This window comes from Leucopleurus acutus (assembly GCF_964270905.1).
Source record: "Leucopleurus acutus genome assembly, chromosome: 8".
Lineage (NCBI taxonomy): Eukaryota > Metazoa > Chordata > Mammalia > Artiodactyla > Delphinidae > Leucopleurus > Leucopleurus acutus.
The window spans coordinates 68,510,657-69,087,372 of record NC_139151.1 but is presented as its reverse complement, the minus strand read 5'-3'; the positions used below and the strand labels follow the sequence as shown (position 1 = coordinate 69,087,372).

Genomic DNA, 576,716 nt, shown 5'->3' with positions numbered 1-576,716 from the left:
GGCAGCCAGACAGAAAACCCAGCCACTGAAAGGAAAAGGACTTGGGTTTCTAAGAATATTCCCTATGAAGGGTGTTTGCACCCCTGGTTCGCGAGGCCCAACAGCTTCCCTGTCCTGGAGGTTTCACAAGACACCCCTACACTCTAACAACATTTTTCTTATTTCTCTTAAACTGGCTTGAGTTTTTTTTTTTGCTTTTGCTTACAATTCTAAAAGTCCTAATGTATCCCCCCTCCCCATGTCTCCTTGGTGAAGGCAGCACCGAGAGAAGCCCAGCCGTTAGTGGGAAGAGCACAGCACGGGGGATAAGAATCAGAGGCTTCTCTCTTACCTCTGTGACCCTAAGGAAGTGTCTTTCCTTTTCTGAGTCACAGAGAGTCACCTGAGACCTAGTGCAAGAGTCCTCTCAGGTGTATCTGACAAGGACTCCGAGCCCATAAAGTAAAGAAAGGAACCATCTTCCAGGCAGAAGGCATATTCTGTATATTTTTGTTTCCCAGTCAGGTCCCAGCAGGAAAAGAAGTCCACTTAGGTGGGACTTGGAGACCTGAAAGGCTATTTATGGTCAAGGATAAGAGAATAACAACTGGTTTGAGGCGCCCAGGTACTGACAACTGTGGGAAGATGCTACCACCTCTAAGTCTAGTGGCAAGGGGGGAAATGGCTTACGGGTGCTCTGCTGGAACCATGGAAGAGGTCGTCTCAGAACCATGGCACCAAAGTGGGAAAGAACTTCTCTAACCTCTCTCTGCTCTTCCATTTGACCTCCAGCCAGTACCTCCACTGGCAAAACCCAACCAGATAACCCAGGGGATGTGATCTGAGGACCAGCTCCTCTGGACACTGAGCAGAGCAGAGAAGGATGGAGAAGCTATGGGGGAGGGTGTACAGTACAAATGGATAGTAACTGGAACCCAGAGAAAAGCCAAGACCTACAAACTCTTTCAATCCCCACAGCCTCCCACACATTTAAATCTCTATAGAAGTGCTACAACTCTCAAGAACGTCAGTGAATTGTTACAATGGTCTCGATGGGCTCAGATTTACAGCCCTGGCCTAAGGGCCTGCCAAAGACAAAGGCAAGAGCTTTAGCTTTGGGGCCTCCCTGGTGGTGCAGTGGTTGAGAGTCCGCCTGCTGATGCAGGGGACACGGGTTCGTGCCCCGGTCTGGGAACATTCCACATGCCGCGGAGCGGCTAGGCCCGTGAGGCATGGCCGCTGAGCCTGCGCATCTGGAGCCTGTGCTCCGCAACGGGAGAGGCCACAACAGTGAGAGGCCCCCGTACCAAAAAAAAAAAAAAAAAAAAGAGCTTTAGCTTTGCCCCTGAGCACATGCAACAGCTGCCATGAGAGCTTCCAGAAGTTTCACCAGGAGATAAAAATTCTGACAATCTGAATAACTGAAAAGTCTTAATGCCAACTCCCAGATACATTACTGAGGATGGATGGGTAATTGTCCAGAAAGGATTCTTCTAATAGAAACCATGCCCAGCCAGGACTGTAGGAAAGAAAAAAATGATCTATTTTAAATTCCTTGCAATTAATACCCACCTATGGTTTAAAAGATCTGGTCTCAGACACACCCATTCCTGGAGGGAAATCCTCGAAAACCCATACATGCCTAAACCATATTAGGAAAGCTGGGAGAGTGGAGAGGACAGGTTTTAATCCAGAAGACTGAGATCCTTCTAAGAGTGAGAGCACTGGGAATGCTCTCACAGAAAGAATGTGCTACTTCAGAAGATAGTAACCTCACCAATGCTGAAGGAAGTTTAGTCCAGTAAAAAAATGAATAAAGGCCAGTTCTGTGCACATCGCTCAGAATATAAATGATCAAGGCAATCTGTGACCTTGGGATGCTCACAGTCTACTAAAGAGATATAAATAGACTATCTCATGCTAGGAGATAATTAATAAGAGAGGTGTGTTAAAATGTCCCACCAGAATTGTGGATTTAGGCTTTATATTACTTTGAGGCTGTTATTAGGTGCATATACATTTAGAATTATTACATCCTGTTGGAAATTTTTAAATTTTGCTACTATAAGGTGGTCTTCCTTATCTCAGTGATGCTTTTTGCCTTAAAGTCAGTTTTATTCAAAATTAATATAGCTACACTACCATTATTTTGGCTGCTGTTTGCATGGAAAATTGTTCATTCTTTTACTTTGGCCCTTTATGTATTCTTACGTTTTAGATACCTCTTGTAAAGAGCCTGTAGTTAGACTGGTCTTTTAATTCAGTCCATGTAAATAGAGGTAAAGTAGTTATGTGTTATGCAGACGGTTATCTGTGAGAAGAGCTTTCCAAAGAAAGGAAACAGTCAAAGCAAAGGCTCTAAGGCAAGAGTGTGCCTGGTGTTTTGAAGCAAAAGTAAGGAGACTAGTGACATGGAGGGGTGCGAAGAAGGGAGGGGAAGTAGGAGGAGATGAGGGTGGGGATAGTAGAGAAGAGTTGGAGCAATGCCCTGAGTAGTGAAAAGGGGATGGGGCCCAGTGCATACGTGGAAGAAATGGCTCTAGCTTGGAGCACGGAAAGTTCACCTATGGAGTCTAGCGGGAGACGAGGACCTGGGAGCAGAGACCAGTGGTGTACAGGTGTTCTGGTGGAGTCTGGGGAGGCTCTCTTCTGATCAATGTCATTTGATCAGGAAAGTAAGACAGTCAGGGGCTGAGAATAAGGACAGTGGAGGAAGTGTCAAGGTTTTGAGGAGAAGGTGTGAATAATGATCTAGAAGTAAATGGGAGAGTGAATAGACTAAGGACATACAATTTCCTGGCAGCAATAAAGGCTTAATTAAAGCTCATGGATTTAAATTGAGGCAATCAATCAATATAGTTGTGTGATTTTTCTCCAGGCGTTAAAGGTCCTTGATCCAGACGCCAAGTTGCTGAAGCCTCCTGTACCACATTCTGCTGAATGGCCATCTGGTCTCTCCTTAAACACTTGCAGTGACAGGGAGCCCATCACTTCCCAAGAAGCCCCTGCTATCATTAGACAGCTCCCACTGTCAGAAAGTGTCTCCCCATATTAAGCTGGCATTTCTCTTCCCATTTGTTCCTCCTATGTGTGAGCCTCTGGGTCTGTTTCTGTTTTCTGTTGTTTATGTTGCTCTGTGTCCCCCTGTGTCTAGTCATCCAGAAATTTGATAACATAGCCAGCTGGTAAGGCTGGGAGAAACAAGAACTCTTACACATGGCTGGGGGGGATGAAAAATGGTAGATTACTTATACTTAGCAAAATTACATATGCATTTACTCTCTGACTCTACAATCCCACTGCCAGAAAGAATAAAAAATGGTATCCCATTAGATTAAAATTAGATTAACATGATCCTAGATTGTGCTCATGCACATTCCCCCTAAGGAAATAAATATGAATATTTTATGAAATTTAGCTCCAAAGTTGATTGTTACAGCATTTTTACAAAAATCAAAATCTGGAAATAATTTACAGGCATATAAGGGATTGATTAAATAAACTCTGGCACATTTATTCAATGGAATGTGAAATGGACATGAAGAATGATACAGTAGAAGAACATGGAGTGGCATGGAAAGATGGACCCTGCAAAAGGCAGGTTTCAAAGAAGTTTGGTGGGATACAATTTTATAAATATGCACATAAGATATAAAAAAAATAACACATACCAACCTACTAACGGTGGATTTCTCTGGATGATGAGATATCTAAGAAACATACTATTCTCCCCACCTTTTGTTGTTGTTGTTGTCTTTCCTGTAGTTGCTAAATTTTCCATATTATTTTAATTTTATAATTAGGAAAAAGTTATTTAATTTTTAATTAAAAAACAAACCCTACCAGCCTTTTGTCATTGAGACCAAGACGCAGCCTTCCATAAAAACCTCCCTTATTTTGTCTTCACTCAACCCCCACAGGAGCAGTCCTGTGTCAAAATACAGAGATCTCTGTTCATTCCCTTAATGCCCCTCCCACTCCCGCCACTCCTCCATCTCTGCCCCAGCCTTTGTCCTTTGAGGGAAGTCAAGAAGGCAACAAAATGGGTCTCACTACGGCTGCTCTTTTCGCAAGGTCCCTCAGACAAGAGGAAGCTTCCAGCCTCCCTCCTCCCTAAGGACTACCATCTGCCCCTGGAATCCTTAGTACCTTTGGTAGGACGTTGCCTCCTGCGTGGGAGGCGTCATTATTCCAAATATAGGGGCCAGAAAACCAAGGCTATGAGAGCAGGGAGAGGTGAATCTGGGAGACCAGCTTGGGACCAAACTGGGAAGAGGGGATCCTGGCAGAGCTAGCTTAAGTGCCTGCTTGGTGCGCCCTCTGGTGTAGAAGGGGCTGCTTTGCACCCAGAGGGAGGGACTGGTGGGAGACTGGGTATTTTAAGATGCTGCCCGCCCCTCTGCTTTTATTTTTGACATCCTCACCCCACATCATGTTAAGAAGCACCTGCATCCCACATTAAACACTATTTCTATACAACTACATAAGAGTTGAGTGGGAGTGGACCAATGGACATGTAGATACTTAAATAAACATACAAATAAACAATTTTGTAAGACCCACACGACCTGATTACCATGCTTACTTTAACACCACAGTGTGTCTAAGTATATCAAGACAATGTAGTATTCAAGGGGGAAAGGGGGAGAGGGATAAATTGGGAGATTGGGATTAACATATACGCACGAATATATATAAAATAGATAACTAATAAGAACCTACTGTAGGGCTTCCCTGGTGGCGCAGTGGTTGAGAGTCCGCCTGCCGATGCAGGGGACACGGGTTCATACCCCGGTCCGGGAAGATCCCACATGCCGCAGAAAGGCTGGGCCCGTGAGCCATGGCCGCTGAGCCTGCGCATCCGGAGCCTGTGCTCTGCAACAGGAGAGGCCGCAACAGGAGAGGCCACAACAGTGAGAGGCCTGCGTACAGCAAAAAAAAAAAAAAAAAAAAAAAAAAAGAACCTACTGTATAGCACAGGGAACTCTACTCGATACCTGTAACGACCTATCTGGGAATAGAATCTAAGAAAGAGTGGATATATGTATATGTATAACCGATTCACTTTGCTGTACAGCATATTCACTTTGCTGTACAGCAGAAGCTAACACAATATTGTAAATCAACTATACTCCAATAAAAATTAATTTAAAAAAAAGACAGTGCGGTATTGGCAAAAGAATAACTACATTGATCAATGAGACAGAAATGGGAGTCCAGAAATCACATGCACAAATATGATCAATTGATTTTCAACTAAGGTGCAAAGGCAATTAAATGGTTAAATAATAGTCTTTTCAACAACTGGAACAATTGGGCATCTATAGGCAAAGAAATTAGTCTCGACCTATACCTCTCACCTTATACAGAAATTAACTCAAAATGGATCCTAGGGCTTCCCTGGTGGCGCAGTGGTTGGGAGTCCGCCTGCCAATGCAGGGGACACGGGTTCGTGCCCCGGTCTGGGAAGATCCCACATGCCGCCGAGCGGCTGTGCCCGTGAGCTATGGCCGCTGAGCCTACGCGTCCGGAGCCTGTGCTCCGCAATGGGAGAGGCCACAATGGTGAGAGGCCTGCATACCGCAAAAAAAAAAAAAAAAAAAAAAAAAAAAAAAATGGATCCTAGACCTAAATGTAAAACATAAAACTAAAAATCTTTTAGGAAAAAGTATAGGACAAAGCCACTGTGACCTTGGGATCTGGGGTTGGGCAAAGAGTTCTTAGACAAGACACGACACCAAAGCACAACCCATTTAAAAAATGATAAATTAGACTTCAGCAAAATTTAAAACTTTTGCTAAGAAAATGAAAATGCAATCCACAGATTGGGGAAAACATTATCAGATATTACATATCTGATAATAATTTTGCATCCACAATATATAAAAAACTCTCAAAATTCAACAATAATAAAACAAGCAATCCACTACAAAATGAGGAAAAGATTTGGACAAACACTTCAACAAAAGGGAAAAACGATAGAAAATAAGCACAGGAAAAGATGCTCAATGTCATAGTCATTAGGGAAATTTAAGTTAAAACCACAATTATTTACTACTATGTACACATTAGTGGAGTTACTAGAACACTCATACATGCCTGGTGGAAATGCGAAATGGTACAGCCACTTCAGGAAATATTTTGGCAGTTTCTTATAAAGTTAAATATATACTAGCCATAGTGAATATGGTAGATATTAATCCAGCTATATTAATAATCACTTTGATGTCAAGTCTAAAAGTACCAGTTTAAAAACATGGATTGTCAGAGTGGAACAAGAACAAATCCTAACTATATGTTGTCTATAAGCAACCCACTTTAAATATAAAGATGCATACAAATTAAAAGTAAACAAATGGTTGTAATGTATAGCATGGCAACTATCATTAATAGTACTGTACTGCATATTTGAAAGTTGTGACGATCGGGAAGATGGTGGAAGAGTAAGACGTGGAGATCACCTTCCTCCCCACAGATACACCAGAAATACATCTACACCTGGAACAACTCCTACAGAACACCTACTGAATGCTGGCAGAAGACCTCAGACCTCCTAAAAGGCAAGAAAGTCCCCACGTACCTGGGTAGGGCAAAAGAAAAGAAAATAAACAGAGACAAAAGGATAGGGATGGGACCTGCACCAGTGGGAGGGAGCTGTGAAGGAGGAAAGGTTTCCACACACTAGAAGCCCCTTCGCAGGCGGAGACTGCGGGTGGTGGAGGGGGAAACCTTCGGAGCCGCGGAGGAGAGCGCAGCCACAGGGGTGCGGAGGGCAAAGCGGAGAGATTCCCGCACAGAGGATCGGTGACAACCGGCACTTACCAGCCCGAGAGGCTTGTCTGCTCACCAGCCGGGGCGGGCGGGGCCTGGAGTTGAGGCTCAGGCTTCGGTCAGAGAGCATGAGAGGACTGGGGTTGGCGGCGTGAACACAGCCTGCAGGGGGTTAGTGCGCCACAACTAGCCGGGAGGGAGTCCGGGGAAAAGTCTGGACCTGCCGAAGAGGCAAGAGACTTTTTCTTCCCTCTTTGTTTCCTGGTGCGCGAGGAGAGGGGATTAAGAGCGCTGCTTAAAGGAGCTCCAGAGACAGGCACGAGCCGCGGCTAAAAGCGCGGACCCCAGAGACGGGCATGAGACGCTAAGGCCGCTGCTGCCGCCACCAAGAAGCCTGTGTGCGAGCACAGGTCACTATCCACAGCCCCCTTCTGGGGAGCCTGTGCAGCCCGCCACTGCCAGGGTCCCGTGATCCAGGGACAACTTCCGCAGGAAAATGCACGGCGTGCCTCAGGCTGGTGCAACGTCCCGCTGGCCTCTGCCGCCACAGGCTCACCCCGCATCTGCACCCCTCCCTACCCCCGGCCTGAGTGAGCCAGAGTCCCCGAAGCAGCTGCTCCTTTAACCCCGTCCTGTCTGAGGAAGAACAGACGCCCTCCAGCGACCTACACGCAGAGGCGGGGCCAAATCCAAAGCTGAGCCCCTGGGAGCTGTGAGAACAAAGAACAGAAAGGGAAATCTCTCCCAGCAGCATCAGAAGCAGCGGATTAAAGCTCCACAATCAACTTGATGTACCCTGCATCTGTGGAATACATGAATAGACAACGAATCATCCCAAATTGAGGAGGTGGACTTGAAAGCAAGATTTATTATTTTTTTCCCTTTTCCTCTTTTTGTGAGTGTGTATATGTATGCTTCTGTGTGAGATTTTGTCTGTATAGCTTTGCTTCCACCATTTGTCCTAGGGTTCTATCCGTCCGTTTTGGTTTTTTTTTTCCTTAAAAAATTTTTTTTTCTTAATAATTATTTTTTATTTTAATAACTATATTTTATTTTATCTTACTTTATTTTATTTTATCTTCTTTCTTTCTTTCCTTCCTTCCCTCCTTCCTTTCTTCCTTCCTCCTTCCTTCCTTCCTTTCTTTCTTTCTTTCTTTCTTTCTTTCTTTCTTTCTTTCTTTCTTTCTTTCTTTCTTTCTTTCTTTCTTTCTTTCTTTCTTTCTTTCTTTCTTTCTTTCTTTCTTTCTTTCTACTTTTTCTCCCTTTTATTCTGAGCCGTGTGGATGAAAGGCTCTTCGTGCTGCAGCCAGGAGTCAGTGCTGTGCCTCTGAGGTGGGAGAGCCAACTACAGGACACTGGTCCACAAGAGGACTCCCAGCTCCACATAATATCAAATGGCAAAATTCTCCCAGAGATCTCCATCTCAACACCAGCACCCAGCTTCACTCAACGACAAGCAAGCTACAGTGCTGAACACCCTATGCCAAACAACTAGCAAGACAGGAACACAACCCCAACCATTAGCAGAGAGACTGCCTAAAATCATAATAAGTCCACAGACACCCCGAAACACACCACCAGATGTGGACCTGCCCACCAGAAAGACAAGATCCAGCCTCATGCACCAGAACACAGGCACTAGTCCCCTCCACCAGGAAGCCTACACAACCCACTGAACCAAATTTAGCCACTGGGGACAGACACCAAAAACAACGGGAACTACGAACCTGCAGCCTGCAAAATGGAGACCACAAACAGAGTAAGATAAGCAAAATGAGAAGACAGAAAAACACACAGCAGATGAAGGACCAAGATAAAAACCCACTAGACCTAACAAATGAAGAGGAAATAGGCAGTGTACCTTAAAAAGAATTCAGAATAATGATAGTAAAGATGATCCAAATTCTTGGAAATAGAATAGAGAAAATGAAAGAAACATTTAACAAGGACCTAGAAGAACTAAAGATGAAACAAGCAATGATGAACAACACAATAAATGAAATTAAAAATACTCTAGATGGGATCAATAGCAGAATAACTGAGGCAGAAGAATGGATAAGTGACCTGGAAGAAAAAATAGTGGAAATAACTACTGCAGAGCAGAATAAAGAAAAAAGAATGAAAAGACTTGAAGACAGTCTCAGAGACCTCTGGGACAACATTAAACACACCAACATTCAAATTATAGGGGTCCAGAAGAAGAAGAGAAAAAGAAAGGGACTGAGAAAATATTTGAAGAGATTATAGTTGAAAACTTCCCTAATATGGGAAAGGAAATAGTTAATCAAGTCCAGGAAGCACAGGGAGTCCCATAGAGGATAAATCCAAGGAGAAATACGCCAAGACACATATTAATCAAACTGTCAAAAATTAAATACAAAGAAAACATATTAAAAGCAGCAAGGGAAAAACAACAAATAACACACAAGGGAATCCCCATAAGGTTAACAGCTGATCTTTCAGCAGAAACTCTGCAAGCCAGAAAGGACTGGCAGGACATATTTAAAGTGATGAAGGAGAAAAACCTACAACCAAGATTACTCTACCCAGCAAGGATCTCATTCAGATTTGACGGAGAAATTAAAACCTTTACAGACAAGCAAAAGCTGAGAGAGTGCAGCACCACCAAACCAGCTTTACAACAAATGCTAAAGGAACTTCTCTAGGCAAGAAACACAAGAGAAGGAAAAGACCTACAATAACAAACCCAAAACAATTAAGAAAATGGGAATAGGAACATACATATCGATTATTACCTTAAATGTAAATGGACTAAATGTTCCCACCAAAAGACACAGACTGACTGAATGGATGCAAAAACAAGACCCATATATATGCTGCCTACAAGAGACCCACTTCAGACCTAGAGACACATACAGACTGAAAGTAAGGGGATGGAAAAAGATATTCCATGAAAATGGAAATCAAAAGAAAGCTGGAGTAGCAATATTCATATCAGACAAAATAGACTTTAAAATAAAGACTATTAGAAGGGACAAAGGACATTACATGATGATCAAGGGATCGATCCAAGAAGAAGATATAACAATTGTAAATATTTACGCACCCAACATAGGAGCACCTCAATACATAAGGCAAATACTAACAGCCATAAAAGGGGAAATCAACAGTAACACATTCATAGTAGGGGACTTTAACACCCCAATTTCACCCATGGACAGATCATCCAAAATGAAAATAAATAAGGAAACACAAGCTTTACGTGATAAATTAAACAAGATGGACTTAATTGATATTTATAGGACATTCCATCCAAAAACAACAGAATACACATTTTTCTCTAGTGCTCATGGAACATTCTCCAGGATAAATCATATCTTGGGTCACAAATCAAGCCTTGGTAAATTTACAAAAATTGAAATTGTATCAAATATCTTTTCCGACCACAACGCTATGAGACTAGATATCAATTACAGGAAAAGATCTGTAAAAAATATAAACACATGGAGGCTAAACAATACACTACTTAATAACGAAGTGATCACTGAAGAAATCAAAGAGGAAATCAAAAAATACCTAGAAACAAATTACAATGGAGACACAACAACCCAAAACCTATGGGATGCAGCAAAAGCAGTTCTAAGAGGGAAGTTTATAGCAATACAATCCTACCTTAAGAAACAGGAAACATCTCGAATAAACAACCTAAACTTGCACCTAAAGCAATTAGAGAAAGAAGAACAAAAAACCCCTAAAGTTAGCAGAAGGAAAGAAATCATAAAGATCAGATCAGAAATAAATGAAAAAGAAATGAAGGAAACGATAGCAAAGATCAATAAAACTAAAAGCTGATTCTTTGAGAAGATAAACAAAATTGATAAACCATTAGCCAGACTCATCAAGAAAAAGAGAGAGAGGATGCAAATCAATAAAATTAGAAATGAAAAAGGAGAAGTTACAACAGACACCAAAGAAATACAAAACATCCTAAGAGACTACTACAAGCAACTCTATGCCAACAAAATGGACAACCTGAAAGAAATGGACAAATTCTTACAAAGGTATAACCTTCCAAGACTGAATCAGGAAGAAATAGAAAATATGAACAGACCAATCACAAGCACTGAAATTGAAACAGTGATGAAAAATCTTCCAACAAACAAAAGCGCAGGACCAGATGGCTTCACAGGTACATTTTAGCAAACATTTAGAGAAGAGCTAACACCTATCCTTCTCAAACTCTTCCAAAATACAGCAGAGGGAGGAACACTCCCAAACTCATTCTACGAGGCCACCATCACCCTGAGACCAAAACCAGACAAGGATGTCACAAAGAAAGAAAACTACAGGCCAATATCACTGATGAACATAGATGCAAAAATCCTCAACAAAATACTAGCAAAAAGAATCCAACGGCACATTAAAAGGATCATACACCATGATCAAGTGGGGTTTATTCCAGGAATGCAAGGATTCTTCAATATACGCAAATCAATCAATGTGATACACCATATTAACAAATTGAAGGAGAAAAACCTTATGATCACCTCAGTAGACGCAGAGAAAGCTTTCGACAAAATTCAACACCCACTTATGATAAAAACTGTGCAGAAAGTAGGCATAGAGGGAACTTTCCTCAACATAATAAAGGCCATATATGACAAACCCACAGCCAACATCGTCCTCAATGGTGAAAAACTGAAAGCATTTCCACTAAGCTCAGGAACAAGACAAGGTTGCCCACTCTCACCACTCCTATTCAACATAGTTTTGGAAGTTTTAGCCACAGCAATCAGAGAAGAAAAGGAAATAAAAGGAATCTAAATTGGAAAAGAAGAAGTAAAGCTGTCACTCTTTGCAGATGACATGATACTATACGTAGAGAATCCTAAACATGCTACCAGAAAACTACTAGAGCTAATCAATGAATTTGGTAAAGTAGCAGGATACAAAATTAATGCACAGAAATCTCTGGCATTCCTATACACTAATGATGAAAAATCTGAAAGTGAAATCAAGAAAACCCTCCCATTTACCATTGCAACAAAAAGAATAAAATATCTAGGAATAAACCTACCTAAGGAGACAAAAGACGTGTATGCAGAAAATTATAAGACACTGATGAAAGAAAGTAAAGATGATACAAATAGATGGAGAGATATACCATGTTCTTGGATTGGAAGAATCGACATTGTGAAAATGACTCTACTACCCAAAGCAATCTACAGATTCAATGCAATCCCATCAAACTACCACTGGCATTTTTCACAGAACTACAACAAAAAATTTCACAATTTGTATGGAAATACAAAAGACTCCGAATAGCCAAAGCAATCTTGAGTACGAAAAACAGAGCTGGAGGAATCAGGCTCTCAGACTTCAGACTATACTACAAAGCTACAGTAATCAAGACAGTATGGTACTGGCACAAAAACAGAAATATAGATCAATGGAACAGGATAGAAAGCCCAGAGATAAACCCACGCACATATGGTCACCTTATCTTTGATAAGGGAGGCAGGAATGCACAGTGGAGAAAGGACAGCCTCTTCAATAAGTGGTGCTGGGAAAACTGGACAGGTACATGTAAAAGTATGAGATTAGATCACTCCCTAACACCATACACAAAAATAAGCTCAAAATGGATTAAAGACCTAAATGTAAGGCCAGAAACTATCAAACTCTTAGAAGAAAACATCAGCAGAACACTCTATCACATAAATCACAGCATGACCCACCTTGTAGACAAATAGAAATAAAAACAAAAATAAACAAATGGGACCTAATGAAACTTCAAAGCTTTTGCACAGCAATGGAAACCATAAACAAGATGAAAAGACAACCCTCAGAACGGGAGAAAATATTTGCAAATGAAGCAACTGACAAAGGATTAATCTCCAAAATTTACAAGCAGCTCATGCAGCTCAATAACAAAAAAAAAAAAGACCCAATCCAAAAATGGGCAGAAGACCTAAATAGACATTTCTCCAAAGAAGATATACAGACTGCCAACAAACACATGAAAGAATGCTCAACACCATTAATCATTAGAGAAATGCAAATCAAAACTACAATGAGATATCATCTCACACCAGTCAGAATGGCCATCACCAAAAAATCTAGAAACAATAAATACTGGAGAGGGTGTGGAGAAAAGGGAACACTCTTGCACTGCTGGTGGGAATGTGAATTGGTACAGCCACTATGGAAAACAGTATGGAGGTTCCTTAAAAATCTACAAATAGAACTACCGTATGACCCAGCAATCCCACTACTGGGCATATACCCTGAGAAGACCATAATTCAAAAAGAGTCATGTACCAAAATGTTCATTGCAGCTCTATTTACAATAGCCAGGACATGGAAACAACCTAAGTGTCCATCATCAGATGAATGGATAAAGAAGATGTGGCACATATATACAATGGCATATTACTCAGCCATAAAAAGAAACGAAATTGAGCTATTTGTAATGAGGTGGATGGACCTAGAGTCTGTCATACAGAGTGAAGTAAGTCAGAAAGAGAAAGACAAATACCGTATGCTAACACATATATATGGAATTTAAGAAAAAAATGTCATGAAGAACCTAGGGGTAAAACAGGAATAAAGACACAGACCTACTAGAGAATGGACTTGAGGATATGGGGAGGGGGAAGGGTAAGCTGTGACAAAGTGAGAGAGTGGCATAGACATATATACACTACCAAACATAAAATGGATAGCTAGTGGGAAGCAGCTGCATAGCACAGGGAGATCAGCTCGGTGCTCTGTGACCACCTAAAGGGATGGGATAGGGAGGGTGCGAGGGAGGGAGACGCAAGAGGGAAGAGATATGGGAACATATGTATATGTATAACTGATTCACTTTGTTATAAAGCAGAAACTAACACACCAATATAAAGCAATTATACTCCAATAAAGATGTAAAAAAAAAACTTGTTAAGAGAGTAAATCTTTAAATTTCTCATTACAAGAAAATATTCTGTGACTATGTATAGTTACAGATGTTAACTAGAAGTAAGTAATCATTTTCTAATATATACAAATATCAAATCATTATGTTGTACACCTGAAGCTAATAATTTTGTATATCAGTTATACCACAATTTTAAAAGTAAATGCTAACACTCATCAAAAGCAGGGCTAGATATATTAATTTCAGACAGAGCAGACTTCAAAGATAGGAAAATTATCAGAGATAAAGAAGAGCTAAATAAATGGAGAGATGTTCCATATTCGTGACTCAGTATTAATACGCCAGTTCTTCCCAGTTTTATCTATAGATTCAATGCAATCCCAATAAAAATCCTAGCAAGATATTTTATGGATGTTGACAAACTGATTCTAAAGTTCATATGGAGAGGCAAAAGACTCAAAACAGCCACCAATCTTGAAGGAGAAGAAATTGGAGGACTGACACTACTCAATTTCAAGACTTACTATAAATCTACAGTAATCAAGATAGTGAGGAATTGTTGAAAGAATAGACAAATAGATCAATGGAACAGAACAGAGAGCCCAGAAATAGACCCTCACAAAAACAGTCAACTGATCTTTGACAAAAGGCAGTACAATGGAGTAAAGATAGTTTCTTCAACAAATGGTGTTGGAACAACTGGATATCCACATGCTAAAAAATTATTCTAGACACAGACCTTTCACAAAAATTAGCTCAAAATGGATCATAGGCCAAAATGTAACATGCAAAACTATAAAACTCCTAGAAGATTATATAAGAGAAAACCTACATGACCTTGGGTAAGGTGATGTTGTTTTAGGTACAACACCAAAGACATGATCCATGAAAGAAGTAATTGATTAAGTTGGACTTCATTAAATTGAAGTCTTTGCCCTGCAAAAAACAGTGTCAAGAGAATTAGAAGACAAGTCACAGACTGGGAGATGATATTTGGAAAAGGCACATCTGATAAAGGCCTATTCTCCAAAATATACAAAGAACTCTTAAAACTTTGAAAATGGGCCAAAGACCCTAACAGAAACCTCACCAAAGAAGATATACAGATGACAAGTAAGCATATGAAAGGATGATCCAAGTCATATGTCATCAGGAAAATGTATATTAAAACAGCAGTGAGACACCACTACACATCTATTAGAATGGACAAAATCCAGAACACTGACAACACCAAATACTTGGCGAGAATGTGAAGTAGCAGAACACTCATCATTGCTGATAGGAATGCAAATGCTACCAGCCACTTTGGAAGGCTCTCTAGTAGTTTCTTACAAAACTAAACATACATTTAGCATATGATCCAGCAGTCGTGGTCCTTGGTATTTACCCAAACTAGTTGAAAACATATGTCCACATAAAAACCTGCACACAGATATTTATAGAAGCTTGATTTATAATTGCCAAAACTTGGAAGCAAACAACATGTCCTTCAGTAGATGAATGGATAAACTGTGGTACATTCAGACAATGGAATACTATTCAGTGCTAAAAAGAAATGCGCTACCAAGCCATGAAAAGACATGGTGGAAACGTAAGTGCATGTTATGAGGGGAAGGAAGCCAATCTCAAAAGGCCGCATGTTGTATGATTCCAACTATGTGACACTCTGGAAAAGGCAAAACCAGTGTTTGCCAGGGGAGTCAAGGGGAATATTGAACAGGCAGAGCACAAAAGATTTTTAGAGCAGTGAAATACTCTACATGCTCTTATAATGATGGATATATATCATTATACTTTTGTCCAAATCCATAGTATGTACAATACCAAGAGTGAACTCTAAGGTATACTATGGACTTTGGGTGACTATCATGTGTCAGTGTAGGTTCATCCTTGGTAAAAAAAAAAAAAAAAATATATATATATATATATATATATATATATATATATATATATAGTTCTGGTGAATGATGTTGATAATGCGGGAAGCTGTGCATGTGTGAGGGCAGAGGGTATAGGAAAATCTCTGTCCCTTCCTCTCAATTTTTTGCAAACCTAAAACTCTCTTATAAAAAGTTTTTATTTAAAAATATAACATAATATATAGTTTAGAACTATGTAAAATATGCATATAAAAGGAAAACAATAAAAACAAATCATAGTGGTTGAATTAAGCTTATTGAAATCTTCTTTCATATATTGATTTTTCAAAGTTTCTGAAATTAGTTTTTCTTACTTAAGCAATACAATTATGTTTATCACACTGAATGCAGTAACAAGCAAAATACACAATACCACGTGTAAACTATTTGGTAGTAATTATCAAGAATGTAAATGTATATGGACAAAGATTAGAAGGTAATTGTAAAAATAAAAGACTTCTTAAGGAAAAAAATATAGACACTTGCCAAATGACTCACCAATCCCACTCCAAGGTATTTACCCAAAAGAAATGGAATGTATTGTATTAGTTTCCTAGGGATGCCATAACAAATTACCACAAACTCAGTGGCTTCAAACAACAGAAATTTATTCTCTCATTCCAAAATCTAGGTGACAGAGAGCTGCACTCCCTCCAGAGACCCTGGGGGAGAATCCACTCCATGCCTCTTCTAGCTTCTGAGAGCTGCTGGCTGATTTGGCTTCCTCGGTTTATGACTCTCCCGACCTCTGTCTTCACATCATCTTCTCTTCTGTGTATCTTCTTCTTTGTGTATCTCCTATAAGAACACATCATTGGATTTAAGACCGACTTGGATAATCCAGGATGAGCTCATTTTAAGATCCTAATTTAATTACATCAGCAAAGATCCTTTTTCCAGATAAGGTAACATTCACAGTTTCCAGGGACGAAGACATGGGCATATCTTCTTGGGGGCCCCAGTTTGGCCCACTACACTTATCTTCACACAAATATCTACACACGAAAGTTTATAACAGCTCTATTCATAAATGCCCAAAACTGGAAGCAACCCAGGTGTCCTTCAGTGGATAAATGGATTAACAAACTATAGTACATCCCTGTAATGTAACAGTGCCCAACAATAAAAAGAAACAAACTATATACATGCAACAAGATGGATAAATCTCAAATGCATTAGGTTAAGTAAAAGAAAATTCAGACAAAGTTACATATTGATTACATGTATATGACATTCTGGAAAAGGCAGAAGAATCTGATTATATGTTTTCCAAAGAAGACATACAAATGGCCAACAGGTACGTGAAAAGGTGTTCAACATCACTAATCATCAGGGAAATGTAAATCAAAACCACGATGACATATCACCTGACACCAGTTAGAATGGCTATTATGAAAAAGACAAGAAATAACAAACGTCAGCAAGGATGTGGAAAAAACGCAACACTTGTGCACTGTTGGTGGGAATGTAAATTGGTGCAGCCACTATGGAAAATAGTGTAGAGTTTCCTCAAAAAATTAAAAATCAAACTACTATATGATCTAGCAATTCCATTCCTGGGTATTTATCTGAAGGAAAGGAAATCGTTGTCTTGGAAAGATATCTGTACCCTCATGTTCATAGCAGCACATGGAAACAACCTAAGTGTGCATTGACGGATGACTAGATAAAGAAAATGTGATATATGGGTAGATATAGATATGGATATATAGACATTGGTGTATATAGAGAGTTTTATATATAATGGAATGTTATTCACTGTTAAAAAATGGAAATCCTGCCATTTGTTACAACATGGATGGACCTTGAGGGCATTCTGTTAAGTGAAATAAGTCAGATAGAGAAAGACAAATACTGTATGATAACACTTATATATGAAAAAAACCCAAAAACCGAACTCATAGAAACAGAGAACAGATTTGTGGTTGCCAGAGGTGAGAGTAGGGAGCTGCAAATGGGTGAAGGCAGTCAAGAAGTACAAACTTCCAGTTATAAGATAAAGAAGTCCTGGAGATGTAATGCACAGCATGGTGACTATAGTTAACACTACTCTATTATCTATCTGAAAGTTGCCAAGAGAATAAATCTTAAAGTTCTCATCGCAAGAAAAAACATTGTAACTGTGTGTAGTGATGGACGAACTTACTGTGGTGATCATTTCACAATATACGCATATATCAAATCATTACACTGGACACCTAAAACTGATACCATGTCATATGTTAATTATATATCAATTTTAAAAGATAAATATTTTTAAAAACTATAGAGAGAGAACATAACAGTTGTTATCAGGGTTTAAAGACTGAGGGGGCAACTGACTGCAAAGGAGAAATGGGGGACTTCTGAGGAGTGATGAAACTGTTTTGTGCCTTTATTGTGATGGTGATTACATGACTCAAATGCACTGTCAAAACCCATTGAACTGTATGCCAAAAAAATGGCTTTTCTCTATAAAAATGTAAATATATATGCTTATAAAGAGATACTGGGGCTGGAACTCTGCAAACCACATTTTTCTTTGTCAGGTGGATCCCTGCCAATTGGAGGTCCTCAAAGGAAACAAGAAGGCATGAAGAAGAAACTTGCTTCTTCTTATTTTGATTTCTGTCTCTGTCAGCATCACCCCCAGTTTCTCTACTCTGCCAGGGAAGTTGGTTCCTGTTTGCAATTTTGTGTTCTTTCCTACACTCCTAAAACAGTCTTGTTGCACCCCTTCAATGGGTGCTGCTGTTGCTTCAATACCAGCATCAGATGACCTTCCTTCTCAATGGTCTGAGAATTCTTCTTTAAGTTCCTAGATTCTAATTCCCTCACCACTTCCCCTCATTTTCCCAGCCCTGTGGATGGTAGCTGCTTCCTTTGGTTTTTATCTCTGCACTATTTCTTGTTTTCTTTTGCCTTTTCAGTACTCTATTGCCTACTTAGTCAATGTCTTAGAGTATACTTTCTGTTAAAATCACTGACGTGGTTTCTGTTCTATGGACTAGAAATTGACTGATAGAAAGCCCGGGTATTTCCTGTGCCCTATGAAGTCCTACATGATCTGTCTTCCTCATTACATCTCTGACCTCATCTTCCACTTTTCTTTCCCCTTCCCCACTCTCACTCACAAGAAATACGATTGATAAAGGAGCATGTTAAACCTCACCACAAGGGTGTAGCCATCAAAATTCAGAATATGGGAAACTCCATTAGACAAATAACTTAGTCTCTCCAACAAATAAATTGCAGGAGGGAAAAAAAAGATAGAGGTGAAACCTGTAGACGGGAAGTGCCTTAAAACGTATCAACCAGCAGCAAAGTGAAGACCTCATTTAAGCCCTGATTTATATTTATATATTTATATACATAATATATATAATTTATATAAGATTAATATATATGATATCATATATCTAATATATAAGGTAATTGAGGGATTTGAACTATTTAATTGTTAAATGGAATTTTGGTTATATTTAAAAGTCCTTCCCATTTGGAGATACAAGGGGAAATATTTATGGATATATTGGGTGGTAGGGGAGGTCTGGGGGAAGAAGATGGCTCATAGATGTAATAACATTGGCCGCAAATTGATCCTTGTTGAAGCCAAATGTCTTAGTCCATTCAGGCTACTGTAACAAAATACCGCAAACTGGGTGGCTTATAAACAACAAATATTTAGTTCTTACAGTTCTGGAGGCTGGGAAGTTCAAGACCAGGGTACCTACAGATTCAATATCTGGTGGGGTACCACTTCCTCATTCACAGCAAATTTCTCACTGTACATTTAGATGCAGAAGGAGCAAGGGAGTTCTCTCAGGCCTCCTTTATAAGGGCACTAATCCCATTCATGAGGGGACTAACCTTGTGACCTAATCACCTCCCCAAGGCCCCACCTCCTAACTTTGGGGGTTAGGTTTCAACATATAAATTTGGGGAGGGACACAAACATGCAGCCTATAGCACCAAGTAATGGGTAGAAGGGATTCATTTTATTATATAAAGACTAGGTTGTTTGTATGTTTTAAATTTTCCATTTGTCTTCAAAAATCTGAGGGTCTACCATGTGAGGCAGCTAGGTCAAAGAATGGCTCACAGGTCTCCGGAAAACAACAGGAGCCATTGTTGAAAAGCATACACTGCAGTGGTTTCAACTGTAAGCACTGGAAATCAGCACCTGTGTTTGCCACTGTCTATTTGTGTGACCTTGGACTTCACTTCTCCATGCCTCTGTTTCCCTACATGTAAAGTGGAAATGATAATGGGGTCTAGCCCTGTGGGGTTGTCCTGAAGAGTAACTGAATTAATAGGTATAAAGCACTACCTTGGAACATCATCTGGCCCATAGTCATCCCTCAAAATATGTCTATTATTATTATTATTGCTATCAAATAGGAAGACAATTTGAAATGAACCAACCGGGTCTTGAAACAAGTGTATCCAAAATATGTCTTTAATCTTAATGAAGTTCACAAATGGCACAATATTGACATTTCTTCAAACAAATTATACAACCATGTTCTTAGACAATAAAGCATAGCATCACCATTACCATGTGTCCCCAGAGGCCATAGAGGCAGTGATTTAATGTCCCCCTAAGATTTGGCGGAGCTGCCATGGTCAACAGGACAGCTTTCAAAGAACCAATTTGCTACCAGATAAGCTAATGAGAGATGCCATCACATTTACTGCACAAAGAATCAAATATAAAAAAGATGCACAAGAAATATGGAATTAGCTTATTTTGCATTCAGTTTCATTCCTTTCAAGTGACAAAGGTGCTTTTTTTTGATATCTATTAGGATGCAAACATGTATATCTTCCTTGGGGCCTCCTCACCAAGTTGTTGTCAACAGAAGTTAATAGAAGTGGTGCGTACAGCTTCCTGGTAACCTGAGATGAAAAAGAAATAAAATAAAAAAGAAGAAGAGGAGGAGGAAAAGGAAAAGAAGAAGAAAGAGAATTAGGAGAATCAGAAGGACAAGAAGAAAATAATCACAATTCTTACTGAAAGAACACAAATTTATAGAAGTGCTTCTTCAACTGAACATTATTTATAAATTATGGATATGAGATGTAAGCAAGCTTTGAAGGCAAATGATAAGCAAACAATTCAATGGTAACTATTAATATTAGCAGTACTATTATGATTATAGCCCTCTGGTCTGAATCTGTGAATACTGATCAAGAGTTGAGTGCTTTCTGAAACTGGGTTCATTAATGACAAGTGGCCCAGGCTAAGATTTGCAAGGCCCTACCTTTCTAAATACAGCAAGTTTTCTTTTTTCTTTCTTCTCAGAAAGATGACACTGCATCTCTGCAGCCTGTCCTAGTGCTCTGATTTCAAGCTGAGTTGTAGAAGGAACTCACTAACTCAAGAAGAATAATGTAAGTGGAGAGAAGGGATCTGCAGCTAGGTCCAGTGGGTTTCAAAATGTGGGTCCTAACCTCCAAATCCCTTCCCCTCCCATCTGACAGTACAAGGCAATCACCTTCTTCCCAGAGTCATTGCACTGCTCAGGCCTGAAGGTCCCTGCGGCGCCTGCCAAAGGCTTCAGACCCCACATCGGTGGGCACGAAGTTGCTCTTCACCACACCCCCAGATCTGCTCAGCAAGCCTGCCAGCCGATGGGTCACACAGGTGGCGGTGTTGCAGGACCTCTTCTGGGCAGTGATGCTGCTTTGCAGGATGGAGAAAAAGAGAAGGCCTGTCAGTGAGAGGCTAGGGCAGGAGCCTACCCCATAAGGCCTTCATAAAGAGAATTGTAGCTCTTTGACACACCACTTAAGAATAGGTGTTTCTCCTAAATGCAGTTATCAAAGCTGTTAGGGCAAATGGCCTGGCGGCCTTTGCTAGAAGCCCTGCCCAAAGATTTTCACAAAAAAATCCAGTTCTAAGCCATGTGGCAAGTGCTAAAACCCTATACTTATCACTCCTTACATATGCCCACCCCAACATGTAAGGAGCATATAGACGCCATACCCTAGCCACGAGCACCAACAAAACCACTTTCCATAGAAAAATGAAAATTCCCTGAAGTCTTACCTGGAAGAGGCTCAGAGCACAGGGTTTGCAGCATCGTCTCCCAGAAATGCTTACCTGCTCCTCAGCACACCTGTTCTTATTGCTGGAGCTGGTTCACAGGGACCCTCACCAAGCCCTGCATCCTACTACCCTAAGGCTAAGGCTACTTTCAAGCATAGGCCCTGGGCACTCTCAGGCCTGGGACAGGGACCAGAATAATGACCACCAAAGTGCAAATCCTTTTAGAAAATAGGTTTATTCATCAATGATGAGGCATGAGGGATGAAGCAGGAATTGGACGGCTCTGCCCATGACATTCTCTGGTATCTCAGAAGCTTCCCTCACTCTCTTATCTCTAACCTTGCCTGTGAGTCCTGCTCTCTTTCTTTCCATCCTGTGGTCCCCAGCATTCTCTGTCATAAGCAAAGCTACCAATACCAGCTTGAAGAGCAATCCAGGCAAAATCTGCATGCACTAACTTCATCCATGGGAGCAAGAAAGGAAATCAGGAAGGAGTGAGTGGAAGGAGTTCACTTGGCATCCTGGGGCACCCCAAAATGGGAGAAGCGGTCCCTCTCCAAGCTGCTGGCTATGTCACTTTTCTTGCCAGGTGTTTCAGGCCCGAAGCCCATGCCAGAGAATCTATGAAAGTTGTTCAGGTCCTTCCAGTACGCGCTCAGCACACAGGTACTCAGATTACTGCACCGCTTAGCTCTGGAGCCATCCAGGCTGCAGGGAAAAGACATGCCAGACAAAACCATGCACCAGGGCTGCCCCTGAGGGCAGTCATGCAGAAGGTTAGACCCAGGAGGGGGTGCCTGGAGCAGAGAGACGAGAGGGGCAGGCAGGAGGGTGGCTCACGCATCCTCCATTAGGAGAACTCAGAGGTTCGCTGAGCCAGGGCAGTGCGGGGAAGGGCTGTGGGGGGAAGGGGTGACCTTTTCTGGCATTCCACATGCTGCTCAGTCCTTCATGCTCTGCAGAGAGGTTCTCAGGGTGAATGCAGGTGCAACATGTGACTCTGCTGGTGTGAGCTCCAAGCTCAGGGTGCACAGGGAGGTGCGACTGGGGAGGGGTGTCTGGCCCCATGAGAACATGCACATCTCCACAGATTCTACACATCTAAAGGCCCCGGACCTACCTCAGACACTGCTCTACCTGACCCCACCCTCTGCAAGGCCTTTGGCTTCACCTTTCAAATGTGCAATGAAGGTGCCTTGCAGGTGTGAAAGAACAACATACACAGGTTAAATTTCTAAGACATCCAGAGCTATAACAGCCCATCCCCTGGCTTCACACTTACCAGTCCTAACTCATCCAGTGCTGGGTGTTCTCCTCAGTCGGGCAAGACCAATTCCCAGAGTAAGTGATTCCACACCTCCCCAATTCATTTCCTAACAGCTTTCAGGAATGGATCTTTTTAATGTGTCTAACCACAGTCCCTCCAGTTGCATGTGGACCTCTGTCTTCCACGTAGGCTGAGAATGACTGAGTCCCAGGTCCTGGCGAACAGGAACAATCTGCTGAACTCTTGGCCCGATGCGGTCTCTCCTACCTCTCTGGGATATGTCCTCGTGAATATGCCAGGGCTGGGTGCTGAGCCTTACCTGGAGTCCTCCGTCTCCTGCTCCAGCTCATTGGTCTTGCTCTGCACATAGGCCTTCACCAGTGCAGCCAGCAGGAGGCGCCCTTCCTTCTCACTGAGTGCCCCGGGATCTGGGAGGGTCTCCAAAGCAGACCTGGAGAGAGGAAGCAAACCCAACACAGACTCTAAGTCCCTGCCTGCCTCCTTCCCAGGATAAGCAGCCAGGCTTCCTGGTCTCCGTGGCTTATCCCTGAGGATGTGGCTCTCCTGACTCCCAGCCCACAGGGCTCAAGCCCAGTGTACACCTGAGGGTGTTGATTCACTGTGAGCCTCCCACTGCTGTGACTTCAGAGGCACAGAACTGCCTGATCCCAGGGGCAGTGGAAGGGGAATGCTCTCGTGGCTTCAGGCTGTCTCACCTGAGTGGTGTTGCCTCGAGACTGCCTGCCTGGCACAGGACCAAGATGCTGAAAGCCAGGAAGGGGGAGGACTTCCCGAAGCCCATGATGCCTCTCTGTAAAGGGAGAATGACGTTACCACTGCACCAAGACCAAGCACCGCCTGGAGCCCACAGACCCAAGTTCCAGTCCGGCCCGGCCTCTGCCACAACTGCCTTGAGAATTCGGGCAGGTTACCCCGCCTCCCCACGGCTCAGTTCGGTTCATTTGCCGGACGGGCTGCTTTGAATCTCAAAATATACATTACACTGAATCGCATGGTACAGCAGAAACAGGTGTCCTGGGGTGAGGGTGGGGGATTCCGGTTTCGTCCCGTGGAAAGCCAGGAAGAAGCCATGCACATGCACATAAATCCACACCTTCTGCCCTATGCAGAAACCAAGCGAGAACCCACCCTTGCTGTAGACTGTGCCTGTCTTCATAGGGACTGAGAAATCTAGGACCACCTTCACCTCCTCTGGACTTTGCCACCAACAGTTGGGAAAGGAAGGCAGTAAGGGTAAACTGGAAAGGAGCGCTAATCTCTCAGTCTGTGGGTTTGGGTTGGGGATCATTTAACGTGCCGGTTACTGGCGTCTCTCGGCTCTGCCCGAACAGCCAGCCTCTGCTGAAGTGCAGTTTAGCAGCAGGTGCTGGGCGCCAGCTCAATGTTCTGGCCGGCTGACTGCAGTGCCCCAAGCCCGCGCCAATGCCCCAGGGACGCTTGCAGGCTGGAGGCGCCTCAGAGGAAGTTTCAGGGCTCAACCGTCCTGAGAACCAAACGTGATCCCTCGGGACACAGACTGCTCAGGGCACTCCCAGACCAAACTCGGGAAGAATCCTGCACGCAAAGGACCGGCACAAATGCAGGGGCTGCAGACCCAGGAAGGCTAGGAAGCTAGGGCTGGGCTCACGGAACTTCCAGCGCCCAGGCGAAGCCCTGGGGATGCTTGCGGTTCCACTGGAGCTAGTTAGAAGAAAACGAGCTGACAGCCCCAGTCTCCTGTCTTCTTCCACGGGGAGAGACGGCTAGCAGCACCTGGCTATAGGTGGGCCGGGATGGCCGTGAGAAGCAAAGAGAGGCAGGCAGGCAGATGGGGCAAATTAGATGAACTATGCAGAGGCTGGTAATTAAGAGTGAGCAGAGTGGGAAGTTCTCACCTGGCGATTCGAGTTTCAGGAGAGCGCGAGATGGTCCACCCGGATGGACAAAACGCCTGCTGTGGGCGTCTTCCCCGCGGAGCTCTCTGCTCTTATGCCAGCGATGGGGGGCGGGGAGGTCCCCACGAGCCCGCGCGGCCAATCCAAAGTGGCCAGGAGCGACCCAGCTCCGATTGCGTCATTGCTCGCGCTCCGCACACCAGTCCACTAGGGAGGGGAACCATCCGCTCTGGCTGTCACTCGCAATGAGGTCATTGCTTGGGCAGCCGGAGGGCTCGGAGAGAGCGGAGAGACTTCGACGTCCAGAAAGTGGGAGCAAATTGTGTAGAGTTTGGTGTCACCGACAGTGAGGGGCCAGAGTTTCTCTCACTTTCTTTGTGCCTGAACTCCGGCCTTGCACTCCCTCCAGCCACGCCAGTAGGGACTCCGGCCTGGTCCCTTAGATTCTGAAGGGATCTCAGATGAAATAGACCACGGTGGAAGAAGGGGATGGTGGGGGGAAAGGGCCCTTAAAAAATTGATCCCTCTGGACCAACTGGGGTGATTTGGGATATCCTCTACTCCGTCCTCTCCTTCAACAGAGCCCTGGCGCCCAGGGCCCCTTAAAGTTGGTTTGCTGCCAGTCTGGCAACCTAGCCTCTTTCTTCTCGCTTCTCTGGGACGGGTAGGAGTGAAAGAGAGGACTCGCACTGTCTGCGCGGAGGGCTAGGCATTCCTCTCGTGCTCCCGAATTCTCGACTGCGGGTTCTGCATCCCCCACTCTAACCGGGGATCCTGCGCTGCGGCGCTGGAGTTGGTTTACACAGCTGTCCGGCGCCTCTGCCTTCTGTTTTCCAAGCTGCTGGGCCAGGACGCCTGTGTCCGGGTTTCTACTTGTCTTGCCCTACACCCCAGCCCCACTTCCCTGAAGCCCTTGATTGCAGAGCTGTCCGGGGTCAGCGCCTACCAACGGGGCAACCTTTGCACTTTCACACACGCGCCACTCGCAGCCACAGGCCGGCGGGTGCGCGCGCTCACGCCTCCCGCAGGGTGCACGTCCAGCGCTCACCTACCTGGACCCCAGCCACACGCTCTCCTTTCGCACTCACACACAGACACTCCGCAGATCGCCAGCACTCGCTGCAGCAGATGCGCCCTCACCAGCTGTTCGCAAAGGAGGGAGCTGGCATCCACCCATACCGACCTCGCCCAGATCCGAAAGCAGCCCCCCGAGTTTCTGCTTTCGGAAACAGGCAAGTTTTATATGCACAGGGGTACACACTGTCCCCCAAGCACGGACATAGACACAAGCACAGGCACACGCACGGACTCTGCCTTTCCCTTTTTCCTTACGGAAAGCCGGGTCTGGAGTCCGCGCGGCGGGCGCCCGCGACACCAGGAAGCTGGGAGAAGATCCCAGCTCTGGCCGAAGGGGCGTAGAGTGTCATGGGGGTAGAGGCAGTGCGGAAGAAGTGAAGGAGCGCAACCACCTTCAGGCCCTCAGGCTAACCCTGCTGAACGTGGTAGCTGCGACCCCAAGTGCTCCCGCCGGGCCCTCCTGAGCTCGCGAAGCCTCTCCGGAAGCCTCGCCCAGGGGTGCGGGGCAGGGAGCGAAGCCAGAGGCTGGCGGAATGTCCGCAGCTGGTGACGACCGTTTCTGCAGGTCAGAAGGGAGCTCAGGGGACGTCTGTCTAGGTCCTCCGGGTCTTATTTTCTGTGGCAGAACCCCTCTTGCGGGCCGAAGACGGGTCGCCCTCCAGCACCTGGGCAACCGAAACTCCAGGTCACAGCCCCAAAGAATCCGGGCCGCCAAACCGGGCGACTCTTGCCGGGCCTGCTACCCCGGCGGGCAGAAGGCACAGAGGCTGCTTGACCCGGAGTCTCCCCTACCCCCGGGAACGCTGCGCCGCGCCGAGAAGGTGGCTGCGGGCTCTGGCGGCAGGAAGCAGGGCAGGAGGACTCCCAGGACCCCTGTAATCCCACACCAGAAAGCGCTGCTCTCGAAGCGGTTCCGCTGTAACAGTGGGACTGTCTCTCTGCGCCCCAATGGTAGGGCTCGCTTCCGGATGCAACCGGTGACACCGAAGCGGCCTTTACTTGAGGCCCCTTCTCCCAGAGCCCTGCAAATGTGAGGGGACACTCCTGCGTCCCTTTCCCGGACTCTGGACGGGGAAAGGGGCTGCCAGGTGGAAAGGCGCAGCTGGGAGATGACTAACGCCTCCGCCCTTTTCGCCGCCTCTTCCCGGACCACTGCCACCGTCTCTGAGGTCTGGCAGAGAGTAGAGCCCGTCCCAGCAGCTCCGGGCAGCACCGCTCCCCAGAGAGGACCAGCGCAGGGGACGGGGTAGGAGAGAAGGTCCGGAAGGCCCCAGAGCTTGGGCCCCACGCTCCCTAGCCTCCTCCAAGTTATCTGTGGCGAGCTGAGCGGGGAAGTCCGCAGAGAGCGCAGGAGTCGCGTTTGGGGTTTGGCCTCCCACGAGGCCCCAAAATATGAATTTAGGAGTAACTTTGAACTCTTGGGGCTAAGGACTGAAAAGCTGACAGCCTCTCCAGAGACTCTCTCTGTGTCACTAGAACTTTTCTGAAGTGTTAGGACCGACAGCCTTGCTGCCACCTCTAGCGGGGCACAGTCCCCGGTGGCGCCTTCCACTCCAAAGGCACGCGATGCGTAGCCCACAATCCGAGCAGAGCTCCTGCCTGGGGTAAAGTTGGTGAAAGTTTCTATAAAAGCTGCAGAGACTCGGATCCTTGAGCTCTGACAAGAAAGAGGAGTGCGCACCAGGACCAGGAAGCCCATCTTCACACAAATTGTCCTGGTACTGCGCTTTCAATGTCTTCTTGGATACCCCGAAGGGACCGGCTATTTTAGCACTGCGTACCCAGAATTATTTAACCTAATCTTCCTCCACTAGTGTCTTTGCACAGTGTTTGGAGCATAGTAGGTGCACAGCAAATGTTCGGTGACAGGGGAGTGAGGGAGGGGACGATGAATGAACAGTTCCAAGAGTTCATTCCCTTAAGAGTCAGCAGTAAATTCACAGCCAAGGTGAATTGCATCCAGTTTAGATCCATTAGATGGAAAAGCAGATTGCTGATCCAAAGACGCACCTCTTTTTATTTCATAAAAGGAATCAGTGTCATGGTGAAAACTTTCTGGAATCTAACGTGAGAGGAAGGGCTTCTCTTCTGAACTCCAGCTTGAAAAGCAAAACAAGGCATTTTTCCTCAACCCATCCTTTATTATATTTGTGACATAATGGAAGAAAAAGTCAATAAAATGTGTTTTCTAAATCGAGAAAATTACATTTTGATTTTCCTGGAACTGTTCTGAGCTTCAAGGCATCCCCAGTCTAACTAGCATGAGGATTTACAGCGAATGGTTTCCCAGGAATATCTTTTGCTTTTAAATTGTCTCAAATGTTTCGATGCTTGGTTTAACTATTTTATGTACTTAACCTTTAAATTTTGAAAATGATTGTCATTAAATTGTAGAGAGAAACAGATTCCATGTACTGTAGCTTCTGAAGTTTATTTTTATTTGCTTTAACTTACTCTCTGCTTTCTTTACAAATTTCTTTGGAGAAACATTCCTTAGGGGAAAGTTTTATTCACTCAATGAATATTTATTGAGGACCTACTATGTGCCAGGCGTTGTTCTAGGCACTAGCAACTCACAGTGAATGAAACAAAAACCCCTGCCCTCCTGATGCTTATATTACAGTGGTGTATTTAACAAGAGTCCTTGTATATCACCCTCCACCCAAATAAAACACATACCTATCCTTGCACCCTTTCATTATAGTAATATCATCTATTTGTCAAATAGATATTCAGTGTTTATATTATGAAGACCATGTACAGACTAGCTGAGCCACATATTGTACTTTGATTACATTTCTTTGTATGTTTTGTTTTTAGTTAGTAATTCCCTCTCTTTTCATTTGTTTAATTTTCTTTCTGCCCATCACCTGTTTATTCTTTTTCCTAGGTCCTACTTGTCCCTCATTCTTGGTTTACTACCTCACTTTGGTGGAGCAAACTCATCATTATATGATAGATTTTTCCGGAAATAGAATTCTAAGTTGGAAATCATTTGCGTTCAGAATTGTGAAAGTATTCTCTATTTGTCTTCTATTTCCAGTGTGACTGTTGAGAAATCCATTTCTATTTTTTATAAGGTCTCTTCCTCTCTCTCTTTCTCTCTCTCTTTCTCTCTCTCTCACTCTCCCTCTCCCTCTCCCTCCCTCTGTTCCAGTCTTCTAAAATACCACGATGTTTTGCCTTGGTGTGGACTATTTTTATTTATTGTTCTAAGTACTGGGAGAACACTTGCAATAAGAAAATTCGTGTTCTTCAATTCAAGGAAATTTTCTTGCTTTATTTCTTTGATAATTCTCTCTCTCTCTCGGTTCAACTTTCTGGGAGATTTTTTTTTCAAATTTATATTGTTTTTAAATTCTTTTGATCATATTTTTAACTTCCAATAGCTTTTTAAAAATTCTGTGTTACTTTTTACATCCTCCTGCTTTTATTTCATGGCTGCAACATCGTCTTCTAGCTCTCTGAAGCTGTTAAACATAGGTTGTTTGTTTTGTTCTTCTCACTTTAGAGACTACCCGCACATTTCTAGTTCTCCCTAGCTGCTGATTTATATTTCAGAGGGAAGTAATAACATGCTCATCAGAAGATGAGGATGGCAGAGTTGTCCATCGATGGACCTGAATATAGAATGATTAGATGAGAAGCAACCTTGTCATTTTATTGGGGGAGGGGGGGCTAAACTATGAAATGAATAACTGTTAAGTCTTTTCCCTTGGCTTTTCATTTGTCCTAAGAGGACTCCTGCAAGGGTCAGCGGGATGGGGGTTGTGGGGTGGAGTATAAGCCAATAAGTAATAAAGGAGGCTGGGAGTTTTACCATTCATTACGGTAATCCTGCAGTCTTTTCTGACACCTAGTCATCTAACTACATAGGATATAGAAGGAAATCTTGGGTCTAACTACTCCTTTTAAAGGCTTGCAAACACTCCAATTTTCAGCCCATCTTATAACACCACCAATAGAAGCAACCAATTCCTCAGAGCCCTGAGCTTGTCTGGGGTCCTTGCTTCTTGATGGCCTTCCCTGCCCTACTAGAGTTTGCACTAGAAATGTATGTCTCTACACAGCTTTCTCTTCTGCTAAGCCAGTTAAGAAGACTGGCTGAAGGGTAGGAGATACAGACAGTCATTGCAGAACCCTCAAATTACATTCAATCCACTGGACACTCGACTCAACTGAGTCCCACTCTCCATCACAGGCCACCAGCCGGGAGGCTTCTTCCTCCAAACCCCAGAGAAATAGAGATGCCAACATCTAACTCACAGAAGTCCCTTCTTAGAGAATATTTTTAGAGTTGTCTGTGCCTTCCAGAGAATGAGCAAAGCATGGTGGCCCAGACCCAAGCTGGTCACTCTGAGAGATGGACAGTGAATGACGTCAAGGAATTACTCAGGTTGGGTTCCTCTGAGATGATTAAAATTCTCTCTTGGCTCAGACTCACAGGACCCAAATTGACTCTCTCCTCCCTGTCTGAGAGCATTGTTCCACACTGCAAAGAAAGTAGAAATACAGGTCCTTAAAACTTTCTTGTAAAGCTAATTAGAGTAAAATCTCCTGCAGTCAACACTCTCAGAATAATGAGAGTTTTAGCTAAAGTAAATTCCCAGGTAACTGAAACATACTCTAAATGGAAAACACACATTTTTAAAAGCCATTTTGGATGGAAACCCTTTTAAAATGCATGACATGCTCCTCTTAACCTTCTCTGGATGACTCACAGCCGTCATCAAGAGAACATCAGTCACAGTGTTGCATCCTATGTAAGGGCCTGAATTAGTTGGACTGTTTACCTCCGCACCTGCTGACTCCAACTTCTGTGCTTTTGAGCTCTTGGTCCATTGTTTTCAGTTAGCATATTAGTTATTCATATTCAGTTGACTATGAGATCCTCTTAGTCAGAATCTCAGGATCACATTTTTGGGTTGTGATGGTTTCTTCTGGTCACCGTTAATGTATCTGCCTCTAGCCCCAGGCCCAGTATACCTGAATTTTCACCTGCTAATTCAACATCATCAGGAAAACGATAGACACATGTTCAGTAGAACTGGCTGGAGCAAATCAGAAGGAGGAGGGTTAAGGGAAGGATCTGAGTGTCTCTCTTATGAGTAATGGTAAAGAGCGCTAATGCATTTTCCTGGCCCTTTTTCTGGCCCTCAACTATGTCTTCTATAGAGGGTGTTTCTGGATAAGTGAGTGTTTCTATAATGTTAAGGAAGTTTGAGACAGACCATAAGTTTAAAAGAGGGTCTTGTATAACAGTGCTGTCCAATAGTACTTTCGGCAACAATGGGAATATTCCAAATCTATGCTGCCCAAGACAATAGCCACAAGCCACATGTGGCTCTTGAGCACATGAAATATAACCAGTGCAACCAGAGAGCTGAATTTTAATTTGTTTTAATTAATTTAAATGTAAAGAGCCACATTTAGCCAGTGGCTACAGTACTGGATGACAATCTATAGTACAGAGTAGTAGATAAATGCATAGATTCTGGAGCCAGACTGCCTGTTGTTCAAATCCTGGCTCTCACACTTATTAGCTGTTTCACCATAGACAAATAGTTCAAAGTTTCTGCGCCTCAGGATCCTCCTTTGTAAAATGAATATAATCATATTGCTTATTTAATGGGGCTTTGTGAGGATTAAACAGATAATAAACATAAAGTGCTTAGAACCGTGTATGGCAACTAGTAAGTGCTATAACACGTTAACCAATGTCTTACATTGGGTTTCTTCAGAGGCAGAACCCAAGACAAGAATTTGGGTATAAACCATTTATTTGGGAGTTGTACCAGTAAGGGAACAGGGAAATGAGACAGGGAAGGGAAGATAACCATTATAGAGTATGATAATAAGCAGGTTACTGCTGCAGGTAATTGAGGCTTTATCCTGCTGGAGATCCTCTGGAACACTTTAGAGAGAAAGCCTCAGAATTATTCCACCCCGAAAAATGATAAGTTATTTATCCACCAACTCCAGTCCATCACCAGTTTAGGGGTGCTCCCACAGGTGCTAACTCCCCAGCACATCTTGGCCAGTCCTGCATGGCCGGGCTTCTGTGGCCTGAGAAAATTCCCAGATAGAGAGTCATAGGTGCTTGCAGTAGAAAGCTATAGGTACAAATGGGAATAGTAAAGACTGATGAGGCACTAAGACCGTCTGCTATAGCCCATTTTATTATTATAAAGAGTCTGCCACTGCTTAATGACCCTCCCTAGAAATAGGCAAGAATAAGTTTCCCATCCATACTGTGTTGTGATAGATTAGCAAACAGGCTGTGATATGCTGATGTCACTTTGTCAACTATTCCCACCCATCTGACTCATAAGGTCTTTGCTCAGAGTATTTAGAAAGCCTTTCATGGTGCCTGAGTCTTAGGGTCCATTAACTTCAGTGCCTATTTCATCAGTAAGCAAACACCAGAAAAACCAGTACCCTCTAGTCTCTTGCAGCAATAACTCAAACACACACAGAAGCCCTTCCACTCAAAAGAAAACATAAAGGACACGCTGCCAAAGACTCATTAATGCTGGATGAACTTGGGGCAGTGGGGGGAGGGGAGATTCCAATCCTGATTTATTAGTTTTCATGACTTGGTTTGTTATTTCTTGTTGAACAGACCCTATTTTCTCATACCTAGCATCTTAGAAATTTCCTTGGCCAAGAAATTACTGGGGCATATCTTCTGTTTATCGTTGAAGATAATTATATCAGGCTTTTTTCGTGTATGGGTGTTCTCAGCTCGCTATCTTGATAGGTTAAAATTAAATTTTCATACTCACTCCTGAAAGGCTGGAGGACTGGGAGATGGCAGAATGTCTCTTAGCAATAATGCTAGTTGTTAACATCTGACTCTGTATTCATCAGGGTGCTTAGTTGTGTATAACAGAATTCTCCAAGCTAATTTAAACAGGACAGTACTTGTTACAAGGTATTGAGTAGCTTACAGAATTTTTTAAAGGGCCAGAGAATCAGGTCCAGATGCCACACACCCAAGAATAATACATCCAGGAGAAACTAATCATCCCACGGAAATGTAGTGGGAAGTCCATTGCTGCTCACCTATATCAGTTTTGACTCCAGGGAATTCCATGGTTGCCCCAGAATATCCAGTTTCCTCTCATACAGCCAACATCTTAAAATGTTCACTTCTGCCCTCCAAATGAATTATGAATGCCTCTGATTGCCAGTGCCTCTGATTGCCTAAATTTCGTGTGGAATTCTCGCTCCAAGAGGACCTGAGAAGAAATGTTTTTAATGTTCTAACCTCTGTAAAAAGGCTTGCAAGAAGGGGTTCAATGGGAATTGAGTAAATCACATATACCTTCATTTGGATGTCTAATAAGCCTCTCTATCTAACCATGTCCAAAAAGAATTTTGGTTTTTTTTTTTTCTGTCCAAATCTCTTCTTCCCTCACTTTTACCCATCATAGTAAACGGCAGCACAAATAACTCAGTGGATTCAGCTCAAAATGTAGGTATCATTCTTAATTCCTCCTTTTCCTTCATTTGTATCTAATCCAGCGATTAGATATATTAACTATTACCCTACTCCTATTTACTCTCCCACCCTAAAAACATCCCAAATCCAACCATTTATCTGTCTCCACCAATATCTTAGTCTATTCAGGCAGCTGTAACAAAATAGTAACAGACTAGGTAGCTTATAAACAACAGAAATTTATTTCTCACAGTTCTGGAGGCTGAAATCTGAGATCACAGTACCAACATGGTCAGGGGATGACCCTCTTCCAGGCTGCAGACTTCTCATTGTATCCTCACATGGAAGAAGGGGGCAAGGGAACTCTCTGAGGTCTCTTTAATGGGCACATTGATTTCATTCATGAAGGCTCTGCTCTCATGAGCTAATCACCTTCCCAAGTCCCCAACTCCTAATACTATCTCATTGAGCATTAGAAGTTCAACATATGAATTGAGGGGTGGGGAGAGATAAACAAACATTCAGACCATGGCAACAAGGGACCATAGTCCAAGCCACCATCATCTCTTGCCTGAACAATTCCAGTAGTCTCCTAACTAGTCTCCTGGATTTGACTGTTGGCTCTGTAATTCCTTCTCCACATAACTCTCAGAGTGATCTTTTAAAAGCATAGATCAGGGCTTCCCTGGTGGCGCAGTGGTTGAGAGTCCGCCTGCCGATGCAGGGGATACGGGTTCGTGCCCCGGTCCGGAAAGATCCCACATGCCGCGCAGCGGCTGGGCCTCTGAGCCATGGCTGTTGAGCCTGCGCGCGTCTGGAGCCTGTGCTCCGCAACGGGAGAGGCCACAACAGTGAGAGGCCCGCGTACCGCAAAAAAAAAAAAAAGTAAAAGGCATAGATAATACTGGGTCACTCCTCTTCCTACAACTCTCCAGTATAGTTAGGATAAAAAATTTAAATGCTTTTCCCTAGCTTTAAGTGGAAGCTTTAAGTGATGGTCTAGCTCCCATCAATCCTGCCAGCACCCTCTGGTACCAGTCTCCCCTCACCTGTACACTCACACTGGACTTTTTGGAAGTCTTAGAACTAACACACCAAGACCTTTTCCACTCCAGAGCTTTTGCACTTGCTGGTTTCTCTGTCTAGAAAAGTCTTCCTTATCTGTCAATCCTCCCCTTCTATGACACCACACAATACACACACACACACACACACACACACACATGCACGTGTGCACACACACACACACATCACCATCACTACTACCACCACTACTTTTGATGGCTGGCTCCTTATCACTCTTCAGTTTTCAACTTAAAATCAAATGTCACCTACTTAAAAAAGACCTTCCACAACCAACCTATCTAAAGAAGTCCCTCCAGTCTCTTTATGACATCAACCTGTATAACTTCCTTTACAGAACTTACCACTCTCTGAAATTATCTCTGTAATCTACTTATTTGTATATTATTGTCTTCTTTCGCTAGAAAGTAAGGTTTTTGAGAGCAGTCTCCTTGAATATCTTGTTCACCACTGTATCTCCAGTACCTGGAACAGTGCCCAGCACAAAGGCTGGATGTGATAAACATCTGAAGAATCATGGACGTATGTGAATGCTTACTCTGCAACACTTAGCAGTATGCTAAGAGCTCTACTTAGATCATTTTACATAATCCTTATGTATTAATCTGGCTTCTCCAGAGAAATAGAATCAATAGGAAATTACATAGATAACATATTTACTATAAGAAATTGACCCACATGATTAGGGAGTCTGAGAAGTCCAAGATCTACAGTCGGGAAGCTGGAGACCCAGGAGAACAGATAATAGAGTTCCAGTCTGAGTCTGAGTCTGAAGACTAATGTCCCAGCTCACAGACAGCCAGACAGAAAGAAAGAATTTTTTCTTATTCAGCCTTTTATTCTTTCCGGGCTTCAATGGATCGGGTGAAGCCCACTCACACTGGGGAGGGCAATATATTTTACTCAGTCTGTGAATTCAAATGTTGATCTCATCCTCACAGACACACCCATAAATAATGTATAACAAATATCTGGAAATCCTGTAGCCCAGTCAAGTTGATACATAAAATTAACCATCACACCTAATAACAACCCTGTGAAGTAGATACTGTTATCCTTGCTACCCATTTGAAAAAAACAAGGATGGAAAAATTAAGTACTAGCCTAATGTCACATCTAGTAAGCTTAAGGGCAGGATTTAAGCATAGACAGTCTGACTCCAGAGCCCACATTTTAAATATTTATGTTTATTTGCCTCTCTCATAGCAATTATACATATTTAAGGAAGCAGGAAGCTCTTGAGATCACCCATGTCAAACAGGCCTGGAGAGTAGAGTGAACTGTAGGCAGCCCCAAACATCTCCCCCAGGCACCCAGCCATAATTGTTACAGAAGGCTCTTGGGGGACCGTATTAACTCCCTTATAGACCATCACATTCCTTTGATCATTTCTTTTCATCCCTTCAGTATATCTGAAGACCATAACAGCACCCTACAACTTTTCAGAGAGTGTGCCTCCAGTCCCAAAACCAGAGCCCAGTCTCTCCTTAGTTGACTACTTCTCCACAGTGAGTAAATTGCATAGGTCAGAGGTGATGTCTGTCTTCCAGAATTGAATGAATGACTGAACTATCAGGTACATGAATCAGAGTTGACCAAAACCCTTGACCTAAGGGCAGCAGATGTGATATTCCAACTGAAACCAGGTACCAATCCTGAGAAGGCAGAGATGACATGCTGTACAAATTTCTGTTTAGAAATGGACAGTGCTTAGAACAGTGCCTGGCATCTAGCATATATTTGTAAAATGAACAATAGTGGTATAACTACTCTTTTTGCTTTTTTGTTAGTTTGTTCTGTATATTCATTATCACCACTGTCTTGTTAGATCATCGATGTTTTTGGACATCCAAGTTTGTGATCTGGAGTTAGGGAAAATTGCATTGTTTTATATAATAGAGGGATAAATAAATTAAAGTTCCCTTAGGGCAGTCTGGAAGCAATGGGTGAAAGGAGAAAGAGGAAACAGCTGAAGCCCCAGAACTCACAGGGGGTGAAGAGCAAGGGAGAAACTCTTCTTGGTAGTTAAGGGATAAGGTGAGGGACAAAAGAATTGAAGACAACAAAAATGCCTAATATGAAAATTTAGCTTATTTACCTATCAAGCTGTGATGTGACTTATCCTTTTACCCCCATATCTTTAATAAAGTTGATTATAATCTTTTCTGTTTTGTTGGTCTGGATTTTTTTGAGGAAATCAAGGAAGGTATTGAGTTTTTATCTCAGAGTCCACATGAGGCAGAATCAAAGACAGCACACACAGAAGCTGGAACCGAGAGATAATAAGGCATGAAATAAGGGTTTGAGCTGACTATCTTGTAAGCGGTTGGTAGACCTCAGCTCAGATCTGGGCTATACCAGCACTGGGACAGCCACTCAGTGAATGGATTTCTCTAGATTATGGCCTTCCATCAGTAGAAATGGGAGTCTTCCTCTACCCTTCTGCCTCATGAGATCCCATTGGAAGTTGTTCACTGAAAAATCTTCATGCCATTGCATCAACCCCCTTGAACTCACTGTGCCTGGCCCCAGCTCAGCTGTGACTCACCAGTAGCTCATAGCAAAAGAAATCCAGTAGAGGGCAAAGCTCTTCCCTTCCTTATTAAGAGCCTCTATGTTCTCATGCGTCATTTGGTAATTGAGATTGTCAATTAGTCACCACATCTCTGGTTCTCATTTTCCTTTCTTCCAACTAAACTCAACCGTCAGCCCACACAATGGAAGTCAACAAAATGAGGTAACAGCTTTCTACGTGAGTCACTGTGGGTGACTCTGAGAGCACTGTGGGGCAAGTAGCCAGAGTCCAGGCAAGCGTTTCAGCCATCCAAGAACTGGCATGTGGCCCAAGAAACACTCTCACCTGATGACGGACTGGTGGGATGAGTCTTGGAGGAAACAGTTCCCAACAGCAGGAGAAAGAGTCTCTTGGCTCATGCACAGCAATGCTCTTCTCGATTAAAAATGTTGTCATCATTCACAATGCAATGTGAAATCCTTTTTACAATGTGCTCACATTTCTACAAGTTTCCATCTACTCTGCATATTAAAGACAGGACCCTTCCATGAAAAGGTGGCATATCTAAGTTACTGCTCGGCCCAAACAGCTCTATATAATGGACAGAAAATGGCTTGCTGTCCCTCAAAGGGTAAATGCAAGGAGGGAGATTTCCATGAGCTATTTCTCTTTGCTGAGCACTCAGAGGAAAATTATAAGTGGTTGGAAGAAGGCTTTGTTCTCTAAAAGACTTTTAGTTATTCCTGAGAAATCCCTCTGCTTATTCCCGGAGAGAGGGCATCTCTTACATGCTGTAAGGCAGACAGGGATCAGCAGCCAAGGAGAGGTGCTCAGAGAGATTTCCAACTAATGCAGCCAGAGGAAAACTGCCAAAGCAGCAGAGCTCCTTAGGATAAAGAAATTGAAGGATATCTGGGGGGTAAAAATAAATCCTTTTTGAAAATGAAGGGATGCTATATATACAAATTGCCCTGTACCTCAAATTCTGAACAATGGTGTCACCAGGGCTGGCCGTGCAGACCAATGACACAAAGATCTTCTCAGATATGCTTGCTGGCCCTCTCCTCCAAAGGTATCTATCCTGTTTCCATCTCATTCTCATAGGATTTTCCTTAGGGGGCTCATAAAGATTTCACTTTAGTCATAATCCTGGTGGAACTGGGTTGGACCTTTGGGATAGAAGACCTCTGTACAGGGATTGGAGTAATACAACCTTTAGTTTGTAGTCAGAGACTGGCAGGAGAAAACTAGGTTGTCCAGCCTGGTAGTGTCTAAGAGGGCAGATTTTTAATTCCAGAAGCAATCAGCACTGAGTGTCAGATCTCACTGGTGAAACACAGTGATCAGGACTCCACAAGGGGAGGGATCACTCAAGAGTCTGAGTCATACTTCAAGTCATAGGGTCTGGATCTCACCCCAACACCCAACCAGAAAATTGGGGGAACTGGAAACCAAAAGCCCCCCTTCCACTCTGAAGGTGCTGAAATGAGGTCGAGAGCTAGGCAGCTGACTTGTGGGGACCAACACATTTCAGGACTAAGTGTTGCGTCATAAGAGAAGTAGGGAGAGCACTAATTGGTACTAGATGAAACAGGGGTTCCTAGTTACAACTATTAGCAAAAAAAAAATTATGGTCTGCAGGGAGAGGATCTAAGAGGACCCTAATTGGAGTTGAGCAGCTGGCAAGTGGTCTGAGGAGCATGACAATTCCAGGCCCTCTAAGACGGTAGGACAGCCACTATTAAGATAAACTCTGTTTCTGACTTACTTCACTCTGTATGACAGGCTCTAGGTCCATCACATCTCTACAAATGACTCAATTTCAATCCTTTTTATGGCTGAGTAATATTCCATTGTATATATGTACCACATCTTCTTTATCCATTCCTCTGCTGATGGACAGTAGAAACTAACACAACATTGGAAAGCAACCATACTTCAATAAAAATTAATTTTAAGAAAAGATAAATTCTGCCATAGTGAGACTGTCTTACTATGGAAGATTCGCAATTAAAATAGACAGCCAGGGACTTCCCTGGGGGTCCAATGCTTAAGAATCTGCGCTCCCAATGCAGGGGATATGGGTTCAATTCCTGGTCAGGGAACTAAGATCCCACATGCTGCACGGTGGGGCCAAAAAAATAGGCAGCTGGCAAATACAAGACAGGGGTTTGGCAATGGTTTTGTTGCAATTCTTAAAGAACTCTAGAACAAAACCCAAGAGACCCAAAAGACTAGAGTTCATGGTTGAATTTTAAATAGTTAAACAGGCAGTCAGGAGTTTTTGTTTTGTAAGTCTTGTCTACCCTTTCCTGTTCCATCCCCAATCTCATCCATTCTGTCTACCAATAATGCACTTTAGTCCCTGCACTTGGCATAGTTATATGTGTGTATTCACTTCAGAATGGGTAGTTCAATAGCAAAGCCAGAAGACAGCCTCACTCAGCTATTTCCATGGGCAGGAAGTTCCTTTTGAGGTAGGGGCACTTATTATACCAATAACAATAGTAACAATAATATTGATAGCAACAATAGAAGATAACATTATTTCATGATTTCATACATCTAGGCTAAGTGCTAGCATTTGTTATCTATTGTATTAATCTTCACAGCATGTGTTATCTATTTTATAAATCTTCACAACAACCCTATGAGATATGGTCCGTTACCAGTTCCATTTTACAATTGTAAAAATTGAGACTCAGAAAGATTAGGCAATTTCCCCAAGTTTCGATGGCTAGTAATTGGGATGTGACATATAAAGAAAACTGGCTCATTCAACACTCACTCCAGTTCTTCTCTGGTATAACATGCATCACAGAGCCTGGAAAATTAGAAACAGCACTACCCAGGCACCCTCGGAACTGGACTCCAGGTGCAGCCTAGGGTCTCACGAGCAACACCTGGAGGCAGAAATGACTAGGGGGAGCCTCTCTGTGGTTTCTTCATGTGTTTCTTCTGGAGCAGCTGTGTAGGAATTCAGTTTCTGGTCCCCAAGGTCACAGGTGCAGCAGCAGTAGAGGCAGCGGCATCCCCTGGAACAGACTTGTGGTGTGTTTGAGTGTTTCCCCAAGTTGTGTTCTTAGCTGGGCAGTAACCAGGCGTGTGGTTCCTTGGCCTCCCCAGTGTCTTCAACCTACCTAATCTCCCATAACAAACACGTTTCTGCTTAGAGTTAGAGTGAATTTTGTTGTCTACAACCAAAAACCCTGAAAATTCACTGTGAGAGCAAGGATTCAAACCCCGGCCTGTCTGACTTGGAGCCCAGCACTTAACGTGGGTTTTTTTGGGGAGACAGGGACAATCTTAAATAAAGGGGACTCTTCCAGGCAACACTTAAGCCAACGTTGTTTAATCACTTGAGTCTCTGAGAACGCTAAAACGTTCCACATCTAGCTAACCTCTTTACATTCTTCCCTCACATATCACACACGGGTCCTCCTGCACAGAAGCGCACCAATATGCCCCCCCAACCTGTTATTTAACCCCAAGGCACCCTATAGTTCCCTAAGCCCAGTATTCAGGACTGTAACAGCTTATTAAATCGTCCCAAATGCCTATTAAAGTGTGGGGTCTGGGAGGCCAGGGTCCAGACCCGTCTTCACTCCCCTCTGTATTCCCAGCACCTGTCACGACCCCTGGCACAAAGTGAGCACTCAGCGAATATGTGTTGAATTCTCAAGCTTTGCCCCAAATTAATAAATATATAAATATGTGAGGTAATGGGTGTGTGAATTAACCAGATGAAGGAAATCCTTTCACAATGTATATGTATATCAAATCACCAAGATATACCCTTTAACTATCTCACAATTTTGTCAGTTATAACTCAATAAAGCTGAAAAATATATAAATAAGTAAATAAGTGTTAAAAAGATGAACTGTGGAAACACTTCCCTCAGTGGTAGCACATAGCAAAGGGCATTTCTCAGGCATTTGAAGGGAAGTATATCCAAAGTCCCATCTCCTGTATCGCAGAAGTTTGTTGCTGATAAACTCTGCATCAGGACTGGAACTTGAGGCAACTGCAGGCAGACAGGCTGAGAGTCCTCCGTAATAAGCGGGTTATCAATAGTGCCAAGAAGTATACAGTTTAGGAAGATCAGTCTAGGTGATAGAGCATGGGATGGAGATTCTTAGTTGGTTAAAAAAAAAAAAAAGTTAGAAAAGATCTACAATTCTTACAATTCTGGTTAAGGGCTTCTTCAATTCTCTGATGGGAAAGTATTGGTGGTTACCCTCGATACACACTGTAGGAGTGTCTAAATAGTCTGTACAATAAGACAATATTGGAAATATACACAGTATATGTTATCTATAATATAAACTACATATACCATATATTATAAAGCATATATTGGCACTGTTTAAACTATCTCAATGATTGATGGTTTTTATTTATTATATTGAGATATGAATTCTTGAAGGATATAACTTACTGGCATGGGGTGAATTTCACATAATTATAGTTCAAGCAGCTGAAATATTGATTGAGAAAACTAATTTACCAATGCTGATAAGAAATCTTAGTATCTTAACTGGTTGTAATATAGGATTCCCTGATTGGAAAAAAGAAAGAACAAGCAAAAAGCCTTCTCTCATTTCCAAATACCAATCAATGTATCTCTAGACTTCCTTGGATTTCCTCTTACCTTCTACCACCCACCCATCCCCTTTCTTCCCCACAAACTAAACATAAAATGTACCACTAAACGTGTAATCTAAGCTAATGGGTATTCTTTCTTGTTTTAAGTTCAGAATTAAACAGCTTTGAATTATAAAAAGGCATGAGAATTCAAGTGTCTTGTCCTAGCTAAGAAAAATAGTTTAAATGCCTGTGTGTTCAAAGAGAAAAAAAACATAGTAAAGTTGTTCAAGAAAGGATAAAAATCATTTCTAGTAGGTTGAGATTTAAGTTATAGAAATGAACCAGGTACTTAAATTAAATGTCAGGAATAGGGTTTTTTTTTTTTCATATTCTTGCTAATATGTACACTTTGTGAGAAGCTAATTACATAGACGAGTGTGGTAATTTGTCTTTTGGGTCCAACAGACACTGGAGATGGCTTTGTAAGAACGGTAGGGCTTCTAAAGCCGAATCGCCCAGAGCCTTTTCTGTGGCAGGCATTTTGCTAGGTGCCCTAGGGAAAGCAAGAAGTATAAATTTTTTATAGGAATTCATGCTGGAAATGTATTCTTGATTACTCCTGTGGAATTTTCCAGGCAGAGAAACGTCCATTAAGGTATCGGTCTGGGGAAAATCACTATTTTCTGAACACACCCATATCAGACCCAGTTCATGCAATATCTCCGATTCTTATGGCCACACCTACTTTTCATTACTTGTGCCACAACCAAGCAGCCTTAACACAATTCCCATGGTCACAGAGCAGGTCAATGAAGCTGCCCCTTTCCCCCACCACACACACTGATCAAGTGGCCCCAGACATAGGGCTGATAGAGAAGGAGGGACCTGCAGAAGCTCTGCTTCTCTCAACAGCTTCCTGGTGCAGGAGGTAGTAATGCCACCTAGGATGGGCTTAAACCCATGGGAGAAGATGAGAGGAAGCAAACGAATTGATCCCCGTCTCCCCTTTCCTCCTCCACCCCCTTCAAGTCTGCACAGGACTGTTTCAAAGGTGCAGCAAGAGCTTACTTGGCCCCTCTGTGAGGCCAAGCAATCCATCGGATTTGTTATCCAGGAGGTAGTGGCCAACTCAGTTGCACATCCCTGTGTGTTTGTCTTCCCCCCTTCCCTTGCCTCACTTCTTGTTTTCCTTCACTTTTACTATCCTGGGATTAAACTCTCCTCTAAAATGTTAGGATGCTAAGTTTTTGCCACAGATCTTGTTTTCTAGGAAACCCTTGCTAAGACAGTCCCAGCAGTGACCCTGGGAAAGCAAACCTCATAGTGGGATTTGGAGTTGGATTATTCACTGATCCAAAGGCAACAGGAACTCTACTGTGGTAGTAAACAGAGTGGTGATGACCCTTGGCAGGTAGGCCATCAAAATTACTGAGGCTGTCTTCCACCTGTGATTAACTAAGATGCAGAACAGCAGGAAATTGGATATTGAGATGATCAAGTGTCTACTTCAATTTACTGGTTTAATCTTATAGGTTTAGCCTGTTTTAGGGTCCAGAGAACACTCCATACACCCTACAGGGGGTAGTTATTTGTCCTTATCACAATTGATACATACTATGGATATGAGTTTGCTCTCCCTGCTCAGCACCACCTCTCATGGACTTAAGAATGCCTGATCTATTGATATTGTGTCCCACACAATATTGGCTGGGACAAAGATAGCCATGTTATCTCAAAGAAAGTGCAACGATTGGCTTTCCACATGCCCATCCCCAGAAGTAGCGTTTACAAAATGGTGGAATGACCTGATGAAGACTCAGATAAGGCACCATCAAAGGGACATTCTGCCACGTTGGGTGCTGTCCTCCAGAATGCAGCGTATGTATTAAACCAACAACTTAAACATTGTGCTGCATCCTCATGAGCTAGAAAATGCAGCTAAGCAGTAGAAATAAGATTGGACCTCTTGCCAGTACTCCCAGTGACCTACCTGTAAAATTTTTGCTTCATGTTTCTGTTGTGGATCTCATGAAATGCTGAAGAATAAAAACTAGATATTTGAACTGTCAGAAGGACAACTGGTTAAATGGCAAAATCTGAAGATTACTGATTGATTGACATCAAGCTGGAGAGAAATTTGTGGTGACATGCCATAAAGGTGTCATGAGCATTTGAATCTATGACCTTGGTATATCTATTGAACAACTTATTCAGCAGAAATACTTAAGCATTCAGAGGACTCTAGTTCTCAAAGGGATGGACATTTATCACCAGATAACAGATGATGTTGGAACCAGAATGAACTTTAGCTTGACATTTTGGAGACAGTATGGTGAACAACCTGAGATCCAGTGCTTCAGTCAACATGCTTATATTTAAGGATATTTTGGGCACCCCAATTTTTGGCTGTTTGGAATATGCATTCTTAAATCCTGTCTTTTTGTGCTTTAAACATTTCACCATTTCATTATTTGAGGAATTATTATTTTTGTAGAGTTATTTTATGTCAATAATACATAGAGGGGATACCACTGACATCTCTACTTAGAGAAAATTTATGGATGTTATACCTATAAATTCCTAGGATATCTGAAAGATGGTCTCTGGCAAGAGTTATAAGGGAAAAAAACATAAACCTAGTAACAACAAAGAACAGGGAAGTTGTTTAAAATAAAAGGAGAGTTTGAAAAGTGTTACTAGCAAACATTCACTAATGAAATATTCATAAAGTCAGCTGTTCTAAGGACAAAGGTCTGTTTAAAGTTAGAGGATTATATTAATTCTTGCCATTCAGTGGAACTTGTACCATGAAGAATTATACCAACTAAACCTACAATAAGATTCTGTTAAAAGAAAGGAAAATTTTTAAAAGACCCAGCAAAAAAATGAATCAAGAATGTCTGTATTAAATGAGTTAGTAGCCAAAAAACTACCAGGATGTCTAATCTGCAATATGAATGAATGAATGAAATACTTTCTGCTTAAGCTGCCTCAAAGTTTTCAGCCAGAATCTTCTCCCAGAACACAGTTCTTAAGTTCAAATATTAACTGGGCTTGGAGAGACTTGGAGGTCCTGTTAGGCTCAGTGTTGTAACTGTATTGTGTATAACCTTGGAGAGGCTTGGAGGTTCTGTTAGGCTCAGTGTTGTAACTGTATTGTGTATAACCTTCCGCTCAGAGGAGGAATATATAACTATTCAAACTTTTTTAGAAGCTTTCTTAAAGCTTCTAAAAACTTTCACTGATTCTTGGTATAAAATGTGTCCCATTAAAACTGGGCTTTTGTGCAGTCTCTTTGGAGAGGTGAGATGCAGCAGATGAAGAAATTAACTGGAGATCCTGAGAATACAATTCTATTTTGTGCTCTGTAGCATTCTGGCAGAGTTACTGTGTCTGCTGCCAAATATTCTATTCGTGGGGGCAGAGCTGTTCTGTGAGCTTGGCAGCGGGAGATAGCTCTGTGTATATGAAGATGACACAATAGCTGGCTGGTGGCAACTGACATGCCCATTCAGACTTGCCAAGTGGGAAGGTATAGGAGATATGGATACACTGGCTGGAAATTCAAGCAAGGTTTCACTGTGGTCAGTATACCTGTATAGTGTACAGATGTACAGGTGTAGTCTCTATATACACACTCTAATTCTAAGCTTTGAAGTTTAGAAACTCAAATTTTTTTCAGTTTACTCAGAATTGACCAGGCTTGGGGAACTGACCCTGAAGCCCCATGAATTAAATTCATCAAGGCTGATGCATGTAATTTACAATGAAATATACGCCTTCCTCTTTCCAAGGATCAGAATTTTATGTCACTCTCTGGAGCTCACTCTTCCTCATTAAGACACCTGAGGAAATAAATTAGTTATCAGAATCTTTCTTAGTCAGCAGAAAAAAACTGAGGTGCAAAAATTTGATACCCAACAGGGATATTTCATCTCATCACTGGCAAAGCCTGGTAAGATCCTGCTCTACAAAAAAGGTTACTCCGTTGGTCAGGATCCTCTGCCACATACAGTCTTTGCACCCCTTGGGTAATGCCAAACTGATACTGACAAATTCATATCTTCCTGTTTTCCTTTTTACAGACTTCATGTGGAATAATCCTACAAAACACAACTTCAAACAGACTGCAAAATTTATGTTTATTCATGCAAATATTTATTTATTGCAAATATTATGTTTTCTTCCCCCAAAAATCTGCGTAGTACTGTTAGTCAAAATCACAATACTTGGTGATAAATAAGTGGTGATTGTCTAATAGGGTAAATTCTAAAATAATCCTCCAGGTGCAAGGTAGAACAGGTTTTTAAATTACTTATGTGGGTTGGGGAGAGGGCAAAGATGACTTAATGAGATAGTCAATTACTTTTGCTGTGAAGCGTCAAATTCAAGAGGTCATGTGTCTTTTGGACTTCTGGTCATATTTTCCCACACGTTTTGACACTCAAATTGCTGTTAATACTGAATGTTTGTATCCTCCCAAAATTCACATGTTGAAGCTCTAACCCCCAGTGTGTTGGTATTGGAGGTGGGGCCTTTGGGAGGGAATTAGGTTTAGGTGAGGTCATGAGGATGTGGCCCCCATGATAGGATTAGTGTCCTTATAAGAAGAGAGAACAGTGCTTTCTCTCTCCACACACTAAGAGGCCATGTGAGCACACAGCAAGATGGTGGCTGCCTAAAAGCCAAGAGAAAAGGCATCAGAATGAAATCTATGTTACCAGCACCTTGATCTTGGACTTCCCATCCCCCAGGATGTGAGAAATAAATTTTTATTGTTTAAGCCACCCAGTCTATGTTATTTTGTTATGGTAGCCCAAAGGGACTAAGACAAATGCCATCTGCAATAAGATCACACACACTGTTATATCCACATTTCCTGAGCAGTTTTTGCAGAATTTTTTGCTGGCCCCTCTGGAACAAGCAGATCAATTCTTAACCACTATTCCTTGGCATGGTGAGTTGGGGGAGGGTAATGCTTAAATCCACCAATAAGTAACTGCAAATCTCTTTAATGGCATCTTGGAAATCTTCCAAGAAGAAGCATAAATGCCCTGGGTTCATTTATAGGTCATAATTTGTAATTTGTCTCCAGGGTTTTTAAAAAGAAGTATGTATTTATATGCAGACTGATGGTTCAGCATCTTTAACCCTGACTAAATAGGTTTGGGACAATGTGTAGGCTACTAAAATCCCTTTGGTGGACATATTTCCTGAAAGCCTCTTCAAGCTCACTACTCTTAGGGGCTTCACAGAGTAAATCATTGGCTCTATGGAAATTTCATCAAAAAGATCAGGTCACAGATAGATCTGTGGGCACCTGTGTTATAGCTGAAATAGGAGATATTGTTTCTATGATCCCATGACAGGTGTTTGTTTCCTAAAACATGCCAGGTGTTTTGCAGGACTCTTCACCTCCTTTAATGTCCAAAGCAAACCTTTGCAGTAGGTAGTATTATATCTATTTTATAGCTTGAAATATCCAAGCTGAAAGACAGTAATTAACTTTCCAAAGATATATGTCTAGTACAGACTAAAGCCAAGATAGGAACTCTTAATCTTTACATTCCATTTTCACTCCCTTTTCACCAAATCCAGCTGCTTCTTAAATGAACCAAAGGTTTAAAACATTATAGAAGTAGCCAACTGATTATGTACTAAAAAGTATTCATTAAATCTAAGAGTTACCCCAGCACTACTAATTAACAGAAAAGGTTCCCAAAAGATAAGCTTCTTCCTCACCCACTTACCTGGATCTGCTTGAAAACACCCCTATAAAAAAGGGTGGAGGACATTTTGGTAGGGAAATGGGTCTATTTCAGTGCCCAAGAAAACCCAACACATAGTGCTAGAAAGAGCTGGTTTATCTTTTTCTAAAACCTGAATTTGTAATTGATCCTAGAAAGAGACTGCAATAGCTCTCTATATCTCTCTCAGAAGACCACTCTTTCCATTTTAAAAAATCCCTACTGTTTGCTCAGTTATTCCAAGTCTACAGCATGGAATAGCATCTGGTACGGTGCATGCTGTTAATGTTCTTTTCAGAGATCAAATTGTGGTTGCTGGCTTTCTGCGTGCACCTCAATGGTTCAGATCTCCAAGGTTCCCTTCATTTCATGCTTACGTCAACAGCAGGAGCACATGATGTTTGTTTGGGGCCCTTTTTTAAATGTCTGGAAATTTCTTGGCCTATGGACGGTTTGTGGGGAAACTGTTATCCTCAAAGAAAAAGAGTACTACTTTCCCAGTGGCTCCAGGCAAACTCCCAGGCACAGCTCTCATTGTACTGGCTTAAGTCACCTGTCTATCTTGAGCAATCGCTGTTTTAAAAGGGACAGGCACTCCTATTTGTCAGGCCTAAGTTCACGCCTCCTCCATAACTGAGATGTGAGGTCAGTTTAAAAGACTAATATTTTAAAACTTTTATTGTTGTGTAACGTTCATTTCTAAAAATTCATGAATCTGACGTTAAACTAGATCTGAATACACACCACTTCTTTGCTCCTCTTCTCTTCAGCCTCCATACGCCCTCCTTCCTTCCCTTCCTCCCCAACTTGCCCCTATGCATCATGAGAAATCAGCTTCCAACTTCCCAAACAGGAAGTTCCTAAAAGGAACTTCATAAGATCAGCAAACATTAAAAATAAAGCTTTTCAACACAAATCAATTCCCTTGCAAGCCCTGCTATACAATGTCTGAACTTGAATTCTCACTTTGATTTCCATTTAGGATTTCACACATGTAACTTATGCTTCACAGACTCTTTATCTGCTAATGGACAGCCTCTTCTGCCTCAACAATGTCTGCCCTGCTAATGGACAGCCTCTTCTGCCTCAACAATGTCTGCCCTGAGCATGGTACTGCTAGGACTCTGGGGTGGAGTGTTTCTCATGAATGCTCACAAATAAGGCATTGGTAACAACAGGGCATCCACCATCACTCCCCTATGTCACCCACCTGGTGATGCATAAAACTGCTGCCAATGCCCATGGACGAGCCTCATCCAATGGGAACCACCACCTTCTATCTGACCAGCAGCTCTTTGGGGAACCACCTCTGCTCCATTTTCTGTCCACATGTAGTTTGGAGGACTGACCTCACATCTTGGTTGTGGAGGAGGGATACAACTCAGGCCTAACTAATAGGAGTCCCCATCCCTCTTCAAACAGTGATTGCTTCAGAGATGGACATGTGACAAGCCAGTACAATGAGAGCCATGCCTGGGAGTTTGCCTGGAGCCACTGGGAAAGTAGTGCTCTTTTTCTTTGGGATCATTAGCTAAAAGGAAAATGTACACCTAGGGCTGCTGGCATACATTTTTGCCACCACACTGGGAAAAAATCTGCTGAGAAATGAGCTAAAATAGAGAGAAGCAGAATCAAGTAGAGAAATGGAGTCAATCCAATGACATTGCCTCAATCCAGCCATACCTGAAGGCAGGAATGCCTTCAATTCCCAGTGAGTCAATAAATCTTTGCCTTTAAACTACCCTGTCACTTATAAACAAAAAGACTCCTCACTAATGCACTTAAATGGTTGTACCACTTCTGGCTTGTGAAGTCTGAAATCTAATACAAAACATGAACCTTCCTAATTAATACCTACAACTCTATTAGAAATGAAATTCATTCTTTTTTGAGACCAAAATAACTTCCTGAAGTATCTCTCTCATCCTCAAACTTCCCTCTATTTGAGAATCTGCCCTAGATCAAAAACGATTCCTCCTTTCCGGACCTGACTACACTTTGATTTGTTAAATTTTTTTGAGATGGAAATCTCAGGCCACTACAAAAAAAAAAACAAGGCAGAGGGTTTCACGTGCCTTTTTATTCCATATTAAATGTAATGTTCAATAACCCTTTGTATCACCTTCTTAGCATTCAGCACACTGCCTGGAGGCAGAAAATGTCAATTATTCAGGAAGCCTAACCCCCAAGCTGGTTTGCTCATTTATGCTGGGGACAAATAACATTGGGTGGAGTGTCTGAAGCCTACAGCTGAGCCTCTACAGGAAATTTCTGAGTCATTTCTACAGCACTGTAAAAGTGGTGCTCTGACCTTTTATTACATTCCCTGAGATTGAAAACAGAAGATAAATTCTTCCCATAAACTCTCCTAAATTTAATCCCATCAAAACCTTGTTTGGTTGAAATTCTCATTAGGGGAATCCAATTTGACCTTACACAAAGGGACTCACTTCCCCTAAATATATTAAGGCAACCATTCCCAATCCTCCTCAGAATTACCTAGGGTATGTTGTTGTTGTTTTCAATACTTTCAAAAATGAATTTGTCCAATTGATAACTCTTTTTTGGGGAAGGGGTGGATTCTTTTGGTTCTTTGTTCATTTGGATTTTTTCTTTTTCTTTTTTAATAATTTTAGACTTACAAGAAGTTGCAAAAACAGTACAGAGAATTCCCTTGTACTCTTCACCAGCTTCCCCCAATGATCAAACCAGGACATTCATATAGGTGTAATACTATTAACTAAACTACAGACCTTATTCAATTTCACCAGTTGTTACATGTACTCATTTCACCCAGGGTATTTTCTAAAAAACACAGACATCTGCTACCACCTTATATTTTGATTCAATTGGTCTGAGGTGGAGCTTGGGCATGAATATTTTATAAAAATTTTCCCAGGTGACTCCGCAGCCAGGGTTGGGAACCACTGTGTTAGACAGAGATACACATTCAATTAGGTAAGCTAGCAAAATTCCTAAACAAAAGAATGGAATTAGGATATGTTATTTATTTTCTCTCAGAGCAATCAGACAGATATTTTACCGTGACATTTGTCCTATGATTTTAGGCCCTCCATAATCTAAGAATAATGATAATATATTAACAGTCTACCTCCCCTTGAGAAGAAAAAAGTCATTATGTGGCAGTGCAATATGATATTCAAACCCCCAAAGTGAAGATTGCTCAGAGATACCCATGTGACATCATTATGTGATTATATTGCCAAGGTCAGAATGAATTGGACCGGAAGTCAACAGTAAACTGGATTTTCTTCCGAGGATCTGAAGTAGTGCAAAAAGTGACTACTTAAAAAAACAAAAGGAAAGCTTAGGAGTTATGGTGTAGTCATTTTAGCCATATGGACTGGACACCAGGAGCAAGCACATGGAGAGAAGTTGCCTGGGTTTCAATCTGTTTTCCAGTTTCTGGTCCAGGCCTTCCTGGGGCCCAGCTGCACTTTTGCCCTTGGTTTCCTTTTGTCAGTCTATATCCTTTTAAGAAAATCATTTTTGTTTAAGCCTGATCAACTTAGTTCCTAATGCTTCAGTCAAAGAATACTGACTAATATACAGGATTTCCCAAATGCTGAATTAATCACCATTTCTCAACAACACTGTTCACTTCACTCTTCTGCACCTTTTGCCCAAGCTCTTTCTTTGGGCCTGCAAGTCAGCTTTTCAAGGGGGAGGGGCCACGTTCATTCACCTCTGATTTCCTAGAGCCTAGAGTAGTGTCAGAAACAAAGCAGGTGCCCACATGCTGTGGTAAACTGAATAATGGCTTCCCAAAGACATCCCCAGAACCTGTGAATATGTTACCTTACATGGCAAAAGGGACTTTGCAGACGTGATTAAATTAAGGATCTTGAGGTGGGGCAATTATCCTGGGTTATCTAGGTGAGCCCAATGTAATCACAAGGGTCCTTATAAGAAGGAGGCAAGATATTGAGAGAAAAAGAGATGTGACCACAGAACCAGATGTTGGAGTGATGTGCTCTGATGACAGAGGGAGAGGCACAAGCCAAGGAATGCAGTTTACCTGTAGAAAGAAGTCAGAAAAGGCAAGAAAACAGATTCTTCCCTAAAGCCTCCGGAAGAAACGCAGCCCTTCCAACACCTTGATTTTAGACTTCTTACCAACAAAATTGTGAAAGAATAAATTTGTGTTGTTCTAAACCATTACTTTTGTGGTCATCTGTTATAGCAGAAATAGGGAACTAGTATGCTTACTATTCACTGACTGGTTGATTGAATGGTTGAATGAATGAATGCATATCCAATGCTTTCTAGAGACAATTTTCCTGCTTTTATCACTGATATAAACTGAGCTACCTATTGGCTTCCTGCCTGAGCCTCAGTGGCTGAAGTCTGATAGAGTTCAACTGACCCTTCAACACCTGCAAAGAGCCAATGGGCTCCCACTTTGGGGTAGGAAATTGGGCCACCTGCCACTTCCACCTTGGAAAGAGCTCTTTAGCTGCATCCAGACCATCATCAGGTGGTCTTTGGCAGCCTGAAAAATAAATATCAGCTCTTTCTTTTAAGACATAGGATAAACTGAGCTCAAACTGTGGTTATCTCTGAGAGGTGGGATTTTAGGTGGGATTTTTACTTTCACATTATGCTTCTCTGTGTTTTTATAATTTTTTACACTAAACACATATTTTTGTAATGAGAAACACAAGTAACATAATTTTAATTCTGGGAAAGAATCCTCTCTTACCTAAGCTTTCAAAATACAATTCCACATTCAATGACAGTCTTGTTTCTGGAAAACAAGTTGACAATTTACAAGAACCATCTTCTTTCCAAAGGAAATGCATATTAAGATAAGAATGGAGTGTTATATGGGATTAGGCTAAATGTCTGTCTCCTCTGATTGCAGTCAGCATCCACTGTCATATGACGGCCCTGCACCATTGTGAGATGGGCAGACAGGTACTGACCAAGTGATGCGGGACCCTGGCCTTAGCAAGGATGCCTGCAGCGTTATTTTTGTATTAGTTTATTTAAGGAGTCAGCAGACATTTTTCTGCAAAGGGCAGAGAGTAAATAGTTTAGGCTTTGCAGGCTGTACAATCTCTGTCATAGCTACTCAACTCTGTCATTATAGTGTGAAGGTAGCCATTCCCAACATGTAACAGTGTGGCTGTGTTCCAATAAAATTTTATTTATAGACACATCAATTTGCATTACACCTAATTTTCATGTGTCACAAAATATCATTCATCTTTTGCCAATCTCTAGTTTATGCCATTTTACAGAGTTCAAAGAGTAGATTTTTATTCTCAGTTAACTATGTAACATGGAGTTTTCCTTATAAAAAATATAGCTCCATTGTTTTTAGAAACACATATGAAAGCCAGTGCTTAGGTTGTTATTGTACATATATCAATACTATGATTATGCCCAAATATTTAAAATCTTTACGTGATTGAAAGTCACTGATTGCCCCTTCCAATTTCTGGTTCAGCATAAAAGGAGCTTGGAAGTTGCCACTCCATCCTAACAAGTAAAAATCTGAACAGACTGAAAAATCAACAACTTTTCTAAGATCCATAAGGTAGTTGAGGACAAGGGCAAACTGCTGCCTCCAAATTGGAGAGACAGACAGGCAGGCAGGGAGTCATGGCTTACCGAAAAAGAGACTAAGAAGTGGAAACCTCTTTGGGAACCAGTGCTGGGGCAGGAAAACCTAAACTACAATTGACCAGTTGCCGGAGGCTCCACATAGACAACTCTAAAAAATCCAGGGGGACTCAGGCATGGGGGAGGAGGCAGGGAACTCAGTTTTGTGAGATTTACCTCCAGGAGTCTGACCAGGCTCTCACAGTAAATATTGGAGAAAAATATTCCCTTGTGCTTTCAGCAGGGGAAGGAGAAAAGAAAATGTTTTTTTTCCTTTTCTTGCTAATAATTTTTTTAACATTTTATTGGGGTATAATTGTTTTACAATGGCATGTTAGTTTCTGCTTTATAACAAAGTGAATCAGCTATACGTATACATATATCCCCATATTCCCTCCCTCTTGTGTCTCCCTCCCACCCTCCCTATTCCACCCCTCTAGGTGGTCACAAAGCACCGAGCTGATCTCCCTGTGCTACGCGGCTGCTTCCCACTAGCTATCTATTTTACATTTGGTAGTGTATATATGTCCATGCCACTCTCTCACTTTGTCACAGCTTACCCTTCCCCCTCCCCATGTCCTCAAGTCCATTCTCTACGTCTGCATCTTTATTCCTGTCCTGCCCCTAGGTTCTTCTAAACCTTGTTTTTTTTTTTTAGATTCCATATATATGTGTTAGCATATGGTATTTGTTTTTCTCTTTCTGACTTACTTCACTCTGTATGACAGACTCTAGGTCCATCCACCTCACTACAAATAACTCAATTTCGTTTCTTTTTATGGCTGAGTAATATTCCATTGTATGTATGTGCCACATCTTCTTTATCCATTCATCTGTTGATGGACACTTAGGATGCTTCCATGTCCTGGCTATTGTAATGGAATCATTTTTAAATACAATAGCTCATTCTGTTTTCCTTAACAAGGCCACCCTCAGGAGAAACTGGTTAACCAAAGCCTAGTCTGATGAGGTATTATCATGACCTAAATGTCCTGGGAGAAGGGGAATATCCAACTACAGTCAACTCTAGCCCTCAACTCTAGCCATTCTCTACCATCTGAGAGGGGAGAAAAAAACTGAGAAGCACTTGTGAAGTTCACAACCCAGAGGCATAGGCTCACTAAAAGACTGAGACCTAATTATAGGACTATGGAATGCTTCCCCTAGCCCCACACCTCACCGCCACATTACTAAAGGCCTATTTATAGCAGGTCCTTTTCCCTGTTACAACATGTTCTGCTATCAAGAAAAAATTAAAAGGCATTCTAAAAGACAAAAACCACAATATGAATATACAGAGCAAGCATCAGAAGCAGACATGGCAGGGATGTTAGAATTTAAACAACTATAGTTAATATGCTAAGGGCTCTAATGGATAAAGTAGATAGCATGCAAGCATACATGAGAAATTTAAGTAGACAGATGAAAATCCTAAGAAAGAACCAAAAAGAAATGCTAGAGATCAAAAACACTGTAATAAAATGAAGAATGCCTTTAATGAACTTAGCAAACTGGATATGGCTGAGAAAAGAATCTTAGAACTTGAGCATATGTCAACAGAAACCTCCAAAACAGAAAGGCAAAGAAAATAAAGACTTGCAAAAACAAAAGTGAATATCCAAGGACTATGGGACAGCTACAAAAGGTGTAACATATGTGTAATAAAAATACTAGAAGAAGAGAAAGAGAAAGGAACAAAAGATATATTTGAAACAATACTGACTGAAAATTTCTCCAAATTAATGTCAGACACCAAACCACAGATCCATGAAACTAATAGAACATCAAGCAGGATAAATGCAAAAAACAAAAACCAACCAAAGAAACAAAAAACACCCCTATACATAGACATATAATTTTCAAAGTACAGAAAATCTAAGATAAAGAAAGAAGCCAGAGTTTAAAAAGCACCTTACCTATAGACGAACAAAGATAAAAATTACATCTGACTTTTCCTCAGAACCCATGCAAGCAAGAAGAGAGGGAAACAAAATATTTAGTGTTAAGAAAAAAAAAAATCCCATCAACCTAGAATTCTGTACCCTTTGAAATTATTCTCCAAAAGTGAAGGAGATATAAAATCTTTCTCAGACAAATTAAAATTGAGGAAATTTGTTGCCAATAGACCTGCTTTATAAGAAATGTTAAAAGAAGTTCTTTAGAGAGAAGGAAAATAATACAGATAAGCAACTCAGATCTACATAAAGGAAAAAAGCATCAAGGAATGAATAAGTGAAGATAAAGTAAAAGTTACAGATTGCCAAAAAAGATTTTCTTAATTATTAAAATATCATATTTTACCTAATAAGGTCCTATATAGAGAGCTTATAAATATCTATTAGGAATAATATTTGCTACAAATCAATTTTCACTGCAAAGTAAAGGAGCTGTTGTTACAGTGGAGGATTACTGGACTGAATGTCAATATTATGACATAGTATGAGTGTGTTTCATGTTTGGTAATTGCAATCATTGTTGCTTTTGTTGTGGTCATCCACTTACAATGCTTGGTGTCAGTTTATTTATGTCTTGTAAAAAAAAAAGAATATTTGCTATATATGATGTGTTTGATGTGACATAAGTGAATCCAAATGTTCAGCTTGCCATTTAGCTATGCAACTATCGTCCACATATGAATGAACGTGAAATGGTAAAACAAGAATGCCCCCACGTGGCAGCAGTCATGGGAGATCGAATAGCAACCAAGAATCGACTCTTCCCACGAAAGCATGCAGAACTGAATCCCTGTGTTGTCACAAGGGCATAATGCTGATCACCCAGATACAAAAGACAGAGTGCTCAAATTAGAGAAGGGCAGGAAGCAACAGAACTTGGCAAGTGGAGAGATAGGTCATTCCTAGGGCAACTAGAAATTATACCTTGCAAAGTATATTGAAGGTAACAATACTCGTTAGAAGTACAGTTGATAAATACCAGACTCTAAGTGAACTTTGAGCAGGTTCATAAGCAGCTTAAGAATGGATGCCCTGATACAAGGAAGGAAAAACCCAGGGAAATAATAACCATAGTTAACATGTTCTAAGAGTCCAAAATGCATGGACTCTGGAGCCAGATTGCCTGGAATTAAACCTCAACTCTGCTACCTGCTAACTGTGTAACTTAAACTTTCATGCCATCATAAGGTAATAGTATCTGCCTTTTGTGAGTGATAAAATGAATTATACATATATAAATAGAATAAAATAGTATATAGTACCTGGCATAAAGTGAAGGTTATATAAAAGTTAGCTACTGATATTATTACTTAAATTTTTTTCTTTTGAATACTTATTTCATGCCAGGCTCACTGCCAAGATAGTGAGAGATATGAACTCATTTCATTCTCACAACAATCCTATGAGTTACACAAGTATCTCCCATTTACTGATGACAAAATTAAGCCACAGAGAGGTTAAATAATTGCCCAAGAGCACAGAGCTAGTGAGTCTTAGAGCCAGATTTGAGGCCAGGTAATCAAACTATAGACCCAACCCTTCTCACTGCCTCCCAGTGAGAAAATATCATTCAAGATAAGCACGACCTGAAAAGGAAAAATTCATGTCAAGCTTTCTATCTTAACACCAGACTTCCTCTTCGGCATTTCTACAGACATCTAATAGGCCTTGCAGACGTAACAGGTTCAAAGCAAGCGCCCATAGTTTCCCCAAAACCTGATCCTCCCATGGTCTTCCCTCTTAGTTAATGACAACTCCATCCTTCCAGTTGCTCAGCCAGAAAACCCTGGAGTCAGCCTGGAATTCGCTCTCTCACATACCATATATCCAATCCATCAACAAGTGTTCTGGTTGACTCTGCCTCCTAGATATGTCCTGAATCTGCCATGTCCCTCCCCCTCCATTGCTACCACTCGCTCTCACCACCTCCTGCCGTGATTACTGCAGTAACCTCTAACTTCTCTCCCTGAATCTGCCCTCACACCCTCTGCAGGGCCCCCCAACAGCCTATTTTCAACGCTGCAGCTGGAATGTCCTCTTTCCCTGCCTCATCCTCTCTTAGTAGCACTTATCATCTTCCATTCTCTAGATTTTACTTATTTATTTTGTTATTGTCTGCCTCCTCTACTAGAATAAAAGTTTCATGAGGGTAGGAATTTTGTCCGTTCTGTGCATTGTCAAAATGTAGAGGATATCACATCACTCCTCTGCTCAAAACCCTCCAAAGGTTCCCTTTGCACTCAAAGTGCCAAAGTTCTTACCAGCTACATTGGCCATCTCCACAAGCTCCCACTTCCACCCTGTGCACATCGTGGCCATTCCACCTGGTACTCTTCCCACAGGCAGCCTCAGGCCTTGCTCTTTCTTTTCCTTCAGTCCTTTACCATTTCAGTGACGTCTTATCTGACCAGACAATGCAAAATTCAACCCCATCCCACTCACAATACTTCTTAGCTTTTTTCTCTCTTCATTTTTTTTCTTAGGAGCATTTATCACCACCTATATTTTATATTTTACACACTTTGATGTTTTATTTGTTTATATTTTTTATGGTCTGACTTCCCTACTAGGATATAAGTCTTTATGGAGGCCAGGATTTTAGTCTTTTTTGTGTACTCTGTAGCTACAGTGCCTAAGAGAGTTCCCAGCACATAATAAATATGGAGTAATAAATGTCCAGAATGAATGAATGGGAGAAGAATTACTTAGTGATCAATCAAAGGCTAAAGAAATGAAAATAATCTGAAACTAACACATTGTTGATCAACTATGTTTAAATAAAAAATAAAAATGAAAAAAAGAAATGAAAATGAATATTGGAATCTCATTTTATAGTAGCCATTGTTATAGATTAATGTTAGAGCTAAATCAAGATATCAATCAACTTTTTTAAAAGATTGAAGAAAGTGGTTTAGACCAGAGGGCAAATTGGACTTTCTTCATGAATTGGAGATGAAGGATTAACCTGACTCAACTGTCCAGGCACAGATGAAGAAACCAAAACCCAGAGAGCAGAAGTCCTTCCCCAGACAGGGCTCAGCACTCTTTCCACATGCTGACTCTGTATCAGCAAGGAGCCCAAGAGAGGGAGAGAGACAAACCTGCTTTTTATTGCAATGATCCTGCCCCTATTAACGTAGTCTGACTACTATTATATTCCCCTAGATTACATCCATCAGACAATTCACTACCCCTGTTGTGGGAAGGAGTAAGTAAAAAGGAGGAGAGAGAGGGCAAGGCTCCATCCTTCCTGAGAAGATGCATGGGTAATAATAAATTAAATTTAAAATAATAATAATAAAAATAAATCATACTGAAGTCATTCATATAATTAAAATCACTCTAGTTTCCCATCTCATAATGTGGACTCAGACATTCTCAGTTTAGCCTGTTTTATTATTTTATAATCCTGAGTTAAAGAATGCTTCCAGACATTATTATAAATAGATTTATGGACTGGCTGGACCCAAACAACAATTGCAGTCAAGATTCTGGTCCTTAAAATGAGTAATAATATCATGCACATTAGTTAAACATTTACTATATGCCTGGCACCATTCTAAGATCGTCATAAATTGAATCATTTAAACCTTACTTGGACTTAGAAGGTTAAGGAACTTATTCAAAGATGCACAGCTAGTAAGTAATGCAACATGAACTGACGCCAATTCTATCTCATGCCAAAGTCTATATCAGATCATGAGACCTTAAAAACTTCCCCAATGTGGCAGGCGCCTTAATGTTTATAAAGTTTTATCTCCCACACCTGGAGCACATATGTCTTAACATAGGCATTGGAGTATTTACTATTTCCTGCCCATCAGGGTCAAATAACATGATGTCACCAATATATCAAACCAATGTGATCTTCTACAGAATGTCCAGATGATCAAACTCTCTTCAGACTCCTGTATTGTGACAGAGGGCAGTCACAGACCGTAGAGTAAATTCATAAATGTGAACTGTTTGCTCATCCCAAATGAATGAAAACTTCTTCTGATACTCCTTACTTATGGAGTAAGTTGAAACACTGCATTTGCTAAATCAAAAACTACCTAACAAGTATCAGAACTGCATTTCCTTGTAGTTTTGATTTGCATTACTCTAATAATTAGTGATGTTGAGCATCTTTTCATGTGCTTTTTGGCCATCTGTATGTCTTCTTTGGAGAAATGTCTATTTAGATCTTCTGCCCATCAAAAAAATCTACAAACAATAAATGCTGGAGAGGGTGTGGAGAAAAGGGAACCCTCCTACCCTGTTGGTGGGAATGTAAATTGGTATAGCCACTATGGAGAACAGTATGGAGGTTCCTTAAAAAGCTAAAAATACAGTTACCATATGATCCAGCAATCCCACTCCTGGGGGTATATCCAGAGAAAACCTTAATTCAAAAAGATACATGCACCCCAATGTTCATTGCAGCACTATTTACAATAGCCAGGACATGGAAGCAACCTAAATGTCCATTACCAGAGGAATGGATGAAGATGATGTGGTACATATATACAATGGATATTACTCAACCATAAAAAAGAATGAAATAATGCCATTTGCGGCAACATGGATGGACGTAGAGATTGTCATACTGAGTGAAGTAAGTCAGACAGAGAAAGGCAGATATCATGTGATATCACTTATATGTGGAATCTAAAAAAAGGGTACAACTGAACCCATCTACAAAACAAAAATAGAGTTACAGATGTAGTAAACAAACTTCTGGTTACCAGGGGGTAAGGGGGAAGGATAAATTGGAAGATTGGGATTGAAATATACACACTATATACAAAATAGATAACTAATAAGGACGTACTGTATAGCACAGGGAGCTCTACTCAATACTCTTCAATGACCTATATGGGAAAAGAATCTAAAAAAGAGTGGATATATGTATATGTATAACTGATTCTGTTTGCTATGCACCTGAAACTAACACAATGTTGTAAATCAACTATACTCCAATAAAAATTTTTTAAATTAATTAATTTTTTAAAAAAGGAACTGTATCTCTTCATCCTTGAGAGTCTATATAAGATATATTTTGAAGAAAAAATTCCATAGCCTTAAAAATGTTTAAAATCAGTATATTAGATTAAGCTTGTTAATTATATGATTAAGATCTTCTATGGATTTTTCTTAATTACAAAATCTGTCAAGGACTAAGATGTGTTGAAGTCTCTTATTACTATTGTGTTATCAGCTTCTGTCACTTTCTCAGAGATTCTAATTAAATAGATATGAGGTGGAACCTAGATTTATGTTATTTTTAAATAGCTTCCTGTATAATTCTAATGATCAGTCTTTACTACTATGGCACACCATCATGGATGAAATTGATTATCCATTCAACAAATATTTATTGAGTACCTACTATTCCCAGTGTCCTAGACACATTATCAGTAATACATGTGTTAACAATTTACATAAACATAGCACAATTATTATACCAGTTAACAATGGTATAATATTATTTGTCTAGAAGGTGATCTTTATCTTCCTTTTCTTCTTATCTTAGTTTTTCTAGTAGCTCTTTCATTTCACTCTACTGTACAATTTCCTGCTTGAATCCATAAGCACAAAACGGTTATAGCTTAAATTTTCTGTTTCCTAGAGTAAATGTCCCAAATTGTTATTTTCATCCTTTTGCAATAAAATGTCCCCTTAATCCTTTTTGCTATAAAATGCTTATTTGCATGCTGGTGTTTTCCTGCACATCTATCTCATAATGTAAGTCTAATATTTGTTCCAGATTAGTGTGAATAGAAGCTACTTGACTCTCCTTTCTGTTGACTCAATCATTATACTAATCTTTCCATTAGCATTAGAGCTAAAGGGATGGATTTTACAGTAAATATTCCCTCTTCTACTACCTAGCTACCTATGGCAGGTGGGGTGGGTGTGGGTAGGGAGCTGTGTCCATGTAAAATTATAGTCTGGGACATTTGACTCTGTATTTTCTTTCTGAATTTATTAAAAATCTTTCATTATCATCCATTTTGTTCTAACCCCTATTCTATGGAGGGCACCACTAAAACGTGGGTTTACTTTACTGCTTCTGATATAGAATCTATTTTCAACATTGAGACTTCTCTTTAAAGGATTACTGCACACTTAAATTTGTGGGTCAATACTATTCTTCTGGTCCAGAGCTTCAATGATAGTTCATCTGCAGATCTCTAGTGCTTAGGAAGTTAGGCCAGAGAAACAGAATGGTACTATTTAGCCATACACTTTCTCTTCCAGCATCCCCTTCACTTCAAAAAAGTGTTTACTGTCCTTCCTGCAGCCCACTCATACCACAGATATCTGCTCTTCTAGTGAGAAGTACCACTGGGGATCTTCTGCATCATCTCCACCCACTTCCCAGAGCTCAGCCCACCATGCTCATAAGCAGGAAAATCATGTTCCTTCCTTGGCATCCTTTACCTAGACATTGTATTATGAATATGAAGCCTGCTCTAGTTTCAGCATTAATGAAGTTTTCTTTTTCTTAACTGGTTATTTTGCTTCCTTTCAGTAAACATTAGGCATGGATAAATGTGCACTTAGACCACCATCTTTCCCATTAATCCCATTACTTTTATAATCAGAAACAAACAAAGAGCTTTTTTCATTTTTGAAAATAAAATCCATTAAAAAAGATAATTCCAATTCCAAGAAATGGGTTTTTCCACTGAACAATATGGTTTTCTTCTGAATGTGTAATTAATGGGCTATTATTTTTATCACATCTAGATATAATGAGATACCCAAAGCTTCTTGCTGATATGAAGCTTTTTCTGCCATTAACCTTCCCTTACATCATATGCCAGGCATTCAATAAAAAGAGCACCCCAAAGCTTCCTGATTGATGCAACTCACTCTGTACTGGATTCTCATCCTGTTTATTAACTGTTTAAAATTAAAAGCTATTTACAGGTGTATCATTAGCTCCAACATAGTTTTTCATAGCCAGAGTTCAGTTTATGGATAATCTGTTACGATAATACAGCTTAAGCCAGATTTGCAATTGAGTTAAGCCTGAGAACAATCTTCAAAACATTTTTACTCATTGATCCTAATTCCCCTAATCTAACCACTTAGAGTATTAACAACAGCAATAAAGTTTCTAAAGTTCATTCAAGATAAATGTTTGAAATCTGAGAATTTTAAACTGGAATTTATAAAGCAGAAATACAATTCTCCTCCATGAAATGCATACCATATTGAATCATCTATGCATATATAAATATCAGTTTAGGAATTAAATTTTCATGGATGGGGTGGAGATAAAACCGTACATCTGGACATAGGGATCTTTTTCTAGTTTTTGTTTTGTTTTTAGCAAGGAGCTAACAATAAAGACTACTCTTCACTCTTCCAAGAATCTGATTTATCTGTAGGTCAAAGGACCACTTTGAAGGTGGGTGTAAGTGAATTCACCTGGGGTTAAGAACTAGTTGCTTAGGCAGTCTCATGCAATAGCATCATTGTCCAAGGTTGTGGTCTCCTTTCCTGGTTTAATTTTATCCATGAATCCAAGCTGGTGGACCTCAAATTCTATTTTTTTTTTGATGTGGACCATTTTTAAAGTCTTTTATTGAATTTGTTACAATATTGCTTCTGTTTTTCTGCTTTTTTATGTTTTGGTTTTTTGGCTCTGAGGCATGTGGCATCTTAGCTCCCCAACCAGGGACTGAACCCAAACACCCTGCATTGGAAAGCGAAGTCTTAACCACTGGACCACCAGAGAAGTCCCTCAAATTCTTAATAAATGATACATAAACCAGAAGGTCAAATTTACTAATTTAGAGTCGAAAACCATGGCTATGAAGCACAATCAGATCTTCTAACTCCGTGAAAATATATTAATGTACAATAGATGGTACACCTCCACCATGAAGAGTTTACTTGTGTCTACTTCTTGGCAGCTGATTGATCAAGAGGCAAAGTTAGAAATTAAAAATGATGTGGCAAGCACAGAAACTGTATAAACAGGAGAGAGATTTCATTCAAGTCATGGTAAAACCTAATTTACAAGATGAAACTAGATCACTATCACACAAAAATTAACTCCAAATGGATTAAAGACTTGAATGTAAGACCTGAAGCCATAAACTCCTTGAAGAAAACATATACAGTACACTCTTTGGCATGGGTCTTAGCAATATGCTTCTAGATATGTCTCCTCAGGCAAGAGAAACAAAAGCAAAAATAAACAAACGGGACTATGTCATATTAAAAAGCTTCCGCACAGCAAAGGAAACCAACAAAACAAAAAGACAACCTCCCCAATGGGAGAAGATATTGCAAATGATATATTTGATAAGGGGTTTATTTCCAAACTATGTAAAGAATTAATACAACTCAGCAACAAAAAAACAACAGTTGATTCAAAAATGGGCAGAGGAGCTGAACAGATATTTTTCCAAAGAAGACATACAGATGATCAACAGGCACATGAAAAGATGTTCAGTTATTAGGGAAATGTAAATCAAAACCACAATTAGATATCACCTCACACCTGTTAGAATGGTTATTATCAAAAAGGCAAGAAATAACAAGTGTTGGTGAGTGTGTGGAGAAAAGATAGTCCTCATACACTGTTGATCGACATGTAAATTGGTGCAGCCACTATAGAAAACAGTATGGAGATTCCTCAAAAAATTAAGACTAGAACTACTATATGATTCAGCTATCCCACTTCTGGATATTTATCCAAAGAATACAACAACACTAATTCAAAAAGATACATGTGCCCCCATGTTCATCATGGCATTATTTACAATAGCCAAGATATGAAAACAACCTAAGTGCCCATCAACAGATGAATGGATAAAGAAGATGTGGTGTGTGTGTATATATATATATATATATATATATATATATATATATATATATATATATGTACAATGGAATACTACTCAGCCATAAAAAAGATGAAATCTTGCCATTTGTGCCAGCATGGATGGACCTTGAGAGTATTATGCTAAATGAAATAAGTCAAATGGAGAAAGACAAACTCCATATGATTTAACTCATATGTGGGATATAAAAAACAAACAAAAACCAAAATAAATGAACAAAACAAACATGTAGATACACAGAACAGAGTAGTGGTTACCAGAGGGGAAGGAGGTGGGGGGTGGGCAAAGTGGGTAAGGAGGATCAACTCGTATGGTGATGGATGGAAATGAAATTTTTGGTGGTAAGCACACTGTAAGGTATACAGAATTGGACATTTAATGTTGTACACATGACCATGTATAATGTTTTAATCCAATGTTACCTCAATAATCTTATGACCACTATATAGCACCAAGATAGCCAGCACCATTCATTAGTTTTAACTACGTCTTTTTAGGACACAACTTGGCTAATGGGTCACTGTGGGTCTTGCCCTCACATATTAGCACTGTGTAAAGGAAGTGGCAAAGAATGGAGCTTGATCTTTTCTTTTCCCACTGCTGATTCTATATGTTCTAGGATTCCAGGGTCTCCTGAGATTATTAAGCAATCACAGATTTCTGAGGACAGGTTATAGGAGCTTTTGAAACCTTCCTCTTTGTCGGCTGTTCTTGTACTACTACCATGGAAACAGACATCTCATTATTTTTGAACTCGTCAGTTTCACTTTAAACTAACTGCCATAAAAAAGAAATTCTTTTTTATGTGAATACAGCAAAATAATGTGACTTTCAGTCAAATTAAATTTTATTCACAACCAAAGGTCATGATAAAATTCTTAAAATTTTCAAATTGTCCTGGATCATACAGCTTGCAGAATATCATTTATATCCTAATAACTAATATATATCAAAATAGTATGTGAAGCCCAGATACCACACCCCCCTTGCAAAAAAAAAAAAAGCCAACAGAATCTTGGATTTGCCATCTGTTCTTCTGATGAAAGCACACAGTAAATAAAGCTGAATATTGTAAATAGCTCTAAGCAGTGATTCCCAATCTTTCCAAATATTTTTTGTTCTGTTTTTTTCCCCCAGCTTTTAAAACAGTCCCTGGGACCTGGTAGGTCATCAATATATACTGAATGGATGAATGCATAAATGAATGGACATTTCAATGGATACTTACATGATAGCAGTGGCAATATTACTGATTTCATCTTAAACAATTAATGAAGCACATATGGATTCCTGAACCCTCTGCAATAATTCCTTGGATCCCTTGTGGTCTGCATCCCAAAGAGTGGAAACCACTGGTATCAAGGGTGTCCTTATTCTCATATATCAGGACTGGAAAGTTATGTAAATGTATCTAAATATCTATTCTCACTCAGATCTCACCATTTTCAAACAACTCAAATAAATCATGTATTTCCACAATTTCTTTCCACTGGGCCCAGAAAGAATTTTCTGAGGATGGAATGTTTCAAGTGGTAGTTAAATTCTCAATGGGACTCTAGTTGCTCTGAGGGCAGAGACATCTCTCTTTATTGCTAAAACACTGGTTCCTAGTATAGTGGTCGGCACATAGTAGGTACACAATGACTATCTGTTGAATAACTGTTGAATTCCTGGATGTGTCAAGAATATGCCAGATATCTACTAGGCAGGTACCCTGGAGATATTTAGGCATTGAAAGCATGTTAAACTTCAGATAATTTTTAAGGGCCTTTGAAATAGTATAACACAAACCTAATAGACATATATCAGGCTATCACTGTCCCAGTGGAGCCTCCTCTTCTCTAAATTAAATTTCCAGTTCCTTCAACCTTCTTTTATATGATGTGACTTGGAATCTCTTCACCCTCCAGAATCAATATAATGCTACAGTTCAGAATAAAATGTGAGTATCATTTATCTTATCCTAAATACTTATAGTCCTAAATATTGTAGACTAAGGTTGCATTAGTTCCTTTGAAACAGCATTTAGTCTCAACTTCGGTTGCAAGTGATGGAAAGGCAAGTGAAGTGAGCTTGAGCAAAAAGAAATTTATTGCAAAGATAAGGAATTTTGAAGGAAGTCTGTATAGAGGACAATAACTGGGATTAAATATCTTATTTAACCACACTGAGAGGTCAAAAAGTCCCAAGAGACAACTAAAACAAAGACTAGCTCCTTATAGGACTGAATCCTTCCAAAACTCTTGTGCCAGGAAATACAGGGACTGTCAGGTGCTATATCTCATATTTCAATAACAGAAACCACTGTCTCTTCTCATAGTACCAGGTGACAAATCCTGGAAACAGGCTTTGGCTGGTCAGTCTTTGTCAGGTGCCACCAGGGCCAATTGATTGTGGGTAATTCATTTCAACATGATCAACCTAGGTTTAACCCTATGTATTACTGCTGCTCTCAGAGAATAGAGGGGACATTCAGACAGTCACCCTAGCTGATATCTACTACACAGTCACATTGCCAGCATATCTTAAAATCAAGAGTAATTAAAACTACTAAACATTTTTCACAAACACAACTATGGAGCCAAGTCACTCTCAGCCTTTCTACATAGGCTGCAGTAGCTTTTGGAGACCAAACTACAAAGTGTTACATTTATTTGTCTTATGTTTGATTTATTAGAGATAATTTGTCTCTCAAGGCTCTATTCATGTTCATTTTGCCCGAGGCCTGATCAAGAAATGCCAGTTCTCAAAGTGTTGCTTGAGAGGGAATATATTATCAATACATGAATATGGAGAGAAAAGGCATTTTGTAAAAGATTCAATATGCAAAATATATAATTATATGATTGAACACCTTCAAGATGGTGGAGGAGTAAGACATGGAGATCACCTTCCTCCCCACAAATACATCAAAAATATATCTACATGTGGAACAACTCCTACAGAACACCTACTGAATGCTGGCAGAAGACCTTAGACTTCCCAAAAGGCAAGAAACTCACCACATACCTGAGTAGGGCAAAAGAAAAAAGAAAAAATAGACACAAAAGAATAGGGATGGGGCCTGTGCCTCTGGGAAGGAGCTGTGAAGGAGGAAAAGTTTCTACGCACTAGGAAGGCCCTCTGCCCTGGCAGAGATGGAGGGGTGGGAAGCTTCGGAGCCACAGAGGAGAGTGCAGCAACAGGGGTGCAGAGGGCAGAGCAGAGAGATTCCTACACAGAGGATCAGTGCCGACCGGCACTCACCAGCCCGAGAGGCTTGTCTGCTCACCTGCCGGGGCAGGTGGGGTCTGGGAGCTGAGGCTCCAGCTCCGGAGGTCAGACCCCGGGGAGAGGACTGCATGTTGGCTGCATGAAGACAGCCTGAAGGGGGCTAGTGCACCACAGCTAACTGGGAGGGAGTCTGGGGAAATGTCTGGAACTGCCTTAGAGGCAAGAGACCATCGTTTTGGGGTGCACGAGGAGAGGGGCTTCCTGCTCTGTGTGCCCACAGATGGCAGAGCACCACCTAAGCAATCTCCAGAGATGGGCGCAAGCTGCAACTATCATCTTGGACCCCAGAGACGGGCACGGACTGCTACGACTGCCTCTGCTGCCACCAAGAATCCTGTGTGAAAGCACAGGTCACTACTCACGCCCCCCTGGGAGCCTGTGCAGCACGTCACTGCCAGGGTCCCATGAATCAGGGCCAACTTCCCCGGGAGAACACACGGCTTGCCTGAGGCTGTTGCAATGTCACGCCAGCCTCTGTCACTGCAGGCTCGCCTTGCATTTCAATTATGACTACTGTACCCCTCCCTCTCCCCGGCCTAAGTGAACAAGAGAGCCCTAATCAGCCGCTGCTTTAACCCCTCCTGCCTGGGCAGGGAACAGACAACTGAGGGCAGCCTACACACAGAGGGAGGGCCAAAACAAAAGCTGAACCCCAGGAGCTATGCAAACAAAGAAGAGAAAGGGAAATACCTCCTTGCAGCCTCAGGCGCAGTATATTAAACAGCCACAATCGGCTTGATAAACCCTGCATCTGTGGAATAACTGAATAGACAACGAATATTCCCAAAACTAAGGTGGTAGACTTTGAGAACAAATGTAGACTTGGGGTTTGCTTTCTGTGTTTCATTTGTTTTAGATTTTATGTTTATCTTAGTTTAGTTTTTAGTGCTTGTTTTCATTGGTGGGTCTATTTATTGGTTTGGTTGCTCTCTTCCTTTTTTTTTCCTCTTCTCTTTTTGTGAGTGTGTGTGTGCATGTTTCTTTGTGTGATTTTGTCTGTTTAGTTTTGCTTTTACCATTTGTTTTTGGGTTCTGTCTGTTCAGTTTTTGTTGGTTTGTTTGTTTGTTTTTTCTTCTTTCTCTTCCATGCTGTGTGGCTGGCAGGGTCTTGGTGCTCCGTCTGAGTGTTGGGCCTGAGCCTCAGAGGTGGGAGAGCTGAGTCCAGGACATTGCACTACCAGAGACCTCCCGGCCCCACATAATATTAATCGTCTACAGCTCTCCCAGAGATCTCCATCTCAATACTAAGACCCAGCTTCACCCAACGGCCAGCAAGCTCCAGTGCTGGACACCCCATACCAAACAACTAGCAAGACAGGAACACAACCCCACCCATTAGCAGAGAGACTGCATAAAGTCATACTAAGCTCACAGACACCCCAAAACACACCACCTGATGCAGCCCTGCCCACCAGAGGGACAAGATACAGCCACACACACCAGAACACAGGTACCAGTCCCCCCACCAGGAAGCCTGAACAAGCTGCTGACCCAACCTCAACCACTGGGGGCAGACACCAGAAATAAGAGGAATTAAGAATCTGCAGCCTGAGAAAAGGAGACCCCAAACACAGTAAGTTAAAAAAAAATGAGAAGACAGAGAAATATGCAGCAGATGAAGGAGTAAGGTAAAAACCCATCAGACCAAACAAATGAAGAGGAAATAGGCAGTCTACTTGAAAAAGAATCCAGAGTAATGATGGTGAAGATGATCCAAAATCATGGAAATAGAATGAAGAAAATTCAAGAAACGTTTAACAAGGACCTAGAAGAACTAAAGAGCAAACAAACAATGATGAACAATAAATGAAATTAAAAACACTCTAGAAGGAATCAATAGCAGAATAATGGAGGCAGAAGAACAGATAAGTGTCCTGGAGGATAGAATAGTGGAAATAACTGCTGCAGAGCAGAATAAAGAAAAAGGAATGAAAAGAATTGAGGGCAGTCTCAGAGACCTTTGGGACAACATTAAAATCAACAAACTTTGAATTATAGGGATCCCAGAAGAAGAGAAAAAGAAAGGGTTTCAGAAAATATTTGAAGAGATTATAGTCAAAAACTTCCCTAACATGGGAAAGGAAGTCATAAATCAAGTCCAGGAAGTGCAGAGAGTCCCATACAGGATAAATCCAAGGAGAAACATGCCAAGACACATATTAATCAAACTATCAAAAATTAAATTCAAAGAAAAAATACTAAAAGCAGCAAGGGAAAAGCAACAAATAACATACAAGGGAATCCCCATAAGGTTAACAGCTGATCTTTCAGCAGAAACTCTGCAAGCCAGAAGGGAGTGGCAGGACATATTTAAAGTGATGAAAGGGAAAAACCCACAACCAAGATTACCCTACCCAGCAAGGATCTCATTCAGATTGAGAGGAGAAATTAAAACCTTTACAGACAAGGAAAAGTTAAGAGAATTCAGCACCACCAAACCAGCTTTACAACAAATGCTAAAGGAACTTATCTAAGGACAAAACACAAAAGAAGGAAAAGACCTACAAAAACAAACACAAAACAATTAAGAAAATGGTAATAGGATCATACATATAGATAACTACCTTAAATGTAAATGGATTAAATGCTCCAACCAAAAGACACAGACTGATGAATGGATACAAAAACAAGACCCATATATATACTGTCTACAAGAGACCCACTTCAGACCCAGGGACACATACAGACTGAAAGTGAGGGGATGGAAAAAGATATTCCATGCAAATGGAAATTGAAAGAAAGCTGGAGTAGCAATACTCATATCAGACAAAAATAGACATTAAAATAAAGATTATGACAAGAGACAAAGAAGGACACGACATAATGATCAAGGGATCAATCCAAAAGAAGATATAAAATTGTAAATATTTATGCACCCAACATAGGAGCACCTCAATACATAAGACAAATGCTAACAGCCATAAAAGGGGAACTCAACAATAACACTATAATAGTAGGGGACTTTAACACCCACTTTCACCAATGGACAGATCATCCAAAAGGAAAATCAATAAGGAAACACAAGCTTTAAATGACACATTAAACCAGATGGACTTAATTGATATTTATAGGACATTCCATCCAAAAAAACCAGAATACACTTTCTTCTCAAGTGTGCATGGAACATTCTCCAGGAGAGATCATATCATGGGTCACAAATCAAGCCTTGGTAAATTTAAGAAAATTGAAATCGTATCAAGTATCTTTTCTGACTACAGCACTATAAGACTAGATATCAATAAGAGGAAAAAAACTGTAAAAAATACAAACACATGAACGTTAAACAATATGCTACTAAATAACCAAGAGATCACTGAAGAGATCAAAGAGGAAATCAAAAAATAACTAGAAACAAATGACAATTAAAACACGATGACCCAAAACCTTTGATATGCAGCAAAAGCAGTTCTAAGAGGGAAATTTACAGCAATACAATCCTACCTCAAGAAACAAGAAAAATGTCAAATAGCAGCCTAACCTTACACCTAAAGCAATCAGAGAAAGAACAACAACAAAAAAAAACCCCCAAAGTTAGCAGAAGGAAAGAAACCATAAAGATCAGAACAGAAATAAATGAAAAAAAAAGAAGGAAACAATATCAAAGAACAATAAAACTAAAAGCTGGCTCTTTGAGAAGATAAACAAAATTGATAAACCATTAGCCAGACTCATCAAGAACAAAAGGGAAAAGACTCAAATCAACAGAATTAGAAATGAAGAAGGAGAAGTAACAACTGACACTGCAGAAATACAAAGGATCATGAGAGACTAGTACAAGCAACTATATGACAATAAAATGGACAACCTGGAAGAAATGAACAAATTCCTAGAAAAGTACAACCTTCCAAGACTGAACCAGGAAGAAAGAGAAAATATGAACAGACCAATCACAAGCACTGAAATTGAAACTGTGATTAAAAATCTTCAAGCTATCCCCTCTGGTAACCGTAAGTTTGTTATCTATATCTGTGAGTTTATTTCTGTTTTGTAAATAAGTTCATGTGTATCATTTTTTAAGATTTCACTTATAAATGATGTTATATGATAAAAGAAAAACCTCCCAACAAACAAAAGCCCAGGACAAGATGGCTTCACATGTGAATTCTAGCAAACATTTAGAAAAGAGCTAATACCTATCCTTCTCAAACTCTTCCAAAATAAAGCAGAGGGAGGAACATCCCAAACTCATTCTATGAGGCCACCGTCCCCCTGATACCAAAACCAGACAAAGATGTCACCAAAAAAGAAAACTACAGACCAATATCACTGATGAACATAGATGCAAAAATCCTCAACGAAGTACATGCAAACAGAATCCAAGAGCACATTAAAAGGATCATACACCATGATCAAGTATGGTTTATCCAGGTAATGCAATGATTCTTCAATATACGCAAATCAATCAATGTGATACACCATATTAACAAACTGAATAACAACCATATGATCATCTCAATAGATGCAGAAAATGCTTTCAACAAAATTCAACACCCATTTATGATAAAATCTCTCCAGAAAATGGGCATAGAGAGAACCTACCTCCACATAATTAAGGCCATATATGACAAACCCATAGCCAACATCATTCTCAATGGTGAAAAACTGCAACCATTTCCTCTAAGATCAGAAACAAGACAAGGTTGCCCACTCTCACTGTTATTATTCAACATAGTTTTGGAAGTTTTAGCCATAGCAATCAGAGAAGAAAAAGAAATAAAAGGAATACAAATTGGAAAAGAAGTAGTAAAACTGTCACTGTTTGCAGATGACATGATTCTATACATAGAGAATCCTAAAGACGTTACTAGAAAACTACTAGAGTTAATCAATGAATCTGGTAAAGTTGCAGGATACAAAATTAATGCACAGAAATCTCTTGCATTCCTATACACTAACAATGAAAAATCTGAAAGAGAAATTAAGGAAATACTCCCATTTATCACTGCAACAGAAAGAATAAAATACCTAGGAATAAACCTACCTAAGGAGACAAAAGACCTGTATGCAGAAAACTATAAGAAACTGATGAAAGAAATCAAAGATGATACAAAGAGATGGAGAGATATACCATGTCCTTGGATTGGAAGAATCAACATTGTGAAGATGACTATACTATCCAAAGCAATCTACAGATTCAATGCAATCCCTATCAAACTACCAAGGGCATTTTTCACAGAACTAGAACAAAAAATTTTACAATTTTTTTGTATGGAAACAAAAAAGACCCCAAAATAGCCAAAGCAATATTGAGAAAGAAAAATGGAGCTGGAGGAATCAGGCTCCCTGACTTCCGACTATACTATAAAGCTATTGTAATCAAGACAGTGTGGTACTGGCAGAAAAACAGAAATATAGATCAATGGAACAAGATAGAAAGCCCAGACATAAACCTACGCACATAGGGTTGCCTTATCTCTGACCAAGGAGGCAAGAATATACAATGGAGAAAAGACAGCCTCTTCAATAAGTGGTGCTGGGAAAACCAGACAGCTACATGTAAAAGAATGAAACTAGAACACTCCCTAACACCAGACACAAAAATAAACTCAAAATGGATTAAAGACCTAAATTTAAGCCCATGACTTTTTTTAAAGACCTAAAAGCCCAAGACTTTTTACTATAAAAGTCTTAGAGGAAAACATAGGCAGAACACTCTATGACATAAATCACAGCAAGATCCTTTTTGACCCACCTTCTAGACAAATGGAAATAAAAACAAAAATAAACAAATGGGACCTAATGAAACTTTAAAGCTTTTGCACAGCAAAGGAAACCATAAACAAGATGAAAAGACAACCCTCGGAATGGGAGAAAATATTTGCAAATGAAGCAACTGACAAAGGATTAATCTCCAAAATATACAAGCAGCTCATACAGTTTAATATCAAAAAAACAAACAACCGAATCCAAAAATGGGTGGAAGACCTAAATAGACATTTCTACAAAGAAGATATACAGATTGCCAACAAACACATGAAAGGATGCTCAACATCACTAATCATTAGGGAAATGCAAATCAAAACCAAAATGAGGTATCAACTCACACCGGTGAAAATGGCCATTACCAAAAAATCTACAAACAATAACTGGAGAGGGTGTGGAGAAAAGGGAACCCTCTTGCACTGTTGGTGGGAATGTACATTGATACAGCCACTATGGAGAACAGTATGGAGGTTCCTTAAAAAACTAAAAATAGGGCTTCCCTGGCGGTGCAGTGGTTGAGTGTCCGCCTGCCGATGCAGGGGACATGGGTTCGTGCCCCGGTCCGGCAAGATCCCACATGCCGCGGAGCAGCTAGGTCCGTGAGCCATGGTTGCTGAGCCTGCACGTCTGAAGTCTGTGCTCTGCAACGGGAGAGGCCACAGCAGTGAGAGGCCCGTGTATCGCAAAAAAAAAAAAACTAAAAATAGGCCTACCATATGACACAGCAATTCCATTATAGGGCATATGCCCTGAGAAAACCATAATTCAAAAAGAGTCATGTACCACAATATTCACTGCAGCATTATTTACAATAGCCAGGACATGGAAGCATCCTAGGTGTTCATCGACAGATGAATGAATAAAGAATATGTGGCACATATATACAAGGGAATAATACTCGGCCATAAAAAGAAACAAACTTGAGTTATTTGTAGTGAGGTGGATGGACCTAGAGCCTGTCATGCAGAGTGAAGTAAGTCAGAAAGAGAAAAACAAATACTGTATGCTAACACATATACATGGAATCTAAAAAAAAAAAAAAAGGTTCTGATGAACCTGGTGCAGGACAGGAATAAAGACACAGACGTAGAGAATGGACTTGAGGACAGGGGGAGGGGGAAGGTTAAGCTGGGACAAAGAGAGAGAAGCTTTGACATATATATACTACCAAATGTAAAATAGATAGCTAGTGGGAAGCAGCCGCATAGCACAGGGAGATCAGCTCTGTGCTCTGTAACCACCTAGAGGGGTGGGATAGGGAGGGTGGGAGGGAGACGCAAGAGGGAGGGGATATGGGGATATATGTATACGTATAGCTGATTCACTTTGTTATACAGCAGAAACTAACACAACACTGTAAAGCAATTATATTCCAATAAAGCTGTTTAAAAAAACATTAAAAAAACAATAAAAAGTGTTGCTATGAAAAAAACCAAACCTCCCCACCCCCAAAAAATAAAAACTAAAAATAGAACTGACATATGACTCAGCAATCCCACTACTGGACATTAACCCTGAGAAGAGCATAATTCAAAAAGAGACATGTACCACAATGTCCATTGCAGCACTATTTGCAATAGCCAGGACATGGAAGCAACCTAAGTGTCCATCGTCAGATAAATGGATAAAGAAGATGTGGTATGTACATACAATGGTATATTACTCAGCCATAAAAAGAAAAGAAATTGAGTTATTTATAGTGAGGTGGATAGACCTAGAGTCTGTCATACACAGTGAAGTAAGTCAGAAAGAGAAAAAGAAATACTGTATGCTAACACATATATATGGAATCTGAAAAAAAATGTTTCGGTTGAACCTAGGGGCAGGACAGGAATAAAGACGCAGACGTAGAGAATGGACTGGAGGACACGGGGTAGGGGAGGGGAAGCTGGGACAAAGTGAGAGAGTAGCCCTGACATATATACACTACCAAATGTAAAATAGACAGCTAGTGGGAAGCAGCTGCATAGCACAGGGAGATCAGATCGGTGCTTTGTGACCACATAGAGGGGTGGGACAGGGAGGATAGGAGGGAGGCACAAGAGGAAGGGGATATGGGGCTATATATTTATACATATAGCTGATTCATTTTGTTATACAGCAGAAACTAACACAACATTGTAAAGCAATTATACTCCAATAAAGATGTAAAAGAAATATATTTATATAATTTTATGATTGTACAGTATTGGGTATATTTTACATGCTGTGTTGATGGTACAAATAGAATAAACTGATGCAGTAGATAGAGGTGATTTAACTTAATAAGCATGAAAAATATATCTCAGTCAGCAAGACACTTGAAAGCAAAGCATGAGAAAAAGAGACCAGACTTTTAATATTTGTCTATTATGAGAGAGTAGAGATTTGATATGTTTTGAAAGAAGTGTGTGCAAAGGACAGTGACTGGGATTTTTTTGTGTGTGTGTGGTACGCGGGCCTCTCACTGTTGTGGCCTCTCCCATTGTGGAAGACAGGCTCCGGACGCGCAGGCTCAGCGGCCATGGCTCACGGGCCCAGCCGCTCCGTGGCATGTGAGATCTTCCCAGACCTGGGCACGAACCCGTGTCCCCTGCATCGGCAGGCGGACTCTCAACCACTGCACCACCAGGGAAGCCCAAAGGACAGTGACTGGGATTTTTAAAAGAATGGATACTTATTTGATGAGAATTTCTGGGGCATTATGTGTACCTGTTGTTTCTTCTACTGGCATGGTCATCACCAGTATGAATAAGAAAAATATTTGTGAATCCTCATTGGTTTTCTTGTGCCACTACTCAGCTTTTGTGCAGGGGAAATGCCATGGATTGTATATGACAAAACATGCTTTCCAAATAGCTTTAGTGAATAACTTGGATTCTCAGAAATAATAAAAGCCTGAAGTCTCATTAACTCATCCCACTCCTTGCTGTCATTGAGTAAGATAGAGCCTAACTGGAAAGGGGCAGAATGGAGAAAACACAGAAGCTAAAAATATAACACTACTTCAAGATGAAATTCTTTTTAAAATTGTTCAATATTATTTTGCTGTGGGTGGAATTTTTATTCTAGGAATAAAAATAGTACATCTATTTACACTAAAAACAATATTTAACATGACACTTTTGCTTATTTAAAGTTAAAATGTTTGTGATTTTCTGTAACTGACTACTTCTTGAGAGGTATTTTAAAAAGACAAAAAATTAGACAACAAAGAAATGACTTATTCCTGGTAAAAGCACAATGCCATGTATTTTAGTGGTTAGGAATTTTAGTTGACTGTGATAACAGATTTAAGGTATGTTGGCTGTCCAGTGATGGAAATGATCTATACCTGTGCTATCCAGTACAATAGCTATTAGCCACATGTGGCTATTGAGCACTTCAAAGGTGGCTGGTGAAATGGAGACATAGAATTTTTAATTTTATTTAATTTATAGGAAATTAAACTTAAAAGCCACAAGTGGAGAAGGCAGTTATAGTAGGTTGACAAGGAGGGTATTTTTGCTTAAATTTCCACCAGAGGGCACTACCCACTTCAGCAGAAGAGGGAACAATGTACATTTCAGCATTTTCCATCAGGTGGTGGAAAAGAAGATGAACAGGTACGTATTTCCGCTTGTCTAGAGATTTTTTAGCCTCCTTATAGATTGGTACTTGCAGCAACCAGCCAGCTGGTCTACCCCTTCACTTATGATTCTCTCCAGCCTCATTTCATATACTACTAATGTGATTAGCAGTGCTTTTCCTTTTTTCCAGCTTTATTAAGGTAAAATTGATGAATAAAATTATAATGAACTTAAAGTGTACAAGATGATTTGATATATGTATAACTCATTGTAAAATGATTATCACAATCAAGTTAATTAACACATTTATCACTTCACATAGTTACTTTTTTATGAGAATGGTTAAGATCTACTCTTGGCAAATTTCAAGCGTACAATACAGTATTATTAACTATAGTCACCATGCTGTACACTAGAGCCTTAGAATTTATTCATATTAGAACTGAAATTTTGTACCATTTGACCAACATCAACACATTTCACCCACCCCTCCAGTCCCTGGAAACCACAATTCTATTCTAAATATGTTTCCATCAGTTTGACTTTTTTTTTTTAAGGTTCCACATAAGAGTGATACCATTAGCCAATATTTGTCTGGCTAATTTCACTTAGCATAATAACTTTCAGGTTTACTGGTGGTGTCAAAAATTCCAGGATTTCCTTCTTAATATCCCACTGTATATATATTTATTCACATCTTCTTTATCCATTCATCCGTGGATAGACACTTAGGTTGTTTCCATGTCTTGGCTACTATGAATAATGCTGCAATGAACATGGGAGTGCAAATATCTCTTTAAGATAGTGATTTCACTTCCTTTGGATACCAAAAAGTGGGATTGCTGGATCATATGGTATTTCTATTTTTAAATTTTTGGGGAACCTCCATACTGTTTTCTATAATGACTGTACCAATTTACATTCCCTCCAACAGTGCACAAGGGTTCCCTTTTCTCCACATCCTCACCAGCATTTATCTCATCTTTTTGATAATAGATGTCCTAAAAAGCATGAGTTGATATCTCATTCTGGTTTTGATTTGAATTTCCCTGATGATTAGTAATGTTGAGTATTTTTTCACATACCTGTTAAGCATTTGTATGTCTTTTTGGAAAAATGTCTACTCAGGTTCTTTGCCCATTTTATAATCAGAATATTTATGTTTTTTTGCTATTGAGTTGTAAGAGTTCCTTATATAGTTTCGATATTAACCCCTTCTTGAATGTATGTTTTGCAAATGTTTTCTCCTATCCATAATTGGCCTTTTCATTTTGTTGATTGCTTCCTTTGCTATACAGAAAATTTTTGGTTTGATGTAGTCTCACTTGTTTATTTTTGTTTTTGTTGCTTGTGCTTTTGGTGTCAGATCCAAAAAATTATTGCCAAGATCAATGTCAGGGAGTTTTCCCCTATGTATCCTTGTAGGAGTTTTATGATTTGGGGTCTGACATTTAATCCATTTTGAGTTAATTTTTGTGTGTGGTGTAAGATAAGGATCTAGATTCATTCTTTTCATGTGGATATCCTATTTTCCTAACATCATTTACTGAAAAGATTATCTTTTCCTCATTCTATATTCTTGGCACCTTTGTCAAAAATTAGTTGGCAATGTATGTGTGGGTTTATTTATGGACTTTCTATTATGTTTCATTGATCTATATGTCTATGTTTATGCCAATAACATACTGTTTTGATTACTATAGCTTTGCAATTTAGTTTGAAACCAGCAAGTATAATGCTTCTAGCTTCGATCTTCTTGCTCAAGATTGCATTAGTTAATCAGAGTCTTTTCTGGTTCCATGTGAATTTTATATATATTTTTCTATTTCTGTGAAAAATGTCATTGGAATTTTGATAAATATTGCACTGAATATGTAGAGCATCATGGACATTTTAGCAATATTAATTTTTCTGATCCATGAACAAAGGATATCTTTCATTTTACTTGTGATTGTTTCAAATTCTTTCATCAATATTTTACTGTTTTCAATGTACAGATTTTTCACCTCCTTTGTTAAATGTATTCCTAAGTATTCTATTCTTTTTGATGCCACTTCAAATAGGATTTTTTTCCCAATAGTTCATTTTTAGTGTAGAGAAACACATTTTTTTTAGTTTTTTTTTAATTTTTGAACTTTAATTAATTTATAGTTTTATACAGCAGGTTCTTATTAGTCATCAATTTTATACACATCAGTGTATACATGTCAATCCCAATCAGCCAATTCAGCACACCACCATCCCCACACCCCTGCAACTTTCCCCCCTTGGTGTCCATACGTTTGTTCTCTACATCTCTCAACTTCTGCCCTGCAAACCGGTTCATCCATACCATTTTTCTAGGTTCCACATACATGCGTTAATATACAATATTTGTTTTTCTCTTTCTGACTTACTTCACTCTGTATGACAGTCTCAGGATCCATCTACATCTCAACAAATGACTCAATTTCATTCCCTTTTCTGGCAGAGTAATATTCAATTGTATATATGTACCACAACGTCCTTATCCATTTGTCTGTCGATGGGCATTTAGGTTGCTTCCATGACCTGGCTATTGTAAATAGTGCTGCAATGAACATTGGGGTGCATGTGTCTTTTTGAATTATGGTTTTCTCTGGGTATATGCCCAGGAGTGGGATTGCTGGGTCATATGGTAGTTCTATTTTTAGTTTTTTAAGGAACCTCCATACTGTTCTTCATAGTGGCTGTATCAATATACTTTCCCACCAACAGTGCAAGAGGGTTCCCTTTTCTGCACACCCTCTCCAGCATTTGTTGTTTATAGATTTTCTGATGATGCCCATTCTAACGGGTGTGAGATCATACCTCATTGTAGTTTTGATTTGCATTTCTCTAATAATTAGTGATGTTGAGCAGCTTCTCATATGCTTCTTGGCCATCTGTATTTCTTCTTTAGAGAAATGTCTGTTTAGGTCTTCTGCCCATTTTTGGATTGGGTTTTTTGTTTCCTTAATATTGAGTTGCATGAGCTGTTTATATATTTTGGAGATTAATCCTTTGTCTGTTGATTCGTTTGCAAATCTTTTCGCCCATTCTGAGGGTTGTCTTTTCATATTCTTTATGGTTTCCTTTGCTGTGCAGAAGCTTTGAAGTTTCATTAGGTCCCATTTGTTTATTTTTGTTTTTATTTCCATTACTCTAAGAGGTGGATCAAAAAAGATCGTGCTGTGATTTATGTCAAAGAGTGTTCTTGCTAAGTTTTCCACTAAGAGTTTTATAGTGTCCAGTCTTACATTTAGGTCTCTAATCCATTTTGAGTTTATTTTTGTATATGGTGTTAGGGAGTGCACTAATTTCATTCTTTTACATGTAGCTGTCCAGTTTTCCCAGCACCACTTATTGAAGAGACTGTTTTTTCTGCATTGTATATCCTTGCCTCTTTTGTCATAGATTAGTGGAACACAGGTGTGTGGGCTTATCTCTGGGCTTTCTATCTTGTTCCATTGATCTATGTTTCTCTTTTTGTGCCTGTACCATATTGTCTTGATTACTGTAGCTTTATAGTATACTCTGAAGTCAGGGAGTCTTGATTTCTACAGCTCCATTTTTTTCCCTCAAGACTGCTTTGGCTATTCGGGGTCTTTGCTGTCTCCATACAAATTTTAAGATTTTTTGTTCTAGTTCAGTAAAAAATGCCATTGGTAATTTGATAGGGATTGCACTGAATCTGTAGAGTGCTTCAGGTAGTATAGCCATTTTCACAATATTGATTCTTCCAATCCAAGCACATGGTATATCTTTCCATCTGTTGGTATCATCTTTAATTGCTTTCATCAGTGTCTTATACTTTTCTGCATACAGGTGTTTCGTCTCCCTAGGGAGGTTTATTCCTAGGCATTTTATTCTTTCTGTTGCAATGGTAAATGGGAGTGTTCCCTTAATTTCTCTTTCAGATTTTTCATCATTAGTGTATAGGAATGCCACAGATTTCTGTGCATTAATTTTGTATCCTGCAACTTTACCAAATTCATTGATTAGCTCTAGTAGTTTTCTGGTAGCATTTTTAAGATTCTCTATGTATAGTATCATGTCATCTGCAAACAGTGACAGTTTTACTTCTTTTCCAATTTGTACTCCTTTTATTTCTTTTTCTTCTCTGATTGCTGAGGCTAGGACTTCCAAAACTATGTTGAATAATAGTGGTGAGAGTGGATATCCTGGTCTTGTTCCTAATCTTAGAGGAAATGCTTTCAGTTTTTCACCATTGAGAATGATGTTTGCTGTGGGTTTGTCGTATATGGCCTTTATTATGTTGAGGTAGGTTCCCTCTATGCCCACTTTCTGGAGAGTTTTTACCATAAATGAGTGAGTACTGTCAAAAGATTTTTCTGCATCTATTGAGATGATCATATGGTTTTTATTCTTCAATTTTTTAATATGGTGTATCACATTGATTGATTTGCATATATTGAAGAATCCTTGCATCCCTGGGATAAATCCCACTTCACCATGGTGTATGATCCTTTTAATGTGTTGTTGGATTCTGTTTGCTAGTATTTTGTTGAGGATTTTTGCATCTATATTCATCAGTGATATTGGTTTGTAATTTTCTTTTTTTGTAGTATCTTTGTCTGGTTTTGGTATCAGAGTGATAGTGGCCTCATAGAATGAGTTTGGTAGTATTCCTTCCTCTGCAATTTTTTGGAAGAGTTTGAGAAGCATGGGTGTTAGCTATTCTCTAAATATTGATAGAATTCACCTGTGAAGCCATCTTTTCCTGGACTTTAGTTTGTTGGAAGATTTTTAATCCCAGTTTCAATTTCAATCCTTGTGATTGGTCTGTTCATATTTTCTATTTCTTCCTGGTTCAGTCTTGGGAGGTTATACCTTTCTAAAAATCTGTCCATGTCTTCCAGGTTGTCCATTTTATTGGCATAGAGTTGCTTGTAGTCGTCTCTTAGGATGCTTTGTATTTCTGCGGTGTCTGTTGTAACTTCTCCTTTTTCATTTCTAATTTTATTGATTTGAGTCCTCTCCCTCTTTTTCTTGATGAGTCTGGCTAATGGTTTATCAATTTTGTTTATCTTCTCAAAGAACCAACTTTTAGTTTTATTGATGTTTGCTATTGTTTTCTTTGTTTCTATTTATTTCTGCTCTGATCTTTGTGATTTCTTTCCTTCTCCTAACTTTGGGTTTTGTTTGTTCTTCTTCCTCTAGTTCCTTTAGGTGTAAGGTTAGATTGTTTGAGATTTTTCTTGTTTCCTGAGGTAGTCTTGTATAGCTACAAACTTCCCTCTTAGAACTGCTTTTGCTGCATACCATAGGTTTTGGATTGCCGTGTTTTCATTGTCATTTGTCTCTAGGTATTTTTTGATTTCCTCTTTGATTTCTTCAGTGATCTCTTGGTTATTTAGTAACGTATTGTTTAGCCTCCATGTGTTTGTGTTTTTTACGGTTTTTTCCCTGTATTTCATTTCTAATCTCACAGCGTTGTGTTCAGAAAAGATGCTTCATATGATTTCAATTTTCTTAAATTTACTGAGGCTTGATTTGTGAACAAAGATGTGATCTATCCTGGAGAATGCTCCATGCACACTTGAGAAGAAAGTGTAATCTGCTGTTTTTCGATGGAATGTCCTATAAATATCAATTAAATCTATCTGGTCTATTGTGTCATTTAAAGCTTCTGTTTCCTTATTTATTTTCATTTTGGATGATCCATCCATTGGTGTAAGTGAGGTGTTAAAGTCCCCCACTATTATTGTGTTACTGTCACTTTCCTCTTTTAGAGCTGTTAGCAGTTGCCTTATGTATTGAGATGCTCCTATGTTGGGTGCATATATATTTATAATTGTTATATCTTCTTCTTGGATTGATCCCTTGATCATCATGTAGTGTCCTTCCTTGTCTCTTGTAGCATTCTTTATTTTAAAGTCTATTTTATCTGATATTAGTATTGCTACTCCAGCTTTCTTTCGATTTCCATTTGCATGGAATATCTTTTTCCATCCCCTCACTTTCAGTCTGTATGTGTCCCTAGGTCTGAAGTGGGTCTCTTGTAGATAGCATATATATGGGTCTTGTTTTTGTATCCATTCAGCAAGGCTGTGTCTTTTGGTTGGAGCATTTAATCCATTCATGTTTAAGGTAATTATCGATCTGTATGTTCCTATGACCATTTTCTTAATTGTTTTCTGTTTGTTTTTGTAACAAAGAAACCCTTTTCTTCTCTTGTGTTTCCCACTTAGAGAGGTTCCTTTAGCATTTGTTGTAGAGCTGGTTTGGCAGTGCTGAATTCTCTTAGCTCTTGGTGGTCTGTAAAGCTTTTGATTTCCCCATGGAATCTGAATGAGATCCTTGCTGGGTAGAGTAATCTTGGTTGAAGATTCTTCCCTTTCATCACTTTAAGTATATCATGCCACTCCCTTCTGGCTTGTAGAGTTTCTGCTGAGAAATCAGCTGTTAACCTTATGGGAGTTCCCTTGTATGTTATTTGTCATTTTTCCCTTGCTGCTTTCAATAATTTTTCTTTGTCTTTAATTTTTGCCAATTTGATTACTATGTGTCTTGGCATGTTTCTCCTTGGGTTTATCCTGTATGGGACTCACTGCGCTTCCTGGACTTGGGTGGCTATTTTCTTTCCCATGTTAGGGAAATTTTCAACTATAATCTCTTCAAATATTTTCTCAGGTCCTTTCTCTCTCTCTTCTCCTTCTGGGACCCCTATAATGTGAATGTTGTTGTGTTTAATGTTGTCCCAGAGGTCTCTTAGGCTGTCTTCTTTTCATTCTTTTTTCTTTATTCTGTTCTGCTGCAGTGAATTCCAGCATTCTGTCTTCCAGGTCACTTATCCGTTCTTCTGCCTCAGTTATTCTGCTATTGATTCCTTCTAGTGTAGTTTTCATTTCAGTTATTGTATTGTTCATCTCTGTTTGTTTGTTCTTTAATTCTTCTAGGTCTCTGTTAAACATTTCTCTCATCTTCTCGATCTTTGCCTCCACTGTTTTTCTGAGGTCCTGTATCATCTTCACTATCATTATTCTGGATTCTTTTTCTGGAAGGTTGCCTATCTCCACTTCATTTAGTTGTTTTTCTGGGGTTTTATCTTGTTCCTTCATCTGTTACATAGCCCTCTGCCTTTTCATCTTGTCTATATTTCTGTGAATGTGGTTTCTGTTGCACAGGCTGCAGGATGGTAGTTCTTCTTGCTTCTGCTGTCTGCCCTCTCCACAATTGATTTTTATATGTTAATTTTGTATCCTGCAACAAATTTGTTTATAAGCTCTAACAGTTTTTTGGTAAATTCTTTAGGGTTTTTATATATAACATCATGTCATCTGAAAAAGAAGACAATTTTACTTCTGCCTTTGCAATTTTGATGCCTTCTTTTTCCTTTTTCTTCCCTGTTTTCTCTGGCTAGGAGTTCCAGTACTCTATTGAATAGGAATGACAAAAGTACATTTTAAAAGTGTTCAGCTTTGTCCAATGAATATGATGTTAACTGTGGGCTTGTCATGTTGGCCTTTATTATGTTGAGGTACATACCTGCTATACTTAGTTTGTTGAAAGTTCTAAGTATGAAAGGATGTTGCACTTTGTCAAATGTTTTTTCTGTAGCTATTAAGATGATCATATGATTTTTATCTTTCATTTTGTTAATGTTGTGCATTACTTTTACTGATTGGCAAATTTTGAGCCATCCTTGCATCCAGGGATAAATTCTACTTGATCGTGGTGTATGATCCTTTTAATGTGTTGAGTATGGTTTGCTGGTATTTTGTTGAAGATTTTGCATCTATGTTTAACAGGGATATTGGCCTGAAATTTTCTTTTCTTGTAGTGTACTTCTCTGGCCTTGGTTTTAGGGTAATGCTAGCCTCATAAAATAAGTTTGGAAGCGTTCCCTCTTCTTTAATGTTTTTTGGAAGAATTTGAGACTGGTATTAATTCTTCTTTAGATATTTTGTAGAAATTATCAGTGAAGCCATCTGGTCCTGGACTTTTCTTTATATGAAGGTTTTTTTTTTTCTTTTTTTTTTTTGCGGTATGCGGGCCTCTCACTGTTGTGGCCTCTCCCGTTGCGGAGCACAGGCTCCGGACGCGCAGCCTCAGCCACCATGGCTCATGGGCCCAGCCACTCCGTGGCATGTGGGATCTTCCCGGACTGGGGCACGAACCCGTGTCCCCTGCATCGGCAGGCGGACTCTCAACCACTGTGCCACCAGGGAAAGCCTATATGAAGGTTGTTGATTACCGTTTCACTCTCCTTACTCATTACTGGTTTGTTTAAATTTTTCACTTCTTCATGATTCATTCTCAGTAAGTTGTATGTTTCTACGAATTTATCCACTTTTTCCAGGTGATCAATTTGTTGGCATATTACTGTTCATAGTAGTCTCTTATAATAGTTTTTTACTTAAAAACGTAAAGAATTTAGTAGATTTACATTTAAAATGATTATTGATAGGTAAGGGTTTACTATTCCCATTTTGTTAATTATCTTCTGGCTGTTTTGTTGATCCTTTGTTCTTTTTTTCCTCTCTGTCTTCCTTTATGATATAATTTTCTGCTTTGATTCCTTTCTCTCTATCTTTTGTGTATCTACTATAAGTTTTTGAATTATATAATAGTTTCCAAGATATAAATATCTTATAATAGTGTATTTTAAGCTGATAACAACTTAATTTGATCTCATACAAAAGCTATACACTTTTATTCCCCTTTCACATTTTTTATTTTTGATGTCACAATTTACATATTTTTCTACTGCATATCAATTAACAAATTATTGTAGCTATATTTATTTTTAATACTTTTGTCTTTTAACTTTTATCCTAGAGTTACAAGTAATTTATATACCACCATTAGAGTAATAAAGTATTCTGAATTTAACCATATATTTACCTTTACTGGTGGGTTTTATACTTCATTTGTCTTCACTTTACAAATTAGTGTCCTTTCATTTTAGCTGGAAGAACTCCATTTAGCATTGTTTGTAAGGCCAATCTAGTGGTGATGAATTTCTAGTTTTGTTCTTCTGGGAATACCTTTATTTCTCTTTTAATTCTAAATGACAACTTTACCAGGTAAAGTATTCTTAGTTGGCAGGTTTTTTCTTTCAGCACTTTAAATATATCATCCCACTCCCTTCTGGCCTACAATGTTTCTGCCAAGAAATCTACTGATAGTCTTTTGGGTGTTCCCTTATATGTAACACATCACTCTTCTCTTGCTACTTTCTTAACTTTTGGCAATTTGATTATAAGGTGTCTCAGGGAGGCTGGGAAAGTGCCCACAAGCTCTTTCAGGCTCCAGTGAGGATCCCAGTCAGCTCACACATGCAGGTTGATTAGAAGCCCAACTTTCAGGCAGCACTTGGGAAAGTATGCAGTCTAATCCCTTCCAGGGAAAAACTGAGAGCTTTGCGTTTTTGCCTGCTCCCTCTGATGAACCTAGTTCAGATAGCCTTGGGAATTGCTCACACACCCATGTAAAAATCACCTCTTTGTTAAATGTAGTCCTGAGAAACTGGCAAATTCTGAGCCTCACTGGCTCTCAGATATAAAAGTCGGGGCAGTAGATGTGTGGTCCAAAACCTTCACTGTTTAGACAGAAACAGGGATTTGGCGGTTCCCTCCCAATTGTAAAGTGCTGTACCAGGTACTTGAACTTGTAGGTTCCTAGGCCCTATCCATCAAAGATTCATCCTCTGGTTGGTCTAGAAATCTGCATTATTTTTCAGATGCACCTCCTTCAGGTTATTATACCTTCAGGTTATTCTGAAGCAGGACAACACTTGGAAAACCTTTTTCTCCTTTCCAATCCCATTACCACTACTTAAAATGGAGTCCTTATAAATTTTTGCCTGACTTATATCCAAGTCTCTAAATTTAGATGCTTCACCCCTTTCTAATCTATTTCCAGTCCCTGATCACACACAGTGGGAGGTGTTCACTGTGTAGCCTAAAACACTCCATTGCTCCCCATCACACTGGATAAAGTCCAAACTCTTAACCATGGCATTAAGGCCCTCTGCCACCTAACCCCTGTTTTCTTTCACCCAAAGACCTTTTCACTACCCCCTCCCACTTCTTTTATCACCTTTTCCCCACTTCTCACTGCTACCTTAGCCTGTATTGTGCTTCTTATCCTTCAAGGGTGGCCTTTCTGGGATGAGTTGAGAGACCCTCCCCTCCATCATCTCACTCCTCCTGTACTTATCTTTTTCAGAGAATCTACTACAGTGTACTATGATGGTTTCCTAATTCATCAAGTCTTTCCACAAGAATGGCACTTTGAGTCAAAGACCCTGTCTTAAGAGAAATGTTTCTTCTCACAGCAGGCTGCCCATAGAGCCCAGGCTGGGTTTCCTAGGGTATATGGAAACCAGTCAGTAGCTATGTCAGCCTGACCCAAGATAGGGACTGCCATTCGTGCCTGGAAATGACAAGAAGTGGAGGTGGGCTCAGTGGCAGTTCTCTAAGCCTGGAGTCCAGCTCTAGAATCCAGCTCTGAGTCTGACTTAAACTTCAATCTGAAGCATGGGTCTTGGTGAGTCGTGCTGTGCCCTGGCCATAGGGGTTTTGAAGCCTCTATCCCTGAAGGCCCACTCCTAGAATTTAGACACCAAACTCATGGTGTTCCCTGGGTATGGCCTTCTTAGGAAGGAGCTTGTAGAATAGAAACTAAGCACACAGTTTTCAATGCAGGCAGGATTGTGTTTGGGGACAAACATACCTAAGGTGGGATTTGATTCCCACCTCAGAAATGTACTAGCTGCCTCACCTCAGACAAATTACTTAACATCCCATAGACTCTATTTCCTTATCTGCTATATGGAGATAAATTTTTAAAAATAAAGTTCACATAGATTTGTTCATAGGGCTAAATTACATAATGATTGAAATGGGTTTAACACACAGTGCCAGACATACAGAAAGTGCTCAGTATACAGAGGAGAGGGAAAATTGCTTGGTTTCCTGTTCTGTTCCTGTCCCTAACTTTAGCACCTAGATAAGTCCCTTTGTCTGTGATTCCTTACCTGTACCCTATTCCCCCTACCCAGGGATACAAGGTGTTGCCTCCACACCCTTCTCACTGGAGCTTTAGCTGGCTTCACACCATCTTTCGTAGGCAGGTTTCAACTTGGTTTCTTCACTTGAAAAATGAGAAGGACCAGAATTAACATTCTGAGAGCTTATTTCATGCTAAGACCTTTGCATTTATTATTTTATTTAACAGAAGTACCCTGTGAATTTGGTATAATTACGTTTGTTTTTCAGACTAGAAAATTTAAACTAAGTGAGATTATTACAAGTCCACTGCAGCTGGGCTTCCCTGGTGGCGCAGTGGTTGAGAGTCCGCCTGCCGATGCAGGGGACACGGGTTCGTGCCCTGGTCCGGGAAGATCCCACATGCCGCAGAGCGGCTGGGCCCATGAGCCATGGCCGCTGAGGCTACGCGTCTGGAGCCTGTGCTCCGCAACGGGAGAGGCCACAACAGTGAGAGGCCCACGTACCGCAAAAACAAAAACAAGTCCACTGTAGCTTAGTACAGTAATTTTAAACAATTTTGCTCACTACCCTCTTTTAGGCAATATCTAAAATGTTTCTCATAAGTTTAAAGAGTTGTAAAATACGTACTACCCAGTATATTGCAAATATCGACATTTTAAGCTATTATACTGTTCTTTTAATATAACCATTGGACTCTAAATGCCATAGCAATATATAATGACATGATCAATTTAAAAAATAAAAGGACAGGCTCTTCTTTAACTTTCAGAAAATTTACATTATTCTTCTTCCCTTGAATTTTATCACAATGCATTATATTTTATGCCCTAGAGTCTTTTATTTGTCCCATTATATTCTCTATAAAAAGATGAATATATTTTTTATTTCCTGTATCTATAATACTCCAAGTATAAAATTTTCTTCTGAAATAAATTACCATTATAAATATTAATAGAATTGATTAAACACTAAAAATTTGTTATATATTTGGTTAAATAATTATTAAATATATAAAGTAAATTTTTACTAGAAATGCATCTCTTAACAAGATGGTTAGGATTTTTTTTTAATCAGTTCCAGTATCTATGGACAAACCTACTTATTACTAAAATGAAAAAAGTACTCAGATGCAATTCTATTCCTATTTTTAAATTATTTAATAGATGTAAGAACTATGATACCTCATTCATATAAAAAGTGAGAATGGGAGTGGAAGAAATTTTGTCATAGTAGTATCTCTGAACTACTTCTGAGTTAAATGCCAGAAAGCACCTAATGATATAAGCTTCAAAAATAATTTTTAGTGATCTATAAGAAAATATCTTGATTAGATCCTTTGTCAATTTTGTTGAATACAAATAATTGGAAACCACTTGACTTGCCAAAGATTTTTTAATCCAATCTTCAGAAATTTACTTTCTCAATCCAAGCACCAAAAATTCCAAATAATCCTTTTGTCATACCACAAGTTTTTACACTCCAAGAAAATGAAGCATAGTAAATAAAAGATAATTCTTTGCTTCCAAAATGATTCTATTTTTCTTCAGATATGCTGGGCTCTTTTATATGAGTCAATTTGAGTAGATGGTATTTTGAAACTCTTTATCCAGATTTGGAGTCAACTAATCACTTTTCTGTCTGATTGAATCTTGTATTTATTTTTCAAATTCTTTTCAGTTGGCTCTAGATATATCTCTAAAGATACTTTAATATCTTTTCCTCAAGCATGTAAATTCCACTCATTCTTTATCTCACCACAACTTTTAAGTTGTGGTAATGATAGTGAGTACAAAATAAAAAGTAGTTCTATAGCTACATATAAATGTGCGTATGTTTGTGTGTGTGTGAAAAAAATGAAGTCAGCAATTTGCAGAATTTGTGTGGAGTTTGCTTTTACACTCTTTAGTTAAGTGGCATTGAGGTGATCATTTAGTGCTTGGTAGAAGCTTTAATAAAAAGGGTCAAAGTAGTCATGAAAATCAGTATCTTTCTAATGACATTTAGACATTTAATGATGCCCCAAGCAAGCTATATCATCTGTGTGGTTTGTAAAGCAGTTACTTTTTCTTTAAGATTATTTGAAAGTTTTACTGTAATTATTTTTTATTCACTAGGTAATGAAATATTTACAAGGTTGAACCTCCTAATGCTTTAAACAAACAAACAAACAAAAAACCTTCATGGCACTAATAGACATTTAAGGGGAGGGGGGAAATTACTTCAAAGCTGTAAGGAGCTTTCTTTTTCAAATTGTGGTCAAAATCACACATTTTAATAAATCCTATAAGGGAAAAGACCAGAGTTCTGGGAGAAAAATAACAGTGGAATCCTAATTCAGATTGGGGAATAAGAGAAGGCCTCTCTAAGAACCCAGTGATAAACAAGCTTCAGAAAATGATGGAAAGAAATATCTAAACCTCAAATGGGGGGAAATAAATTCTCAGATAGAGTGAGAGAAATACCAAGGACAATTCACTCAAAGAAAACAAACAATCCAGAAAATAAGCAAGAACTGTCAAAGGATGCAGTCTGAAAAATAACACAGCATGAGATACAGAAACAAATTACCTACAAGTGCTGAGCTTTATAGAACTGCTTAGTAAACATGAATTCAGTAAAATGAGAGCTTAAAGACTAAATGGAAAATGAAGTATCAGAATGGAAAGAAAAACAGAAATTTTAAAGCTAAAGAAATAAAAGGAGATCCAAACAACATTATCTATAAACTAGAAATTGCATGGACAGGACAGATACAGCTAAAACTCAGATGAAGGCAGAAGAAAAACTAAATATAATAATGAGGAATGAATAGAAAGAAAAACAGAGAATAAAACAAATGATGTTAAAAAATAGAAGTCAAAGAAAGACTATCTCATATTAAGATATTTAGATGTCCCTTAAATGGTGAACCCAACAAAGAGAAAAAAAAAATATATATATATATATATATATATTCCTTGCAATAAAAAATTCTGCAAATCAAAATCTGTAGATTAAAACAGTATACCACATACACCCCCCAAAAAAATTATACAGGGCATCAACGACAGATCCTGATTATTATTGAACTTTAAGGATAAAAACAGAAGTCTTCAGATACGTGAGCAAAAAATAAAAATAAAATAATTTAAAAGTGAGCTCGAGGGACTTCCCTAGTGGCACAGACAATAAGATTCTGCACTCCCAGTTCAGGGGGCCTGGGTTCGATTCCTGGTCAGGGAACTAGCTCTCACATGCATGTTGCAACTAAGAGTTCACAATGCCACAATTAATGAGCCCATGAGCCGCAACTAAGGAGCCTACTTGCTGCAACTAAGACCTGGTGCAACCAAATAAATTAATTTTTTTTTTAAAAGTGAGCTGGATATCAGACTGACTTCTCACAGTAACATTCAATGGCAGAAGACAATGGAGAAATGTCTATAAATTAAAAGTGGAAAATGGATGTGACTCACAAAATTAAACCCACATAAGTTGTCTTTCAAGTAAAAAGGTTAAGAGATATTTTCAAATATGAAACTCTCTGGACACAGCACCCATGAGCCCCTCAACAAAAAGCACTTCAGACTGATAAAATGAGCTAAGCAAAAGCTGATTCAAAGTTAAGAACCCAAAGAGGTAAAATGACAAGTGATAACCACCATATGAACATAGAACTAAAACTAAGCCACTAGGAAAAAATTATTTCAGAAGACAACAAAAATACCATGGTTTGTGCTTACAACCATGAGAGAGTAAATGGTTTGGGACTTACTCTTCAATCATAAACAATTAAAAACCTGGCCAAATACATATAAAATAAATGATTTTGGACATTGGACAACAACCAGTGAAGGGTTATGATCCCTGAAAGAAAAGAAATAAATGATATGTGTCATGCAATAGCTCCAGCTTTCAGAAAGTAGACAATTTCTGGCCCATAAGTGCAGGAAGCGGGAACTCAAAGTCTGAATAGTCTTCTCTGAGTTGAGGAGACAGATATTAGAGTTTACGGTGGTTAAGGCAATTAGAACTTGCAGAGTAGAATATTACAGAGAAGGTGGTAGTAGAATATTCAGAAGAAGTCTCAGATATCTGAATATGGATATCTGTCAGCCTTTGACTTAATACTAATCTGTCCATGCACAACATAAAATTCAACAAGACTGCATGAAGGACGATGTGTGGAGAAAAAACAATTACCACAGAGTGAAAGCCAAAAGCCCATAGTTTATACAGGGCCAGGACTATTGAAGTTCCTTCCCACCAGAGCAGAAAGACTTCGTTAAATACACATGGCATTTACTTGTGACCCTAGAAGAGTCACATATGGGGCTAAACTGGTAATACAGGAATATCTACTCTAGTCACATCCTTAAAAAGCTTTAAAATAAGCATAGAAAATATCAAACTAAATCATGAGTAATTTAATTGCTTACTAGAATAAAATCCACACCTTTAAAGAAACACAGCAAATCCAGCAATTAACAATGAAATATTTACAATGTCCAGCATCCAACTAAAATGGCTAGACGTGCAAAGACAGAGAAAAATGTGACCAAGGAAAAAATTAATTTTATAGAAACAGATGCATAAATGATAAAATTGATGGAGTTAGTAACAGTAATGATAAAATAACTTTTATAAATATGTTCAATATGCTTGAGAACTTAAATAAAAATGTGAACATAATGAGGGAAGAAATGGAAGAATTTAAAAAATAAAACCAAATAGAACTGCTAGGGAAGAAAAATAAAATACATGAAGTGAAAATTACACTGAATTAAATAAACATAAATTAGACATAAAAGATAAAGAAGGTTAGTGAACTGGGAGACAAAGCAATAGAAAATATCCAAAATGAAGTACTCAGGGGAAAAAAATAAAAATAAATAGGAGAGTGTAAGTAATCTGTGAAACAGTATTGAGCAGTCTAGCACACATGTAATTGGGGTCTTAGAAAGAGATGAAAAGGAGAAGAGAAAAAAATTCTTGAAGGGATAATAGTAAAGTTTTAAAATACACAAAACTAAACCATGATAATATTGAAACAAAAATAAATCTAAAATTATAGCTGTAGATTCCAAAACTCTTCTCTCAGTAATTAATATTAAAAGTACAGAAATCAATAGGAATATAGAAGAATTGAATGACACTATCAAAGAACTTGAACTAGTGGACATTTCTAGAAAACTACCCATCAGTAGCAGACTATATCTCCTTTTTAAGTACTCATGGAGCATTTATCAATATAGAACAGATGCTAGGCCATTAGCTAAGTCTCAATACATTTTAAAAGACTGAAATCAAAAGGGAATTAAATTAGAAATTACTAACTAAAAAGAAATCTCAAAATACCCAAATATTGGGGGATTAAATTTTATAATTCATGTGAACCCATAGCTCAAAGAATAAATCATAGGGAAAACAAGAAAATATTCTGAACTAAATCATAATTAAAATGCAGCACATAAAAGTTAGAGGATTCATGTAAAGCACTCAGAGAGGTAAACAATTTGTTTCCATAGTCAAATAATTAACAACTGGGAATTGAAATTTACAATAACATCAACAAATGTAAAACACTTACAGACAAACTTTTAGTGAAAACTACAAAACACTCCTGAGAAGGTCTAAAGAAGTCCCAAATAAATGAAGAGATGTATCGAGTTCATGGATTGGAATAGACAATATCACTAAGATTTTAATTCTTCCCAAGTTGATCTATAAATTCAGTGCTATGCCAATCAAACTACCAATAGAATTTTTTTCAAAACTGACAATTTAAATGGAACTGTAAAGGAGCTAGACTAGCCAAAGCCATTTTGAAGAAGATTCAGTTGGGAAGACTTACACTACCTGATTTCAAGACTTAATATAAAACTACAGTAATCATAACAGTGTGGTGATGTAGTGAAGATAATCATATAGAACAAAACAACCAAACAGATAATCCAGAAATAGACACACATATGTGGTCAACTGATTTTTGACAAAAGTTCCGGGCAATTCAATGGGAAAGTGATAATCTTTTCAACAAATGGTGCTGGAACAACTGGCCAACCATATGGTAAAAAAAGAAATCTGGATCTCAAAGATACTTAAATATTAACTTCAAGTAGAACATAGACCTAAACATAAAAACTAAGGCGATAAAATTTAACGAAAACATAGGAGAAAATCTTGCAAGCTTGGAGTAGTTGAAGATTTCTTTAAATAAGGTACAAAAAACATGAAACATTGGACTTTATAAAAACTAAAATCTACTTTTTGAAAGGCAGCATTAAAATAAAGCCATAGGCTGGCAGAAAATATTCATGATACATATATCTGACAAAGGACTAGTATCTAACATATATAGACATATAAAGAACCCTTACAATTCAATGTTAGAAGACAAAATCTCAATTAAAAAACGGCAAAAGATTTGAAAAAACACTTTACAAAAGAAGCTATGCAAATGGCCAATAAGCACATCAGAAGTAGCTAATGTCATTAGTCATAAGGAAAATGCAAATTAAAACCATAATCAGATACAAAATCAGGAGAATGGCTAAAATTTTTAAAAATGAACAATGCCAAGTGTTTGTGAGGATGCGGAGAAAGTAAAATCCTTGTACATAGTTGGTGGGAATGTAAAATGTTATAATAATGAAATAATGGAAAATGGTTTAGCACCTTCTTGTAAAACTAAACATATACTTCCCATATGACCTAGCAACTACACTCTAAGTATTTATCCAAGAAAAATTAAAACATATTTTTACACCCAAAAAAATATATACAAGAATGTTTACAGGAGTTTTTTTTTTTAATGACAGACAAAAAATGCAAACAGTTAAATGACTATCAGTAAGTGAATGGATAAACAACATATGGCATATTCATACAATGAACTACACTCAGCAGTAAAAAGAAACAAACTACTGATACACATAACATGGATAAGTTCCCAAAAGAAGTCAGATAAAGGAGTAGATACTGTATGGTTCCATTTATTGGAGACTCTAGAAAACGAATCTAATCTATGACAGATAGCAAATCACTGGTTGTAGGGTGTAGGAAAGAGGGATTGGCTGGGAAAGGGAAGAAAGAACTTTGGGGGTGATGGAAATGTTTTATATCTTGAATATGTTGGTGATGATACGGGTGTATACATTTGTCAAAACTCATCAAACTATATTTTTAAAATGAGTGCATTTGATTATATGTGAGTTAGACCTTAATAAAATTGAGGGGAAAATGGCAAAGGGATATATAACATCTTATTCTCAATAAAATTTCCCCTAAAATTATGTGGCACATTTTATGCAAAGCTTTGCTTTAAATATGCGTATTTCAAACTTTCTTTTAATTAAATTTTGTTTTCCTACTGGAAAGGAACATGCAGTAAAAAAAAAATGGAAAATATAGTTTCATACTTTTAGGACAGTGAAAATACTCTGTATGATATAGTGGCAAATATGTGTCGTTGTATTTTTGTCCAAACCCACAGAATGTATTAACACCAAGAGTGAACCCTAAGGTAAACTATGGACTTTGGGTGATTATGATATATCAATGTAGGTTCATCCTTGGTTAAAAAAAAAAAAGTACCTTTCTGGTGAGTGATGTTAACAATGGGGGAGGCTAGTGTGTGTGGGGGCAGACGGCTGATGAGAAATCTTTGTACCTTCCTCTCAACTTTTTTGTAAACCTAAAACTGCTCTAAAAATTAAATGTTCTAAAAAAATTAATAAAACTCTTTACCTAAGAAAAGGTACATTTTACATTTTACTCTATGTAAATTATAACTCAGTAAAAGAAATTAATGGGGAAAAAAGTATAGCTTCAATTCATAATAATTTATGATCACTTTGTTAAATAAATATCTGTAATTCAGCTATTTCTTCAGCTTATTTTTTCTATTCAATTCAAGTATGATAAATATAATACATTTAAAAGGCATGTACAGTATGATTCTAGTTTATAAAACTCTTTTTATGTATCTACTTAACCTACCACCTACGTATCCATAGTTTTGTCTGATTATGGGTATAAAGTTGTGTTTGGAATTATTCTTACCAAATGCTAAACCTTGTTATTTCTGGCCATTTTGAATAAACTGTTGCTTTCTTTGTATTCTATGTTACTTAAAATTTTTTCTTAATATACAAACAGCTCATACAGCTCAATATCAAAAAAACTAACAACCCAATCAAAAAATGGGCAGAAGACCTAAACAGACATTTCTCCAAAAGAAGGCATACAGATGGCCAAGAGGCACATGAAAAGATGCTCAACATCCCTAATTATTAGACAAATGCAAATCAAAACTACAATGAGGTGTCACTTCACATCGGTCGGAATGGGCATCATCAAAAATTCTATGAATAATAAATACTGGAGACGGTGTGGAGAAAAGGAAACCCTCCAATACTGTTGATGGGAATGTAAATTGGCACAGCCACTATGGAAAACACTATGGAGGTTCCTTAAAAAATTAAAAATAGAGTTACCATATGAGCCAGCAATTTCACTCCTGGGCATATATCCGGAAAAGACAAAAACTCTAACTTGAAAAGATACATGCACCCCAGTGTTGATAGAAGCACTATTTACAATAGCCAAGACATGGAAGCAACCTAAGCGCCCATCGACAAATGAATGGATAAAGAAGATGTGGCATATATATATATACAATGGAATATTTCTCAGCCATAAAAAATAGTGAACTAATGCCAGTTGCAGCAACATGGACGGACCTAGAGATTATCATACTAAGTGAAGTCAGGAAGAGAAAGACAAACATCATAGAATAACACATATACGTGGATTCTTAAAAATGATACAAATGAACTTATTTCCAAAACAGAAAGACTCACAGACATAGAAAACAAATTTATGGTTACCAAAGGGGAAAGGTGGAGAGGAGGGATCAATTAGGAATTTGGGATTAACATATACATGCTACTATATATAAAATAGATAAATGACAAGAACCTATTGCATAGCACAGGGAACTATATTCAATATCTTGTAATAACCTATAATGGAAAGAATCTGAAAAAGAATATATATATGTATATGAATATAAAAAGAAAAATATATATGTATGTGAATATATATACATATATGTAAGAATATATATATTATATATATCTGAATCACTTTGCTGTACACCTGAAACTCAGACAACATTGTAAATCAACTATACATCATTTTAAAAAAAAGAATAACGTAAAAAAACAATATAGAGGTTAGCCACCTCAGGTCCTGGCTCCTAAAACGGATTAGGATGATTTTATCTGCCCCTCCCCCCCACCCCCAAATACAAGGGATTACTGGCTTAGTGTGGAAAAACTACAGGTGGGTCTTTAGGCTCTCTTTCAACAAAGATTCCCCAGGGGCCTGGATCTTACAGTACTACTCAGGCTTCATGAAAACAGTTCATCAGTACTGGATTCACCCTGTTCTCAGTTAAGTGACAATCCTGAATTCTAGCCAGCTGCCCTACGAAGATACAGTATCCTCTGGGGAAGACGAAAATTAGGGCTTAATGTAATGATGGGCTCAGTTGCTCGGGGCCTCTTAACAATACTTCCAAAAACCCCTTCCTCCCTTTTCCAATCCTTTTAAGGAACATAAGCATGGATTTAAAAAAAAAAAAAAGAAAGAAAGAAAGTTAAACTTAAAGGAAAGATATGTTAAAACTAGAACTTGCTATTATGTAGAATGGGAGCTTAAGCCATTTTTATTTGAATATTAAATAAAAGAATGACCCCAAGAGGCCTGGGGACTTTGGGACACTTGGGTTACATTTTAAAAAACAAAAAACAAAAACTCTTTATTAAAAAAAAAATAACCAGAACTTGTGATTGACCAGAAAGGTAAAGATATATGACCATATTTAAATAATTCTACTTAATCACATCTACAATGTTTGATGGCTCCGGAGGGCAAAATGACGTGCCAGGAATATCATTACATCTTCCTCCAACGTACAGATATTAGAAAAGAAAACAGATGAAGTCTCTATCATTTTCTTGATTTCTTTTTTTACTTAGTTTTATAAATAATACTTCACCAGTAAGTTAATCTTCATAAGAAATGCCTCTAAATCTCTCCTGCCTGGGCTTCTCAATATTTTTCTTTAATGGACAGGAAATTAAATACCTTATTCTCAGTCACATCAGGACATGGAAGTCCCCTTTTCACAGTACAGAGATATTGCCTGACCTCTGTTTACTTTAAGGCTTAAGCAGCCAGAAACTTCTGATACATCTGATTTGGTGTCTGGGAAAGGAAAAAGAGTAGAAAAAATATTCTAAGATGGGCACTAAATGATTCCCATTACCAGCACTGATGAATTATTTATCCTGAAGCCCTATAATCCCCTGGGGGCAAGTCCATGTACATCATATCTCATCATTGTGCCCAGCACACAGTTGTGCTCAATAAATCTAATTTGACTGAGTGAATAAATACATTTCTCTCATTAAATATGGAGATTGTAGAATTGTCATTCCTGTGATTTACCCACTTTCATTTAGGACATATGTCATACCCCTACAGTGCTAAAACATCCAAGTAAAAAGAGCAAAAAACTTGACTATTTTAACTGAGAATCAAAAAAGGTCTAGAATCTGTACTGTCCAAAACAGTACCCACTAGCTATGTGGCAATTTATATTTAAATTCAATAACATTTAAAAATCAGTTGCCCAGTTGCCCTAGCCAATATCAAGTGTTCAATAACTACACGTGGCTAGTGGCTATGGCATCAGACAGCACAAGTACAGAATATTTACATCATTACAGAAAATTCAGAGTTTTGCTGGATAGAAAATTCTAGATGATTGCCTAAAATTTTTTGATTTCATTTTTATGTTCTATGCTTTTATAAATAGATCAGGAGTTCAAGACCTTTTCTAAGTATGTGGTAGAGTTCCTTGAGGGAAGTGATTTGGGAAGTAAAGATTTTCTGTAACTTGGGCTTATGAAAATGACTCCAAGATTGAAGAGAGCTTGTTAATACACACTGAAGTAGATCTAGTATTCCCTGAGGGCAGAATCCTTTTCTTGTTCATTTTTCTATTTCCAGCAGCTAAAAAATTGCACTTAGTAAAGGATGAATAATGATAAATATGTATCCTAATAAATTACATTCTCATTCAAATACTTCACATACCTCTCATATTTGACATATTTATTTCAGATATCAGAGGTGTAGTAGATTCTGTTGCCTAGAGGATAAAGGGCTTGCCTATCAGCAGCTTTATCTTTTTATGGGATCTGTCTTCCTTCTTTTCACCTCCAGTGCAGTCTATTTCTCCTGTCTTCTATAGTACTAGGTCTCTTCTAATGATGATACCATCACAGAGTTTACACTGACTGACCACATACCCTAGACTAATGACGTATATATTAGGCAACAATAAGATTTATTGTTGCCTATGGTCTGAAATGTTTGTGTCCATACACAATACCCAATGTGATGATATTAGTATGTGGAGCCTTTGGGAGATACTTAAGCCATGAGATTGGAGCCCTCATAAATGGAATTAGTGCCTTATAAAGAGGCTCCAGAGAGATCCCTATCCTCTTCCACCATGTGAGGATACAGCAACAAGACAACCATATATTTAACCAGGAAGCGAACCCCCACTTGACCATGCTGGCACCTTGATCTTGGACTTCCAGAATACAGGAATGTGAGCAATAAATTTCTGTTGATTACTAGCTAACCAGTCTGTGGTAATTTGTTACAGAAGCCCAAATGGACTAAGACACTGTCCATATTGGTATCCTTCTGAGAGTGAAAGGGCGTGGTAGTAATAACCCCACTGGGACACTAAGCATGAGCCAAGGTCACCCAGCTGGTTTTGCGGTAGAACCTTTGGAAGGTGATTAGCTCTTGAGGGTGGAGCTCTCATGAATGGGATTAGTGCCCTTATAAAAGAGACCTTAGAGAGCTCCTTTGCCCCTCTGCCATGCGAGAAGGCAGCCATCTAAGTATGAACCAGCAAGTGGGCTCTCACCAGACACCAAATCTGCCAGTACCTTAATCTTGGACTTCCCAGTCTCCAAAATGGTAAGAAATAAATTTTTGTTGTTTAAAAGCCACCCAGTCCATGGTAGTCTGTTACAGCAGCCTGAACAGACAAAGGCGTAAGTGTATCTTTGTCTTTAACTTTTTGACCTCTAGATGTCAATTTTTCCTGGAATTCTAGACCACGGTTTTAATAAGATTCATTGATTAACATAAGCCATGTTTTACAATTGTTTTGGCAACAATTACGAAGGTTTATATAACAAAGGTCTATATAATAGTCCCAAATAAGGATTTCTTCACTGCCCCTCAAGCTGCCTGATGTTCCAAGATAAGGCCTTTGGCCAGGATGTTGTCAAAATAAGTAACAGCCTAGGGTCAGGCCATTAGAAAGTTCCTATGAGAACACCATTCAGATTGGACCTTACATGAAGAAGGAGGCAGCAGCAGGAGGGAGAAGATCCAAAAAGGATGATACTGAGGTCATCCTTGCCTGAAATCCACATCAGTAAACTCTAATCTAACCATAATATCGATCAGGAGAGGATCCTTGTTCAGATCATTTTTTAAATTTCAAAACAGATTGATTTCCATTCTGTAAATACCTCCAGTTCACTTAAATTAAGGAGCATTCCTTCTTTGGCATTCTTCCCTTGGCTACATTAGCAAAGGGGAACTTGATCCATGGCTCAAGCAGTCTAACAGCACTGATGAGATGCCTCCTCCCCCATCCTCACCTCCCCTTGGGGGATAGTAAGGAGGAGTGGTCTCAAGAATCACTAAAAGTCTCTCAGAACATAAAGCTTTCCTTGTAATCATATATTATGTTCTCTCAGTGCTCAGAAAATAGAAACAGCTTCCTACATTTGCTCTTAGAGTGACAGAAAACAGTTGATAATGTTTGTCTATGGATTTGATCACAACGAGGGTGTTTTGTGAAAGATGAAGTGAAAGACTTCACTGTTTCATGGCAAGGATCCCATCTTCAGGATGCAGGGTGGGATGGGTGTCTGGAGAAATGTGAATACCCTGTCTAGGGCTCTGACATTTCTGTGTGCAGAATGGTAACACTTACAGTAGAGAAGAGTGCAGCAGTGAGAGCCTCTTTCTTGCCCTTTGAAAACCGTCCCTCCAAGACTCATCCTGAGGAGCAGCATCAGGTGAGAGTGTCTCCTGGGCTCCTTGCCAGTTCTTGGATGGCTGTGGCTCTGGCCTGGGACTTGGTGCTTGCCCCCACAGAGCTCCTGCAGTGCAGAGTGTACAACCAGCACAGATGTGCCTCCTTTGCACATTCCATTATGTGCACTCAGAGTTGTGTTTCACCACAATGGAGGATAGTAAGAGCCTGAGGTGGGACAACCTAGTTGATCATCTCAATTACAAAATTACATATGAGAACATAACACATTCCTGAGTAGTGATAAATAGAAAAGTGAGGGTTTTGTTCTCTACTGGATAGTCATAACCGTAAGGTACCAGAAGGCCAAAGGTAAAGTTGGTAAAGGATCATTTATGTGTTAAGATCTGAAAAGCCCTTCCAGCACTAAGAGAAAAAATACTTTCTCTCACTGATAGATGAAGTTCCATTATTAGAGATCCACTCCTTTGGTTTAAGCCTTAGCTGTGACAGGCTGAGAATATTCACAGCACTTGGCTATTATAATGAAAATGGTTTCTTCCAACTCTCCCAGTCAACTGGAAAACAAAACCACCACCCATACTTCTTTTGCATTGCCTTTGTTCCTCTATCAAAGATCAGATGATTATATTATGGGGGGGTCTATTTCCAGGCTCTCTATTCTGTTCCATTGATCTATTTGTCTATTCTTTCACCAATACCACACTGTCTTGATTACTGTAGCTTTATAGTAAGTTTTAAAGTCAAGCAGCATCAATCCTCCAACTTTGTACTTCTCCTTCAAGATTGCGTTGACTATTCTGGTTCTTTTGCTTCTCCTAATAAACTGTAGAATCAGAGACTTCCCTACTGTTCCAGTGGTTAAGACTGTACTTCCACTGCTGGGGGCATGGGTTTGACCCCTGGTCGGAGAACTAAGATCCCACATGCCGCATGGCACAGCCAAAAATAAATAAACTGTAGAATCAATTTGTCAACTTTCATAAAATTATTTGCTGGGATTTAATTGGGACTGCATTGAATCTGTAGATCAACTAAGTTGGGAAGAGCTGACATCTTGACAATATTGAGTCTTCCTCTCAATGAACATGGAATATTTCTCCATTTATTAGCTATTATTTGATTTCTTTCATTAGTTTTGTAGTTCTCCTTATACAGATCTTGTACATATTCTGTTAGCTTTATACCTATTTCATTTTGGGTGGTGCTAATGTAACCAGTATTATGTTTTTAATTTCAAATCCCACTTGTCCATTGTTGGTATATAGGAAAAAAATTGACTTCTGTATGTTAACTTTGTATTTTGCAACCTTGCTATAATCATTTATTAGCTCCAGGAGGAGATTTTTTTTGTTTCTTTTGGGTGTTTTTTTGTTTTGTCTTTCATTCCAACCTGTATACCTTTTATCTCCTTTTCTTACCTTATTACACTAGCAAGGACTTCCAGTATGACTCTGAAAAGGAGTAGTAAAACAGGGCATTGTTGTACCTGATCTTAGTGGGAAAGCTTCGAGTCTGTCACCATTAAGTATAAAGCTACTGCAGGGTTTTTGTAGTCTTTATCAAGTTGAGGAAGTTCCCCTCTATTGCTAGTTTTCTGAGTTTTTATCATAAATGGGTGTTGGATTTTGTCAAATGCCTTTTCTGCATCTATTAATACTATCATGTGATTTTTCTTTTTTAGTCTGTTAGTGTGATGGATTACATTGATTTTTCCCACACTTCCTTAAAGGCAGTGTCTGAATGCAATTTTTTTCCAATTAGATATCTCATGTGAGAATTGGAAGGCAGAGTCAGAGAGTTCTATCTTCCTGCTCTTCTGTTTTCTGCTGGCAAGCAGTCAAGAAGCCAGGAGTTCGACAGCAGCATCCCTGGGTCCAGGATGTCACTGGTGTTGAAAGGTAGTTGTGGCAGCACAGGGCAGCGTCCTGATCCCTGAATCACAGGCTCCATGGGGCTTTTTTCATGTCTACAGTTCAAGTGTGTGGACTTCTCAGTCTCCACCTTTTGGTTATGGTAAATGTAGCATCTTCCGGAACTATACACATTATTTTTTAACATCTAGTTCCTGTATGAAATGCCTTTCTGCTTAAAATATCTAAAGTAGCTTCTGTGTACTTCTAAAACTGACCAGGGACCATCACAGATGTGGATAAGCATGCTTACTGAAGAGAATGGATGAAGCAGTGTGAGGGAATAAAATTCCTCATGAGGGCATGAGCTGTAAAACATAGGGAGAAAACAAGGCACCAGCCCCATTTTATATTTGACTGAAAGGTGGTTTCCTTGAAGACTGCTTCTTCTAGAAGCACTTACCAGCAGCTCAGGCTGGCGTTCCTCTCAAAATTAAAATACAATAAGCATTATCAATGTCTCCCAAATAACCTCCAAGTAAATCTCATTGCCATCACACAATGTCCTTCAGTTGTTCTTTTTTCTTCTATACCCACCTCCTTCACCCCTCCCACCCCCATTTTAATAAAATAAAAGAATAAGGCTGGAAGGTGCCTCACTGCTATTTTAGTTTACTTACTACTTTCTAGACTTATAAAGAGGCCAAATCAGTAGAATGACTTTCCTAATATAAGCTATACATGATCTAATGACCACCTATGTTCCAACATTACCCCACACCTAGTAGGACTGTAGAGAAGTAAAATAAATGCCAGAGGGTTACTCTAGACATTTCATGATTCAGGGTCTCTGTCCACTTCTGTCTAGGTCTTTTCATCACACAATTTGTGTTACTCCGCGATTCATCCCAGGATCCTTCCACAGGTAACACCGCATGGTTTCAGTCCAGGGACTCTCTGCTCCACTCTCCCCTCACTGAGGTGGGCTCCAGTCTCTCTGTCTCCTGCGGCACACGTGCTTAGGTCAATTTCGGGATGCTGGAGCTCCCCAGGCACCACCCACAGAGCAGGACTCAGGAATGGCTTTGTGCGGACAGTGCGCTCATGGATCACATCCCTCGCCTAATGGTCCCTGGGAAATGGGTTTGGAACCTGGGCCAGCACAAACGGATGGCAAACAGATGCAGTGACTGAGGGGCAGGTAACCGTTAAACGCAAGCCCCAGTGGCAGGTTCTGGGAGCTTTTTTCCCCCATTTAAGTCCTGGGTTCCAAATTAAGACTCTGCCAGCTTGCTTCTCACAGGGTACTCTTTGCCAAAGGCACTCTTTGAAGCAGCTGAGCAGTAGAATTTGGTTCTTCAGTTTCTCAGGGATTCCAACCACAGAGATATGTCCTCCCTACCCACCTCCCCCAACCAGGTATGAGCAAAAGCCCCACACCAGGAGGACAGCTCTGGGCTGCACAGTGGGAAAAGCTGTGGTGACAGGTACTCGGACTCTGTCCTCCAGGAGTCCTGGCCAACAGGTTGTATGTGAAAATGTGTGCGGTGACAGGGAGGGGGCTACGGACTGAGACCTCCTCACCCAGTTGTCCCACTAGGTTTCTTTGCTAAGCCAAGCATGCTACAGGCTTACTGGATCTTACAGCAGTCCACTCGGCTGAGCAGGAAATGATGGTGAAGGGAAGTGACAGGATGCCAGGGAGTTAGAGTCAGAGACAGAATCAGAGCCTGGGTCTGTGAGCTCACAGAACTTGAACTGCTGCAGGTGGTGATGTCATTTTTCCCTTGCAGAAAGGTGCCATGGGCTTCTGGAAGTTCCCCCTGTTCCTGGTCCTCAGCATTCTGGTCCTGAACCAGGCAGGTATGCTCCAGGCAGCACCATTCAGGTGAGACAGCCCTGCCAGGAGCACTCTCACCTCCTATGGCCCCTGGAATCATACAGTTCTGTGTTCTCAGTTGTGCTTGTGCTGAATCTTTAGCAACTGGCTCCTGGTGGGTGGAGGTGGGGGGATGGGTGGTGGTAATGTACAAATGTACACTTATATATAAGTTTATCATAAAAAGATGTGTAGCACACAGTTTACAAATAGACATAACATATACAGTACTAGTTATTATAAATTTCATATAACTCATTGAACCTCACAACATACTTTTGTTGTTTTTTATCAAACACTTTTATCTTTAGCAAAGCTATTTACTAACTTAACCATAATTTGAGAAATGGATTTCATCCTAGTCTGCTAACTACTTGGCCAATAAATGTGTTATTAAATCTGATATGTGATCTATTCATCTAATTTCTCATCCTCATTCAAATTATATTTATTAAACTGAAACCATTTGCAGATTCAAATTATCATTATCATTTAATTTTTAATAATGGCTGCATTTAAAACACTAAGCTCAAAAAATTCCTGAAAATCTAACCATCAGTTGCCAGCAAACCATTTCTTTGAGGTCACACCAGAGCCTAACTCCTGGTGAAGCAGTATTTTGGGATAGACAATGGCCTCATTTCTTCCGTTGGCAGTTGGGGCAGCCACATCCTCAGGGGAAGATACAGAAACCAGGAAACCTGGCTGCTAATCCTGGGGGTGGGGGTAGGCAGGGACTCAGAGCCAGGATTGTGCTTGCTCCCCTTCCCTAGGTGGGCCTCGGAGAATGGCTTTGATCCCGCTACACTCACCAATAAGGAAATGCGCCTCCTACTGGCTGCAATGATGAACGATTATGTGCAGATGAAGGCCTGTGAGCTGAAGCAAGAGACAGGAGGGCTTCAGGTTAAGGCTCTGCCCTCTGCTCAGCACTTACCCTCTCCCCTGGCTTACCAGGAAGATGTATCCTGACAGGTAGGAGAGAACATAGCTGGATAGGCAGCCAGCAAGCAGTCACTGTTCACCTTGGCCTGGGGCCCACCTCTTCTACAGGCTCCACTGAAGACAGAGGTCATGTGAAGGAACTATGGTTGTACCACATGTACAAAGATCCCTTTCTAAAAGCAGTGGGGGAAGCTGTGGAACTCCTCACTCCGGAAATTGTCTGGCAGTACTGAGGATACCTCCCAGCACTGGAGGAGTTTAGCCTCATAAAGCCAGGGAATGAATCCCATGTATCTCAGGGGATTTTATAAATCTAGCCCCTCCTTGTTAACCTGCACATGATATTCTTTCACACCTGCAAGGCATCTTCATTGCACATTTGCAAGGTGAAGCCAGAGCCCTTACAAAGGATGTTGTCAGGTAGCACAGTGTCTGAGGTAGGTCCTGGGCCTTCAGATGTGTACAATCTGTGGAGATGTGCATGTTCTCACTGGACCAGACACCCTTCCCCAGCCTCACCTCCCTGTGCACCCTGAGCTTGGAGCTCACACCAGCTCCTGACCTGGCCGTACCTGGGCAGAAGTATGTGCTGCACCTGTATCTGCCCTAAGAACCTCTCTGCAGAGCAAGAAGGACTGAGCAGCATGTGGAATGCCAGAAAAGGTCACCCCTTCCCCCCACAGCCCTTCCCCACACTGCCCTGGCTCAGTGAACCTCTGTGTTCTCCTAATGGAGGATGCGTGAGCCGCCCCCATTCCTGCCCCTCTGCTTTTGCTCCAGGTGCCCTCTCCCTATTCTAACCTTCTGCATGACTGCCTGCAGGGGCAGCCCTGGTGCATGGTATTGTCTAGCCTGACTTTTCCCTGTAGCCTGGACAGGTCCAGAACTAAGCAGTGCAACAATCTGAGCACCTGTGTCCTGGGCACATACACATAGGACCTCAACAAGTTTTACACATTCCCCTTAACTAAAACTGGGGTCAGAATGCCTGGCAAGAAATGGGTCATGGCCAGAGTATTGGAGAAAGACCATGACCCCTCATGTTGACATGCCTCAAGGTGCCTACTCAACCTCTTCCTCTCCTTTCTAATTCCTTTGTTCCTGTAACTTGATGCATGTGGTCTTCTCTGGTTGCTCTTTGGGCTAGTATCAGTGGCATTCTTTGTGGCAGTGGATGTCTGGAACATCAGATGGCAGGAGGGAGAGCAGGCCAGAGAGAATCATTCAGGAAGAGATGACGAGAGAGAGGGCAGCCCTGTAAGTACCTGCGGATTTCATAGCAGAGCTTCTCAGTCCTGCTTCTGAACATGCCTTTCACTGGGGGAATAATAGTATATTTCTAAAAACCCCTGAGCTGTGGTGGTTATTGCTCTGGCCACATCCCACACTTCATGGATACAGGGACCTGTCTGGCAAGTAGCTTTAGCCCCGGGTAGCTGGAGTCAGGGCATAGTGGGTGGTCCCTGTGAACAACCTCAGGTAGTGAAAACAGGAGCACTAAGCACCTCTGAGACTTGATGCTGCAAACTCGCTTCCTCTTCCAGGAGGACAGGGGAATTTTCCTTTTCCTAAGGAGTACTCAGTACCTTGTGAATGGGATGCATCTTCTAGACAATCTTTAAGAATGAGGTTGGATATGGCACCATAATCTCTCTAGTCACCTAAGCCTTGGTTAAGCTTTCGTTTACTTGTACAGAAAAGACTGGCTGCTATAGTTCTGTGTTCCATGGCTTGTTGCCCAGAGCACGTTTGGGTTTTCTGACACCCTTGGAAACGTCTATGGGGAGTGATTGTGGCACTTTCCCTAATGCCCTATGATTGTCTGTGGTGATTTCGTGTTTAGGAAAAATATTTAAAGTTCATTGGTGCCTCTCAGAGCAGTAATTTTACCATGTTGGTCCCATGGGGTAGCACCTGCCCTCAGCCTCTCACTGACAGGCCTTTTCTTTTTCTCTATCCTGCAAATCAGCATCACTGCCCAGAAGAGATCCTGTAACACTGCGACCTGTGTGACCCATAAGATGGCGGGCTGGCTGAGCAGGTCTGAGAGTGTGGTTAAGAACAGCTTCACGCCCACCAACGTGGGCTCCAAAGCCTTTGGCTGGCACCGCAGCGACCTTCAGGCCTGAGCAGTGAAATGACTCCAGGAAGAAGACAACTGCCCTAGTACCTCAGACGGCAGGGCAGATGGCTGGGTATTGCAGGAGTGCAGGCCACAGTCTGACCCTCCCTGGTCCTGTATTGTAAAAAAATCCACAGTGAAGGTGCCAACCACAGTGTCTGGAGAAAGAACAGAGTCCCAATAGCTAGAACACCTAGAATTTGGGTTCATTTCTGCTTTTATTCAGTGCCTCCAAGTGACTCTGAGATCATCTGCCAGGAAATATAGATCCTATTCATTTAAAACACAGTTCCCTACAGTTATAATTGTGATTATTCTAGTTTTTTAGTTTGAAAGGCAAAGACCCTACCCTTTGGGAGTATTCCCTACAATGTCATGTACATCTGGATTCAGAGCATAGACTTGGGTTCAAATACTGTGTTTGTCCTCTACTAACTATATGACCATGGACCTGACCCTCTCTGAGCCTGTTTCCCCATATAACTTGAAAGCAACAATAAGTACCTACCTGTATCATTAATATAAAAAGTAATTGAGATAATACATGACAAGAGCCTCGCTGTTAATAAGTAATAATATTCTAGTTCTTACTTTTTTTTTCTCCTGGGTCACCAAGGAGCTGAACTCCATTTCTTTTAATTTGCAATGAAAGCACCTTATTGAAAAGAAATATCATGGAAGACACACATATATGCATGCCTCTTGATATTAAAAACACTCCTTTTTGCTTGAAATAAACTAAAGATAAATGCAGAATAAAATCATTGTAATTACCCAATGTGCAACTTTTTTATAGTTGATTCTGTATTCTATAAATATGATGCATGTCTCACTGGCTTATCTGGTAGCAAATCTGGGCCCTGTCAGCCAACCTGTTGGCTGCTCTGCTAAACCTCAGGGGCACATGAAATCGCTGCCTTGTGGGTGTCTGGAGATGCCTAGTAATGCTGAGCCTCAATGGAACTCTCTCTTTAAAGAAATGTTCTCATTTGTGCACTTCATCAAGATAAAAAATATATTTTCGATACAGTTAAAAGGAGTTCCTGCTGTTATTTATGTTGTTTTTCCCATGAGAACCTCAGGGACCTGTGACACTTTGTTGACCAGGCTGGCTCAAACGAGGCAATGATACCATGTTTGGGGTGGGTCCTCAGTATCCTATATCCTCAGTGTCTAGTGAAACACCTTTACTGGAATTAGAACCCTGTGCATCTCAAAGACATTCACATTTATTTTCAGAGAGTGCCCTGGTCCCCAGCCCCAGAAGTTATCTGTTCTCTTCTCCTTGACTCAGGTTTGCCCTTACCCATCCCTGCCTTTCCACCCAACAGCACCCTTTCATACACCCCATAGCCTGCAAAGCCCTTTAGAACAATGGCTCACAGTTTGAAAGGGGATCACACACTGGCAGACCTAGAAAGATCATCAAATGCCATCTAATCCAACTTTTTACTCTCTGATGTGCAGAGAAGAAAAGTGCGTTGCTCAGGTCCTGCAATAAGTTTAACAGAGACATTCCTATATTTAACAAATAATCATTGAGTGTCTGCTATATGCTTGACCTTATTTGAGCTCCAGGACTAGAGCAATGAACAGAACAGACAAAACCCCCTGCATTCATGGAGTTTATATTCTAACTGGGGGAGACTGAGGTGATACATGCTGTAGAATTGGAGATGGTCGGTATTGGAAGGAATCTGGGATGTCATAGGGTCTAAAGGCTTATTAGATACAGAAATTTCCCAGCGTCAACATCCCTGGCATTTGCTGGAAATGCCGGTGAGAAACTGCTGACTGTAACTTCCAAGATGACTCAGCAGCAAGTTTCACTGGTGGGCAGTCAGTTAAGAGGGTTTTTTAAATTAGAAAAGTCATCTACTACCTACTGATTCTAGTTATTTCCTCAGAAACGCATAGAATTATGACCCTTGCTCCCATTCATTCTTTACTCATCACAGTAGTACATAAAGTAGATCAGACCATGTCTCCCTTAAGTACAGAATACTCCATTGAGTCCCCATCTCACAGAGTAAACACTTGGGGCATTGCAGTGGCTTCTTAATAAACTCCACTTGGTCAGAGGATATGTATTAAAATTTATTTCCAAATTCAATTTGCTTGTGATTTATTTAGGATTTTGTACTACCTTTGTTAAGTCTAGAATTGGGGCTATGCCAATGGTATCAAATGAGTTGGCAAACTTGAAATTTTTCTGTTTTAAATCAGTGCAAATAGTGTGAAAACTATCTCTGCCTTAAGCTGGATGTAATTCACCTGTAAAAGTTTCTCACAGAGTTCTTTTTATAACATAGTTCCTTGCAAGGTTTTCAATTTTTTCAAGATTATTCAACTCTACTTTTTTATTTTATTCTGTATATTCTTGATTTATATACATTTCTGTGAAACTTTAATTTTAAAATTTTTACATGCATTAGCAAATCGCACTTTTTCATTATAATTTAAATTTTTCATATTTGAGGTTATATCTTCTTTTTCATTCTGGATGTAGTGTACCTGTACCTGGTAGTCTAACAGGTACCACATGACCTGACCCTATATATTTCTCAGATCTCCTGACAACTGACCCATTGCTTGCTCCACTCCCATCTTCCTCTGGGTCTTTGCAGTTACTATTTTCTCTGCCTAGCATGCTATTCCCTCAATGTTTGCGTGACTGACTCGCTCCCTTTCTTTCAGAACTCTGCTGAAACATCACCTTCTCAGAAAAGGCTTTCCTGTGTGTTTATATATGAAATTGCTCTGATCACTGTCTACCCACCTTATTCGGCTTTATTTTATCCATATAGAACTTACCATTATTTTATCCACATGGAACATATTACCATCTAAAATGTTACATATTTAGTGGGTTTTTTTGGTCTATGTACTTCCACTAGCATGTAACTCTATGAAGGAAGTTATATGGATATTTACCTATATCCCTGGAGCACAGAAAAATTTCTAGAACATGGTAGCCCTTCAATAAATATGTTGAGTTAATAAATAAATTATAAAACTCTATGAACTTCTGACTTATTTTCCTCTGAGTTCATCTTTAACATGAACTCAGAGGAAAATAAGCATCATGTTTTGAGAAGTAAAGTTGTCATTTTTAAAATCATCTTTAATTTTTCTTTTGCTATCTACTCTTAACTCAAAAGTTATTTAGTAGAGAAATTTCAAATTTAAAATAGATTTTAAAATTACATTTCAGTTATTTAGTTCCAGGTTTTTTGCACTGAGGTTTGATAAAGTGATCTCTACAATTTTTTGCTTGGGAAATTTAGTTAAATTTTCTTTGAGGCATATTATATGGTCCGTTCTCACAAATGTTATAAAAATAACAGAAAATAAAGTACTTTCCCTGAGCTAAAAACTTTTATATCAGTATCTATCTATGTATATATCTATGCATATATAATTAAAAGATTAATAACATTATTCTTACATATTATTTTTGCCTGGGTAGTTGATCTTGCAAAGACTAAGAGAGGGCAGTAAAGTTTCCAAGTGTTATTTTTGTCTCTGTGAATTAGACCCTTGTATTTTTAAAAACATTTAATTTTACATATTATAAAGGGTTATTTTTTACTTTTAAAATCTACTTTCATAAGGTATAAATTATATAATATAAAATTATATAGATGAATTATATTTCCATGAGTTTTGCTGAAAGTATACCATAAAATCTATGTAACCATCACAGCAATAGAAGGTATGGAATATTTCCATCATCTCAGAATGTTCCTCATGCCACTTTGAAGTCAATATCCTTCAAACCCCTGCCTCTCATAATCACTGATGTAATTTATATCACTGTGAATTCATTTTTCGATAGATATATGCTATGTACTCTTTTTTATCTAGCTCCTTTCACTCAGCATCTTGTTTGGGAGATTTATTTATATTGTTGCATATATCATTATATAGTTATCTGGGAAACTAATTGGATATTAATTGAGTATTAATTCTCAAGGATTGTAGAGGAGGGGTTAAGTAGTATTCCATTGCATACTAAAATCTGTTGGACAGACAGATGCATTACTTTCAGTTTTGGTTATTATGCATGACACTCTTATGAACATTCATGTATAAATATTTCTGGGAACAGCTGAAGCCATTTCTCTTGGATAAATAGCTAAAAGTTGTATGGTAAATGTCTGTTATGACTAAACTGACTCTGCCAGTTTACAAATCGCTCTGCCATTTTACACTCCCAGCATAAACGTCAGATCATTTAACTTGCTGCACACAACCTTGACAATGTTTGGTATTTTCAGCCTTTATAATTTTGGCCATTCTTATGATACTGTAGCAGATTCTAATTGTGAGTTTTAATTTTTATCTCCTTAATAACTACTGATAATTGAATATCCTCTCATATGCTTATTGGCCATTTGTTTATATTCTTTCATGAAGTTCCTGTTCCACTATTTTTTCCATTTTTAATTGGACACCTTATCTTCTTACTATGTAGGTGTAAAAGATCTTAATATATTCTAGATACAAGTCCTGCTTCCTTTGGGGGCACTATTTCACTTACCTGCTCACGTTTCTCTCCCTCTTGAATCACTTCTTCTGTGGGAAGTCAGATGCCATGAAATGAGGCTGTTCAAGCAGGCTATGGAGGAGTCTGTGTGTCAAGGAATGCAGGTCTCTGACCAATAGCCATGAAGAATGGAGGCCTGTCAACAACCAAATGAGTGAGTTTAGAAGTGGATTCTCTAGCTCCCTTTGAGCCTGGATATGACTGTAGGCATAGCTGAGAGCTGGACAACAACCTCAAGAGAGACCCCGAGCTAGAACCACTCAGCTGAGCCTGTCCCAGAGAACCTACTCTCAGAAACTGTATGTGATATTAAGTTTTTGTTCTTCAGAGCTGCTAAGTTTTGAGATAATTTGCTACACAGCAACAGATAACTAATATCCATCCAAACCATGATAACTTTAGTGCTTTCCCCGGAAAACACATTCAAGGGAAGTTGGCTAGATGAGCAGACCTGAATTCAAGTTGGAAGTCACAGTTCCCAGAAAGGATGCAGTCAGATTTCTTTCCCCTGGTTCCCAAGCCCAGATCATATTAGGTGCAATGGCATAAGTGGCTTCCACTCCAAACAAAATTAAGTCCTGTTCCTCCTCATGATTGAGTGCTTTTTACCAGAGCCTCTCTCTCTGAGCTCTCAATGCTCTCCATCCTGTAGCTACTCTTTCACATCATTCTTTCTGCCTCTAAGATTCTCATGGTGGGAAGAAACCATTAAGATCGTGTAGCACAACCCTCATGCTTGAATTACTCTGTAACACCCCGAAGTGGTCTACTAGCTTACTTTTGAAATTTTGATGTCACCATCTCCTGATATAGCTCATTCTATCTTTGGATCATTCTGACTCTTAGAAAATTCCTCCAATAGTGAGCAGAATTCACTTTCTTTCCTTTCCTCCTTCACTGGGTTCTCAAGAAATTCATTCTTGGGCAAAATATCCAGGGAGAATTAGCTATGAGTGAGACCACACTTTTGAAGGTATTAATCGTTGGGGATTTAAAGTAAATCATATTTTCTTAACTATGAAGTCCCTAGTTGGATTTAGCCATCTCATTAGCTAGATTCATTCTAGACAATTACCTATTCATTCTCAAGAATGTATCTGGGGTAGGGGAGAAGGCTCTGCAATTATTTGGGTCCTCAGATGTTTCTACTCTTGGTGAAACTTTTCTGGATACACCTGTAGCAGCTGCTGCACATAAACGATTGGTAGAGCTAAGAAACGTTTTGCCCTTGTCTCTTGTAGGGCCCTGACCCAAGAGCTATAAATCTGGGCCTCATCTCTCCTACTCAGGCTTGCCAGGACCATGATGAGATTAATTGTTTCCATAAAGAGGGGTACTCTAGAGGCTTCCTGGAGAGCCTGGCTAAACTGTGGATCTAGGAAGGTTGTAGGAGTGGTTTCTTGCCATCGTAAAGAGAGTCAACAATCTGCCAGGTCCTGTATAAAACCCTTAAGATAGTCCACAAAGCTACAGATGATGTGAAACCTGACTATTGTCCCAGCCTCATTTCTTACCATGCTCTCCTTCCCACTTTAGTTCCAATTACACTGGTATTCTTTCAGTTTGTCAGAACCTGCATGTTCTTCCTACACGGGGCCTTTCCACATTCTGTTTCTTTGTTCTATAGTCCTTATATCTTCTCTATTCCCAGGTAACTCTATCTTTCAGATTTCAGCTAAGGCTTCCTCATGGAAGCCTTCCCAGATGACCACTCCCAGAGTCTAGGTTACATTCCTTTCCTATCTGATTTCAAAGATTGGATATACCTTTCTTTCAGCTCACTATTTCAGGTTTAGTTTATACATTCAGATTTATTATTTTATTAATATCTATTTCCTCTTAGACTGAAAGTCCCATCCACACAGGAACCACATCTGTTTTGCTCTTTGTTGTAGCACTTAACGTGGTGTCAGGTATAGTAAGTCTTTGCAGCATTTAGGAAAGAAGCAATTAGAACCCATTGTGTTAAATGCTATCTTTGGAGTAGGCACAGGGGGACTATATAGTCTAACCTGGTCTAGATTTTTAAAAACTTCCCTGGGGATGTGATATCATATCACATCTCTAAAAATGAACAGGATTCTGTCAAGTGAACAAAGAAACTAGAGAAGTAAGAGGTAAGAAGAGCCTGAATAAGTTGGTCAATCATTGGATCCAAGTCAAGTCAATTACTTCCCCTCTGCCAATGAGAACTATCAGTCTTCTATCCAGGCACAGAAAGTTATTGAAAGTCTCATGGAGGATGGCAGATTTAAAACTGGAAGAAAAATGAGCTTGTAAGGTGGCAGTTGTATGGCACATACCATCACAGAGCCTCACCAAGGAAGACCAGCTTTGCTAGAGAGCTGTACCCTTGATCACTGATGACTCGGTTTCTGGAGATGGCAGAACGTCCAGGAGCCACAGCTGAGGATTCCAGAGCTGAGAATAGGTGATGCCAGATCAGGCAGGATCACTAAGGCTATTCTTCTTTTAGTCTTGTGAAGGTTGGGCCTAGGGCATGACCTGGGAATGCAAAGGCAATTCCACAAAACCCTAGCAAAACCAGAAAGCAGTATCACATACACCTGACTTGGGAAGCTCCAAAGGAATGCTGGGCCTGTCTATAGGTCACGTGGAATCAGCTGAAGTGGTTGCATTTCTATACATTAACAGCAAACTTCTCTATCCACTTCTCTATCCTTGGCTCCTGCCAAAATAGCTGAGGGACAATGCTCTTAAGTCTCCTAGAGACTTTCTGACTTGATTGTGTCAACTGAAAAAAAAAAAAGCACAACCTAAAAGTTGAGAATTATGTTTTATTTGGCGGAATTGCTAAGGACTTACGTCTAGAAGGCAGCCTTTCAGATATCTCTGAGGGACTGCTCCAAAGAGGTAAAGGAGGAGCTGACATATAATAGTTTTTTCTTAGCAGAAAACATAGGCAGAACACCCTCTGATATAAATCGCAGCAAGGAGGTTCCTTAAAAAACTAAAAATAGGGCTTCCCTGGTGGCACACTGGTTAAGAATCCACCTGCCAATGCAGGGGACAAGGGTTCGAGCCCTGGTCCGGGAAGATCCCACATGTCATGGAGCAACTAAGCCCGCATGCCACAACTACTGAAGCCCGCACGCCTAGAGTCGGTGCTCCGCAACAAGAGAAGCCACCGCAATAGAAGCCCGTTCACCACAACAAAGAGTAGCCCCCGCTCACCACAACTAGAGAAAGCCCATGAGCAGCAATGAAGACCCAACACAGCCAAAAATAAAATAATTTATTTTTAAAAATAGGAGCTTTTGCAACAAAACCAGGTAGTCAGAACATCAAAAGAACATCAAAAGAACATCAAAAAATAGGAGTTTTTGCAACAAAACCAGGTAGTCAGAACATCAAACAGTCAGCTCACTGAAATCATTCATTTGATATGCATCTTAGTTACCTAGGGCCAGCATCCTGCTTTTCTCCATCCTGAAGCTCCTCAGGATGCACAGGTGCAACTGCAGTGGCTGATGGCTTGTTGGCCCCAACATCCTTTGCTTACTGATATGATGGGTGACATTCTTCATCCACAATTGAAAAGATCTGTAAGGTGCACTCTGAATCTCTTGAAAGAATCCTGAGTGTGGCTGAATACTCTGACTTTTGATCTTTATGACATTTTAGCAAAAGGTATAGTAATAGCTTCAGCCTTTTCTCCAGAGCATGATTTCTCAACAGTGAATCGCTTAACTTCTTTTGCCATCTGGAGAGGCTGATTTTTCAAAATCATTACGTCCTGTTTTGTTCTTCCCTCAAGTTATCGCTCTCCTCTCCCATGTTTTATAAATGACAGGAAGAAGTCAGGTGGCACCTTTTACACTTTCCCTGGAAATCTTAGCTGTAAAATCTGAAGTTCATCACTTACAATTTCTTCTTTGCACATAACTGCTGGAGATAATTTTGGTAAGTTTCTGTCATTATGTAACAAGGATTTTCCTTCCCCAGGTTCCAATAACATGTTCCTCACTTCCTTTTGAATCCCCACCATCAGCATCCTGAAAGTCCAGATTTCTACTAAAGTCTGTTTAAGGAAATTTGCACTTTCTCATACATGCTTTTCAAAACTCTTCCAGCCACTGCCTATTCTCTGGTTTCATTACTGCTCTCACATTCTTATATATTTCTGGATCCCAGTTTCAGGTAGTAAAATGTGAGCTAGTTAGCTACTGCTGCGTAACAAATTAATACAAACTTATTAGTTCAAAGTATCTGCAATTCCCACAACCACTGTCTTAGTTCCAGCTCTTATTTATTTCATGCCTGAATTATTGCAGTAACCTCCTCCTGGCTTCTTGCTGTGGTCTGGCTTTCTCCCATTCAATCTACCCTCTTCACTTCAATGAGACAGATATGACCTTGTTGCTCCTCCACTCAAAGAACTTCTAGAATCCCTGTTTTCTACTGTTTTCTTCATAGCATAAAAGATTTCTCAAAATACAGTCCCAGCCTATATTTTCAACTTCGTCTTCATCCATTTTTCCAATAGTTACTACTTACCATTCTCCAAATATACTCTTCATGTCCCTATGTCTTTATTTGTGTTATCTCCTCTGCCTGACTGCCCATCCACCTGTCCTCTCTCCCAATCTGCTAAGCAAAGTTTTCTCTGTCCTTCCTTGCCCAATGCATATGATACCCCTTCTGTGATGCTTTCAGTGACACCCTTATCCCTTCACTCAGCTAGGCAGAATTATCCTTTTCTTTGTACTCTACAACCTCACGCCTCAAAGCGTGATCCATGCACCAGCAGCATTGGCATCCCCAGGTGACTCATGTGCACATTATATTAAAATATAGATTCTAATTCAGTAGGTCTGGGCTGGGGCAAGAGATTCTATAATTCTTACAAACTCCCCAGTGACGCTAATACTGTTCAACTGAAGGCCACACTTCCAACAGCAAGGTTTACAACACTTTGATTATAGCTTTGAATACATGATAGTATAGTTGGTTAACATCTCTGTCTCCTCTCTTAAACTCTAAGTATCTTAAAAGCAGGGACTATTAATCTATTTTTTCCTTTGCAGTCTTCAGAGTGCCTCATATAGCACTCAGTACTTGGAGGATGCTAATAACTTAATACCTGTGTTTTACATAAAAGAATGATGAACAGATCCCTTATACAAGCTGTTATAGTTAAGTGTACCTGTTTGAGACTGCATAGTGAGGAGAACTTAAGGAATTGTGCACTGAACTTGGAAGAAGAGGAGGTCAGAGATTGAAAAGGGTCAGGGACAGGAAAAGGGGTCTAAGTCCAGCACCTACATTAAGTGTCAGTTAAGAGCCAAGATCAAGCAGCATTTTAGAGGGTGAAACCAGGAGGCAGGTATATGTCTCTAGAGAAGGAACAAGAGATTCCATAATCCCCAAAGTCACCTTTGGAGCCAGAATGAGAAGCTCCTTTTGGGAGAGATGCTGCATGCTTGCCAGAGCAAATTCCTGAGGATCACTTTAGTTGGGATCTGGGCATCACATTCCCCACCCCACAACCCAAGTCAGCTGGCACTTTGATCTTGAACTTCCCAGCAACTACAACTGTGAGAAAATAAATTCCTGTCCTTTAAACCACCCAGTGTGTGGTATCCCAAGCTAATAAAAATTTTAACATCATTTTTTAATTTATTTAACAATATTGGACAAATTTGTTTTGAAACCAAAAATTCCTGCATCTGCATTATTTGTGGGTCTGATTTTTCAGTTTATTACTTCTGATGACTCTTATTTCTGATGACTTCTTCCATGGGTATTTTTGTGATTTTTCAATTTTTAGTTTGTGTTCGTTGGTACTTAATCAATGGAGATTTTTATTGGTCTGGGTTTAAATCTCCAAGAGATAATTAACATTTGTTTCTATTTGCCATCTGGGACTGTGACCAGTTCATGATAAGTTTAAACTGAATTTCCTATTTCATTAAGGAAAATTTTCTCTGTTTATTCAGCTTGGCCACTCTTTTTGAATTTGCTGAGGTCCTCCATATATTGGATGGGTTTTTTTGTTGTTGATATATATACATGAAATGACTAACATTAATCAGTGTTAGAAACTAATGTGTCATCCCTCAGTAAGTATGTAGATGATTATTTGATTTACCTGGAGGGGGAAGGCATCTCTGAGTACAAACATAACTGTATACTATCGAGTGTAAAGAGTGGGCAGGAATGGACCCACAAGTAGATTTTCCAACAAGGTGCTCCAATATCCCTCATAACATTAAAATTGAAGTAAAATATTGACCTTGAAATTTTGAAAGTTTGAAGTTTCAGATCATTTATCTTTCACCTTTTTTTGGAGCCACAGAAATCTTCCTAATCTAGGTCCTTTAGGGGAATAGCTTGCCAAGTGTATCCTCTGCATGTGATTTATAAAACATGATATACATCCAAATTCTCTCTACATTAAAGTTACTCGATTTACTCTAATGGCCCTTATATTAAAGTTACATCTATTCATAGCAGACAACACCTGTAAGTTTAGCTTGTAAGTCATTAGCTTGATGTACAGTGCTTGTTAATTTTCATCACTACAGACTTGGACTTGGGGAGGAAGGCCTCTGAATTTTTCAACTCTATCCTAAAATGACTGTTCCTCATACTAGAAAATTATAAGGATACATAAAATATTTCTGTTATAAGAAAAATTGCAAAGGAGTGAGCTGATCATGAGTGATGATCCAAAATGGCTCCATACTGGTCAGCCTCTACCCTGTGATCTCTTTTCCCTATTTCTATCATTATGTATTTATTGTGTCAAGGATACCTGCATGAAAAACAAAATTTCTCCTTTAAACTCACTCATAAGTAATATGATACTCAGGGCTACCAAGCTATAGCCACTTTAGAACACCAGATTAGAAGAAGGTGGGTTTGGCTAAAACATGGTCTCCAGTTTCTTCCCAAAGGTACTCCCTTTCCCTAAACTGAAGAATAAACTAGCAGGTATCCTACAGTGTTGGCTTATGACCCACTTCTGGCACTATGTTGACTCACGGCAGCTTGTGTTCCAGCTTCACTGAGCACCCCTAGTTGCGAGATCACCCTACCAGAGTGCAGGTCCTTCTGTACCGTTTCCTGCCTCTGTCTCCACTCCTCTTGAACTCTCTTTGCAGCACGGTCATGGTATCCTGGTGCTGGAATGGAATATCAAACTGTGTATCTTTATAAAGATGTTATGTCTCTTTGAGACAACTTACCAACAAAATGCAACTTCAATGTTTTTTTTTTTAATTATAGTAAACAGAAGGATTCTAAGATTCACTTTGAAAATAAGTGGTCAAGAGATTTGAAAAGAACTCTGTGGTACAGATCACCTCTAACAATATTAGAACATTATTTCATATTTTAAAAAACGACAACTGATCTACTGTATAGCACAGGGAACTACATTCAATATCCTGTGATAAATCATAATGGAAAAGAAATATGAAAAAGAATGTGCATACATATATATATTTATATATAACTGAATCACTTTGCTGTACAGTAGACATTAACACAACATTGTAAATCAACTATACTTTAATAAAATAAATTTTTAAAAATAAAAAACAATTATTGTTGAAATACTGTGATTCTGATATAGACAGAAATGTGTATCTGAGAAACTGAATGAAAAGGCAAGAAGTAGACCCAATTATTTAGACAGATGGGTAGAAAGAGATAGATGATAGATCTAGATAGATGACAGATGCATGGATAGATAGATAGATAGGTAGATAGATGGATAGACAGATATGATAGATGATAGATCTAGATAGATGATGGATAGATAGATTAGATAGCTAGATATGCTAGATAGATGATTGATAGAGTTAATCAGTGCTAAGGGGTGGCTTTGGGACAGGGTTGACTCATTTATTAGATGCAATAGGCACAGTTTAGGGGCCCACAAAAATGTTTTAATTTTAACATTTAAAATAAGAAAAAAGGAAAATTAATAATAATAATCGTATAATAATGAATCTAGCCTGTTATATTCATCTTTACAACAGAAGTTATAAAATACTGTTTTTAATATTTTTCCTATGGAGCCTATGAAGGCATAAATGCCTAAATCCCCCCAAAATCAAAAAGCAGTCCTGACCTGGAGAGCTTTAGCCTTTCTCATCCATAATCTCCATCATGGTCACCACCATCATAAAGCTACCTCACAACATGCACCAACAGTGAAAACAATGTGCTTGTTGTAGAAGTGCAGCTTCAAGACAAGGAACCCACCCTCCCTTTTAACAAGATTGCTCCCTATTGCTCTCTCTTATAGACTCCAAGCTGCCACTGGATTACCAGTTTGGGGAAACATCAAGTTATAGCCAAATCTTATATTTAAATATTACAAATCTATTAAATAACTTAATTTTCATAAATTGCACAAAGCAGAATTGAGAGTTTTTATGTGTTCATTTAGGTGACAGCAACTGATCTTTGAAAGAATTCATAAAGGAAAAGATCAATATATAACTTCAGTATAAGAACCAACAAATCACAGTGAAAATGAAAACAGCAGGAAAAGTATTTGTCTCAAATGTTAGAGTAATGGATTATTATGTATAATACATAAAAAGTTTACCCTAGTATATAAAAATATTATAAATGCCCCCTTTATGGCAAATGAAATAAACAACAAAATGTAGATAGTAAGCAAACAAGGGAAAATGTTCAGGCTACAGCAAACTTCAAATTGAACAACAAAGTATGTTTTTTTTTCCCGTACGCGGGCCTCTCACTGTTGTGGCCTCTGCCGTTGCGGAGCACAGGCTCCGGACGCGCAGGCTCATTGGCCATGGCTCATGGGCCCAGCTGCTCCGCGGCATGTGGGATCTTCCTGGACTGGGGCATGAACCCGTGTCCCCTGCATTGGCAGGCGGACTCTCAACCACTGCGCCACCAGGGAAGCCCCAACAGGTAAATTTATTCATTAATTATAGAGCCTTTATTTTGTGTTCAGCACTGGGATACAACTGTGATTAAGACCTCTCCCCTTTGTTCACTGAACTCACAGTTTACATACAGATGGATAAGGAGATAATTGTAATATAGTATAGAAGTTCACAAAGTGATAGGGAAAAAAGGAAGCAAGGTGGGAACCAGAATCCTTAGGAGCCACATATCTTATCTCTTTAAAGGGATTTTATCTTTAAAAGGGGCTCAGGGAATTTGCTTCTTTGGTTATTCCACTTCCTTCCATGTCACATATTTCTCTCTTTCTGGCTCCTCCCTCAGAGACATAAAAATAAAAATGCTCAAGTCTCTCTTCCATGGCAAAAATTAAATTTTGACTCCACAATCCCCTCTTATCATGTGTTCTATAACTCTCCTTCCTTTTTACTCATAATTCCATAATTCTTGTTTCTAATTCCATTCCAGTCACTGCTTAGCCCACTATTCAAGTTGGTTGTGACAATTAAAACCACAAGAAAAGAAAGATTACACAGGAAGATGTAGGGTTTGTTCAATCCAGTTGGAGGACATAGAAATTACAAGCCAGAGAGCAAGCAGGGTGTCTAGAGCATGGTGAACAACAGTGGGGAATGGCAGGAGTTGAACTTGGAAACATAGGTAGGGGCCCCACCATGTGGGGTCTGTAGATCTCAGTAGAGTTTACAGTTTATCTATATGCAATGGAAAGCCATGGAGTGTGGGCCAGGGGAGTGGGGCTTCAGCAAGAAAGGAACATAATGTAATTGATGTTTTTAAAAGATCACTCTGGTTGCAGTGTGGAGAATGGGTTGATGGGTCCAAGAATGGAAGCAGGCTATTGCTATAAACCATATGAGAGACGCTGATTGTTTGATTTAAGGTAATAGTAGAGCTGGCAAGAAATAAATGGATACGGGATATATTTTAGAAGTAGAGCTAGCAATTTGCTGATGACTTGCAAAGCTTGGGACTAAGAGAATAGTCAAAAAAGATGGAATCAAATTCCTAGACGTTTGGCTTGAGCGTCTGAATGAATGCTTGTGTCATTTACTGAAATGTGCAATACTGGGTTAGAAATAGGTATGACATGAGGTCTTCTTAGGATCTCCTAAAAATTGAAACTCACAAGACTACCATCAGTCACACTTGCCACAGGTCTTCTTAGAAGGATACAGGAGAGAAATCCCAGTTGTTCAGCAGGGCACATCACAAGGTTACCTTCCTTAAAGCAGTCCAACAGCAGCCCATTCAATTGTCCAGAAACTACCTTCTTGCCAGGTGACAGCCCAGATGCAAGGATTCCAGATCTATATCAGTCAGGTGCCCGGGCTTACTTAGCTTAATAGCTTCTTTGCCTAAAGGAGCTAGTATCTATGTAATTACTCTAAGGACATAGCTTCCAGTTTCCCAGGAAGGCTAATGGCAATTACAAGAATCACCACATGTGGGGGAAGCCCTAGAGCACGCTTTCCCACCAGGTATTTACAGTTCATTTATGCTTCCTCCCACTCCATGTTTAGATTACCAAATAGGGGTCATTTTTACTATAAGAGATGTTGCTTAGTAACATAGTTGACATTCTTACCCTCTTCAGGTCATTAGGAGAACAGAGCTACACTTTGAAGGTCAGGTTCTCACGCAGAATGGAAAAGAGTTATGCTATTTACCCACAGAACTAGAAATCAAAATTTCTGGTTTTGTCATGTGAAGTATTAAGTGGAGGTATGAGATGAGCAATTTAATATATGTCTGGAGCTCAACTGGGTAACTACATTTACGAGTAATCAGCATATTTAAAGCCCTGACAGCAGAGAGGCTTACCTAGAGAAAGAGGGCAGTGAGGAACAGGCGGGGCCTGGGGTAGAGCCCTGGGACTCTTTACAGTTTAGAGGTCTAGAAAAGAAAGAGGAGCCAGGAGAGGAAATTAACAAAAAGTGGCCAGTGAGATGGGAGGAAAATGCGATGAAAATGGAGTCATTAAAAGACAAGATAAGAAGTTCAAATAAAAGGGGAATGGTCAGCTAGGTCAAAAAAAATGCTGGAGATACCATGTAAGAAGAGACCAGAAATGTAACCTCCAGATTTGGCAACAAGGAGACCATTAGTGACATTTTCAGGGGTTGTTTGCCTGACCTGATTGGAGTGGACTGAGAATGGAAAGAGAGGAAGTGGAAAAAGTGACTGTGGACAAGTTTTCTATGAAGCAGCAGAAGTAGGTGAGACATCAAGGAGGGCTTACAAATAGTGGGTACCAGACATGTCTGTGTGCTGACTGGAATGATCCCATGTAATGGGGAAAATAATGCAAGAATGAAAAACGAGAGGGTGAAACAGGATGGACCCAGAGCCGAGAGCAGTTGGCTTTGGAAAGAAGTTGAAGCACATCCTTGTAACAAATGTGAAAGCGGCTAGTGTATTTCAGAGCATACACCCAGTTCCTGAGTCAGAATCCTGGTAACATTTATAGATTTTAATTATTTAACCCCACAGCCAATCAGTCCTATGGAATTCCAAAACAAGCCAGAAGTTCCATGAAGTTAAGGAGCTATGTTTTATTTCAATTTGTACTTTCAGCACTAGGATAGTGCCTGGCATAGATGAGATCTCTAACAAGAAATGCAAAGGAACAAGGCTCTAATAGTAGGTAGCTTCAGGGCAAGATGAGAGATACTGGGGAACAGTTCACCATGCTTTCCCTCGGTGACCTGAGGAAAATATGTCCTCAGGTTACTCCTGCTCCCAGGAGAATTCCACCCCACCCCACCCCTTTTTCCTTATTGAGATCATGTTCAGGGGCCTTGCCTCAAAGCCAACTGCTCCTCTCCAACTCCAAAGAGCAGTGCCTTGAACCAGTTGCCAACCCTCTAGGGACTTTTCCCCAATAGGCCTTCTCCATCCTTGATTGATAAATTGTAGGAACTTTGTTCCTCATTCACTCTGGTCTCCCTGAAAGCTCTTGGCTGTAGAGATGGACTGTGGCCAGTAACCCCTTCAGAGACTCCTAGAAAAGAATGATTCAAGGCATCACAGGCCTCGAGCTGGGTCAGTCAGTCTGGACATTTCCCCTGTGAGTGACTGAGGGAGGGTCACATCAATGCAGTCTGGTTTCTGTGTTGGTACAGCCCCCAAGCCAGCAAGACATAAATTGGTTTATAGCTTTAATACTGAAGGAACAGATTTAATAAATTCCCATGGAGGGAAAAAGGGGTGTAATTTCTAAATATCTCTATGGAAGCAAGTTTTCATTTGAAACTAGTTCAGCTCAAATAAACATCAGGATAAGAAGGAGGAAGACTTGCTCTAGAAAAGATAGCCCAAAGTTCAGTGACCCACGGGACTGAAGCTCTTTGGGGTTTCTGCAGGCCAAGTTTTTTTGTGAGGATTAATGAGAGAAGCTCTGTGAAGGGGGTCTACAAATTATAAACAGCTGCACAAATCAAAATGAACACTTTGGCTAATAACTAAGTGCAGATAGTTAATGGACAGACAGAGGGCAAGAGACTGAGATCCAGGAAAGATGAGCTACGTCTGTGTGGCAGTAAGAAAAGAAACAAAGGGAAGCCAGGCTCAAGAACGTGAAGTATACATTTTAATTATAAAAGGAAGGAACAGGAATACCTGGGGACACAGGGGGGCCAGAAGCAGGGCACGGACTGGGCAGGGAGCAGAGAGAGGTGCTCTCAGAGTATTAGGGCCACAAGAACTCTTGAGCTGGTCTACTTCCAATGCCCCCTTTAATAGGTGAGAAGACAGAGGTCCAGAGAGCAAGAGTGACCTGCACAGGGTGACATAGTCTATTAGTGGCAAAAAAACAAGCCACAGAAGGACATTTTCCTGAGATCAGCCTGTACTTGGGTAAGTGGACAGACACCCAAAGCTTGTCTCGGCTGTATTCAGCTGTATTCTTTTGCTGGGACAAGTGCTGCCCTGCAGGGTGGAACAGAATCTGTAGCCTGGGCTGGTGTGCAAGGAATGTACCATGAGCCTCCATAAGCTGTGACTTCTGACCTTCATAGCTGGGGCCACTGGGTTCCTGTGCAGGCTTAACCTCATGGCTGCCTTGGGAACCAGTCCTGGCCTAATTGCTAGTCTTGGCCTAGAAGCAGCTTGCTTTTGCAATGTCTTTTTTCCTTATTTTCCCTTCCATTTCTCATTAGTCCTATCTGGCCTGAGGAGTCCATGCCCATGATCGCTCCTGATCCCAAACCTGTCTGCTGCCAGCTGCATATTGACCAGGTCTCTGTGGCTGTTGACTGGATATTCTCCAGTGGGCTGCCTGGCTCCTACCTCTAACAATCTCCAATTTGCTTTTTCTCCTCACGTCTGAGTCTCCTTCTTACAGGGACAAAGAGATCAGAAGACGCAGTTGGGCTCAAAGCAACACCACATGTTCCTGTCCTGGTTAAGTGAGCTCATACATGGACCCATTAGTATCTTCTCTGAGACTGTCTTCAAGGTGGTCTGGGCATGGAAGCTAAGGAGGCAAAGCAACGTAGGACTTCACAGAGTGACTTCCAAGCGATGTTGCAAAGATTCCTGTCTTTTAATTCATCACAGAGCATATCATTTACAGATAAGCCCTTCTCAGTGCAGGGCTCCAGACTGTAACAAACGCATTTCTAAAGTCTGTTCCAATATAGATGGAAGGAAGGAAGGAAGGAAGGAAGGAAGGAAGGGAGGGAGGGAGGGAGGGAAGGAAGGAAGGAAGGGGAAGGGAAGGAGGGAGGGAGGGAGAGGGAAAGGAAGAAACTAATACAGGCTCTACAAGGGAATGCCTTAGTCACTTGGGTTGAGTTGGATTTCCCTTTGGAATTATTAAGGCTGAAAGGAAAGTGTGACAGTGGAACATGTTTGTACAAGAGTGCCTGATGGTTGGCACTGTAGCTTTCCAGGGGTCTGGTCATCATTTTAGAAGTCTGAGGAAGGTTCTTTCTGGAAAAGAGAACAAGAGAGCTGGGAACTTCTGTCTAATATGACTAAGACTATAAGAAGCCAAGACTCCATGCACGCATTCATCCAACAACATTACTGACAATGAAATAGAGATGTACCAGCTCTGGTCTAGGTGGCCACTAGGGACAGAGGCAAGAGTAGCAGAAGATTCATTGGCCATTAACTCCCTAGAGGACAAGGAGACTAGATTTAGCCCCACCTAGGGAGAGATGGAATCTGACCAGATTTTATTATAGCCTCTTGGAGAGAAGGGTAGAGTGTAGAAGGCATTGAAAATCTATTTTTCATGCAATTCTACCCCACCACCATCATTTAGACAATATCCTCTAAAGTCCCACACCTAAAGACATATCTCTGCTATTTCTTCTCTCCCCCGTACATGGTTTGCCCAGCATCTTCATGAACTCCAGCCCTCATGGCAATAATAGGAAAAAAGTAGATTAGGTGATGATATCTATTTTACAGGCGAGGAAACTGAGACTTGACCAAGACCACGTGACTAGTAAATGAAAGCAAAGTAGTAAATGGGAAATTAATTGGCCTGGGAACTCAAGAGATCAAAGTTATCCCCCTCTCTTTGTCAATAAATCAGATAGGCGACCTTTCCTTCTTTACCTGTTGCTTCACCTGACAAGTTCTGCTCCGTAGGGATCCTTCCAGTTCCCCACTATGAAATGATAAAACCATTACCTCCAGTGTAAGGGAGAATCTGAGATCAAGATACCTGATACCACCTGGCACTAGTGCCTGCCTGGGAACCAGGACTCTGAGAATACAAGAAAAGTCATCCACTGGGGACATTTTCCTTGTTCCTAACTTTTCCATCAAGAGGGATGCTACAGGGCTTCCCTGGTGGCGCAGTGGTTGAGAGTCCGCCTCCCGATGCAGGGGACACGGGTTTGTGCCCTGGTCGGGGAAGATCCCACATGCCGCGGAGTGGCTGGGCCCGTGAGCCATGGCCGCTGAGCCTGTGCGTCCAGAGCCTGTGCTCCACAACGGGAGAGGCCACCAACTGTGAGAGGCCCGAGTAACACCAAAAAAAAAAAAAAAAAAAAAGAGGGATGCTACTCAGGGTTATCTTGTTTATTTATCCTTTATTTATTTTATTAATTCCCTCATTCAAAAAATATTTATTTTCAACACAAACAATTTGAATCCCATGTTTCTTCTACAAGTTGTGTACAGCCCAGCAGCAGAGATAAATATGTGCACATGGCAGGACACTCACTGGAGCTGCAGCTCATATGCCACAGGGATGGCACTGACAAGATCCCCTTGTCAATATGCTCACGTTCATGTTCATTTGGCCATTGGAGACCAAATCAGTTGTAAGAAGGCAATTTCTGGGAGGGAAGAGAATTGGGCAGTAGCCATTTCCCTGACTGATGTCCAATCACATTGGATGCACTAGGGCTGTCCTGGTTGAGGCCAGAAAGCAGAAAAAAAAAAAAAAGCCATGGCAATGAGAATGATGTGTGAGCACCCAGGAGTAGACTGGGCCCCAAGCACTTGACCAGCAGGAAGAAAAGGCTGCTTCTGGGAATCATGTGCTGCTGGAAAGAGGAAAATCCCAAACTAGCGGCATACGTGCACACTGGGGGAAATGAAGAAAGGTGTGTGAGTATAACTCAGAGCTGTTACAGGAGCAGCTTAAGACTGTCTCAGAGCAGAAATCTCCCTTGCACTTAGGAACAAGACATCAGTGGCTCCCCAGTGCCTGGAACAGTGAGTTACAACCAAGGCAGCCCTACTCCCCAAGAGAAAGAAGCATGCAGCGCCCCCTAAAAAAACATTATTCATGCCCAATCTTCAGGCTGAGAAAAACAGCCATGGTGACTCACTTTTAAATCATGTTTCCTAATGAAAATGCATCAGAATCATTTTGTTGTCACAGAAACAGGGTGAGAACCATAAGCCTAGATGATAAAGTCCACTTAGCAAGGCATACAGAACCCCTCACAATTGATTTCAATATACCTTTTAGCCTCTTCTCCAGCCTCCGGCCAGTTTTCCCCCTCATGTCCATTCTGTTCAGGAGCTCTGTGGTTTGGTGAAATTGGTTCCCCCTTCCCCAGCTCTAAGGGTGGGTGTGATGTTTTTAAACCATCACAAATTCTTACAGATCTTCCCACCAAGAGGTGGGGACTTGCTTTGACCAATATAATGTGACAGAAATTATGTTGCACAGGTCTCAAGTTTGGACGTCAAGGGTCCTTGAGCCTCTGTTCTCACCCTCATGAGGTGCTGTGTGCATGAGAACGTACCCCAGCTGGCTGGGTGGAGAGGACACACAGAAGAGAACAGAGGCAGCCCGGACAATCAGCAGACGTAGAACCAACACCATCCAGGACCAGCTGGCCCCAAGCTGACTTGCCAAGTGACATTAAATGCATGAGTGAGCCCAGCCAACACGACATGGAAGAGAATGAGCCATCCCAGCTGAGCCCTGCCCAAATTCCTGACCCACAGACTCATGAACTAATAAATGGTTGTGGTTTTGAGACACTAAATTTTGGAATATTATTTTATGTAGCAAAAGCTAATGGAAACAGTGAGCTAAGCCAATCAGAGTGAATTCTTTCCTCCTGTCACAGTTGATCCAGAATATAGGCCAAGTGATCAGTGCAGGCTCACGGGTGGTTCAATCAGTGAGAACCTCAAGGCCTTGGCTGGGGATACCTGGTCAACGTTGTTCCTCCCTACTCTGTGTAGTGTGCTGTGAGGTGAAGTTGGAACTATGCAGCCATTTTGCCACCATTACACGATCAGCCCGAGGACGAAACCCTTACATGACAACTCTCCAGGAAACTGCAGAGAAATGGAGTCAGAGCCTTGGTCAATCTCTCTTTCAAACTGCACCAGAACCTCACATTTTCTCTAGGCTTTTATAATTATAGGAGCCATAAATCCCTTGGTTAATTAGGACATTTGATCTCTGCTTTGGTTATCTGCAACTGAAAGTGTCCAACTGATATACTCTCAAAGCTCTGTATCTGTGGTTTTCAAGTTCATTTCATCAATGAAACCCTGCTTTCTAAACAAAACCTTAAGGAGAAGCATAAAACAAAAGAGAATGTGTTTAAAGTAGGAGTGGGCAGCCCAGAATCCTGAGAGCAACTTCTTTGCTCCTATATTTGATCCCTAGGTCTGCCGTATGCAAGTACCACCAACTAGGTGACTTACAACAACGACATTTATTATCTCCCAGTTCTGGAGGCTCGAACTCAGACATCAATGTGTCAGCAGCACCCTGCTCCCTCTGAAACCTGTAGGGGAATCCTTCCTTGCCTCTTTCCAGCTTCTGCTGGTTTGCTGGCATCTTTGGTGTTCCTTGGCTTATAGATGCATCACTCCAATCCTCCATTTCACATGGCTTTACAGTTCTCTCTGGGTCTCTTTCCACTGTGTGCCCTCTGTGCCTCTCTGTGTCCAAATTTCTGCATTTTATAAGGACACCAGTCATACTGGACTACTGTCCACCCTAATGACCTCAGCATGGTAAAGACCCTATTTCCAAAAAAGTCACATTCTGATATGGTGGAGGTTCAGACTCCAATATTTATTTTTGGAGGGACACAATTCAACCTATAACTCTCCATCCCACAATAGTACCTGAGGCAACCTTGCAGGAATTAGAGCTCTGAGGGAGATGGAAAGTGGTTTTATTTCTTTGTCCTGTTTCATATTCTGAAATTCTTCCCCAAAGGTTCTTCTTCCTCCTCTCAGATTATAAGACTCAGATCGGATGGGACCTACTCTTTCTGCTCCTCCCTCCAGAAGAAACAATTCCCCTCTCTTCTGTGTCTCAGACTGGTTGATATGTCAAATAAAGCATAGGCATCACCTCATTATGGTTAAATCTATATATATTTGCTATTTTCACACTGGATTATGTGTGACCTTGATGGCAAGACTGTCACTTGCACCTGGCTTAGTGGCTAGCAAACAGAAGATATTCAGTAAGTTCTGGATGAAATAAAAGTATGTGGCCTGATATTTTTTATTAATTGTTAGAAGGCGTTATTTATTAAATAATATAAATTTAAAGGATAATGACTTGACAAAGACTCAGGATTTGACTCCAGACTATGACATCAAAATGGTCTTGGGAATGAGTAGGAGGAGAAGCAATTTGAACATTGACTGGACATCATCCTTGGCCCAGGTTTTCTCCCCACTCAAGTTTTCCTTGATGCTAGGAATCCCATTATAAGAATGCCTAGGGCTTCCCTGGTGGCGCAGTGGTTGAGTCCGCCTGCCGATGCAGGGGACGCGGGTTCGTGCCCCGGTCCAGGAAGATCCCACGTGCTGCGGAGCGGCTGGGCCCGTGAGCCATGGCCGCTGAGCCTGCACGTCTGGAGCCTGTGCTCCGCAACGGGAGAGGCCACAACAGTGGGAGGCCCGCGTACCGCAATGTACTCACCCAATGGGTCTGGTAAGAGATTGGGTCAGGGCATCAGATACATATGGGTTTGAATTCCAGCTCTCCTACTTACGTTGTAACCAAGTGAGTAGCTTAATCTCTCTGTAGGTGTTTGATTCCCAAGAGTAACCTGGGGGCAATAATGCCTACTTCAGTGTTTTGAGAAAATTTAAAAACATCAAAATTATCTAGCACAGCGCTAACTACACAGGTAATCAATTTTCTTTCTTTGTGCTTTAATTACTTGTTAAGAGAGAAAAGTATCAGAACAAGGAGCTACAATAGCCTGAGTTGATCTTTTTCCCAAAGAGAAGATCCTATTATCTGAGTTTCTGAGACACAGCTTGCACCTACATCTCCCTGGTCCCTGCTGCAAACATACTGACAAATTCAGAGTTTGGTTATCCTATTTCTGCACTTGGTTGCCTACCATCTCTGTGTGGTTTTTTTCACCAGTGTGTTAATTACTGATGTCACAGTCTTCTTTCAGATCAGTTCCTTTTAGAGTCCACACTTTGCTCTCTACAGATGCCTAATCTCAAACGTTATATATGAGATTACTCATTTTGTCCTAAAGTTCTGGAAGATTCTCACTTTAGTCCCCTATGAACATAAGCACCTTCCTTGCCTATCCTTCCTCTTAGTGGAGAGAGTTAAATGAGCTTAGGATGTGAAATCCTTCCACAAAATCAAACTCACTATGCAGATAAGGGTAGCATTATATGTACTGCTAGAGGGCCAAGATTTTATGGACCCCAAATCAGGCAATCTTCCCTGCCCTCCTCACTACACTCCCTGTAATGGACACTGCAGCCTTGTGTGGAATCTTTTTCAGCTTTCTATTTTGAAATAATTTAGATTTTTCAGATGAGGTGCAAAGATAGTACGGAGTTCCCATATACCCTTCACCCAGCTTCTCATGGTGTTAACATCTTACATAACCATGGCCCATGTATCAACATCAAGAAATTAACACTGGAACAGTGAAATGAACTAAACTATAGAATTTATTCAGACTTCACCAATTTTTCCACTAATATCCTTCTTCTGTTCCAGGATACCACATTGCATTTAGTTGTCATGTCTCATTCTCCTTTGATTCTTTAACAGTTTCACAGTCTTCCCTAGTTTTTTCATGACCTTGACACTTTTAAATGCACTGGTCAGATATTTCCTTCACTGTCCCCCAATTTAGGTTATCTGGTATTTTCTCATGATTAGATGGAGTTTATGGATCTTGTAAAACAATATCCCTGAAGAGAGGTACGTTTCTCATTGCATCATATCAGGGAGTCCATGATGTCAGCCTGTATTACTGATGGTATTAATCTTGATCACTTGGTTAAGGGAGTGTCTGCCAGGTTTCTCCTGTTACTACAGTTATTATTTTTTCCTTTCCATATTCTGTCTGTTAGATGAGAGTCACTAAGTTCAGTCCACACTTATGGCCACTTAAGCACTTCATTATTTTCTGGCAGTACATGATATGCCAAACTCATCTTGTATTTTCCCTGCCCCTGCCCTAGAATCAGCTATTTCTCCAAGAATTCCTTTTCAGTTTACTGGAGAATGTTATGTAGAAACCAAGATCTGGGTGCTAAGTGTGCTTCATGTTATGGTCAGCTTAAATGTTAAAGAACACAACTATTATCAGAGCTTTGTGATTTATTTCCTCATCTCTTTATTCCTGATCTTGTTCCATTGAACAAGATCCTACCTTGAATAGCTTTGTGATTTATTTCCTCATCTCTTTATTCCTCATCTCGTTCCATTGAACAAGATCCTACCTTGAATCTTTCCAACACATCTTCATTTATGCATTTATTCACTCACTCATTCATTATTCAATATTGAGCTCCTACCATGTGTCAGGTACTCTTGTATTTGACACTGGGAATGCAGTTGTCCTCTTGATAGTGTATGTACACATTCTCTGAAGTAATACTTGATGAGATGAAAAAGATAGATAGGAATTAGTCAGGAAAAGGGAAAAGGGTGGAGGGTGAGGTTAAAAAAAAAAAAAAGAAAAGAAACGCATGTGCTCTCCAGAGCATACACCCAGGACACTTAAAGAACTGGGAGAGCTATGTTTTAATTCTATTATTAAGTAGATAATATTTTATATTTGAGAGTAGCCCCAATCTCTCACCAGTTGTACTCAATTTTTAAAAAATATTTATTTATTTATTAGGCTGTGCCGGGTGTTAGTTGCAGCACACGGGATCTTTGTTGCGGCATGCGGATCTAGTTCCCTGACCAAGGATCGAATCCAGGCTCCCTGCATTGGGAACATGGAGTCTTAACCACTAGACCACCAGGGAAGTCCCTGTACTCAATCTGAGAGTGGGTAGGGAATATATAAAATCTCCAACTACACGATAATTCTATATAAAATAAACTAATGACCAAAAGAATAAAACACCAAAACCAATGAGAAACGCTAACCAACTATGTGTCCTAGAGTAATTCTGTGTTGATTCAAATCAATTAATATAGAGAGAGTAACCACTATGTGGTGTTTACAACACACCACAGCTGTGTGCACACCAGCTGTGTGCTGAGAATAGAGAAGCAAACAAGGAAGTCACAGCCCTGCTTGTAAGCAGCTTCAGTCTGGTGTGATAAGCACCATAGAAGGGAAGTGTATGGAGCTATAGGGCATATAGGGAGGGATTTAACCACCTTGGTGGTCACAGAAGCATCCTAGAGAGTGTGGCACTAACACGGAGGCTTGAAGGAAGAGCAGGAACTAGTGAAGAGAAGAAACCAAGATCTGGGTGCTAGATGTACTACATCTTTTGATCAGCTTAAACCTCAAAGAACTCATCTATTATCATAGTTTTGTGATTAATTCCATAATCCCTTTATCTACTCTTAATCTTTCCACTGAACAGGATTCTATGTTCTCTTCAATATCCCTTCATTCATTAATTCGTTCACTCATTCGATATTTATTGAGGAGAGAGGAAGGAAAAGCATTTTGCATTTGAGAACAGCCTGTGGGAAGGCCAGGATGAAAAAGGGCATGGTGTGTGCTTAAGGAACAGAAGGAAATGCATTTTACCAAGAGAGAAAAGAGCAGGAGAAGGAAAGGCAAGAAATGAGGCTGGAGACTTGGGAAAACACCAGGTCCCATAGCTCCTTCCAAATCAGTTGAGGGTTTGGGGCATTTTTCCGAGTGCAGTGAAGAGCCATGGAAGGCTGGTAAGTCAATGAGTGACCAGACAGGGTCACCTGGCTGCAGTGGGAAGTATAGGTAGGAAGGGAGTGAAGCATTAACCTCTGTAAGGCTTAGTAAGGTTAGTTTTCTTCCTGCCCCACAAAACTGGGGTGAGGAATAAACAAGGGTACACATACAAATTCCCTGGAATGATGTTTGCTACATGATAGGCAATCAGAAATTTTTAATACCTTCTTTAGTCTAACAATATTAACTGTTTTTCATCTACTCTCCTTTTTCTCTTTATTCCCGTAACTATATTTTGGTGGTGGTGGGGGGGAAATTAACCATTTAAACTTTTTGCAGCAATTAAACTTGATTACTGAGCTAAACACAGTGAACAAACATGAATAGGACATGAGCTCTTCCTTAAGGCATAATTACAACGAGCCATAACATACTGTGATATGACCTACACTGATGACATGAGCCAAAGTTCATAGGGAAGAATGACATCCTTCACCACTGTCCTTAAGGTTAGGCAATATGTGTGGCACAGAGGACTTCAACACAGATTTCTCGACCAAATGAATGCATTCTCTGGGAGCTCAGAGGATGAAGCAGGAGGCTTGGGTGCACTGTAAATTCAGTCTCTTAGGATTTAAAACAAGTTCATTGAGGACTATGGCTTTCTTTCTATATATTTTATTGACTTATGTTTAGAATTATTGTTAATATGCTTTGTTTTATTTTTTATGAAAGTTTTTCTGAGTGATTGTCACATTTTCAAATCAAAACTTTCCTATCAAGAAACACTGTGTGATAACATGAAAACATCAAATCTATACTGAGATGCTGGTTTGATAACATTAAGTTTCTAATTATCTTTGTTATTTTCATCTGAGTCACAGAAAATACGAGGCAAATTTTATTCTCTATTGTTGACTTTTCTTACCACCTACCTGCATGCTGGCCACCTAACCTAACCCCTAGCTGACGTGTGTTTAGATAATCAAATTATTTTTATTCTTAGTCTGAGCAATACACCAGTGAACTTGTATGAGAACTGTATAATGTCAGTAAAGTAAATGACTATGGGGTTATAACTAACATGGCTCCCTCTAATTAATACATGTAGTTCTCCCAGTTTCTATGCTAATGTATTTTATTTTTGAAGCAAGTTGAAAAATGAGGAGAGTAATCATAATGGTTTTGGGAACACTTAACATTATTGTGGGAAAATTAAAAGCTAAAGCTGTTTCATTCCTGTGTTTACAGTTCTTTGGAGTCTTCTGGTGGAATTGACCTTGGTCAAATTGCTTACTTTTTCTTAAAGAGTTTTAACTATTTCAGATGAAAGCCATGACTGGCTATTCTCAATGCGTTAAAGTCTAAGTCAGTGGCTCCATGAGTGACAGCTGTCGTGCACTGGTATGATCACTGAGGGAGGACAAATGCGCTTTGAACACCTACACATGTCCCTCAGGGAAGAAATCATTTTAAAGAAAACTTGAAAACTAATTCTGATACTGTTAGCAATTCTATTGTTTTTATGCATTTGAAAGTACTTTATAAAACCCAAACTCAAACTAAGAGATTTAAAAGTACAGAGAATGTGGAAGAGGAAACAAAAGTTCCTATTTCCCAATTCAGTTTCACAATCCCATACCCCAGTTGTCATTGTTAACAGTTTCTTGTTAATTTCTCCTTCCAGAAATGTTTCTCCTCATACAACTATGTGAAGCATCTAGTATATATTTTAACACAAATAGGATCATCCTATACACAATTTTGTAATTTTCATTTTTCACTTAAAATTAGGTCAATACATTTAGATCTTTATCTTCCTTTTAGTGCCTGTATAGCTAGGGTCCCCAACCCCCGGGCAGTGGACCGGTACCAGTCCGCAGCCTGTTAGGAACCAGGCCCCACAGCAGGAGGTGAGAAATAGTTCAAAATATTATGTTTATTTTTGGAACAAGGAGATCTAAGTTTTATTGTTTTCCCTTTTCCTGTGATTCTGAAAAACTGTTTTACTGGAACCATCAGTTTGTTTCCTTACTGGATATGTAATATTCATACTAGTCCCAACTATGACTAAAAACTCTGGTAGTTGCATGATCACCAATTTTTTTTAATTGATGAGAAACTATTTTGTTTTTCCACTTCCCTCTATTTAGCATAATGATGATAATAATCATTATTATTAAGATATTGTCTCTTCACTTGACTGATAAGGAAATCTATATGTGAAAAGGTGAAGCACCTTTTCTAAAATCATATTAGTGGTGCAGCTGGGAATGAACCTAGGTCATTGTAAAGCCTAGGTTCTTATGGTTAATTAATTAATTCTAAAGCATTGGGTCAAAAGTTTTGTTACATCGGGCTTATCGGTAGGAAAATCTTTAGTCATGGTTGTCTGTTGTTCCATCTGAGAGACTGAACTAATAGAACAAAACAGGATATAAAGAGACAATGTGAGGAGAACTAAAATACTGTGTTGCTTCTCCATTCTTTTCCAGCTCAATTTCATGGTTCTATAATGTAATATGATTAAATGCCATATTAAGATAAGAAGTTAGTGGATAGAAGGAACCACAGAAATCTTGCTAGTGGGTAAAAGAGACCACAGAAAGGTTCTTGCAGGAAGTTGAACTTGACCTGTAAGATGAAGGAAAGGAAAGACCTTTTGTGAAGACTCTGATAGTTTAGAATTAGTTCACAAGACTGGCTGTGCATCAGAATCACCTGGGGAGCTTAGTAACTACTCAATACTCAGACCTGACCCAAGGAGACTCAGATTCAGTTGGCAGAAAGTGGGGCCTGGGAATGCGATGTATCATATCAGATGTAGCTGATGTAGTAAGCCTTCAGACCTCTTTTGGAAAACAGGCTTAGGGCACTATTCATGTTTTGGTTTTTTTTGTTTTAACCTTTAATCGTTGGCATTTTTAAAAAAGTTTTGATGTCGTTCTCTCTTGTCATCACAGTTTTTTTCTGGCTTTTTTTTTTAAATACATACAAGGTAATGTCTGTTCTTTAATAGAAGCCAAGATTCTGATTCATTCTTTAGCAATTATCATATTAGGTTATTGTAATATCTTTTATGCCAAATAAGATGAAATTCTATTTTTGATGTTTTTGTTGGAAATGAAAATGGGTAAGTCTCCTAGAGTATACGATTTAGGGTTACTTGATATATTAATATTTACATTTTCTTTAAATATTAAAGTTCTTTGCCACTAAACTACACCAGTAGTATTTGGTTGAATCCTCCTTTTTAGTACAGAAATGACTGCCTCATGGAATCAATGTTTGGTACAGCTTTGAAAACTGGATGGATACTCCAGGGACTTACCAAAAGAATGATTTCTCCAAGGAGAAATGTTTGGCATTTATCAGAACTTCCTACAAGCATCTAGAAGGCTTTTAGATCTTTCTTTCTCCATTTCTCCAATCCTACAGTGCACTAAGCAGGGTTCCCCACAGCGGTATTAGGATTTGCACACTGGGCCTCTTATATGCTTCAATCTCAATAGGAAATTCATTTGTTCATTTAACAGCCTTTTTGAACATATACTATATCCTAGGCACTAGAAATACAAAGGTTAACATGACAGACACCATACCTGCTTTAACGGTGTTTATGGTCTGATGTAAAAGAAAACAGATAATTATATAATCTGGTATAGTAATTTTTTTTTTTTTTTTAGGAAGGAAATGCTCACCTCCTTTCTTTTTTAAAAAATATTTATTTATTTATTTATTTATTTATTTGGTTGTGTCGGGTCTTAGTTGCAGCAGGTGGGCTCCTTAGTTGCGGCTTGCCAGCTTCTTAGTTGCGGCACGTGGGTGCCTTAGTTGCAGCACGTGGGTGCCTTATTTGCGGCAGGCAGCCTCCTTAGTTGTGGCTCACAGGCTCCTTAGTTGTGGCATGTGAACTCTTAGTTGTAGCATGCATGTGGGATCTAGTTCCTGGACCAGGGATTGAACCCGGGCACCCCTGCATTGGGAGCATAGAGTCTTAACCACTGCACCACCAAGGGAAGTCCCTGGTAGAGTAATTTTATCAGGCAGAGTTCTACCAGGGAAAGAGCACAAATATCATATATATATATATATATATATATATATATATAGAGAGAGAGAGAGAGAGAGAGAGAGAGAGATTTATTGCAAGGAATTGACTTACACGGTTGCAGGGGCTAGCTAGGAAAGTCCAAAATCCACTGGACAGGCCATAAGGAAGGGAAGTCTGGAAATTCTCAGCAGGAGGTGATGCTGCAGCTCACAGGTAGAATTTCTTATTTCTCAGGGAAACTTCAGTACTGCCCTCAAAGATTTTAAACTATTTGAATCAAACCCATTCAAATTATGGAGAATAATTTCCTTTACATAAAGTCAACTGATTATAGATGTTGTTCACATCTATAAAACACCTTCACAGCAACACCTAGATTAGTGTCTGATTGATTAATGGGATACTATAGCCTAGCCACGGTGATACATAAAACTGATCATCACAGTAATGTTTAGAAAATGCTATTGTGGAGAAAGAATAAAATGAGAAGGACCCACAAAGTAGGGCATCTATCTTAGTCTAAGGGGAGTCAGGTATTTCCCAAAAGAGATGACAATTAACATGAGAATGAGCAAGATAAAGAGGTGGATAGAGAATATATTCTGAAATGTGGAAACAGTGTAAGCAAAGGCCAGAAAGAGAGCACTAAAATCTCTTCTAATCAGATTTTTTTTCTGGTTTCCTTTTTCAGAACAATTACAAGGTGATGGCTGTTCAACAAAAACCAATATTTTACTCTTTTTTTTGGTAACCATTGTATTAATTTATTGTAATGTCTTTAGTGCTGAATCAGATAAAACTCTATTTTCATATTTTAATTAGTATTTCCAATTGTCAGTGAGATGAAGCACCTTTTCATATATTTATTTGACATTCAGGTTTCCTCCTCTATAGATTGCCTGTTTTTAACCTCTGCACATTAGGGGTAGTTTTCTTTTCCTTATTGATTACATATGATTTGGATATTACCAAAAATCCTTTGTCTTTATATGCATTGCAGATATATCTCCCAGAGAACATCATTCCAACCTAGGAGGTACTTTGTAGGCTACAGTTGCAGGTGAGTGCAAGGCAACCTCGTTAAATCAGAGAGTGCTGAGGTGACCTGGATGCCAGGCTCAAGTCTCACTTCTAGGACACAGCCCCATACTGAGCAGGAACAATAGGGGCACAGGAAAGGAAAAGGGAACGGAGACAGCCCCTTTCACAAAGCACTGTATTTTTTAACAATTCAAATAAATGACAGAAGAGGAAGCTCTAAAATCCTTAAGCTAGGAAATCTACACTGACCATTCTCCCTTCTAGCGCAGGCAAACTCACCTCGTTGAAATATAATATAAGCAAGAGAAAAGAAAAGTAGTCAAACCCACTCAAAATTATTATCAGAAAAAAAGGAAAATTAGGATCAGAATAACGTTCTTTCAAGCAGTGAAAACAAGCCAGAACAACATGCCCACAAAATAAAGAAAAACTGTATGCTACTATTTTAAACAAACAAGCTAAAAGAAATTAAGAAAATACTAGAAGTGTAAAAGAACAACTTAAAATAGAATCAAAATAACCCAGAAATAATATTATCAGAGAAAAGAAAAGATTTGAAAATGGAACTTACAAAAACAAGGAATGTGTTAGTAATTAAAAAATATATATCTTTAGAAATGAAGACTAAAGTAGAAGTAATACATTGGTGAATAAATGGAAAGGAGGGATATTTTTAATTACAAAGGATTTAAGGGAATGCTCTGGCACTCCAGTGGTTAGGACTCCATGCTTTCACTGCCAAGGGGCTGGGTTCAATTCCCTGGTAGGGAACTAAGCCGCATGGCACAGCCAAAAAAAAAAACAAAACGGATTTAACAGAAAGTGACATGGAACATTAGCAAACCGTTAGTGTGTATGTGTGTGTGTGTAAATCTCCAAAGAAGAAAACCAAAGCAACTGAACACACCAGAATACTAAAAAACAATCATTGAAGAAAACCATTCCAAAATAAAAGATAACTCAAAATTACATATTGAAAAGATACACTGTATACTCTGGAGAATCAACCCACAATGATTGCCATCAAGGCATACTGTAGTAAAATAATTAGAATTCAAAGAAAAAGAGAAATGCATTAAAAAATAGATATTCAATAACAAAAAGTTTTAAAGCCTCTTTCAGCTAAAAAGTTTTAAATTATGCTATCAAACAACCCTTGGATTAAAGCACAAATACAGATACAATTAGAGAATTTTTTTTAAAAAGAACATTAGTGAAAACAACATTTCAGAATCCATGGGATACAGCTATTGAAGTTACCAGAGTCAAATTATAGCATGAAGTATCTATATTAATTCAAATAAAAGTGTAAATTTAACACAACATATTAGAAGTTATGACCAATTCAACTATACAAAATGAAGCAATTAGAGGATTAAGAATTGTAAAGAAAGAGATAAACCTATCTCTATTTGCAGATAATAAAATTAAGTGTCTGGAAATCCAAAAGAACAAGAGGATTATGCTTTAATAAAATAACAAATTAATTGTAAAGTCAGTGTGCAAAATCAATAATCCCTATAGTAGTTTAAACAAAAGGTAGTTAAGAGATATAATGGATGAGAAAAATCCATCTAAAATAGGAAGAAAAACAAAAGAAATATTGAGAAAAGAAAGAGAAAAGAGAAACAAAGAGAGAAAGAAGAAAGAAAACTAAAATACTTAGAACAAGAAATAGCCACAGCCTAATAAGTCACAACATAGGTTTGAACAAATGGAAATTTTCCTCCTTTCTTGAGTTGAAAGACTTAACATTAAATCCATGTCAGTTTTCCCTAAATTAATTTATAAATTTCCAATTAAAATATCAGCATATATTTTTTACAAGCTAGACAAGTTCATTATAAAGCTAATTTAGTAGAACCAAGAAATAACAAAAACCAGAAAAACCCTAAAAAAGAACAAAGTGGGGGCTGGCCCTATCAAATATAAAAACATATTTAAGAGCTTCTAAAATAGTAAGTATAGTATTGGTGCACAGATAGTCAGACAGTCTAATGATATAAAATAGAAAATACAAAAATAGACCCAACAGCATATGGTAATTTGTGTGACAAAAGCAATAATTCAAATAAGTAGAGAAAAGATAGGTTTTTTAAATGTGGTATTGAGATAAGTGGATAGCTTAATAGAAAAAGATAAAGTTGGATCCATTTCTCACACCATAAACTCCAAATGAATCAAATGTCTAAACAGAAGTGACAACACCATAGAACTACTAGAGGAAAGCTGAGGAGAATTCCTCTACAACTGCAAGTAGAAAAAACTTTCCTTACTATGACTAAAAATTCAGAAACAATGAGAAAAGACTGAGCTATCTAATCTCATATAAATAAAACTTTTGCATAAAGAAAAAAAACATGAAAGCAAGGTTTAAAAAAAACAGAAAACTAGGGAAAAGTTTATAACTTACACCACAGATAAAGGGTTGATATCCTTAATAAAGAGTGTCTAAAAATAAAGAATTTTGATCCATCTCCTCGAGTAATGAAAATAAAAGCAAAAGTAAAGAAATGGGACCTAATTTAACTTAAAAGCTTTTGCACAGCAAAGGAAACCATACACAAAACAAAAAGACAACCCTCAGAATGGGAGAAAATATTTGCAAACAAAGCAACATGACAAGGGATTAATCTCCAAAATATACACACAGTTCATGCAGCTCAATATCAAAAAAAACAAATAACCCAATCAAAAAATGGGCAGAAGATCTAAATAGACATTTCTCCAAAGAAGACATACAGATGGCCAAAAAGCACATGAAAAGATGCTCAACATCACTAATTATTAGAGAAATGCAAATCAAAACTACAATGAGGTATCACCTCACACCAGTCAGAATGGCCATCATCAAAAAAATCTACAAACAATAAATGCTGGAGAGGGTGTGGAGAAAAGGGAACCCTCCTACACTGTTGGTGGGAATGTAAATTGGTACAGCCACTATGGAGAACAGTATGGAGGTTCCTTAAGAAACTAAAAATAGAACTACTATATGACCCAGCAATCCCACTCCTGGGCATATAACTGGAAAAAAACATAATTTGAAAAGACACATGCACCCCAGTGTTCACTGCAGCACTATTTACAATAGCTAAGACATGGAAGCAACCTAAACATCCATCAATGGAGGAATGGGTAAAGAAGATGTGGCACATATACAATGGAATATTACTCAGCCATAAAAGACAAAATAATGCCATTTGCAGCTACATGGATGGACCTAGAGATTGTCATACTGAGTGAAGTAAGTCAGACACAGAAAGACAAATATCGTATGATATCATTTATATGTGGAATCTAAAAAAAGGGTACAGATGAACTTATTTACAAAACAGAAGTAGAGTCACGGATGTAGAAAACAAACTTATGGTCATCAGGGGAGGGAGAGGGATAAATTGGGAGACTGGGATTGACACATACACACTACTATATATAAAATAGATAACTAATAAGAACCTACTGTATAGCACAGGGAACTCTACTCAATAGTCTGTAATGGCCTATATGGAAAAAGAATCTAAAAAAAAAAAAGAATGGTTATATGTATAACTGATTCACCTTGCTGTACACCTGAAACTAACACAACACTGTAAATCAACTATACTACAATAAAAAAATTTTTCAAAAATAAATAAAAATAAAGAAGAAAACCAACAATGTTGGAGAAGAATGGGCTGAAATAGACAATTCTTAGAGAAAGAAATGCAAATGGACCTTAACAGATGAAAGGTTCCTAGCATGACTCATAACAAGGGAAAAAGGTACAAATTCAAATCTATTGAGAGAACATTATTCACCTATCAGATGAGCAAAATTTCAAAGTTTGACAGCATGCTCTGTTGTCTAGGCTGAGCAGAACAGGCACTCTCATTCATTGCTAGGAAAGATTCCTAGCCTTCAAAGAATGAACTGTAATATACACAACAAACTTGATGAGTCTAAAAATAATTATGCTTTGTAAAAGAAACAAGACACAAAAGAGTACATCTTGTATGATTCCATTTATGTAAAATACTAAAACTGGCAAAACAAAACTATACAGAAAGAAAGTAGATCAATGATTGACAGTTCTGGGGATTAACTGCAAGAGAATACATTTAAGACTAAGAAAGTAATCTATATCTTGATTGTAGTGGTGGCTATATTTGTCAAAACTTGTCAAATTATAAAATGACTGCATTTACTTTTATATAAATTATACATCAATAAAGTTGATTTTTTAGAAAAATACTATTAGAAGAGTTAAATAGAATAAAGAAAGGAAGAAAAGGGGAAGGGAAGGGGGGGAGGAAGAAACAAACTTGGTTCATACCAAACAAAACAAGAAAAAAGGAAAAGAAACAAAGATCAGATGAGACAAAAGCAAAATAAAGAGAAGACAGAAGACAAACTACATCAGAAATTATACTATGTAAATGGACTAAATATTCCAATTAAAGACAAAGATTATAGGACTGTCTAAAAAAACAAGATCTAACTATATGCTATTTATAAATGTGAAAGTAAAAGAATGGGAAAAGATATGCCATGAAAACACTAACCACAATGCATTTATGTGGCAATATTAATATAAGCAAACTTTAAGGTAAGAAGTACTACTAGTGATAAAGGACATTTCAAGATCTTAAAATAGGTAAATTCAACACTAAGAAAAACAATCCTAAATCTTAAATCTACTAATAGTGTAATTCAAAAAGGTACATGCACCCCTATGTTCATAGCAGCACTAATCACAATAGCCAAGACATGGAAACAACCTAAATGCCCATTAACAGATGAATGGATAAAGAAGATGTGGTACATATACACATGGAATACTACTCAGCCATAAAAAAGAATGAAATAATGCCATTTACAGCAACATGGATGGACCTAGAGATTATCATAATAAGTAAGTCAGAAAGAGAAAGATACCATATGATAACACTTACATGTGAAATCTAAAATATGGCACAAATGAACCTACCTACAGAACAGAAACAGACTCACAGATATACAGAACAGACATGTGGTTTTCAAGGGGGAGGGGGTTGGGGGAAGGATAGTGTGGGAGGCTGTGGTTAGCAGATGTAAATTATTACATATAGAATGGATAAACAACAGGTCCTACTGTATAGTACAGGGAACTATATTCAATATCCCATGATAAACCCTAATGGAAAAGAATATAAAAAAGAATGTATATATATTTATGTATAACTGAATCACTTTGCTATACAGCAGAAATTAACACAACATTGTAAATCAACTATACTTTGATTTTTTTAATTATTTATTTATGTATTTATTTATTTTTGCGGTACGCGGGCCTCTCACTGTTTTGGCCTCTCCCGTTGCAGAGCACAGGCTCCGGACGCGCAGGCTCAGCAGCCATGGATCACGGGCCTAGCCACTCCGCGGCATGTGGGATCTTCCTGGACCGGGGCACAAACCCATGTCCCCTGCACCGGCAGGCAGACTCTCAACCACTGAGCCACCAGGGAAGCCCTATACTTTGATTTTTAAGAAAGTAAAAAATAAATTAAAAGCCTTCCAAATATTAAAAAAGAAAAATAATTAGAAAACACCTAACTATTTGGAAATTAAGCAATGCATTTGTAAATAACCCATGCATCAAAAAAGAAATCATAATGAAAAACTGAAAATATTTTGAATGGAAAATAAAAATATGGCATAGCAAAATTTGTGGACTAGAGCTGAAAATGATTATGGAAAAAAATTAAAACACTGTCTCTGTTTCTGTCTCTCTCTGTCTCTGTCTCTCTCTGTCTCTCTCTGTCTCTGTCTCTCTGTCTCTCTGTCTCTCTGTCTCTCCCTCTCTCTATATATATATACCTTTTTTTTTTTTTTTTTGGCCATGCCGTGCAGCATGTTAGTTCCTTGACCAGGGATCAAGCCTGCGCCCCTTGCAGTGGAAGCATGGAGTCTTAACCACTGGACCACCAGGGAAGTCGTAGACATATATATTTTAAAAAATGAAAGATTGAGAATGTTTCCTTAGCTTCCATCTCAAGAAGCTAGGAAAAAGAGAACATAAATTAAAAACAAAGAAAGAAGAAGGAACAAAATAAAAAAGATAAGAATAGAAAGTAATGAAATAGAAAGCAGATAGAAAATAGAGAAAATCAAAAAGCCGAAAGTTGATTCTTTGAGATTAATATAATTACAAGCCCCTAGCAACATTGAGCAAGATATCTAATACCAGGGATAAAAAGGGGAATATCACTAGAGATCCTACATATATTAAAAGATAATAAGAGGATATTATGAATAATTTTATGTGAGTAATTTTGATAATTTAGATAAAATAAATTCCTTGAAAAAGACAAGTTACCAAAATTTACATGAGAAAATGAAAAATCTGAATAGTGCTATATCTGGTAAAAAACTTGAATATATAATTTAAACCCCTCCTACTCCAAGAAGGAAGAAATATCACCAATCAAAGAAAAATTATATCGGAGGAAAAAAATGAACATTTCCCAACTCGTTTAATGAACCTGGTATAATTCCACCAAAACACATAAGGACACAAGGAAAGCAAAATACAGGCAAATATATCTCATGAATGTAGATGCAGGAATCCTAAACAAACAAAAAATCAAAATAAAAACAATCAATATGGAAATAATAATAATAATCATGACCAGATGGTATTTATTCCAGGAACACAAGGTTGGTTTTACATTCAAAATTCAATGTAGGGACTTCTCTGGTGGCACGGTGGTTAAGAATCTGCCTGCCAATGCAGGGGACACAGGTTCGATCCCTGGTCTGGGAAGATCCCACATGCCACGGAGCAACTAAGCCCTGCACCACTACTGAGCCTGCGCTTTAGAGCCCGTGGGACACAGCTACTGAGCCCGTGCACCACAACTACTGAAGCCCACGTACCGAGAGCCCATGCTCAGCAACAAGAGAAGCCACCGTAATGAGAAGCCCAAGCACCACAATAAAGATTAGCCCCCGCTCGTCACAACTAGAGAAAGCCCACAAGCAGCAAGGAAGATCCAGAGCAGCCAGAAATAAATAAATAAATTAATTAATTAATTAAAATTCAATGTAATTCCCTACATTAGCAAAATAAAAAAAACACCATATGATGAGTATATACCATTATTCAATAATAGAAGCCAAGGCTCCTTCCAGAAAGGACTGAATCTAGGGCTGGGACAGGGAAAATAAGTAACATAAACCTGGAGTATATTGTAATGTCAGACAGTAAGGAAATACTCGAAAGATGGAGGCTTGCCAAAAGGACACAGAAGCCCAACTGAAAGAGCTCACAATGGCCAAAGCTGGAACAATTTGAGCAACAATATAAGGGATATAATATTGTATTATAACCTAAATTATAAAGTAAATGAGTTCATACTGATATAAATAATAAATGATTTAATAAATAAAGAGAGAGGAGAAACAAATACTTCTTAAAGAAGAATTCCAAACAATATATCTAAATACTACTGTTGGGAAAGGAAGTCTCATGCATGCAATCCATCCACCCCCACTGGGCCACTAAGAGTGGGCCTGGGACCTGGAACACCTCCTTAACAAGAGATAAAGAGCCCTCACAGCCGTGCCAGGCTTATTGCCTGTGTGAGGATATTCTCCCAATCTCAGACTCAATGAGTGTTTCTTTGTTCTGCTTAAGCATGTATATCAATAGCCAACACCTCCAGTTTTCAGCATTTCAGACTCCATAGGGGAGGTGGGGAGGAGTCCTTCTTCTGTGGCAGGAGAGGGGTACATGTAGGCCAGTTGCCCTGAGTCAGATGGGGGCACCAACCAGCCGTGAGGTACCAACGCACAGTATTGGAGCTGATCTTGTTTGGTCTCTTCTCTGTGAGTAAAGCGTTGTTCTGTCCAGTGCTTGACTGCGTTGTGTTTTCCTTGGTGACTCTGATACGCAGCTGCAGTGGGCAGAAGTGTCTGGACTTTTATTCCTGGTGGCTGGCATTGTGATGATCTTTGCTATTCTTTTTAGTTGGAGTCCTGCCCTGGGATTGGTCACTGGTACACAGTGTTCTGCTCAATAACTACCCCCTCTAGGAGATGGAGCATAATATCCCTCCTTTTGTGTGAGCTGGACTTCCGAAGAACACAATATGGAAAGCGAAAAACACTAACTTTACCGTGGAGAGACCTGGGAGACACTACTGGGACGAAGTAATCAAGGTTAACGTACTAGTGATAGCTCATGTTGATAGTACATACCCTGATTTGATGAGAACAGCACTTCACTTCTGTGATATTCTTCCCCAAATCCTAAAGCTCCAATATAAACATGAGGAAAGCATTAGACAAATCCAAATTTAGAGGCATTCTATAAAATATCGACTAGAACTCTTCAAAATTCTCAAGGTCACTTAAAAAAGACAAAATGAAAACAAATGCCTAAAAAAAAAAAGAAAAAGAAAAAACTGTCCACAACACTGTAAACCAACTATACTCCAATAAAAAGTGATTAAAAAAAATAACATATGGACTTAAAAGCCAATCAAAACTGAAGCAAATGATTGGCAATTTAATAAAAAGAAAGAAAAGAAAGAAAGGAAGGAAGGAAGGAAGGAAGGAAGGAAGGAAGAAAGGAAGGAAAGAAAGAAAGAGAAAGAAAGAAAGAAAAGAAAGGAAAAGAAAGAAAGAAGGGAGGGAGGGAGGGAGGGAGGGAGGAAAGAAAGAGGGAAGGAGAGAGGAAGAAAGAAACTCACAGACCAGAGGAGACTAAGGAAACAAGATGACAAAATGTAATGTGGTATCCTGGATTGCATCTTGGGACAGAAAAAGGACATTAGTGAAAAAACTGGTGAAATTTGAAAAATGTGTACAGTTTAATAGTAACATACCAACCTTAATATCTTAGTTTTGACTAATGTAACTTGGTTATGTAAGATGCAAAACTAGGCAAAAGGGGGTGAAAAGTACATAGGAACTCTCTGTACTACCTTTGTAACTTCGCTGTGAATCTAAAATTATTCCAAAATAAAAAGTTTATTTTAAAAATGGGTAGATGCATGGAAAGAACTGGAATGAGCTTATTTTGCATACTGCTTTAGAGCAAAAAGATACTTTTCAATATCAAAAAGAGTATAATGTGCATATTTTCCACAAAAGTTTTCTAATTTACAATACTTTCCTTGTAAATCAAAAGAAGTGGCAAGTTCAGTTTCACCATGACCTAGAAGAAAAGGATGAATGTGTAATCAAAGATCATGTTGCACAGCCTGAATGACTGCAATTATTTTTTAAATGATCTATGTTTTAAATTAGCTTCACTGAAATGTCTTAGATGGATGAACTCAGAATCATAGAGGAAAGTCAGACTTGCCCATCTCCTCTCCCTACAACACACATCTAGTGGGCTCAGAATATGGGCCTCTACCCTGATTTAACTTGTCTCTTCTCCATGACCATTAGACAAGTCACTTCTTCCTGAGGTGTCTAACCACTCAAGTCTGAAGGCCCCTGCAGTGCCAGCTGAAGACCTTGGCGCCCATATTGGTGGGCACAAAGTTGCTCTTCACCCTCCCCACCCCAACTGCTCAGTGACTGGCCAACAGATGGCCAGGGCCATGCAAGTGGCAGTGTTGCAGGCTCTCTTCCGGGCAGTGACATTGATTTACAGGATGAAAGAGAAAGGACTGTGAGTTTCTGATGTTAAAGAGAGTCTGGGGGAGAAGACCCCATCCCAAGGGACTTTCATAAAAAGAACTAATGTTCTGGGTTGCATCAGTTAACCAATTAAGTTTCTCTCCTAAACATAATCATCATGACAGAAGATCATAAGAGCCATTAGAGGAAATTATCATACCAATCTTTGCTAGGAGCCCTCCCCAAAGAATGTCACAGAAAACGCAGAACCCAGTGAGATTCCTGGTTCCTGACTGTGGGGCACACGCTCCACACACTTTTCCCTGCTCTTCCATCCCTTACAGTCAGTCCCTTTGGTGCCAGCAAGGGGAGACTGACAAAGGCCAGAAGAACCTCAGTGAATGTCCGGGTTACTCCCAGTCCCACTCTGAGGCACACAAGGAGTCTCTAGAGGTCACACCCCAAGGACAAGCATCAAATACACCTCCACAGGAGAATAAAAAATCCCCGTCTTACTTGGAAAGGGCCCAGAAAACAGGCTTTGCAACATCCTCTTTCGAAATGTTTACCGGCACCTCAGCACAGCTGTTCTTGGTGCTGTTCTTGGTCATAGGAACCACCTGCCAAATCCTGAGTCATGTCATCCTGGGTTACCCCTACTTCTCAGCATTCCCTCAAGGCCTGGGACCTGGGCCAGAGCAATGACGACCACAGCTCAGGCCTCTTAGACCTGTCCCCCCTCAGCAAATGGACCCCCTTCTCCAGGCCTCTTTCCTCTGCACTTTGGAGTTCAAAGCTGCCTGTGAACATGGATGGTATGGAAGCTCAAAATCAAAAGTGCAGGAAGAGCTACCCAGGTCTGGGGATTTCAGGGTTTGCTCAGGTTTGGAAAGCCTCAGCCCCATCCCATGAGTCTAGTCCACCCAGAGGGCTTTCTGCTGGATACGGCTGAAGCAGGAGGGCTCATCATCTGCATCCTCAAGTACTGAGAAATCTGGGACGATCTTTCCAAGTGCTCAGTTGTTCGTTTACTTCAATACCCTGTAGCCTACAACCACTGATGTATGTGCGCCCCCTCACCCCACCACCACACACACACACGGAGTTCTTCCCATACATCCATCAGGGTAGAGGCTGCCCCTCCACAGGCCATTTGCACAGCTACCATGCGCCGGACCTCTGCGTGGGTAGGCCAGTCCACGCTAGTTCACCTACTGCCCCCTACCTGGACTAAAGAGCCTGACGCAGTTCAGCCCATCTTCCAGCACCCTCCAGCAGAAGGCATGATGCACTGCAGGCCTGAAGATTACCAAGCATCTGTATTCAGCTGAGGACAACCACTCTCACTGATTGCTCCCAGCCTCACCTGGGCCATTGTATTCTAAATTCACGCCCCAGAAGGGGCTGGCTACCTCCCAGCCACCTCTCCATAACTCATTCATTATGATTCCCAGAATCATTCTGGCAGAGGACCCGAGCACAGATGCCAACATATGCAGTCCTTACACACAGACCATCAAACTGTACACTTGCTCTCAGCTGTGAACAAAGAACGTTGCCTGCCATGTCAGTAAACGAAGGATGTTGTGGCCATCAAGCCATCAGCCTCTGCGGCCACCCCCAGCGGTGCACCCTGCGGAGGATTCAGGATGGAGTAAAACAGGATACTGGCTCTAGATAGTTAAGATGCATATCAAAAGAATGATTTCATTAAGCCCAGACTCTTGCATCTTCCCTTATAGAGAAAAGCATTAAATTCATAAACTTGAGATGTCTGTTTTTTCTTTAATTAGCAGTAATCTTTTGATGTTTGGCTACCTAGGTGGGGCGGCAGAGGGTTTGTGTTTGTTTGTTTGTTTGTTTTGCAAAACTCCTGTATATCCTGGCTCCTCCCTTACCTCTTCAGAATAGTTCCTCAGAGCTATCTGAGAGCCTGTCTCCCAGGCTTAGGTCCTCAGTAAGTCCACCAAACAAAACTTAATTCTCAACTTTTATGTTGTGCGTTTTTTTTCGGTAGACACTGCAAATAAAACTTCTTTCTCGAGTGGACACTTTGCATGACTTGACCTGGCACTGAGCAAATGTACGATGATATAGCACACGCTGCAGTCTCCTGGTGTGGGTTTCCTCACACTGGCTCTTGGTCTGGAAGCAAAAGTAAGAATCCATGGTGGGGTCAAGACTGAGGACTCAGTGGGCTCTGGGTAAGCAGGGGGATCTGACACCCCCAGCTCCTGGGGATAGTGCACCTAGGCATTGGGTTCTCACTGGGGTCTGCCAGTGTGCTGCCCATTGTTCCTTTGACGACTGCAGAGTGGTGCTGTTTTCATGCCTTTTTGCCCCTCCCAGGATATGACCCAGAAAGGCAGGTCCTTTCCAGAGGCTGGTGCTCAGCGAATCCTCCCAGAAAAAGCTCTATGAAAACTTATTTAATTCTTAGAAGACTCCTCAGTCTGAAATCTGCCTGCGCTGATGGTCCAGTGCTTCCTCAGATCCCCAAAATAAAAGCCACCCAGCCAGACCAGTGGGCTGCCAGACACCTAGGAGTAGTGAGTGCTAGAGCAACCTGTATGGATACATTAGGTTTGGGTCTAACAAGTTCAAACCATTTTGCTAGAGGACTTTCATTAGATGGAGGAGTAGGAACTGCTGGGAATTCATCTCCCCAGCTAGAGAGAGACAGTTGCCCTGGCAGAATCTGACTGAGGTAACCATTTTGGAATTTCGTTGACTCCATTAACATTATATAATGATATTTTTGTTACAGCTTTTAACTTAAAGTCTATTTTGTCTGACATAAATGTAGCTACCCTTGCTCTCTTGGTTGCCATTTTCATGGAATATCTTTTTCTATCCCTTCATGTTGAGCCTCTGTGTGTCCTTAGAGCTGGACTGAGGAGTCTTGTAGGCAACGTATAGTTCGCTCTTATTTTCTTATCCATTAAGCCACTCTATGTCTTTTAATGGGAGAATTTAATCCAGTGCACTTAAAGTAAATATTGATAGGTAAGGATTTACAAATGCCATCTTACTGTTTTCTGGCTGTTTGTCGTTCCCTTGTTCCTTTCTTCCTCTCTTGCTGTCTTTGTGAATTGATGATTTTCTGTAGTGGTATATTTTGATTCCCTTCTCTTCATCCTTTGTGTATCTACTGTAGGTTTTTCCTTTGTGGTTACCATGAGGCTTACACAAAACATCTTATAGATATTACACTCTATGTTAAGCTGATAACTGAATTTGTATGTGATGTGATTTGTAATAAAAACTGTCTTCGGTATTTGTTTTTCTCTTTCTGACTTACTTCACTCTGTATGACAGACTCTAGGTCCATCCACCTCACTACAAATAACTCAATTTCATTTCTTTTTATGGCTGAGTAATATTCCATGCTAACACATATATATGGAATCTAAAAAAAAAAATGTTATGAAGAACCTAGGGGCAAGACAGGAATAAAGACACAGACCTACTAGAGATTCGACTTGAGGATACAGGGAGGGGGAAGGGTAAGCTAGGACAAAGTGATAGAGTGGCATGGACATATATACACTACCAAATGTAAAACAGATAGCTAGTGGGAAGCAGCTGCCTAGCACAGGGAGATCAGCTCAGTGCTTTGTGACCACCTAGAGGGGTGGGATAGGGAGGGTGGAAGGGAGGGAGACGCAAGAGGGAAGAGATATAGAGATATATGTATATGTATAACTGATTCACTTTGTTAAAAAGCAGAAACTAACACACCATTGTAAAGCAATTACACTCCAATAAAGATGTTAAAAAAAAAAAAACTGTCTTCCTCCCCTTTTCTGTCAGAGCTCCTAAAACCCTGGGACTCGCCTGTGATGAAAGGTGTCTCTTGTTATGTTAATGAGCTGACTTTTGAGATGCATCTAAGGATGGGGGCTTGTTGCCTGAAGAAACAAACAGGTGATTAGAGGGTTGGTACTTTCCAGTCCCATTCCTCTGACCTCAAGGGAGAGGGAGGAGCTGGAGGTTGACTCAACCACCAATTGCCAATGATTTAATCAACTATGCCTATACAATAAAGCTGCCAAAAAATCCGAAAGGGTAGCTTCAGAGAGGTTCTGGGTTGGTGAACACATGGAGATCTGGGGACAGTGGTGCTCAGAGGGGGCATGGAAGCTCCATGCCCTTTCCCCATATCTTTTTGTCCTTTGTGTGTGTCTCTCTCTTTTTTTTTTTTTTTTTGTCTTAGCTGCGCGGCTTGCAGGATCTTAGTTCCCTGACCAGGGATTGAACCCAGGCCCTCAGCAGTGAAAGCATGGAGTCCTAACCACTGGACCGCCAGGAATTCCCTCCTGTGCATCTCTTTTATCTGGATGTTCCTGAGTTATATCCTTTTACAATAAACCAGTAATCTGCTAAGAAAAATGTTTCTCTGAGTTCTGTGAGCTGCTCTAGCAAATTAATCAAAGCCAAGGAGGAGGCTGTTGGAACCTCCAATCTATAGCCAGTCAGTCAGAAGCACAGGTGACAACCTGGTCTTGCAACTGACGTCTGAAGGCATGGGGGGAGTCTTGTAGGACTGAGCCCTTAATCTGTGAGATCTGATGCTATCACCTGGGAGATATGAAACAGCAGCAGAACCCTGTGGGGCCCTCCCTGGTACAAATCCTCTTTCTGTGTCCCTCCATTTCTTGTTTGTGAGAGATAGACTTCATTCAGCCTCCTTGACCTTCCCTGAGTTCCAAAAGGCAGATTCAAACAGTTGCTAATCAGGGAAAGGAGGGGGATGCAGAAACAAAGGAGAAGCAGTCAAGAAACAATAATGCAGCCTTGGGGCAGGGTTCTGGCTCCTCCTCAAGGAACGTACATAACATCTTTTGAGTTCTTCTGCAGGAACTAAGGCCCCCACCCAGGTGGAGGATGGTAACTTCAGGCTGAGCACAAGATTCCTGGAGCACCACCCTGTTACCTCACCACCAACCAATCAGAAGAAAGACACACACCTTGCAGCAGTCACCCCAAGTTTTGCCAAATTTAATAAAAACTTCTCCCTCAAAACCACCAGAGAGTTTGGGGTTTTTGAGCATGAGCCACTCATTCTCCTTGCTTGGCCCTGCAAAAAAAACCTTTCTCTGCTCCAACCTCCAATGTTTCAGTTTGTTTGGCCTCACTGTGTGTCTGACACACGAACTTGAGTTTGGTAACAGTGTGTCAGAATTGAGTTGAATTCTGAACCCAGCTGGTGTTGGAGAATTGCTTGGTGGAGTGAACCCCCAATTGGAAGTGTGATCAGAATTGTAGCACACAAAGACTCAACCCTTTGTCAAATGACAAAACTAAAACAATTTAACAATGAGTTTAATGCCTTTTATTCAAGGGAAAGCAATTCATGGATTGAAAGTGTACAATCTTCACAAGCAGTGGAACACTCTTCCTAAGGGATTTTGGGTAAGAATGAGTTTTATAGAGTATTGAAAGAGGCAACTCAGAAATGCATGGTTGGCTAGGAGGTCCTATTTTCTAGGGTAAGGTAAGCTAGCTAAAGCTCAGTTGGAGGATTGTGTTTGGGGTTGGGTATCCTTGACAGGTGTTTCCTGTTAAGTGCAGGCTGACTTAAGTTTAGATGTGTGATGTGGCTGGGCCACTGGGCAGCCTCCAGTTTGTGGGTGCTGATATATACATTATTACTTTTTACTCCCCTGTCCTATTTTTTGTTCTTGATGTCACAGTTTACCCCTTTTTATATTGTGTATCCATTAATAAATTATTGTAGCTATTGTTATTTTTAATACTTTTGTCCTTTAATTTTTTTTTTTTTTTTTATTTTGCGATATGCGGGCCTCTCACTGCTGTGGCCTCTCCCGTTGCCGAGCACAGGCTCCGGACGCGCAGGCTCAGCAGCCATGGCTCACGGGCTCAGCCGTTCCGCGGCATGTGGGATCTTCCCAGACCGGGGCACGAACCTGTGTCCCCTGCATCGGCAGGCGGACTCTCAACCACTGCACCACCAGGGAAGCCCTGTCCTTTAATATTTATACTAGAGTTAACTGGTTAATACATCACCATATTATGGTATTAGAGTATTCTGAATTTAACTAAATACCTTTATCAGTGTGATATATATTTTCATATGCATTCATGTTACTAATTAGCCCTATCAGCTGCTCTCCCAGCCGCCTCCACCCCCCAGTTGCATGGCATGCTTCAGTATTCTGGATGGGGTGAGAAAGAAGTGGATCTCTTTGGCAGCATCCCACACAGCTGGGGAAGCCAAGCACACAATCACACACTCTCACTTTCCCCTGAGGGAGAAATCATAGGCCAGGAAGTTCTCTTTGTGCTGAACTGTGCCTCTGGAGAAGAGTGATGTGAGTAAAGTGAAACTGTTCCACTATCTTCTTCAGTGCATCCAATCTCAGATTTTTTTCCCCCTCTCCATTGGTATGCACAAACCTATCCACTGGCCTCTTGGACGTCCACAAAAGCCTTCTCACCCATGGGTGATTGTCTAAATCAGTGTTCTTTGGAAGACAGATGGTAGAAAACTCTTATTCTGCCATGATGATGACATCATTCTCCTTAACACACTTTAAAAGATAGACATCACACAAAGTATCTTCTCTGACCACATTGAGATGAAGTTAGAAATCAGTAACAGAAAAAAGCTGGAAAATTCACAAAATTTGTGAAAATTAAACAACACATTCTGAAACCACTATTGGATGAAAGAAGAAATCACAAGGGAAATTAGAAAAGATTTAGAGACAAATGAAAATACAACATATGAAAACTTACGGGATGCAGCAAAAACAGTGCTAAGGGGAAAATGTACAGCTATAAATGCTTATATTAAAAAACAAAAATGTTGGGACTTCCCTAGTGGTCCAGCAGTTAAGACTCTGTGCTCCCAATGCAGGGGGCCTGGGTTCAATCCCTGGTCAGGGAACTAAATCCCGCATGCCGCAACTAAGAGATTCCGCATGCCACAACTAAAAGATCCTGCATGCCACAACTGAGACCTGGCGCAGCCAAATAAATAAATTTTTTTTTAAAAGAAAGATGTTAAATCAACTAACATCACAACTTAAAGATCTAGAAAAAGAACAAATTAAACCCAAATATAAGAAGGAATGAATAAAGACTAGAGAGGGAATTAATTCCTTGGCAGTCCAGTGGTTAGGACTCAATTATTTCACTGCCAAGGGTGATGCTGAAATCTCAGCCTCTGTACACCAGTGCAGAATCAAATCTCGTAGACAGCGTTTTGGGTGAAGTAGAAATGAATAGCTTTATTGCTTTGCCAGGCAAACGTGAACACAGAGGGCTCCTGCCCTCGAAAACCATGTGTCCCAACCCAGGAGGATTTGATGAGGAGTTTTATAGCAATAATTCAAGGGTGGGGTTGCTGACAAGATTAGGGTGTGTGCAGGGCTTGTACTCCCTTAATCTCAGGCGGTCTCCTAATCTTGATGAGCTTCTCTGGTCCCTTTAATCTTGCCTCAGGTGGTTTCTTGGCTCCTTCCTTGATTAGCAGCCCTTTGGAACTCAGGGAAGGTCATGGAGGCTAGAGTCTTGCCTACAAGAAATGGGGGGCAAAAAGGCCTCCGTGCCCAGGAGCCCCATAGGGCCCCACTTGGTTGCAAGGGCCCAGGTTCAATCCCTGGTTGGAGAACTAAGATTCTGCAAGCCACACATGGTGTGGTCAAAAAAAAAAAAAAGACTAGAGGAAAGATAAGTGAAATAGAGAATAGAAAAACTGGAAAAAACTGGCAAAACTGAAAGCTTAGTTCTTTGAAAAGATCCACAAAATTGACAAAGCTGGAGCTAGATGAACTAAGGAAAAAAGGCTAGGGACTTCCCTGGTGGTCCAGTGGCTAAGACTCTACCCTCCCAATGCAGGGGGCCCGGGGTTCCATCCCTGGTCAGGGAACTGGATCTCACATGCCACAACTAAGTTCACATGCCACAACTAAAGATCCCACATGCTGCAACTAAAAAGATCCTACATGCCGCAGTGAAGATCAAAGATCCTGTGTGCCACAACTAAGACCTGGCACAGCCAAATAAATAAATATTTTTTTAAAAAAGAAGGCTCAAGTTACTAAAATGAAATGAAAATGGGGATATTACTACTGATTCTACAGAAATAAAATGGATTATAAGAGTACTATGAACAACTGTATGCCTACAAATTGGAGAAGCAAGATGAAATGTAAAAATTTCTAGAAACATAAAAGCTACCAAAACTAAATCATAAAGAAATAGAAAATGTGAATAGACCTGTAACCAAGGAGACTGATCAATAAGCAAATGTCTCTCAACTAAGAAAAGCCCTGATCCTGATGACTTCATGGTGAATTCTACCAAATATTTACAGAACTAATACCATTTCTTCTCAAACTTTTCCACAGGGACTTTCCTCACGGGCCCGTGGTTAAGAATTGCCTTTCACTGCAGGGGATGCAGGTTCGATGCCTGGTCAGGGAACTAAGATCCTACATGCCACGGGGCAACTAAGCCCTCATGCTACAACTACTGAGCCCGCGCACTCTGGAGCCTGCGTGCCACAACTAGAGAGAAGCCTGCGTGCCACACCAAAAGATCCCTCATGCCACAATGAAGATCGCGCATGCTGCAACGAAGACCCAAAGCAGCCAAATAAATAAATAAATATTAAAAAAAAACACTTTTCCACCAAATTGAATACTTCCTACTCATTTATTTTATGAGTCCAGCATTACCCTGATAGCAAAGTCAGGAAAAGACACTAAAACAACAACAAAGACCTACAGAACAATATTCTTTATGAACATTCATGCAAAAATCCTTAGCAAAATTTCAGCAAACTGAATTCAGCATATTAAAGGAATTGCACACCATAACAAAAGGGATTTATTACTAGAAAGCAATGAGAGTTCAACATACAAAAATTGGTCAGTGTAATACACCACATTAACAGAAAAAAAGGTGAAAGACCCTCATGATCATCTCAATGTAGAAAAAGCATTAGAGAAAATTCAATGTACTTACATGATGAAAACACTCAACAAACTAGGAATAGAAGGAACCTACCTCAGCATAATAAAAGCCATATATGAAAAACCCACAGCAAACATCAAACTTGTATGATCAGGGCACTCGTGATGGCTGTTCTCTTGCTCTCTGTACATCTCCTGCTTGACCAGTCCTTGCCTCACCTAGTCACCTGACTGACTTTCCCTCTTAATTATAGAGCCTAATCAGTAAATGCCTACATACTTGCCCCCAGAAAAGCTAAGTAATTGTTCTAATCTTTAGAACAGAACTATCTCCATTATGATAGTCTATCAAAGGGGTGTGCCCCTCTGCTGGTTTCCCTGGTAACCTTGACATGAATTCCCCCTATAACTGGAAACCTCCCTCTTTCCTAGGTAGCAAAGACTACTACCATTTCCTGCCTGCCTTCTGGGCACACACAGTGGGGTGTCACTCCAGGACCTTGCTTCAGACATGTAAGATTCCCCCTATCCATTAAACCATTGATGTCTCTGTTGCTGACTCGGGGCTCTTTCTTCTATCTTGAGGCTGGGCAAGTACAGGGCTTGCAGGCCTGTCAGGTGCAGCCCATAATACTCAATGATGAAAGACCGAAAGCTTTTCTTCTAAGTCAAGAACAAGGCAAGGATGCCTGCTTTTACCACGTTCATTCAACACTGTACTAGAAATTCTAATCAGAGCAATTAGGCAAGAAGAAAAGACATTCAAATTGGAAAGGAGGGAGTAAAATTATGTCTGTTCACAGATGATACTGAAACTGTGCAACTCAGATTGGGACTTGAACCCACAGTCTTTTAACTGAGATCATACACCTGGTCTCAGGACTTAACGAAGCTCATGTTCTTGATGTCTCATTGCAGAAAGAATTCACTGAGAGACAAAGTGATAGGTAAGAAGTTGATTTATTTAGAGAGCAACACACTCCACAGAGTGTGGGCCATCTCAGAAAGTGAGAGTGGCCCTGAAATATGGTGTGGTTAGTTTTCATGGGCTGGGTAATTTCATAGGCTAATGAGTGGGAGGATCATTCCCATTATTTTGGGGAAGGGGCGGAGATTTCCAGGAATTGGGCCACTGCCTACTTTTTGGCTTTTTATGGTTAGCCTCAGAACTGTCATGGTGCTGGTGGGTGTGTCATTTATCATGCTAATGTATTACAATGAGCATATAATGAGGCTCAAGGTCTACTGGACGTCAAATCTTCTGCCATCTTGGACCCAGTTGGTTCTAAGTAGTCTTTGTCATGTCCTATGGCTATGTCATTCTTTTCAAGTTTGTGCCCTGCCCCCTCCCCGCCTGTTTCAATATGATCGTATATGTAGAACACCTTAAAGATGAAAAAAAAAACCGTTAGAACTAATAAATGAGTTCAGCAAAATAGCAGTGTATAAAGTCTGCACACAAAAACTAGTTGCATTTCTACACACTAACAATCTGAAAAGGTAATTACAATAAACAATTCTATCTATAAGAGAATTAATAGAATAAAATATTTATGAATTAACTAAGGAGGTGAAAGACTTGTACAATGGAAATACAAAACATTGCTGAAAGAAACTGAAAATGATATAAAGAAATGGAAACACAGCCCATGTTCATGTATTAGAAGACTTAATATTGTTACGATGTGTCAATACCACCCAACTGTTACCAAGGCTGTTGCACCAGAATCATACCCCTGCCCCTCCCTCGAATGGAAACCAATTGCTCTTATCTAAGTTTTAGGAGGAAGCTGCAAAGAGAAAAACAAGAACTGGTTGGAACAAACTAGGCCCAAGATGGTGGAAGATTTGACGTCCAGTAGACTTTGAGCCTCATTATACGCTTATTGTAATACATTAGCATGCTAAATGACGCACCCGCCAGTGCCATGACAGTTGACAATTGCCATGACAACAACCTGAAAAGCCAGTATAAAGACAAAAAGTAGTGTTGCATTCTGCGTTCAAACCACACCTCTGTTCTCGGATAAGTCATGAATATTCCTCCCATTCTTTCCAAATCCCTCCCTTTTACTTTGACCCTCCTATACATATGGTGTCTCCACCTGAATTGGGTTGAGAAATTGATTTGCAAACTAAGTTCCTACTTCTCCATTCTTTGGCCATTGAATAAAGCTTGTGCTGTTCTAGTCTCAACACTGGTTTTGTTATTAACTGTGGCAATCTGAGCAGAAAAAGAACCTCCCTGCCTGAGACAAGGGGTCTCAGCCCAGGCTAGGACCGTGGGGCAAGTCCAGGCAACCTATTCAGTAACACAACCAATCTACAGATTCAATGCAATCCCTATCAAAATCCCAATATGTTCTTTGCAGAAATGAAAAACCCATCCTAAAGTTCAAATGGTATCTTGAGGGACCCTGAATAGCCAAAACAATCTTGAAAAAGAAGAACAAAACTGGAGGACTACATTTCCTGATTTTAAAACTCCCCACAAAGCTACAGTAATCAAAAAAAAAAAAAAAGTGGTACCGTTATAAAGACAAACATATGGATGAATTGAATAGAATAGAAAGATCAGAAATAATCCCTCACACCTATGATCAGATGATTTTTGACAAGGGTGCAAAGACCATTCAATGGGGAAAAGACTGTCTTTTTATCAATGGTACTGGGGAAACTGAATATCCACATGCAAAAGAATGAAGGTGGACCCTTACCTGACACTATATAGAAAAATTAACTCAAAAAAATCAAAGACCTAAATGTAAGACCTAAAAATATAAAACTCTTAGAAGAAGACATAGGGCAAAGTGTTCATGGCATTGGATTTGGCAATGATTTCTTGGATATGACACCAAAAGCCCAAACAACAAAAGAAAAAATAGACAAATTGGACTGGATGAAAGTTTTTTAATTTTGTACATCAAAAGACAATATTAACAGAATAAAAAGGCAACCCACCAAATGGGAAAGAGTGGCTGCAAATCATATACCTGATAAGTGATCGACATCCAGAATATGTAGAGATCACTGAAAACTGAACAACACAAAAATAAACTGATTTAAAAATGGGCAAGGGCCTTGAATAGACATTTCTTCAAAGCACATGAAAAGATGTTCAACGTCACTAATTTTTAGGGAAAGGCAAATCAAAAGTACAGTAAGATATCACCTCACATCCATTAGGAAGGCAACTATGAAAAAAAAACAGAAAATAACAGTGCTGTTGAGGATTTGGAGAAATTGGAAATCTTATGCACTATTGGCAGGAAAGTAACATGGCGAAGCCACTGTGGAAAACAATAAGGTGGTTCCTCAAAAATTAAAATAGAATTGCTATATGATCCAGCAATTCTACTACTGTGTATATACCCAAAAGAACTGAAAAAAAGATCTGGTAGATTTTTGTACACCCATGTTCATTATTCACATTAGCTAAAACATGGAAGCAAGCCAAGTGTCCAATGATGAATGAATAAGCAAAACGTGGTATATACATACAATGGAATATTAATCAGCCTTAAAAAGGAAGGAAATTCTGATATATGCCACAGCATGGATGAAGATGAACCTTGAGGACATTATGTCAAGTGAAATAAGCCAGTGCCCAAAAATCAAATACTATTTGATTCCATTTATATGAGACTCTTAGAGTAGTCAAAAATATAGAACCAGAAAGTAGAATAGTGGTTGCCAGAGTCTGGAAAGAGTGGGGAATGGGGAGTTAGTGTTTAATGGGTAGAGAGTTTCAATTTTACAAGATGAAAAGACTAATGAAGGTGGATGGTGGTGATGTTTGCACAAAATTATGAATATATTTAATACCACTGAACTATACACTTAATAATGGTTAAGATGGTAAATTTTGTTATGTGTATTTTACATTAAAAAAAGTCTGAAACAACAAAAAAAGGGAAACGCTTTGTTGTCACTACCTCGTACAATCCCCAACCAAGAGTAAATCCTGAGCACATCTACATTTTATTTGACCTCTGTTTAGTTGAGAAAGCAAACTACTGGGACATTGACTTGCCTAGTTTTATTTGGTGAACAAAATCAACTTCCAGAAAGAGATGTCCCGGGAAGCCAGGAATAGGGTGCAAAACTTAAAGGGGTGCCAAGAATCTCAGTAACCAAGGTAAATATTTTAATGTAATATTTATAAAGATAAAAATTAATGTGGGGCTTCCCTGGTGGCGCAGTGGTTGAGGGTGCACCTGCCGATGCAGGGGACACGGGTTCGTGCTCCAGTCCGGGAAGATCCCACATGCTGCGGAGCGGCTGGGCCTGTGAGCCATGGCTGCTGAGCCTGCACGTCCGGAGCCTGTGCTCCGCAACGCGAGAGGCCACAACAGTGAGAGGCCCGTGTACCGCCAAAAAAAAAAAAAAAAAAATGTATGTGAAAAAATCCATGATAAAACAACTAAAATTTTTTTTTCAGGTAGTGCAATTTTATTACTTAAACTTATAATAGTAAATACCAGAAGAACTAATTAACAGAACCTGCTAAAAGTGGAGAAGTATTTCAACAACCATTGCAGGTAATTATGAATATTTTCCTTTGAAACTACACCAAAACTCAACAAGTGGTGGGTTCTTAAAGGTCAGTTGCAATGTTGAATCTAAATATCAATGAACTGGGACTTCCCTGGTGGCACAGTGGTTAAGAATCTGCCTGCCAATGCAAGGACACGGGATCGAGCCCTGGTCTGGGAGGATCCCACATGCCATGGAGCAACTAAATGCGTGCACCACAACTACTGAGCCTGCGCTCTGGAGCCCGTGAGCCACAACTACTGAGGCTGTGCACCACAACTACTGAAGCCCATGCCGCACCTAGACCCCATGCTCTGCAACAAGAAGAGCCACCACAATGATAAGCCGGTGCACTGCAACAAAGAAGAGCCCCCGCTCGCTGCAACTAGAGAAAGCCCGCATGCAGCAACAAAGACCCATGCAGCCAAAAATAAAATAAAATAAATTTTAAAAAAATCAATGAACTTTTCGTACTCTGTTATATTAAAATGTGTTGGCCTATTGTACATTTTGAATGAACACTGTACCCACGCATTATTATTATAATGAATATAGTTTTGACCTGCAGACCCCTTGCAGGGGTCTCAGGGACCCCAGTGGCTTATGGACCACAGTGTGAGAACCACTGTACAGCTTATACAATCCCTAACCCACTCTCATCATTTTTTTTTTTTAGGTTTTCTCTATTTTTTTATTAATGCAGCAGGTTCGTATTAGTCATCAGTTTTATACACAGCAGTGTATACATTCCCACCAGTGTAAATCCCAATCGCCCAATTCATCACACCCCCACCCCCACCCCCCACGGATTTCCCCCCCATGGTGTCCATATGTTTGTTCTCCAAATCTGTGTCTCAATTTCTGCCCTGCAAACCGGTTCATCTGTACCATTTTTCTACGTTCCACATACATGCGGTAATATACAATATTTGTTTTTCTCTTTCTGACTTATTTCACTCTGTATGACAGTTTCTAGATCATCCATGTATCAACAAATGACCCAATTTCGTTCCTTTTTATAGATGAGTAATATTCCATTGTATATATGTACCACATCTTCTTTATCCATTCGCCTGTCGATGGGCATTTAGGTTGTTTCCATAACCTGGCTATTGTAAACGGTGCTGCAATGAACAATGGGGTGCATGTGTCTTTTTGAATTCTGGTTTTCTCTGGGTATATGCCCAGTAGTGGGATTGCTGGAAAATATGGTAATTCTATTTTTAGTTTTTTAAGGAACCTCCATACTGTTCTCCATAGTGGCAGTATCAGTTTACATTCCCACCAACAGTGCAAGAGGATTCCCTTTTCTCCACACCCTCTCCAGCATTTGTTGTTTGTAGATGTTCTGATGAACCAATTCTAACTGGTGTAAGGTGATACCTCATTGTAGTTTTGATTTGCATTGCTCTAATAATTAGTGATGTTAAGCCATTTTCATGTGCTTCTTGGCCACTGTATGTCTTCTTTGGAGAAATGTCTATTTAGGTCTTCTGCCCGTTTTTGGATTGGGTTGTTTGTTTTTTTAATATTGAGCTGCATGACCTATTTATATATTTTGGAGATTAATCCTTTGTCCGTTGATTCATTTGCAAATATTGTCTCCAATTCTGAGGGTTGTCTTTTCATCTTGTTGATGGTTTCCTTTGCTGTGCAAAAGCTCTTAAGTTTCATTAGGTCCCATTTGTTTATTTTTGTTTTTATTTCCATTACTCTAGGAGGTGGATCAAAAGAGATTTTGCTGTGATTTATGTCAGAGTGTTCTTCCTATGTTTTCCTCTAAGAGTTTTATAGTGTCAGGACTTACATTTAGGTCTCTAATCCATTTTGAGTTTATTTTTGTATATGGTGGTAGGGAGTGTTCTAATTTCATTCTTTTACATGCAGCTGTCCAGTTTTCCCAGCACCACTTATTGAAGAGACTGTCTTTTCTCCATTGTATATCCTTGCCTCCTTTGTCATAGATTAGTTGAGCACAGATGTGTGGGCTTATCTCTGGGCTTTCTATCTTATTCCATTGATCTATGTTTCTGTTTTTGTGCCAGTACCATATTGTCTTGATTACTGTAGCTTTGTAGTATAGTCTGAAGTCAGGGAGTCTGATTCCTCCAGCTCCATTTTTTTCCCTCAAGACAGCTTTGGCTATTTGGGGTCTTTTGTGTCTCCATACAAATTTTAAGATTTTTTTTGTTCTAGTTCAGTAAAAAATGCCGTTGGTAGTTTGATAGGGATTGCATTGAATCTGTAGATTGCTTTGGGTAGTACGGTCATTTTCACAATATTGATTCTTCCAATCCAAGCACATGGTATATCTTTCCATCTGTTGGTATCACCTTTAATTGCTTTCATCAGTGTCTTATAGTTTTCTGCATACAGGTGTTTTGTCTCCCTAGGTAGGTTTATTCCTAGGTATTTTATTCTTTTTGTTGCAATGGTAAACGGGAGTGTTTCCTTAATTTCGCTTTCATATTTTTCATCATTAGTGTATAGGAATGCAAGAGATTTCTGTGCATTACTTTTGTATCCTGCAACTTAACCAAATTCATTGATTAGCTCTAGTAGTTTTCTGGTGGCATTTTTAGGATTCTCTATGTATAGTATCATGTCATCTGCAAACAGTGACAGTTTTACTTCTTCTTTTCCAATTTGTATTCCTTTTATTTCTTTTTCTTCTCTGATTGCTGAGGTTAGGACTTCCAAAACTATGTTGAATAATAGTGGTGAGAGTGGACATCCTGGTCTTGTTCCTGATCTTAGAGGAAATGTTTTCAGTTTTTCACCATTGAGAATGATGTTTGCTGTGGGTTTGTCGTATATGGCCTTTATTAAGTTGAGGTAGGTTCCCTCTATGCCCATTTTCTGAAGAGTTTTTACCATAAATGGGTGAGAATTGTCAAAAGATTTTTCTGCATCTATTGAGATGATCATATGGTTTTTATTCTTCAATTTTTTAATATGGTGTATCACATTGATTGATTTGCATATATTGAAGAATCCTTGCATCCCTGGGATAAATCCCACTTCATCATGGTGTATGATCCTTTTAATGTGTTGTTGGATTCTGCTTGCTAGTATTTTGTTGAGGATTTTTGCATCTATATTCATCAGTGATATTGGTCTGTATCTTTCTTTTTTTGTAGCACCTTTGTCTGGTTTTGGTATCAGAGTGATGGTGGCCTCATAGAATGAGTTTGGGAGTATTCCTTCCGCTGCAATGTTTTGGAAGAGTTTGAGAAGGATGGGAGTTAGCTCTTCTCTAAATGTTTGATAGAATTCACCTGTGAAGCCATCTGGTCCTGGACTTTAGTTTATTGGAAGATTTTTAATTCCAGTTTCAATTTCATTCCTTGTGATTGGTCTGTTCATATTTTCTATTTCTTCCTGGTTCAGTCTTGGGAGGTTATACCTTTCTAAGAATTTGTCCATTTCTTCCACGTTGTCCATTTTATTCGCATAGAGTTGCTTGTAGTAGTCCCTTAGGATGCTTCGTATTTCTGCGGTGTCTGTTGTAACTTCTCCTTTTTCATTTCTAATTTTATTGATTTGAGTCCTCTCCCTCTTTTTCTTGATGAGTCTGGCTAATGGTTTATCAATTTTGTTTATCTTCTCAAAGAACCAGCTTTTAGTTTTATTGATGTTTGCTATTGTTTTCTTTGTTTCTATTTATTTCTGCTCTGATCTTTATGATTTCTTTCCTTCTGCTAACTTTGGGTTTTGTTTGTTCTTCTTCCTCTAGTTCCTTTAGGTGTAAGGTTAGATTGTTTATTTGAGATTTTTCGTGTTTCCTGAGGTAGGCTTGTATAGCTATAACTTCCGTCTTAGAACTGCTTTTGCTGCATACCATAGGTTTGGGATTGTCGTGTTTTCACTGTCATTTGTCTCTAGGTATTTCTTGATTTCCTCTTTGATTTCTTCAGTGTTCTCTTGGTTATTTAGTAATGTATTGTTTAGCCTCCATGTGTTTGTGTTTTTTCTCCCTGTAATTCATTTCTAATCTCATAGCGTTGTGGTCAGAAAAGATGCTTCATATGATTTCAATTTTCTTAAATTTACTGAGGCTTGATTTGTGACCCAAGATATGATCTATCCTGGAGAATTTTCCATGCACACTTGAGAAGAAAGTGTAATCTGCTCTTTTTCGATGGAATGTCCTATAAATATCAATTAAATCTATCTGGTCTGTTGTGTCATTTAAAGCTTCTGTTTCCTTATTTATTTTCATTTTGGATGATCTGTCCATTGGTGTAAGTGAGGTGTTATGGTCCCCCACTATTATTGTGTTACTGTCGCTTTCCTCTTTTAGAGCTGTTAGCAATTGCCTTATGTATTGAGGTGCTTCTATGTTGGGTGCATATATAATTGTTATATCTTCTTCTTGGATTGATCCCTTGATCATTATGTAGTGTCCTTCCTTGTCTCTTGTAACATTCTTTATTTTAAAGTCTATTTTATCTGATATGAGTATTGCTACTCCAGCTTTCTTTTGATTTCCATTTGCATGGAATATCTTTTTCCATCCCCTCACTTGCAGTCTGTATGTGTCTCTAGGTCTGAAGTGGGTCTCTTGTAGACAGCATATATATGGGTCTTGTTTTTGTATCCATTCAGCAAGCCTGTTTCTTTTGGTTGGAGCATTTAATCCATTCACGTTTAAGGTAATTATCGATCTGTATGTTCCTATGACCATTTTCTTAATCCTTTGGGGTTTGTTTTTGTAAACAATGAAACCTTTTTCTTCTCTTGTGTTTCCCACTTAGAGAAGTTCCTTTAGCATTTGTTGTAGAGCTGGATTGGTGGTCCTGAATTCTCTCAGCTTTTCCTTGTCTGTAAAACTTTTTTGATTTCTCCCTTGAATCTGAATGAGATCCTTGTCGGGTAGAGTAATCTTGGTTGTAGGTTCTTCCCCTTCATCACTTTAAGTATATCATGCCACTCCCTTCTGGCCTGTAGAGTTTCTGCTGAGAAATCAGCTGTTAACCTTATGGGAATTCCCTTGTATGTTATTTGTCATTTTTCCCTTGCTGCTTTCAATAATTTTTCTTTGTCTTTAATTTTTGCCAATTTGATTACTCTGTGTCTTGGCATGTTTCTCCTTGGGTTTATCCTGTATGGGACTCACTGCGCTTCCTGGACTTGGGTGGCTATTTCCTTTCCATGTTAGGGAAGTTTTCAACTATAATCTCTTCAAAAGTTTCTTGGGTCCTTTCTCTCTCCTCCTTCTGGGACCCCTTTAATGCGAATGTTGTTGTGTTTAATGTTGTCCCAGAGGTCTCTTAGGCTGTCTTCATTTCTTTTCATTCTTTTTTCTTTATTCTGTTCTGCTGCAGTGAATTCCACCGTTCTGTCTTCCAGGTCACTTATCCATTCTTCTGCCTCAGTTATTCTGCTATTGATTCCTTCTAGTGTAGTTTTCATTTCAGTTATTGTACTGTTCATCTATGTTTGTTTGTTCTTTAATTCCTCTAGGTCTCTGTTAAACATTTCTCTCATCTTCTCGATCTTTGCCTGCATTGTTTTTCTGAGGTCCTGGATCATCTTCACTATCATTATTCTGAATTTTTTCTGGAAGGTTGCCTATCTCCACTTCATTTAGTTGTTTTTCTGGGGCTTTATCTTGTTCCTTCATCTGGTACATAGCCCTCTGCCTTTTCATCTTGTCTATATTTCTGTGAATGTGGTTTTTGTTCCACAGGCTGCAGGATGGTAGTTCTTCTTGCTTCTGCTGTATGCCCTTTGGTGGATGAGGCTAAGAGGCCTGTGCGGGGGTCCTGGTGGGAGGGACTGGTCGTGGGTAGAGCTGGGTGTTGCTCTGGTGGGCAGAGCTCAGTAAAACTTTAATCTGCTTGACTGCTGATGGGTAGGGCTGGGTTCCCTCCCTCTTGGTTGTTTGGCCTGAGGCGACCCAACACTGGAGCCTACCTGGGCTCTTTGGTGGGGCTAATGGCAGACTCTGAGAGGGGTCACACCAAGGAGTACTTCCCAGAACTTCTTCTACCAGTGTTCTTGTCCCCACGGTGAGCCACTGCCACCCCCTGCCTCTACAGGAGACCCTCCAACACTAGCAGGTAGGTCTGGTTCAGTCTCTATGGGGTCACTGCTCCTTCCCCTGGGTCCCGATGTGCACACTACTTTGTGTGTGCCCTCCAAGGGTGGAGTCTGTTTCCCCCAGTCCTGTTGAATTCTTGCAATGAAATCCCACTAGCCTTCAAAGTCTGATTCTCTAGGAATTCCTCCTCCTGTTGCCAGACCCCCAGGTTGGGAAGCCTGACGTGGGGCTCAGAATCTTCACTCCAGTGGGTGGACTTCTGTGGTATAAGTGTTCTCCAGTCTGTGAGTCACCCACCCAGCAGTTATGGGATTCGATTTTGCTGTGATTGCGCCCCTCCTACCATCTCATTTTGGCTTCTCCTTTGTCTTTGGATGTGGGATATCTTTTTTGGTGAGTTCCAGTGTCTTCCTGTCGATGACTGTCCAGCAGCTAGTTGTCTAAAACATCTAAATTTTGAATAAAGATGAGATCTGACAGGACAAGGAATAGGGTGAGGTGAGCAAGGCAGGTTCATGTAAATGCCATGTACCATCCTGCCTTCATTTAAAATGCTGATATTTTGTTCATCACAGATTTTTACATTAATTTTTGTTTTTAGAAATATTTTATTAATCAATATATATTTTGCTTTCTCAGTTTTTGTCACTGCCTTAAATTTGGCACTAGAGGAGAATGCCTTACTTGCTCAGCCTAATCCAGTCCTGCTTACCAGCTTTTACAAGTACAACGTCTTCTTCCAAGTTGAAACAGCTCATGTGATCCATTTCTTGTACAAGGTGTTTGTCAGTTTTGATTCAGTACACCTGGTTTGCCTCGTGACTCCAGCTCTCCAGTGGGTTCAAAAAATTATGATTTTGTAGATTATCCAGCTTTTTCTCATTGTTAGGGTTGGAGTGACACTCTTGCTGCTTTCTAAATCCTAAGCAGGAGTGGAACTTTTCTTAATTACCATTTTAACCATTTAAAATTGTACAGTTCAGTGGCATGTAGTTTATTCACAATGTTAAGTAACCATCACCACTATCTATTTTCAAAATTTGTTCATCATCCCAAATGGAAACTCTGTATCCATTAAATAATAACTCCCCATTCCTTCCTCTCTGCAGCCCCTGGTAACCTCTGTTATACTTTCTGTCTCTATGAGTTTGCCTATTCTAGATACATACCTCTCATCAGTAGAATCATATGCTATTTGTCATTTTGTGTATGACATTTCACTTAGCATAGTATCCTCAAAATTTATCAATATTGTAGCTGTTACAGAATTTCTTTTAAAGACTGAATCATATTCCACTGTGTGTACATACACATTTCATTTATCTGTTCATCTGTTGATGGATACTTGGGTTGTTTCCACTTTTTGGCTATTGTGAATAATGCTGCTATGAACACTGGTGTACAAAATATCTGCTTGAATTCCTGCTTTCAATTATTTAGGGTATATAACTAGAAGTATCATTTTTAAAATTTAAAATTGTTTTGATTTTAAATGTCATGTAAACATATTACTAAAATTCAGAAAGGAGAAAAAAATTATTTTTAAACAATTACTGTATTTTTTCCCGGATTTTATTCCCATTTATTTTTGTTTTCTTTAACAATAATGTACTGTGTCAGGTTCCCTGGGAAGCTGAGCTGGAGATCTGCATGCAAAAAGTGTACTAGGGTGTTCTCCTAGATCAACACCTGTCAGGGAGTGTAAAAAGGATATTAGGCAGAGAGGAAAGTTGAACTGCACAAGGAGGGCTGGTCCCCAGGGAGCTCCAAAGCTGGGCCAGGACTTCAGACTTGTACCTCCTTCAGACAAGAAACCTGAGCCTTTACACCTCCCTGGACTAGTGCAGCTTTGATGGCATATGACCTATGCAATCACACAGGGCCCCCCACACTCAGAACTCCATGTCTCGGTTTAATTATCAGCTGTCACAGACACTTGTCGTAATTTTTCTTAAAATTTCTTAATTTTTTAATTTTAAAATTTTTTTTTAATTTTTGTACTTTCTTAATTTTTGAACAAGGGGCCCCACATTTTCATTTTCACTGGGCCCTACAAATTACATAGCTAGTCCTGTCCTCCACTGTACATTCAATGAGAGTTATTCCCAGGGAGGGAGCCAGACCTTGAACAAGGCAACCTCTTTTGTCTGAAAGCCATTCTCAGAAAGTGACTCATCTGGGAGCTATCAGCTACCCATACTCCAGAGAGCTGGAACAGTGTAAGCCTCAGTCTGAAGGCATTTAGATGGTAAATGACAGCAACTACTACAAGGAGCTTCAGACACGTAATACTTTTACATAGTTGGAATTACGCTGCATATATATAGATTTGTTGTCTGCTTTACACCTGATGTCATATCATAGACATTTTCAGTGAAACTGTATTGTCTTCATAACTATCCTTTTTAACTCTATGCACTATTTCAAGGGCAGATGTATTTTACGTAATGATTTCATTTCCCTCATCAGTCATTATTTCTATATCTATTTTACTATTTCATCATCTATAATTTTCTCACCAGCTCCTCAAATTTTCTGTGGAAACAATGAAATACAAACTTCTCTACTGATTTACTGTTAAACAGTTAGGTTTCTGACTTATTGCTATTTAAATAATGTTATAATGAACATCTTCCTTTATACAGGATTTTCTATGATTGATGTCAATTCCCTTGGTGTAGATTTCTATATGTAGAATTATTAGTTGAGGTAGGCCAATTTTATGGCTTTTGATACAAACTGCCAAGTTGTTTTCCCAAAAAATTATATCAATTACATACCCAGAGACAGGAGAATACCAGTTTCACAGCATCATGGCCATTACTGTGTATTATTTTTTAAAATATTTTGTGGTTCATATTTTTTAAATGTTTTAAATTATTTTTTCTCATTTAATTAGCAAAATAGTACATCAGAGTTGATTTAGTTAACAATTTATGAAAAAAAGATTAAAACACACAAAAATTGAAAGAACTGTACAGCAAATACCCATATACCCAATACCTGGACTTAAACATTTTGCAATATTTGCTTTAACACATACGTTGATATCTAGCCATCCCTCTATCCATCAATACCTATTTTTTAAATTTACCTCAAAGTAAGTTGTATTCAACATTATTCTTCATCCCTCACTTTAGCATGTGTACCACTACACAGAGTTCAATATTTTTTTACTGGTCTTTTAAAATGTAAAATTTAAATACAATAAAATGCATAAATCTTAAGTGTACCATTTACTGAGTTTTGGCAAACACATACACCTATGAAACACAAACGTCTATCATGATGCCATAAAGTTGCTTCATGCCTCCTTCCATTAAACCCTGCCCCCAGTACATGTCCCCCTCCCAGAAGCAACCACTATTTTTAGTTTTTTAAATGATAGTTTACACGAGCCAATTCCAGAACTTCATATCAACGGAATTACACAGTATGTAAGTTTTGGGGATGAGGATTCTTTCACTCAGCATAATGCCTTTGAGATTCATCCCTGTTGTTTCATGTACTAGCAGGTTTTCTTCTCCCTTTTTATTCCTGAGTAGTATTCCATAGCATGAATATACCACAGGTATTTATTGATTCTCCTGTTAATGGACACCTGGGCTTTGTCCATTTTTTGTCATTTATGAATAAAGCTGTTAAGAATTTCAGAGATTTTTATCTCACATTTATTATTATGAGTGAAGTTATGCATTTTCATTATATTTATTTACCAGTTGTAATCTCTCTTTAATGAATTATATATTTACTCATGACATTTGCTTAATAATTTCTTGGAGTTTCAAGCATTTTCTATACAAATTTAAGAGCTTTTTTAATAGTAAACGTATTCCTTCCATAACTACCTTACTTGTAGTTTGTATTTAACTATTTTTATTACTTTGGGGGGGGACAGTAACGGCCAAATCTCAAAATTTACTTATAAAATAGAAGTTCTATTTTATAATATATTCTGAAATTATCTAAGAGGATTAACTATATATATTTAAAGATTTTTTTGTTCTCTGTGGAAATTTAATAGCACTATCACAGAAATACACATACACACATTTACAAAACTTTACAGAGACAAAATGGTTTAAATTTTACTTTAAATTCACGTGTAAGTTCTACACTATCACTAGATTCATAGCTGAGAGCTTATTATGAAGTTCTGAAATTGAGTAATAAGAAGCCTCTGATTCTGGCATATATCTGGAGAAAACCGTAATTCAAAAAGATACATGTACCCCAATGTGCATTGCAGCACTACTTACAACAGCCAGGACATGGAAGCAACCTAAATGTCCATCGACAGAGGAATGGATAAAGAAGATGTGGTACGTATATAAAATGGAATATTACTCAGCCATAAAGAAAAAATGAAATAATGCCATTTGCAGTGACATGGATGGACCTAGAGACTGTCATACTGAGCGAAGTAAGTCAGACAAAGACAAATATCATATGATATCGCTTATATGTGGAATCTAAAAAAAATGGTACAAATGAACCTATTTGCAAAACAGAAATAGAGTCACAGATGTAGAAAACAAACTTATGGTTACCAAGGGGGAAAGGGAGGGAGAGGGATAAATTGGGAGATTGGGATTGACATATACACACTATTATATATAAAATAGATAACTAACAAGAACCTACTGTATAGCACAGGGAACTCTACTCAGTACTCTGTAATGACCTATATGGGAATAGAATATAAACAAGAGTGCATATATGTATATGTATAGCTGATTCACTTTGCTGTACAGCAGAAACACAATATCATAGATCAACTATACTCCAATAAAAATTAATTTTAAAAAAAGAAGCCTCTAATTTTGATTACCAATTCCAATGGGGGAGGGGGGTTACACCACCAAGCAATTCTTCAACACCAGCTGGGTGTCCTACAATTCAACTAAATTCTGATATTGTCTACCTGGAGATAGCATCAGAGCCTACAGTTTAAGTGTTCAGTCTCACAGGACGTCACCCTTCCACACACAATTCAGACGCCAACCACAAGTCCAGGTTGTCACCTGTGCTTCTTAGAGATCAGAGGTTCCCATGACCTCCTGGAGTTTGATTAATTGCTAAAGCGGCTCACAGAACTCAGGGAAACATTTTACTTACTAGAGTTACCAGTTTATTATAAAAGTACAAACTCAGAAACAGCCAGAAGAAAGAGATGTATGGGGCAAGGTATGTGGGAAGGGGCATGGAGCTTCCATGCTCTCTCCAGTCATACCACTCTCCCTGCATCCCCACATGTTCACCAACACGGAAGCTCTCTGAACCCCATCTTTCTGGGGGGTTTTATGAAGTGCTTGTTACAGAGACATGATTGATTAAATCATTGGCCACTGGTGATTAAATTCAAATTTAGCCCCTCTCCCCTGCCAGGAGGTCAGGGAGTGGGACTGAAAGTTCCAACCTCTAATCACTTAGCTGCCTCTACTGGCAACTAGCTTGCATCTTTGGGATCAGTCCAAAGTCACCGCATTAACATAACAGACACCTTTGTCACTCTCAAGGCTTAGGAAATTCCTAGGGTTTTACTAGTTCTGTGCTGCAAACAGGACAAAGGCCAACTATATATTTCTCATTATAAATCACAGCATAATGCTGCTAAAATGCCTCTTTTTCAAAGTTTTCATTTCCCCTGGGAAAACGGTTACTGAAAAACTGTATTTAGGAAATTAGGTTAAAATACTGCTTTTGGATCAATCCATGTGCAAGCAAGACACTGTTTTTTTTTTTAAGTCTGGCTCTTCCTCTCTCTTGGCAGGATTTGAAGATCTCTAATTAACTAAACTTCCAAATTGTACAGAGATTATAGTTTTTGAAGTAGAGAGCTGAAAGCTTTCTATCAAAGGACCTATTGTGAGAGAAAGTAGAAAGAAAATGAAGTGGTTGCTAGCCTGGTGTATATTAGGATATTATCAGAGAGAACGATGGCACTTGTCTTTGGAGAAGCTGACAAATCCAGGTAGCAGGGTACCCAAATGGGAATTTTACTTAATGATCTGGCAGTAATATAATGTGATGGTTAACCTCATGTGTCAACTTGACTGGGCCAAGGGATGCCCATTTCTGGGTGTGTCCTTAAAGACATCAAAGAATGGATTTTGTTACATCCACTTTCCTTTCCCTTTCTACTTGGAACACAATGTCCCATATAAGACGAGAAACTTGAGAAGTATTTCAGTAAAACTTGCCATGCACATCAGAGGGATAATAAGTCCTTGGGTATAAACTGGTTCTATGACCCAGACAGCAATTTCTGATCCCAACACTTATCACATTTCCTGTTATACAGGCTTATAGAACTGTTCCTTTACATCAGAAAACTTAACCGTTTGTAATGCTATATGTGATTATTTGATTGATATAGTCATCCCCCCAGTAGACTATAAGCCCCAGGAAAGTGGGGACCATGACTGGTTTTGCTCACCATTACATCTCCAGCATCTAGTCTAGTAGATGTTCAATAATTCTGTGATGAATGACTGAAGAAACATGTGGCAAGTCCAGAGCCCAGACTTCTGGTTCCACTGGTGCTGCCTTGTGTGACCCTGGACAGAGAATTACATTTCCACTGAGTCTCAGATACCACGTTTGGAAGAGGGTCTTCAACAAGATGGTGACTAAGTGTTCATCCACCTTAGACTTCTAATCTCTTTAAATACAAGAAAAGAAACAAAAGATGTCAAGATTAGACGATGGACCAGTAGGGTGCTGGAGGAGAGGCAGTGGCAGAGGGTGGTTGGCTGAGTATCCCCAGGAAATGGCAGGAATGACTCCTGGGAGAAGTGTGATCTGTCTGCAGCCTTTGGAAAATTGTGAAGGGAAAGAAGTTTCTCATTGAAAACCTCTATTTTCTTTCTGTATCCCTTTCTTAAGTCCCCACACCTACCACCATCAACATGACCATGCCAATAACTCCAGCAAATCAGTGTCATCACGCCTCCCATTCTGTCCTGCCTCTAAGAAAATGCTGGAATTAAACATATTCACATGTAAATGCAGTCTTAGTAACCTTCTAACACTTTACTCTCCTGCCATCAGGGTTTGCATTTTCCAACTTAGCCTCTTTGGGGGAATAAATTAAATGATAAGGATTGAACTTCAGGCAAGGTGGGGACTTTTTTGTAGTGGTCAAAGGGAGACTTTCATAAGGCTCCTCAAATCCCATGCAGAGGTGCCACGCTCCACCAGCTTCACCTCAGTACCTGGCTCCTAGGAGCGTCAGGAAAATCCAAGTGCACAAACCCAGTTCCTACATACCACTTTGCCATTAAAATCATCATTTAGGTTCCCTACATCCCAGGGCTGGGACTCTGGTGAGGCATGTGAGGCACTAACCTTGGGAGCAAAATAAGAGGGTACTGAAATACTTAGTAATCAAGATAATATTCTAATGTAACACTTTAAAATCAAAATTAATGCAAAAAATCCATGATGAACAAGATATCAAATTTTTAATGAGCAAACATCAGTATTGTTGATTTTTTTCTTTTGCCTCGGGCTCCAATATGGCTCGGCTAGGCACTTCCTTGACTCTCACTCCCTTCCATTCTGATGAAATGCAACTGTGAGTGCACATCATGAAATGTGCCACGGAGGCACCTTGTGCTGATTGCATCACTGTGTGCTGGGGTGGGGGGTTGGGAGAGCACCCAGGGCTCAGGTCAGGGGAGCATCCATCCAGGAAGGGCAGGGAGCCCTCAGAATGCATCCTGCAGGGAGGTTCCCAAAGCCCAAGAAAGGCGCTCACTGGAGCACAACAACCCTGTTGAAACCATAAACGCTCCCAGCACACAGAAATGTCAGAGCCATGTACAGGGTTTTCACATTCCACCCGGCATACTAAAGACGGGATCTCTGCCATGAAACAGTGAAATCCTCCATTTCCTGTTCTACAAAAACTTCCCTGTCCTGAAAAAATCCACAAACATAATATTGCTTGTTTTCTATCACTCTAGGAGCAAATGCAGGGAAGGGGGACAAAGAAAGCTATTTCTCTTTGCTGAGCGCTGAGAGAACATGATAAATGATGAAAATGATGACAGGGAAGGATCTGTGTTCTGAGAGACTTTTAGTGAGTCATGAAGACCTCCTACACACACACACTGTCCCCAAGGGGCAGTGGAGGTGGAGATGAGGCATCTCATCGGTGCCGTTAGTGAGTCAGGCTGCTGTCAAGGCTACAGCCCTCCTCCGCTAACGTAGGCAGGGGGAGAATGCCAAAGGAGAAATGCTCCTTACCTTAAGTGAATGGGAGGATATTTTTGAAATGGAAATTAATCGTTTTTGAAAATAAATAATGGAAAGGGGCCACTCTTGAACCGAGTACCATACTGCGTAACAGCTGTGGCCAGCCAGACAATGCAAGCTGAATGATGTTGGGGAAGGCAGGCAGGGGTGACCTCAGACCTCCAGTAGGTGATATCACTCCGCTCCTAGTGCCTCGGCATCACTGTGCTCCAGCTGCAACGCCAATATCCTACCTGGGCCATCTCCACTGACCTTTGGTTAGACACTGAGGGCTAAGTTTATCAATGACCTCTCATACTATTTTTTCCATTTTCCTATAAGACCAGTGAGTGAAAAGATAGGTAACGTCAGTTAATCCCATAAATACTGCACGATCATCACAATTGTTAAGGCATCACAAACAAAAATGCCTCATACCATAAGAAGGAAAAATCTGACTAGTAAAAGAGGCAAAGTAATATGATTACTTTCTTTTTACACTGATGGGTCAATTCTCTAATGGAGATTCTAAAGATTATCCCGCTGAGCTAAAGACCACAGTGCTGATAATCGCCCCACTTTTTTGTGTGTGTGTGGTACACGGGCCTCTCACTGCCGTGGCCTCTCCCGTTGTGGAGCACAGGCTCCGGACGCGCAGGCCCAGCGGCCACGGCTCGCGGGCCCAGCCGCTCCGCGGCATATGGGATCCTCCCGGACCGGGGCACGAACCTGTGTCCCCTGCATCGGCAGGCGGACTCCCAACCACTGCGCCACCAGGGAGGCCCCGCCCCCACTTTTCTACTCTGAAATAAGCAGACCTCGTTCCTAAAAAGATACCCACAGAAAGGGCTGGCTGCCAGGGACATAGGATGCCCCTGGCCCAGTGAGGGCGGCTGTACTCTCATGTCTTCCAGGCCCAGATCTCAACACCCTGGAAAAGGCCTCCAGGCTCGGTACCCAGCCAAGCTGGGGTTTGCCTAGAGCCGCGCCCAGATCCAGCGGGCGGCACACCCTCCGGACAGCGGACTGTGAGCTGGGAAAAACCAGGAGTAACTGGGCCCAAGGGCCCTACGCCTAGCCAGCCAATGGCCATGGAAGTGGAACGGGACCTCGGGGTCTCCGGGGCAATTGGATACGGCAAGACTTCGCAGCTCCAGCCCCGGGCCATGGTGGGAACCTCGCGGAGCTGAGGCCTTCGCGGCAGCCCTCAGCAGCACTCTCTTCCTGCTACTCTTTGCGCTGGGGGTTCGCCAGTATGGCGTTCGGGGCTGCCATTTACCGGCGACATCTACTCGCTGGCCGTCTTGGCCGAGCTCCCCTATGTCTACATGAAAAAGTAGAGCCAGCTGTACCATGAGGTACAGCCTGACTTACCTCGGGCAGGGAGGGCCCGGGCCTTCCTCCTGGGTGGGCTGACGCTTGTGGGTGCGAGCTGTCAGGACCCCTCTCCGTGTGTCCGCGGCGTGGAGTGAGGCCCGCTTCCCAGGCCGGGGGTCGAGGTACTCGGGCGCTGCCGCCGCGGGGTTGGGGGAGAGCCCCGCCCAGCCGCGAGCCCCTACCACCTGACACCAGCTGGATCTCGGAAGGAATCTCGCGTACCCGAGAACTACGAGGAGCCGCTCCCGCGCCTGCGCAGTGGGGCCTGGGACTCGCGCAGGCCCCCTGTTGGGAGTGGAAGGCGCTACCTTCAGCGCGCCCAGCTTCTTGAGCTTACGGAGCCGCGCGCCATGCGTAGGTTAGCTTCCACCCACCGCTTCTCTACAAAGCCTGGCGTCCGAATTCTAGGACCGAGTTCATGGTTAATAGGAGGTCGCTGGATGTTTGCGTTTGAGAACGGCTGGTCTAGGCGTCTGCCGAGAGGCTGAGAGAGCGCAGGTGAAGGCCTCTGGGAAATGACCGTGAAAGAGAGAATGAACTAATGAGTGAAAATCAGTGCGGAGTCGCAGTGCCGTCCTGTCTGCCCGGAGCCAGGAGCGTCCCCGCAGCAAACACGGAGACTGCGTCGGCAGTGGGCGAGCCTCCCTTGCAGTGCGGGCGCCCGGGGGCAGGTCCTCTGGTCCTCCCCGTTTTACAGAGGAGGAAACTGCGGTGCAGACCAGCTGAGTGACTTGCAGGCAGCCACGCCGCTGCGAACTAGCAGGGGAAAGGCCAAAACGCTAGCTTGTGTTTGGAAGGGTGTCCTGACCTCGAGGAGGCAGAAGTTTCCAGAACACTGGCACTAACACGGTTCACTTGTTTCCTTTTGAATCCATTCTTTTATAGGAAGCGACCAGCCAGGCTCTGCCAGGTGCTGGGGATAGAGAGATGAAGAAGGCAGTCACAGCCCAATTTTAGGTAATTACAGTCTAGCCAGAGAAAAAAACTAATCTAACGATCGACCACAAATTGTGTTTTGAAGGAAAAGTACCGCAGGGCTGCCTGGCAATTGCGGTGTTTCAGGTTTGGGCTTACATCCGTATTTAAACCAGCTTTTACAATAATTATTCTAGGTTTCTGCAGTTCCCTGATGGTATATGTTGCTAAAGGGAGGCTGGGCTTAGATAAAGCAAATTGTGTAATTCTTAGATACTGTTTTCCACCCTCCAGTTCTCAGGAATTGAGTGTATTTCCATGATTTCCATTGAATATATTTGATCTCTGGTGTACAAAGCATCACTAATATTTAGAGAAATCATAAGATGTGAAAGCGCAAGACGAGAGGTTGAGTCCTCTTTCGTCAGGTAAAACTTGACCTTTACTTGTCTGAATCTTAAGTTTTCGCAATACGTGTAATGGTAATAATAATAACTGAACACAGTTAAGTGCTACTCAAATGTTCTTTAAGTAAATGTTAGTTATTAATTACAGAACAACTTATTAGGCCTACAAAGTAGAAAGTGTTTTTAAACCAGTTATGTGAAAAGGTGTCATGCAGAATAGGAAATTGTTTTTCATACGTAGATATTTGAACTGAAAGGAACTCTGTATTTACTATGAACATTCTTTGGGAGAGGGGTAATTTAGTCTCATAATAGATTGCAAATTATAAATGTGCTGGAAGACTGTCATCTTGGCATAGGTAGATCTGGTACACTGGATAAAAATTTGGCATGAGTAACCAGTTTTATTGCTGGTACAACTATGTGAGGTAACCATAGCACTTTGCAAAGAGGGCTCTTTACTATAAATCGAATAGGGTTGCTATTAGGTGCAAGAGGGACAGAGGAAAAAGAGAAACGAACAAAAGTGAGAAAGGATGTATGCATTGAAGACATTGTTGCCTAACTCTGCCTTAGGTTGTTTTCAAGTTAAGTCTAACGTGTTAATCCTTTAAGCTACTTGCTCTTTATCTTAGTTGTGAAACACCCCTACAGGTCTTCTGTTGTCTTAGGTATTTTCCAATTTTGACAAAGTCTCAAAGTTGGTATGAGTTGTCAAAGTACTATACCTTTTTAGGAAGTGGGAGGAGACTATTATCTCCTGTACTTCTGGAAGGTTGTAGAAAGTTGTTTGAATGGCTTATTTATCAATAGAATCTTACTTTTCCACTATCTTATGTTATGATTTGGAGATGTGTGCTCACAAAAAAAAAAGAAAGAAAGAAAACCGGAACTTTAAAAATGCTTATGAGAAATGACAATCATTTCAGGTGACACTTACATTTATGAAGTCTGTGAATCCAGTTTTCCTTTATACTTCTTGAAAGGATGGCAACCAGTCCTCAAGTCTTATACATTCATTTTAAAGGCAATCTTGAATAGAAATGTACCACATTGAGGAGTACCACTTCCTTGGAGATTCACTCTGAATGTGCAGTGGCTTTAATCTTTTAATTCTGGATCTTCCTACTCTGCCATCTTCCCAGAATCCTCTCCCCCACCCCCCTTTGATCTTAACCTAAAAACTAACCTCTTACCATAGCTTACAAGGCCCTCTAAATCTTACCCATTGGTTCCCACCCTTGTTTATAAAAACTGAGTAAGTTTTTTTTTTTGAGTTACTGATCACACACCATTCCTAGAAGTTTAATATTATCCTCATATCTTTCCACTTTATCTTTTACTCTTTGTCTCCGACCTTATTCCCTGTTTCTTAAACATGCTTTACAGCTGTTGTGGTAAATATTTAACAACTGGTAGTTCTCTGGGGGGGGGGGGGAAGAAAGTCCTGATTTGTAGCATTTAAAAAATTCCACTGTGTAAATCCTCCCAACATGTCTACTTTCAATCTACCAATGAGATATCACTAAACACAAAGTATTTGGGAAGAGATGCAAACAATGGCTTGCATGAGCTGGTATGAGCAGGCTCCATCATGCCACTGATGCTATGACTGTGCCCCTGGTCTCCATGCCTGAAAGCCCTTTAATGTCCCTCCCATGCCTTTCAATCTTCAGATCTCAAATTAAAATTTATTTCTTAAAATAGCTCTTTCTGTAGTTCCTGGCAAGGCTGCATCTTTGTTACATATACCTGTGCTGCACTGTACACTCTGATTATTACTCATGTTTTATGCTAATGGTTGGTTTCGAACTTCCCTATTCATCCTCCAATGAGAGTAGAGACTGTGTGTCTTCTATTCATCACTGTATCGCTGCCACTGTATTAGTTGTGGCCTGCCATGACACAATACCATAGACTGGGTAACTTAAACAACAGACATGTATTTTCTTATAGTTCTGTAGACTGGAAATTGGAGATCAGGGTGGTAGCATGATCAGGTTCTTGGGAGATCTCTCATCCTGGCTTGCAAACAGCCACCTCATTGTGTGCTCACATGGCACAGAAAAGCGTAAGGGTAATGCAGACAACTCTGGTGTCTCTATAAAAGGGTACTAATCCCAGTATGAGGGCCTACACTCATGACCTCATCTAAACCTAATTATTTCCCAAAGAACCCATCTACAGACACCATCACTTAGGGATTAGGGCTTCAACATTTAAGTTTGAATGAGGCTGAATTATTTGATTACCCTTGGAAATCAACTGAGCTCAGCACCAGCTCACAAGATTACATACCTGCCTTACAGAAAGGCCCAGCATTCCTTGACAGCTCCCCAGGTCTAGTGTATGTGACAGTACCTTCTGATTTCTCTAGGGTTCTGTGGAGTTGCCTTTGCATTCCTGGGTCCTGTCTTGGGCCCAACTTTCAAGAGACCAAAGGACAAATAGCTTAGTGATCCTGTCGTACCTTGGCATCACCTCTTCTCCTTTTCAAATCCTCAGGTCTGGCTGTTGGGTGTTCTGGCATTTCCAGAATTCCAGTCACGAGTGCTTGAGTAGGCAGCTCTTCAACAAAGGTGGTCTTCATTAGCTATGCTTGGGAAGGGATCTGGCTATGTCGTAAAAGCTGTGTGGCGTTCACCTGCCACCTTACAAGCTCATTTCCCATTCAGTTTTGAAGCTCCTACCATTCTTTACGGGACCTTCAGTAACTTCCTATATCCAGATAGATGGACTGATAGTTCTCATTTTCACAAAAGAAATAATTGACTAGACCTGGATCCAGTGACTTGTGAGCTTATTCAGGCTCTTGTTATTTCTTACTTTTGTGGTTGCTATGTTCTTCTGACAGAATGCTGTTCATTTTTAGAGATGTGATGTGATATCACATTCCAGGAAAGCTTTCTCTATCTGGATTAGATTAGAACATAGCCCCTGTGCTACTCAGAGGGTACCATTTATTTAAATGGATTCCTTTTTTTTGCAATCATATTATCACCTTTTTAAAAATTGAAGTATAGTTGACATACAATATCATATTAGTTTTAGGTATACAACATAGCAATTTGACATTTATATAGGAGGGATTACTAATTGAGTACCATGATAAGTCTAGTAACCATCTGTCACCATACAAAGTTATTACAACATTATTGACTATATTCCCTATGTTGTACATTATATCCCTGTGACTTATTTATTTTATAATTGGAAGTTGTACCTCTTAATCCCCTTCACCTATTTGCCCAACCCTCCCCATCCCTTCCCCTCTGGCAACCACCCATTTGTTTTCTGTATCTATGAGTGTTTCTGTTTTGTTTGTTCATTTGCTTTTTAGATTCTATGTGTAAGTGAAATCATACAGTATTTGGCTTTCTCCATCTGACTTATTTCACTTAGCATAATGCCCCCTAGGTACATCCATGTTTTCACAAATGGCACAATTCCATTCTTTTTACGGCTGAGTTATATTCTATTGTCTATATATACCACATCTTTATTCATTCATCTATTGATGGCCACTTGGTTCTTTCCATATCTTGGCTGCGGTAAATAATGAACATAGGGGTGCATATATCTTTTCAAATTAGTGTTTTTGTTTACTTCAGATAAATATCCATAAGTGGAACTGCTGGATTGTATGGTGGTTCTATTTTTAATTTTTTGAGGAACCACCATACTGTTTTCCTTAGTGACTGCATCAGTTTACATAGCTTCCACAGTGCACAAGGGTTCACTTTTCTCCACATCCTTCCTATTTGTCGTCTTTTTAATGATAGCCATTCTGACAATTGTGAGGTGGTAAATCATTGTGGTTTTGATTTGCATTTCCCTGTTTATTAGTGATGTTGAACGTCTTTTCATGTGTCTATTGTCCATCTGTATGTCTTCCGTGGAAAAATGTTTGTTCAGGTCCTCTGCCCATTTATTAATCAGATTTTTTTTTAATACTGAGCTGAGTTTTTTATGTATTTTAGATATTAACCCATCATCAGATATATATCATTTGCAACTATCTTCTCCCATTCAGTAGTTTGCCTTTTTGTTTTGTTGATGGTGTCCTTTGCTGTGCAAAGGTTTTTAGTTTAATGTAGTACCGTGTGTTTATTTTTGCTTCTGTTTCCCTTGCCTGAGGAAACGGATCCAAGAAAAAATATCACTAAGAGTGATGTCATGGAGCTTACCACCTATGATTTCTTTTAGGAGTCTTATGGTTTCATATCTTACATTTAAGTCTTTAATACATTTTATTTTGTATATGGTGAAAAAATAGTCCAGTTTCATTCTTTTGAATGTGGCTATCCAGTTGTTCCCACACCATTTATTGAAGAGATTGTCTTTTCCCCCACTGTATATTGGCTCCTTTGTTGTAAATTAATTGATCACACAAGCATGGGATTATTTCTGGGCTCTCTATTCTGTTCCATTGATTTATGTGTATGTTTTTGTGCCAGTACCATACAGTTTTGATTACTATAGCTTTGTAGTATAGTTTGAAATCAGGGCACGTGATACCTCCATCTTTGTTTTTCTTTCTTAAGATTGCTTTGGCCAACATGGGTTCTAATTGCCATTTTTCTTCATATCACAAACACTTATTGAGCACCTACTATACTTTATTCTATGTTAAATGTTACAGGGGAGAGCAAAATGGATGCAGTTCCTGTGTGAATGGAACTTTTAGCTAAGGCATTAGATAGTAATCAGATATTCATACTAATAAATTCATAAACTAAAACTGAAATGGTGAACTAAGGAAGGGTATGTACACTCTTTGAAATCAAATAAGAAAGAAATACAACCTAGACTCAGGGTGGTTGTCTGGAAAGGCTTCTCTAAGGAAGCAACACTTAGCTGAGATCTAAGAAGTGAGTAAGAATTAACTGCAAACATAGAAGATACAGGAACTTTGGAACAAGGAAATAGCATGTGGAAAGGCCCTGTGGTAGAAAGAACATGCAAATTCTGACAAACTGAAAGAATGCCAGTGTAACTGGAGTTCAGAATGGGAGAGAGAGCATGGTGAGAAATGAGACTGGAACAGTAGTCAGGTGCCACTTCATACAGAGCTTTGTGGACTATATTAAAGGTTTTGTATAGGACTTGGCCACTGTTGGCTACATTTAAGTAGGCAAGAAACTACTTTTACAATTTTCCTAGATCTACGCATGAGCCAAGCTCTCCAGGAAGTTCCTAGAGTTTTCCTCTTTATGGAAACAATTAATCTCATCATTGTCCTGGCAAGCCTGAGTAGGAAAGATGAGGCCCAGATTTATAGTACTTGGCTCAGGGCCCTACAAGAGACAAAGGCAAGACATTTGTTAGCTCTATCAACCACTTATGTGCAGCAGCTGTTACAGGAATTTTCAGACGCTTTTCCAAAACTGGATCCAATCCCAAAACTGGGTTAAGTTATCATAGTTTGGATGAATATTAGTTATCTATTGCTGTGTAGCAAATTATCTCAAAACTTAGCTCTGAAGAACAATATATCACACAGTTTCTGAGAGTAGGCTATCTGGGAGAGGCTCAGCTGGGTGGTTCTGGCTTGGGGTCTCTCTTGAGGTTGCTGTCTAGCTCTCAGCTATGCCTACAGTCATATCCAGGCTCAAAGGGAGCTAGAGAATCCACTTCTAAACTCACTCGTTTGGTTGTTGACAGGCCTCCATTCTTCATGGCTATTGGTCAGAGACCTACATTCCTTGACACACAGACGACTCCATAGCCTGCTTGAACAGCCTCATTTCATGGCATCTGGTTTCCCACAGAAGAAGTGATTCAGGAGGGAGAGAAATGTGAGCAGGTAAGTGAAATAGTGCCCCCAAAGGAAGCAGGACTTGTATCTAGAATATATTAAGATCTTTACAACTACATAGTAAGAAGATAAGGTGTCCAATTAAAAATGGGAAAAATAGTGGAACAGGAACTTTACAAAAGAATATAAACAAATGGCCAAAATACTCAATTATCACTATTAATTAGGGAGATAAAAATCAAAATCTAGGGCTTCCTTGGTGGCACAGTAGTTGAGAGTCCACCTGCCGATGCAGGGGACACGGGTTTATGCCCCGGTCCGGGAGGATCCCACATGCCGCGGAGCGGCTGGGCCCATGAGCCATGGCCGCTGAGCCTGCACAAACAGAGTGTGTGCTCCGCAACGGGAGAGGCCACAACACTGAGAGGGGCCTGCGTACCACAAAAAAAAAAAAAATCAAAATCTATAATGAGGCACTGTTACAGTATCATAAGAATGGCTAAAATTATAAAGGCTGAAAATAGCAATCATTGTCAAGGTTGTGTCGAGCAAGTTAAATGAACTGAAGTTTATGCTGGGAGTATAAAATGACAAAGCCATTTGTAAACTGGCATAGTCAGGTTAGGTATACAGACATTTACCATACAAGTTCTAGCTATCCAAGAGAAATGATTTCAGCTCTTCATAGAAACACTTGTACATGAGTGTTCATAAGTGTGTCACGCATAATAACAAAAGCTAGAAACAATACATGGGTCTGTCCAACAATACATCTTTGGTATACATTGGCATGCTACCTAATTCTTTCTCCCCAATCCTTTGGAATTAATACCTGATTAATCCCCCAAATAGTTATATACTGATATATGCAGCAATAAAAAACAATCTCCCAAACATGATGCTGAGGGAAAGAAGCTAGATAAAAGAGAGTACATATTATATATCTATTGAAAAATGAATCCACAGTGATAGAAATCACACCAGTGATTGTGTGAGACAGTGATTTGGATGATATTGATTTCAAAGTGGCATAAAGAACATGCTGGGATGATGGAAATATCCTATACATTTTTGTGGTATTGTTACATGGTTTATATGGCATATTCTTGGTAAAATTCATTGAAATAACATAGTTTAAAGTATATAATTTTATATTTATACCTTATTAAAGTTGTTTATAAAGGTAAGAAAAAGTTAAAACTGTATAAACTGAAAAGTTTTGGAATGCAAGGGGTAGTTCACAGAAAAAACAATAGTATTTGGAAACTTTATTGCCCTCTCTTAGTCTTTGGAAGATCAACCACAAGGCAAAGATAATATATATGAATAATATCATGAATCATGTTAATTTCATATCCATAGATTTGGATAGAGATATAAATATTTTTACCTCGGGGAAATACTTCTTCTATTATTTAACAAATATTTTTTGGAAAGAATCACATAATAAGCCTCATAGAAAAATCTCAATAATTTTCCCAAGTAAAAAATTTATGGAGGTCACTTTATGTAACCTCAGTGCAAAAAACCTGGAACTGGATAACTGACGTAATTTTTAAAACTATTTTAAAGATAGAAATGCTCTTCCTAACTTTTGAGATAAAGTGGAACTCAAGACAAAAGTTATAGACTATTTTAAAAATGAGATCTTTACATCACATGTCACATGGTTAAGATGAACTTAGAGATCAAAATCAGAGTCTTATATAGTTTCATAATTTATTTATTAACTCAACAAATATTTATTGAAGGGCTACTGTGTTCTAAAATATTTTCTATGCTTCAGGGACATAGATAAAAAAACATGTAACTTCGTTCATAGAGTTACATGCTAGTGGAAGTGCATAGACCAAAAAAACCACTCTAAATATATAATATTTAAGATAGTGATAAGTTCTTTGGAAAAAATAAAGCTGAGTAAGGTGGATAGAGAGTGATCAGAGAAGGGATGCCTTTTTGCATATAGTGGTAAGGAAAGCCGTCTCTGAGAAGGTGATGTTTCAGCAGAGTTCTGAAGGAAGGGAAGGAATCAATCATGCAGACTTTGAGGGAATAGCATGCTAGGCAGAGAAAATAGTAAGTGCAAAGACCCTGAGGAAGCTGGGAGTGGAGCAAGCAATGGATTCGTTGACAGGAAGGGAGATTAGAGAAATTATATAAGGTCAGATCATGTAGTACCTTCTAGGCTACCATTAGGACTTTGGCTTACTCTGAGGAGGTGGGGAGCCTGTGGAAGGATTTGAACAGAGGATAGACACGGTAAAAGATCACTCTAGAATTATCTACATAGCAAAAGGGTAAAAACAGGGAGATCAATTGGGAGGTTGTTGTAATCGTTCAGGTAAAACATGATGGAGACTTGGTCACTACCTGCTAGGCATTTTAGTAAGTGCATTGCAGATATTCTATGATCATAAACATGATCAGGATCTAATCAGTTAGGTGGAGGGAAAGAGTTAACTAATCTTAGTTAACTATTAACTAATAGTTAACTAATTAGTTAACAACTAACCAAGAAAAAGAAAAAGGTAAGCAATTTAATTCAATAATTCAACACAGAAATCTAGAAAGAGACCAGCTAAACAATGTTTTTAGCAATCACGTAGGATAAGGGAATTAAGTAGGCCAGGAAGATATTAATGAATTAGAAACCGGAAGGACAGTGGAAATGAAAAATAAATATTAAAGCCAGTGCTTTGAAAAGTTCAATAAAATAGAAATTGTTGTTAATTTGAATGAGGAAAAGGAAAAGGGAAAATACAGATATACTACATCCAGAATGAAAAAAAATATATAACCTCAAATATGAAGATTTTAAATTATAATGAAAAAGTACAATTTGCTAATGCATGCAAAAAATTTAAAATTAAACTGTTTTCAAAAATATATGTAAATCAAAAATAGGTAGAATAAAATAAAACAATAGTAATGTTGAATAACCAGGACAGAAATTGAAAACCTTGCTAAAAACTATGTTATAAAAAGAACTTGGTGAGAAAGTTTCACAGGTGAATTACATCAAGCTTAAGGCACAGAAAGTTTTCATGATCTAAAACAGAAGTTCAAAAGTTTGTCAACTCATTTAATAACATTGGCATAGTCCCAATTCTAAACAGAACAAAGGGAGTACAAAATCCTAAATAAATCACAAGCAAATTGAATTTAGAACTGTATTTTAGTACATATCCTCTGACAAAGCAGAGTTTATGAAGTAGCAGTATAGTGATTTAAGAGTGCAGACTCTGGAGTCAGATAGCCTAGGAAATGGTTTGCATCTTGAGATGGATCTGATAGCTATATGGCTTTAATCAACTTATTTAATCTCTCCATACCTCAGTTCCCTTATGTATAAAATAGGCCTAGCTGTTGTAAAGATTAAAAGAGTTAATATCTGCAATGCACTTACTAAACATGTAGTAACCACTCAAAAAATATTATCTGTTAACATTAGTTTTTATTTTTAGAAGTGTGTTAGTCATATTAATAAGTCAAAGAAAAAAACCATAATTTTTTAGATAACGAAAGATATTTGATAAAACTTAATATCAATTTATGATTTTAAAAAATCTTTGAATATCCAGTAAGAAGAGAGTTTATTCATATATATATATATATTCAATATATTCTTGAGTATGGAAGAAGTACTACTTCATATAATAAGAACACAAATAAGAAATAAGATTTACTATTATTTATGGATGATAAAACTGTCTACCTGGAAAGCCCAAGCAAATCAAAATCCAATAGGACTTTTGAAAAATTGGTAATTATCCTAACTTCCCTTTGGAAAAATAAATGTGTGAGCATTGCCAAGAGCATGTTGAAAAAGAGAAATATAAGGGCAACTTTGCCCTACTAGTTGTTAAACTGTCTTACTGGTGTATAAACATATCAATAGAGGAGAAAAAAGGCCAGAAGATGATCAGCAAAGATAAGAATGGTGTTTCAAATCAACGTGGGACAACTTGGTTTTTTTAATAAATGGTATTGGAACAAGTAGACATAATCTGATCAGTAATAAAATATATCACCTCTTTGTGGGTGTAACCACTGTATTGTTTCTGAAATACATCATATTGTCAGGGGACGTTTGCAGAGTCAGTGTGGGACCTAACGTTGGGGAATTGATACCAGAAGCCATGGCTTATTGGGAAGGGTGCATTAATTCTCTAAAAACAGTTCTTGATTTATATGTATTTCTCCTATAGTTCTATCAGTTGTTTTACCAGAGTGTTGAGCACAAACACAAAAGAGACTTGACTCCATTCATTCAATAAATATTTATTGAGTACTGCCTTGTGCCAGGCATGCTATTCTGTGTGTAGGGGATTCAGCAGATTAACAAAATTGCCATATTCCTATCCATGTGGAACTTACACTGTTCACAGCATAGGGTGTGAACAATAAACCAAAAAAGTAAACAAATATATACGATATAGTATATAATGAGGGATAAAGAGGAAAAAAAATAAAGCAAAGAAGAAGAGGATTGGGGTGTGTTGGCAGCCTGAGGTGCAATTTCAGAAAGGATTTCCCGGGTAGGCCACATTTGAATAAAGATCTGGAGGTGGTGGGGCCACTGAGTAAGAGCATTCTGCAGAGAGGTACAAGCAGGTGCAAACACTTGAGGATGTTGGTGTTGGTGGATACAGAATGAGGGGTAGAAAGAAGGCCAGTGGGAGGGAGAAGTAGAATGTGAGACCAGGCGGTAGTGGGACTGGTGATGAGAGAAAGGGAAGGGAAATTCAGGCCCTGTAAGCCATTGCAATGATCCAGGTGTTTGTTTACTCCTTGAGATGGATTGTCAATGGGATATTTTGTGCCTCCCGGAGACATGGTCAGATCTACGTTTACGGCTGAGTGTAATCCTCACATTTACTTCCAGTCATTCTCTCACACACAAAAATTGAGTAATGCCTCCAAATGTGTGCCCACTCCCAAACCACAGGCACGCACAAAAGGACGCGGGCACAGGGGCATTGACGTGTCATTTGCCCTCAATCGTGCCAGAAGCGCGCACGCATGCGTGTGTGTGTGCACGCACACATCTGGATGAAAATAAACTGCGTTCGTGAAACCTGCACTGACTCAAGAATAAGCCTGCACAGTAACAGCCGATTACCCAGCACCTCCACCACCCTACACCCTGTCCAACAGGTTTCTGGATCTCTCTGTCAGAGCTACTGCTCGAAGCCCTCCTGGAAGATCCGAGGTCCTGGTTTACTGTACACAGCGGGTAGAGTGCAAAAAAAGAAGCTTCTCACTGTCCCCAGAATCACCGTGTCTGAACGCACAGCGCATGATCCACAGCAGCCTGAGAACTTCCAGCACGGCAAGCACTGCAGCGGCATCAGCGGCCGGTGGAAGAAAACAGAGCAGGTAGGTGTTTCTACCAGGCGGAACCGAAATTAGCCTCGGGTGTGCCATGAGTGACCCAGGCCTCAGGGTCCGGAAACCTCAATATTTCCTTCGACACACTTGTCTTGTGCCACATTTCTTACCTTTGTAGGAGTGTGGTCTCCGGGCTCAGGACACCTAATTTCCAAGATGTCCTTGTTCAGTTTTTCTCCTTCTTAATCCCAGGTGCGGCGGTGCTGCAAGGGAATAAAATCTCAGAGCTGGGGAACTGGGTGCCTGAAAGTCCCTCTCCTCAGGGCGGACTGACAGGCCAGTGGGGGACCCCGGGAATGAAAGAACTGGTTGGTAGCGCTCAGGTGTGCTTGGGCACAGAGCCGGGAAAGGCAAGATGTGCAAGGGAAGGGCTCAGAATGGTGGATTGCAGGCCCAGTGCATCCTGGAGTCTAGAAGGAGAAATCCGAGGGCTGAGAACCAGACCGGGGTTTGGGGGCTCAGCAGTTAGGGTCCTGAGCTCTGGCCTAGGCTTTCCCTGAAGAGTTGCAAGACCAAGTTGGCGAACACGGCAAAGCCGATACTGTGCGGCATGTAAATTGGGCTCTGCCACTTTAGACTTGCAGGTGAGTCTTTAAAACTCAGGTGACAAATAACTTTTGCCTAAATGACTTCCAATTCCTGAGGTTTCTGACATATCAATCTTTTGAAATCATTTGTAAGTATGTATGTCCGTGGATTGCCTTTTCCTATTGAGAGAACCACAGCTTTCACCAGTGCAGTGGTGACTGCAGAATGTTTAAGAAAGAACAACTTTAGAAGCCAAATTTGTAACCATGTCACTTTGTAGGCTCAGAACTCTACCTGAGTGCCATGTGGGCCTTCAGCATTCAAAGCCTACATTGGTTCCTCACTTTGAAATCTTTCCAGGCTACAAACAAAGGGCTGGTGGTGTGAGACAGGAATCATCAGGGTCTGTACCCAGAGGGTGCTAACTTAGCCTCCAGCACTTTCAAACTTTACTTTAAAAATCAGTCCCTCCAGATAGGGAGGGACCGAGATTAATTTATCCCTCAATTACTCTGAATTTCTAAGAAGTCCCTGGGACAGGGACAAGTTTAGAAAACAAAAAACAAAAAAAACCTTTTCTTTGGCACTTAGCACAATGTGTTGCACTTAAGGTGGCACTCACCCGGAGTTTGTTGAATGAATGGAAATCAATTTCCTCTGGCAGATTTACCAGCCAAGCTCACCGCTATTATATGGCTCTAATCCCGACCTGTGGAGAATTCGGACCTAGTTAGGCAGAGCAACATTTGCTTGGATTCTGAAATTGTGAGTGCAAATAAACACTTTCTAAAGTCTAGGGCCTCCTAGTGTGAGATGCAAAACCATTCTCCTCTGAGCCCATCCCTGATTTACCAAGTGAACTAAAAAAGTTTAGACCTTAGCATGTGCAGTTTGCTTATATTGCATCCAGCCCTCATTGAAACTTCTTAGAACTGAAGCACTAAACAGAGCATGAGCTAGTGAAAGTCACCAAGGAAAGTACTGATTTTAAAATAGTTACTTGATTATTTGGCAATTCATTGGACAATCTTATTTCATAACTATTAAACCTGGGAATCAGCATGAGGTAAAAATAATCTAGTTTGGAAAAAAAATTTTTTATAACATTCTGATAAACTCTAGCTGCTACGATATTTCCATTCTTTTAAATTAGATTCCTGTGCTTTTTTATTTAAAATTTTTTAGAAATATCATTTCTCAGGCTATGCCAGAGACCCATATCTGGTTGAAAATTCTTTTTTCAAGTTTTTTCCAGTTTTTTTGAGATATAATTAACATACGAGATTGTATAAGCATAAGGTATACAGCATAATGATTTGACACACATACGTCTTGAAATGTTTATCACAATAAATTTAGTGAACATCTATCATCTTATACAGATGGCTGAGAAATCTTCTGTGAATTTACATGTAGTTAAAAAGGTTATACCTAAATGTTTACTCCTTTAATTATATACATTTTGTGTATGAAATAGACTCAACAACAACCATAAAACCACAATAGTGACAACCTCAGGATTAGTAGCAACACAAATTCATTCTCCTTAGCCTGGGGGAAGTTCAGACCAGTCCAATTCACTGGAGAATTTCAAATGAAAATTCACTGGACTGGGTTCTGCATGTAAGGAACTTGGAAGTCACTACTTTGTCCTAACAACAAGTAAAAAGCTGAAGAGACTGGAAAAACAACTCTTCTGGAATCCTTAAGAAACGTGAATACAAAGCAAACCTTTGCCCCCAAGACTGAGGAGACAGGCAGTGGGTGATGGCTTACTGGAGCAGAGATCACAAGGGGAAACCTCAGTGGGAACAAGTGCCTAGAACCAGTGCTGTGGTAGGAGAACCTGAACTGTAACTGAAGAACTGCTAGAGACACAGCGTGGACAACTCTGAGAGTTAAAAACTCCGTCACCCAGTCATAAGGGGTCCCCTACAGTTGTGTGAATTTTAAGTCCTGGTGCTCAACAGGTTCACAGTACATAGGAGAGAAATATACGCTGGTGGGATTTGCCTCTACAAGCTGCACTTGGTTCTCACAATAGGTAGCAGAGAAAAATCCCCTTGTGCATCCAGAGAGGGAGGGGAAAGGAACCATTTGGAAATACACCAAATCACCATGTTCCTAAGAAGGCCTGCCCTCAGGAGACATCACTTAGCCAGAGCCTAACCTGAAGGCATATCATCCTGGCCAATGGACCAGGGGAAGGGAAATCCCCAACTACAGGCAGCTCTAGGCTTCCAACTGCCATTAAGGAGTTTAGGACCAGGGACCAGTGGATTTTTAGCTTAGACAAAGAATCAGAAAGGCATTCATGGCAGCAGGAACAAAGAGGATGCCACATCCGTGGGGACTTCCTGTCTTCTTGTTCTTGAATATGAGAGGGCCTAGCTGACTTTCCTACAGAGCTGAGTTGACTTGCCCTTGGGGTGCTCCTCCCAACCACACAGGGACCTTCTTTGCGGCAGGTACCAGGAGAGTTTCCTTCCCAAATCCAGAGGCCATTTCTAGGGTGACTTCAGCTGCCAGGGAAAATGCTGAGTGTGGTAAACCAGGGCCAGGCTGGTCACTCTGAGGGGTGGACAGGCTCAGCAGGTAACACCAAGGAACTACTCTGGGTGGGTTCCTCTGAGATGACTCAAATTCTCCCTTGGTTCAGAGCCATCCAGAATGGCTCTCCTCTCCCTGAGTAAGAAACAGTGATCCATGGAGAAGAGGGATAGAAAGAGGAATCTTCTCACTGTATGAGGAAGTTCCTTACACAGACAGCTCCTTTATGGGCTCTGTTGGTGAACCATACTGTGCACATGAGGGGACTTCCTCTGTAGCTAAAGTCTCCTGGGGTTGGGAAGAGTATGACTTTGGGGTCTTTTACAACTGGATTTGAGTCCTGCCTTTGCCACTCACTTATGTCCTTAAGCAGATAATAATCTCTCTGAGCCACAGTTTCTCAACATGTATAACATATATTATGTTAAACACCAGACACGTTGCTTGGCACGAAGGAGGTACTTAAGAGTGGTGGCTATTATTTTATAATGAAAGCTTATCTAACTATATCAGCTCAGTATGATAAGTGAAATCAATGCACACTCCTCTGCCTTCTTAAGAGGAGGGCAATCTGTAAGTGTTTAATTCTCAGAATAAAACCGATTACCAGATCCACAACAGAATGAATTTGCCTTCCCCAAACCTCTCAGATACATACCTGTCCATGTTGCAGGCTCATTACTCAGCAGGATTAATGACAACTTATATTAAATACCTGGCACATTGCCTGGCATGGAAAAGGCACTCAAGAGTGGTGGATATTATAACAAAAGTTTACCCCTACCCCTCAAGTGCCAAATCATATCAATTTGTATGGAAAACTAGTAAAATGCAGTGCATACTACTCTACTTTCTTAGATTAAACTGAATACAATTTAAATCCTTTCTTGAAGGTCACTGACAGTATCATAAAATTATTAATACGCTGGCGTGAGACAGTGCTACTCTCAGGGTTATGAGATGTGTAGGGCCAGTAGCCCCAAACTAGACAATATCATGCTGTCAGTTCTTTTTGATGCCTAATATCTATAATTTTTGGTTATTCGCTTTTATTTCTTCCCAAGAAGTTGTCAACTATCCCTTCTTGCTGATGTCATTGTGACTGTATTTAGCAACAGTCTACCCACTTGCATTTCCATTTGGTGTGCAGTAAAGCTAACAAGAAAGCAAAACCAAGAAAAACCAAACTTAGTATACTGGTATAGGAAAAAAGAACCTATAGATATTAAGTCAGACCCTGTAAAACTGCTCAAGCAATATAAAAAGGGTCTCTGTGGTCATCTGCTCAGTTAATCTGTACTCAAGAGAACAGAAATAAAGCTTGTCAGAATTATATGTAAACACAGAGCAAACAAGTCCTGCGTAAGCATTTAGGAGTGCTTTTCATCCTGTATAGGTCTTTTCACTTTGTATAACTGTAACTCTATACCCATAACACTATAACTCTCCATTCCTGGCAACCACCATTCTACTTTCTGTCCCTATGACTTTGAGTACTTTAAGTACCTCATATAAGGAGAATCATTTGCCTTGTTTTATTGACTTCTTTTGCCTAACATGAGGTCCTCAAGGTTCATCCCTCTTGTAGCATATGTCAGAATTTCTTTCCTTTTTAAGGCTGAATAACATTCCACTGTATGTATATACATTTTGCTTATCCATTCATCAATTGATGGATACTTGTGTAGCTTCCATGTTTTAGCTATTGTGAATAATACTGCTATATACATGAGTGTACAAATATCTGAGACCTTGTTTTCAATCCTTTCAGTATATACCCAGAAGTAGAAATGCTGGATCATATAGTAATTCTATTTTTAATTTTTCTGAGGAGCTGTCCTACTGTTTTCCACAGTAGCTGTACCTTTTTACATAAAGGCTATACATGTACAGCAGCTGTACATTCATTTACATTTACATTGTGCACTAAAAGTGTACAAGAATTCCAATTTCTCCATTCTTACCAACATTTGTTATATTCTGGGTTTTTGAATAGTAGCCATCCTAATAGGTGTTAGGTGGTATCTCCTTGAACTTTTTTTTTTTTTTTTTTGCGGTACGCAGGCCTCTCACTGTTGTGGCCTCTCCCGTTGCGGAGCACAGGCTCCGGACGCGCAGGCTCAGCAGCCATGGCTCACGGGCCCAGCCACTCCACGGCATGTGGGATCTTCCTGGACCGGGAACGAACCCGTTTCCCCTGCATCGGCAGGCGGACTCTCAACCACTGCGCCACCAGGGAAGCCCACCCCATGACTTTTTAATATCATATATGAAAGTTTGTACCATTGAACCCCTTTACCCACTTTGCCCATTCTCCAACCCCCATCTCTGGCAACCACCCGTACGTTCTCTGTATCAGTGAGCTATCTGAATTCTTTCACTTAATACAATGCCCTCAAGGGGTTCATCCATGTGGTCACAAATGGCAAGATTTCATTTCTTTTTATGGCTGAGTAATATTTCATTTTATGTATATATATAAATGTATATAATATATATTTAATGTGTGTGTGTGTATATAAAACACATTACACATTTTCCTTATCCATTCATCTATCAGTAGAGACAGGTTTCTTCCATATCTTGCCTATTGTAAATAATGCTGCAATGAACAAAGGGTTGCACATATTTTTTCAAGTTAGTGTTTTTGTTTTCTTTGGATAAGTACCCAGAAGTGGAATTACTGGATCATATGGTAGTTCTATTTTCAATTTTTTGAGGAACCTCCATACTGTTTTCCATAGTGGTTGTACCAATTTAAATTCCCACCAACAGTGCCGAAGGGTTCCCTTTTCTAACAGATGTGAGTGATATCTCATTGTGGTTCTCATTTGTATTTCCCTGGTTAGAGATATTGAGCACCTTTTCATGTATTTGTTGGCCATCTATATGTCTCTTTGGAAAAATGTCTATTCAGTTCTTATACCCATTTTTTAATTGAATTGTTCTTTTTATTTTTTATTTTTTGCTGTTAGGTTATATGAGTCTTTATATATTTTGGATAGTAACCCCTTATAAAATATATGATTTGAAAATATATTCTCCCATTCAGTAGGTTGCCTTTTCATTTTGTTTTTGGTTTCCTGTGCTGTGCAGAAGCTTTTCAGTTTAATGTAGTCATATTTGTTTATTTTTGCTTTTGTTTCCCTTACCTGATGAGATATATCTAGAAAGATATTGCTGAGAGTTTACTGCATATGCTTTCTTCTAGGAGATTTATGGTTTCAGGTGGGCATTCTCATCTTATTCCAGATATTAGAGGAAAAGCTTTCAGTTTTTTGTCATTGACTATGGTGTTGCTCTTGGTTTTTATATATATAATTTATTGTATTTAAATAGTTTCCTTTTACCCCTAGTTTGTTCAGAGTTTTTATCAAGAAAGTGTGTTGAATTTGGCCATATACATTTTCTGTATCAGCGGAGGGAATTATGTGTGTTTTTTTCCTTTCATTCTGTTATTGTGGTTTAACCAGTTGATCAGTTTTCATATTTTGAATCATCCTTGCATTACAGGAATTAATCCCATTTGGTCATGTTGTATAATCTTTTTAATATGCTGCTGAATTCAACTTACTAGTATTTTGTTGAGGGTTTCTTCATCCATGTTCATAAGAGATATTGGTCTGTAGGGATTTTTTTTCCTTGCAGAATCTTTCTCTGGCTTTGGTATCAGGGTAATATTGGCCTCATAGAATAGGTTAGGATATGGTCCTTTCTCTTCAGTTTTTTGGAAAATTTTGAGAAATATTGGTACTAGTTTTCTTTAAATGTTTGATAGTATTCACCAGTGAAGCCATCAGATCCAGGGGTTTTCTTTCTTGGAAAATGTTTGATTGCTGTTTCAATTTCCTTACTAATTATAGGTATATTTGGATTTTCTATTCCTTCATGATTTAGACTTGATAGGTTTTGTTTCTAGGAATTTGTCCATTTCTTCTAGGTTATCCAATTTGTCAGTGTACAATTTTTCATAACTCTCTTATTATCCTTTTTATTTCTAAAGAATTGGTAGTAATGTCCCTGCTATCGTTTCTTTTTTTTTTTTTTTTTGGAATCAATGATTTTACTGAGGGAGATAAGTTACTCAAATGTTAATGGGCCGTAGGCAAAGGGAAGAAACACATTAAAAGTCTCAGGTGTGCTGGTAGAGGAGTGAGAGTACTAACAGCTCTGCCCAACCAACATTCCGGATCCAGGGCTTCTGTACTTCTCTAAGGCTCTATTTCTCATGTGTCACTTTCCATTCAAAGGATTCTGGAGACCAAATGCAACGGGATTCCTTCAGCTACCAACCAAGAGTCTTTGGGTCTTCTCTCAGCCAAGGCATCCAGTGAAAATATGATCTAGTTTTCAGAGTCCTCTGGAGGATTAAAAAGTCTATTTCACACTGTGTTGCCATGCTCCTTGCTCTTGTTCCTCTTTTCCATGTACTCATTCTTCAAGCATTTTCTCATCTCCTGATCAAGATCATTGCAATGACCAAAAAGTTTCAGAATGCTGTGCCTACTGGCGGCCACACCCAGAGAGCAGAAGCAGTATTCCTCAGCAAAGACTCTGCACCCAAAAGCCGGCAGCCTGGGCGCCAGAGCTGGGAGAGCTCTGGGTGGCCCTGCTATCATTTCTGATTCAATAATTTGAGTCTTCTCTTTTTTACTTAGTCCATTTAGCTAAAAAATTATCACTTTTGTTGATGATTTCGAAGAACTAGTTTTGGATTCATTGATATTCTCTGCTGTTTTTCTAACCTCCATTTATTTATTTCTGTTCTAATCTTTATTATTTCCTTCCTTCTGATAGCTTTGGGTTTAGTGTGTTCTTTTTCTATTTCTTAAGTTATTAAGTTAGGTTGATGATTTGAGATCTTTCTTGATTTTTAATGTAAGCATTTAAGGCTATAAATTTCCCCCTTAGCACTGCTTTCACAGCATCCCATAAGTTTTGGTATTTTGAATTTTCATTTTCATTCATCTGTAAGCATTTTCTAATTTCTTTTATAATATTTCTTTGATCCATTGCTTGTTGCAAAGTGTGGTTTCATTTACACAAGTTTGTGATTTATTTTTTTCTGTTACTGATTTCTAACTTTATCCTATTGTGATTGGGGAAGATACCTTTTATAATATCTACCTTTTTAATCAATTGAGACTTAATTGGTGGCCTAACTTATGGTCTGCCCTGGAAAATGTTCATGTGCACTTGAGAAGAATGTGTATGCTATTGTTCTGGGTAGAGTGTTCTATAGATGTCTGTTAGATCTAGTTGGTTTATTGTGTTAAGTACTCTATTTCCTTATTTATCTTCTGTCTGGTTGTTGTATCAATTATTGGATGGGAATTTGAAGTCTTCAACTACTACTGTAGGACTGTCTATTTCTACCATCAGTTCTGTCAGCTTTACTTCATATATTACACTGATCTGTTATTACATGTGAAAATATTTATAATTATTATATCTTCTTGCTGTATTGAGCCTTTTATTAATATAGGATGTCTTTCTTTTTCTCTTGTAACTTTTTTTGATTTCAAGTCTATTTTGTCTGCTATTAGTATAGCCACCTTGCTCTCTTTTGGTTACTATTTGCATGGAGTATCTTTTTTTATCCTTTTACGTTTAACGTATTTGTGTCTTTGGATCTAAAGGGCGTCTTTTGTAGATAGCCTGTAAGTTAACCATGTATTTTTATCCATTCTGCTCATCTTTGTCTTCTGATTGGAGTATTTAATCCATTTATATTTAAAGTATGCTGATAAGGAGAGACTTACTTCTGTCATTTTGCTATTTGCTTTCTAGATGCCTATAGCTTCTCTGTCCCTCATATCCTGCATTACCTTCTTCTTTTGTGTTTACTTGATTTTTTGAAATGTATGCTTAAATACCTTTCTCATTTCCTTTTTTTAAAATTTTTATTTATTTTTATTTGTTTATTTTTGGCTGCATTGGATCTTCTTTGCTGTGCGCGGGCTTTCTCTAGTTGTGGCGAGTGGGGGCTACTCTTTGTTGTGGTGAGCAGGCTTATTGCAGTAGCTTCTCTTGTTGCAGAGCATGGGCTCTAGGTACACGGGCTTCAGTAGTTGTGGCACACAGGCTTCAGTAGTTGTGGCTTGTGGGCTCTAGAGTGCAGGCTCAGTAGTTGTGAAACACGGGCTTAGTTGCTCTGTGGCATGTGGGATCTTCCCAGACCAGGGCTCGAACCCGTGTCCCCGGCATTGGCAGGAGGATTCTTAACTACTGCACCACGAGGGAAGCCCCCCTCATTTCCTTTTTGTAATCCTGTAACTATTTTCTTTGTGGTTGCCATGGGGATATATTTAATATCCTATACTTAAATACTCTAATTTGAATCTACACCAGCTAAACTTCAATAACATATAAAAACTCAGCTCCTTTACTTCTCTATCCCTACCCCTTTCAGTTGTTGATGCCACAAAATTGCATTCTTTACATTTTGTGCCCCAAAACATGACCTAATAATAATTTTAAATGCATTAGTATTAAATTATGTAGAAAGCAAAATGTGGAGGTACAAACCAAAGTTACAGTAATACTAGCCTTTATAGTTTTTTAATATATTACTCTCTCAAAATATATAGGAAGCTAAAAGTGCAGTCACAAACCATTGTTACAATAATACTCATTTTTATAATTGCTTTATTGAAATCTTATTTCTCCACACACTTTCTAGTTACTGTCTAGTGTCCTTTCATTTCACCTTGCTGGACACCCTTTAGCCTTTCTTGTAAGGCAGGACTGGTGGTAACAAACTCCCTCAGTTTTGTTTATCCCTCATTTTCAAACAAAATAGATATAGGATTTCTGGTTGACAGTGTTTATCTTCTAGCACTTTTTATGTATTGGCCCACTGCCTTCTGGCCCCCAGTTTCTAATGAGAAATCTTCTGACTGTGTTATTGAAGAGTCCCTCTATGCAATGATTTGCTGCTCTCTTGTTACTTTCTAGATTCTCTCCTGGCTTTTGGCATTTTAAAGTCTGATTATAATGTGTCTTGGTGCAGGTCTCTTTGAGTTCATCTTACTTGGAATTTGTTGAGTTTCTTGGCTGTTTATATTTATGTCTTCCATCAAATGTGATGGTTTTCAGCTTTAGTTTTTCAAATATTCTTTCTGCTCTTTTCTCCCTTTCTTCTTCTGGGACATCCACAGTATGTATGTTGGTCCCTTTAGTGATTTCCAGCATGTTTTTTAGACTCTGTTTAGTCTCCTTTACTCTTTTTTCTTTCTGCTCCTTAATCTCAATAATTTCCATTTTCAGATCTTCAAGTTTGCTGACTCTTTTCTTCTGATTGCTCAAATTACCTTCAAATCTCTTGTAAATTTTTCATTTCAGTCACTGTACTTTTCAGTTCCAGAATTGCTTTTATAGATTCTTTTTAGATTTTCTAATATCTTTATTGCTTTTCCCATTGTGTTCACACATCATGTTTTGTTTTGTTTTGTCTTGTTTTGTTTTTTTTGGCGGTGCCTCACAGCTTGTGGCATCTTAGTTTCCCGACCAGGGAATGAACCCAGGCCCTCGGCAGTGAAAGCGCATAGTCCTAACCACTGGACCGCCAGGGAATTCCCCACACATCATTTTCTTAACTTTCTGCACAACACATCTTCCTTTAATTCCTTCAGCATTTCTTTCTTTCTTTTTCTTTTGGGGGTGGGGTGGGGTGGGAGCTGTGCCACGTGGCATGGGGGATCTTAGTTCCCCGACCAGGGATCTAACCCATGCCCCCTGTATTGGAAGCATGAAGTCTTAACCACTGGACTGCCAGGGAAGACCTGAGCATTCCTAAGATAGTTGTTTTAAATCTTTTTTAGTATATCTGCCATCAGGTCTTTTCAAGGAACGTTTGTTGATTTATTTTTTCTTTTGAATGGGCTATATGTTCCTGTTTCTTTGTATGCTTTCTGATTTTTTGGTAACACCAAAACATTTGAATCTAATAATATTATAACTCTGGAAATCAGATTCTCCTCCTTGCTCAAGGTTTGCTGGGGTTTGTAATTGTTTTTGTTTCATTGTTGTTAGTGTAGGCTGAATCTGTGCTGAGGATCAACCTGAGGCATAAACTTAAAGTCTTCCTCAGGTCTGTCTGAATTTTTCCCTGGGCATGCGTGGTCACTTTCTAATCCCCCTGTATTTGCAGTTTTTTTGAATATCCTCATCTTTAATCTGTTTTCCAATGGGAAAAATAGAAAACTGAAGGGGGCAGAAAAAGAGTGCTGGCCCTTTAAATCTTTTGGCAGTCATTCTGGCAGAGAAAAAGACCTTGCAACAATGAGGGGAGATGCAACAATGAGGGGAGATGCAACAACAATGGCCCTCAGACGCACCTACTTGCCTGAACCTCTGTGATAAAACCAGCAATCAGCAATCAGAGCACAGATCCCTGATACTTGCGGAACAGGGTCCTTTTGGTCCACTCTGGCTACCACAAGCTGTTTGCAACCTACTCCAGGAACACATGCACAGCTGACTGCCATATACCTGGGGATGGGAGATTGGTAGATGCAACGGTGCTAAGAGCTGGAATTGGCTAACATAAACTGCAGTTTTCAGTCCAGGTCTTCCCTTTAGAGTTGCAAGCCTTCAACAGACTCCAGAGTTCCAGAGTAATTACATTAGACAGATTTACCAGCACAGTTGTTGGCTATGTGGGGACACAGATACCTGATATTTCCTACTCTGCCATCTTCCCAGAATCCTTCTTCATGGTCTTTAGTAACAACAGCCAAACAAGTTAGAGCTGGGTGTGAATGAAGAGCCTACAGACATTGAGAACTTAGTAATGGTTGGGATGGCAGTAATGAATTGTTGTGGTGCCTGTTTCAATTGTCCAGAGGCTATTTTCTTGGTCTCTTCTTCTCAGCCTTGTTTGGTTTAAGGGAGGTTATCAGGCAGGGGACACCTGATGAGTGGGTGTTTTGTAGTTTCTTTCAGGAGGCACAATCATGGTAAAGACAAAGTCTGTAGTGTGAGAAGGGCTCTGTGATCCAGACTGCAGTCGTATGAGGAGTATGTCCCTGGATAATAGGGCTCTGAGGACATGAGTAGAAATTGTGTTCCTATTACTAGACAAATATCCTTGTAGCTGGTGTGATATCAACTAACTTTCAGATGTCAAATCTTGTATTGATTTCTGTAATTCAAAGTCACTTTTTGGCAACAAAGACCAAAAGGATCTTCTAGGTCCTTTGGAAACCCCTTAGCCCTGGGCCAGTTGTCCTCAGCACACCTTAAGCAGTAAGCAGTAGTCCCTCACATTTAAGCAATCAGTGCCTAACTTCTCTTCAGCACCAATAAGTGCCATCCACAGCAAACCTCCAGTTAAGATGAGAATGTGAAGAATGGGCTCATGGAAGATCCCAAGGGCTGAGCAGAGACCACAGGTTAGAGAATTGTTGTTTTCTTCTTTTCCTACTTTGTCTTGTAGTCATTCTGGGACAACTTTTCCCTTTCACCTTTGTCTCAGGTGTTCAAGAATTTTCATTGGCCAAAATACTACTAAGAAATCCTTTCTTCTCTCTCTCTAGGAAGATAGAGATGCCAGGTTCCTGCAGGTGAGGAAGTAGGATAAGGGCGAGGTTGTCAAGAAAGTTTATTCCTACTTCTGCTTGATATAATTACAACACAGATTATCTGTCTCTTTTATATCAGACTATAAGTACTATTAAACCAGGAATGGTATCTGCCTATTTCACCCCTGTATCTAGTGCTTAGAATGTAGTATATGCTCAAAGAAAACTTTTGAATGAAAGAATAAATTTCTACTAGGATTAAAGAATATAAGAAGGCCAGTGTGAAGATTCTCAGCACAAATTTGGGGAACCCTGCTTAGTGCACTATAGGAGTGGGGAAGACATGAGTTAAAAGCCTTCTAGATATTTCTAGGAGGTTCTCAAAAATGCCAAATAGTAACAAATCAGTCTTAGGAGAAATTATCGTTTCAGTAAGTCATTGTAGTATCCTTCCAGTTTTCAAAGTTGTAGCAAACATTGAAAGAAAGCAAGCTGATCTAGGAGGCAGTCATTTCTGTACTAAAAAGAAAAGATCAACCAAATACTACTGGTCCTGTTCAGTGGCAATTCATGTTGACATTTAAAGGAAATAAAAATATTAAAATATCAAGAACCTCATAAGCATATGCCCTAGGAGTCTTATTCCATTTTTTAATTCTAATGAAAACATGGAAATGGAACTTCATCTGATTCAGCTCAAAGAATATTACAGTAACCTAATATGATAATGGAAAAAGAATATCAGAATCTTGTCTTCTACTAAAGAACAGTCATCACCTAGTAGGTATTCCCCACAAAAAAAAGAAAGCCAGGGGAAAAAATCTGATGAGAAAAGTGACATCAAAACGTTTTTCAAATGCTAAAAGTTGAAGTTTTAAAAAATCTCCTTAATTTTGCCCTAATGCTACAATTTCCAAGAGGTCTAAAGAATTATTATATCAGCATCATCTGGGTATTGATAAAGACACATATTCCTATTCAGAGGTCCTACTCTAAATGAATCTGAATCTCCAGGAGTCAGGTCTGAGCATTGAATAGTTTCTACACTCCCCAGGTGAATCTGATGCAAGCCAGTTTGGAGAACTAACTCTAAAATGTCAGAGTCTTCACAATATATCTTTCTTTTCCTTCATCTCAGTAGTTGAAGTCAGCTTCCTGCGGCTTCCTGTGATTTCTTTTACCTACTAGCAAAATTTCTGTGTTTCCTTTTATCTACCAATTGCTTACCTTAAAATGACATTTAATCAGAGTGTGTTATCTTATAGAACCATGAAATTGAGGTGGGAGAAGCATGGAGAAGAAACAACACAATATTTTGGTTCTCTCCACATTGGTTCTTTAGATCTTGCTTTGTTATATTCGTTCAGGTATTCTCTCAGACAGAACAACAGACATAGAAATATTCAAATGCAAATCTGTATGGAACACACATCCCTGGTATGAAAGATCCTAGGATACAGTATTTTGGAACGGTATCACAGCTCCTTGGATTGAGCCTTGACTGAGGATTTTCCTACTGATAAGCTTGACTTGAAGTTCTTGGCCCAAAGCTTTAGATAGATTTTAATTAAGAGTAAGAATCTAGTCTTAGAACAGAGATCTAGGTTCAAATCCCAGCTGCAACACTAATGTAAGTTTAGAAAAAAATTGCTACATTTTTGTTCAAATTTAATTGTGATTTAGAAATAATTTGTTTCATCTTTCCACATCTAGATTTTATTAAGTGAAAATCTCTATCTCTATACACTATCTCCTATAGAATAATAATAGTAACAGCTGATAATCGTTAGTGCTGTGTTAAATGAAAGGTGAATAGGAAAACAACTTTTTCTTATCCATTAAAGAAATATTGGTGATCATGCAACTGCCATAGCTTCTAGCCATAATAGGGAGTAGATGTGAGTTTTACATCTACAGGAAGAAGACAAACTGATGGTTCTAGTAAAATATTTTTTCAGAATCAGATCAAAGGAAAAACAACAAAATTTAGGTATCCTTGTTTAAAAAGCCAGCAATACCATTTTATTATGAACTGTCTACCTTAGTTGGAGAAGGTATCTTTTGACTGTGGCAGATTGTATTTTCCAATATTGGCCGAAATAATATTTCCCATCCCATATGTTTTTTAAAATCTTGCCATATTCCCATTAAGGGAATATGTGTTAGTTATGACCCCACAGTTATATACTTTACTGACATTACAGAATTCTCATATCAGTTCCCTGATGTATTGCTCAGACTAAGGGTAAAATTACTCTGATTATGTAAACACATGTCATCTAGGGGTTAGGGTAGGTGGCCAGGGTGCAGGTAGGTGGTGGGGAAAGTCAGCAATAGAGAGTGAAATTAGCCTCATATTTTCTGTGACTCAGATGGAAGTATGATAGATAATTAGGAATTTAATATGATCAAACCATGCATCTTACTATAGATTTGATGTTTTCATGTTCTTGTACCATGTTTCGTGATAGGAAAGTTTTGGGGTTTTTTGTTTGTTTGTTTATTTGTTTGTTTTGTGGTATGCGGTCCTCTCACTGTTGTGGCCTCTCCTGTTGTGGAGCACAGGCTCCGGACGCACAGGCTCAGCGGCCATGGCTCATGGGCCCAGCCGCTCCGCGGCATGTGGGATCTTCCCGGACCGGGACACGAACCCGTGTCCCCTGCATCGGCAGGCGGACTCTCAACCACTGCGCCACCAGGGAAGCCCTAGGAAAGTTTTAATTTGAAAACATGACTAAATAATCACTCTGAAAACATTTTCATGAACAATAGAAACAAAAAAGAAATGATACTAATAATAATCCCAAATATTAATCAACAAAATATAAAGAAAGAAAGCCACGTACATTCTCAGTGAGCTCATATGAAATCCTCAGAGATTAAACTTTCATTTTATGCAATCTTCCTACTCTGTCCTCTCAACTCCCAGAGCATGCAATCATTTGGTCAGGAAGTCTGTGTTCATGTCCACAGTGTCACACATTTTGCCTGATGCTAAGGACAGAGCGGTGACAGATGCTGTCCTTGCCTTCTGAGTTCATGTCATCAGTATAGTTCATATCATATCAGGTTGTGGCTCACTGTATATGTGTTAAGGAAAGGCCCAGGTCTTCTTCACATTCGTTCACAGTAATCAATTTTAATTGGAGCAGTAAGTTTAAATGGTAATTTTTTCTTGAAAATATGGTCAGGGGAATAAAGGGAAATGAGATTAGATAAAAAGAATCCAAATTGTTGCACTTAACAAGGTACCAACATTTCCTGATTGAGCACCATGTGCCAAACGTCATTCCAAGAACTTTGTATATGTTCCATTGTTCAGTCTTCTCCCCAATCCTGTAAGGCAGGAAGGAAACTAATCTTACTAAGGTTTACAGAAGTTGATTCCTTACACCCTTCTGACTCATCCTCCCCACTGCAGCCAGGTGACCTGGTCTGGTCACTCATTGGCTTAGCAGCCTTCCATGACTCTCCACTGGCCTTGGAATAATGTCTAAAACCCTCAACTGACTACTGTTGGATCTGGTGTTTCTCAAAGTCTCCAGCCTCATTTCTTGCCTCTCTTTCTCCTACTCTCTTCTCTCTTGGTATAATGCTTTTCCTTCAGTTCCTTAGCACTCACCATGTCCTTTTTCATATCCTGCCTTTCTACAGGCTCTTTTCAAATTTGGAGTGCTGTTCATTAGCTGTTGAATGAATGTGTGAATGAATAACGGGTATTGGAGGTATCAGGATAGGATCCTGTTCAGGAGAAAGATCAGGAGTAGTAAGGAGATTAGAGAATTAATCACAAAATTCTGATAATAGATGAGTTCTTGTCGATTGCAAGATGTAGCACATCTAGAACCCAGATCTTGGTTTCTTCTCTTTACTAGAGCCTGCTCTTCCTTCAAGCCTCAGCATTAGTGCCACTTTCTCTAGGAAGCTTTTCAATTCCCAAGGTAGTTAAAACCCCTGCTGTGTGCCATAGAGCTACCTATATACACTTACCTTCTATAATGCTCATTATACTTTGATGACACACATTTTTATGTCTTTCTTGTTTGCTTCTCTACCCCAGCACATAGCACTGTAAACACTACTGGTGGTTATTTGCTCTATGTATTGATTTATTTAAATTACACACAATGACACCAGAATATACAGTTGATTCTCATTGGTTTGGTGTTTTGTTTGGCCATTTGTATCTTTCACATAGCATTGTGGAGTGGTTGGAGATTTTATAAATCCTCTACCTTCTCTTCCAGGGTGATTACAACTGGTCAGGGATTGGGGCTACTCTCAAGTATAAAATGATATTATCTAATTAAATAAGAGAATTAAAATAACAATGATTCTGATTCTCTAAATGTCCCTCTGGGCACGTGCTCTGCTGGAGCACATGTCTTTATTTTCCTTTCTTTTACCTTCTCAGCTCTTCACTCTTTTATGGCTAATTCCTATCCATCTTCTACATGTCAGCAGGGCTATCACTTCAGACAATGTGCACCTAGGCTATCTAAATGACAATCATATTCCCAGTGTCAAGTAAAAGGGTACTTGACAAATGGTAGGAGCTCAATAAACGCTGCTGAATAAAAGAGTGAGTGAGTGAGTAAATGAAGGTGTGTTGGGGAGATTCCGGGTAGGATATTGTTCAGGGGAAAGATCAGGAATAAAGAGATGAGGAAATCAATCACAAAGTGATGTTGTGTTCTTTGACATTTAAACTTTTCAAAAGATTAAGCACACCTAGCACCCAGATCTTAGTCTCTCAATATCATTCTCTAGTAAAATGGAGCAGAAAGCCTTCAAGAAATGGCTGATTCTAAGGCTGGGGCAGGTAAAATATGAACCTGGAACATCATGTAGGGCTAGAAAATAAAGAAGTGCTCCAGTGGCCATAAGTGTGGGCTGAACTTAGTGATTCTCATCTAACAGACAGAATATGGAAAAGGAACCAGAGTAACTTTAATAACAGGGGGAACCTGGCAGACGCTACCTTAACCAAGTGATCAAGGTTAACATCACCAGTAATACATGGTGACATCACGGACTCCCTGATGTGATACAATGAGAAACACACCTCTCTTCTGAGGTATTCTTCCAAAGAACCGTAACCTCAGTCTAATCACAAGAAAGCATCAGATAACCTAAGCAATAGCTGACCAGTGTATTCAAAATGTCAAGGTTGTGAAAAACAAGGAGTGACTGAGAAACTGTAAGAGAATCAAAGGGGACTAAGGAGATATGAAAACTAAATGCAGCATGGTTTCCTGGAACAGAAGAAGGATACTAGTGGAAAAACTGGTGAAATCTGAATAAAATCTAAACTTTAGTTAATTTCATTCTACCACTGTTAATGTCTTCATTTGATAAATGAGCTGTGGTTATATAAGATCTTAACACCGTGTGAAGGTGGTTGAAGGGTATATGGGAATTCTGTACTATCTTTGCATCTCATCTGAAAAATCTAAATTATTTCAAAATCAAATTTGAAAAAAAAGAGGTTGTACACGGTTTGACTTTAGTGTCCATTTAAGGGGAGTGTAGTGAGGGGAGCAGGGAAGTTTGCCTGACTTGGGGTCCATGAATTCTTGGCTCTCTAGCAGTGCATACACCACTACCCTTAGTACATAGTGTTTTCAGGTTTATGGAAAGATTTCACACTAAGCACATTTGACCCTCTCCACCAAGAGGAAAGATGGGGTAGGAAGGTGTTTAGGTTCATTGGGACTAGGGTGAGCTTTTCCCAGTACCTTGTGTTAAAATGTGTAATCTCACATATAATGTCTGAGATCAGGCATCTGTAGAGACCAAAGTGTAGACTCTAAAAGGAACTGATCTGAAAGAAGACTGTGACATCATTAATTAACACACTAATGAAAGAATCACACAGAGATGATAGGCAACCAAGTCCAGAAGAAGGACAGCCAAACTGAATTAGTCAGCATGTTTGCAGCAAGGACCAGGGGGATGTAGGTGCAAGCTGTGTCTCATAAACCAAGATAATAGGCTCTTCTCTTCAGTAAAGATCAGTGACTCAGGCTGTTATAGCTCCTGTGCCCTGATTCTGTTCTCTCTAAACAAGTTATTAAAGCATGAAGAAAGAAAATTGATTACCTATGTACTCTGCTAGATAATCTAAATGCTAATGTTTTTTAATTCTCTCAAAACACTATGAAGTAGACATTATTGTCCCAATCTTACAAGTGGGAGTGAGAGACCCATAGAGAGATTAAGCTACACACTTGGTTACAACATAAGTAGTAGCAAAGCTGGGATTCAAACCCAAATGTATCTGATGCCCTGACCCAATCTCTTACCAGACCCATTGGGTGAGTACAGAGGAAATGCCCCACAGCCCCCCTCTAATCATCCTACCTGATGGGAATTCCTCCTCTCTGGGGTTGTGTTTTGGTGCACTCATTGTTTAAAGGTCAAAACCCCAGTTGCCTTTAGTAAATTTATTTATTTATTTTTGTCTGTGTTGGGTCTTCGTTGCTGTGTGCGGGCTTTCTCTATTGCTGCGAGCGGGGGCTACTCTTCATTGCGGTGTGCGGGCTTCTCATTGTGGTGGCTTCTCGTTGCAGAGCATGGGCTCTAGGCACATGGGCTTCAGTAGTTGTGGCACGCAGCCTCAATAGTTGTGGCTCACAGGCTCTAGAGTGCAGGCTTAGTAATTTTGGTGCGCGGGCTTCAGTATTTGTGGCACGCAGCCTCAGTAGTTGTGGCTCACAGGCTCTAGAGTGCAGGCTCAGTAATTTTGGCGCACAGACTTAGTTGCTGTGCAGCATGTGGGATCTTCCCGGACCAGGGCTCGAACCTGTGTCCCCTGCAGTAGCAGGCGGATTCTTAACCACTGCACCACCAGGGAAGTCCCCCCAGTTGCCTTTTGAAGACAACAATCTTTATAGTGAATGGACAAGAGGGTGACTCCCCAATATCCATTTCCCTTTCTCTTGGTACTAACCCTGATTTTTGTTGGGTATTTGTGCCAACCCTGCCCAGCCCAAGCACTTTGGCTGAAGCTGACTCCACCCCTCATCCTTGGCGAAGGACATCTGATTCAGACCAGTGAGACTACTTTCTGGTCACACATTTTAGTGACAGGGTGTGCATGCAAGCAAAATTAGGTGAAGAAGCATAGGATTTCTTTGCTGGGAGCCTCTGAGAAATATGGCTCTTTGCTTTTTCTTGGTGGAGGGCAGGGTTCAGAGATTTTTTTTTATCCTCTGGGAATGGAATGAGGAATCATGTAGCACAGGGGTATGGATGAGGAAGCAGGTTGTTGCTATTTAGTCCCAGTGAAGTGAAGTCACCTTTTGGAGGAAGTGCCATGTGCATCAGACAGGTCAAAATAAACCAAGCTTTTGGTGTTCCCACCTTCCTCATGAGCTAATAAATCCCTTTTATTATTTAATCCAATTTGAGTTGGATTTTCGCTTACTTGCAGCTGAAAGCATCTTCACCGAAAACTTCCAAAGTAACTTTTTTGAAAGTCAGTCCATATAATTTATCGTTCATATCAGGACCACTTTGATAGAGTAAGGAAGAGCTATTAATCATCACATTCTGGCAACAGGTGAATCCATCCTTTGTCCAGGATGGCAACTGGGACGATCCTGGACAAACCGGGGATGTGTGGTCCCTCTACCACTGAGGCATATGCTACTTGCAATTCTGTCAGTGAATAAGCTGTGAACCTTTGGATGAGCACTCTGCTCTATAGATACCAGGTTTCTTTTTTAATAAAATAAAATATAACATTCTGTGAATCTAGGTAGTTTCTCCATAATCTGTAATGTTCTGAGCTCCGTTGCTGCCTTGGAAGTCAGAAGCTAGGAAGAGGTAAGGAAGAATTCACCTACAGGTTCCAGAGGGAGCACGGCACCTCTGACACATTGATATCTGAGTTCCAGCTTCCAAATCTAGGAGGCAATAAGTTTCTGTTGTTGTAAGTCACCCAGTTGGTGCTACTTGCATACAGCAGCCCTAGGGATCAAATACAGGAGTTAAGATGTTGGTCTCAGGATTCTGGGCTGCCCACTCCTACTTTAAACACATTTTTCTTTCATTTTATGCTTCTGCTTAAGGTTTTGTTTGAAAAGCAGGGTTTCATTGGTGAAATGAACATGAAACCACAGGTTTAGAGCTTTGAGAGTGTATAAGTTGGACACTTTCAGTTGCAAATAACCAAAGCTGAGGTCAAATGTCCTAAATAACCAAAGAATTTATGGGTCCTATAATTATAAAAGCCTAGAGAAGATGTAAGTTTCTGGTGCACTTTGACAAAGACATTGACCAAGGCTCTGACTCCATTTCTCTGCAGTTTTCTGGAGAGTTGTCATGTAAGGGTTTCGTCATCGGGCTGCTCCTGTAATGGTGGCAAAATGGCTGCACAGTTCCAGCTTCACCTCACAGCACACTATGCAGAATAGGGAGGAACAACGTTGACCAGGTATCCCCAGCCAAGGCCTTGAGGTTCTCACTGATTGGACCACACCTGAGCCTGCATTGATCATCTGACCTGTGTCTGGATCAGCTGTGACAGGAGGGAAGGATTCGCCCTGATTGGCTTAGCCCACTCTTTCCATTAGCTTTTGCTACATAAAAACAATACTCCAAAATTTAGTGTCTCAAAACCACAACAATTTATTAGTTCATGAGTCTGTGGGTCAGGAATTTGGGCAGGGCTCAGCTGGGATGGCTCATTCTCTTCCATGTGGTGTTGGCTGGGCTCACTCATACATTTAGGGTCACTTGGTAAGTCAGCTTGGGGCCAGCCAGTCCTGGATGTTGTCGGTCCTACGTCTGCCAGTCATCTGGGTTGCCTCGGTTCTCTTCTGTGTGTCCTCTCTGCCCATCCAGCTGGGGCATGTTCTCATGCACATAGTGCCTCGTGAAGGTGAGAACAAAGGCTCAAGGACCCTTGACATCCAAACTTTAGACCTGTGTGACATAATTTCTGTCACATTATACTGGTCAAACCAAGTCCCCACCTCTTGGTGGGAAGATCTGTAAGAATTAGTGATGGTTTCAAATCATCACACCCATCTTACAGCTGGGGGAAGGAGAATCATTGTCACCCAAACCACAAAGCTGAACAGAATGGACATGAGGGGGAAAACTGGCCAGAGGCTGGAGAAGAGGCTAAAAGGTAGATTGAAATTAATTGTGAGGGGCTCTGTATGCCTTGCTAAGTGGACTTTATCTTCTAACTTGTGGTTCTCACCCTTTTTCTGTGACAACATAATTAATGATTCTGATGCATTCTCATTAGAAAATGTGATTTAAAAGTGAATCACAGGCTTCCCTGGTAGCACAGTGGTTAAGAATCTGCCTGCCAATGCAGGGGACACGGGTTGGAGCCCTGGTCCGGGAAGATCCCACATGCCACGGAGCAAATAAGCCCATGTGCCACAACTACTGAGCCTGAGCTCTAGAGCCCGTGAGCCACAACTACTGAGCCCACGTGCCACAACTAATGAAGCCCATGCACCTAGAGCCCATGCTCTGCAATAAGAGAAGCCACTGCAATGAGAAGCCCATGCACTGCAAGGAAGAGTAGCCCCCGCTCACCGCAACTAGAGAAAGCCCACATGCAGCAACGAAGACTCAATGCAGCCAAAAATAAATAAATAAAATAAATAAATTTAAAAAATAATAATAATTTTTTTAAAAAGTGAGTCACCATGGCTGTTCTTCTCATCCTGAAGACTGGGCATGAATAATGTTCTTTTAGGGGGACTGCATGCTCCTACCTCTTGGGGAGTGGGGCTGCCTTGGTTGTAACTCACTGTTCCAGGCACTGGGGAGCCACTGATGTCTTGTTCCTGAGTGCAAGGGAGATTTCTGCTCTGAAACTCAGTCTTAAGCTGCTCCTGTAACAGCTCTGAGTTATACTCACACACCTTTCTTCCTTTCCCCCAGTGTGAACATAAGCTGCTAGTTTGGGATTTTCCTCTTTCCAGCAGCACACGATTCCCAGAAGCAACATTTCTTCCTGCTGGCCAAGTTCTTGGGGCCCAGTCTGCTTTTTCCTGCTTTCTGGCCTCGACTAGGAGAGCCCCACTGCATACAATGTGTTTGGACAACAACCAGGGGAATGGCCACCATCCAATTCTCTTTCCTCCCAGAAATCTCCTTCTTGCAACTGATGTGGTCTCCAGTGACCAAGCAACATGAGCTTGAGCATATTGACAAGGGGATCTTGTCAGTGCCATCTCTGTGCCATCTGAGCTCCAGCTCCAGTGAGTGTCCTGCCATGCGCACATATTTATCTCTGCTGCTGGGCTGTACACAACTTGTAGAAGAAACATGGGATTCACCTTGTTTGTGTTGAAAATATTTACTGAATGAGTGAATTAATAATGGATGAATAAAAAGGATAACGCTGAGCAGCATCCCTTTTGATGGAAAGTTTATGGGCATGGAAAATGTTCCCTGATCAGTGAGTCCTCAGAGTCGTGGCTCCCAGGAAGGCACCAGTGCCAGGTGGTATCAGGCATCTTAATCTCGGCTCCCCCCACACACTAGTGGTGGACACCTGAGCCCAGAGCAAGGGTTTGGAACAGAACTTCCCTCTTAAACTGAGTAGGAATAAGGCTCCAAGGAATCTTTTCAGACACTAGAGAAGAGCAAGGGTGAGTGTGCGGAGGAGGAGTGGGAACAGGGGGAAGAGGAGAAGGATGCAGGAAGTGAACAGGGAAGAGCAACCCCCATCACCTCCCCTGGAGCCCGTCCTAATAGGAAATCCCACCCTGGAGCCTGCAGCCTGGGTTCTGTAGGGCTCTTGGCTGCACCTCCTGACCAGGGGTGTTTAGTTTAAAAGAAGGACTTGAAGCCTTCAGTGTCTCTCACTTAATACAGCAGCTGCTTTGACACCCACTCCATTTGGACAGCTCATTTCTGGTCCTTCATCCCATCAGAGGCAGCCCTTGCTCACATCTATTTGTCTAAGGAGCCTGGGTGTCTGCTGGAAAGGGAGGTATTTAGAGAAAATTATTCAGTTAGAACCAGGAAGAACAAGGGCAGTTTCTGCCTTTGTGTGACAGGCTAATCCCAGGACAGCTCAAAATGGCTGGGATTGTTTAATCTGCAGGATGCATTAGGGCTGTCAACAGAGAGGGGACAGTAAATATTGCAGAAAGCAGTTAAGGGGTGTGGCCTGACTGGAGCTTCAGCAGCAGCCCTAGGACAGGGAGGAGGCACCTGAGGAGTAGGTGATGGAGGATATGGTGGGGGTGGAGCAGAGTAAGGCAGATCTGGTGGCCCTCATTCATGCCTGCCTTTCAGGGATTTCTAATACATTGGTTCTCAACTTTAGATGCTCATTGGAATCTCACGGGACTTTTGCAAAATGCTGATACCCAAGTTCCACCTTCTTCTCCACATTTTGATTAAATTGGTCTGGTTTGTGGCCTGCGCATCAGATTTAGGAAGCTCCGCAGGTGAGGAGGCTGTGAAAGGAAATGGAGAGATCTTATCATTTCTTAGTGGACAGCTGGAAAGACACCTCCAGAGCAAGGTTCTCAGGTGAAGCAACACGCCATGAGGGAAAGGTCACCTATCCAGATTACTGACAAAGAAAGGGTTTTTTTTTTTAATCTCTTTTATCTCTTGAGTTCCCAGGTTAGTTAATTTTTCCAGTTACTCTTTTTTCCCCCACTTACTAGTCATGTGGTCTTGATGAAGTATCAGTTTCCTTACCTGTCAAATGGGTATTATCACCTAATCTACTCATTTCCTATTATTGCCATGAAGATCAGAGTTCATGAAGATGCTGTGCATATAGTATTAAGGCAAGAGAAGAAAACAGCAGAGATGTTTCTCCACTCCATGGCTTCCCATGCCATTTCATTTGCACTTAAAGGGCAAACTCTACTCAGATCTACAGACTCCATTCCCATGGCGGGGTTCCTGCCTACATCTCCAGGTTCAACTGCTGCCATTCCGCACTGTGTTCACCATGCTGTAGATACACTGGCTTGCTCTCTAGCCTGGGACACACTGAGTCCATCCTTCCCTGTGCAGTTTCTATCTCTTCCACCTGGATCGCATGAGCCCTACATTTTGCTGTGTAATCTATCTTTTGTTGTGGATTTGTCACAACTAATGTTAATGGCTGTGGGGAAAGCAGTGACTGGTCAGTATGGAATTAGAAACAAGAAGTATGGAGTTGTGAGTAAAGAGGAAAGAGAGTTATAGAACAGATGATAAGAGGGGAGTGTGGAGTCAAAACGTAATTTTTACCATGGAAGAGAGACTTGAGCGTGTGTATGTCTCTCAGGGAGGAGACAAAAAAAGGGACATATGTGATGTGGAAGAAAGTGGGATAACTACAGCAAATTCCCTAAGCCCCTTTTAAACGTAATATCCCTTTAAAGAGATAAGATATTTGCCTCCTTAGGATTCGGGTTTCCACTTAGTTTCCTTTTTTTACCCCTACCACTTTGTGCCTTCTGTAGTATAGTGCAAATATCTCCTTATCTATCTGTGCGTAAACTGTGAGCTCACTGGGCAGAAGGGAGAGGTCTTAATGATGATTGTATCCCAGTGCTGAACACAGAATACAGCCTCCATAATTAATGAATACATTTATCTGTTGCATTTTTGTCTAAGTGACATGGGTACTCTGAAGCAGCATGAGTCCTCAATAAATGAGTAAGAAGGAGCTATGAAAAAGACGTGGCAGTGAAGTTAGAGTGATGTGTAAATGCCAGAAAGATACTTTACCAACTTCATATTTTGAAGAGAAGAAGCAGGAGCAAACACAGTCTATTTTTTCTCCTCCCTTATAAGTCCTTGTCTGGTATATTTTACAGAGTTATAATCAAAACATCTACATAATTGGATATTTTGTTTTATGAAAGTGTTCTGAACATCACCTTGCTGTATCTCACATTCTTCATAATTATTATTTTGAGAGATGCAGAATATTCTGTCCAGTTAAGGTACTGCAGTTTCCCTCACTGTTATTACTGTCTATTGTTGGACATTTAGGTGTTTTCAATTTCTGCTGTTTTAGAGAATGCTAGAAAGAAGAGCCTCATACGTAGGAATTTGTCCTTTTTTAAAAAAATTATCTCCTCAGTTTAAATTACAGTGAATCAAATTACTGGGTCAAAGGGTATGAATATTTTTATGATTCTATATACATACTGCCACATTCCTGCTTTATATCCACTGTCAAAGATACTCATCAATTTCACTGTAAACAATGGTACTGCCCCACGCCTTGAGCACCTCTGGCCCCTCCATGACCATGCCCTGCCAGATTTCAGATACTCAGCCTCCACCTTTACTTTCACCTACATTGGCAGCCCCAAAAGATGGGCATGTCTAAAATATCTTGAGGTGGACCTTCAAGACGGCAGAGAAGTAAGACATAGACATCACCTTCCTCCCCACAAATACATCAAAAATACATCTACATGTGGAACAACTCCTACAGAACTCCTACTGAATGCTGGCAGAAGACCTCAGACTTCCCAAAATCCGTATGGCTAACAGGGTCTCGGTGCTCCCGCCGGGTGTCAGGCTTGAGCCTCTGAGGTGGGAGAGCTGAGTTCAGTACATTGGACCACCAGAGACCTCCCGGCCCCTCATAATATCAATCAGCAAGAGCACTCCCAGTGATCTCCATCTCAACACTAAGACCCAGCTCCACGCAACGACCAGCAAGCTCCAGTGCTGGACACCCCATGCCAAATAACTAGCAAGACAGGAACACAGCCCCACCCATTAGCAAAGAGGCTGCCTAAAATCATAATAAGTTCACAGTCACCATAAAACACGCCACCAGACGTAGTCCTGCCCAGCAGAAAGACAATATCCAGCCTCATCCACCAGAACACAGGCGCCAGTCCCCTCCACCAGGAAGCCTACACAACCCACTGAACCAACCTGACCCACTGGGGGCAGACACCAAAAACAACGGAAACTATGAACCTGCAGTCTGCGAAAAGGAGACCCCAAACACAGTAAGTTAAGCAAAATGAGAAGAAAGAGAAATATGCAGCAGATGAAGGAGCAAAGTAAAAACCCACCAGACCAAATAAATGAAGAGGAAATAGGTAGTCTACATGAAAAAGAATTCAGAGTAATGATACTAAAGATGATCCAAAATCTTGGAAATAGAATAGACAAAATACAAGAAACGTTTAACAAGGACCTAGAAGAACTAAAGTGCAAACAAACAATAATGAACAACACAATAAATGAAATTAAAAATTCTCTAGAAGGAATCAATAGCAGAATAAGTGAGGCAGAAGAAAGGATAAGTGACCTGGAAGATAAAATAGTGGAAATAACTACGCAGAATAAAGAAAAAAGAATGAAAAGACTTGAGGACAGTCTCAGAGACTTCTGGGACAACATTAAACGCACCAACATTCGAATTATAGGGGTTCCAGAAGAAGAAGAGAAAAAGAAACGGACTGAGAAAATATTTGAAGGATTACAGTTGAAAACTTCCCTAATATGGGAAAGGAAATAGTCAATCAAATTCAGGAAGTGCAGAGAGTCCCATACAGGATAAATCCAAGGAGAAACACGCCAAGACACATATTAATCAAACTATCAAAAATTAAATACAAAGAAAAAATATTAAAAGCAGCAAGGGAAAAGCAACAAATAACGTACAAGGGAATCCCCGTAAGGTTAACAGCTGATCTTTCAGAAGAAACTCTGCAAGCCAGAAAGGAGTGGCAGAACATATTTAAAGTGTTTAAAGGGAAGAACCTACAGCCAAGATTACCCTACCCAGCAAGGATCTCATTCAGATTTGTTGGAGAAATTAAAACCTTTACAGACAAGCGAAGGTTAAGAGAATTCAGCACCATCAAACCAGCTTTACAGCAAATGCTAAAGTAACTTCTCTAGGCAGGAACACAAAAGAAAGAAAAGACCTACAAAAACAAACCCAAAACAATTAAGAAAATGGTAATAGGAACATACATATCGATAATGAGCTTAAATATAAATGGGTTAAATGCTCCAACCAAAAGACATGGACTGGCTGAATGGATACAAAAACAAGACCTGTATATATGCTGTCTATAAGAGACGCACTTCAGACCTAGGGACACATACACACTGAAAGTGAAGGGATGGAAAAAGATATTCCATGCAAATGGAAATCAAAAGAAAACTGAGTAGCAATTCTCATATCAGACAAAATAGACTTAAAAATAAAGACTATTATAAGAGACACAGAAGGACACTATATAATGCTCAAGGGATCAATCCAAGAGGAAGATATAACAATTGTAAATACTTTCGCACCCAACATGGGAGCACCTCAATACATAAGGGAAATGCTAACAGCTATAAAAGGGGAAATTGACAATAACACAATCTTAGTAGGGGACTTTAACACCCCATTTTCACCAATGGACAGGTCATCCAAAATGAAAATAAACAAGGAAACACAAGCTTTAAATGACACATTAAACAAGATGGACTTGATATCTATACGACATTCCATCCAAAAACAACAGAGTACAATTTTTTCTCAAGTGCTCTTGGAACATTCTCCAGGATAGATCACATCGTGTATCAAAAATCAAGCCTCGGTAAGTTTAAGAAAACTGAAATCATATCAAGTATCTTTTCCAGCAACAATGCTGTGAGACTAGATATCAATTACAGGAAAAATAACTGTAAAAATTACAAACACTTGGAGGCTAAACAATACACTAGTAAATAACCAAGAGATCACTGAGGAAATCAAAAAATATCTAGAAACAAAAGACAAAGAAAACACAACGACCCAAAACCTATGGGATGCGGCAGAAGCAGTTCTAAGAGGGAAGTTTATAGCAACACAATCCTACCTCAAGAAACAACAAAAATCTCAAACAACCTAACCTTACACCTAAAGCAATTAGAATGAGAACAACAACAACAACCAAAAAAAAAAAAAAAAACCCCAAAGTTAGCAGAAGGAAAGAAATCATAAACATCAGATCAGAAATAAATGAAAAAGAAATGAAGGAAATGATAGCAAAGATCAGTAAAACTAAAAGCTGGTTCTTTGAGAAGATAAACAAAATTGATAAACCATTAGCCAGATTCATCAAGAAACAAAAGGGAAAACACTCAATTCAACAGAATTAGAAATGAAAAAGGAGAAGTAACAACTGACAGTGAAGAAATACAAAGGATCATGAGAGATTACTACAAGCAACTATGTTCCAATAAAATGGACAACCTGGAAGAAATGGGCAAATTCTTAGAAAAGCAGAACCTTCTGAGACTGAACCAGGAAGAAATAGAAAGTATCAACAGGCCAATCACAAGCACTGAAATTGAAACTGTGATTAAAAATCCTCCAACAAACAAAAGCCCAGGACCAGTGGCTTCACAGGTGAATTCTTTCAAACACTTAGAGAAGAACTAACACCTATCCTTCTCAAACTCTTCCAAAATATAGCAGAGGGAGGAACACTCCCAACTTCATTCTACAAGGCCACCATCAACTTGATACCAAAAACAGACAAAGATGTCACAAAAAAAAGAAAACTACAAACCAATATCACTGATGAACATAGATGCAAAAATCCTCAACAAAATACTAGCAAACAGAATCCAACAGCACATTAAAAGGATCATACACCATGATGAAGTGGGGTTTATCCCAGGAATGCAACGATTCTTCAATATACACAAATCAATCAGTGTGATACACCATATTGACAAATTGAAGGATTAAAAACCATATGATCATCTCAATAGATGCAGAGAAACTTTTGACAAAATTCAACACCCATTTATGATAAAACCCTCTAGAAAGTAGACATAGAGAGAACTTACCTCAACGTAATAAAGGCCATATATGACAAACCCACAGCCGACATCATTCTCAATGGTGAAAAACTGAAACCATTTCCTCTAAGATCAGGAACAACACAAGGTTGCCCACTCTCAGCAGATTATTCAACATAATTTTGGAAGTTTTAGCAACAGCAATCAAAGAAGAAGAAGAAATAAAATGAATCCAAATCAGAAAAGAAGTAAAACTCAGTGTTTGCAGGTGACATTAAACTATACATAGAGAATCCTAAAGATGCTACCAGAAAACTACTAGAGCTAATCAATGAATTTGGTAAAGTTGCAGGATATAAAATTAATGCACAAAATTCTCTTGCATTCCTATACACAAATGATGAAAAATCTGAAAGAAATTAAGGAAATACTCCCATTTACCACTGAAATAAAAAGAATAAAATACCTAGGAATAAACCTATCTAAGGAGACAAAAGACTTGTATGCAGAAAACTATAAGACACTGAGGAAAGAAAGTAAAGATGATACAAACAAATGAAGAGATATACCATGTTCTCGGATTGGAAGAATCAACATTGTGAAAATGACTGTACTACCTGAAGCAATCTACAGATTCAGTGCAATCCCTATCAAACTACCAATGGCGTTTTTCACAGAACTAGAACAAAATATTTCACAATTTGTGTGGAAACACAAAAGACCCCGAATAGCCAAAGCAATCTTGAGAAAGAAAAACAGAGCAGGAGGAATCAGGCTCCTGGACTTCAGATTATACTACAAAGCTACAGTAATCAAGACAGTATGGTATGGCACAAAAACAGAAATACAGATCAATGGAACAGGACAGAAAGCCCAGAGAAAACCCATGCACAGTGGTCACCTTATCTTTGAAAAAGGAGGCAAGAATATATAATGGAGAAAAGACAGCCTCTTCAATAAGTGGTGCTGGGAAAACTGGACAGCTACATGTGAAAGAATGAAATTAGAACACTCCCTAACACCATACACAAAAATAAACTCAAAATGGTTTAAAGACCTAAATGTAAGATCAACACTATAAAACTCCTAGAGGAAAACATAGGCAGAACACTCTATGACATAAATCACAGCAAGATCCTTTTTGACCCACCTCCTAGAGAAATGGAAATAAAAACAAAAATAAACAAATGGGACCTAATGAAACTTAAAAGCTTTTGCATAGCAAAGGAAACCATAAAGAAGACCAAAAGACAACCCTCAGAATGGGAGAAAATATTTGCAAATGAAGCAACTGACAAAGGATTAATCTCCAAAATATACAAGCAGCTCATGCAGCTTGATATCAAAAAAAACCAAACAACCCAATCCAAAAATGGGCAGAAGACCTAAATAGACATTTCTCCAAAGAAGATATACAGATTGCTAACAAACACATGAAAGAATGCTCAGCATCACCAATCATTAGAGAAATGTAAATCAAAACTACAGTGAGGTATCACCTCACACCAGTCAGAATGGCCATCATCAAAAAATCTACAGACAATAAATGCTGGAGAGGGTGTGGAGAAAGGGAACCCTATTGTGCTCTTGATGGGAATGTAAATTGATACAGCCACTATGGAGAACAGTATGGAGGTTCCTTAAAAAACAAAAAATCGTACTACCATATGACTCAGCACTGCCACTACTGGGCATATACCCTGAGAAAACCATAATTCTAAAAGAGTCATGTACCACAGTGTTCATTGCAGCACTATTTACAATTGCCAGGATACGGAAGCAACCTAAGTGTCCATCAACAGATGAATGGATAAAGAAGACATGGTACATATATACAATGGGATATTACTCAGCCATAAAGAGAAACAAATTTGAGTTATTTGTAGTGAGGTGGATGGACCTAGAGTCTGTCAAACAAAGTGAAGTAAGTCAGAAATAGAAAAACAAATACTGTATGCTAACATATATATATGGAATCAAAAAAAAAAAGGTTCTGAAGAACCTAGGGGCAAGACAGGAATAAAGACACAGATGTAGAGAATGCACTTGAAGACACAGGGAGGGGGAATGGTAAACTGGGATGAAGTGAGAGTAGCATTGACATATATACACTACCAAATGTAAAATAGATAGCTAGTGGGAAGAAGCTGCATCGCATGGGGAGATCGCCTCAGTGCTTTTTGACCACCTAGAGGGGTGGGATAGGGAGGGTAGGAGGGAGACGCAAGAAGGAAGGCATATGGGGATATATGTATACATATAGTTGATTCACTTTGTTATATAGCAGAAACTAATACAACATTATAAAGCAATTATACTCCAATAAAGGTGTTAAAAAATAAGTGAATAAGAAATTTAAAAAACATGAAGAGCTGTCTGCTACTTCAAACGTAAAAGCAACAATGCAAAAACACAAGGAACATGAAAAATAAAGGAAATATGTCATCCTCAAAAGATATCAATAATTCTCCAACAACTGAGCTCAAAGGTGTGGAACAGCATGATCTAGCTGATAAAGAATTCAAAATAGCTATTTTGAAGAAACTCAGTGAGCTAAAAGAAAACTCAGTAAGACAATTCAATGAAATCTTAAAATATATATATATATGATCAAACAGGTGTTTTTCAAAGAGATAGAAACCCATAAGAAAGAAACAAATAGAAAATCGGGGCTGAATAATTCAAGAAATGAGATGAAGAATGCAATTGAGAGCATGTGTAGTAGAGCAGATGGAAGACAGAAAAAGTAGCTTAGAGTTTGAAATAACACAGAGGAAAACAAAGAAAAAAAGAATTTTAAGGGTGAAGAAAGATTGCACCATCAGTGGGAATCCATCCAAAGGACAAATATTAAAATAACCAGGGTCCCAGAAGAAAAGAGAGATAAGGGGAAGAAGGTTTATTTAAAGAAATAATAGCTGAGAACTTCCCAAACCTGGGGAAAGACTTGTATATCCAAGTTCACGAAGCTAATAGATCACTCTGAATTCTCAGTGCCAGAAGACCTTCTCCAAGACACATTGTAATAAAACTGTGAAAAATCAAAGATAAAGAAAGAATCCTAAATGTAGCTGGGGGAAAAAAAAGAGTGTAACCTACAAAGGAACCCCCAATAGGCTATCCGCAGATTTCTCGGCAGAAACTCTATAGGCCAGGAGAGAGTGGAATGATATATGCAAAGAGCTTAAAGGTAAAAATTGCCAACCAGAATACTCTATCCCCAAAGTTATCCTTCAGGTATAAAGAAGAAATACTTTCCCAGACAACCAAAGCTGGGGAAGTTCATCATCACTAGACCTGCCTTGCAAGAAATGCTAAAAGGAGTTCTCAAAGCTGAAATGAAAAGACAAAAATCAGTGACATGAAAACATGAAAGTATACAGCACACTGGTATAGGTGAAAAAAATATGCAGTCAGACTTAGAAAACACTAATTCTATAATAGGATGGCAGGTTAACCACTTAATATAGCATAAAAGATAAAGAGTATTAAAATAACTGTAGTTACTATAATTTGTTAATGAATGTACAATGTAAAGTAGGTAAGTTGTGACATCAAAAATATAAAAGGGAGGGGCTTCCCTGGTGGCACAGTGGTTGAGAGTCCGCCTGCTGATGCAGGGGACACGGGTTCATGCCGCGGTCCGGGAAGATCCCACATGCCGCGAAGCGGCTGGGCCCGTGAACCATGGCTGCTGAGCCTGTGCATCCAGAGCCTGTGCTCCACAACGGGAGAGGCCACAACAGTGAGAGGCTCGCATACCGCAAAAAAAAAAAAAAAAAAAAAAAAAAAATATATATATATATATATATATATATATAAGGGAGAAGTAAAAGGGTAGAGCCTTTGAAGGAGGTCGAAGATAAGTTGCTATCAGCATAAAATGGACTGTTTTACCTATGAGATGTTTCACGAAATCCTCACGGTAATGACAAAGCCAAAATCTAGAGTGGATTCACAAAAGAAAAAGAGGGGAAACAGAGCATCCCACTATGCAAGATCAACAATTTACAAAGGTAAGTAGAAACAGAGGGAAAAAAGAAAAGTGCAAATATAAAACAACGAGAAAGCAATCAATAAGATGGCATTACTAAGTCCTTTCATAGCAATAATTGCCTAAATATAAAATGACTGAATTCACCAATCAAAAGGCAAAGAGTGGCTAAATGGATAAAAAAGAAGACCCAACAATATGCTGTCTACAAGAGACTCACTTAAGCATTAAGGACATACATAGGCTCAATGTGAAGAGATGGAAAAAGATATTTCATGCAAGTGGAAACCAAAAGAGTATCAGACAAAATAGACTTTAAGTGACTATGTAACAAGAGACAAAGAAGGTCATTATATAATGATAAAGGGGTCAATTCATCAGAAAGATATAACAATTGTAAATATATACTCACCCAATATCAGAGCATCTAAATATATTAAACAAATATTAAGAGATCTGAAGGCAGAAATAAATAATACAATAATAGTAGGGGACTTCAATAACTCACTTTCAGCAATAGATCGATTATCTAGACAAAATCAACAAGGTGACAATGGATTTGAACCATATGTTAGACCAAATGCACCTAACAGATATCTTTAGAACATCCCATCCAACAGCAGCAGAATACACATTCTTCTCAAATGCACACAGAACTTTCTCCAGGATACATCATATTATAGGACAGAAAACAAGTCTCAGGAAATTTAAGAAGAGGAAAATCATACTAAGTATCTTTTCTGACCACAAAAGTAAGAAACTAGAAATCAATACAAGAGCCAGCTGGAGAATCTGCAAATGCATGGGTACTAAAGAACACTCTCCTGAACAACCAGTGGGTCAAAGAAGACATCAAAAGGGAAATAAAAAATATCTCAAAACAAATGAAAATGGAAACACAGCATACCAAAACCTATGAGATGCAGCAAAAGAAGTTCTGAAAAGGTTTATAGCAATAAATACATATATTAAAAAATGAGAAAGATCTCCAATAACAACCTAACTTTACATCTCAAGGAACTAGAAAAAGACCATATTAAGCCCAAAGTTAGCAGAAAGAAGAAAATAGCACAGATCAGAGTGGAAATAAATGAAATAGCAGAAAAACAATTTAAAAAGATGAAAGAAACTAAGCTAATTTTTCAGAAAGATAAACAAAATTGACATACTTTTAGTGAGTCTATGAAAAAAGAGAGAAGACTCAAAATCAGAAATGAAAAAGGAGATGTTACAACTAATATGACAGAAATGTATAGGATCACAAGAGACTACTATGAAGAATTATATGGCAAAAAGTTATATAGCCTAGAAGAAATGAATAAATTCCTAGAAACATGTGGCCTACCAAGAATGAATCATGAAGAAATAGAAAATCTGAACAGATGAGTAAAAAGATTGAATCAGTAATCAGAAACCTCCCCAACACAGAAAACACCAGGACTAGATGCCATCACTGGCAAATTATACCAAACATTTGAAGAATTAGTGCCAGTCCTTCTCAAACTTTTCCAATAAATTGAAGAGGAAGGAACACTCCCAAAATTATTCTACAAAACCAGCATTACACTGATACCACAGCCAGATCAGGACACTACAAGAAAGAAAACTATAGACCAATATTCCTGATGAATATAGATGCAAAAATTCTCAAAAAATATTGGGTTGACCAAAAGTTTCCTTCGGTATTTAAAGTAAAAATAAAAGACACATTTTTCATTTTCACCAAGAACTTCATTGAACAACATATTCACCATGTTGTCCCCCTACCTTCTGCCATTTTTCAGGCAGCTTCAGAAGTCCATCTTCCCAAAACTTTTTATCCTTTTGAGCAAAGAACTGTTCCAGGTGCCTTTTACAGTCTTCCAGGGAATTGAAATTTTTTCCATTAAGAGAATTTTGTAAAGACCAAAATAAATGGAAATCCAAAAGTGCCATGTCTGGTGAATATGGCAGATGAATCAGAATTTCCCAGCCAAGCTGTAACAGTTTTTAACTGGTCATCAAAGAAACATGCGGTCTTGCGTTATCCTGATGGAAAATTGTGCATTTTCTGTTAACAAATTCTGGATGCTTTTCATCGAGTGCTGCTTTCAGTTGGTCTAATTGGAAGCAGTACTTGTTGGAATTAATCATTTGGTTTTCTGGAAAAAGCTCATAATGGAGGATTCCCTTCCAATCCCACGATGTACACAACATCACCTTCCTTGGATGAAGACTAGCCTTTGGTGTGGTTGGTGGTGGTTCATTTTGCTTGCCCCACAATCTCTTCCATTCCACATTATTGTACAGTATCCACTTTTCATCTCATGTCACAATTTGTTTTTAAAATGGAACATTTTTGTTACGTTTAAGTAGAGAATCGCATGCAGAAATACTGTCAAGGTTTTTTTCGCTTAACTTATGTGGAACCCAAACACCAAAGCGATTAAAATAACCAAGCTGGTGCAAATGATTTTCGACGCTTGCTTTGGATATTTTGAGTATGTTGGCTATCTCCCACGTGGTATAATGTTGATTGTTCTCAGTTAATATCTCGATTTGATCGCTATCAACTTCGACTGGTTTACCTGACTGTGGATCATCATCCAGAGATAAATCTCCAGCACAAAACTTCACAAACCACATTTGACACGTTCAATCAGTCACAGCACCTTCTCCATACACTGCACAAATTTTTCTTTGCGTTTCAGTTGCATTTTTACCTTTCTTGGAATAATAAAGCATAATATGCTGAAAATGTTGCTTTTTTCTTCCATCTTCAACATTAAAATGGCTACACAAAAATTCATCAATTTTGATAAGTTTTTTTTTTAATGCACGCTGATATGACAGCTGTCACAATACAGTCTAACAAAATTGTTTCAAATGGAATTAAAGACAACTAAGTGCTACTGGAGCCATCTTATGGAAAAAAACAAAGGAACTTTTTGGCCAACCCAATATTAGCAACCCAAATTGAAGACCACATTAAAAAGATTATACACCATGACCAAGTGGGATTTATCCCTGGGATGCAAGGATGTTTCAACGTACACAAATCAATAAATGTGATACAACACAGTAATAGAATGAAAGATAAAAATTACAGTTATCTCAATAGATGCAGAAAAAGCATTTAACAAAATACAGCATCCTTTCATGATAAAAATCTACAACAGATTGGGTGTAGAAGGAACATGCCTCAACATAATAAAGGCCATATATAACAGACCCACAGCTAACATTATACTTGGTGAAAAATTGAAAGGTTTTCCTCTAAATCAAGAATAAGACAAGGGTGGCTTCACCACTCAGATTCAATGTAGTACTAGAGTTCCTAGCCAGAGCAATTAGGCAATACAAAGAAGCAAAAAGCATCCAATTCAGAAAGAAGAATTGTAATTATCCACAAATGATTTGAGCTCATGTGTAGAAAATCCCAAAGACTCAACCAAAAAACCCTTGTCACTAATCAACGAATTCAGTAAAGTTTCAGGATATAAAATCAATATACAGAAATCAATTGCACTTCTGTACACTAACAATGAAACATCTGAAATTTTACAAAACCTATCCCATTCACAATAACATTAAAAAAAATAAAATACCTAGGAATAAAATTTAAGGAGGGGAAAGATCTATATAACAAAAACTACAAGACTTTGTTGAATGAAACCAAAGATGACAAACAAATAGAAAGACATCCTGTGCTCATGGATCAAAAGAATTAATATTATTAAAATGTCCATACTACCCAAAGCCATCTATATATTCAGTGCAATCCTTTTCAAAGTCCCAATGGCATTTTTCACAGAAATTTTTTTTTGTTTGTTTGTTTTGGGTTTTTTTGCGGTACGCAGGCCTCTCACTGTTGTGGCCTCTCCCGTTGCGGAGCACAGGCTCCAGACGTGCAGGCTCAGCGGCCATGGCTCACGGGCCCAGCCGCTCCGCAGCATGTGGGATCTTCCCAGACCAGGGCACGAACCCGTGTCCCCTGCATCGGCAGGTGGACTCTCAACCACTGCGCCACCAGGGAAGCCCAGAAATGTTTTTTTAAAACTTAAAATTTGTATGGAACCACAAAAGACTCCAAATAGCCAAAGCAATCATGAGAAAGAACAAAGCCAGAGGCATCATGCTTCCTGATATCAAAGTACACTACAAAGCTCTAGTAATACTGGCATAAAAATAGAATGGAATGGAATACAGAGACCAGAATGCAACCCTCACATAAACAGAGAAATAATATTTGACAAGACTGCTAAGAACACCCAATGTGGAAAGTCTCTTTAACAAATGATGTTGGGAAAACTGGATAACCACATGCAGAAGAATGAAATTGGACCCCTATCTTATACTAATCACGAAAACTAACTTGAAATGGTTAGAAGACTTAAACATAAGACCTGATACTGTAAAACAACTAGATGAAAACCTAGAGTAAAAGCTCCTCAACGTTGGTCTTAGCAGTGATTTTTTGGATATGATGCCTAAAGCACAAACAACAAAAGCAAAAATTAACAAGTGTAACTACACCAATCTTAAAAGCTTCTGCACAGCAAAAGAAACAATCAGCAAAATCAAGAGAGAACCTATAGAATAGGAGAGAATACTTGCAAACCATCAACTGGAAGAGTTAAAATTAACGATGTATAAAGAACTCATTAAATTCAATAACAAAACTCAAACAATCCAACTTAAAAAATGGGCAGAGTAACTAAATAGACATTCTTCCAAAGAAGGCATACAGATGGCCATCAGGTACATGAAATGATGCTCAGCATCACTAATCATCAGGGAAATGCAAATCAAAATCATGAGATATCACCTCACACCATTCAGAAGACAAGAGATAACAAGTATTGGCAAGGATGTGGAGAAAAGGGAACCCTTGTGCACTAGTTGATGGGAATGAAAATTAGTGAAACCACTATGGGAAACTGTACAAAGATTCCTCAAAAAATTAAATATAAAACTATCATATGATCCCACTTCTGGATATTTATTCGAAGGAAAAGAACTCACTGTCTTGGAAAGGTATGTCATCCCTGTGTTCACTGCAGCATTATTTGCAATAGCCAAGACATAGAAACAACCTGAGTGTCCATCGATAAATGAATGGATAAAGATAATATGAGATAGATAGATAGATAGATCTCACATTACTAAAATGTAAATATTATTGTCTTGAAAAAGAAGGAAATCCTGCGATCTTTGATAATAAGGCTGGACCTTGAGGACATTATGCGAAGTGAGGTAAGTCAGTCAAAGAAGAACAAATACTGTTGATATAACTTATATGTGGGAATCTAAAAAAGCCATACTCTTAAAAACAGAGAGTAAAATGGTGATTACTAGGGGCTGGGTTATGGAGAAATAGATGTTGTTTAAGGGTACAAACTTGCAACTAGTAGATAAATAAAACCTTGAGAACTAATGCACAGTGTAGTGATTATAGACAACAATACTGTATTATAGACATCAGCTTAACTAAGAGAGTAGATCTTAATTATTCCCACCACAAAAACGAAATGATAATTATGAGATGTGGTAGAGATGTAGCTAACACTACAATGGCAATCATGTTGCAATATATAAATGTATTAAATCAACATGTGTACACCTTAAACTTACACATGTTGCATGTTGGTTATATCTAAATAATAAAACAAGAAAGTTCTCAAATCAACAAACTAATTGTACAACTCCAAGAACTAAAAATAAAAACAAACTAGGGAATTCCCTGGTTGCCTGCTGGTTAGGATTCCAGGCTTTCAGTGCTGTGGCCTGGGTTCAATCCTTGGTCAGAGAACTGAGATCACTCAAGCCACGCAGCGCAGCAAAAGAAAAAAAAAAGAGCAAACAAAATGCAAAGCTAGGAGAAAGAAAGAAATAATAAAGATTAGAGAAGAGGAAATGGAATTAAGAACACAAAGCAATAGAGAAAACTAATAAAACCAAAAGGTGATTTTTGAAAAGAGCAACATAATTGACAAACCACTAGCCAGATAGGCTAAGAAAAAAAAGAGAAGACTCAAATTATTAAAATCAGAAATGAAAGTGGAGACACTACTACCAATTTTACATAAATGAAAAAGATTGTAAGAGGGTACTATGAACAATTGTATGCCAACAGATTGGATAACATAGATGAAATGGACAAATTCCTAGAAACACAAAATCTACGAAGACTAAATCACAAAGAAATAGGAAATCTTCACATTCCTATAACTACTAAGGTGATTGAATCTTTTTTTAAATCTCTAAGAGATATTTGTACACCCATGTTCACAGCAATATTACCCACAATCGCTAAAATAACTCATGTCCATTGACAGATGAATGGATAAACAAAATATGGTAAGAATTTCTTCACATGCAAAGAAATATTATTCAGCCTTAAAAAGGAAGGAAATTCTGACATATGCAACAATGGATGAACCTTGAGGACATTATGCTAAGTGAATAAGCCAGTCACAAAAAGATGAATACTGTATGATTCCACATATATGAGGTAATTAGAATAGTCAAATTCATAGAGACAAAAAGCAGAATGATGTCAGGAGCTAGGCATAAGGGGGAAGGGGAATTTAGTGTTTAATGGGTACAGAATTTGAGCTTTGCAAGATGAAAATAGTTATGGAGATGGATGGAGGTTAGGGTAGCACAAAATTATGAATATATATAATACCACTGAATGGTACAACTAAAAATAGTTGATAGTAAATTTTATGTGTATTTGACCACAATTTTTTCTAAGTTTTTTAAATGGAAGGAATCACCGGTGTTAGGTATTAAAGATAAGTTAGCACTGACCTGAGACTTTCTTTGGTATAAAAAGAAGGATCAAAACCTTTAGAATGCAGAACAAACAAATACAAAAAGGTAATTCTTGATTTGGGCTCTTTTCTAGATCTTCATCTTAAGAGACTGGTTTAAGGCTTCTTTTCCTGTCCCTTACCCCTTTTTGATTCCAAACCTTCTCTCTGCTCAATCTCAGTGTACAATTTCCAAACTTCTTCTCACTGTGCAGTCTCAAACAGGCACACTTACCTCTAACAGCTTGTATAAGGAATCTGTGCATCATTCTCTTTCTTTGTAAAATATAGGTATTAAGTTAATTAGCATCCTCTAAGTACTGAGTGCTATGTGAGGCACTCTGAAGGCTATAAAGAAAAAATAAACAACCCCTGCCCTTAAGATTCTTAGAATATATGAGAGGAGACATAAATGTCCACCAACTACTATACTATCATATAATCAGAGCTATAATCATAATGTGGTTAAACCTTGCTGCTCTAAGTGTGGTCTTCAGTCTAGCAGCACTGGCATCATTAGAGTTTCCAGAATTGCAGAATCTCTGGCCCCAGCCTGCTCCAGGTTTGAGAATTCATGAGAATGATAACTTGGGCTCAAGTCCTTGGTTCCAGCTTCCTCTAACTTTGTGTTACTCCTGAGGCTGTGAATAAGAAATGCCAGAGGTTTACAAGAGATAAGGATGTAAGTTGGGGGACTTAGCAGCCTATTACCTCTCTTGTTTTTGCACAAGGCTAGCTTGATAGAGTGAGATGTCCAATAGGAGAAAGGAGCACTGAACTGTGAGCTCACAACATTTTTACCCTCAGCCACAACAGCAGATAGAAATCATAAATCTACTGTGTTATGTCTATAATTTTACTATTTGGCAAGTCACATCATTCATGCCTAATGTCCAAACTTTGGGGCTTGCAACTCATGCCCTGGGATAATAGCCTCTTGTGATGTTTAGTTTTATGTGTCATCTGGGAAAGGATATAATGCACAGTTATTCAATCAAACATTAATTTAGGTTTTAGCTGGGAAGGTATATTTTATAGTTCTATAATAGGATGACTTTAAGCAAAGATTATTCTCAATAATGTGGGTCAGCCTCACCCAGTCACTTGAAGGCCTTAAAAGTAAACACTGATATCTCCCTGAGGAAGAAGAAAGTCTTCCTCCAGACTGCAGCGCTGATGAGAGTAACATCACCAGGATGGCGACATAGGTCATTCCTGACTTCATTACCCCCACAAGAAGAAAAACTAACAACTATTTGTGAACAAAGACACCACTGAGAGAATCCCAGAACATGGGGGTGAGGCTGATGCACCCACACTGTGCCATGGAGACCAGGACACATGACATCAGAAGGGTAAGAGGAATGGCTACATGCCAACTGCATTACCCCTCACCCAGGCTGGGGCAGCACCATGCTGAGAGGTCTCCTCTAAGCCTGCAGTTCCTCCAGTGGAAAAGAGAGCCCACCGTGGCCATCCAGATCTCCTGGCATTAGGGGTCCCTTCCTGGGAGCCCCTACTCTGGTCTTTCCCACAGGGATTATGGGGGAATCTGTGGGGCTTGACTGCTGGGAATCTGATTGTGATGAAGAAGGGGGAAGTCCAGCTAGGGACTTCATAGTAAAGAAAATATGATTTCTTTAAAACCCCAACAATTAATACCTAGTCTTGGCTGCAGAAATGTGGTCTCACTCATAGCCAGTTCTCCCTGGGGAGTCAGCCCAAGTATGAATCTCTTGATCTCTTCTCTTCGCCAGATGAATCAAGAGAGAAGAGAATGTGAATTCTACTCACACTTGGAAAAATTTTCTAAGAGTCAAAGTGATCCAAAGATAGACTGAGCTACGTCAGGAGATAGTGACATCCAATTTTTGAAAATAAGCTAGTAGACCACTCAGGATGTTATAGAATAATTCAAACATGAGGGTTGTTCTACATAATCTTAATGGTTTCTTCCCACCATAAGAATCTTAGAGGCAGAAAGAATGATGTGAAAGAGTAGCTATAGGATGGAGAGCATTGAGAACTCAGAGAGAGAAATAGGCTGCTGGTAAAAAGCATTCAATAATGAGGAGGAACAGAAGAACTTAATTTTGTTCGGAGTGGAAGCAGCTTATGCCGTTGCACCTAATATGATCTGGGCTTGGGAACCAGGGGAAAGAAGTCTGACAATGCATCCTTTCTGGGAACTGTGACTTCCAACTTGACTCAGGTCTGCTCATCTTGAAAGTGCTTTCCAGATTTTGCGACTGAACCAAAGTTATCAGGGTTTGGATGGATATTAGTTATCTATTGCTGTGGGGCAAATCACCTAAAAACTTAGCAGCTCAGAAGAACAAATATCTATTATCTTACACAGTTTCTGAGGGCAGGTTATCTGGAAGAGGCTCAGCTGGGTGGTTCTAGCTCAGGGTCTCTTTTTTTTTTTTTTGCTGTTAAATATTTTTTTAACATCTTTATTGGAGTATAATTGCTTTACAATAGTGTGTTCGTTTGTGCTTTATAACAAAGTGAATCAGTTATACATATACATATGTTCCCATATCTCTTCCCTCTTGCGTCTCCCTCCCTCCCACCCTCCCTATCCCACCCCTCTAGGTGGTCACAAAGCACCAAGCTGATCTCCCTGTGCTATGCAGCCAGAGTCTTTCTTGAGGTTGCTGTCCAGCTGTCAGCTAGGTCTGCAGTCATCTCCAGCCTCAAATGGGGCTGAAGAATCCACTTATTTTACTTTTTCAATTTTTATTTTATACTAGAGTATAGTTTATTTACAGTTTTGTATTAATTTCAGGGTTATAGCAAAGTGATTCAGTTGTACCTTTACATATATCTATTCTTTTTCAGATTCTTTTCCCATATAGGCTATTATAGAATCTTGAGTAGAGTTCTCTGTGCTATACAGTAGGTTCTTGTTGGTTATCTATTTTATATATAGTAGTGTGTATATGTTAATCCCAAACTCCTAATTTATCCCTCTCCCTTACCATTTTCCTTTGGTAACCATAAGTTTGTTTTCTATGTCTGTGGATCTATTTCTGTTTGTAAGTAAGGTCCTTTGTAACTTTTTATTTTAGATTCCATATATAAGCAATGTCATATGCTATTTGTCTTTCTCTGTCTGACTTCATTTAGTATGATAGGTCCATCCATGTTGCTGCAAATGGCATCATTTTATTATTTTTTATGGCTGAGTAATATTCCATTATATATGTACCACATCTTTTTTTAATTAATTAATTTATTTTTAACATCTTTATTGGAGTATAATTGCTTTACAATGGTGTGTTAGTTTCTGATTTATAACAAAGTGAATCAGTTATACATACACACATGTTCCCATATCTCTTCCCTCTTGCATCTCCCTCCCTCCCACTCTCCCTATCCCATCCCTCTAGGTGGTCACAAAGCACTGAGCTGATCTCCCTGTGCTATGTGGCTGCTTCCCACTAGCTATCTGTTCTGCATTTGGTAGTGTATATATGTTCACGACACACTCTCACTTTGTCACAGCCTACCCTTCCCCCTCCCCACATCCTCAACTCCATTCTCTAGTAGGTCTGCGTCTCCATTCCCGTCTTACCCCTAGGTTCTTCATGACCTCTTTTTTTTTTTTCTTAGATTCCATATATATGTGTTAGCATATGATATCTGTTTTTCTCTTTCTGACTTACTTCACTCTGTATGACAGACTCTAGGTCCATCCACCTCACTACAAATAACTCAATTTCATTTCTTTTTATGGCTGAGTAATATTCCATTGTGTATATGTACCACATCTTCTTTACCCATTCATCTGTTGATGGACATTTAGGTTGCTTCCATGTCTTGGCTATTGTAAATAGTGCTACAGTGAACATTGTAGCATGTATCTTTTCAAATTATGGTTTTAGAGAGTCCACTTCTAAATTCACTCATTTGTTGACAGGACTCCATTCCTCGCGGGCTATTGGCCAGAGACCTTCATTCCTAGACACATAGACCCCTCCATAGCCTGCTTGAATGGCCTCATGACATGGCATCTGGCAGCCCACAGAGGAAGTAATCCAGGAGAGGGAAATGTGAGCAGGTGAGTGAAACAGTACCCATAAAGGAAGCAGGACTATTACCTAGAATATAAAAGATTTCCTACAACTGAGTAAAAAGAACAAAAGCTGCCCAAGAACATATGGGCAAAGTATTTGAACGAAAATTACACAAAAGAAGATAAACAAATGACCAATAAACACATGAGAAGATATTTAATTTTCACTAGTCATTAGGGAAATAAAAAGTAAAACCTACAATGAGATACTATTCCAGAGTCATAAGAATGGTTAAAATTAAAAGACTAAAAATACCAAGCATTGTCAAGGATATGCAGAGCAAGCTGAATGATCATACATTATGATCAAGTAACTTATACCTTATGTAAGTTGATTTTAAAAATAAGAAAAAAGTTCAAAATGTGTAAACTAACAATTTTTAGAATTGCGAGGGATAGGTCACAGAGATAGAATAATACTTGGAAACTTTATTGCCCTCTACCGAGACAAAAAAAAAATATATGAATAACATAATCACTTTAATTACATATAAACAAAGATATATGTGTAGATAGTTACAGCTACCAAATTTTATACATGAGGGAAAATACTTTATTTTCTGATATCTTTTAATCATTTATGGGAAAGGATCATATAATAAACCTCATAGAAAATCTCAATTAATTTCCCAAGTCAAAAATTAATAGATATTACTTTCTCAAACCTCAGTGCAAAACCTGGAACTGAATAAGTGAAGTATAGTTTTAAAAGTTATTTTAAATTTTAAAATACTCTTCTATATTAACTTTTGAGTCAAAGTGAAAATCAAAACAAAAAGTATAGACTATTTTAAATATGAGATCTTTACATATCAACATGTCAATGGTTAAAGATGAACTCAGAGAACAAAATCAGAGCATTACATAGTTTCATAATTTACTTATTAACTCAACAAATATTTATTGAGGGCCTATCATGTTCTATGGAATTTTCTAAGTTCCAGGGATATAGTCAAGGATACATGTAACTTCCCTCATAGAGTTACATGCTGGTAGAAGGACATAGACAAAAAAAGAAAAAATAATAAATATATAATATTTTAGATAGTGGTAAGTTCTACAAATAAAAAATTAAACTGAATAATCAGGTGATAGAGAGTAATCTGAGAAGGAATGTACTTTTGTATATGGTAGTCAGGAAAGCCTTCTCTGAGATGATTCATCAGAGTTCTAAAGGAAGGGAGGGAATCAGGCATGCAGACTTTTGGGGAACAGCATTTTAAGCAAAAAAATAAATAAAAATAAGTAAATGCAAAGACCCTGAGGAAGCTGGGAGTGAAACAAGCGATGGGTTATTTTGCAAGAGAGCAGAGACATGATATGACTCAGATCATGTAATACCTCAGACACAGAAGGAACCAGAGAGTTGGCTACAGACACAAAAGAGAAGAAGCCTTAATTCCACTCATTCAAAAAATATTTATTGAGTACTGCCTCGTGCCAGGCATACTCTTTAGTGTGTAGGGGATTCAGCAATTAACAAAAGAGCCATATTCCTGCCCATATGGAACTTACACTGTTTACAGGATGAGATACACATAACAAATTAAATAAAATATATATTATGATAGTAGCTAATAAGTGATAAAGAGGTGAAAAGAAAAAAACAAAGAGGGACTTCCTTGGTGGTCCAGTGGTTAGGGCTCCACAACTCCATTGTAGGGGGCACGGGTTCAAGCCCTGGTCTGGAAACTGAGATCCCACATGCCACGTGGTACGTGCCGCTTGGCAGGGCCAAAAAAAAAAAAAAAAAGATCTGGAGAACATGGGGCCATAGGATAACAATTCTGCAGAGTGATACCAATAACCCTGAGCTAGATGAGGCAGGGAGCCTCACCTGGAGTCCTCTGTCTTCTGCTTCTTCTCCAGTTCAAGGGCCTTCCTGTCCTCACAGTCATACACCATTGCAGCCAGTAGGAGGCGGAACTCTTCCCCAGTAAATGTAGCAGGCACAAACGACTATCAAAGGCTGACCTAGGGAGGGGAAACAAGCCCAACACCAGTTCTGAGCCCCTACCTAACCCCTGCCGAAGATAAGCAGCCAGGTTTCCTGGTTTCTGCAACTTCCCTGAGGATGTGGCCGACGCAGCTCTCAATGGACAGGGCATAGGCCAGTGTCCATCCAAAAATGCTGCTTCACCAGGATTTAGGCTCTGGTGAGACCTAAAAGAAGTGGTTTGCTCCAAGTGGATCATATAGGCTTGTGAAAGCTGATGGTTAGATTTTCAGGAATTTTATGAGCTTAGTGTTAAATACAGCCATTATTAAAAATTAAGTGATAATGATAGTTTGAATCTGAAAATCATTTCACTTTAATGTAATTTGAATGAGGGTGAGAAATTAGATGTATAGGTAACAAATCAGATTTAATAACAAATTTATTGACAAAGTACTTAGCAGATAGGATGCAATCTATTTCACAAATTGTGCGTAAATTAGTAAATAGGTTTGCTAAAGATACAAATGTTAGGTAAAAAGCAATGTTATATGAAATTTACAATAATGAGTACTGTATATCTTATGTGTGTTTGTACACTGTGTGCAACACATCTTTGTCTCATAAACAGTTTATGATAAACTTATATACACGTTTACATTCATACATTACCACCACCACCCCACCCACAACCCCACCAAGAGCCAGATTCAGCACAGCACAACTGAGAACAGAATTTTATGATCCAGGGACAGAGGGAGGTGGGAGCGCTCCTGGCAGGGCTGTCTCACCTGAATGGCGCTGAGTGGACCATGCCTGCCTGGTACAAGACCAGGATGCTGAGGACCAGGAAGGGGGGGAACTTCCAGAAGACCATGACGACTCTCTGCAAGGGAAGAATAACATCAGCACCTGGAGAAAAACAACTTCCATGAGCCCACAGACCCAGGCTCTGCTCCTGCCTCTGCCCCTAACTCCCGGGCGTCCAGCTTCAGGCTGGACATGTCACTCCACTTCACCATCGTTTCCTCCTCTACCAAGTGGACTGCTGGAAGATCCAGTAAGCCTGCCGTATGCTTGGTTTAGCAAAGAAACCTAGTGGGACAACTGGGTGAGGAGGTCTTAGTCTATAGCCCCCGCCCCATCACTCCACTCACTCTCACATACAACCTGTTGGCCAGGACTCCTGGAGGACAGAGTCCGAGTACCTGTCACCACAGCTTTTCCCACTGTGCAACCCAGAGCTGTCCTCCTGGTGCCGGGCTTTTGCACATACATGGAGGGGGGAGGGGATTACCGAGGACAAATTTCTGCCGTTGGAATCCCTGAGAAACTGAAGAACCACATTCTACTGCTCAGCTGCTCCACACTTTGGTAGAGAGTGCCCTGTAAGAATCAAGCTGGAAGGGTCTCAAATTGGAACCCAGGACTTAAACTGGGAAAAAAGTTCCCAGAACCCACAACGGGAGCTTGCGTTTAAAGGCTGCCTGCCCCTCAGTCACTGCACCTATTTGGCTCCCGCTTGCGCTGGCCCAGGTTCTGAAGCATTTCCTGCGGTCTGCTAGGCACAAGACGTGATCCGTGAGAGCACCATCTGCACAAAACTATTCCTGCGTCCAGATCTGCTTGCAGTGCCAGGGGAGCTCCAGCATCCCAAACTGACCTAAGCACGTGTGCTTCGGGAAAGGAAACTGGAGCCCGCCTCAGCGCGGGGAGAGTGAAGCAGGGAGTGCGTGAACTGAGACCATCCAGTGTTACCTGTGGAAGACGCCTGGGATGCATTGCAGAGTAGTGCAGGTTGTGTGAAATGACCTAGACAGAAGTGGACAGAGCCTTTGAGACTGGAAGAGATCAGCTAAGAAAAAGGAATGGAGAGAGAGAAGGAAGAGAGGGGAGAGAGAGAAAAACAGAATCCCAGCTAAGCAGGAATCTCCAGGCTTACCTGGCAGCAGGAACCAGGTGGCTTGGAGCAGAGGAGGGAGCAGTGGCAGTAGCTTTGGCTTCAGGCGATGGCACGGTGGCAGAAGTGGCAGTGACACTCGAGCTGGGCAGTGCGTCTGATGCCAACACCAGCAGCTGCTCTTATTCCCGCTGCTCTGGGTCAGGGGTGGTCCAGGAGCTCTGGGCAGCCAATGAGGGGAAGGATCTGTGCCCCAGAAGGATTGTGTCATCACTTGCGTCCAGAAGCTGGAGCATCCAGAAGGACCACCCCACTTGTATTTGCATTGAGGTCATTGACGGCGGGGGCGGGAGGGGGACGTGGAGGGGTTGGTGAGGATCAACGAAAAACACAGGAAAAGAGAGTAGGAATTTGAGGACAGTTTGACGTCATGGTTAACTTCACCTGTTCAGTTTCGCGGGTTTTGAACACGCACGTGTCCCACTCCATCCCCAGCTGTGCAATCTTGTCGGGCAGAGTCCAGCATTACAAGGAATGCTGTCTCCCCTAGGTCTGACCGCAGACCTCCGTGCAAGTGCAGCTTCGAGGGTTAATGCACAGTAGAGTTGATGATTCTGTGCCCAAGCAGGGGGTCTGATTCAGGCAGCTGGAATCACGAAAAGGAGGGCAGGGTTTGTGGGTATCAGACACAGAGGATCAAAAACTTTGTCACACTGGAACTCTGTTGCAGCTGTTCCTTTTCCAGGTAGAAACATCGTGGACATGTAACTTCTAGTGCCTCAGTATACTTATCTATGAAATGGGGATCATATTCTCATCTTGAAGGAATGTTATCATTACTAAGTGTGTACCTGTTATCTGCCCAGGTATGGATCTAGAAGTGCTTACCAGGGAAGTTCATAGGGGATTCTGTGGGATCGCAATCCATCTTCCCAATCAGCACCCTGTGCAGCTGCCTGGAGTCATGTTGGTTGGTCCATCATGTGGGTTAAGGAGGGGCTGGATGCCCTGCTGGGCCTGAGCACGCAAGTGCAAGGCTAAAAGCTTCCAAGCGGACCTCTAGCCCCACGCCTCTTCCCCCACCATTCATCACCTAAAGTTCAGCCTCCTTCTCGAACCATTTGCCCAGCTGCCCCTTGCTTCCGGCTGCTGTTTGCCAAGACGTTCCAGTGACCTGTGATTCCAGCCCTGCACCCACGTCTACCGCAGTTCAGTCCTCTGCTAGAAAGCCCGCCAAGCTTGATGGTGCTGGAGAGCCAGCGGAGTGCAATCCTCGCTCTCACTTCAGTCATACTCTGCACACACACAAACTCAGTACTTTCTCCAAACATGTGTCCAGTCCCAAGCCACAGGTACTCACAAAATGACACTGGCGCTCAGCGGCATCCAGGTGATGTGCTCAGTCCCGCCCTAAGTATGCGCAGAGCGGCATGATTAGGACCTGCATCCTCGAAACCTGCACCGACTCTCAGTAAGTGTGCTCTGTAAAGCCCAATTACCCAGCACCTCGACCCTCCTACACACTGCCCAGCACGTTTCTGGATCTCTCTGTCGGAGCTCCTGCTCTAAGCCTTCCAGGAAGGTCTGAGGTGCTGACTTGCCGTCCTCAGCAGATAGAATGCAGAAAACGAAGCTTCTCACTGTCCGCAGTATCGCTGGGTCTGAGCACATAGCGCAAGATCCAAGCAGCCTGTACAGACTCTCCAGCGCGGCAAGCACTGCGGCGGCATCGCGGGGCGGTGGAATAAAACACGGATCCCAGGTAGCTGGTTTTCTCAGGCGGAACCGAAACTAGCCGAAACGAGCCACGAGTGACCCTAGCCACAGGTCCACGCCCCAGACCTCAGTGTCAAGAAGCTTCAGTGTTTTGTTCGACACGGCAGCTGCCTCGCGGCACATCTCTTCCCCTTGCAGGTTGGTGGTCCCCGGGCTTAGGACACCTAACTTCCAAGATGCCCTTATTCCAATTTTCTGCTTCTTAACCGCAGCGGTGGCACTGATGCAAGCGAATAAAACCTTGGGGCAGGGGAACTGGATATCTGAAACTGGCTCTCCTCAGGCAGGGCGGTGGGGGATCCCGGGGATGGAATAACCGGTTGGAAGCGCGCAAGTGCACTTGGGCGCGGAGCCGGGAAAGGCAAGATGTGCAAGGGAAGGATTCAGGATGGCGGATCGCGGGTTCAGTGCATCTTGGAGTCTCGAGGCAGAAATCGGGGGCTGAGACCCAGACCGGGGTTAGGGAACTCAGTAGCAAGACTAAATTGGCGAACGCGGCAAAGCAGATACTGTGCGGCATGTAAATTGGGCTCTGCCACTTAAGACTGTTGTAGGCGAGGCATTAAAACTCAGGTGCAAAACACTTCTGCCGACATGACTTCCAAGACCTGAGGTTTCTGACATACCAATCTTCTGAAATCATTTGTAAGTACGTGTGCCGGGGAATTGCCTTTTCCTATTGAGAGAACCATTGCTTTCACCAGTGCAATGGTGATGACAAAATGGTTAAGAAAGGGCTACTTTAGAAGCCGAATTTGTAACCATGTCTCTTTGTGGGCTCAGACCTCTACCCCTGACTGCCACGTGTGCCTTCTACCTTCAAAGCCTACATTCAGTCCCCCTTCTGAAATCTTTGGTGGCTACAATGGGCTAGCGGTGTGAGGCAGGTTACAGGGTCTGTACCCAGAGGGTGCTAACGTAGCCTCCAGCAATTTCAGCTTTTGTTGAAAAAGTCTCCCCAGATAGCGAGGGACTGACATGAACTCATCCCTCAAGTACTCTGAATTTCTAAGGAGTCCTGGTGCTGAGCTGGGGGCAAGATAAAAAAAAAATCTTTGGCACTTAGCAGCATGTGTTGCACACCAGGTGGCACTCACCCAATGTTTGTTAAATAATGGAAGATAATTTACTGTGGCAGATTTACCAGCCAGTCTTACCGCTGTTACAAGACTCTTATCTAATCCTTCCAGCAGAGAATTCAGACCTAGCAAGGTAGTGCAGCTTTTCAATGGGATTTCAAAATTGTGAGTTCAAACATTTGAGACACTCCTCTCAATTTATTTGACATGCAGAGTTGGTTTCCCCATGGAAGTTTCCAGGAACAAGACAGAGAAAGGAAGGTTAACCCTAGGGTTCTTTCGAAAGTCTAAAGTCTCTTAGTATGAGACACAAAATCATTCCCCTCAGAGCCCATCCTTGAGTTACCAAGTGAACTCAAAGTTTAGACCTTACCATGTGCACATTGCTTATGTTGCATCCAGCCCTGAGACTTCTTTTAACTGAAGCACTAAATAGAAATCGATCTTGAGAAAGTTGGCAAGGAAAATCTTGATTTAAAAATAGTTACCTAATTATTTGGCATTTCATTTTTCAGTCTTATTTCATAACTTTTAAACCTGGAAAGCAGGTTTAAAAGATTAAAAGGTTTAAAGGATGGAAATAATCTAGTTTGGAGAAAACATTTTTTACAACATTCTGATAGACTCTAATTGCAGTGGTTATCTCTATACTTTTAAATTAGATTCCTTGGGAGATTGGGATTGACATATATATACTAATAAGTATAAAATAGATAACTAATAAGAACCTGCTGTATAAAAAAATAAATAAAATTTAAAAAAGAAAAGAACTAAATAAACAAATTAGATTCCTGTGCTATTTTTCAAAACTTTTTTTCAATTAAATTATACTTGATTTACAATGTTGTGTTCATTTCTGCAGGCAGCAGTGTGATTCAGTTATCTATATAAATACATATAAGTATATATGTATATGTATACATTTTTTTATTTTTTCATTATAGTTTATCTCAGGATATTAAATATAGTTCTCTCTGCTATACAGTAGGACCTTGTTGTTTATCCATTCTATATATAATCCTTGCATCTGCTAACCCCAAATTCCTAGTCCATCCCTCCCCACCACCTTGGCAACCACAAGTCTGTTCCTTGTGTCTGTGAGTCTGTTTCTGTTTCATAGATAGGTTCACTTGTGTCATATTTTAGATTCCATGTATAAATGATATAATACGGTATTTGTCTTTCTCTTCTTGACTTCACTTAGTATGATAAACTCTAGGTTCATTCATGTTGCTATAAATGGCATTATTTCAGTTTGTTTGTTTGTTTTTTTCTGGCTGAGTATCCTGTGCTTTTTTATGAAAAATTTTTAGAAAGATGATTAATCAGAGTGTACCAGAGACCCAAATATGGTTGAAATTCTGTTTTTTCCCCAAACTTTTTCCAGTTTTATTGAAATATAACTAACATGCAGCACTGTATAAGTGTATGTGTCCAGCATAATGATTTGACTTACATATCATGAAATGATTATCACAATAAGTTTAGTGAATGTCTATCACCTCATACAGATGGTTGAGAATTCTGTTAAGTTTCCATGCATTTAAAAGACTTATACCTTTAATTCTATACAATTTGTGTATGAAATAGACTCAACAACAACAAAATCACAACAGTAACAACCTCAGCAGTAGTAGCAACAACAGCTACAATAATTCATTCTCCTCAGACTAGGGGAAGTTCAGAGCCATCCAATTAACAGGAGAATTTCAAATGAAAATTCATTGGACTGGGTTCTGCATGTAAGGAACTTGGAAGTCACCACTTTGTCATAACAAGTAAAAAGCTGAAGAGACTGGAAATTAAACAACTTGTCTAGGATCCTTAAGAGAGGGAAGAGAAAGCAAACCTTTGCCCCCAAGACTGGGGAGACAGGCAGTGGATGATGGCTTACTGAAGCAGAGATCTCAAGGGGAAACCTCAGTGGGAAAAAGTGCTGGAGCCAGTGCTATGGTAGGAAAACCTGAACTGTAATTGAAGAACTGCTGGAGACACAGAGTGGACAACTCTGAGAGTTAAAAACTCTGGGGGCACCCAGTCATAAGGGATCCCCTACAGTTGTGTGAATTTTGAGTCCTGGTGCTCAACAGCTTCTCACAGTACATAGGAGAGAAATATACCCTGATGGGATTTGCCTCTACAAGCTGCACTTGGTTCTCACAATAGGTAGCAGAGAAAAATCCCCTTGTGCATCCAGAGAGGGAGGGGAAAGGAACCATTTGGAAATACACCAAATCACCATGTTCCTAAGAAGGCCTGCCCTCAGGAGACACCACTTAACCAGAGCCTAACCTGAAGGCATATTATCTTGGTCAACTGACCAGGGGAAGGGAAATCCCCAACTACAGGCAGCTCTAGCCTTCCAACTGCCATTAAGAGCCTAGAACCAGGGACACAACTTCAGTAGATTTTAAGTTAGACAAGTAAGCAGAAGGACATTCATGGCAGAATGAAGGAAGGGATATCATGTCTGTGGAATTTTCTTGTCTCATCATTCTTGGAAAATGAGAGGGCCTGACTTTCCTACAGAGCTGAGTTGACTTGCCCTTGGGGTGCTCCTCCCAACCACATAGGGACCTTCTTTGCGGCAGGTACCAGGAGAGTTTTCTTCCCAAATCCAGAGGCCATTTCTAGGGTGACTTCAGCTGCCAGGGAAAATGCTGAGTGTGGTAAAGCAGGGCCAGGTTGGTCAGTTTGAGGGGTGGACAGGCTCAGCAGGTAACACCAAGGAACTACTCTGGGTGGGTTCCTCTGAGATGACTCAAATTCTCCCTTGGTTCAGAGCCATCCAGAACAGTTCTCCTCTCCCTGAGTAAGAACAGTGATCCATGGAGAAGAGGGATAGAAACAGGAATCTTCTCACTGTATGAGGAAGTTCCTTACACAGACAGCTCCTTCATGGGCTCTGTTGGTGAACCATACTGCGCGCATGAGGGGACTTTCTCTATAACTGGAGTCTCCTGGGATTGGGAAGAGTAAGGTATTAAACAACTGAATTTGAGTCCTGCCTTTGTGACTCACTTATGTCCTTGAACAGATAACAATCTCTCTGAGCCACAGTTTCTCAACTTGTAAAATGGGGAGTAACAATATTTTATGTTAAAATATTTTATGTTAAACACCAGATACGTTGCTTGGCATGAAGGAGGTACTTAAGAGTGGTGTCTATTATTATATAGAAGAGACAAAGAAGGACACTACATAATGATCAAGGGATCGATCCAAGAAGAAGATATAACAATTGTAAATATTTATGCACCCAACATAGGAACACCTCAATACATAAGGCAAATACTAACAGCCATAAAAGGGGAAGTCGACAGTAACACATTCATAGTAGGGGACTTTAACACCCCACTTTCACCAATGGACAGATCATCCAAAATGAAAATAAATAAGGAAACACAAGCTTTAAATGATACGTTAAACAAGATGGACTTAATTGATATTTATAGCACATTCCATCCAAAAACAACAGAATACACATTTTTCTCAAGTGCTCATGGAACAGTCTCCAGGATAGATCATATCTTGGGTCACAAATCAAGCCTTGGTAAATTTAAGAAAATTGAAATTGTATCAAGTATCTTTTCTGACCATAACGCTATGAGACTAGATATCAATTACAGGAAAAGATCTGTAAAAAATACAAACACATGGAGGCTAAACAATACACTACTTAATAACGAAGTGATCACTGAAGAAATCAAAGAGGAAATAAAAAATACCTAGAAACAAATGACAATGGAGACACGACGACTCAAAATCTATGGGATGCAGCAAAAGCAGTTCTAAGAGGGAAGTTTATAGCAATACAATTCTACCTTAAGAAACAGGAAACATCTCGAATAAACAACCTAACCTTGCACCTAAAGCAATTAGAGAAAGAACAAAAACCCCCCAAAGTTAGCAGAAGGAAAGAAATCATAAAAATCAGATCAGAAATAAATGAAAAAGAAATGAAGGAAATGATAGCAAAGATCAATAAAACTAAAAGCTGGTTCTTTGAAAGGATAAACAAAATTGATAAACCATTAGCCAGACTTATCAAGAAAAAAAGGGAGAAGACTCAAATCAATAGAATTAGAAATGAAAAAGGAGAAGTAACTACTGACACTGCAGAAATGCAAAAGATCATGAGAGATTACTACAAGCAACTCTATGCCAATAAAATGGACAACCTGGAAGAAATGGACAAATTCTTCGAAAGGCACAACCTGCCAAGAGTGAATCAGGAAGCAATAGAAAATATGAACAGACCAATCACAAGCACTGAAATTGAAACTGTGATTAAAAATCTTCCAACAAGGGAGGGTGGGAGGGAGGGAGACGCAAGAGGGAAGAGATATGGGGACATATGTATATGTATAACTGATTCACCTTATTATAAAGCAGAAACTAACACACCATTGTAAAGCAATTATACCCCAATAAAGATGTTAAAAAATAAATAAATAAATAAAGTAATGGGACTAGAAAAAAAAAGATAAATATTGAAGTCCTAACACCTCAGTAAAAAAAAAAAAAAAAAATCTTCCAACAAGCAAAAGCCCAGGACCAGATGGCTTCACAGGTGAATTCTATCAAAAATTTAGAGAAGAGCTATCACCTATCCTTCTCAAACTCTTCCAAAATATAGCAGAGGGAGGAACACTCCCAAACTCATTCTACGAGGCCACCGTCACCCTGAGACCAAAACCAGACAAGGATGTCACAAAGAAAGAAAACTACAGGCCAATATCACTGATGAACATAGATGCAAAAATCCTCAACAAAATACTAGCAAACAGAATCCAACAGCACATTAAACGGATCATACACCATGATCAAGAGGGGTTTATTCCAGGAATGCAAGGATTCTTCAACATACGCAAATCAATCAACGTGATACACCATATTAACAAATTGAAGGAGAAAAACCATATGATCATCTCAATAGATGCAGAGAAAGCTTTAGACAAAATTCAACACCCATTTATGATAAAAACCCTGCAGAAAGTAGGCATAGAGGGAACTTTCCTCAACATAATAAAGGCCATATATGACAAACCCACAGCCAACATCGTCCTCAATGGTGAAAAACTGAAAGCATTTCCACTAAGATCAGGAACAAGACAAGGTTGCCCACTCTCACCACTCTTATTCAACATAGTTTTGGAAGTTTTAGCCACAGCAATCAGAGAAGAAAAGGAAATAAAATGAATCCAAATTGGAAAAGAAGAAGTAAAGCTTTCCCTGTTTGCAGATGACATGATACTATACACAGAGAATCCTAAAGATGCTACCAGAAAACTACTAGAGCTAATCAATGAATTTGGTAAAGTAGCAGGATACAAAATTAATGCACAGAAATCTCTGGCATTCCTATACACTGAGGATGAAAAATCTGAAAGTGAACTCAAGAAAACACTCCCATTTACCATTGCAACAAAAAGAATAAAATATCTAGGAATAAACCTACCTAAGGAGACAAAAGACCTGTATGCAGAAAATTATAAGACACTGATGAAAGAAATTAAAGATGATACAAATAGATGGAGAGATATACCATGTTCTTGGATTGGAAGAATCGACATTGTGAAAATGACTCTACTACCCAAAACAATCTACAGATTCAATGCAATCCCTATCAAACTACCACTGCCATTTTTCACAGAACTAAAACAAAAAATTTCACAATTTGTATGGAAACACAAAGGACCCAGAATAGCCAAAGCAATATTGAGAATGAAAAACGGAGCTGGAGGAATCAGGCTTTCTGACTTCCGACTATACAACAAAGCTACAGTAATCAAGACAGTATGGTACTGGCACAAAAACAGAAATATAGATCAATGGAATAGGATAGAAAGCCCAGAGATAAACCCACGCACATATGGTCACCTTATCTTTGATAAAGGAGGCAGGAATGTACAGTGGAGAAAGGACAGCCTCTTCAATAAGTGGTGCTGGGAAAACTGGACAGCTACATGTAAAACTATGAAATTAGATCACTCCCTAACACCATACACAAAAATAAGCTCAAAATGGATTAAAGACCTAAATGTAAGGCCAGAAACTATCAAACTCTTAGAGGAAAACATAGGCAGGACACTCTATGACATAAATCACAGCAAGGTCCTTTTTGACCCACCTCCTAGAGAAATGGAAATAAAAACAAAAATAAACAAATGGGACCTAATGAAACTTAAAAGCTTTTGCGCAGCAAAGGAAACCATAAAGAAGACCAAAAGACAACCCTCAGAATGGGAGAAAATATTTGCAAATGAAGCAACTGACAAAGGATTAATCTCCAAAATTTATAAGCAGCTCATGCAGCTTAATAACAAAAAAAAAAAAAACCCAATCCAAAAATGGGCAGAAGACCTAAATAGACATTTCTCCAAAGAAGATATACAGACTGCCAACAAACACATGAAAGAATGCTCAACATCACTAATCATTAGAGAAATGCAAATCAAAACTACAATGAGATATCATCTCACACCAGTAAGAATGGCCATCATCAAAAAATCTAGAAACAAATGCTGGAGAGGGTGTGGAGAAAAGGGAACCCTGTTACACTGTTGCTGGGAATGTAAATTGATACAGCCACTGTGGAGAACAGTATGGAGGTTCCTTAAAAAACTACAAATAGAACTACCATATGACCCAACAATCCCACTACTGGGCATATACCCTGAGAAAACCATAATTCAAAAAGAGTCGTGTACCAAAATGTTCATTGCAGCTCTATTTACAATAGCTGGGAGATGGAAACAACCTAAGTGTCCATCATCGGATGAATGGATAAAGAAGATGTGGCACATATATACAATGGGATATTACTTAGCCATAAAAAGAAACGAAATTGAGCTATTTGTAATGAGGTGGATAGACCTAGAGTCTGTCATACAGAGTGAAGTAAGTCAGAAAGAGAGAGACAAATACCGTATGCTAACACATATATATGGAATTTAAGGGGAAAATGTCATGAAAAACCTAGGGGTGAAACAGGAATAAAGACACAGACTTACTAGAGAATGGACTTGAGGCTATGGGGAGGGGGAAGGGTAAACTGTGACAAAGCGAGAGAGAGGCATGGACATATATACACTACCAAACATAAGGTAGATAGCTAGTGGGAAGCAGCCGCATAGCACAGGGAGATCAGCTCGGTGCTTTGTGACCGCCTGGAAGGGTGGGATAGGGAGGGTGGGAGGGAGGGAGACGCAAGCGGGAAGAGATATGGGAACATATGTATATATATAACTGATTCATTTTGTTGTGAAGCTGAAACTAACATACCACTGTAAAGCAATTATACTCCAATAAAGATGTTAAAATGAAAAAAAAACCTTATCTGACTATATCAGCTCAATAAGATAAATTAAGTAAAATCAGTACACACTCCTCTACCTTCTTAAGAGGAAGGCAATCTCTAAATGTTTCATTCTCAAAATAAGTCCAAATTGCCAAAGCCACAGCAGAATGAATCTGCCTTCCCCAAACCTCTTACATACCAGCCTGGCCATGATGCAGGCTCATTGCCTAGCAGGGCTAATGAGAATTTATAATGAATATTTGCCACACTGCCTGGCATGGAGCAGGCACTCAAGAGTGGTGGCTACTATCATCATTATAACAAAACTTTATCCCTGCTCCTGCAAGTGCCAAATCATATCAACTTGTATGGAAAACTAGTAAAATGCAGTGCATAATCCTCTACTTTCTTAGAACGAATAAACAATACAATTTAAATCCTTTTTGTGACCACCTAGAGGGGTGGGATAGGGAGGGTGGAGGGAGACGCAAGAGGGAGGAGATATGGGGATATATGTATATGTAGAGCTGATTCACTTTGTTATATAGCAGAAACTAACACACCATCGTAAAGCAATTATATTCCAATAAAGATGTTAAATAAATAAATAAATCATTTCTTGAGGATCTATTGACACTAACAAAAAATTATTATTTAGTGCGCTACCATGAAGACAGTGCCGCTGACAGGGCTATAAGATATGTAGGGCCAATAGCCCCAAACTAGACATAATCAAACTGTCAGTTCTTTTTGATGTCTAATATCTATATAATTTTATGGTTATTCTCTTTCATTTCTTCCCATCAGGTTGTCAACTATCCCTTCTTGCTGGTGTCATTGTGACTGCATTTAGCAACAAGCTACCCATTGCATTTTCATTTGCTGTGTGGTAAAACTAACAACAAAGTAAAAGCAACAAAAGAAAAACTTAATATACACGTATGGAAACAAAGAGCCTATAGGGATTAAGTGAGACCTGGTAAATACTGATCAAGCAATATAAAAAGGGTCTCTGTGGTCATCTGCTCAGTTAATCTGTACTCTAGAGAACAGAAATAAAGCTTGTCAGAATCATGTGTAAACACAGAGCAAACAGATCCTGAGTAAGCATTTAGGAGTGCTTTTCATCCTGTATTAGGTCTTTTCACTTTGTATAACTGTAACTCTATACCCATTAAACTATAATTCCCCATTCTTAGCAACTACCATTCTACTTTCTGTCTCAAAAGGCAGAAAAGGAGTGGAAGATAAAAATAGCAACCAAGAACAATGCAACGAATAAGAAACAGTCACAAATGTAGTAAATATTTATCCAGCTATATCAATAAACACTTTGAATGTCAGTGGTCTGAATGCACCAATTAGCAGACAGAAACTGTCAGAGTGTATCAAAAATCGGGACCCAGCTGTATGTTGTCTGCAAGAAACTGACTTTAAATATAAAGACAGACACAGATTGAAAGTAAATGGGTAGAGAAAATATACCATGCTAACATAAGAAACAGGAGTAGCTACGTTAATTTCAGACAGAGCAGACTTCAAGGAAAGGTATCAGGGATAAAGAAGGGCATTACATAATAATAAGGGGGTCATTCTCCAAGAAGACATAATACTCCTTAACATGTTTGTGCCTAAAAAAAATAGCAACAAAATATGCGAGGGGAAAACTGATAGAAATGCAAGGAGAAATTGATAAACCCACTACACAGCTGGAGACTTCAACACCCCTCTATCAGAAATAGACAGATACAGCAGGCAGAAAAATCAGTAAGACCCATTTATGATAAAAACCCTCCAGAAAGTAGGCATAGAGGGAACTTACCTCAACATAATAAAGGCCATGTATGACAAACCCACAGCCAACATCGTCCTCAATGGTGAAAAACTGAAACCATTTCCACTAAGATCAGGAAGAAGACAAGGTTGCCCACTCTCACCACTATTATTCAACATAGTTTTGGAAGTCTCAGCCACAGCAATCAGAAGAAAAAGAAATAAAAGGAATCCAAATCGGAAAAGAAGAAGTAAAGCTGTCACTCTTTGCAGATGACATGATACTATACATAGAGAATCCTAAAGATGCTACCAGAAAACTACTAGAGCTAATCAATTGAATTTGATAAAGCAGCAGGACACAAAATAAATGCACAGAAATCCCTTGCATTCCTATACACTAATGATGAAAAATCTGAAAGTGATTTTAAGAAAACACTCCCATTTACCACTGCAACAAAAAGAATAAAATACCTAGGAATAAACCTACCTAAGGAGACAAAAGACCTGTATGCAGAAAACTATAAGACACTGATGAAAGAAAGATGATACAAATAGAGAGATATACCATGTTCTTGGATTGGAAGAATCAATATTGTGAAAATGACTATATACCCAAAGCAATCTACAGATTCAATGCAATCCCTATCAAATTACCAATGGCATTTTTCGCAGAACTAGAACAAAAAATTTCACAATTTGTATGGAAACACAAAAGACCCCAAATAGCCAAAGCAATCTTGACTTTTTTTTTTTTTTTTTTGCGGTATGCGGGCCTCTCACTGTTGTGGCCTCTCCCTTTGCGGAGCACAGGCTCTGGACGTGCAGGCTCAGTGGCCATGGCTCACGGGCCTAGCCGCTCCACAGCATGTGGGATCTTCCCGGACCGGGGCACGAACCCGTGTCCCCTGCTTCGGCAGGCGGACTCTCAACCACTGCACCACCAGGGAAGCCCAGCCAAAGCAATCTTGAGGAAGAAAAACGGAGCTGGAGGAATCAGGCTCTCAGTCTTCAGACTATACTACAAAGCTACAGTAATCAAGACAATATGGTATGGGTGGGAGGGAGGGAGATGCAACAGGGAAGAGATATGGGAACATATGTATAACTGATTCACTTTGTTGTAAAGCAGAAACTAACACACCATTGTAAAGCAATTATACCCCAATAAAGATGTTTGCAGAAAAACAGAAATATATATCAATGGAACAGGATAGAAAGCCCAAAGGTAAGCCCACGCACATATGGTCATCTTATCTTTGACAAAGGAGGCAAGAATATACAATGGGCAAAAGACAGCCTCTTCAACAAGTGGTGCTGGGAAAACTGGACAGCTACATGTAAAAGAATGAAATTAGAATACTCCCTAACACCCTAAACAAAAATAAACTCAAAATGGATTAAAGTACTAAATGTAAGGCCAGACACTATAAAACTCTTAGAGGAAAACAGGCAGAACTCTTGCAGAACACAGGAAGACCCTTTTTGACCCACCTCCTAGACAAATGGAAATAACAACAAAAATAAACAAATGGAACCTAATGAAACTTAAAAGCTTTTGCACAGCAAAGGAAACCATAAACAAGACGAAAAGACAACCCTCAGAATGGGAGAAGATATTTGCAAATGAAGCAACTGACAAAGGATTAATCTCCAAAATTTACAAGCAGCTCATGCAGCTTGATATCAAAAAAGCAAACAACCTAATCCAAAAATAGGCAGAAGACCTGAATAGACAGTTCTCCAAAGAAGATATACAGATTGCCAACAAATACATGAAAGAATGCTCAACATCATTAATCATTAGAGAAATGCAAATCAAAACTACAATGAGATATCTTCTCACACTGGTTGGAATGGCCATCATCAAAAACTCTACAAACAATAGATGCTGGAGAGGGTGTGGAGAAAAGGGAACCCTCTTGCACTATTGGTGGGAATGTAAATTGATACAGCCACTATGGAGAACAGTATGGAGGTTCCTTAAAAATCTAAAAATAGAACTACCATATGACCCAGCAATCCCACTACTGGGCATATACCCTGAGAAAACCATAATTCAAAAACAGTCATGTACCACAATGTTCATTGCAGCTCTATTTACAATAGCCAGGAGATGGAAGCAACCTAAGTGTCCATCGACAGATGAATGGATAAAGAAGATGTGGCACATATTATACAATGGAATATTACTCAGCCATAAAAAGAAACGAAATTGAGTTATTTGTAGTAAGGTGGATGGACCTAGAGTCTGTCATACAGAGTGAAGTAAGTCAGAAAGAGAAAAACAAACACCGTATACTAACACATATATGGAATCTTAAAAAAAAAAAAAGGAGGGTCATGAAGAACCTAGGGGCAAGATGGGAATAAAGACACAGGCCTACTAGAGAATGGACTTCAGGATATGGGGGAGGGGGGAAGGTAATCTGTGGCAAAGTGAGAGAGTGGCATGGACATATATACACTACCAAACGTAAAATAGATAGCTAGTGGGAAGCAGCCGCATAGCACAGAGAGATCAGCTCGGTGCTTTGTGACCACCTAGAGGGGTGGGATAGGGAGGGTGGGAGAGAGGGAGAGAGACGCAAGAGAGAAGAGATATGGGGATATTTGTATATGTATAACTGATTCACTCTGTTAATAAAGCAGAAACTAACACACCATTGTAAAGCAATTATACTACAATAAAGATGTTTAAAAAATTAAATAAATTAATTTTTTAAAAAGATGTTCAAAATAATATAATTTTTAGAAAAAGAAAAATCAGTAAGGACATAGTTGAACTAGGCAACAACATCAATCAACTGTATATAATTAATATCTATAGACTACTTTCACAATAGCAGAACACACAGTTTTTTCCAGCTCACATGGAATGTTCACCAAGATAGATCACATTCTGGGCCACACAACAAACCTTAACAAATTTAAGAGAAAAGAAATCATACAATCTTTGCTCTCAGACCACAGGAATTAAACTAAAAATCATTAACAGAAAGCTACTGGTAACAAATGTACCACTCAGGTGAGGGATGTTAGTAATGGGGGAGACTGCATGTGTGGGCACAGGAGGTATGTGGGAAATCTCTGTACCTTCCTCCCAATTTTGCTGTGAATCTAAGACTGCACTAAAAACATAAAGTGATTTATTTTAATTGTTTGTACTGTGTAAAGAAGGGGAGAAGCCCAAGTTTTCCATCAGTGATCTATGCAGGTGGATCTGTGCAACACTGGAGGAGGGGAAACATCAATGTTTAATTATGCTGGAGGTAAAATTATCTGAAAAATGTTGCATGTACTGTGAGTATGAAAATTATATAAAAATCATATTGAAATAGAACAAAGCAAAAAGTTATTAATATTAAAACTACGAACAATTGAGATCCAGCTGTGTGTCAAGCACTATGTATATGTTCTCTCTTATACTCTCAACACTTTAATAAGATGGATATCATTATCTTTGTTTTATAGGTGAGGAAATAACAAGAGAATTTGGCTTGAATTGATTGTATTTCCAAGGTGTCATTGAGGCTCTGAGATGCTGGAACATGGTTAATCTGCTGTAACATCAGGTAAGAGGTCTGGTCCTCCGGCCATGACATTGAGTCAGAGGAGGACACAGGCATGTCTTCCTGCTTCAGGGCTAATGTGGTTTGTAGTACCAGGCATGAATTATTTACAGTTCCTGTACCAACATTTGGGAGATTGACAACTTTGCAGCAGGAAAATGTCAGTGCTGCCACTTAAGTAAATTGCTAAAAATTAAAACCAAATCAGACCCATAACAAAATTCGTAAAATAACAATTTTAAATGCCTCAAAGTTCAAAGAAACAAAATTCTAATAACTTCTTAGAATTAATTCTAATAACTTCTTAAGTTGGTATTATGCATTGTTTCACCTTGTCTGAAATTGTGGTTGTTTCAGTAGTGTTTTATTTTGCCAGTGGATGCAGTGGAGGAAAGGGGAAGGGGGAGAGTGCTGGGATTCAGGAGATAAGGTTCTAATTCCTACCTGTAACCCTAAATGATGTGATTTTGAGAAAATCGTTTGGACCTCTATTTCCACATTTGTCAAACAAATCTCTTGGATTGAGAGGTTTTGAAGTTTCTTTCTAATTCTGACATTCTACAAACTTGCTGTAAACTTCATGCTATCTTTAATAGTATCTTTATTTAACACCAAGATACTTACTATTTGGCTTCCTCCATTTGCCCTGGAAGGTAGCATTGTCTACTGAAAGAACAGCTGAAGGGGTCAACATGAAGGAGTAAGGAAAGTCATTCTATTTAAGTGATGCAGTTAGAAAAGGCTTCTCCCACCACCAGCTGCTCAATATGAGGAGGGGAGGATTTTCAAAATAGATAGGAGGAAGAGGGGGACAGATACCTTGCCCTTTTATCTCTGACACTAAAGGATGCTATAGTGCCCTCGGAGAGGGGAGAGAAAGCTTGCTGCCTGGACTGGCAGAACGATATTTTTCTCTTTGTCATGAAAATGGATCTACAACTGACTCCTAGTCCTTGCATGGATGCCATGCTTTCTCCAAGTTGTCAGCACATGCTTTGTAACGGGTCTGCTTGGAGAGTTCACCTATACCCTAAAGCATATATCTAATCGAGCCTGAAAAAGAAGAAATGAATAAGACCAATTTCCTAAGGATGATTATGGTCTCTTAGGGAGGTAAGAATCACACAAATGAAATAATTAACCAACAAGGACCCACTGTATAGCACAGGGAACTATCCTCAATATTTTGTAATAACCTATAAGGGAAAAACCTGAAAAAAATATATATATATGTATAATTGAATCACTTTGCTGTACACCTGAAATTAACACAACATTGTAAATCAACTATACTTCAATTTTAAAATAAATAAATAAAAATAAAGAACAATAAAAGAGAATAAGCATTGTTTTCCTATTGCTGCCATAGCAAATTATCACTACTTTAGTGGCGTAAAACAATACAGACTTATTAACTTACACTTCTGTAGCTAGAAGTCCCACGTCCAACATGGCTCTCACTGTTCTAAAATCTTGGCAGGTTTGTGTCCGTTCTGGAAGCTCTAGAGGAGAATCCATGTCCTTCCCATTTCCTGTTTCTAGTGGCCACCCGTGTTCCTTGGCTCATGGCCCCTTCCTCCATTTTCAGAACCAGTAATAGCAACTTGAGTCCTTCTCACATTACCTCACTCCAACCTCTGCTTCCCTCTTCTACTTGGAAGGAGCCTTGTGATCTTACTGGGCTCACCTGGATAATCCAGGGTAGTCTCCCATCTGAAAGTCCTCAATTTAATCGCATCTTTAAAGTCTCTTTTGCTGTGTAAAGTAGCAAATTTGCATTTCCAAGGATTAGGATGTGGTTGTCTGGGGGCAGGGGTCCTTATTGTACCTACCATAATAAGTAAATGTTGGGCTGACTGGCAAGGACAGTGAATGCTGGGGCTTGGAGAAAGAGGCAGTCGTGGGCTGGAGCACTGAGGAAGTCGCCCAGAGCAGGTGGGCCAGAGCCCAAAAGTGGCTAAATAGAGGGGAGGTAACAGAGTGCCTGAAAAGAGAGTGCATCTAGTGGGGTGTGGGGCAGGGGGTGAGGAGACCACTCTTTATATCATGTGCCATCCTCTGTCCCTCTTCTTGAGAATGGTGCCTCCCTGAATCTACAACCTGTATGGCTGGCTGCATCGAAATCTCAAGTATCAGATGTTCCTCCTCTAGCAACTTCCAGTTTGCGTTCTTCAATATTCCTGTTCATATGTGCTACAGAGCAAGGGGGGCTATTGAGCGAACTGTTGTCACATTTGGTGAAACTCCAGTAGAGGTGGGAAATGGACTGCTTTGCATCACATAACTCCAGGCCTTGACAGGTTATTGGTTAGGATGCAGTTAAATCCTGAAGTTGGTGCTTGAACTTTGAGCCCCATCCCTTAGATACTTCTACTAGATCCCTTTGACAATAACCAAACAACAAAGCTTTTAATTAAGTGAGGATTGTATTAAAGCCCACCTGAAAAAAACTCACTTTATTTTTATAACCTGTATCCAGTATTTAATGATGCATGCAGGTTGGGCAGGCAATAGGGAATTGTTAACACATGGAAGATGCACGTGAGCCCCGGGACTTCACTGCTCGAACTTGGAGAAACTTTCTAATGTGCCCGTGCTCCCAAGAGACATGTGATCATTATTTAGGCATCAGGCTTCTGGAGCTTTGATGTATGATTCCCTGATCCCTCGATGGGAATGCCAACTGCCATTAGAGCCTAGAACCAAGAATACAACATCAGTGGATTTTTAGGTTAGGCAAGGAATGAGAAAGGCATTTATGGCAGAAGGAAGGAATGGGATATCGTGTCTGTGGGGTTTTCCTGGCCTCTTATTCTTGGAAAATAAAGGGCCTAGCTTATTTTCCTGTAGCATAGAGGTGACTTGACCTGGAAGGCTGCTTTTAATCTTTTTTAATCTCTTAATCATTTATGGGAAAGTATCATATAATAAACCTCATAGAAAAATCTCAATTAATTTCCCAAGTCAAAAATTAATAGATACTACTTTCTCAAACCTCAGTGCAAAACCTGGAACTGAATAAGTGAAGCATAGTTTTAAAAGTTATTCTAAATTTTAAAATACTCTTTTGTACAACTTCTGAGTCAAAGTGAAAATCAAAACAAAAGCTATAGACTATTTTAAATATGCAATCTTTATATCTTGTAAACATGTCAGTGGTTACAGATGAACTCAGAAAATGAAATCCTAGCATTACATAGTTTCATAATTTACTTATTAACTCAACAAATATTTATTGAGCGCCTATCATGTTCTATGGAATTTTCTAAGTTCCAGGGATATAGTCAAGGATACATGTAACTTCCCTCATAGAGTTACATGCTGGTGGAAGGACATAGACAAAAAAAGAAAAAATAATAAATATATAATATTTTAGATAGTGGTAAGTTCTATGAATAAAAAATTAAGCTGAATAATCAGGTGATAGAGAGTAATCTGAGAAGGAATGTACTTTTGTATATGGTGGTCAGGAAAGTCTTCTCTGAGGTGGTTCGTCAGAGTTCTAAAGGAAGGGAGGGAATCAGGCATGCAGACTTTTGGGGAACAGCATTTTAAGCAAAAAAATAATTAAAAATAAATAAGTGCAAAGACCCTGAGGAAGCTGGGAGTGAAACAAGCGATGGGTTATTTTGCAAGAGAGCAGAGACATGATATGACTCAGATCATGTAGTACCTCAGACCCAGAGGGAACCAGAGAGTTGACTACAAACACAAAAGAGAAGAAGACTTAACTACTCATTTAATAAATATTTACTGAATGCTGCCTTGTGCCAGGCATACTGTTCAGTGTGTAGGGGATTCAGCAATGAACAAAATAGCCATATTCCTATCTATGTGGAACTTAACATTGTTTACATAGGATGGGATACATATGATAAATTAACTAAAATATATGCTATGATAGTAGGTAGTAAGTAGCAAAGAGGTAAAAAGAAAAAAAGCAAAGAAGGGTTAGGGTGGCTTGGCAGGTGAGGGACAGTATCAGAAAGGTTAGCCAGGGTAGGTGATATTTGAATAAATATCTGGAGGAGGTGGGGCCATGGGATAAGAGCATTCTGCAGAGAGGTACCAGCAGGTGCAAACACTTGAGGGGGTCGGTGCTGGTGGATACAGAATGAGGGGTAGTAAGAAGGCCAGTGTGAGGTGGTGAGAGGAGAGGAAGGGAAGATGAACTTGGACCTTGTAAGCTATTGCAATGCCCCAGGTGTTTACTCTGTGAGATGGGGACTCAGTGGAGTATTCTGTACCTAAGGGAGATATGGTCTGATCTACCTTTGCAACTAAAGTTGGGCTACTGTGTTGAATACAGACTGAATGGAAGCAAGGGTCATAATTCTGTGTGCTTCTGAGGAAATAATAAAGTCAGTGAGTAGAAGGGGATGACTTTTCCAATTAAAGAATCCCACTTAACTGACTGTCCACCAGTAAAACTGGCTGCCCAGTAACCTTGGAAGTTATAGTCAGCAGTTGGTCACCGGCATTTCCAACAGATGCCAGGGATGTTGATGCTGTGAAATTCCTATATCAAATAAGCCTTTACATCCTATGATATCCCAGATTCCTTCTAATACTAAGCATCTCCGATTCTACAGCATGTATCACCTCAATCTCCCCCAGTTAGAATATAAGCTCCATGAATGCAGGGGGTTTTGTCTGTTCTGTTCATTGCTCTGGTCCTGGAGCTCAAATAGGGTCAAGCATATAGCAGACACTCAATGATTATTTGTTAAATATAGGAATGTCTCTGTTAAACTTATTGCAGGACCTGAGCAACGCACTTTTCTTCTCTGCACAACAGAGAGTAAAAAGTTGGATTAGATGGCATCTGATTATCTTTCCAGGTCTGCCAGTGTGTGATTCCCTTTCAAACTGTGAGCCGTTGTTCTAACGGGCTTTTCAGGCTATGGGGTGTATGAAGGGGTGCTGCTGGGAGGAAAGGCAGGGATGGGTAAGGGCAAACCTGAGTCAAGGAGAAGAGAACAGATAACTTCTGGGGCTGGGGACCAGGGCACTCTCTGAAAATAAATGTGAATATCTCTTTGAGATGCACAGGGTTCTAATTCCAGTAAAGGTGTTTCACTAGACACTGAGGATACAGGATACCGAGGATCCACTCCAAACATGGTATCATTGCCTCGTTTGAGCCCGCCTGGTCAACAAAATGTCACAGGTCCCTGAGGTTCTCATGGGATAAACAGCATAAATAGCAGCAACACTCCTTTTAAATGTATTGAAAATACATTTTTTATCTTGATGAAGTGCACAAATGAGAACATTTCTTTAAAGAGAGAGTTCCATTGAGGCTCAGCATTACTAGGCATCTCCAGACACCCACAAGGCAGCGATTTCATGTGCCCCTGAGGTTTAGCAGAGCAGCCAACAGGTTGGCTGACAGGGCCCAGATTTTCTACCAGATAAGCCAGTGAGATATGCGTCATATTTATTGAATACAGAATCAAATATATTGATAAAAAAGATGAACACTGGGTAGCTGCAATGATTTTATTCTGCATTTAGTTTATTTCAAACAAAAGAAGTGTTTTCAATGTCAAGAAGCATGCATACATGGGTGTCTTCTAGGCTATTTTTTTTGTAAGTTGCTTTCATTGCAAACTAAAAGAAGTAGAGTTCAGCTTCATAGCGACCTAGGAGAAAAAAGAAGTAACAGCTATTACTTACTAGTTAAGAGGCTCTTGTCATGTATTATCCCAATTACTTTTTATATTGATGATACTATTGTTGCCTTCAAGTTAGATGTGGAAGCTGAGGCTCAGAGAGGGTCTAGCCCATGTCGTATAATTAGTAGAGGACAGACACAGGATTTGAACCCAAGTCTATACTCTGAATTCAGATGTATATGACACTGTAGAGTATCCTCCAAAAGGATAGGGTAATTACCTTGCAAACTCAAATGCTAGGATAATCACAATTATAACCCAGGGAACTGTGTTTTAAATAAATAGGATCTATATTTCCTGAAGGATCTCAGTGGCACAGGGAGAAACTGGAAAAACAGAGAGAAATGAATCCAAGTTTTAGGAGTTTCAGCTGTTGGGACTGTCGGTTCCTTCTTCAGACACTGGTGTGGGTGCCTTCCCCTGTGGATTTTTCACCCATATGAACCCACAGAGGATTAGAGTGTGGACTGCACCCCTGCAATACCCAGTCATTTATCCTCCCACCTGACAGTACAAAGGGCAGTCACCTTCTTCCTAGAATCATTTCGCTGCTCAGATCCAAAAGTTCCTGCGACGCCCACCAAAGACTTTGAAGCCCATCTTGGTGGGCAGCATGTTGCTCTTCACCATGCTCCCAGATCTGCTCAGCAAGCCTGCCAGCCGATGGGTCGTGCAGGTTGCAGTGTTGCAGGCTCTCTTCCGGGCAGTGATGCTGATTTGCAGGATGGAGAAAAAGAAAAAACCTGTTAGTGAGAGCTTGAGTGCAGGTGCTGCCCCACAGGATCATCATGGAAAATTACTGCTCTCAGAGGCACCAATAAACCTTAAGTACTTCTGCTAGAAACGGTCATCACAGCAGAAAATCATAGGCCATTAGGGAAAATGCCACAATCACTCCCCATACACATTTCCAGGGGTGTCAGAAAACCCAAAGGTGCCTCTGGGATATGCTTTCCTGAGCATGAAGGAGGGAGCGGATGCCCTGTGCTGGGTGCGGCAGGGAGTCTCACCTGGAGCCCCGTGTCTTCTGCTCCTTCTCCAGCTCACGGGCCCTCATCTGCTCATAGTCATTCACCATTGCAGCCAGTAGGAGGCGGAATTCCTCCTCATTGAGTGTAGCAGGATCAAAATGACTATCAAAAGCCAACCTAGGGAGGGGAAGCAAGCCCAATACAGGCTTTGAGCCCCTGACTACCCCCTCCCCAGGATAAGCAGCCAGGTTTCCTGGTTTCTGCAACTTCCCCTGAGGATGTGGCTGCCCCAGCTCTCAATGGACAGAGCATGAGGTCAGTATCCATCCAAAAATTCTGCTTCACCAGGATTTAGGCTCTGGTGTGACCTAAAAGAAGTGGTTTGCTCCAAGTGGATCATATAGGCTTGTGAAAGCTGGTGGTTAGATTTTCAAGAATTTTATGAGCTTAGTGTTAAATACAGCCATTATTAAAAATTAAGTGATAATGATAGTTTGAATCTGAAAATCATTTCACTTTAATGTAATTTGAGGGTGAGAAATTAAATGTATAGGTAACATATCAGATTTAATAACAAATAACAAATTTATTGGCAAAGAGGTTAGAAGATAGGATGTAATCTGTTTCTCAAATTGTGGTTATATTAGTAAATAGGTTTGCTAAAAATACAAATATTTGGTAAAAAGCAATGTTATATGAAATTTACAATAACCAGTACTGTATATCTTATGTGTGTTTGTACACTGTGTGCTACATATCTTTGTCTCATAAACAGTTTATGATAAACTTATATATATGTTTACATTCATACATTACCACCACCACCCACCCACCCACAACCCTACCAAGAGCCAGATTCAGCACAGCACAACTGAGAACAGAATTTTATGATCCAGGGACAGAGGGAGGTGGGAGCGCTCCTGGCAGGGCTGTCTCACCTGAATGGCGATGAGTGGAGCACGCCTGCCTGGTACAAGACCAGGATGCTGAGGACCAGGAAGGGGGGGAACTTCCAGAAGACCATGACGACTCTCTGCAAGGGAAGAATAACATCAGCACCTGGAGAAAAACAACTTCCATGAGCCCACAGACCCAGGCTCTGCTCCTGCCTCTGCCCCTAACTCCCGGGCGTCCAGCTTCAGGCTGGACATGTCACTCCACTTCACCATCGTTTCCTCCTCTACCAAGTGGACTGCTGGAAGATCCAGTAAGGCTGCAGCATGCTTGGTTTAGCAAAGAAACCTAGTGGGACAACTGGGTGAGGTCTTAGTCTATAACCCCCGCCCCATCACTCCACTCACTCTCACATACAACCTGTTGGCCAGGACTCCTGGAGGACAGAGTCCGAGTACCTGTCACCACAGCTTTTCCCACTGTGCAACCCAGAGCTGTCCTCCTGGTGCCGGGCTTTTGCACATACATGGAGGGGGGAGGGGATTACCGAGGACAAATTTCTGCCGTTGGAATCCCTGAGAAACTGAAGAACCACATTCTACTGCTCAGCTGCTCCACACTTTGGTAGAGAATGCCCTGTAAGAATCAAGCTGGAAGGGTCTCAAATTGGAACCCAGGACTTAAACTGGGAAAAAAGTTCCCAGAACCCACAACGGGGGCTTGCGTTTAAAGGCTGCCTGCCCCTCAGTCACTGCACCTATTTGGCTCCCGCTTGCGCTGGCCCAGGTTCTGAAGCATTTCCCGCGGTCCGCTAGGCACAAGACGTGATCCGTGAGAGCACCATCTGCACAAAACTATTCCTGCGTCCAGATCTGCTTGCAGTGCCAGGGGAACTCCAGCATCCCAAACTGACCTAAGCACATGTGTTTCGGGAAAGGAAACTGGAGCCCGCCTCAGCGCGGGGAGAGTGAAGCAGGGAGTGCGTGAGCTGAGACCATCCAGTGTTACCTGTGGAAGACGCCTGGGATGCATTGCAGAGTAATGCAGGTTGTGTGAAATGACCTAGACAGAAGTGGACAGAGCCTTTGAGACTGGAAGAGATCAGCTAAGAAAAAGTAATGGAGAGAGAGAAGGAAGAGAGGGGAGAGAGAGAAAAGCAGAATCCCAGCTAAGCAGGAATCTCCGGGCTTACCTGGCAGCAGGAGCCAGGTGGCTTGGAGCAGAGGAGGGAGCAGTGGCAGTAGCTTTGGCTTCAGGCGATGGCACGGTGGCAGAAGTGGCAGTGACACTCGAGCTGGGCAGTGCGTCTGATGCCAACACCAGCAGCTGCTCTTATTCCCGCTGCTCTGGGTCTGGGGTGGTCCAGGAGCTCTGGGCAGCCAATGAGGGGAAGGATCTGAGCCCCAGAAGGATTGTGTCATCACTTGCGTCCAGAACCTGGAGCATCCAGAAGGACCACCCCACTTTTATTTGCATTGAGGTCATTGATGGCGGGGGCGGGAGGGGGACGTGGGGGGGGGTTGGTGAGGATCAACGAAAAACACAGGAAAAGTGAGTAGGAATTTGAGGACAGTTTGACGTCATGGTTAACTTCACCTGTTCGGTTTCGCAGGTTTTGAACACGTACGTGTCCCACTCCATCCCCAACTGTGCGATCTTGTCGGGCAGAGTCCAGCATTACAAGGAATGCTGTCTCCCCTAGGTCTGACCGCAGACCTCCGTGCAAGTGCAGCTTCGAGGGTTAATGCACAGTAGAGTTGATGATTCTGTGCCCAAGCAGGGGGTCTGATTCAGGCAGCTGGAATCACGAAAAGGAGGGCAGGGTTTGTGGGTATCAGACACAGAGGATCAAAAACTTTGTCACACTGGAACTCTGTTGCAGCTGTTCCTTTTCCAGGTGGAAACATCGTGGGCTAGTAACTTCTAGTGCCTCAGTATACTTATCTATGAAATGGGGATCATATTCTCATCTTGAAGGAAAGTTATCATTACTAAGTGTGTACCTGTTATCTGCCCAGGTGGGGATCTAGAAGTGCTTACCAGGGAAGTTCATAGGGGATTCTGTGGGATTGCAATCCATCTTCCCAATCAGCACCCTGTGCAGCTGCCTGGAGTCATGTTGGTTGGTCCATCATGTGGGTTAATGGGGGGCTGGATGCCCTGCTGGGCCTGAGCACGGAAGTGCAAGGCTAAAAGCTTCCAAGCGGACCTCTAGCCCCACGCCTCCTCCCCCACCATTCATCACCTAAAGTTCAGCCTCCTTCTCGAACCATTTGCCCAGCTGCCCCTTGCTTCCGGCTGCTGTTTGCCAAGACGTTCCAGTGACCTGTGATTCCAGCCCTGCACCCACGTCTACCGCAGTTCAGTCCTCTGCTAGAAAGCCCGCCAAGCTTGATGGTGCTGAAGAGTCCAGCGGAGTACAATCCTCGCTCTCACTTCAGTCATACTCTACACACACACAAACTCAGTACTTTCTCCAAACATGTGCCCAGTCCCAAGCCACAGGCACTCACAAAATGACACTGGCGCTCAGCGGCATCCAGGTGATGTGCTCAGTCCCGCCCTAAGTATGCGCAGAGCGGCATGATTAGGACCTGCATCCTCGAAACCTGCACCGACTCTCAGTAAGTGTGCTCTGTAAAGCCCAATTACCCAGCACCTCGACCCTCCTACACACTGCCCAGCACGTTTCTGGATCTCTCTGTCGGAGCTCCTGCTCTAAGCCTTCCAGGAAGGTCTGAGGTGCTGACTTGCCGTCCTCAGCAGATAGAATGCAGAAAACGAAGCTTCTCACTGTCCGCAGTATCGCTGGGTCTGAGCACATAGCGCAAGATCCAAGCAGCCTGTACAGACCCTCCAGCGCGGCAAGCACTGCGGCGGCATCGCGGGGCGGTGGAATAAAACACGGATCCCAGGTAGCTGGTTTTCTCAGGCGGAACCGAAACTAGCCGAAACGAGCCACGAGTGACCCTAGCCACAGGTCCACGCCCCAGACCTCAGTGTCAAGAAGCTTCAGTGTTTTGTTCGACACGGCAGCTGCCTCGCGGCACATCTCTTCCCCTTGCAGGTTGGTGGTCCCCGGGCTTAGGACACCTAACTTCCAAGATGCCCTTATTCCAATTTTCTGCTTCTTAACCGCAGCGGTGGCACTGATGCAAGCGAATAAAACCTTGGGGCAGGGGAACTGGATATCTGAAACTGGCTCTCCTCAGGCAGGGCGGTGGGGGATCCCGGGGATGGAATAACCGGTTGGAAGCGCGCAAGTGCACTTGGGCGCGGAGCCGGGAAAGGCAAGATGTGCAAGGGAAGGATTCAGGATGGCGGATCGCGGGTTCAGTGCATCTTGGAGTCTCGAGGCAGAAATCGGGGGCTGAGACCCAGACCGGGGTTAGGGAACTCAGTAGCAAGACTAAATTGGCGAACGCGGCAAAGCAGATACTGTGCGGCATGTAAATTGGGCTCTGCCACTTAAGACTGTTGTAGGCGAGGCATTAAAACTCAGGTGCAAAACACTTCTGCCGACATGACTTCCAAGACCTGAGGTTTCTGACGTATCAATCTTCTGAAATCATTTGTAAGTACGTGTGCCGGGGAATTGCCTTTTCCTATTGAGAGAACCATTGCTTTCACCAGTGCAATGGTGATGACAAAATGGTTAAGAAAGGACTACTTTAGAAGCCGAATTTGTAACCATGTCTCTTTGTGGGCTCAGAACTCTACCCCTGGCTGCCACGTGTGCCTTCAACCTTCAAAGCCTACATTCGGTCCCCCTTCTGAAATCTTTGGTGGCTACAATGGGCTAGCGGTGTGAGGCAGGTTACAGGGTCTGTACCCAGAGGGTGCTAACGTAGCCTCCAGCAATTTCAGCTTTTGTTGAAAAAGTCTCCCCAGATAGCGAGGGACTGACATGAACTCATCCCTCAAGTACTCTGAATTTCTAAGGAGTCCTGGTGCTGAGCTGGGGGCAAGGTAAAAAAAAAAAAATCTTTGGCACTTAGCAGTATGTGTTGCACACCAGGTGGCACTCACCCAATGTTTGTTAAATAATGGAAGATAATTTACTGTGGCAGATTTACCAGCCAGTCTCACCGCTATTATAGGACTCTAATCTAATCCCAGCCAGCAGAGAATAGGCACCTAGCTAAGTAGCGCAGCTTTTCAATAGGATTTTGAAATTGTGAGCTCATTTGAGACGCTCTTCTCATTTTATTTGACATGCAGAGTTGGTTTCCCCATGGAAATTTCCAGGAACAAGACAGAGAAAGGAAGGTTAACCCTAGGTTCTTTCGGACGTCTAGAGTCTCCTAGTATGAGATACAAAACCATTCTCCTCTGAGCCCGTTCCTGATTTACCAAGTGAACTCAATGTTTAGACCTTACCATGTGCACCTTACTTATGTTGCATCCAGCCCTACCTGAGACTTCTTTTAACTGAAGCACTTAACAGAAATTGAGCTTGAGAAAGTCACCAAGGAAAATATTGATTTAAAAATAGTTACCTGATTATTTGGCACTTGATTGTACAGTCTTATTTCATTACCTTTTTTTTTAAATAAATTTATTTTTGGTTGCATTGGGTCTTTGTTGCTGCGCGTGGGCTTTCTCTAGTTGTGGCGAGTGGGGCTACTCTTCCTTGCCGTGCGCGGGCTTCTAATTGCGGTGGCTTCTGTTGTTGCGGAGCACGGGCTCTACGCACATGGGCCTCAGTAGTTGTTGCACACGGGCTCAGTAGTTGTGGCTTGTGGGCTCTAGAGTACAGGCTCAGTAGTGTGGCACCTGGTCTTAGTTGCTCTGCGGCATGTGGGATCTTCCCGGACCAGGGCTCGAACCTGTGTCCCCTGCATTAGTAGGTGGATTCTTAACTACTGCGCCTCCAGGGAAGTCCCTCATAACTTTTAAACCTGGAAATCAGGTTTTAAAGTTTAAAATGTTTAAAAGGGGGAAACAATCTAGTTTGGAAAAAACATTTTTTACAACATTCTGATAAACTCTAACTGCAGTGTTTATTTCCATACTTTTAGCTTAGATTCCTGTGCTTTGTTTCAAAACTTTTTTCAATTGAGATATAGTTGATTTACAATGCTGTGTTCATTTATTCTGTGCAGCAGTGATTCAGTTATATATATATATATATGTACATATTCTTTTAAATTTTCTTTTCCATTACGGTTTATCTCAGGTAATTGAATAATCTATAGGTCCATCCATGTGGCTGCAAATGGCATTATTTCATTCTTTTTTATAGGTGAGTAATTTTGTACTATATGTACACCTTTTTAAAAAATTTATTTTAATTGAAGTATAGTTGATTTACAATGTTGTGTTAATTTCTACTGTACAGCACAGTTATTCAGTTATACATATTAATACATTCTTTGTCATATTCTTTTCCGTTATTGGTTTACACAGGATACTGAATATAGTTCCATGTGCTATACAGTAGGACCTTGTTGTTTATCCATTCTGTATATAATAGTTTGTATCTACTAACCCCAAACTCCCAATCCATCCCACCCCCACCCCACCTCCCCCTTGGCAACCACAAGTCTGTTCTCTTTGTGAGTCTGTTTCTGTTTCATACATAGGTTCACTTATGTCATATTTTAGATTTCACATATAAGTGATATCATATGGTATGATATGATACTTCACCTAGTGAAGTAAGTCTTTCTCTTTTTGACTTACTTCACTTGGTATGATAACCTCTAGGTCCATCCATGTTCCTGGGAGTAGCATTATTTCGTTGTTTTTTCAGCTGCGTATCTTGTGCTTTCTTTATTGAAAAATTTTTAGAAGATGATTTATCAGAGTGTGCCAGAGACCCATATCTTGTTGAAATTCTGGGATTTTTTTCAAAAATTTTCCAGTTTTATTGAAATATAATTAACATACAGCTCTGTTGAAGTGTATGGTGTCCAGCATAATGATTTGACTTAGATGTCATGAAATGATTATCACAATAATTTTAGTGAACATCTGTCACCTCATATACATTGGTTGAGAATTATGTGAATTTCCATGCGTTTAAAAGTGTTACACCTAAAGGCTTACTCCTTTAATTCTGTACAATTTGTGTATGAAATAGACTGAACAACAACAAAATCACAACAGTAACAACCTCAGCAGCAGTAGCAACAACAGCTACAATAATTCATTCTCTTCAGACTAGGGGAAGTTCAGAGCAGTCCAATTCACTGGAGAATATCAAATGAAAATTCACTGGACTGGGTTCTGCATGTAAGGAACTTGGAAGTCACTACTTTGTCCTAACAACAAGTAAAAAGCTGAAGAGACTGGAAAAACAACTCTTCTGGAATCCTTAAGAAACGTGAATACAAAGCAAACCTTTGCCCCCAAGACTGAGGAGACAGGCAGTGGGTGATGGCTTACTGGAGCAGAGATCACAAGGGGAAACCTCAGTGGGAACAAGTGCCTAGAGCCAGTGCTGTGGTAGGAAAACCTGAACTGTAACTGAAGAACTGCTAGAGACACAGCGTGGACAACTCTGAGAGTTAAAAACTCCGTCACCCAGTCATAAGGGGTCCCCTACAGTTGTGTGAATTTTAAGTCCTGGTGCTCAACAGGTTCTCACAGTACATAGGAGAGAAATATACGCTGGTGGGATTTGCCTCTACAAGCTGCACTTGGTTCTCACAATAGGTAGCAGAGAAAAATCCCCTTGTGCATCCAGAGAGGGAGGGGAAAGGAACCATTTGGAAATACACCAAATCACCATGTTCCTAAGAAGGCCTGCCCTCAGGAGACACCACTTAACCAGAGCCTAACCTGAAGGCATATCATCCTGGCCAACGGACCAGGGGAAGGGAAATCCCCAACTACAGGCAGCTCTAGGCTTCCAACTGCCATTAAGGAGTCTAGGACCAGGGACCAGTGGATTTTTAGCTTAGACAAAGAATCAGAAAGGCATTCATGGCAGCAGGAACAAAGAGGATGCCACATCCGTGGGGACTTCCTGTCTTCTTGTTCTTGAATATGAGAGGGCCTAGCTGACTTTCCTACAGAGCTGAGTTGACTTGCCCTTGGGGTGCTCCTCCCAACCACACAGGGACCTTCTTTGCGGCAGGTACCAGGAGAGTTTCCTTCCCAAATCCAGAGGCCATTTCTAGGGTGACTTCAGCTGCCAGGGAAAATGCTGAGTGTGGTAAACCAGGGCCAGGCTGGTCACTCTGAGGGGTGGACAGGCTCAGCAGGTAACACCAAGGAACTACTCTGGGTGGGTTCCTCTGAGATGACTCAAATTCTCCCTTGGTTCAGAGCCATCCAGAATGGCTCTCCTCTCCCTGAGTAAGAACAGTGATCCATGGAGAAGAGGGATAGAAACAGGAATCTTCTCACTGTATGAGGAAGTTCCTTACACAGACAGCTCCTTTATGGGCTCTGTTGGCGAACCATACTGTGCACATGAGGGGACTTCCTCTGTAGCTGAAGTCTCCTGGGATTGGGAAGAGTAAGGTATTAAACAACTGAATTTGAGTCCTGCCTTTGTAACTCACTTATGTCCTTGAGCAGATAACAATCTCTCTGAGCCACAGTTTCTCAACATGTAAAATGGGGAGTAACAATATTTTATGTTAAACACCAGACACATTGCTTGGCATGAAGGAGGTACTTAAGAGTGGTGTCTATTATTATATAACAAAAGCTTATCTGACTATATCAGCTCAATAAGATAAATTAAGTAAAATCAATACACACTCCTCTGCCTTCTTAAGAGGAAGGCAATCTGTAAGTGTTTCATTCTCAAAATAAAACCAATTGATAAGCCACAACAGAATGAATCTGCCTTCCCCAAACCTCGAAGATACCTGCCTGGTCATGATGTAGGCTCATTGCTCAGAAGGACTAATGACAATTTATATTAAACATCTGGCACATTGCCTGGCAGGGAGCAGGCACTTAGGAATCATCATTATAACAAAAGCTCACCCCTACCCCTCAAGTGCCAAATCACATCAGCTTGTTTGAAAAGCTGGTATAATGCTTTGTATACTCCTCTACTTTCTTAGAAAGAATAAACTGAATATAATTTAAATCCTTTCTTGAGGATCTATTGACACTATCATAAAATTATTACTTAATGCGCTTGCATAAAGACAGTGCTGCTCTCGGGGTTATAAGATGTGTAGGGCAAATAGCCCCAGACTAGATATAATCAAGGTGTCGGTTCTTTTTGATGTCTAATAGCTATATAATTTTATGGTTATTCTCTTTCATTTCTTCCCATCAGGTTGTCAACTATCCCTTCTTGCTGGTGTCATTGTGACTGTATTTAGCAACAGTCTACCCATGTGCATTTTCATTTGGTGTGCAGCAAAACTAACAATACAGCAATAAAACCCAAAAACCGAACTAAGTATACTGGTATAGGAACAAAGAGCCTATAGGGATTAAGTGAGACCTGGTAAATACTGGTCAAGCAACATAATAAGAGTCTCTGTGGTCATCTGCTCAGTTAATCTGTACTCAAGAGAACAGAAATAAAGCTTGTCAGAATTATATGTAAACACAGAGCAAACAAGTCCTGCATAAGCATTTAGGAGTGCTTTTCATCCTGTATAGGTCTTTTCACTTTGTATAACTGTAACTCTATACCCATTACACTATGACTCTCCATTCCTGGCAACCACCATTCTACTTTCTGTCCCTATGACTATGAGTACTTTAAGTACCTCATATAAGGAGAATCATACAGTATTTGCCTTGTTTTATTGACCTCTTTCACCTAACATGAGGTCCTCAAGGTTGATCCCTCTTGTAGCATATGTCAGAATTTCTTTCCTTTTTAAGGCTGAATAATATTCCACTATATGTATATACATTTTGCTTATCCATTCATCAATTGATGGACACGGGTAGCTTCCATGTTTTAGCTATTGTGAATAGTACTGCTATATATATGAGTGTACAAATATCTCTTTGAGACCTTGTTTTCAGTCCTTTTGGGTATATACCCAGAAGTAGAAATGCTGGACCAAATGATAATTCTATTTTTTTTTTTTTATGAACTGGCCTACTGTTTTCCACAATGACTGTACCTTTTTATGTTCAGGCTATACATATACAGTGGCTGTACATTCATTTACATTTACATTGTGCACCAAAAGTGTTGCAAGGGTTACAGTTTCTCCATATTCTTGCCAAAGTTTGTTATAGTCTGTTTTTTTTGTTTTTTGTTTTTTTTCATTTTGGCCACACTGCACAGCTTGGAGGATCTCAGTTCCCTGACCAGGGATTGAAACTGGGCCACAGCAGTGAAAACACTGACTCCTAACCACTAGACCACCAGGGAATTCCCAGTTATTGTCTGATTTTTTAATAGTAGCCATCCTAATAGGTGTTAAGTGGTATCTCCTTATACATCTGTTTGCATTTCCTTAATGATTAGTGACATTGTACATTTTTTCATGTGCTTATTTGCCACTTCTATATCTACTTTGGAGAAATGTCTACTCACGTCCTTTGGCCATTATTTTATTATTTATTTATTTGGCTGTACCGGGTCTTAGTTGCAGCACACAGGATCTTTAGTTGTGGCTTGCGGGCTCTAGTTCCCTGACCAGGGATCGAACCCGGGCCTCCTGCATTGGGAGCACAGAGTCTTAACTGCTGGACCACCAGGGAAGTACCTCCTTTGGCCATTATTAATGTTTGGTTTTTGGTTGTGGATGTTAGGAATTCTCCGTATATTGTGAATAATATTCCCTTATCAGATACATGATTTACAAATACTTTTTCCATTCTGTGGATTGCCAGTTCACCCTGATGATTATTTCTGTTGATGAAAAAAAATTCTAAATTTTCATGAATTCAAATTTGTCCTTTTTTTCTTTTAATACCTATGCCTTTTGTATCATATCCAAGAAATAACTGCCAATCTTGCAAAACTTGTGTATTATGTTTTCTTCTAAGAGGTAGATCACTTTAGGTCTTACATGTAGGTCTTTGATCCATTTTGAATTAATTTTTTGCACAGTGTTAATTAAAGGCTCCAACTTCATTCTTTTGCATGTGGACATCCAGTTTTCTCAGCACCGTTTGTTGAAAACACTGTCCTTTCCCCATTGAATGGTCTTCATGTCTTTGTCAAAAATCATTTGGTCATTCATGTTCAAAGGTTTATTTCTGGGCTCTACTATTCTAAATGATTGCTCTATATGACTGTCCTTATGCCACTACCACACTGTTTTGATAACTGTAAATCTGCAAGAGGTTTTTTTTTTAAATGATGTTTTAAGGATTTCTTTTTTCATTCAGGTATAGTTGACATACAACATTAGCTTAGTTTCTTTTTTTGTGTGTGTGTGTGCCATGTCACGTGGCATGCGGGATCTTAGTTCCCCGACCAGGGATTGAACGTGTGCCCCCTGCATTGGAAGCGCAGAGTCTTAACCTCTAGACCTCCAGGGAAGTTCCAACTTTAGCTTAGTTTCTGGTGTACAAAATAATGATTTTGATATTTTTATATATTGCAAAATGATCACAACAATAAGTCTAATTAACATTCATCACAATACAACGTTACAGAAAATTGGGGGGTGGGGGATGACAACTTTTAAGATCCACTCTCTTAGCTACTATCAAATATACAATACAATGTTATTAACTATAGTCACCATGCTGTATATTACATTCCCATAACTTGTTTATTTCATAAATGAAAGTTTGTACCTTTGACCTCCTTTATCCACTTTGCCCACCCTTCACCTTCCACCTCTGGCAACCACCAATATGTTCTCTGTATCTGTGAGCTGCCTGATTTATTGCACTTAATATTTTCCTTAACATAATACCCTTGAGGTTCATCCATAGTCACAAATGGCAAGATTTCATTCCTTTTTATGGCTGAATAATATTTCATTATATATATGTGTGTGTGATAAATATTTTTATATATGTAAATATGTATATATTTATAAATATAAAAATATATGTCATATATATATCACATTTTCTTTATCCATTCATCTATCAATAGACACTTAGGTTTTTTCCACATCTTGTCTGTTGTAAATAATGCTGCAATGAACAAAGGGATGCATATATGTTTTCAAGTTAGTGTTTTTGTTTTCTTTGGATAAATACCCAGAAGTGGTATTGCTGGTAGTTCTAGTATCTGTTTTTTTGAGGAATCTTCATACTGTTTTCCATAGCGGCTGCAACAATTTACATCCCCACCAACAGTGCACAAGGGTTCCCTTTTCTCCACATCCTGCCCAACACTTGTTACCTCTTGTCTTCTTGTCATAGGCATTCTAACAAGTGTGAGGTGATATCCCATTGTGGTTTTGATTTGCATTTCCCTGATTAGGGATAATGAGCACATTTTCATGTACTTATTAGCCATCTATATGTCTTCTTTGGAAAAATATCTGTTCAGATCTTCTGTCCATTTTTTAATCGAATTGTTTGTTTTTGTTTTTTGCTATTGAGGTGAATGAGCCTTTATAGATTTTGGATATTAACCCCTATCAGATATATGATTTGCAAATATTTTCTTTCTTTCAGTAGGTTGTCTCTTCATTTTATTCATGATTTACCTTGCTGTGCAGAAGCTTTTTAGTTTAATATAGTCCCATTTGTTTATTTTTGCTTTTGTTTCCCTAACCTGGGAATATCTAGAAAGATACTGCTAAGACCAATATCAAAGAGTTTACTGAGTATGTTTCCTTCAAGGAGTTTCATAGTTTCAGGAGGGAAGTCTCATCTTATTCCAAATCTTGGAGGAAAAGCTTTCAGTTTTTTGTCCTTGAGTATGGTGTTACTGTTGGTTTTTCATATATAGCTTTTATTATATTGAGTCAGTTTCCTTCTATTCCTATGAGAGTTTTTATCATGAAAAGGTGTTCAAATTTCCCAGATACATTTTCTGTATCATTGGTTATAATCATGTGTGGATTTTTTCCCCTTTATTCTGTTATTGTGGACTAACACATTGATCAATTTTCATATTTTGAATCATTCTTGCATTCCAGGAATTAATCTCATTTGGTTATGTTATAGAATCCTTCTAATATGCTGCTGAATTCAATTTCATGGTATTTTGTTGAGGGTTTCTATATCCACGTTCATAAGGGATATTGAATGGTAGGGTTTTGGTTTTGCTTTTTTGTTTTCCTTTCAAAATCTTTCTCTGACTTTGGTATCAGGACTTGTAGGATAGGTTAGGATGTGGTGCTTTCTCTTCACGTTTTTGGAAAAAAAAATTTTTTTAACATCTTTATTGAAGTATAATTGCTTTACAATGGTGTGTTAGTTTCTGCTTTATAACAAAGTGAATCAGTTATACATATGTTCCCATAGCTCTTCCCTCTTGCGTCTCCCTCCCTCCCACCCTCCCTATCCTACCCCTCTAGGTGGTCACAAACCACCGAGCTGATCTCCCTGTGCTATGCGGCTGCTTCCCACTAGCTATCTATTTTTCGTTTGGTAGTGTATATATGTCAATGCCACTCTCTCACTTTGTCACAGCTTACCCTTCCCCTCCCCATATCCTCAAGTTCATTCTCTAGTAGGAAAATTTTGAGTAGGATTGGTATAAGTTTTCTTTAAATGTTTTGTAGTATTCACCAGTTGAAGCCATCAGATTCAGAGTTTTTCTTTATTAGAAGATTTTTGTTTACTGATTCAATCTCCTTGCTAGTTATAGGTCTATTTGGATTTTCTATTCCTTCATGATTTAGTCTTGGTAGGTTTCATGTTTCCAGGAATTTGTCCATTTCATCTAGGTTATCCAATTTGTTGGTGTACAATTTTTCATAGTACTCACTTATTGTTCCTTTTATTTCTATAGAATTGGTACTAGTGTCCCCACTATCATTTCTGATTTAGTAATTTCGTTTTCTCTTTTTTTCTTAGTCCATCTAGCTAAAACATTGTTAATTTTGTTAATGTTTTTGAAGAACCTGTTATGGATTCATTGATTTCCTCTACTGTTTCTCTAAGCTCCCTTTTCTTTATCTCTGCTCTAATCTTTATTATTTCATTTCTTTTGATAGTTTTGGATTCAGTTTGTTCTTCATTTTCTAGTTTCTTAAGTTGTAAAGGTAGGTTGTTGATTTGAGATCTTTTTTGATTTTTCATAGTTTTTTTGTTTTTTTGTTTTTTGTTTTTTGTTTTTTGCGGTACGCGGGCCTCTCACTGTTGTGGCCTCTCCCGTTGCGGAGCACAGGCTCCGGACGCGCAGGCTCAGTGGCCATGGCTCACGGGTCCAGCCACTCCGCGGCATGTGGGATCTTCCCAGACCGGGTAACGAACCCGTGTTCCCTGCATCGGCAGGCGGACTCTCAACCACTGCGCCACCAGGGAAGCCCTTTTTTGATTTTTAACATAAGCATTTGAGACTGTAAATTTCCCCTTAGCACTGCTTTCACAGCATCTCATAAGTTTTGGTATGTTGAATTTTCATTTTCATTCATCTGCAAGAATTTTTTAATTTCCCTTATTTCTTTGATCCATCGCTTGTTTTAAAGTGTGGTTTCATTTCTACAAGTTTGTGATTTTTTTTTTCTGTTACTGATTTCTAACTTTATCCTATTGTGATTGGGGAAGATACTTTTTATGATATCTATCTTTTTAATCGATTGAGACTTAATTGGTGGCCTAACATATGGTCTATCCTAGAAAATGTACATGTGCACTTGGGAAGAACGTGTATGCTATTGTTCTTGGGTAGAGTGTTCTGTAGGTGTCTGTTATATCTAGTTGGTTTATTGTCTTAAGTACTCTATTGCCTTACTTATGGTCTGTCTGGTTGTTCTATCCATTATTTGAAGTGGGGTACTGAAGTCTTCAGCTATTATTGTAGAACTGTCTATTTCTACCATCAATTCTGTCAGCTTTTGCTTCATATAGTTTGTTGCTCTGTTAGTACATGTGAAAATGTTTATAATTATTATATCTTCTTGCTGTATAGAGCCTTTTATTACTATAGGATGTCTTTTTTTTCTCTTGTAACTTTTTTTGATTTAAAGTCTATTTTGTCTGAAAAGCCAATATCCATTCATGATAAAAACTCTTACCAAAGTGGATATAGAGGGAACATACCTCAACATAATAAAAGCTGTTTTTGACAATCCCACAGCCAATATAATACTCAATGGTGAAAAGCCGAAAGCCTTCCTGCTAAAATCTGGAACAAGACAATGATGACCACTCTCACCTTTTCTAGTCAACATAGTATTGGAAGTCCTAGCCATAGCAATCAGAGACAAGAAAAAAATAAATAAAAGGTATCCAAATTGGAAGGGAAGAGGTAAAATTGTCATTATATGCAGATGACATGATACTATATACAGAAAACCCTAAAGACTCCACACAAAACTAGTAGAATTGATAAAGAATTCAGCAAGGTAGCAGGATACAAGACTAACATACAGAAATTGGTTGCATTTCTTTACACTAACAATGAAATGTCAAAAAGGGAATGTCAAAAGACAATACCTTTTAAAATTGCACCCCCAAAAATAAAATACTTAGGAATAAACCTGTCCAAGGAGGTGAAAGACTTATATGCTGAGAACTATAAAACATTAATAAAGGAAGTTGAAGATGATTCAAATAAATGGAAAGATATCCCATGCTCTTGGATTGGAAGAAGTAATATGGTTAACATGAACATACTACCCAAAGCAATCTACAGATTTAATGCAATCCCTATCAAATTACCCATGATGTTTTTCACAGAACTAGAACAAATAATCCAAAATTTATATGGAACCATAAAAGACCCAGAATTACCAAAGCAATCCTGAAGAAAAAGAACAAAACAGGAGGCATAACCCTCCCAGACTTCAGACAATACTACAAAGCTAAAGTAATCAAGACAGCATGGTACTGGCACAAAAACAGACATATGGATCAATGGAACAGAGCAGAGAGCCCAGAAATAAACCCACACACCTATGGTCAATTAATCTTTGACAAAGGAAGCAGGAATATACAACGGGAAAAAGACAGTCTCTTCAGCAAGTGGTGCTGGGAAAGCTGGACACCTGCATGTAAATCAATGTAATTAGAACACACTCTCTCACCATACACAAAAATAAACTCAAAATGGCTTAAAGACTTAAACATAAGACATGACACCATAAAACTCCTAGAAGAGATCAAGAGCAAAACATTCTGTGACATAAATTGTACCAGTGTTTTCTTAGGTCAGTCTCCCAAGGCAATAGAGAAAAAAAATAAAAACAAAAATAAACAAATGGGACCTAATCAAGCTTTTGCACAGCAAAGGAAACCATAAACAAAACGAAAAGACAACGTATGGAATGGGAGAAAATATTTGCCACCTATGTGACCCACAAGGGCTTAATTTCCAAAATATACAAACAGCTCATACAACTCAACAACAACAAAAAAAAAAAATCGAAAAAATGGGTAGAAGACCTAAGTAGACATTTCTCCAAAGAAGAAATACAGATGGCCAATAGGCACATGAAAAGATGTTCAACATCGCTAATTATTAGAGAAACACAAATCAAAACTACAATGAAGTACCACCTCACAGCGGTCAGAATGGCCATCATTAAAAACTCTACAGGGAATTCCCTGACAGTCCAGTGGTCAAGACTCCACTCTCGCACTGCCAGGGGCCCGGGTTTGATCCCCAGTCAGGGAAGCCATGTGGCACAGCCAAAAAAAAAATTTTTTTTAAATAAAAACTCTACAAACAACAAATGCTAGAGAGGATGTGGAGAAAAGGGAACCCTCCTACACTGTTGGTGGGAATGTAAGTTGGTACAGCCACTGTGGAAAACAGTATGGAGGTTCTTCAGAAAACTAAAAATAGAATTACCATATGATCCAGCAATCCCACTCCTGGGCATATACCCGGACAAAACTATAATTCAAAAAGATACATGCACCCCTACGTTTATAGCAGCACTATTCACAAGACATGGAAACACCTAAATTTCCATCAATAGATGAATAGATAAAGAAGATGTGGTACATATATACAATGGAATACTACTCAGCCATAAAAAGAGTGAAATAATGCCATTTGCAGCAACATGGATGCAACTAGAGATTATCATACTAAGTGAAGTAAGTCAGAAAGAGAAAGATAAATACCATATAATACCACTTATATGTGGACTCTAAAATATGACACAAATGAACCTATCTTTGAAACAGAAACAGACTCAGAGGGGGTTGGGGAAGGGATGGAGCAGGAGGTTGGGGTTAGCTGATGTAAGCTATGGATAAACAATAAGGTCCTACTGTGTAGCACAGAGAACTATATTCAATATCCTATAAGTCATAATGGAAAAGAATATTAAAAAGGAATGTATATATATGTATAACAGAATCACTTTGCTATATAGCAGAAATTAACACAACGTTGTAAATCAACTATACTTCAATTAAAAAATAAAATAAAAATAAAGTATGTTTTGTTTGATATTCATATAGCCACCTTTGCTCTCTTTTGGTTACTATTTGCATGCAGTATCTTTTTTTTTAATCCTCTTACTTTTAACACATTTGTGTCTCTGGATCAAAGGGGATTCTTCTGAGTATATAGGTTAACCATGTGTTTTTATCCATTTTGCTAATCTTTGTCTTTTGATTGGAGAGCTTAATCTATTTATGTTTAAAGTAATTGAACTTTCATTTTGCTATTTGTTTTCTATATGCCTCATAGTTTTTCTGTCCCTCATTTCCTGTATTACTGCCTTCTTTCGTGTTTAGTTGATTTTTTGTAATATATGTTTAAATACATTTCTCATTTCCTTTTTGTAATTCTATAGCTATTTTCTTTGTGGCTGGCATAGGGATTAAATTTAATACCCTAAAGTTATACACTTTAATTTGAATCTCTACCTGCTAAAATTCAATAACATACAAAAACTCAGTTCCAGTGACTTCCCTGGCGGTCCAGTGGTTGAGACTCTGTGCTTCCACTGCAGGGAGCATGGGTTTGATCCCTGGTTGGGGAACTAAGATCCCACATGCTGCGTGAGGTGGCCAAAAAATTTTAAAAAACAAAAAAACTCAGCTCCATTACATCTCTATCCCCACTCCTTTCAGTTGTTGATGTCAAAAATTACATCTTTATACCTTTTGTGCTCCAAGACATTAGTTTCTCTGCTGAGGATCAACCTGATGTGTAAACTTAAGGTCTTCTCAGGTCTCTTCTGAATTTTTCCCCTGTGCATGTGTGGTCACTTTCTAATTTCCCCTATATATGCAGTTGTTTTCGAATAGCCTAGTCTTTAATCTGTTTTCGCATGGGAAAAAGAGAAAATTGAAGAGGAGAGAAAATGGGTGCTGGCCCTTAAATTCCTTGGCAGTCACTACAGGCAGAGGAGAAAGGCTTGCAAGGATGAGAGGAGGTGCAGCATGCCCCTCAGATCCACCTCCTTGCCTGAACCTCTGCAATCAGCAATCAGAGCACAGATCCCTGATACTCAGACGACAGGGTCCTTTCGGTCCACTCTAGCTCCCACAAGCTGTTTGCAACCTACTTCAGGAACACATGCACAGCTGACTGCCTTATATCTGGGGATGGGAGATTGGTAGCTGCGATGGTGCTAAGAGCTGGAATTGGCTAACACAAACTGCAGTTTTCAGTCCAAGTCTTCCCTTTAGAGTTGCAAGCCTTCAACAGACTCCAGAGTTCCAGAGTAATTACATTAGACAGGTTTACCAGCACAGTTGTTGGCTATGTGGGGACAGAGATACCTGGTACTTCCTACTCTGCCTTCTTCCCAGAATCCTCCTTCATGGTCTTTTGTAACAACAGCCAAATAAGTTAGAGCTGGGTGTGAATGAAGAGCCTACAGACATTGAAGGATAACTTAGTAATGGTCAGGATGGCAGTAATGAACTGTTGTGATACCTATTTCAATGATCCAGAGGCTGTTTTCTTGGTCTCTTCTTCTCAGCCTTATCTTGTTTAATGGAGGTCATCAGGCAGGGGACACCTGATGAGTAGGTGTTTTGTAGTTTCTCTCATGAGGCACAATCATAGTGAAGACAAAGTCCGTGATGTGGAAAGGACTCAGTGATCCAGGCCACAATCTTGAGGAGTGTGTCCCTGGATAATGGGGCTCTGAGGATATGAGTAGAAATTGTGTTCCTATTACTAGGCAAATATCCTTGTAGCTGGTGTGATATCAACTAACTTTCAGATGTCAGATCTTGTATTGATTTCCATAATGCAAAAATCACTCTTTGGCATCAAAGACCTAAAGGATCTTAAAGACCCTTTGGAAACCCCTCAGCCCTGGGCCAGTTGTCCTTAGCACACCTTAAGCAGTAGTTACACACGCTTAAGCAATCAGTGCCTAACTTCTCTTCAGCACCAATAAGTGCCATCCACAGCAAACCTCCAGTTAAGATGAGAATGTGAAGAATGGGCTCCCTGAGGAGCCCAAGGACTGAGCAGAGACCACAGGTTAGAGAAGGGTTGGTTTCTTCTTTTCCTCTTTTGCCTTGTGGTCAACCTTGAATAAGCTGTTTCTTTTGCCTCAGAAGTTAAGGAGTTTTCATTGGTCAAAGTAAGGCTATGAAATCCTTTTTGCTCTCTCTGTAGGAAGATAGACATCAGGTCCTGCCGGTGATGAGCAAGATAAGGTGGAGTGGTTAGAAATTTTATTGCTACCTGTATGATGTATTTCAGCATTAAATGTTTTGACTAGCCCTCTTCCATTCATTTTACTTCTCTACAGTCTTAAGAGGTACAGGGTAAAGTTAGAGCATATGTAGTCATTAGATCACATATAGATCATATTCTGTAAGTCATTCTACTGACTTTGCTTTTTTATAAGTCTAGAAAATAGTAGCATTTAATGAAAATAGCTGTGAGGCACATTGCCGTCTAATTCTTTTATTTTACTAAAATGAGAAAGGGGAGGAGTGAAGGAGGTGGATGTAGAAGAACAAAAAAGTGGATGAACCTAAAGACTGTCATACAGAGTGAAGTAAGTCAGAAAGAGAAAAACAAATATCATATATTAACAGATATATGTGGAATCTAGAAAAATGGTACAGATGAACAAAGCAGAAATAGAGACACAGACGTAGAGAACAAACACATGGACACCAAGGGGGTGCAGGTGTGGGATGAATTGGGAGATTGGGATTGGCATGGATGCACTACTGTGTGTGGAATAGATAACCAGTGAGAGCCTGCTGTGTGGCATGGGGAACTCTCCTCACTGCTCTGTGGTGACCTGGATGGGAGGGAAATCCAAAAAAGAGGGGACATATGTATACATATAGCTGATTCGCTTCATGGTACAGAAGAAACTAACACAAGATTGTAAAGCAACTATACCCCAATTTAAAAAAAAAAAGAAGAACAAATGAAGGACACCATGTGATGGCAATGAGATTTACTTGGAGGTTAGTTGGGAGACACTGATTAATACTATTTATTTTATTTCTGTGGAGAATCCCAGCCAGACTTACTGGTGAGTTCTTCTGGAAGAAGCCGATTTCCAGGAAGGCATCTTTCAGTCCAGTTTGAAATGGGACTGCTTTTCTTGTGAGCTTTGTTTTCTCCTCATGTTTTAAAGCTCATGCCCTCATAAGGAGATTTATTCCCTCATATTACTTCATCCATTCTCCTCCATTAAGCACGCTTATTCACATGAGACAGCCCCCATTCAGTTTTAGAAATAGAAGCTACTTTAGGTATTTTAACAGAAAGAAATTTCATACAGGGAACTAGATGTTAAAAAATAATGTAAAGAAATTTCATACAGGGAACTAGATGTTAAAAAATAATGTGTGGGACTTCCCTGGTGGCACAGTGGTTAAGAATCCGCCTGCCAATGCAGGGGACATGGGTTCGAGCCCTGGTCCAGGAAGATCCCACATGCCGCGGAGCAGCTAAGCCTGTGCACCACAACTATTGAGCCTGAGCTCTAGAGTGCGCGAGACACAACTACTGAAGGCTGAGCTCCTAGAGCCCGTGCTCTGCAACAAGAGAAGCCACCGCAATGAGAAGCGCACGCACCGCAATGAAGAGTAGCCCCCGCTTACTGCAACTAGAGAAAGCCTGCACGCAGCAACAAAGACCCAACACAGCCAAAAATAAATAAAATTAATAAATTAAAAGTAATAGTAATAATGTGAGTAGTTCTGGAAGATGCTACAGTTACCATAACCAAAAGGTGGGGACTCAGAAGTCCACAAACTTGAACTGTAGACATGAAGAAAATCCCATGGAGCCTGTGATCTAGGGATCAGGACACTGCCCCTGGTGCTGCCACAACTACCTTTCAACACCTACGAAATGCTGGGCCCTGGAATGCTGCTGTTGAACACCTGGTTTCTCGACCACTTGCCAGCAGAAAACAGAAGAGCAGGAATATAGAACTGTCCAACTCTGCCTTCCAATTCTCACATGAGACATATAATTGGAAAAAAAATACCCTAAGACAGTAGGTTTAAGGAAGTGTGGGGACAGTTATGCTTTAGTTTTCCAGCTAACTAGGCAAGTTGAAAGGATCCTGAGTGTGCTGATATGATTTCCATCGACACAGCTAAGTGCTTTAAATATTTCCAGAGTGCTAAGGATAAGGCTTAAGCCAAAGGAATGAAAGTCTAATAATGGAACTTCATCCATTAGTAGGAGAAACTCTTCTTTCTCTTAGTGCTGGAAGGGCATTTCAGATCTTAACACACAAATGATTTCTAACAGTTTTACCTCTGGCTTACTGGTGCCTATGGTTATGATTATCCAATAGAAGGCAAAGATCTCACTTAATGTTTCATTTCTTCCTACCAAGACTGCAGTGTATTCTCATGTATAATTTTGTCATTGAGATCAAGAATTGGGTTGTCCTGTTACAGGCCCTCACTCTCCTCCACTGTGATGAAACACACATGAGTACACATAACGGAATGTGCAAAGGGGGAAGTTTTGTTCTGGTTGCATTACTCTTCACAGGGAGAGCGCTGTAGAGTGAGCAAATAGGACTCAAGCCAAGAGCTGGCAGGAGCCCGTGAGACACTCTCACTTGACCCTACCCCCACACCCCTGCCCCTGGGATGAGTCTGCCAGCATGACTTTTTAATTTCTAGATGAAAGAGACTCTTAAAATATTTGTTATTGGGACTTGCCTCGTGGCACAGTGGTTAAGAATCCACCTGCCAATGCAGGGGACACGGGTTCGAGCCCTGGTCTGGGAAGATCCCACATGCCGTAGAGCAGCTAAGCCCGTGCACCACAACTACTGAGTCCACGTGCCACAACTACTGAAGCCCGTGCTCCTCATCAAAGAGAAGCCACCGCAATGAGAAGCCCGTGCACCGCAATGAAGAGTAGCCCCCTCTCGCTGCAACTAGAGAAAGCCCGCACGCAGCAACGAAGACCCAGTGTGGCCAAAATTAAAGAAATTAATTAGTTTAAAAAAAATTTTATTACTGAGTATATATTTTTAATTCAGTTTTCTTTTTCTTTAAGTTCTCATTATTTTACTAGAATATGCCTTGGAGTCAGTTATTCTGGGTTGATTTTCCAGGGTACTCAGTATATTCTTTCAATATAGGATTTCAAGTTGCCTTTTATTTCAGTATGTTTTTCTTCAATGATTTTTTTCCTTTTTTTTAACGTTGTGTTAATTTCTGCTGTACAGCAAAGTGATTCAGTTATACATGTATATATATATTTTAATATTATTTTCCATTATGGTTTATCATAAGATACTGAATATAGTTCTCTGTGCTATACAGTAAGACCTTGTTGTTTATCCATTCTGTATATAAAAGCTTACATCTGCTAACCCCAACCCCTCCTCAAACCCCTTCCCCGTTGGCAACCACAAGTCCATTCTCTATGTCCATGAGTCTGTTTCTGTTTTGTAGATAGGCTTATTTGTGTCATATTTTAGATTCCATATATAAGTGATATCACATGATATTTGTCTTTCTCTTTCTGACTTACTTCACTTAGTATGATAATCTCTAGTTGCATCCATGTTGCTGCAAATGGCATTATTTCATTCTTTTTATGGCTGGGTAGTATTCCACTGTTTATATGTACCACATCTTCTTTATCCATTCATCTATCAATGGACATTTAGGTTGTTTCCATGTCTTGGCCATTGTAAATAGTGCTGCTATGAACATAGGGGTGCATGTATCTTTTTGAATTATAGTTTTGTCCGGGTATATGCCCAGAAGTGGGATTGCTGAATCATACGGTAATTCTATTTTTAGTTTTCTGAAGAACCTCCATACTGTTTTCCACAGTGGCCATACAACTTACATTCCCACCAACAGTGTAAGAGTGTTCCTTTTCTCCACATCCTCTCCAGCATATGTTATTTGTAGACTTTTTAATGATGGCTATTCTGACGGCTGTTAGGTGCTACCTCATTGTAGTTTTGATTTGCATTTCTCTAATAATTAGCAATGTTGAGCATCTTTTCATGTACTTATTGGCTATCCATATTTCTTCTTTGGAGAAATGTCTCTTTAGGTCTTCTGTCCATTTTTGGATTGGGTTGTTTGATTATTTTTTAGTATTTGTTCTGTTCTCTTCAGTTGCTTTGGCTTTCTTCTTCAGGAATTTACACACATACACATACACACACACATAAACACACACACTCTGAGGATATTTTATGTCACTTTCTCTTAAATCCTTTTTCATTTCTTTCATATTTTTAAGCTAAAACTTTCCTCCCTTCATTGTATGTTTCTCTTTATGTACTACCCATCATATTTATTAACTAATGTATTACTTCTACTTCATTCTCCATTTCTAAAATATTACTTCTTTTATTGCTAACTTTCCTTGGTTTTATAAACTGCATTTTCAAATATTCCTGTTTTTTTCCAATAATATTATGTCTGAGTTATTTTTATTCTAATTTAAGTTGTTCTTTTATACCTTTTATCATTTTCTTAATTTGTTTAATCTTGTTTGTTTAAAATAGTATATAGTTTTCCTTTATTTTGCAGGCATGTCATTCTGGCTTGTTTTCATTGTTTGAAAGAATGTTACTCTGATACTAGTTTTCCTATTTTTCTGAAAATAATTTGGAGTGGGTTTGACTACCTCTCTTTCCTACTGCTTATATTTCAGCGAGATGAGTTTGCCTGTACTAGAAGGAAGGACAGTCAGTGTAGATTTCCTAGTGTAAGGATTCTAGAGCTCCCTCTTCTGTCATTTATTTGACTTGTTAAAAAATACATTGCCTTGTGAGATGGGCTGTCTCTTTCCCCTTTCCTTTCCTGTGCCCCTGTTGTTCCTGCTCCGTGTGGTGGCTCTGTCCTAGAAGTGAGACTTGAGCCTGGCATTAAGGTAACACCAGCACTCTCTGATTTAACAAGCTCTCCTTGCACTCACCTGCAACTGTAGTCTACAAAGTACCTCCCAGTCTGGACTGGTATTCTCTGGGAGATATATCTGCAATGCATATAAAGACAAAGGATTTCTGGTAATATCCAAATCATATGTAATCAATAAGGAAAAGAAAACTACCCTAATGTGCAAAGGTTAGAAACAGGAAATCTATAGAGGAGGAAACCTGAATGTCAAATAAACATGAAAGGGTGCTTCATCTCACCAGCAATTGAAAGTGCTAATTAAAACATAAATATAAAGTTTCATCTGATTCAGTATTGAAGGCATTACAATAAGCTAATATAATAATTACCAAAAAAATTAAATCTCAGCTTCTGTTAAAGAACAACCATCACCTCAGGGTGTTCTGAAAAAAGAAAGCCGGGAAAAAACATCTGATGAGAAGAGAAGATTACATCTCTGGTGCTCTCTCTCTGGTCTCTGGACCTTTGCTTACACTTCCTACATCTTAGAATATTCTCTGTCCACCTCTTTATCTAGCTTATTCCTACTCATCTCTCAGGTCTTACCTTAATAGTCATCTGACTCCCCATAGACTAAGATGGATGCCCCCGCTATGTTGGTCTTTGGCATTTTATACTTTCTCCACCATAGCATTTTTCAAACATTGCTGTAATAGTCAGTTTTATGTGTCACCTTGGCTAGGCTATAGTGCTAAGTTATTCAATTAAACCCTAATTGAGGTGTTGCTGTGAAGGTAATTTATAGATTTGGTTAGCATCTACAATTAATTGGCTTTATGTAAAGGAGATTATCTTCCATAATCAGGGTAGACCTTCCAAGTAGTTCAAAGGGCTTAAGAACAGAACCCAAGTTACCCTGAGGAATAAGAAATTCTGCCTGTGAACTGCAGTGTCACCTCCTGCTTGAGAATGTCCAGCCCTCCTTTCTTGACTGCCTATCCACCCACCCTAGGAATCTTGGAGTTTACTAGCCAACCCTCACAATTGTATAAACCAATTCCTTGCAATGAATCTCTCAACCCCACCCTATCTCTCTCCATATATATATATTATATATGTATATACACATCCTATATATATTATATATGCATAGTATATACGCACATATAATATACATATACTATATATGTGTATGTATGTATACACACATATATACACAGACATACACACACACACATATATATATGTATCTCTTGCTGGTTCTGTTTCTCTGATGGAACACTACCTAGTACAATTACTATATCAGATTATATGATTATCTTTCTTTCCCATCGGACTATAAGCACCATTGAAACAGGAATGGTATCTGTCTTATTTACTTTTGTGTTTCTAGTGCCTAGAGGATAGTATATGCTCAGAATATTATTGAATGATTGAATGAATTCCCTACTAAGATTAAAGATTATATGAGGCCCAATATAAAAATCTTCAATACAGCTATAGGGAACTCTCCTTAGTACACTATAGGATTGAAGAAGGAAGAGGCTAAAAGACTTCTGTATGCTTCTGGGAAGTTCTGACAGATGCCAAATAGTAACAGTAAAGTCTTCAGAGAAAATATCCTTTTGATAAGTCACTGGAGTATATATCCAGTTTTCAAAGTTGTAAAAAACATTGAGAGAAAGAAAGCTGATTCTAGGAGGCAGTCATTTCTGTACTAAAAAGGAATGTTCAGCCAAACACTACAGGTGTAGTTCAGGGGCAGTAAACTTTGATATTTAAAGGAAATGTAAATATAATCTATCTCTAGCCCATAATTGTGTACTCTAGGAGTCTTATTCCATTTTTAATTCCAATGAAACTAGAAAATAGAGTTTTATCTGTTTCAGCTCAAGAGATATTACAAAAACTTAATACGACAACAGCAAAAGAATGAGTCAGAATGTTGGCTTCTATTAAAGAAAAGATATTACCTTGTAGATTTTTTTTAAAGCCAGAATAAAATCTGATGACAAGAGAGAATGACATGAAAACTTTAAAAAAGTGCTAAAGATTGAAGTTTTAAAAAAGAAAAACTCCTGAACTGTGCTATAAACCTATGTTTTCCCAAAAAAGAGACTGAAGGCTTATTACATCAGCATCATCTGAGTATTGATAAAGACACTGTTCCTAGGTCCCACTCTATGCAAACTGAATCTGAATCTGCAGGGGTCAAGTCTGAGCATTGAATAGTTACTAAGCTCCCCAGGTGATTCTGATACACAGCCAGTTTGGGGAACAAACTCTAAACTGTCAAAGTCTTCATAATATATCCTTTTTTTCCTTCATCACACTAGTCAAGATCAGCTTTCTGTAGGAAGTTTTCTATGATTTCTTCTGCCTACTGGCAAAATGTCTTTGCTTTCTTTTCTTTAATTCTTTATCTTTTCTTTTAATTCTTTATCTTAATTCTTTAATTCTTTATCTTTTCTTTTAATTCTTTATCTTAATATGGCATTTAGTCAGAGTGTGTTATCTTGTAGAACCATGAAACTGAGTTAGGAGAAGAATGGAGAAGAAGCAACACAATATTTTAGTTCTCTCCACATTGGATCTTTAGATTCTGCTTAGTTATATTAGTTCAAGTAATCTCCCAAAACAATAGACATATTAATATTCAAATGCAAATCTGTATGTAACCCATATCCCCGGCATAAAAGATAAGATATGGTTTTCAGGGAGGGTATCACAGCTCACTTAGATTAAGTATTTTCCTACTTATAAGCTTGACATGTAATTCTTGACCCAAAGCATTAGACAGAGTTTAATTAACAGTAAGAACCTAGTATATATGTATGTATAACTGAATTACTGCACTGTACACCTGAAACTAACAAGATGTTGTAAATCAATTTTACTTCAATTAAAAAAATCTAGGCTTAGAGCAAAGATACAGGTTCAAATCCCAGCTGTATCACTAATGTGTTTTTAGAAAAGTTGCATCACCTTTCCAATTCTAGATTTCCTCATCAGTAAAGTGAAAATACAATATATTATATGGAATAATAAAAAGAAGAATAACTAATAATACCTGGATGCTGTGCTAAGTAGAAAATAAAAGGGAAAACTAAATAGTTTCTCATCCATTAAATAAATATTGGTGATCATGCAACTATAAGAGCTTTTAGTCATAATTGGGACTACCATGAGTATTACATGCCCAAACTTACAATTCTAATAAAAGAAATTTTCAGAATCAGATCAAAGGAAAGACAATAAAATTTGGATATCATCAATTCAAAAATCAACGATACTATTATATTATGAACTATCTACCTGAAATTGAAGAAGGTATCTTTTGAATTTAATATTATCAAACCAAGCACCTCAGTATAGATTTGATGTTTTCATGTTATTATAGTGTGATTCATGTGATTCCTATAGTGTAGGAAAGTTTTGATTTGGAAATGTGACTATAAACAATCACTCTGAAATTTTTTTCATGAAAAATTTTTTAAAAAGCCTACTAACAATAATCCCAAACAATACTAACAAAGTATAAAGAAAGAAAGCCACAGTCGTCACTGAGACGGTATGAATTCCCAAGATATTGAACTTATAGTTCAATAGCCAAGTTTCTTGCCTTTGTCCTCTGAACTCCCAGAGCATGATATGGTCAAGAAGTCGGTGTTGAAGTCCTCTGTGCCACATATTTTGCCTGACAGAGAGGTGAAGGATGTCATCCTTGCCCTCTGAGCTTACGCTTGTGTCATTAGTATAGTTCATATCACATCATGTTATGGCTTATTGTAAATAGGTATTAAGGAAGGGCCTAGGTCTTATTAACATTTGTTCACTGTGTCTAGCACAATAATTTTAATTTCAGCAAAACGTTTAAAGAATAATTTTCTACCCAAAATGCGGTCAGGGGAATAATGAGAAAGATGAGATTAGATGAAAAAGAAAGCAAAATTGTTGGACTGAACAAGGCACCAACGTTTCCAGATTGCCCATCATGTGCCAAACATCATTCTGGGGAACTTGTATGTGTTCCCTTGTTTAATCTTCACCCAAATCCTGTGAGGCAGGAAGGAAACTAAGCCTTACAGAGGTTAATGACTTAATCCTTTCCAACCTATCCTTCCCACTGCTGACCAGTAACATAGTCTAGTTACTCATTGGCTTCAAAAGCTTCCATGGCTCTCCACTGTCCTTGAAATAATGGTCAAAACCCTTAACTAACCTTTCAGGATCTATGAGACCTGGTGCATTCCTAAGTTTCCAGGTTAATTTCTTGTGTCTCTTTCTCCTGCTCTCTTCTCTCTTGGTATAATGCACTTCCTTCAGTTCCTTGAGCACACCATGCCCTTTTTCTTATCCTGGACTTCCCACAGACTGTTCTTTCTACCCAGGTTGCTTTTCCTTCCTCTATTCTCAAAAAGTGTTGAGAACATCACTAGTGGTTACTCTCTATATATTTCTATATAATGTTTTCCAATAAAATGAAGCAGGAATCGTTGCAGAAATAAGTGATTCTAGGGCTGGGGCAGGGAAAATATTATACAAGATGAGTCTGGAACATCTTGTAGTGCTAAAAAGTAAGAAGAGGCTCAAGTGTCCGAAGTGTGGGGTGTACTTAGTGATTCTCATCTATCAGATAGACTATGAAAAGGGGAAAATAGTAACTTTGTAACAGAAGAAACTTGGAAGACATCACTTTAACCAAGGGATCAAGTTAACATCACCAGTAGTAAATAGGACTCCCTAATCAAGGACTCCCTAATACGATGTAATGAAAAAGGCACCTCTCGGTGTGGAGAAAAAGGAACCCTCCTACACTGTTGGTGGGAAAGTAAATTAGTGCAGCCACTATGGAGAACGGTATGGAGATTCCTTAAAAAACTAAAAATAGAACTACCATATGATCCAGCGATCCCACTCCTGGGCATATATCTGGACAAAACTATAATTCAAAAAGATACATGCACCTCAGTGTTCAATGCAGCACTATTTACAACAGCTGAGACATGGGAGCAACCTAAATGTCTCTCAACAGATAAATAGACAAAGAAGATATGGTGTGTGTGTGTGTGTGTGTGTGTGTGTGTGTGTGTGTGTGTGTATACACACACACACAGTGAAATATTACTTACCCATAACAAAGAATGAAATAATGCCATTTGCAGCAACATGGATGGATCTAGAGATTATCATACTAAGTGAAGTCAGACAGAGAAATACAAATATCATAGATATTGCTAATATATGGAATCTTAAAAATGAACTTTTTTTTTTTTTTGCGGTACATGGGCCTCTCACTGTTGTGGCCTCTCCCGTTGCGGAGCACAGGCTCCGGACGCACAGGCTCAGTGGCCATGGCTCACAGGCCCAGCCGCTCCGCGGCATGTGGGATCTTCCCAGACCGGGGCACGAACCCGCGTCCCCTACATCGGCAGGCGGACTCTCAACCACTGCGCCACCAGGCAAGCCCCAAATGAACCTCTTTACAAAACAGAAATAGACTCACAGACATAGAAAACAAACTATGGTTACCAAAGGGGAAAGGGGGGGGGTGGGAGGGATAAATTAGGAGTTTGGAATTAACATATACACACTACTATATGTAAAATAGATAAACAACAAGGACCTACTGTATAGCATAGGGAACTATACTCAATATCATGTAATAATCTATAAGGGAGAAGAATCTGAAAAGGAATATATATAATCTGAATCACTTTGCTGTACACCTGAAGCTAACACAACATTGTAAATCAACTATACTTCAATTTTAAAAAATGAAAAGAAAAAGTCACCTCTATTCTGGGATGTTCCTCTCCAAGATCCATAACCTTTATGTAATCATGAGAAAACCTCAGATAACCTATATTAGGGGGCAGTGTAAGAAATATCTGACTAGTGTATTTTCATGACCTTAAAGTGTCAAAGTCATGAAAGAACTAGGAGACTGAGAAGCTGAGGAGACTAAGGAGACATGACAACTAAAAGCAATAGAGGAGCAACATCAGCAGTGTGGCAGCATAAGATGTTCCTTCTCTTTTTTTTTTTTTTTTTTTTTTTTTGCGGTACGCGGGCCTCTCCCATTGTGGAGCACAGGCTCCGGACGCGCAGGCTTAGCGGCCATGGCTCACGGGCCCAGCCGCTCTGCGGCATGTGGGATCTTCCCGGACTGGGGCACGAACCCGTGTCCCCTGCATTGGCAGGCGGACTCTCAACCACTGCGCCACCAGGGAAGCCCTTGGCCAGTCTTTTGGATCCTAGAACCTTACTCCAAGGGACCCAGGAGGAGTCTCACCCACCACTGCAGCTAGTAAGAGACAAACCTCCGTACAGGTACAGGCTGCAGAACAAGTGAGGCTAGTGAAACTGCCTAGACCCCTCTAGTTGTTATCAGGCAAAGATTGAGTAAGTGCTGACCAAGCAGGCATTCATACATGAGAGAGAACTTGTAGAAGTCTAGCCATCCTGAAGGGAGAAACAGGCACACCATTGGAGGAAAAATAGAAAGAAAACTATGAATTTGGTTGCCACAGAGGCAATAAGAGAAAGTTTCCTGTTGCTGCCTTCCTTGTCACTTGTTACACTGAGTGTTGGAACTTCAAATCTTTGAAAGAATTCAAAAACGAAAAGATCAATAAATAGAAAACTTATGTACAAGAACAAACTAATCACAGTGAAAATGAAAACAGCAGGAAAAGTATTTGTCTCAAATAGCAGAGAAATGAATTATTACGTATAAAATATAAAAAGTTTATTCTAATGTATGTAAATATCACAGATGTCCAGTTAATGGCAAATGATATAAATAGAATGAAATGCTGATAGTAAGCAAACAAGGGAAAATGTTCAGGCTGTACAAAATTCAAATTAAGTGTCAAAGTATGTTTTTATACCAATTAACTTGGCAAAGAAAATGTAATAATAGCGCCAGGGTTAACAGTGAAATTGATAAATACCTTTGACAGTGGATATAAAGCAGGAACATAGCAGGATGTATTGAGAATCATAAAAATATTCACACCATTTGACCCAGTAATTTGATTCATTGAATTTTTTTTATAAATTTATTTTTATTTATTTATTTTTGCCTATGTTGGCTCTTCGCTGCTGCGTGCAGACGTTCTCCGGTTGTGGAGAGCAGGGACTACTCTTCTTTGCGTTGCATGGTCTTCTCATTGCGGTGCCTTCTCTTGTTACGGAGCACAGGCTCTAGGCGCACAGGCTTCAGTAGTTGTGACTCGCAGGCTCTAGAGCACAGGCTCAGTAGTTGTGGCGCTCGGGCTTAGTTTCTCTCCGGCATGTGGGATCTTCCAGGACCAGGGCTCGAACCCGTGTCCCCTGCATTGGCAGGCGGATTCCTTTTTTAAAAAAATTTATTTGTTTATTTATTTTTATTTTTGGCTGCGTTGGGACTTTGTTGCTGTGCATGGGCTTTCTCTAGTTGCAGCGAGCAGGGGCTACTCTTCTTTGCAACGCGTGGTCTTCTCATTGCAGTGGCTTCTCTCGTTGCAGAGCACGGGCTCTAGGCGTGCAGGCTTCAGTAGTTGTGGCACGTGGGCTCAGTAGTTGTGGTGCACAGGTTTAGTTGCTCCACGACATGTGGGATCTTCCCGGACCAGGGCTCAAACCCACATCCCCTGCATTGGCAGGCAATTCTTAACCACTGCACCACCAGGGAAGTCCCTCATTGTAATTTAAACTGAGGAGTTAATTCTAAAGGAGGGCAAATCCCTGTGTCACGCTCTTCACTGTAGCATTCTCTAAAATAGCAGAAATTGAGAACAATCTAAATGTTCAACAATAGGAACAGGGAAAACAGTGAAGTATATTTCAGTACATTAACTGGAGAATGTTCTGCCTGTCTCACAATAATAATTATAAAGAATGTGAGATACAGCAAGGAGCTGTTCAAAACACTCTTTCATAAAAGAAAACATCCAATTATGTAGACGTTTTGATTTTAACTCTGTAAAATATACCAGAATGTAGACAAGGACTACAAGAGGGGAGAAAAATAGATTACGTTTGCTCCTCCTTCTTCTCTTCAAAATATGAAGTTGGTACAGTTTCTTTTTGGCATATACACATCCCTCTAACTTAATTGCCACCTCTTTTTCATAGTGTCTTCTTACCCATTTACTGAGGATCCATGCTGCTTCAGGGTACCCATGTCACTTAGATGGAAAGGCAACAGATAAATTGATTCATTAATTATGGAGGCTTTATTTTGTATTCAGTGCTGGGATACAATCATCATTAAGACCTCTCCCTTCTGCCCAGTGAGCTCACAGTCTACACACAGATAGATAAGGAGATATTTGCACTACACTATAGAAGCTCACAAAGTGGTAAGAAAACAAAGAAAGGAAACTAAGTGGAAACCTGAATCCTAAGGAGTCAAATATCTTATCTCTTTAAAGGGATATTACATTTAAAAGGACTTAGGGAATTTGCTGTAGTTATCCCACTTTCCTCCACATCACGTATGTCCCTTTTTTATCTCCTACCTGAGAGACATACATGTGCTCAAGTCTCTCTTCCATGGCAAAAATTAAGTTTTGACTCCACACTCCCCTCTTACCATCTGTTCTATAGCTCTCCTGCCTCGTTACTCACAACCCCATACTTCTTGTTTCTAATTCCATACTGACCAGTCACTGCTTTGCCCACAGCCATTAACATTAGTTGTGACAAAACCACAATAAAAGATAGATTACACAGCAAAATGTAGGGCTTATGCAATCCAGGTGGAAGAGATAGAAACTGCACAGGGAAGGATGGACTCAGTGTGTCCCAGGCCAGAGAGGAGGCCAGTATGTCTAGACATGGTGAACACAGTGGGGAGTGGCAGCAGCTGAACCTGCAGATGCGGGCGGCAGCTGGGAGCAGAGGGGTTGGGGCGGAGGGGTGGTCTGTAGGCCTGAGTAAAGTTTGCACTTTATTCTAAGTGCACATGGGTGGCATGGGAAGCCATGGAGTGGAGAAACATCTCTGTTGTTTCTTCTCTCACCTCTATATTGTTTGCAAAGCATCTTCATGAACCCTGATCTTCATGGCAATAAAAGGAAATGAGTAGATTAGATAATAATACCCATTTGATAGGTAAGGAAACTGAGATTTCACCAAGACTATGACTAGTAAATGAAAGAAGAGTGTAGATGAAAAAATTAACTCACCTGGGAACTCAAGCGATAAAAGTTACGGCCCTTTCTTTGTCACTAATCTGGATAGGTGACCTTTCCCTCTTGGCGTGTTGCTTCACCTGAGAACCTTGCTCTGGAGGTGTCCTTCCAGCTGTCCACTAAGAAATGATAAGATCTCTCTATTTCCTTTCACAGCCTCCTCACCTGCGGAGCGTCCTAAACCTGATGCACAGGCCACAAACCAGACCAATTTAATCAAAATGTGGAGAAGAAGGTGGAACTTGGGTATCAGCATTTTGCAAAAGTCCCGTGAGATTCCAATGAGCATTTAAAGTTGAGAACCAATGTGTTAGAAATCCCTGAAAGGCAGGCATGAATGAGGGCCACCAGATCTGCCTTACTCTGCTCCACCCCCACCATATCCTCCATCACCTACTCCTCAGGTGCCTCCTCCCTGTCCTAGGGCTGCTGCTGAAGCTCCAGTCAGGCCACACCCCTTAACTGCTTTCTGCAATATTTACTGTCCCCTCTCTGTTGACAGCCCTAATGCATCCTGCAGATTAAACAATCCCAGCCATTTTGAGCTGTCCTTAGATTAGCCTGTCACACAAAGGCAGAAGCCCTTGTTCTAACTGAATAACATACTCTAAATACCCTCCCTTTCCAGCAGGCACCCAGGCTCCTTAGACAAATAGATGTGAGCAAGGGCTGCCTCTGATGGGATGAAGGACCAGAAATGAGCTGTCCAAATGGAGTGGGTGTCAAAGCAGCTGCTGTATTAAGTGAGAGACACTGAAGGCTTCAAGTCCTTCTTTTAAACTAAACACCCCTGGTCAGGAGGTGCAGCCAAGAGCCCTACAGAACCCAGGCTGCAGGCTCCAGGGTGGGATTTCCTATTAGGACGGGCTCCAGGGGAGGTGATGGGGGTTGCTCTTCCCTGTTCACTTCCTGCATCCTTCTCCTCTTCCCCCTGTTCCCACTCCTCCTCCGCACACTCACCCTTGTTCTTCTCTAGTGTCTGAAAAGATTCCTTGGAGCCTTATTCCTACTCAGTTTAAGAGGGAAGTTCTGTTCCAAACCCTTGCTCTGGGCTCAGGTGTCCTCCACTAGTGTGTGGGGGGAGCCGAGATTAAGATGCCTGATACCACCTGGCACTGGTGCCTTCCTGGGAGCCACGACTCTGAGGACTCACTGATCAGGGAACATTTTCCATGCCCATAAACTTTCCATCAAAAGGGATGCTGCTCAGCGTTATCCTTTTTATTCATCCATTATTAATTCACTCATTTAGTAAATATTTTCAACACAAACAAGGTGAATCCCATGTTTCTTCTACAAGTTGTGTACAGCCCAGCAGCAGAGATAAATATGTGCGCATGGCAGGACACTCACTGGAGCTGGAGCTCAGATGCCACAGAGATGGCACTGACAAGATCCCCTTGTCAATATGCTCAAGCTCATGTTGCTTGGTCACTGGAGACCACATCAGTTGCAAGAAGGAGATTTCTGGGAGGAAAGAGAATTGGATGGTGGCCATTCCGCTGGTTGTTGTCCAAACACATTGTATGCAGTGGGGCTCTCCTAGTCGAGGCCAGAAAGCAGGAAAAAGCAGACTGGGCCCCAAGAACTTGGCCAGCAGGAAGAAATGTTGCTTCTGGGAATCGTGTGCTGCTGGAAAGAGGAAAATCCTAAACTAGCGGCTTATGTGCACACTGGGGAAAATGAAGAAAGGTGTGTGAGTATAACTCAGAGCTGTTACCGGAGCAGCTTAAGACTGAGTCTCAGAGCAGAAATCTCCCTTGCACTTAGGAACAAGACATCAGTGGCTCCCCAGTGCCTGGAACAGTGAGTTACAACCAAGGCAGCCCCACTCCCCAAGAGAAAGAAGCATGCAGCCCCCCCTAAAAAAACATTATTCATGCCCAATCTTCAGGTTGAGAAGAACAGCCGTGGTGACTTACTTTTAAGTCATGTTTCCTAATGAGAATGCATCAGAATCATTAATTATGTTGTCACAGAAAAAGGGTGAGAACCGCAAGTTAAAAGATAAAGTCCACTTAGCAAGGCATACAGAGCCCCTCACAATTAATTTCAATCTACCTTTTAGCCTCTTCTCCAGCCTCCGGCCAGTTTTCCCCCTAATGTCCATTCTGTTCAGGAGCTCTGTGGTTTGGTGAAATTGGTTCCCCCTTCCCCAGCTCTAAGGGTGGGTGTGATGTTTTTAAACCATCACAAATTCTTACAGATCTTCCCACCAAGAGGTGGGGACTTGCTTTGACCAATATAATGTGACAGAAATTATGTCGCACAGGTCTCATGTTTGGATGTCAAGGGTCCTTGAGCCTCTGTTCTCACCCTCATGAGGTGCTGTGTGCATGAGAACGTGCCCCAGCTGGCTGGGTGGAGAGGACACACAGAAGAGAACTGAGGCAGCCCGGACAACCAGCAGACGTATGACCATGACCGACACCATCCAGGACCGGCTGGCCCCGAGCTGACTTGCCAAGTGACCCTAAATGCATGAGTGAGCCCAGCCAACGCCACATGGAAGCGAGTGAGCCATCCTAGCTGAGCCCTGCCCCATTCCTGACCCACAGACTCATGAACTAATAAATTGTTGTGGTTTTGAGAACCTAAATTTTGGAGTATTTTTTTATGTAAAAAAGGCTAATGGAAAGAGTGGGCTAAGCCAATCAGGGTGAATCGTTCCCTCCTGTCACAGCTGATCCAGACACAGGTCGGATGATCAATGCAGGCTCAGGTGTGGTCCAATCAGTGAGAACCTCAAGGCCTTGGCTGGGGATACCTGGTCAACGTTGTTCCTGCCTACTCTGCGTAGTGTGCTGTGAGGTGAAGCTGGAACTATGCAGCCATTTTGCCACCAGGAGCAGCCCGAGGATGAAACCCTTGCACGACGACTCTCCAGAAAACTGCAGAGAAATGGAGTCAGAGCCTTGGTCAATGTCTCTGTCAAACTGCACTGGAACCTCACATCTTCTCTAGACTTTTATAATTATAGGAGTCATAAATCCTTTGGTTATTTAGGACATTTGACCTCGGCTTTATTTGCAATTGAAAGTGTCCAACTGATAAACTCTCAAAGATCTGTAGTTTCATGTTCATTTCACCAATGAAACCCTGCTTTTCAAACAAAACCTTAAGCAGAAGCAAAAAATGAAAGAAAAATGTGTTTCAAGTAGGAGTGGGCAGCCCAGAATCCTGAGACCAACATCTTAACTCCTGTATTTGATCCCTAGGGCTGCTGTATGCAAGTACCACCAACTACGGGTGGCTTACAACAACAGAAATTTATTGTCTCTTAGATCTGGAGGGTCGAAATCAGACATCAGTGTGTCAGCAGCACGCTGCTCCCTCTGAAACCTGTAGGGGAATCCTTCCTTGCCTCTTCCTATCTTCTGCTGGTTTGGTGGCGTCTTTGGTGTTCCTTGTCTTATAGATGCATCACTCCAATCTTCCATTTTCACATGGCTTTACAGGTTCTCTCTATGTCTCCTTCCATTGTGTACCCTCTGTGCCTGTCTGTCTGTATTCAGATTTCTCCTTTTTATAATGGCACCAGTCATACTGGACCAGGGCCCACACTAGTGACCTCAGTTCACCTTGATTAGTTCTATAAAGAACCTATTTCCAAATAAAGTCACGTTCTCATTAAGACTTTAACTTATCTATTTTCAGAGACATAATTCAATCCATAACACTCCCTAGCCCACAGCAGTACTTGAGGAGGCCATGCAGGACACTGACCAGGGCTCTGCAGGAGACACTGTATTTTTATTCATCTGTACCATTTTACATTCTGAACCTTTTCCCAAAATGCCCTCCCTCTTCTTCTCTCTTATATCCAAGGCTGAGATTAGATGGCACCTACTCTTTCTTCCTTTGTCCAAAAGAAATGATCCCTCTATTGTGTCTCATAGTACCTGTTCATAACTCAAAAGACTGACAACACCTCAAAGGTTAAATCTGTATCTATGTGCTATTTCCATACTGGACTATGTGTGACCCTAACGGCAGTATTATCACTTGCATGTAACTTAATGCCTGGCATATAGTAGATATTCAGTAAATGTTGAACGAAATAAAATTGTGTGGCCTGACATCTTTTATTGTGTTAGAGTGTGTTATTTATAAAGTAGAAAAATGGGTTTTCTCACCCATCCTTTAAAGGATAATGACTTGGCAATAGACTCAGAATTGGTAGCTCGGACCATGATATCAAAATGGTTGGGGGAGTGAGTGGGAAGAGAAACTACTCGAACATTGACTGGAAGTCACCCTTGTGCTAGATTTTCCCCCATTCAGCTGTTCCTTGATTTAGGACTCCCTCATTAGAATGCCTAGACATCAAGTATACCATCTTGCAGTTTTCTGTTTATTAAAGTCTTTTATGATTTATCATTTTTGTTTATTGGTGCTTTTCTATATTCATGTAAGAGTTTCTATGAAAATAGCAGAATAGCAAATTCCAATTAGCAAACACTGTGCTTCAGCGCAGTGGCAGCTTCACAATGTCTGGGGAAAAGGAAGGGACATAGCTTAATACTACCATAAGGAAGTAATTCTGAAGAATGAAGCTCAAGGGTGCTGAGGTGGATGGGGAGGGGAAAGAGGCATCCACACTGGAAGCTCTCTTCCAACCTAAATGAAAGGTCTTTATTCATTGGCTTCCCTAGGATCAAATGTGCATCTTGCTGATCTCAGCTTAGGAAATAACTGCATATCTCTCTCCATGCTTAATTGACCCCTACAGCTACCTTGCCTGCTCTCCAGCAAACTGAATATCAGACCTGTTTACACAGTAACCACAGTGGATAGCCCAATAGGCATACAATAGACATTCATTCATCCAAAAAATACTCATATCTGTCCCATGTAAGTGTTGTGTGGTTTAATGATATAATATACTTAAGTGTCTGGTACATAGTGAGTACCCAATGAGTGGTAGATGTTAGAATGGATTATTGTTACCAATTCCTCACTTTTACCCTGTAATAGATTTTTATATATAAGCCATTTGCCCTGTGAGTTTTTTTCTTTTTTTGCCATGTGATTTTTAGTGCCTCCTTCTTGAAGTGGATTCATGGCCCAGTCCCACTAACACTGAGCTTGGCCATATGACTTCCTTTGATCTAAGGAATGTGAGTGGATATAACACATGGCACGTCAGACCAAAGACTTTAAATGTACTTCAGGTTTTTTTTCTGGTCTCTTGGGGTTCCTACCCTGTGCCATGAGAGGAAAATGTCTCAGGTGGTCATTCTCTTTCAGCCCGGGAACAGGAATGAACACAAGTGGAGCATCCTAACCCAAGCCAAAGTCTGGAGTGCAGCCTGGCCAACCAAGCCCAGCAGTCAGCCAAACCACAGCTTCTCTGCGGAGTCATCAGCAAGAAAGATTAATGATATTGTAAGTGACTGTGAATTTTGTGGTTCTTAGGTGAGTAGCATTATTGTAGCAATAGCTGACTAATAAAGTGGTGGTGATGATGATGATCTCTGCTGTAAGGAACATTTCTATCTTTGGACTCCCAGCAGGATGGAGCTCAGTATATTACAGACTATGGAGAAACTACCTAGATTCACAAAACGTCATATTTCATTTTTATACAGCAAACTGCTATCTAGAGAACAGAGTAATCATCCAAAGTTTTACAGTTTATTCACTGGTAGAATTGCAAGTAGCATATGCCTTAGTGGTAGAGGGACCACCCATCCCAGTTTGTCCAGGATGGTCCCAGTTGCCACCTGTTGCAAGCATGTAATGATTAATAGCTCTCCCTTACTCTATCAAAAGTGGTTCTGATTTGCATGATAAATCATATGGTCACCCTACTCACTGACCAACTTTCAAAAAAGTTACTTTGAAAGTTGTCAGTGAAGATGAGTTCAGTTGTAAGCAAGAGAAAAACAAACTGAAACTATTAAATAACTAAAGGGACTTATAAGCTCATGAGGAAGGTGGAGACAACAAAAAAAGGCTTGGTTTATTTTGACTTGTCTGATGCACAAGGCACTTTCTCCAAAAGCTGACTCCACTTCACTGGGGCAAAGTAAATAGCTATAACCTTCTTCCTCATCCATACCCTGTGCTACATGATTCCTCATTCCATTCCCAGAAGAGAGAAAAGAAATCTCTGAGCTGCTCCCCCAAATAAAAGCAAAGAGGCATATTTCTCAGAGGCTCCCAGCAAAGGAATCCTTGTGCTCCTTCACCTAATTTTGCCTGCCTGCACATCCCGTCACCAAAATCTGTGGCCAGAGAATAAGGTCACACTAGTTTGAACCAGATGTCCTTCCCCAAGGGCCAGGGGTGGACTGAGCTTCAGCCAAAGTACTTGGGCTGGGCAGGGTAAGTACAAAGAGAAAGGGAAATGGATGTTGGGGAGTCACCCTCTTGTCCATTCACTGTAGAGATTGTTGTCTTCAAAAGGCAAGTGAGGTTTCTGCCTTTAAACAATAAGTGCTCCAAAAGATAACCCCAGAGAACAGTGATCCAATTTTTTGCCAGGAGTCCCCATCAGGTAGGATGATTAAAGAGCACAATGGGGCTGAGGGTCATTTTCTCTATACCTACCCTCTGGTCTTAGAAAGGGACTGGGTCAGAGCATCAGGTATACCTGGGTTTGAATCCCAGCTCTTTTACTTACTTTGTAACCAAGTGTGTAGCTTAATTTCTCTATGGGTCTCTGATTCCCACTTGTAAGATGGGAACAGTAATGTCTACTTCATAGTGTTTTGAGAGAATTAAAAAACATTAAGCATTTAAATTATCTAGCAGAGTACGTTGGTAATCAATTTTCTTTCTTCATGCTTTAATAACTTTTTTAGAGAGAACAGAATCAGGGCACAGGAGCTATAACAGCCTGAGTCATTGATCTTTACTGAAGAGAAGATCCTATTATCTTGGTTTATGAGACACAGCTTGCACCTATATCCCCCTGGTCCTTGCTGCAAACATGCTGACTAATTCAGTCTGGCTGGTCCTTTTTCTGGACTTGTTTGCTTGCCATCTCTGTGTGATTCTGTCATTAGTGTGTTAATTAACGATGTCACAGCCTTCTTTCAGATCAGTTCCTTTTAGGGTCTACACTTTGGTCTCTACAGATGCCTGATCTCAAACATTATATGTGAGATTATGCATTTTAACACAAGGGCTTGGGAGAAGCTCACTCTAGTCCCCGTGAATGTAAACACCTTCCTTCCCCATCCTTTCTCTTCTTGGAGAGGGTCAAATGAGTATAAGAGTGAAATTCTCCTCTTAGAGGAAAACATAGGCAGAACACTCTATGACATAAATCACAGCAAGATCCTTTCTGACCCACCTCCTAGAGTAATGGAAATAAAAACAAAAATAAACAAATGGGACCTAATGAAACTTCAAAGCTTTTGCACAGCAAAGGAAACCATAAACAGGACCAAAAGACAACCCTCAGAATGGGAGAAAATATTTGCAAATGAGGCAACCGACAAAGGATTAATCTCCAAAATTTACAAGCAGCTCATGCAGCTAAATAACAAGAAAACAAACAACCCAATCCAAAAATGGGCAGAAGACCTAAATAGACATTTCTCCAAAGAAGATATACAGACTGCCAACAAACACATGAAAGAATGCTCAACATCATTAATCATTAGAGAAATGCAAATCAAAACTACAATGAGATATCATCTCACACCAGTCAGAATGGCCATCATCAAAAAATCTAGAAACAATAAATGCTGGAGAGGGTGTGGAGAAAAGGGAACACTCTTGCACTGCTGGTGGGAATGTGAATTGGTTCAGCCACTATGGAGAACAGTATGGAGGTTCCTTAAAAAACTACAAATAGAACTACCATATGACCCAGCAATCCCACTACTGGGCATATACCCTGAGAAAACCAAAATTCAAAAAGAGTCATGTACCAAAATGTTCATTGCAGCTCTATTTACAATAGCCCGGAGATGGAAACAACCTAAGTGCCCGTCATTGGATGAATGGATAAAGAAGATGTGGCACATATATACAATGGAATATTACTCAGCCATAAAAAGAAACGAAATTGAGCTATTTGTAATGAGGTGGATAGACCTAGAGTCTGTCATACAGAGTGAAGTAAGTCAGAAAGAAAAAGACAAATACCGTATGCTAACGCATATATATGGAATTTAAGAAAAAAAATGTCATGAAGAACCTAGGCGTAAAGCAGGAATAAAGACGCAGACCTCCTAGAGAACGGACTTGAGGTTATGGGGAGGGGAAAGGGTGAGCTGTGACAGGGCGAGAGAGAGTCATGGGCATATACACACTAACAAACGTAGTAAGGTAGATAGCTAGTGGGAAGCAGCCGCATGGCACAGGGATATTGGCTCGGTGCTTTGTGACAGCCTGGAGGGGTGGGATAGGGAGGGTGGGAGGGAGGGAGACGCAACAGGGAAGACATATGGGAACATATGTTTATGTATGACTGATTCACTTTGTTATAAAGCAGAAACTAACACACCATTGTAAAGCAATTATACCCCAATAAAGATGTTAAAAAAAAAAAAAAAGAGTGAAATTCTCCCATAAAATTAGAATCACTATGCAGGTAAGGCTAGCCTTGTATACACTGCTAGACAGCCAAGAGTTCATGAACGTCAAATCAAACAAGCTTCCCTGAACTCCTCACTGCACTCCCCTAAATGGACACTGCAGTGAAACCTTGTGTGACCTCTTTTTTTGAAAATTTTATTTGAAATAATTTAGATTTTTCAGATGAGGTTCAAAGATAGTACAGAATTCCCATATACCATTTGCCCAGCTTCACGTGGTGTTAAGATCTTACATAACCATGACCCATTTATCAAAACAAAGAAATTAACATTGGTATAGTGAAATTAACTAAACTAGGGAATTTATTCAGATTTCACCAGTTTTTCCACTATTACCCTTCTTCTGTCCAAGATACCATGTTGCATTTAGTTGTCATGTCTCCTTAGTCCCCTTTGATTCTTTAACAGCTTCTCTATCACTCCTTGTTTTTCATGACCTTGACACTTTTGATTAACTGGTCAGATATTTCTTACACTTCCCACAAACTGAGGTTATCTGATATTTTCTTGGGGTTCATGTTCTTTGGAAGAATATCTCAGAAGAAAGGTATGTTTCTCATCTCATCATATCAGGGCACTCATGATGTCAACATGGTGATGTTAACCTTGATTGCTTGGTTAGCGATCTGCTTGGTTAGCATCTGCCAGGTTTCTCCTCCTATTAAAGTTACTCAGGTTCATTTTCCATATTCTGTTTGTTAGATGCAAGTCACTAATTTCAGCCTACATTTAACAGCCACTTGAGCACCTCTTTATTTTCTAGCCCTAAATGATACTCCAGACTCATATTAAATTTTACCTGCCCCAGCCTTAAAATCAGCCATTTCTCTAAGGATTTCTTCTACATTTTATTGGAAAATGGTATTTAGAAAACTAGATCTGGGTGCTAGGTGTGTTGCATCTTTTGAAAAGTTTAAATGTCAAAGAACACAACATGGGACTTCTCTGGTGGTGCAGGGGTTAAGAATCCACCTGCCAGTACAGGGGACACGGGTTCGTGCCCTGGACACAGAAGATCCCACAGGCCACAAGCAACAGAGTCCGTGTGCCGCAACTACTGAGCCTGCACTCTAGAGCCCATGAGCCACAACTTCTGAGCCCGCATGCAACAACCACTGAAGCCCACACACCTAGAGCCTGTGCTCTGCAGCAAGAGAAGCCACTGCAATGAGAAGCCCACGCACTGCAACAAAGAGTAACCCCCACTTGCCACAACTAGAGAAAGCCTGGGTGCAGCAACAAAGGCCAACACAGCCAAAAATAAATTAATTAATTAATTTTTTTTTTTAAAAAGACACATTCACAGAGAGAGAGACAAGATGAAAAGGCAGAGGGCTATGTACCAAATGAAGGAACAAGATAAAACCCTAGAAAAACAACCAAATGAAGTGGAGATAGGCAACCTTCCAGAAAAAGAATGCAGAATAATGATAGTGAAGATGATCCACGACCTCGGAAAAACAATGGAGGCAAACATCAAGAAGATGCAAGAAATGTTTAACAAAGACCTAGAAGAATTAAAGAACAAACAAACAGAGACGAACAATACAGTAACTGAAATGAAAACTACTAGAAGGAATCAATAGCAGAATAACTGAGGCAGAAGATCGGATAAGTGACCTGGAAGACAGAATGGTGGAATTCACTGCTGCAGAACAGAATAAAGAAAAAAGAATGAAAAGAAAAGAAGACAGCCTAAGAGACCTCTGGGACAACAATAAAGGCAACAACATTCACATTATAGGGGTCCCAGAAGAAGAGAGAGAGAAAGGACTCGAGAAAATATTTGAAGAGATTATAGTTGAAAACTTCCCTAACATGGGACGGGAAATAGCCACCCAAGTCCAGGAAGTGCAGCAAGTCCCATACAGGATAAACCCAAGGAGAAACACGCCGAAACACAGAGTAATCAAATTGGCAAAAATTAAAGACAAAGAAAAATGATTGAAAGCAGCAAGGGAAAAATGACAAATAACATACAAGGGAACTCCCATAAGGTTAACAGCTGATTTCTCAGCAGAAACTCTACAAGCCAGAAGGGAGTGTCATGATATACTGAAAGTGAGAAAAGGGAAGAACCTACAACCAAGATTACTCTACCTGGCAAGGATCTCATTCAGATTCGATGGAGAAATCAAAAGCTTTATAGACAAGCAAAAGCTAAGAGAATTCAGCACCACCAAACCAGCTCTACAACAAATGCTAAAGGAACTTCTCTAAGTGGGAAACACAAGAGAAGAAAAGGACCTATGAAAACAAACCCAAAACAATTAAGAAAATGGTCATAGGAACATACATATCGATAATTACCTTAAACATGAATGGATTAAATGCTGCAACCAAAAGACACAACCTCGCTGAATGGATACAAAAACAAGACCCATATATATGTTGTCTACAGGAGACCCACTTCAGACCTAGGGACACATACAGACTGAAAGTGAGGGGATGGAAAAAGATATTCCATGCAAATGGAAATCAAAAGAAAGCTGGAGTAGCAATTCTCATATCAGATAAAATAGACTTTAAAATAAGAATGTTAGGGGCTTCCCTGGTGGCGCAGTGGTTGAGAGTCCGCCTGCTGATGCAGAGGATGGGGGTTTGTGCCCTGGTCCGGGAAGATCCCACATGCTGTGGAGCGGCTGGGCCCGTGAGCCATGGCTGCTGAGCCTGAGCGTCCAGAGCCTGTGCTCTGCAGTGGGAGAGGCCACAACAGTGAGAGGCCCACGTACCGCAAAAAAAAAAAAAATAAGAATGTTACAAGAGACAAGGAAGGACACTACATAATGATCAGGGAATCAATCCAAGAAGAAGATATAACAATTATAAATATATATGCACCCAACATAGGAGCACCTCAATACATAAGGCAACTGCTAACAGCTATAAAAGAGGAAATCGACAGTAACACAGTAATAGTGGGGGACTTTAACACTGCACTTACACCAATAGATAGATCATCCAAAATGAAAATAAATAAGGAAGGAGAAGCTTTAAATAACACAATCAACCAGATAGATTTAATTGATATTTATAGGACATTCCATTCCAAAATAGCAGATTACACTTTCTTCTCAAGGGAGCATGGAACATTTTCCAGGATAGATCACATCTTGGGCCACAAATCAAGCCTCAGTAAATTTAAGAAAATTGAAATCATATGAAGCATCTTTTCTGACCACAACGCTATGAGATTAGAAATGAATTACAGGGGAAAAAACGTAAAAAACACAAGCACATGGAGGCTAAACAATATGTTACTAAATAACCAAGCGATCACTGAGAAAATCAAAAAATACCTAGAGACAAATGACAATGAAAACACGACGATCCAAACCTATGGGATGCAGCAAAAGCAGTTCTAAGAGGGAAGTTTATAGCTATACAAGCCTACCTCAAGAAACAAGAAAAATCTCAAGTAAACAATCTAACCTTACACATAAAGGAACTAGAGAAAGAAGAATAAAAAAACCCAAAATTAGCAGAAGGAAAGAAAAGAATCATAAAGATCAAAGCAGAAATAAATGAAATAGAAACAAAGAAAACAATAGCAAAGATCAATAAAACTAAAAGCTGGTTCTTTGAGAAAATAAACAAAATTGATAAACCATTAGCCACACTCATCAAGAAAAAGAGGGAGAGGACTTAAATCAATAAAATTAGAAATGAAAAAGGAGAAGTTACAACAGACACCGCAGAAATACAAAGCATCCTCAGAGACTACTACAAGCAACTCTGCCAATAAAATGGACAACCTGGAAGAAATGGACAAATACTTAGAAAGGTATAACCTTCCAAGACTGAACCAGGAAGAAATAGAAAATATGAGCAGACCAATCACAAGGAATGAAATTGAAACTGTGATCAAAGATCTTCCAAGAAGGTGGGAGGGAGGGAGACGCAAGAAAGAAGAGATATGGGAACATATGTATATGTATAACTGATGCACTTTTTTATAAAGCAGAAACTAACACACCATTGTAAAGAAATTATGCTCCAATAAAGATGTAAAAACAAAAAATCTTCCAAGAAACAAAAGTCCAGGAACAGATGGCTTCACAGGTGAATTCTATCAAACACTTAGAGAAGAGCTAACACCCATCCTTCTCAAACTCTTCCAAAAAACTGCAGAGGAAGGAACACTCCCAAACTCATTCTATGATTCCACCATCACTCTGATACCAAAACCAGACAAAGATACTACAAAAAAAATTACAGACCAATATCACTGATGAATATAGATGCAAAAATCCTCAACAAAATACTAGCAAACAGAATCCAACAGCACATTAAAAGGATCATACACCATGATGAAGTGGGATGTATCCCAGGGATGCAAGGATTCTTCAATATATGCAAATCAATCAATGTGATACACCATATTAACCAACTGAAAAATAAAAACCATATGATCATCTCAATAGATGCAGAAAAAGCTTTTGACAAACTTCAACACCCATTTATGATAAAAACTCTCCAGAAAGTCAGCATAGAGGGAACCTACCTCAACATAATAAAGGCCATATATGACAAATCCACAGCAAACATCATTCTCAATGGTGAAAAACTGAAAGCATTTCCTCTAAGATCAGGAGCAAGACAAGGATGTCCACTCTCACCACTATTATTCAACATAGTTTTGGAAGTCCTAGCCACGGCAATCAGAGAAGAAAAAGAAATAAAAGGATTACAAATTGGAAAAGAAGAAGTAAAACTGTCACTGTTTGCAGATGACATGATACTATACATAGAGAATCCTAAAAATGCCACCAGAAAACTACTAGAGCTAATCAATGAATTTGGTTAAGTTGCAGGATACAAAATTAATGCACAGAAATCTCTTGCATTCTTCTACACTAATGATGAAATATCTGAAAGAGAAATGAAGGAAACACTCCCATTTACCATTGCAACAAAAAGAATAAAACACCTAGGAATAAACCTACCTAGGGAGACAAAACACCTGTATGCAGAAAACTATAAGACACTGATGAAAGAAATTAAAAATGATACCAACAGATGGAGAGATATACCATGTTCTTGGATTGGAAGAATCAATATTGTGAAAATGACTGTACTACCCAAAGCAATCTACAGATTCAATGCAATCCCTACCAAATTACCAATGACATTTTTTACAGAACTAGAACAAATAATCTTAAAATTTGTATGGAGACACAAAAGACCCCGAATAGCCAAAGCAGTCTTGAGGGAAAAAAATGGAGCTGGAGGAATCAGACTCCCTGACTTCAGGCTATACTGCAAAGCTACAGTAATCAAGACAATATGGTACTGGCACAAAAACAGAAACATAGATCCATGGAACAAGATAGAAAGCCCAGAGATAAGCCCACGCACCTATGGTCAACTAATCTATGACAAAGGAGGCAAGGATATACAATGGAGAAAAGACAGTCTCTTCAATAAGTGGTGCTGGGAAAACTGGACAGCTACATGTAAAAGAATGCAATTAGAACACTCGCTAACACCATATACAAAAACTCAGAATGGATTTGAGATCTAAATGTAAGACTGGACACTATAAAGCTCTTAGAGGAAAACATAGGAAGACACTCTTTGACATAAATCACAGCAAGATCTTTTTTTGATCCACCTCCTAGAGTAATGGAAATAAAAACAAAAATAAACAAATGGAACCTAATGAAACTTAAGAGCTTTTGCACAGCAAAGGACACTACAAACAAGACAAAAAGACAGCCCTCAGAATGGGAGAAAATATTTGCAAACGAATCAATGGACAAAGGATTAATCTCCAAAATATATAAACAGCTCATGCAGCTCAATGTTAAAGAAACAAACAACCCAATGCAAAAATGGGCAGAAGACCTAAATAGACATTTCTCCAAAGAAGACATACAGATGGCCAAGAAGCACATGAAAAGATGCTCAACATCACTAATTATTAGAGAAATGCAAATCAAAACTACAGTGAGGTATCACCTCACACCAGTTAGAATGGGCATCATCAGAAAATCTACAAACAACAAATGCTGGAGAGGGTGTGCAGAAAAGGGAACCGTCTTGCACTGTTGATGGGAATGTAAATTGATACAGCCACTATGGAGAACAGTATGGAGGTTCCTTATAAAACTAAAACTAGAATTACCATCTGACCCAGCCATCCCACTACTGGACATATACCCAGAGAAAACCATAATTCAAAAAGACACATGCACCCCAATGTTCATTGCAGCACTATTTACAATAGCCAGGTAATGGAAGCAACCTAAATGCCCATTGACAGATGAATGGATAAAGAAGATGTGGTACATATATACAATGGAATATTACTCAGCCATAAAAAGGAATGAAATTGGGTCATTTGTTGAGACGTGAATGGATCTAGAGGCTGTCATACAGAGTGAAGTAAGTCAGAAAGAGAAAAACAAATATCGTATATTAATGCATGTATGTGGAACCTAGAAAAATGGTACAGATGAACTGGTTTGCAGGGCAGAAGTTGAGTCACAGATGTAGAGAACAAACATATGGACACCAAGGGGGGAAATCCATGGGGCGGGGGATGGTGGTGTGCTGAATTTGGCGATTGGGATTGACATATATACACTGATGTGTATAAAATTGATGACTAATAAGAACCTGCTGTATAAAAAACTAAATAAAATTTAAAAAAAACACAACATCACTTTGTGATTGATTTCCTCATCTATTTACTCCTGATCTTTCCCCTGAACAATATCCTACCCCAAATCTCCCCGACACACCTTCATTTACTCACTCACTCTTTTATTCAACAGCATTTATTGAGCTCCTACCTTTTGTCAAGTACCCTTTTACTTAACACTGGGAATATGATTGTCATTTAGATAGCCTAGGTGCACATTGTCTGAAGTGATAGCCCTGCTGACATTTAGAAGATGGATAGGAATTAGCCATAAAAGAGTGAAGAGCTGAGAAGGTAAAAGAAAGGAAAATAAAGACATGTGCTCCAGCAGAGCACGTGCCCAGAGGGACATTTAGAGAATCAGAATCATTGTTATTTTAATTCTCTTATTTAATTAGATAATATCATTTTATACTTGAGAGTAGCCCCAATCCCTAATCAGTTGTACTCACCCTGGAAGAGAAGGTAGGGAATTTATAAAATCTCCAACTACTCCATAACGCTACATGAAAGAAACAAATGGCCAAACAAATAAAACACCAAACCAATGAGAAAAACAATTCAACTATATGTCCTGGAGTAATTGTGTATAATTTAAGTCAGTAAATACAGAGAGAGAATACCCACCAGTAGTGTTTACCATGTTATGCTCTGGGGATAGAGAAGCAAACAAGAAAGACATGAAAGTGTGTGTAATCAAAGTGTGATGAGCATTACAGAAGGGAAGTGCATATAGCTAGTTCTATGCCGTATAGCAGGGGTTTTCACTACCTTGGGAGTAGCAAAGCTTCCTAGAGAATGTGGCGCTTATACTGATGCTTAAAAGAAGAACAGGAACTAGTAAAGGGAAGAAATCAAGGTCTGGGTGCTAGATGTGCTGCATCTGTGATCAATAAGAACTCATCTATTATCATAGTTTTGTGATTAATTCCCTAATCCCCTTCCTACTCCTAATCTTTCCCCTGAACAGGATCCTATCCTGACTCTCTCCAATATCCCTTATTCAATCATTCATTCATTCACTCATTCACTCACTCATTCATTCAGCAGTTAATGAACAGCATTCCAAATTTGAGAACAGCCTGTGGAAAGGCAAAATATGAAAAAAGCCATGGTAGGTGTGCTCAAGGAACTGAAAGAAAAGCATTGTATCAAGAGAGAAGGGAGTAGGAGAAAGAGAGGCAAGAAATGAGGCTGGAGACTTGGGGAAACACCAGGTCCCATAGCTTCTTAGACAGTTGAGGTTTTTAGACATTATTCCAAGGGCATGGGAGAGTCATGAAAGGCTGCTAAGCCAATGAGTGACCAGACCAGGTCACTGGCTGCAGTGGGGAGGATGAGTCAGAAGGGTGTAAGGAATCAATTTCTGTAAGTCTTAGTGAGATTAATTTCCTTCGTGCCTTATAGGACTGGGGTAAGGATTACACAAGGAAACACATACAAATTTCCTGGAATGATACTTGGTGCATGGTGGTCAATCAGGAAATATTGGTGCCTTGTTCAGTCCAATAATTCTGATTCTTTTTCACCTAATCTCATTTTCTCCTTATTCTTCTGACCATATTTTGGAGAAAAAAATTACCATTTAAACTTTCTACTACAATTAAAATTGACTACTGTGCTTGGCACAGTAAACAAATGTGAATAAGACCTGGGCCTTTCCTTAATACATGTACAGTGAGCTGCAACCTGATATGAACTATAGTGATGACATGAGCCAACGGTCAGAGGGCAAGGACAGCATCCTTTACCTCTCTGTCCTTAGCATCAGGCAAAATAAGTGGCACAGTGGACATCAACACAGACGTCCTAACCAAATGAATGCATGCTCTGGGAGTTCAGAGGACAGAGTAGGAAAACGGTATGAACTGAAAGTTTAATCTCTGAGGATTTCATACAAGCTCATTGAGGTTGTGGCTTTCTTTATATTTTGTTGATTAGTATTTAGGATTATTACTAATGAGATTTGTTTTTATTTTTCATGATAATTTCTTCAGAGTGATTGTTTAGTCAAGTTTTCAAATTAGAAAATTTCTATTGTGAAACACGGTACAATAACATGAAAACGTCAAATCTATACTGAGAGACATGGTTTGACAATATTAAATGCCTAATTATCTATGGTATTTCCATCTGACCCACAGAAAATACGATGCTAATTTCATTCCCTATGCTGACTTTTCGCACCACCTACCTTCAACCTGGCCACCTAACACTTAATGGGAATATGACAAGGTTTAAAAAAACAAAACCAAACATGTGGGATGGGAAATATTATCTCAGCCAATACTGGAAAATACAGTCTGCCACAGTCAAAAGACACCTTCTTCAACTACAGATAGATAGTTCATAATAAAATGGTATTGCTGACTTTTAAAACAAGGATATATTTTGTGGGTTTTCCTTTGATCATATTCTTAAAAATATTTTACTATAATCAGCAGTTTGTATCCTTTCTGGAGATGTAATACTCAATCTACTCCCCATTATGGCTAGAAACTGTGGCAATTGCATGATCACCAATGTTTGTTTGTTTATTTATTTATTTATTTATTTATTTATTTATGGCTGTGTTGGGTCTTCGTTGCTGTGTGCGGGCTTTCTCTAGTTGCCGTGAGCGGGGGCTACTCTTCATTGTGGTGCCTGGGCTTCTCATTGCTGTGGCTTCTCTTGTTACATGGGCTCTAGGCGCACAGGCTTCAGTAGTTGTGGCTGACAGGCTCTAGAGCGCAGGCTCAGTAGTTGTGGCGCACGGGCTTAGTTGCTCTGAGGCATGTGCGATCTTCTGGGACCAGGGATCGAACCCGTGTGCCCTGCATTGGCAGGCAGATTCCCAACCACTGCGCCACCAGGGAAGTCCTGAAAAATGTTTTGATGTCACTTGCCTCATCAGATTTTTTTTCCTGGCTTTCTTTTTTGGGGGGTGGAATACCTACTAGGTAATGTCTGTTCTTTAGTAGAAGCCAAATTCTGATACATTCTTTTGCAATTATCGTATTAGGTTATTGTAATGTCCTTTGAGCTGAATCTGATGAAGTTCCATTTTCATGTTTTCATTCGAATTAAAAAACAGATGGGAATTCCCTGGTGGTCCAGGTGTTAGGACTCTGCGCTCTCACTGCCAAGGGCCTGGGTTCAGGGAACTAAGGTCCCACAAGCCATGGGGTGCGGCCAAAAAAAAAAAACAAGAGGGGGAATAAGACTCCTATGCTTATGAGGTACTTGGTATTTTAATATTTGTATTTCCTTTAAATATCAACATGAATTGCCACTGAACAAGACCAGTAGTATTTGGTTGATCTTTTCTTTTTAGTGCAGAAATTACTGCCTCCTAAATCAGCTTTCTTTCTTTCAGTGTTTGGTACAACTTTGAAAACTGGATGGATACTACAATGACTTACTGAAAGGATGATTTCTCCAAAGACTGATTTGTTACTATTTGGCATTTTTCAGAACCTCCTAGGAATATCTAGAAAGCTTTTAGCTCATGTCTTCCCCAAACCAATAGTGCGCTAAGCAGGTTTCCCAAAAATCCTATGAATGAGAATTTTCATATTTGCCTTCTTATATTCTTTAAATTTAATAGAAATTCATTCATTGGGACTTCCCTGAAGGTCCAGTGGTTAAGACTCTGCGCTTCCAATGCAGGGGGTGTGAGTTTGTTCCCTGGTTGGGGAACTAAGATCCCACACTCTGTGAAGCGCGCCGGGGGAAAAAAATTATTAATTCAAAAGGTTTCTGAGCATATACTATGCTCTAAGCACTAGATACAAGGGTGAACAGGGGGCTTCCCTGGTGGCGCAGTGGTTAAGAATCCACCTGCCAATGCAGGAGACACGGGTTCGAGCCCTAGTCCGGGAAGATCCCAGACATGCCGCAGACCAACTAAGCCCGGGCACCACAACTACTGAGCCTGCACTCTAGAGCCTGTGAGCCACAACTACTGAGTCCACATGCCACAACTACTGAAGCCCTCACTCCTAGAGCCCATGTTCCGCAACAAGAGAAGCCACCGCAATGAGAAGCCTAGGCACTGCAATGAAGAGTAGCCCCCACTCGCCTCAACTAGAGAAAGCCTGCACGCAGCAACGAGGACCCAATGCAGCCAAAAATTAATTAATTAATTAATTTTTTTAAAAAAGGATGAACAAGTCAGATATCATTCTGGTTTTAATGGGGCTTACAGTCTGATGTGAAACAGATAATTATATGATAAGGGTTGTAATTATATCAAGCAGAAGTAGGAATACGCTTTCTCAACAACATCCCACTTATTCTACCTCATCACCTGTAGGAACTGGTTCTCTATCTTGCTAGAGAGAGAACAAAACGGATTTCTTAGTAGTATTTTGGCCAGGGAAAATTCCTGCGCTCCTGAGACAAAGGGAAGAGGTAGAAGTCATCACATGTTGACCACAAGGCAAAGTAGGAAAAGGAGAAACCAACCCTTCTCTAACCCATGTTCTCTCTTCAGCCTTTGGGCTCCTCAGGGAACTTATTCTTCACATTCTCATTTTAACTGGAAGTTTACTGTGATGGTACTTATTGGTGCTAAAGAGAAGTTAGGCATTGATTGCTTAAGCCTGTTTGACTACTGGTGAAGGTGTGCTAAGGACAACTGGCCCAGGGCTGAGGAGCTTTCAAAGGACCTTTAAGATCCTCTGGGTTTTTTATGCCAAAGAGTGACTTTGATCTGGACATTTGAAAGCTGACTGATCTCACATCAGCTCCAAGAGCCAATTACATATTTGCCAAAAACGAAACACAGTTTCTGCTGATGTCCTCAGAATCCTGTTATCCAGGGACACACTCCTCCCAAGATTGCAGCCTGGATGGCCAAGCCCTTCCCACATCACAGACTTTGTCTTGTCTTCACTATGACTGTGTCCCTTGAAAGAAACTAAAAAACACCCGCTCATCAGGTATCCCTTGACTGCAGACTTCCCTTAAACCAGACAAAGCTGAGAAGAAGAAACCAATAGGCTCTGGATAACTGAAATAGGCGTCACAGCAATTCATTACCCCCATCCTGACCATTACTAAGTTCTCACTCAGTGAATGTAGGCTCTTCATTCACACACAGCTCTCACTTGTTTGGCTGTTTTCTGTTTTTCCCCTGAGCACAAGTTCGTTAAAGCTGTTGTTTAAAAAGATCATGAAATTCCTGATCATTACTCATAAATACTCACTTGGTATCTATTTACTCTAAGCTTACCCATAAATTGGACAAGGATTGTTTCTGTTCACTAGTACAGATTAATGCAGTAAATGTCCAAAAAGAGGCTTTTTATAGTTCTTGATAAATATATAAGAAATATATAACAATAAATTTATAAAATATACATTATATAAAATAAATATATATAATTAATTTACAAATACATATTTATATTTACACTCAATAAATATTTTGCACTCATTGTCTGTAGATAGGCTTGTTGGTCCCTTACCATTCTACAAAACCATTAAGCATGGTTTTTGTTGTTTTGTTTTTGTTTTGTTGTTTATTTCACTGCACACCAAATGAAAATGGGAGTGGGTAGACTGTTGCAAAAGACAGTTACAGTGACACCAGCAAGAAGTGATAGTTGACAACCTGATGACAAGAAATGAAATAAAATAACTATAATATTATATTAATTTTAAACCTCAAAAAGGAAGATAATGTGAGATCAACTAGTTCAAGGCTATTGGCCCTACATGTCTTATAGTCCCTGAGAGTGGATAGTATAAGTGTCCAGCACCTTAAGCAATGTTCTTATCATGGTGTTGATGAAATCAAGAAAGGATTAAAATTATATTTGTTATATCCTTTTAAGAATGAAGAGGAGTATACAGTGCATTTTATCTAATTTCCCATAGAAGTTGATATAATTTGGAACTTGATGGGGTAGGGGTAAGTTTTTGTTTTTTGTTTTTTGTTTTTTTTTTTTAAGTTTTTGTTTTAATGACAGTAATAGCCACCACTCTTGAGTGCCTGCTGCATGCCAGACAATATGCCAGGTGTTTAATATAAATTGTCATTAACCTGCTGGGCAGTGATGCTGCAACATGGGAGATGCTGCCTGGGAGAAGAGAGACATTGTGTATCTGGTAAGTCTAAGCTAAGGCAGAATTTTAATCATCTAAGAGGAACCCATCCAGAGTAACTCCTTAACATGACAAGTTGAGTCTTTCCACCTCCCTGAGTGACCAGCCTGGCCCTCCTCAACCACACACAGTTCTTTCCCTGGAAGTTGAAGTCACTCTAAAAATAATACTGTGACCTTGGAAGGAACCTCTCATAGTGTCTACAGAAAGAAGGAGCCTGCGGCTTTGGAAGGAGGGAGCCTGCGGGGTTGGGAAAGCAGTCCCAACCAAATCACCTCCATGCTACAGGAAAATAAGCTAGGCCCTCTAATTTTCCAAGAATAAGAGGCCAGGAAAACCGCACAGACACAATATCCGATTCCTTCTTTCTGATGAACCACCTCAGAGAAGACTTTCCTGACCACCATATACAAAAGTACATTCTTCTCAAATTACTCTCTGTCACTTGATTATTCAGCTTAATTTTTTATTCATGGAACTTACCACTATCTAAAATATTATATATTTATTATTTTTTCTTTTATTGTCTATGTCCTTCCACCAGCATGTAACTCTATGAGGGAAGTTACATGTATCCTTGGCTGTATCCCTGGAACATAGAAAATTCCATAGAACATGATAGGCCCTCAATAAACATTTGTTGAGTTAATAAGTAAATTATGAAACTATGTAATGCTAGGATTTCGTTCTCTGAGTTCATCTGTAACCACTGACATGTTTACAAGATGTAAAGATTGCATATTTAAAATAGTCTATAGTTTTTGTTTTGATTTTCACTTTAACTCAAAAGTTATATAGAAGAGTATTTTAAAATTTAGAATAGCTTTTAAGACTATGCTTCACTTATTCAGTTCCAGGTTTTGCACTGAGGTTTGAGAAAGTAGTATCTACTAATTTTTGAGTTGGGAAATTGATATTTTTCTATGAGGTTTATTATATGATCCTTTCACATATACGATTAAGAGATGAAAAAGATTAAAAGTAGCCTTCCAGGGCTTCCCTGGTGGCGCAGTGGTTGAGAGTCTGCCTGCCGATGCAGGGAACGCGGGTTCGTGCCCCGGTCCGGGAAGATCCCACATGCTGTGGAGCGGCTGGGCCCGTGAGACATGGCCGCTGAGCCTGCACGTCTGGAGCCTGTGCTCCGCAACAGGAGAGGCCACAACAGTTAGAGGCCCGCGTACCGCAAAAAACAAACAAAAAACAAAACAAAACAAAAAAGTAGCCTTCCAGGGCAAGTCACCTCCATGCTACAGGAAAATAAGCTAGGACCTCTCATTTTCCAAGAATGAGAGGCCAGGAAAACCCCATGGACACGATATCCCATTCCTTCCTTCTGCCATAAATGCCTTTCTCATTCCTTGCCTAACCTAAAAATCCACTGATGTTGTATTCTTGGTTCTAGGCTCTTATGGCAGTTGGCATTCCCATCGAGGGATCAGGGAATCATACATCAAAGCTCCAGAAGCCTGATGCCTAAATAATGATCACGTCTCTTGGGAGCACGGGCACATTAGAAAGTTTCTCCAAGTTCGAGCAGTGAAGTCCCGGGGCTCACGTGCATCTTCCATGTGTTAACAATTCCCTATTGCCTGCCCAACCTGCATGCATCATTAAATACTGGATACAGGTTATAAAAATAAAGTGAGTTTTTTTCAGGTGGGCTTTAATACAATCCTCACTTAATTAAAAGCTTTGTTGTTTGGTTATTGTCAAAGGGATCTAGTAGAAGTATCTAAGGGATGGGGCTCAAAGTTCAAGCACCAACTTCAGGATTTAACTGCATCCTAACCAATAACCTGTCAAGGCCTGGAGTTATGTGATGCAAAGCAGTCCGTTTCCCACCTCTACTGGAGTTTCACCAAATGTGACAACAGTTCGCTCAATAGCCCCCCTTGCTCTGTAGCACATATGAACAGGAATATTGAAGAACGCAAACTGGAAGTTGCTAGAGGAGGAACATCTGATACTTGAGATTTCGATGCAGCCAGCCATACAGGTTGTAGATTCAGGGAGGCACCATTCTCAAGAAGAGGGACAGAGGATGGCACATGATATAAAGAGTGGTCTCCTCACCCCCTGCCCCACACCCCACTAGATGCACTCTCTTTTCAGGCACTCTGTTACCTCCCCTCTATTTAGCCACTTTTGGGCTCTGGCCCACCTGCTCTGGGCGACTTCCTCAGTGCTCCAGCCCACGACTGCCTCTTTCTCCAAGCCCCAGCATTCACTGTCCTTGCCAGTCAGCCCAACATTTACTTATTATGGTAGGTACAATAAGGACCCCTGCCCCCAGACATCCACATCCTAATCCTTGGAAATGCAAATTTGCTACTTTACACAGCAAAAGAGACTTTAAAGATGCGATTAAATTGAGGACTTTCAGATGGGAGACTATCCTGGATTATCCAGGTGAGCCCAGTAAAATCAAAAGGCTCCTTCCAAGTAGAAGAGGGAAGCAGAAGAGGAGATTGGAGTGAGGCGATGTGAGAAGGACTCAAGTCGCCATTACTGGTTCCGAAAAAGGAGGAAGGGGCCACGAGGCGAGGAACACGGGTGGCCACTAGAAACGGGAAATGGATTCTCCTCTAGAACTTCCAGAACGCCTGCCAAGATTTTTGCACAGTGAGACCTGTGATGGACGTCGGACTTCTAGTCACAGAAGTGTAAGTTTATAAACTTGCGTTATGTCACTAAAGTACTGATAATTTGCTACAGCAGCAATAGGGAACAAGTACTAACTCCTTCTCTTTTATTGTTCTTTAATTATTTCATTTGTTGAATCTCACCTCCCTAAGAGACCATAATCATTCTTAGGAGACTGGTCTTATTCCTCTTTCTTTTTCAGGCTCAATTATATATGTGCTTTAGGCTCTAGGTGAACTCACTAAGCAGTCATATTACAAAGCTTCTGCTGACAACTTGCAGAAAGCGTGGCATCCAGGCAAGGACTAGGAGTCAGTTGTAGATCCATTTTTATGACAAAGGAATTTGGTGCTGCCATCCAGGTGGCCAGTTCTCTTTCCCGTCTCAGAGAGCACTATTACCTATTTTAGTGTCAGGGATACAAGGGCAAGGTATCTGTCCCCCTCTTCCTCCTATGTATTTTGAAAATTCTCTGTTCCTCATGTTTAGCAACATTCTCCAGGCATATATATACCTAATTATATAGATATATGATATATATAACTGTATGTTATTGAATACACCATTGCTATTATTATTTTGAACAAATTGTTATCTGTTAGATCAAGTAAGTATAAGAAAAGTAAATTGATCGGATACCTGATGCCTATTCATATTGTTTTGTTGCCTTTTAATACACATTTAGTACACCAGGTCAAGGGAAACGCTAGAAATAGGCCTTTAGTAATGTGGTGGTGAGGTCTGGGGACAGGGAAAGATTTCCATAGCCCTATAATTAGGTCTCAGTCTTTTAGTGAGAGTATTCTACCGGACTGTGAATAGGTGTTTCTCAGTTTTTCACAGGTGTTTCTCAGTTTTTTTTACTCCCCACTTAGGTGACAGAGGGGACTAGTGGGTCCTAGAGTTGGGTGTTTCCCTACTCCCACCTGAAAGCCTAGGAAGGAAGTTAATTGGGAATTTCCCTTCCCCCAGGTCACTTAGTCTCTGATAATATAGCAGTAAAGCTAGGCTCTGGTTAAAAAGAGTTAATAAGGGCAGGCCTTATTAAGAAATACAGATTGCTGTGGTGTATTTCAGAATGATTCCTTTTCTCCTTACCCAGCTGAAAGCACAAGGGGATTTTTCTCCCCTATTTACTGTGAGAACCTGGTTGAGCTACTGGAGGTAAATCTCAGACACGTGCAGGGCAGGAAGGTGGGTTTTTAAGTTTCAGAAGTTGTCCACACTGATGCTCTAGCAATTCGTCGGTTATAGTTCAGGATTTCTAACTCTGTCCGCTGCTGGTTCCAGGTGAGTTTGCCCTTGTGAGTGCCTGCTCTGGGAAGCCATTACTCTCTGTATTCACCTTTCTGTCTCCCCAGTCTTAGGGGCAGAAATTTGCCCATTCAGTCCTTATCTCTCATAGGGCTCCTAGAAGAGTTGTTGATTTTTTTCGGTATGTTCAGCTTTTTGTTATTGTGATTTCTAAATTCCTTGTAAGTGGAACCCTGTACAGTCAATTTTCAGTTAAAATTCTCCAGTTAATTTAGCAGCTCCAAATTTCACCCAGACTGAAGAGAATGAATTTGTGTTGTTGTTGCTACTGCTGCTGAGGTTGTTACTGTTGTGGTTTTGTTGTTGTTGTTGACTCTGTATCACACACAAATTATATAGAATTAAAGGAGTAACCTAGAGGAGAACTTTGGCAAAACATTCTTTGGCATAAATCGTAGCAATATTTTCTTAGATCAGTCTCCCAAGGCAAAAGAAATAAAAGCAAGAATAAAGAATTGGGACCTAATCAAACTTAAAAGCTTTTGCACAGCAAAGGAGACCATCAACAAAACGAAAAGGCAGCCTATAGAAGTGGGGAAAATATTTACAACAATGCCACTGACAAGGTCTTAATATCCAAGATATACAAACAGCACATACAGCTCAACATCAAGAAAACAAACGACCCAATCAAAAAATGGGCAGAAGATCTAAATAGACATTTTTCCAAAGAAGACATACAGATGGCTAACAGGCACATGAAAAGATGCTCAGCATCACTAATTGTTAGAGAAAAGCAAATCAAAACCACAATGAGGAATCACCTCACACTGGTCAGAATGGCTTTTTCAAAAAGTCTACAAATAATCATTGCTGGAAAGAGTGTGGAGAAAAGGGAGCCCTCCTACACTGTTGGTGAGAATATAAATTGGTGGGGCCACCATGGAGAACAGTATGGAGGTTCCTTAAAAAACTAAAATAGAGTTACCATATGATCCAATGATCATACTCCTCGATATATATCTGGAGAAAACTATAATTCAAAATGTTACATGCACCCCAGTGTTCATAGCAGCACAATTTACAATAGCCAACATGGAAGAAACCTAAATGTCCCTCAACAGATGAATGGATAAAGAAGATGTGGTACATATATAACATGGAATATTATTCAGCCATTGAATAGAATGAAATAATGCCATTTGAAGCAACACAACTGGCCCTAGAGATTATCACACTAAGTAAAGTAAGTCAGAAAGAGAAAGACAAATACCATGTGATATCACTTATATGTGCAATCTAAAATATGACACAAATGAACTTATCTATGAAACAGAAAGAGACTCACAGACACAGAGAACAGATCTGTGGTTGCTAAAGGGGAGGCGGGGTGGGGGAGGGATAGATTGGGAGTTTGGGATTAGTAGATACAAACTATTATATATAGAATGGATAAACAACCAGGTCCTACTGTATAGCACATGGAACTATATTCAATATCCTGTGTAAACCAATAATGGAAAAGAATACGACAAAGAATGTATATATATATGTATAACTGAATAACTGTGCTATACAGTAGAAATTAACACAACATTGTAAATCAACTATACTTAAAATTAAAATAATTTTTTTAAAAAGATGTATATATAGTGGGAAATTACTCACCTATTAAAAAGAATGAAATAATGCCATTTGCAGCAATATGGATGGTCCTATAGATTATTCAATATCCTGAGATAAACCATATTGGAAAATAAAATTTTAAAGAATATATATATGTATAAAACTGAATACTGCTCCACAGAAGAAATGAACACAACATTGTAAATCAACTATACCTCAATTGAAAAAACTTTTGAAACAAAGCACAGGAATCTAAGCTAAAAGTATGGAAATAAACACTGCAGTTAGAGTTTATCAGAATGTTGTAAAAAATGTTTTCTCCAAACTAGATTGTTTCCCCCTTTTAAACCTTTTAAACTTTTAAACCTGGTTTTCAGGTTTAAAAGTTATGAAATAAGACTGTACAATCAAATGCCAAATAATCAGGTAACTATTTTTAAATCAGTATTTTCCTTGACTTTCTCAAGATCGATTTCCATTTAGTGCTTCAGTTAAAAGAAGTCTCAGGTAGGGCTGGATGCAACATAAGCAATGTGCACATGGTAAGGTCTAAACTTTGAGTTCACTTGGTAAATCAGGGATGGGCTCAGAGGAGAATAGTTTTGTGTTTCATACTAGGAGACTCTAGACTTCCGAAAGAACCCTAGGGTTAACCTTCCTTTCCCTGTCTTGTTGCTGGAAACTTCCATGGGGAAACCAACTCTGCACGTCAGATGAAATGAGAGGAGTGTCTCAAATGTTTGAGCTCACAATTTTGAAATCCAATTGAAAAGCTGCACTACCTAGCTAGGTCCGGATTCTCTGCTGGTTGGGATTAGATTAGAGTCCTATAAGAGTGGTGAGACTGGCTGGTAAATCTTCCACAGTAAATTAATTTCCTTTATTTAATAAACATTGGGTGAGTGCCACCTGGTATGCAACACATGCTGCTAAGTACTAAAGGTTTTTTTTTTTTTTTTTTTTTTTGCGGTGCGCGGCCCTCTCACTGTTGTGGCCTCTCCCGTTGCGGAGCACAGGCTCCGGACGCGCAGGCTCAGCGGCCATGGCTCACGGGCCCAGCCACTCCGTGGCATGTGGGATCTTCCCGGACCGGGGCACGAACCCGTGTCCCCTGCATCGGCAGGTGGACTCTCAACCTCTGCGCCACCAGGGAAGCCCCAAAGATTTTTTTTTAAAACCTTGCCCCCAGCTCAGCACCAGGACTCATTAGAAATTCAGAGTACTTGATGGATGAGTTCATGACAGTCCCTCCCTATCTTGAGAGACTGACTTTTCAGGAAAAGCTGAAATTGCAGGAGGCTACGTTAGCACCCTCTGGGTACAGACCCTGTGTCCTGCTTCACACTGCTAGCCCTTCGTAGCCACCAAAGATTTCAGAGGGGGAATGAATGTAGGCTTTGAAGGTTGATGGCACACGTGACAGCCAGGGGTGGAGTTCTGAGCTCACAAAGAGACATGGTTACAAATTCGGCTTCTAAAATAGTCATTTCTTAACCATTTTGTCATCACCATTCCACTGGTGAAAGCCATGGTTCTCTCAATAGGAAGAGGCAGGACTTCCCCAGGGAAAGGCGGGACTTCCCTGGTGATCCAGTGCTTGACTCCGAGCTACCAATGCAGGGGACTGGGGTTCGATCCCTGGTCAGGGAAATAGATCCCGCATACCTCCCGCAGGCCACAACTAAAGATTCCGCAGACCGCAGTGACAGTGCGCTCGCGGCAATGAAGATCTCCCCTGCCGCAGCTAAGACCCGGCGCCGCCAAATGAATGAATAAGTTTTTTTTTTTTTAAAAAGGAAAAGGCAATCCATGTACACACGTACTTACAAATGATTTCAGAAGATTGATATGTCAGAAACCTCAGGTCTTGGAAGTCATGTCGGCAGAAGTGTCTTGCACCTGAGTTTTAATGCCTCGCCTACAACAGTCTTAAGTGGCAGAGCCCAATTTACATGCCGCACAGTATCTGCTTTGCCGCGTTCGCCAATTTAGTCTTGCTGCTGAGTTCCCTAACCCCGGTCTGGGTCTCAGCCCCCGATTTCTGCCTCGAGACTCCAAGATGCGCTGAACCCACGATCCGCCATCCTGAATCCTTTCCTTGCACATCTTGCCTTTCCCGGCTCCGCGCCCAAGCGCACTTGCGCACTTCCAACCGGTTATTCCATCCCCGGATCCCCCACCGCCCTGCCTGAGGAGAGCCAGTTTCAGATATCCAGTTCCCCTGCCCCAAGGTTTTATTCGCTTGCATCAGTGCCACCGCTGCGGTTAAGAAGCAGAAAATTGGAATAAGGGCATCTTGGAAGTTAGGTGTCCTGAGCCCGGGGACCACCAACCTGCAAGGGGAAGAGATGTGCCGCGAGGCAGCTGCCGTGTCGAACAAAACACTGAAGCTTCTTGACACTGAGGTTTGGGGCGTGGACCTGTGGCTAGGGTCACTCGTGGCTCGTTTCGGCTAGTTTCGGTTCCGCCTGAGAAAACCAGCTACCTGGGATCCGTGTTTTATTCCACCGCCCCGCGATGCCGCCGCAGTGCTTGCCGCGCTGGAGGGTCTGTACAGGCTGCTTGGATCTTGCGCTATGTGCTCAGACCCAGCGATACTGCGGACAGTGAGAAGCTTCGTTTTCTGCATTCTATCTGCTGAGGACGGCAAGTCAGCACCTCAGACCTTCCTGGAAGGCTTAGAGCAGGAGCTCTGACAGAGAGATCCAGAAACGTGCTGGGCAGGGTGTAGGAGAGTCGAGGTTGCTGGGTAATTGTGCTTTACAGAGCACACTTACTGAGAGTCGGTGCAGGTTTCGAGGATGCAGGTCCTAATCATGCCGCTCTGCGCATACTTAGGGCGGGACTGAGCACATCACCTGGATGCCGCTGAGCGCCAGTGTCATTTTGTGAGTGCCTGTGGCTTGGGACTGGGCACATGTTTGGAGAAAGTACTGAGTTTGTGTGTGTGCAGTGTATGACTGAAGTGAGAGCGAGGATTGAACTCCGCTGGACTCTTCAGCACCATCAAGCTTGGCGGGCTTTCTAGCAGAGGACTGAACTGCAGTAGACGTGGGTGCAGGGCTGGAATCACAGGTCACTAGAACATCTTGGCAAACAGCAGCCGGAAGAAAGGGGCAGCTGGGCCAATGGTTCGAGGAGGCTGAACTTTAGGTGATGAATGGTGGGGGAGGAGGCGTGGGGCTAGAGGTCCGCTTGGAAGCTTTTAGCCTTGCACTTCCGTGCTCAGGCCCAGCAGGGCATCCAGCCCCTCCTTAACTCTCATGATGGACCAACCAGCATGACTCCAGGCAGCTGCACAGGGTGCTGATTGGGAAGATGGATTGCGATCCCACAGAATCCCCTATGAACTTCCCTGGTAAGCACTTCTAGATCCCTACCTGGGCAGATAACAGGTACACACTTAGTAATGATAACATTCCTTCAAGATGAGAATATGATCCCCATTTCATAGATAAGTATACTGAGGCACTAGAAGTTACTAGCCCACGATGTTTCCACCTGGAAAAGGCACAGCTGCAGCAGAGTTCCAGTGTGACAAAGTTCTTGATCATCTGTGTCTGAAACCCACAAGCCCTGCCCTCCTTTTCGTGATTCCAGCTGCCTAAATCAGACCCCCTGCTTGGGCACAGAATCATCAACTCTACTGTGCATTAACCCTCGAAGCTGCACTTGCACGGAGGTCTGCGGTCAGACCTAGGGGAGACAGCGTTCCTTGTAATGCTGGACTCTGCCCGACAAGATCGCACAGCTGGGGATGCAGTGGGACACGTGCGTGTTCAAAACCCGTGAAACCGAACAGGTGAAGTTAACCATGACGTTAAACTGTCCTCAAATTCCTACTCACTTTTCCTGTGTTTTTCGTTGGTCCTCACCAACCCCCCCACGTCCCTCTCCCGCCCCCGCCATCAGTGACCTCAATGCAAATGCAAGTGGGGTGGTCCTTCTGGATGCTCCAGCTTCTGGACGCCAAGTGATGACACAATCCTTCTGGGGCTCAGATCCTTCCCCTCATTGGCTGCCCAGAGCTCCTGGACCACCCCAGACCCAGAGCAGCGGGAATAAGAGCAGCTGCTGGTGTTGGGAGGCATCAGACGCACTGCCCAGCTCGAGTGCCACTGCCACTTCTGCCACCGTGCCATCGCCTGAAGCCAAAGCTACTGCCACTGCTCCCTCCTCTGCTCCAAGCCACCTGGCTCCTGCTGCCAGGTAAGCCTGGAGATTCCTGCTTAGCTGGGATTCTGTTTTTCTCTCTCTCCCCTCTCTTCCTTCTCTCTCTCCATTACTTTTTCTTAGCTGATCTCTTCCAGTCTCAAAGGCTCTGTCCACTTCTGTCTAGGTCATTTCACACAACCTGCATTACTCTGCAATGCATCCCAGGCGTCTTCCACAGGTAACACTGGATGGTCTCAGTTCACGCACTCCCTGCTTCACTCTCCCCGCGCTGAGGCGGGCTCCAGTTTCCTTTCCCGAAGCACATGTGCTTAGGTCAGTTTGGGATGCTGGAGCTCCCCTGGCACTGCAAGCAGATCTGGACGCAGGAATAGTTTTGTGCAGATGATGCTCTCACGGATCACGTCTTGTGCCTAGCGGACCGCGGGAAATGCTTCAGAACCTGGGCCAGCGCAAGCGGGAGGCAAATAGGTGCAGTGACTGAGGGGCAGGCAGCCTTTAAACGCAAGCCCCCGTTGTGGGTTCTGGGAACTTTTTTCCCAGTTTAAGTCCTGGGTTCCAATTTGAGACCCTTCCAGCTTGATTCTTACAGGGCATTCTCTACCAAAGTGTGGAGCAGCTGAGCAGTAGAATGTGGTTCTTCAGTTTCTCAGGGATTCCAACGGCAGAAATTTGTCCTCGGTAATCCCCTCCCCCCTCCATGTATGTGCAAAAGCCCGGCACCAGGAGGACAGCTCTGGGTTGCACAGTGGGAAAAGCTGTGGTGACAGGTACTCGGACTCTGTCCTCCAGGAGTCCTGGCCAACAGGTTGTATGTGAGAGTGAGTGGAGTGATGGGGCGGGGGCTATAGACTAAGACCTCCTCACCCAGTTGTCCCACTAGGTTTCTTTGCTAAACCAAGCATGCCGCAGCCTTACTGGATTTTCCAGCAGTCCATTTTGCTGAGCAGGAAATGATGGTGAATTTGATTGACATGACTAGCATGAAACCAGAAGGCAAGGGAGTTAGGGGCAGAGGCAGGAGCAGAGCCTGGGTCTGTGGGCTCATGGAAGTTGTTATTCTCCAGGTGCTGATGTTATTCTTCCCTTGCAGAGAGTCATCATGGTCTTCTGGAAGTTCCCCCCCTTCCTGGTCCTCAGCATCCTGGTCTTGTACCAGGCAGGTGTGCTGCACTCAGCGCCATTCAGGTGAGACAGCCCTGCCAGGAGCACTCCCAACTCCCAATCTTATAATTCTGTGTTCTAAGTTGTGCTGTGATGAATCTGGCTCTTATGGGGTGGCGGGTAATGTATGAATGTAAACATGTATATAAGTTTATCATAAATTTTTTGTGATACAAAGATGTGTATCACACAGTTTACAAACACACATAAGATACAGGATACTCCTTGTAAATTTCATATACTGTAACTCATTGAACCTCACAGCATGCTTTTGTTGATTGTTACCAAACATTTCTATCTTTAGCAAACCTGTTTACTACTTTTACCATAATTTGATCAATGAATTGCATCCTAATCTGCTAATTACTTTCCCAATAAGTTTGTTATTATATCTATGTGATGTTTTCATCTAATTTCTCACCTTTATTCAAATTATATTAAACTGAAATCATTTTCAGATTCAAATCATTATCATTTAATTTTTAATAATGGCTGTATTTACACTAAGCTCATAAAATTCTTGAAAATCTAACCATCACCTTTCACAAGTCTATATAATCCACTTGGAGCAAACCACTTCTTTTAGGTCACACCAGAACCTAAATCCTGGTGAAGTGGCATTTTTGGATGGATACATGCCTCATGCCCTGTCCATTGAGAACTGGGCTGGGTTGATAGAGATGAAAAGGGGAAGGGTTCTAGGCCAGAGTTTTCCTGTTTAGAAGACACTTTGAGATTAAAGCCTTTGTGTGCAGTTTATTCATTGCTACTATGTGTATAGATAGTGGACAAACTGAAATCCTTATTTGAATCATCTAGTCTTTCTAGATGTGTAAAAGTGCACAACATATGTTGAAAGTAGAGAGTTAAGGTAATACATTTTACGTACTTTTTTCTGTTAATTCATAGAAATGGTTATATTTGGGGAGTGGAATTGTTAAACTTGAGTGTTGGAGAGTAGGCTGACTGTTCATTGGGTAGTCGGGGAGGGAAGAGGGGACAGGGAAGGAAATGCAGAGAAGGGATCTGTGCCCATGAGTCTTTAGACAAGTTCAGATTGTCTAACCCTTGTTCTATTTGTGTGTTTTAGTTAATATTGCTGTGTATTAAAGAATAAGAAAGTCCTAATGCCCAAAGTATATTAAAAATAGAGTAGTAAAATAATCCCTTAATAAATGCCCTTTTGTTGGTTTTTAGGAAGGGCTATATCTTCTGGGAGTGTCTATGTTAATCCACATCTTGGAGCTAGATGTAGTCTTGTACTTAGTCGTTGAAATGCTGGAGAAGGGGTAAGAGGAAGGGTGAAGGGAAAGGGCTCTTGGCTAATATCTCCGTATAGAAAACAATTTTAGGTTATAACCATAGGTCTATATGTGCATTTTTGTAAAGTACCAATGTTTATTATAGACAAGGTTCATTCATTATTTTGCAACATCTAGGCTTTTTTAGATGTCCTGAAGTGACAATATATGGTAAAATGTAGAGCTAGTGAATTAACCAACTTGTAAATATGTTTGTTATAATTCATGAAAAAGCAGCATCTTGGACATGGAATTGTTAAACCGTCTCTGAGAAATGTATGTCAGGACGTGTTCATTAGGTTGGCAGCAGAGGGGCAGAAGGAAGTATAAAGGGAGGGATGTATGTGGACATGTTCATATTTATATCTTGATGATAACCATTGATGTGTGTGCATCTCTTGGCTGTACTATAGGAATATATTGTTAAGTAATTCAATGGAAACATACCTCCTTGCTAACACTTTAATAGTTTAGATTGGATAATGAATCCTCTTAAAAGCATTATACTTTGTGTACTCTGTTTCTTTATGTCTCATTTTTAATTGAACATTAAGGGAATGTAGTATTTTAATCATAACTTTGCCAATATCTTTGTCTAGAGGCCTGTTGCCATTTTTGTCTTTTCTGAAATTTTTGTCACCAAGAAAGGCAGGATTACATTTTTCTCCTTCCAGATTGAGTTGGTGTAGTGTATTCTTGGTTATCAAAATACTCATAGCTTTAGGACTTTGAAATGATGTGTGAACAAGCATGATACATAACTGTATGATCTTAATTACATAAAAATGGATGCTTAATTGTGTAAATACACAAATGAGATCTAGAAGGACACATCAGTATACTGCTTGTGATGATGGATGACTTTGTTTTTTGTTTCTTGTGTTTTTTGGTTTCTTATTATGCACATTTTAACTTTTTCTCACTGTTGTGGCCTCTCCCGTTGCCGAGCACAGGCTCCGGATGCGCAGGCTCAGCGGCCATGGCTCACGGGCCTAGCCACTCCGCGGCATGTGGGATCTTCCCGGACCAGGGCACGAACCCGTGTCCCCTGCATCGGCAGGCAGACTCTCAACCTCTGCGCCACCAGGGAAGCCCTGCACATGTTAACCTTTAAGAAATAAATGTTATTTTTAAAACCTTAAAAAAAGAAATTAAAAAGAGAGAGAGAATTGGGTTGGCCACATCCTCAGTGGAAGCCCCAGAAACCAAGAAAGCTGGCTGCTTATCCTGCGGTGTGCGGGTAGGCAGGGGCTCAGAGCATGAGTTGGGCTTCCTTCCCTTCCCTAGGTCGGCCTTGGAAAGTGGCTTTGTACCTGCTACACTCACTGAGGAGGAATCGCGCCTCCTACTGGCTGCAATGGTGAAGTATTATGTGCAGATGAAGGCCAGTGAGCTGGAGCATGAGGAAGAGAGCTTCAGGTAAATCTCTGCACCCCTCCCAGAACATGGCTTACCCTTCCCCCAGCTTACCAGGAAGGGGTATACTTAAGAATGAGATTGGGTATAGTGCCATAAATCTCTCTCTCATCTCATAAGCCTTGGTTGGTGTTTAATTTACACATGAAAGATTGGCTGTTACAGTTCTGTGTTCCAAGAACATTAACCCGGAGACATCTTTGGTCTTCTGACACCCCTGAAAATGTCTACAGGGAGTGATTGTGGCATTTTCCCTAAAACCCTTTGATTTTCTGCTGTGATGATTGTATTTAGCAGAAACATTTAAGGTTCACTGGTGCCTCTCAGAGTAGTAATTTTCCACTGATGATCCCATAGGGCAGCATCTGCCCTCAACCTCTCACTGACAGGCCTTCTCATTTTCTCCATCCTACAAATCAGCATCACTGCCCAGAAGAGTTCGTGCAACACTGCCACTTGCGTGACCCATAAGATGGCAGGCTGGCTGAGCAGATCTGGGAGCGTGATTAAGAGGAACTACATGCCCACCAACGTGGGCTCCAAAGCCTTTGGCCACCACCACAGGGACCTGCAGGCCTGAAGAGTGAAATGACTCCAGGAAGGTGACCGCCCTAGTACTTTGAATGGCATGGCTGGTGGCTGGGTATTATTGCAGGGGTGCGGGTCACACTCTAACCCTCCCTGGGCATGTATCATAAAAAAATCTGTAGTGGCTGGATATATAACAGAGAGTCTCAATAACTGAAATCCCTCTAACTTGGGTTTATTTTTATTTTTCCAGTGTCTCCTGGTGACACTAAGATCATCTGCCAGGAAATATAGAACCTCTTCACTTAAAACGCTGTTCCCTGAAGTTATAATTGTGATCTTCTAGTTTTTGAGTTTGAAAGGCAAGACTCTACCCTTTGGAAGTATTCCTTACAATGTTATGTACATCTGGATTCAGAGCATAGAGTTGGGTTCAAATATTGTGTTTGTCCTCTGCTAACTATGTCACCATGGGCCAGACCCTCTCTGAGGCTCAGTTTCCCCATATAACTTGAAGGCAACTATAGTAGATACATGTTAGCAGCTGAACTCTACTTCTTTAATTTGCAGTGAAAGCAACTTGCAGAAAAAATAGCATGGAAGACACATATATACACATGCTTCTTGATATTGAAAACACTCTTTTCCTTGAAATAAACTAAAGCTCAATGCAGAATAAATCATTGTAGTTATCTAGTGTGCATCTTTTTAATATTTGATTCCGTGTTCAATAAATATAACTCATGTCTCATTGGCTTATCTGGTAGCAAATCAGGACCCTGTCAGCCAACCTTGCCAAGGGGTATTACATCCATCATGGATTCAAACTAACTTAGTTTTCACAGACATGTTTTGTCCTTATAAGTTTTTTGATTGTGAGATCTTTTAGTGATAACATATCTGACAATGCTTTTTAAATGCTTTTGTTTATTTATTTATTTTTGTTTATTTATTTATTTTGGCCGCACCTCACGGCATGTGGGATCTTTGTTCCCCAACCAGGGATCGAACCCGTGCCCCCTGCAGTGGAAGCACAGAGTCTTAACCATTGGACCACCAGAGAAGCCCTGACAATGTTTACTAAATGGCAACCAAACTCTTGATTTAAAAAAAAAAAAACAAAACTTAGCCAAATCTTCCAAAAATACACCACACATTTCCCCTGCACACTTAAGTTAGAATCTTCTTAAAATAACTTTAATGTTCTTTAATGAGCATGTTCAATTTAACCTGCTGTTTACTTTGCTTCTTCAAAGTTACCCTTTTTAGAAGCACAGTATAAGAATGTTTATCAAAATCTTTTGCAGAGCAAGAGTAAAAAGGCTTCAAATTAGGACTGAAGTGGCTCTCTGAGCGATATTCACAACTTAAAGAATGGATTTGTCACATCCACTTTCCCTTCTCTTCCTACTTGGTGCTCAAAGTCCCATAGAAGTCCAGTTGCTTGAGAAGAACAGTAAACCTTGCAGTCAACATGACTGTGGAGAAGACAAGTCCCTGGGTATAAGCTAGTTCTGTGCCCCAGGCAGCAATTTCTGACCTCCAACACTGATCCCATTTCCTGTGTTATACAGGCTTATAAAACTGTTTCTTTACATCAGAAAACTTAACTATTTTTTTTTAATTGAGAGAAAAAACTGTCAACTGTGAATTGCATATCTGGAGATAATATTCTTCAGAAATGAAAGGGGAAATAAAAACATTCTCAAATGAAGGAAAACTAAGAAATCTGTGCCAGTAAATCTACTCTTAAAAATGGCTCAAGGTATATGTATACGTATAGCTGCTTCACTTGGTCGTACAGCAGAAACCAACACAACATTGTAAGGCAACTATACTCCAATAAGAAATAATTTTTAAAAAATGGCTTAAGGGGGCTTCCCTGGTGGCGCAGTGATTGAGAGTCCGCCTGCCGATGCAGGGGACACGGGTTCGCGCCCCGGTCTGGGAAGATCCCACATGCCACGGAGCGGCTGGGCCCGTGAGCCATGGCCGCTGAGCCTGCGCGTCCGGAGCCTGTGCTCCACAATGGGAGAGGCCACAACAGTGAGAGGCCCGCGTACCGCAAAAAAAAAAAAAAAAAAAAAAAAAAAAAAGGCTTAAGGAAGTTCTCTAATCAGAGAAGGAAACAAAAGAAGAAAGTCTGGAACTTTAGGAAAAAAAACATCAGAATGGGCAAAATTGATGGTTGAAGCAAAAATTATTACACCATCTGACATGGTGTGCAACGCATATAGGGGAAACACCAAAAACTATATTTAGGGTTGGCCAAAAAGTTCGTTCAGGCATTTCACATTACAGAAAAACCCGAACGAACTTTTTGGCCAATCCAATATTTAAAGAGAGAGAAGGGCAAAGATGCCCAAATGTAGCATGGTTTCTACATTTCCATCAAAATGGTATAACACTGATACCGGTAGAAAACTTAACTATTTGTAATGATATATCTATTTGTGATTATTTATGTACACATCCCCCAGTAGACTGTAAATCCCAGGAAAGTGGGGACCATGACTGGTTTTGCTCACCATTACATCTCCAGCATCTAGTCTAGTAGGTGTTCAGTAATTCTGTGATGAATGACTGAAGAAACATGTGGCAAGTCCAGAGCCCAGACTTCTGGTTCCACTGGTGCTGCCTTGTGTGACCCTGGACAGAGAATTACATTTCCACTGAGTCTCAGATACCACGTTTGGAAGAGGGTCTCAACAAGATGGTGACTAAGTGTTCATCCACTTTAGACTTCTAATCTCTTTAAATACAAGAAAAGAAACAAAAGATGTCAAGATTAGATGATGGACCAGTAGGGTGCTGGAGGAGAGGCAGTGGCAGAGGGTGGTTGGCTGAGTATCCCCAGGAAACGGCAGGAATGACTCCTGGGAGAAGTGTGATCTGTCTGCAGCCTTTGGAAAATTGTGAAGGGAAAGAAGTTTCTCATTGAAAACCTCTATTTTCTTTCTGTATCCCTTTCTTAAGTCCCCACACCTACCAACATGACCATGCCAATAACTCCAACAAATCAGTGTCATCACGCCTCCCATTCTGTCCTGCCTCTAAGAAAATGCTGGAATAAACACATTCACGTGTAAGCGCAGTTTTAGGAACTTTCTATCACTTTGCTGCCATCAGGGTTTACATTTTCCAACTTAGCCTCTTTGGGGGAATGTTTAACTCATATAAATTAAATGATAAAGATTGAACTTCAGGCAAGGTGGGGACTTTTTTGTAGTGGTCAAAGGGAGACTTTCATAAGGCTCCTCAAATCCCATGCAGAGGTGCCACGCTCCACCAGCTTCACCTCAGTACCTGGCTCCTAGGAGCGTCAGGAAAATCCAAGTGCACAAACCCAGTTCCTACATACCACTTTGCCATTAAAATCATCATTTAGGTTCCCTACATCCCAGGGCTGGGACTCTGGTGAGGCATGTGAGGCACTAACCTTGGGAGCAAAATAAGAGGGTACTGAAATACTTAGTAATCAAGATAATATTCTAATGTAACACTTTAAAATCAAAATTAATGCAAAAAATCCATGATGAACAAGATATCAAATTTTTAATGAGCCAACATCAGTATTGTTGATTTTTTTCTTTTGCTTCAGGCTCCAATATGGCTCGGCTAGGCACTTCCTTGACTCTCACTCCCTTCCATTCTGATGAAATGCAACTGTGAGTGCACATCATGAAATGTGCCAAGGAGGCACCTTGTGCTGATTGCTGATTGCATCGCTGTGTGCTGGGGTGGGGGGTTGGGAGAGCACCCAGGGCTCAGGCCAGGGGAGCAGCCATCCAGGAACGGCATGCAGCCCTCAGAATGCGTCCTGGAGGGAGGCTCCCAAAGCTCAACAAAGAGGCTCTCACTGGAGCACAGACTCTCTGTTGAAACCATTACCTGTCTGCACACAGAAATATCAGAGCCATGTACAGGGTTTTCACATTTCTCCAGGCACCCATTCAGCCCTGCATACTGAAGATGGGCTCTCTACCATGAAACAGCGAAATACTTCATTTCCTGTTCTACCAAACATCCCTGTCCTGATAAAGTCCACAGACAAACATAATATTGGTTGTTTTCTATCACTCTAGGAGCAAATGCAGGGAGGGGGAACAAAGAGAGCTACTTCTCTTTGCTGAGCGCTGAGAGAACATAAATGATGAAAATGATGACAGGGAAGGATCTGTGTTCTGAGAGACTTTTAGTGAGTCGTGAAGACCTCCCACACACACTGTCCCCAAGGGGCAGTGGAGGTGGAGATGAGGCATCTCATCGGTGCCGTTAGTGAGTCAGGCTGCTGTCAAGGCTACAGCCCTCCTCCGCTAATGTAGGCAGGGGGAGAATGCCAAAGGAGAAATGCTCCTTACCTTAAGTGAATGGGAGGATATTTTTGAAATGGAAATTAATCATTTTTGAAAATAAATAATGGAAAGGGGCCACTCTTGAACCAAGTACCATACTGCGTAACAGCTGTGGCCAGCCAGACAATGCAAGCTGAATGATGTTGGGGAAGGCAGGCAGGGGTGACCTCAGACACCCAGTAGGTGATATCACTCCACTCCTAGTGCCTCGGCATCACTGTGCTCCAGCTGCAATGCCAATATCCATCCTAGGCCATCTCCATCGACCTTTGGTTAGACATTGAGGACTAAGTTTAGCAATGATCATCTATCATATTATTTTTCCATTTTACTAGAAGATTCTTGATTAATAAGAGTTTAAAGGAATCCCTAAAGGTAATATATTAGGCATTTGTGATAGGCAGTAGGTAGATATTCCGTGGCTGGAGATCCTGTGAAACGTACAGGACACTGGAGATGTCCATATACCAGATAGTGAGCTCAAAACAGTTAAACAGCAAAACTTAAGGTTAACTCACTGCCTGGCTTCCGATCCAGTGTATTTGCATCAGAGATATAGAAAGTGAGAGACTGGAAACACTCCCAGAGGACAAGGCTTGCTTAGTACATGGAGGCCTTTACTCTCGCTATTCCCTCTTTGGAATATTTTCCCCCATATCTCCCCCTGGTCGCCCCTGCCCCCACCTCTCACCTCCAATATGTTCACATCCTAATTCCCAGAAACAGAGTATGTTAGGTTTCACAGCATGGAGCAATAAAATGGAACTAAGGTTGCTAAACAGCTGACTTTGAGGTGGGGAGATAATCCTGGATTATCCAGGTAGGCCCAATGTAATCACAAGTGTCCTTCTAAGTAGAAGGGGCAGGCAGAAGGCAGACAGAGAGCGGGGCAGAAGAGTCAGTGAGATCCAATGTGAGATGTTGCTACTTTTGAAGTTGAAGATAAGGGAATACGAGTTAAGGAAGTAGCCCCTAAAATTCGGAAAAGGCCAGGAAACTGATTCTCCTCTAGAGCCTCTAGAAGGAATGCAGCTATACCAACACCTAGCTTTTAAGCCAGTAAGTCCCACTTTGGACTTCTGAGCACAAAATCTATAAGATAACAAATTTGTGGTTTTAAGGCACTGTAGTAATTTGTTACGGCAGCAGTAGAAAACTAATATAACTCCTTATCATTTGATCTAAGCTCAAATGTCATCTTCTTAAAGAGACTTTTCTTGACATCTCTCACCCGCTAAAGGATTTCCCCATGCCCAAGCATTCTCTATAACACACTTTTATTTTCGTCGCTAATGACTGTCTAAAATTATTTTATGAGTTTATTCCTCCTCCCTCACAAGAATGTAAGTTCTAGGAGGGTAGGGACTTTGTTGCTCTTTTCACATATTATCTCCATTGCTTTGGATAGCACTACATGGTGGACATTTAAAAAACACCTGCAGTGACAAAGTGAGAGAGTGGCATGGACATATATACACTACCAAACGTAAAATAGATAGCTAGTGGGAAGCAGCCGCATAGCACAGGGAGATCAGCTCGGTACACTGTGATCACCTAGAGGGGTGGGATAGGGAGGGTGGGAGGGAGGGAGATGCAAGAGATATGGGAACATATGTATAACTGCTTCACTTTGTTATAAAGCAGAAACTAACACACCATTGTAAAGCAATTATACTCCAATAAAGATGTAAAAAAAAAAAAAAAACACCTGCAGTGTGAATAAGCCTTAAGCTAATGAGGACGATAACACTCTTGCCACTGCTCAATCACAAAAGGCAGCTGTTAAAAAGAGTCCCATGCCCAGTAGGTCCTGTGTTGCAAGGAACTACCCAATACAAAACAGGAATAGAAACAGAAACAGCAAATGGAAATTTCCAAGTAGGCAATCACTATCCCTGGGCAACTGTAGACCAGAGAGTCTTCTGTGAGTGCCAAGAAGTAACCAGTTGGGAACGACCAGAAAGCTGTGAAAAGATATGTAATTAACTCAGGTTGCCTAAATATTGTGCAATTACAATTCATAAGGGATCACATGTAAAAATACCTCATAACATAGGACAAAAGAATAGATGAGTAAAAAAAGGATAGTGAGATTATTTTCTTTTTATATTGATGGGTCAATTCTTTAACGGAGATTCTTAAGATTACCAGGTTTTGCTAAAGACTGCAGTACTGATAATCTCCCCAGTTTTCCAGTCTGAAATAAGCAGACCTGGCTCCTAAAAAGATACCCACAGAAAAGGCTTGGCTGCCTGGGATGCAGGATCCGCCTGACCCAGTGAGGTAGGCGGTGCTGTCACGTCTTCCAGCCCCAAGTGTCAACACCCTGGAAGAGGCCTCCAGGATTTGTGCCCAACCAGCCGGGGCTTGCCTAGAGCCGCGCCCAGATCCATAGGGCCACCCGCCCTCCGCAGGGCGGACTCTGACCAGAACAAAGGCAAGAGTAACTGGCCCGAGGGCCCAACGCTCAGCCAGCCAATGGCCATGGAAATGGGGCGGGACCACGGGGTACCGGGCCAATACGATGCGGCGGGGTTGGAGCGCTCGCCGGGTCCCGGGGCGGTGGGGTTTCGCAGCCCCAGCCCGGGCCATGTGGGAGCCTCACGGTGCTGAGGCGTTCGCGGCTGCCCTCGGAGGCGCCCTCTTCCTGCTGCTCTTCGCGCTGGGGGTCCGCCAGCTGCTGAAGCAGAGACGGCCGTCGGGCTTCCCCCCGGGACCGTCGGGGCTGCCATTTATCGGCAACATCTACTCGCTAGGCGCCTCGGCCGAGCTCCCCCACGTCTACATGAAAAAGCAGAGCCAGGTGTACGGCGAGGTACAGCCGACGGGCCTCGGGCAGGGAAAGCTCGGGCCTTCCTCCCGGGGTGAGGGGATGACCCACGCTCGTGGGTGCGAGCTGTCTGACCCCTCTCTGTGTGTCGGCAGCGTGGAGGGGAAGCTGGCTTCCCAGGCCCGGGGTCGAGGTACTCAAGCGGCGCCGCTGGGGGAGGGAGAGCCCGGCCAAGCCGCGAGCCCCTCCCACCTGACGCCCGCGGGGTACTGGCCGGATTCTCCCGCCCCCGAGGGCGACGAGGTGCCGCTCCCGCGCCTGCGCAGTGGGGCCTGGGTCCCGCGCCGGAAGCCCGGTCGGGAGTGACGGGCGTTACCCTCAGCGCGACCAGCTTATAGCGCCCACGGAGCTGCACGAAGTGCGTAGGTTAGCTTCCACCCACGGCTTCTCGAGAAAACCAGGCGTCCGAAATCTAGGACCGAGTTAATGGTTAATAGGAGGTCGCTGGATGTTTGCGTTTGAGAACGGCTGGTCTAGGCGTCTGCCGAGAGGCTGAGAGAGCGCAGGTGAAGGCCTCTGGGAAATGACCGTGAAAGAGAGAATGAACTGAGTGAAAATTAGTGCGGAGTCGCAGTGCAGTCCTGTCTGCCCGGAGCCAGGAGCGTCCTGCAGCAAACACGGAGACTGCGCCGGCCGTGGGCCAGCCTCCCTTGCAGTGCGGGCGCCCGGGGGCAGGTCCTCTGGTCCTCCCCGTTTTACAGAGGAGGAAACTGCGGCATGGACCAGCTGAGTGACTTGCAGGCAGCCACGCCCTGCGAACTAGCAGGGGAAAGGCCAAAACGCTAGCTTGTGTTTGGAAGGGTGTCCTGACCTCGAGGAGGCAGAAGTTTCCAGAACACTGGCACTAACATGGCTCACTTGTTTCCTTTTGAATCCATTCTTTTATAGGAAACGACCAGCCAGGCTCTGCCAGGTGCTGGGGATAGAGAGATGAAGAAGGCAGTCACAGCCCAATTTTAGGTAGTTACAGTCTAGCCAGAGAAAAAAATTAATCTAACGATCGACCACAAATTGTGTTTTGAAGGAAAAGTACCGCAGGGCTGTCTGGCAATTGCGGTGTTAAAGGTTTGGGCTTACATCCGTATTTAAACCAGCTTTTACAATAATTATTCTAGGTTTCTGCAGTTCTCTGATGGTATATGTCGCTAAAGGGAGGCTGGGCTTAGATAAAGCAAATTGTGTAATTCTTAGATACTGTTTTCCACTCTCCAGTTCTCAGGAATTGAGTGTATTTCCATGATTTCCATTGAATATATTTGATCTCTGGTGTACAAAGCATCATTAATATTTAGAGAAATCGTAAGATGTGAAAGCGCAAGACGAGAGGTTGAGTCCTCTTTCGTCAGGTAAAACTTGACCTTTACTTGTCTGAATCTTAAGGTTTCGCGATATGCGTAATGGTAATAATAATAACTGAACACAGTTAAGTGCTACTCAAATGTTCTTTGAGTAAATGTTAGTTATTAATTACAGAACAACTTATTAGGCCTACAAAGTAGAAAGTGTTTTTAGACCAGTTATGTGAAATGGTGTCATGCAGAATAGGGAACTGTTTTTCATACGTAGATATTTGAACTGAAAGGAACTCTGTATTTACTATGAACATTCTTTCGGGAGAGGGGTAATTTAGTCTTATAATAGACTGCAAATTATAAATGTGCTGGAAGACTGTCATCTTGGCATAGGTAGATCTGGTACATTGGATAAGAATTTGGCATGAGTAACCAGTTTTATTGCTGGTACAACTATATATTTGAGGCAACCTTGGTTCTTTACAAGGTCTTTTTACTGAAGGTGGTAAAATTAAGTAGGGCTAACCTGTGCTGTTAGGTATAAGAGGAGCAGAGGAAAAAGAAAAAGGAGCCGAAATGGAAAGGATGTATGCATTGAAGAGTAGACATGGTTTGAGTAACTCTGTTTTAGACTTAAGTTGAAAACCACCTGATGTATTAACCCTTTAAGCTACTTGCTCTTTATCTTAGTTGTGAAACACCCCTACGGTTCTCCCATTGTCTCAGAGGTATTTTCCAATTCTGACAAAGTCTCAAAGTTGGTATTGTTGCAGGAAGGGAGACCCCTTCCCGGGCCCCAGAGTGGGCTCTTGTCTAACACTAAGAAATGAATTGTCTGAGGAGACATACGTTCTGACAAAGCAAGAGACTTTATTGGAAAGGGGTGCCTGGGTGGAGAGCAGGAGGGTGAGGGAACCAGGAGAACTGCTCTGCCATGTGGCTCGCAGTCTCGGGTTTTATGGTGATGGGATTAGTTTCCCGGTTGTCTCTGGCCAATCATTCTGACTCAGGTTCCTTTCTGGTGGGCGCGCAACTGCTCAGCCAAGATGGATTCCAGCGAGGAGGATTCTGGGAGGTTGGTAGGACATGTCGACTGGCATCTCCTCTCTCCGTTTGACCTTTTCTGTATTCTTCCGGTTGGTGGCTTGTTAGTTCTATGTTCCTTACCAGGATCTCCTGTCATAAAATAACTCATGCAAATTGTTACTGTCTTTGCCTGGCCAGGGCGGGCAGTTTCAGTCAGTTTTTCCGCTAACAGTATGTTAGTTGTTAAAATACTATGCCTTTTTTGGAAGTGGAAGGAAATTATTATCTCCTGTACTTCTAGAAGGTTGTGGAAAGTTGTTTATATGTCGTACTTATAAATATAGAATCTTATTTTTCCACTGTCTTACTTGATGATCTGGAGATGTGTGCTCAGAGAAAGCAAGCCCTGGACTTTAAAATTGCTTATAAGAAATGACAGTCCCTTCAAGTGACACCTACTTTTATGAAGTCTGTGAATTCAGTTCTCCTTCATAATTCTTGAAAGGAAGACAACCGGTGCTCAAGACTTATACAGTCATTTTAAAGACAATCTTTTACAGAAATGTATCACACTGAGACTTAGCATTTCCTTGGAGATTCACTCTGAATGCGTAAGCTTCTGCAGTGACTAATCTTAACCCAGATTTCGAGAAGCATTCCCTAGCTAGCAAAGCTAGCACAAGGAGTTTTTACAGATTATTTTCAGGTAATGCATGTAAGGATAATAAAATAATTATTTTGAGGCATGTGGAGTTGACAACCTATAATTTATTTATACAGTAAGCGTTTATTGAGATTTAAGCAAGGTATTGAATGAGATTCCGTGGAGCGTTCAAAGATGAAAGAGATGAAATCACTGAATCTAAAGAGTTTATAATTTAGCAGGCAAGCAGAAGACAGGAATATGAATGCTTCTGGTTTTAGGTAGTATTAAGTAAGTGCCATGGGAGCTTCTAAGCATGTGCTGTGGTGGTTCAAGGGAGAAAGAGAAAGAGAGTGCACCGAGAAAGGCTTCATGGAGGTGGGTCCTTAAAGACTTGGTGGGGTTTGGACGGTATGGCAGTCAAGGTAGGCATTCCAAATGAGAAAACAGCCCAAGCAAATGCTGAAAAGTGTGTGGCAATTATTTATCAGTTTTCATCAACAGCACTTTTTACATTCCTCTGTTATTAGCACTTAGCCCATAGTGTTGTAATAATATGCTTAAATGTGTGTCTCCCCCACTAGTCTTTAATTCAGCATATATTTATCAGTTGTTATCATACGCTATGTATTAATACTATGCTAGATGTGAAGATTTAGCAATGAACAAAACAGGTGAAAATCCCTGCCCTCGTGTAGCTTACACTCTACCAGTGGAGGGGAGGTGGGGAGCAGGATAGGGACACTATAAACACAATAAGTATATAATATGTTAGAGTACAGAGTAAGAAGTAAACTAAATTAGGGTAAGGAAAATGGAGAATGCTAGGGGGTGAAATTTAAATGGGTTAGAGCAGGCCTCACTGTAAAAAAGGCATCTGAGCAAATATTTGAATGAAGTGAAGGAGCAAGGTGTGGGAGTATCTAGGGGAAAAACATTCCAGGCCAAGGGAACAAGTACAAAGGCCATGAAGCAGGAGTATGCCATGCTGAGAATCACTTATAAAGAGACAAGTTAAGAGGCTGTTGAGATAACATAGGGGAGAAATGAAGGATTAGAGTGTTAGTGACGGAAGTGGTAAGAAATTGTCATATTCTGTCTGTATTGTTAAAGTTGAAACATCGTGACTGCTAAGCAGTGATGTGGGGCTTGGGTGAAAAATGGAGTCAACATGGGCAGCTCAGGACTTCCCTGGCAGTCTGGTGGTTAAGAATCCGAGCTTCCACTGCAGGGGGTGCAGGTTCAATCCCTGTTCAGGGAACTAAAATCCCACGTGCTGCAGTGTGGCCAAAAAAAACCCCAAAAAACAAAAACCATGGGCAGTTTGGGACCAGAATATAGCTTGAAGGATGGCTGGAATGGTCATTAACTGAGATAGTGAAAAATCGTGGGTAGAGCTAGTTTGGGAATAGGGCAAAAGACTTGAAGATCATAGACTGACTTCTAGAAGCTGTTTCATGTGTACCTGTTTCCATCTTTGCCAGCATCATAACTACCCCATAATAATAATAAAAATTATTGAATAAATTTAAAAATATATAAAACTAATCTTGGACACTTCCATAGATTAAAGCAGCATAAGGATGAATTTTCACAATTTGATTTACAAACTTCTACCAAAAGTCCTTGAAAAGAGCATGTACCTGAATAGATGCTAGTTCAAGTAACAGTTTCCCCAGTTTTCGCCGTGAAATAGAGGACCATCTCATTTTTGAGTAAAGGTGGATTGTATAACAGTTTTCTCAAGTTATGGCTCCTAGTTGGTTTTTGCAATCTCTAGTGTCCACAACCTGACAGCATTACCCTGAAATTAACTCCCCTGTCTGTTCTGCCTTCCTATTAACAGAATTTGTAATCCCATCGTTGTGAAATCGATCACAAAGTTGATTTAATCACAAAGTTGGGGATTTTTTTCCTGCGTCAGGACCACTGCCTATTCACTAATACCCTTCGTTATTGTCTCTGCTTGTGATACTGTGATTTTTAATAAATGTGTATTTGGTCTTTGTACCTTTCCTGGCACAAGCTCCCAAAACCCTTGGAACTTCCTAAGTGTTGAGAGTGGTAGATGCATCTTTTGTTATTCATAATAAGCCCCTTTCACCCACCTCAGCGTTTATGTGAATGTTAATGGAAAGCCCTTAAGGATGGGAGCTTGTTGCCTGGAGAACCAACCAGGATTAGAGGGTTGGAATTTTCAGTTCTACTCATCTTACCTCTGGGGAAGGGAGGGGGGCTGGAGGTTGAGTCAGTCACCAGCGACCAATGATTTGATCAATCATGCCTAGGTAATAAAACCTCCATAAAAATCCCTGAATTATAGGGCTCTGAGAGCTTCCATGGTGATTTGGTGAACACGTGGAGGTGAGCAGAGGCTAGCATGCCTGGGGAGAGCATGGAAGCTCTACACCCCTTTCCTCATACCTTGCTGTTGGGCTGCACCCCACAGGCCAGCAAGGCCTGTACTTGCCCAGCTCCAAGACTGAAGAAAGAGCCTGGAGTCAGCAACAGAGACATCAGTGGATAGGGATCTTACATAACTGAAGCAAGGTCCTGGAGTGATACCCCATCGTGTATGGCAGGTGGAAGGCAGGACCTGGCAGCAGGGGAAGGGGGCGGGGGATTACCAGTTACAGGGGAGTTGATTCAGGTTGCTTCATTGGTTATCAGGTACACTAGCAGAGGGGCACGCCCCTCGCTGCCCCTTTGATAAGAACAGTCAGTAGCTGGAGCCTGGGGCAAGTATGTAGGAAGGTCAATCCTGTGAGTAGGGTATAGGTGAAGCAGGCATTGGTTGAGCAGGGAATATACAGAGAGCAAGAGAACAGCCATCTTGAGTGGCCTGACCATACACTTGCCCTATGCATCTCTTCCATATGGCTGCTCCTGAGTTACATCCTTTTTTAAGAAACCGGTAATCTAGTAAGTAAAATATTTTATTGAGTTCTGTGAGCCACTCTATCAAATTAATCAAACCTGAGGAGGAGGTCATGGGAACCTCTGATTTGTAGCCCTTTGATCGGAAGCACAGGTAACAACCTCGACTTGTGATTGGAGTCTGAAGTGGAGGAGCACTCTTGTGTTATTGAGCCCTTAACCTGCGGAATCTGACACTTTCTCCTGGTAGATAATGTCAGAATTGAGTTAAATTGTAGGACACCCAGCTGGTGTCCCAGAATTGCACACATCTGGTGTTATAGGTGTTGTAGTGGAGTACTGAGAGTAGAGGAGACACACAGGAGGAGGAATTTTTCCTTTATATCTGCTTAAAATTACACTTCTGTGAAAAGATTTTAAGACCATCCTATTACTGCTTTGGGAACTGAAAGAAAGAGCCCCATCTTTGCTCAGCTGGTAACCACTTCCTTTGTGCTGAAACTCTTACACTGCCACTTTTGACTAATACCTTTACTTGTGGCAGGCAGTCCATGCTGCTTCCCAAAGTTCTGGATGTACCTGCTGCTCAGTTGGCAGGGCCCATCCTTGTGCCAAAGACCCTTCTCAGCTGGTTGATTCTTTACTACTTGGAGGTCTTCATCACTTTTGCTACTGTAACTATTTCTGCTGAACTTCAATTCTCTGCTAAGTCTCCTGGTACCTCCCACCCCACCCCCCAAAGTAGTGTGAATCATAGCTAAATCTGTTCTACCTGTTTGCCCAGAGATGAGGCTTGACTCAGTGTTTTGGCTCTTAAAAGCTCTCAGCCACCCACTGAGAGGATGGGGATAAGCAATCTTTGCATCCCACTAATACGGCAGCATTGTTCCCTAGGCCTTTATATAGGGCTAGCTAGAATAGACTGCAGGAGGTGTGACGTTGTAAGTGAACCTGTGGGGAAGCACATGAGAAGCTTCAGCAAGGAATAGGATGGGTATTCCATCTTTTAGCTGAGGGGCAGCCACCTGTGCCAATGTGTGGATGCCAGTCCTCCAAGGTCAAATTCCCATAGGGCCCTCTTTGTTAACTTCGTGGAATTCAGGGGCCCAAATAAATAAGCCTGTGAGTTTCAGTATGTTTTGCTGAGGAGAGGGAAATTTTCCCGTCTGCCCCTCTTGAGTACTTTTGGCTGGACTAATAATAAAATTGACACAAGACAGATTAACAGGAGAAAAAGAAACACATTTGACTCCATGCACACGGTGGTTTCACAGACATGGGATGGAGGAAGTGGCCAAAGCAGGCAGATTTTCTACTTCTTAGACAAAGAACCAATAAATTTGCAAAGAATTGACAGGACAAAGAAACTTTGGTTTTGGGTGCCCAATTGGTGAAGAATCTAAAGAGAGTTTGTGCTTGGGCAGTACATTAAAGAAGTACCAAGATTTGTTTAAAAAAGGATTCTCACCCCCAAATTCCCTATCTTTGGCAATAAGGGTGTCCTACCTCCAGATGCATGGAGTATACCTTTCACATGAGAGATTTATTTCCTGCTTTCAGGGAGACAAAAAAGAGAAAGTGTCCCTCTTTTTTTAAAATTTTGGCTGTGCCAAGCAGCTTGCATGATCTCAGTTCCCTACGAGGGATCGAACCCGGGGCACAGCAGTGACAGCACCAAATCCTAACCACTAGACCACCAGGGAACTCCCTAGAGCATCCCTCTTGCGTTGGCCATTTCTTCAGTAACTTTAATTCAAAATAATTAATATGCCATTGAGGCATATTTTGGGGTTGCATATCCTGGGCCCCAACATTTTATACCTCAAAAGTTGTCTCTCAGGCCTTTGACAATCCCCTCCCCCACCTAAACCTGGAATAATAAATGATGTGTAGATGGAGCCACTTCCTCATTCATCTTGGAAGTAAACAGATTCTGAGATATCATTGAATGTTTTGAGTTGGAATGAATTTTAAAAGAGCATAAATATCAAGTATTTCTTGATTTTCTGTGGCAGCCCTGAAGCCCAAAAAGTTTAAGGGTTCTGCCAGGTGTCCTGTATCTGTTTAATGGCAAAGCTTAAACTAGAACCCAGGCCTCCTGAGTCTGGTACTCTTTTCATTACACCATTTATAAGATTATGTCTTGAGCCACTGAATGAGTAATGAAATCATGGTCTTTGACGTGCCTTGTAGAGAGAAGGCACTCTAAACATTGTCAGCTGAGTAATAAATGCCAGCATTTTCAGGGAGTAACAAATACTGGGAGAGCTGGACTTAGTATATGTGGATTTCTATGGTTATATTTCTCCATATATTTTGCCATTTAAATGTTTTTCTTTTCTTCTCAAAGATCTTCAGTTTGGATCTTGGAGGTATATCAGCAGTGGTTCTAAATGGCTATGATGTAGTAAAGGAATGCCTTGTTCATCAAAGTGAAATTTTTGCAGACAGACCATGCCTTCCTTTATTCATGAAGATGACAAAAATGGGAGGTATGTTTATTTTCACCTACCTAATGATTTACTAAACTATTTTAAGTCACATTTCCTTTTTTAAAAAAATTTATTTATTTATTTTTGGCTGCATTTGGTCTCCATTGCCGTGCACGGGCTTTTTCTAGTTGCGGTGAGTGGGGGTTACTCTTTGTTGTGGTGCCCGGGCTTCTCATTGCAGTGGCTTCTCTTGTTGCAGATCATGGGCTCTAGGCACACGGGCTTCAGTAGTTGTGGCACATGGACTCAGTAGTTGTGGCTCACAGAGTGCAGGCTCAGTAGTTGTGGCACATGGGCTTAGTTGCTCCGCGGCATGTGGGATCTTCTTTGACCAGGGCTTGAACCTGTGTCCCCTGCATTTGCAGGCGGATTCTTAACCACTGTGCCACCAGGGAAGTCCCCACATTTCTTATTTTATGTAAATTTAGTACATAGAGGTTGGATTCTGTTGTACTGATTAACAAGAAAGTATTAATTAGTTAATTTAGGTTACAGACCCTAATATTTGAGAACCTTTCAGGCTGCATTACATTCATATTTTAGGCCAGTACATACTAATTCTACTGTTGTAATCCAGTTCTAATAAATATTGTAAATAATGTTTTAAAGAATTAGCACTTAATAATATGTGCAGGTTTTGTGAAACAGGTTAAGAATACATACACATGCACACATACTTGAATCAAAAGTATCTTTGAAGCTAGTCTTGAGCGCTTGGTGACATTTTACTATTATTTTACTTATAAGCTTATAGACCCTGAAACAGCCTTTCTTTACTAATTAATATGATATGTAAATGAAGAATTGTGGGTTTGTGTAAAGGACTAGTATTCTCTATGGTTTAGTGTTGATCAGTGTCGGATGACTGCATATTCAACAAGGGAGAAAGGCTGAAAGTTAACAGAACGGATGAGACGAAAGCAGCAACAGAAAGCCTAAAATAGAATGTTGACGTCAGATACATCCGTTTTCATACTTAATAGTATAAGAGTTTTTATCTCCAAAATTTTCCAGTTCAATGAGAGCTTCACTCTTCATTTGAAAGAAAAATTCAACAGTATCTTGGTTACATAGACTAAAGAAGACATTGATTGAAAAGGAACAAAATAAAAATTAACCATATATTAAATTGCAAAGCAAATCAATTAATGCAAAGAAAACACCAGTTTTAAAGGCCAAATTCTTAGGCCAGGGCATGATGACACTTGAAAGCAATAATATAAATAAAAAGCAAATCTCCAGCTTCTTAAATACTCTTCCAAGTAATAATTAGGCCAAAGAAGAAATTATACCACAATTATAATAGAAGACCTTTAAAGAAATTATGAAAATGTATGATGTGATCAGAGTAATATTTAGGATAAACTGTATGTTTTTTGAAGCTATAAACTTATAGTTTAGACTGTTTTTATCATAAAGAAAGAAAAAACATGCATTCAACTTAAGACTTTTAAAGAAATAGTAAGATTAAAAATAAGTAGAAAATTAGATGTGTTGGGCTTCCCTGGTGGGGCAGTGGTTAAGAATCTGCCTGCCAGTGCAGGGGACATGGGTTTGAGCCCTGGTCCGAGAAGATCCCACATGCCATGGAGCAACTAAGCCTGTGCACCACAACTACTGAGCATGCTTTCTGTGAGCCACAACTACTGAGCCCATGAGCCACAACTACTGAAGCCCGCGTGCCACAACTACTGAAGCCTGTGCTCCTGGAGCCTGTGCTCCGCAACAAGAGAAGCCACCACAATGAGAAACCTGTGCACCACAACGAAGAGTAGACCCTGCTTGACGCAGCTAGAGAAAGCCCGCGTGCAGCAACAAAGACCCAACGCAGCCATAAATAAATAAATAAATTTATTATTTTTTTAAAACAGAAAGAAAATTAGATGTGGTTTCTTTCTCTTTTTTTTTGGCTGCACTGCCCAGTTTGCGGGATATTAGTTCCCAACCAGGGACTGACCCTGGGCCCTCAGCAGTGAAAGCGTGGAGTCCTAACCATTGGACCACCAGGGAATTCCCTAGATGTGTTATTTTAAGATGCATATGCACTGAACTTGGAAGTGGGAAATCAGAGCCACCATAAACCCACTGTTTGAATAGGAAAAAGTGGCCCTTTAGGCGGGTTCAGCCCATGCCTGGGCACACAGACTGGCCAGTATAAGGTTATAATCAGGCTCCTGTGTACCTTCTTGTGTGTAACTGTATGCATATATTATGCACATGTATCCCATATGCATACATTTCTCTTGGGCTTGCTTTTATCTCAGTGCCTTTGCACTGGTTCTCTCTACCTGCAGTGATCTTTCCCTGAATATCTGCTTGACTCACTCCCATCTCCTGTGTCTTTACTTATGTCACCTTCTCACTGAGGCTTTTCCTGACCACCCTATGTCTCCTTCCTTGCTCTATAATTTGTTTGTCTCTCCTCACTAGTCTGTAAGGTCCATGAGAAATAGCCATCTTTGCCTCTTTTGTTCACTGATATATCTAAGACACTTTAGCTCCAGAAATACATTATGTTGAATGAATAGTCATCTGGGAGTATAGAAAAGAGAATGGAATATGGCATATAAAATTGCTGCACATGGGCTTCCCTGGTGGCGCAGTGGTTGAGAGTCCGCCTGCCGATGCAGGGGACACGGGTTCGTGCCCCGGTCCGGGAAGATTCCATATGCCGCAGAGCGGCTGGGCCCGTGAGCCATGGCCGCTGGGCCTGCGCGTCCAGAGCCTGTACTCCGCAACGGGAGAGGCCACAGCAGTGAGAGGCCCGCGTACCGCAAAAAAAAAAAAAAAAAAAAAAAAAAAAAAAAAATTGCTGCACAGCGTTAAAGGCCCCCTTATGTATGGTTAATTTCATCATAAGTTCCAAATTCAAAAACTGTTGCACAAAAGTTGTTGAAATGTAAATTACATAGGTACTTCATGTAGACAAGAGAACATGACATTTTTCATCATAGGTATACCTATGTACCAATTATGAATGAAATTCCAAGTAAACTACACGTTACAGAAATATATATGCTGAAGAAGTTTTTTTCTTGATAATCGATTTAAAGGGAAAATATTCCATAGTAGACATATCAGAACAGCAGAGTATACTGTGGAGACTGAGATTTCAAGGCAAGCAATATCAATATTAGAAGTTTGAGTTTCATGTTTGTCCCCTTAGTTTGGGCTGCTATAACAAAAATATATAGACTAAGTGGCTTCAACAACAGACAGTTATTCTATCAGATCTGGAGGCTAGGAAATTCAAGATCAAGGTACTAGCAGAACAGTGTCTGGAAAGAGCCTGCTTCTTGGCTTGCAGACTGCCGTCTTCTCCTTGTATCCTCACATAACCAAGAGCAGTCATCTCTTCCTACATCCCTTCTTATAATGGCACTAAAGCTCATTCATAAGGGCTCATTACATAATTATTTCCCAAATACCTAATTTCCTAATACCATCACATTGGGGATTAGGCTTCAACATTTGAATGTTGTGGTGGCACAAACATTCAGTCCCTAGCACTTGCTTTTGGCTTGAGTATTTCCACTACGTTGACACCTCATTCAGGCCATCCTTGCCACTTCCAGTTATAGTATTAGGTAACATATGCCTTTAATGGGAGGAAATTTGTATTCTAAAATCTAGTCTCTTAAAGCAGGAAATTTCTAATTCAAGAAGGATGATTTCTCAGGTATGTGTTTAGTCCAGGATAAAATTTTGCCCATAGAACACACAGTCATTCGTCTTTTGTAAATTAGGCTTATAATAGAAGTTGGATAATAAGGTCACCCAAGGCCTTGCTCACCCAGGTTGAATTACAGAAGACAGTTCAGTTTCTTGTGGTGGGAGATTATAGGTCTTTTTTGCCTGTGCCCAGATGAGAAGTATGGATAAGCTTTATCTGTTTATAATATTCCATGGCTAATGAGGAGTAAAGAATAGGGCTTAACTACTGGGTCTAGTTTTAGTTTTATAGGAAATTTGGAGAAGAATGAATAACCATCTTTTTTTTTTTTTTTCTTCCCTGCATAGTATTTTTAGCTGTTAGATACAGGGATGTAGGAATGATAAAATTTTTTAATAGTATCATAGAAAGATAATTTGGAGAAGAATGACTAACCATCCCTTTTTCTTTTTAGGCTTACTCAATTCCAGATATGGCCGAGGATGGGTTGATCACAGAAAATTAGCTGTAAACAGCTTTCGCTGTTTTGGATATGGTCAAAAGTCTTTTGAATCTAAAATCTTAGAAGAAACCAAATTTTTCATTGATGCTATTGAAACATACAATGGTAGCCCTTTTGACTTTAAACAATTAATAACAAATGCCGTTTCAAACATAACCAATCTGATAATTTTTGGAGAACGATTCACTTATGAAGACACTGATTTTCAGCACATGATTGAGTTATTTAGTGAAAATGTGGAACTAGCCACCGACGCCTCAGTCTTCCTCTATAATGCCTTTCCATGGATTGGCATCTTACCTTTTGGAAAACATCAGCAACTGTTTAGAAATGCAGCTGTGGTCTATGACTTTCTCTCCAGGCTTATTGAAAAAGTTTCCATCAACAGAAAGCCTCAGTTACCTCAGCATTTTGTTGATGCTTATTTAGATGAGATGGATCAAGGTAAAAATGACCCATCATCTACTTTCTCCAAAGAAAACCTGATTTTCTCTGTGGGTGAACTCATCATTGCTGGAACTGAAACTACAACCAATGTGCTACGGTGGGCAATTCTTTTCATGGCCCTTTATCCTAACATTCAAGGTAAGGATTCCAGTGATCTCAAGGTCTGTTCTTACATTTAAGGCTCACACATGTTTTAGAGTCTTTGGCCTTGTACAAGGCATTCTATTTAGGAACTCCTGCTGTGCTATCCAAAAAGAGAAGCATTGAATAGCTATAAGGTTTTCAAAACTGTTATCTAAATTCGTATAAAAACCTCAGAGATGTCTTATAATACCTATTTCATAAATGAGGGAAAAAGGCTGAGTGACTGATTTGCTCACTCCCTTCTAGTGCTGAGCTGGGACCTGAACCCTGGTGGTGGTGGTTGTTGTTGTTTTTCGGCTGCACCATGCTGCATGCAGGATCTTAGTTCCCCAACCAGGGATTGAACCCATGCTTGCTGCAGTGGAAGCATGGAGTCTTAATCCCTGGCCTGCCGGGGAAGTCCCAACCCTAGTTCTTTTTAATTTAAGTTTTTATGCTTCACTCTTTTCCTTGCTGAGAGTGTTGTTATTCTAATTCTAGATTTGTTTAATTTTTATTTTTATTACTTATAATGTGTTTTTCACAACAAAATTACTTAGAGCGTTGGGTACTGGTTGTATAAGATATGTGGCACATATTTAAATAGAACTCCCAGATAATGAAAAATCTGAATCTGGGTGTACCCATACCTTGTTGGCTTACTACAGGTTATCTTTTGTTTTATCCTAAAGGGAAATTACTTTAGATATAATTCTAAGAAGTGCATAATAACTTGAACACTTTTTCTCTTACAGGACAAGTTCAGAAAGAGATTGATTTAATTATAGGACCCAGTGGGACACCTTCTTGGGATGACAAATGCAAAATGCCTTATACCGAGGCAGTTTTACATGAAGTTTTAAGATTCTGTAATATAGTGCCGTTAGGGATTTTCCATGCAACCTCTGAGGATGCAGTTGTACGTGGTTATTCCATTCCTAAGGGCACAACAGTAATTACAAATCTTTATTCTGTACACTTCGATGAAAAGTATTGGAGAGACCCAGAAATATTCTATCCAGACCGATTTCTGGACAGCAATGGATATTTTGCCAAGAAGGAAGCTTTGGTTCCCTTTTCCATAGGTAAGAGAACTTTCAAAGGGGCATAACGTTAGGAAAAAGTATAATGCTGATTTATCATGTATAATACCTTAATCTGAAGCATTCTCTTGTAGAGTTAATATCCCAACTCTGAAAACAGTATTGAATCTTACAGGAGAGAATGGTTTAATTAGAGCTCATTAACACCTCTTTCTACTCAAAATAAGCCATAATTTAGCAGCTAGAAAGAAATTGATGAGAAGCTCTGGCTTTTTCTGAAACTTTCTTGCTTGTGGATTTTGGCTTGTAATCAAAACTTGTAGAGCTAGAAATCAGTAACAGGCAGCTTGAGAGACTGAGACCCAGGGACAGGAATGGCATCATAACTTGAAGTGAAACTAGAATCTAGCTCTCTTGGCTCTCAATTCTTATACCTCATCTCCAAAAATATTGCATCTCCTGTGAACAAGTACACAGATCACGAGACCCATGGAAGATGGACTGGAAAAATCCTTTCACTGGGGAAGGGTACACATGCAGTCATTTGAAATGAAATGGACTTCTCCTGGGTCAAGAGAACAAAGTGTCACACCTCACATCTTTCGTGGCATATCTCAGGCTCTGTTGCCACATGCAAAGGAAGTGGAGAATAGAACTAATGAGCTTACAACAGTACATGACCTTACAAAAGAAGATGAAGAAATGGCCTCTGGGAACCAGAGTGCCAATTTCTATTCTTTGCGGCTTAAGAAAATCCTTTAATAAATATAACTTCCAGGCTTCCCTGGTGGCGCAGTGGTTAAGAATCCACCCTCCAGAAGACCTAAATAGACATTTCTCCAAAGAAGAAATACAGATTGCCAACAAACACATGAAAGAATGTTCAACATCATTAATCATTAGAGAAATACAAATCAAAACTACAATGAGATATAATCTCACACCAGTCAGAATGGCCATCATATAAAAAGCTAGAAACAGAGGGAAGATGGTGGAACAGTAAGATGCGGAGATCACCTTCCTCCCCACAGACACACCAGAAATGCATCTACACGTGGGACAACTCCTACAGAGCACCTACTGAACGCTGGCAGAAGACCTCAGACCTCCCAAAAGGCAAGAAAGTCCCTACGTACCTGAGTAGGGCAAAAGAAAAAAGAATAAACAGAGACAAAAGGATAGGGATGGGACCTGTACCAGTGGGAGGGAGCTGTGAAGGAGGAAAGCTTTCCAAACACTAGGAAGCCCCTTCGCAGGCAGAGACTGCGGGTGGCGGAGGGGGAAAGCTTCGGAGCTGCGGAGGAGAGCACAACAACAGGGGTGCGGAGGGCAAAGTGGAGAGATTCCCACACAGATGATTGGTGTCGACCGGCACTCACGAGCCAGAGAGGCTTGTCTGCTCACCCGCTGGGGCGGACGGGGCTGGGAGCTGAGGCTCGGGCTTCGGTCGGAGCGCAGGGAGAGGACTGGGGTTGGCGGCATGAACACAGCCTGCAGGGGGTTAGTGCACCATGGCTAGCCGGGAGGGAGTCTGGGGAAAAGTCTGTACCTGCCGAAGAGGCAAGAGACTTTTTCTTCCCTCTTTGTTTCCTGGTGTGTGAAAAGAGGGGATTAAGAGTGCTGCTTAAAGGAGCTCCAGAGATGGGCATGAGCCACGACTAAAAGCACGGACCCCAGAGATGGGCATGAGATGCTAAGGCTGCTGCTGCTGCCACCAAGAAGCCTGTGTGCGAGCACAGGTCACTGTCCACACCCCCCTTTCGGGGAGCCTGTGCAGCCTGCCACTGCCGGGGTCCCGGGATCCAGGGGCAGTTTCCCCAGGAGAACGCAGAATGGCGCACCTCAGGCTGGTGCAACGTCATGCCGACCTCTGCCGCTGCAGGCTCGCCCCACACTCTGTACCCCTCCCTCTGCCCGGCCTGAGTGAGCCAGAGTCCCTGAAGCAGCTGCTCCTTTAACCCCATCCTGTCTGAGTGAAGAACAGACGCCCTCCAGCGACCTACACGCAGAAGCGAGGCCAAATCCAAAGCTGAGCCCCGGGAGCTGTGAGAACAAAGAAGAGAAAGGGATATCTCTCCCAGAAGCTCAGAAGGAGCAGATTAAAGCTCCACAATCAACTTGATGTACTCTGCATCTGTGGAATACCTGAATAGACAACGAATCATCCCAAATTGAGGAGGTGGACTTTGAGAGCAAGAATTATTTTTTTTCCCCTTTTCCTCTTTTTGTGAGTGTGTATGTGTATGCTTCTGTGTGAGATGTTGTCTTTATAGCTTTGCTTCCACCATTTGTCCTAGGGTTCTATCCGTCCATTTTGTTTGTTTTTTTCTTAATAATTAATTTTATTTTAATAACTTTATTTTATCTTACTTTATTTTATCTTCTTTCTTTCTTTCCTTCCTGCCCTCCTTCCTCCCTCCCTCCCTCCATCACTCCCTCCTTCCTTCCTTCCTTTCTTCCTTCCTTTCTTTCTTTCTTTCTTTCTTTCTTTCTTTCTTTCTTTCTTTCTTTCTTTCTTTCTCTCTCTCTCTCTCTCTCTTTCTCTCTTTCTCTCTTTCTTCTTTTTCTCCCTTTTATTCTGAGCCATGTGGATGAAAGGCTCTTCGTTCTGCACCCAGGGGTCAGTGCTATGCCTCTAAGGTAGGAGAGCCAACTTCAGGACACTTGTCCACAAGAGACCTCGCAGCTCCACATAATATCAAACAGCGAAAATCTCCCAGAGATCCCCATCTCAACACCAGCACCCAGCTTCACTCAACGACCAGCAAGCTACAGTGCTGGACACCCTATGCCAAACAACTAGCAGGACAGGAACACAGCCCCACCCATTAGCAGAGAGGCTGCCTAAAATCATAGTAAGTCCACAGACACCCCAAAACACACCACCAGACGTGGACCTGCCCACCAGAAAGACAAGATCCAGCCTCATCCACCAGAACACAGGCACTAGTCCCCTCCACCAGGAAGCCTGCACAACCCACTGAACCAATTTTAGCCACTGGGGACAGACACTGAAAACAACGGGAACTGCGAACCTGCAGCCTGCAAAAAGGAAACCTCAAACACAGTAAGATAAGCAAAATGAGAAGACAGAAAAACACACAGCAGATGAAGGAGCAAGATAAAAACCCACCAGAACTAACAAATGAAGAGGAAATAGGCAGTCTACCTGAAAAAGAATTCAGAATAATGATAGTAAAGATGATCCAAATTCTTGGAAATAGAATAGACAAAATACAAGAAACATTAAACAAGGACTTAGAAGAACTAAAAATGAAGCAACAATGAACAACACAATAAATGAAATTAAAAATACTCTAGAAGGGATCAATAGCAGAATAACTGAGGCAGAAGAACGGATAAGTGACCTGGAAGATAAAATAGTGGAAATAACTACTGCAGAGCAGAAAAAAGAAAAAAGAATGAAAAGAACTGAGGACAGTCTCAGAGACCTCTGGGACAACATTAAATGCACCAACATTCGAATTATAGGGGTTCCAGAAGAAGAAGAGAAAAAGAAAGGGACTGAGAAATATTTGAAGAGATTATAGTTGAAAACTTCCCTAATATGGGAAAGGAAATAGTTAATCAAGTCCAGGAAGCACAGAGAGTCCCATACAGGATGAATCCAAGGAGAAATTTGCCAAGACACGTATTAAACTGTCAAAAATTAAATACAAGGAAAACATATTAAAAGCAGCAAGGGAAAAACAACAAATAACACACAAGGGAATCCCCATAAGGTTAACAGCTGATCTTTCAGCAGAAACTCTGCAAGCCAGAAGGGACTGGCAGGACATATTTAAAGTGATGAAGGAGAAAAACCTGCAACCAGGATTACTCTACCCAGCAAGGATCTCATTCAGATTTGATGGAGAAATTAAAACCTTTACAGACTAGCAAAAACTGAGAGAGTTCAGCACCACCAGACCATCTTTTACAACAAATGCTAAAGGAACTTCTCTAGGCAAGAAACACAAGAGAAGGAAAAGACCTACAATAACGAACCCAAAACAGTTAAGAAAGTGGGAATAGGAACATACATATCGATAATTACCTGAAATGTAAATGGAATAATGCTCCCATCAAAAGACACAGATTGGCTAAATGGATACATAAACAAGACCCATATATAAGCTGTCTACAAGAGACCCACATCAGACCTAGAGACACATACAGACTGAAAGTAAGGGGATGGAAAAAGATATTCCATGCAAATGGAAACCGAAAGAAAGCTGGAGTCGCAGTTCTCATATCAAACAAAATAGACCTTAAAATAAAGGCTATTAGAAGAGACAAAGAAGGACACTACATAATGATCAAGGGATCGATCCAAGAAGAAGATATAATAATGGTAAATATTTATGCACCCAACATAGGAGCACCTCAATACATAAGGCAAATACTAACAGCCATAAAAGGGGAAATCGACAGTAACACATGCATAGTAGGAGACTTTAACACCCCACTTTCACCAATGGACAGATTCAAAATGAAAATAAATAAGGAAACACAAGCTTTAAATGATACATTAAACAAGATGGACTTAATTGATATTTATAGCACATTCCATCCAGAAACAACAGAATACACATTTTTCTCAAGTGCTTATGGAACATTCTCCAGGATAGATCATATCTTGTCACAAATCAAGCCTTGGTAAATTTAAGAAAATTGAAAATGTATCAAGTATCTTTTCCAACCACAACACTATGAGACTAGATATCAATTACAGGAAAAGATGTGTAAAAAATACAAACGCATGAAGGCTAAACAATAAACTACTTAATAACGAAGTGATCACTGAAGACATCAAAGAGGAAATCAAAAAATACTTAGAAAGAAATGACAATGGAGACACGACGACCCAAAACCTATGGGATGCAGCAAAAGCAGTTGTAAGAAGGAAGTTTATAGCAATACAATCCTACCTTACGAAACAGGAAACATCTCGAATAAACAACCTAACCTTGCACCTAAAGCAGTTAGAGAAAGAAAAAGAAAAAAAACCCCAAAGTTAGCAAAAGGAAAGACATCATAAAAATCAGATCAGAAATAAATGAAAAAGAAATGAAGGAAATGATAGCAAAGATCAATAAAACTAAAAGCTGGTTCTTTGAGAAGATAAACAAAATTGATAAACCAGACTCATCAAGAAAAAAAGGGAGAAGAGTCAAATCAATAGAGTTAGAAATGAAAAAGGAGAAGTAACAACTGACACTGCAGAAGTACAAAACGTCATGAGACATTACTACAAGCAACTCTATGCCAATAAAATGGACAACCTGGAAGAAATGGACAAATTCTTCGAAATGCACAACCTGCCAAGACTGAATCAGGAAGCCATAGAAAATATGAACAGACCAGTCACAAGCACTGAAATTGAAACTGTGATTAAAAATCTTCCAACAAACAAAAGCCCAGGACCAGATGGCTTCACAGACGAATTCTCTCAAACATTTAGAGAAGAGCTAACACCTATCCTTCTCAAACTCTTCCAAAATATAGCAGAGGGAGTAACACTCCCAAACTCATTCTATGAGGCCACCATCACCCTGATACCAAAACCAGACAAGGATGTCACAAAGAAAGAAAACTCAGGCTAATATCACTGATGAACATAGATGCAAAAATCCTCAACAAAATACTAGCAAACAAAATCCAATAGCACATTAAAAGGATCATACACCATGATCAAGTGGGCTTTATTCCAGGAACGCAAGGATTCTTCAATATATGCAAATCAATCAACGTGATACACCATGTTAACAAATAGAAGGAGAAAAACCATATGGTCACTTCAAGAGATGCAGAGAAAGCTTTCGACAAAATTCAACACCGATTTATGATAAAAACCGTGCAGAAAGTAGGCATAGAGGGAACTTTCCTCAACATAGTAAGGCCATATATGACAAACCCACAGCCAACATTGTCCTCAGTGTGTAAAACTGAAAGCATTTCCACTAAGATCAGGAACAAGACAAGGTTGCTCACTCTCACCACTCTTATTCAACATAGTTTTGGAAGTTTTAGCCACAGCAATCAGAGAAGAAAAGGAAATAAAAGGAATCCAAATCAGAAAAGAAGAAGTAAAGCTGTTACTGTTTGCAGATGACATACTATACATAGAGAATCCTAAAGATGCTACAGAAAACTACTAGAGCTAATCAATGATTTTGGTATAGTAGCAGGATACAAAATTAATGCACAGAAATCTCTGGCATTCCTATACACTAATGATGAAAAATCTGAAAGTGAACTCAAGAAAACACTCCCATTTACCATTGCAACAAAAAGAATAAAATATCTAGGAATAAACCTACCTAAAGAGACAAAAGACCTGTATGCAGAAAATTATAAGACACTGATGAAAGAAATTAAAGATGATACAAATAGATGGAGAGATATGCCATGTTCTTGGATTGGAAAAATCAATATTGTGAAAATGACTCTACTACCCAAAGCAATCTACAGATTCAATGCAATCCCTATCAAACTACCACTGGCATTTTTCACAGAACTAGAACAAAAAATTTCACAATTTGTATGGAAACACAAAAGACCCTGAATAGCCAAAGCAAGCTTGAGAACAAAAAACGGAGCTGGAGGAATCAGGCTCCCTGACTTCAGACTACTACAAAGCTACAGTAATCTAGACAATATGGTACTGGCACAAAAACAAATATAGATCAGTGGAACAGAATAGAAAGCCCAGAGATAAACCCATGCACAAAGGAGGCAGGACTGTACAGTGGAGAAGGGACAGCCTCTTCAGTAAGTGGTGCTGGGAAAACTGGACAGGTACATGTAAAAGTATGAGATTAGAACACTCCCTAACACCATACACAAAGATAAGCTCAAAATGGATTAAAGACCTAAATGTAAGACCAGAAACTATCAAACTCTTAGAGGAAAACAGGCAGAACACTCTATGACATAAATCACAGCAAGATCCTTTTTGACCCACCTCCTAGAGAAGTGGAAATAAAAATAAACAAATGGGACCTAATGAGACTTCAGAGCTTTTGCACAGCAAAGGAAACCATAAACAAGACCAGAAGACAACCCTCAGAATGGGAGAAAATATTTGCAAATGAAGCAACTGAAAATGGATTAATCTCCAAAATTTATAAGCAGCTCATGCAGCTCAATGACAAAAAACAAGCCAATCCAAAAATGGGCAGAAGACCTAAATAGACATTTCTCCAAAGAAGATATACAGATTGCCAACAGACACATGAAAGAATGCTCAACATCATTAATCATTAGAGAAATGCAAATCAAAACTACAATGAGATACCATCTCACACCAGTCAGAATGGCCATCATCAAAAAATCTAGAAGCAATAAATGCTGGAGAGGATGTGGAGAAAAGGGAACACTCTTGCACTCCTGGTGGGAATGTGAATTGGTTACAGCCACTATGGAGAACAGTATGGAGGTTCCTTAAGAAACTACAAATAGAACTACCATATGACCCAGCAATCCCACTACTGGGCATATACCCTGAGTAAACCATAATTCAAAGAGTCATGTACCAAAATGTTCATTGCAGCTCTATTTACAATAGACGGGAGATGGAAACAACCTAAGTGTCCATCATCGGACGAATGGATAAAGAAGATGTGGCCCATATATACAATGAATATTATTACTCAGCCATAAAAAGAAACGAAATTGAGCTATTTGTAATGAGGTGGATGGACCTAGAGTCTGTCATACAGAGTGAAATAAGTCAGAAAGTGAAAGACAAATACCGTATGCTAACACATATATATGGAATTTAAGAAAAAAAAAAGTCATGAAGAACCTAGTGGTAAGACAGGAATAAAGACACAGACCTAGTATAGAATGGACTTGAAGATATGGGGAGTGGGAAGGATAAGCTGTGAAAAAGTGAGAGAGTGGCATGGACATATATACACTACCAAATGTAAAATAGATAGGTAGTGGGAAGCAGCCGCATAGCACAGGGAGATCAGCTCGGTGCTTTTGACCGCCTGGAGGGGTGGGATAGGAGGGTGGGAGGGAGGGAGACGCAAGAGGGAAGAGATATGAGAACATATGCATATGTATAACTGCTTCACTTTGTTATAAAGCAGAAACTAACACACCATTGTAAAGCAATTATACTCCAATAAAGATGTTAGAAAAAAAGAATCCGCCTGCCAATGCAGGGGACATGGGTTCAAGCCCTGGTCTGGGAAGATCCCACATGCCGTGGAACAACTAAGCCCATCTGCCACAACTACTGAGCCTGTGCTCTAGAGCCTATGAGCCACAACTACTGAGTCCACGAGTCACAACTACTGAAGCCTATGGGCTTAGAGCCCATGCTCCGCAACAAGAGAAGCCACTGCAATGAGAAGCTTGCGCACTGCAATGAAGAGGAACCCCCGCTTGCCGTAACTAAAGAAAGCCCATGAGCAGCAATGAAGACCTGACGGAGCCAGAAATAAATAAATAAATAAATTTATTAAAAAGAAATGAATAAAATAAACATAACTTTCTCTACGTTTCTTTAAATTCCAGGTTTCCTGAATGGTACATATTAGACATAAATTTTGGTAAATATTGTGGATTTAGAAAAATTGTTATGCCTGTTTTTTATGTTGAGGGAGAAGACATTGTCTTGGAGAACAGCTGGCTCGGATGGAAATGTTCCTGTTTTTTACAACATTGCTTCAGCGATTTCACTTGCATTTTCCACATGAACTGGTTCCAAATCTGAAGCCCAGGTTAGGCATGACGTTGCAACCCCAGCCCTACCTCATCTGTACAGAAAGACGCTGAAAGTGCCTGGCTGTTTTGTGGAACAAGGTGTTTGCCTCACCCCTGAACCTTGTTTATACAGTGTGTGTGTTTGTATAAGGATCACAGCATCATAAAAACCAAATGAACACAGATGTGTCTTTAAAGACTGTAATAATAAGCATTAGCTATTACTTTTTCCAACTTTTTATGACTTATAAGGTGGAATTATCTGAGGAAAACAGAGGTACAAATGACAGTTGTTGCTTAAGATACTAAGAAGTGCCATCGATGACCTGACTTTTCAGCCTGTTGTTGAGCACCAGGTACCCCTCATCCCTTCTTGACTGCAATTTGCTCTTTTCTGGGCTCTTTGCTTCCAAATGTCAATGCCAGCTCCTTTCTTATCAGGTATTGCCATTAATAGATTGTGTGGTACTAGTCCAGTTTAATAGTGGACTAAAGAAGAAATTAAAACCCGAATAAATGAGTTTGGACTACAGAGGTATTTTAGACATGGTGGCAGATGGTAGAATAGATAGCTATACAGTATATTTAATGTAAAACCTGCCAGTGCTTTCAAATCTTGCTTCCTATTATAGCTTCATAAGAGTTGCGGCGTCATTCTTCCTACAAACGAGGGTCCCTGTGACCCTCATAGCAGCAGTTAAGTAGATGGGAAATTACAATAAGGTATTTAAAAATGACACATATGGGGCTTCCCTGGTGGCGCAATGGTTGAGAGTCTGCCTGCTGACGCAGGGGACACGAGTTCGTACCCCAGTCCGGGAAGACCCCACATGCCGCGGAGTGGCTGGGCCCATGAGCCATGGCCACTAAGCCTGCGCGTCCGGAGCCTGTGCTCCACAACGGGAGAGGCCACAACAGTGAGAGGCCCACATACCGCAAAAAAAAAAAAAAAAAAAAAAACAAGGCAGAAGATTGAGTGGTCTTCCATCTCTCTCAGTGAGTAAATAAATATTACCAATACTGTTCAGTTGTTTATTCAGAGTCAGTGCGAAGTTTGAAGATTTAGCCTTTGTGAATAGTCTGCCTATGACAAGTACGGAAAAGGTTATTTTCAAAGACGATGAGAAAACACAGATTCAGCACAACCTAAGATGAAATCTGCTATGATGTGTTACAATTGATAGTAAAAATATATGTGGAGCATTAAAAGGCATAGTTGTACAAATTGTATTATCAGCAGGTACTTTGCAGAAAGTGCTTGAATCTATCATGTGTTATAAAACCAGTAGTGTCAACAGTGAACTTCATTTATTCTTATGAACTTAACCATCATCAGTTTTGTGAATTTTTGTCAGAAATAGGAGCTGAATATCCTGACCTGCTCTACCACACTTCAATGATTTAGCAGTGATAACACTTTATTGCAAATTTTTTTGAGCTCAGGGCCAAGATTGAAATATTTCTGAATGAGGAGAACCACCTTTAACTACTGTTATCAAGTACTGAATGACTCTGGACATTGGCCTTTAGAGCAGGTAAAATCATTTCAACAACAACCTAACACTTTCTATACTTCTTGTGGTGTCAACAGTTAAAACAAGAAGTTAGGCCTCCATCCCCATGCAGCCTTTCAGCAGATAAATTTTGTGAGCTCAAACTAAAGTTCCAGAAGCTCTTTTTTGGACCTCGATGCAAATGCAAAAAAAAATCCTTATTTCAAAATTTATTTAACTGTGTAGTTGAGGAGCTTCCACCTAACCTTCAATTGCAAGTGTTTAGTCTGCAAAGTAATGACATGCTAAAAGGCAAATATCAGAGAATTTAATAGAATTCTATAAATGCCTTCCCAGTGATTAATATACTTAATTAAAATCAGATGCTCATGGATTGATATCAGAATTTGGCAGTACCCATCTGTGTAAAAAGGCACTTTCAAATATGAAACATGTAAATCTCATTACAGATCAGCATTAACAGATGAACATTTGTAATGTTTTGAATGACGGGAAACACACACTTTGAACCCCAATTAAGCGAAATTTTATCTCCTAAAAAAGAATTCCCTTTTTCTCATTAGTGGATCAATATTACTTTTTTTAAAAAAGTACTTAATATAGTATTACTATATTATATTATGAATGTCATCAATAAAAATCTTGTAGAAAATTGTTTCTCTTTTATATAAGTACCTACATAATGTGCTTGGTCTGCAAAGCCTAAAATATTTACTATCAGCCCCTGTACAAAAAAGTTTGCTGAGTTTGGAGTTAGAAAAACTAGTAGCTAGGGGCGACAGCATAAATACTCAAAATACAAAATAACAAAGAATAATCCAGAAATAGAATTTTAATAATCATAAGAAATTGATTTATACAATTAAATGCAAAGAAGTTTGAAGACCTGAAATGGATAATCTCTATGAAAATATAATTTACCAAAGATGACCCTAGGAAGACAAAGTCTTAACAGACCAGATTTCATTAAAAAAAAAGTTGCCAAAGATGTGACCCTCAGAAAACTATTTGAGCTGTTCTAGAGCATAGAAACAAAAGGAAAATTTTGAATGCTATTTTAGAATCAAAACACCAGCAAACATGGATATCAATTTAAAAGTCCTAAATAAATTATTAAGAAAAGATCCAGGGCTTCCCTAGTGGCGCAGTGGTTGAGAGTCTGCCTGCTGATGCAGGGAACATGGGTTCGTGCCCTGGTCTGGGAAGATCCCACATGCCGCGGAGCAGCTGGGCCCGTGAGCCATGGCCACTGAGCCTGCGCGTCCGGAGCCTGTGCCCTGCAGTGGGAGAGGCCACAACAGTGTGAGACCCGCGTACTGCAAAAAAAAAAAAAGATCCAACACTACATTTAAAAATTAATACATTATGATCAAGTAGAGTTTATTCCAGGAATATGTGAATGGTTCAGTATTAGAAAACATTAATCATTTACAGAGAAAACTCATGGACAAGCTCGTAGATGTTAAAAAGGAATTTGACAAAATTCAACATTTAATAAAATACAAATTGATAGAATGAATACATGTATATATACACCTCTAAAACATACAATGTGTACATATGTAAATATGTGTATATATAATGTGTATTATATATACACATTCCAAAACTGATGTGAAAATATTGGAGGTATCCCTTTAAAGTTAAGAACAAGAAAATGAGTCCACTTTCGCCATACTGTTTTCTTGTATCAAAGGTATTAGCTAGCACAATGACAACATTAGATTGCAAGACTTGAAAAGAGTAAAACTTTTTATTTGCAGAAAATATGACTATATTCCCGTACAGCCCATGAGAATAAATAGATAATTTAATAAAGTAATAGGATATAAAATTAAAATACAAAAAATCAATAGTTATTATATGTACAGCAACCATTAGATACGTGGAAGAGAAAGTACCTTTTTACAAAATCAATAGAAATAGATGAGTGGGGAAAACATTAAAACATTCTTGAAGGAGCTGTAGAGGAGGAAGAAATTTTCCTCTTCATTTCAAAGTTCCTCTGGCTGATCTAAGAATTTAATTGACAGAGTAACAGAAAATCAAACAAAAATTAAATAACATGTAAAGTCTGCCTTTTCTCAGAAAATAACCAGCCTAAAGCAATATGCTGTAGAGACATATTTTAGGGTGGCAAATTCTGCTCCCCTACAGAGCCAAAAGGAGACTTTGACAAATGGATAGATATGTTCTTGGATAAGAAGACAACACAAAGATGTTGGTTCTCCCTTGGCTAAGGTATGAATTTAATGAGATCAGGTATTTTTCCCCATAAGACCAGACAAGCTGTTTCTAAAATTTACATGAAAAGTAAAAGAATAGCCACAAAAAAATAGCTGTATGGGGGTTTTAGCCCCATCAGGTATTGAAATATACTATAGAATTTGAATAATTAGAATATTGTAATAATGGCATGAACAGACCGACAAATAGAATTGAAAAGAAAGTCAGAAATAAATTCAAATACATAGAAGAACATCAAGTCTGTGGAACAAAGATGGAACTTTTAATAAATAGTATTGGGAGTTCTTTTCAGTTATTTGAAACCAGTTAAAAATTTGAACCCATATCTCATAGCATATGCCTTGATATACTACTGTCGACTGAAAAAAAAATGCACAACTAAAAGTTGAGGATTATGCTTTATTTAGGGACATTATGAGGATTTAAGCCTGGGATACATCCTAAGGGAGGAGTCAGGATATATAGGAGTTTTTGCAAAAAAAAAAAAAAAAGGTAGTCCAACATCAAAATATCAATATTACTGCTAATTAAGGAAAAACCAGACATCCCAAGTTAATGAATTTAGCACTTTTCTGTGTATGAGAAGATGCAAGAGTTTGGGCTTATTTAAATTCTTCCTTTGACATGTACATTAACTATCTATGGCCAGTATCCTGTTTTCTCTCCATCCTGAACCCCCTCAGGGTGCGCTGTGCGGGTGAGGGCAAACTGCTGCAGTGGCTGAAGGTTGAATGGCTGCAACGTCCTTTGTTTACATTATTTTTTTTTTGAATATTTGAATTTTATTTTATTTTTTTATACAGCAGGTTCTTATTAGTTATCCATTTTATACATGTTAGTGTATATATGTCAATCCCAATCTCCCAATTCATCCCACCCCCCCCCCACCCTCCCCGCCACTTTCCCCCCTTGGTGTCCATATGCTTGATCTCTACATCTGTGTCTGTTTCTGCCCTGCAAACCGGTTCATCTGTACCATTTTTCTAGGTTCCACATATATGTGTTAATATACAATATTTGTTTTTCTCTTTCTGACTTACTTCATTCTGTATGACTGTCTCTAGATCCATCCACGTCTCAACAAGTGACCCAATTTCGTTCCTTTTTATGGCTGAGTAATACTCCATTGTATATATGTACCACATCTTCTTTATCTATTCATCTGTCGATGGGCATTTAGGTTGCTTCCATTACCTGGCTATTGTAAATAGTGCTGCAATGAACATTGGGGGGCGTGTGTCTTTTTGAATTATGGTTTTCTCTGGGTATATGCCCAGTAGTGGGATGGCTGGGTCATGTGGTAATTCTATTTTTAGTTTTTTGAGGAACCTCCATACTGTTGTCCATAGTGGCTGTATCAATTTACATTCCCACCAACAGTGCAAGATGGTTCCCTTTTCTCCACACCCTCTCCAGCATTTGTTGCTTGTAGATTTTCTGATGATGCCCATTCTAACTGCTGTGAGGAGATACCTCGTAGTTTTGATTTGCATTTCTCTAATAATCAGTGATGTTGAGCAGCTTTTCATGTGCATCTTGGCCATCTGTATGTCTTCTTTGGAGAAATGTCTATTTAGAAATGTCTGCCCATTTTTGGATTGGGTTGTTTGTTTTTTTAATATTGAGCTGCATGAGCTGTTTATATATTTTGGTGATTAATCCTTTGTCCATTGATTCGTTTGCAAATATTTTCTCCCATTCTGAGGGTTGTCTTTTCGTCTTGTTTGTAGTTTCCTTTGCTGTGCAAAAGCTTTGAAGTTTCATTAGGTCCCATTTGTTTACTGTTTTTATTTCCATTACTATAGGAGGTGGATCAAAAAAAGATCTTGCTGTGATTTATGTCAAAGAGTGTTCTTCCTATGTTTTCCTCTAAGAGTTTTATGGTGTCCAGTCTTACCTTTAGGTCCCAAATCCATTTTGAGTTTATTTTTGTGTATGGTGTTAGGGAGTGTTCTAATTTCATTCTTTTACATGTAGCTGTCCAGTTTTCCCAGCACCACTTATTGAAGAGACTGTCTTTTCTCCATTGTATATCCTTGCCTCCTTTATTATAGATTAGTTGACCTTAGGTGCATGGGTTTATCTCTGGGCTTTCTATCCTGTTCCATTGATCTATATTTCTGTTTTTGTGCCAATACCATATTGTCTTGATTACTGTAGCTTTGTAGTATAGTCTGAAGTCAGGGAGTCTGATTCCTCCAGCTCCATTTTTTTACCCTAAAAACTGCTTTGGCTATTCAGGGTCTTTTGTGTCTCCATACAAATTTTAAGATTCTTTGTTTACATTCTGTAAACTCTTTTTTTGTTCTGTTTAATATGATTTATCCTGGAGATCTCTCTATATTGCTACATAGAAAACTTCCTTATTCTTTATATAGCTGTACAATATTCTATTGCAGGATATACTATAGAAACATAAAACACAACATAAAAACAACATAAATCCTCTACAAGGCAAACAACACTATAAGTGGAAACAACCTGGGAAGAAATACGCAAATCTTATTGCAAACAAATGGCTAATCTCCTTAATACAAGAACACAGGAGAAAAAGTCTCAATAATGCATTAGAAAACATTGGTCAAAAGTCCAGTTATGACAGTTCACATAACATACACCACATTGTAAACATCTAAAAAGATAACTAAACCTTAATCAAGAAAAGAAATGCACATGTAAACTTTACTAAGATAACATATCTCATCTATTGTATTGGCAAAAATCCTAGAACTTGACTGTAATCACTATTGAGAAGGTTGTGCTGAAACATGCACTTTCATACATGGGTGATGAAAGTACAAATTTACACACATTTACTACGGAAGGGAATTTGGCATTATCTATCAAATAATAGATGTATTCACCTTTTGACTGAACAGTTCTAATTCTTAGGAATTTCTCCTGCAGATACACTTGAACACTTATGAAGAGACATAAGTGCCAGGTTATTATTCTCTGATGTGTTATTTCTAATAGCAAAACGAAGCAAAAAAGACATATCTATCAATAGAGGAATAGTATATTCTGCCATAGAATATTTTACAGCTTTCTAAAGAGTCAGGAATTTTCTATGTAGCGATATGGAGAGATCTCCAGGATAAATCACGCTAAACAAAACAAAACAAAAACAAGGAAAAGCAACGTACAGCCTGTGATAGCCAGCCTCCAAAAATACCCTTAATTATCCTCACCTGGTACACACAAACTTGTTAATCACAGCTAGTTTGTATAATGAATAGCATGCGATGAAAGTGGTGGTGCGTGAATTCTAAGGCTTGTCTAAAAGCGTTGCAGCTTTTCACCTTGGTCTCCCTGACTGGGGAAACCTGTCACCATGTCATGATGACACTCAAGCAGTCCTGTGGAGAGGCCCACATGGAGAGAAAGTGAGGCCTCCCACCAGTTGCCCGGATCAACTTGCCAACCACGTGAGTGAGCCACCTTGGAAGTAGATTCTTCTCAAACCTTAAGATGACTGCAGACCCAGCTAGCATCGGATTGTGACCTCATGAGAGAGATCCTGAGCTAGAACTGCTCAGACAAGACATTTCTAAATTCCTGACTCATAAAAATTCACAATAAATATATTTGGTCTTCATCCACAGTTCCTGGCTCACAGTTCCCAAACCCTTGGGAGTTTCCTAAACTGTAAGACCAATGGAGCATGTTTTGTTACAGTATTTTGTCTCTTGTCCTCAATTCCTGAAAAAATGCTTCAGAGCCATAGAAGTGAAATGGGTGCCTTGTTATTCGTAACAAGCCTCTTTCCACAACAGTTGGGTTTATGTTAATGAGGTGATTTTGGAAAGTAAGTAAGGATGGGGGCTGGTTATCAGGGGAACCACCTTGATTAGAGGGTTGGAACTTTCAACCTCACTCCCTGATTACCCAGGAGGAGAAGAAAAGTTCTGGAGGTTGAATTAATCACCAATGCCTAAGGATTTAATCAACCATGCCTGTGTAGTGAAGCCATCATTAAAATCCAAAAGGAGGGGTTTCAGAGAGCGTCCAGGTTGGTGAAGCAGAATGCCTCTACGTGCCGCCGTGCTGGGCTCCAAACTCCAAGAGGACTGAAGTTTCTTTGTTCTCAGCCTTACCCTGTGAATCTCTTCATCTGGCTGTTGATTCCTGTGCTTTAATAACCTCGGTCATAAACCACTCATCTGGTGAGTAAATTGATTTTCTAAATTCTGTGAGCTGGTTTAGCAAATTAATTGAACCCAAAGAGAGGGTAGCAGGAGCCTCTGATTTATAGCCAGTTGGTCAGAACAACATGGACTTGAGGCTGGTATTTGAGTGGGGGCCGTCTTGTGGGACTGAGCCCTTGTGGAATCTGATGCTATCTCTGGGTAAATAGTGTCAGAATAGAGTTGACTTGTAGGACACCCAGTTGCTGTCGGAGAATTGCTCGTTTGTGATATGGGGGAAACCACATAGGTATTGGTTCCAGAATATTTAGGTTTAATTTAAAAAATAAAAGTTAACATTTAAAAACAATTTAAATTTCTTGTAAAATCCATATTTTCAGCGTTTCTTTTTAAAAAATATGATATTCCATAAATGCTGGGCTGGCCTTTTGACTAGCAAAAAACAATTAGAGCTGAGTTGTGGCTTTTTACGTGATATATACATGTGTACTACACGAAGTCCACATTAATTTGAATGTTCTATCTGGTCTTGTAGGTATTTAAATATGTGGCCCCCACTTCAAACATTGAAAGAAAGCTTTCACTTGGGTTCCCCTGTGAGTCTTTGCTTCTCCAGGCTAAAATATCATAGGTTCTTTTTTTAAATTTATTTATCTTTTTGTTTCCTTAATTTTGGTCTTGAAAGGAATTCCATCAAACGCTTGCAGAATATTCACCCTCAGGTAACCAGTAACTTTGTCTTTGGGGAGCTGCTTGGGAATCAGACCCTGGCTTCAGGTTATCAGAGTCAGGAAACCTGCATTCTAGTCTCAGCCTTGAAGCTGTTCCACTCCTTGCCATGCAAAGTCTGGTCCATGGGCCAGCAGCATTGCCTGGGAGCTGATTAGTAATGCAGAATCTCGGGCCCACCTAGATTTGTGAATCAGCATCTATGCCTTAAGATCCCCAGGTGATTCATATGCACATAAAAGTTTGAAAAGCGCTGGTCTAGATGATAAGCTCAAGGAAGGCAGGGTTTTTTCTGTCTTCTTCATTATTTTATATCCACAGGACCTATCTAAAGTTTAGCACATGATGGCTGCAAAACCCATGAATCTTTCTCTGACCTTGAGCATGTCCAAACTTCTAGGGACTTTGTAAACTTCCAGGGACTTAATTGTAAAGTGGTGTAGGGAGAGAGGTGGTGAGTGGAGATGGGGTCAACCTTCAATGGTTGAAATACTGACGTGAACATTAGAATCACAGGTGGTAATGGTGGTTTTTATATGGTTGTCTTTGACCTACTAAGTCAAAAGCTCTGAAGATGGGTCATAGGATTTGTATGTTTTAAAATTTCCCTTTAAGTTCAATGTTTATTACAATAGCATATATTAAAAAATCTTTAAATGTCCCTCAAGAGGAAATGGATAAGTACAATGTAATACAATTCAGAAATTTAAATGAATGAAATAGAGCTACACATGTAAACATGAATAAGCCTAAAAAATTTTTTGCAAGAAGAAACTTGCAAAGAAGGTGTGAAGTATGGTGCTGTTTATTTAAAGTTTAAAAAGTGCATATGTTTGTAATAGAAACATACTTATGTAGTAAAAGTGTAAAGTCCTAGATGGGAAAAATAAACACCAAGTTCAGGGTAGTTATCATACGTTCTTTATCTGATTTGGCTCTTATCACTCTTCTCTGGACTTCTAATTTACCAATGTTCCATTTATTTTATCTGGCTATTTCAGAATGGGGTGGACGCAGACAGTATATTCTGACGAATGCAATTTATGACCCCCTTTGCCTTTTTTCTTTTTCTTAACCAGAGAAACATAGGTAATTGACAACAGCTTCCAGGGCTATTATCATTAGAGGGCTGATTAAACCAGCCCTTCTCCATTTATCCTTTTTCAAAAGCAGTTATTTGAATTTAAATGCAATGAATCATACTAACTCTTCTAGTGGTGGATATTTTATATCTTTTTGGATCTTCTTTGTCTTCATTTAGGCTGATAGTATTGAAAGGGCTATTAAGGGAAAATAGACTGAGACAAAGTGTTAGCAGCTGGATGGCACTTACACTGTCTGTCTTCCTGATGACGTTTAACTGTGAATATCCTCTTTAAAAACTTTCCTTTAAAAACAAGCAGGGAGCCCCCAGCAGGGAATTTTGACTATGTGTGAAGACTCAAGAGAATTAAAGTGTGCCTGGGACCCTGAACTTGGGGATCATTTCTAAGCTAAAATTGGTGACAGCAGAATTTGATGCTGTTCTCTGAAAATGCAGTAGAAATTTGTGTATTGATAGCATATGACAATAGTGCTAAACTTTCTATTTTGAAAAATATAATTCTTTTTCTCAATTCTTTGGGATTTTCCATTAGACAATAATATCGTCTATAAATAACGACCATTTTGTTTCTCCCTTTCCAATTATTATGGCTTTTATTTCTTACCACTCTGGTTAGAACCTCCAGTAGCATGTTGATGAAAAGTGATAATAGTGAGCATTCTTGTCTGTTTAAGGGAATGACTAACATTTCATCGTTAAATAGGTCATCGACTGTTATTTCTTTTGTGCATACCCCACAAACCTAAGTTCCCTATATTCTAGGTTTATCTCTTTTTTTCCCTCCCATGCATCCATCCTTCTTTCATTCCTCTTTTGTTTCTTAAATGAGTGACTTTTATTATTTTTTGCATCCATTGAGATAATTCTTTTTTTCTCCTTTAATTGGTTAATGTGTTTAATTACATTAATCAAAAAAAATTTTTTTGGGGTGTGCCATGTGGCTTATGAGACCTGAGTTCTCTGACCAGGGATTGAACCTGGGCCCAGGGCAGTGAAAGCGCTGAGTTCTAACCACTGGACCGTCAGGGAATTTCCCATTATTCAATTTCTAATGTTAATCCTCCCTTGCATAACTGCCCTCTTGGCCTAATTACCAGCCAAAGGCCGCACCTCCAAACACTGTCACATTGGGGATTAGGTTTCAACATATGAACTTGGGGGAACACAAAAATTTGATCCATTGTAATGACCTTTTAAGTCCAATATCTCTACTATCTGATAGTGTGGTTCTTAATCTTGGTTTCTTAGTTTACTAGTTCAAATTCTTAGGCGGAATGTGGCGGACTAAGCTTAGTCTATGGGTTGGAACTTGGGTTCGGTGTAATTCTTGGATCAATCAACTCTGGCCTGAGGGGTGGGTCAGACCCTTGTGGTTCCAACAAGGTCGTCTGAACCACATGGAGATAGAAATTTTCCCAGAAAGGGGAGGTAGGCCATCAAACCTATCTTCTACCTCCCATTCAATCCTTAAATTGTCTTAGTGTTGTCTTCAGAAGGTTAAGGCATTGCAGGTATTACTATCTACCTTTGTCCTGCCAAGCTCAACTGTAGGCGTTGGGGGGACCTTCACAGGCAAGCTCTGTCCCGCCCATTTCTGAATCAATGTACACAGTGTTAGCAGTACGTTGAGGAGTGTCCTATGTCTGCCAGCAGGTGGAGTCTAGAAATTAGCTGTAAGCGAAAAGTGTCTGTCTACCATGCTGGTCTCCCCTCACCACTTACTAAGGTTTTTTTTTAATAGATATAATTGCTATATTAATTAGTTTCACGTGTACAACACGATGATTAGATATTTGTATATAGTGCAAAATGATCACCACAATAAGTCTAGTTAACATCAACCAAGGGAATGGCCACAGTCTAATTCTCTTTCCTTCCAGAAGTCTCCTCCTTGCATACTGCAACTTATGTGGTCACCAATGACCAAATGAACATGAACTTGAGCATATTGACAAGGAGATCTTGTCAGTGCCACCTCTGTGGCATCTGAGCTACAGCTCCAGTGAGTGTCCCGCCATGTGCACATATTTCTCTCTGCTGCTGGGCTGTACACAACTTGTAGAAGAAACATGGGATTCACCTTGTTTGTGTTAAAAATAAATATTTATTGAATGAGGGAATTAATAATGGATAATCAATGCTGAGCAGCATCTCTCTTGATGGAAAGTTTATGGGCATGGAAAATGTTCCCTGATCAGTGAGTCCTCAGAGTCGTGGTTCCCAGGAAGGCACCAGTGCCAGGTGGTATCAGGCATCTTAATCTCGGCTCCCCCCCACACACTAGTGGAGGACACCTGAGCCCAGAGCAAGGGTTTGGAACGGAACTTCTCTCTTAAAGTGAGTAGGAATAAGGCTCCAAGGAATCCTTTCAAACACTAGGGCAGAGCAGGGGTGAGGGTGTGAAGGGGTGGGAAGAAGGGGAGGAGGAAGAAGGATGTAGGAAGTCAACAGGGAAGAGGGGGACCCCCACCCCCTAGTCACCTCCCCTGGGGCCCTTTCTAATTGGAAATCCCACCCTGGAGCCTGTAGCCTGGGTTCTGTACGACTCTTGGCTGCATCTCTCACCAGGAGTGGTTAGTTTACAAGAAGGATTTGAAGCCTTCAGTGTCTCTCACTTAATACAGCAGCTGCTGTGACAGCCACTCCATTTGGACAGCTCATTTCTGCTCCTGCATCCCATTAGAGGCAGCCCTTGCTCACATCTATTTGTCTAAGGAGACTGGGCTCCTTGGTGGGGGAAGGGAGACCATTTACTGTAAATTATTCCATTAGAATCAGGAGTAAGAGCGGTTTCTGCCATTGTCTGACAGGCTAATCTCAGGGCAGCTAGACATGGCTGTGAAGGTTGTTTGTTTTTTTCTGGCTGCACCATGGGGCTTGTGGGATTCCCCACCAGGGATCGAACCCCTGCCCCCTGCAATGGAAAGGCAGCCACTGGACCACTAGGGAATTCCCGGCTGTGAATGTTTAACCTGCAGAATCCATTAGGGCCATCAACAGGGAGGGGACAGCAAATATAGGGGAAAGCAGTTAAGGGGCGTGGCCTGGCTGGAGCTTCAGCAGCAGCCCTAAGACAGGGAGGAGGCACCTGAGGAGTAGGTGATGGAGGATGGAGTGGGAGGCAGAGTAAGGCAGTCTGCGTGGCCCTCACTCATGCCTGCCCCTCAGGGACTTCTAATACATTGGTTCTCAACCTTGGATGCTCACTGGAATCTCAAGGGACTTTTGCAAAATGCTGATACCCAACTTCCACCCTCTTTTCCACGTTCTGATTAGATTGGTCTGGTTTGTGGCCTGCACATCAGGTTTAGGAAGCTTCCCAGGTGAGGAGGCTGTGAAAGGTCATCATCTCTTTCTTACCACCATACCCAGTTAATCAGGGTAAATTGATTCTATTGTATACCTTAAATCACAAGTCCGTTCACTTTCCTGTTGTCCTACAATCTATCCTAGAGCACTGAGGTCTCCCCATGTCTAATCTTACTCTTCCACTCAACATGATACGTTATTTGAATGATCCTCATAAAATGTGAATCTAATTATGTCACTTTCATATTAAAACTCTTTCAATTTTTCCTCATTTCCTTTTGGAATAAAGTTTAAGTGGCATGTCATGCTTTACAAGTCCCTTCATTAACCACTCTCTCTCTACCATCCCCTCTTTTTGCACTCTAAGTTTCAGCCATCCTAAGTCTCTTTCGGCTCCTCCAAGGTGGGATGCTTTTTCTCCTGGCCTCTACACATGCTGTTATTCTCTGGCCACAAGCCATCGTCTCCAAGCTAACTCATTAAGTCTTCAGTTCTCAGCATTAAAGTCTCTGGGAAGCTTTCATCCCTGCTCCATATACCAGTCATCCCCACACACCCTCTAGAGCTGCTGACTGGCTTGGCAATTACAGTGAAGAAACCAGAGTTCATTCTATTCGTCTCTATTGTGAAGGTTGTTCCTATGAGATCATGCAATATAGACAGAAACCTAAGCAGTGCCAGAATTCCTAGGATTCTTGTAAAAATAAGTAGAAAAATCCAACAGCACCAGCAGAGTGAGAATAGCAGGAAACAGCCTTCAAATCATGAAATAACTTTAAAAAGTAGACTTTTATGGAGAAAAATGTCAGTAAGCACACAGATATTATAGCACTACAAGATTATTTCTAAGACCAGTGACTTAAAACAACAGCAAATTCATGATGAAAATGATTCTAATTAGAAAATTAATCTGATTCAGTAATAACCAAAATAGGATCTGCAATATGACTTTCCACAATTTCTCAAATAAGATTCCATCTAATAGTACTGTTTATACTTAACATACACTCACATTCATTTCTTACAATTTATGAATTTAAGTTTCAGCAAGAATACTTTTTAGTGTTTGGGTTATTTTAATATATGCCAATTATTTTGTAAAGGCTAAATAATTTCAGGGTTAAATTACTTAAGTGAATCTTCAGTAATAGCATTTTTAACAGAATAAAAACATGCTTCTTTTGAGAAAATAAAAATATACACTAAACAACCCAATACAAAATTTTAATAAAATAGAAAGTAAGGAAATTTGAGTCATTATGCACACATGCATGTGTGTGAATTTATATATATATATATATATGTAGTTTGCAATAGCAGAAATATACTTCTGCAGGATGTAAAATGTACTCAAGAGAACGAGAAGCACAGGATATAGACATTATAAGGGCAAACTCAATAAATTAGTTAAAATTTTATCACTCAGTAATGAGAGGCCAGTTTACAGTGATGTGGCAATGGTAGCAAAAGTAGTAGGAAGGAGCTAGCACTCACCGTATCTAATAAATAAAGCTTAGTGATTCATTAAATATTATGATACTGTATAGGATCAAAACTTTCAACACTTATGTAGATCTTTAATTGATATCTTTCAGATAAGCTAAATAATCTAGGTAGGTAAGAAATTGCCTGCTGACATCATATTTTAAAGGAATTACCTTGCATAGGGAAGTCTACTCAATACTCTGTAATGAACTATATGGGAATAGAATCCAAAAGAGTAGGTATATGTATATGTATAACTGATTCACTTTGCTGTACAGCAGAAACTATAACACAACATTGTAAATCAACTATACAGTAAAAATTAATTTAAAAAGAATTACCTTGGAAAACTGAAAAAGCTTCATAAGAGCTGCACAGATCCAAAATATAATACAGTCTCCAAAAATAATGGAAAATATTGGTCTACCGTCTTGCTGTCATTCTGGCTGCATTTTATATCTTCAAAAAAATTTTCACAACTAGGGTATATATCTGGACCCTAACAAGTTTATAAACATTGTAAATATGGCCCATTTTCTTTGTAATTATCTTAATGTGCTTTTGTGTAAAATGATTTACTAAAATATTTAGGTTTTTAAAATATAAAAATTAAATAAGTACTCCCACCATTTACTTTATCTCAGAAACTAGACTTGCAGTTGAGCTCTAGAAGTATTGAGTAGTCACAGGTCATTTCATGTAGTCTCAAGGCAGAAGGAAACTAACAGAAAGATGAGCATCAGTTTTACAGTAACACACAACACCCAAGATACGGATCTAAAGATTAAGCACATATTCAATTATTTATTCAATGTATGTGACCTTTAGAGCTCATGCTATTTCATTTGTTCTTTATCTTTGATAGGATTAATTGCATTTGATTTTTGTATTAAGGCGAAAGACAGACATCTCCTTTTCCTTGGCTTTAATTAGTCTCAAATTTAAGAAGAGAGAATAATGCTCATTTCATAAAAGGTTAACATTGATATTAGGACATTTTTTTTTCTTCTGACAAATCTGTGCTGTGCTTATATTAAAATAAATGTTTGAAAATACTAATCCTGAGCAAGAGTTAAAATAAGAACAGTTTTGACTAAAGAATAAAATTCCTTCATTGTTAAATCTAAACAGCTTTAAAATTCAACCATGGGATATAAAGTCAGTAAGACTGGAATTCAGACTTCTGATGTCCACGGCAAACCTGAATGCTCTGAGCAGAAAGAACACACACATAGTAGATTAAAAAAAAAAACAGTAAAAAGCATCAAAAATTGATGCACCTGGATTTTGTTAAATATAACAAAGGTTACTCAGTCCTTCATGGATAAACCTAGCTGGAGAACAGCACTGAACGGTATACTGCATTGAACAGATCCCTCAGAAAGGCAACGCTGGATTTCTTTTTTATAGATAGGCACAGACATTTCCCCCCCAAACATTCAAAGACATAAAAGACACATTTGGAAGTACAATATGAATCATGTTTTTTGGTGGCGTTTTTTGTTTTTGGGTTTTTTTTCAGCTGTGCTGCTCAGCTTGCAGGATCTTAGTTCCCTGATGAGGAATTGAACTCTACTAGGGATTCATGGCAGTGAAAGTTCCGAGTCCTAACCACTGGACCGCCAGGGAATTCCCGTTTTTTGTTGTTGTTTTTTAATCCTGTCTTCAAGAAAGGAAAAGGTTCTGGCCACTTAGGAAACTAAAGTGAGTCACTTGAGTTTTTAGTTATAGCTCCCCCCTCATGAAAAATAAGAGCCTTCTAGCCAGCAAAGCAGTATTATGACAAAGTATTAATATTTATACACCAGTAAAGGCATTAAGTAAGGGCTTGGCAACACAAGTCAACTGAAACCAAGCTCCAAGGATACTTTTAGTCCGTGTGGTGAAAGTGCATGGGAGTGGGAAACTGCCGGCACAGCAGGGATCCTCTCACAGTGTTAGCGCCTGTCCACCTAGGTGCAGTCGGTTCCAAGCCAGCGTGGTGAGCACTAGGCAATGATGTCGGCACTGAGCACGGCCCTCAGGGCTTCTTCAATATGCCTTTTCTTTTATTCCAACTGTCTCTCTTCCTCTTCATCTGCTTCTTCAATGACCTGAATCTCATCTCCTTGAGGTAAGGAAGAATTCTCCACCTGCAGTTTATTCCCATCAGCTTTACATTTCTCTTCTTCCTCTATGATTTCCTTCCATATCTTGTGGTTTTCGGTGAGATGGTGCATTAGCTGACAAAATATTCGCCGTCTGCCTTTCCTTCTTTGTGGTTCTGTGAAATTTAACACACGTGTATTCTAATCATAGCAATATGATTCAATCATTCAATAAGTATCTGAGTGCTTGATATATTCCAGGCATTTATCTAAGCACTGGGGTTATAGTTATAATAAGATTAAAATAATCCTTGCACCATGGGGCTCTCTTTCTAGTGGGAAAACCAAGATAAGCAAAGAAGCAAGACACTTGTGTGTTAGATGGTGTTAAGTGTTACTGGATAAAAATAAAGAAGAGAGGGGATTAGGGAAGATGGGGTGGGGTGGGAGTTTCAAGGAGAAGGGAGGATGGTACTGAAATTTCAAATGATAAATAACAATGCAAAGTTAAAAACCATCCTTTTTAGGGATTTTTTTTAATGTATTGAATTAAACACAATTATCAAAATTTTGGTGAGTACAAATAATTTTTAGAAGCCAATCAACTTTCCCAAGATGACATCAGATGGTAATGCCAAAATGCCATAAGATTACTCTTCACTATGCTACTCCTGAATACAAGGTAGGGTGGGGGTAGTACTTTGTTATCTTGTTTCAAGCTGTCTTATCTGTTCTGATTTATAGCATGCTTGGGAAACAAACAAAAAAATTAGCTAGATATAATTTAAATCCTACTTTAAAGAGCAAATAACTGATTTCATTTTTAGTTACAAAGATGACAAATGTCTTTTTCATCTTCCATTTATACGCACTGATTTATATAGAAAAACTACGCATTACGGTTTGGTAGTTCAAAGCCATAATGCCACAAAACTTGGTTTTCCTCTTAGAGTCAGATAATGTGTATTTTCCTCCTCTCCCAACTGTGTTGAATGAACTATTTCCCAAGTCTATATGAAGGGCATGTTAACAGGGGAGGGTGGTGTGAAGAGGGGTTAGGCAAAGGAGGACTAGCCACTAGGACCAGCCAGCTCACGTAAGTTCAGATTTGGCGACAGCCCCATCATGTGTGCACAGGTAGAGACTGCTGAAGTGCACTGGCTGGAGGACAGCACTTCCAGAGATGCTACTTTAACTAAGAATGCTTGTTGTGTGACAGCATTTGCGTGGTACCCAAGCAGTAGTTACTCAAAAGGAGACTATTCAGGCTGAACATTTAGATAGTACTTACTTAAGATATAACTACTGAATCTGTATCTTAAAAACAAATCCAAATTAAATGGACATTTACAGGTAATTAATAACATTAAAGAAATGACAGTATCCTTATATCTTACTAGGATTTAGGTTGTCTTCTATTTCTTCATCCTCTGTATCTAATTCTTCACCATCTTCTTCTTCATAACAACTTTCAGTATCATCATCCTCTTCTGCTTCTATCCACTGACCCGGTAGCAAACCAGCAGCATCATAGGAGTTACACAGGGGACCCACTATGTGAGTGATAAAAGATTCCTGGAGTTTTGCTAGTTGAGGAGAAGAACGATCCATGAAGGGACTGATGGGCAAACCAAGATTTGCTTCTTCATCTCCCTGATCATATTAAAAAGAAAAGTATACATTTAACTGTTGAAAGAACAACCACTGAGCTTTGTTAAAATTATCTTGAGGTTTTTTAATAAGCACAGTCTAACTCAAAATAATTTTTACAAAGAAGTATCAGTGAAATTACTCTGTCATTCCAACTCAAAGAATTTCTCTACTATTTGAGAAATCCTTAACAAGACTTTATTCTCACACCCCCAGTCAACCAGTACGGTTGATATTCAGGTAGCAAGAAAAATATACATCTTTTAAAATAAATTCAGCAGGGCTTCCCTGGCGGCGCAGTGGTTGAGAGTCCTCCTGCCGATGCAGGGGACACGGGTTCGTGCCCCGGTCTGGGAAGATCCCACATGCCGCGGAGCGGCTGGGCCCATGAGCCGTGGCCGCTGAGCCTGTGCGTCCGGAGCCTGTGCTCCGCAACGGGAGAGGCCACAACAGTGAGAGGCCCACGTACCGCAAAAATAAATAAATAAATAAATACAGCAAATTTGCTAACAAACCAAAATTATATTAATAGAATATATAAATTCTATATAAATTACCAAAATTCTATAATATCAAATATAGATCCTCTTTCTCCTATGGGGAGATGATATAATGGAATCATTTTTGTTGTAGTTGTACCTCAGAAGTACAGAGCTGAATTTTGCAAATGCTTTTCAATGCCCTCCCTTTTTTTTCTAACAGCAGAACCCTTTAATGAATCTAAATCAGAAAACTCAATATGTAAAACAGACAAAAGTAGAGCTATTGTGGTTGAGGTGAGGGTTCACCCCAGCTGCCTGCCCTGTGATACCCTCCCACTTGTGGTCCCTAGGGTTCTGGAGAGCACAACTGGAGATCAGACAGATGTGGTTTCAAAACCTGCTTTTGCCACCTACTACCTGTGTGGTGCTGGGCAAGCTCTATGCCCAATTCATGTGTAAGATGTGAATAATAATCTACAGGGTTGCTATAGGATGAAAAGCAGTATTATATAAAATGTTGAGCACAGGGCTGAGCAGTCCCCAAATGGTCCTATTAACATTTTAGTGCCTACTGTCTGAACTGGTGGAGGGTGAATACTCTCCACAGTGCACAAGTTCTGCAAGCAGGCAGTGTCTATCTGCGCTGAGCCAACAGAGCCCTAAGGAGACAACCAGAAACTGTCCCATGATTAACTGTCCCATGATGAAAAATCTTATATGGCTTTATCTTCTGTGAGGATGAAAATTATTAATATTTACAAAAAATATCCAGGTGGGTTTATCCACAGGATTCTACAGTTTCATACATTTGACTTTTAAATAGGAGTTAGGCTTTTCTAAGCCCATGGCACATAATGGCTATAGGAGTATACATAAAGATAGAATAACTAAGGTAATAAAAAGGTAAAAGGTTGGGCCAGGTTAGAAATTTGCATCCATATCTGAAGAAGGCTGAATAGCAGAACAAGACTGAGAAGGAATTCTGATGGTTTTGATGAGGGTTGACTTTCCTATAGGTTAGTACATTTAACCTTCATGACCACTGTGTGGTAGGATTATCAGATGGCATTTTTCTCCTTTGACATAAGAATAATGAATAGAAAGATTAAGTGAAACTGTCTGAAATATTATATTGTTTTTAGTGATCTGGAATTATAATAGTTTATTGAGCACTTATGTGTCAGGAACTGTTCTAAGAACTTTACATAAATTAATTCATTTAATCCTCACACAACCTTATAAGGTAGGTACCATCAATATTCCTATTTTCTCAATGAGGAAACTGAGGCACAGAACTTACCCGAGGTCACATTGCTGGCAAGGAAGAGGAGCCAGGATTCAACCTCAGGCATGGCTTCCAAGTTTGTTTAATAAGAATTAATTCTCTATACTTTAAAAATATATCATAAAATGGGTCTAAATGAAATTTTCTAATGTTCTTTCACTGAATTAGTGGGTTTTCTAAAATTGGCATATACTACCACTTTCTTATTACCACTGTTTGTACAGATAATATAAAGACAGCATTCTCCTTAGCATAAAATTCTTTTGTGAACCTGAACTGAAGCCTGAGGCAGTCTTCAATTATCTTTGAGAATGAGGATGGGAATATGCAAACACTACTATACATATTGCAGTCTACAAATTAGGGAAAATATTTATAACCATTTATTACCCCAAATTACATATAATTTAGTTCAAATGTATCAGTGAAAAGTATTCTAAGATTATTGTTAAGATTTTACTAATCTATTTTCATGATTACACAGTATGGTATTTTGTTGACTTGTAAACAGCAGAGTATACACTATTGTATTGGGATGTTCAGCTAAGGTGGATGAAAGACACTACATTTACTGGTCATTCAATACAATCTGGGTGTGACAAGGTATAACGGATAAGTGTGCAGTTTATAGGCTCACCTTCATCATTCCTACTAGAGTAGCAACTCTTGGTAAAGAAAGCCCTGTCACAGAAGTCTCACTTGGTAAACATCTTGATCTTTCCTGATTAGTAGGTCTAGTAAGGATTCCCAAGGAATGCAGTTCCAGTCAAGAGGATGTATTTGTTATTTTGGAGATAATGAAATATTAGGCTTCTGGGGAAATCAGTATTTTTCTACATTGTAGGGAGCCTCAAGATTGGACAGAAAAGCGGTAAAGACTGCAAAGTGGTAGGATTATTTTAAAGACAAGATTAAAAACATATGAGAAAAGAGCATGTTTATATTTTTGAAACTTGAAAGCCACTAAATGTCTACTTTGTCCCCATTTCTAGTGCTAATTTCTTACCCTCTGCCAGCACTTTTACGTAGTTGATGTATCTAAGGCAGTCTTTCTATAGCAGAGTTGAAAATGGGTTGATACTTTAAAAATACAATCTAAGTATACCCTGAATCACTTAAACAACTTCTTCTGGAAATAAATTATCCTAGGCTATAGGTTTTCAGGATTGAAAGGGACCTTGGAATCAATATGTAGTCTTTCCTTAGCTCTAGACTGGAGTACATTCAACCCACTCCAGATTGGCAATAAACTATTTTTGTTTTTAAAATTTAAAGATTAATTTGTATATTTATTGTTATTTTTAAAATTTTTGGCTGTGTTGGGTCTTTAGTTGTGGCACATGGGATCTTCGTTGAGGCATGCGGGATCTTTCGTTGTGGCGTGTGAGCTTCTTTCTGGTTGTAGTGTGTGGGTTTTCTCTCTCTACTGAGCACGAGCTCAGTAGTTGTGGCGTGTAGGCTTAGTTGCCCTGTGGCATGTGGGATTTTAGTTCCCTGACTAGGGATCAAACCCACGTCCCCTGCGTTGTAAGGCAGGTTCTTTACCGCTGGACCACCAGGGAACTCCCTGTTTTTAAATTTTAGAAACAAAGGCAAAGGAGCTGAGAAAATATTAAGACCAGAGCAAATGCAACCCATTTTTGGTTAAAGCAACTCATTTCAAGCATTTAATGTAGCTATCCAAACCCAAAGGGTAGTGTCTTCAGATGGCAGAAAAGTCCACCAATCTAAAAGTCCCACCAATCTAATGTTTCAACTTACCTGCTCATAAAATTCATTGACAATGCCTTCTGTCCATTTCAAATGCAAGTCTCGAACTTTTGTTGGGCCATTTATATCTGCCAGTTTGATGCACACCTGGCATACTAACAGGCGATCATTTTCATTACTCCATTCTATACCATTACTGTTTACATCATTGGCCTAGTTTGGAAAAACAGAATTATTTTAGGTGCTGAGGGCACAGGAGTTTTTTGTTGTGGGGGGTTTTTTTTGGCCACACCGCACGGCCTGTGGTATCTTAGTTCCCCAACCAGGGTTTGAAACCACGCCTTCGGCAGTGAAAGCGTGGAGTCCTAACCACTGGACTGCCAGGGAATTCCCCAGTTTTTTGTTTTTACCAAATTGTCTTAAAACTGTTTCCTGTCCAAAGGACAGGAAGGAATTTCAATAAATGCTTCTTTTAATTGGTTTGTGCCATAACATGTACCTCTATGGGTTAAATTTCCCTTTGAAGTGTCATTTACGGTTTTGTTTCAATGGAAGTAGAGCACTGTACAAGCAGAACAACAAACCATGGGTTTCAATATTTGTGATTACCAGAGAAAATTGTAATTTGTGTATATTAACACATTCGTATATAATATGATATAATATAAAATATATATGTATATGCAAAACCAAATCATATAAGAATTATAACTATTTCTGGGAACACTTAAGGATCTAACTGTAAAAGACAACATGCTATATAGCTGAAAGAACACAAGTCTTAGAAGCTAATCTCTATGGTTTTAAATCCTGACTCAGAATGATTTACTAATTCATTGCATAATGCTGGAAAAATTACTTAAGCTCCTTGAGTCCACCCTTCTTCATCTATAAAATAGGAAAAATATCAATCTAGCCATATTGCCATGAGGATTAACAAAGAAAAATTCACAGTTCATAGTAAATGCTAACATTGTTATTTAAATAAATGCTAGTTATCAGGCAAATTAACATGCCTTTCAAGAACTCAAATTTCCTCTTGTAAGAAATAAAGTGAATAGGCCAGATCAGTGGCTTTGGAACTTTATTGTGATGGTAGATTTTTTTTTGGCATCTACCCCCCTCTTTTTTCTTTTTTTTGGCTGTGCTGCATAGCTTGCAGGATCTTAGTTCCCCCCCACCAGGGACTGAAGCAGGGCCATGGCTGAGAAAGCCCTGAGTCCTAACCACTGAACCACCAGGGAACTCCCTGGCATCCACCCCTTTTGTTAAAGGAACTGTTATGTAGACCACCACTACAGAAAACAGTTACAAGAAAGGCGAGCTCTTCAGATTGAAATTGTGTAGTCTAGGGAATTCCCTGGCTGTCCAGTGGTTAGGAGTCTGCACTTTCACTGCCGTGGCCCGGGTTCAACCTCTGGTCGGGAACTAAGATCCGCAAGCCTCGCCCCATGGCCAAAAAAAAAAAGAAAGAAAAGAAAGAAATTGTGTAGTCTAGAGCCCCACTCATGTGACATTTTTCTGAGAGACTACAGAATAGAAATCTCTGAGGAACACAGATTCAAAAGTTTTGGGCTAGATAATCTTTCACCTATAAAAACTTCTATTTACTCTGACTTAAGCACTTAAGTGAATTTTTATTAAATAAAAAGTTAATAGAGCTATACAGCGATGAAATAAGTTTAAAGAAATTTCAAATTTCTTGCTGATTTTTATAAACATTTTATCAATATCACAACAGTGACATATATAGCTCTCCTTCCAGGAGGTTGAATCTAGTACTCCTTTGATACCTGTTCCTCTGCCCTGAAGGTACACCTTCCTTTAGGGCACAAATGTTATCAAGAAAACGATTTCCTGCCTGCAGAAGGTGGGGCATCCTTCCCTCAGGAATCTAAAGCAGTGGTTCTCAACATTTTTTCACCCCAACTTCTGAGGGATAGAACGTGCTCCCATTAGTACCATCACACAAGGGCAGTGATTCTCAATTCCACAGTGAATGTGAGCTCAGTGAGGACAGGGACTTCCATCTGCTCATTCCTTATTCTTCACTAGGACGATTGCATGCAGTGGGCAATCCCAATAAACAGTAGTTCAATGAGTGCCTTATTCTCACGTACTTCTCCAGACCCACACCAGCCAGTTAAACACTTCATAATATAAAGGGAAACAGGTGAAGCAAAGTAGGCATAACTGGCTTCTTAGAAACACATCTTTAACTTCATAAAATGCCTTACTTGGCACTGTGCACAACATTCTCAAATCTGTCCCTAAAAGCTTCAATTGACATAATTGGAAATGTAGCAAGCAATAGTATTTTTGGACATGTTATAATTTTTAAAAAATATTGGCATATATATTGTATTATGTCAGACTTATCATGACTTCATGACTTCAGATTTATTCTAACTTAATGTTAAAAAAATACCTTTTGGAATGGCCTAATCAGTTAGGTAATCTGACTGATAGAACCTGGCCATCCCCCAAAGAAAAGTAACTTTTCAATTACCAACCCGCTCTTTTGCCCAGTATAACTTCCTGTCCCCTTGTGCCTATAAAAGTCTTTCATTTTATACTGGTCCTTGGAGCTCCTTTCTGTTAGACTGGATGCTGCCCGATTCAAATCAGCTTTTGATCAAATAAACTCTCAAAATTTAAAACAAAACAAAAAATAACTTTTGTCAGTAACACTGACAATAATTTCTGCTTTTGAAACCAGGAATTAATTTGCATAACAAACCTTGGCATTGAATTCAGCAAGGAAATCAAAATGCTTTTTAAGATCTGTGGCAAGGATTGCTTCAATGACTAAAAAACGAAAGCGCTTGAATTGCACATTATCAAGATTAAGAAGGAAGTTGTACTCTGGACGAGAAAGATACAGATTCCAGGCTGATGCAGCGTGATGATTTTCCAGAACAGATCTGTCGTTGTACAAAACTGCCTAAAAAGGAATAAGAAAAATGAGGCAGGCATCTCAAAGATACTGAACTTTAATAATAAACAGAGTTAGGATCAGGTTGGAAGAATACAATGAGTACCTACTACATGCCAGGCATGTTAGTACCTGTAAAGAAGGGTTGATAATTTTATAAATGAGTAGACAAGTGCAAAGAGGATAAGGTACACCTTTCCAGCATTCACAGCTAGTAAGCGAAAGGGTAATTTGTCTCCAAAGTTCATCTTTGCAGACACCACGCTGCCTACCAAGAGATGTAAAGTTGATATCTGAGGTCAACTTCATTAAATCAGTGAACCTTCTCAGATAAAGCTTCTGTTAATAAAGTCATTAGGGACAGAGAGAGCAGGTTTAGGGATATATTACTGTTCTTTAGCCAGCATGGAATGAACATGCTGACTAAAGCATGAAGGAGAGGAACCTGGAATACTGTGCATGGTGAGTCAGAGACCCACAGATATGAGAAGGGCACATCCTATACTCCCAACTGACACAGTGCCTGGGAGTCAGAGAAGTATCAAGCAGGTAAAAGCACAAATTCTCTGGTTCAAGTGGTGTAGATTTATTCACTTTTTTTCCACTTCACTCTAGTGGAAGACCCTGAGGTACTACCTCAGTAGTCTAGGATTTGGGAATACAGATTTTAAAAACCACTGGATTATATAGAATTTTTAAAGCTTCTTCCATCTCTAACAAGCAAGCAATTTTTAAAATTATTAAGTAAGCATAGTAATTATTAAAAGAACTCTCATAGCCAGTGCTAATGGCTGAGTATAAAAATTAAAACGTTGTCCCTATTTTCATAGAGCTTCCTGTCTAATGGAAAAGGACAGATAAAAATACTGCGCAATCTCAGTTAAGATGCATATTCTGAGCCTAATTAGATTGTTCTACATATTTGTGAAAATTAGCTATAGTCTAGATTTAAGCATAGATACATACCATTTGATTTTTTTTTTACATCATTTATTTTTATGTTAGCAATGATATGATTTAAATTTTGCAGTGAGTCATAAAAAGGCTGGAAACAATCTGTGTCCACCAATGGATGAATAAAGAAGATGTAATATATATAGACACAATGCAATATTTTTTAGCCGTGAAAAAGAAGGAAATCCTGCCATGGGTGGACCTTGAGAGCATTATGCTAAGTGAGATAAGTCGGAGAAAGACAAATACTGTATGATATCACTTACAAATACTCTGAGACTGAACTCTAGATACAGCAGAACTAGGTCGTTACCAGAGGGTGCGGGAATTGGGAGATGGTGGTCTAAGGGTACAAATGTGCAGTTTGAAGACAAGTTCTGGGGATCTAGTGTACAGCATTGTGATTATAATTAACAATACTATATTATATAATAAAAAACTGCTAAGAGACTAGATCTTAAATGTCCTTACCACACACACAAAGTTAATTATGTGATGTGATGGAGGTGTTAGCTATCGCTATGGTGGTAATCATATTACAATATACGTATCAAATTAAAACATACATGTGAAACTTCAAAGACTTCCTAAGGGGTCAACTTGCATTTAATTGTGATTTAACTAATTCATGCTTAAATCTAATAAAGACTGATAAATTACCAGAATAGCTTTGTTCATGAAGAAGTAATCAAACTCCCAGCTCAATAAATTACAATGTATAATGAGTATCCTGTAAGGCTAGCTGACTTAAACTCTCAGCTAGTGAGATCAGTAAAAAAAAAAATTAGTAATTCAGAATTCCTGCAGCATCCAAATTACCCTTTGACCTTACCAAAGAAATATAAAATGGGGACCAAAAGAAATCTGAGTCAATATTAGAATCTAGATATAATCACTATACTGGAAGCTTTAAAGACATGGTAAAAGTGGGAATGGATTGAGGAAAGGCCATCTAAGTCATTGCATAAGAAGGAAAAACCCACCTGGAGAGTAAGTAGAAGGAGTCCCCTGCTGGACCCCAGTCAACTCTCTACCTCATGGCTGAGTGGAGGCAAGAATCATGGAGCAGTAAGGAGGCAAATTCTGCTTTAGAAGAATACTGGAAGCTTGCACATAGAGCAACAAGCCAAGCTTAAACTCTGTGAGGAAAACATTCCAGGTAAAACAGATAATGAAGCCTCAGCTGGCTTTTACTGAGAGCGCCATGACAACTAGAAAAGGAAGACAGTTTCCCCCCTAATTTAGAGCTGCAGTAACTAACATCCTCTGAATTTTGCTAAAGCAACTTGCTACCTGCTTTCTCTAGTTATGGATCCCATCCTTATCTCCACAAGCAAATACTTCTCCAACATGGCAAAGCAAATTAGTTGATCATAAAGTTTACTTTTACCCTCTCTGAATCAGAAAGATTTGAAAAGGGGTTTAATACAAACTGACGTAATTAATCTTAACAAAAACCCATCAGACATAAAGACTTTGATCAAACAGGAAGACTATGACAAATCTGAACAAATGTCTCCTTTTGAAACACAAGAAAAAGGAGGAAACAGAAAAATCTCTAGGGCATAGTCATAAGATTAAAGAAGGTATTTTAATTTTTCTGAATGAAAAATCTTGGATTAAGAAAGGCTGTTTTCATTAAAAAAATAATATTCCTAACTTAAAAAAGAATCCAATAGAGGCAGTAAACAAATTAGGTGCAGTAGAAAACAATGAAGCTACTTTTTTATAAAGAAGTACTTCTCTTTAAAGAAATAGTCTTGATGAACAGGTGTCATCTGGGGATTCCTTTACTCTCAAGTTCTCGGTTCTAAAATTTCTGGTAATCCCATTATCTTCTAAGACCCTTTGTCTTAGTTATCACCCTTGTTTTGCTAAAACACATTTTTATGTAACTTTCTCAGATAGGATGGATGGAACATGATTTTTAAAAATCTTTGCATACCTGAGACTCTTTATTTTGCTCTTAACACTCAACTGTAGCTTAGCTGGATACAGAACTCTAACATGAAAATAATCCTTTTATGCCAGCACTATCTCTTCCCGTTTTACTCTTTTCCTAGCACTTATGTCATAATCATCTCTCTGTCTTTTACACACACACACTTATTTGTTCTTTCTTGCTTTACTAGAATGTAAGTTCCATGGGGGCAGAATATTTTTTTTGCCTGTTTTGTTCAATAATATTCATAGTATGCATTGAATAGCCTTGTGTATGTTTTATTGCTGAGTCTCTTTAATTGGGAAGGATGAGTAGGAATCCTGTAAACATGGATGGGGCCTGTTTACCTTGCAGGTTTTGCTTTAGAATTACCAGTGTGATTTCAAAAATGAGAAGGATTTACTCTGGAGTATTAAATCTCTCCTGGCCATTTTCTTCAATATCTAAGAGATGTGTTTTCTGCCTGGAAGTAAATGCAGTAAATACAGTAGCTTTGCTTAAAGGTGTTTGGTGTGTGTTATGTGGGAGGCGTGTGTGTGTAGAGCAGACAAAGGCAAATTGCATCAGGAGTCTCTAGGGTTCCACTTAGGCCTCAGCTCCCTTCTAGTATACTTTTTTTTTTTTTTTTTTGTGGTACGCGGGCCTCTCACTGTTGTGGCCTCTCCCGTTGCGGAGCGCAGGCTCTGGACGCGCAGGCTCAGCGGCCATGGCTCACAGGCCCAGCCGCTCCGCGGCGGCATGTGGGATCCTCCCGGACCAGGGCACAAACCCGTGTCCCTTGCATCGGCAGGCGTACTCTCAACCACTGTGCCACCAGGGAAGCCCCCTTCTAGTATACTTTAATCTCGTAATATTTGCCCACATGTTTTTCATTTTCCAGAAACAGTATGAAATTCTTTAACCTACTGGTGATAATATCCTCCCGCCAACTCCTCTCTGTTGTAATGAGCTTCATCCCTTACTAATATTTTGATCAGGAGGAAAAGGAGAAAAATGTACTTGTTTAGTCACCATCTTGATCTATATTTGGGAGGACAAACATTGATGACTGTCTCAGATCTACAATTCTCAAAGTTTTGTTTACTTTTACCCCAAATCAAAATATTCTACAAACTCTAACATCTCAGTCACTGATCTCCATCTTTCAGCCAACTATTCACTTGGAAATAGCTCAGAAATCTCTTAGAATTTCAATACTGACATCCCTCCAGGATAAAGCTGACTAAATGTTTCCCCCTCTCTCATGGCAAAGATTCAAAGTCATCCTCCTGAGTCTTCCCACACACTTCTCTTACCATGAGAATGAAGAACGCTTGATCCAGTTGGTGGTGGTATACACTATTGTCCCTTTTTATCATACACCAGAGCAATAATATCTTTCATTATTTATGGCCGGATTAGACCTATTGAGCTTCCTAAGATGAGAGAGACTGCTTTATTACCTAATAAACAGGTTAGGCCTCAGGCTTTCACAAAAGAGTCCTTATCTCACAGACACTAGCTGAAGAAGGTCTCAAGAATTTCATCACCTTGGGAACAATGGAGTGTATTTCAGACAAGCTTAGCGGTCCTGCAGAGCAAAGAAGTTAGGGATCCTTCAACATTCAACAAATTTTTACTGAATGCCTTCTGTGTGCTAGGCACCATTCTAGGTATTAGGGAATAAAAGAGATAAAAATCCCTGCCCTCTTGGAAACTTATACTCCTCTGAGAGGCATGGAATAAACAAAATACACAAGCAAAATACACAGTATGCTGAATGACCATTGTTATGATCAGGAGAGGAACATAATGAGTGCCAGGGAGGGGCTCTTGAAATTTCAGGTGGAAGGAAGTGACAAAGTGAGCTATACATTGGGTTGGCCAAAAACGTCGTTAGGGTTTTTTGTAAGATGTTATGGAAAAACGCAAATGAACTTGTTGGCTAACCCAATATATGTCTGGGGAAAGAGCACTCTGGGCAGAGAGAACAGAAACTGACCAGGTTCTTAGAAAGGGAGTGTGCCAGCACATGGAAGGAAACAGCAAGGAGGCCAGTGAGGCTAGATCTGAGTGAATTTAAAAAGGAGAATTACTGGGGGCTAAATCATGTAGGGCCTTCTGAGCCACTGTAATGACTGTCTTTTACTAGGAGTGAGGGCTTGGAACAGAGAGTGATGTAATGCACATTTAAACAGGGCCACTCTGGCTGCTATGTGTTGAAACCAGACTGAAGGGGAGCAGGAAGTAAGCAAGGAGACTAGGTAAAAGGCTACACTTTTTCATAGCTGAACTCTGATCAATTTCCTTTCCAGTCCAGCCCTTTCCATTGCTTCATATCTTGGCAGTCCTTAACAATGAGAATTTAGAAATAACACATAGTTACTGATTGTGTCCAGACTTCATGTTTGTATTTTGATCAGGACAACAGTTTTGAGTATACAACTTATATAAATTACATTCATGTGTCATTGTTTTCAATTATCTGCATGCAAGACAAGTAACACTAGAATTCACTAACTTGTAATATCCTTGAAGAAGAGGTAATAAACAAGTCTGACTCACCTATACTCAAAGCCAATAAAGAGAGAATGAAAGCAGAGGGTGGAATAGAATAGTAAATAATTTCTGTCTACATGATATCTGATTCAGTAGAAAACTTTCCAAATGTTATCTCTTTTAGTCATATCAGGTACATATTTTGAGGTTCAGAAAGATAAGGGTTACTTGCCTAATGTCACACAGCTAATAGTAGGTAACCAGAAATTAAACTCAGGTCTCTCAATCCGAAGCCCAGTACTTTTTCCACTGTGCCACTACTGCCCAGGTCTGTGACTTGCCATAGGACGAGGATTGTGAAGTGCTAGGCTAGAGAAAATGGGCGTCTGATTCTTGCAGAATGGGACTGCAAATGAGGAAGTGTGTTCCTTAGTGGGAAATTTCTCCCAAAGCAATTCTTAGAAAGTGGAAAAATATTAGTATCTAGATTGAAATTCATTTAAAAGTTACCTGTGGAAATCATGAGCTATGAAGAGATGAAGTCTAACTGGAGAAAATGAATTACATAGCACTTTTTTTTTTTTTTTTACATAGCACTTTTAATCTTCTCTCTCTCTCTGAATTTTGTTCTGGGTAGAGAATCTATCTCCTATATTTTAAGCAGTGGGAGTGTGTCAGAGAAATGAGAAAAGGAACACAGAGAATGGCTATAAAAGATGAAAGAATCAGAACTGAGTTTTGAACACAGAGCAACAAAGTGAGGAAGTAAGATGAATTCAGCAATCATTGACAACTTGCTCTTTGCAAGGCAGGCAGGCAGAAATACAAAGCTGACATTTCAGGAATCACCAGCCTAAACAAAAATTCACAACCACACTAAATTCTGCTTAAAACCAAGTATAGTCATCCCTTAGCATCTGCAGGGAATTGGTTCTAGGACCCCTGCAGATGTTCAAGTCTACTAATAAAACGATGTAGTATTTTCATATAACCTACGCACATCCCCTGTATACTTTAAATCTTCTCTAGATTACTTATAATACCTAATACAATGTAAATAGTTGCCAGTGTGCAGCAAATTCCAAGTTTTGCTTTTTTTGGAACTTTCTGGAATTTTTAAAATTTTCAAATATTTTTGATCTGCAGTTGATCGAATCCACGCAGGCAGAAACCCTGGATATGGAGGACTGACTATCTAGTTCCAAGTCCTAATGTTTAAAGTCATCGCAATTACAATATCCATTTGCTGGGGACTCCTGCCTCTTATGCAAATTGTGACCCTAAAGGAATCTTGCACCTTATCAGCTGTACTGAATACAGAAATAATGTACTAGAAGATTTTTTACATATGTGAATATATGCAGACCTAAGAGACTGCATATTATGGTATGTCTTAGAGAAAAAAAGAGGACAACAACAAAAATAATAACAGTTCTCAGTCATTATAGCTTTTAGGCATATGAAGGATCTTGCTAGAAGGAAGAGTAAGTCTTACATCTAGTCAAAGTCTTATCAATTTGATCAAAGGCAAAGATATTGACAGCAAAGACTCCAGAATTTCATAAAAGTAGCGAATTACTCTTTCAGGAGCATTTTATTTATTTTCCAGCTGAAGATGATTTTTCCCTAATTCTTCAGCACAAGCACATGTCATATCACTGCCGTGTGTTATTATCCAACGGCCAAATGATTCAATTGAAGAATGGTCTACAAAGGGAAATACAGTATGGCTGTAAAATTTCAGAACCACTCCTTAAACTTTCTGAAAAAGTAGTTCCTACCTGAGGGGCATTTGTAGCCACTAGAAATGCATTTGTCCGCCCTGGGTGGTCGTAATCATGCATGGCAGCTGCCACGTACAGAGCCATCAATTCCAATGCAGGAATGTTTGAAGACAGGCAGCCATAGCTCTCATCTGGAATACAGCAACTCCTCGAAGAAATGTAAGCAATTCGCCCAGGGTTAATTCTACCGTTAGAATCTGAGGAACAAGCAAAATAACCCAGTATTACACATAATATCCTCACAAGGAGGCTAAGAAGGAGATTCCCACAGGTAATATCATTATTTATCTTATTTGTTGACTTACCTAAGAAATAGACTCTATTTATAAACATGGACATAAAATAGTATACTATTTCCAACATACATGCTAATAGAGAGGAATACTGTTAAACACGACCCTGAAGTCACTCACTTTACAGGACATGACAGGATTTCATGATGCTGTTACTCAAGCTAGTGATAATTTTTAAAAACCTCTGATTGATAGATGCACCATGGCTTCAGTAGGGATCGCTGCTCTCAAAGGGTCTGAGCCTCGCCAGCCCCTGCCCCAGGAGACTGTTGCGGTGGGCCAGACCCTGCTCTTCGGTAACCATGTGTGACTGAAAGGCTGTGATCAAAAATGCCGATATGTCGGAGGAGATGCAACAGGGCTCAGTGGAGTGTGCTACTCAGGCATTGGAGAAACATAATATAGAGAAGGACATTGCGGCCCATATCAAGAAGCAGTTTGACAAGAAGTATAACCCCACCTGGCACTGCATCGTGGGCAGGAACTTCGGTAGTTATGTGACACATGAAACCAAACACTTCATCTACTTCTACCTGGGCCAAGTGGCCATTCTCCTGTTCAAATCTGGTTAAAAGCATGGACTGTGCCACACACCCAGTGATCCGTCCAAAAACAAGGACTGCAACCTAAATTCCAAATACCAGAGACTGAAATCTTCAGCCTTGCCTAAGGGAACACCTCGATCTTTATTGTGTTGTTTTGTACAGGGCATTCTCTGTACTGGTTTGTTGTGGTCATAAAGCAATTAGCAAAACAGCTTACATTTGTATTTTCTATCCCATACCTCTCTGCCTCATGTTTTTTCTCTTCAAAATCCATTCCTTTAAAGAAATAAATGTGTTGGAGAAGTGTGCGTTTAAAAAAAATAATAAAAAAGCCAAACCTCTGATTTTCTAAACATTTGTTATTTAATGGTTAGATATAATGGCCAGGGTAACAGGAAAAACCAACCTAGAGAATAACATTTCATGAAATAGTATAGAGACTTAGGAATTTAATATATTAACAAAGTAAGCTATTCAACATAGATGCTTTTCAAATCTTATCCAGATAGATTACCTTTCATTTGTAACCCTGACTACAACCCTTCTTCCTCTTCTTTTTCCTTCCATGAAGCCCCTTATAAAATACTGTAAAGAAAAACTATAAAAACTGAAAAGGCATGGAAAACTGAGGAATGACTCAGTCAATATAACTCTTTTTATCTTCTAGTTAGAAACAGTGTTTTCACTGTCAGCACTGTGCTTTTGGTGTCCTTAATATCTTACATTTGTTTCTTCCTTTTTTGTAATTGGGTGGCTGTCTCCATTTAGACAGTCACTAGATTGTTTTTGCTAAAGGGATCTTAAAGTATTAAGAAGGAAATAATAAACTATATTGAGAGTAGACAGCAAATAAAACCACAAGGATATTAGAGAGATACTAAACTTCATTGGTGTGTTCACCAGTGGAAACTCAGAATAATGCCCTGGCTTGTCAAAGTCCAAAAGGACTTTATCATAATTTAGTTCACTCAATATCTGCAATCACAAGAATGTTTTAACATAATGACTTTAACACACACTACTGATAATTATAAAGATACCTAATTATTTTCATGCTGTTTATATTTTGTATCTAAATTGAGTTTTAGAATTACCCACACTAGAGTTACTTTTAAAAATAATTATAAAAAGTAAAAACAAGACAGTTAAATGTATGGATAAAGATATATTTAATTCTGATAAGATTTTAATTACCAATATCAGAGTCAATAACTTCAATTTTTCCTGCATTATATGCATTCTGTATTTCCCCTAGAATTTAAAATATATACATAAAATATCAAAAATGGCCAAAAAATCCTTTTAAACTCAATAATTACTTAGAATTGACATATTAGGATCTTAATACATTAGTTTGTATATATTTAACATTAGTAGTATAAAAATTAGTAGTGTAAAAAAGAAAATAGATGGCAAGGACAACTAAACATAACTACTGTAGATCTCATTTAAAAAGAGGCCTCACGGGACTTCCCTGGCAGTCCAGTGGTTAAGACTTCACCTTCCAATGAAGGGGGTGTGGGTTCAATCCCTGATAGGGAAGCTTAAGATCCCACATGCCAAAAAACCAAAACATAAAACAGAAGCAATATTGTAACAAATTCAATACAGACTTTAAAAATGGTCCACATCAAAAAAAAAATCTTTAAAAAATTAAATAAATAAAAGCAGGCCTCAGTAAAAGGCATCCAGATTGAAAAGGAGGAGGTAAAACTACCTCTATTTGTAAATGACATGATTGTATACAGAAAAATCCTAAAAAATCCACTGGAAAACTATCAGAACTAATAAATGAGATCATAAAGGTTGCAGGGTACAAGATCAATATGCAAAAAATCAATTTTATTTCTTCACACTAGGAATGAATAATCAAAAGATGAACCCAAGAAAGCAATTCCATTTACACTAGCATCAACAAGAATAAAATACTTAGGAATAAATTTAACAAAAGAAGTGCAGAACCAGTATTCTGAAAACTAAAAAATATTGTTGAAAGAAATTAAAGAAGACTTAAATAAGTAGAAAAATACCCATGTTCATTCTTCAGGAGACTTAATATTGTTAAGATAGCAATACTCCCCAAAATGATCTATGGTTCAACACAATCCCTACCAAAATCCCAGCTGGCTTTTTTGGTACAAGAGATATATAAGCTGGCCCTAAAATTCATACAGAAATGCAAGAGATCCAGATTAGCCAAAACAATCTTGAGAAAGAAGAATAATTTCGAAGTTTACTACAAAGCTTTAGTAACAAAGATTGCGTGGTACTGGCATAGGATAGACACATAGATCAATGGAATAGAATTGAGAGTCCAGAAATAAATCCTCATATATATGGTCAATTGCTTTTGGACAAGCATGCCAAGACCTCGTTGAGAGCCAACTGTGCCCTGCGTGATGCAAGGCACTTTCATACATGTTGTTTCATTTAATGCTCACATCTTAAAAGGTAGAAACTGATTTCCTAACATTTAAGAGCCAACCATGTACAGAATATATAAAGAAAAATTTTCAACAAATGGTGCTGGGACAACTAGATATCCATGTGCTAAAGAATGAATGTTGGACCTCTTCCTTATTTCATCCCCCCAAATTAGCTCCAGTGGATCCTAGACCTAAACTTAAGAGCTAGCTATAACTATGAAACTCTTGGAAGAAAACATAGTAAATCTTCATGACCTTGAGTTACACAAACCCTTCTTAGATATGACACCAAAAGCATGAGTAATGAAAGAAAAAATAAGATAAACTTCATCAAAATTAAAAGCTTCTGTGCTTCAACAGACACCATCAAAAAAGTGCAAAGACAACACAATGTGAGGAAATAGCAAATCATAAATCTAATAAGATACTTGTATCCAGAATATATAAAGAACTTCTACAACTCAGTAATGAAAAGACAAATGACCAAATTTTTAAATGAAAAAAGAAGATATACAAATGGCCCATAACAACATGAAAAGATGCTCAATGTCATTCGCTATTAAGGAAATGTGAATCAAAAAACCCACAATGAGATACCACTTCACACCTACTAGAATGGCTATCAAAAAGATAGATAGATAATAACAAGAAATTGGAACCTTCATACTTTGTGTGTGGGAATGTAAAATAGTGCGGCCACTTTGGAAAATAGTTTGGCAGTTCCTCCAAATGTTAACCACAGAGTCACCTTATGACCCAGTAATTCCATAAAACTAGGTATATGGCCAAGAGAAATGAAAACATATACCCACACAAAAGCTGGTAGAATATTCATAGCAGCATTATTCATAACACCCCAAAAGTGGAAAGAACCCAAATTTCCATCAACTGCATACTGACTGGTAGAAGAGTGAGAAAGAGGCAGAAAAAAAAAATGCTTAATATATAAAATAAATATCAATATATATCAAAGCAATGAGGAAAATACATGGCTATTATAGACTTCATTTCTGTGACTGGTCACATAGCTGTGTTTGGGATTGAATCATTTTCTTATTTCACTACCCATCCCTCATTCCCTTTTTGCTCAGCCAGCATCTCTACTGATTATGGTTCTTTGCCCAGTGGGATGACCCATACTTTCAGGGATCTGTACTATTAGTGATCCTTATGGCACTGGATTACTGCAGTTTTTCATTATCTTTTGTCACTGGACATAGGAGTACCAAAAAGGTCAGAGAATCCCCTGGGTTCCTAACATACATCCTCCCATGTGTAGTAGGAACCCTATTTTTTCTTGATAATGAGGATCAGACAGGATCAATCACCTGACCTTGTACAGAATCCTCCTCCTGTCTACTGGTTCAAAGGCATGGAGAACACAAAGTGGCCAGATGTCAGTCTCAGTTTACAGTTTCCCTTTTATGTGTCCTCTATTGAAAGCATTTTTCCTTGGGAACTAAGGTGTGTAAGCCAAGTTTTTGTTTGTTTTGGTGGGGGTTGGGGGAGAAGCAAAAATTTTCTAAGTGGATCATTTGAGGTAACAGAAAAAACCCTCCTAATCCCACTCTTTGATTCACAGATTTGTGTATTCTTGAAATAGAAGAAATGGTACCATATACTGGTCACTGGTTCAGAAAATAAACCACATTTTGTGGGACAGCACCTTAGCCCCACAAAATGTTTTCACCTAACAGGTGCCCCAACTGAGTCTTCAATATGTCATTCTCTCAGGCCAGCTGTGGGATGATAAAGTTCATGAAAAGATCAGTAAATTCTGTGAGCATGAGCCCAGTGCAACAATCTTTTGAGGCAAAAATGAGTTCCTTGATACGCAATACTGTATATAATAAGCCAATGGTGAATAAGGCATTCACTAAGTTCATAGATGGTGATGGTGAAGCACTATAGACAGTAAAGGTAAATCCATACACAGAGTAAGTGAGAACAAAAGTTGTCTCTTCTATAAGACAAGGGATCCAATATGATCAACCTACTACTACCAGATAGATGACTGGATATTCCCCCAGGGAATGGTGCTATATCAAGGGCTCACCACTGGTTTCTCCTATTGCCAAGCTGGGCACTCAAAAGAAGCCAGGGTCCGGTCAGCCTCAGTGAGAGGAAGTCCGTGTTGCTAAACCCACACATAATCTCCATTCTTGCCATCTTGGCTATTGTGTTTATAAGCCCACCAAATGAAAACGGGAGTAGCTAAGGAAGGAGTCTGATTGATAATCAGGAGAAGAGGTCATTTTGACTACTTGATTATTGAGAGCCTCTTTTGCAGGGAATGCTCTCTGGGAAGTGTATTAGTTAGGGTTGTACAGAGAAGTGGAACCAACAGTGTGTGTGTGTGTGTGTGTGAGTGTGTGTGTGTGTGTGTGAGAGAGAGTGAGAGAGAGAGAGAGAGAGAGAGAGAGGGAGAGATTTTAAGGAATTGGCTCATGCGAATATGGAGGCTGGCAAGTCCAAAATCTGCAGTATGGGCTAGCAGACTGAAGAACCAGGTAAGAGTCAATGCTGCAGTTCAAGTATGGAGGCTGTCTGCAGGCAGAATTCCTCCTTTCTGGGGGGAAGTCAGTCTTTGTTCTGTTAAAGCCTTCAACTGATTGGATGAGGCCCACCCACATTATGGAGAGCAATCTGCTTTACTCAAAATCCACTGATGAGGTAATCTCATCTAAAATACAGCCTCACAGAAACATCCAGAAAAATATTTGACCAAATGTCTGAGCACCATGGTTCAACCAAGTTGACACATAAAATTAACCATTACAGTAAGCACTCACATGGGAAACAGATATCCTCCACTCTGAGAAGTCTAGCCACAAATCTCTTTCCCAGAACTCCTTATCACCAATTTTCCAATCTTTTTCCTTCTAAAACTCTAAGTATCCAAGCAAGCTATTACCCACGGGCCATGTATCTGTGTAGACCCTTTCTCCTGGTCATCTCTCTCTCTAGGCCAAATAAACAAGCAGATTTACTGCTTGATGTTCTGCCTACTGATTGGATTTACCTTCCCCTTTTTATCCTTCAAAGGATACCTTTGAGAGTCTATAAAGCTGTAGTCATCCACTTTCAGGAGGTACTGACTGGTATATGGGACAGAACAATCTAGAAACCAGGTCTTTTCTCCTTCAGTCACCCGGTCATGGGTAATTCCCCATGAGGCCATATGGATTAAGGAAGAGTGCCAACGTATTAGCAATCTGAGTTCATATTTGGAGTCTCCTGTTCCTTCAGGGGCAGCTCAAAACTAACCTTGTATTTAATATTTCCTCTTGATGATTGAGTGCTATACTGTACATGCCAACTTTAGGAGAGTCAGAGGGCCCAAGTTTAGGACAGGCAGGTCATGTGGTAACTTAGTGCACATGGTCAAATATTCAAACTCTGTCAGAGCCCAGTAACGATCTAGCAGCTGTTTTACAAAAAGAACAGTTATCCGAGGAAGAAGGATGGGCACTGCCTCAAAATCCTAAGGATTTATACTATGATTCCCTTGTAGTGATCTTCTGTAACTCCACAGAGGATCCCTACCTGCCAAAGACACTCTGAAAACTGCTGGATGTGTTGAGGGTCATATTGCCAAGTGTCCAAGCAGCTTACACTGCCCTGAAACTGCTTCACATGATTCTCCTGCTCTGAGTTGCACATAAAATTCATAGCCTTACAGTTCATGGGTTGGAGCAGCAGTACTGAGATATTGTAAATTTGCCTTTAGAATCCAAAGAGCACTCTAGGTAGAGAATTCAAAATAATTGTCCCTAACCTTGGAGAGGATACCTCAACATATCCTAGACCACCAGATTCCTAATAACTTCACTGAGGTAGCAAATCTCTGAATTTTTGTGCAAGTTCTCTCATTTCTCTTCCTCTGGCACTCTTATCAAGGTATCTAGGATATTTGTTACATCTTGCACAGTAGAGCTATTCAGCATTATCTGGTCATTATACTGGACCACTCTGATACCTTATGGGACTAGGCTAGATTATAACAGAATGGGAGACTTGATATAGCCCAGAACTAGGATGATGAAAGTGTACTGCTATGCCTGCCAGATGAGAAAGTAAATGTCTTCTTGTGGATTTTGCTAACAGGTATAAAAAAAGACACATTTCTCCAGATTAACAGCTGTGTACCAAATAGGATGAGTGGGGTTGACTTATTCAAAAATTCATATCTGGAACAGCTGTGACAACTGGAGTCACCACCTGATGAAGTTTAGAATAACCCACCATCATTTTTCAAGATCCATTCATCTTGTGTAAAAGCTAAAGTACCACAGGTCAAATAGCATGTGATGGAAGTCACCACTCCTGCATTTATTAAGCATTCGATGGTGGCACTAATTTTGCAGTCCATCCAGAAACAAGGTACTGCTTTGGTTCACTATTTTGCTAGAATGAGGCAGTTTCAGGAGATTTCACTTGACCCCTCCTACCATGATGGTCCTCTCTGCAGAGATCAAGGAATTAATGGAGAGATTCTGCCAGTTGCTAAATATGTTTATTCCAACTGTGCATTCCAAAAATGGGTGGGTTCAGGGAACTATCACTATGAGATGGACCCAGGCCAAAAGTCCTTTTATCATCTAAATTCCGTAAGTCCCTACTATGATTGGTGGGCCAGTGTGGTAGTTAGCGTTGCATTGTATTTCTCAACACTGATGAAGGGGGACACTTCTGAGGGACATGGTTAGGTATGGGTGGGAAGACTACATGACCAATCCATTTCAATATCCTATCAGTGTAAGCCTTTGAATTCCTTCCTCCACAGTATATCAGGAAGTTGTGACACCTCAATTTCTCTTCATGCCTAGATTTCAGACAATGAATGGAGCAAACTGTTAGGGCCACTGCCGAACACTCAAGCTAATGCCCTGAATCCAGAATCTCTAATAGGTACACCTATATCAATAAATTCAGAATGATCAACCATTACCTTCCTTTCCCTTGCTGTAACACTTTAAATCCATTCCCACATATGTTCCTCAGGTTTCTGCCAATATAAATTTAGGAAATTATTCTGGTGTTCAGACTTAGATCCTGGCAGATATGAGTTTAATTATGGATCACAAAGAAATGAGAGGTGGTGGGACTGGATTTAGAGGTGAAATAACATTCCCCTACAAGTCAAGAATCTCAGGTGAGGTTGTTACAAGGTCTTCAGGCAACCAACACAAGGAGAAATGATTGTTTCTCAGCAGGGAGGTACAGCAAGATTTGAGGGGTTCAGGGTAATCAGATTTACTGAAATCTACTCAAATATTCCCCTTCCAGTTAGTTATCAGGGTCCTTTCTTTCCCAATTGATACCGTAGTTCTAACATAAGAGGCTTAGTGAGGCCATGAACTCAACTTGAATTGTATTTCAGGTAACTTCAGGATCAGACTTTGGATTATGTTTTCAGTAGTTATGATCCTACTACTATAAAAATTAAGGAATCTTTTAGCTATCTGGTTCTCTAACCATTCATTTAAACTCTAAACGTGTCATTTCATTTCTTTTTTTTATTGAAATATAATTGACACAAAGCACTGTGTAAATTTAAGGTATACAAGGTGTTGATTTGATACATTTGTATACTGCAATATGATTACCACCTGGAGCATTAGCTAACACCTCACTACACCACATAACTATCATTTCTTTTTTGTGGTGACAACAATTAAGATCTAGCCTCTCAGCAACTTTGAGCTTTATAATATAGTACTGTTGACTATAATCATTATGCTGTGCATTAGCTCTCCAGAACCTGTTTATCTACTAGTTCCAAGTTTGTACCCTTAAACAACATATCACCAATTCCCTCACTCATGGCCTGTTTTTACAAGTTCAACATTTTTAGATTCCATACATAAGTGATATCGTAAAGTATTTGTCTGACATTTCATTTAGCATAATAATGCCCTCAAGCCCATCCGTGTTGTTGAAAATGGCAGGATTTCCTTCTTTCTCATGGCTGAATAATATTCCATTGTGTGTGTATACACACACACACACACACACACACACACACACACACACTCTTTATCCATTCATCCATTGACAGACAAGTTATTTCCATGTCTTGGCTATTGTGAATAATGATGCAATAAACATGGGAGTGTGTATATCTCTTTAAACTTCTGTTTCCATTTCCTTTGGATATATACCCAGAAATTGCTACTTCATATGATAGTTCTATTTTTATTTTTTTGAGGAATCAAAATCTCCATACTGTTTTCACAGTGGCTGAACCAATTTACCTTCCCTTCAACAGTGCACAAGTGTTCCCTTATATCCACATCCTGCCCAAGACTTACCTCTTGCCTTCTTGATGACAGCCATTCTAACAAGTGTGAGGTGATATCCCATTGTGGGTTTTTTTTGGCAGTACGCGGGCCTCTCACTGTTGTGGCCTCTCCTGTTGCGGAGCACAGGCTCTGGACGCGCAGGCTCAGCGGCCATGGCTCACAGGCCAAGCCGCTCCGCGGCATGTGGGATCTTTCTGGACCGGGGCACGAACCCGCGTCCCCTGCATTGGCAGGTGGACTCAACCACTGCGCCACCAGGGAAGCCTCCCATTGTGGTTTTGATTTACATTTCCCTGATGATTAGTGAGGCTGAGTACCTTTTCATGTACCTGTTGGCCATTTGGATGTCTATTTTGTTTCTCTGCCCATTTTAAAAAATTGGATTGTTTTTTGGTTATTGAGTTGTACAAGTTCTTTATGTATTTTGGATATTAACCCCTTACCCAGTATATGGTTTGCAAATATTTTCTCCCATTCTGTAGGTTGCATTTTCATTTTTTAAATTGTTTCCTTTGCTGTGTAGAAGCTTTTTAGTTTGATGTAGTCACACTTGTTTATTTTTGCTTTTGTTGCTTATACTTTTGGTGTCATCATTTTTTTTTCTATTAATTCTCCACTGCAATCAGAATAAGGCAGCACATCCCATAGTCCTTATAGTCTTTGTTTCTACCACAATTTTACATTTCAACAGCTACTTGGTCTCCCAAAGGAAGCTTTGTCTTCTACACATACTTGATTCCATAATATTGTGTATAAGGACTTATAGCATTGCTAGTAAGAACTCAGGAGGAAGTAAAGTGCATGGAAGAGAAAACAGGCATTGCCTTAGGGAATACTTAAATCATCTTGAACAGGCTGGTGGTAGAAAACTGCTGTCAAGGGCACTGCCAGTGAGGGCTCAGAGGAACCCATAATTGGAAACTAGAGGAAAGAGGATCATTGTCAATATAGCAACAGAAAGCTTAGTCGAATTGTGTGCTGCGTATGTGGAATAAAAAACTTGTAAACAATGGCCTTAGATATTTAGCTGAGGAGATTTCCAAGGAAAGTATTAAATATATAAAGCCAGGTTTCTTACTGTTTGAAATAAAATGCAAGAGAAAAATAAGGGAGAACTGTTAAGCAAAACGGGTCCAGGACTTGATAATTTGGGAAATTCTCAACCTGTTCAGACTGCAAAAAATATTAAAAGCAGGAGATGCACTGTCAGGAATGTGTACTCTGGACAGAAAACCAACATTGTAGCTGTACCACTTTTTGCTAATTCTTTTGAAGGATGAAAAGGTCAGGGTCTGAGACAGACTTGAAGATACAACGCTGATGTCTTTGAAGAAGGGGCCATGAGCCATGGAATGCAGGTGGCTTGTAGAAGTTGGAGGGGGCAAGGAAACATTCCACACCATGTGGCATGTAGGAACTCATGCCCCCTGCACTGGGAGTGCAGAGTCCTAAACACTGGACTGCCATGGAATTCCCCAAATTTGTATTGTTTTAAGCCACCAAGTCTGTGGTAATTTGTTACAGCAGCAATACAAAACTAATACAGATTTTGGCACTTGGAAGTAGGGTGTTGCTGTAACAAATACCTAAAAAATGTGAAAACAGCTTTGGAATTGGGCAGTGGGAGAAGGCTGGAAGAATTTTGAAGAGCGTGATAGAAAACAAAAGATATTAATCAATATATTCAAGAAGTTCAGTGAACCCCAAATAGGATGAATACAAAGAATATCATCTGAGTGCCTCATAGTCAAAATGTTAAAAACCAATAGCAAAGAGAAAAGGGACATAATACTTTCAAGGAGAAAAAAGACTTATGGCTGATTTGTCAACAGAAACTATAGAAGTCAGAAGATGAACCCAGAGGTATCTACAAATGTGCTGAAATAAGAAAGCATTATTCTAAGACAAAATAAAGACATCTATAGGGACTTGCCTGGTGGCACAGTGGTTAAGAATCCACCTGCCAATGCAGGGCACACGGGTTTGAGCCCTGGTCTGGGAAGATCCCACATGCTGTGGAGCAACTAAGCCCATGCGCCACAACTACCGAGCCTGCGCTCTAGAGCCCGCAAGCCGCAACTACTGAGCCCACGTGCCACAACTGCTGAAGCCCGCACGGCTAGAGCCTGTGCTTCGCAGCAAGAGAAGCCACTGCAATGAGAAGCCCGTGCACCACAACAAAGAGTAGCCCCTGCTTGCCCCAACAAGAGAAAGCCAGCATGCAGCAATGAAGACCCAACGCAGCCAAAATAAATAAATAAAAATTTAAAAAAATACATCTACAAACAAAAAGGCTGAAGAAAATGATCTCTGATGGAAGCACGAAACTACTGGAAGGAAGGAAGAGCTCCACAAAAGAGTATGGATGGCAGACAAAAATGAACCAGTGACATAAGGCAAATCCATCAAACAATGGCAGTACTTTAAACCACCAAAGAATGTAAAGCAGTGGCTAAGACTATATCACATTTACACTGATTAGTATGGTAATATTTTTCAGGCATTTGTAACTGAGCAAATTCTGTCCTGATTTGTGTGTGTGTGTGTGTGTGTGTGCGCATGTGCATGTGTGTATTTTATTGGAGGATTTCTCCTCTTTTTTATAAATTTTTAAAAATTTTGGCCACACAGCTTTTGGGATCTCAGTTCCCTCACCAGGGATTGAACCCAGGCCACAGCAGTGAAAGTGCCAGATCCTAACCACTAGACCACCAGGTAATTCCCGTCTCCCCTCTTTTATAAACTAGAATGAGAGAGCCATGAATGTTATAATTCATTATATTTGTATAAATAGTTACATTTATGAGGAAACAAAATTTGAATGTTAAGTTCTTTAATATTATTATTTAAATACTTATATGAAGATTTTAAACATGTCCACTTTTGTTGGGAATGTCATATATTTTAAATTTACATGATACACCTAAAACAAAAAAACTAAGAATTGAAAGAAAAGCAAATAAATGATTATAATAATATTCAGGATATTGGCTACCTCAGTGAAGAAGGCATTACTGTGGGACACAGAAAAGAAACATGGTAGGTTGAGTAGTACTGAATCTTAACCTCACTTTTAAGACGGGTAGTGGGTTTCCTAATTTGCATGTCATTATTCTTCAAAATTTACATAGTCCTTTATATATACCAAAGTTTACTTAATAAAACTTTTAAGAGAACAGAGATAATGAAATGAGATAGTACGATTTATTATGCCTAATCAAATAATTAAAGGAAAGATTTATAGAAGGAAGTACCTGTTTCATTTCCCGCTCCATGATCATTGTGGATCTGCTGTAAACCAGGAATTGGCCGTGTTGTCAGATACCAAACAGCATGTAGGACATCTGTGGCATGTATACGATTGTGATCTAAAGTCACCAAAATGTTTTATAAAAATGATCATTCTGTTATTTTTAACATAGGACATTTTAAAAAGTACTTTCTAGTCATACTGTATCCTCATAAATAAAATATATGGCTTAGAATAATTTCCAACAATTATGTTTTTGTTTCATCTTATTTTGTAAAAGTTTATTGATGTGTTAAAAAGCTTTCTTTTAAAAACTTTCACATATACTATGAAAACATATTAGAGGGGTCAAAGAAAAGGCAGCATTACCAGGGCTAATTTACTTAAGGTTGCTTTTTTTTTCCCTCTGGCCAGTCTGCGAGGCTTGCGGGATCTTAGTTCCCAAACTAGGGTGGGTCTCTGCAGTGAAAGTGCCAGGGAAATCCCTACGGTTGCTTTTTGTGACTTTTAAAATTCCTTAAAAAAACTACAAATAGAACTACCATAAGACCCAGCAATCCCACTACTGGGCATATACCCTGAGAAAACCATAATTCAAAAAGAGTCATGTACCAAAATGTTCATTGCAGTTCTATTTACAATAGCCAGGAGATGGAAACAACCTAAGTGTCCATCATCGGATGAATGGATAAAGAAGATGTGGCACATATATACAATGGAATATTACTCAGCCATAAAAAGAAACGAAATTGAGCTATTTGTAATGAGGTGGAGAGACCTAGAGTCTGTCACACAGAGTGAAGTAAGTCAGAAAGAGAAAGACAAATACCGTATGCTAACACATATATATGGAATTTAAGAAAAAAAAATGTTAAGAAGAACCTAGGTTTAAGACAGGAATAGAGACACAGACCTACTAGAGAATGGACTTGAGGATATGGGGAGGGGGAAGGGTAAGCTGTGACAAAGTGAGAGAGTGGCATGGACATATATACACTACCAAACGTAAAATAGCTAGCTAGTGGGAAGCAGCCGCATAGCACAGGGAGATCAGCTCGGTGTTTTGTGACCACCTAGAGGGGTGGGATAGGGAGGGTGGGAGGGAGGGAGACGCAAGAGGGAAGAGATATGGGAACATACGTATATGTATAACTGATTCACTGTGTTATAAAGCAGAAACTAACACACCATTGTAAAGTAATTATACTCCAATAAAGATGTAAAAAAAAATTTAACTTAAAAATATGCAAATAGTGTCTCGGTTATGGAGACCCATGTTTGCAAACAAAACAATTTCTGCACAAAGGCACATAGAACAGTTAAAAATTCTGGATACTTGGACAGCCGCCTCGCCAGATAAGAAATAACTCTCTCTCAGGCCTGCTATAAGGATTACATGTTAAAAGGTATATACCTTTATATAAACATCCAGAATAGTGTCTGACGTGTAGTATATGATCAATAAAACACTGGTTTACTGAAATACCACTAAGTGAAAAGGCAAGACCTACAAGTGAAACCCAGTTTTGCTATTTCCAGTTTTATGATCTTGGGAAAGATCCTTCTGAATTTTTACTTCTCACCTGTAAAAGGTAGATAATACAACCTTTCCAACAAAGATTAAATGAGATAACCTTTGTGAATCTAATGATTATAGTCATAGCTGATGTTTCAACAAATATTTAATGTGTACCTTCCATATAGCATTAGCAAATGATACAATACTGAATGTTTAGACTATAGATATGATGTCAACCCACTAGGAGCTTATTATTAATACAATCATGACCTTTTATTGACCATTTACTATGTGCCATGAATTTTGATATGTGCTTTACATTATTATCACTACCTATGGGGTAGGTACTATTGTTATTCCCATTTATAAATTTGGAAACTAAAATTTAGAAAAGTTAGGTCCCAGTGACTTTTTTTTTTTTTTGGCTGCTCAGCGCGGCACGTGGGATCTTAGTTCCCTGACCAGGGATCAAACCTGTGCCCCCTGCAGTGGAAACACAGAGTCCTAACCAATGGACTGCCGGGGAATTCCCCAGAGACTCTTGTCTTAACCAATATATCCTAATTGGAGGTGACCGTGAAAACTCCCCACCATGGCGTTCTTTTTTCAATCCCCCTGCCCTTGAAGTCCACCTTAAAATATCACTTTATTCCATTTATAAAATTCAGCCACTTTTCAAAATGCCTACTTTGTAAGTGGTAATTATAGTACATATAACACACATTAAATTATTAAGCATCACCATTATTTATGAGGCCAATTTAAGAATAATTTGCTCTCTCTATATTTCCCAAAAGTGTGTCCACCTGGAGGTAAACTGTAGAATGATCAACACATAAAATTGTACCTTTTCCTAATATAAAATTAAAATTCTATTGTATCATAAAATCAAGTAGCCATTAAAAATTATTCCACAGGGAATTCCCTGGCGGTCCAGTGGTTAGAACTCCTTGCTCTCACTGCCGAGGACCAAGGTCAATCCCTGGTCGGGGAACTAAGATCCCACAAGCCGTGTGGCCAAAAAACAAACAAAATTATTCCACAAATCAGGACACAGTTAAAAAACGAATTCTATGGATAAATTTTAAACATTTTAAAGTAAAGAAATTTATGAAACTCATGACTTAAAATTACCAAACATTTGAAAAGGTACTCATATGAATAATTGTTAACATAGAAAGATGTATACTATATTATATGAAAAAGCAGATTATAAATAGGTATTATGATTCACTTCATAAAAAATAAGTATGTATAAGAAAAAGTCTTGAAGGATATATACCAAAATGGGTTTTTTTGGGTTTTGTTTTTAATTTTTTGGCTGCACCGCATGGCCTGTGGGATCTTAGTTCCCTGACGGGGGATCGAAACCACACCCCGTGCATTGGCAGCATGGAGTATTAACCACCAATCCTCCAAGGAAGTCCCTTACCAAAATGTTAACAGTAGTCAGTTAACTCTGGGTAGGAGGATGTAGATTTTCTTTTTAAATTACTATCTTCCAACTTTTCCAAACATGCAATTTTAAAAGTGTTTAAGGGACTATCTGAAGGGAATTTATAAAGAATTTCAAAACCAGTATTATTTCAACTTAAATCATATATTTTAATACTTACAAGGAATGTCTCGATAACCATTTTCTAATGCACGAAAGTAGTTCATGAATTGTAGAGTAGGAATTTTAAATATCTCCAATAAGCCAGTGTCTTGAAATAGGGTATACATAACCTACATGTTAATTAAAAGAAAGTTCGCTTTAAAAATCGGAATTTCTATTTCTAGTTGAATATGTTTTTGTGATTTGCATTTGGGAAAGTTAACCATGTATATGCATTTAACTTAAGTAATTTATTAAAAACTTCCCTACAGTGAATTCTTTCCGAAATATGAAAAAGGAAGATACTGCCCTAAAGCCCTTGAAAACCAAAGAATGATTATAATATCATGTCCCAGTTTTGAAATTTTTCCACTCTTCCCTTTAGCTTTTCATTCACAATTTATTGAAAGGCATACGAATTGTATTCTATTCTAGTCCTAGGTGTTAAAAGAAGTCAGAACAATATATTTATCACATTTCTGTCCCTAAAGAATTCAATGTGATAAATTGTGTGTTCTCCACATAATTTATCTTTATGTTCTCACATTTCATAAATAAGATACTTTGGAGTTAATGAGAGTAATATTTCAGGAAGGTTAATCTGATGCTGCTATGTGGACCCACCAGGAAGAACTTTGAGTCTGGGTGGTAAAATGGAAATATTTTTCCATGGTTCTAGCATGAAATGGACCATTTGGCCTTGGGTAAAGCACAGGGAGGACCGGTGAAAACGATGAAGCATAAGTTTCAGTCCAAAGAACTAGATCACCTTTCATGTCCTTTTCAACCTCAAGATTTAATAAAAAGTAAATCTTTATTACTTCTTTAGTGTAAATTAAATCCCATTATTATGGGCAAATAAACTACTTTTCATATAAATATATATATAATTATGAAATACTTTATATACATAATAATATATTTGTTTATATATATATGGGTTTATATATCCAGGTTTCTCTTTTCAAATTTTCTACTGAAAATTTCATTTGTGAAAAAAAATAATTCAATGAACAATGTTGAACTTGTACCTAAACCAATATTATACATCTTCAGATTTTGCTTTTTATAAAGATTCAAGAAAAAAGTAACTTATAATAAAGCAGTAGGGGTTTGAAACAAACCTGACTGAGGATCCTTCCTGATTTCTCTCCCATGTTTTCTACAAGTTCAAAAATTTGAAAATTCCAGTTACTCATATTTTCTATTAATGAGTCATAATCTTCTATTAAAATCAGGTCCCGTGATGCTTCTTGTTCAATCTGTACATGTAGGGGGAAAAAAAAAAAAACCAAACCAACTTAACCTTACTTTTTATAAATATTGTTAAATCCATAGCTAAATGAGAACACTTATAAATGAACACTATAAAAATGGTCAATATTATTTTCTATAATGGTTATTCTCAAATATAAACTGTACTTCCTATTAATTCTCTTTGTAGAATGTTATCTTCAGACAAATATAAACATGTCTTCTAGGCATCAAAAGACTTACTGGTCTTTACACTACTTTTATAAATAAAACTATTATATTTCCAAAACTACACAAATCTAAAATCCATTATTTTCATTTTGGAAGTTACAGGTATCAAAGGATAATAGACAGAAACTTAAACTGACATTTATTACTAGGATAACTTCCCAAAAGAAATGGATGGATTTTTTTTTCCTAAAAAGCTTAGATTTTGAACTTTAAGAACAAAAACAATATTAAGAACAAAAAAAACCCTACAATTATAAGTAGGTTATTTTCATTGTTTTTAATGACTATGCACATACTTTATTTTTTCATATTTTAAAACATACAATGAAAAAAAATCAGCATAGAAAGTAATATATTGACTATAAAACCAAATAAATGTGTCCATTTTAAAATGAACGCACTTAGTTATTCTAGGATGATGAGTTTAAAAGTAATTATTTTTAACCCAAGGTTTTCTTTCTTTTTTTTGTTTTTAATTGGGGTATAGTTGATTTACACTGTTGTGTTAGTTTCAGGTGTACAGCAAAGTGCTTCAGTTATACATATACATATATCTATTCTTTTTCAGATTCTTTTCCCATATAGGTTATTACAGGATATTGAGTAGCATTTCCTGTGCTATACTGTAGGTCCTGGTTGTTTATTTTATATATAGTAGTATGTATATGTTAATCCCAAACTCCTCATTTATTTAAAGAAACTCTATTTTCAGGTGTTAATAGTGACTTTTCAGTAAAAAAATTTTTTAAATCATTATATTAAAAACCTTGTTCTGGGCAAAAATAATAAGCTTAGTACTAACTAATAATATATTTCACCTTTACATAATCATATTGAAAATTTGTCTTTTACATTTGGTTGCTCTTCATTCTGTGCCTCTTCTTTTAGGTGATTATCACCTTCCCAAAGTAATTTTCTGCAGTCTCTGTTCCCTGTTTCCACTTCTCGTTGAGCTTCCGTAAGGGTGAATGATGCTTTTGAGAAAACGGTATTGTCTTCGTCACCTTTCAAAAAGTATTTAAAGTAATAAACAAGAATAAAACATGTCCTATATGAACAGTTTTATAAGAAAAATTTGTAAAAAGTATTCAGATAAATCGAACCATACTGGCATTCAATCTACATTAATGACACAGTTAAGTTGTATCTTGCTGGACCAGTTGGCCCAGGTACCTTGTGCTCAGGCAATATTTCACCTGATATAGCTACTCATGGATGAAAGAGAGGGTGGAAATTCATTATAAAAGAGAGAAACTGAGAGAAACTGAAAATGTCAGTCCCTCTCAGTAGGAAATTTTTTTAAAACCAATTTCATGTAAACTACTTCTAATACCTGAAATTGTTTGAGTTTTGGATATGAAAATTCTAAGCTCATAATTATGGATGAGATTAAGGCACATCTAAAAATTAGAACAATGCTATGAATTGTGAGTTATTTCTCTACCAATGTGATTAATAATACTCTTTTTCCCAAATTACATGGAAAAGGGAAGCAACATTGGTAGCTACATTTCATTCACTCATATGCAAAAAAATATTCATACTCATTCTATTTGTAATATGCTAACCAGGAAACTTTCCCAAAACACATCAACAGTAGAATAAACAAACTGTAGTGTATTCACACAATTGAACACTACAGAGCAAACAGAAGAAACTACAATCACATGCACCAATATGGATGATTTTTAAAAATACAATGTCAAGTGAAGGAAGCCAGACACAAAGGTATATACTCTGCAATTCTCTTTGTGAAAAGTTCAAAAACATATCAAAATTGACACACATGAGTATTGAAAGACAGGATAAACATTATCTTTGGGGGAGACTCCTGGAAGTGGGGCATGAGAGGAGGTGCTGGTAATATTTTGTTTGTTGATCTGGGTGATTACATATGTATATTAGATGTATGAAAATTCATCAAGCCACAGACCTAGGATTTATTTATTTTTCAATATGTAGGGATTTTTTTAAAGTAAAAGTGTTTTTAAGAGTACTCATTCGAGTTGACTTTCAGAAGAACTAGGCTGGTTGGTTGGTTGATTGATTTATTTATTTCTATTGAAGTCTATCTGATTTACAGTGCTGTGCCAATCTCTGCTGTACAGCAAAGTGACTCAGTTATACACATATAGATGTTCTTTCAGAAGAACTAGGTTTAAATCCTGATTTTTATACTTAATAATGGCAAGCTTTTCCCCCTGTAGAATGTGGATAATAACACCTATTTTACTAGATGGTACACATAATAGCTGAACAATAACTGTCAGTCAAATCTGAACCTAACACACTGAATATACTAAAAAATCATTAACTGATCATGATCAGGAAGTATTACCCTTTGGAAAATATTACTTTTCAAATGTTTCCAAATGAACACACTTTAAGAAAATTAAAAAATTCAGATTATTCAACTGTTCTTGGTAAGTTAAGGCACTAACTACAATTATGTTCTAAAATAGCTGTCAATCCAAAACTTGTTGACATTTGAAGTACATGATTTACTTTTTAATGATCTAAATTCCTAATAACTATATCTTACAGATAATAAGAAAAACAGATGAAATAAATATAGCAATTTCTTCTCCAAAGATGTCCACAGTACTCTTATCCCACATGCATTCTTTTGAAATGTATTCTTATTGCTCCATCAAGAGAGCATTTATTTCCCAACCCCCTGGAATCTGGACAGGCCACATGACTGCTCTGATTAACAGAATATGACAGAAATGACAACTTTGTCTGGTCTGGGTTGAGCCATTAACTGGACTGGCAGCTTTCATAGCCTCCTCTTTTGGCCTCCAGCCAAAATGTTGGAAGAAGACCAGAGAGAGGTCATATTTAAATGGACTGGTCAATAGCCAGCAGACACATGAGACATCTTGGAAACTCAGTCCAATCAATCCTTTGGATGACTGTCACCCTTGCCAATATCTGACTGCAATTACATGACAGCCCTCAAGTGAGAATCTCCCAGCTGAGACCAGTCAATGCAAAGAACTGTGAGAATTAATAATCTGTTGTGGTTTTTAAAAGGCTTTATTGAGTATAATTACATGCCATAAAACCTACTCAGAGTAAGTGTATAATTCAATAATTTTAGAAAATTTAGACTTCTGCAATATTCATGACAATCTAGTTTTTTTGTTTGTTTTTTTGGCCCAGAATTTTTATTATCATCATTATCTTCAAAACACCTGATTGCTTTGGTCTTTAGATTCAAAAAAGTCTCTTTTTATTAAAGTATAGTTGATTTACAATGTTGTGTTAATTTCTGCTGTACAGCAAAGTGATTCAGTTATACATATATATACATTATATTTTTAATTTTTTTTATTTTTTGGCCACGCTGTGTGGCATGCAGAACCTTAGTTCCCTGACCAGGGATCGAGCCCGAGCCCCCTGCAGTGGAAGTGTGGAGTCTTAAGCACAGGACTGCCAGGGAAGTCCTACATTCTTTTTTAATATTCTTTTCCATCATGGTTTATCATAGGGTATTGAATATAGTTCTCTGTGCTGCACAGTAGGACCTTGTTGTTTATCCATTCTATATATAATACTTTACTAACCCAAACCTCCCACCGCATGTCTCCCCCAAACCCCTCCCTCTTGGAACCACAAGTCTGCTCTCTATGCATGACAGTCTAGTTTTAGAACATTCTCATCACCTCAAAAAGTACCCTTATGCCTATTTACAATTCATCCTTATTTTCACCCCAGGCAACTGCTATTCTGATTATTGTCTCTATAAATTTGCCTTTTCTAGAATTTCATATAAATAGAATCAAACAATATATAATCTTTTTAGCTTAGTTTTTTTCACTTAGAATAATGTTTGGAAGTTTATCCACGTAGTAGCATGTGTCAGCAGTTTGTTCTTCTTTTGTTAAACAGAATCCCACTGTATGGATATACCACATGATATTTATTCATTTACAAGTTGATGGACATTTTGATCTTTTCCAGTTTAGCACTATCATGAATAATGATGTCATAAGCATTCATAATCCTGTCTTTGAGTGCTCATATGTTTTCTCTTGAGTAAATTCTTATCCATGTTACTGCTGGGTAATACGGTAAATTTATGTCTAACTTTTTTGTTTGTTTGTGTTTTTTTTTTTTTTTGGCCGCACCACACTGCGTGTGGGATCTTAGTTCCCCAACCAGGGATCAAACCCACACCCCCCGCAGTGGAAGCACAGAGTCTTAACCACCAGACCACCAGGGAAGTCTCCATGTCTACCTTTTAAAGAAACTGTCAAAATGTTTTCCCAAGTGGGTTTACCATTTTACAATCCCATCAGCAATGCACAAGTTCCAATTTCTCTTCATCCCTGCCAACACTTGGTATTGTCTGTCTTTTTGATTATAGCTATTCTGATTTGAGTTTACTGGTATTTCACTGTAGTATTAATCTGCATTTCCCTAATGACTAATGATGTTAATAATTTTTTCATGTGTTTACTACCCATTCATTTATATCCTTCATATCCTCCACCAAAAGTCTTTCACCAAAATATCTAAAATCTTTTGCCTGTGTTTTAATTGAGTTGGTTGACTTACTATTGAGTTAAAGAGTTATATGTCATGGTTATAAGACCTTTATCAGATGTATAATTTGCAAAAATTTTCTCCCAGTCTGTGGTTTGTATTTGATTTTCTTATTGGTGTCTTTTGAAGTGGAAATAAGTTTTGATATCAGGTAGTATCAGTCCTCCAAATTTGTTATTTTTCCAAATTGTTTTGGCTATTTTAGGCCATTTGTATTTCCATGTAAATTTTAACACCAATTTGTCAATTTCTACCAAAATAAGCCTACTGGAATTTGATCAGAATTGCAATGAATTTACAGATCAGTTTGGAAGAATAGCCTGTTGACAGTACTGAGTTTCCTAATCTGTTTGCTATGCCTCTCAATTTATTTAGTTTCTTTAATTTTTCTTTAATTTTCTTTCTTTAGTTTTCTCAACAATGTTTTATAGATTTCAGTTTATAAATCTCCTAATTCTTTTGTTAAATTTATTTTAACTTTATTCTTTTTGATACTATTATGAATGGAAACATTTTCTAAATTTCAATTTTTGATGGTTCATTTCTGGTATAGAGAAATACAATTGATTTTGTACTTTGATCTTGTGACTTTGCTAAACTTGTTTATTGGTTCTAATAATTGTGTGTGTGTGTGTTTGTGTGTGTGTTTGAAATTTTCTACAAATGATCTGTGAATAAGGACAGTTTTGTTTTTTTATTTCCACTCAGATATCTTTATTTTTTTATCTTTCTAGAAATTTTCCTGGCTAGAACCTCCAGTACAATATTGAATACAAGTGCTGAAAGCAAAAATCCTTCTCTTATTCTTTTTTCTTTTTAACATCTTTATTGGAGTATAATTGCTTTACATTGTTGTGTTAGTTGCTGCTGTATAACAAAGTGAATCAGCTATACATATACATATATCCCCATATCCCCTCCCTCTTGCTTCTCCCTCCTACCCTCCCTATCCCACCCCTCTAGGTGGTCACAAAGCACAGAGCTGATCTCCCTGTGCTATGCAGCTGCTTCCCACTAGCTATCTATTTTACATTTGGTAGTGTATATATGTCAATGCCACTCTCTCACTTTGTCTCAGCTTCCCCTTCCCCTTCCCCATGTCCTCAAGTCCATTCTCTACTCTCAGTTTTTATTCCTGTCCTGCCCCTAGGTTCTTCAGAACCATTTTTTTTTTTTTTTAGATTCCATATATATGTGTTAGCATACGGTATTTGTTTTTCTCTTTCTGACTTCACTCTGTATGACAGACTCTAGTTCCATCCACCTCACTACAAATAACTCAATTTCATTTCTTTTTATGGCTGAGTAATATTCTATTGTATATATGTGCCACATATTCTTTATCCATTCATCTGTCGATGGACACTTAGGTTGCTTCCATGTCCTGGCTATTGTAAAAAAAATTCAAAAAGAGTCATGTCCCTTCTCTTATTCTTTTTTTTTTTTTTTTTGCGGTACGCGGGCCTCTCACTGCTGTGGAGCACAGACTCCGGACACACAGCCTCAGCGGCCATGGCTCACAGGCCCAGCCACTCCGCGGCATGTGGGATCTTCACGGATTGGGGCACAAACCCGTGTCCCCTGCATCAGCAGGCGGACTCTCAACCACTGTGCCACCAGGGAAGCCCCCTTCTCTTATTCTTGATCTTAGGGGGAAAGCATCAATCTTCCTCTAGTAAGGATGATGTTAGCTCTGTGTTTGTTTCAAAGATGCCCTTTATCAGATTGAAGGACTTCTCTGATATTACTGGTTTGAGTGTTTTCATCATGAAAGAGTGTTGGATTTTGTCAAATGCTTTTTCTGCATCTAGAAAATCATGTGATTTTTCCCCCTCTTTAATGGGGTGTATTACATTGATTAATTTTCAAATGCTAAACCACCCTTGCATTCCTGGCGTAAATACCAATCGGTCATGGTATGACATTTTATCTGTTGCTAGATTCAGTGTGCTAGTATTTTGTTAAGAATATTGGAAATGTTGGTCTATAGTTTTATTTTCTTGTGATGCCTTTGTCTGCTTATGGTATCAGAGTAATACTGGTCTCATTTATAGAATGAGTTGGGAAGTTTGCCCTCCTATTTTTTTGGAAGTTTGTGAAGGCTTGGTCTTCTTTCTTGTTGTTGTTGTTTTGGTTTTTTTTGCGGTACGTGGGCCTCTCACTGTTGTGGTCTCTCCCGTTGCGGAGCACAGGCTCCGGACATGCAGGCTCAGTGGCCATGGCTCACGGGCCCAGCCGCTCCGCGGCATGTGGGATCTTCACGGACCAGGGCATGAACCCGTGTCCCCTGCATCGGCAGGTGGACTCTCAAACACTGCGCCACCAGGGAAGCCCCTCTTATTGTTTTTTAGTCCTTTAAAATGTAAAACCCCAAAACTATTAAATTGTACACTATAATAGGGTGAATTTTAAAGTATGTGAAGGGATTGATATGCACCTATAACCCCTGAAAGGGCCTATTTCTGGTTTACCTTTATTCTTAGGATGCAGTACTGCTGAGTTTACCAAGTTACTCCTACCACGGCAAACCTTCAATTCCAATCTTGTCTCCCTAGTCCCATGAAGCTACCAAAGGGACTGCTCATTCTATCAGTCACTGGCCCCTCTGGAAGCAGCGAACACCCTTTTGGTAGCCCCAAACTTGAGTCTCACTTTCTTGGATTTCTGTCCTCCTCCAGGTCTTATACTGGAAATTCTGAGGAGCTTGTTAGTTCTTCAGTGGCTTCAAGCAGATTTTTTTATTGTTAATAACTTGTAACTTTTCTAGCTACCTTCAGGGGATATGATGGTCTGAGTTACCTAGTTAACTATTAGTGGACACTTGAGTCATCAATGTTTTAAAGTTATAAAACAACTATAACTTTATCACTAACAATATTTCTTGTTTGAGGGTATGTTTCAGAATAATATAATTAACTAAATTTTAAAACAACTCCTTTGTGTAATTATTTAAAAATGTATGCAGACGTTTTTGAGCTAAGATTATGCAATTTAAATTTCGAGGTTAATATAGTTAATCTCACTATTTATGAACCCTAGCCGTAACATAAGACTATATTCATTCGTAGAGCACATTTTTACTCTTCAAAATACTTTCACCATCTATTATTTATAATTTGCTAATAACTCCTCTGTGAAGTAAAAGAGATTATAATCTTCATTTTAAAGACGGATAGACTAAAAAACTCATTCATTTATTCATTTTAAAAAACAATGTAAGAAACTGTTCTTAAATTTAAACACACATGACTTTTGCAGTCTCACCTGACTTTTCCCTGTGGCAGTCTGTACCAGACTCTGGTTCAGATGCTGAAGCATATTTCAATATTTGATGTCCACAGCTTATAAAATAAAACAGATAAATATATGTATATGATAAGTGAGGCAAAATTTTTTTACCTAAATACAATCAGAAAATCTGGTTATTTTTTAACTGCAAGATCCCAACTGCAAAATACCCTAATATTCCAATCTCTCTATAAACTTAACAGGCTTTATCCTAGAAAGCACCTGTGAAGGAAATAACATATTTTGGAAGTAACACTGAGATCTGAGGTAAACACTTATTACCATCAAAGCAGAAATAAGAACAAACACCATATGAACTGGGTACTGTAAATAGGTACTAAATTAGTACATACTAAAATAATTCTCATACATTTACTGATATCTTATGATGGATAAAATACCACTATATTTCATTTCAGATGGAAATCATTTAGCTGGGAAATGAATAATGGCACTGAAATGAAAAAAAATTGTTTAGAATAAAAACTGCTAGATGAAGAAGAGGATGTAGTATTCATTAATCATCTAGTTATAATACAGAACAAGAAAACTGGTAATACTTTATTAAAATAACCTATATTTTGAAACAAATAGTAAACACTTGGGAAACTTACCTGTTACATAAATTGCTATCAGAATTTCTAAGTTGCTGATAAAAATCTGGTGAATTGGGTGCATTGCTCAGAGATCTGTGTAAAATAACACTTGGCTTAGTAAGAAAATCAGCAGTGTCAGGAAATTCTATAGGCGATCGGTTAGTTGGAGAGCCAGCAGACATTGGTCCATGACTGGGAGAATTCAGGCCGGGTAAAGTACCTAGAAAATTGAAAGAGAAGAAAGAGATATGTATGTATGTATGTACTGATATGTGTGTGTTTATTGTCCGTGTTTGGGTGTTTATAAAGAGCATTTTCCTTCTTTAAAGAAAGCAAAGTATTTACAGTTAAATGATTAACTAGATTTCTACATGGAGCTATCTTCAGCACCTTCTACGAATTCAGGCAGAATATAGACCCTATTTGTCATCATCGATGACTGTGGAATAAACACCCTGTGGCAGGATGGCACATAGTAGGTAAATACTAAAAGTATAACTAAAATGTACATAATGTGTGGCACAAATTTTCCTAATTCATATTGGTCTTTATCTTTAACATTCTGTGTCCCTACCAGCTTGATTATCCACATGAACAAAAGCATCTTTACCAAATTGTATTGAATATTTTTCAGTACAATACAATTCATTTTTATTGAAGAACCAAAGTTCTTGATAGCATTAAGCAAATTAAGCATATGATAAAATTATATTAACACAACAGCAGATCCCTTAAAAAATCCACATCTTTCCAGCTCATTCATTCATTCAACAAGTATTTGAGAGCCTATTATATGCTGGAAAACGTGCAGTGTTTCACAATGGAGAAAAAGATGCCATCCCTACAACTCAATGAACCTAAAGCCTAGTGGAAAATACAAACAAGTGCTAAGTGTTAAAATAAGGGAAAAAAAAGAGTGCTTCAGAAATACATCCCTAATCCTATTGATTTACTCAAGAGCCTTTGCTGGGTGCCTTGAACTAAGGGTATATCTGGACAGGTGTAGGTGGATTTAAAACTTTATTTTGAAATAAAGATCCAAGTAAAGTGTGAATCAGAGAGGAAAGCAAATAACAGTTGTTAAGGTATTATGGTATTTTCAGACATAGTTACAGATGTGTGTGATGGTTAATTTTATGTGTCAACTTGGCTAGGTTATCATGCCCAGTTGTTTGGTCAAATTCCAGTCTAGATGTTGCTGTGAAGGTATTTTTCAGATGTGATTAACATTGAAATCTGTAGACTGAATAAAGCATATTGCCCTTTATAATGTGGACTGGCCTCATCCAATTTGTTGAAGGCCTTAAGAGAAAAGACTGAAGTCCTCCAAAGAGGAAGGAATTTTCCCTCCAGACTGCCTTCAGAGTCAAAACTGCAACATCCACTCCTGCTAGAATTTCCAGCCTGGCAGCCTGCCCTAAAAATTCTGGACCTGACAGCCCTCTCAATCTGGCGAGCCAATCCCCATCAGTCAATCAATCAATCAATCACTCCCCACCCCATGTATATGTATGTAAGTATATATGTATGTATGTAGGTATATACACATGCACGAACATCCTATTAGTTCTATTGGTCTGGAAAACCCTGACTAATACAATGTGTTACTCTATTTAATCTCCATAATGGCCCTGTGAGTTAAGTAGCATTTTCATTTTACATGTGCAGGGCTGCCAACTGCTGTTCTATCAAACTGATTTGTTTAGAGGCTCCTATAATTTCATATAATGTTGGGGCTGAAAAGGATTTTATAAATAATCGGTCAAACACTTTAAAGTTTCAGAAGAGGAAACCGAGGACTAGAAAGGAGAAGTATCTTTCTTGTCAAAATAATAACAGTTAGTTACTAACTGGAGACTGAAGTCCCAATTTTCAGCATTCTTTTTTCTATTATAATACTGAGTGTCCGAAACCCTGACAAACAGGCTGAGAAGAATAAAGGATAGCCTAATTTTAGGGTAGAAATTTCATATAACATAGAAAAGCTTCGCGGAGAAGACAAAATGGTAAAGAAAATCCCAGCAACCCTTATAAAATACTTTCTACAATACAGATTCATCGTTTTTGTTATAAACCTTTTAAATTGTGAAATATAACACATATATAGAAAAGTTATAACAGGAATGCTCACCACTCAAGCTAAAACATAAAACATGGCCAGAGGTCAGAAACCCATGTCCAATGTCTAATTCCCCTCCCTCTCATTAAAGGAAAGCATTACTTTGACTTTTATGATAGTGTTTTTCTTGCCTCTCTTTATACCACATATGTTATCTCTTTACAGTTTAGTTTTGCCCTTTCTTTGAACTTTGTAAATTGAATCAGATAGTATAAATGCTTTTATGCCTTGCTCAACATTTTAAAAAGATGTTTCACATGTTCATTCATTTTGAATGACATATAAAATTGTATGTATGAATATAGCATAATTTTATTTCTCTGTTCAAGTACTGAACTGCCAAATTGTTTTCCAAAGTAGCTGTAGCATTTTACTTTCCAATCAGTGATGTATGAGTGTTCCTACCTCTGAACATTTTTCCAACACTTATACTGTCTTTAGAATTATAGACATCATAGTGGGTGTGAGGTCATGATTCCTTGTGGTTTTGATTTGCATTTCCCTAATGACTAATGATGCTGAGTATCTTTTCACGTGGTTAGGGCCATTTGTATACCTTCTTTGGAGAAACACCTATTCAAATCTTTTGCCAATTTTTTAGTGAGGTCAGTTCTGTGTTTATCATTGAGTTTTAAGACATCTTTGTCTATTCCGAATACAAGTCCATTGTCAAATCGTAATTTGCAAATATTTTCTCCCATCCTGTGGACTGTCTTTTCACTTTCTTTAGATGTCTGTTGAAGTAAATACAAATGATTTAATTTTAATGAATTCCTATTATCAATTTTTAAAAAATATTTATTTATTTGGTTGCTCTGGGTCTTAGTTGCAGCAGGCGAGCTCCTTAGTTGCGGCTCACAGGCTCCTTAGTTGCAGCATGCGAACTCTTAGTTGCGGCTTGCATGTGGGATCTAGTTCCCTGACCAGGGATCGAACCCGGGTCTCCTGCATTGGGAGCATATAGTCTTATCCACTGTGCCACCAGGGAAGTCCCCCTCTATTATCAATTTGTTTCATTTATGGACTGTACTTTGGGTGTCTAAGAATATCCAAACTCAGAGATTTTCTCCTATGTTTTCTTCTACAAGTTTTATGGTTTCACTCTTATATTTGAGTGTACAAGCATTTAGAGTTAATTTTTGAGTATGATGACAGGTATGGTTCCAAATTCATTCTTTTTCATTTGTATATCTATCCAGTTGTCCCAACATCATTTGTTAAAAACACAATTTCTTCCCCTTTGAATTACCTTGGCACACTGGCTGAAAATCAATTGACCATGTAAGGGTTTATTTCTGGACTCAGTTCTATACCACTGAGTTGGAATATCCTTATGCCAGTGTCACTGTCTTGATTGCCATAGCTTGGTAGTAAGTTTTAAAATTTACAAGTGTGAGTCCCCCAGTTTTCTTCTTCTTTTTTTTATTAAAGATTATTTTAGCTACTCTGGGTCCCTTGAATTTCTATATGAATTTTCAGATCAGCTTCTCAAATTTCTACAAAGAAGCCAGCTCAGATTTTGATAAGGATTTGTACTAAATTTAGAACAATTTAAGGAGTATTGCCATCTTAACAATATTAAGTCTTCTGGTCCACGAACATGGGATATTTTCCATATGGGTCTTCCTGCGACTTCCCTGGTTGGTCCAGTGGTTAAGACTCTGCGTGCCAATGCAGGGGGCATGGGTTTGATCCCTGGTCGGGGAACTAAGATCTCACATGCCATGCAGCGTAGTCAAATATTAAAAAAAAAAAAAATATCTGGGTCTTCTTTAATTTCAACATTTTATAGTTTTCAGTGTACAAGTCTTGCACTATTTTGTTAAATTTATTCCCAAGTATTTTTTTTTAATAAATGTATTTATTTTATTTTTGGCTGCGTTGGGTCTTCGTTGCTGTGTGTGGGCTTTCTCTAGCTGCGGCGAGTGGGGGCTACTCTTCGTTGGGGCGGACAGGCTTCTCACTGCGGTGGCTTCTGTTGCAGAGCACGGGCTCTAGGCTCGCGGACTTCAGTAGTTGCAGCACGCAGGCTCAGTAGTTGTGGCTCACAGGCTCTAGAGCACAGGCTCAGTAGTTGTGGCACACGGGCTCAGTTGCTCTGCGACATGTGGGATCTTCCTGGACCAGGGATTGAACCCATGTCCCCTGCAATGGCAGGCAGATTCTTAACCACTGTGCCACCAGGGAAGTCCTGAAATTATTTTCTTAATTTCAGTTTTGCATTGTTCATTGCTAGTATATAGAAATACAATTGATTATCGATTATAGATCTTGTATTCTGCCACACTGATGAACTTGTTTATTGGTTGTAATAGGTTTAATGAATTTCTTAGGATTTATAAATATATGATTATGTTGTCTGGAAATAGTTTTACATCTTCCTTTTATTCATTTTTACCTAAACTTCCCTGAGTAGAACCTCCAACCCAGTATTGAGTAGAAGTGGTAATTATTTTATAATTATTTAAATTATTTTATAATTTTATTTTATAATTTCTAATTCTTTATATTCTTTCTGTGGTGAGACATTGTTGTCATACTGTCCTTACTTTAGATATGTTTTCCTCAAGTTCTTTAAACATATTTATGGTAGCAGATTTAAAGTCATTACTAAATCCCAAATCCAAGCCTCCTCAGGGAAATTTTGTTGGCTGTTTTTTTTGTTTTTGTTTTTGTTTTTTTTTTTTGCGGTTCGCGGGCCTCTCACTGTTGTGGCCTCTCCCGTTGCGGAGCACAGGCTCCGGACGCGCAGGCTCAGCGGCCATGGCTCACCGGCCCAGCCGCTCCGCGGCATGCGGGATCTTGTTGGACCGGGGCACAAACCCGTGTCCCCTGCATCGGCAGGCAGACTCTCAACCACTGCGCCACCAGGGAAGCCCTGTTGCCTGTTTTTCATTGTCTACATGGCGAAAAATTTCTTGTTTCTTTGCATGCTTCATGGTTTTTTTGTTGAAAACTGGACATTTTAGATAATATGTTGTAACAATTCTAATATCAGATCTCTCCCACCCTCAAGGTTTATGCTGCTGGTTTTTTGTTTGTTCGTTTTTTGTTTCTGATTATTCTTTGAGTGATTTCCTGGACTCATTATGTAGATTTTGTTTTCTCTGAGGTGTGTAGCCACTGAGTTCTCTGCTGCCTTTTTTCCCTTTTCTCCTTGATTTACGCTTGCTTTCTTAGAAGCCATTCTTGGGTCAGTGTAATTTAGATGAGACAGAAGATTACTTTAAATGTCTTGCCTCTGTGTCATCTGTAGATGAGAATCTGTACAACTTCAAACTTCCAGGCAGTTTACAAGACAGCCTTAGCTTTTACTTCCTGCTTGTGCAGGACCTCAGGTCAGCTACAGATGGAGTGACCAGGGCCTTCACCTCTCCCAGATCTTTCCTGGGCATGTGCACAGCCCTAATAAACATGTGCTCAGCCTAGTATATGTGGTGGGATAAGTGTCCAAATTCTTTTCTTGCATATCCAGTTGTTCTGGCCCCTTTTGTTAAAAAACAAAAAACAAAAAACTATCCTCTTCTGTTGCCAGAGCTTTCCACTTCCCCAGGGTCATCTAGTGTCCAGGATTTCCTTTTAAATTCCCAATCAGCTCTTGTTCGCCCCAGTTGAAATCACAGCCTTAGGCACTCACAATGTTGCCTGGCATAGGGTATAGGGTTTTTTGTTTGTGTTTTTGGAGAGCTGAGCTCTGAGTTAAATGAAATATCCACAGCACCCTGGGAGTACAAGTGTTTGCCAGGGGGCTTGAACAAAACGTTTACTGTACTATCAGGTTGTTGCTTTTAATGCAGTTTCTAAAGAGGTAAGACTCTAATGGCTGCAAAGCTAGTGGCTTTTAGCTGTAGTATCACTGAGCTGGGCAGAGAGAGGGTTTGGGAAGTGCCCCCAGTTAAGCTGTCGCAGAACCCCACTGTCTCACCAAGGTTCGGTAGGTAGTTTCTCTTGTATAGATGACTTCTAGTTCTCTGGCTTTTGTTAACTTCCAGAATTCTGAAATGATTGAATTTAGTTTTTTGCCCCTATTTTTGTTGTTTTAGCAGAAGAACAAGTTTACTGAGATCCTCTCTCTGCCATTCCGGAAGCTGATCGCTATATATGATTTTAATCCTTTGAAACTTGTTGAGACTTGTTTTATAGCTCAGCAAATGGTCTATTTTGATCAATCTTGTGTGTGTCCTTGGAAAAAATATGTATCTTGTAATGTCTGAGTGTGGTGTTTTATAGTCGATTAGATCAAGTCAGTTAAATCATGTTGTCCTAATCTTCCATTTATCTATGACTAATATTTTGGTTTGCTTATTCTACTAGATAATGAGAGAGATGAGTTAAAATCTCCAAAATGAATACAGATGTGTCTTTCTCTCCCTTTAGTTCTGTCAATTTTTGGTTTGTGTATTTTATTTTGATTAATTAATTTTTGGTTTGTGTGTTTTATACCCATGAGATCAGACCTGTGTCCTTATATTTAGTGTGCCTTTTGTAAAGAGCATGTCCTTGAGTCTTGTGTTAATTGTCTGACAGTCTGTATCTATTAACTGGAGTGTATTTTCAACTTTTTTGTGGAAAACTGCACATTTCAGATAATATCCTCCAGCAACTCTGGTCAGATCCCTGGCACCCCCAGCTCCCCACCAGCCACCCACGCTAGGTGTATATTTAATATAGTTTGCTTAATCCTCCATCTTGCTATTTCTTTTTTAGTTATTCTTTATGTTTTTGTTTCTTATTTCCTCTCTTCTTGTATTACTTTAGATTATTCAAGGTTTTTTTTTTTTTAAATCATGCCATTTTACCTCCTCTATTAGCTTCTTACTTATACTTTTTCTTTTATTCTTTTAATTATCACCCTGGATATTACAATGTGCATCTTTGAAGTATTAGTTTCTTTTAAATTAGAACTTTTTTAGTACTTTTCAATCACTGCCAGTACACTGTATGTTTAAGTCCAATTTACCCCTTTCCCACCCTTTGTGCCACTGTTACCATATACTTGACTTCTTTATACACTATGCAGGCCACAAGGGAGTCACTGTTTTTAATGATCAGTATTCTCTTACGTACCCACATATTTAGGCTTACCAGTGCTTTTCATTCATTCCTGCAGATCCATGCTTCAATCTGGATCATTTTCCTCCTACCTAAGGAACTTCCTTTGCTGAATCTTAGCAGTGCAAGTTTACTAGCAATAAATTCTACCAGCTTTTGTTTGTATGAAAATAATGTTATTTCACCTTAAGTTTTAAAGGATATTTTCACTGGATAAAGAATTCCAGGTTGGCAAGTTTTGTTTTGCAATACTTTAAATATGCCATTCTATTGTCTTTGGTGACTGTAGTTAATAATACTGTATTGCATAATAATACTGTATTTCATATTTGAAAGTTGCTAAGAGAATAGATGTTAAAAGTTCTCATCACAAGAAAAAAAAATTTGTAACTATGTGTGGTGACAGATGTTGACTTATGGTGATCATTTCACAACATATACAAATATCAAATCATTTTGCTATATACCTAAAACTAATATAATGTTATGTCAATTCACCCCCCCCATAGATAGATAATTGGATAAAAATTCTATTAGAATGACTTATTATAGGATATAGGATATAGTCAGGGTTTTTTCCTACTCTCATATTAAGATTTTTTTTTCTCCCTCCACAATTATCATGCTACAAAAGAATGCTCTTTCCGGGGTGTTCCCTTGTTCTCTGTCTACAACTACCCAGGTTAAATAGTTCTATATTTTATCCCTGAATTACTAGTGCCTAACGAAGTGCCTGATACATAGTACTTGTTCAAAAATTAATAAATGAATGAGCAAACTCTTAATAGCCAACCCAAACTGCTTAGTTATGTTAACCTATAACACATGAAATGGTATTCAAAATTAGCTATAAATAAGTAATGACAAGGTTTGCACTACCATATACTTTGAGGCCTCCCATATTTAAGTCACAAAAATGGTTTCTTACCAGCTCTTCTTAGACCTATATGGTGAGTTAACGATACAGAAGATGACCTTTGCTTCGGGATTGTCAGTGGATTTGAACTAAAAGGTCCATTTAGATAGCATCCTTGACTAAAAGGGAAAGATAATAGGTTAAGATTTTTAAAAACATGAGAAATTCCTTTTTTCCTTATGGTCTTCAATTCAATTAGCAAATACCTGCTTATACATTCAGTTTAGACATCTATCTAGTGCCTGAGGAGTAAAGCAGGAGCCAGCAGACTTTTACTGTAAAGAACCACGTAGTGAATACTTTGAGCTTTGCGGGCCATAAGGTCTCTGCAATTACTCAACTCTGCCAACTGCAGTATAAAAACAGCCATAAACAATAATGAACAAATGAGTATTGTTTCAATATAATTTTATTGACAAAAACAGGTATGGGCCACATTAGGTCCACAGGCTATCATTTGCTGAACCCTGGCTTCAAGCAGGTTATGAATATCACCTGGAGGGCTTCTTACTACACAGATTTCTAGTCCCATCCCCAAGATTTCCGATTCAAAAGGTCTGTGAAGAAGGTCTCCCCTTCTTCACAGATATTGATTACCCACTGACACAATCATATCCTGGAACTGAAATGTTTATTACAGGTTTTAGGGTTCTTATGAAGAAATTACATATAGTTGAGCAGTCACAGTATACCAACTGATACATAAAAGGCATTTTAAGATTATATATTTTAAAGCTTTTGGCCCAATGCCATACATATAGCACTTCCTTTCTTAGTCACTAGCCTGTATTCTTACTCACTAGCCTGTATTCTTACTCAAGGAAAATCTATTTTTCAGCATCAGATATATCTGATGCTATCTTTGTGTTTTTCCACCTGTAAAATTAGAGATTTAGAATAAAGGACTTCTAAGATAACATCTAGCCTTTAGATTCTATAACATTTTTTGCTCAATAGTAATAATAGTTTGTTGGCAATGTTACAAAAAGAGGCAATATGTAAATAATACCACTCAATAAACTCATCTCCCTACCAATGCTCAAACATTCTTTGTATTTGAATATTCATTGCCTACATACAGAGTGGGAGAGATGGGGAAAGAAGAGTGACAATGCCACCCAGGGCAATATTCAAATAGAACAATCTGTGTACTCGACCAACATCTACTTCCTGATTAATATTCAAAACAAAGACAGGGTTTTCTCCTTCAGAGAAGAGACCCGAAGCACTGCTCCATAGTCTTCTCCCTTAATCCAGGGGGGGGGGGGGGGGGGGCGCCTAATCATTGAAACAGCTGTTTAGAATTAAGAGGTCAAATGACAGGTTTTCAGCTCAGTTCCAGAATCATTAATTCCCTGCCTATAACCAGATAAATATATACTGCAATGAGATTACATAAAAAATACTGAAGAGTGTATAACTGATTCACTTTGCTATAAAGCAGGAACTAACACACCATTGTAAAGCAATTATACTCCAATAAAGATGTTAAAAAAAGATACTGAAGAAAGCAGAGGGCAAGATAGGCTAGGAGTCCCAGTGATTATTAATAGTTGGTAGGAAGGTGATTAAAGTCAGACTTCGGAATCGGTCTTCAAATCCAAGTGCACAAGCATTACAAGAGATGTCAAATGTTATGGTCACAGAGTTAAGTCATATGTTAAGAGTTGATTTCCAAGACAATCAATGCAAATTACCTTGACAAGTTTTGTATCACCTCATTTATTATTTTTTTTTAGGTAGCTGTAAAACTTTCTGGCTCCAACATCCAGATTTGCAGAGCCATTATCTTAAAAACTGAGTGGGATGACACCATTAGCCCTCTTGAATCTCTGCAGTTCAAATAGGTTCCAGGCATTGGTATAAATCTCTAATAAATTATGAGACACATAATTGAGAAGCTGGTTCCCAAGTACATTATTTAGAAGACATACTATTGCCAGGCAACAAGTTATTAGATTTAATTACAGAGCACTTACGGCTATGAACGATGAATCAGAATAGGTTAAAGGCAAGCCTCTTTAGTGTAGGGGTACCTATAGTTGATGGCCCTCAGAGTTTTGGTATGCAATTTGCCTACATTTCCCGGGGAAAGTCTGTTCAAAGGAAATGAGCTGTGAGTTCTGAATACATTGTTTGTCCACAGGGAGGGTCTGGGTCCCAGCAGGCATTCCATGCATAGCAGTTTAGCCATTCTTTTAACCCTAGGTACTAACACTGTACTTGGGTAATTCAATTGTCAGCTAACCCAGAAAAGCATTCTTCAACTCTTCCTGGAATTTCCTGACCAGTAAAACTTCATCCTAGGTCTGAAACTTAAGCAGAAGGCAGTATCAACTGTCATATGGACACCATACCCCTGCAGGATACTTGTTAAGCAGCTGTTTATCTTCAAAGACCCATTTTAATGTAATCCCAAACTCTTTACAGTAGTCAAGCAGGTCTCAGAAGAGTTGTAATGACTAATGCAAGGTAGAAAAGGAAAATTGCCATAAAAGAGCAAAGAAAAGGTGTTAAAGAGATTCAGAGGCGAAACAGATTACCTTTCCTTGGAGAACAAGGGAGGGGGATGTCAGCGTGTTATTGTTAAACTGTGGCATCTGAGCTCAATCTTTAAGGACATACAGAAATAGGGGTCAGAGGGTCTCTTCTAGGTAGAGGGAATAACGAAAAAGGGGCACAACTGTGCACAAACAGAGGGAATATCAAACAGTTAAGCTTGACTGGATTTTCAGATAAATAAAGGTGATACCGGAGAGGTATTTTGGTGTTATAAAGTAATGGCCTTCTTAATTAATTAAAATCTCAAGTCCTCTAAGAGATGAACAGTGGTAAACTCTTTTTTTAAAAAATTAATTTATTTATGGCTGCATGCAGGCTCTCTCTAGGGGCCACTCTTCATTGCGGTGCATGGGCTTCTCATTGCAGTGGTTTCTCTTGTTGCAAAGCACGGGCTCTAGGCGCGTGGGCTTCAGTAGTTGTGGCATGCGGGCTCAGTAGTTGTGGCATGCAGGCCCTAGAGTGCAGGCTCAGTAGTTGTGGTGCACGGGCTTAGTTGCTCCACGGCATGTGGGATGTTCCCAGACCAGGGCTCAAACCCGTGTCCCCTGCATCGGCAGGAGGATTCTCAACCACTGCACCACCAGGGAAGCCTCAGCAGTGGTAAACTCTTAAGAGTAGGTAATACAGTGGCTGTTCAAGTAGGACTAATTCTTCTTCCTTGTGGTTTTCCTCCTTTGGAGTCCTCTCATCATACCTAACATAAGGTTTATAATACTTCACTTTTTTTTCTCCAGGCAAAGCATAAAGAAAACCAAACTTAAGTCCTATATTACGCTTTACACAAATGAGGCAGCTGAAAAATATAATTCAGCTTAATTTTCAAAGGGACTGAAACTAAAAACAAAATTATGAGAAAACTTCAAGGAAGAGTCTAACACAAGTTACATGCCTGTTACTTTCACGTAGAGAGCTTTCCAAATCATTTTTCTACTCTTATTCTTTGCAAGACTGCTCATCTCTGTTTGCTTAATTTTTCCAAGTAAGGGTGCAACTTTGTCATGAGGGAGTAACAGAATTTTAAATCTCAGGCTAGGAATTTGGGCAGTATTCTATGGGTGTTGATAAATGTCCAAAAACTTAATGATTAGTAAAAACTGTATAATCAAAGTTTTGTTTCCGGAAGATTTCTGGTGGAAGGGTAGAAGATGGATTGGGTAGTGAAGGATATTAGAAATGGAAGGATAATTCAATAGCCCACGTAAGGAATAATGAAAGCATGAAATAGTGTAGGCAAAGTGATAAAGGAAAAAAAGGAATAGAGAGGAAAAGAGGTTTAGAGATAGACTTGACAACTGTTATCTATAGAGTAAGGTAACAGGATGTATAGATAACACCAAGTTTTCTAGGTAAATCAATTTTGTAAGCAACCACAAAACTAGAGGACTGCAGCACTGTGCCAGGAAATGAGGACAGAATAATAGTAACAGAGGGAAAAGCAGCTGGAGGGATGAGAAATTTGGTTTCAGACATAGTTTCAGGGAGCAAGAGGTTCAATATTTAAATCATGCTGAAATCATAGGGTGATTTAAAATCATAGTCAGAGAAGCTATGATCAGAATCCAGAGCTACATTCGTATCAAAACTAGGAAATGTGATCTCCATTCTGGAGTACTCTAATAAATTCAAAATGAATGCCTCATGATTACAGAGTTACAAGCCTATTTGTTTTGTGCTACTAAAGCGTAAATGTTCCCAAACAAAGTGTCACCATACATTAATGATCTATAGCTATGATGTCTAATATGCCTGCCATTTATGTCTATATGATAGTTGCATATGGCTCTTTGTATTTTAATTAATTAAAATCAAATCAAATTTAAATTAAGTTCCTTAGTCATACTAGACACATTTCAAGCTCTCAATAGCCACACGTAGCTGGGGACTACCAAACTGCATGTACAGCTATAAAAAATTCCAGTCATCACAGAAATTTCTATTGGACGGCACTGATCTAGAGACTTGAATTTCAAAAGGAAGAGTGGTTGTAAATGCTTCATATATTCCCCTTTACCTTACGTTCAAAGTATACTTAGAAATTTATTACTGAGAAGCTCCAGCTTCTGCACACTAGAAAGATTACTTCTAGCCTCATCTCTTTAAAGTAGATGTTTCCTAATATGGCCAATTACTGTATTCTTCAAAGTTCTAAATCTTTTATGAGGCATATGATTTTGTTTTAATGAGTGTTAAGTAAATATATGGAATCTGCCTATACTTACCTTTAGCTCTGAGATATGTTCGTATAAAGATTAGTTTTCCTTGGACCATGTTTCTATTTTATTATCAATCGTGTGAGGCAGGAGTATAAAAATAACCTTAACTCAGTGCATCAAACGTTTCTTTTATCTTAAATGCATTGCTGTTATATCAATGTGATGGAAAAATGAAAAAACAGAATCATTTTCATCATTCTTTCTTAAACTCAAAAGTATTCTCAAGATATTTCCCAGGGTTAAGAAATACCTGTCATATTTTCAGTTCCTAACGTCATTTACTTCGTCATATCCTGCTTCCGTTAACAAAACAACAACAACGACAGCAACAAAAACCATTATCCTGTTTAGGCTCTGGGCTAGCTTTGGACCAAAGCTCATTTTCCTGTGATGTTCTCTTCATACTTGAATCCATTCCTATTTTATAAATCATTTCACTCAATTTTTCTTTCATAAAAATGGAGTTCATCTACTTGAATGTACTGTATAAGATTCAAATTAATAAACCACACAAGCATCTGGAAAATTACAATGATCTGACCATATTTCATATATAAAATGTTCATATAAAGTTTAACAGATAAATAGCTCTGGTCCAACACTGCCACCTACTGTTTCAAATGTGTAACTACACAGGTCAAGTTAAAGTATCAACACAACACATGCTCAGTCCTAACAAAGTGGTTTAACAGGAAATTTACACTGGTTCCAATTTTATTAACATGGTTAGATAATTGACTAAATAGAAGCTTATAACTCACACAAGATATCAATATCTTTCCTGGCCTTTAAAAGGCAAAGTATTGAATCCTTTGTTATCAGAGTAAGTGGATATATATACATTCAGAAGATCTCAGCTCCTGTAATCTCCCAGCCTCACTCACTTGGTTGCAGTTACTGACACCTCTCCTTTGTAGGATTAGCACTGTTTAGTTCCAAGTAAATACTCAACAGAATATACAATATATTAGTAGTTTTAGTTCCCCAGCAGGAACAGGGCTTAAAAGTGTCCTGTTACCTTACATCTCACGTCTGAGGTGACATCTGCGGTGAACCTTGGGGATGCTCCTCCTTTCACAAGTCAGAAACTGTTGACCAACCTCTGAATACTACGCAGGGGCCTGGTGACTGCCCCTAATATGGCCACCTCTACCGTGGCTTTCCCAGTACTGCATCCTAAATTGATCCTTGTTTCCTTAAACTGCCTCCCTGATTCATGTTCTTAAGGCTCCGGCATGCTTTGTACCCAACTTACCTATTTGGGGGGAAAGGAGATTACCTTCTTTTTAAGAATCAGTTTCTCTATCAGGCCACGTTACAAACAAAGCCATCCTATACTAAAATACTTCCAGTGTTCCTTTATGCTTTTAGAACTATTTCAAACTTCACTCACAGAAAGAAAGTTGATGTATTAGATTCAGGTTTCTTGAAAAGGCTCTGGGGATTTTACCTTAAAATGCCAAATTCTTGGTGAGCCCTTTTGCCGTTATTGCGTTCCCACCTTGGAGAAGTCTGGTCGATAGGTGGCAGACCTGAGGTTCCCGAGCTCCTTCTCAGCTGTGGGGTTGATAAACTGTTCCTACTGTTTAGCCCCTGTTGGATAATTTAACAATGATTAAAATCGTTATCCTTCAATATGCCGTAAAAGATGGTCCATGGAAATATCAATACAAAGTACAGTTGACCCTTGAACAACTCGGGGGTTAGGGGCACTGATCCTCTGTGTAGTCAAATAATCTGGGTGTCATAAATAACATACAAGTGGGCCTTCCCTATGCAGGCTTCCTCCATATCCGGATTCCGCATCCGCGGATCCAACCAACTGCAGATGGTGTAGAACTGTAGTATTTACTATTGAAAAAGATACGGGTCTGAGTGGACCCACACAGTTCAAACCCATGTCATTTAAGGATCAACCATACATTTTTTAGCATGTATAGGAGAAACAAAATATTTTATTCTGAAAATCTGTCAATTTTACTCCAAACATAACATTCTATATTGTTCTTCTATTTATCTTCCTCCAACTAAAAAATGATTTCTGAACTCCCTATAGTTTAACCAAATTTTTTTTCTTTTGTACATTTTATTCCCAGTTTTATGAGAAATATGCAACTGACAATTTTAAAAGTAGATATGAAAGATTTACCCTGAAAAAAGACTTCAGAGGGCAAGCTTAGGATCAGGAGTGATCCTTATTTCCTAATACATTTTTAGTACAATGCTAATGTACATAGATAGAGGTTAAACTGCAGAATTCTGAGCTACCTTTTGAATTAATGACTTAATTAAATTCAGAACACCTTTCACATTAAGAATATTTTACCCTAATTTTTGAAAATATTCTCGGTTAATCCAAATGTTAACCAGAATATTCCATTTTTGACCATTGTGAATAGGTGTTTTAGTGAAATTGACATTAAACAGTTTCTGCTTCTTATAAATTTCCCCTATCAGCAGACACAAAACCATCTCAAAGAGATAAATACCATTTATATTTAAGTTTTCTCAAGGATGTTGATTTTTTAAAGGTTCAATGTTAGTTATATTTACATTGAAAAAGTTGTTTATGTAACATCCTTTCTGACTATAATTTAGGTCCATACAATCTTTCTTAGTTCTTAATACACGTATAAGACATTTACATTAAATTATCTGTTCTAACTCCCTTTTCCTTACTAATTATTTTTTCATAAATGCTCTTGCTCTTTTCTGAAGTAACATCAGGCTTTTTATATTCTTTTCCAAAGCAGAGATAAATTAGATAAGAAGTTCAAATAAGAAATTTTAAAGAACACAAAGAAAAGAAATAAGGGTTACTTCCTGGTTCTTATATGACTTATTCCTATCAGTAAATTCTAGTACTCAAAATAAGCCTTATTACCTAGAATGTTCAGGAAATGAGGAATTAGGCATCCTATTTAATTAATATTATAGTTTAAATGTTTCTAAAATGTACAGTACACTTTTCTACATAGTAAACGTAGTAACAAACATAATACTGATATCAGTGTGATTTTTTTTTTTTTTTTTTTTTTTTTTTTTGGCCTCGTCATGCGGCTTGTGGGATCTCAGTTCCCCGACCAGGGACTGAACCCACAGCAGTAAAAGCCCAAAATCCTAACCACAAGGCCACCAGGGAATTCCCTCAGTGTGATTTTTATCACTAAGATTTTTAAGAATTATTATTTTTTAAAATTACTATTCTAAACATCAGATGTCAATGGAAAATACAAAGGAAGAACAACATAGCAAATGAAAACTAACTCAAGAATATATTAGTTATTTTATTGATGAATTTATTGCTATCCCTTTTTGTTGCTTGTGATTAACCTTTCTCATAGGTAGAGTGCTAAAAAAAAAAATGCCATATAACTTAATTCCCATTGGGTTTTGTGTAATGCAGGTGCTACTCGATACACTTTAAAAATAAAAGCATCACATAACTACCTATGATCCAGATTTGTGAACAATAATTATCAAAAATTTGCCCTAATCGGGCTTGCTTAATTTTTCAGCACTTCTATACCATAATGCTGAGAATCAACAGAATTAACTGATGATCAAAGTCTCTCCAAAAACTATATTTAACTTTTTCTAAGCTCTAGATCACTATTACAATGAACAAAATTAACTGGTTTGAATTTCATCTTCTCTTAGTTTCTTTAGCTAGTAGAATAAAGTAGTTAAAATAATCTCTAAAATATTTCTATTTTTAAAGTTTTATGATCTTTACTACTGGTAAAGGTATTGATAGTCAAATAAAAGAATTAAAAGCAACCTGAACAGACATAATGTATACCTATTTAGAACAGTATTTATTATTTTCTAAAGGAAATCCTATTTTGAATCAGTGATATTTAAAGAAAAATTAATCCCATATCTACTGATGGAAATGTCAATGCCTATTGGGCTATAGTAATCTCCAGTGGGTAGGCGGGAGGTAAGGAGACACAGTTCCAAAAAATGTGAAAATCAGTTTAAAATAATGCTGTGTAATGTCATAAAATGAATATTATAATGATCATTTTTCTTCGTTTAAAAACAATTTCTGGTTTCTAAACAATAAAATAGAATAATGACACAATTTGAATACTAGTTTGCTGTACAGCCTGAAATTAAATTTGCCTGTTGTTCTCTACTTCTTAAAAACAATAACAATAATAAAAAATAGTTGCTACCAATGAAGTTATAACTGCTAATTACAGCAATATTATTTAGAATAAAAACTGAATACTTGCTTAGAATTATTTGAGATTATGACTACCTCTGAAGGCCCAAGCAACTCAATGTACTGGAAAAGAAGCTGGCCCTTTAAAAAGAAATTCTATTTTATGCAAGATTTAAAGGAGCAGTTTTAATTCAAAAACATTATTAAACGTGATAAACAGGGCTGGCTGATTACTGTATTTTGACCTTGTGAAGTTTTCTATCTCCTTTGTCGGCTGGGTCCTCTATTTCAGAGCAGTGATAAAATCCAGGAAATGGTGTGAGAGGATTAATCTTTGGCCTACAGGAGCCAGAGAAAGCACCCATCAAGCTACTGATACTCCGGAGGGAAGAAATGACTTGCGGGGGAAGGGTTGGGTCAACCAGAAGATCTGACACCATATTACGAGCCTCATTTAGCACCGAAAGATCAACTCCACTTCCACCTCCAGAATTCTAGAAAAGAAAAAAAAAAAAAAAAAAAACCCATAAAATTATATATGTGTTACACAGAAAATTTAACATTTAAGAAAAACTTAACTCTAACAATAACTAAGTACTTGAATCCTATTAAATATTAATTTTCATTTATTTGGATTTGGCATAAATGATGTATCAAGTGGTACGATTCTAACTTTAAAATTTTTGATGCTGATATAACAGATATTGTGAACTTTAATTTTTTTCTACATTTTTCATTAGTGTATCTCATATTTAACGGTATTCGTTAATGACTTCCTTATAACTAGTATGGAACCAAATTTGTGTTTCTTTCAGAATCTATAGTTTGGGCATTTTATTAATTTATTAATGCTTCTCTTTCCTCTATGTCAAAATTTCTTTCAAACATATACAGCATTTCTTTTATTTACTCCTCACTTAAGAGGCAGTCTAGCATGGTGACAAGGCTTTGTTGCAAAGACATCTGAGTTGGAAATCTAGACTTTAGCCCTAACTGCATGACTTGGAGCAAGTTATTCAACATCTGAACTTTTCAGTTTCTTCACTGTAAAATGGGGATAACAACTACCTCATTAAGGGCTGATATGAGAATTAAATCTGATAAGCTATGTAAAGCACATAAAGCAATGCATGGTACATATATTTAAAATGCAATAAATAAAACTATTATTATCCATATTATAGAAAATGATGAGATAAAAAGGAGAAAAAATGGTGTCAGAGTTCAAAGGAGATAGTGATAACACTGAACTGAATAGTTAATATGGAAGGAATAACAGGACGCTGGACCCTTAAAAATGGATAGGAAATACATTTTTTAAAATTAATATTTCATTGATGAATATATATGATATGATTTTTACTTTTTGAAAATATATATTACGTTCAACTCAATTACCCACAGAAATAAGTACACTGATAATCAGAACGGTGAATTAAATGTTACTTTTGTTTGTTTTATTGTGCCTTGAATTTACATTTGGGTGTGTTCGTAAGTATTCAAAGTATTTATTGAGTTCACTGTTTATTAACTACCCTCAACACATTTTGAAATTGAGAAATGTTATGAAAGTTAGACCAACAATTAGCTTAGTAATGTCTTTGCTCCTTGTGGAATTCTTTTCTTTTCCCTTGTGAAGTATTATTTTGTATTAGCTTTTATCTTAAAACGTTCTCCATTATTGGGCCATAGCCCAGCTATTTCTAGTCTTTATAAGCAAACACCTCTCTCTATATGTCACTGTAGATATTAAGCATACTTCTGACAGATAGCTTCCCCTAACTTGAACTACTGAACCAAAGTAAATGAACCAAACCAAAATCACTATAAAACTACCCTTGCATATGTTGGTCAAACCAATACCTCCACAAATTGTGTATAACAGTATCTGTTTTCCCTCACCCAAATAAGAAATCTGTTGTCATTTGAGTTGGTGTTCCCTTACATGCAGTGTGTCATTTCTCTCTGGCTGCTTTCAAAATATTTTCTTTGCTTTTAGTTTTCAAATGTTTAACTGACATACCTCAGAGTAGATTTGGGGCGGGGGGCACTGATCCTATTTGGGATTCACTCAGCTTCTTGAATTTGCAGAATTACATCTTTTGCAAAATTTGGGAAGTTTTCAGCCATTATTTCTTCAAATACTTTTTCAAACCTACTCTCTCTCCTTCTCAGACACTGATGATATGAACGTTGGATCTTTTGTTATTGTCCACCAGGTCCTGAAGGCTCCTTTTGTTTCCATTTATTTTCTCAATGTTGTTCAAATTGAGTAAATTCTACTGATCTATCCTCAAGCTCAACAGATTCTATGCTCTATCATCACCACTGTATTGAGACCATTTTACAAGTTTTTTATTTCCATTATTGCATTTTTCAGTTCTATAACTTCCTTTTTTTTTTTTTGGTAACTTCTGTTTTTTTTGCTAAGATTTTCTATTTTGTTTATTTGTTTCAAGAAAATTTGTAATTGCTTGTTAGGATGTTTTTATGATGGCCGCTTTAAAATTCTTTGTCAGACAATTCCAAATCCGATCATCTTGGTGTTAATCATTGACTGTGTTTTCTCATTTAAGTTGTGATTCTCCTGGTTCTTGGTATGACAGGTGATTTTCAAAATTTTATCAACATTTTGGTAACTGTGCTAGAAGACTCTGGGTCCTATTTAAATCTTTTATAGTAGGAGGTGGTCTTCCTCTTTAGATTTAGCACCAAGTCCTAGTCTACTTTTTCAGGCTGTAGTTCTAATGAAAATTTAATTCTCAGGGCATTCACAGTGGTATTTTCCGTCTGCTTGATTTTCTCCTGGTGCCACTAGGGTTTCCACTGGTCCCTGCTGGTGCTGCGGGTGAGAGTTGGTGAGGAGCTTCCTCAGGTTGGGCTATCTGGTGCCCCTAGGTCGGGGAAGGGAGTCTCCAAGCCACAAGGACCGAGAACACTTTCTGGGCTAGGCACCTGTGTTGTGGAGACCTGGCCACCCTCTGTCTCATTGGGGAAGGGGAGTCTCATGCCTAGTAGGGAATAACCATACTTCCCTGGCCACTTAACGTCAATGGAGTTCCTGATCAATTCCACCTTGGTGTTGTTGGCAAGACTCTCATTCAATTTTAAGGAAAGGAAGAGCCTACCTGCATCATGTTCTGTTGTTAGGCTGGGAGTCTGAAATACCCCAACATTTGCTGTTGGGTGACAGTTATAAGACACCCTGTCACACTATGTTGTTCCTCTGTTACTGGGGTCCCTAATTTCTCCTCTTTGCATTTTTCAGAGTTCTCCTTTGTTCGTCTCTTGCGTTATTTCCAGAGTTTATACTGGTACTTAGCAGAGAGTATCAGGGAGAATTAAATCTGATGATACATGCAGAACACATAAAGCAATGTATAGAATATATAGGTAAAGGGCAATAAATATTATTATTATGGAAAGTGGTGAGATAAAAATACAGATAAAATGGTACCAGAGTTCAAAGAATATATAGATAACTTTAATCTGAGTGATTAACAGACACATCATGGTAAGGGTGGCATTTGAGCGGAGCTGTTCATTTGGTAGGATTTTACTCAGAAAGATTAGGAGAAAAGAATTTTTTACAATAAAAACAAACAAAATTTATTTGGGGGAACTCATTCTTCAAGAAGGAGAGAGCATAAATAAAGGTACAAAAGTGGTGAAATAGTGATGTACAGGGAACGTAAAGTTTTTTAAGTATAGGCTATATATATATATATATACTTTTTTTTTTTTTTTAAAGAGCAGTGGAAGATAAGGTTGGAGAGGCATGTTGGAACCAATATTTGATAACATCAGATTCCAGGCTAAGGAATATGGACAATGCAGAGTCATGGATTTTGAGGCGGTCAAAGAGAAATAAAGCAAGAAAAGGAAAAAAGAAGTGATGGAAGGTATTAAAAAGAAGGCAGTACTTATGATGTTAAGACCTGACAAAAGTGTGAGAAAAGAGCATTCCAGGCACACAGACTAGCGCCTGCAAAGATGCAGAGGCAGAAGCCTGCCTGGCTTGTTTGAGGAATAACAAGGCCAGTGTAGCAGCAGCTGAGTAAATGAAAGAGAAAGCAGAAGATGAGGTCAGAGAAATAAAAGAGAGTAAAGGAAGGGACCATATTGTGCAGGGTCTTTTAAGTCCATGATTAGGACTTCAGCTTTTATTTTTGGTGAGATAGGAGCATAGTGAGCAAGAGACTGACATCCTCTGACTTACGTCAGATCGAATGGAATATTCAAATTATTTGCTATAACTTTAAAAGTTTAACGTAAATTCTTATTTCCCATTTGGCTTATATTTGGCAAACTCTTGTTTTTGTACACAGAGCCAAGAATACTACATTTTAACAGTTACTGTGGGAGTGGAGGAGGGGGAGGAGAAGGTGGCTGTGTGTCCCTCAAATGCTAAAACATTTGTTATATGGCCCTTTATAGGAAAAAATGTGCTAACTCGTATCTTATACTATAATTTCAGAGATGCTTAGTATTTATTATTATTGAAATTAATATAATATCAGCTTATATTTTTCTGTGCTACTACGTACCAGGCACATATTATTATTTTAATCAGCCCTCTGAGGAAACTGGTATTACTCCCAATTTATAGATGAAGAAATAGGTTCAAAGTGTCTTAAAAGGCTTGCCTAATTTTTTAGCTGGGAGGGATTAGTTTGTATCAGACCAACTCTTCTGCCTAGAACAATAGGTCTAGAAAAGCCAAAATAAAATAGAAATAGCATCCATTTCAGGGCATCAGAACACAGTCAAGCAGCCAGGGCTTGAAAACACAAGAACCTAGAGTTAAGAGAAAAGATTAAAATGAACCCAATATTCTGTGCTACTTTTTCCTTTCACAGAATTTGCTACTGATTCATAGCTGACATGGGGCAGAGAAGATGAGAAGCAGAGCAGTTAAGAGGCTAGGAAACAGCTCTATGCTGGGAGACCAAAACTGGAATTTAGGGTTATAAAGACAGGGAGAGCTTTAAATGCCAAGCAAGATCCCAGAGAGAAGGGAAGAACAAAGATGCAAGCTTGAATTCAGAGCTGCTTTTCCCCTGAAGATATTTGCCAATCTGTAAACAGTGGCCAAGAGATGGAGAAACCAAGCAGAAATCCTCAAAAAGATTTCTATTTTGAAAGTAAAATATCGTTTTCAGCAGTCTCAATGCTGGAGAAAACCAAACAAAAGGAGTTCCGAGAAAAACACCACTAACCAAACTGTTATAAGAAGAGACAGAAAACCTGAATAGTCCTAAAACTATTAAAGAAACTTAATAATGTAAAACTTGCCCATAAGAAAAGCTCCAAACTGAGATAGCATCACCAGAGTATTCTTCCAAAGGAAGAAATGAAACCCATCTTACCAGACTCCTCTAGATAATAGAAAAAAAGGTAATTTCCACCTTATTTTATGAGGCCAGTATAACCTTTATACCAAAAACATGCCAAAAACATGATGAAAAACAAGAATAATAGGCCAATTCTCTCACGTAGACATAGATTCAAAATATTAATAAATAAAATCCAGTGATATATGTGTGTGTGTGTGTGTGTGCGTGTGTGTATATATATATATATTTTTTGGCTGAGTTGGGTCTTCGTTGCTGTGCACAGGCTTTCTTTAGTTGTGGCGAGCAGGGGCTACTCTTCGTTGCGGAGCACGGGCTTCTCATTGTGGTGGCTTCTCTTGTTGCGGAGCACGGGCCCTAGAGCACGCAGGCTCCAGTAGTTGCGGCATGTGGGCTCTAGAGTGCAGGCTCAGTAGGTGTGGTGCTCGGGCTTAGTTGCTCCACGGCATGTGGGATCTTCCCGGACCAGGGATCGAACCCGTGTCCCCTGCATTGGCAGGCGGATTCTTAACCACTGCACCATCAGGGAAGTCCCTGATACATATTTTTAAAAAGAAAATACTTCTTGATCAAATTTGCTTTATTCTGGGATTCCAGGGATGGTTCAACACAGGCACAAAAATAAAACAATATAATTTACCACATCAATAGAATAAATGGGGGAAAATCCAGGGATCATCTCAATAGGTGCAGAAAAAGCATCTGATAAAATTCTACACCCATTTATGACTTAAAAGAAAAAAGTTTTTAGTAAAATGGGATTAGAATAGAACTTTCTTAATCTGATAAAGGGTATCTATAGAAAACATTAGTGGTGAACATACTGAATATTTTCTCCCTGAGTTCATGAACAGGACAAGGCTGCCTACTAGTAACAATTCTATTCAACACTGCATTAAAGATCCTAAACCATACAGTTATGCAAGAAAAATGGCAAAGGATTGGAAATAAATTAATAAACCTGTCCTTATTCATTGATGACGTTATTATATCCCTAAAGACTCTAAAAGAATCCTCAGGGCTTCCCTGGTGGCGCAGTGGTTGAGAGTCCGCCTGCCGATGCAAGGGACACGGGTTCATACCCCGGTCCGGGAAAATCCCACATGCGGCAGAGAGGCTGGGCCCATGAGCCATGGCCGCTGCACCTGCGCGTCCGGAGCCCGTACTCTGCAACAGGAGAGGCCACAACAGTGAGAGGCCCGCGTACCGCAAAAAAAAAAAAAAAAAAAAAATCCTCAGACAAGATATTAGAATTAATAAGTAAATTTAGCAAGGACACTGGATACAAGAATCAATATATAAAAATCAACTGAACTTCTATGAGGCAGCACAAACTATTAAAAACATGGAACTTCTAAAAATTGATACCTTTTACAATATGTTTTGCAATTTAAAAAATTAAATATCTAGGAATAAATCTAACAAAATATGCATGACCCCTACACTAAAAACATTATTAAGGTAAAGATGATACAGATCAGTGAAGGAATATACCATTTTCATGGATTGAAAGCCTCAGTATTATGAGATGTAAATTATCCTCATACTGATTTATAGAGTCAATATAGTCTCAATCAAAATCCTAGCAGTATTTTTTGTGTGTGTGGAAATTTTCAAGTTTATTAAAGAATAGTCAAGATAACTTTGAAGAAGAACAATGCTGGAGAACTTACTATCAGATGTCAAGACTTATTATAAAGTTACAGTAATTAAAGTAATGAGTGTGGTATCAGTGTTTCAGGAGAGACAAATTGACAAACAGACCAGAAGAGAAAGTCCTGAAACAAATCTACATATGGTCACTTGCTATATGCCAAAGGTTATAATACAGTGCAAAGAAGAAAGAATGTGTATTTTGTTCAACAACTGGAACTGGGTCAATTGGATAACCATATGGGAAAAAAATGTCTTGATCTATAAATCACACCATACAGAAAAATCAATTCTAGATGCATTACAGATCTAAAGATGAGAAGTAAAACAATAAAACTGCTAGGAGGTAACAGAAGAGGGTAGACACAACCCAGAGGATAGACACAACCCAGGAGGTAGACAAAGTGTTCTTAAATAGGACACACACCAAAAAATCACTAGACAAAAAGGAAATGATTGATAAGTTGGCATAAAAGGAAGTGATTGATGGAGTACTTTTAATAAGACACCATGATAAACCACAGACAGGGAGAAGGTTTTTTTTTTTTATGAATATATATATTCATGTCCAAAATACATAAAGAACTCCTACTGATCACTAAGTAAAAAGTAGATAATCAGTGGAAAACATGGGGAAAAGATCTTTACCACAGGATATCTGAGTAGCAAATGAACATAAAAAGATTCTCAGCTTGATGAGCCATCAATGAAATACAAATACTAAAACCACAATGGATATCCTTCAACAGCTACCAGAATGATTTAAAACAGACACTACCAAGTGTTGACAAGGATGTAGAGCAACTGAAACATCCATATACTGCTGATGGTTGGGTAAAAGTGATACAACGTCTTTGGAAAATTATCTGGTGCCTCCTACTAAAACTGAACATACACATGTATACCCTATGACCCAGCAATGCACTCTAATGTATATATCCAACAAAAGACATCAAGAATGTTTCAGCAGCATAACTTGCAATAGACAAAAAACTGAAAAATAAAACAAATGTCAATCTGCTATAGAATGGATGAATTAACTGTATATTCATTCAATGAAACACTAAATAGAATGAGAATGGATGAATTACTACTACGTATAATAACATGAATTAATCTCACAGATAAATTTTGAAAGAAGCAAGACAGAAAATACATATGAGTGATTCCATTTATATACAATTCAGAAAAAGACAAGAAAAACTAAGTTGTGATGACAGAAATCAGGTTTGAAAGGATGCTTGGGAGAAGTTGATGACTAGGTGGGGAGCACAGGGGGCTTTTGGTGTGCTGAATTCTTCATCTGAAAAATGGTCACATGTATATATTCACTCTGAGAAAATTCATCAAGTTATACAGTTATGACCTGTGCACCTTTATATATGAGCGTTACACTTCAATTTTTTTTTTGGCCATTCAGTGCAGCTTGCGGGATCTTAGTTCCCTGACCAGGGGTCAAACCCAGGCCCATCGCAGTGAAAGTGCTGAGTCCTAACCACTGGACCACCAGGGAATTCCCTATACTTTGATTTTTAAAAAAGGATTATTAGGGAGAGAAAGAGGGGTAGGAGAAGAGAGAAATAAAAGTCTGTGTCCACAAGCCCATGCTCTCAACCATTACTGCTTACTTATCTTTAGATTTTACCAGTAATTTAGGTAGATACTCTTTTAATTGGAAACTGAGGATCTTGGTGAATATGACTGATGAAAAAGGCCACTATTTAGGTCAAGAAACCCCAGCCCCTTTTAGGTCAGATGTGGCCTTCCTCACATCATCTGACTGTAACAGTTACACCAGAGAATATTTTTTTCTTAATGGGCTGTTGTGGCTATTCCATTTAAAGTTTAAAAATAAGAATCAACCATTCAAAGGGGTGTTCATTTTGCAAAATTTTATGTTGGGACAATAGAAGTAATATGTCTGTAAATACAAACGACAAAGATTTGATTTATATTAATGTTTATCTATTAGTGTGAAAAACATCAGGTTTCAAAAGCATATGAAACATAATATTACAATCTTTGTAGACTAGAATTATATAAACCATACGTTTCAATACAATGGAAAACTAGGAAAAGATCTATAAAGATATATATCAAAAGTTAACAAAGTTAACAGTTATTCCTTGATGTTTGAATGATTTTCCTTTTTTCTCCTATACTTCTATTTTTAATTCTACTGATAACAACATAAAGTTATCAAAAAATCTTTAAAAAGTACATTTTGTATTATTCCATATATATAAAGTTCATAAATAAAGAAAACTAATTGCTAGAAGTCTGGATAGGGATTTTCTTTGGAAACATAGGTAATGACTAGAATGGCACACAAGTGAGGCTTGTGGGATGCTGGTAATATTCTATTTCTTGTTATGGGTACTAGTTATATGGAATGTTTAATTTTTGAAAATTCATTGAGCTGTGCAATTTTCTGTACATTTATCAGTAACTCTAGGTGGAGTGAACTGGGGGGAAAAGAGCCTCATATTTAATATAGATGAGCCCAGATTATATTAGCAACATTTTAAAAATAACTATTTATATGTTTGGTTTCTTACTTTCTTTTCCCTTACAATTAAAATACATTTTTAAAAAACTACCTAAATGAAGTTCTGGTTATTTTAGTTCAGCTAAAGAAAAATCTTACGGCATATAAATTAAAGTTACATTCAGAAGATTTCTATGTCAAAAATTTGATTACAGATATTAATTATTAGTGATATCACTTATATTTACCTGATAGTGAGGTTTATACCACTGCTTTAAGTCCCAATCCCAAAGAATCATCTGGGGGAAAAAAAAAAAAGAGTTCACTTAGTTACAAATCATAAATAAATAAATATATGTAAAGACAAAATGGAGCATCTTCAATTACAGATACCTAAAATACCTTAAAGTTTGGGAGAGGAATTGGGAAGATTAGAATAAAAAATATCTCTAGATGGAATATTTTATTAATTACACAATCTGTGATTGAGAAATCAAAGGAGTCAGGATAAAGTCACTAAACTAATCTATATTCAAAATATAGATTCAAAATATCTATTACCACAGAACTGAAAATATCAATCCAGAAGCATATCCATTCACTAAAAATACAAGAAAAATGACAAATCACCGTTCTTCCCACTCCCTACCCTCTCCAAAGGCTCATAATTTGTCATTTTAAACCAGTGACAGTAGGTGGTGCTATTTCCTTACCAATAAGGCACTTCTGTCAAAAGCACTAAAAAGCTTGCCCTTGGTTTAGATTAAGCATAAAGGAATGGATTTATAAAAAGCTACACACAACCCTTTTGACTCACAGATAATTAGTTTTCCTGTTTTTCTCCTTTATAGATTCTCAATGGTAACTTCTTAGTACCAGACTAGTTTTTTCCTGCCCTTCTCTTCCTAGCAGGCCGTGTGGTTACTTCTCCATCTAATAGTCACTGCTCTAGAAGATAAAATTAGCTTAAATTTGGCAAGCTATAACTGCTACCTACCATTAATCCTAAATTTCTTTTAAGTTTTACTTAAGTAATAAATAGGTCTCCTCCTTTTGCCTAAATAATTGATTATAATTGTGATTTTCTACATGGCTTTGAACCCTAGTATCGAACATAAGCCTAGTTAATTTGTAACACAATCACAATTTCTATGTACTGAAATATTTGTGTTGTTTCTTGTCCTTGGTCGTAAGGATTCTGATTGCAAAAGATCATAAAATGTTATCTACTCTTTCATTGGTCCGATATTTAAATAAGGAGTTGGCAGATTTTTTTTCTGTAAAGGTACAAATAGTAAATATTTTAGGCTTTGCAAGCCACATAAGGTCTTCCATGGCATATTCTTTGGTTTTTGTTTTTGTTTTACAACCCTTTGACATGCAAAACAAAACAAAACAAAAAAACATTCTTAGCTCAGTGGCCATACAAAAACATGTTCCTGGCAGGATTTGGTCAGTGGGCTATAGCTTGCTGACCCCTTTTAAAAATTGTCAATTGTCATTATCACCATCCTTGCAGAAGGTCATCTCTTGCCAGTAAAGAGAAACCTATCTCTTCCCAAAGAAAATCCAGACCACTTACAAAATTCATGGACCAGTACCTGCAAAATGGCTATGGTACAGCTACATGCAAAGTACATAATATATGTTAGTAGACTCATCAAATTTACGCAGTATTTTATATGGCCCTAAGTGTGGTCCTCATATAATTATTTCAGGTTTTGATTTAACCAGCATAAACTCTAGAGTCTAGAGACATTAATCAATGCAGTTTAAGACATTAATAACTTCCTAAGAACATTCACATTAAGATTAAAATAACCTAAAATCCCTAAATTTCTTTTATACTTGATATACACGCTCCATTTTCTGCATGCTATTCTTACACAACTGGCTTTTTAGTCCCAACTGCAGTACTTTACTTCAGTCCTGATTTCAGCCTGTCCAAGTTTCTTTGGAGAGTGGAATGTCGACTAGCCTATTCACCATTTTTCCCATCATCATGACATTTGTAAATCTGATGTTTTCTTAAGTTCACTTTAAAAAGTACAGAATGAACAGGAGTGAAAACAGAACCTCAGGATGGATCACTAAAGATTACCTATGAGATTTGCGTCTGAGTCTGCATACTTGCCTAACATACTATCATCCAATCCATACCTCCACATTTCTTCTACAAATGATACCATCAAACGGTGACACACCTACACCTCATTTCTCCTAATCATTAGTCTGAGTAGAATTTGATTTCTTGCTAACTCCAGCGTACTTTCATTAGGAGGGTTTCTTAACACTGAGTCTTCCTTGCCTCCCACTTGCTATTCTGGCTTTGAATAAACTCTTAAGCAGTAGATCAACCTTATTTATAGTCACTTTCTCTGCGATCAAAAATACATTTGCCAAAAGGCAGCAGGTCTTAGTCTGAAATCCCCTGCATATTAGGAACTGAAAAGAGATACAGTGAAAGCCACAAATCGCTGGTAGACTGCCTTCTGTATAAATTGGACAACTAGAATATTAGCAATTTTGAGAAAACAAAATTTTCTGCATAAGTAATAGAAGATGTATAATCCAGGAATCATACAGCTGCAGCTAGGTACATCTTACAGCAGTGTTATTCAAGGTGTGGTCCACAATAAGAAAGTACAGACATGAAGAGTAAATGTTTAGAAATTTTTATATCAATTTGATATTGTTGAGTTGATTTGAGTATATTTTACAAAAGCAGATTGGGGCAAAAACCCCAAAGCTTGATCCTTTTCTGTATAGTCTGATGCCAGGAGACAAGAACATGGATGCACAGAGCTGCACTGTTTGGGGCAGCAAGAAAACTAAAAACGACCCAAATGTCCATCAATAACAGAATGGGGAAATTTTGGTACATTCATGCAGTGGAATACAATAGTGAAAATGAATGAAGGATAGCTACAACCTATATGAATGAATCTTAAAAACATAATGTTGAATGAGAAAAGTCACAAGAGGATACATACAGTATAATTACATGCAATATAAAATAAAATATTCATTGAAATATACTTTTTAGAAATATAAACATACAGGAAACTATGAAGAAATTCTGGATGGTTATCTCTAGGGGAGAAGAAAACTGGATCTGGGAGTGCCATACAGGGAACTTCAAAGTTACTGGTAATGTTCAAAGATAATGGTGGGTCGATAGTGTTTTTTGTCCTTAGTGTCTAAACTGGTAAAGAAGTAGAGGCAGTGACTAGAGTAAACTCTTGAGGAATTGTGCTATACATGGCAAGAATGAAATGGAGCAATAGCCAGAAAAGAATGTGGGAATAATACTTTTGTTGTTAAAATGGTAGGTTCTAGAGCTTGTTTCTACTTGATAGGAATGATCTCGGACAGTAGAACTAATGATAAAGGGTAGATAGAGTGCACGATTTCCGAAGGAGCAAAATCCTTAATGAAAATATTGCTCAATACCTCTATAATATTAGCACATAGATAAAATTTTAAACTAAGAAACAGTAATAGAGTATTAGCCATTATTAATCAAATCTGTGAATCACTAGTTGTTCCTCAGCGGTCTGGAATATTTGGGGCGGGGGGGGGAGAACCAATTTAGTTTACATATATTTCAACATTGTGAACTGCAAGATTAATTCTGATTTCCACAGAAATATCATCTTAACAATTATATTTTGTTTTTATCTTTTATTTTTTAAAAAACTTTTGGCCACGCAGCTTGTTGCATCTTAGTTCCCTGACCAGGGATCGAACCCATGCTCCCTGCACTGGAAGCGCAGAGTCCTAACCACCGGACCACCAGGGAATTCCCAACCATACATATTGAAAACCGAGGCAGGTGCCCTAAGGCCTGCATTATTCTGCACGACTACAAATCATCCTAGGTAAAGTATTTTCGTGTCATTTGAATATTATTGTTTATATCTATTGAATTTGCATTTTTTGCATTGTTACATTATGTCTCCAGTCCAAAAAATAAATAGCTCAAAATTGGTTTCCTAAGGCTTAAGGTACTAATAAAAATAGTAACAAAACTCAGAATGAATGCTAAGCCTGAATCAAGAGCAAGACTCTAATGCAATCTGACTACAAATCTGTGGGTGTGATGATACCACACAAACCCATAAAGAAAATATTACTAAGTCATACAACAGTGACCATCTAAAAACTGGACTTTTTTTTAGACTCGCAATTCATTCACCTTATATTCTTCTGAATGTTGTCCACTTTGAAACTTTTATGACACTCAAACAAAACGTGAAGACTTTTTAGTAAACCAGTAGAACTTTTCTAGAACAATCACATTATGCTTTCTTCTATGAAACTGAAGATTTTTGTTCCTAAAACAGAAGTGACATAAACTAGAGGCACCATTCAGATTCTGTGCTCCTCATAGGAAAAGCATATAAAAAAGATAAACTGTTGCTGAGAGACTTGTAAAACTAGCCACACAGATGATAAACATTATGCTGGAAGAGAGAACGGACCAAAAAATTTCCAAAATGTATTTACTATGTGACACCTTGGGACATCACAGAACTGAAAAGGCATATAAGGTAAAAGAGTAATTACTGTCATATTTGTACACAGCAAATATTTTACTTTACTGGTAGGTAAATGCACTCATGTGATGAATCCAAATCAGCTCCTGGTTTATGTGCAATACACACAGCAAAAGATGGCAGCCAACTTTTTTATGTGTTTATCATTGAAAAACCCATTCTACGAAATATGATTTTTTTTCCTATTTAATGATTATTTTGTAAACTATGATAGAGACTTGAAAACATGTGCTGGAATCAGTTCTGAGAGAATCTGTACAGCAAGGAAGAGCCTCGCTAAACAATTAGAATATCCCTTAACTGCAGATCTACCACTGCTTTATTCACAGAAAACAGCTGGTAGTTGAAACACACATGCTGGGCACAGTTCAGGGTTAAAGGAATAGCATTAAGTGTAAATGCACTCCATTTTTGGCCACAGAAAGTACATCTTTTCAGTGTGCTGTGGGAAAATGGAGTGCAAAGAAAAACTATAAATAGCAAATAGAAGTAGTCAATAAAATGCAAAGAACTTCTATTTCTCAAGTTTTAAAGCGTGACAATGACCATTAACTTAGCAACTGACACAGCCTCAAAAGTAATCTTCAGTGAGAAATCTCTTTATGAGTTGAGGGTCCATGTTGAATTTGAGTATTCAGAAACAACAACCAAAAAAACTACTTGCTACTTTCCACTGTAAATTATAATTTTGCTTGAATTTTTCTAATTTAAGAGAAATAGAGAAAAGAAAAGAATCTGGTTGGATATATGTGCTGAATCTACAACACACAACCTATTTACTCATCAGTGAGCTGAAACAGAAATACCTTTAATATTGCAAACAATGTTCACTGATAATGTACTTATTTTAGTTTTTAAAAATTATGAATCATTTTTATACATTTATCTAATATTGGTAGGCACCTGCCACACATACTGAATACATACGTGGATGGTGCATGGATATTAAAAGTTTAAGAAACATTGGTAGAAGCATTCCTTCCTCCTATATAATATGTAGCTCTCTTAAAATTTTACTTCCAAGTAGACAGTATATGCTCTGTATATAAACTGTTCCCAAGTCAGCAAAACCTTAGGCATCTAAACTTCAATCTCAATAGCAAGGTAGATCCTATAAATAATTTAAATATAAGAATAAATAATTCAAATACTGCTAAATTTTCAGTAAAAAAAAGGAAGTTTTAGTGGCTATGGTATGTTCTCAAAACATGGTTCTATTATACTATAAGACATCATTTAATGAAAGTATGAAATTTTAATTGCTGGGTTTTTTGTTTGTTTGTTTGTGGTAGGTGGGCCTCTCACTGTTGTGGCCTCTCCCGTTGCGGAGCACAGGCTCCGGACGCGCAGGCTCAGCGGCCATGGCTCACGGGTCCAGCCGCTCCGCGGCATGTGGGTTCTTCCCAGACCAGGGCTCGAACCCATGTCCCCTGCACGGCAGGCGGACTCTCAACCACTGCGCCACCAGGGAAGCCCTAATTGTTTTTAGGAGCTTCCAATATTACATTTGTCTGTTTCCATCTAAACTCAAATACAATATCAGAAATTAGTACATATTTCACACAGTGTAGTTATCTGTTCAAAAATAATTTTCAAAACAGCATTTTCTCATAAGTTAAGTAACATATGAGGTGCATACTATTTAAAAAATTCTTTTAGTTGATTTGATAAAGTAAACCCAAGACTGTGCCTTTATACAAATTCAGCTTTTCTTTGTGGTTATAAAGTTGAATCCTGATAAAAGTTTCTCTTTGAATATGTTTATAAGTCCAACATGCTTTACAGAGCTCTACAAAACCACCAATACCACAGAGAAACATCAGCAGCACAACCAGGAGATGTTATCAGGTTCAATTACGTCAGTGAGGTTTTATTTCATTGTTCCCTATGTAGCCAAAAAGAAAAATATATATGTGTCCTCAAGTCAAGCTCACAGAACTGTGATATTTATGTGAAATTTGAAAGATTGTCTATTATGGTACAGCTGTGAATTAACGTTACAGCATCCTTTATTCTCATGTTTCTTGTTGACATTTTGCTTGAGCTTCATGTATAAATCTAGGCTAATGAAATTGACTGAATTTCAGTATTTCCAACTTTTTCTATTTCTATGCCTTCCAACTGAGGCCCATTTAACTCTGTGTTTATTGAACATAAACCAAAAACATAAAATAAATGGACCGCCAAAAAGCTAAACTAAAACTGTACTTTCTAAGATAGTAACCTTGACAAATAAGGGCCCCAGTCAGAAAAACTGACAAGCAGGGGAAAAAAGGTATGTGTGAGGGGCGGGGCGGGGGGGGGGGGGCGGCGGTGGTGGAAACTAGTATTACTTGGAAACTAATCTCATTTACTATTCTTACTAATCAATCAAAATATATGATTACAGCCGTGGTGACGTAGACTGTAAGCTATGCCCCAGCACTATGTTAGATGCCTAATACCTAATGTCTTCTTTAATCTTTACTAGAATTCTTCGTGGTAAGCCTTATTTCCTCATTTTACAATTGACACAACAGAGACTAAAAAGGTGAAGTAACCTGCCCAGAGTCACATGATTAGTAAGTGGCAGAGACAGAAATTAAATTCAGATCTGCCTCATTCCAAAACTTTAAGGATTCTTAATCATTATTCTACACCACCTTATAATTATTACCATTTACTACTGTTATTATCAACACTACTATGTGCTAGCAATATGGCAGGTGCTTGGCAGCCATGTAAAAATCACAACAATTTTGCAAGTAACCTCATTTATATATGGGGAAGTTGAGGCTTAGCGATTATACTAATTATTCTGTATTTGCCTCCCAGATCCCTTCTTTGCCCTCCTTGCCACCCTGGGGAGGCTGGGCCCTACACTGCATCTCCCGAGCTCCCATGCAGCTGGCTTCCACTTAGGCTGGGAGATGACAGCAGGAAACCGGAGTTTGGGAAGAGAGAGAGGTGATTATTTCTTCTCTGCTGCCTCCATGACTACAGGTCTTAACCAGATGGTCTTCCCTTCACAACTTCAGCTGTGACTCTGAACACACCATTTCCACCCTTGTTCCATCAGCCTCAGGTGAGGGTAACAGCTTTCCATAGTTACTAGTCTCTTGTTGCCTAACCACCCCTTGTCCATCATCTTAACCCCGCTCATTCTCTCAAAGTAGATTCTTCATTAAAATCTTTTTATTTGAACCACCTTGGAGTGAATTCTATTTCTTTTTTGCACTCCTAAATAATACAGGGACATTGTTAACCAAGTTCTGTCAGGTGTCAGCTAGGAAACTGCAGAGCTAGAATTTGAACTCAGATTTATCTCCCTACAATTTTATTCCCTTTCTACTACTATGCTAGGATAATTATTTAAGCTTTTAAGGATAATTATTTAAGCTTTTAATGAGACCTTTCTTTCCAAAAATGATAAATAAAAAAGGATCATCAAATCATCAAATTACCCTCCAATCCCGTATTTCCTGCATTTCATTCTGTTACTACAGATGAACTTCCTGAACTCTAGTCAATGGCTTACTTTTCCATAAATGCACTAGGTCCAATCTGCTGGTACCTACCTGAGGATATTTCACAAGCAGTTCTCTCCCTGTCTGCTACATCATCATTTTCTCTCTCTACTAAGTCATTCCCCTTAGACTATAAACATGCCACAATTCCTCACTTCTCACACACACATACTTTCTCATGATCTTCCTTACACTCAGTCTCTATCCCAGTTCTTTGCTCCCCATTTACAGCAAAATTCCTCATGAGTGATGTTTACTTTTTGTTTCCAATTCTTCTCCTACAATTCTCTCTTAGCTTTACTAGTTTACCTGCTGGTCCTTGAACATGCCAGGCAATTCCAACAAAGATTTTTCTAAAGCCGTATTGATAATTCAGATTTTATAAAGTAGCACTTGAAATGTACATATAAGTACATATGGGTTTTTTTCTCTCAAGAGTACAAAACCAGAAACAACAATATTTAAAGGGACAGAGGACAGACATAGGTTGAGTGAGAAAAATATGAAAAGTCATAGATTGTTTGAAAAAGATAGAGATTTAAACTTCTAAAAGTACCAACTACTTAAACCTCTATATCCTATTGATCTTATGAGACTTTTGTTTTTATCATTTGATGTTCTGAAATTGAGTAAAACACCTTTTTTTTTTTTAACCTTTCAGAATCCTTTTAAAGCAGTTCCACACACCGTGGTCTAATTAGTTGTGCTAAGGGAATTCAAGCACAGAGAGCCATTTTCTAAATATACTATGAAATCACCTCTATTTTACCAGTATTCTTAATCTCTTATTCACTCCAGATGTTTTCAAGTTTTTACCTACCTGCCTCTCTTCTAGACCTCCTGTGTCCTTCCAGATACATGAGTTGGCGCATGCCTCAACTGGCCTATGGTTAAGCAGGATTTTATCTCCATCCCAGACATGGACTCTACATTCCCACCAAGAGATACATATTCTGGGGAGAATGTGCCAAAAATAACTGAAAAAAAATGGGATTGTAAGCCTATAACTTGTTTTCCTCCTACTGTGAATAATGTTTTCCTTTTAAGTTAAAATATAATTTTCAGTATAATTTAAGCAAAAGATTAAATTAATAATAGCTAATATTTAAAAGACCTTACTAAAATATGTGGACAATTCAGGATTGCATGAGGACCTTCCTAATAAATGTTCTAGAATTCTAGGCACAATTTATGAACAAGACCAAAAGAGAAAAAAAAGGTTCCTCACCTCAAGCACAGGAATATGCTACAAACTTGACTCCAATCTGGAAAGAAAACTGGATCACAATGGCCTTCTCTCAGGGGAGACCTGAGATCAACCTCAAATGGTGGTTTTATGACCATATCTAAAGCCATCTCCTTCTATACATACAGTAACTCAGGCAGACTGATGCCAGAGTCCAGGTTCTCAAACACTATACTATACTGTTTCTCACCTACTTAAGGCTCAAACAGAGGAAGCTGGGTTGCTTCCCCACGCCCCCGCCCCAATCAATTCTATACGGTTCACACAACTAAAAGCTCCATAAATTGCACAGACATTCAAGTAAAACAAAGGGACTAGCTGGTCCTAGGCAGGCATACCCTCTGCCTAACAAAGCAAATACAGCATATATGTTTTCTCTGATTGCCCTTTATAATTTATCTGAGAACAGACAGATTATAGTTTAGACTTAAGAATGGTGAACCAACCAAAGACACCAGTCTTACTGGTAAAATAATTACATATATGTATGGAGGGGAAATAAAATAACATGCAAATTCTCTGCTGGAAGTCCCTTTGTTTAGGAATCCTCCTCCTTGGCTCTTCTGGTATTTATGACTCTCTAATGCGTTTACATAGACAGGAGCTTTGTATTCCCGAATAACACAATGGAGAGTCCTAATGGTATTTCACCATGGGCAAAGAGTATATTTCATCAACAATTTGTGATCTCTGCCCCAAGAGGAGTACTTGAAGTGGGTTAGAATACTGCTGTAGGAAAAAATCTAGAAATTCCTTCCAAGGGCTCAGCTCCAGGCTTTGATAGCCCTCGGCAGTCTGCCTACTCTACCCTTCCTTTGATCACTAGAACTATCAGAGCCAGCTATGGGCCCAGGACCATTCCGACTGGAAGTTTCCCATCTTCAAACATGTCCAACCCATTTGGACAGAGGGTGGAAATCACTGTAGGTAATAACTAAATATTGCTTGGGTCATTTGAAAGAGAACACATGGTGACCTTTAATCAGTCTCAGTCTTTTAGTGTCCTCAAATTCCTACCTCACTGCAACTAAAACAAAATAAAACCTAGTTAAAAGGGGGAGGCAACTTCAAGTCTAGCAAACCACAGGCAACAAAAGTGTGTTTACTACATTAGGTACTCTTTTGGGAGCTTATATATATCATTACATTCAAACTGTGAGATCAGTTTTTATAAATAATTTGTTGAATGAATAAATGACTCATTTTTAAATCCCTCTTCTTCCCCATATCAATCTATTTTGACCTAGATATTTCTGATTTTCTATCACCATATTTTCACATTTTTATCATATCAAGCCTTGATCACTTTCAACAGCCTCCAATCAATTTCATCTACTTTATACATCTTCAAAGCCGTGTTATCATGATACTCTCCTGTTAGAAATATTCAGAGTATATTTGAGCTTAGGGGAATTTAGAAGTTAATTCTAATCTCATTTTACAGATACTAAAGAAAACAAGGTCCACAGTAATTGATTTTTTCTTTGTCTTTTTTACCTCTGTCTTTTTTACCTTTGTCTTTTTTACCTCTAACCTCACTCAACTAAAAAAAAAAATCTACCTGTAGGCAGTCAATTAAAACAAAGAAACTATTTGGTTTTAAGTGAGTAAGCCTCCCCCAAAGAAAATAAAAACATCTTTTTCTGATTACCTTTTATTTTATAATTCTACCAACCAAGCTCACATCTGATTATCTACCCAAACCCATGGGGGGGAATTTAACAACAAAAATCTGCTTACCACTTTCTACATCTGACTTAAACCTTCCTATTTTCCTTGGTTCCTATTCTCTACTTCCTATCTCTTAATCTCAGTTAAAAGTAGCTGACCTCTTAAAACAGAAGAAATACTTGAAGGCTACAATGGAGGTATTCTTTAAACAATAAAGCTTGTTGAAGGTAGCAACTGCACGTTCATTTAGAAAGTAACAACCAGAGCTTAGATTATTCTATATGAACTAGCTCACTGCCAATATGGTAAAGATTCAGGACCACAAAGAACTCTTATTCTGTCAGATGGCTACATCTCTGAAACATAAAGGGCATTTCATACAAAAAGGACTGTATAGGAAAGTAGCACAGGTATATTTAAGAATATTTTCTTACCACTTATTTATATAACTTTTCACGGGTAAAATTTTAAATACCTAACAGAGATACATTTACTAGGACCTTACCTGATTTTATTTTAGAACTGAATATTAAATTTAGCAGATAGAGGTATTAAAGGAAATTATCATAAAAGCATCAAAGTAGATTTTAATTAACCAAGAAAGAAACTTAAGATCAATGTATACTAACAAAACTATTTTTTTACACTTAAAATTAAATTCACCATTTTTCATTTGGGAATTTTATTAGGTAGAAATTATTCAAGTTGCCGGCAGTATCTGTTTGACACTTATTTGAGTAAACAAGTTTTGTCATAGTAACAGATTAAAATTAAGCAAAGATACTAGCCCCATAGTGACTTGATCTGGAAATGAAAAATGGAACCTCTGATCCATTAAAAAAAAATCAGATTTCCCCAAGGATCATCACAGTATCCTAAACTAATGAAACAAAATGTACTAAAACCTGGGCTTCCCTGGTGGCGCAGTGGTTGGGAGTCCGCCTGCTGATGCAGGTGACACGGGTTCGTGCCCCAGTCTGGGAGGATACCGCATGCTGCGGAGCGGCTGGGGCCCGTGGGCCGAGGCCGCTGAGCCTGTGCGTCCGGAGCCTGTGCTCCGCGGTGGGAGGGGCCCCAGCAGTGAGAGGCCCGCATACCGCAAAAAAAAAAAAAAAAAAAAAAAAAAAATACTAAAAGTTTCATGCTTTGCATAAGCAAAATGACTTTTTAATAAATTTAAAATATAGAGATAAATTTAACACTACATTTTAATAAAAATTTTACCATGTAAGAGACCACTAAACACTAATTTTCCATGTATAAAATAGAATAAAATAATAAAAATCTGGGAATTATTTAATTTGAATTATTATTATAATGTAACATGGATCATAAAGAAACTGACAGTTCAAAAGCAAGTTTCAAATAATTTCTAGAGACCCTTTCTAAAAACCGAGAGCAACTACTAACTCTTCAGTGTGCTATCAATTTATTTTCCCAAACATTAAACCTTCTGACAGTGCTGTACAAATAATAGTCACCAGTAGTTACTCCAACTGGCAAAGAAAAGGAAACCAGATATTAAGGTCTGTCAATGATCAATGTATTAGGAAAATTTTAAAAATAGTTCTATTCTTAACTCAGTAGTCTTCCCCCCCGACCCCAAATTAATGGCTGCTCCCTCATTAGGGGACAAATGCACACCAACCTAGCATTTCGCTGAGATTAGTGAGTCTAGCACAGTGGAAAACTGTGCTAATTTTTGACCACAAAACTATTACAAAATAAACTAACCTACTCTTTTTTGGTATGCTGATGGTTAATGAAGACAGCTCAATAAACTCTCAGGCTGGCAGTACGTATGTCAGTATAGGCAGTTTACTAATTCACCAATTATTAATATAAATCAGATGTAAATTATGCACCTTTAGCCTCCAGGAGAACAAGAGCATCCCAGCATCTAGCAAAGTGCGTACCTAGCACTTAGTTGCTTAATAAATACTTGTAGAATGAATTCACCTAAAAATATCACTTGTCACATTATATAAATTTGAAGTTTTGGTTATGTAGCCTATTAATACTACTAATAAGAGCTAATATTTATCGAGAGCTTACTATATGACCTGTTGTCCTTAGTTTTACATTTAATCATGGCTGAGAGAGACTATCTAACTCGACCAAGTTTACATGGCAGGTGAGTGGTAGAGCAAGAACTCAAACTGGTTTTTCTACCTACAAAATCCAGAATTTTAATGACAGTATTATACTGGAATATTCAGAATTCATTATTATGCTAAGAATCTCTACTATGTAACGCTCATCTCCCAGCAAAGGTCAGTTTACAAAAATGTGAAAGTAATGAATTTTCAAATGATAAATAATTACAATACATTATTTGCCTTCCTGGCTTTTAGTATTTGGTCTCCTGCTGAAGTTGAGCTCTTAACCACTTAAAAAAACATCTGCTTCTATTAGAGAACAGAACAACTTTATGCAATGGAAGAAGTGGGCTACCAAATTAGAAAACCAAGGGCTGAACTACTTTTGTTCCAGATGTCAGGATATAAAAGGCACTATCTTAAACTTGTTGTGAAGATAAAATTAAGAATGTACTTTATAAAAAACAAAGTACTACAAAAATGCTCATAAAATATTTCATGTGTTTATATGCTATTGTCTAAAATACATGTTGTCTAGATTGCTCACACTTAGAATATGTTACCATGCATTACTGTGTGAACAATCTTGCCCCCTATTCTGGATATTCTCCATTTGTCCCTTCAGATCCACTCTCTTAAATGGCAGTGTTTGCTTAGGAAGCAGACCATTTTGGACTGCATCAAAAGGTTGTTTGTCATCTGGCTTTTGATGGGGGACTACAGGAGGCACCAGCAGGAAAGGAGAGGGCAAGAGGAGAATGAGGCTGAGGTATTTATAGGTGGGGATATCATCAGCTCCTTCCTCAACAGCACAGGCTGGCAGTGGCTGGATTCTTCCACTAAAAGCTACAGCTCCTGTTGGGGACCCTCGTCTACAGATCCTACAGTTATATCCCTTGTCTCTTCAGGCCTTGGGTAGTAATAAGGGTTATTTCCCCTAACTCCCTTCACACTTTTATAAATAGTCCTTTACTAAATGATCCTCAGTTACTCCATTTTAGTGTGCCATTTGTTTCTTGCTGGGACCCTGGCTGATACACTACCTAACTAGATTATAACGTCCCTTGATGATTTAGGCACTGTTTTTCATATTTCTTCTTTAATATCCTTACCACCAGCAAAAACACTTGCATGTAAATAAAGTATACTAGACAGAAAATCAGAATATCTTAGTTATTTTCAATTCTACCAATGACTAGCTTCCACTAAACCTTGGAATCTTAACTGCAAAATAAAGAAGTTGGATTAAAGGGTAATCTAAAATCTGTTCCAGAAATCATATACAAGTATTATTTTCTCTACTGATAGTTGAAAGCTCACCAATAGAGATTTATTTCTTTGTGTTTGGATAATCATGGGATCACTTAAAAACAAACGAATAACTGTTTAACTCAGTGTTGGTACTTTTTATTTAAAGGGCCAGACAGTAAATATTTTAGACTTTGTAAGCCAAAAAGCAAAATCAAATCTACTATGTAGGTACTTCTATAATGAGACAAACATATTTTTCTATAGTTTTTTATTGAAAAAATTCAAAATATAATAATAGTGAGTATAAGTTTTTGTAATGCAGATCTGCACATGAGAAGAATAAAATTAGTTTGGAAGGAGAGCATTTCATTTAATTGGGACTCAAAACTTGGTATTCCCTATCCTCAACATCAATGTTTACCTGTAATGCTCATCTGTAATGAGATTTTATATATTTCACCTTTGAAAATGTCCTTTCATACAGATAGGGACTGGCAAATATTGGTACCAGCCCACAAGTATATGATTTTAATTGTGCATATTCACCACTTGAAAGGTATTTATAGAATTATATTAGATTCTTCTCCTGATATTTACATTTTAGCATGTCATTACATTGCAGATAATGCATTCCAGTGGAAGGTTACTTGGAAGTTCCCTGACTGTGCAGTTAAATGGATTTTGAAATATGGAAAATCCTTTACTTACACTGAGTTCTGAATACCACTGCTAAAACCGTACTTTGATCTAGGAAATATAGCTGCTGCAAATTTGTGTGGAAATGGAGATCCCACTTCCTTTTTTAACTTTTGACAACATGTAAAGCAGATTGACATTACTTGTGATCCAAACAACACTCACTGTCATCAAAATCACTTTTACCACAGTATAAATTTTGCATTTAAGCATTGTTATTCCTCGTAATTTTAGGTTGAATTCGTTAAGAAATACTACCAACTCCGTAGCATAAGCAAATTTCCAAAGTCATTCAGTTTTTAATAATAATGGTTGAAGGTGGTTCTCTCATTCAGAAAAATTTCAGTCTCAGCCTTGAGCTCAAAATACACAATAGATAATGGTAGAATATTACAGGGATTGTCTTTCCAAGACTGCAGCGTCCTGGTTTGGGAGCCAGTAAAGGAGGGGAGAGGGTGCATAGTGAAAGGTATATAGAACTTTGTTATACAGCAGAAACTAACACACCATTGTAAAGCAATTATACTCCAATAAAGACATGAAAAAAAAGGTATATAGAGAGTTCAAGTCTAAGCAGACATAATTAAGGATGAGGAGGTCTAGAAATAGCAAGTTTAACAGGAATACTATCAGAAACAAAAATCCATATGTATAAAGAAGATACATCAAGGGTATGGCTGCTCACATTCTGAACATTGTTCAGTTTTCCAAAGGACTAACTGCAGAGTTCTTTTAAATAATGCCATCTATAAAACAGTAATAATAACTCAGAGGTTATATAAAGTGAGATAATACTCATGAAGAGCTTATGTACTACTATACAAACTGTCTCAATAAATGTTAACTTTATTAGTATTATTGATGTTAATAATAATGAGTTCTCGTGACTTAAGTGCTTGTTTACGAAAAGTTAAGGAATCGTGAACATTGAAACTAAAGTGTTAAGGAAACTATCCAGTAAAATTAGATTATCAAATTAAATGATCAAATTACCAACGAAAAAATAAAACTGAATTTCCATAAATATCCGTGCAACTCAAAAAGGAACAAATAATCCAAGGAAAGTGAACTATCCCTCTAATGCTAAAAATGCATTTTGAAGTTTTTGCCTGTCTAACTGAGTCAAGTCCTATCTCACAACTCGTATTACTTTGTCCATGTCTTTGTTTGTATGTTATTTAACACAGTCTAAACAGGAAGTTCCTAAAACACAAGTTTCCACAATTACTCTATCTTGTTCAAAAATAAAAATAAATAAGCCAATCAGACTTTATTGGTGTGGAATAAACTATTTTCATAACAATTCTTCTTTTTTGACCTCTAAAGCAAAACACCATTTAGTCATCTAAAATTAAGTGGAGCTTTTAAAATCTCCAGGGCCTGCTTGAGTTTTCCAAGAAAAGTAATGATTTTAAGGCTTTATGTGCATTTTACTTACTAAAATATTTGAACACGAGTTGATTGAACATTGCAGAAAATGTTATTTATTATCTTCCTATGGAAAACAGTAATGAATATGCAGAAAATTTTAAGTCAATTTTACAGACCATTTTCATATTTATCAACTTATTTATTTTATTATGCTAAAAAAAAAGTTTAAAAGCAATATGGTTGGTCGCTGTGATCAGATGGGTGGCTCTTGCTCCCCTCTGATCCCCTAAAAGGGATACTTAAACTTACACCATTCTGTTTTCAATTAAATTACCTCTATCACTTAAACAAGAGGCACAAAAATAACAATACTTCTCTCTGGAAGAAAATGGGGATGGATGGTTAGCTTAACATTTACCTAAGGAAATCAAAGCTATTGGATTCTTAAACAATTTTCAGCTTTATTAAAGAAATCAGAATTGGCATCTGAGAATAATATGTTGACTTTAACCAACCAATGACTCAGTTTATGAATCCAAGGATTCAATAATATCAAATACTATTATTACTGAAGAGATTTCATTAAAAAAAAACCCATTGAGAGCATTCAATTTTATTTTGACTTTAAAATTCAGGTATTTGTTTACATTTCCATGTCTTCTCCTAGACTTTTTGATGGCAAGGTTCCTTCCTTATTTATCCCCAGTGACTAACAAAGTACATGGTTCATGGAAGGCACTCAAATAAATAAATATTGAATGGATAAGTGAGTAAATAAAAGCCAACTATCAAGGTGAGCCTAAGAAAACTGTGACCTGCTGAAATGTTTACAAAAACATCATCTTCTTGACATGAAATTTGTGCAGACTTTGGAAAAGTCTCCTTCAAATACCCTCACACAAATTACTAAACATTCAGAGAAAGTGCTGGTTTGGCATTTATTTCACTACTTGATTTTTAAAATAAAGCTGTTAGAATACTCAGAAGGTCATCCAGCACATATTGTAACTGCATGCATATGAACAAAAGGCAAGTGAACAACAAATAAGTTACTGTGATAGCTTTTCTAAGAATGCAAGTTTCACTGGTGTGCTGGTGTTAGGAACCATTCACATTTGAGGCATATACCATGATCACTACATCTACACAATAATCATCACATGGTTACCACCTTACCATAATTAACTTAACAACCATTTTCTGAACACCATTATGTGAGATCTCCTATATCAGGAAACACACACACACACAGGTTAACAAATGCAGAACTCACTTTATCATACTTAATATAATCCCACAATGCCACTCCCTGATCTTCCCTAATCTTCTCTTTTCCTTAAATATTTTCCTCTGTGCCACTCTCAGTGCTTTCCTTTCTCTTTCCTTCCTTTTAACTTTCCTTTCTTTAACTAGCCATGAAATTAAATTTTAAATTTTAAAATATGTACTGAAGAAAACGCCATGTACGTGTTCTTCATGTTAAAACCACCCAAGTCGAAACTTTTATATTTCTCTCTCCAAAGAACTAAATTACTTTTGCCTTGTATTAATAGTCAGTTGATCTTTCCTGTGATCCAATGTCTCAAAGATAAGGAAGAAAAGGTGGGGAAAACGGGGATCCTAGGTTCCTGACAAAAGACAAATGTGTTATATAACCACTCCCAAACTACCATTCCTAATATCTGAGCTCCAAATAGTTTATCAGATTAGCTGTAATCACTGAATAAGAGTCCCAAAACAATGGAACAAATGAGAGCAAAAGGGATAGTTCAGGATGTGAATGCTAATAGACCGTATGAGAATATTAGACAGCTTTTAGAGGAAGAAGAGGAATAAGAGAAAGAATGGGGTGGGAGAGCAAAAAAATGGCAGAAGCCTTTGCATTGCACAAAGACAGTCAATAAGGGTCCAGTGCTAACCAACCATGGGGCAAATATAAACAGTGTTTGTGATGCCATAAAGAGAAAGTCTAGACATAGTCATATGTGTCTCCTTAAATTTAAGAAAACATTTCAAAGTTTTCACAGAAACTAAAGCCATGATTCCACAGCAGAAAACTCAAGGGAGGGATGAACTTTAACAGAGCTAGGAAAAGAAATTTGAATTGACCAGTAGATTCAAAAAGGCCAAACCTCAAAATTATCTATGACTTGCAAAAATACAAGAGAGAGCAAAAGGGACTTTTCTGTTGTTAGAACTTACAAAGTATTTTAATCCCAATAGAGAAAGCAAAACTCTAACTCCTAGATTGTCCCACTTTTCTGTGTCAGGGAACGAAAAGATTTGAACAAACATAATGCTGGAACTAAAGCCCAGTACAGGTAAGTCCAATTTCTCTGTCAAGATGAATTACAGTCAAAGGATACGGAGAGAACTAGCACATGAGGTTATTTCTAACAACTGAAGAATTCTAGAAACAAACAAATGTAATTGATTTTTGAAAGGAAAAAAATAGATTCCATAAAATATAAAAGATGAGTGTAGCTAGTACCACTGGTACCCCATGTCACAGCTCCTCAGGCCACTTTTGGTCAGCTGTGATGTGGACTGTCCTGGGAAGACACCTCATATTAACAGAATGCCACTTTATTTTTTTATATTTTTGGCTGTGCCCCACAGCATGTGAGATCTTTTTTTTTTAAATAAATTCATTCATTATTTATTTATTTATTTTTGCCTGCATTGGGTCTTTGTTGCTGTGCACGGGCTTTCTCTAGTTGCAGACAGCGGGGGCTACTCTTCGTTGTGGCGCATGGGTTTCTTATTGCGGTGGCTTCTCTTGTTGCAGAGCACAGGCTCTAGGCATGTGGGCTCAGTAGTTGTGGCTCACGGGCTCTAGAGCGCAGGCTCATTAGTTGTGGTGCACAGGCTTAGTTGCTCCATGGCATGTGGGATCTTCCCGGACCAGGGCTCGAACCTGTATCCCCTGCATTGGCAGGTGGACTCTTAACCACTGTGCTACCGGGGAAGTCTGCCATGTGAGATCTTAGTTCCCCCAGCAGGGATTGAACCCACGCCCCCTGCAGTGGAAGCACAGAGTCTTAACCACTGGACTGCCAGGGAAGTCCCTAGAATGCCACTTTATTTTATTTTATTTTATTTATTTTTGGTTGTGCCGGGTCTTAGTTGCGGCATGCATTTGGGATCTAGTTCCCTGACCAGGGATCGAAGCCGCATCCCCTGCATTGGGAGGTGAATTCTTAACCACTAAGCCACCAGGGAAGTCCCTAGAATGTCACTTTAAACATACATTAGCTCATCTTTCCATTTTCCCATTCGGGGCCTTCAATGGCACTACAATGGGCCACTCAGCCTGTGAGCAAGCACAGCCTGGAAGAATGGGCAGGTTAACTCCCCCAGGTTGAGGAGGGAGGGCAACCCTCAACTAATGAAAAACAAGACTGGGAATTCCCTGGCCGTCCAGGGGTTAGTTAGGACTCCACACTTCCATTGAAGGGGGCCTGGGTTTGATCCCCGGTCGGGGAACTATGATCCCACAAGCCGTGCGTCGCAGCCAAAAAAACAAAAACAAAAGAAACCAACAACAAAAAAAACCTGATTGGCATTCTGAAGACTCTTCAGGAAATCCCAACATAATCTAGCCCCAGTAATGCATTCTTACATGGGCTTTTCCTCCTTCCCGGTCTTACTCTTCCCTACTTCCTTACTCCCGCTTCCGTTCCCACTCCCAAATAAACTACCCACTCCATATCCTTGTCTCAGTCTTGATTTCTAAAGGAACCCAAACCAAATAGTGAGGCTGATATCAATGGCTCAAAAACAAGATTTAAGGAATGAGTTATAAGAAGTCAGGTGAAAAAGCAGGGATCAGAAGTTTATATCAAGTCACTAGAAAAATGAAAGATAGTTTCCTTTTTTGAGAAGATTATTGTGAGATGGCAGATCAGAGATGTGAGGTAGGTAAACTGTTCATTTCTCAAAACAAGCTTGAGCAAAATGGAGAAGTATGAATTATAACATAGCACTATAATATAAATCAATAATTGTTTGAAACTAACAGTACTGCAGGTCAACTTGGAGAGACATAGCTACTGCAACGCTACAGAATTCTAACTTCTATAATATTTTAATGAATGCTATAAATAGTATATATGATATAAAATAATGGTATTCCCACATATGAACCCAGAGACAAGTGCCAGGAGTGCTGAATAATCACTAGGTGCACAGTCAGTATTTATAAGTGTGAGGTAGGACCTCAGAGTCTATTTTTTACAGTTCCTCAGTTGATTCTGATGGGCAGGCAGGGTGTGGCAATCTGTGATATAGAGAGTTTGCTTATCATATTTGTGGCTGACAGAAACACAGAGCAGAGAATGCAATAATAGCAATTCAGAAATTATAAAGACCAGGATAGGCTGAATCAAAAGATGGATTAATTCTAACTAGCGTGATCTGAATGCTCCTCAAAATAAATGGGATCTTGGCTAATGTTATGTAGAAGCAGGGAGGTGACAATCCTCTCTACTTGCCATTAGTGGGCCACATACATGAAACGTATTCATTTTTAAAATTATACTTTTAAAGAAGTATAGACTAAAAGTTTTTAACCACTAATTGAAAAATGGACCTTTTTTTAATCTGATAAAGCCTATGGACCCTTCTCAGAATAATATTCTTTTTTTTTCTTTTTTACTTCTTTATTGGAGTATAATTGCTTTACAATGGTGTGTTAGCTTCTGCTTTACAACAAAGTGAATCAGTTATACATATACATATGTTCCCATATCTCTTCCCTCTTGCGTCTCCCTCCCTCCCACCCTCCCTATCCCACCCCTCTAGGTGGTCACAAAGCACCGAGCTTATCTCCCGGTGCTATGCGGCTGCTTCCCACTAGCTATCTATTTTACGTTTGGTAGTGTATATATGTCCATGCCACTCTCTCACTTTGTCACAGCTTACCCTTCCCCCTCCCCATATCCTCAAGTCCGTTCTCTAGTAGGTCTGTGTCTTTTTTTTTTTTTTTTTTTGAGGTACGCGGGCCTCTCACCGCCGCGGTCCCTCCCGCCGCGGAACACAGGCTCCGGACGCGCAGGCCCATCGGCCATGGCCCACGGGCCCAGCCACTCCGCGGCATGCGGGATCATCCCGGACCAGGGAACGAACCCGCGTCCCTCGCATCGGCAGGCGGACCCTCAACCACTGCGCTACCAGGGTAGCCCAGGTCTGTGTCTTTATTCTTGTCTTACCCCTAGGTTCTTCATGACATTTTTTTTACTTAGATTCCATATATATGTGTTAGCATACGGTATTTGTCTTTCTCTTTCTGATTTACTTTACTCTGTATGACAGACTCTAGGTCCATCCACCTCACTACAAATAACTCAATTTCGTTTCTTTTTATGGCTGAGTAATATTCCATTGTATATATGTGCCACATCTTCTTTATCCATTCGTCCGATGATGGACACTCAGGTTGTTTCCATCTCCTGCCTATTGTAAATAGAGCTGCAATGAATATTTTGGTACATGACTCTTTTTGAATTATGATTTTCTCAGGGTATATGCCCAGTAGTGGAATTGCTGGGTCATATGGTAGTTCTATTTGTAGTTTTTTAAGGAACCTCCATACCGTTCTCCATAGTGGCTGTACCAATTCATATTCCCACCAGGAGTGCAAGAGTGTTCCCTTTTCTCCACACCCTCTCCAGCATTTATTGTTTCCAGATTTTTTTTTTTTTATGTATCATATATACTTTCATGATTCACAAATTTATTATATAGGAAGAAAACTATTAATAACTTTTCATTAATTTTGCACAACTGAATGCTTCTCACTTTTTTTTTTTTATGCTTTAAATTTTTTTTTTTAACATCTTTATTGTAGTATAATTGCTTTACAATGGTATGTTAGTTTCAGCTTCACAACAAAATGAATCAGTTATATATATACATATATTCCCATATCTCTTCCCGCTTGCGTCTCCCTCCCTCCCACCCTCCCTATCCCACCCCTCCAGGCGGTCACAAAGCACCGAGCTGATCTCCCTGTGCTATGCGGCTGCTTCCCACTAGCTATCTACCTTACGTTTGGTAGTGTATATATGTCCATGCCTCTTTATCGCTTTGTCACCGTTTACCCTTCCCCCTCCCCATAGCCTCAAGTCCATTCTCTAGTAAGTCTGTGTCTTTATTCCTGTTTCACCCCTAGGTTTTTCATGACTTTTTTTTTTTTTTAAATTCCATATATATGTGTTAGCATACGGTATTTGTCTCTCTCTTTCTGACTTATTTCACTCTGTATGACAGACTCTAGGTCCATCCACCTCATTACAAATAGCTCAATTTCGTTTCTTTTTATGGCTGAGTAATAATATTCATTGTATATATGGGCCACATCTTCTTTATCCATTCGTCCGATGATGGACACTTAGGTTGTTTCCATCTCCCGTCTATTGTAAATAGAGCTGCAATGAACATTTTGGTACATGACTCTTTGAATTATGGTTTACTCAGGGTATATGCCCAGTAGTGGGATTGCTGGGTCATATGGTAGTTCTATTTGTAGTTTCTTAAGGAACCTCCATACTGTTCTCCATAGTGGCTGTAACCAATTCACATTCCCACCAGGAGTGCAAGAGTGTTCCCTTTTCTCCACACCCTCTCCAGCATTTATTGCTTCTAGATTTTTTGATGATGGCCATTCTGACTGGTGTGAGATGATATCTCATTGTAGTTTTGATTTGCATTTCTCTAATGATTAAGGATGTTGAGCATTCTTTCATGTGTCTGTTGGCAATCTGTATATCTTCTTTGGAGAAATGTCTATTTAGGTCTTCTGCCCATTTTTGGATTGGGTTGTTTTACTGTTATTGAGCTGCATGAGCTGCTTATAAATTTTGGATATTAATCCATTTTCAGTTGCTTCATTTGCAAATATTTTCTCCCATTCTGAGGGTTGTCTTTTGGTCTTGTTTATGGTTTCCTTTGCTGTGCAAAAGCTTTGAAGTTTCATCAGGTCCCATTTGTTTATTTTTGTTTTTATTTCCATTTCTCTAGGACGTGGGTCAAAAAGGATTTTGCTGTGATTTATGTCATAGAGTGTTCTGCCTATGTTTTCCTCTAAGAGTTTGATAGTTTCTGGCCTTACATTTAGGTCTTTAATCCATTTTGAGCTTATATTTGTGTACGGTGTTAGGGAGTGATCTAATCTCATACTTTTACATGTACCTGTCCAGTTTTCCCAGCACCACTTATTGAAGAGGCTGTCCTTTCTCCACTGTACATTCCTGCCTCCTTTGTGCGTGGGTTTATCTCTGGGCTTTCTATCCTGTTCCATTTATCTAGATTTCTGTTTTTGTGCCAGTACCATATTGTCTTGATTATTGTAGCTTTGTAGTATAGTCTGAAGTCAGGGAGCCTGATCCCTCCAGCTCCGTTTTTCGTTCTCAAGATTGCTTTGGCTATTCGGAGTCTTTTGTGTTTCCATACAAATTGTGACATTTTTTGTTCTAGTTCTGTGAAAAATGGCAGTGGTAGTTTGATAGGGATTGCATTGAATCTGTAGATTGCTTTGGGTGGTAGAGTCATTTTCACAATGTTGATTCTTCCAATCCAAGAACATGGTATATCTCTCCATCTATTTGTATCATCTTTAATTTCTTTCATCAGTGTCTTATAATTTTCTGTATACAGGTCTTTTGTCTCCTTAGGTAGATTTATTCCTAGATATATTATTCTTTTTGTTGCAATGGTAAATGGGAGTGTTTTCTTGATTTCACTTTCAGATTTTTCATCATTAGTGTATAGGAATGCCAGAGATTTCTGTGCATTAATTTTGTATCCTGCTACTTTACCAAATTCATTGATTAGCTCTAGTAGTTTTCTGGTAGCATCTTTAGGATTCTCTATGTATAGTATCATGTCATCTGCAAACAGTGACAGCTTTACTTCTTCTTTTCCGATTTGGATTCCTTTTATTTCCTTTTCTTCTCTGATTGCTGTGGCTAAAACTTCCAAAATTATGTTGAATAAGAGTGGTGAGAGTGAGCAACCTTGTCTTGTTCCTGATCTTAGTGGAAATGCTTTCCGTTTTTCACCATTGGGGACGATGTTGGCTGTGGATTTGTCATATATGGCCTTTATTATGTTGAGGAAAGTTCCCTCTATGCCTACTTTCTGCAGGGTTTTTATCATAAATGGGTGTTGAATTTTGTCAAAAGTTTTCTCTGCATCTATTGAGATGACCATATGGTTTTTCTCTTTCAATTTGTTAAGATGGTGTATCACATTGATTGATTTGCATATATTGAAGAATCCTTGCATTCCTGGAATAAAGCCCACTTGATCATGGTGTATGATCCTTTTAATGTGCTATTGGATTCTGTTTGCTAGTATTTTGTTAAGGATTTTTGCATCTATGTTCATCAGTGATATTGGCCTGTAGTTTTCTTTCTTTGTGACATCCTTGCCTGGTTTTGGTATCAGAGTGATGGTGGCCTCGTAGAATGAGTTTGGGAGTGTTCCTCCCTCTGCTATATTTTGGAAGAGTTTGAGAAGGATAGGTGTTAGCTCTTCTCTAAATGTTTGATAGAATTCGCCTGTGAAGCCATCTGGTCCTGGGCTTTTGTTTGTTGGAAGATTTTTAATCACAGTTTCAATTTCAGTGCTTGTGATTGGTCTGTTCATATTTTCTATTTCTTCCTGATTCACTCTTGGCAGGTTGTGCATTTCTAAGAATTTGTCCATTTCTTCCAGGTTGTCCATTTTATTGGCATACAGTTGCTTGTAGTAATCTCTCATGATCTTTTGTATTTCTGCAGTGTCAGTTGTTACTTCTCCTTTTTCATTTCTAACTCTATTGATTTGAGTCTTCTCCCTTTTTTTCTTGATGAGTCTGGCTAATGGTTTATCAATTTTGTTTATCTTCTCAAAGAATCAGCTTTTAGTTTTATTGATCTTTGCTATCGTTTCCTTCACTTCTTTTTCATTTATTTCTGATCTGATTTTTATGATTTCTTTCCTTCTGCTAACTTTGGGGTTTTTTTGTTCTTCTTTCACTAATTGCTTCAGGTGCAAGGTTAGGTTGTTTATTCGAGATGTTTCCTGTTTCATAAGGTAGGATTGTATTGCTATAAACTTCTCTCTTAGGACTGCTTTTGCTGCATCCCATAGGTTTTGAGTCATTGTGTCTCCATTGTCATTTGTTTCTAGGTATTTTTTGATTTCCTCTTTGATTTCTTCAGTGATCACTTCGTTATTAAGTAGTGTATTGTTTAGCCTCCATGTGTTTGTATTTTTTACAGGTCTTTTCCTGTAACTGATATCTAGTCTCATAGCTCTGTGGTCGGAAAAGATACTTGATACAATTTCTATTTTCTTAAATTTACCAAGGCTTGATTTGTGACCCAAGATATGATCTATCCTGGAGAATGTTCCATGAACACTTGAGAAAAATGTGTATTCTGTTGTTTTTGGATGGAATGTGCTATAAATATCAATTAAGTCCATCTTGTTTAATGTATCATGTAAAGCTTGTGTCTCCTTATTTATTTTCATTTTGGATGATCTATACATTGGTGAAAGTGGGGTGTTAAAGTCCCCTACTATGAATATATTACTGTCGATTTCCCCTTTTACGGCTGTTAGTATTTGCCTTATGTATTGAGGTGCTCCTATGTTGGGTGCATAAATATTTACAATTGTTATATCTTCTTGGATCGATCCCTTGTTCATTATGTAGTGTCCTTCTTTGTCTCTTCTAATAGTCTTTATTTTAAGGTCTATTTTGTCTGATATGAGAATTGCTACTCCAGCTTTCTTTTGGTTTCCATTTGCATGGAATATCTTTTTCCATCCCCTCACTTAGTCTGTATGTGTCTCTAGGTGTGAAGTGGGTCTCTTGTAGACAGCATATATATGGGTCTTGTTTTTGTATCCATTCAGTCAGCCTGTGTCTTTTGGTGGGAGCCTTTAATCCATTTACCTTTAAGGTAATTATCGATATGTATGTTCCTATTCCCATTTTCTTAATTGTTTTGGATTTGTTATTATAGGTCATTTCCTTCTCTTGTGTTTCTTACTTAGAGAAGTTCCTTTAGCATTTGTTGTAAAGCTGGTTTGGTGGTGCTGAACTCTGTCAGCTTTTGCTTGTCTGTAAAGGTTTTAATTTCTCCATCAAATCTGAATGAGATCCTTGCTGGGTAGAGTAATCTTGGTTGTAGGTTTTTCTCCTTCATCACTTTAAATATGTCCTGCCACTCCCTTCTGGCTTGCAGAGTTTCTGCTGAAAGATCAGCTGTTAACATTATGGGGATTCCCTTGTGTGTTATTTGTTGTTTTTCCCTTGCTGCTTTTAATATGTTTTCTTTGTATTTAATTTTTGACAGTTTGATTAATATGTGTCTTGGCATATTTCTCCTTGGATTCATCCTGTATGGGACTCTGTGCTTCCTGGACTTGATTAACTATTTCCTTTCCCATATTAGGGAAGTTTTCAACTATAATCTCTTCAAATATTTTCTCAGTCCCTTTCTTTTTCTCTTCTTCTGGAACCCTTATAATTCGAATGTTGGTGCGTTTAATGTTGTCCCAGAGGTCTCTGAGACTGTCCTCAGTTCTTTTCATTCTTTTTTCTTTATTCTGCTCTGCAGTAGTTATTTCCACTATTTTATCTTCCAGGTCACTTATCCGTTCTTCTGCCTCAGTTATTCTGCTATTGATCCCTTCTAGAGTATTTTTAATTTCATTTATTGTGTTGTTAATCGTTGCTTGTTTCATCTTTAGTTCTTCTAGGTCCTTGTTAAATGTTTCTTGCATTTTCTCTATTCTATTTCCATGATTTTGGATCATCTTTACTCTCATTATTCTGAATTCTTTTTCAGGTAGACTGCCTATTTCCTCTTCATTTGTTAGGTCTAGTGGGTTTTTATCTTGCTCCTTCATCTGCTGTGTGTTTTTCTGTCTTCTCATTTTGTTTATCTTACTGTGTTTGGGGTTTCCTTTTTGCAGGCTGCAGGTTTGTTGTTCCCATTGTTTTTGGTGTCTGTCCAGTGGCTAAAGTTGGTTCAGTGGGTTGTGTAGGCTTCCTGGTGGAGGGGACTAGTGCCTGTGTTCTGGTGGATGAGGCTGGATCTTGTCTTTCTGGTGGGCAGGTCCACGTCTGGTGGTGTGTTTTGGGGTGTCTGTGGACTTATTATGATTTTAGGCAGCCTCTCTGCTAATGGGTACGGTTGTGTTCCTGTCTTGCTAGTTGTTTGGCATAGGGTGTCCAGCACTGTAGCTTGCTGGTCGTTGAGTGAAGCTGGCAGTTGATGTTGAGATGGAGATCTCTGGGAGATTTTCGCCGTTTGATATTATGTGGAGCTGGGAGGTCTCTTGTGGACCAGTGTCCTGAAGTTGGCTCTCCCAGCCTTTCATCCACATGGCTCAGAATAAAAGGGAGAAAAAGTAGAAAGAAGGAAAGAAAGAGGATAAAAGAAAATAAAATAAAGTAAGATAAAATAAAATAAAGTTATTAAAATAAAAAATAATTATTAAGAAAAGAATGTTTTTAAAAAGTAAAAAAGAAAAAACGGACGGATAGAACCCTAGGACAAATGGTGAAAGCAAAGCTATACAGACAAAATCTCTCACAGAAGCATACACATACACACTCACAAAAAGAGGAAAAGGGGCAAAAATAATAAATCTTGCTCTCCAAGTCCACCTCCTCAATTTGGGATGATTCGTTGTCTATTCAGGTATTCCACTGATTCAGGGTACATCAAGTTAATTGTGGAGATTTAATCCGCTGCTCCTGAGGCTGCTGGGAGAGATTTCCCTTTCTCTTCTTCGTTCTCACAGCTCCTGGGGCTCAGCTTTGGATTTGGCCCCGCCTCTGCTGGTAGGTCACCGGAGGGCGTCTGTTCTTCGCTCAGACAGGAGGGGGTTAAAGGAGCCGCTGATTCGGGGGCTCCAGCTCACTCAGGCCGGGGGGAGGAAGGGGCACGATGCGGGCGAGCCTGTGGCGGCAGAGGCCGGCATGACGTTGCACCAGCCTGAGGCGCGCCATGCGTTCTCCCAGGGAAGTTGTCCCTGTATCCCGGGACCCTGGCAGTGGCGGGCTGCACAGGCTCCCCGGAAGGTAGGTGTGGATAGTGACCTGTGCTTGCACACAGGCTTCTTGGTGGCGGCAGCAGCAGCTCTAGCATCTCATGCCTGTCTCTGGGGTCTGCGCTGTTAGCTGTGGTTCGCGTCCGTCTCTGGAGCTCCTTTAAGCAGCGCTCTTAATCCCCTCTCCTCGCACACCAGGAAACAAAGAGGGAAGAAAAAGTCTCTTGCCTCTTCGGCAGGTCCAGACTTTTCCCCTGACCCCTTCCTGGCTAGTCATGGTGCACTAACCCCTTCAGGCTGTGTTCACGCCGCCAGTCCTCTCCCTGCGCTCCAACGGAAGCCCGAGCCTCAGCTTCCAGCCCCCACCCGTCCCGGTGGGTGAGCAGACAAGCCTCTCGGGCTGGTTAGTGCTGGTCGGCACCGATCCTATGTGCGGGAATCTCTCCGCTTTGCCCTCCGCACCCGTGTGGCTGCGCTCTCCTCCGTGGCTCCGAAGCTCCCCCACTCTGCCACCTGCAGTCTCCGCCCGCTAAGGGGCTTCTAGTGTGTGGAAACCTTTCCTCCTTCACAGCTCCCTCCCACTGGTGCAGGTCCTGTCCCTATTCTTTTGTCTCTGTTTATTCTTTTTTCTTTTGCCCTACCCAGGTACGTGGGGGAGTTTCTTGCCTTTTGGGAGGTCTGAGGTCTTCTGCCAGCGTTCAGTAGGTGTTCTGTAGGAGTTGTTCCACGTGTAGACGTATTTCTGATGTATCTGTGGGGAGGAAGGTGATCTCCGCGTCTTACTCTTCCACCATCTTCAGAATATTCTTATAAGCGTAAAATAAAATACTGAGTAATGCAAATTACCCTCCCTAATGTGAGTGGACCTTAATCAGTTGCAGACCTGAATAGAACAAAAAGGCCAAGTAAAAGGAAATTTTCTGCCTAACTGCTGAGCTGGTCTCTTTTGGTATTCAGACTCAGACTGAAATACTGGCTCTTCTTAGGTCTCAAGCTTGCCAAGCTTTCAGACTAGAATTTATACCATCACCTCTCCTGGTTCTCAGACCTTCAGACTGGAGCAGAACTCCTCAGTCTCCAGTTTGCCAACTTCTCAGCTTCCATTACTGGCTAAGCCAATTCCTTATTTTCTTTCTTCTCTCTCTCTCTCATATACATAGATAGATAGATATATCTATATACTTATCTATCTATCTATATATATATCCTATTGGTTCTGTTTCTCTGGAGAAACTTGACTAATACAATATCCAAATCCATGGATTCCCTGAATTCTATTCATGGTCAGTATCCCTGGTAGAGGCCATCTGAAAGACATTCTCAATGATAGAGAAGGACTTCGTGACACATGAAGAATGCCTGAAGGAATCAGACATTTTTAATCTAGGAGAGAAACTTTGGGAATGAAGAGAGAAATAGAGGGGTACCAAAAGCTGTCCTCAAGTATTTCAAAACTGTCACACAGAAGACAGTTTACGTTATTCTTTATAGCCCCTAAGAAATCTAGGGCCAGTGGGTAAGAAACAAAAAGAAACACAAGAAGACAGACTTTGCTTCACTACAAGTATTTGCTTTTAATTAGTTAATGCTGTTCAAAAATGAGATGTATCATCTTCAGACGGATTGAGTTAGTCATCATTGGATTGGTCCTTGCAGAAGCTAGTACTATTTAGTTATGTGTTCAAGGTAATTCAAACACTGAAAAGTCAGACTAGATGATCTTTTACTTCCCCCTAACTTGAACATTCTATTACTTTTCATTTATATATATACTAACCTAGGTAGAAAACAAGTCTTATATAAAAATAGAAAGCTCCTTATGACATAAGTAAGTCTTTAAACATTTATGAAGTTAGCTTTTCTTTGAGTAGTATCATTTTAGTATGGGTATTTCAAACAATGAAAACAAAGACCATTTCCTTTTCACCTTAACTATAATGTAGTTTAATAAATGCAGCTGCCTGGAGACTGTCCGAAGCCACAATGAATGATAAAAAAAGAGAGAGAGAGAGAGAAGTGAAAAAGTTAGATGGTGAGAATTCCATTGTTAATTATTTTTCCCATTTTAAAATGATTAAAGAATAAATGTAATAACCATTCGTCTATCTGGGTCAGAATTTTAAATAATTATTTGTAAGAAGTTCTATTGGAAAATATAATTTGGGTCTTTTTAGCTCATTTCTATGTTAAAATAAGTTAGCAGTTATTTTATGTAACGTAAAAGAATACTGTTATATAAAAATCAGGTTAATATAAATTATGTGAAAATTGAAAGAATATTCGAGCTTTGAAATCACCTCTGTACTAAAAAGCCTTCAGATTTCTGAGAAAGATTTTAAAATACAAAGAAAAAGTGTTAGTGTTTTAATTTATGGATGCTGCTTCTTCAGGCCACCTGCTTCAAATCAAAACAGCTGCCAATGGTAAACTGAGACTGTGACCAATCTGTGACCAGTATGAAATATAAACAGCTACATACCCAGGAGAACAATAAGTCACAGAACAGCTACCCATTATAAAACCAATTCCGAGGTTTGAGGTCCAGCATGAATAATATGGCTCCAGAATAATATTGTCTGAAGTAATCCTTTGTATTTTAAAACTTAGTTTTTAACTATGTGATCTCTTCTTATTAATATTTCAGGTCTATGCAAACTGATAATAATAATTTATAATATGACATTGTTAAAGGAACTGTTATGTTATACATGGTAAACAAAGTATGAACTGTATACCCATAAATTAAAATAACCGAGATGATATATGGCCAAATTCCTATAAAAACTACCAAAACTGACTCTAGAAAACATTCTTTAGAAAATTTGAACACATCTACAACAAGTAAAGAGGTTGAATCAGTAACCAAAAACCTCCCAACAAAGTAAAACCCAGGACAAGATGGCCTCACTGATGAATTCTACCTAACTTTAAAAAATTTAACACCAATCCTTCTCAAACTTTTCTGAGAAAAGTTTAACTCATTTTATGAGGCTAGCATTATCCTGATACCAAAGCCAGACAAAAAGATCATAAAACTATAAACCAATATCCCTTATTAATTATATGTCATGACAAAGTGGGACTGCGAGAATGCAAGAGTGGTTTTAATATATGAAAACCGATCAATGTACTATACCACAGTGATAGAATAAGTGAAAATAACTACATGATCATCTCAATTGATGGAGAAAGGCATTTGACCAAAAAAAACACTCAACAAACTAGGAATCAAAGGGATCTTCCTCAACATAACGTAGGAGCATTTATGAAACACCCACAGCTAGTTCAATGGTGAAAGACTGAAGTCTTTCCACCAGTATCAGAAACAAGACAAGTATGCCAGCTTTTACTATTTCTATTTCAACATTGTACTGGGCATCCTAACCAGAGCAATTAAGCAAGGAAAAGAAATAAAAGTCATCCAAACTGGAAAGGAAGAAGTAAAATTATGTTTATTTGTAAATTATATGATCTTACATACAGAAAATCCTAACCAATCCAAAAAAATACTATTAGAGCTGATGAATTCTGAAAAGTTGCAGCATACAAAATCAACACACAAAAATCAGTTATATTTCTATATACCAGTAATGAACAATCCAAAAAGGAAATGAAGAAGACAATCTCATTTACAATAGTATCAACACACAGTGGGACTTGCATAATGGTAGACATGTAGATCAATGGAAAAGAATTGAAAATTGAGAAACAAACTCATAATTTATTGTCACTTGATTTTCAATAAGGACACCACAACCATTAAATGGTGGGAAAAATAGTCTCTTCCACAAATGGTGCTGGGACAACTGGATATCCACAGGCAAAAGGATGAAGCTGGACCCATACCTCATACCATATATAAAAATTACCTAAAAATGGGGCTTCCCTGGTGGTACAGTGGTTGAGGGTCCGCCTGCCGATGCAGGGGACACAGATTCGTGCCCCGGTCCAGGAAGATCCCACATGCCACGGAGCGGCTAGACCCGTGAGCCATGGCCGCTGGGCCTGCGCGTCCGGAGCCTGTGCTCCGCAACGGGAGAGGCCACAACAGTGAGAGGCCAGCATACCGCAAAAAAAAAAAAAAAAAAAAATTACCTAAAAATGGATCAAAGACCATTAAGAGCTAAAACAATAAAATTCTTAGAAGAAGTGATTAATCTTCTAAAACTTTGACTTGGCAGTGGATTCTTCACTATGAAACCACAAGCAACAAAAGAAAAAAAATAGATAAACTGGACTTCATAAAAATTAAAACCTTTTTGGACAGCCTCTTCAATAAGTGGTGCTGGAAAAACTGGACAGGTACATGTAAAAGTATGAGATTAGATCACTCCCTAACACCATACACAAATATAAGCTCAAAATGGATTAAAGACCTAAATGTAAGGCCAGAAACTATCAAACTCTTAGAGGAAAACATAGGCAGAACACTCTATGACATAAATCACAGCAAGATCCTTTTTGACCCACGTCCTAGAGAAATGGAAATAAAAACAAAAATAAACAAATGGGACCTGATGAAACTTCAAAGCTTTTGCACAGCAAAGGAAACCATAAACAAGACCAAAAGACAACCCTCAGAATGGGAGAAAATATTTGCAAATGAAGCAACTGACAAAGGATTAATCTCCAAAATTTATAAGCAGCTCATGCAGCTTAATAACAAAAAAACAAACAACCCAATCCAAAAATGGGCAGAAGACCTAAATAGACATTTCTCCAAAGAAGATATACAGATTGCCAACAAACACATGAAAGAATGCTCAACATCCTTAATCATTAGAGAAATGCAAATCAAAACTACAATGAGATATCATCTCACACCAGTCAGAATGGCCATCATCAAAAAATCTAGAAACAATAAATGCTGGAGAGGGTGTGGAGAAAAGGGAACACTCTTGCACTGTTGGTGGGAATGTAAATTGATACAGCCACTGTGGAGAACAGTATGGAGGTTCCTTAAAAAACTACAAATAGAACTACCATATGACCCAGCAATCCCACTACTGGGCATATACCCTGAGAAAACCATAATTCAAAGAGTCACGTACCAAAATGTTCATTGCAGCTCTATTTACAATAGCCCAGAGATGGAAGCAACCTAAGTGTCCATCATTGGATGAATGGATAAAGAAGATGTGGCACATATATACAATGGAATATTACTCAGCCATAAAAAGAAACGAAACTGAGCTATTTGTAATGAGGTGGATAGACCTAGAGTCTGTCATATAGAGTGAAGTAAGTCAGAAAGAGACAGACAAATACCATATACTAACACATATATATGGAATTTAAGAAAAAAATAATGTCATGAAGAACCTAGGGGTAAGACAGGAATAAAGACACAGACCTACTAGAGAATGGACTTGAGGATATGGGGAGGGGGAAGGCTAAGCTGTGACAAAGCGAGAGAGATTCATGGACATATATACACTACCAAACATAAGGTAGATAGCTAGTGGGAAGCAGCCGCATAGCATAGGGAGATCAGCTTGGTGCTTTGTGACAGCCTGGAGGGGTGGGATAGGGAGGGTGGGAGGGAGGGAGACGCAAGAGGGAAGGGATATGGGAACATATGTATATATATATAACTGATTCATTTTGTTGTAAAGCAGAAACTAACACACCATTGTAAAGCAATTATACTCCAATAAAGATGTTAAAAAAAAATTAAAACCTTTTTGTTCAAGAAAGGACAGTATTAAGAAAGTAAAAAGATAATCTAGGGAATAGGAGAAAATATTTGTGAATTATTTGTCTGATAAGGCTCTAGGCCCGAGAATACATAATGAAGCCTCATAATTCAACAACAGAAAAACAACCCAATTTTTACTTATTTAAATTTTTTTTTTATATTTGGCCACATGGCACAGCCAAAAAAAAGAGGGTGGGGTGCGTGGGGAGAAACTAGAACCCTTAGAATACCTGATGCATTTTTTGCCGGGAATGTAAAATGGTGCAGCTGCTATGGAAAACAATATGGTGGTTCTTCAAAAAATTTTAAATATAATTACCATATGATCTAGCAATTTCACTTCTGGGAATATACCCAAAAGAACTGAAAGCAAGGACTTGAAGAGATAGTTGTATACCCATGTCCACAGCTGCATTATTTACAACAGTCAAAAAGTAGAAGCAACCCAAGTGTCCATTGGCAGATGAATGGAAAAATAAAATGTGGTCATCCATATAATGGAATACTATTCAATCATAAGAAAGAATAAAGTTCTTATACATGCTACAATGTGGACGAACATCAAAACCATTATGCTAAGTGAAAGAAGCCAGACTCAGAAGGTCATGTAAGTGAAATCATATAGCACATGTATGATTTCACTTACATGAAATATCTAGAATAAGTAAACCCATGGAGACAAAAAGTAGATGAGTGTTTGCCAGGGGGTAGGGTGAGGAGGAAATAGAGAGTGACAGCTTAATGGGCATGGGGTTTCTCTTTTGGGATGATGAAAATGTTGGAGAGCTTGATAGAGGTGATGGCTGCACAACACTGTGCCACAGAATTGTATACTTTAAAATGGTGATGTGAATTTTATCTGAATTTCAGAAGACTTGCTGAAATCCAGACATATTATCTATTTAATTTCTCAGAGCTGACAGTTTGATAAAAGACAATGTACCCTGATCTAGCAAACACTAACAATGTACTTAACATGTATATACCAAGTCTTGGTCTAAATGCTTTACAAGTATTAATTCAGTTAATTTTCATTACAACCCTATGCAATAAATAGTATTATTTTTAATTTTAAAAATGAGAAATGAGACAGAGCAGGGGTCCCCAACCCCTGGGCCACAGACCAGTACTGGTCTGCGGCCTGTTAGGAACCGGGCTGCACAGCAGGAGGTGAGTGGCAGGAGAGTGAGTGAGGCTTCATCAGTATTTACAGCCCCTCCCCATTGCTCGCATTACTGCCTGAGCTCCGCCTCCTGTCAGCATTATGGGGAGTTGTATAATTATTTCATTATATATTACAATGTAATAATAATAGAAATAAAGTGCACAATAAATGTAATGCACTTGAATCATCCTGAAACCATCCACACACCACCACCCCCCAACCCCCATACCCCCCAGTCCATGGAAAAACTGTCTTCCATGAAACCAGTCCCTGGTGCAAAACAGCTTGGGGACCACTGAGATAGAGAGATGAAGCAAACTGCCCAAGGCTGCACAGCTAGGACCTGGATCTGAGGAGCCAGTCTGTCACAGCTATGCATGTGAGCCCATACTGACTCCACTACTACCTCTCTTGGGTACTCAAAATCCATTCTTTTAATCTTTTCTGAGACTAATGTCAAACAAATGCATTTATTGTTTGTGGAGCCCACTTGTCCTCCCTCTGAAAATCAGAGTATCATGTACCTACCTCAAATATTCCAGAAGCTTTCCCATTCTCTACAGTGCCTGCTAGAAAAATAAAGGCTCTTTGCTCTTTTGTAAATTCTCTCCATACCCTGGGACAAAATTCATCTATATTAGGATGTTTCAATGTTTATAAACAACTACATACTCTCCTATAATCTTCATTGATCTGGGACTTTAGTTCCCTTAGGGCAACTTTAGTTCTACCCTTTTCAGTTAGAAAATAAATCACTCTCCTTGCCCCAAAATACTGAAGAGATCTCATTTTCTTTATGATCCAAAAGCATTACAAAATCTGCCCCAAGCAGCAAGCCTGTTTCCTCTTTAAAATTCTTGCTTCACACAGAAACTCCCAAAGACTTCTAACTTCAACAAGCTTTTACTATCCCTGGAGCTTTTGCTTCCTTCTGTACTTCAGGCTATCCTCTTGTGTGCTCTTGTCTGGGCATCTTTTGCTCATTTAGTTTATCAAACTGTGTCCTGTGCCTTGCTTCCAAGGCTATCCTCACTGTGGGCTCTTATACTCCACAGCCATAATCATGGGCATGTCCTAACAACACCCAGTCTCAGGGCATCCAGCCTAGATCAAAGGCTTAGCCCTTACCTTGAAAGGGAGAAGAACAGAGATAAAACTAGATTATTTGTCTTCTGCTGTCTCCCTTCAGTGTTCCACTATCTCAATCCACACAAAAAAGTGACAGACACACACCCCTACCTATTATTCCCAACATGTTTTTTTCTGAGGACTATAAAGATGTTTCCACATCCTCTTCTTCACTGTCATCCCTACGTGATTCATCTGAACCGGGTAACTATCAAGGATTTTGATAAATTTTAAAAGGCTCTCTGCCAAATCCTGAACATATGCCCTAAAAGCCAGCATACCTCTATGGTCTACTGCAGTGCTGTCCAATAAAACCTTTTTCCATCATGGAACAGTTCTGTCTAAAATGACTGGCATTAGCCACGTATGGCTACTGAACACTTGAAATGTGGCTAGTGTGACTGAGGGACTGAATTTTTAATTTTAATTACTTTAATCGAAATTTCAACAACTATTTGTGGCTAGCCTGACAACTACAATCCATCTCTTCTACACAGTGCAAGCAAAGTGCTTTCTTTCACCTTTTAGTTCTAGACAATAGCCCCTTATTTTTCCACACTTTTCACCAGAAGATCTAACATTCTCTCTATTTAGGGTAAATCTTGTAATATTTTTTAAACTCTCATAATACAATTTCTTCATCTATTCCCCTTCTTTTTTCATAGTCCTGCTTCACAATCTCAAAACAGAGAATCTTAACATTTATCATAGAAGTCCAAGGTTCAAAGCTTTTCCTTCCTTCTTTGTATCACATTCCTCTACTCCCTATTTCTCTAACATAGGCTCTGTACCCCCTGGACATCTTTATACATTATTTCCTTTTTCTATCTAGGAACTTTTCACCTTCCTTTAAGTTGCAGTGCAGAAGTATGAGTCTCAATGCCCATCACCTTCTTTTCAAGCATTGCAATCAATTCACATTTATCATACACATATTTGAATGTTTTTCCTTTGGCAAAAAAAAAAATATGACATCTCTGAAAATTAGTACAATAGTCCAACAGCCTTCCATACATCTTGAATACGGTTGGAATTTCAATAAGCACTCTCTAACTAGTGTCTTCTGGATTACTATCTGTACTAATCTCAGGGGCAAAGTATGCAATCACTTCTGACCTTTCAGGGTTTAGTAGTATGTCAAGCTCAGTGTAGTAACTCCGTAAGTTTTGCTAAATAAAAACTGCATCAATGATAGTGAATCAGGAAAATGGACTTTGGAGTCAGGGCTGAGTTCAAGTCCTAGATCTGCCACTTACTAAATATATGACTACAGGCAAGTTATTTAAAACAGTCTCAGTTTTTTTTCTTAATCTATAAGACAGAGATAATAATAGTATATCCTCTTTATCGAAAAGAGCTAGTGTACTTCTTATGCGTACTGTACCTTGAAAAAACAATCTCTCACAGGGCAGTTATCTCCAAGAATTGCTGTAAAGGATTAAATGAAGTAATGTCTGCAAAGCACTTAACACAGTGCTTGGCACATATTAAGAGTTTGATAAATGCTAGATATTTTCATTGTTAGCCTCCTTCTAACTATTGTGTTTTCTCTTTCTGGCCAGACATATGGTTTGGTTCTTATCAACAAACTAATACCAATTAGTACAATCAATATAGTCTCCCAGACAGTTACTGGACTGTAAAGTGCCCAACTACAAGAAAACCTATCATTTAACTATTATTTGATTTTTTCCACCTTCTAGAGTCTCTTATAAAGTACATTCAGTTTATGGACCATCTTCTGAAGGAGTATTTTAAAGCTCTGCAGTCAATGTTGAGGAGATTTAGCAAATACACTCTGACAAATTACTGCCAAACAACAAAAATGTGAGGTAGAAAAGTTGACTGATACTAAAAAACAGCCTAAAGGAGCACAGTATGTAAATACCACTGAAATACAAAATGATTTTCATAACAGAGAAAAAATATGGACAATTATTATTGTTATTATTACCTTTTGTTCAGTATTGTAATACTTAGCAAGTACCTATAAGTGTCTCAGGCAAAAGATGTATAAGAAGTTATAGGTAAGCAGTAGACAGAGAGGAAAAGCACTGGGCTAAGATTCAAGAGAACACCTTTGAGTCCAAGTTTTACCACTTACACTATCTTCACCGTTCTGGCTTTTAGGTTTTTTGTCCACAAGACAAAGAAATGGACGATCAGAGGTTCCCAAACATCATGAGAATCATGTAAGAAACCTTTTAAAATGTACAGATCCCTAGACTCTACACTGAGCCTACTGAATCAGAAATCTCTGGGAGCAGGTACAGGGAAATAGCATTTTTAAATGCTACTCAGTTAATTCTGAGGTGTAGCCAGGTATGGGGACCAGTGCACTAAAAAGCTAAGGTTCCCTTCTACTTCTTACTTCTATGGTTTGTATACTTGTGCTTTCTTCATTCTGATTTTATGATAGTGAAACCTATCAGGAATTTACTCAAAACAGCTAGTCTAGCAACATTACTAGGATTAGAAGAAGCTAATCTCCTATCTCATGCCTTCTGTATGCATAGAAGTCATAGTATAATGGATAAAGGCACTTCACAGGAGACTTGGCTCTATTTACTAGCCATGGAACCTTGGGCAAGTCAAATAACCTCTATACTTTATCTTTCTCATCTGTAGGGTGTTATTGGGCTAAAATGAGAATACTGTACTAGGAAGTCTCTTGTACATATTATAATAGTTTAGTATTTAGTATATTAATATTCAAAGCCCTTTGTTACCGTGAAAAATTAAATATCACGGTGGTTATTAAACTAAAGTATGTATGTAATAGACTTTAAAGGTTTTTCAATGGAAATGTTAAAACAAATCTGCAATGCTTAATTATTCTATATGTTTCTAAAAATTCAATAAACTACAATTTATGAGCCATATGACACAGACTGAAGTAATTATTTAATTTTAAGATTAAAATCAATTCATGGTTGCAAGTTTAAGAGTCTATAAATTATAAATGTAAGAATCTGGTTAGGTAACAATGGATTTTGAAATACGATCAAAGGCAATCTGCACTATAACAAATGAAGAATAGAAATCCTGATTCCATCAAGAAACACTAACTAGGAACACTACTGAGTCTGAAGTATAAATGCTAATATCCAAATTGCTTATAGATGGACAAAACTATAATTTTAGGAAAAATAACAGTGGTCTTATAATGACAAAATCCAGTGTATGTGTTCTACCCTAAAATTTTCTAATGGAAAATATGATCAACGAAAAAAAAAAAGATACAGTTTCAAAAGCCAATATTCTTTATCCTGGTAAAAACGGTACAGTTTCAAAAGCCAGTATTTTTTATCCTAGGCACAATATAGTTTCATTTGATTGCTGTTAGTTTCTTTCCTGGATGAATGCCTACAGACTTTCTAAAAGACAGGGTAATGACAAAAACGTGCTTCGAGAAAACAGAAACGCCACGAACTGAGGAACGTCAGATATATTATGTCAGAAATGAACTTTCTTCCACAATGGCACATTTCAAGCGTGAACACCACATTTCAGAAAACAGTAGATTTCAGGCATCTTTGTCACTTATTTTTGTTTAAAGGAGGAGGCTAGAACAAAAACGGACTTGGTTTCCATGTCTCTCAAAATTTTTTAACCAAGAAGAAACAGCAAAAGAGATAGTTTCCTGTGATTCACTACCACTGCCAAACCTTTTCTTACTCCTATTTCTTCCATTCTGTGCTTCTTTCTTGGCTTTTCTTATTATATTCCCTTGGTTTGTGGTACCATAGCCTATTCCACAGACCTGCCAGTGACACCCTTGGGCATTTGTTTATTTAACCAGTACACTTTAAACTAAACACATTTTAAATTTCTCCTCTGCAATAAAAATTCTTCCTAATTACCCTGTAAATTATTCCTGCCATAAGTACCATGAGTTTAACTTTAATTATAATGAAAGGAAAAGACAAAGGAGAAGGAGAAATTGGATTATTACTCAGACAACTTATCCAGGCCCTACAATGAAGGCAAAGGAAATGGCAAAGAAAAACTGTAGTGTTCACTCTAACTGATGTGTCATTATATCACAATTACAAAACCAACAGGTTAATAAAAATTAGGTGGGATAAAATTTGAGGGCAAAGGTCAAAAGATATTCTGAACTTAATATGTACTTTCCTTCTATCTTCCTCATTCTCCTGAAACTACATTAGTATAATTTTTTTTAAACAATCATATTTAATGTGTTAAGGGGTCAGAAAATTTTTCCTGTAAAGGGCAAGAGAGTAATATTTTAGGCTTTGTGCCATGCATATTCTTCTTTGCTGTTATTTATTTTGTTTCTTTGTTTTTTTTTAAACAATCCTTTAAAAATGTAATAACCATTCTCAGTTCACAGGCAGTACAAAAAAAGGCCAAATGCTGGATCAGGTCCAAGAGTTGTAGCTTGCTAATCCCTATGTTACTGTATACCTGTTACAATTCTAAGCATCTATAAATATTAAATCATTCTAGCGATCCTATGAAGTTGGTGCTATTATTACCATCATTTCCATTTTAAAGCTGGGGAAACTGAGGTACAGAACTTGCCCAAGGTCACAGAACCAAGTAAATGATAGAGCTGAGATTCAAATCTGGGCAGTTTGGCTCCAAAAACTGTGTTCTCAACCACTGCTCTATGCTCTTTCTCTATTACGAAGGACTTAAGAGTATATAAAATGTAAAGGAATTGATGCCAATTCAGAAACCTTCTGGTCAACAAAGAAAGGAATTGTCGTACTGACCATGCCCTCTACTTGCAGAGAAAAAAAATGTCACCTACCAAGAATCAGACTGGAATTCAACTGCCAGCAATATTGAGTGAGAGAAGACAACAGAACCTTCCTATTTCTGAAGAAAAGCAATGTTAAACAACTTAGAAACTATACATATATTACGTAATCAAGTCTGGGGATGAATAAAGTCATGTTCAAGCATGCAAGAATTCAGAAAGCATACCTTCCACATAGTCTTTCTTCAAAGGTGCTTTGAGAATGTACTTTAGCACAATGAAGGAGTACACTGAGCAGGAGAAAAACAGTTAAATTATTATGGAAGTTCAAAGGAAGAAGAAATTGTTTTTTAGGGAGCCAGAGGAAGAAGGTAGGTGGGATTTGATTACTCAAAAATAGAAAAGAGGTGGGGGAAAGGGAAGAAAGAACAGGAATGGGGTGTAGGGGGAGCAGAATGGAAGGACAGCTCATTTCAGAAAAAGAATAGAATAACAGAGGCCATCTCTTAGTTATCCCTGTGTATTGCGCTTTGGTTAAAAAGGACGAAAATTAGCATCTGAGTAAAGTCCTTCTCAAATTGCAGTTCCAAGACAATACAGATTTTGTTAAGATCTTCTAGGTGGTTTCTTAAGTTTTCATGCTTTCTTATATGTATATATTATTTTGTATATCAAACTAATCGAATTTTGTTAACAGCTGTCACTTTAGTAGAATCATGAAAGGTAACACATTCTTTGCATTTATTCTAGATAACAGTCAAAGAATCATCAGGTGGGCCAAGTAGTCAAAGAAGTCCTTTATTACTTAGCCTCTTTGTACCTTAGTTTCCTCATCTGTAGAATAGAGTTGAACAGGTAGTAGCAGCAGTGGCAATGCAATAGAGAGTATGACTTTCCCAGAGTTGAGTTCAAATCTAGACTCTGCTACTTAATAGCTGTGTGACCCTGGAAAAGTTTTAACTTTGTCTAGTATCTGTAAAAATGGAGCTAATTATGGTACCAACTTCAAAGGATTGTTGTTAGAATTAAGACGATAACAAGTATAAATCACTTAACACAGTGCTTGTGCTTCAGCAGAAAGTAAGTGTAAGCGCTTAGTAGATATTATTGATCTATCCTGCCAACGTAGTTGAAATACACTGCCCCCCATCCCAGTGCCCCTACACCAAAGCTTAACAATCTGTATCTAATAACAACAACGACAAAAAAGTTAGAAAAACTGAACATACTGAAGAAATTAATTTGATTTAGTACTGCCTAAATAGCCAGCAGAGATTATAGAAAAATTAAATGGATTAAATTCAATACCTCTACTCTAATACTCAGGCATTTAAATTTTCTGGCTTTTTGTCTGTGGCAGTCAACCACAAATAACAAACAAACAACAAGACTATTGTGCCTTGCACATATATACAATGGAATATTACTCAGCCATAAAAAGAGACGAAATTGAGCTATTTGTAATGAGGTGGATAGACCTAGAGTCTGTCATACAGAGTGAAGTAAGTCAGAAAGAGAGAAACAAATACCGTATGCTAACACATATATATGGAATTTAAAAAAAAAAAAAAGTCATGAAAAACCTAGGGGTGAAACAGGAATAAAGACACAGACTTACTAGAGAATGGACTTGAGGCTATGGGGAGGGGGAAGGGTAAACGGTGACAAAGCGATAAAGAGGCATGGACATATATACACTACCAAACGTAAGGTAGATAGCTAGTGGGAAGCAGCCGCATAGCACAGGGAGATCAGCTCGGTGCTTTGTGACCGCCTGGAGGGGTGGGATAGGGAGGGTGGGAGGGAGGGAGACGCAAGCGGGAAGAGATATGGGAATATATGTATATATATAACTGATTCATTTTGTTGTGAAGCTGAAACTAACATACCATTGTAAAGCAATTATACTCCAATAAAGATGTTAAAAAAAAAAAGAAAAATAAAAGGAAAACAGATCTAGAGATTATAAAGATTCACTGCAAAAAAAAAAAAAAAAAAAAGACTATTGTGCCTTGAAATCCAAAGCAAACATTAGTTGGAAAGAATTAAGGAATTTATTCTAGTATCCACACTGCACAGAAGTTACCTCTAAGTTTAGAGTGATTCCTAACTGAAAGAATCACAAATATAGGGGTGTCTTCTTGGTATCATGGACATATCTGATCCACAAGTGTTTGAGTATGGCTGAAGGAGAATTTAACTGCCAATGGGTCTTACAACGTAACAGATGGTGTGTAAGCAAATTTTAAAAAATAAAAATTAAAACAGTAGATAAAATTCTGTGAAAACTGAACTAAAGGAGATTCTAAAACAAAGCTCTACAGTGAAATCTACTTCATCAGACAGTATATTACAAGAATATCCTTAATCTAAAGTAGGTCTGCAAGTTAACCTGTATGTTTAGAACCCCACAGCCTGACAGTTAAGAAAAAGCATTTTTTAATGTTTTACTTCTCATCTAGAAACATTGTTTGTCTGCAGTTTTAAAGAAAAACACCTATCACCTGAATTGCACAAGTTGAAAATTCTCTTTAACATTTTAAAATTAGAGTCATCTTGATAATGGTTGAAATAGAGTGAGTTTCGAAACCAGACTCAGTTAAAACACATCTTGGCCACTATCCCTTGTGTTATTTTGAATAATCAACATAATCTCTCTCCACTTTTCACTTTTCTCATCTATATAATCCTACATATTTATAAAATAATGTATAAAGTTGCATGTATAATATTTGTCTCTCATATTAGTAAAAACCTCTATGAAAATAAGGACAGTGTCTATCAAGGCAACTGGCCTGGATTCTTCCAAAAGTCACTTCATTGGGGAGGGTGTGATTCTATATTAAATAAGATAAAAGAGACATAACCACATGCAATGTATAAAACCTTGCCTCATTTGGAAAAAATGAGAGCTATAAAAGATATTCTTGGGACATCTGGGAAAACTTAAAGAGTGGATATTAGATAATATAGAATTATTATTAATTTTCTTAGGTATATAAGGGTTTTGTAGTTATGTTGGAGTCCTTATTCTTAGAATGCATGCTGAGGTATATAGCGTGAAATATCATGATTTCTAATGGTTTAGGAAAAAAACCAGTAAATACAGCAAAACATTAACAACTATTAAATTCAGGCAGAGGATGCACAGATTTTTCATGAACTGTTTCAACTTTTCTGTGTGGTTAAAAATTTTCACAACAATGCTGGAGAGGGTGTGGAGAAAAGGGAACACTCTTGCACTGCTGGTGGGAATGTGAATTGGTTCAGCCACTATGGAGAACAGTATGGAGGTTCCTTAAAAAACTACAAATAGAACTACCATATGACCCAGCAATCCCACTACTGGGCATATACCCTGAGAAAACCAAAATTCAAAAAGAGTCATGTACCAAAATGTTCATTGCAGCTCTATTTACAATAGCCCGGAGATGGAAACAACCTAAGTGCCCATCATCGGACGAATGGATAAAGAAGATGTGGCACATATATACAATGGAATATTACTCAGCCATAAAAAGAAATGAAATTGAGCTATCTGTAATGAGGTGGATAGACCTAGAGTCTGTCATACAGAGTGAAGTAAGTCAGAAAGAGAAAGACAAATACCGTATGCTAACACATATATATGGAATTTAAGAAAAAAAAATGTCATGAAGAACCTACGGGTAAGACAGGAATAAAGACACAGACCTACTGGAGAACGGACTTGAGGATATGGGGAGGGGGAAGGGTGAGCTGTGACAGGGCGAGAGAGAGAGGCATGGACATATATACACTAACAAACACGTAAGGTAGATAGCTAGTGGGAAGCAGCCGCATGGCACAGGGATATCGGGTCAGTGCTTTGTGACCACCTGGAGGGGTGGGATAGGGAGGGTGGGAGGGAGGGATAGCAAGAGGGAAGAGATATGGGAACATATGTATATGTATAACTGACTCACTTTGTTATAAAGCAGAAACTAACACACCATTGCAAAGCAATTATACTCCAATAAAGATGTTAAAATTTTTTTTTCACAACAAAAACTAATGAAAAATGAACAGAATCATATGTTCCAGAAATGCAAGTATAATTCAGTATTGAGCAACCTGTTAATATACTTCCCCTTATTAATAAGTGAAAGAAAAAAGTATGTAACTGTTCAACAGATGCTGAAAAAAATACTGTCTTGGAAGTGCTCACGCTTTGCAATTAGAGAGTAAAGCAAAATCTGAGATTGGAAAGAAAGAAAAATTATCACTTACAGATGACATAATTATTTACTCGGAAGCTTTAAGAAAAACCACCTAAAATTTATAAGACACAGTAAGTTCAGCAAGATTGTTATTAATATACAAATTTAATTTCAATGTCAGAAGAAATGATATATTTGAGTCAAAACTATAATTGAAATTTTGAGTCAGGTGACTCCTATGCATAGCCTAACACTGAATGTTCAGTTTTCAGTAATTTTCAGTGAAGTGTTCTCTTTCTCAAGTATTTAATACAGCAAAATCACTTTCTGAAACAGTCAGAATCCCTTTTTTTTTTCCCCCTCATGTAGTGTAATGGTGGCCCTGTTAATGGCCCCAAGCTCCTGCAAAAAAATGACATCCTACTCTTCGAGGTCTTTTAAACTTATATTTTCTAGCTTTAGTTTTAGCTTTTGTCAGATCTTTCTTAGCCTTTTTATTTTTCATTTTTCTTTCTACTTTTATCAATACCAATTGTTTCCTTTTTAGGACCATTTCCTTCAAAATGATCCTGCACAAAAGTCTGTGTCACTTCATGGAAGTTATTGTAAACAGGAAAAATAGCGGCAAATGCTAAAGTAGGACAATCATGTAGGCTCACCTACTAGCTGACCCCCACACCCTAGCCTGAAGAGTATGTAATTAAAAGTAATGCCTTAACAAAAATTATTATACTTCTATTTGAAAATATATACTACTAAGGTTCTATCTGAAAATTCACAAAGATCTCAGAACTCATGCCTCATAATATACCAGATGTATTGGTCAATTTCCAACTTTGACGGATTAAGAGAAATAAACAGGAGTAATGGGAAGTAAAACAGAGAAAACAGAGGACAAGAGACAGACACAGGTAAAATAAGAAATTGAAAAAATACACAACTGCAGTTTTATTGTCTCTTTTTTTAGACTATCCTAAAAGATAATTTTGTAAGATAAAACATTCACTCCTAATCTTTCAACATTCTATAGAATCCTCACAAAGTCCTTGTTATAACTTTTTGTTGACAAATATTAGTGAAACCTAATGAGTAAAAATTAAGGTGTTCAAGCATGTTGGAAGAATCTGAATGCCACTTTCTCATACTGTCATTTTGTAAAGCAATATTTTGATACATACTACTCTCTCCAAATAAGTATATCAATATGCCAAAATGAGTTTTCCATAATGTGCATTTTTAAAATATCAAGAATATGTGTGTCTAAACAATGGGAATTAAAATAACAATTTCAGGGCTTCCTTGGTGGCTCAGTGGTTGAGAGCCCACCTGCCGATGCAGGGGACACGGGTTCGTGCCCCGGTCTGGGAAGATCCCACATGCCACGGAGCGGCTGGGCCCGTGAGCCATGGCCGCTGAGCCTGCGCGTCCGGAGCCTGTGCTTCGCAACGGGAGAGGCCACAACAGTGAGAGGCCCGTGTACCGCAAAACAAAACAAAACAAAACAAAAAACAACTTCATTAGGTCTTTATGAAACTGCACAAAACAGAAATCATGTTATCAATCAGTATTTTATGCAAGGCAAAACAAAACACCTAGAATGCTAACATGATATATTTTAAATTGTTCTCTTAGATTTGGCAAACACAGATGATCCCTCCTAGTAAGTTTTCTTGAACAGCTGTATTTTTTAAGATCATTATTTTCCTCTCAAAGTTATCTAACCATGAAAAAATGATACTAAAAAAGGCCTCAAATTATATATAGTTCTTCAGAGGATATTTAATATGACCTATTCTTCTTATCAGATGACATAATCTTCTTATGACCTTATCTTCTTATCTGGAGCCATGGTTCTCAACCTAGTTTCCCCAATAGTTGCTAAAACCCCATCCTCTGACATGCTGATTGAGCATTAACAATTCTTTCTAACAGCTGAAACGTTCAGGACAGTTTCATACCAGTATGTAATCTAGACATAAGAAAAGAAAATCACTCTTAATTTTGTAAGCTTTTTTATTATTTTTATCTCATCATCTTCTACTTGCCCCTCTGCTTGCCCAGCTTTTGACATAACTGTCTCCTTTGCCTCAACTTGAACATGTCAGACACACTACTGTGTCAGGACTAATGCCCTTGCTCTTCTCTCTGCCTGGAAAGGTTCTTCTCCAAGGTATTTGCATGTCTCCCTCCCATACCTCCTTTAGGTCTTTCTTTGCTCAGATGTCAACTTCCTAGGAAGGTCTTCCTCAAAAACCCAGTTTCAAATTACAACTTCCTCTCCCATCCCCAGAACTGTCTTTTACCCTTCCTTGCTTAATTTTGGCCACGGCACTTACTTATCACAGCTGACCATTAGTTTTTGCATTTATTTTCTGTCTCCTTCTACTAGTATATAAGGCCAATGAGGGCAGTTTCTCTATGGGAACTAAACTACAGCTGGATAGCTAAATAGTACCAAACAGTAATGCATTTCTACAGAGAAAAAAAGTCATAATATTTTTAAAATAGTACATTATCCAGAAAATAATTACAACAACATGCTCTGACTTAGTTATATACCAAAAGTCCTTAAATAAAGTATATAATCACTATTTAGAAGACTGATCTGAAAGAAGTCACTTTTCCTCTATATTTCAGTTTCCACATCTATAAAATAGACATTTTACAAGGGTGTCGTAAGGATAAAATCAAAGTAAAAGGCTTTAAAACTTAAAAAAATTAAACATGTGAAGTGATAGTGGTGGGGTATAATCAAGAGTTGTTATTTAGAATGTGAACAAAATTCTAAACATAAAACACAGGGAACTGAGACAAGCTGATATAACATGATTATCTGTTACTACATATAAATTAAAAATTAGACATCCACAATTAGAATATGGACACCACTGCATACTTGAGATACAAAAATATCTATTCTACATAGAGGAAAAAAAAGACAAAGTTACTTAATTTTTCTGGCTTTTTCATGTTTAATCATTCATGTTTAATAAAAAATTCTTGAGCTACTTAACCTCTCTATGGTTCAGTTTTCTCATGACTAAAATGGAAATAACAGAAAATGTTAGATGTTAAATGATAATGATAGAGTGACAGAGGTCACATCTGATCCCAAATCTGGCTCTAAAGTTTTTGCTCCTTCCATTACACTTTTAGGGCATATTACCCAAACCAGGTAAAAAGTTGAAGGTGTGCCTAGGGAATCCATATCTTTCAGAAGAAGCAGAAGGCTATGTTCAAGTGATAATGCTCAAAGAACAGTATCAGTATGTATGTTATCAATATTACCATGACTTCACAGAACCTGCTAAAACAATAACTAAAAATAAGATTGAAAAATAACCTGAAACATCAAAGAACATCTAGAGTAATACTGTCTCCAACCACGTCTCTCAATCTAAAATATTAAAACCATTTATGCCCTTTATCTCTTATACAATTGTAGGTTTAAAAAATTCATAAAAGAATGAAAAAGTAGATGCAGTAACAAAGAGAATGTAGTGGATAACTGCCCATTCTTGGCCACCCAACATCTGAACTCCTTTTCTACATTTGAGAAATTCTCTACCTGATGAATGTTGATGGTCTGCAGAGCTCACTTCCCACTACACCTCCTGAAAACGCCAGACATTCACTTCCCAATCATTCCTGGAGTTATGGCACTAGCATATATCCTTAGATCAACTACTCAGAAACACCCATCAGGGCTTTAAATTGAAGGATAATGATGCAAGAGAGGGAGAATCCATTCTGGAGACAGGTGGAAACTGATGACAGCAATATCAAGGTTCTGAGGTAGCAGTGTCAGAGGTAACAGGTGGCATTTGTGGGCTAGGATAATCAAGGTGCAAGTAAGTATTCATTGTTGTTGGCAGCCCTGCATATATTCACCAGATGAATGTTGTGCTGTGATTTTTGGATGTGGTCTTGTCTGCTGCCTTAACTTCTCTTATTTTTGTCCTTTTTTTGAGACTAGTTTTCCAGCTTTCCCAGTGATTCTTTGAGATTCTCAACATTCTTTAAAAAATTTTTTTCAGTTCTTAAAATAGCCAAAGTTGATTTCTATTATTTGTAACTAAGAACCCTAATTTATATACCCTTAATTCATAATTTATTCATTCTAGTCATGCATTATGTTTTTGTTACAAAGTGTTTGAATACTCCATTAAATGCAAAACAAAATTTAGGATTATGATTTTTATACTCAAATTTGTTTCATAGTACTTGTATAATAGAGATTAATTATATTTTATATAATGAGTATAGTCCTGAAAGTTAGATAATCAATCTCTGAATATCCATCATACTTATCGCACAGTAGTTAGGTCTTAACTTATGTTTCAGTAAAATTTTTTGCTTGCAAATTAAAATATAAAAAATTATAAAATCTTGGTATTTTATTATGTAGTAGTTAATTTCTGCAACCAAGATGGAATAACATAGGTAAGTAGGCAGAGGTGGCAGTGAGAAATATGATTTATTTTTACTAAAGCAAATCCATCATTATATAAATTTGAGAAACTACAACTAGCCAAGTTCCACCCAGACTAGAACTTTATTGCTTTTGGTCAGAGGTCACTGGGGAAATAAGCACAATGTGATCTTTGAAATGTTATAAACTACAAAAAAGTAATAAACATAAAAGTCAGTATATTCAAATTAATTTCAAAGAGAGTCATCAAATTAACACATGACTATTATTTTATTTAAAATTCCTAAAACAACTGAGCTATAACTCTGATCAATAAAAGGACTGAGATGCTTTCTTATTTATCCACAACAGTCAATAATGCATTTGCTGTTGGCATTCTAAGGTAAATGCTAAAGAAAATGTCTCCAAGAAACATCTGATCATGCCCTTATCTGAAACTATGTTGGAAGTAATAGGGAAGGTTGTCTAACTCAGGGGCTCCTACAGAAGATAAATGAACTGGGTGGAGATAAAGATGAGATTGTTCAGGAGTATCTTCAATGTGGCAGTGAGCATGGTCTGGAACCACACTGCTATAAAAGTGTCTGGCCTTTGGAAAAATATCAGTGACAATGTATATTTGAGAGACCTACTTTAATTACTTTTAATTATTCTATAGCACTCTGATAGATGAGGCAGTTATGCAACTCAGTATTTATAAATGAAAAGATCTGCAGGCATATACAGAAGTAGTGTATTATTTTGATGTTTATGATAGCTACATGAATAAAAATTTAAGTATCATAGAAATTCTGCTATTACATAAAGTAATTTTCTGCTTAACAAGGTCAAAAAACAACTCCACGAAGCAAGAGTACAGACTGGGTTTGAGTGTCAAATAGCTCTAGATTTTAATTCTGGTTCTATCTGTTGGATGAAGATCAAGATAACCTGTGCAACATCAGTTTCCTCATCTGTAAAAGGGAAATGATTAATACTTACGTTGCAAGAGTTCCGTGAGAATTAAATGAGATAATATAAGTAAAAGCCCTATCACTGAGTTACCAAGAATATAATAGGTGCTCAAAAAAATGTTACTTCCTCTTTCTTTTCTCTGATCCTCCCAGCTCCTCTCCATTGCCTCTGGCATTCTTTATAATGTTAACATGAAAAGAACTGACTAAATCTAGGTTCTTACAGTTGTTATTCACAATTGTAGCAGTAAAAATATTTTCATTACTTTTTTTTTTAATATTTATTTTCTTTATTTTTTTGGCCGCGTCGGGTCTTTGTTGCAGCGCGTGAGCGTCTCTCCAGTTGCTCGGCGCGCAGGATTCTCTCTAGTTGTGGCAAGCGGGTTTTCTCTCTGTAGTTTGTGGCACGCGGACACTCTCACTGAGGCTTGCGAGCTCAGAAATTGTCACGTGTGGACTTAGTTGCCTCGCAGCATGGGATCTTAGTTCCCCGACCATGGATCGAACCCGCATCCTCTGCACCGGAAGGCAGATTCTTTACCACTGGACCACGAGGAAAGTCCTCCTCATTAAGTTTTAAATGTGACTTTCATAAAAGCATAAAAACATATTTAAATTATAAGAAACAACTTCATAACTTTTATCAGCCACATTTGGTTTGGCCAATAATGTGAAATGAACAAACTTACTTAAATTCATAATTAAAAAAATTTAAATTCAAATCCTAAAATAACTTCAAAACTTAAATTCCTAAAAACTCTTTTGTCACTTAAGCATATGACTAATTACCTTATAAAACCTACTCATATATTATAAACTATAGTAAGCATGTTGATAAGACCTTTCTGTGTTAGATAGATGAAAGGAACTTGAAGAACTATCACATAAACAGTTCGAACATTCCTTTTCAATGATGCCTATGGGTATGCTCTTTATCACTGTCAAAATGGAATGTCATAAATCCAAAAGAGTATATTTAAGAAGTGTGCACTTGATAATGGCTACTCTGACATTCTGGAAATTGTAAGCCTTGTAGGGTTAATTAAATTACTCATGGAATAAATAGTACATATTGATATAAGCACAAATAAATTTAAAGTTCATAGCTAATAGCTAATGAAAAATATTTTCATTAAGTTTTTCTTTAATATTTATTTTCTTTTGACCTAATAGAGGTACGTCAAAAAAGATACTGGGAAAAAAATGCGATTTAGGAAACAGGTCTATCTGATTAGTAAATTTTATCCCAGACATTATTTAATTAAATGTCTCATTTAACTCTGAAACCTGATTATTGTAAGAATAATGGAATTACCAACAACCCAGTCCAAAACATATATTCATATGATAGATATAAAAGGAGAGGAGAAGAATTCTTGACTTTACCAAAACGTTTAACCAAAGGCATATTTGTTTAACACAACTTGAAGATGAGACACTTGCTTTGTTAATGTAGAGACAGATTAGTGTAGTGCCTAAGAGCAGAAGCTCTCCAACAATACTGATGGCCACTTACTAACTGCATAATCTTGAGGAAATTAGTTCAAACTCTCTGTACCTCATATCCCTGGATCCTCTGTCAAGAATAAAAATAGCACCTGTTTCCCAGGGTTGTTTTGAAATATTAACTCAATAAATACACGTAAATCTCTTCAAAAGGTCCCATGTACATAGTAAATGTCAATATACATTAGCATCATATTACAATTACTACTACTATTGTTGACACTTGAAAGTATCTATGATGGTTATACAATGCAATAAAATCATCAAGCAAAGCAAACAACTGAAAAAGCTTAATTTACTAGCGAGTTATCACTTAAACAGAAAGCATTTACCAAGGACTCTAATGGAATGGAGGAAGAAAAAGCACCTTGGTAAACAGAAGGTTTGGGGAGGAAGCTAGGATTTACCACCTTGAAAAAAGGCATTATAAACAAATCCTCCAGTTAACTGATGACAGCTCAACCTCAATATAAGATAAGAGGAGATAACCAAGATGGATGGACCGCAAATTCAGGAAATTCTGGGGACTGCTTAAGCCCTCCCTTGGCTTCATTTCCTTCCTTCAGTAATCTCCCAATCCTCTGTTCCCCTTACCAGCAAAACTTCTCAAAAGAGTTCTACTTGGCTCTTTCTACTTCTCAACCTTCATTCCTTCTTCTATTAAAATCTGATTTCTGTCCCAACCGTCCCACTGAAATAACTCCTGAAGGCCATAAAACAACCTTCAACTTGCCAAATCCAATGGTTAATTCACAAACCTCATCTTGGTCAACCTCTCAGGGACATTCAACACAGCTGTATCCTTAGAACATTTCCTGTCTTTGTTTCAGTGACGTATCTCTTCTGGTATTCCTCCTAATTTCCTGGGTCCTTCTATCCTGCTTTATAAATGGAAAAGTAGCCCGAGGCTTAAATCTGGGTCCCCTTTTCTGCTATGGCTACACACTGTCTCTTGATAATCTCCTATGGTTTTAAAAACCATCTATATGCTACTGACTCCTAAATTTACATTTCAGACTGAACTTTCCCCTGAGCTCTAGACTTATATATTCATTCATTCAACAAATCGTTAATGAATACACACATTATGCACCAGGCATTATTCTAGGTTACTGGGATACAGAGATAAATAAGACAAAGTCTTTGAATTTTAGATAGGGAGAAAGATAATAAACAAATGTTGGGGGGGGGGTAAGTGGAATGAAGAAAAAGAAAATGTGTTACGGAAATATAGAGTGATAGGCAGGCATGGAGAGATGGTAAGAAAAAAACCTCTCTTACACGGTCACACCTGAACAGAAATCGATATGAAGTGAGAGAACAAGCTCTGTGGAAATATGTAGGAAGAGCAAGTTCAACAGAAGAAACAGCAAATGTAAATACCCTCAACTCAGGAATAATGTTGACACCCTGAAGGAACAGCTAAGAGTCCTGGACAGTGTAGCTGAAACAGAGTGAAACGCATTTGAATATGAAGTCAGAAAAGTAGAAAGAGATCAGATCTAATTGAGCATTATAGCCATGGTAAAGTTTTTAGACTTTATAGGAAAAAAGCTGGAGCATTTAATCAAGGAAGCGACATTGTAAGATATTCATTTTTAAAAGATCACTCTGGCTGCAGTGTGAAAGACGGATTACATAGGGACACGATTAGAAGTTGGGAGGCCAGAGAAGAGGTCTAGGTAAGAGTCTAGGTAAGCAGAAATGGTGACTTGCACCAAAGAGATCGTACCAGTAATCAAAGTAATCAGATTGGGCATATGTTTTAAAGACAGCTGTCAGCAGTTACTCTAAGGGACTGATATGGGATATAAGACAAAAAGAAGGAATAAAGAACGACTGCCAAACTGGGTGAATGGCAGTGCTGTTTACTAGCATGCAGCAGGCACTGTTACCCACTTGGCTATCAGACACCTCAAAAGTAGCATGGTTAAAACAAAGTTACTTATTTTCATCAAAAACCTTGTTCCTCTTTTAGTCTTCCCCATCTCAGATGCTACCACATAATCCTTTTCTATTTCCTTCTAGCACTTGTCCCTATCTGAATAACTTAGTTTATTTACATATTGTCCACTATAGTGCAGGCTCTATGAGAGTAAAGACTTTGTCTTGTCCGCTGCTATATCGCTGGATCCCATAACATTGCCTGATATATAGTAGGCACTCAAATATCTGTTGAATGGATGAGTAAATGAGTGAAAAAACCCTCCTATTGTCTCCTTTGTCACTTATTCTCTTCGGCTTGGCCAGTTAATATTGGTGCTCCCCAATTTCTAGACTCTCTTCTCACCGGCTCTCACAAGGCATTCTTACCCACCACTTCAATTTCCATCTACTTGCCCATGTTTTGAACATTTTTATCTCCAGTCCAGAGTTCTTTGAGACCTAACCTAATATATGCTTCTCAAGATTTCAACGTGAATGACTCAAGTATTTCAAATTCAGCAAGAGCTAACTAGTGAGCTTTACCACCAAACTGGTCCCACTTCTGATGTTCTGTATCCTGATAAACAGCATCAACATGCATCCGGATAGGCAAGCCAGAAATATTTCAGTCGTCCTTGATACCTTCTTCTCCCCCAACCCCAGGTAATCAATCTATTGCCAAGTTCTGTTGATTTTATCTTGTAACCATTTTTTCAAATCTACTTCCCTTTCTGAAAAGACTTTTGCCATCAGGCTAGTCCATCTTATTTAGCTTGGTTATTGCAACAGCTTCCTAATAATCTCCCCATAGCTACTCTGGTACCTCTATATTCTATTTGTCCATATTTGACCTTTTCAAAAAGAAAGCCCTGACTTCTATTACATGAAACTTTTCAATAGCTTCTCATGCCTCTTAGGGAGAATGAAAGGCCACCCTCCCAGGCCTGGCCAGTCCAGCCCGTGCATGTATTTCTGGCCTAATCTCACACCACTCTTCTTTTTGGTTTCTGTGCTACAACGATATCAGCCTTCTTTTGGCTCCTTAAGTGTGTCATTACTCACCTTCAACAGGACAGGCTCTTCTTAAAGGACCTCACAGAACCCACCATCACAGCACTTCCGTCAGCTTGTAAATATGTGCTTATTATATCGATGTCTATTCCCTTCACAAGATTATAAATGCCGTGACAGCAGAGATTGTGTCTCACTTTCTTCATCACTACATCTCCAGCATCCATCAAAATTTAAGAATTCCTCAGGGGTTTCCCTGGTGGTGCAGTGGTTAAGAATCCGCCTGTCAATGCAGGGAACATGGGTTCGAGCCCTCGTCCGGGAAGATCCCACATGCCACGGAGCAACTAAGCCCATGTGCCACAACTACTGAGCCTGCCCTCTAGAGCCTGCGAGCCACAACCACTGAGGCCCGTGCACCCTAGAGCCTGTGTGCCTCAACTACTGAGCCCACACGCTGGAACTACTTCAAGGCTACGTGCTCTAGGGCCCATGTGCCATGACTACTGAGTCGCATGCTGCAACTACTGAAGCCCACACCTCTAGAGCCCGTGCTCCGCAACAAGAGAAGCCGCTGCATGGGGCTTCCCTGGTGGCACAGTGGTTGAGAGTCCACCTGCTGATGCAGGGGACACGGGTTCGTGCCCCGGTCCGGGAAGATCCCACATGCCGCGGAGTGGCTGGGCCCGTGAGCCATGGCCACTGAGCCTGCGCATATGGAGCCTGTGCTCCGCAGTGGGAGAGGCCACAACAGTGAGAGGCCCGCATACCGCAAAAAAAAAAAAAAAAAAGGGAGAGAAGCCGCTGCAACGAGAAGCCCACGCACAGCAATGAAGAGTAGCCCCCGCTCACCACAACCAGAGAAAGCCCACGCAGCAACGAAAACCCAATGCAGCCAAATAAATAAATAAATAAATGAAATGGAAAAAAAGGAAAAAAAGAATTCCTCAGATGCTTGGTAAATGCATTTCTGCATCTGAGAAGTTCTCTGATGGCAGTATAGTACACTGGCTAAACTGGAGTCAAAGAGATTTGGTGTTAAGTCCCGAATGCATCTGCTATATAACTTTAGGAAAGTTACTTAACCTCTTAAAGCCTGAAATACCTCGTTGGATTTTGTGAGGATCAAATGAGATAATGCACATAGTATGCTTAGCACAGTTTCTGACACAGAGAAGAAGTTCAATATATGTTAGCTATTATTAGCTATTTTTCATTCATTCAAATAGCCATTTAGGTTGGCTAGTTTAAGTACCTTATTTTTACCCTTTTTCTAACTATACCTCCAACTCAAGTAAATATAAATATATTTTCATAAATAATTTTTAACATTTAATATCCAGTACCTGCATCCTAAAAAAAGCATAGCATAATAAACATATAGTAAGTATATAATATTAGTTATCTCCTCTGTGTAAAAAAGTTACACCCAAAATGAGCATCTTAAAACAAACACTTTTTATCTCAGAGCTGTGGGTAAATAATCTGAAAGTGGCCCAGCTGAGTGCGTCTGGCTCCAGTTCTCATGAGGCTCTAGTCAAGCTGTCAGCCGGGGCTGCAGCCATCTCAAGACTCAACAGGGCTGAAGGATCTGCTCCTAAGCTCACTCACACAGTCGTTGGCAGACTTTAGGTCTTCAAAAATTTTTACTGAGGTCTGATGTTATAAACAGTAGATGAAAATGTCTCCCATCATTTATAAAATTGCTATGAAATGAGGCCATCCATTATGCTATTCAACACCCTCTATAAAATTCAATAAATTTCTCTCTGTGTTTCATCTTACAGAAAAGTTTCTCTCTTGACCAAAAGGCATATGTCTTTTTACTATACGAAGGTGTTATTTTTTTATTGGATTTCTCTTTTTACTCTGACAGTTGGTACAGATAGATTTTTTGCCAGACTAATCTCCACCTAGACTTTTCTAGATTTTTCTCCCCCTCCTGCCCTTATTCTGACGCCTTTTTTTTTTTTAAGGAATTTTATTTCTTTATTTAATTTGGTTGCACCAGGTCTTAGTTGCGGCTCTCTGGCTCCTTAGTTGTGGCATGCAAACTGTTAGTTGTGGCATGCATGTAGGATTTAGTTCCCTGACCAGGGATCAAACCCAGGCCCACTGCATTGGGAGCGTGGAGTCTTAACCACCACGCCACCAGGGAAGTCCCCTGCCTTCTTTTATTACATGGCTCTTTCCCTTCATCACTATTTTAATAATCCTATTATTAATATTGATATATCACTTCTGAACATTCACATACAGTATTTGGTATTAGGAAGAGTATAAGTAATCGATCAACTATTAACTAATTAGTAAGTTGACAATATCAAAATTTGTGTAACCACCAAAAACATATTTAAATAAATTTAAAATAATATTCTATTTTAAATTTGTGTTTACTTTACCATATGTGAGTGAAAGTACTATCTGGTCATCCCTTCTCAACACCATAGAGCTAAAAAGCAGTCGAAACTGCTGAAACTCTGTAAGTGTGCTGTCCCATACAATAGCCACTAGCCATATGTAACAATTTAATCAAAATTAAATAAAACTTAAAGTTCCATTTCTCAACCACACTAGGCATATTTCAAGGGCTCAATAATAAACATGAATTTCAAAGCTATATAAATCTTTGCCTTTATATCCACAAATATAACTTAGATCCACAAATAGAGAAGCAAGCTTAAAATAGGGCCAAAGGAAGAATGTTATCATGTTCACTTTGCAACCTGCCAAGACCAATACAAATAGCAACACACACACACACACACACACACACACACACATACACACACACACTCTTAGACATTTATAGTCTCTCTGAATCTAACCATCCCCTCCCCTGGACTAGAACATGTCAAAGTAATGAAAAATGATCACAGGTTAGATTAACTAGGATGCTGAGAAAGTAGGCTTCCCCTTTAATCAAAACAAAACAACCTGCTACAGTCATTTAAAACAAGTTGCATACATACAACCACTACCACCATCCAGTACTAGCCAGGTTGTGGTAAAACTGGTGTTCTCCCACAACTCTTGAAATGCAAAACAGCAGTAGAAACACCCTGAAATCCAACTAAATTATAGTACTTGAGATTGTTCCCATCACATATGCTATTTCCTCTGCCTGTAGTGTTTTTCTTTACCATCTTTACCTAATGAAATCCTGCTATACAAGAGTTCAGAACTTAAAACACTTACAGTCCGCACAAGATATCTGATATACAATGCTTTGAGTAACAGATATTTGTATAAATATTTTAACTCTCTCTGAGAATGTAATTGGCCAAAAGCAAAGACTATTTCTTGTATTTTTTGTATTTATCATGGTGTCCTACATACAACTGATAATCAAATTTTTTAAAATAAATACTAAATGAAATAAGTCTATGTGCCTGACAGTAAAGGATCTCAATATCATTCTTTCGTGCAACTTTATAAGACATATTAAAGGAATCATGGGATAATCTCTAGTATAATCAAGCAGTTCACTAAGACATTATATTATATTAAGGCATTATTTAAATATGACATTAGTAGGAGGACTTGTATTTAATACTCCTATGCAACCACTTGCAAAGAAAATTACTTAAGTCAATCCACAGGATTATGATCTACTTTTAAACACATCTCTTGCACACCCACATAAACCACTTTTCCTATCTTGGGTAAAATTTAAATACTAACACACACAAAGAAAAGAAAACAGAAGTACAAATGGTAGGAGTTTACACACTATTCTCTGGATACAGCTATCCTTAGACTTGGAAGAATGACTAAATTTTTTCTTGGCTTCTCAGCTTAAATCATTTCTACCACTCTGAGTATTTAGTGTGCAGCATGATTTTAAAGGAAATTCTTTCCTTCCCTAACATGTTCTCAAGTCTAATCAAATTGCAAACTTGCATGTAGCCATATTATGATCCTTGGCCCCTATTCAGAGTAACTATCCCTAATGAGAACACAAAGAGCATTTTTACCAGCTGTGAATGCTGTCACTGATTCATTACCCTTCTGGTCCTCTCACTTGCATTCTGGATCACCCTTTAAGCTTCAGACCAGTTAGGTCCTGCTCATTCTATCTGAGATCCTTAAGAAGCAAAAGCAGTGAAGATCCAACCCATGAAAAACTGCAAATGTAACTTCATCCATTTTGCCCATTATATCTTTAATCAGAGCTTCTAAATGTGACTAACAGTTTCTAATTAAAATTACACTGCAATTTTTCTTTGCATATCTGAATAGAAGTTTACTTTCAATACAGTATTCTCTGTACCATCACTGGAAAGAATCATATGACATGGAAAATAGATTAAAATCAGGGATAGTCCTTTAAAAATTCATCATTTGGGGCTTCCCTGGTGGCGCAGTGGTTGAGAGTCCGCCTGCCGATGCAGGGGACACGGGTTCGTGCCCCGGTCCGGGAAGATCCCACATGCCGCGGAGCGGCTAGGCCCGTGAGCCATGGCCGCTGAGCCTGCGCGTCCGGAGCCTGCGCGTCCGGAGCCTGCACGTCCAGAGCCTGTGCTCCGCAATGGGAGAGGCCACAACAGTGAGAGGCCCACGTACCACAAAAAAAAAAAAAAAAAAAAAAATTCATCATTTTTCTTTCTTTACCCAGACATTTATCCTCCATTTAATGGCCTGTTGAACACTAGTATTTGAATATTCAGCATGGAAGCAATAAAGGCAGTTCTTTGAACAAGAAATATTCTTGGGGAAAATAATATCATTATCATACCCATCGGAAATCTGCATTGCAAGTGACAGCCAACTCAACCCACATTAAGCCAAAAGGGGCATTCATTGGCTTATAAAGCTGGGCAGGAAATTGGCATAGTTCTCAAAGAAAAACTGTAGAAAGAAGGGCCTCAAAAAAATGGAAGTAGGTCTCCTTCAGCTGGTTAGGGTGTGTGTGTGTGTGTATGTCACTCCCTAACCACCCTCCCCCCACACCCAACTCTTATCCCTGGTAGTTTCCCCTTAGCTTTATTATTTAAGCAGAACTTCTCCACATGGAATTGGAAGATGGCTGCCTAAAGCTTCATAGTCTAAATCTCACACTCGTAATAGTGTGTAAAGAGAGGTTCCGTTCCTCCAACACATGCATATCGATCTCTGGCTGGACAAGACTCTGATGGATTTTGGTCACATGCCCACTCAGACTTAGACCTACTATTGTATCAACGGGATTAACCTAGATCACCAGGATGAGTAATGTGCCCATCCCTTTGGTGGTTGGGTGGAAGAGTAGGGGGAGAATGGGTGGGCAAGACAGATTTCTAAAAGAAGAGGGATTGAGTAGAAGGGAATATTCTGAGAAACCAAAAACAAAAGCTATTACAGTCAACCCAAAAAAATCAATCAACTATTCAGCACCACATCTGTGCCAGATGCCACACTAGACCTTTACATATACTACCTCGTGGAAGGCTCACAATAACATCATCAGAGTGGTATTATCATATCCATTCTCTAGACGAGGAAGCTAGGGTTCAGAAAGGTTAAGTAACATGCAAAAGTAAGTTGCAGAGGATTCAAAAGCAGGACTAACTCCAAGGCATATGTATACTCATTCACCTATTCTACAATGTTGCCCCAAATGTCTTCCAAACCAAAAACTGACGGTGACTACTTTGCAACCTCTCACCAAGATAAATGGCTTCAGGAAGCTTGAACTATAAATGTAGAGTGTTATTTTACTTTTAGAGGGATTCCTCTGGGTCAGGCAAGATTAAAGGTATTGTGAAACCATGAATAGGAATAATATAATTAAGGACATATATCCAAATAGTAAGGATATGAAAGTTAGCCAGGAAGGGAAAAAAAGGTATTTTATCACCATTATTTTTATGTACATCTAAGAACAAAAAGTGCCCAATATGGGGAGTCTAATAGGAAACCCTATAATAAAGCTATGACAAAAGAATATAGAAAAAAAAGAAAGTATATAGGAGAAAAAGAGAAACCTATTATACGAAAAGCAACAGCACAGAAACTTGTCTTCCTAACTTTGGCACTAGTGGCGGGGGCCGGGGGGGCGGCGGGGAACTCCCCTTCAAATTTGAACCGCCATCCAGAACTAACACAGAGTTGTAATCTGAATTCATGCTACTAGTGTGGTCCAAATTCTCAAGCACTAAATTTAATTTAAAATGGTCTCAGGTTGCTAGGGCCCCCATGCTATGGCAGAAGCAAACACAAATCTTTTATGGAAGAACTGACTTCAATCCACTCTGACACTGATTGTCAGATGCCACTGATCGTAAGGCACACCCAGACTTCAGAGGTTTTAAAATGTCGGCGGGGGGGGGGGGCGGGTAGTGAATATTAAAGTCAATGAGACAAGTATCCTCAGGAAGGAAAAGATTGGAAACCACTGCTCTACAGTGGTAGCATTTACATGGAAATTTACTCCCAAATTCACTTTCTCCAAGTTTGAATTCTCCTCTAGCCATTTCCTTCCAATTCTTCTATCTCACCTCACCACCACTACTAACACACAAACTTTTGCACTTTCTTTAGAGTCCTAACATGTAGCCCACACTAATCTTTCCCAATTCAAGATTCTAAAAACATTTAGTTTGTAACCCAATATTTAACACCTGCTAATCATAGTAGCCACACTGTTCTGTATGAGAAACTCTCCAACAAAGAATTAGCATTTCTGGCAATGAGGTATAGCTAGATTTTGGAATTATTTCTCCCTACTTAATACATAATAAAATACCACTGATAGAAAATCTTTAGTTTTATAAACAGCTCTTACAAGTCACTATTATTGGGCTTCCCTGGTGGCGCAGTGGTTGCGAGTCCGCCTGCCGATGCAGGGGACACGGGTTTGTGCCCCAGTCCGGGAAGATCCCACATGCCGTGGAGCGGCTGGGCCCGTGAGCCATGGCCGCTGAGCCTGCGAATCCGGAGCCTGTGCTCCACAACGGGAGAGGCCCCAACAGTGAGAGGCCCGTGTACCGCAAAAAAAAAAAAAAAAGTCACTGTTATTTAAAAAAATCTTTAATCCATTTTTTAAACATTTTATTTGAGCATAATTGCAAACTTACAGAAGAGTTGCAAAACAAGATTAGTGCATAGAAGTCCTGTCTGTCCTTTACCTGGACTAATCTACTGTTAATATTTTGTCCTGGGGACTTCCCTGGTGGTTCAGTGGTAAAGAATCCACCTTCCAATGCAGGGCATGTGGGTTAAATCCCTCGTCAGGGAACTAAGATCCCACACACCGCGAGGCAACTAAGCCCGTGCGCCACAACTACTAAGCTCACGCCTCAACAAGAGAACACGTGTGCTGCAAACTGCAGAAGCCCACACACTCTGGAGCCTGCGCACCACAACTAGAGAGAAGCCTGCGCGCTGCAAGGAAGAGCCCGTGTCCAGCAATGAAAGATCTCGCATGCCTCAACGAAGATCCCGCGTGCTGCAACTAAGACCCAACGCAGCCAAAAAACAATAAAAGAAAATTTTAAAATAAAAATAAATATTTAAAATATATTTTGTCCTACTTACCTTATCATATATATGCACCCTTACAAGCATAATCTATTTTTTCCTCTTGAACTTTTTGAGAGAAAATTGCTTATATCATACCCTCTTATCCCTAAATTCTTCAGTGTAAATTTATAAGAATAGAGATATTCTCTTACATAACCATACTACAGTAAACTTCAGAAAAATTAATGTTGCTAAATACTCGTATCAAATGTACTGTCCTGTTCCAATTTTGTCAATCGACCCAGTAATGTCCTGTAAGTTTTTATAGGATCCAGTCTACAATCAGTATTACATTTAGTTACATCTCTTTACTCTCCTTTAATCTGGAACCTATCTGAAGCCTCTCTTTGCCTTTTATGACACTGACTTTTTATAGAATATAAACCTTTGTGGGGTTTTTTTGGTTTTGTTTTTTTTTTTTTTGCGGTACGCGGGCCTCTCACTGTTGTGGCCTCTCCCGTTGCGGAGCACAGGCTCCGGACGCGCAGGCTCAGCGGCCATGGCTCACGGGCCCAGCCGCTCTGCGGCATGTGGGATCTTCCCGGACCAGGGCACAAACCCGTGTCCCCTGCATCGGCAGGCGGACTCTCAACCACTGCGCCACCAGGGAAGCCCTAAACCTTTGTTTTTAATAGTATGCTCCTCATTTTGGGGCTTGTCTGATCTTTTCTCATAACTAGATTTAGGTTATTCATTCTTGGTTGAAATACTAACACTGCTTGGAGAATCACATCTGGAAACACACGATATCCATCTACCCCTTACTATTAATTTTGATCATCGATCAAGGTGTTGTCTGATTTATCCTCTGTACAGTTATTGTTTTTTTCCCTTGCAACTAATAAGCAATCTGCAAGGATACTCTTTAAAATCACTGAAATATCCTGTTCCTCATTAAAAGTTTCCCATGGATTTAGCATCCATTGATGATTCTTGCCTGATCCAATCTGCAAAATTTAAATCCATTTTACTCATTCATTTTAAAACTATATTAACTATATTTAATGACAGAAAAAGTCCATGCTGAGAAGTCTAAAAATGTACTTATCGCTATTTGAATTACATGAACTTTAGCTTGCATATAATAACTAAATATTAAAATAAATATCATTTATTTTAACCACTTTAGATCATTCATGTCCTATATAAGTTTTCTAACAAGCATGCTGAGCTCTGTACTACCATCTTTGAGATTAAATGTAAAATTCAACTTCTGCCATGTGAGTATTTATAAAGATGTTACAAGATACCAAAAGAAAGAAAGAAAAAGAAAATAAATGGTACTTTTATCATAACCAAAAATATTTCTGTTTATCAATAAAATTTACCTATCTACAGTCAACTGTTTTTGTTTTTGTGCATTAGCTAGAATATAAAAGGGAAATACTGGAACACAGTGAGGGGCATATAAATTGTTGCTACTATTTTGAAAGACAACTTGGCAATTGCTCTAAAACTTTTAAAGGCAATGCCTATGGATAAACTTATACACGATCCAAGTATACAAATTACAAGGAAACTGTTTATCGATAGAAGCCAGGTCAATAAATTACACTGTATTCAAACAATGGACTACCATGCAGCTGTTACAAAGAACAAGATGGGGGATTTACCAGGTGGTCCAGTGGTTAAGAATCCGCCTTCCAATGCAGGGGATGCAGGTTAGATCCCTCATCAGGGAACTAAGATCCCACATGCTGCGGGGCATCTAAGCCCTTGCACCGCAACTACTGAGCCTGTGCCACAACTAGAGAGCCCATGAGCCACAACTACTGAGCCCACATGCTCTGGAGCCTGCATGCCACAATGAAATATTGCACATGCCTCAACGAAGATCCTGCATGCCGCAACTAAGACCCGAAGCAACCAAAAAAAAAAAAAAAAAAAGAACAAGATGGGTCTATAGATATCAGTAATATGTACTAAGTGATGGTACACTTAGTTGCAGAACAGTATTGTAGATCCTATACATGTAAAAAGAGAAAGGAAAGGAAGATACACTATATATGTAAATTTATACATGCAAACATACCCTTACATATGCTTGCATAAACATCTAAAATTCTAGAAGGAAACACAAGAACCTGTTAGCAAAGTTTATCTCTGGGGAATAAGACTGCAGGGGTCAGGAACTTTTACTTTCCATTTTTCTTATTCTAATATTTAAATTGCTAACCATAAGCATGAATTGTTTGTAATTTTTTAAAATTTGTGACAATTTTCTCAATACCAGAGGTGAACTAGCGATCACAACTGAAAGTGAAGTAAAAAGAATATCACCTGCTAGAAAGAGCATAAAACTATATTTTTTCATATTCTAATTCTAATCTCCAACCCAGAAGGAGAAATCATCAATTGTGCACATATACATAGTAGGCACTTAGCTAATGTTTTTCCATTATTATCTTTCTAGTAATTATCAGTGTCATAAAATTTCCAGATGGTTGACTAGAGCAAAGGATACTTGTGGCCTGTGGCCCTGAAACAGAAAGAGAAAAATCACCTATCAACATGACAGCAGTTAAACTTACAAGGAAAAACTTAAACAAATCAGTCTATCCCTTCATAAAATCCATGATATTCAAGTAAATTATCAAAGTGAGTAAAGCAAAGAGTGACTAATTCACTATTCCAGTGACTGAAAGATTAATTCTCAAAGTGCATTAATCCAAAATAGAAAACTACTAGCAAACTACATAGTTGGTAATTCTATATAAATATGAGAGGTTCATATCTTGTAATATCATTCACAAAACATGAACCAAAATTATTAGTATTCATATATGTGTCTATATCAATCCCTATGTATATGCATGTCCATATATATGAATATATTTATGTAGTTATATAATAAATACATATATAATAGGAGGAAAGGGTGCTATGTACAAGTTTTCTCCTCCACTGCTTTCAAAACAAATTTTTATACCTTGATATTTCACTAAAAAGAAGCCAGGAATCAGTCAGGCCTGATTTATCTCCAGAGCCTACGAAATTAATGATTATTTCTTTTATTATACTTCCAAATCTGCAATGAAAACCTCTGTGGATATTTTTTTGGTTTCCTAAAAGCCACATTGTTAACACCAACTGCATGTTTTCCATACTTCTCTTTGCTAGTGGCATCAAGGTTCACAGAGTCAGTAAGAAATGATTCCCAGGGCTAAATGTGAAATATAGATCCCTGCCTACCTTTACGCACCATCTCCTTTATCACTCTTCCACTCAATCGTTACCGTTTAGCAATACTCATCTTTTAAAGTATTCAAATATGCCAAGCTTATCAGGTCTAAGAATCAGTTGCACTCCTATTCCCACTAACCAGAAATTCCATCCCCAGGTCTTCATGAGACTGTCTCCTCATCATTCAAGTCTCAGCTCAAATGTCATCTTCTTACAAAGGACTTCTATAACCATGCAATCTAAATTAGTCCTTCCAGGCACACTGTATCCCACCAGCCTGTTTTATTTTTTTCTCAGGACTTATCACACTTTCTGAAGCTACCTTGTTGTTTTATCCAATCACTCTTCCCTAGTACCTTCCCCAACGATGATTTCTAAGTTTCATGACAGGAGTTTCATGACAGCAAGAATCTTGACTGTCTTGTTCATTGTGATATCCCCAGCATCTGGTACACAGTAGGTACACGATATGTATTTGCTAGACGATTGAATAAGGAAGAAATCAATATTGTCACTACATGCTGTCAGATACTGAAGATATAATCTACTACAGCCTGCACCAAAATGCTAAAATATGTGTGTAGGAAAACTGTAATTATGTCTTTACAGCTATTTAAAAATCTATGAAACTGGCCAAAAACTCTAAAAATGAATGAATATTGCTCCTATCTAAATGATCATTACAAAACCTAATACATTGGCAATAAATACAATTTAAAAATTCAACCACATATATGATCTAAAATTTACAATACACTTCTTTTTGTTTATTTGCAAGTGTCACTACCAGCATTTTTCTTTTAAATACATTATATTGCTTAGTAACATGTATATTAAAATAGCCATAGTGAGGTATAGAAGTTGTTTTACTTTGGATACGATCATGATGATGATATGAAAACATTTGTTGAGAAGTTACTATGTGCCAGCACCTCAAATGCATTAGCTCATCTAATCTTTACATCACCACTAGGAGTTGTGGTACTATTACCATTGCCATTTTACAAATGAGAAAATTGAGAAACAGAGGGCTTAATTTACCAAGGTCACTTAGTAAATTACAAATTTCAATCTACGTTCTTAACTCAATAACAGATGCTAAGAAAATGTAATACTTTAAAAGATGTCAGTTTATTTAGCCTTTCAGTTTCAGGCACTGTACAATATAGTCTAATTAAAACTATAGTTTAGTTTTCCTTCATTGAACTCAATTTAAAAAAATCATTTACATTAAGTGTGAGCCTAGATCAATATACAAATTCAACTTGCACTGCCATCATCAAAAAACAGGAAAGGAAGAGGAGGGAGGGAGTGGGGGAGGAGAGAGAAAGAGGGAGGGAGGGAGGGAGGGAGATTATTGCTAGCAAGTATAATGCACCCTGTTTCCAGGGCAACTGTCAAAGTCCTAGAGTGCCTGATTCAGCACTTCTTCATCTGTTTACAATCACTCCAACACTCTGAAAACACGGTCATTTCATTCTATTTTGTGCAGCAGCGAATTCAGCATATACAAAACAGTATTTAACCTTTTTTTTTGCTTTAGTAGGCTCACATGAAAGATCTGAAATAGCTATTATCCATATATTTTTTAAACAGTACACAGTTTTTCACCTTATTACTATATAAATAATAAAAACATTCCCGGTATTATACAACAGAATGTAATTGTAACATACATCCATAACATCCATGCTATAGCAACATTCAATTAAAGGTTAAAATATTTTATTAGTAAATGAGCCAAGACCATACATATACTTTCTCCACAATAAATACTCCACATTCAACCATAAACACTGTAATTTAACCACTAACATGTATTTGAAGTCACAAAATAAAAACTAGAAGCTACAATTTCATTCCCAAAATTGTCTTTGCCTATTTTATTCTACACTATGTAAAATAAAGCTACAATTCCCAGTTTGTTTATTTTTGTTTTATTTTGTTTTGGAAGAGGATGCCTATAGTAAAGACTCTACACATACGCACGCGTGCACACACACACACACACACACACACACACGGTGAAAAAGAGCAGTTACAAACCTTCTTGAAATGTAATTTTGATTTTAGAATTTTATTTTATTATAATACAAACTAAACTGTCAGTGTATACCCATAATAGTAAAGTAATAAATAAAAACTTATGAAAAGGACACATAATTATATACTATGGTAATTGGACAAGAATATGAGATTGTCCAATCCAGTGTTACTTCTCTTAAAATCAAATTTATTGAAGTCAAATTTACTTACAGCCATTTAAAATGTTCAGTTTAATGATTTTTGACAAATATTGTACAACTGTGTATATATCCCCACAATTAAGATATAAATATTTCCATCACCAACAAAAGTTCCCTCAAACTCCTCTGTATTCAATTCCCCCTACCACTGCCCTAGGTGGCAGATCACTGATCTGCTTTGTATAAATTATTTTTCATTTTCTAGAATTGTATATAAACTGAATTATACAGTATTTACTCCTTTGTATATGGCTTCTTCGATTTAGCATAAGGTTTTGCTAATGTTCTGAGATTCACACATGTTGTGCATATTCATAGTTCATTCCCTTTTATTAATGAGTAGTATTCCATTGTAGGGATATACCACAATCTGTTTACCCACTCACCTGTGATGAACATTTGGGTTGTTTCTAATTTACAACTTTTATGAACGAAAGTGCTACAAACATACGTGAACAAATTTTTCTGTGGATATACGTTTTTATTTCTCTTCATTAAATACTTAGGAGAGAACTCCAAGATCATACGCTAAATTGCCAAAACATTTTCCAAGGGAATGTACAATTTTACATTCCTAGCAGGAGTGTTCACATTTTTTGCCTAATTTTGATTTGATCATTTGTTTTCTTTTTATTGAGTTGTAAGAGATCTTTAAATATTCTAGATAGAAGTCATTTGTCAGATATATTTATTATAAATAGTTTTCCCATGCTAGTACTTACCTTTGCATTTTCTTACTGATAGCTTTCAAAGAAAAGTTTTTAATTGTAATGAAGTCCAGTTAATTTTTTTTTCTTTTATGTTTTTTTTTTTTCAGAATTTTCTTCTAGATGTTTTAAAGTTTTTTTTTATTTTTAAATTTTGGTCTATAACCATTGTGTTGTGTATGGTGTGAGTAAGAGTCAGTGTTCATTTTTTCCCCCACAGAGTAGCCAGTTGTTCTAGGACATTTGTTGAAAAGACTGTAACTTCCTCCTTTGATGTGCCTTGGCACCTTTGCTAAAAATCAACTGATCTTATGTGTGTGGGTCTATTTCTGGACACTCGATTCTATTCTATTGATCCATAATGTCTATCTTATTACTACTACATACTGTAATTAAATAAATCTTGAATCAGGTAGTCTGAACTATGTTCTTTTTTTTTGGCCGCCGCACAGCATGAGGGATCTTAGTTCCCCCACCAGGGATTGAACCGTGCCCCCTGCAGTGGAAGCATGGAGTCTTAACCATTGGACCACCAGGGAAGTCCTGTAAATTAGATTCAATCTAATTTTGAATTAGATTGTCAGTAACTTTAAAAAAAAGAAATTGTATTAGAAATTTGTATTAGAATTAATACAAATTTGTATTAGAATTTCACTGAAGTACAGATCAAGTTGTAACTCAGTGTTTCTTAATCTCTATCTATACATTAGAATTACCTGGACACATCAAAAGATAACCCAAGCCTACCTAGACCCCCATCCCAAACCAATCAAATCAGTAGGTTCTAATATGGAGCCATGATTCAGAAATTCTTGTTTAATCTTTTGGAGGAAATGTTTCCATTAAAATTAAAGGTATCTGAGACTATAAGGAACTTTTTGTCATAAATATTGCTGGTGTCTAATTAAAAACTGGGATATCCATTTAAAAAATTAATTTCCATTTGTTAGACCTTCAGACCTAATATTTAGATAAGACCCAAGCCTCCTGGTCATGCCAAACTTAAAAAAGAAGAAATTTGGAAAATTTTCTAAAGATATTTGAGGAAGAAAAACCCAGGAGAAAAAAACCTGACAATCTAGAATTCTACATCTTGGTAAACTATCATTCAAAAGTGAGAGTTAAACAAAGAAACTTTCAGACACACAAAAAGAGCTTACACTAACTGAACCTAACTGAAAGATATTTCTGTGTTATAAAGAAAAATATTAAAACAGAAGGAAGGAGTGTGACACACACAAAAAATACAGCTAGCCCCAAACAGAGTAGTTCAAACAAGCATTTAAGGAATAACCAATCCTAATCTTGTAAAAACTGTTTCAGATAACAGAAAAAGATGTAACACTCACCAACTTTTTCATAAGTCTAGTGCTACCCTGATATCAAAACCAGATGAGAACAGATGTTACAAGAAAAGAACATTAAATGCCAAAATGTCTTATGCAAATAGACACAAAATTCTCAATAAAATATTACCAAACTAAACACAGCAAAGTAGAGGAGAAAAACCAATACAAATCTTAGCTGCCTTGATATCAATGAGTGTTGGCAAGTCTCCTAAAATTTAATCAAATAAAAGATCTTGGCATTGAAGGAAAAGAAAGAAGAAAAGGAAGGGAGAGAGGGAGGGAAAAGAAAAGACAAGACAAAACAATACATCACGGCCTAGCTGGGTTTACCACAGCACTACAAGAATTGCACGTATATTTTTCTTTATACTTTTCCGTATGTTTGAAACACTATATATCATAATTTTTCTTAAGCTCCAAAGGGGTGGTAATTTGCAGATCAAAAAAGATTGAAACCTAAATGCCTACAGTAAGGAAAAAGAATAGGAAGTCAATTTACTCACAGACCCCTCCAAAGATCTAGCACTTGAAGATAGCAATTGCCATAGAATGTTGGGGTAAGATTTCCCACTAAAATCTGGGGAGTTTGATTGAAAACCTACATATTTATACTGATAAGACGCTGCCTCCACTGTGTTCAGTCAAGCAACTACTTCCCTTCAGACTGGCAGACCAGAATTTTGGTCTCTGGAGAAATTCTAGAGACCAGAGCTCTAGAGAAATTCTGCATTTGGTATAGCAGGCACCTAGTAGAAAACAGAGGTGAGATAGCAGACTGACACAGGCCAGAAGTAACAGGGAGTTAAGAACACCAGGAGAGGTCGTGCACGTGAGCTCCATAGGGCCAGGGAGGCACCAGCTGCCACGCAGGAAGGAGGCCAGGCTGCAGCTTGAGGGAGGCCCCGGCCCGCTGCGCCTGTGTCTGGCAGAGCTGGTGTGAGACAAAAGACAATCCTTCCCAGCCACCGGAATAATCAAGAGTTTTGGCCTGACCTTTGAGCACACACCGAAATAGCCAAACGAAAAGCACAGACTATGGCACTAAAACGGATTAATAAAGAACTTGGTGATTTGGCCCGTGACCCTGCAGCACAATGTTTTGCAGGTCCAGTTGGGGATGATATGTTTCATTGGCAAGCTACAATTATGGGACCTAATGACAGCCCATATCAAGGCGGTGTATTCTTTTTGACAGTTCATTTCCTACAGACTACCCCTTCAAACCACCTAAGGTTGCATTTACAACAAAATTTATCATCCAAATATTAACAGTAATGGCAGCATTTGTCTCGACATTCTAAGATCACAGTGGTCTCCTGCTTTAACTACTTTTAAATTTCTTTTATCCATTTGTTCACTGCTATGTGATCCAAACCCAGATGACCCCCTAGTGCCAGAGATTGCACGGATCTATAAAACAGAGATAAGTACAACAGAATAACTCAGGAATGGACTCAGAAGTATGCCATGTGATGCTAGCTGAAAGTCAGAATAACCTGCATTATAGCTGGAATAAACTTTAAATTACTATTCCTTTTTTGATTTTCTTATCCAGCTGCTCCCCTATCAGACCTCGTCTTTTTTATCTTTTGTTTACCTCCCTCCATTCATTCACATGCTCATCTGAGAAGACTTAAGTTCTTCCAGCTTTGGACAATAACTGCTTTTAGAGACTGTAAAGTAGTTACAGGAGAACAGTTGCCCAAGATTCAGAATTTTTAAAAAAATGGAGCATGTGTATCATGTGACCAATGTCTTCACTCTAACTTGGGTATGGGATTAAAACCATTCCTCACTGCTCTAACACGCTGAAGAATCATCTGAGGGGGAGGGAGGTGGATGCTGAGTTATCACATCAAAGGAAGCAGCATTATTCTAGCAGCATCCATCCTTGGGTAAGCCTTCCACTGTTAGAGATTTGAGGTTACATGATATACTTTATGCTCATAACTGATGTGGCTGGAGAATTGGTATTGAATTTATAGCATCAGCAGAACAGAAAATGTGATGTATTTTATGCATGTCCATAAAGGAATGACCTGTTCTTGTTCTACACAGAATGGAAATTGGAAGTCAAACACCCTTTGTATTCCCAAATAGGGTCTCAAACATTTTGTAATTTTCATTTAAATCGTTAGGAGGCTTGCAGCTATTAGTTAATCTATCTTCCAATACATTCTTTAATATAGCACTGAATAAACGATGCAAGTTGTCAATGGATAAGTGATCAACTAATAGTTCTGCTAGTAATTGATTTATTTTTCTTCAAAAAAGTTGCATAAACCAATGAGTTAGCTGCCTGGATTAATCAGTATGGGAAACAATCTTTTGTAAATGCAAAGCTGTTTTTTGTATATACTGTTGGGATTTGCTTCATTGTTTGACATCAAATGATGATGTAAAGTTCGGTTAAAAGTGTGCAGTCTGTTACAGGTTGACACGTTGATTGACCTGATATGCAGAATTAATAAGCTATTCAGATAGTGTAGCTTTGTAGGCTGCACATGATACTGGCAGCCCAGGAGTTCATAGAGGGACTTGGGACCCAGCAGTTCTGAAACGTGTATATGGAGTTGAAGAAATTTATTTTCCAGGTACAACCCCCACCTAACTAAATTTTTTCTTTACCTTGTACACTTGACAGCTGAAAAACACCATAACATGGGAGCAATAATGGGTCAAAATTTACAAAATAAAGTACTGTTTTGGTGTGAAAAAAAAAAAAAAAGTGCCAGGAGCAACCTTTAACCAATAAGGGACAGATGTTAGTAGATAAAGTGCCCAGCTTCCCTGTACCTCAGTGAGACAATTCTGTGGTATCATGGTCTAAACCAGCATAGAAATGTTCGATATTTGCACTGTCCTATATGGCAGCCACTAGCTGCAAGTAGCTATTGAGCACTTGAGTTGTGGTTAGTGTGACCAAAAACTGAATTTTAAATTTTATTTAATTTAAGTAATGTAAATTTAAATAACAGTACATGGCTAGTGGTTAGTACTGGACAGCATAGAGTCTCTCTGAGAGTCTCCAGTAATATGGAATCCCAGCTGCCCACAGTAGTAATCCACTCAGTCAATATACTCTTTACTAGTTTTCCTCTTGTACTGTCTCACTTCCCCATTCTCTGATTATAATTCCTAGAATCATCTCCCTATCTTAGAGTCTGCTTTTGCGAGAACAATGACTCTAAGGATCTGATGAAAGCTTGCAATAGAAAGGCAAAGACTAAAATGAGCCACAAGAAATTAGGAAATGGCAGGAAAAAGAAACAGAAGAAAACACGGATAAAATGTTGTTAATAATCTCAAAGAGATAAGAGTGGATATTGCATCCATGAAACAAAAACATAATATTGAAATGGGAACAGAGAACAAGAAAGCTCTTGGAGAAATTAAAACTACGATAACAAAAATTTTGTAAGTCAGTAGAAGGATGAGAAGATGAAGTGAAGGACAACAAGGAAAATAAAACAAAAATCCTAAGAGATGGACTTGGGGAGAAAAAAAATTTTTTTTAATTAAGCAATTAATCCAAGAGATACACTGTCAAAATAGGAGATACAATGGCCAGTTAATAGTAAGTCCAGAAAGAAAGAATTGAAAAGAGGAAAAAAAGAGAAATTATTAAAAACCACAGGAAATTTTCCCCAAACTAAAAGACATGTCTCCTAAATTAAAAAAAAATCAAATATCAGCACATGATTGAAAAAAAGACATATACCAAGGCACAACATCACAAAATTTGTGAACACCAGGATAAAGAAAATCCTAAAAACTTCCAGAGAGAAATCAGATTTGCTTCAGACATTTTAATAGTAACACTGGATGCTTCTTTTTTTTAAAGTAGACTTAGTTCAACAGTAAACAATATTTTTATAATCAAAAAATGTAAATACCAAAAATAGATTTTAAAATTGTGACATAGCTACAGTAAGAGAATGGAAGAAGAGTGAAAGGGAAGGACTCTAAGAGACCTAAATTCTCAATAACATACAAGAATCACTTAAGCCAAGAAATTGGCAGAAGAGGCATATTATTTTAAATTACGTAGATAAATACCACAAGAAACAGTGAAAAGAATTCGGAGTGATTATATCTGAGGACCAGGACTGGAGAGTGGGGAAGAACTAGAAAGGAGACTGCAATTCTTCATTTTAATCTTTTAGTGCTGTTTGATTTTTTATGTGTATGTATTACTTTGAAGGAAATAAAAATGTATTACAAAAGCGGAACAGAAATTTTATGTTAAAATTGTTCAAACTTTTGAAACTATTTTTGAATATCAGTTGTAAAGAGATGGTGTAAGTAATTGGAATCCAAAGATAATTGCAACACAGATAATATCTACTACTCATTTTAGACATCTCATTCAATGAAACTTCAGAAAGTGCTAACAGGAAATATAGTTAAACCTATTTATTTGTGCCGATGGCAGAGAGCTAGAATATGAATAAATCCATTTACTTTTGCCATTAAAATACACACATATAATTTGTCGGGAAGATTAAGCCCTGTATGTGGGGAAGACTAAGCTCTATATGTTTTAGAAAGTTAATATTAAAATTGGATACTATCACTTGAGCACAAATCAATGAGCTAGATAGTCACAGAAATGTTATGCACATAATAGGCACTTAGATTTGTTAACTAAATGACCAAAGGAGATACTCCAAACAGGGTTCCTAAAAACACAAGGAAAAGCCAGTACAAATATAAAATTTACCATAGATAATATGCAAGTAGTAACTGATAACTTAGTATATATTGAATCACTTTTAGTTTCAGTTTCATCTCTTTTCTCTTCCAGCTAACCTTTTGCCTGTCACTGCGTCAGGTTCCCATAAAATGACTGAGCCATGATAAAAGACAGAGAAGGAAATAATGACATCAGAACATTTATGATAGGAGAATAAATTCACTAGTCAGGAGACCTTGCCAGCAACAATATCACTTGAACATTACAAGTGAGAACACAGTAAGGTTAAAAGAGAAAACTTCATTTGGAAAGAAAACTTCATCTGGAATATTATTAATTTTTCTTTTTATTAAGCAAATATTTTAAGAAATAATACCCTAAAAATTTTTCCTAAAAATGGGAAAAACTGACAAGCCTTTGCTATGAAAGTTTTTAAAGCACTGTACTATGATATTAATCTTAGGCAAAAGATTACAGTTGTCAGTTCATAAGTAATTCAACATTAAAACATTCCTTTCTAAATACTTATTTTTGACAGTTTACCTTGATAATTTAAAATATATTTCCTGTTTCATAAAATTATTACAATAAAATCAATCAACTTCCTATTTTTCTATCCAATTTTTAATACAACTTCTAAGAGCAAGTGTTCCCAATAATATATAGAACCTCCAAACTTAAACTTTTATTATTCAGCATAAATAATTAACTATGAAGTCTATTTATGTCTAGCTTTATATAAAAACCAAAATGAAATCCTTAATTTCACACTAATAATTAACCTTACTAAATATTAGAGTCCACATATTAACCAATTAGACCTATAGAATGGCAAGAGAATAAGATCTACTATTACCAGCAGAACTAAAAAGGGCCAATACTTTAACTCCAATTTTTAAGGTGACCAAGGCTAAAAATAATATCTATTCCTTTTTTTTTTCCCAATGATTGTGACCACTGAGAGCAATGGTTGTGTTGCTTTCATTTGTGTACCTAGGAGCACCTGGCATAATACGTAATGCCCTCCATCAAATTTTATTGCATGAAAGACTGAATAAATTGTTTTTCTCAATAGTATCTATTCCTTTAAATTAAATTTGTGTCTCCATTGTTGGAGGCACCCATAATTAACAAAGGATTTTAGAAAGCAATAAATACTATATTTGTCAGCAAAATAATCCCATTAAGATATCAATATCACAAGTACTAAAAGGATTAAATGATCTCTTAGAAAAGTTTTCAGCTCTAAAATCCTGAGGTTTTACTAACACAGAACATTTTTCTCCTAAAAAGAATTACCTTCTCTCATATTATTCTTTTATAGGCTTCACTAAATAACGCTTTATGCTTTAAAAATGAGAAGCTGTTTCAAACGAAGCCAGACTTTCTAATTAAGTTAACTGGAAACAAGAAAAACTTATTGAGGCTTTCATACGAAGGGAATAAAATAATGTCATGGGCACAGTATAAATTTTAGTGACTAAACAACTTTATATAACTTGCTGAAAAATTATAAAGGAATCAAACATTTCCAGTACAATTCTAAAAATAAAAAATAAATAGCTACAGCATGAGATGTCATTAGTAAATAATTGTTTGAAAACCTGAAGTTTTTAATGATCAACAAACAAGTACCCCTTTTCATGTACTTTGTACCCCGTAGAAAGAAAAGACGCTTCTACGTAAAATAAAAGTTAACTTTATTTTTATAAGAAAGCCTCTCTGACGAGAATGCTTGAACTAAGGGGGAAATAAAGTACTAGATAAGTCTTAAAAATCACCTTATATTTCCCTTGTATGAAGTTTTTTCCCCTATCCTTGGTCCTGTCAGTATAGGATGAGCTGACTCTCTGAACCTATCATATGCTAGGAAATATCTTAACTTCTACAAAGCCAAAGAATTTTTGCCAGGATTATGTGGATTTGGAAAAAGAGGAATTCCAGTAAATTCCAAGTAACCAGTTGTTACCACAGAGAAATAAAACTGATTTGTTCAGTTTTGGAAGGGACAGGCTTTTCGTTGGACAGAGCCAGCTGAGAATTATAAAGCTTAGCTGCTTTAAGCCACAACCCTCACAAACAGCTAAGAAGCAGTCATCAGGAGTGTGATTCTTAGACTAGCAGAAAGTAAGTTTCCAAAAGAAGTTCTCTCAGCTTTCAAAAGAATAACTTCTAGTATTTCTTAAGACCTCCATATGACCACTTGGTCAGTCACTTTCCTCCATGTACATTATGCATCACAGGTTTTGAAGTAAGACAGAACTGGTTTTTAATACCAGATCAGTAACTACCAGCTGACTAGTCCTGCTTAACTTCTCTGAGCTTCAGGTTCCTCAACTGTAGAAGAAGATAACCATACCCTATATTTTGAAGACTACTTCATAAATTTTATAAGAGAAAAAAAGAGATGATCCCACAGATTAAAAGTAGCAGAAACCAATCTTACACAACTTTTTTCAGCAAATAGTGAAAAAGGAAATACTAAGTCATTGTATGAAGCCAGCACAACCCTAAAACCAACACCTGACGTGGACATTATGAGAAAAGAAAATTACGGACCAACATCTCTCATGAACATTAATGAAAATTCTAAAAATAATAGTAATAATTTAGCAAGGCAAATCTAGCAACATACAAAAAGGATAATACATATGACTAAGTGGGATTTATTCCAAGAAAACAAGGTTGTTGGTTCAACATTTGGAAATAAACCAAAGTACCTCACCATATTAACAAAATAAAAAAGAGAAATCCTAGGATCATCTCAATAGATACAGAAAAAGTATCTGATAAAATTTAACTCATTCATAATTTTACAAACCTCTTAGCAATCTGGAAATAGAAGAAGGAAAATTCTTTAAACTGATAAAAGGTATCTTCTACCAAAAATAATACACACACATCCCTCAACTACAGCTAACATCAATTTTAATGTCAATATACTGAATATATTCCCCAGAAGTTGGGGAGAAAACAAGATTGTCCACTGTCCTCACTTCTATTCAATTTTATATTGGAGGTTCTAGCCATTGAAATAAGGCAATAAAAAGGCAGAAAAGTATAAAGATCAGAAAAAGTAAAATTGTCTTTGCTCACAGATAACATGATTATATATGTAGAAAATGCAAAGGAATCTACAAACAAGCGACTACAATGAATAAGTGAATCTAGTAAGGTTTTTTGATACAAGTTCAAGACTTTTCTATTGTATTTCTATATAGTAATAACAATCAAATGGAAAATCAAATTTATGAAACAGCATTTATTATATAATAACAAAAAATCAAATAATGAATAAATCTTTCATAAGACGGGTAAGATAGCTACGCTGAAAACTAAAAAATGATAATGAGAAAAAATTTTAAAGAAGTAAATAAATGGTGAAATACACGCAGTTCATGGTTTGTAAGACTCAATATCATTATGACAACCAATTCCCCCCAATTAATCTATAGCTCCAATGCAATCCTAATCAAAATTCCAGCAAGACGTTTTGTGGAAACTGAAAAACCAATCCAAAAATTTATATGGAACTGCAAAGACCCTAGAATAGCCAACTTCAACCTTTAAGAAGAACAAAGCTGAAGGACTTACACAACAAGATTTCAGCATTTACTATAAAGTTTTATTGTGACAATGGTCAAAGGATGGACAAATATACTAAAGAAACAGAGTCCAAAAACAAATCCACACATATATGGTCACTTGCTTTATGAAAAAGATGCCACTGAAAATCTGTGTGCGGAAAAGACAGCCTTTTCAATCAATGGTCCTAGAGTTTTGGAAACTAGTATGAAAAAACAATGAACCTTGACCTCAATTTCACACCATTAACAAAAATTAATTCAAGATAGATCACAAACCTAAAAGTAAAAGGTAAAACTATAAAGCTTCTAGAAGAAAATATAAGAAAATATCTTCATGATCTTCATACAAGCAAAGATTTTTAAAAATATTCAAAAGGCCACTAAACTGCTAACTAAAAACTAAAGTTACTAGCCTATTAATAGAAAAAAAAATCGTATACTTCATTAAAATTAAGAACTTCTGTTCACCAAAAGATATCATTAAGAGAGCAAATGGTTAAGCCACAGACCAGCAGAAGATATTCCCAGTACGTAAATCCAGCAAAGGTTTTGTATCTGGAATTCATAAAGAATGTATCTAGAATTCATAAAGAATGTAAAATTCAAAAGAATTTTGTATCTAGAATTCATAAAGAATGTAAAATCTACTATAAATCAATAATAAAAAAAAATCCAATTTTTTAAATGGGCAAAAGATCTAAACAGGAATTTCAAAAAAGAAAATACCCAAATGGCCCATCAACATATAGAAAAGTACTCAAGCATCATTAGCATCGAAGAAATGTAAATTAAAGTGACAATGACACAACACTACACAACTCACAGAATGGCTAAACACTCATCTGAAGTGTTGATTAGCATGTGGAGCAACTGGAACTCTCATCGACTACTACCGGGTGTATAAATTGGTACAACTTTGGAAAATTGCTTGGCAGTTTCTATTGAGGGTCAAACATATACCTACCCTATGATTCAATAAACCCACTCCTAGGTAAATAGTCAACAAAAATTAATATATGTCTACCAAAAGATGTATAAGAATGTTCACAACAGCTTTAATCATAAATGTTCCCCCAAAATGGAAATAACTCAAATGACCATAAACTGGAGAATGAATAAATAATGATACATTTGTACTATGGAATACTACACAGAACTGTAAAAGAATAAACTAGTGATAATTTAACAGCATGTATGAATCTTGTAGGCATTATTTTCAGCAAAGGAAACCAGATACAAAAGATAACATATCATGTAACTCGATTTATATGAAATTCAAAAACAGGCCAAAAAAATTGATGGAGATAGGAGTTAGGATAGTCGTTAACATACGGAGGGAGTAATGCCTCTAAGCGTGAACAAAGATTTCTTCTGGTGTGCTGGGAATGTTTTATATTTGGATCTGGGTGGTAACCACATATGTATATACCTATGAAAACATTCATTAAGCACTATATTTTAAGATTACTGTACTTGGTAGTATGTATGTTATGCCTCAATTTTAAAAAGTTGTATTCTCTAAATTTGAAGAAAAAAGCTTCAATCTGGAATTTGGAGATATGTGCAGGAAAAGAAAGTACTTAACAGAGGACTTGGTCAACTCATAACCTATTTGGTTCATATAAATGCATATAAAATAAATAACAGGAAATAAAGTCATGCTAAAAAGGAGACTCAACATTTATTGAGAGTTGATAATAACTCAAGCATTGTGCCAAGGCTATATTTGCACATACATACACACACACACACAATCTTATTTAAACTCTTCAACAAACCTATGGGGTAGGTACTAATTTTGGAGATGAGAAAACTATGGTGAATAGATGTTGCTCCTATTAAGTTTTAAATGGTTTGATCTTTGTAAACACCGTTTGGCTTGCATAAAATAATTTTCTAAATATACTGAGAAAAAGTGATTTGTAAATATCCTACCTGGCTTTCCTATCACATTACCTAAATATCATCCTCCACCATACTGTCATCTTACTCTCCTTTATTTTTCTTCACAACACACATTGCTATCTGATAATATATTACATGTATATGTGCTTATTTCTTATTTTGTCTCTCTCCCACTAGAATGCAAGTTCCATGAAGGCAGAGACCTTGTCCATGTAGTTCATTGCTCTCCCCCAGCACCCAGACCCATGTCTGCCATGTAGTAGACACCTAATAAATAATGGTGGATGGAATGAAAAAAGTAATAATAAATGTCCTATCTGATACTCAATTTGTACCCTTTTCCATAAGATCTATAAAGCTAAAAGAAAATAAATATATTCCAAGTCTCTGGTAATAATCAGTTTGTATAACCTTACCAGCAAAAGACTTGATATTTATCTCTAATTTGGGGCAACCACTACATATAGTCAAAGAAGAATTTGGGAAGACTGATTTTAACATGTTAAACTAATACAGATAATTATCTTCCATTTATGTCACAAAAGACATAACCATCCAAATGTTAATCTTTTAAAACTGTATTGTTTTGGAGCCAACTAAGCACAGAGTATGTCATGGTTTTAGGAAGAAATGCCTGGGGCCAGCATTATAAAAACCAATTACAATACTCAACATCAACACAGAGCTAAAACAGTGATGACTAAACAATTGCTGAAATGCAGCATTATTTACAAATAGCCAAGATAGGGAAATAACCTAAGTGTCCATTGATGGATGAATGAATTCAAAGAAAATGCGGTATATGTGTGTCGTGTGCGTGCACACACACACGAATATCATTTAGCCATAAAAAAGAATGAAATCTTCCTATTTGTAACAAAATGCATGGATCTTGAGGGTATTATATACTAAGTGAAATAAGTCAGAGAGAGAAAAATGCTGTATGATTTCACTCATTTGTAGAATCTAAAAAACAAACAACAAAAACAAAAAAAACAAGCTATAGATACAGAGAACAGATTGGTGGTTTGCCAGAGGTGGGGGGTAGGGGTGTGCAAAATGACTGTAGTCAGTAATACTATAGTGCACATTTGAAAGCTGCTAAGGCAGTAGATCTTAAAAGTCCTCATCACAAGAAAAAACAATTTTTTGATAACTATGTAAGGTGATGGATGTTAACTAGACTTATTATGACGATTATTTTGCAATAAACACAAAATATTGAATCATTATTTGTACCTGAAACAAACATGATGTTATATATCAATTAAATGTCAATTTTTTTTAAAAAACACTACTTAAGTGTATAGGGATAGATGTTTGCCCCTTCACTGAATTCTACTGTTTAGTTTACTCCTGTGTCTTGATCTCATTTCCTTACCTCTCTGTTCTAGCTACTGTGAGCTTTAACCTCACTTGCTATTATCTTTAATTTTTCCTTCTGTGCTATATATGTGTGTATATACATATATATATACACACACACATATATATGTATATATATACACACATATATATATTTTATATATATGTGTGTGTGTGTATATATATATATATCTTTCTAACATATTTAGATGTGCATCTATCTTTGAAGTATACACACACATACACATAAAACTTGCCTGGACCTTGTTTTCCCTTCCAAAATACTGTTGTTTGATGTCACAGCCACTTTCTTAAAAAAATATACAGCCTCCACTCCCTACTCCCAAATTCATATGATCATCAATAATGACCTTTATCACCAAGTCAAACTGCCTTCCATATGACCTCAATGCATCATTTAAAACAGAACACATCCTCCATCTTTAAACTGTATCCTCTTGACGTGCATGATTCTGTGCCTCCCAGGTTTTGCTGGGCCTGAACTTTAAACAATTTAGGGGAACCTCTTTAAGAAAAAAAAGCAAAATTAGAAATACAAACTTAGGTGTAATGGTGAATACTTACCTAGAATGAGGGGGGAAAGAATCACAACACAAGTATCACTAAAATCTAGAAAAATAACATCATAATTCTATCAATAATAAACTCCCTGACACACTTCTAGGATACTTTTTCTACATTTTAATTGCATATCTTTCATGATCACTTCTTCATGTGACAATGACATGTAACATTTTCTATAAGTAGATAGAAATATGTAAGATTTTCTATAAAGAAATAGATTTTTTAAAACTTTCTGAAGACTAAATCATTACTCACATTTTAGAAAATATTCTTTTAGGTTCACAAACTGTTACTGGCTACCTAATATAAAATTTTAGTACTGTTGTCAAATTTGGGGAAACTTACATTTGTTTCTTTCCTTTATAAGCTATCAGATTCAAAACAGTTTTCCCCAGACTAGCTTCTGGCTCCGTGTATTTCAAACTGTGTTTCTCTTACCCTACTCACGTACTTCTAGTGTCAGATTCTGTAGGACGTGTCCATATCATCTATAATCTCTGGCCTTGCATCTTTTTTCATAACACTGAGTCAGCACAGTAAGTAATAAGAGTACAGTTGACCCTTGAACAACCGGGGGGGCTAAGAGTGCCAACCCTCCGAGCAGTCGAAAATCTGTATATAATTTATAGTCAGCCCTCCGTATAGGCAGCTCCTCCATATCCGAGGTTCCACTTCCATGGATTCAACCAACCTCAGATAGCGTAGTACTATAGTTATTTATTATTGGAAAAAGCTGTATGTAAGTAAACCCACACAGTTCAAACCTGTGTTGTTCAAGGGTCAACTGTATTCCAAACGTCATCACTATACCAGAACAGCTAGCAAAAACCTAACTACACTCTGAAGTGACAATGAACCGTATAAACATATGCCACCCAAACTAAATGTAACCCCAATTCAACTTTCCCTTAGCTGGATGCCAAAAATGCCTACAGGCACTCCAATGCTACATGACATGAGGGTAAATCAAGAATGGAAAGAGACAGCACTCTTAACTTAAAATACCTTACTTTTGGAAATCCTACAGAAACATGTGGACACCTTTCTCCCCAAGGCTTAGAAGAAATTTGCACAAGTGGTAAATCCCCCACAACCTACAACCCTGACTCTGTTTTCTTTGCTGACTCCTTTCTGACATGCCAACCACTAAATATAGGTACTTCCCACAATTCTTGCCTTTCTCCTGAAAACCTACACAACACAGGTACTTCCCAAAGTCAGGCTGTCCTTAATTTTTAAAAAATTCTATCTGCACTCCATTTTTCCCCCCAGTCTCATCTATTCTCAAGCTTCATCTATGACCTTCTTTAGCAAATAATCCTCCCTCTAGAATATAGTGACTAGACTACCAACTCTCTGGGAAAGGGAGATGCCAGCCTTGTGGTCTGCATGAACTCCAAGGCCTGAATTCCCTGAGGCATATAGAGGAATGAATGAAACATACTGAATAGCTTCAAAACTTTATCTCTAGCCTCATTCTCTTTTCAAACCTATGATCTTTGATTCAACTGCCTATTGGCCTTTTTCATGAAGATAACATCTGCCCCGCCTCAGAAAACACACACAAAATCCCACAGCCCCTGGAGCACTCTGAACTTCATTTTAATGATAACTTTTAAACTCTTAGTAAATAATTTTCAGAGTGACCTTTAGGAAAATTAAGGCATGATAAAATTATAGGCCTTGTTCAAGAAGAATACAGATTATTCCACCTCTAATAGCTTAAACTTCCCTCTTAAAAACAAGTCATGTGGCTCATAAACCATACAGATCTAATTATAATAACTTATCTGGAATCACACTCAGTGCCCTATACAAGGACACCATAATTAGAAATGCAAAGCCTACTGCTAGTTATTAAACATGAACAGATAAAATACTTTTGAGAAAGAAAATAAATACAAAAGACTAAATACCAATAACAAATAACTGAATAACAGTAAATATGCCTGTATACATAGGTCTTAAAGTTTGTATACAGAATGTACTCAAACAACACGGAGTACATATTCAGTCATGTAGTCCTGCTCCAGCGAAAGACCTCACTGTAAACACACTACTAAAACAAAAGAGTTCCCAAGCAAATAGGACAAACCGCTGACATAAGTGTGGTACTGACGTAGCTGTCTATTTGCCTTTAGTTGCTAGGATTCAGTGTGTCCATTTTTCTCTAAGCTCTAAAACATGCAACTCTTTGATGTTATGAAGAGTCCACAGTTAAACAAAAAATTGGCAGAATGTTTAACATAAAAAATATTTCAAATTCAAATCTCTAATTTCTTGAAAACACATTTTCCCTATGGTTAAAAAACAAATGTTAGTGAAATTTTAAATTTCTTTACCAAAAACAACAATAAAAATCAATTTCAATAAATGAAATGAAAAGAGAAACTGCATACTTTCAAGTTACTATCGTAGAAATAAAATTCTGAATGTAGCTTTAAAGGAAAACTATCTCCTATCTGGTCAGGAAGTTTTTGAACCTATGTGATAAGAGAAGTGCATATTTTGCGTTGTTCAAAAAAAGGAAATTATGTGGTGATTTGAGTAAACTCCTAAATTACTCAATTAAGATCCATTTCACTTTTAGAATTATAATCTTAAGATTATATGCTAATCAATCAGACACTAATAAATAAAGTGAATTGTATGTCATCCATAAGATCTGTGAAAGAAGAGGCAACGAGAAATCTGTTTGTTAGGCAAATAAAACAGAAACAGTGGCAACTTTAGTACTATTTTCTGTAGCTCCAAAACTATCATCTGATCTCAAATTATGGGTCACTGAGAAAGTTCCCCCAGGAACTTCCATCTGCTCTTGGTGCAGCACAGGTATGGTGCATAAAATGGGCTTGAAATACCTTTAGTGGGCAGCAAAACCAAATTTCCAGGAAAACCTTCAGAATTGATTAATATTAAATGAACACAGTTCCATTGTTTCTCTAACAGCATTTAACAATATTGCTTCACATTCCCCACTGGCTTTCGAACTATTTAAATATTTTTCAACTTTCATATTCTTTGGGATACAACTTCCATTTCTATTTCAAGATTCAAATATTTCAAATCAATTCAATATAACTTATAAATTTACTATAAATTTTTTATTTAAATAAAGATTTGAGAAGTCACAAATTAGTAATTTTTCAACCTACACAAAGTTTTATGTCGTCACTTCACTTGAAAAACAATTTGGCATTATTCAGCAAAATTGAAGCACAGACGTAGCAAGTCCATCTAGCAAGTCCATCCAGGGTAAATACAGCAGAGAAAAGATCATACACATGCACCAAATATATTTACAGAACTGAAGTCATATAAAGTAAGCTTTCTGACCATAATAAAATAAGAAATTAGACTAGAAATCAATAACAAAAGGATAAAAGAAATACTCCAAACACTTAGAAATTAAACAACTTCTAAATAAGCTGTAATTCAAAGAGGAAGTTTAAAGGGAAATTAGAAAATAGTATGAACCAAATAAAAATTAAAATACAACATATCAAAATTTATGACATACAGATAGAAGAGTGCTTAGAGGGAAAGCTAAAACACTAAATGCTTATATTAGAAAAGAAATCTAAAATCAATAATCTAAGCTTCCACCTTAAACTATGAGAACAAAATAAGCCTATAAGCAAGCAGAAAAAAGGTAACAATGATAAGATCAGACATCAATGAAAAAACCAGAAAAGCAATAGAGAAAATTAATGAATTGAATACATAGTTCAAAACTTTCCAAAGAGAATTTCTAGTCCCCAATGATATCATTCGGAAATTCTACCAAACATTTAAAGAATAAATAAAACTAATTCTATATACTCTCTTCTGAAAACAGAAAAGGGAATACTTCCCAACTCATAGTGGGAGCATCATTACTCTGATACCAAAACTAGACAAAAACAGTACCCAAAAAAAACTACAGACTTACATCCCTCATGAACATAGATACAAAAATCCTCAACAACATATTAACAAATCAAATCCAGCAATACACAAGAATAATAATACACCACAGCCAAGTGGTACCTATCCCTGCAATGCAAAAGCTGGTTCAATATTCAAGAAACAAGCAATGTAATCCATCATATTAATAGTATAAAGAAAAAAAGACATACTATACGACCATATAATTTGATGCAAAAATTTGATGACATTCAACTTTCAGCAAACTAAGAATAGAAAGGAACTTCTTTAACCTAATAAAGAGTATATATGAATTCACTTAATAGACATTTATTAAGTGCTATGTTAATAACAGTGCTACAGTGCTATCTGCAGCACTAAGGATAAGGAATGCAGAAGAGGGATAAGACATTGCCCCTCAGCTTCTCAATAGGAAGGCAATCACATAGGTAACTAAAGGTACTTTAACAGTAGTGTATGTAAAACATTATAAATATTAAAAAGGACATTCTATCCAGGTGATCAAAGTGGGGCGGGGAGGGGGTGGTGGCGAAGAAAGTTCGCTGAGATAGTCCAAGCCAGTCCCCTCCCACTCAGACAACTGCAACAGCCAACTATCTTTCTGCTTCCACTCTAGATACTCCCCACCAATAGCCCATAAAAAAGCCAGAATAATATTTTTGAAGCATTAAATGATGTCATGAAATTGTCTCACTGCTTCCCATTAGAATGTGGTTAGAAAGAAGTGCAAGTGTCAACATGGTCTACAAGGCCCTATGTGATCCACACGCTTCTTACCTCACCTACCACTCTCCGCCCACCCATATTTCTTTCTAACCCCCAAGAATGCCAGGGTCTTTCCCACCACAGGGACCTTGCCTTTGCTAGTCCTTCTGTCTGGAATGTTCTCCTCCCAGAGCCTGCATGACCAGCTCCTTCTCAACATTCATGTGTCAGTTAAAACATCTCTTCAGAGAGGCTTTTCCTGACCATCTTACCTAAAGCTCCACCTCCACCACCCTGACCCATTATTCTGTTTTACTTTCTTCATGCATCACAGTACTTAGAACTACATGAAGTTATTTTACCGTGTTTTTATTTCCTATTTACCTGTGCTAGAATTTTGTTAAGGCTCCATTAGAGCAAAACCCTTATGTGTCTTGTTCACAGTACTAATCACGGTATCTAGAACAAAACCTGGCACATGTGTATATGCTCAATAAATATAGTTAAATAAAGATGACATTTAAGCTGGATTAAGGTGGTGAGGGCCGGGGGAGGGGGGGCAGGAGGGATTGACCTTCTCAAGAGGAATAAATAGAGAAGGAGAAAAGGAAATCAACGTGGTTTATCCAGTGCTTCAATTTTCACAGACTCTGGAGAATAAAGTTACAGTTGGGAGGTATCCTGAAGATATTATTTAGTTTTGTCGTGTTTTCATGATGCATGAATACACTTTCAAACATCCCCAGTCTTTTCTTGAACACTTCCCCTGGCACGCAAATCATTATGTCACGAGCTAATCAATTCTGACCCAAACAACTTTAAATGACCAAAAGATTTTCTCATATTAGTCAAAAAGCTGCCTATTTGTTATTTATACATATTAATCTCAGTTCTGTCCCCAGAAGTTCTCATGAAAACAGGAAGTTTAATCCCTATTTCATAAGGCAGGCTTTCAAATATTTGAAGACAACTACATCCTCCTAAATATAATTTAAAAATTAGGTAACATTTCTTGACAGTGCCTGCTGGGCTCTGGGCTAAGTACTTCATATGAACCACTCATTTAATCCTCACAACAACTCTATGGTAAAGTTTTTATGACTATGCCTATTTTACTAATGAGAAAACTGAGGCCTGGATTAGGTAATTTGCCTAGGTCATCAAGCTGGAAAGTGAATTCTGAGGCCAGAATACAAACACAGACAGTCCAACTCCAGAGCCTACAGTCTTAACTGTAAGCCTCACTCTCTAAATGACTCCTGTTCTTTCTACTATTTGTACTCTGTCACCATGTGCAAAACACTCAGACAGCAACGCTAAAACTCAGAACGTGACCCAATATCTTCAAACTAATGATGAAGGCAACACTGATTCTCATGTACTTATAAGAGCCATGATATAATGCAAGATTTAATAATAAACAAGAGGAAAAGCAGTGCAAAAATTAACATATCTCTGCAAATACTATCCATTTACTATTCCTCTTTGTCCAGCACACACTCCAAACTGAAATACTTTCCATTTTCTGAGCACACTTTTTATTTCACTACTCCTCCACCTCTGTTTACATGATTTTCTCTTTCTAAGGAGCTATCCTTCCACTTCTGCAGAGAATGGATCTACTGTGTTTTTAATTTTTATTTATTTACTTATGGCCATCTCGCACATGTGAGATCTTAGTTCCCTGACCAGGGATCGAACCCGCACCCCCAGCAGTAGAAGCTCAGAGTTAACCACTGGACCACCAGGGAAGTCCTCTACTGTGTTTTTAGAAAGCCAGTTGTGCTGGGTATATTTCATTTGCCCCTCCAGAGCCATTCTCCACTTTTGTCCACTCTGTTCTGTGTTCCCAGAAGGCTATCCTGAATAGACTGTAATAACAGTCTCCTTTGCCCTGTCTTTTGGGTGAATTCAGCCAATGGAGACAGGAAGAGAGTGAGCCTAGAGTAATGTCACCTCTAGTTAGTAATCTCACTCTACCGGAAGCCAAAGCTTCTGTTCAAATGGACCTCTATACAGCTGCCCTCTGAGTTTTGACAATAACCTCCTAACTCTTCCCTTACTTGTCTGAGGGCTGTGATGGCTACCTGTTGTTGCTCACCAGATACTTCATTATTCCGTGTCAGTCTCCCTTAACCCTACCCACACTTTTATAAATCACTCCCTACATTAAGTTCTTGCAAGTTTACCCATTTGACTGTATCATCTATTTTCTGCCAAGGACCTCACTGACACACCACTTCCCTTTCCCTATGCCTTCTCTGTATTTTGTTTATACCTCCTTTATGACACTTTATTTTTTTTTCTTGTACTAGACTCCAAGTTTCTTGATGACAAGGTATGTTTTATTCATCTTTGAATCTCCCAACTCATTAATTTCTTGCCCATAGTAGGCACTGAAAGAATGTTTCAAGAATGGGAAAAAATAACATTAAAAAATCAAAAGAACAATACTTCATGACATAAGAAAATGATCTAAAACTCAAATTTCAGTTTCTATAAAGATTGAAAAACATACAAAACTAATCTATTAGGATAAAGGTCAGAATTGTGGACATTTCTGGATGTAGCTATTAACTGGGAGAGAACATGAGGAAGGCAACTAGGGTGCTGAAAATGTTCCTTATTTTGATGAGTGGTAATTATATGGGTATATACACATGTAAAATTTTGTTCAGCTGTATACCTAACGTTTGTTCACTTTATGGCATGTACAGTATATCTCACTAGAAATGAAAAGGAAAAACAAATCTATATTTGGCTGCTCGTGTTGAAAATCAATATGGCTAACACCTCATTTATCCAGAGATTCTTTATCAAAACAAGCAAAAAAGGTCTCTGCATAGTCAAAATAGATGTTACAAAGTCCATACACTTTATCCATGAGAAAGACTTTCTTTCCATCATTACTTTTTTTTTTTTTTTGTGGTATGCGGGCCTCTCACCATTGTGCCCTCTCCCGTTGCGGAGCACAGGCTCCGGACACGCAGGCTCAGCGGCCATGGCTCACGCGCCCAGCCGCTCCGCAGCATGTGGGATGCTCCTGGACCGAGGCACGAACCCGTGTCCCCTGCATCAGCAGGCGGACTCTCAACCACTGCGCCCCCAGGGAAGCCCCTCCATCCTTACTTTTAAGGCCAATTCCAATTAGCTTGGTTAACTAGTTTCCTGACCTACTGTTGATAATCAGTAACAAACTGGGAAGGTGGGGAAGATGTCTGTTAAAGACTGATAACTAAGAAATAACAGCTAACAATGAGAAGCAAGCAAAATAACTATTAATGAGCAGGTAAAAATTCAAGATACAAAATGTCTGAGATCACTTAGTATACGGCAAGGCTTTATAAGGCACTTAGGGCATCATTGTATCACGGCACAGTAAGAGAAACAGTGTTTAAAATGACAACCCTTACTTATCAGGGAAATAATGAACTATTTTCATCAAGATCTGTCAGGAAGCAGAAACAGAGTTAAACATATGAGAAACAGTCATGGCAAAAATGCATTTAAACTAAACTACTTGTAACAAGATAAACCTTGGTTACCGGACATAAATGTACTTAGTTTAAAATAATCACATTTCTGGAGTTTGCTAAACAATTATGACTAATAATTTACTACCATCTTCCTCCTTGGTAAACTATAAAAATTAGCAGATTTGTATTAAGAAGGTGAAGTTCTCCCTAGAAAATTTTTTAAAGTGCTTCTAAACACTGAAAGTGTTCACTCTATCAACACTGGTTAACTGAGAACCATTCAAACACCTGGGAATTTTTAACCAAATCTTAAGCATTTTTTTGTAAGGCATATCTGAAAAAGTAACATCAAAGTTGTTTTCAGCACTACTGAACCACTACAATGTCACCTCAAATAATCACTGTATGCCACCTCTTTTTGCAAAAGAGGGAATTCCAACCCATAAGGTCCTACATTAGTCTCCATTCTCCCAGCTTTGAATATTCTTCTAAAACTTCACCTACAAACTGTCATTCACTTAAAGCAATCTTCTCCTGTTAGAGGAGATTGCTTCTGGGTTCTGTGATTCCAAGAACGTATTCCTTAGGTATCCCACTCACGTTATTTTTAATGATGGAATTATGAGTAGTATGTAGCAACTAGAAAAAAATGCCATGTTAAGTGGTAAAAAGAACAGTACTTAATGCAATAATTCAATTCAATAAACTATTTGCTATATGTCAAGCACGGGGGATACATAAACGAATGAGAAACTATCCCTGCATTTAAAGAACACAAAATAAACACAAATATATTGAAAGTTAAGAGTAGATGCACACTGAGAAGGCAGTGACCCAATTTTGTCAAGAGGGAAAAAATGAAAAAAGGTAGAACCTAGACTCAGTTTTAAAATTAAGTATGTTCTATGCAACTATGCAAAAATCTACAGTAGCAAAAACCAGGCCACACAAAATTTAAAATACCTGTTGCATTAAGGTTGTTAGGATTACAAATGGCTTTTCCTATTTTCATGTTAAAAGGCAATGCCTTTTCCTCAATCCTACAGTTTCCACGAGTTGGAATTCTCCCTAAATTTCTGGACTCTCTCTATCCCCTCACTATTCTCTTAGAAGGGGAATAGTAACTTAACATGATTGGTAAGTTTAGCCTAAAGAATTACATAAGCATAACTCTACCTGTTGCTTTTTGCTCTAGGGAGCCTACCTACTAGCTAGAAGTTCTCCAGTGCTCCCTCCATGGATGGGTCCTCCTAGCAAGTAGGGAGGATGTTCCTGGCCCTGTCCTTTCTATGACGTATGTCTATTTAACTCTGGGCTTCATGATTAGAAAGCAAAACTCTCTGCATATATAAGCCATGTCCTGCAACATGAGTTTTATCAGGAATAAAGGTGGTATTCTGATCTCTCATCTGTCACTCTTTTCTCAGTTTGTTCAGAATTTGGGGAAGGAATGTTGGTTTTATTGAGCCCCTCAGACACTACAAAATTACAATAATGCTTTCTCATTTAAAATAAAATCTTCACTTTTATCTTATACTAAACACCTAGGTATAATATCCATACATGATTCTTCTTTATAGCCCTCACAATTCCTAGCAGAACGTTAGCCTTAGCAAAGTTTACTGAAGGAATGAATTTTCAGATAGTAAAGTTAATTCTACATGGTACTTAATTTACAACAAAAGCAAACTATAAAATAATAAATATTGGTGTTTACTAATGTATACGTAGGTATTTTCCCCCTAAGGAAAAATATGTCCCCATATATTTGTAAAAATTCACATCCATAATTATTTTTGTCTGCTTTAAACCATTACCTTTTACGTAGTGAAAGATCTTCAGGGCACTTTATCTAAAAGGTGGAACGAAGCATTAAATTGAAGAAGCAGTAAAGCTCGGTGCCTCATAATGGCTGGAGGGTTGGAGGAGTCACTTTTTTAGACACCGTTTCTCTTCCTTCTGTTCCCTCATCTCTTGTTTCCCTCTTATCAGCCCTGGGGTGGGGCTGCATAACTGTCAACATGCTTAGCAGACAGTGAACTATGAAGCAAGAATTATGAGTGAGAGCATTTGTTTGAAGTTCCAGTGTACCTCCAACCCCAAAGTGACAAACTGGAACAAAAGTTTAAGGGACAGAAAGTTATGGTTGCAGTAGTTGACAAATTCTTCGTCTGCTGGACCAAAGGTTCTTAACCTTTAACTCTGAAACTTCAAAAGATAAGAAGCCCCAATTACCCCTTTTAATCACGTTTGAAGTTGCTTTTTTTTAAATCATTTCTGTTGCTTTTCCTTTATTCTCTTTTTTAAATTTAATTTTATTTATTTCTTTATACAACAGGTTTTTTTTTTTGATGTGGACCATTTTTAAAGTCTTTATTGAATTTGTTACAATATTGTTTCTGTTTTTTATGTTTGGGGTTTTTTTTTTTTTTTTGGCCACGAGGCATGTGGGATCTTAGCTCCCCGACCAGGAATCGAACCAGCACCCCTGCATTGGAAGGCAAAGTCTTAACCACTGGACCACCAGGGAAGTCCCCTTAATCTCTTTTAAACTCATCACTTGCATCTTTTCTTTGTTGTCCTAATACTGAACAATCCGCTGGAAGAATTTTCCCCATATTATCCCTTATGCACAGGCTTTTTACTCAATACAGGTTGCAAAAGGAGTTTCAGGACAATAAAAAGGGATTGCTTGAAAGATCTAAATTTCAATTAACCTTACCATTGATTTTTTTTTTAAAGGGTTGTTGTGGGGTTTTTTGATAAATTTGTTTATTTAATTTTGGCTGCGTTGGGTCTTCACTGCTGCTTGCAGTCTTTCTCTAGTTGCAGCGAGTGGGGGCTACTTACTCTTAGTTGCAGTGCGCGGGCTTCTCTTTGTTTTGGTGCACGGGCTCTAGGCGCACGGGTTTCAGTAGTTGTGGCTCGTGGGCTCTAGAGCGCAGGCTCAGTAGTTGTGGCGCATGGGCTTAGTTGCTCCGCAGCATGTAGGATCTTCCTGGACCAGGGCTCAAACCCATGTCCCCTGCATTGGCAGCAGGATTCTTAACCACTGTGCCACCAGGGAAGCCCACCATTAATTTTAGAGTAATTTGGCATGAAGTACCAAGCAATTCAAGAATGAAAATTTTAACTATAATAACAGCACCAATATTGCATGGCAACCTTACCAGGTGCCAGACACTGTTTCAAGAGCTTTACAGGTTATTAACTCATTTAATCCTCACATCAGTGAGACAGATGCTATTTTACCCCCAGTTTACACCTGGGGAAGCTGAGGTACAGAGAAGTTAAACAACTTGCCTAATATCCTGTAAGTGGCGGAGATGCCATTGAAACTCTGAAGCAGTCTGGCTTCATCATTGTGCAACACAGCTTACTGTTAACGAGAATACCAAAGACAGTAGGGAATTGAGACCCATCTCCACCTAGAGTTCTTTCCTTTTCTCAAGGTCAGCATGGAACTATCAAGAGTAAATACAATATTAGATAACCATTGTCAACTCTAAAATATACTATGAGAAATACAAAATAGAAATGTTTGATCATTGTTGCCAGGGAGGTTACATCCCATTTAGAGATAGCAAGTATACACATGAGAAAACATGCATTAATCAATAAAACCAAGCTCTTTGTCACTTCTCCCAAACCAGGTCCTTTCCCCATACTGCCTATGTTGGCTAACAATACCACTAACCTTTCAGACACCCAGAGCTGAAATATCTTCAGACCTCTCTTCATATGAAAATATTTATACCTCTCTGTCTCTCCACTCCTAGTATTCTCACTATAGACAGAATATTCTCACATCATCTCACTATTCTAATTTTTCCTTCCAAGGTAAATGCTATTCTTTTCTAGTTTTAGTTCTAGCTTGTTCTCCGCTCACAAATTAGGCACTGCTAGTAATGTTTCAGAACATGTAGGCTACTTAATTTTACCTATATATTTACTATCATTCCTTCTTGATTTAAGTTCTTCCTTCTGCCTAAAGTATGCATACTTTTGCTGGTAAAAAAACTCTCAGTTTTTGCTGGTCTGAAATGGTCTTAATATGTTCTCTTTCTAGAAAGTTTTGCTGGACATTGGTTTCTACTTTGACAGTTATTTTCCCTCAGCACATGACAAATGACAGTCAACTGTTTTCTGGCTTCCATTCTTCCTAAGTCACCTTTCAGTGTAACTGCCGTTCATTTTTTTGGTAGGTAACTTCTTTTTTCTCTCTGGCTTGTTTTAGAACTTCTCGTGTGTGTGTCTGTGTGTGTGTGTGTGTGTGTTCTGAATTTTGCAATGATGGAATCTAAGGGTGGATTTCTTTTTCTTTAATCTGCTTGGGATTCAGTGGGCTTTCTGGATATCAGTTGGTATTTTTCATCAGTTCTGTAAATTTCTATTTTACAACCATTATCTCCTCAAATATTGCCTGTTTTCCCTTTTATTATTTCCTTTTGGAACTTCAGTTAAATTCATGTTAAACTTTTTTCTTTATTCTCCAACTTTTTCGATCCCTCTTTCTTAACTTCCATCTTTTTCTCTCTGCAAAACATTATGGACAATTTCTTTGGATCTACATTCTGGTTCACAGATTCTGTCTCTCAACTGCTATTTAATATGTGCATCAGGTTTTAAATCTGTGGCTATTTTTTCATCTTTAGAAGTTCTATTTTTCAAATCTGCATGATTATTCTTTTAATTCTCTGTTCCCCAACCATTTTCCCAAGCTTCTATTTTGTTTTTTTAAGCATATTAAACATTTTTTTATATCTGATAAATAATAGCTCTAAGCTCTGAAGTCTTTGTGGGTTTCTTTTGCTGTGTACTTTTTTCTGCAGCTTCTCATTCATAGTGCCTTGTTTCTGCGCAAGTTCTGTGGATTTTTGACTATGCACTGCTCAAGATCCTTGGAATTTTATCTGTGGGAATCATTTGAGGCCTTAGAGAATTTGAATTTACCTCTATCAGTCACCTGGGACCACTTTACATTTTCACTTGAGGTTTCTAAGTCCACATATGTAGCATTAATTTAGATAAAAAACTAAATGAGTACTCTATGATTCCAATTATATGACATTCTGGAAAAGGCAAAAGTATGGAGAAAGTAAAAAGATCAGTGGTTGCCAAGGGTGGGGATGAGGTAAGGGATGAATATGCAGAGCACAAAGGATTTTTAGGGCAGTGAATACTTTGTATTTATTTTCCATAATGATGGATACACGTCATTATACATTTATCTAAACCCATAAAATGCACAAGATCAAGAGTGAAACATAACGTAAACTATGGACTTTGGGTGATTATGACGTAGGTTCATCAGTCTTAACAAATGTAACAATCAGGGACGGGGGGGGGCGGGTGATGCTGATAATGGAAGAGGCTATGGCCATGTTGGGGGCAAAGTGTATATGGAGAATCTGTACCTTCCTCTCAATTTTGCTATGAATTTTAAACTGCTCTAAAAAATTAAGTCTTATTTTTTAAAAAATTTAACTAAATGAGGACCTAAAGATTCCACACGAAAAAAATATTAGAATAGACAAATTCAGGTAAGCTGCAGCATACAAAAACAACACATATAAATCAGTTGCATTTTCAAACACTAACAATGAAATATTAAAAAACAAAACTAAGAAACAATCCCATTTACAATAGCATCAAAAAGAATACTTAGGAATAAACTTAACCGAAGAGGTGAAAGACGTGTACACTGAAAACTACAAAACACTGTTGAAAGAAATTAAAACACAAATAAATAGAAAGACCTGCCATGTTAATGAATTGTAAGACTTACTATTGTTAAGAAGTAAATAGTACTCAAGACAATCTATGGATTCAATGTAATTCCTATTAGAATTCCAAAGATGATTCTGCTAAGTGAAACAAGTCAGCCACAAAAGATAAATACAAATGATTCCACTTGTATGAAGTATCTAAAGTAGTCAAATTCATAGAAACAGAATGTAGAATGGCAGTTACCAGGTGCTGGGAGGAGGGGGAATGGAGAGAGTTACTGTTTAATGGGTATGGAGTTTTAGTTTGGGAAGATAAAAAAAAGTTCTAGAGTTAGATGGTGGTGATGGTTGCACAACAATATGAATGTACTTAATGCCACTAAACTGTACAGTTAAAAATGGCCAAAATGGTCAATTTTATATTATTTATATTTTACTACAATTTCAAACAAACAAACAAACGAACAAAAACCCTATGAGGGCCCTCTTGTAGTTATACATTCCCAGGGAAGATTTATTTTCTCTGTCCCCCAACTCCCTGTGCCAAGGTCAAGACCCGCATCCCATCTCCTTGGTCATATTTATTTCTCACTTACCCTTACACTGGAAGAGTAGCACTTTGGGGTCTCTGCTTTATGCAGTTTTTCTATTAGATTTCTGACTCTGGACAGACCCTAGGTTTTATCTCTTGAGCCTAGCCATATCTAACAGAAGCAAATGTTCATGGTCTCTAAGGATGGTCAGAAACCTTCAAATGAAAGCTGGTTTTTAATGTCTGCTTACCTCTCGGGATTCCTACTGAAAGGGAGCAGAATGTGCTACCCCAGAATATGTCACTCGGCATATAGCTTATTTTGAATTAAAGTTTACTTGAGAAACAGCGGTGAAGAACACTCTGACCCTCCTTTGTTCCCCCCCTCCCCAAAAGCAGGAGATAAATCTCCCATGTGAAAGGTACCCATCCCAGTACCAGGAGGGTGGAAGGCATCCTTATCACCAGAGATAGGGAATTTAGGGCCAAGAATACTTGGCTCTAACAAACCTTGTTACTTCTTCGCCAATTCACTACCCCAAGCCCAGACTCCTTTGTCTCGTCAACTCTTCACAAATTTATTATTTCTTTGTCTTAAAGTTATAAAAGATTCCTGCTTTGGTTACTTCTTGGAGTCTCACTTTTTTATGGGGCTCCCATATACAAAATTAAATTTGTTTTTCCCCTGTTAATTTGTCTTAAATCAATTTAATTAATAGCCCAAACAAAGACCCTAGAAGGGAAGAAGGGAACATTTTTTTTCTCCCCCACACTGCTTTCACTTCTTTTTTTGGGGATCTGAAATTTTTCTTACTCAGTGATTCCTTTCAAAAGATACATTCTAAAATGCTTAAACCTGTAGTTTAGTTGTTTCAATTGGGAGAGTTCTTAGGGGCTTGTTATACACTGAAAATGGCATTTAGCATATTATGGTATTTTCTGTGTGCTAGCTGAGTGGTGTGGGGCTAGTCAATTCACCTTTCTACCTTAGTTTCCAGCTGCACAACAGGATTTCAATACTTATTTCACAGAGTTGTTGAGACTAGCACATAGTGAGCACTTGGTAAATATATCTTATAATAATCCCTTTTTTCTAATCCTGGGTTACATTTCTTTATTGCTTATATTATTTTTACCACTGATACTGACATTTCTGATAGAAAATTTAAGCATCTTTTTTGGTTGTTAGTATTGACTGGGGACTGAAGGTAAAGAGTTTGCCTGATTGGACTCAGTATATTTTCTGTGACTTTATAGTCTCTCAGTTGATAAGAAGTATTCTTATTCCAAACATATTTACAGTAAGGTGGAGATTATGTTGGAATAACTTTGAAAAATTCTTTCTAAGGTCACAGAAGTAAAATTTTTAAATTCATTTTTTATACATTTTATATCAATAAGAAACTTTTTTTGAAGATTAAAGCTCAATTGTTATATACATTCTGAAGGCTTTCTGACTCTCCTCCTGGAGAGAGTTAGCTGTTCCTTCTCTAAAGCTCCATGTACCTTATGTATACCTCTGCTATATCACTTACCACACTGAATTGTAATTATTTATTTACATTTTTTTAATCTCAATTAGAGTGTGATCTCCTTGCAATACAGATCCTGTGACTGTCGTCTTAGTATCTCTCTAGGGGCAGGCACATATAAAAGGCAATTTGTAAATATATATTAATGCTGATCAAATTTTCATTACTTTCTTACACTGACTCTTTAAACATATGACATGTGCTCTCTCTCATGCATTCTTTTTCTGTCCCTCTGATAAGTAATTCCATCCAATTTGTAAAGTTCTATTCTCCATACACTTACCCACAAACTGTGGGTGGGGGGGTTGAAGAAAACACCAGGAAAGTGAGATTTTTTAATACTCTGTCCAGTTACTGACGGGTCAATAAGATAAAAAGTCAACAGGACGCAGAAGGTATGAAAAGGACATTTTACACCTTTTATCTACCAGACAGCTAACAAACTGATGTACTTCTTCAAGCAAACAGAACACTTATGAAAACTGATCATATGTTAGGCCACATTCTTTGCCCAAAGGCACTTAAGTCAGAAATCAACAACAATAACTGGAAAACCTGCATATGATTAGAATTTTTTTTCTAAACAACTGTCAATCAAAAGGGAAATCAAAATGAAAATTAGAAAATTCTTCAAACTGCACAATAACCATACTATACATCCAAACTTGTGACATTCAACTAAAGCAACATTCAGAGAGAAATGTATAATCTTAAACGCATATGCTGGAAAAGCTCAAAGTTAATGGGCTTAGCATCTCAATTACAAAGTTAAAAAAAGGAACAAGAGGGAACTCCCTGACTGTCCAGTGGTTAGGACTCTGGGCTCTCATTGCCAAGGGCCAGGGTTCAATCCTTGGTCAGGGAACTAAGAACTAAGATTCCCACAAGCCGTGCAGCATGGCCAAAAAAAAAAAAAAAAAAAAGGGAACAAGAAAATAAAAGAAAAAAAGAAATAATAAAAGAGCTGATATAAATAAAATAGGAAACAAGTACCAAGTTATGATTACCAAGGGGGAAGGGCAGATAAATTGGGAAATTGGGATTGGTATATACACACTACTATATGTAAAATAGATAACTGATAAGAACCTACTGTATAGCACAGGGAACTCTACTCAACACTCTGCAATGACCTATATAGGAAGAGAATCTAAAAAAGAGTGGACATATGTATATGTATAACTGATTCACTTTGCTGTACAGCAGAAACTAACACAACATTGTAATTCAACTATACTCCAATAAAAATTAACATATAAAAAAAAGAAAACAAGTACCAATCCAAAAAGCTGATTTTTTGAAGAGATTAAAAAACAAATAAACTGGGACTTCCCTGGTGGTCCAGTGGTTAAGACTCCACGTTTCCAATGCAGGGGGCGCTGGTTCCATCCCTGATCAGGGAACTAAGATCCCGAATGCCACATGGCGTGACCAGAAAAACCCAAAAAACACAAAAACAAACTTCTAGCCAGGTTGATTAAGAAACAAAGAAAAATGATACAAATGATGGTAGGAATGAAAAAGAAGACAAAAATGCAGATGCTGAACAAATTAAATAAATAGATAATAAAAAAGATATTACAGATAATAAAAAGATATTACAAAGAAAATAAATTTGAAAAGTTATACTAAATAAATTTGTACAAAAATGAAACTTAAAATTTTCAATCAAAATCAAATTCTCCTCTAAATTGTTCAAAAGATTTAATGCAATGGCAATCAAAATCCCAATATGAATTTCTGTAGAACTTGACAAACTTATTCTAAAATTTATACTGAACAGCAAACGTCCAAAAATAACTGACAAACTCTTGAAGAAAAACAGTAAGATGACAAGACTTACTATATATTGTCTCATTATAAAGCTATTATAATTACAATGGTGTAGCATTAACACAGGGCACATAAACTTATCAGTGAACCATGACAGAGAAGCCAGATACAGACTCACACACACCCTGAAATTTCACATTTGACAGAGGCAGCACTGCTGATAAACGGAGAATAAACTTTTCAGTGAATTGTGCTGACATAACTGGATATACATACGGGTAAAAAATGAGATTCGATCTCTGTATCACATTATACATGGAAATCAATTCTAGGTGGATAAAAACCATTTGAAAGGCAAAACTTTAAAACTCTGAAAAGATAATATAAGAGTTTATTTTATGACTTCCAATAGAGAAGAGTTTTATAAACAAGACATGGAAAGTCTCACACCATTAAAGGAAAAGATTGGTAAATTTGATAATATTAAAATTAAGAATCTCAGTTATCAAAAGACACCACTAAAACTGGAAGAAGACATTTGCAACCCAAATAACCAATAATGTCCAAAATTAATGTCCAATTTGGACAATTAATGTCCAAAATATATAAAGAACTCATGAACGAAGAAAAAACAAACCACTGAATTTTTAATTTTTTTTTTTTGATGTGGACCATTTTTAAAGTCTTTATTGAATTTGTTACAATATTGCTTCTGTTTTATGTCTTTGGTTTTTTGGCCATGAGTTACGTGGGATCTTAGTTCCCCGACCAGGGATGGAGCCTGCACTCCCTGCATTGGAAGTATTAACCACTGGACCGCCGGGGAAGTCCCCAAACTACTGAATTTTTAAAAGGGCAAAAGACATGAACAGGTAATCCCTGAATAAGAAATGCAATCCATAAACAATATTCAGCCTTATTAGTAATTAGAAAAATGCAAATTAAAATCACAAAGAAATACATTTCACACTCACTGGACTAACAAAAATTAAAGTTATTAAATAGGAATCATAGGTTCAAGGGCATTCTTATTCACTGCTAGCAGAATATACATTGTGCAACCATTCTGGAAAACAACTCAACTTCCCAGAGTGTCTCAGTCTTCTACTGCTACTTGTATGGGTTAAAGTGTGTCCCTCAAAAAAAGATATATTGAAGTCCTAACCCTCAACACCTTAGAATGTGACTTCATTTGGAAATTAGGTCTTTACAGAGGTAATTAGATTAAAATGAGGTGATTAGGGTGGGCACTAGTCCAATATGACTGGGGTATTTATAAAAAGGGTAAATTGAGACACAGAGACAGGCACAGAGAGAAGACTATATGAAGAGACATGGAGAGAGTGCCATGTGAAGATGAAGGCAGAGATGGGGTGACACATCTAAAAGCCAAAAAATGCCAAAGGTTGCCAGTAAACCACCAGAAACTAGGAGACAGGCATGAACAGATTCCCCCTCAGAGTCCTCAGAAGGAACCAACCCTGGGGACAGCCTGATCCGGACTTGTAGACTCCAGAACTGTGAGACAATAAATTTCTGCTGTTTAAGCCACCCAATTTGTAGTACTTTGTCACAGCAACCCATGTCAACTGTTATAGCAGTTAATGCAAACTAATACATTCCTGTAACAAATTACTACAAACTCAGTCACATAAAACAACACACATTTAACATCTTACAGTTCTGTGGGTCCAAAGTCTGACAAAGGTCTCACTGAGCTAAAATCAAGGTATTCGAAGGGCTTTGTTACTTTCGAGGACTATAAGGAAAAATGCATTTTCTTGTCTTTTCCAGCTTCTAGAGGCTGCCTGCTTTCATTGGCTCCTGGCCTTCTCCCACTGTGAAAGCCAAAGGTGGACTGAGTGAGTCTTTCTCACATTATATTACTCTAATCCTACTTCCATTGTCACTTCTCCTTCTCTGATCTCTTCTGTCTCCCTCTTCCACTTTTTAAAGACCCTATGACACTGGGTCTATTTAGATAATCCTAGATACCTGGATAATCTCCCCATCTCAAGGTCCTTAACTTAATCCCACCTGCAAAGTCTGTTTTGCCAGGCAGGGTAACATACCCACAAATTCCAAGAATTAGAACATGGACATCTTTATGGTACCATTATTCTGCCTATCATACATAGTAAAGTTGAATATGAGCATACCTTGCAGCTCAGCAATTCTACTTCTAGATGTGTGCATGCCCCTAGGAGACATTTACAAAAAATTTCATAGCAGCATTGTGCTTAATAGCAAACAACTGAAAACGACCCACAGGTCCATGAACAGTGGAATAGATAAATTTTATTATGTTCATACAATGGAACACTATACAGCATTGAAAAAGGTGAACCACATCTATCCACATCAACATGAATGAATCTCAAATGTCAAGAAAAAAGAAAAGTTACAGAAGAATTCATATAGCATGATTCTATTTACTTAAAGTTCAAAAGCAGACAATACTGACAACATATTATTTAGATTACTTAGTAATATGTTCAGGGGAGTTATAACGATAAGCAAGGGAATGAACAGCAAAAAAAAAATCAAGATAGATGTGTTGTCTCTGGGGCAGAGAGAAGGGGATGCAAAAGAGGTTATACAAAGGAAATGAGTGGTAAGTACTTGACATTTTTCTTTTTTTGTTTTATTTTCTTCCTTAAACCATATAAAAATATACATATGTACAGTCTTATGTATGGCATTTCTCATTAACAAATTTAAATGCCAACTAAATAAATTTAAAATATACTGAAAGCAAGTTGTACAAAATGTAAGGAAGCAGTCAAACAATGTACTCTATCTGATGGAGGAGGGAATAATCTATAAAGATAAGATAACCTTCCAGGTCAATCAATACTGGAGAAAAAGTTCTAGGTTGTAAAAGAAAAAGTGGGAAACACCCTCCTCTTCCCCAAGTTCTAAGAACAGGTTTCTAACAATCTCTTAAATAAACCTGAATCAGTTTGTAAATAATAAGGTGAACAATTATAAACTATTATAATTATAATAAACTTAATAATAAAATATAATAAAAATATTATGTATTTAAATATATAATTAAACAAATATAATAATTATAATTATTATAAACTATCATTGTTTATACACAATTATATACAGTTATAAACTGTCAGGAACTACCCACGGACAGAACCCAGCTCTTCTAAAGTTTTGCTTGGCTAACAGGGTTGTTCAGTTTGTTTTATTTAAACTGAAAGCCCTTAGGCAAAGTAGGCAACAGTTCACTTCCATTCTTCCTTACCCCCCCTTCTTCCCCAACGTATAACATAAATAGGCTATGTGGCTGGCCTCTTAAGGCACCTGAGTTTCAGACCAGCTGCATCCTGACAAGTCACCCTGAAATAATGATATCAGGTACCAAGTTTATCTTCAAGGTCATCATGAACTATGTGATTTCAAGAGTACCTCCTACCTCTCACTCCCCTCTCTTCCACCACCACCCTCAACCGCTTTTACTCAGGGGCATTGTTTATCACATAATTAGAGATATCTGGCAAATTAAGAACAGCCTTGGAAAACTATGACTGCAGGTGCATATGCTCTTAATGGAAAGTACAGCTGAACTAGGAGTCAAGACCTAGGTTCTAGTCCCTGTATCCCCAAACGTCGTGGCATAACCTAGAGACAATATTCTTCTCTCTCTGGAATTGAATTTTTTTCCTTTCTATAAAACGAGCAGATTTCAATTAGATAAACTCCAAATCTCTTCTATTTCTTCTATATCTATACAAACATATTTATGTTGAAATAAACTTTTTCAGCAAGTATAGATTCTTCCTGCTTTGAGTGGGGTATAAGAAGGCAGGAGAATGCGCTAGGGAAACAGGCTGACTTGGTAACTGAAAGGGAAGAAGGAAAGAATCAGAGAAGCGCCTGCCACTGAGGAGGATTAAAAAATCAGAGGACAATGAAAACAAACATCACTAAACTATACTAAAGTCAAAGTTTTACTTATGGTTGGCCCTATTTACCTTCCACTCACTGTGGGAAAACAAACTATGGAGATGTTACTATTTCATGTGGTATAATGAAAATATTCTATCACACATCACCACATCACTGCTTGACACGATTTGTCAACTTTTATTTTTAAACCCGGCCAACTCTACTAGGATGGAGTTTTGTTCTCAGCTTATACATTAGTCTGAGCATCACTGTAGTGTCTAAACACTTCTTAATCTTATATGTTTCTTAAAGGAGATTTCAAACAGTGTGAATGGTAAAATCAAAAGAAAAAAGTCTACACGTCAGTAACAATAAGCAGTCCTCAAATAGCTAGAGCGGTGGATGGATGTGGGGAGGTGTTCCATAACTGCTAACGGCTTTCAAAAACAACAAAACAAGGCCAAGAGCAGGTTAAGACTTTGCAAGCAAGGGTCAAGGGCATGAACTTTATTTTGTGGACAATGAAAAGCCGTAAGAGATTTTTAAAACAGAGCGAGTGATTTGATCAAATCTGTGTTTTTGGAAAATAACTCTGATGGCAAGGGTACATACAATATTTACAAAATAAAGCATAAAAATATTACGTAGGCTGATGTTTCACTACAAAATATTAACATGAAATTAGAATAAAACACTCACTCATTAAATTTCACAAATTCCACAGTATTCTTTAAAAAATTCATGGTGGGTTATGACTTGCAGATTCCTTAGGGGAATAAATAATCACTTAAACTTTAAAATCTTTTTAAAAAGGCTTCATACTACATGCGTATCCTTTATTAAACAAAATTAACACTTTAAATAATATTTATGGGCTTTAAGGCCACAGAATTTTTAAATATTTACCTAACCATTTAGAAAGCACTCAGCATTTTAGGTATAGAAAAATATCTCACACACAGACTTATGCCTTTCAAAACCTTATATTTACCTAGCCTATCACACATGAAATGATCTGGTTGACAGCCGAAATTTGCATTGTAGAATGTATAATTAAAATGACATAGAAATGTAGCTTGTTAAATTCAGGCCAAGGCATCTCATGTAGATGTAAACAATTTTTTTTTACTTCCTATTAGTCTCAGCTGATTCTTCACAAATATACTACAAACTTAGTGCTTCTTTCCATTAACCCACCAAGGTAGAACACAGTCAGCAGTAACTAAACTTTAAACCTAATTATGAAAAACCATACGTTTTACAAACATATGCCACTATTTTTCAATACAGTATCTAACATAACATCCCAAATGTTAAAAATTACTTTGAATCTACTCTCACACAATTAAAAACATTTATATTAATATGAGTTTTCAATTGTTTTTCAAAGATGTTAATAAAAACGTTTAAATTCTTAAGGAAATGAAAGCGTAATAATTTTATCAACCCACAAATGAAAGTCCACATATACGTGTTAAAAGTTCTTTCTCTTCAAATAATACAGAATATTTGTTCATACTTTCCAATTATCACACCTTGGAAAATATAGGCTAGCAATATCAACATTAAACATTTAAGTAAAACTTCAAGGTCTATTAACTTTTGAAGTTTTAGTCATACATTTATTTATACCTTACAAAAAATGTAAACTAACTAAAAGAAATGAATTCTAGAATTGGAAGGTGGTATAGAATTCACCTACTGGATCCCCTGATTTGACAGGATACTCAGACTCGGAAAGGCTCACCAACTTTTCCAATATGACGGCAGGGCTAAGACTTTACCCTTGAACCTCTATGAATCCAGGAGACTTTCCCCTATATCAGCTTCTACCCAAAACCGTTTGTCTCCCTTCACTTTCTGAAACAAGAGAGTGACTTTACAATTATCACATACAAAGTTTAGCACTTTGAAAATTAGAAAATCTCTTGATCTTTTACTTCCATAAAAGTATTGGTTTCCACTTAATTTCTTTCACATAACATACCTCCAAACAAAACCACAGATCCACTGTTAAACTTCAGGAAAAAGCATAAGTAAAAATTTTTATACAGTCTCTGCCAAGCTAAAAATATTTAGTAGTTTCTAGTATTGCCGAAAGAGTATTATGTTATGACACTGAACATTAACCATGTATAAACCCTTGAACTATTAGCATATATTTAAGACCCCCTCCACCAAGAAAATGTTCCTATTCATAGTGGAATGTGAATAAGGGTTTTCTGCATTAATAAAATATGCCCTTTTTAAAAGCACAAATTTTAAAAGCACAATATTTTCCTCTAATACAACTAATAAAGCTACCTAGCATAACAATGCCGCACCTAGTTAACGGCTGAAAAAAGGTTGCTGTGATGGAAAGAGAACCAGACCAGGATCAAGTAGATCAGGAGTTTTCAATTTATAAGATAACACCCATAATTCACTAGGCCAACATATTGCAATTAAGTTACGTTAAACTGTAACGCTGCTAAGCTCAGGAAAATTGTTTACAAATGTGATGAAACTGTGCTAAAACACTTTCCTGGTGTTAAAAAATACAATATATTTGCAAATAGTCAAATGTCAAACGCTGTTCCAGTCTATGAAAATAGCTGATATGACTCTGCTCTACAGTGAATCTTCTCCTGACAATTTTTCTCTTGATACACATTATTCGGAGCATTGTCTATTATCACTGGCAGTAAACTGAGAAAACAAAAGCCATGATAGTTTTTGAACAATTTTTTTCAAGCATTTGGCCAAATAACTACAGACCACAAAGCAGCCTCTGAAAACACTTTTCAGGGAGCAAGGTGTTGTCTCTTTGAGCACTACGGATAGTGTAATAGCTTGTAGATTATATTGAAGAGCAAAGAGCATCAGATGTAGTAATAAGAAACTTCTGTTTCAAATATATTGGGTCCCTGGTGTAAAGCATATCACTAATCGAAAAGATCGAAAACCAATAGTATAGACTCCTACTCTCCTACTTAAGGAAAACCCCTACACTCATCCTTTTAGTTGCTTAGAAGACATCATTGAAAACTGAAAAATCTAGCTTCAAATCCCAGCACTGCCACTTACTAAATGTGTGAAGTTGGATAATCTCTATAAGCCTCAATTTGCTCATCTCTAACTTGAGGTTAATGTCACCTACCATACAGAGTCCTTGTGAGGGTTTAAGACAATATAAGAATTTTGCACTTAGTAAATGCTCTGTGAACAGTAGCTACACTTGGTGAGTTTCTTAGTGATGTAGAACAGGTAAGATTTCCCTAGGCTATACAAAAATAGACACTCTTTCCCTAATGATGATTTCCATTTTTTTAAAACGCAAAAGCACATAAACCTACAGGAAAAGAAATTGTACAAATGCTTTTGGCATAGTTCCAAACATTACTAAGTTTAAAGGTTAAATTGTTACAACATTCTCCTAATTATGCAACAAACACACAGGACCATGAGTTAGTCTGTAAAAGATTATATTAGCCTACACTGCTGAAATTTGGGGTGGAGGGTGGGGGAGAAATCTCTTATAATTATCCCCAACAGTCTTTTTATCTAAATTAACAAGTCTCTTCCAAAACTCACCACTGTTTTCTCTTTTTATTATGAGATCTCAGATTTGTCCTCTCAATTATCAAGAATAATGAAACCACACTGATTAGAATGCATATATATATATTTTTTTCCCACTCATTCTAATGGCTGTACGCTATCTTTGGGGAGACATCACCATTATAACAGCAACAGATAAATGTCACCAAAAAGCTACACATCAGACTATGCCAAAGTGGGAGTAGTCAATCTATTATACTTCAAATAATTCACTTCATTCTTCTGAGAACGCATCTACTACATTAACAAACTCTTTAAAAAGTGAGACATGCTTAGTCTATTTCATTTCTATTCAAAGATAAATGGTACTTATGCATTTTTTTAAAAGCTTCCTGTATTTTAGGAATTCTTTTCAGAATAAAAATTGTCTTTTTTTCACCATGGAAGTAAACATGCTTTCAAACACGCTAATTCAACTTGGGAACTGAAGCGATAAAACCTCCCTCCCTTCCTTACCAAACTTTGCTTTGTGGTAACATACCTGTTCTCTCGAAATGCAAGGCAATGAAGGTCTCCTGAACATTCTGCAACTTCCATAGTAACTGGCTGAAGTTTCTCCGAACGACACGCAGCTGGACCTCCTCCGGGGTCTGATCACAGGCACTTTTTCCTCCGCGGTACTGGACAACCGAGGATGATGAGGAGCTTCCCTGATTTGGAAGAAGTGATCCAGCCCCAGTGCCAGCAGGCAGCCGACGCCCCCCACCAGGCAGGACAGCAGCGGCCGGAGGGCTGGAGGCAGCGCCCCGAGGCTGGTGAAGGACACCCACCAGACGAAGCCGGAGAAGAGCAGCACCAGGATGCTGTGCCGGAGCCTCCCCGGCTGCGCGAGCGTCAGCAATCCCACGCAGCTCAGCACCAAGAACAGCCTGCCGGCCACCGCCGGGGTCGTGTGCGGGGCCCGGGCCCCGGCGTCTCCGTCCCCCCAAGACCAAGACCCCCACTGCCCCACCAAGAAGTCCCCCAGGTAACAGCAGGCGGGCAGCGCCAGCAGCCACCAGGAGCCGCCACCGCTCCGGCCCGGCCCGGGGTCCCGCTTGGTCCGGGTCAGGAAGCAGGTGAGGAAGAAGAAGGCACAGGCGATGCTGAAGAGGGGGCTGAGGCTGTGCGAGCAGACGCTCAGCAGGGTCCGCAGCCGGGCGGCCCCGACAGCCCAGCTCTCGGGCCCTGAGCCGAGCAGCAGGGCGAGGACAAAGGCGGCCAGGGCGCCCAGCGAGAGGCGCGCCCGGGAGAAGGGAGAGCCGCGCCGCGGCTGCTGGGGGGAGGCCGGCGGCGGCGGCAGCAACAGCTCCACGTTGCAGAAGCGGCAGAGGTGGAAGAAGAAGCCGCGCGGGGGGTCCTGCCGCAGGGGGCTCACACAGCCCTTCACGTAGCCGTTCCTCAGACTCTCAAGGGGCGAGCCGGCCCCGTCCGGCGGCTGCGGGTACCGCATGGCTTTGGCGTCTCGCTCGTCCCTCCTCATGGCCGGGACGCGGGGTGGCCGCAGGGGCTCGGCACGCCCCGCTCGGACAGCAGCTGCAGCTCGCGCTCCTTCCCGCCTGGCCCCCGCGCTCGAGGAGCCCCCCGGCTCGGCAGCGCGTCAGGGCTGCGCCCACCGCCGTGGCCCAGGGTCCCCGCCGCGCGGGCGGAGGAGCGGCGGGGTCCGCGACATGCTGGCTGAGGAGAGGGGCGGAAGGGGCTTCTGCCTGGGACCGCTGCGGCAGGACCCCCTCCTTTTCCCTCGGGCACTTCTCGGGACTGGAGCCTCGGTGTTGCCTCCCAGCTCCCGCGGGCTGCAACAGTTACCTCACGGCTTTAGCCTAGTCCGTTGGGCGCGCGATCGGCTGGCGGGCGCTCCTCCCCCGCGGCTGTCCGGGCCGGGCGCGCGCCCCGCCCGCCGCCAGCCGCCCGCGCGCGCCCGCGCCCCGGCCAGTCCCGACGCCACCCGCTCCGCGGTTCGCACTGCCGGCCGCCCGCCCTCCGGGAAGTGAGCTGGGGACCCCAGCCGACTAAGTGTCCCCAGACTGGGGAGAGCGCGGCCGCGGCCGCCCGAAGACCCGCCCGGGCTGGGAGAGACTGGAGGGGTCCTTTTCGGGTGGAAGGGGGCAAGCCCGCCATCCTGGGACCCCAGGCGCGCAGGTTCCCTTTGGGGGTAAGTCACGGGCCCCAGGCAGGCTCACCACCGGGGCGTAGGGAAAGAGGATGTTTACGGTTCCCAAGGGGAGTGTCTAGTAGAGAAACCGAGTTGAGGGGGGGGAGGCGGCGGGTCGTGCCTCTACCCTCATCCCAGTTTAGGGTGGACCCTTGGACTGTCCGAGCCGAGCTGTGACCTGGTAAAGGGCCAGCCACCACCAAGGTCATGGGGAAGAAACCTTGATTACTGTGGTAGGTCTGACCTCAACAGCAACGTGGATTCTTGGGCCACGCAGCAGGCCCTTGCAGTGGCTTTTAGGGAGGAGCATGCACGTGGAGCGCTCTCTGGGAGCATCCTAGTAGATACTACCGAGATTGTCTTCCTCAAGAACCATCTTCATAGGGGAGGAACTACCGTTCCATCCTCCCTGCGTCCTTGTCAAACATACGCACTGGTTGACATCTGCATCCATCTCAAGGAGCATAGAAAATCTGCTGTCGAAAAGTTCTTTCCCCATGGAAGGCTTTTTCACTTGTAACTACATGTTCTAGAGATGGGGAATGGGCGGATTAGGAGTTCTCTCCAAGACCATTGCCCAGTTTGGATCAGTTGGCCATGAAAGAAGCCAAGTAAGATGCTATCTGTGAATTACTGGTGAAACTAGCTACGTGTGGGAAACGCTGACTTGAAAGCGGGAAGAACTTTGCTGTACCGAAGGGACTGCTCTGGAATCTAACCAATCATAACGCCTTAGAGAGTGAACTGTGTTTCCCTCCACCAAAACTCTCCCTTCAACCTCATGACAGAACTTCATTTCTCAAAGAGCTAATTCCACATTTTTCCAGGGAGATCTGAAACCTTACTGTGTGGTAAATCCCACAAACAGGCCCATTTTTCACCAATTAATCTTTGCCCACAGCCATGACCTAAAACAGATTATTTTCATATATAGTCATAGTTCACAATGCATAGCAGAAATCACAGTGAAATCAGCACAAGAATTTGACCAAGATGAAAAAAGACCAGAATTCCCTTTCCTTGTCTGCCTCTTGGGTAAAGGAAAAAATATTTAATAGAGTTTTCAAGTTGATTAGTCAAATGCTTGCCCTAAAAGATAAAAATCCAAGGGATCTTTTTTCCACCATGACAATTGAATATTAAAAAAAATCTCATTTCAACAGAACTCAGCAAATACATTTTAAAATGTATTTAAAAATAAACAGAACTCATCATTACCAATCAAAGATTAAAATAGGAAACTTGATGGATACATTTTGAGCTTGTACAGAAGGGCATGACAAACTAGTATCAGCATCACTGAAATGCCCATTATAAATTGTCATAGGAAATAATAAATTGCTTTGGAAATCAGAATAAATTCAGATTAAAGTTGTTGCTAATAAATAAATAAATAAAGTTGTTGTTGTTTTAAAAGCTTGGGTTGTCATCTGAGATAGCATAGGCATGGTAATGGAAATAGTAGTGGACTAGAAATCCATTTCATCATTTCTAGTCCTGGCCCAACCATTCATGTCCAGCATTAAGCAAGTCACATAACTTTTACAGGCCTCAGTGTTTTCAATTGTAAAATGAAGCAATCTAATTTTGATGATCTTAAAATCCCTTCCAGTCTTAAAAAGCTCTGATTTCTATATGCCAAAAACATATAGGTATTTTTAGGATCCAAGGATTGCTAACAGCAACCTTTGAATTATTTGTACCACCAAACTAAAGCAAACTCTCAGTGCTGACAAATAAAAATAAAAGGATTTGTATCCAAGGACTATTATCTGGAAAATAAAATGCAAAGCCCTCTTCATACTTCCCAGTTCTCCTTCTCTGAACTGTCTTCCCAGGTCTTTATGAGGCTAAAAGCCCAACTTCTTCAATAACCTTTAGTTGGAGTGCATCCCTCTAGACACCAACTCCAGCACCTGCGAGGACTGCAAAATAAAATGTAAGGACGTGACCAAAGACCATCAGTTTACTTAACTAAAAATATGCACCAAAAGAATCAGCTAGCTATGTTTATAGCAACTCCCTTCTCTGTTTACAGTTTTTGTCAGAGATTAGTAGTAGGCCACATGTCTTAGAGTTCAAATTATTTAGTTATTCTTTTGCCAGATTTAAACAACCAATAGAATTACTCAGCTCTGGTCTTTAGGTTCAAGAATGTATGACCGTTATCTGTTGTGAAAAAAACCCCTAAAGTGACAGCATACCTTTGACTTTTCTCAACATTCTCTACCCCAGCCTCATTTTACGTGACTTTGCCTTCCCTCACGTCTTGACCCATGATCTCTCCACTAGAATCATTCTCCCAGTTTGATGATCCCTGACGTGAGATCGTAGTGCTTACTACCCAGCTCCCAAGTCCTTCTGGTGCAGTGCAACCCCCTGTCTACTTCTCTATTCTGATAATGAGGTCCTTGCCCTCAAGCTCCAAAGACCCAGTTTTCCCATGTGCCCCAGTTTATAGGATGAGAATTTTGTTTTGTTCTCCATTTTAGGAACCCACACCAATAAGCTGCCAATGCTCCAATTAATTACAGAAGAAGTAAAATCCTGCCTAGGTCTTTCCAGTCTCAGGGCCAAACACTCTGCCCCTAAACATTAGTCTACCAGCTAAGGACCCCATTGGTGGACCTTCTAGATGCCACTGCCTGCCCACCTGTCTAACCTTACAAGCATCAATTGAGATGTCCCATTACTGGGCTCAGCCCAACTGTTAGAACACCCACTTTTTCACCTGGGACCTCTGGTTCTCACCATTGCTTGATTGGAAGTTACCCTCTCTGTGAATTCTCTTGTTCTCTCTTTAAACCTTCATCCTCAAAGAAGCTGAAATAACAAATGGGCCTCATATTAGGTCTCAGCAACTCCTCCCCACCTGTCCTGTCCTCTGTTAAGTCTAACTCCCCATCCTTATACCTTGTGCTTTCAGTCTCTTTTTGAAAAAGAGGATAGGATTCTTTCCTAAACTCTAAAGTCCAGATGTAAAGAAAATCCATTTCTAGAGCAGTATTCCCAGAAATTCCCTTACAAAATTAAATATTTTAAATGGATCTGAGTCCCTACGCCCATTGGTGACCCTATTAGCATGGAATATAAATAGGAAAGAGTGGTAAAGGTGGATGGATGAGGGATAAGACTCTATCCAGTCCTTATCACTGTCCCATGTTCACGTGACTCCCCAGCTCAATTCATGGAGCAGCCTCTAAAGAGCAGATGAAAAGCAGGGAATAAATGTTACCAGTTCTTTAAGAACTTTTTATTACTGTTCTCATTCTATATTGTCACCTCTCAACCATGGTTTTCGAATTTTTTCAAAAGAAACGTCATGCAAATAAAAGCAGACTGCTGTTATTGAGGTGGAGATGTCCCAGCCCAGAGCCTGACTACTGGCAGGTCTCTGACACCTCCTACTCTGACCTGAAGCCCCCTCTTTGGAACCCTTGGGCCAAAAGAAAGGAAGGAAGGAGAGAAGGAGGGAAAGGAAGAAGGCAGGGAGGGAGGAAGGGAAAGAAAAGAAAAAATGTTAGAAAGGAAGGAAAGGGCTTCCCTGGTGGCGCAGTGGTTGAGAGTCCGCCTGCCGATGCAGGGGACACGGGTTCGTGCCCCGGTCCGGGAAGATCCCACATGCCGCGAAGCGGCTGGGCCCGTGAGCCATGGCCGCTGAGCCTGCGCGTCCGGAGCCTGTGCTCCGCAATGGGAGAGGCCACAACAGTGAGAGGCCCGCGTACCACCAAAAAAAAAAAAAAAAAAGGAAGGAAGGGAGGGAGGGAGAGAGAGAAAAAGAAAGAAAAAGGAAGGAAGAAAAAGGGAAGAAGGGGAAGGGAGGGAGGGAGGGAGGGAGGGAGGATTTAAAGCATCTGAAATAGACTATAACAAATAGATTTGAATTGGATTTTGTAAAGTGCTTAGAACTGAGTTCTCTTTCTAAAATGTAACTTTTCAGAATTCCGTAATAAAGCAACCCTAATTTCTCAGGGATAAAGATACAAAGCAGTCTGAAAATTTTTTAATATCAAAGAAATTTTCATGAATACCCAGTAAATTAAGCAGTATCATTGAGATTCCAAATTCCAGAACTAGAGCCATTCTTTAAGATACGTGAAAACTTTAAAAGGTCTTGAAAGAATGAAAGAATTAACATTTTCAAACTTACATTTGAAAATAAAAAGAAAGACTGGTTTTTCTCTGGTATAGAAAGGATCATTCTGTTTTCAATGTGCAGTGACAACTCTGTTGCCTAAGTGTGTCAATACTACCTATTTTCCTTCCAGCTAATACTCATCTCTGAATCTGAACCTCACTTTGACTCACTCTTTAGATCATCTCAACAAGTATTTATTGAGTGTCCTCTATATGCACAGCACTGTGCTAGATGCTATTTAGAACATTAAAAAACTATAAACTTCTTTAGAAGCTTCCTAAAGCTGCAGCTTTATACGAGAGGTAGGACCTATGTACTTAGACCATTAAAGAGCACAAGAGAATACGTGATAAAAACTGTTGGGAACAGTTCTTGAGAACTATTAAGGAGAGAGTCATTCTTCTCTCGAGTCTCCTTACTGTGTTGTTGTCTCAGCTTGTTTTCAAGATTTGTTTCTCCTCCACCAGTTCCAGTTCTCTCCCCAGTGTCTGGATGGCTGTCTTCCTCTCTCTCTCTTCCCCTCTGTCCACTTTCTCTCTCTCATCTCTATATTTAATCCCTCACTTCTTTTACTTCCTCAACTCTCCTATGCAACCACTCCCTTCTGCCTTCTCTCCCTTAATGAATGCATTCATTCATTCAGTGTTTATCAAGTGCCTGGCATTGTGCTGGGGACTATGCTAGCTGACAAGGATACATTGATGAAAGGTGTAGTTCCTGCCCTTAAGGGTTCATGGTGAAAGCTAGAAAAGTAAAAAGACTACTAGAGCCCAGTGTAACAGGAGCTGTGATTTAAATGTAAGCAAGCTCAGTGTACTCTGTGAGCTCAGAGGAGGGACACCTGACCCAGACCAAGGGTGGAGTACCAGGCAAGGAGTAATGCTCTTGAGGAATCAGAGAAAGAGATTTCTAAGCTCAGTGTTGAAAGATGAGACGTTACCTAAATAAAGTAGGAGAAAAGATAATCTGGGCAAAAGAAGCAAACAAGTTTAAAAATCGGGAGGAATAGTGCATTTGGATAATTACAAGTATTTTATGACTAGAGTGTAAGGTATGAAGGGGCAAAGTACAAAAATGTAAGAAATAAAGAGGCTAGAGAAATGGTATGCCGTAATGTGCAACTGGAGTTTATTGTTACTATTTGTTATACAAAGGTTCATGTTTGTTTACATGGTAAAGTCTTCAATATACTCCTCAAACCCAAGAATCCTGTTTTAGTCTCCATGCCATGCATAAGTACTCAGTTAATGCTCAAAAATCTTTGAAGTATGTTTTTATTTCTCAGAACAATTTAAATCAGATTTGTTGGTTGTATGTCCTTATGATTTTGCTGTTGTGTTTTATTAGTCAATGAATTTTAACTGAAACTTTTAAAACATGATTTAATACAAAAAAGATTCCATTTTGTTACTGAAAAATATTTTTCTTAACATCCATTTGCACAAAGTCAGTAAAAGAACATTTCTCTTAGACTTAAAGAAAACGTTATTTATATTTATGTTTGATTTAATTTCCAATGTAATGTTTAAGAGACATGTGGGTCAATTTTTTTTTTTTTATTCAAGTGATGATACCTAGATTTCTTTTGCTTTGAAAGAATATATTCTACCACTGTAGGAATTTTTCTTTTTCTATTTCTAGTTTTCAGAGCAACAATTGTATCTATGACACAAATTCACTACATTTTTACCAAAAGTAACTGGTAAAAGTGTTAAATCTATAACTGTTAATCTGAAATTTCCTGGATTTTTTTGTATTAAACCTAAAACCTGAATCTTGAACAATAAACAGCAATGCAAACTCTTTCCAAGTTTCCTGTTCCCTCCTTAGACAAGCGGTAGTTTCTTCAGCTCTGGCTATCCCAGCAGATCTGAAGGATCACAGCCACGACGGTGGCAGCCTACCGTTGACACTGAACTTGTGGTTAATTGTGGAGTTCTGCCACAAAACCACCTCACTACCACAAGCTGGATTCTTGCCCAGGAGAGTGACAAACTGCCAGGCTAAGCAATGTACAGGAGGCAGCAAGAGCAAACTGCCTTTTATTCCAGACAGCAGTCGTTTCTGGATTCCAAAGGGAGCAGCAGTGGGGCACACCAAAGAAAAATTTAGAAGTATGCTTTCTCCACTAAGCCTACTTAAAATGCATTCATGTTGTTTTGTAAGAGAAGCTCAAAAAGATTCTTCCAATTCATTATCTAACATCATCAATAAATGCATGACTATTCATTACTAAATTTTTAAAACTGAGCATTGGGATTGGAAATAAAATTATTACCGTTAACTAGTAAGTGAGCCACCGACATATGATCACTGCAAATAGGAGCAAATAATGTGTCTTTGTATGTGTTACTAAGCTGCACACAGCAGCACGGGCAGCTCTGGGAACTTTGAAAGTCAGGGCAGCACGCAGCGAGGGAAGGAAACTTTAGCGTCAGTCAGTTCTAGTTACGACTTTGCAGCTGCAGGACCTTGGAGGGTACCTAATGCCTCAGGTTACCTACCTCATCTACAAAATCGGGATAACAATGTCCACCTCATAGGGTCATTGTTATGGATTAAATTAATTTAATATGTAAAATGACTACCAGTGACTAGATGCTTGGTAAATGTAAATTTAATTTATTTTTCTTATATCCTATCCTCTTAACATTCTCCATCCTTTCAGGACTTCCCAGGATCTATCAATTCTGGGTTTTTCAAAGAAGATCCCCAGATTATATCATCAGTTCAGCTTCTTTTCAAGGCTTGCTTTCAATGCTATTTCATTCAACTAGGACTCTGTCTTCCTAACTACACAAATAGATAAATTAGCAGTTCTCTTTCATCACAAGGCAAACGCTACAGGGATTTTATGCTCTTTTCTAATCATGTACTATAAATGCAAAAAAAAAATTAATACATTAATTTTTAAAGGAATGACTACACATTATTATCATAATTTTATGGGCCTACATATCTTAGATTTCATTCTACTGAAAAGATGTTGATTTAGGGCCTGTCAGTGATAACATGGAGAAACAGAAGAAAAAAAAAAGTCAAACCTTAACAACCAATTTCATCCATAATAACATAAAACACAGTGAAGACAAGAAAACATTTATGTTTGCAAAAATTTATTCATCATTCAGCATGTGCCAAGCATTGCCCTAGATACCAAAAGTACAAATATGAATAAGATATAGCCCTCAGTTTGGTAGAGGAGAAAATAGGTAAACAGGTGCAGCACAGTATGAAATGCTCTAACATACCCTCTTATCAAGTATAGTGGTGGGATGAAGAGGAGTTCACAGATGAAGAGATGCTAGCCTGGGTAACAAAGAACAAATAGACGTTCCCCAGGTAGACAAGGAGAAGGTAGAGCATCCACACAGAGCAATATGTGCAAAGACATGGAAGCATGAAACAGCATGGACACTTCTGGATCTGTAACCAGGTAGGTATGATTTGGGTTAGAGGGAAGATGGGCATGGAGAAATGAAGCTGGATAGGTAGGTAGAAGTCAAATCATGGGAAGGTCTAGAGGCCATCCTGTGGAGCCTGGAATTTATAAGTGAGTGAGTTATAAGGAACTGTTAAAGGTTTTTAAGCAGGGCATGATTGATTTTTTGATTTTTTTTTTTTGGCATGATGAATTTTAGTTATATGTTTCAAATCTCAATGCTGGTACTGCATGAAGAATAGTTTGGTAGACTGTGAGACCAAAGCCAAGAAAATCATTTAAGAAACCTTTATAATAGGCCAAATGAAAGATAAAGTTATGTAAGGCAATGGCAGTAAATTTGTAAAGGAAGGATTGAATTAGTAGAGAGCAGCTATAGAAGTTTCAGACCAGTTCCATAGAGGGAAAGGGAGGATGCAAAGAGGATTTCCTAGGTCTAGTCTAGGTGACTGGACTATCTTGAAGCCATTAACTAGGATAAGAAGTACTAGAGAAATCATTGAGAATAGAGGCTATGGATTTCATTTTGAACAGGTTGAATCCAAGTGGAGATTTTTTTTTCTTGTATCCCTTTGAATTCAGTAAGAAATCATTTTTTGAAAAGAATTAGATGATAAGATCATTTAAATCATCTCATTTAACATTCTTTATTGAAAATCACAATACTTTCACCACTTCTGGAAATAGTAAACATGTCACTAGATCCAGTGAAAAGGAAGATGTAAATTTGTATATTTAGAGCATTTAAAAAATATATCTGGTCAGATAATTCAGACAAAAGCAAGTGTATTTAATGTTCTTTTCCTGCTAAATAACCAAGATTCACTGCAATGCTCCAGTTAACCTAACTTCAGTCTTCAGTAGAATTATGCTTGGCCTGTTCCCAGTGACAACTCGCTAGCATGGTTTGGTGCTTTGGTAACTATATTAAATGTAAGTGCAAACTGTGAGAAATAACCAGAACCTTATATAACTTCAAGATTTTAATACTGTCTTTTGGGGATGTGTAATCATGTTTGGAAGATGATTAACATCCACTCAAATATGGACAAGACTTTAAAGAAATCAAAACTATGGTTTTTTTAACCAGGAAACCTCATGGGTATGGCAGATTTTATTCCTCAGCGACCCCTCCTTTTCACAGGTGAAAAGCTTTATATCAGATTTCCTCTCGTTATAACCTCTCAAATGCTGTCAGGACCAGCAGCCCACTCTCTTTAAACAAATACCAGCCAACCAGGAAACCATGAGGTATTATTGTGCTATAAAATAGACCAGACATATCCAAACCTTCATAGGAATGAACCTGACTAAACCTTTACTAAAAACAGTTTCAAAATAAACTGTAGGCTCCAAGTTTCTCTAACAATCAAAATTCCTCCATCCTTCATCAACCTCATTCTCAAGCTCTTTACTCTTCCAGAGCTACATTGCAAGCAGTTTCTCTGGCCACATATTCATAATAAGAACTAAAGGGTCCATTTCTATTTGATCACAGGCATATGAGAATCCAGAAAACGTTAGCTTCATTCCCTACAAATATTTACATTTGTCAAAATTCTGTTTCCAATTTTCCTGTACACTACCAGCCCCTAAATTATGAGCTACTTCTTGCAGTATATCATGGGCATAAAGAGAGTGAATTTTGCAAATAATTAAGCCAAATCTTCAGCTTGAAAAAATAGATCCCCTTCAATTTCATTCAGCAAATAGTTATTCATTTAAGCCCTGTTCTAGGTACCCTCAAGGAATGTGTGTTGCGTATTTGTGTGTGTGTTTGAGGATGGGATCATTTGTCAAAGGCCAGTGGGGAACAAGGCATATATAAATAACTATAATGCAAAAGGGAATACACTAAGAGTTAACCAGATTGCAATGGGGATTAGGAAAGGTGACATGAAGTAGGTGGGATTTAAAGTCCATCTTAAAAGATGGGTAGGATTTAGAGATGAGAGAGGAGGGCATTGTAAGAAAGAAAAAAGGAGCATAAACGTGAAGATAGTGTTCATGGAACTATTATTTTATCAGAACATAAAATGAAGAATTATAAAAATTAAAAAATTATGAAGCACATATAGCACATTAAGTCCTCTAATTCTCTATCTCTAATTCTCACAGCAATCTGAAGGTAGTAATAATACCCATTTTACATATGGGAAAATCAAGAAACAGAGAAATTAAGTCATTTGGCAAAGATTACTCAGCTAGTAATTGTTGAAGCCAGGATTTGAACACAGGCAGTGTGACTCCAAACTCTCTAAGTGCTTTCCATTGTATTGGTAATTATTAAACTTTGGTACATGAAAATCATCTGGATAAATTTTATCCAGATGGTAAAACACAGATTGCTGAACCCCAACCCCAAAAATTCTGAGTTAGTAGACCCAAGATGAGACTGTGGAATATGCATTTCCCCCAAGCACCTCGAGTGATCCTGATGCAGGAGGTCCAGGAACCACATTATCCTGAGATAGACCAGGACAGTATTAAGAGGATCTAGAAAGGCCTTGAATATACTTAATGATCAGTGTTATGAACTTAATTATATCCCCCCCAATTACATTATGAAGGCCTAACTCCCAATGTGACTGTATTTGGAGACAGGACCTTTAAAGAGGTAGTTAGGTTAAATAAGATCATAAGGGTGGGACCCTCATCCAATATGACTGGTATCCTCATAAGAAGAGGAAGAGACACCTGGAGTGTGTCTGCACAGAGAAAAGGCTAAGTGAAAACATGGCAAGAAGATGGCTGTCTGCAAGCCAAAGGGGGAAGCCTCAGGAGAAACGAACTTGGCTCACACCTTGTTTTGGACTTCTAGTCTCAAGAACTGTGAGAGAATAAATTTCTGTTGTTTAAGCCACCCAGTCTGTGGTATTGATATTTTGTTATGGTAGCCCTAGTAGACTAGGAGCTAAATCAACTTCCTGCTTCTCTTAAGCTACATACATCTGTCATATATCAGAAGCTGTGCCACAGAAGATTCCTAATTATCATCACCATCATAAAAGCTCAGATCTATATGGCATTTTATAGTTTACAAAGCCTTTTCACATGCTCTATTTCACTTGAACTTTGCAACAACCTCTGAGGTGAGCAAGACTCAATAAGGCAACAGGACTTACACAGGTTTCTTACAAGTTTTAGTGCTGAGTTCAGGTCTTCCAACCCTAAATCTTAAGTTTATTTTTCCTATATCACGCACACACACACACACACACACACCATCAAGTATGGTTATTGTATAAAAGACCCATCTGGGCAAATGTCTTTCTTTAGCTTAGAGAGCAAATAATTTACCTCTATTTTCTAGTAAAGTAAGATATGGTTTCAGGAATTCAAGAGGTGTATTCAAACATTAATAGCAAAGATGAGATCAGAATACTGTGCAAGATTCCTAAGTCTGGTTCTCTTCTCAAAGGAGAGTAACAATATTCACCCATTTATATGAATTAAGATTATGCTTTTAGGCCTTTAGGGCACACACTTTTTAGTGGTTTTCTAGTAATAGGAATATGTTTGCTCAGGTACCAAGTGATATAAATGTGCACAATACCAGACTGTACAATGGACTACAGCTTAAGTAATAACAGAAACCGTAAGTAGAAAAAAAAAGTGAAAGAGCTGTTAAAGATAGAGGAAGTGATTCCTCTACTTTCATTTTCTTTTGCTATCACTTCCTCCTTTTTTAGGGTAGCAAAAACAATAAATTGTGGATTGGTATTTTCAGACAACAATGTAAACATTATATCAACAGTTTCTAAAGATCTAGTACAGGATGGTAGGTTCTCAGTCTTCATACTCTACCATTTTCTTGTCAGATAAGGTCTCATTTCCCCAGTGTCATTATGTTAGTTTGTGTCCTCTGAGTAGCAGATGCCAAGATAGAATTAGACATGCAAGAGATTTACTGGGGGAAATGCTGGTGAAGGATAAAAAAGAAAGCGAGAGAAGTGGGGAGAGCCTTCAGACTGATGCAAGTCTGACACCAGTGAAAGAGAGAGGGAGGAAAGATTTAGGTAGAAAGAGGCTTACACTACAGCACAGTTCTAAGAAAATTTCAGCCAGGTCAGTGGGGAGTCCTCAAGCCAAAGCCACCTGCTAAGAGTACCTGTATCACAGAAATGGGCTTAGGTTAGTACACTTTCTGTGCCATCACTGGCTAGAAGAAGCCCAAGGGATGTATTGGCCTGGTGCAAAAATAGGGGCGGATCTAGCGGGTAAGGGTTGGGCCCGACACTCATTCTGCCACAGCAGATTTGAGTGGCACATTTTCATGGTTTCCACAGTCCACCCTATGCTCTGGACAAGTCTGCTTCTCTATGCAGATCTAGGAAACAGATCCTCCATGCTTCCTGTGGGTCTTTCCTCCTGAGAGAAAACTTAGAAGAAGGAGGTTAATGAGATGAACCAGAGCCCCCATTGCTGCAACTGGTCTTGGGGCTGCAGCTGGTACTCATCCTCTCCCGCCTCTGTTGTCCATTTTAAATTCCCATTATTCTCAGCGACCACCTTGACGAGTCTTGTTAGCTTACCTCAGGGTGTGACCTCGACCTTCATTCCTGATGGGTATTAGTCATTGGCAATCATACCTTTTTCAAGTCAGGGCTGCTGCCCATGTCCATCCATAGTTACAGTGGACCAAGGGAGTCCCAGGAGGCTTCCAAGTAGATCACCTGAGTTCCTCACACTTTCCTATCCTTGTTGTGTAAAAGCAGCACCACCTTCTCCTGATGATCGTGATTAATTACCCAAAATGGCGACTCCTCTTTTCACGTGCTGGTCTCTGGACACAAGGAGTCCAAAGTGCCCTGGCAGGATCCGCAACTTATATATTTCATTGAGATACTTGCTCTGTCCCCTGGTAAGAGTGTACCCCTTCTGGGGACCAGAACTGTCAGCCCAGCAGAGCCCAGAATTGCAAGTACAGGAAGCACAAAATCTCCCAGTGGATTACTGGAAGTAATGTAAGGCCATTCCTGATTCCACAGTTTGGTGTTCATTGTGTTCCTCCTACTTGGGACAAGGCACCTATGGTCTCTGGTTTAGTCCAGATCCCCATGTCACCCACCCCAGTTGCAACAGCACCCCTCCCCTCTGCTGATACCTATGGCCATATGGGGTTAGAGCGGGAGAGGGTTCTCATAGGACCAGCTGAAGGAGGAGGAAAAGGTCTGAGCTTTTCTCTACAAGGATGGCACTGCATCCTTTCAGAGTGTTGCTTCAGAGCTGTGCCTTTAGAAGGCTATTCCAGTGTTCTGTGAATTTGGATCTTCTAAATGGTGCAGTATATGATATGGCTAATGCATCCCCACGGTCATGGGTCCAAGCCTGTACCTCCTTCAAAGTGAAATGTGTCACCTGTTCAGATGTTTATTGTGTGGGATTCATACTGTGGATCAGGCATTCTTGAAGCCCCCAGACTGTGGTGCTGGTGAAGGCAATGAAATCAGGAAAGACAAGACTGGGACGTCCCTGGTGGTCCAGTGTTTAAGACTCTGCGTTCCCAGTGTAGGGGGCCTGGGTTTGATCCCTGTAAGAGCCTGCATGCCACAACTAAGACCTGGTGCAGCCAAATAAATAAATAAATATTTTTTAAAAAGCGAAAGACAAGACTGTACCCAGAATAGGTATCTATCTCTGTGAGGACAAGCCACTAAACTGTTGTAGTTGACTTACTACTAAGCTCTCAGTTGGTCTCATCAAGACATAATGATATATCAGCATTGATCTTCGTTGTTGACAAGTTGGACATTCAGAAGCAGCAGAAGCTAGATCGCTTCAGTAATGAAAAGTTCATTTTATTGGACCAATGCATAGTCTGTCTCTGCTACCATGGTTACTTTTTTCATGTGCCAATTATGGCAGTCCCAGGGTGGCCAATGACAAAGACTGGCTTATGTCTAATGGTCTAGTTATTATACATACTTGGTTATTTAGTTCCCCTTCTATGGTGGATGCTTTCTGTTGAGCTGTAATGTGTAATACAAAACTTTTAATGTTCATCTACATGCTTCCATCTTCTTGTCTCCAATTTTCCAATTCTTTTCTTTCCAGCCCACTTCCCGTACCTGCATATACTGGACCACTTCTCATTCCACAAAAAAGTAGATGACTAGGTGTACTCTTCACAGCTCTACCCATAGGGAAGATTTTCCCTCCCCTCTGTCTTTCAAGGTTATCCTTGAATATGGCTATAATGCAGCCATGGTCCATTTTCAGCCTATACCCCCATCCATAAATCAAGCTGGGGCTTTTCCTTCTCCTTTGGTTGCTTGCACAGGGCCCCTCATATGGGCCGTAGGAGCAAGCTGAGGAAAGGTGCTGTTTGCAACTGTGGTGACTGACATACAGTTTACTGTGTCCTCAGTCCTGCTGGGGTTCAATCCCAGATGTATCATTTCCATATTACAATGGACTGCTGTTGGACCCATCTGACTTTAGGATTTGACATATCCAACAGAACCCTGCTTATGATGGGCAGCTCTGGACCCATAGTCTCTTGGCGCCCCATGAAGCGTTCTACCTCTACCAGTCCTAATATCTCACCAATAGCTGTTCCTCAAAAGGCATATCATTCTATGCTACAAATGGCATGGTCTTGCTCCAGAACCCCAGAGGCTTGCATTGTTATTCTTCCAGTGGTGCTTGCCATAAGACACTGCATCTTTCTTACCACCAACACCTCCAACACCATAAGATCTGTTGGATTGTATGGCCCAAATGGGGCTATTTGCCCTGTAACATGGACCTTTCCTACTCAAAGCTGGCTGCTGTCTGTGTCACTCAGTACATGGAGCAGTATTTGTATAATAGATTTGGAATGTGTTGCCTCCAGAAGCCAAACAGACCTACCAGGCACTGTGTTTCCTTCTTTGTGGTAACAAATGCAAGATGCAGAAATTTTGTTTTACTTTGGAGGGGAATACCTTGTCATGCTTCTGACCCTTGGACCCCTAAAAACTTCACTGAAGGGTCAGATTCCTGAATCTTCATAGAATTTTCATCTCCAACCCTCTGGAACACTGTGGCTTACCAAGGCCTTTAGCACACTAGCCACTTCTTACTCATCCTGAACAATCAGCATGATGCCATCAGTGTAATGCTCCAGTGAGATGTTCTGTGGGATTTCCAGGCAGTCTGGATGTCTTCAGAGTATATTATAACAGAGATCAGGAGAGTTAATACAGCCCTGAGGCAAAAGCTTAAATGAATATTGTTGTCTGTCCCACAGGAATGTGAACTATTTCTGATCCTCTCTTCTAACTAGAATAGAAAAGGATGCATTCACCATATAGATAGCCATATACCACAGGCCTGAAGCCTTATTAATATGCTGTACCAATTATACAATGTCCAGCAAATCTGCAGCAACTGGGGCCACTAATTGCTTGACCCTGAACTCCTAAAAGAATCAGTATACAGCCTTATATATATTTTGTATCTAGAACACCTAGGACAGTACCTAGCACTTTGCATACATTCTACAAGTATTTTATAAATGAATTAATAAATTGGGAATTAAATTCAAGAAGATGCCTACATGGGTTGATTTAGATGAGCTGACCCTAATTCATAGGGTTAATATGAGGACTAAATGAGTTACTAAATGTAAAGTCTTTACAGCAGTGCCTGGTACATAAAAAACACTTAGTATATCTCATTAATTTTATTTTCCAGGTCATAGAGAACTATCATATAGGATAGAGAGATGTGACATTAGGTTAACTCCTTGACCAAAGTTTTAAATGAACTGTGAAATATGTGAGTTGCCCTTTAGAGTGAAAGTGCCTGAAATATTTTTCCTGAGGTATGAGGTTTCCAAGGAAAATGCAAAAGAAAAATGATTGTAAAGCTATTATAGAAACAGACATTTAACCCAATGGGGAAAAAAGGTGGTTGCTGTGTGCCAATGCATTACCAGTATTGCTCTATTTGAGATAATTTCATGAAATATTGAAGTTGAAATTCTTGACAAAAGCTTCTCACTAATTATAAAGTGAAACATAATCTTAAAATGAATAAATGCACTTGTGCCCACTAGCCATCTCACAAAAATGACCTTTTCCATTACCTAAATGTCTGTTTATATGTAGATAAAAAACACATATATTCACATTTTTCATCTCTGCCTGAAATAGGTCAATGTAAGAGCCAGTATAGGAAAATGAAAAAGGATTATACCAGAATACACACACACACACACACACACACACACACACACACACACACACACACAATATAAAATATAAAAATATATATATATATATTTTTTCTGCATAATACTGTGATTGAGAGGATGCAAAGCTATTATCCTCTGGCATTAGCTTAGTTAGTGGTCAAATTTTACATGATGTTGATGACTCTCAGGGAAACTGCCAGGTCTCATTAAACTTTCCTAACAATTGTCACAGCTGTGAAATAATTCCAGGGCTTCTAAGAAGGGATCCACACTTGCTACTTTTACGAGAGCTAGGAGGGCTTCCCCGGTTGCACATTGGTTAAGAATCTGCCTGCCAATGCAGGGGACATGGGTTCAAGCCCTGGTCCGAGAAGATCCCACATGCCATGGAGCAACTAAGCCCGGGCGCCGCAGCTGCTGAGCCTGTGCTCTAGAGCCCATGAGCCACAGCTACTTAGTCCATGCACTGCAACTACTGAAGCCTGTGCACCACAACTACTGAGCCTGTGCGCTAGAGCCCGTGAGCCACAACTACTGAGCCTACGTGCCACAACTACTGAAGCCCACACGCCTAGAGCCCATGCTCCACAACAAGAGAAACCACCGCAATGAGAAGCCCAAGCACTGCAACGAAGAGTAGCCCCCGCTCGCCATAACTAGAGAAAGTCCATGCGCAGCAACAAAGACCCAATGCAGCCAAAAATAAATTAATTAATTAATTTTAAAAAAGATGTTGGAGAACTTGTAAAAAAAAATGAGAGAGAGCTAGGAAAAGGATGTTGGACAAAATCTAAACAGGGCTTCTTTCATATACAAAAAGAAGCTGAGCTACTATGACATCTCCAATACCCTCTCTCAGTTATCAATATGCCATCTCACAAGAGAGAAGCTCAGACAACTCCAAAACTTAGGAAGTTACTTTGTTGTTTTATTGCCAGTATCTCTGTCATTAGAGTCTTCCAGAACAGAATCACCAGACTGAATTTATTCCACCAGTGAGTCAGTTGCTTATTAGCACTTTTGACATTCAGATGGTTCGAGACAAAGGCTAAACAGGGGGTAAGTCTCAAGTGTAATCAGTGGAAACTCTCTTTTGCTGAGGGACTCTAGTCTCTTGGGCAGTGGGCCGGGGCATGGGTTTCTTTCACAAACTCCCAGCACTGCTGTGTCTTTTCTATTACCCTTGAAAATCATGTCACCTAAGAGGCCAAGAGTTAAACTGGCTGTGCAGTCTGAACTGTGAAGTTTGGAAGTAAATCCGAATGGACCAATAGCCTGGATCTGTTTCATGAGTAAACAGAGGAGTTCAGGCTTGCAACCCTATAAAATTAAGTCAATATTGGTTATAGAGGAAATCCTGTTTGTTCTTTCTTCTTTTATAGTTGCTTTTAAAAAAGAACTCAAGTAGAAGTTTTGGTATGTTCTAATGCTAAAAACACCATTTCTCATACACGCACCCTCACACACACGTGCGCACACACACACACAAAACCAAGAATGTTTGTAACCAAACAGAAAGGAAATCACTGCTGTCTTTACAGTGAGAATTAAGGATGTTTTTCCAATATCCTTCAAGTATAAAACTTAAATGTCCCTATTTATGAAATGGCAAATACTCATCTAGGTTCTGATGCCATGTAGTCACCTTATCATAATTATTAAGATAAAGATAAGTAAGTGGAACTTCCCTGGTGGTGCAGTGGTTAAGAATCTGCCTACCAATGCAAGGGACACGGGTTCAATCCCTGGTCCAGGAAGATCCCACATGCCACGGAGCAACTAAGTCCATGCGCCACAACTACTGAGCCTGTACTCTAGAGCCAGCGAGGCACAACTACTGAAGACCGCACGCCTAGAGCCCGTGCTCCGCAACAAGAGAAGCCGCCGCAATGAGAAGACTGCGCACCACAACGAAGACCCAACACAGCCAAAAATAAATAAATTAAATAAATAAATTTTTTAAAAAAGATAAGTAAGTGATTGCTATTAAAAACCCTTTAGTTCTGCTTATTGGTCACAAATTTCTCTCTGTACTCATTGTCTAGAAATTGTATGTAACAAGGTCCAAGCAAGCATTTAAACTTCTACGATACCAGGACAATGATTTCTAACCTCTTTGAAGTTGTGTCACCCCATATTGATTGTTAGATTTCACAACTATCTCTCCTGTCATATAGTTCCCCCACAGCCCCAAGAAAAAAGTATGAATCTATAATATGAAATTTAACAAAATTTTTAAATGAAATTAAATTAATCTTACTTTGCTTCAGGATTTTGTTTTGCTGTTAGGTTTTTTCTTTTTCTTTTTAAATAATTTCCTCTTCTCTGACGCTGAAGCCACCCTAAAGCTTAGGGCTGAATTAGCCTCTCTTCCTGCTGTATTCTTTTAGCTCTTTATATAAATATATTATAGTATCTTAACATTGTATCTTTGTTGATTAATTTTATTTATTTTATTATTTTATTATTTATTTTTTGGCTGCATTGGGTCTTCGTTGCTGTGCGCGGGCTTTCTCTAGTTGTGGCGAGCGGGGGGTACTCTTCATTGAGGGGCTTGAGCTTCTCATTGCGGTGGCTTCTCTTGTGGAGCCGCGGGCTCCAGTAGTTGTGGCACACGGGCTCAGTAGTGGTGGCACATGGGCCCTAGAGTGCATAGGCTTCAGTAGTTGCAGTACACAGTCTCTAGCGCATGCAGGCTTCAATGGTTGTGGCTCACGGGCTCTAGAGCACAGGCTCAGTAGCTGTGGCGCACAGGCTTAGTTGCTCCATGGCATGTGGGATCTTCCCGGACCAGGGCTTGAACCCGTGTCCCCTGCATTGGCAGGTGGATTCTTAACCACTGCACCACCAGGGAAGTCCCTTGTTGGTTATAAATTTTTCTCCCTGGTTTAAATGAAGGAACCATGTCATGTTCATCTTTATTTCCCCCAGAATTTCTAGTGCACTGCTTAAAACAGGAGGAGATTCAATAAATGTTAGTTAAATGCATTAATAAATAAGCAGTGGCCTTGGAGGCAGAAACACAGCCAGGGTGTCGAAAATATAGAACAGAGAATCATCATTCTACTAGTGTAAAGATGGTTCCATGTAAGGTCCTCTGTTCTAGAACTCAAATCTGGTGAGAGAATGGGTGCAAAACATCTTACAAACCTAGGTAAATGTGGGCCAATGTCACTGGTCCTTGTTATTTAGTAGCCTTCGGGGAATAGTTTCTGAATCTGTGAATCAGCAGTCTGTGAAGACAAGAATGAACTTGGCTTATTGCAATAGGAGGATCATGAAAGGATTAATAAATTGAAGCAAGTTGACAAGAAGTTGTCCCATAATACAGTAGGAGTCTAGTTTTGAAAAACTGGGTCTTGCTGAGGTCCTTCCCAGTTACTCATTTCTGTGCCCTGGTTTATAAATGACCATTTCTTTAGATGCTTAAGTTTTGGATAATTTCATATAGCATTACCAGAAATATGTGTTCCCAGGTACAAGATACACAGGATTCATTGGTCAAGGAAACGTGTTATATTTGGATAACTCTACTGAGAGGCAAAAATAACTGACGCATTTTGAAGTGACCATTGGTAATAAGCTTCAGCGGTTCTGGAAGATGCGGTAAAAATATCAGGGCAATGTGACAAGCTACTGTGATTCAAATAGATGTTAGTGGTAACCAAAGTTCACAACTATGTCAATGAAGCTGGATTCCATTAAGTCAATCAGTAACTAAGGAAATAGTTAATTGAGATACAATCACAAACTAGAAAAACAGGGTAAAGTCAGAGGAATAATCACATTTCTCGATAGTCACATGCTATCAAACAGCAGAATCTGATGTCTGGAAGATAAAGCAGGCTGATTTCAAAAATGGAAAAGGAGGCTATGAGCTAGGGCATGAGTAATTCCATCAAAGCAGTCAAATTCGAGGCTTTCTGAAAAGCAGATGACATCCTCACAGAAGGGAGCTGCCTAAAACCTACTAGAACATAGCTCTAGGCTACAAGCCTAATCTGCCCAAGGTCACACAGCTAGTAAATTGCAAAGTGGGTTTTCAACACTAGGTTGAACGACACCAAAGCCCAAGTCCTCTTTTTTCTAGACAAGGGATAACCAAGCTATGTGCCAAGCTGCTGGGGTATGCTGTCCCTCACCACTTTGTCTGATTCCAGTTGCAGAAAAGCCATGGGTAGCCACAGTAAGTAGGAAGCTTTCAGCTTCTCCAGCTCACCTCTTATGCCCTTATATTAAAAATAAAACCAGGAATTAAAGAGGTTCAGGATGACCTCAAGCCAGGAAGCTGAAGTTCTGAAATGGCTAATCGATTCCTGAGCTAACAACAAATCCTAGTATGCTGTTAAATTCCTACTTCTGTATTTTCTAGGAATTAGAGAAAAATACCTATTTGTTCATTCTTTCATTTAACAAACAATTATCGAGTGTGTACCATGGGCCAGTCACCAGAGATCCAGAGGTTAATAGAAAAAGATTTCTGCTGTTAAGAAGCAACGTAGGGCTTCCCTGGTGGTACAGTGGTTAAGAATCTGCCTGCCAATGCAAGGGACATGGGTTCGAGCCCTGGTCCAGGAAGATCCCACATACTGCAAAGCAGCTAAGCCTGTGCGCCACAACTACGGAGCCTGCGTTCTAGAGCCCACGAGCCACAACTACGGAAGCTTGCACGCCTAGAGCCCATTCTCCGCAACAAGAGAAGCCAAAACAATGAGAAATCTGTGCACCGCAATGAAGAGTAGCCCCCGCTCGCCTCAACTAGAGAAAGCCCACACCCAGCAAGGAAGACCCAACACAGCCAAAACTAAAAAAACAGAAAAAAAAAAAAAAAGCAATGTAAGTGAGGCAGGAAGGAGGAGGGAGAGACAGACAAGCAAATAATTTCAGCACAATATAGCACTGATATTGAGAATTTTAAAAGTAATAAATATAGGGACATCACATTGAGGGAGAAACATACCTCTTCCCAATTCCTGATGTTTCCTTCCAGATGGAGGGGGCTCCACTAATGTAATATCCCTAATTTCCTCCACTCCTCAACTCTTTCCCCAGGAGAGGAGAATTTACTTAATCTGATTGATGACAATGAAAAGAGAAAGTGGCGTGCTTACGCAAGCTCCCTGTTTATCCCCTCTGTCTGCCTCTCTGTTTTGTCTCGCTCTCACTCTCTCTCCCGCCCCCTCTCTTTTTTTTTTTTTTTTTTCTTGGCCACAAGGCATGAGGGATCTTAATTCCCCACCAGGGATCAAACCCATGCCCCCTGCATTGGAAGCATGGAGTCTTAACCACTCGACCACCAGAGAAGTCCCTCTCCTTGCAGCCAGCCTGCCTGTAAGGAAGATAATTTCTCTGCTTTTCCACTCCCCAAGTTTTCCAGAAACAAGCCCCATGTAAGGAAGCCTGCAGAAGTTCAGCACTGTCCATGACCAGGGGTTCAGCATTAGGAATCCTTCCTGTTCATAGATACAAATCACATTCTCCAGCATCAGGTTTATCCATAATAAATGTGTTCTATTTCAAAAGGCAATGTGTAATGGTTAGATGCATGGACTCTGGAGCCAAACTGGTTAATACCCCAGTATCTGCCACTTAATAATAGCCATGTGACTTTGGGCAAGTTACTTAACTTCCCTGTGCTTCAATTTCTCCACCTACAAAAATGGGACTAAGAGTATCTACTCACAGAATTATTGTGAAGATTGAGTTCATATATACAAAGCACTTAGAACAGTGCCTATTACAAAGTAAGTGTTCCACAAGTTTGAGCTATCATTGCTATTATCATTATTATTTTTGACCCCATCTGTCTTAATCTTTTATTTCTCAATTTGTTGAAACGTTGGGCAGGAAGGAGAAGTGCTATTGATTGGGATCCTCCAACTCTCACCTCCAACAATTATGGAAGTTTAAGAAGTCTTATACGGTTTTTAGAATCATTGCCCTTTCGTTTATAGTTCTTCGTCCCCTTATTAGGTGAAATCTGAAAGCCTCTATCATTGGATTCCAAATGTCAGGCCAAGATTTTCAGACTTTAGCCCAAGTGAGATTGAGATTGACAAAGCCAATTAGTTGTGTCAGATTTTTCAGTCCCCACTTTCTGATTTTTCTTTTCAGCCAGGTTGACCCCTCTAATCAAGGCAGGCAGGCAGTTGCTTACCTGATTCTCAAAGATTCCTCCCAGGTCCTTCAGGTTTTCTGCAGGTTCCAGAGATCCCTCCTTGCTCTGGCATCTGCACTTCCTACCCTGGTCTTTGCAAAACCTTCCTAGGAGAAGAAGGCTTTTCTCTACCTAGTCACAGGATTCTTTCCCTGGATTCAGACCTGCCCTAAGGAGTTTAATGGGGGAAATGAACAGGTAGGCAAAAATAATTGGAATACAATGTGTTAAGTACAGCCAAGGAGATATCTAAATGGCACTAAAGGAGTACAGCAGTCAGGACCGGTAACAGATGGCATACTCAAAGAGAATGATTAAAGAGAGTTTAAAATAATTTATTTAGAAAGGTGTAAGCAGAGTTAGGAATAATGAAGCACCAACACTGAGAAACTGCTCCCACCCTTAGTCCTAAAGAGGCAAAGGAAAGGAGCTATTATCAAAATGCAGAGAGGCAGCTCTAGCTATAAGGGAGGTTTCCTAACAGGAATTTTTTGGTAGATTAATGCAGCCCTTGCCAATCCAAGGCCTGGGAGGGAGGGAGTTAAGGAAATATTACTACAATCTTATTCTCTTCTGTCCTCTGAGCTTCCTCCAGGGCCTCCCATTGTTTAAATCCACCAGAAAGTCAGAGAAAACCCGGTTAATATTGTCCAAAGAGGTCAGCTTCCCAGGGCTCAAGATAGATGGAAAATGGTAGAGAGGGGGTCAAAAAGGTCAAGCAAAGAATAGCCCAGCACAGAGAGTAGAGGTACTAACACTTCCAGAGGACTTCAAAGGAGATAATATTTGAGATACATCTTGAAAGACAAGTAGGGGTTTACCCAGTGCAGATTCTACACAAAGAGAGAGCATATTCAGTAGCTCATGGTTATAAAAGGGGCATGCATGGTATATGTAGGCAAGCAGTCCCATTTGGCAGAAAGACATAATACTTGTGGAGAGATGGGCCTGAAAAGAACATTTAGGACCAGATTATAAAGATTCTTAAAGGCCATGCTACATGACTGGACTTAATCCTGTAGTTAGTCAGGGTCTGTTCAAAGACTTTCAGAGAGGGTGACATGAGAATATTTCAGTTAGGAAAAGATAACTTTAATGTCAATATAGTGGATGGCCTAGAGTATTGAGAAACCAGAAGCAGGAAGTTCATTTTGGAGGTCTTCGCAGTAGTCCAGGCAATATATAAGGGTGAGTGGCACTAAAGCAGTGGTGATGATGAAGTAAAGAATCTATTCTGAAGATAAAATTAACAGAATTTGATGACCTAGTAACTATGGGAATGCCAGCAAAGGCAGGTTCTAAATGAGCATCCAATTTCTAGTTTGAGAAACTAGGTAGATGGTGGTACTGTTAATTATGAGAGAATTCAAGAAGACTAGGCTTGTGGACAACTACACAGATTTCGGCTTCATACACACGAAGTTTGTGTGCCTGGGGAACACTAGTGGGGAAATGTCTAGTTAGCAATGGATAAAAGACAGCCAGGACTCTGGAGGGAGACTTAGGAGCCATATACACAGTTTGGGGAACAACAATTTATTTTTTGTAGCCTATGTAAAGTATAGCCACCAGATTTTTCTCAACAAAGGAAAAAATGTGACTCCTCGTGTAATGAAATAAACCACAATGAGAGTCAAATAATCCACTGCTGATTCTCCTTGCCATGGGAAGCGTTTTTCATTTGATCGTTAGCAGTAGAAACTCATAACTGAGAATTGCATGGTAGTTTAGGAGTGTTCTGTAACAAACAAACAAACAACCCTCAGTTTTGAAAACTGAGTGCTATTTGCTCCTTAAATTTAAACTCATCTATTTTATAAACAAACTCCAAGTTTCTCATAGAAGCTTCATTTTATTATATGAAATCATATCTCACGACATGTAATTGTTCCTCAACTGAGGCATTTGGTAATACAGTGTTCAGAAAAGTACTTTCCTTCATAGTAGATACATAATAAATATTTTCTGGATAAATGGTGGCACACAGATGGATAAATGAAAGCAATAGGCTATGTTAATGTTGATTTTGTTAGAAGTTTTTTGTGTGTGTGTAAAAATCATAATCAAGGGAGAATTAGAAACTGTCTGGTTTTGCTTCATCAGTAGAAAAAAGCCAGAATTAGATGATACTCAGTTTCTCCTTTGTGTCCAGCTACCTCAACCCCCTTACCTAAGAAGAACTGACATAATTCTCTCCCAGTTCCTTGTTATGTTAAATGATCATAGTTGTAGGGTCTCACAATTTTACTTTGTCTGTATAATTCCCAGCATAACTATCTTGAAATCTTAGAAATACAGTTCTAAGTATCTGAAGCCAATGGATGTCTACTATTAATAGTACACAATGAAGCACAAGTAAAACCAGTGGATTTCTGGCTTCTAACTTTACATGATCACTATGTGACTTAATATACTGGTTAAAAAATTATTACATTATTGACTAAACTCTATTTTGTTAAAATCCTTTTCAAAATTTTATTTTAAATTACTTTAGAAAAAACTTTCTGCCTGGTGGTTGTCTTGCTTGTAAAATTTGGAATGAGTCATTAATACACTACATAACCATGTC

General features: G+C 39.1%; 6 protein-coding genes and 2 pseudogenes across 10 annotated transcripts; 5 read left to right on the top strand and 3 right to left on the bottom strand.

The window, feature by feature from the left end:
• Window positions 1–21,051: 21,051 nt before the first annotated feature.
• On the bottom strand, window positions 21,052–23,649 carry LOC309965653 (calcitonin gene-related peptide 2; the record flags this gene model as incomplete). Its single annotated transcript, XM_082845270.1, has 3 exons — window positions 21,052–21,211; window positions 23,167–23,298; window positions 23,564–23,649. 3 exons carry the CDS (start codon window positions 23,647–23,649, stop codon window positions 21,052–21,054), a joined length of 378 nt encoding a protein of 125 aa, XP_082701396.1.
• An 80,281-nt stretch (window positions 23,650–103,930) lies between these two features.
• LOC309965654 (calcitonin receptor-stimulating peptide 2-like) lies at window positions 103,931–107,081 on the top strand (the record flags this gene model as incomplete). The annotated part of the gene is given in 4 exon segments (XM_082845271.1): window positions 103,931–104,016; window positions 104,781–104,898; window positions 104,900–104,913; window positions 106,922–107,081. Coding segments are annotated over 4 exon segments (378 nt in total).
• A 152,136-nt stretch (window positions 107,082–259,217) lies between these two features.
• On the bottom strand, window positions 259,218–260,660 carry LOC309965652 (calcitonin receptor-stimulating peptide 1-like; the record flags this gene model as incomplete). Its single annotated transcript, XM_082845269.1, has 3 exons — window positions 259,218–259,377; window positions 259,676–259,813; window positions 260,575–260,660. 3 exons carry the CDS (start codon window positions 260,658–260,660, stop codon window positions 259,218–259,220), a joined length of 384 nt encoding a protein of 127 aa, XP_082701395.1.
• Window positions 260,661–325,054: 64,394 nt separating this feature from the next.
• Window positions 325,055–328,413, top strand: LOC309965959 (calcitonin receptor-stimulating peptide 2-like; the record flags this gene model as incomplete). Its single annotated transcript, XM_082845826.1, has 3 exons — window positions 325,055–325,140; window positions 327,705–327,836; window positions 328,254–328,413. 3 exons carry the CDS (start codon window positions 325,055–325,057, stop codon window positions 328,411–328,413), a joined length of 378 nt encoding a protein of 125 aa, XP_082701952.1.
• Window positions 328,414–335,288: 6,875 nt separating this feature from the next.
• On the top strand, window positions 335,289–360,526 carry CYP2R1 (cytochrome P450 family 2 subfamily R member 1). 2 transcript variants are annotated; one of them, XM_082845267.1, is made up of 5 exons: window positions 335,289–335,531; window positions 343,735–343,876; window positions 348,004–348,636; window positions 349,377–349,706; window positions 358,282–360,526. In XM_082845267.1, exons 1-5 carry the CDS (start codon window positions 335,307–335,309, stop codon window positions 358,455–358,457), a joined length of 1,506 nt encoding a protein of 501 aa, XP_082701393.1. In that variant the 5' UTR covers window positions 335,289–335,306; the 3' UTR covers window positions 358,458–360,526. The 2 variants fall into 2 exon arrangements, with proteins under 2 accessions (XP_082701393.1, XP_082701394.1); XM_082845268.1 differs by lacking the exon at window positions 343,735–343,876 and having other exon boundaries at window positions 335,446–335,531.
• An 11,684-nt stretch (window positions 360,527–372,210) lies between these two features.
• PDE3B (phosphodiesterase 3B) lies at window positions 372,211–551,877 on the bottom strand. 2 transcript variants are annotated; one of them, XM_082845240.1, is made up of 16 exons: window positions 550,579–551,877; window positions 442,861–442,911; window positions 433,579–433,611; window positions 430,397–430,539; window positions 424,184–424,290; window positions 416,103–416,304; window positions 415,465–415,541; window positions 408,502–408,653; window positions 407,289–407,426; window positions 406,184–406,295; window positions 403,053–403,166; window positions 390,227–390,426; window positions 382,877–383,080; window positions 380,188–380,349; window positions 376,407–376,662; window positions 372,211–375,185 (listed from the first exon to the last, which is right to left on the bottom strand). In XM_082845240.1, exons 1-16 carry the CDS (start codon window positions 551,557–551,559, stop codon window positions 374,971–374,973), a joined length of 3,147 nt encoding a protein of 1,048 aa, XP_082701366.1. In that variant the 5' UTR covers window positions 551,560–551,877; the 3' UTR covers window positions 372,211–374,970. The 2 variants fall into 2 exon arrangements, with proteins under 2 accessions (XP_082701366.1, XP_082701365.1); XM_082845239.1 differs by having other exon boundaries at window positions 372,212–375,185; window positions 433,363–433,611.
• Window positions 390,825–391,692, top strand: LOC309965004 (dynein light chain 1, cytoplasmic-like; annotated as a pseudogene). Its single transcript has one exon. The product of its transcript is annotated as a dynein light chain 1, cytoplasmic-like (transcript).
• On the top strand, window positions 512,093–515,180 carry LOC309965045 (ubiquitin-conjugating enzyme E2 D3-like; annotated as a pseudogene). Its single transcript has one exon. The product of its transcript is annotated as a ubiquitin-conjugating enzyme E2 D3-like (transcript).
• Window positions 551,878–576,716: the final 24,839 nt, after the last annotated feature.

What these genes read in the sequence shown, in the direction of transcription:
- CYP2R1 (XM_082845267.1), top strand. Translation starts at nt 335,307, where the DNA reads ATGTGGGAGCCTCACGGTGCTGAGGCGTTCGCGGCTGCCCTCGGAGGC. An exon ending in AGAGCCAGGTGTACGGCGAG is followed by an intron (nt 335,532 to 343,734) that starts GTACAGCCGACG and finishes TTCTTCTCAAAG; the next exon opens with ATCTTCAGTTTGGATCTTGG. An exon ending in CCTTTATCCTAACATTCAAG is followed by an intron (nt 348,637 to 349,376) that starts GTAAGGATTCCA and finishes TTTCTCTTACAG; the next exon opens with GACAAGTTCAGAAAGAGATT.
- PDE3B (XM_082845239.1), bottom strand. Translation starts at nt 551,559, where the DNA reads ATGAGGAGGGACGAGCGAGACGCCAAAGCCATGCGGTACCCGCAGCCG. An exon ending in CAAGAATTTGGCATTTTAAG is followed by an intron (nt 424,291 to 430,396) that starts GTAAAATCCCCA and finishes TTTCCCTTTTAG; the next exon opens with TCAAGGATGCTATCTAAATG. An exon ending in TGGAGCGGGAAATGAAACAG is followed by an intron (nt 390,427 to 403,052) that starts GTACTTCCTTCT and finishes CTTGTTCCTCAG; the next exon opens with ATTCTAACGGTAGAATTAAC.